The 576,716-nt window shown below is 38.6% G+C and overlaps 10 protein-coding genes, 1 long non-coding RNA gene and 1 pseudogene across 16 annotated transcripts; 5 read left to right on the top strand and 7 right to left on the bottom strand.

Annotated features, from left to right (window-relative positions):
- Positions 1-6,172: 6,172 nt before the first annotated feature.
- Positions 6,173-105,567, bottom strand: LOC127441417 (capping protein, Arp2/3 and myosin-I linker protein 3-like). 3 transcript variants are annotated; one of them, XM_051698815.1, is made up of 40 exons: positions 105,416-105,567; positions 102,472-102,566; positions 79,460-79,510; positions 79,311-79,370; positions 79,081-79,202; positions 75,125-75,219; positions 69,722-69,792; positions 69,496-69,569; positions 67,329-67,404; positions 66,476-66,564; positions 66,205-66,299; positions 59,241-59,327; positions 56,926-57,035; positions 56,128-56,205; positions 55,808-55,884; positions 47,064-47,168; positions 41,075-41,144; positions 36,356-36,437; positions 36,120-36,216; positions 31,479-31,533; positions 29,951-30,123; positions 28,391-28,459; positions 27,701-27,794; positions 25,857-25,955; positions 23,641-23,760; positions 21,728-21,841; positions 21,455-21,630; positions 20,033-20,120; positions 19,825-19,935; positions 19,600-19,666; positions 18,399-18,586; positions 16,489-16,568; positions 16,194-16,358; positions 14,775-14,973; positions 14,055-14,334; positions 12,578-12,699; positions 12,062-12,203; positions 11,510-11,584; positions 11,204-11,336; positions 6,173-7,488 (listed from the first exon to the last, which is right to left on the bottom strand). In XM_051698815.1, the coding sequence occupies exons 1-39, from the start codon at positions 105,471-105,473 to the stop codon at positions 11,218-11,220; spliced, it is 4,128 nt and encodes a 1,375-aa protein (XP_051554775.1). In that variant the 5' UTR covers positions 105,474-105,567; the 3' UTR covers positions 6,173-7,488; positions 11,204-11,217. The 3 variants fall into 3 exon arrangements, with proteins under 3 accessions (XP_051554775.1, XP_051554773.1, XP_051554776.1); XM_051698813.1 differs by having other exon boundaries at positions 6,176-7,488; positions 11,229-11,336; XM_051698816.1 differs by lacking the exons at positions 69,496-69,569; positions 79,311-79,370; positions 79,460-79,510; positions 102,472-102,566; positions 105,416-105,567 and having other exon boundaries at positions 6,179-7,488; positions 11,229-11,336; positions 79,081-79,200.
- A 2,784-nt stretch (positions 105,568-108,351) lies between these two features.
- Positions 108,352-116,333, bottom strand: LOC127441584 (tripartite motif-containing protein 16). Of its 2 annotated transcripts, XM_051699165.1 has the most exons (7): positions 116,170-116,333; positions 112,505-112,663; positions 111,722-111,817; positions 111,356-111,598; positions 110,720-110,879; positions 109,580-109,639; positions 108,352-109,396 (listed from the first exon to the last, which is right to left on the bottom strand). In XM_051699165.1, the coding sequence occupies exons 1-7, from the start codon at positions 116,242-116,244 to the stop codon at positions 108,804-108,806; spliced, it is 1,386 nt and encodes a 461-aa protein (XP_051555125.1). In that variant the 5' UTR covers positions 116,245-116,333; the 3' UTR covers positions 108,352-108,803. The 2 variants fall into 2 exon arrangements, with proteins under 2 accessions (XP_051555125.1, XP_051555124.1); XM_051699164.1 differs by lacking the exon at positions 116,170-116,333 and having other exon boundaries at positions 112,505-112,905.
- Positions 116,334-127,556: 11,223 nt separating this feature from the next.
- Positions 127,557-130,599, bottom strand: LOC127441008 (uncharacterized). Its single transcript, XR_007897262.1, has 3 exons — positions 130,402-130,599; positions 128,060-129,471; positions 127,557-127,885 (listed from the first exon to the last, which is right to left on the bottom strand). It is a non-coding gene; the product is annotated as an uncharacterized LOC127441008 (long non-coding RNA).
- Positions 130,600-167,438: 36,839 nt separating this feature from the next.
- Positions 167,439-416,047, bottom strand: LOC127440626 (uncharacterized). Its single transcript, XM_051697339.1, has 14 exons — positions 415,937-416,047; positions 304,160-305,917; positions 249,589-249,883; positions 246,396-246,515; positions 240,542-240,709; positions 212,907-213,088; positions 187,679-187,935; positions 186,689-186,825; positions 185,293-185,414; positions 180,327-180,444; positions 178,296-178,604; positions 176,663-176,867; positions 174,739-175,177; positions 167,439-172,071 (listed from the first exon to the last, which is right to left on the bottom strand). Exons 2-14 carry the CDS (start codon positions 305,660-305,662, stop codon positions 171,109-171,111), a joined length of 4,818 nt encoding a protein of 1,605 aa, XP_051553299.1. The 5' UTR covers positions 305,663-305,917; positions 415,937-416,047; the 3' UTR covers positions 167,439-171,108.
- A 34,584-nt stretch (positions 416,048-450,631) lies between these two features.
- Positions 450,632-471,025, bottom strand: LOC127440651 (proteasome subunit beta type-5-like). The gene is made up of 3 exons (XM_051697377.1): positions 470,766-471,025; positions 468,872-469,178; positions 450,632-451,410 (listed from the first exon to the last, which is right to left on the bottom strand). Exons 1-3 carry the CDS (start codon positions 470,979-470,981, stop codon positions 451,124-451,126), a joined length of 810 nt encoding a protein of 269 aa, XP_051553337.1. The 5' UTR covers positions 470,982-471,025; the 3' UTR covers positions 450,632-451,123.
- A 2,150-nt stretch (positions 471,026-473,175) lies between these two features.
- LOC127441204 (proteasome subunit beta type-11-like) lies at positions 473,176-474,325 on the bottom strand (annotated as a pseudogene).
- A 2,894-nt stretch (positions 474,326-477,219) lies between these two features.
- Positions 477,220-506,383, top strand: LOC127440632 (protein arginine N-methyltransferase 5-like). Its single transcript, XM_051697352.1, has 16 exons — positions 477,220-477,381; positions 479,305-479,423; positions 480,026-480,111; positions 484,657-484,791; positions 487,156-487,268; positions 487,493-487,542; positions 495,819-495,982; positions 496,066-496,227; positions 496,357-496,434; positions 500,782-500,840; positions 500,952-501,074; positions 501,176-501,351; positions 501,453-501,656; positions 504,981-505,091; positions 505,183-505,247; positions 505,721-506,383. The coding sequence occupies exons 1-16, from the start codon at positions 477,284-477,286 to the stop codon at positions 505,871-505,873; spliced, it is 1,896 nt and encodes a 631-aa protein (XP_051553312.1). The 5' UTR covers positions 477,220-477,283; the 3' UTR covers positions 505,874-506,383.
- Positions 506,384-518,626: 12,243 nt separating this feature from the next.
- Positions 518,627-545,638, top strand: LOC127440635 (large neutral amino acids transporter small subunit 2-like). 3 transcript variants are annotated; one of them, XM_051697356.1, is made up of 11 exons: positions 518,627-518,780; positions 528,016-528,220; positions 528,720-528,871; positions 530,254-530,379; positions 534,477-534,630; positions 539,582-539,705; positions 539,927-540,030; positions 541,975-542,071; positions 543,162-543,311; positions 543,466-543,643; positions 543,883-545,638. In XM_051697356.1, the coding sequence occupies exons 1-11, from the start codon at positions 518,660-518,662 to the stop codon at positions 544,050-544,052; spliced, it is 1,581 nt and encodes a 526-aa protein (XP_051553316.1). In that variant the 5' UTR covers positions 518,627-518,659; the 3' UTR covers positions 544,053-545,638. The 3 variants fall into 3 exon arrangements, with proteins under 3 accessions (XP_051553316.1, XP_051553317.1, XP_051553318.1); XM_051697357.1 differs by lacking the exons at positions 518,627-518,780; positions 528,016-528,220 and adding an exon at positions 528,275-528,549; XM_051697358.1 differs by lacking the exons at positions 518,627-518,780; positions 528,016-528,220; positions 528,720-528,871 and adding an exon at positions 529,175-529,192.
- Positions 545,639-549,778: 4,140 nt separating this feature from the next.
- On the top strand, positions 549,779-565,362 carry LOC127440628 (AP-1 complex subunit gamma-1-like). The gene is made up of 22 exons (XM_051697342.1): positions 549,779-550,050; positions 551,939-552,147; positions 552,348-552,472; positions 552,597-552,738; positions 552,875-552,971; positions 553,070-553,146; positions 554,686-554,781; positions 555,004-555,084; positions 555,214-555,312; positions 555,467-555,522; positions 558,559-558,672; positions 558,763-558,903; positions 559,533-559,587; positions 559,757-559,879; positions 560,058-560,147; positions 561,895-562,022; positions 562,225-562,329; positions 562,698-562,839; positions 562,925-563,060; positions 563,264-563,421; positions 564,424-564,522; positions 564,933-565,362. Exons 1-22 carry the CDS (start codon positions 549,861-549,863, stop codon positions 565,056-565,058), a joined length of 2,589 nt encoding a protein of 862 aa, XP_051553302.1. The 5' UTR covers positions 549,779-549,860; the 3' UTR covers positions 565,059-565,362.
- A 1,007-nt stretch (positions 565,363-566,369) lies between these two features.
- Positions 566,370-568,412, bottom strand: LOC127440662 (NEDD8-like). The gene is made up of 4 exons (XM_051697387.1): positions 568,257-568,412; positions 567,244-567,291; positions 567,081-567,163; positions 566,370-566,968 (listed from the first exon to the last, which is right to left on the bottom strand). The coding sequence occupies exons 1-4, from the start codon at positions 568,272-568,274 to the stop codon at positions 566,845-566,847; spliced, it is 273 nt and encodes a 90-aa protein (XP_051553347.1). The 5' UTR covers positions 568,275-568,412; the 3' UTR covers positions 566,370-566,844.
- Positions 568,413-568,585: 173 nt separating this feature from the next.
- Positions 568,586-572,488, top strand: zp3f.2 (zona pellucida glycoprotein 3f, tandem duplicate 2). Its single transcript, XM_051697368.1, has 10 exons — positions 568,586-568,804; positions 568,956-569,140; positions 569,227-569,330; positions 569,424-569,515; positions 569,601-569,781; positions 569,873-569,978; positions 570,057-570,145; positions 570,266-570,357; positions 570,455-570,557; positions 572,344-572,488. Exons 1-9 carry the CDS (start codon positions 568,738-568,740, stop codon positions 570,511-570,513), a joined length of 975 nt encoding a protein of 324 aa, XP_051553328.1. The 5' UTR covers positions 568,586-568,737; the 3' UTR covers positions 570,514-570,557; positions 572,344-572,488.
- Positions 572,489-572,823: 335 nt separating this feature from the next.
- On the top strand, positions 572,824-574,874 carry LOC127441203 (zona pellucida sperm-binding protein 3-like). Its single transcript, XM_051698385.1, has 5 exons — positions 572,824-572,839; positions 574,037-574,211; positions 574,327-574,432; positions 574,518-574,606; positions 574,673-574,874. The coding sequence occupies exons 1-5, from the start codon at positions 572,824-572,826 to the stop codon at positions 574,872-574,874; spliced, it is 588 nt and encodes a 195-aa protein (XP_051554345.1).
- Positions 574,875-576,716: the final 1,842 nt, after the last annotated feature.

The following is a 576,716-nucleotide window of genomic DNA, read 5'->3' as shown; positions in this document are numbered from 1 at the left end:
ACGGCTCCACCTTGGTCCTCAGTCCCACCGGCTCCACCTCAGTCTTCCGATCCCTCAGCTCCGCCTTGCTCCTCTGAGCTTCCAGCACCGCCTTGGTCCTCCCTGCCATCGGCTCCACACTGGCCCTTCGAGTCTTTGGCTACTCTCCGGGCACCACGTTCCATGGCTCCGCCCCTCAAGCCTCTCACGGCTCCACCTTCCATGGCTCTGCCCCTCGAGCCTCTCATGGCTTCACCCCCCACGGACTTTGCCCTGGTCCCATGCCCCTCGCCCTTTCTCGCCATGCCATGCCCCACGCCTCAAGACACCCCCCCCCCCCCCCACTTTGAATTTATGTCATGTTTTACGTGTTTTGTTTATGTGGTGGGGCGTCGGGAGCCGCCCCATAGTGGGGGGAATATGTCATGTGTATTCTGTTGATTCATGTCTTTTTTTGAAATTCTAGTTCCTGTTTCATGTCATGTGATTTCTGTTTTCCCTCCATGTTCATGTGTCATGTTTTCATTGGTTTATTGTTTAATTAGCTTGTTATGAGTTCTGTTTGTTCATTGGTTTATGTTCCCCCATGTCCATGTATTTAAGCCTCATGTTTTCCATTGTGTAGTTGTCTAGTATTGAATGTGATTGTATGTGTTTGTCAAGCCATAGTCAAGTCTAGTCAGGTTATAGTCAAGTTCATGTTTATGATTTATGTTTCACGTTTCTAGTTAGGGTTTTTTGGTTCACGTTTATAAATAAACTTCACTTGGGTTCTTCATCTTCACGTCATCGTCATCTTCGTCTTTGTCATCATTGTCAGCAGCCAGCATATGTTACACGTTTTTATCCAAAGCGACTTACAAAATGAGGAAGGATACATCATAAGTGATTCATCTTAAAGAGACAGTAACAAGTAAAGCGATGCATTACAAAGTTTCTATATATGATATATACTGTATATACAATATAACTGTGGTACATGTCCAAAAAACATTGAAGGTTCATTGTGCCATGTAAAAAAAAACAAAAAAAACAATGGAATTACCATAGTACATGTTTGGGGATCATGGTGCCATGTCAAAAAATACGGTATTGGCATGGCATATGTCTAAACAACAAGGTAGAATTTTTGTGCCATATCAAAACATATGGTATTACCATGGTAAATGTCCAAAGGACATTGTAGAACCATGATGCCTTGTCAAAAAATATGGTATTACCATAGTGCATGTCCAAAAACATGGTAGGATCATGGTGTCATCATATCATAAAATATGGTATTATATATGGTATCTGTTCCAAAAACATAGTAGGATCATTGTGAAATATAAAAAAAATATGACATTACCACGATACATGTCCAGATCATAGTCATTTGATCCTTCCAGAAAAAAATCAACAGCACCACAGACACTTACAGCTTGTTTAGAACATTCAACACACTTCTCTGCCCTCCCCCTCCACCACCTGACACATCACTGACAGCAGATGTCTTCGCCACATTTTTTACTAATAAGGTTACAACCATCAGCAATACATTCTCAGCACCTCATCCTAAATTTCACAGACCACATCTCAAAGACCGCAAGATCATGTAGATTTACACTGTACAATATTAGGAAGATAAGACCCTTCCTCTCTGAACATGCCACACAACTTCTTGTTCAGTCACTTGTCATAACTAGACTGGACTACTGTAACGCTCTCATTGCAGGTCTCCCTGCATGTGCAATTAGACCCCTGCAAATTATCCAGAATGCAGTAGCACGTCTGATCTTTAATCAACCAAAGAGAGCGCATGTTACACCAATCCTTGTCTCTCTCCACTGGCTACCGGTTGATGCACATATCAAGTTCAAGGCTCTGATGCTGGCATACAGAACAGTCACTGGGTCTGCTCCAGCATACCTAAAATCATTTCTGCAGAGCTACGCGCCCACTAGAAGCCTGCGGTTGGCTAAGGAACGTCGCCTTGTTGTACCAACACAAAGAGGCACCAAAACACTTTCCCGAACTTTCAGCTTCATCATACCATGTTGGTGGAATGACCTTCCCAACTCCATCCGTGAAGCTGACTCACTTTCTGTCTTCAAAAAAACAGATAAAAACACATCTTTTCCATGAGCACTTAACCAGTCACAAAAAAACAAAAAAAAAATCTTGTTGCATTTTAATTTGTTTTGAATGCTATTCTGATGCTAGTGAAACTTTGTAATGTGGCACTTTTCGTACCACTGTCTCCTTAAGATGATTCGCTTATGTTTTCCTCTTTTGTAAGTTGCTTTGGATAAAAGCATCTGCCAAATGAATAAATGTAAATGTAAATGTAGTTTGTAAAAAAATATATACAGTATATATTTATAGTGTTAAAAAAGGACAGTTCACCCCAAAATTAAAATTCTCTCATGATTTACTCACCCTCATGCCATCCCAGATGTGTATGACTTTCTTTCTTCAGCAGAACACATATGAAGATATTTAGAAGAATATCTCAGCTCTGTAGGTCCATACAATGCAAGTGAATGGGTGCCAATATTTTGAAGCTCCAAAATCCACATAAAGGGAGCATAAAAGTAATCAATACGACTCCAGTGGTTAAATCCATGTATTCAAACATGACATGATAGGTGTGGATGAGAAACAGGTCAATATTTAAGTAATTTTTTTCTCATAAATTCTCCTACCTGCCCAGTAGGGGGCGATATGCATGAAGAATGTGAATCCCTAAAAACAGAAAAGAAAAATGTGAAAGTAAAAGTGGAAGTTGACTGAGGAGGGAGGACAATTTATAGTAAAAAGGACTTAAATATTGATCTATTTCTCACCCACACATATCATATTGCATCTGACGATATGGATTTAACCACCAGAGTCATCTGGAGTTCTTTTTATGTTGGCCATATGTGGATTTTGGAGCTTCAAAATTTTGCCACCCATTCACTCGCATTATTATATGGACCTCCAGAGCTGTGAAATTCTTCTAAAAATCTATGTTTGTGTTCGACTGAAGAAAGAAAGTCATACACATTTGGGATGGCATGAGGGTGAGTAAATGATGAGAAAATGTTCATGTTTGTGTGGGGGGAACATGTGTTGTTGTGTCGTGTAATCCTTGTTTAATGAATGTGATTATATGTAAACTACAGGTTATAAATGTGAATACTGGTCCAGTCACAGTCCTTTGTTCCCCAAGTGAGACTCATTACCTATTCAGCTGCCTTTAACATCATGCCACTTCATTTACAGCCTCCCCCACCACTGGTGTGAGTGTGTGGGGATGTAGGTGTGCGTGTGTGTTAGAGAGAGCATTAATTAAATTATTAATGTCTGTTCATACCATCTCCTGAGATCCCCTATGACATTGTGGTGTTTGTGTTAATGCACATTAGACATATTAATGTAATGACATATATATATATGAATGTGGCTTTCACATTTTAAACACAGCAAATTGCTCTTTTGATCTGCGATAACATTTTCCCATAGCAATCAGGACAAGTGTGAACACAGATGTTGTATGTCTTATTTTGCTGTAAATGTACTTTTGGGAGTTGCTTCTGACAAAACGGTTCTGCGTATTGTGTAGTATATTGCCATTTTCATGCAGTGCACAGGTAATAGAGCAACAATTTACATGTTTTGCAGTGTAGCGGATCTATTGCCTAAACTATCCATTATAGCAGATCGACATTATAAGACAATCTGTGTCAAGTTCAGGTATACTTAGAACAAAAAAAGTTTTTTAAAATCTGATGGCTTGTCATTAGAAAGAAAATCACAAATGAAATCTCTTTAATATCTCATTTATTTCTCCTAGACAGCAGTAAGACTTTTGCTAATGCTTCTCAGATTTTTCTCCTGAAATGACTCTTCTGTGCATCTCCTCTGGATTTTTCCTCAAAAGAAATCTGAAGATTTTGAGATCAAACATTCCTCATCAAATTCTTTCAAGACCAAATTATTTTGGCTATGCTATCTACATTTATTTTATTGCTCTATAATCTTACTGTGTGTCAGCAATAGTTTCAATTGTTTCTCTTTTTACTTATAACCTTAATAATTTTAGGAATAACATCTGAGATAAAGTTGACATTTGAATGAAGAAACAAAACAAAACAAAATAAAAAACAAAATTTAAGAAATGGACAGATTTTAATACAAGTTAAACTCAACTGACGGAATATTTAACCCAAAAAGGAAAATTCTCTCATCATTTACTCACGTTTATTCCATCCCAGATGTGTGTGACTTTCTCTCTTCAGCAGAACACGAATGAAGATTTTTAGAAGAATATCTCAGCTCTTTTGGTCCATGCAATGCAAGTGAATGGGTGGCAAAATTTTAACGCTCCAAAAATCACATTAATCAGCATAAAAGTAATCCATAAGACTCCAGTGGTTAATTATTTATCTTCAGAAGCAATGTGATAGGTGTGGGTGAGAAACAGATCACTTTTACATTCTTCTTTTTGTGTTTTTGGTGATTCACATTCTTCAAGCATATCGCCCTCTACTGGGCAGGGAGAAGAATTTCTAGCAAAAAAAAGACTTAAAAATGTATCTGTTTCTCACCCACACCTATCATATCACTTCTAAAGATATGGATTAAAGCACTACAGTCTGGATTACTTTTTTGATACCTTTATGTGGTTTTTGGAGCGTAAAAATTTTGGCACCCATTCAAAATCATAATTTCTGTTCTGCAGAAGAAAAAAAGTCGTACACATCTGGGATGGCATGAGGGCGAGTAAGATGATGAGAGAATTTTCATTTTTGGGTGAACTATCCCTTTAACATGTTGATGAATAAAAAAAAACAATTTTTAAAAAAAAACACACACACACACACACACACACACACACACAGTTACAGTAAGACACTGACAATGGAAGTGAAAGGGGCCAGTCCACAAATGTTAAAATACACACAGTTTTTAAAAAGTACAGCCATGAGATGTAAACATTATATGTGTTAACATGATTTTAGTGTGATTAAATCACTACTATCCTTATATGTATAATGCTATATCCAACATTACAACTTTGTTGCCATGACCATGCAACCCTAAGCCCTGTGATCCCAGTATGTGATTTTTTTCACAATATTTTCACAAAATAATCATTAAATTATGTTTTAAAATGAAATTTTATTACACTAAACTCATGTTAAAACATATAATATTAAAATCTTTTGGCAAGACATTTGAAACTTTGACTTTACACACTGACTTCTGTGTGTATTTTAACATTTAAGGACAGGCCCCATCCACTTCCAATCCATCTAATTTCTTTTCTGTCTATTCTGACAAGTCAAAATTATTTAGTGGTAAAAACATTATGCCAGAAATGCTGTCGATTTAATTAAAATTGTACTGAACCTGGAACATCCCAGAAAGTCTCCTGAGCTATGAAAGTGCAACCTCTCTGAGCAATACAAATTTTCTCTGGTAGACTGAGAGTTTTACCATATTCCTAATGTCATTATTCTGTGTCATTTTCTTTTGGATCGATCAAATGAATCTTAATGAAAATATTCATACCTTTTCATAATTCGCAGTGATTGCAATCAGTGATTTCTAACTTTAAATGTACCTTCTTTTTCTATTCAAAGAGGTAATTTAGTGGAATAAATAGCCTCACAAAGTAATACAATGGAATGAAAAGACAGTTCTCTTTAGAGACTGTTTTCTCAACGCCAGTCACACACAATAAATTCCTTAATCTCTGTTAGAAAATTGCTCTTCAATAGCAAGATGTTTGCTTGGCTTTAGGACTCTACTGCCCTCCTGTGCCACTAAAAAGCAATTAACGAAGTGGCATCTGACACTCAGTTCTGCACCTTTACTTGTCTGAAAAATTATCATAGCATAAAGTTAATGAGTTCATGAGTAATTAATTTCCCTTTGTAACACATTAACACAGCCTTCACATGCAAGGCAATTTAAATATGTCTTTAATAATGTTTTCAGTCAAATTCCCCAGTTGTTTCTCCACTAAAAGCAGTACCAGAAAGTATCATGGTATTACCATGCTGTTTTGTATATGTACAATGGTATTCTTTTAGATCTTTAAGTACAATGTAAATACCATGGTACATGAATATGAAAACCATTCATCACCCTGGTATATACATATCAAAGTAGCCTACCATGGTATTACATGGTAATACTTTTTTGAAAAGGTACTGACCCTAAGACCTCATATTTCAGAGACCTGTCAATAAAATGCACCACATATGGTAAAAAGGAACAAAAGCACGTGTAATATTAATTTTTTTATTCATTCAATCACATTGCGTAGAAAATAAAGCTTATTTAGGGTCGGCAAACTCTTAAAACATTTATCCAGTTGCATAAACAATGCTCGATCATGACAACAGTAATACTGCTAATGATATTGGTCATGTAGACAAAAACAGTAAGAATAAGTCAGTCGTACATTACAAAACTTCACACGGTAATGTTGGACAGGGGTGAGATACCTTCACTGAATGGAACAAGAATTCAAGCGATGATTAGTGCAAATATTTGTTCTGTTTCTATATTATGCTTTACAAAATATCATTCTATCATTTTAAAGATAAATAGCAAAATTCTGTTATGTCAAAGATTGTCAGCAGACTCGGAGGGAGAGAGGGAGAGAGACAGAAATAAAGAAATGATAGTTAAAGGGGCAGTTTATCCACAAATCAAAGTTCTGTCATCATTTACTCACCTACGTGTCTTTCGAAACCCGTATGGCTTTCCCTCCTCCATGGAAAATAAAAGTTGTTTTTATAGTAGAATGTCCAAGCTGCTCTTTTCCATTCAATGAAGGCGAAAAGTGACCATGGCTTAAATTTCAGTCTGCTCCTTACACAAATCTATTAAATGGCTTCAGAAGATTTGTAATACAGTGCGTTAGTCATATGGACTACTTTATGATGCTTTTATGTTTTTTTGTTTTTTGTTTGTTTGTTTGGAGCTTGACAGCCCAAGTCCTCATCTGCTTTCATTATATGGAAAAAAGAAGCATGAACATTCTTCAAAAACTCTCCTTTTGCATTCCACAGCAGAAAGAAAGTCATACTGGTTTGGAATGACAGGAGGGTGAGACATCACTTTTTAAATATGACATAATTTTCATTTTTAAGTGAGTGAACTATCCCTATATGTGGAGAAGGTTAGGAAAGATGGTTAAGTAAAAATTGATTAAGTAGTGCAGGATCTTGAGGGAAAGCAAAACAACTCACTTGAGTAAGCAAGAATATGTGTGTATGTGTGTGTGGGTCGGTTAGAGTGATAAAATGACAATATGACACTGACTGAGAGCTGAAAGCAAGCGTCTTTATGAATTTTTTCCTCTCTTTATGAATTTTCATCAAGATGCAAATTCATCTATTGATCGTGTCTTTCTCTCTTCCTCTCCCTCTGTATCCTTTCAGCATCACAATGACCCGCTGCTTTCACAGAGCTTTGGCTCAAATGGTTGTCAGGATACTTCAGCGTTGCTTGGCTCCGAACTCTGATGACCTGCAGAGATTCAGAGAGGGAGAGAGAGAGGAAAAGAGAGAGAGAGAGAAGAGAATGACGGTCTACTTACGTTACCTGTTTACTAATCTGGCTTAGTTAAAGGTCAATCTTCATTCACTTTCATTATATGAAAAAGATTGGCCAGGATTTTCTTTTTAAAAAATCACCTTTTGTGTTCCACAGAAGAAAGAAAGTCATATGGGTTTGGAACGACAATGGTGAGAAAATAATGTCAGAATTGTTTTTTTTTTTTTGGGTGAACTATACTTTAAATTGTTTACTCAGAGGGGACCGTTAGCTGGTCCCCACAATGAAGACAAAACCTGACCCACACACACAAACACAGACAGGTGTATGCTTACACACTCCGTGAGATATGTAATGATGGCACCGCGGATGGCTGCCTCGGTGTGGAGCTCCTCAGTTCTTTTGTTGTTTTTGTTTGTTTGTCCTGTGTTTAGTAATCTTTTTCCAGTCAGTTTTAACAGAGACGAACTGCTGAACATTCGACAGCATATACCAGACAATCTTTTCCCGGTTTTCAAATATTCAGATGTTTTGCTAGACATTTTAGTTGGAGGTGCAGCTCTGCTGTTCAAGAGACGCAGGCGAGGGAGACGAGCCAGTGCGCTGGTCAAACTCCATCGGCACGGATTTCGAACAACGCTGCCGAGTATTCACTTAGCGAATCTCCGCTCTCTTCCTAACAAAACGGACGAACTACATCTCCTCACCCGCACAAACAAGGACTTTTCAACCTCTGCTGCCTTGTGCTTCACAGAAACCTGGCTGAGTGAAGCCATTCCGGACAGCGTGTTACATCTGCCGGGCTTCCAATTGTTCCGTGCGGATCGCATCACGGAATTAACGAGGAAAACGAGAGGCGGTGGAACATGCTTTTATATCAATGAAAGTTGGTGTACAGATGTAACAACGTTAAAGAGGATGTGCTGTCCTAATTTGGAAGTGCTCTTTATTAATTGTAAGCCTTTCTACTCTCCGCGGGAGTTTTCCTCGTTTATTCTGGTGAGTGTGTATATCGCACCAGACTCGTGTTTGAACACAGCGCTGCAACAGCAGACTGATCAAATCACAGACATGGAACAACAATACCCGGACTCAGTTATTATTATTCTTGGGGATTTTAACAAAGCAAATCTCACACGTGAACTGCCCAAATACAAACAGCACATCACATGCCCCACCAGAAACAGGAACATACTGGATCATAAAGGATGCATATCGCTCTGTCCCTAGAGCAGCTCTGATCACTGTCTGGTTCATCTTCTTCCAACCTACAGGCAGAAATTAAAATCAACCAAGCCAGTAGTAAGGACTGTAAAGAGATGGACCAATGAAGCAGAGCGGGAACTACAAGCCTGCTTCGATTGCACAGATTGGAGTGTTTTTGTGGCTGCAGCCACAGACCTGGATGAGCTCACAGATACTGTTACATCATATATCAGTTTCTGTGAGGTTATGTGCATTCCTACTAGGACATATTTAAAGTTCAACAATGACAAACCGTGGTTTACAGCAGAGCTCAGGCAGCTTCGTCAGGCCAAATAGGACGCTTACAGGGGTGGGGATAAAGTCTTGTACAATCAGGCCAGGAACACACTGAACAGGGGAAATCAGAGTGGCTAAAAGAAGATACTCTGAGAAGCCGAAAAACAAGTTTTCAGCTAACGACCCTGCATCAGTGTGGAGTGGCATGAAACAACTCACAAATTACAGGACTCCTACCCCCAACCCTGTAGGGAACCAACAACTGGATAACGGCCTGATTGTGTTCTACTGCAGATTTGAAAGGCCCAATCTCACACCCCACACCCACTCTGACCTTCACTTCACACAAACACCAACACCTCCTGCAACCCCCCTCCTGCTACTCAACCTGCACTTAAGATCTGTGAAGATGATGTGAGCCGCGTCTTTTGGAAACAAAAGACGAGGAAGGCTTCAGGCCCAGATGGCGTCTTAGCAGCGTGTCTTCGATCCTGTGCTAACCACCTGGCCCCCATCTTCACACAGATCTTCAAAAGATCACTGGAGCAGTGTGAAGTCCCATGCTGCTTCAAACGCTCAATAATTATTCCTGTCCCAAAGAAACCAAAAATCACAGGACTTAATAACTACAGATCTGTCGCCCTGACGTCTGTGGTCATGAAATAATTTGAGAGACTGGTGTTGGCCCACCTGAAGAACATCACGGGACCCTTTCTAGATCCCCTTCAATTTGCTTATCTAGCATACAGGTCTGTGGATGATGCAGTCAACAAAGGATTGCATCATATTCTGCAATATCTGGACAGACCAGGGACATATGCAAGGATCTTTTGTGGACTTCAGTTCGGCTTTCAACACCATCATCCCAGCTATTCTCCGGAATAAATTACACCAACTCTCTGTTCCCATGTCTATCTGTTAGTGGATTGCCAGCTTTCTGATGGACAGGCAGCAGCTTGTGAAACAGGGGAAACTCACTTCAAGCACCTGTACAATCAGCACTGGTTCCCCCCAGGGATGTGTGCTCTCCCCACTACTCTTCTCTCTCTACGCCAATGACTGCATCGCCAAGGACCCCTCTGTCAAGCTCCTGAAGTTTGCAGACGACACCACTGTCATCGGCCTCATCCGAGATGACGATGAGTCTGCATACAGAAGGGAGGTTGAACAGCTGGGTGTCTGGTGCAATCAAAACATCCTTGAGCTGAACATGCTCAAAATGGTGGAGATCATTGTGGACTATAGGAGAAACACCCCAACACTGACCCCCCTCACCATTCTAAACAGCACTGTGGCAGCAGTGGAGTCATTCAGGTTCCTGGGCACTACCATCTCACAGGACCTGAAGTGGGAGACACACATTGACTCCATTGTGAAAAAGGCCCAGCAGAGGTTGTACTTCCTTCGCCAGCTGAGGAAATTCAACCAGTATACAGTTTTACTCAGCAGTCATTGAGTCGGTCCTCTGCACATCAATAACTGTCTGGTTTGGTTCAGCTACAAAATCATTTATTAGAAGACTACAAAGGATAGTTCAGACTGCTGAGAGGATTATTGGTTGCCCCCTGCCATCCCTTCAAGAACTATACACTTCCAGAGTGAGGAAAAAGGCTGGAAAAGTCACTCTGGACCCCACTCACCCTGCCCACTACCTTTTTGAACTGTTGCCTTCTGGCCGACGCTTCAGAGCTCTGAGCACCAGAACCGTCAGGCACAGGAACAGTTTTTTCCCTCAGGCTATCCATCTCATGAACAGTTAAATTGCCCTATTAAGCAATAACTATGTGCAATACACAGTTTAGTCTTTCTTATATTTATAAAAAAAAAAACAACATTTGCACTGTACATAACAGATTTGTATTTGCACTGTACATAACAGATTGTGTTAGATTTGCACTACCCATGTGTATGTGTGTATGTATGTATGTGTGTGTCTGTACGTATGTGTATAATACATTTTTATTTTTTATTATTATCTATGTCTTGCTGCTGTTTTTGTATTGTTGTACACTGGAAGCTCCTGTCACCAAGACAAATTCCTTGTATGTGTAAGCATACTTGGCAATAAAGCTGATTCTGATAAAACATTCACATGTAACACAGTAAAAGATTTTTTAATTACTGAACAGCTGTTCAGACTATCCAATAAAACTACCAAAATCTTTGAAGGAGAATTCAAAGGGGATGTTTGCAGATGCACACGTACACACACATATACATTTACACAGTACCGGGGAAATCCAAAGATTTATTTCGCTTTGGAGGGAGTCTAGGTTTTTTCACAGGGGGTTTGCGATCTGCGGATCTTTCCAGATCACAGCGGGTGTCTTGTTCCATACCTACAGGAAAATACAGGGGCACAAACAGAGGGAGGTGGAGGACCTATATGAGGATCACACTGTAAAGTTATGAGTATTGGAGGATTATAGATGAATGCGTGCTACAGCATTAGATGATGAATTCACACAGACTCTCATCACATGCTCGGAAGACTCCCTTTGAAAGTGTGTACCTGTGTCACATGAGTTTGACTTCCTGTTTCTGTGTGGATTCATGGGACCTCCAGGGCTGCTCTTGATCTCTTCACCTGACCACCACCATACAATCATCATCATCATCATCATCATCATTGCAACAAACCTATTTTCAACCTCATTTATTATACTTGATCTCGGGTGTCGATTAGATAGCATGTGATCTAAAATGTAATATTATCTTAAATCTTTATAAAAAAAATACATCAATTTGTTAAAAAAATATATAAATGACATACAATATTCTTATAACAATATACAAATATTCTTATGACAATATAAAATATTGTTTTCAGTTATTATTGTTATTATTGTCTAAAATTGTTCTTTTTGTTTTTTCATTGTTTAAATGCATGTCTTTTTGTTGGCTTTACTGTATATGCATTTAATATATATAAATGCAAACATTTAAACAAAAAAAGTCTGTGATTTCTCTGTGTATTGCACACCAATGAGTTGTATATGTGCACCCTTGACTACCAGTACTACATAAATACAATAATTTTTCTCATACGTTGTCCCTGGATTACCTTGAAGTACAGCAGAATCAACTGAAGCAGAATGAAACACAGGCTTAGCAGAGGTGGGTGGAGCAGGTGGTGGCTGATTCTCATTGGCCACGTCATGTGGTGGGGGGCCAATGGGAGACATGTGAGGTGAATAATAACATGGCTGGAAGTAATGACATAATCAAAATCTGTTTTAATGATACATCTTTGCTATGAGTACAAGGACACACTCCCACTCAATAATCATCAACATTCTGAGCTCACACACATGCTCTGTTCCAAAACCTAATGAGTAAGGTACCTCATTTTGGCCAGCATCATATGTATTCTTTATGGTGAAGGCAACCCCAGACTGAATTGTAGAGCATTCCTAATCAGTCACTTACAAGGTTCCATTTCAATGAGGATTCTCAGAATTGAGAGACAGCTGCCTATGTAGGCTGAAGGTAACAATGCAGCTCACTAGGTTTTAGAACGTCACGCTCTCGTTTAGTCACGCTCTCATTTACAATTAAAGGCATGCTACAAAGCACACACCTTTTCAGGGATAGGTGGATTCTGTCCTTCTGGTTTTAGGTCTTTCTGCTCTTGTCCACCTCTCCTCTCTTCTTGTTCCTCATCCCTTTCTCTCTGTTCTCCACAATCTTCAGTAGATTTATCTATGGACAGAGAATTGTGTCACAGAGAGATTTCTCCCCAGTAATGTAAAAATTGTTTCAAACCCATACCACTTTCTTCTGAAGAACACAAAAAGAGAAGTTAGGCAGAATGTTAGCCTTAGTCACCATTCACTTTCACTACATACAGTATATGTTCCATACAATGAAGGTATCAGTCCCTAACTTACTGCCTAACATCTGTATGTTTTCCACATACAGTAACATAGAATATCTTACAGGTTTGGAACAACATGAGGGTGATTTTCATTTTTGGACGAACTATCCCTTTAAAATCACTTTGGTGAAAAAACAAAACAAAAAAAAACAGGAAAAAAGATTTGGTCACATGCCATAACAAACTCTATTGTCTACAGTCCCTTTGAACTGGTTCATTTTAATGATTCGGTTGAACCAAAATCAAAATCGTTTGTGAAGCTCTCAAATTCAAGCAAAAACTCAATGATAAACAACTGAAAAATGTAAGAAAAGTTTCACTACAAAAAGAAGATGCAGAAAAAAACAAAATAAAATAAATGCAGGGCAGGATGGGAACACTTTTAAGTTATGACTAAATGATCCTCATTTAAAGGAATCGTTCCCCCCAAAATTAAAATTCTCTAATTTACTCATCCTCATGCCATCCCAGATGTGTATGACATTCTTCTTTCTTTTATCTCACCTATGTAGGTCCATACAGAGCAAGTGAATTGTGACCAAGACTTTAAAGCTTCAAAAAGCACATTAAGGCAGCACAAAAGTAATTCATATGACTCCAGTGGTTTAATCAATGTCTTCTAAAGTGATCCAATCAGTTTTGGGGTAGAACAGACCAAAATGTAACTCCTTTTTCACTGTACATCTCGCAATTGCAGTCTCTGGGCACGATCATGATTTCAAGCTTGATTACACTTCCTAGCGCCAACTAGCTCTCTGCGTACATGTCGAGCGCTAGTAAGTGTAATCAAGCTTGAAATCATGATCGTGCCCAGAACCTGCAATGGCAAGATGTACAGTGGAAAAATTAAAAAGTTAAAAAAGAGCCATGGATTAAACCACTGGAGTCTTATGAATTACTTTTATGCTGCCTTTATGTTCTTTTTGGAGATTCAAAGTCTTGGTCACCATTCATTTGCATTGTATGGACCTACAGAGCTGAGATATTATAAATGAGTAAATGATGAAAGAATTTCAAATTTTGGGTGAATTATTCCTTTAAATAAATCATCCTAAGGAACTATATGGCTGAGTTTGGAATTGCATACTACCATACTATTACTATTTCTGCCAAAGTATGAAGTATGCCATTCTTAACATTCTTTGCCTACTAACTAAAGCGATGAGAATAGATGAAGTACCAGAGCTCTCCTCCAGATGGAGTTGTCGTATCTTCGCCAGGCTTGGTTTGGTGTTCTGGGGAGGTGGTTCAAGTATTTTTCTAGTTTCCAGCTGCTGAAAGTCAGTTACACTCTCTGTCTTTCTGTGGCTGTCTGACTGCGACTCTTGTCTCCCTGATTCTGTCTGTCTGTCTGTACATGATGTGTGCGCTTTAGCCACAATATCAGAGTGTCGGTCCATCTCATGTTCAGTATATCCAATCTCCTCAGAAGAGCCGAACACCTCGCTGTAATCAGGAGACTGTAGGGAACAGAGAAAGAGAATGTGGTCAGATTTTTATTATGTTCATGAAACCCATATTTACTGTAGTTTTCCTAATAGCTCAAAAACAAGCGATGCTAACAATAAAGATCGGCATTACATTACTACTAATCAAAATACTAATTTCCTTCTGTCCTAAACACTTCCCGATCCATAAAATATATTTTGTGCAAAAAAGGAATAATAATATAAGAACTACATTTTCACATTTTAGGAAGAAAATGTGGCATTCCAGGCCATTCCTACATGGTTGCTATGGTGTTCTGGGTACTTGCTTACTAGCCAAATTCAAAAAAGCCCAACCCCAAGGTTTGTTTAAATCCTTAATCCTAATTTGACACGATAGTATCAGTGATACTAGTGCTCTTAGGTTGTACTAATTATGTGAATGAAGGATGATGTAATGTGGCAGAGTTTACCTGTCTCTGTGTGAAACATGAAGGACTTATCCCCATCTTGCCAGGAAGGGGTATACCCTGAATGGGCCGTCCTGATAGCTGAGGGGTCCTCTGCACACCCTGCCCCACCAGCCTCCCATTAGTGCCCTCAGTGCCTGGGTCTAATCTTCCACGATCCTTTGGGTGCTGAGTCAAGGAGTACACATTCTCAGTGGCAATACTGAGAGAGCAAAAGAGAAACAGAGAGAGATAAAAGACTTTGACTTATAATGGCCATGTTTACATCTGGTATTAAAGGGATAGTTCACCCAAAAAAGAAAATTCTCTCATCATTTACTCACCCTCATTCCATCCTAGATTTTTATGTATGACTTTCTTTCTTCTGCAGAACACAAATGAAGATTTTTGAAGAATATCTCAGCTCTGTAGGTCCGTACAATGCAAGTGAATGGGTGCCCTTTAAATCTCAAAAAAAAAAAAAAAAAAAAAAAAGGCAACATAAAACTAATCCATAAGACTCCAGTAGTTTAAGCCATATCTTCTGAAGTGATATGATAGGTGTGGGTGAGAAACAAATTCATTTTAAGTCCTTTTTTTTACTATAAATCTCCACTTTCACTTACACATTCTTCTTTTGTTTTTTGACGATTCACATTCTTCATGCATATTGCCACCTACAGGTCGTATCTGATCAAAGGTGGAAATTTTAAGTAACAAAAGGACATAAATATTGATCTGTTTCTCACCCACACCTATCATACTGCTTCTAAAGATTTGGATTTAACAACTGGAGTGTTATGGATTACTTTTATACTTCAAAGTTCAGGTAACCCTTCACTTGCATTGTGAGGACCAACAGAGCTGAGATATTCTTCAAAAAATAATTATTTGTGTTCTACAGAAGAAATAAAGTCAAAGACATCTGGGATGACATACAGAAAGGTCGAGTAAATGATAAGACAATTTTCATTTTTGGGTGAACTTTCCCTTTAATACCCATTTTGTGTAATTCGATAACAAGTTGTCAGGTGAGAAAGACCTCCAATTACATTGGGTTGTAACATGCATCTCAAATGTGTCTCTTGTGAATATATATGAGATTCTCCTAATTTTTCAATCGGACATTCAGACAGTTAGTTTCTTTTATAGGCTCATATATCCAGCAAGTTTAAAATGTTTGTTTTAGCATAAAGGATTATTTACAGGTAAGTAGGCTTTTGATGTTGTCTGGGACGTACAAGTGATTACACTACATGTGTATACTTCAAACATTATAGGACATTTGTACAGAGCACAAAATGTAAACGCAAACAACCATATAAAATTTATGACTGGCAAACAAACAACGGAAAAAAAAAAAAAAAAAAAAAAATTATTCAGTAAAGGTAAAAGCATTTTTACACAGCGCTAAGAAAAAGAAATCACATATGAATGATTTACTTAGTGCGACATTCGTCCCCACAGGCCCCGCCCCTTCCTGTAGGATCTGGCTCCTGATAAGGTATGGTAGAGTTTCTGTTCTTTCTGAACCCAGAAAAGATTGACAGCACACTGCGTCTCTTCTTTCTCCTCAGAGCCTGAGCGTGATGGTGGGAGGACAGCTGACTGCAGGACAGAAAGTCAGGGTGTCAGAGATAAGATAACGTCCAAATATGCCAACATCCTTTCAAACTTTTAAAAGGGAAACTTTGTGACATTAACATAGATTTCATTATTATACAAAAGTATTCCACACCTGTCTGGTAAAACTCTCTTTGTGTAGAAGTCAGGCAGTCCATCATCCAGTAGAGATACTCCACCATTTTCAGAGCAGTGCTGTAGGATGACAGGAGAGAAATATGATGACGTTGATGGTTTCTTTAATTTTGAGGTCTAGGGCTTTGCAGAACACAATTGTTTTACATTTGTGTTACACCATTGTGTTAAATCTCTTCCACTAAATCATATTTCCATTCTGAAGCCCCACCCCATCTTATTATAAAAGAATATTCTGGGTTCAATACAAGTTATGCTTAATCAACAGCATTTCTGGCATAATATTGATTACCACAAAAAATGTATTTTGACTTGCCTCTCCTTTTCTTTAAAAAAAGCAAATATTTGGGTTCCAGTGAGGCACTTACAATGGAAGTGAATGGGGGACAATTTTTGAACGTTAAAATACTTTTTCTAAAGGATAGCCATATTACGTAAACAATATGTGTGTAAACATGATTTTACTGTGATAAAATCAATTACTAACATTTTAGTTTTAGCCAATTTTATAACTTCATTGCCATGTGTCGCCTAGTGCAGTATTTTCACTTTCAGTGCGGACAGACAAATTACTTGGCACTGAAAACTTAAACCTGGTTAAAACACTGTGTTACTGGATGATGCTTTCATGGTACTATATCACGTCATCTGGGTTTTGCATATCTATTGTATCTCAGTCCATTAATTTGATTAAAAAAAAACTCAACAGAGAAAACAAAGAAATGGCTTGAACACATAATTTTGACTGATCAGATGTGTTTTAAAATGAGAGAGCCTTTGATGTTTCATGTTTGCTATTTCTAGAGTCCCTGCAGAAAACATCTGGCACTGTGTTCAGACAAAATTCTGAACATTTGGTGCGGGAAAAAGTAACCAATTTGACAGGAAAAATTATTAAAATCATTCCCCCTCCTCCTCTTGTTAGCTGCTTGAATGGCTGTCAAGATATTACATTTGTATTTCATAGCTTGTGTATTTTTTGAAAAATAACATGAGGTGTTTTTCCACAATTGGGGCGAACGATTCTTGTTGCAAAACAGTACTGTTCCATACCGATCGGAGCTCATTGGAACGGTTATAGTTTCTTTTTCCATTGTGGTGCTGTGAAATCAGTATTAGAATGGACTGACTAAGCAAATGACCAATGATGAGTCATCACATCACTAAAGCCATTCCACCAACACGGTTCTCTGTCCCGAGAACCAGTTGACTGACCGTGCTGAGAATTCTGGGACACTAAAAATTTGTAATCGTACCACACCGGACCATGCTCAAGTGGAACTGGAACCGTTACTGTGTTCAGAACTGTTCGGGCTGATGGTTGAAAAGCACTTATAGTGGTCAGGTCATAGTATGAGGTCAAAAGAAGGGGTACCATCACGTGTCAAAGTAATGTCCACATTGCAATGTTTTTGCACTTTAAATAATGCAAACATCCATTGAATAACAGAAGCTACAAAAAGGCTTCAGTGGATACAAGCAATTCAGTGATCAACATGATAAGGGACGCCTCTACGGTAGAATTTCAAGCATCAACACTTCTGCATCTGTGGCAGATTTGATTTGATTACAGGTAAATTACATAAGCAAATTCAGTTTGATGGGATTGAGTTCCCACATAATAAACTAGTACTTGAGTTGTTGTCAAGTTTATCTATTAAACTGAATCACAGAAAATATCGATCATCATAAATTACATGAATAATATAACACTAGAGGGCAAGAACACAATATCAGGCAAAAAAAGTGTTCTGCTGCATTTCAGTGGGAAAAAAAGTCCTTCTTGCACATTTATTTTACATTATTATTTACTTATTTATTTTAATGGCACGTAGCTGCCACTTACACATTCTCACCAATAACATAATCAAAAGATCAAAATCTGCTCACTGTCTCAAAGGGAGCATGTGCAGCCCTGTGCCTTCGTGGTGGACGGGGTCTGATGTGAGTCACATGACGCAGAGGTGAACCCTGGGTAGGAAGGGTGGACAGACCTTCCCATGATGCCGAGCGTGAAAGGGGAGCAGACGTCTGAGGAGTGGAGACTAAAGGTGAAGAGTTAGGGTCGTCACCTAGACCTGGAGGAGAGTGGTAAAGAGTTGATAATATTAGTGCCAAGATACGGTTGGGAGACCTTTTTATGCAGTTGCTAGGTTGATTGCTACAGGGCTGCCACTAGAATTCACAGGGCCTGGGACAAAAATGTTATGTGTGCGCCGCCTGTTCCATAGGCCCAACAAATAGCCTTTACCACAGAAAACCATTGAGGGACCCCCTCCTCAAAGGTCCCGGGACAACATTCCCAGATGTCACTCCTTGACGACAACCCTGAGTTGGTAGGTGAATGCTAAGAAGTTAGTGGTTTATAGGGCATTGCTAGGAGGTTTCTACAGTGTGCTAAATGGTCACCAGTGTGTTGGTAGGGGTTGCTAGGATAATCTGTGTGGTTGCTATGGCATTAATAGGCTGTTGCTAAAGCACTACTAAGTGGTTTCTAAGTGGCCCAATTTAAAAGAGACAACCTCTAAATTTTTCATCTGCTAGGCAAAAATTGTGAGTCAGATCCAAGGGCGTAGCCAGGAAATTACTTTTGGGTGGGCCTCAATAAAAAATGGATGGGCCAAGTTTTCTCCCAAATGTTTTTTAAACAAATTTTCCTTAACAACAGAGAAGCGGCACATTCAAACAGTTCAAAGTGTCAAAGAATAATCTCAAATATTCTAGGTGTGTAAGTTGCCCACCCTAGGCTACACCACTGGTCAGATCACATTGAAAGGTCATTGCGCACTTCTCTTCGGCAGGCTGTTTATTTGAGATTCAACATACAATGTTTTGTCTGGAAGAAAAATGAATATGATAGAAATTGCCTTAGCAAGCATCTCTAATGAAATAAATGTAATTATTTAAATACAGCTTCAAATATGATATAAAGAATGGGTTTAAGTTGTACATGAGTATTGGAAAACATGAAGCCATATATGAAGTACACATGACTTAAAAACTGAATGAGCATCCAGGAAAAAATGAATTCTTATCCTGATTTCATCCCACAGAACATGTGTATGTGTGTGTGTGTGTGTGTGTGACTCACTGAGTCTGTTGGACACGGGACGGATGCGTCTGGTCCTCGAGCTGCGTTTCTTAATAGCGATTGTGTCCTGTGCGCAGGCGGAGAGAACAAAAGTGAGAACATCGCAAACCGAGCAGATGACGAAGTCACCGAGTTACATGATATTAACAGATACTGTAAATATCAGCAAACACAGCGATGAGTCTGTTGTGACTCGATCTTTGTGACTCCATCTAACACACTCACTATGCTGATGCCAAAGTCATCCTCCACCACGTCCAGTATGTCGGTGTGTCTGTGCGTGCGTCTGGCCGTTCCCCCGTCTTCCAGCCGTCTCATCTGCGAAACTTGCCGGAGCTGTGATGACAAACAGATGCACAGGAAACAGCAATGTACAGTATGTGCATGCGCTCAGGATGAAAAGACAAGAGAGAGAGAGATTGGTTTGCAGTACCAGGGTTTTGTGTGTAGCATAGAGCTCCTGCAGGATCTGGTCCACAATTGAGTTGGTGAGATAGGAGACCACAGACAGTTTCACCTCCCTAAGTGGAAAAAATTTTGAGAAATGAAGGACCATGTTAGAGAACATGATATCATCAGTCTTTTTAGACCATATTTCAGAATGAGAAAGACTATCAATTTTAAATGCACAAAGCTGTTACTGTTAGTTTTAAGGAATAGTTCACCCAAACATGAAAATTATCTCATTATATACTCACCCTCATGACATCCCAGATATGTGTGTCTTTCTTTATTCTGCAGAACACAAATGAAGTTTTTTAGAAAAATATCTCAGCTCTGTTGGTCCTTACTATGCAAGTGAATGGTGATAAGACCTTAGGGTAGCTCCAAAAATCACATAAAGGAAACAGAAGCAATCCATATGACTATAGTGGTTAAATCTATATCTTCAGAAACAATATAATAGGTGTAGGTGAGGAACAGAACAATATTTAAGTCCTTTTTTACTCTAAAATAGATGTGAAGTGAAACTAAACAGGCACCACATGACTTTTCAGATGTAAAAGTTAAAGTGGAGACTGTTTCTCATCCACACCTATTATATTGTTTCTGAAGATATAGATTTAAACACTGGAGTCATATGGATTACTTTTATGTTTCCTTTATGTGATTGTTGGATTGTTATGTGATGTGTACAAAGGTCTGATCACCATTCACTTGCATTGTATGGACCTACAGAGCTGAGCTATTCTTCTAAAAACCTTTGTTTGTGTTCAGCAGAAGAAAGAAAATCATACACATCTTAGATGGCATGAAGTTGAGTAAATGATGGGAGAATTTTCATTTTTTGGTGAACTATCCCTATAATCAACTTTTAACACTAGCAAGTATATGGCTTTAAAGCTAATAGACATGGGCTAAAGCCACAAAACTCTAATTTTGAATGATGGGATCTTAACAGGAACCAATTGCCTTATTGACAAAGACATTACCTAGTCTTTACGACAGTCCTTCCTGAAAAGCATGCATGCAATGCATGTTAGCTGGACCAACCTCAGTAAATCCACAAACACAGTTTTTTAGAGCGATTTGAGCTAAAGTAGCAAAGTTTATGTAAATTTTTTATTGGTGCTTGCAAAACAGTGTTGGGTATTTCTGTCTTTTCCCATTGAAGTAGATAGTTTTTCTCTCTACTTGATAGCTGACTGGAAAATGCTGCCCGGAGGCATTAAAAGATGGCTGCCGTGTGAACTGACTTGATAAAAATGACTTTGGTATCAGTTTTTGTTCTGTAATTCTCATCCATTGCAACATAGCTAAAGGTTCAATGGTGCGATTCACCCTCCTAATGACAAATTGTTGATTTCAGAGCCATTAACCCATATGATTCCTGCTCCATGCCCTATTGTCTTACTCCAGAGCTCTGTTGATATCCTGAGCTGCTCTCTCCATGAGCGCCGTGCGGATTGATGAACGAGGGATGGACACACGCTCAGAGATGGAGGAGAGAGGAGGAGAAAGACACTCCGCAGCGGCACATGAAAGTGGACACAGTTCCCGGCACAGAGACACCATAGAGTCCACGATTACCTGCATAAATCCAATCAATCCTTTCATAAATCAAGAGTCAATTATGAAAAGAAACCAGATAAAAATTAGCCTGCAGCATGAGGGAGAGAAATATCACCTGCAATTCTTTATCAGCAGCCTTGGCCAGTTCTCCAGCCAACGAGTCCAGCCTCTGTCTCACGGGCCCATCCACTGACAACACATGGGCTAGCTCACACAGAGATGGATACAGCTAGAGGACAGTAAAGACACCTGTCAAATTCTCCCGCTCTCATTCTCCAATGCACCCAGAGGTCTACACTACCAGTCAAAAGTCTGGACACACCTGATTGAGTTTATATTTCTCATTTTCTTAAAAACCTTGTGATCTGAAGGCTTATCCTTAAATGCTTGAAATTTGTTTTGTAGACAAGTAAAAATTGTCAAGTCATTTTTATTTGACCAATTCAAGGACTGTTAAGGAAGTGACATCATTGTCCCTTGAATATTTAGGACTAGTTGTCAAACTCATTCAAAACAACAGCGGGAGGTGCTTCATTTATAGTGACTTTAACATGATTAACTTTATTAACGTTGATACGATTGTAATAGAATGTCATTATTACAATTTGGATCATGTTGTTAGGTGGCTGGATGCTCCCTGGTTGCCTGGAACTAACAGAAATTAAAGTGTTTGGATTACCAAAAGAACAACCACAAATGGACGCATGAACAGCTGCAATGAAGTGAGACGGCTGGATACGTGCAGTTATAACAACTTGGATATGTAGCAGCACACATCTCTGGTAGGTGAACAAACTAATGCCAACTAATAGTAAGTTTGATAGGCAGAGTTTAGTATGTAATATAATGAATGAAGCTGCAAGTCATTTACATTTACATTTAGTCATTTAGCAGATGCTTTTACACAAAGCAACTTACAAATGAGAAACATAACAAGCAATTTGTCACACAAAAGTCAACAATATCTGCAGTATAGCACTGCCAAGATCTTAGTATAAAAACTAGTGCAGAAGAAAGAAACAGTAATAAAAAAATAAAAACCTTATGTTGTCTGCATGTCACGTGATTTCAGCGTTAACAGTGTCATTGATTATAATAGGAGAGATCCAATACTCCCAACTTTGCCGCTGAGAATTTAAAATGAGCATCTAAACTATGACAGATTTTCATCTCCTCTCTCGAGCAGACGATCAGCATCAACAAGATATTGGTACACTCAGAGTCTTATTTAAAGGATCCAGTAATGACACCTCATTGTTTATTTTCAGTTTTTCACATATCTTACTTGCTCTGTTTTAGCTAGACTCTAAAAGTACATGCTAGTCATTTTATATTGACAGATTTGCATTATGAAAATGCTGCTACCAGAAATGCTTCAATGATCATGGCGTTGCTAGCACCAAGCTATCACAGTTGAGCCACAGGAACCCATTTTTTATTACCTTTAACCAACTTGTGGTGAGGTGATTTGTAGTGGATGTATGAGGTCAGTTTTTTTTTTTTTCACACAGGTGTAGTGCATATCTATGGACATGTTCCACACATTTTGACAGCCAGAAAGAGTCCAAAAACCTTTGGTCTTAATTTTGAACAATATATAGTTATAGAATTTGAAACCTAAAAGATTTGCTGTTGTGAAATGTGTGGCTTGAAATGTGTGTTTGTGCTATCTTTCCATTACATGAATGCCACTGATTTGATATTTTGTTGAATAATACAAAGACATTCATACATTTGTAAGTGTAACTTAAGTGTCTAAATACTGTTTGGGACCACTGAGAATTGTTTAAAAGCACACCCGGTGGCACCTCATGAAGCTGTTTGGGAGAATGCTCAGGGCGTGTAGATCTGTTTCCTAGGCAAAGACTTGGACTAAGCTAAAATAAAAGATAGCTTTGATTTAACATTTTTGCTCACTACATGATTTCTATACTTACATTTGTGTTATTTCATTGTTTTTCATTTCTTTCTTTTTAATTTGGCAAAATAATAATAATAAAAAGTGAGTTGGTACATAAACACACTCACAGCTCGAGAATTCCTGGCCTCCTTGAGGACCTGTCTGGCAGCCTGTAGCTCCTCCTCTTCACCTGTTCCTCTCAAAACACACACCTGCTGCTGCACGCGCACACACAGACGCTCCATCACCTAGGAAAACAGGAGCAGAGAGAGACTGAGATGAGAGTTCTCAGAAAGAGGTCGATCTCAAATACAAAGATCAGCTCGAGTGAGATTTTTTCTTTTAATTTTAAAGCTTTGAATTTTTTTAAATACTTTGTCCTATCCCAGTTTAATGAGCAGAAACAACTATTAGTAACCCATTCATAGCTTGACTTCCCAAAGAGGGAAATACTGTGGCTCTGTGGCACTCAAAGCATTGCTTTGGGGTATGTTTCCCAAAAGCATCGTTAGCCAACTATGCTTGCAAGTTCCATCATTACCGACATAGTTCAACGATTTGGTGTTACCCGAAACCATAGTTCCAACAAACATTCGGAAACAGCATTTCAAAGTACAGTGGTTGGAACTACAGCTCTTTACCTGTGGTTAGAATCATAGTTCCTTGTTAGTTTGCTGTATGGACATGATCTGACTTCGCTGAGGCTTCTATATCTTTCATTCCATATAAATGTCAAGACTTTGACCACATTTACATGCATTTAAGAAAACTATTTATTCCGGGGTTTTGCAGAAAGCAATGTTCTGAAACATTACGTAAACACAATTATCGATTTGTTTCTTACACCAACCTATCGATTTGCTTCAGAAGACATTAACTGATCGACTGGAGTCATGTGGATTACTTTAATGCTGCCTAAATATGCCTTTTGGACCGTCAAATAGCCAGCAACCTGATGGCACCTGTTTACCTACATTATAAGGACCTACAGAGCTTCAAAATTTTTCTAAAAATCTTAAAGGAAAAGTTCACCCAAAAATGAAAATTTGCTGATAATTTACTCACCCTCAGGCCATTCAAGATGTATCTGAGTTTCTTTCTTCATCAAAACAGAATTTAAGACTTTTAGGATTTTATTTCAGGCCTCTTCCTCTAAACAATGTAAGTGAATGTCCTCCATTTTTTGATGGTCCAAAATGCATATATAGGGTGCATCAAAATAATCCACACGACTCCAGTCGACAAATAAAGTTTTTCTGAACGCAAACAATTGATTATTTTTAGAAACAAAACAATACTTATATACTTTTTAACTACAAATGTTCGCTTCTGTACATCTCTGTGACGCGCACTCGTAAGAGGGATGACGTAAGCTCGTTGGTAATGTCACGCGTCAAGTGGAGGAGGAGGCAGGAAGCGCGTCATTGTTTACAAGAGAAACTTGCACAGAGCACAGACCAAGCGCTGTTCACAAACCAAAACAGTCCAAAACAATTTCAAAACAATATAAAATAAAAATAATTTCCAAATAATAATAATAAAAAAAAAACTATGTAAACAATGACGCGCTTCCTGACTCCTCGTCCACGTGACGCGTGAAGAACTTTATTTGTCGACTGGAGTCGTGCTGATTATTTTGATGCACCCTAAATATGCATTTTGGACCATCAAATAATGGAGGACATTCACTTGCATTGTTTAGAGGAGGAGGCCTGAAATGAAATCCTAAAAATCTTAAATTCTGTTTTGACGAAGAAAGAAACTCAGATACATCTTGGATGGCCTGAGGGTGAGTAAATTATCAGCAAATTTTCATTTTTGGGTGAACTATTCCTTTAATTTGTGTTCTGCTGAAGAAAGACAGTCATACACATCTGGGATGGCATCAGGGTAAGTGAATAATGAGAGAATTTTCATTTTTGGGTAAACTATTCCTTTAAAGTGCAGGTGTATCTAAATGAGAATTTAAATTACATCATACTACTCTCAAAAAACAAAAAAAAACAAAAAACAGACTTGCCATTTGACACTGAAATATGCCTTTGACATGTCAGGGATTTTGTTAAGTCTGTTTCAATTCAGATATTTCTGAAAATGCAAAGCAATGGAAATTACAAATTAATTCTCAATGAAACTAAAAAAATCTGAGCTGTCAGAACTGAAATTAACCCAAGCTCTGAACCAGCTTCAAATAACCAGAGACCCACATTAGTATCATCATTTACAAGACCATATTCTTATAGTGTTAGACAGTATGATGCTGAGCTGCAGTGCTGGAGATTAAGACTGGCCAGGATAGGTAGGCAGAGAGACAGAATGAATGGGAGAGATGCTAAAGAAGTACCTGTTCTGCGGTACTGGTAACCAGGCCCTGATGCAATCGGAGAGCCTGTTTCTGAGAGAAACGCTGTGTCTGGTTATTCCTCAACAGAGCCCGTTGGATCTGAGAGAACCAGAACGACAGAGAGAAACAGAGAGAGAGAGAGAGAAATAGATAGATAGGGAATACTCAATAATAATAAAGAAAAATGATGATCAGATAACTCATGCAGTCATGTGGAAATTATTCTATTTATGGTGCTGATTAACAATAGATAAACGAATTCTCTGCTGTGTCTCTGTCTCAACAGTGACCTTGTAAAATGATAACTTCTCTCAGGCTCATTAAGCGTGTGCACAAGCATTTCACCTCTGCGGGACTGTTAACTGCAAAACAGCAGGAAATGCAGCATTATAGAGATCTAAAAGAGTCATATTAAACTGATGTTCTGTATTCTTTTTAAATATATTGTATGTACAATGTAATTATACTCAAACTTTCAGTCAACCCAAACTATTTATGAAAGATTTATTCAGAAACCTTCATTAAGATATGACCACCTACATTTACACATCAACGCCTATTCAGTAAGTTGGCCTAGTTTCATTGATCAATAAGAAGGAAGTAGGATAGATACTACTATTCCCAATGACCAAAAGAAGAAAATACTATAATGACTGTTGGTAACAGTAAAGACCCCATTTCCACCTGGTATTAAGATGCATTTTTGGTGATCCAATCACATGTGGTCAGCGCTAAATACAGGCGGAAACAGGGTCCAAAATGTTTTGTGATCGGATCACAAAACCACAATTGGAGGAAGTTAAAAAACTATGTGACCACATAGCATTTGAGATGTGAAAGGCAATCCATCCTGAATGTGTCCAGGACAGCGGCAAAGCACCACCCCTCATCTGTCAATGAACCAATCTAAAACAAGTGCTTTAAACTTTACTTGTTACGTGCGGCTTTAAAAGCAAATAACCATCTGATCTGAACATTTGAAAAAGAGAATACATATACCATGCACTAGAACTTCACTGATTTTCTTCAGTGTGTCCATGTCATCAATGTGATTGATATCAATGTGAAGTGACACAGATAAGAAGCACACACATCTGAAGCTCAGGTTAATTCAGGTACTCCACTAAAATAACAGAGAATTCTGCTAGAAATGTTGCTTTTGGGCTTAGATAGAATTTCAGTTACATCTGGGAGAAACAGTGCGTCATTTTTTGCCTTTTTTCCAGTTTATTATCATTCAGTAACACACCGACATAATGATTTGATGTATGTCATGATGAAATAAGAGACCCTCCCCTCGAAATATGAACACAAGTGGTCACAGGAGACGCATTTGACATGCATGGTAATACCAGGTGGAAACAGCAATGTCTCGGCTGACCACTTGTGATCAGATAACAGAAAACGCATCTTAATTCCATGTGTATCAGGGCCAAAGTGATAGCTCACCCAAGAATGAAAATTCTGTCATCATTTACTCACCCTTATATTGTCCAAAACCAGTGTGGCTTTCTTTCCTCTGTGGAACACAAAAGAAGATGTTATCCTCAGTCACCATTCACTTTCATTGCATCTTTTTTTATTTTTTTCACAAACAATGAAAGCAAATGGTGACTGTGGCAAAATTCTGCCTAACGTCTCCTTTTGTGTTCCATGGAAGAAAGAAAGTCATACTGATTTGGAACAACATGGGGTTGAGTGAATGTTGACAGAATTTAAATTTTTGGGTGAATTATCCCTTTAACCCTAGGGGTCAGAAAGAGGGTGGAAAATAAATGACTGTTTTTGGTGCCTGACAAAAGTGTAGGATTTGGCCCACATAAAATTAAAATCTGCATTCTCACCTTGGTTAATGCCTGTTCTGTCTTGTCAGGGGCGTTGCGGTATGCCTGTGTGACATCACTGAGTGGGATAGGCATGTACTGCAAAGTAAAGTTACTGAGGAGAGAGGAGGGGACAGTGAAGGAGAAACTCAAAGAAGGATTAAAGCTTTCTCAAAACACCAGAACACTACTGAAGAAAAAGCGAACTAAAAAGTTACATGTAACTGTCGATTTGTGTCTCCAAAACAAGTTGGTTTAAAGCCTGTTATTTCTTGTTCGTTCTTTCTTATTTTCTAGAAACAGAGTCCTGTGTTCCTTTCAAGTGTTTTTAAAGAATTTTGTACTGAGAACAACTTTCCCATGATGATTACAGTCCTCTGCAAGGGGCCCCAAAGTTCAGGTTTGTTAAAAAAATTCTACATTAAATACTAGTGGTGCAGATCTCCAAGGAAGAGAGGTGTTCCCAGAACAATTGTCTAATTGTGCATCACAGGCAGGTCAGAGATGTGATGAAAGACTATGCAATCACACACTCACAGCTTTATACAGACATGGGCTAAAACGTTTTTATTTTTTTTCACAGTGAAAGCATGCTGTAAAAAAGTTTCTAAAAGGTATAAGTGAGATAGTGCTTCTCACATGGGTGAGTATGCACTCAGGAGCGTGCATGACATGAATGTGAAAGTGTGTATAAGTTTGTGTGTGTCATACTGTTCAAGGGCTCGAGCCACATCTTGGAAACCTGTGGCAGATGTGTTATTTCGATCCCATGTCACACTTCTAAAAGAAGAAAACAAAACACAACATCAACACGCAATATTAATAATGAGCATCATTACAATTGTTTTATCATATTCTAAATAGAAATATTATTTCATGCATTATTATAGTGTTATGACTATGTAACAAGTAGGTCCACACAGAATCTTTGTACTTTTTAAAAAGTATGCCATCTAAGATATGTATAACATTCTTAAGCAGAACACAAAAAAAGATTTTAAGAAAAATATTTCAGCTCTGTAAGTCCATACAATGCAAGCGTGTGGTGATCAGACATTTGTAGCTCCAAAAATCACATAAAGGAACTATAATAGTAATCCATTAGACTCCAGTGGTTAAATACATATCTTCAGAAGCAATATTATAAGTGTGGGTGAGAAACAGAATAATATTTAAATCCTTTTGTTCTCTAAATCTCCACTTTAACTTTAACTTTCAGATGTGAAATTAAATCTAAACAGGCACCACATGTGACTTTCAGATGTAAAAGTGAAAGTGAAGATTTAGGGTAAAAAAAGGACTTAAATTTGTATCTGTTCTCACCCACACCTATTATATAGCTTCTGAAGATATGGATTTAACCACTGGAGTCTTATGGATTACTTCTATGTTTCCTTAATGTGATTTTTGGAACTACAAAGGTCTGATCCCCATTCATTTGCATTGTACCTACAGAGCTGAGATATTTTTCTAAAAATCTTTGTTTGTGTTCAGCAGAAGAAAGAAAGTCATACACATCAGGGGTGACATTAGGGTGAGTATATGATGAGAGAATTTTCATTTTGGGGTGAACTATCCCTTTTAATATGGTAGAATGTGTCAAACAAAGCTGTTACTGACAGTGTAGGTCCATCAGTGTAGGAAAGGGAGGCTCAGCCTCCTCAAAAATTGTTTCAAAATAAACATAACAACTAAAGCAATTAACTGTTGCTTTAATCTCTTACAGTACAAATGTGCATAATTAATATACATATAATGTATAAAGATTTATTTTATTTGAAGCCTAGTCACTAGTCAGGTTTGAATCACTACACGAATTCAAGAGGAATTCCCCATATGTATAAACTGACCAATTACAATGGATATGCAAATAATGCAATGTCATTTTTCCCCTTTAAATATGCATCTGGAAAAAAAGGGGAAAAAATAAATTTGTCTCCTTCCATATCGTTACAACATTGGAGAGCATGCTTTATCAACATTAATTTACAAATTAGCATCCAAGACTAACACCCCTAAGGACCACGGCTGCTTATTGGTAGCTGAAAGCTTTATTAAAGTAGTCCAGATCTTAATAAACAAACATGCAAAGGGCTGGGGATGTGTAAGACTTTGTAAATGACTAGCGTTATAATTCCACAGAAATCTGTGGAGCTTGCAAGCTTAGCAATAATTATTCCCCCTTCATTGTGGTGAAATTCCACAGTACATTTCAGAATATTTATTTGCCCATCTGCGAGTAAACACACTCTTAGAACCAAAGTTCTGTACCTGAGTGTGGTGTTGATCTGCAGGGCTTTACTGAGCATCCTTGCTCCTGTGTCCTCCAGTCCGTTCCCACTCAAATCCACCTTCTTCAGACAGGCATTGCTGCCGAGAGCGTTCACAAGCACCGTGCCCCTCGAACGCAGCCTGGAGTCAGCCAGAGACAGACTCTGCAGGGCCTGTCAAGATATAAGAGCAACGAAAGAGTGTGCTTATGTGCATCCCCCTGTGTGTGTATGCAATGTCTGTGATCTTTGAAAACATGGCTTAATAATTCATCAAGCACTCTGTGATATCTGCATTGAGAGAGCTTTGAGCCCTAAAGGATAGAGAGAGATCAAAAAGAAAGAGGAAGAGAGAGACAGAAAGGATGGATGGATAGATAAATCACTAGGCCTTTAGAGTGCTTTTGGATTTTCGTGGGTGAAGGAAGGACTAAACATTCCAAAACCTAGTAAGCTGCATCACTGCATACGGCCTACAGGCAGCACCCTTCTGAGGCAGCGTTCTAAATGAAACGGAACAGCATAAGTTACTGATATGGAATGTTCTACATAAGCAGCAACACAAATAGTGTAGGAGATTCCACTTACAATTGATTTCAATGGGGTTTGACATTGGCATGTAGCTAAGGTAAAGGCACGCTACTCTAATAAGCATATAAACACATAGCACACATAAACATTGGGTAAAAAAGTCATTTTTTATTTGGTTAAAACTATTTGGTATTTTGCATCAGTCTTTTTCAGTATTGAATGAATTATATTTGAATCGACACTAGAGGTGCTACAACAATGACTTTTATTCCCTTTCACACAAATTACAATAAGTACAATGTACTTGGTACAATAGGAAGATTATCTGTTTATAAACACTTACTTTTTGCCCTTTCTCTTAAACAATCTTATGACATAAAAAAACTTATAGTAAATGACTTATAAGGTGATGTATGTTAACATCTGCATTACATAACCGACTACATTTACAAATTTGGCTGCGATTAAATTGCATGGTAGCTCAACTGAAAGAGCATTGTACTTGCCATGCGAAAGAACGGAGTATGAGTTCTCAAGAGCATGCGAGTCAACATTAAGTCGAAAGTGTCACAGAAGCACCACAAACTAGCCTGGCTTCTTCCGCAATTTCGTATTTTGATGTCACTCTTTGCTCTTTATGATGCTATCGATTAGGGTTAGGTTTCAGCTTTAGTGGGAGGTAGGGAGGTAGGTTTGTTGTTTTAAAACACGATAGATCATTAACCTTAAAAACTGTTTGGGAGAATCTTTTATTTGCTTTTAGTGCCACACTGTGGACATTTTACCTCGGAGCTGCCGCAATACATGTAAAGAACCACGTAATATCATTTTGCAAAAACGTCACCAAAGTCACGTAATTGAGATCAGGCTGTTTTTAGAACAGAGCATTTGCATATGTGTTTGATCCAAGAAGGAAGCTTCAATGTGGGTACAGGAAAGAAAGAGTCATGTGCATGACTGCATATGTGTAAATTTGAGTGTGTTTGTGAAACACTCACACACTCCTCCTCCTGCACTAGCTGCACTAGTTTCTGCAGGACCTCATCCAGAACCCTGCAAACACATAGAAACAACAAGGATCACACACACACCTACAAACCCCATCAACTCCAAGATTAATGACACTTCACCCAGCTGCCCACGGACTCTTCCTCTGGTTCATGCTTTTGAGAGCCTCCTACTATGTGTTCACAATGGGTTTGTGATTGCACACTATTTCACATACTTTTCTAGCCTGCTTACCTCATGTGTCTGTATTAGTGTGGATATCTGTTGTACTTTTAATCTGTGCTCTCTTAAGCAGCCTCTGTGCCTGCTCCAAATTTAGTGTATAACTTTTATCAAGAATAAAAACCATATATGCCAGCTCTGGCCCACCTCAGCCCCTAGTAACAGAACCAGACATATATTTTGTAATTTCATTATATATAATATAATTTTGTATTTATATTTTTATATTTTATATTTTTATAAACAGCTAATCATGTAGCAGCAGTGCAATGCATTAAATCAGGCAGATATGGGTCAGGAGCTTCAGCTAATGTTCACATCAACCATCAGAATGGGGAAAAAATTAATCTGTGATTTCGACCGTGGCATGATTGTTGGTGCCAGACGGGCTGGTTTGAGTATTTCTGTAACTGTTGATCTCCTGGGATTTGCACAACGGTCTCTAGAGTCCACTCAGAATGGTGCCAAAAAAAAAAAAAAACCTTCCAGTGAGCGGCAGTTCTGTGGATGGAAACACCTTGTTGGTGAGAGAGGTCAATAGAGAATTGCGAGACTGGTTCGAGCTGACAGAAAGGCTACGGTAACTCAGATAACTCCTCTGTACAATTGTAGTGAGCGGAATAGCATCTCAGAATGCACAACATGTTGAATTTTTGAGTCGAATGGGCTACAACAGTACAAGATCACGACGGGTTCTACTTCTGTCAGCCAGTGATTGAACGCTGAGGCTGCAGTGGGCACAGGCTCACCAAAACTGGACAGTTAAAGACTGGAAAAACAGCCTGGTTAGATGAATCTCGATTTCTGCTGTGGTACACAGATGGTAGGGTCAGAATTTGGCAGAAACAGCATGAATCCATGGAGCCAACCTACCTTGTGTCAACAGTCCAGGTTAGTGGCGGTGGTGTAATGGTGTGGGGAATGTTTCTTGGCACATTTTGGGCCCGTTAATACAAATCAACCATCGCTTGAATGCCACAGCCTATTTGAGTATTGTTGCTGACCATGTGCATCCTTTCATGGCTACAATTTACCCATCTTCTAATGGCTACTTCCAGTATGATAATGTACTATGTCACAAAGCAAAAGTTGTCTCAAACTGGTTTCATGAACATGACAATGAGTTCACTGTTTTTCAGTGGCCTTCCCAGTCACTGGATCTGAATCCAATTGAACACCTTTGGGATGTGGTAGAATGGGAGATTCGCAGTATGAATGTGCAGCTGACAAATCTGCAAAAATTGCGTGAAGCAATTATGTCAACATGGATCAGAATCTCAGAGGAATGTTTCCAACATCTTGTGGAATCCATGCCATGAAGAATTCAGCTTTGAGAGCAAAGGGAGGCCCTATCCAGTATTAGTATAGTGTTCCTAATAAAGTGCTCAGTGAGTGTATATACATATATACACATATACAGTGCATTCAGAAAGTATTCAGACCCCTTCATTTTTTCACATTTTGCTATGTTGCAGCCTTAAGCTAAAATGCTTTAAAAACAATTCTCACATCAATCTACACTCCATACCCCATAATGACAAAGCAAAAAAACAAACTGATTTTAATACATTTGCAAATTTAAAAAAAAAAAATAAAAAAACTGAAATATCACATTGACATAAGTATTCAGACCCTTAACTCAGTACTCAGTTGAAGCACCTTTGGCAGCGATTACAGACTCAAGTCTTTTGGGGTATAATGTGACAAGCTTTGCACACCTGGATTTGGGGATTTTCTGCCATTCTTCTCTGCAGATCCTCTCAAGCTCTATCAGGTTGGATGGGGACCATTGGTGGACAGCCATTTTCAGGTCTCTCAAGAGATGTTCGATTGGGTTCAAATTTGGGCTCTGGCTGGGCCACTCAAGGACATTTACAGAATTGTCCCTAAGCCACACTTGTGTTGTCTTGGCTGTATGCTTAGGGTCCTTGTCCTGTTGGAAGGTGAACCTTACGGCCCAGTCTGAGGTCCTGAGTGCTCTGGACCAGGTTTTCATTAAGGATATCTCTGTATCTTGTTGCATTCAGCTTTCCTTCAACCCTGACCAGTCCCCCAGTCCCTCCTGCTGAAAAATACCCCCAAAACATGATGTTAACACCACCATGCTTCACCGTTGTGATGGTATTGCGCAGGTGAGGAGTGGTGCCTGGTTTCCTCCAGACATGATGCTTGTAATTGAGGCCAAACAGTTCAATCTTCATTTCATCAGACCAGAGAATCTTGTTTCTCACAGTCTGTGGTCCTTTAGGTGCATTTTTTGCAAATTCCAAGCAGGCTTTCATATGTCTTGCACTGAGGAGAGGCTTCCGTCTGGCCACTCTGCCATAAATCCCAGATCAGTGGAGTGTTGTAGTGATGGTTGTCCTTCTGCAAGTTTCTCCCATTTCCACACATGATCCCTGGAGCTCAACCAGAGTGACCATCGGGTTCTTGGTCACCTCTCGTACCAAGGCCCTTCTCCCCCGATTGCTCAGTTTGGCCAGGCAGCCATAGGAAGAGTCCTGGTTGTTCCAAACTTCTTCCATTTAAGAATTATGCTCTTGGGAACCTTCAATGTAGCCAAAATATGTTGTAGCCTTCCCCAGATCTGTGCCTCGACACAATCCTGTTTCTGAGCTCTGCTGGCAGTTCCTTTGACCTCATGGCTTGGTTTTTGCTCTGATATGCATTTTATAGCATTTTAGCATAAGGTTGCAACATAACAAAATGTGAAAAAAAAAATGAAGGGGTCTGAATACTTTCTGAATGCACTGTATATATATATATATATATATATATATATATATATATATATATATATATATATATATATACAGTATTCACATTGAAAGGTTGTAGGTTATAAGTTGAGTGATTTATGAGCCATTATACCATTATTGTGCCCTTAAAGGGATAGTTCACACAAAAATGTAATCATTGACTCACCATCATGATGTTCAAAACCTGCATGACATTTTGTCTTTTGTGGAACACAGAAGGAAATGTTAGGCACAATATTAGCCTCAGTCACCATTCACTTCAACTGCATCTTTTTTCTACACTTTGAAAGTGAATGAAGACTGAGACTGAACATTCTGCCTAACATCTCCTTTTGTGTAATTGTCCATAAAACACTGTTTACAAGCTGCAAACTCTACCCACAGGAATTGTGTCAGTAATACAACCAGAAGTACATCCACAAAGCAAAGTATTCCCACTTCAAAAGGACAATATAGACTATACAGCTACAGTTCAAATAACTAATTTTTTAGTGAATAATTCATGTTCAGGTGTCAAGAATTCATGTCAAGGGCTTTAACAGAAATACGAGCTTCACTTTTCTGCTTTTAAACATCTCTAGCTTGTGTGCCACCTAGGCTTCCATTGAAAGTCAATTACTTTAAATGTGTTTGTTGTTCATTTTTACAAACCGAGGGCAGAGTCAAAATGCTTTTCTTTGGTAACTGAAAGCTTGCTACAGGTGCTGTAAGTGCTGTTTTTTTCATGGAAAGGCACACAAAAATTATCTCAATTGCCTGACAGATTTCACTGAATTATGTCAGGGCTTCAGACTGCGACTTAAAGGTTGCATTTTGCGATTAAACTGTGCGATTAAACTAACAGTGCGAAAGAGGTCTGGCACTGGTGCGACTACAAAGTTGGCCGACTCTCTGATTGTGCGCTGTTGTTTTTTGTTGCGCATGAGAAATATCAAACAGCAGACGATCCAAAAATGAAAAGAAACAGCTCTACCCAGATCAGTCAACGTGCCTCAATGGACAGATCAGCGCAGAGATGTGCATTTACACGTGGACCATTCTCTTTAAATAGCATACAAAAAAGTGACAGTGGGCCACAGTCAGATTCTTTATTTAGCCAATCAGAAGACACTGAGGCACATGTCTGCCTGTCAAACATTCTGCTGTTTCAAAAGACAGCCCAAATATGGAAGAAGGAAGCTGAGAGTGTGGTAGTTGAAGTGGCTCATGAAAGTCTCAAACAAAATATTTAGCTTCATATGCAGTAATATTTTATAAAAGTTTGTTGTGCGAGAACGATATTTGGCTACTGTTCCTTTTTACAACTTTGACAACACTGAGATGACGCACTGCGGCTCTCCTGCTCAACCTCCAATTACAACTGTCTCGGTGGTACAATGATCTCCTCGGTGGGTGGGGTTTTGGAAAGATGGGGCGTGCCTAATTCAGAGGCGGAAAGTTCCAGAATGGCTAATATCACTTACTGCACCTATAAGTTTGAGTATTCTTTTTTTGCTTTAACTTGGAATATTCCTTTAATCAGACTGCTTCAGTGGGACTATCCATGTAGCAAAAATGTTCATTTTTAAGTCACTATGTATAAATGCATCTGCCAAGTTAATAGATGTATATGTAGTCTCTCTGCCTCTCTCTGGGTCAGCGATCAAGTACCTGCCCTTGATGTTGCAGTTCTTGCCCAGCAGCAGGTGTTTGAGGGATGGGTGTCTGGAGAAGGTAGGAATGACAGAGAGCAGATCAGCATCTAGCCCTGTAATGAACAGAGAGATGCACAAGCACAGTCAACTACGACTGAAGAAAATGCAGGAGAAAGAAAGAGATGGGATGAAGGTCAGTGAGAGAAGAGTCAGACAAAAGCTTTCTTTGATTTATGCTGTTGGGTGTCTCACCGTTGTCTGAGATGTCCAGTGTGCTGATGCAGGAGACTCGGGGGAACAGGTCCTGTATTATACCTGCTCCAGCAGACCTGAGCTGAGAGACAGACAGACAGAATAAGAAAGAGATAGAGAAAGATAGGGCACATGGGGGCAGAGAAACAGAGATAACTCAAAGGCTCTACCATGCATAATTTATTAAAGCAAACACTCAATTTTTCCTGTAGCTCGACTAGTAGACCTATATTATCTCATGACTATTTGCGTGAGTTTTTTATTTTACCTTTATTTAACCATGCAAATCATTATAGAACAAAACTCTTATTACAATAACAGCCTGGCAGGAGGACAACAATCTCCTAAACACCAAAAACATTCATAAAATACATGAAAACATACTAACGAATGTGAGTGAGACACCAAAATCGTTATCGTTTGGCTCGTACAAAAGAGGTAACATTTTTCTTTCCATAGAGATCAACCAAGTAAACAGGATTTCAAATTAATGCAATACAGGCATAACATTTTGCCAGTCTCCTATCCAAAATGTCATTTAAGAAAGGGTGTAAAAATCAAGGGTTTTTGTTTGAGCCAACTCGTATGATTTCTTATAGTCAAAGGTTCAATTCCCAGGGACCATGCATTCTAATACACTGTATAACTTGATTGCACTGTAAGTTGTTTTGAAAAGAAGCATCTTAGAAGCATATTATGGAGTGTATTGTAGAAGCATATTATTGTATTTTTATATTTGAAAGTACTGCAAATTAGTATTAGTTTAGATATAGTATAAAGATATAAACATTAATTTGGTAACACTTTACAATAAGGTTCCTTTTGTTAGCATTAGTTATCTACATTAGTTACTACATGAACTAAAAATGAACAAAACTTTCTCAGCATTTATTAATTTTGGTTGATGTTGTTTTAAAAAAATAATATTGCTCATTGCTGGGCATCTTCTGCCATCTGACTGTCTTAATCCACCACTCTTTTTTCTTCTTCTGGAAAATCATTAAAATGTAATAATGGACTTTTTATTTTGCTCTTGGAACAAATGGGTAAGTGAAAATAATATTTGCTGTGGTCTCCCATTCACTCCCATTCACCACTGTTGAAGTTTACCCTGCAATCATTTACTTCCGCATACAGGCTGCATTTGACTGTATGCAGACGCTTAGCATTCGCATCGAAATCGAAGTATACTTTGGTCTTAAGGACAAAAATGTTTTAGCATAAGTTCAAATTAACATTAACCAAGATAAATAAGTGCTGTAAAAGTATTGTTCATTGTTAGTTAATGTTAAATAATGTACAGTAGGTAACTAATGTTAACAAAACCAAACTTATTTGAAAGTTTTACCAATATTTTTATAAATATTAGGGCTGCCCCCGACCAAAGATTTTCCTAGTCAACTAGTAGGAGTTAATTTAAGCCATTAGTCGACTAATTGCACGTTTATGATATGAATTTTATTACTTAAATATATATATATTTTGGGGGGCATCAGAAAATGGTTTGAGTTCCAGGGCTGAGAAAGAATGTTATAAGTAACATTGCTAACACTGTTCTACATTACAGAGAAATATTAAACCGTAATAATGAGCCTTTAAAATATACATTTTACAAGTGCACGAAGCGAGCCGCAGTGACACCGGTAAAAGCAGTAATGATCCTGAATGTGTCGGAAAAACCAGCAATGAGACTGTCTGAACATTTTGTTAATTTATAGAGAGAATTAGGGTTGTGCCGACAGACGATGATCTCGGGGATCGACGATGGTCAGAGTGATCGCCAATAGCTGATGCCTTTGACGATGTCAAGACGATATTTGGCTCGTTTTCCCATTAATGTATTAAATTATTATTATTATTATTATTAGGCTATTATTATCAAATTAATATTACAAATAATTTGCCCATAGAGACACAGACACGCGCTTGAAGAAACACACTTTATTATATTTTGAAGAACAGATGACAGAAAGCATGTATGACACGCTGTTTGTACGGAGGCATGCAGTCTCGTTGAACACACATCTAAAAGGTTCTCACTCTTTGTTTCTGTCTTCCGATTCTCTTTTTTTTTTTTTTTTTTTTTGCAAGAACAGTATCATCTATGAGTGCTGCAAATGACCTCAGACATCTCAGCTCAGGAGGTGCTTTGAGTTCTGTTCACTTTATTTCCACAGAGCAGTTCATTGTGAACACAACTCTGCAGCCTATACATCTGTGATTAAAACATAAAATAATACAAAAACACACGTTCACCTCAAACCATGATTTATATTTCAGTGATTATTATCATCATTATAATTATTATTTTTACATTTATAATTGTTTTTATGTCTTATTTGTGTAAGTAATTTTCCGCCATGATGTAAAGACGGATTCTTGCCTGACGATAAATGGAAAGGTGTGTGTGTGTATATATATATATATATATATATATATATATATATATATATATATATATATAAAATTCTTTTATCACTTCATTATTTTAATTGCTTTTTCGTTTCGTTTGGAGTGCAATATTTATAGTTTGGAGTATTTGGTTTAAGTTTTTCATTTTTTAAATAAATTAATTTAATTTTCATACCCAAAATCACTAAAGCAAGAATATTCACCGATCCCTCAGACCAGGGGTTGATGATGTAATTTGATATTGCAATATATATATATATATATATATATATATACTATATATTGATATAGAATGCACAGATGAAGCAGGTTCTTTGCCAGAGAGATGTTGATAACTGTTGTAAAGCCTCACATTTTAATTGCACTTATTTTTTTTCCAGTTTCATTTGAATTTTTAGTTCAAATAAATAAAAAATTAAGTTCAAAGTTTGAAATCAAGGTGTCTTGCTTTTTTGTGTAGGGTGAACCCTAACCCTGCTTAACAAAAATTACCCCATAGTACCACCTAGCATCCAACCAGCGGTAATACTGGTGTTCGTCGTTTTTATGTGGAGTTTTTTCTGCGACCAACCGACCAATCAAAACTTGGTTGACAAAGACTCTTCTCATCGATTAACCTTTGGTCGACTATCAGGGTGCAATATATATTTATATATTTGAATAACTGACATGCTATACTTCATAGAAAACTATATCAAACAACATATGTAATTATTGTAGGCTACATGCAGATTTCATGACCTCATATTAATTAAAAAAAAGAGTATTTGTACTCTTAACAGTTTATTGGTTGCAACCTAGGACTTTTGAAGCAAAAAGGTGATTAAAATGGTGAAAAACTATTACTGATGACCAGTTATACCACCTAAAACATGTTATTTGTTCACTACTCATTTAGAGTTGTAATGAATTGTTAAATGTTTTTAAAAGCTCAGTAGAGGCATGGAAAAAAAGCTCTATAAGGGATAGTTCACCCAAAAAATTAAAATTCTCTCATCATTTACTCACCCTCATACCATCCCAGATGTGTATGACTTTCTTTCTTCTGCAGAACACAAATTAAGATTTTTAGAAGAATTTCTCAGCTCTGAAGGTCCACACAATGCAAGTGAATGGTGACCAGAACTCAAAAGGTCCAAAAATGACATAAAGGCAGAATAAAAGTGATCCATATGACTCCAGTGATTAAATCCATGTCTTCAGAAGCGATATAATAGGTGTGGGTGATACACAAATCAATCTTCACCTCTGACCAGGGGTGGACTGTGAAGAGAAATCGGGCTGGGATTATACATGGGGTGGGGGGTGGGGTATATCGCGGCGCCATTTTGTGCCCCGTTCTGCATAACGTGGCGGCTCATCTCAGCTTATCGTGGCCCATTTGGCCCGTTTCGCCGCCGGCCCGCCCGGTTCTCCCAATGGCCAATCCGCCCCTGATTGGCCCCAAAGTGCATCGACCCACCGGGAAAATGCCCGGTATGCCAGATTACAAACCAGCCCTGCCTTTGACCAGCCCCAACCAGTAGGTGGCTGAAAGTGAAAGTCACTTCCACACCAGAATGTGAAAGTGAAAGTGTAGATTTACAGTTAAAAGTACTTAAATATTTATATGTTTCTCACCCACCCAACATATCACTTTGGAAGTTTAATGTTGCCTTTATCTCCTTTTTGGACCTTCTGAGTTCTGGTCACCATTCACTTTCATTGTGAGGACCTACAGAGCTGAAATATTCTTTTAAAAATCTTCGCTTGTGTTTGCAGAAGAAAGAAATATCGTAAACATCTGGGATGGCATGAGGGTGAGTAAATGATGAGAGAATTTTTGTGTGAACTATCACTTTAAAATAGATGACCTTTAATTCCATGTATGAACATTTAAGTTAGAATTAATGAAATTATTAAGTAAGGTAAAAATAAAGCAATACAGGCCCCACATAGATAAATGTACAACAAACTCTCAAAAGAAATCTTGAAAGGTTTATAAACATTTTAATAAGAAGTACTAAGGGAAAATAGCTCTTAAATAGATTACTTTTTATTACATAAATGGACATATGAGTTAGAATTCAAAGAATAAATAAAATGACTTGGTGAGGTAAAACAATGAAGCAATGCAGGCCCCACACAGAAAAATGCAGAATGAGCCTTAAAAGAAATCTTGAAAGGCTTATAAACCTTTCAGTGTGACTAATTCTCTAGCAAAGACAGAAGGATTGACAGCTGTAACCACAGAAAGAAGGACAACCATTTATAGAATTAAAGACAGATTTGGGGCCATAAGGGAGGACAGAAGGGGCGGGGGTATACCTCACAGCCACTGATGTCCAGGTGCAGGTCAGTGATGTGGGGATTGGACGAAAGCCCAAGGAACAGAGTCCTGTGGAAGTGACAGTGTATTGACAAAAAACAACATCATTACTGAGACCATTACATGCCTCATTTAGAATACATTCTATTGTGTGCTTTCATGACTGATATCCATAATAAATCAAATTAGAAAAGGTATATATGGACAGTGTCAAAGCATTATGCGGGTTTTAAAGGATTAAGGGGAAAAGAGCTTAGAGATTAGTTCAACTCCTCCAATGTGGGCTGGTGGTGTTAACAGAAGGGAGCTAAATTCAGGTGTTTGGCTGGGTGTGACAGCCCGTCTTGCGCTTGGATTGTGTCCATGAGCTGGGAGGAGGTATGACCCTGTTTGAAATACTTCCTTCAAAACATTCTGAATTCCCAAAATAGAACCTACACTACTGTTCAAAAGTTTAGGGTCACTTACTCATTCTTTATTTTTTTTTTATTTATTTTTTTTTTCCACATTTTATAATAATCATAGTCATCACAACTATGGAATAATAGAAATGGAAATATGGGAATTATGTTGTGACTAAAAAAATCCAAATTAAATCACTTTGCCTAGATTTTGCAGAAATGTACTCTTGGCATTTTCTCAAACAACTTCTTGAGGTATCACCCTGGGATGCTTTTTAAACAGTATTGAAGGAGTTCCCATCTATATGCTGGGCACTTAGTGGCTGCTTTTCTTAATTATTAATTTTAATTTTAATTTTAATACTTAATTTTCCAAGTCATCCATTTCAAAAAAGTTTTTTTTTTTAATACAATTTTAGTTTTGTAATTAAATAAATGAATATGTTGGCACAATTATATTTTTGTCTAAAAAACTAATTTCAAACATTTAAGCATACACCTTCAGATCAAAAGGTTTTTAAGATCATGAGAAACATTTCAGGCAAGTGACCCCAAACGTTTGAACGGTAGTGTACATGAGCATTCTATCTTCATTCTGACATTAGTTAGGGTGTGCAGAGCTCTTAAAACTAGAAATTAATCTTTACTATTGGGGGAAAAAAAAACAACCTAGTCTCAACAGAATGAATGTTAATATAACTATATTTTTGCAAACTTAGTTTTAACTGCCGCGTTCTTCATTTTGTTGCAGTTTCCTGGTGAAATTAACAATAGAGGCGCTACAACAACTGTGTGTTTTATTCAATTTCATACAAATCTTGAGGACGCTAGCTGATTATGACTTTACAAACACGTATTTTTCACACTATTGCTTACACAGTGCTATGTTATGATATCCAAACACTTTTACCTGAACGCATCATTACAAAATCAATACATTTTACTTAGGGGTGTAAAGTAATTGAGTAAAAAACGTAAGTATAATACTTAAGTATTATTTTTTGGGATTTTACTTGTGCAGTTTAAACTGAATATTTGTACTTTTACTTAATTACATTTCCAAATACATTTTTTTACTTTTTACTCCTTACTATAAAGTACTCATTACATTTTTGCAGATAATATTTTTTTTTTTCCATTTTACTGGACTGAAGCCACCTTTTCACTGCATCCGACAAACAATAGATGACAGACCAGAGGTCAGTCATTTCAAATGGAGTGTCGCACGGCAGCTGTGTGGAGTTCTGACCATCTGCAGAGGTGAAATTTTCGGATCTGATTTGAGCTTCGGATTCACTGAAATATTTGTGCGACTAGACACGCATGTGACCGCCCGACTGAGTGTGATGTATTCATGCAAAACTATGAGCACGAAGTGAGAAACTCTAACAGTTTTTGTCCTAAACTTTATTCTAAACTCCTGCTACTTCTATAGATTGGACAGTTATCAAGAAAAAATATAATTCACATTGCAAATATATATATATTAAACAAAAGTCTTTTGTAATTCAACGTGTACATGTCATTTATTTCTAAACTTGCCTTCATATTTAAATCATATCTATGAATTTCTTCTCCCTATTTGCTGAATTATTGTTGTTGTTGTTGTTGTTAAGCAACTATTAATTATAAGAATAACTATAAACTAGTAAACAATTCACAAAACCAACAATATTACTAACTTTCTTCAAAGCTTATTTGGAATTTTTCTGATCTTTCTCTATGTCTCAAAGGGCTGGGGTGCTCTGACATCGCAATTCGTGAGTGCCTTTTCCCATGCAACGAACATTACCTGACTGTGGCACTGTTTTTGCAAAATAAAATTATGTGGTTCATTACGCGTCTCAGGGCAGTAAATGTCGAAGTAAAATGCCCACTGTATGGCGCCAAAAAAGAGTGAAATGTTTACCCGAACAGATGAGGTTTTTAAGGTTAATGTTCTCTCGAGATTCAACAAAGCCAACCTCCCTATCCTAAACCTTATGTCATACATGTTTGTCCCTTATGTCATAAGATAGCACTGTGTGAGGAACAGGGTGAAAACTGATAATCTGCCATTTTACTCGTGATTTGTGTGAAAGGAGATACAAGTAATTGTTGTTTTAGCTCCTCTGGTGTTCATTTAAACAGGAAATTGCCATGTTATATACAACAGGCCACATAAAAAAAAATTGTAACATAATTCTTTGACTAGGTTGCGAATGTCACTGGGGAGAAATATGACAGTCGTCAGAGACAGTAAAAAGGAGACTTAACAAACCAATCAAATTTAATAACATCCTCTCTCACACAAGCTCATCTCTTGATTTCATATAGCTAGGAAAAAAAGTTACTTTTTACTTTTTTAATACTTAAGTACAATTTAATGTGAATACTTTTTTTTTACTTTCACTCAAGTATGTTTTTGGCTAGATCCTTGGACTTTTAATTGAGTAAAATTTTCACTCAGTATCCATACTTTCATTTAAGTATAATTTCTGAGTACTTTTTACATCCCTTTAGGTCACCTAATAGAGTTTTGGCTTTAGACTTTGGAAGTCTGCGGTTCAAGACCAGCCAAACACGCAAAGAAAATGTGCTTTTCATTTAGCATTTTTTTAAGGACATTTTCAGTTTGGTTTGGCCGTTGGTTAAGGGTAAAGATGACTGTTTTGTGTCTACTTCTCATTTGATTTTAGATCACTATTGGTTAGGTTTAAGTTGAAGTTTTAGGTTAGGCAGGTATGTTTAACTCATTAAAACCTTCAGCTAATATTAACCTTAAAAGCCTCATCTTATTACATTCATTGCATTCGCTTTTGGTGCCCCCAACTGGAGATTTCACTGGGAAAATGCAGCAAAACGTGTAATAAGGTACGTAATATCATTTTGCAAAAATGTTGCCACAGTCACGTAATGTTCATGGGATGAGACTGAAAAAAAAAAAAGAAGACTTTTTGACACTTTTGTATCCTCTTAAAGCCAGGGTTAATGTGATTATGGTTGTTTTGTGCCAGCGTCAGCACTTTACCAGGGCTCGTGACGGAATACGACAAAAAAAGTTGTAAAATATATATAAAATATTGGGGCAAAAAATAGCCCTGAAGCGAATGCATATTGAATCTTTGTTGTTTTTCAGTATATTCCATTCTAGGCCTATCTATTTTATTATGGGTTTGAAGTATTTACATAAATGGATGGCGTGCTGTTTTTATATGACTCAGAAATAAGTTTGACATTTTAAACGTTTTTTCTCAGATGCTGAAAGTAAACACAGCATGTGAAAGATTATGTGATTGTACAAAGTGCATACATTTTTAATGAGGCAATCATTGTTTAGTTTATGTTGGTTGTCTATTGCTAAACAACTCATCGATATAATCTGGCAACACACTGTTTCACACAATATACCTTTGCATCTGCAATTCTGGATGCACACCTATATGTGCCACAATTCTGCGTGCGCAAAATTATATTTTGAGCACGCAACATTTTATGTTGAGCACACAAAAATGTTCTACGCGCAAGATGATATTTTGAGTGCATTAAAAGGTATTTTGTAAAGCAATGTATCTTCTTGCAAAGATGAATTCATTTTGAGCAAACAAAAATCAATTTTGCACTTGAATAAAATTTCTTTGAATGTGAATTTGCACAGATTTCTGAAATGTATGTAACACCACTGTTTTTTGTGTGTGCAAGATCTCACTCGCTCTCTCCTACTACCCACTCTGTATGCGCTCATAGCTTTGACCGCTTGCTTGCTCAACAATTTTACAGCATTATAATGTGCCAGAATTTCAGCCAATCAGAGATGAGGTGGTACATTTTGATTGGCTGGCTAGATCATAGATCAAACTGCTAAACAAAACAGGAGGAAGAGAAGAAGGGGATAGTTTGTTTTAAAGAAAGGAAATGTGTAACACACTATAACCACTTGAAAGCAGTTCTTTTGTTGACTTAAGTGTTTTTATTTAAACTTAATAAAATATATTTTTAGTCTGTACACTGCCAATAGGCTTACTAGATAGATAACTATCTGTCTAGCTCTCTTAGTTTGGTCTATATTAATATTTGGTTATCTAGGTTACCAAGTTAAATTTACGTAGCAACTAGCTTGGCCATGTTAGCTAACACTTTTATCTGAGATTATATTAATATAATCCCTCCCATGTGTAAAACTACATTTTTAAAAATATGTAATAGTGTAGTTTTGGAGGAACTTAATTTGACTTTTATCTATCCCAAAGGATATTCTGAGAGATCAGTTTATTAAACATAAATGTGACCAGATTACAGTCTACCATGGATCTGCAACAACTGAATCTTCTTCTTTTTGTTATTATTAAATGAAATATGATTTTCTTTATTAAACATGTTATTTTGTCCACCTTCTTTAGTGTGTCCTCTCCCATTTTTTCATCAGCTTTGTGTATTATAAATAATATGAATATTATAAATATTTCCTAAATTAACATATTATATTCTTGATAATAAATTAGAAAAGCTGTTTATGTTTGCATTTCAAAGCTGTGGGGTATCTTGAAATATTCAGTATGCTGTTTTTATGAAGTTTATGCATTCTACCACAACCCTTATGGCAAAAATTATTAATGAGAAGAAACGTTAGAAAAGGAAAAGAGGCTAATTATGTCTCCTGTCATAGTTTGAGGTAAATTAATTGTACAGTATATTGAACATCAATTGTTTGAGACTGCAGAAAGTAAAAAACTCTTTAGCATTGCATGATCCCATATATTTTGAAAAACTTACATTGCAGTAAGTTAAGCCTTACAGTATTCCTGGTATGTCTATAATCCACGGGGTAAATATATTTTGTAATGGTAACTGCATACAGTATATAAAGTGTGTACTGAACTAGGAGCATTGTGCCTGTTGGCTCTTCTGCTACATTTACACTGAGATGTTCATGGTTGCTGTAGCTACCTCAACTGTCCAATCACAGAGTGCTTGTAAGCAGCTCCTAATAGCCAATCCTGATGTAGGAGGCGGGACTAGTCGAAATACGGGTGTAAAAGCCAGTGAGCAGTCTGAAGTTCCGAGCGCACGCAGAGTGCATACAAGGAGAGAGAGCAAGTGAGATCTTGCACACACAAAAAATGTATTCATCTTTGCAAGAAGATACATTGCTTTACAAAACTGAGTTCAAGCACGTGTAAAATCATCTTGCGCACACAGAATTTTTTGTGCACTCACAATGTCAACTTGCGTGTACAAAATAATTTTTTGGCACTCAAAATATCAACTTGCGTGCTCAAAATATCATCTTGCATGCATAGAAAATTTTTTTGCGCTCAAAATATAATTTTGCACACTCAAAATACAATTTTGCTCACACAGAATTTTGGCACATATCTAACTCCATACACACCCTGCCCTAAACAGTGTCGCTAATAAAATTACAAGAAAGAAATATCGCAAACACCAAGGTTAAAAGTGGCCTTAGTGTTCAGGACACCAGTTTGAAAACAGTCACTACTCTTGCAATTCTGTTTGATGACGCAAGAGACAAAGAAATGACACACTTCACCTTACAGCATAGTGTAAAAAGCCTGAGAATTTGAACCAAAATGGTGACCAGTCTCACCTCAACACATCGGGAGGCATCTTCATAGAAGCCAGACTGATGTGGGTGAGGCTGAATGCTGAACTGAAGAACTGACGAAAGGAAGGAAGTGTCTCTCTCACTTTCCTATAAGTGCGACAGAAATAAAGGGGAAACTTTATTCATAATACATTAATACACACTTCACTAAGCCCTGAGCAATACACCAGAACAGGCTCAAAAGAATACCCTCTGGCTTGTTAGAACCGAGTCATTTGTATTCCTCTATTATGTGTTAAGCATTTGAACAACATTCAACATTCAACAAGCTGTCTTGGGTTTATGGCATAAAACCCTGGCCCAAACAAATAATTCATTCGGGTGGGATGGAACAAGACAGGGAGAGTGAGAAAGAGAGAGAGAATGACAGTCAGAGGGATGTCTGGAAAGGGTGGGATGGGGAGAAAACATGACAGTTTGTGATAACATTTCTGTGTTTCTCAGTATGTCCCACACAATGACATTATCATTAGTAAGTGAGTGAGAGAGAGAGAGAGAGAGAGAGAGAGAGAGAGCGAGCGAGAGAGAGAGACTGTGTGGTGAACATGTTAACATGAGCACAGAGTGTTACGGGAACATTCCCGTAATAATAACAATATTCGTGAGGTCTGTGTCTTATCAGCTCAAACAGATTTACATTACTACCTGAACATGGCACTGGCATAACCAGATTTACTAACATACTCAAACACACATACCAACACCCTAACTCGCTGTTAAGAGGTACCCATAACCACGCATATTCGAGCATGTGGGGATGAATCTTATGACACCTGTCAAGAACATGTCCTGGTCATATTTCACTTCAAAATCAAATTAAAGAAAAAAAAATATATATATTTTGCCTAATCAAAATTAAGCTTCTATTTAAGACCATTAAGATTTAACAGAACAGTTAGCTCCGGTCCTCGAATCTGATTGGACAAGAGACGTTCCATGAGTACTAATGTCTCAGCACATCATATGACATAAATTTTAATTTTTTAATTTTTAAGATTTAGCCAGCAGGTGGTGACAAAAAACATTTTTGTGTGTAATTTGAGCCAGTTGAGGTGAGGTGTGAGTCAGCGTCAGTCAGTGTTTTCATTCATCTGCACTCCGTGATTGCTGGGATTACTACTACAATACTAAAGCTGGGAAATAGCTTTAAACGGCTTTAAATTAACAACTTCAGTATGTAGCGATTCAGCGCTTACCTCTTACCTCATTTCCACATTGGAGAGGACATACTGTTCAAAATGGCGGAGGAGATTGCGGTTTCAATAGTCAATGACTCTTGTGCACTAGCTCCACAAAATAGGGAGGAATGCCCCCTCTCGGATGGATATTTTTCCACAGAGAAAATAGGATGCATTTGACCAAAATTACATTATCTATAGAAAGCTGACTAGCACACTGCAGCATCTCAGCTTTAGAGTCGTGGCTAACTCATGTAATCGCACACGCTCCATCTCTCTCTCTCTGAGTGCATGCCGGGAGCGAGTGGGCGGAGTGTTGTGAGTGTGAGCGTGAGTTGAAACTCTGTGAGTGATTATTTTTCTCTGTTTCTCTTTCTGTGCTTATAGTCATATAGTTAATTTCTTGGTTTGTAATTTTGGTTTGGGCCGTGTGCTACCTGTTTTATTTGGGGTAGCATAACGGCCCCAGGTGTGCGGTGTTTCAGTAGTCTCACGCAGCGCCATGGAGTGAAGGTGGCGTCTGCGGTGAGTGTGGAGGAGTGTTGCCTGGCTGCAGGCGAGGTTATGGGGCATGAATGTATCATGTCTGCCTCCAGAATGAATAATGTTGCTGTCATCTTTCTCAACACTGTTGAAAAAGCAAATGAGTTGGTTGAGCATGGAATAGCCTTTGACAATCTCTTTACTCCTGTTCTTCCAATTTCCATGCCATCAAAGAAAGTCACCTTATATAATGTCCCACCGTTCATAAGCGATGAAACACTAGTGAAAACTCTTTCTCGCTATGGCAAACTGGTCTCACCCATCAAAAAGATTGGCAGTGAATCCCCACTGCTAAAACTGTTGTTGTTTCTTTTAGATGATTCGTATATATTATTATTAAAGATGATGATGAATTAGATCTGGCTTTGCATTTTCGCGTTGATGAGTTTATGTCATTTTTGTAACAACCGACAAAATGAAGTGTTTTGGTTGTGGGAAAGCAGGTCATTTAGTCCACACTTGTCCTGGTAAAAGAAAGAAAACCAAAACAACTCATCGGTTGATAGTGATGAAGTTGATGACGAAAGTCATACAAATGTAAATACAGCCGAGTCATCTGAAGCTGGACCTTCAAAGAAAGTTGCCTTATTTAATGTCCCGCCGTTCATAAGCAATGAAACACTAGTGAAAACTCTTTCTCGCTATGGTAAACTGGTCTCACCCATCAAAAAGATACCGATTGGCAGCGAATCCCCACTGCTAAAACATGTTGTTTATTTTAGGTGATTCATTTACACGATCACAAAAGATGATGATGAATAAGATCTGGCTTTGCATTTTTGCATTGATGAGTTTGATTATGTCATTATTGTAACAACTGACAAAATGATGTGTTTTGGTTGAGGGAAAGCATTGTTTTGTTACAAGAGACACACAGTGACTTAAGGAATGCTATTAATTGGGCAAGGGAAATGGATGGCATTTCTGTTTTAAGTCACAACTTCACTTAGTGGGGAGTTGCCATTCTGTTTGCTAAAAGTTTTAGCCCATGTTCTTACCAGGTTGAAGAAGTCATAAAAAGCAGATTTCTGAAATTTTGTTTTTGTTCATATCTGTGTGTATATTCCAACATCAGCAGTTGAAAGAATGCTGTTTTTAGATACACTCAGAATACTTATTTTTTGGTGGTGATTTTAATTGCACAGAATCGAGTTTGGATAGGAATCACATTGAACTTCATTTGTCTTCTCACAAACATCTTGCCCAGCTCATTAAGACACATGAGCTAAGTGATGTCTGGAGGCAATTCAAAGGGAGACAAAGCAATATATTTGGGTTCATGTTCATGATAGTGTGATTTCTCTAGCAGGACTAGATAGGTTTTATGTTTTTAAACACCATTGTAGTATTATAAGAAGATGTTTTATTACCCCATCGAGCCTTTAAGATCATAGCATAGTGCAGTGTTCTGTCCTTTTAAGTTCCATTAAGCCGAAGAGTGCTTATTGGCATTTTAATTTAGAACCATAAAGACATCTTTTAAATCACTACAACAGTGTTGGGATTTTAGAAAGGCTCAAATAAAGTAATTTTGTCAACAATATACTCCAAACGCTACTAAAGAGTTTACCTGGTCTATGAACGCCTTGGAGACTGATATTATAAAATTGCAGAAGTTGGCTACGTCTACTGGAGATCACGGTTACATGGAGTTCTTTCTAAATAAAAAGACTCAGTTGGCTGACCTATTGGGGTTTAAAACATAGGGGGCTCTGGTCTGGTCACGGTTTCATTACATGGATCAGATGGATGCACCGTACAGATTTTTCTTTAATCTGGAGAAGAAGAAAAAAATGGACAGAATAGGGTCATCCATGCTTTGCACTCTGAGTCTGGAGTGCAACTAGTAGATCCAACAGACATTTGTAGGAGAGCAGTTTGTTTTTACGAGAATTTATACAAAAGTGAACTTGGATCAGAGTACAGGGTTGAAAGTGACTTCTTTGACAAATTACACCAGGTGTCGGAGGAAGCCAATGTGAAAATCTCAGGTGTTTTGAGTATAGGAGAATTGTAAAAGGCCCTCCAAGGCATGGATTCTAGAAAGGCACCGGGGATCGATGGCCTTCCAGTTGACCTTTACAAGTCTTTCTGGTTCAGAGGTAGGAGAGGATTTGCTGCAGGAACTGAATGGCAGCTTGGCTGGAGGGCGGCTGCCACTGAGTTGCCATAGAACAGTTCTTACTCTCTTGCCTAAAAACGTTTACCTTACAGACATTAAGACTTGGTGCCCTGTTTCACTCCTCTGCAGTGACTACAAACTGCTCTCAGCAAATAGGCTGGCTGGAGTGCTGGACCACGTCATCCATCCTGACCAGACCCTATGTCTGCCTGACAGGTACATTTTTGATATTTCCCTGTTTTGGGAGGTTTTAGATGACTCCAAGCTGTTAAATTTAGATTCTGGTTTAATTTCGTTATATCAAGAAAAAGCTTTCGACCGTGTTGAGCATCCATACTTATGGAGAGTTTTAGTGGCTTAGTGTAGATCAGGTAAGGGTCCTCTATAAAGAGGTGTTAAGCAGGAGTGTTATTTGTCTAGAAATATGTATATATATATATATGTATATATATATATATATATATATATATTTAGAATAATTGTATAGTCATCAAAACTATGGAATAACATAAATGGAACTATGGGAATTATGTTGTGACTAAACAAAATCCAAAATAAATCAAAACTGTGTTATATTTAAGCATCTTCAAAGTAGTCACCCTTTGCTTAGAATTTGCAGACATGTACTCTTGACATTTTCTCAACCAACTTCTTGAGGTATCACCCTGGGATGCTTTTTAAACACTATTGAAGGAGTTCCCATCTATGGTGGGCACTTTTTGGCTGCTTTTCTTTATTATTTATAATTTTTATTTGTTTTACAAAATTTTAGTTTTATACTGAAATATAATAATAAGGTGGCACAATTATATTTTTGTCTACAAAACTAATTTCAAACATTTTACGCCTTCAGATCAAAAGATTTTTAAGATCATGAGAAAAATTTCAGTCAAGTGTTTCAAAAGTTTTGACCGGTAGTGTAGTAGTTTTGCAAAGTAAGCAAAGTGATGTACAGACTTCATTAGAATTACTTGAAGTTTTCAAGGTTTTATCTTCTGCAAAGGTAAATTAGAATAAAAGTCAAACACTGCTGCTAGGAAAGTGGACAGATGGGAAACCAAAACTTGCTGATGGTTTATTTTGGGAAAAGTAGGTTTTAAATATTTAGGAGTGTTTTTGGGTGAAGAGATGACTGCACGGAGAAATTGGAAAGGAGCTGTTGAAAAAGTCAAAGGTCGCCTGGAAAAATGGAAGTGGTTAATTCCAAAAATGTCATATAGAGGGCGCACACTAATTGTAAATAATTTAGTTGCATCTTCTCTATGGCACAGGCTTGCCTGTGTAGACCCTCTACCACACCTGCTGGCAAAAATTCAGGCTGGACTTTTTCTGGGATAAATTACACTGTGTCCCACAGAGTGTTCTGTATCTGCCTAAAGAAGAGGGCGGCCATGGACTGATACATCTGCAGAGCAGAATGGCAGCTTTTAATTGGCAGTTTGTGCAAAGACATCTGGATGGATAATCCGATCTTAATTGGTTGCGTTGCATGTGTCATATTACGCAGCCTTGGGGGACTGGGATTAGACGAATCACTATCAATATAAATTGAATCAATACGAATCAATATAAAATTTGCTTAGTTACTCAGTAGCTAGTGAAATGGCAGTCTGCTCTTAAAACAAGAGAGATAACACTGTTGGTGGAGTACTGTGCTGGAGCATATACCACAGATCCTGAGGATCCTTTTACTTGTTTGTTCCTTTCACTGAACTTAGAAGGGAATACAGGGATATTTTTAGAAGCTGTGAAATCTTTATGTTTAGATTTCTTCTCAGTTACAGGCAAATCTTTGTATAGGCTTTGTGTTATGGTTTTTAACAAAAAGGTGTTAAACAAAAAAGTTGATAAACCATGGCGTGTTGTTTTTAATCTGAATAACAACGTGAAACCTGAGTGGATGGCTCTATATAAACCACTGTTGACCAAGAGAGCAGGTGATTTGCAGTGGATAATTCTTCATGGTGCTGTCGCTGTTAATGCCTTTATTTCTGTTTTAAATCCTGAGGTTGGTCCTGAATGTCCATTTTGTTTTAAAAGAGAAACTGTTTTTCATACATTTATGCATTGTATTAGATTGGAAGTTTTATGTTTGGTTTTAAGAAGTCATTTTAAGAGTTTTATTGAAACCTTTTCTTTGGAGACTTTTATCTTGGGTTTTAAATATGTGCAGAAAAAATGATTTGTATGTCAGTTGTTGAACTTTGTTTTGGGTCAGGCAAAAATGGCCATTTATAAAAATAAATATAGAAAAATAAAGTTGAACAAAAGTCAGGCTAGAATGTCACCATGTTATTTTCAAATCTGGTGCAGTCAAGAGTGATGATCGATTTTTATGTAATGTGACTGCTATTGTTACTGTTTTTTTATTTTTTGTGATGTACTAAAAGTTTGTTTAAAATTCTCTCTCTCTCTCTCTCTCTCTCTCTCTCTCTCTCTCTCTTGGAGTAGGGAATGGTGAAGGTAGTGGTGGGGGAAGAAAGTCTCTACTGTTTGTTTGTTTTCTACTTAATTCTCCTTTTTTTCAAACTCTGCTTTTCACATTTTTCAAAACTGTATTATTGTGGAAATTTGTGTATTGTGGATTTTATTCTCAAGAGATTAGTGTTTAGTCTCATTTGGTGGGTGTGAGAATGGCATCACTCCTCGGTGAGCGTGTGCCACTTGCAATCCACTATGGAGTTAGGTACGTGCCAGAGCAAGGCGTCACAGTGGAAGATGTGTTGTTAGCTGTTGGAGAACAAATTGGCTGTGAAGATATAAAATCTGCATCAAGAATGAACAAAGCCATTGTTGTGAAGAATCCTTTGTTAATCGACTGATTGAGAGTGGAGTGACGATCAAAGGAACACATTACCAAATTCAACCGCTCGCTACTCTTACTACTAAAGTAACCATTTCAAACGTACCGCCTTTCATTCCTAACGAGGACATCGAATGCAAACTTTCTCCAATAATTTGTTAAAAACAGCCCAAGCCATGATACATGATACTTGGTCACATCATTTGGTTTGAACTAGCAACAGCAGATTCTGATCTGTCGCATAAGAAAGTAGTTCCATGCACAAATGCGTTTTTTGTGACTTTCCTAATTTTTTATTTTATTTTATTTGGTCATTGAACTGTTGTAATATAAGCAATATCGCAAGCGTGCTATATGGCCCAACATCAGCACTGCTGTGATTATCTACAGCACGTGGCCGCCGAATCACAGCAGTGCTGATGTTGGGCCATATCACACTCTTGCTCGTAAAAAGTAAAAAGGTAAAAAGTATTTTCTCAGTTGTTTAAAAGCATTTACTGAAGCATTATTGTTAGATACGATGCATTACTACAGATTTTATGCAGTTGGGTTTTGACTGAGAAGCAGATCTGTAATTAAAATTTTACACAAATGCACAAAGAAGTCCTAAAAATGAGATTCAATTTCTTTTCAATCATAATTTCCCATTTTTTTCTTTTGATTTTGGGGTGTAATGTGGCCAGTATATGTTATCGTAAGATTCCCTCGTACAGTGTCTCTGTGTTTGGATGTGTTCTGTTTGTTAGCTTCTAAACGAGTGTGGGAGTCTGGGTGGGTGTTCATAAGAGGATGAAATTAGCACTGGGAGAGAGAGAGTGTGTGAGTGTTTAAAAGAAGAAACTGAGAAGAGTTCAATATAGAGTCACCTAATCATTTTCAAAAACTCATCCCTTTGCAAATTCAAACCCAATTAAAAACAAACGAATTTGCAGAAGGAGCAAAACATGCAGCAACTTCAGAACTTGAACAATAAGACCTGCTAAAATTAGCCTCATTTTTCAGAGAGTTTCTCATAATGCTGTTAACATGCTGAAAGGGGAGATGGAATTGTAGTGCGGTTCCAGAGGGATTCAAGCAGGAAGATGGATCATTGTGTGTCCATATCTCCTCAGCCTACAGCAAACACACACACACATGCACACACACAAACATCTGATTTCATCAAACGTTGCTAGCTGAACTACCATCTGTGAAACATACTGGCCTGTTCACTCATGTCCCATTTTAACTCATAACCGCAGACTTGGAATGTATCCATACAAGCACTTTTCCTTGCAGGGAAATCCACCTACAACCAGCTTACGATGGTAGCTTATTTAAGATGGACATTTATGTTGTCTAGCAGGTCCACGCTGGTCTAAATTAGTGGTTCTCAGCTGGTGGGTTGTGACACAAAAATGGGTTGCAGGTCTGTTCTGATGAAGGTAAAAAACAGCCAGGAAAAACAATACTGAATGCAACTAATACAATGCAAATAACTATAGAATCCATTGTGTATATTTAGGATAGGAAAGTAAATATCAACTTATCAACTTATAAAATGGAGGAGAAAGCACTTTTCATATCCTTTGGTGTTGATGTCAAAGGCTGTGTGTATAAACAAACTTGAAAGTCACTTGGTAATATGGTTAATTCTTATACAATATGGATATAATATATGGATAATACTATAATCAAACTTCTGTTAAATAGTGTTAATAATTGTGTATATTTTTGGGCCTGTGCAGTTCAAAATGAATACATTTCAAAATTTTGACAATGTTGCTGGGTTGCCACTTGATGTCCAGTGAAACATCTGGGTCATGAAACAAAACCAGTTAAAAAAACTACTAGTTAAAACCAGCTGACCTGTTAGACCAGCATGTTTAAGCTGGTTAGAGCTGGTAGACCAACTTGGACAAAGTTACCATGTTCTAAAAACCATCTTGAGCTGGTATGACCTGGTATTTCCAGCAGGATTTCACAGTACATTCTACTGTCAAACTCGTAGGTTGAGCAGAAGGTTTTACCCACCTGTGAGACTGGCTCAAATGTGACAGAATATCATGTGCTTGTGCCAGTGGGAGGCAGTTAAACTCACCTATGAGAGAAAGAGTTTTTGGAGAGGTTCAAGTAGGAGAGATCGGCACAGCAGCCCCGCAGCAGAGCTCCAAATAACTGAGAGGAAATGTAATGGGAGGCAAAAGTTGGAGAGAGACAGCGAGGGAGAGTGGCAGCAAAAGAGTGGTGAACATTAGTATAATTCTGCAATTCATGACCTTTAAATGTGAGAGAAAAATCAATGAGAAATCAGAGATCAATTGTTGTTTCGCATTGCGGGTACAGTGACACAAATCAAAGTGAGTAAAAAGGAGTTTGGCAATAACAAATTCAAAAGCATAAGACGTACTGTCAACTCACCGAGTCTACGGCACAATCAGTGCCTGACAGGTCCAAATGCACTAGGCAGTTCGGCTGTGCCAAGAAGAGGTACAGATTCTAAAAAGGGGGAAGAGAATTGAGGCTCTTAATAGGATTGTGTATGTGTGTGTTAGTGTTCCTGACTCTGTAGGTGTGAGTGTGAGTTATTTTGAGCATCTGTGTGTTTGTGCAGGTGTGTGAGGGCAGGTTTTTTGAGTGTATGCACCAAAGATGTCACTAAAATGATAGCAAAAACCAGAAAAAAATAACTGGACATTGTGAAGACCTACCTTATAGTCCCAAAGACTAATGGCTTCATGAAGGAACTAAATACTGTCTTATTTTGCATGTAAAAATGCCTAAAATGTAGGTGGGTGGATGGATGGATGGATGGATGGATGGATGGTATATAGTCTGTCCCTATATTTGTCTAAGGTGCCTCTGTCAGTATACTGTAAGACCATGAGATTTTTTGCCTATTTTACATTACAGCAATTTCATGACCCTGCTCACTGCAAAGCCACAGTATACAGTTGTCTTTTAATTATAATAAATTGCAGAAATACTACTGTAAAATATACTATGAAAGTCATGCAACTAGTAGCCAGGAATTTACTGTAAACTCACACAAATTTTTTTACAGTGTACAAAAGCTTAACATGTCTGAAGCATATCGACTAGCCTCTATACAATGACTCCAAATACTGTGCAGTAATCATAACTTGCTTATTTTTAGAACAAAAGAAGTCAAAAGAGATTTAAAAACAAGCACGTGTGCATGTGTGCTGTGGCTCTAACCGTTGCGTCCTCTCCAGACAGAATCCCTGGGTTCTTACTCAGGTTCAGATGCAGAAGTGAGTTGGAGTAGTCGTCACTGGAACACAGAGCCTGAGACAGAGATGTGACACCTGGGAAGAAAGACAGGGAGAGGATGAATGATACAGCTAAACAGAGTACCAGCAAACCATAACAACACACACAACACTCGATAATAAGCTCCCTAAGCAGAGTGGATTCTCATCCTGTTACTAAATACAAGAAGAAAATGCAAGTGATTGCCTTTTATACATTGAGACAAAAAGACAGCTCTGCTAACTCTGTTTGGTGGCAGCTTGCCAGTGAAATCAGCCAGTACATTTCCTCACCAGGGAATAAAAAAAACACACTGTTCTGCTCTCTCTAAAAGGAAAATTTTTCTCATTAAAATGTTAACCACTGCAACCTTTCATGATCCAGTAGGTCTTGGTTCTTCCTTTAATGATTGCACTATTTCAGATTTAAATTAGCAAATTCTGTTTTTTTAGGCTGATCTGATTTCTTTTCAGTGTTCACAATAAGCACGGTACCCACAAGAGTTTACGCTGTATCAGAGAATGCTGCGAATCCATTGATTTGAGGGATGATGTCACAAGAATGTAGAGGAAAAACGCAAAAGTAACGCTCCATCACTGCGACAAACAGATGCGGAAATTTTCACTTTGCTGCAACACACTCTGATGTAGGCATCCATTGACCAATGAGAAAGTTATACTTTTCAATAAGGCTCTATATGCTAATAATAGTTATAAAGCATTAAGTATCATTAATTAACAATGAACAATATTTCTTTTACAACAGTTAATCGTTATTATCCTGGTTATGTTAATTTACAAATACACTATTGTTCATAGTTAGTTCATGTTAGTTCATAATGCGTTAACTAATGTTTGCAACTTTTAATGTTAAAAATGTATTAATTTATGCAGATCCTGAAATGAAACATTTCAATGTGAAATTAAACATTTTGTAGGTGTGTTTCTCTGATGGCACAAGTTCCTGTAACTTCTATATTCAATGTCAAAACTTTTACAATAAGGTTGTCAAAATTAGATTACAAATAAGGATTAATGAGGGTGATGCACTGAGTGACGGTTGATTCATTGCGTATGTTGGAAGGCTATTCATCTTTCCAATGGGTTAAAACGGTATATTGATTGAAAGAGAAAACCAGAGAGTTCGCAGACCCTGGAAGCAGCCAAGATTGAAGGTAATTGAGTCTGGGCTTTCAAAGAGGAGACAGACTTTGGTCTTCACTCAGGTCTGCAATCAGGTGTAACTAATCCATTGGAAATCTTAGTCATTTAAAGGAGAAAAAGTAGCAGATTCTATATCAGTGGAATGGAAAACGTTATTTTATGGCCTGAAAAGTTACAGAGAGATTTTGTAAGAGGTTGAGCTATGTCTGCAGTGACTTGAGTGTGGTAGAAGTCTGCTATCTGCTATCTATAAACATTGGATTTCCAGCTGTGTTTAAGTGAGCTTATCGTGCATAACTTGGGTTTGAGTGCGTGATGAAAAAAAGAGAAAAAAGATTATTATCAATATTTTATGTTTTACTTTTAACATGCCCATATGAGCACATATGCTCCATCTTTGAATCAAAACTATGAGAATCTTTGCATCTGGGCCTGCTCACTCAGTGGGGGAATTTGATATGATATGAATGATTTCTGGTTTTGGTTTGAGTGGGTTCAGTCTTCAAATTTGACAATGCCAGTCAAGTTGGCACACACGGGTCAACTAGTCGTGGATCGCATGCAGGGCCGTAGCTAGTGGTGTGAAAGGTGGTAATGATTCTAGGGGCCCAAAGGTCCAGGGGGCCCCACGACAAGTTCAAAACTGTATTATTTTAATAGGTAAGGGGCCCAGAGCAATATATAGTCAGGGGGCACAGAATTACTTGCTACGGCCCTAAACGCATACACTTCAATTGAGCTTGATCTACACAGTTGTACTTGTTCTACACATTGCTTGTTTATGACAATGCAAGCAGCATATATCTAGGAAAAGAGATCATCATCTCTGCATGGACATTCTCTCCACATATGCATCCTCTGACAATGCAGCGTCGGACTTGCTAGAAACAGCAAAGCCCAAAGTTGCAGCACAGCGTATGTTAAGTCATTTTAATAAACACTGACCCGCCAACTAATATACAACATTTCTGGACAAAGAGTCATTTAATAAAAATTAGTAGTCATGCAAGTCCTGGTCTATGGAGATTGTGGGGGCTGTTATGGTCTTAACCAGCAGAGGGCGCTATATTCTTGAGGACAGATTGATCCTGCACACACCCTTTGAAGAAAGCGATGTCTTGGAGAGGTTCAACAGACGCAAACCTTTACTAAGCCGACACACCTGCTGGATGAGGTTAGACACTCCTGTAGGCAAACACATACACATTGGATCAGTCACGGCTCAATTTACACTTAGCATAAAGACATGCATCCCAAGGCAAACACTGGCATCGCTGCTGTTCAGAATCATGCACACACAAATGCATACACACTTATGTGAAGAGATACGAAATGACATGTGTCAGACATAATGACACACTGAAAATCTGACCCTGACACATATAGAGGACATAAAGACAAAATTTCTAACAAATCCACACACACACACACACACACACACACACACACACACTCAAGCAAAAAGACAGTCCACACTGCACACATACAAATAGATCTTATTTGAAAGTCAGCGACAGATACAAAGCAAAGCACCAGCAGCAAATCACAGACAGGTAAAAAAAAAAAAAACACCCACACAGAGACAGAAATAGCAGTGGCACAAGCTGATAAAAAAAGTGTGATATAGACAAAGACAGGTAAAAACACTATGGGTGTGTGGGGGGGATTCACTAAGAATGAATTGCGTTTAAAGATAACATGGTTCATTTGCGTTCACTTTCTGAGTTGTTTTAACACCCAATACATGACAAACAGTTATGGTCGCAAATGCTAACAATTTTAGTGGACCAATTCCTCATCTTGCAGGCCGGTTCTGAGTGCTAGGTTGTGGAAGATGTAGCAGACTATTGGGATCTGGCAAACTTAACTGGGACTGTACAGCATCACTCCACAACTGCGATCCAGACACCTGAATCTTCTCTTTAAAATGCCAAAAATGCACTCGACTACACAAAGTGTCTGAACATATTCCTGGTAATCATTTGATGAATTACTGCAATAATGATAGGTAGTAAATTTACACAAATATAGTATCTATTTTTAATAAAATTCTGCTTACTGCCTTCTTTCGTGGGCAAAAGCACAATGTTAATTAAGTCAGGCAAACTGCGCTGAGTTTTGTAAATAAAGTGATAAAATAAGCATAATTTACATAGAATAGAGGTGAGTGTCACAGATCCACTGGGCTCTCTCTCTCCCTCTCCCTCACTCCTGGCACTGTGCTCACTCTCCCGAGTTTTAATTACCCGCACTGGCATGTCATCAGAACGCCAATCATGGACTGCATATAAACCCCGCTCACACCCTCATTCATTGTCTGTTCTCGTCAATGTTCTCACAAAGACTACGGACTCCCTAGCCCTTCTATACTTACCTGTTAAAATACTTACCTTGTTGTTTGTTTCCCATACTTGAGATTTCATCCTCTGTGTATTCCTCTAGCGGCGTGTCTGTTCCTCATATTGCAACATTTCCTACAAAGACCAAAAGACTGTTGTGAGTGTTCCGATCATCTGTTCATTGTCACATTACCCTGTTTGAAGTTTACTCACCTGCTATTCGTGCCATACCAGTGTTTGGATTACCTCACCTGTTTGTTTCACCGCTCACCTATTCCCTTTATCAATAAAACCCGTGAATGAGTCCATCCCTCTGCCTCTGAGATTTCTCTCCATGACAGAAGAACAGACCACCAATATGGACTCAGTGGGTGCTTCCCACCGATCACCACCACCAACGAGCATCATCTTAGAGGAGCTGATCAATGTGCTTCGTCGAGTCATCACACCACCTGGAGCCTCGAACGGCAGTTCCTCTTCTCCTTCCATATCCGCACATCCATCACCAGTTTCTCACCAGGTCAGTGCCATGGTTAACCCATCTCCTTATTCAGGTGCGGCGGAGGATTGCAGCAGATTCCTCTTGCAGTGTTTGCGGATGCTCGAGATGCAGTCTCAAAGGTTTGCGATGGATAGAGCCAAGATCGCTTACGTCATCTCTCTACTTTCCGGATATGCGCTGCAGTGGGCAAACACCTTGTGGCATCAGGATGGTCCAGTCACTCAGTCATTGGATGCCTTCTTCAAGCACTTCAAGGAAGTTTTTGGATTACCCACGGGTGATTCATCAGTGAGTGAACAACTGCATTGCTTTAAACAAGGAAAGAGATCAATAACTGATTATGCCCTGCAGTTCCGTACACTAGCGGCCGCGAGTGGCTGGAACAAACCGGCCCTTCTGACAACCTACAGACAGGGACTGGAACCATCCTTGCGGCTGCAGCTTGCAGCACATGATGATTCCATCGGCCTCGAAAGCTTTATCCAACTCTCCATATGAGTCTCCCAGCCGATGAAGACCTACATCAGTGAACAGACTGCCCTGCGATCCCCGCCTGCACACTGTTACCCACACCCTCCAGAATCATTTGAAGAACCTATGCAACTCGATTCCTTCAGACTGTCCCCACTCGAGCGTCAACGAAGATTACGTGAGCGGCTGTGTTTGTATTGTGAAGCCGGCGGCCATGTGATCGCTGAATGTCCTGTTCGCCCCCTACGACTTACAGTGAGTCAGACTATTACCAAGCCTATGATACATGCTCCATTGTCTACTATGGTCTCAGTGATTTGTCCACATGTCTCTCTCTCAGTCAAGGCCCTCATTGACTCTGGGGCGGCAGGCAGCTTAATCTCTGAACAACTCCGCCACCGGCTCCAACTCCCGACAATCAAATGCTCCTCCCCGATCCTTGTCCATTCAATAATCGGAAAACCTCAGGGAAAGGGAATCATCACTCATCGAACCCTGCCTGTGATGCTTCGAGTGGGTTGTACACACATCTCCTTTCTGATTCTGGAGGGCTCCACTGCCGATATCATCCTGGGGCATCCATGGTTACAACAACACTCACTGCAGCTCTCTTGGACTACCTGAGAGGTTTTTGCATGGGGTGAAGTGTGTTTTCATGGATGTTTATGACTTCACCGTCCTACTTGTCCCCACACATCCGTACCTGTGTGCCACCTCTATAGAGAGTCCTGCGAGTGAGCATCAGATAGACGTGCCCCAGGAATATCGTGCATACCATGATGTCTTCAGTCCACAACGAGCAGTCACCTTACCACTTCATTGACCATGGGACTGTGCCATTGACCTGATGCCAGGAGCACCATTGCCCAGGGGACGGATTTATCCACTCTCACTTCCAAAACAAAAGACCATGGTGGATTACATTGATGAGGTGCTTAAACAAGGTTACATCAACCCTTCCACTTCCCCTGCCGCTTGGAGCTTCTTCTTTGTGGCCAAAAAGGACAGAGGCTTATGGCCATGCATCGACTACCGTGCTCTCAATGCAGTCACCGTCAAATTCCGGTATCCCCTTACCCTGGTCCCGGCAGTGCTAGAACTCCTGAGAGGAGCCACCGTGTTCTCTAAGCTTGAGCTACGTAGTGCCTACAACCTTGTTCGTATCTGGAGGGGGAACGAGTGGAAGACGGACTTCGTGACCCCCAACTGGCCACTATGAATATCGGGTCATGCCATATGCCCTGGCCAACACCCCCTCGATATTCCAGAGTTTTATGAACAAGGTGTTCCGGGAGTATCTCCACTGATTCATCATTATCTACATCGACAACATCCTCATCTACTCCCGGAATGAGACCGACCATTGTCAACATGTAGTGTCCGTACTGGAAAAGCTTAGACAACACCAACTGTATCTGAAATTGGAAAAGTGCGAATTTCATTGACCATCAATTCAGTTCCTTGGATACATCATCAGTCCCAGAGGAGTGGAAATGGACCAGGGGAAGGTTAGTGCAGTTCACTCCTGGCCCAAACCCACCACAATAAAGGAGCTTCAGAGATTCCTAGGTTTTGAAAACTTTTACCAACGCATCATACGTAATTACAGTTTCATGTCTGCACCCTTAACATCTCTTCTCAAATCTAAGCCCAAGTCCCTGTCCTGGAACCAACCCGCCTTGGAGACTTTTCAACACCTGAAGGAAGCATTCATGACAGCTCCCATCTTAGTTCATCCTGACCCGGAGAGACCATTCATCATGGAAGTAGACACCTCCACCTCAGGTGTAGGAGCTGTACTATCCCAGTGACAGGGGGATCCTCCCAAGCTTCACCCATGTGCCTTCTTCTCACGAAAGCTAACCCCGGCGGAGCTGGCACTGGAGGAGTGGCACCACTGGCTGGAGGGATCACATCATCCGTTTCTGGTCATCACGGATCATTGCAACCTCGAGAACCTGAGAGAAGCAAAACGATTGAACCCCCGCCAGGCCCGGTGGGCCCTGTTCTTTACACGGTTTAACTTCTCTGTCTCTTATCATCCAGGGTCCAAAAACACAAAGGCGGATGCTTTATCCTGACTACACACAGTGGAACCTTCCAAGGGAACACAGGAGTCCATTCTACCTCCCGGATTAATCATCAGTCCTATCCAGTGGGCCCTGGACGGCCAAATAGAAGAGGCCACCCGAGAAGAACCAGCTCCACCGGCATGCCCTCAGGGATGCAAATACATCCCCTCATGCCTTTGGACCTCCCTTGTCACTTCCATCCACTCTTGGGCTCTGGTCATCCTGGCTACCATCAAACCCTCTCGCTTCTCCAAAATTGATACTGGTGGCCCCGTATGTCCCAAGAAGTACAGCGATACATCCAAGGCTGCCCAGAATGTGCCATCTCGAAATCTCCATGCCATCTTCCATCCGTAAGCTCCTTCCTCTGCATGTTCCTCAGTGCCCCTGGTCACACCTGGGGGTGGATTTTATAACTGACTTACCAGCATCAGATTCTTTTACCTGTGTCCTAGTCGCTGTTGACAGATTCTCCAAGGCATATCGTCTAGTTCCCACAAAGGGCCTCCCCACAGCACTGGAAACTGTGGAAGCTTTATTCCATCATGTCTTCAGGAACTACGGCATCCCAGAAGACATAGTGTCTGACCACGGTCCCCAATTCATCTCACGGCTCCTTCTTCTCCCTCCTGGGTGTGTCAGTAAGTTTAACCTCTGGATATCATCTGCAGTCTAATGGGCAGATGGAGTGGAAGATCCAAGAGACTGGCTACTTCCTGCGGACCTACTGCCATAACCACCAGGACAGCTGGAACCGTTTCCTACCCTGGGCCGAGTACGCCCAGAACTCCCTTCGTCAACCAGCCACCAGACTCACCTCGTTCCAGTGCGTACTTGGTTTCTAACCTCCCCTGTTTCCATGGTCAGGAGACCCTTCAGACGTTCCAGCTGTGAGCCACTGGTTCAAGGAGAGCGAGATAGTCTGGGACTCAGCTCATGTTCATCTCCAACGGGCAGTCCGGTGCCAGAAGAGCCAGGCCGATGCTAGGAGATCTGAGACGCCAACCTACCATCCTGGGCAGAAGGTCTGGCTCTCCACCTGGGACATCAGGCTCCGGCTGCCCTGTCAAAAGCTAAGTCCCAGAAACAATGGTCCCTTCACTATACTCCACCAAGTAAATGCAGTCACATACCGATTACAACTGCCCCCTCACTACAGAATTAACCCCACCTTCCAAGTCTCCCTCCTCAAACCTCATTATCCTTCTCTGTCTCCTTCCCCAGAGCCCGGTGCGACTGAGGAACCCCCTCAGTCTTTACTCCTAGAGTATGGTTTGGTTTATGAGGTTCGAGGCATCCAAGACTCCCGACATCGGAGAGGACATCTCGAGTACCTAGTGGACTGGAAAGGGTATGGTCCTGAGGAAAGGTCCTGTGTTACCCCAGATGACATCCTGGATCCGACCTTACTTACCACCTTTCACACGGAAAATCCCACTCGCCCAGCTCCGCGTGGATGAGGTCAGCCACGACGTCGGAGGCTCCGGCCCTCAGGAGCGGTCCCTGATGGGGGGGTACTGTCATGGATCCACCGGGCTCTCTCTCTCTCCCTCTCCCTCACTCGTTAATGTTCTCACAAAGACTACGGAACTGCACTCACTCTCCCCTGACTTTTAATTACCTGCACCGGCATGTCATCAGAACGCCAATCATGGACTGCATATAAACCCCGCTCACACTCTCATTCACTGTCTGTTCTCATCAATGTTCTCACAAAGACTACGGACTCCCTAGCCCTTCTATACTTGCCTGTTAAAATACTTACCTTGTTGTTTGTTTTCCATGCCTGAGAGTACTGCTTGTGTATTCCTCCAGCAAAGTGTCTGTACCTCTGTTTGCAACGTTTCCTACAAAGACCAAAAGACTGTTGTGAGTGTTCCGATCATCTGTTCATTGTCACATTACCCTGTTTGAAGTTTACTCACCTGCCGTTCGTGCCATACCAGTGTTTGGATTACCTCACCTGTTTGTTTCACCTCTCATCCATTCCCTTTATCAATAAAACCTGTGAATGAGTCCATCCCTCTGCCTCTGAGATTTCTCTCCATGACAGTGAGTTTGTTTTGAAAAGGGTGACAATGACTTAATTTAAAGGTGTACACCATAATTTTTGTGGTTATGTTACGTTCACACATAGAAGCGTAGATTCTGCATCACCTAAGACTAAAAGTTCTTAGTTACCAGTGCCATTGTAGAAATGCACTATTGGCTGTCAGAAATTATGATTTTTCTTTTTTCACGTTAAAACATTATATCTCTGGGAATTTTCAAGATAAAGTGAGGAATACTGTATTTGGCTGGTCATACTGTTTGATCAACACCATATGTAGAGTAAAACAGCTTTTTTGTCCAAAACTGATATGAGTTATATCATCTCACGTGAGTGTACATAATTTTAAATATTTTTTAAATACATATTTTTTTATTTTTAAGTTTAGCAATTAGCAAATAAATAAATGAATAAAAATCACTAAATGCTCACAGTGCAGCACTATTTTACATTGTGCATATAGCACCTGGTTAAACTGGATTGCAAGTGGTTGTGAATAAGGTATTTACATCAAAATACAGTTTGCAAAAGTGCCACCTTTTTTTAGTGAATCCACCTCAGAGAAAAAGGAGAGAGGAGGGAAGCAATAGGTTTTATCATAGAAAACCAGAGACTTTGATGCATGTACCTTGGTTGTCCAGTGTATTGTGGGCCAGGTTAATAGAGTGTATGACTGATGCTGGGTTTTCTGACAGGGCAGTGGCCATTTTCTGTGGGAAATCTCTAAATGACGGAAAGACAGTGAATAGGAAATTAACTACAATAAGAAGCACTGCACTCTGGGGCAGGAATCAGAAGAGAACATGAAACAGACTTTTAGATGAAAAGAAAGAGAGTAAAGTGGTCAGAGTGATGTACTGCATAACAGAAAGAGAACAACAGAGAGATTTATAACTTACGCTTTAAGGCCTGCGTTTTCCAATGTGAGCTCCTCCAAACTGCTGGATTTACTGACAGTGTGCAAAATCTGCTCCACGACCTCTGAACTCTGTGCAGAGAGACAGTGAAAGAGTGTGTGAGAGACAGAAAAAAGAAAAGCACTGGAATTGAAATCTGAAGTAAGACGCACTGTCATGACTTTAATCTCATGCACATAGACAATCTAACACCAGATATCACACAGACAACAGATCTAAGAGACATGTGGCGATATAGCCCTTACAAAACAGTAATGTGGTGGTACTATGGTTCAGTGGTACTCTGAAATATACCACGGCACAGCATGGTTACCATATTCATATAGAGTTGGGTTCAAATGTGCACATGGAAATTTTGGGATGTATTCAAAATGTAGTTTAAACTAAGAAATAGACAAAAAGAATTGGAGATTTTTTAAAATTTATAATAAATATTATTATGATGTAAAATGAATAAGACATTTAAGATAATAAAAGACTAGTCACAAGTCAAATATGAGCAAATTTGTGACATTTGTTATATAGGTCGGATTGCCTTGCTTCAATAGCACACAAGATAATCTGTGAAACATCCTCAAATCATGCTATGCTGATAATAAAAAGGTTGGTTTTTTAACTTATGATATACTAAGTCACCATGTCCAAAAAAAGCATGGTATTGCCATTGTACAATATATATATATATATATATATATATATATAAACATGGTAATACTATGTGCTGTTTTGTAAGTGAGAAAGACATCATCAAGAGTGAACCAACAGAAAAAATATACATTTCAGCAAACAGTACTAGGACACAACAAAGATGAAGTAGGGTATAAAAAATATTTACAATGCGCAAGTCTTTGCAATGAAGTTTGGTGAACCATGAGTTATAAGCCATGGCAGCCACAATCACTGCAAGGTCCCTGTAACAAAAAGAGACACAGAAGAGACTGTATCACAGAGGTACTGCAACAACCAGCGGTGTTCTCACATTTCTCATGCAATTCCTCATAAGATTGCATGATCTCCTAAGACTAAAATAGAGATGTCATTATTCAAGAAAAATGACAGATTCAGCAGTAAATGCTCCCTGAGAGGGATGCCAAGAGAGGAAGAGAAGAGGACAGTGTGGATCAATGAGAAAACTGATGCCAGGTCAGTGGATTACTCAGTGCAATGTGTCTATGAGACAGCTTTTAATCTTGGCCCTCAGCCTAAAATCTTTTTACCCAGTATACAGAACAGGCCTTACTGCACTCATTGGTGATGAGGAGAATGAAAGAAAGAAAGAAAGAAAAAAAAAGAAGACAGACAGAGGCTTTCTCCATTAGAGTATGGCTGATGGCTGTGTTCTCATTTGCGGCTTCATTATTCCTCTTTTTGGACCGTGTAGTTAGGCTAAAGGCAATTTGTACTCAGCTGCTCTCTCCTAAATGAGAGTCTCTCTACCTCTTCAGTACCTCTCAAGATGTTCTAATGGAACAAACCCTTAGAAATCAATGACATAACCTCCTCAAGACAGACGCAGGATCTGTAGACAGTAAGTGCCCATCTGTGAAATACTATGAAACAACAGCAAGATAAAGGCTTATATGTTGATGTTAATATTTTTGATCCTTGAACCACTGTGCCACCAACTACCAGCAGTATAGATGCTAAAATATTCTTCTTTTACAAATGCTTTCTGATGTTCATCTCACAAGGCAATATGAATAGAGTATGATTTAGAGTGAAATTCCTCAGATTATCTGACAAGCACAGAAGGAGATCCAGAACTCAAAGCTCTGTAACTGAAATAACAAAGCACATTTTCTTGCAAGTTCAAATTCAAAAATTTAAAGTTCAAATTTAAAATGACAAATTCCAAGTTCAAAATGCAAATTCGAATTCAAATGTGCTTTCTGTCACTCATCTGGTAGAGCAATGCAAAAGTCATGGTTTCACATACATACTGATAAAATATGTTCTCTGAATGCTCTGTAAATTACTTCGGATTAAAGAGTCTACTAAAACGCATAAATGTAAAAATGTACACAAGATCTACATGCAGCCATACACCTATAAGAGTTTCATCAAGTGAGACTGCTGAAAAAATATATATATATATTTTTTTGCAGATAAGTGAAATTGCCCTTGAGCAAAGTGCTCAACGAACCATATCATTCCTCAGAGTCAGAGTATAAATATTAAGTGTATTTCCTTTTTTATGAGTTAAAAGGCAGCTAGTTGAGAGTTGTGTGGCTAAAACATGCAGAGCTGATATAGATTTCCACAGGTCATGTATATGTACCAGCTTATCAGTAATCCTGTTTCAACAGGAAGAGAGTCGTGAACTAAACATCAAACTCAAACATCAGCAGAAAATGCACAATCAGATCTGGGATCAGTGAGAGCAAGGGACAACTTGACACCGATTGGCCGGATGTAAAAGGACGTGAGTGTGAGACCCATCAGGCAGGAAGTCAGTAGGTATGCAACAGGAAGGAGCCGAAATGTATCATTACCGTGCCAATTCAGCACATGTTGAAAGCACACATCAGACTGCCTGTCAATTATTCAAATCCCTGTCAATATGAAGCTATTAACGAAGCATAGAGGCTTGACTAGATTAATCCTTTATAAATGAAGAAGCCATTAAACTACTGATCTGTGTGATGTAGAGATGTCAATGAGAGTGAAGGATAATTAGAGGTACTCCCTCTTTGCAGAAAAAGAACAAGAACATTAAGATGACCCTGCTAAAAAGACCACCATAGCTGGTTACCAACATGTTTCTTTGGATGTTGTTCTCTCAAGTATGGGATGGTGGTGTACTGGTGACCCCACCGAGATATTTTACTAGGCTAACCAGAAAAACTTCCATGGTCAACCAGCTTCATCACCTGAGTATTGCTGGTGAAGAACATGGCTATGCAGGTCCACCAGTAAGACCAGAACCAAACCAACATAAACAAAATAAATGCTGGTCTAAGCTGGATTTTTTTCAGAAGGGGAGAGGTGTGTGTTCTGGCTACCCGCTTTCCAGGTGACTGAAGTCCAGGAGGTTAAACTCTCTATTGTCCTGTGAATGATAGATTGTGTCCACATCCTGAGAGAAAGAGTGAAATAGATAGAGAAAGAAAGAGAGATGCAGAAAGGGGAAGACAATATATTTAGAGTGCAGTAATGGTAGACACATCAAGAAGAAACACGCTCTTCGAGGCGTTAAAGTTATTTATGTGGTCAATAGGAAGTTCATACCCACTGCACTTCCTCTTTACAAGTGATGCCATTGTAGTCACACAGAGCTGCATAGGTCTCAGAAAAACCCCCTGAAAGAGAATGAGAGCTTCTCTCATTTTCATACAAGTACAGAAAAATCAGGCAACTTCTTCATCAAAATGAAACAGATCTACCCAACATTTGACAATATGCCTAATAATAATTTTTTTAAAAATGGCCCAACCTACACTTAAAATGAAGGTTCTTCAATCTCTTCGTTGTAAAGGGTTTCTGAGCTAAAGGAATATTCCAGGGTCAATACAAGTTAAGCTCAATCGACATTTGTGGCATAATGTTGATCACCACGAAAATTAATTTAGACTCGTCCTTCCTTTCTTTAAGAAAATCAGAAATCAATGTTACAGTGAGGCACTTACAATGGAAGTGAGTATGGCTGCTGCGTTGCGAGCTCCGACACAACATAGTAATATTTTGTTTGTTTTGTTCACAATTCTTATGTTTTTTGTCTCGGATGTTGTCTGCCTTATTGTCTACGACAGACAAACACTTTTGGACATTGGTTCAGCAATCTCACACCATAAACCGGACATCACATTCCTCAATGCCGACCCGCTGTTTACAAACACGCAAGCGGAGCCCTTTGTCTGGGCAGCACGGCCGCGGAAACGCAGGAGGAAAAGGGGAAACAGAGCCGGCGTTCTCATCAGAGTAAGACGCCGCGCAAATCGACCCCCCGCTACCCACTATTCTACTGGCAAATGTTCAGTCTCTGGATAACAAGCTCTGCGAGCTGAAAGCGCGGATCTCTTTCCAACGAGATACAAGGGACTGCTGCATTATCTGCCTAACAGAAACTTGGATGTCTGTGGAGATTCCAGACTCAGCCATTGAACCCGCGGGGTTCTCCGTGCACCGAGCGGACAGAGCGAAAGACCTCTCAGGTAAAAGCAGGGGAGGTGGTGTATGTTTTATGATCAACAAATCCTGGTGTGATCAGAGGAACATACATTCTATCAAGTCTTTCTGCTCTCCTGATCTGGAATTTCTTATGCTTCTGTGTCGACCATTCTGGCTACCGAGGGAATTCACAGCGGTCATTATCACTGCTGTGTACATCCCCCACAAGCCGACACAGACCGGGCACTCAAGGAACTGTATGGGATTATAAGTGAGCAGGAAACCGCGCACCCTGAGGCTGTATTCATTGTGACCAGTGACTTTAATAAAGCCAGTTTAAAATCAGTCGCACCAAAATATCACCAGCACATTAGTTTCAACACACGAGGGGACCAGGTTTTGGACCATTGCTACTCTCCGTTCCGGGATGGCTACAAATCCCTCCCCCGCCCACCATTTGGCAAATTGGACCACTCTTCCGTTCTCCTTCTGCCAGCTTACAGGCAGAAATTGAAACAGGAAGCACCCACCCTCAGAACGATCCAGTGCTGGTCGGACCAATCAGATTCTACGCTACAAGATTGTTTTGATCACACGGACTGGGAGATGTTCCGGTCCGCCTCTGATGACGACATCAAGCTTTACGCTGATAGCGTAATGTGTTTCATCAGAACGTGCGTAGAGGATGTCGTTCCGACCAGAACTGTACGACTCTATCTGAATCAGAAACCTCGGATCAATAGCGATGTTCGCAAGGCACTTAATGTGCGGACCTCCGCTTTTAATTCCGGGAACGTGGAGGAGCATAAACAAGCCAGTTATGCCCTCCGAAAAACTATCAGAACCGCAAAACGCCAGTACAGGAGTAAGACTGAAGGACAGTTTAACACCACCAACTCTAGAAGCATGTGGCAGGGAATTAACATCATCACAGACTTTAAAGGGAATAAAAACTCCGCCATGAACACTGCTGCCTCTCTACCGGATGAGCTAAATACTTTTTATGCTCGTTTCGAGGGAAATAACACCGCCCTCGCGGAGAGAGCTCTCGCGGCTGAAGCTACAGAGGTTAGTTCACTCTCCGTCTCTGTAGCGGATGTAACCCGATCCTTCTGACGGGTGAATATCCGTAAAGCCGCTGGCCAAGACGGCATTCCGGGCCGCGTCATCAGAGCGTGCGCGAACCAGCTGGCTGGTGTTTTTACGGACATTTTCAACCTTTCCCTCTCTTTGTCTGTAGTGCCCACATGCTTTAAAACATCCACCATTGTGCCTGTTCCAAAACAATCAAAAATAACTTGTTTAATGACTGGCGTCCTGTTGCTCTGACCCCCATCAACAGCAAATGTTTTGAGAGACTAATCAGAGATTACATCTGCTCTGTATTGCCACTCTCTCTTGACCCGCTGCAGTTTGCTTACCGCAACAACCGCTCCACTGATGATGCCATTGCATCTACACTACACACTGCTCTCTCCCACCTGGAAAAAAGGAACACTTATGTGAGAATGCTGTTTGTAGACTACAGCTCAGCATTCAACACCATAGTGCCCTCCAAGCTAGATGAGAAACTCCGGGCTCTGGGCTTAAACAGCTCGCTGTGCAGCTGGATCCTGGACTTCCTGTTAAGCAGACGCCAGGTGGTTAGAATAGGCAGCAACATCTCCTCATCACTGACCCTCAACACTGGAGCCCCACAGGGCTGTGTTCTCAGCCCACTACTGTATTCCTTGTACACACATGACTGTGTGACAACACATAGCTCCAATGCCATCATTAAGTTTGCTGATGACACTACGGTGGTAGGTCTGATCACTGACAATGATGAAACAGCCTACAGAGAGGAGGTACACACTCTGACACACTGGTGTCAGGAGCACAACCTCTCCCTCAACGTCAGTAAGACAAAGGAGCTTGTGGTGGACTTCAGAAGAAAAGACAGAGAACACAGTCCCATCACCATCAATGGAGCACCAGTGGAGAGAGTCAGCAGCTTCAAGTTCCTGGGTGTCCACATCACTGAGGAACTCACTTGGTCCATCCACACTGAAGTCGTTGTGAAGAAGGCTCATCAGCGCCTCTTCTTCCTGAGACGGCTGAGGAAGTTTGGAATGAACCACCACATCCTCACACGGTTCTACACCTGCACTGTGGAGAGCATCCTGACTGGCTGTATCTCCGCCTGGTACGGCAATAGCACAGCCCACAACCGCAAAGCACTGCAAAGGGTGGTGCGAACTGTCAGACACATCATCGGAGGTGAGCTTCCCTCCCTCCAGGAAATATATACAAGGCGGTGTGTGAAAAAAGCTCGGAGGATCATCAGAGACTCCAACCACCCGAGCCATGGGCTGTTCTCACTGCTACCATCAGGTAGGCGGTATCGCAGCATCAGGACCCGCACCAGCCGACTCCATGATAGCTTCTTCCCCCAAGCAATCAGACTTTTGAACTCTTGATCTCCCACGATCAAAATACATCAGCACTGCACTTTATTACCCTTACTCTTATATCTCACACAGCCTGAATGTCAATACAGTACAACACTGTACATTCTATATATATATATATATATATATATATATACTTTTTTATATATTTTTATTTTTTATTTTTATTGAATAATGTGTATCTATATAGTGCGTATTGTATACTGTACAGTGTATGTTATTATTTGTATACTGTTGAGTGTAATTATGTGTATAACAGATGTTTAAATTGTGTTGTGTTAATTTGATGTTATTGTAAATTGGTATATGTCTCATCACTGTCACGACTGCTATGTTGATCGGAACTGCACCCAAGAATTTCACACACCATTGCACTTGTGTATATGGCTGTGTGACAATAAAGTGGTTTGATTTGATTTGATTTGATTTTGATTTGAATGTGGCCAATTTTTGGAGGGTTTAAACAGAAATGTGAAGCTTATATTTTTATAAAAGCACTTACATAAATTTTTCTGATAAAACTCATGCATTCTTTAAGCAGTAAAGTTGTTTAAATTGTTATTTTTACAGTCATTTAAGGGTTTTAGGATTTGTTGACATTACATCATCAAGGCAACGAAGATGTAAAATTGGCTATACCTTTAAACAGAAAAGGTTAGTAAGTGATTTCTATCACACTATATTCATATTATCACACATAATGTTTATGTCTTGTGGCTATACTTTTGAAACTGTGAGTATTTTACATTCAAAAATTGGCCTCCATTCACTTTTATTGTAAGTGCCTCACTGTAACCCAGATATTTGTGTTTTTTAAAGAAAAGGAGGGGCGAGTCAAATACATTTTTTGTGTTAATCAATCTTATGCCACAAATGCTATCGATTGAGCTTAAATTGTGTTGAACCCGGAATATTCCTTTAACTATAAGATTCTTTGGAGATTACAAAAATTCTTGTTCTTACATTTTAGGTTTTTTAGATCAGCATGTTGGCTTTTGGCAAGGATCTACCCAAATATTCATGTTTGGGGTGACCAAATGTAAAATTTTAAGACTTGGTCACTGAATAACCCATTGTGATAAACCACTAATCTGAATTACAGCGTCTATGGTGGCTTTGGTCTCTGGGTTATTTGAAGCACTACTAGGTAAATGCTTTTCTAAAGAACTAGAGAATAAAAAGCTGTTTGTGGTACTGCTGCTACTGATAAGGGGAATCTTTTGCAAGAAAAAGAAATCAGCAGCATTAAAGGGTTAGTTCATCCAAAAATATAAATTACGTGGTTGCTTACGCTCATGTTCTTCTAAACCAGATAACTCTTCTTTCTTCTGTGGAAAACTTAAGGGGATAACAAGCAGAATGTCAGACTCAGTCACCATTCACTTTCATTGCATCTTTTTTCCATACAATGAAAGTGAATGGTTACTAAGGCTACATTTTGCTTAACATCTTCTTCTGTGTTCCACAGAAGAAAGAAAGTAATGCAAGCTTGGAACAACATGAGGGTGAATAAATTATGACTAATATTCTTTTTGGGTGAACTATCCCTTTAACAAGTACACAGATGATTTTCTAAAGTAGTAGAGAATACACTTCTTTGTGGAACTTAAGAAGATTCTACTATGGCGCTAGGCTGTAAACCCATGGTTTAATTGGAATATTTATTTTTTAGAAGTCAAGGCCTGCTTTGTGCTAGTAGCACACTGTATCTATCCTCGTCATTTTATTTTTACTTTTATTATTATTTTTATTTTATCCTTTTTTTTGCTATTATTTTTTTTTTATGTTTTCTTAATTTATGTATTTAGCACAGGTCTTTATATAGCACTGTTATTCACTGTCTACAGCTGCAGCTATTGTGGCACAATGAATTCAATATTATTTGTCATGCCAACACGGCACACTAAAACTGAGTAGATGGCATAAATTAACGATGAGTATTTAAAATATTTTATATGAAGACAGCAATAGGGCAAAAGGAGGAAAAATAAACATCTCGAGAGTTCAATATCTGGTGCATTATAAAAAAAAGTGTTATAGAATATACACGAGAATAGTTATATCCCTCTCTTACCACATGCCCTTTGGGTTTCCAACGAACTCTCAGAGCTTGGAGAGAATTTACGACTTCCATCAGTAACTTCTCCATCTGTATGAAAGATAGTGGGACTGAGAAAGAGGAAGGAGGGAGAGAATGGGAGAGAGATTTGGAATACATCAATATCTCAGATATTCTGACCCAGCATGTGAACACCTGGCCAAAGAGCTGAAACAGGAAGGAGAGCGAGAGAGAGAGAGAGAGAGAGAGAGAGAGAGAGAGAGAGAGAGAGAGAGAGAGAGAGTGAAAAGTGCACTATTATACATTGCACTGATCTCCAACTCGTCTGAATATGAGAAAATCTCTCAATTAAATGCACAGCAGTGTCTCACACCCCTGCTGCTCTAGCAGATACAGGTTCCTATAGACAGCATTATAAATTCCACAGAAAAACTACTTCAGCACTAAAAGATACAGGGCAAAGACGACAGTATTCTGATTCTACCTCTGTTAAGATGAGCTGCGCTGCACCACACTGCTGTAAAAAGGCTAAACGCAGTAACCGTGCCAACACTAAAACTTCGAAAAATTACTTCTAAAAATGACTACGTTATTTTGTTTTAGTATGGAGTTTGTAGTTACTGCAAACAGAACAACAATACCCGGACTCAGTTATTATTATTCTTGGGGATTTTAACAAAGCAAACCTCACATGTGTACTGCCCAAATACAAACAGCACATTACATGCCCAACCAGAGTCAGAAATATACTGGATCACTGCTACACAACAATAAAGGATGCATATCGCTCTGTCCCTAGAGCAGCTTTGGGACTATCTGATCACTGTCTGGTTCATCTTCTTCCAACCTACAGACAGAAACTAAAATCTGCTAAGCCTGTAGTAAAGACTGTAAAGCTATGGACCAGTGAAGCAGAGCTGGAACTACTAGCCTGCTTTGATTGCACTGATTGGAGTGTTTTAGAGGCTGCAGATACCAATCTGGACGAGCTCACAGATACTGTTACATCATATATCAGTTTCTGTGAGGACATGTGCATTCCTACTAGGACTTACTTAACGTTCAACAATGACAAACCACGGTTTACAGCAGAACTCAGGCAGCTTTGTCAGGCCAAAGAGGATGCTTACAGAGGTAGGGATAAAGTCTTGTAAAATCAGGCCAGGAACACACTGATTAAGGAAATCAGAGTGGCTAAAAGAAGAAACTCCGAGAAGCTGAAAAATAAGTTTTTAGCTGACAACCCTACATCAGTGTGGAGTGGCCTAAAACAACTTATTAATTACAGGACTCCTACCCCCAACACTGTAGGGGACCAACAACTGGCTGATGACTTGAATGTGTTCTACTGTAGATTTGAAAGGCCCAATCTCACACCCCACACCCACTCTGAGTTTCACATCACACAAACACCAACACCTCCTGCAACTCCCCTCCTCCCCCTCCTGCTACTCAACCTGCACTTAAGATCTGTGAATAAGAGGTGTGCCTTGTCTTCCGTATAAAAAAGACAAGGAAAGCGCAGGGCCCAGCTGGCGTTTCACCAATGTGTCTTAGATCCTGTGCTAACCAGCTGGCCCCCATCTTCACACAGATCTTCAATAGATCACTGGAGCAGTGCGAAGTCCCATGCTGCTTCAAATGCTCAGTCATCATTCCTGTCCCAAAGAAACCAAAAATCACAGGACTTAATGATTACAGACCCATCGCCCTGACGTCTGTGGTCATGAAATCATTTGAGAGACTGGTGTTGGCCCACCTGAAGGACATCACTGGACCCTTTCTAGATCCCCTTCAATTTGTTTATCGAGCAAACAGTTCTGTGGAGGATGCAGTCAACATGGGATTGCATCATATCCTGCAACATCTAGACAGACCAGGGACATATACAAGGATCCTTTTTGTGGACTTCAGTTCAGCTTTCAACACCATCATCCCAGCTATTCTCCAGACTAAACTACACCAACTCTCTGTTCCCACATTTATCTGTCAGTGGATTACCAGCTTTCTGATGGACAGGCAGCAGCTTGTGAGACAGGGGAAATTCACTTCCAGCACCTGTACAATCAGCACTGGTGCCCCCCAGCGATGTGTGCTCTCCCCACTGCTCTTATCGCTGTATACAAATGACTTCATCGCCAAGGACCCCTCTGTCAAGCTCCTGAAGTTTGCAGACGACACCGCTGTCATTGGCCTCATCCAAGATGACGATGAGTCTGCATATAGAAGGGAGATTGAACAGCTGGCTGTCTGGTGCATTCAAAACAACTTGGAGCTGAACATGCTCAAAATGGTGGAGATGATTGTGGACTTTAGGAGGAACATCCAAACACTGACCCCCCTCACCATTCTAAACAGCACCTTGGCATAAGTGTCAATCAAGTTCCTGGGCATTGCCATCTCACAGGACCTGAAGTGGGAGACCCACATTGGCTCCATTGTGAAAAAGGCCCAGCAGAGGCTGTACTTCCTTCGCTGGTTAAGGAAGTTCAACCTGCCACAGGCGCTGCTGCTGCAGTTCTACTCAGCAGTCATTGAGTCTGTCCTCTGCACATCAATAACTGTCTGGTTTGGTTCAGCTACAAAATCAGATATTAGAAGACTACAAAGGAGAGTTCAGACTGCTGAGAGGATTATTGGTTGCCCCCTGCCATCCCTTCAAGAACTGTACACTTCCAGAGTGAGGAAACAGGCTGGAAAAATCATTCTGGACCCCACTCACCCTGCCCACTACCTTTTTGAATTGTTGCCTTCTGGCCAACGCTTCAGAGCTCTGAGCACCAGAACTGTCAGGCACAGGAACAGTTTTTTCCCTCAGGCTATCCATCTCATGAACAGTTAAAACTGCCTCATTGAGCAATAATTATGTGCAATTCATAGTTTAGTATTTTTATATTTATCCAACACATCCTACCTCTTCTGCCATTACATTCCCTTGCACTGTATATAACAGATTTGTATTTAAATTTGCACTACGTATGTGTATGTGTGTATGTATGTATGTGTGTGTATGTGTGTATATGTGTATGTATATATATATATATATATATATATGTATATACACACACACTGTCTTATTGTGTATTCTATATATATTTTATTTTCTATTCAATTTTTATTTAATATCTCTGTCTTCTTGCTGTATTGTATTGTTGTGCACTAGAAGCTCTGTCACCAAGACAAATTCCTTGTATGTGTAAGCATACTTGGCAATAAAGCTGATTCTGATTCTGATTCTTCACACCCCATTTTCTCAGATTTTGAGCATAGTTACAGTATCTATCAGTCACAGGACAGATCATAGATTTCGGTCATCACTCAGTTTTGGCATAATATGTATAGTTACAGTTTTCTGCAGCAGGCCAGCTTCAAAAAGTTTAATTCAAGAAGTAAAATACAATAAAAATCTAGTTAAATAAAAAAGGAATGTTTTCCACAACTTTTTCACTAAATATACCCAAGGAATAATGATATTGAATCATGTTCGTTTTTTTATTCTCAATATAAAAATACACAGTAAAAACCTTTTTTTTACTTATACATATAGACTTTAGTGAACATTTTTGAGTGATGAAGCAAACAAATCATTAAATCAGATTTATGAAACGATTGAAATGGACGGTGTGAAATGATTCACGAAAATGAATTGAACTTTCCAACTCTAACGTTAAACCTATCTCTAACCCTCTTCCTGTAGAGCATCTTCTAAAGGTTGTTTAAACAAAGTTTAATTCTCCTTGGACATTGGAAACAGGAGTTCTCCCCAAATTTGAGGATTAGATAGATCTAATCTTTAGTTTCTATCCTCTTAACATTACTCTAACCCTTAACACTCTCAAACTGGTGTATGAGTCACAAAACCACAAAAATGTTTTTACTTATTGGCCAAATAAAAAGTGCTTTAAAATCATTTTGGTTCATGATGTTGCTCAATTTTATATCATTACGAATATATTGTGATATATACTTACGTGTAGATGGAGTTGTTGAAGATCCGAGAGAGTGCAAAGTTGATGTGGCTAATCAGCTGATCCAGGTGGTCATTAGACTGCAGCCTCAGGGAATATGTGGACTTGTCTGTTTCTATGACAATCTGTGAAGGAAAGAACACTTTACAGAAGCAAAATGATGGAGAGCCAGCAAAAACCGAGTGAAAAAATTTGGCTAAAACACCGGAGCCCTGAAAAAGCTGTTCTCGTACTTGATAATCTGGGTGGGTGTTCATTGCCCGAATCTCCAGGAAGTTGAATGTTTGTTCCACCTAAGGAGAAAATGAGAAGTCATGCAAAATCAGATTACTGCAGTGGTTTGAGACAGAGCAGACAGGTGGTGTGTAATTGCCTACCGTACCTTTGTTGGTATCTTGGGGAACATGAGGTACAGCCTCCATGTTGCCAGAACCTGAGAGACAAAACAAAGGTTGATATCACAGTAAATAAAGTGCAAGATTAAGGCCACATCCCCACTAATACATTTTTGTTTAAAAAGCATTGATTTTGCTACATTTATGCCTCACATCCACAGGAGAATGGCGTTTTCCTCCAGTGGAACATAAAAGGAGATTCAGTCACCATTTATGTTCATTGCATTTTTTTCCATAAAATGAAAGTAAAGGCGGTCGCACACCGGAGGAGAAGCGCCATGCCACGTTGCAGCTAGGACATGGCACAGGTATCAAACACAGGGCATGTCGATGCGGTTCAGGTGGCAGACAGTACACACAAAGAATGAACAACACTATATTAAACAATCTATGTCCTTTGATAATGATTTTGGTTGAATTTAATGAAAAATATGCGAGTTGCGCTCCTTGGCACGGCAGAAGTTTGAGCAGCCTCCGGAGTCGTAGCTGGGCACCGCAGACAGACGCCGAGCGGCAACGCCGGTGTGCGTACCTTCACTGAAAACAGTTGTTTCAAATTTTAGGATGCACCATGTCATCCGCCAAATGCATCTGTTGTGTGACCCCCTTAAGGCTGTCATTCTGCCAATCTATTTTTGTGTTCTACAGAAGCCACTGAAGTCATGTGGGCTTAAAAATAAGAGAATAACAAAAAGGGATAGCAGAGTTTATGTAATTTTAAATTGAAGTGTAGTGTGACTGGATTTCTTCTGACCCATCTGCAAATCTAAGCTCTTTAATTACAAAGATAACTCTATAGAAGGATCAGCTTCTTGTTTGTTCTTGTTGACTTGTGCATTATGCAGGAAATACATTTTTAAGAGCATTCAGAAAAGAGCGTTTTAAAAAGAACTTTAATAGTGATTCAATGTTTTAACAAAATTCTGGAACAGTTTACTCAGTGCTTCTGGGGTGCTGCTGTTTTTGGATATTTTACACAGATATGTGCTGAAGTGACAGAAGGAGAGAGGAGAACTGCATAACAGACAGATGAGAAGGTGCATAGAGGACGGAATATGGATTTGTGTGATGTCAGGGGATTAAACATGAAAGATTGTACTAAATTTTGAGGAAGGAAGGAGAAAAGTAGAGGGGTGTATGAAATAACACGATTAGATCTGGAGAGCCTCTTAATCTCATTCATAATTTATATTCCTTATTAGAGTAGCCTACTTCATTTAGACCTCAGCTGTTGTCACCCCCCACAACTCTTCTACACTCTTTCTTCTTTAGTACAAAGCTTTTAGCACCTCCTCCTTGATCTGAAGTGTTGCTGCAATTTACAGTGAAGTTTTTGGAGTTACTCAGAGGACAGGATATATGTTTAAGTCTTTTGAACTAATAATGCTTAATGTGACACCGTCAGATACAAATAAAAAATATCTGTCGTCTTTTGCCCTTGCTACAGTATACAGATCACCCAGGCAGTATTCTGATTTCCTTGGTGAATTTGCAAATGTTCAATTTCAGATCAGATCTAGTAGTTACTGTGGATAGAGCTTTAATTGTTGGTGACTTCAACATTCACATAGATAATGAAATGACACATTGGGATTAGCATTTATCGATATTCTCAACTCTCTTGGAGTCAGACAAAATATGACAGGACCAACTCATCACCATAATATGCTAGATTTAATTCTGTCATAAGGAGTTGTCTTATGTTTTTTGTCTTGGATGTTGTCTGCCTTATTGTATATGATAGACAAACACTTTTGGACATTGGTTCTGGAATTGCACACTGGAAACCGGACTCCAAATTCCTCAATGCCAACCCGCTGTTTACAAACACGCCAGCGGAGCCCTTGTCTGGGCTGCCCGGCCGCAGAAACACAGAAGGAAAAGGGGAAACAGAGCCGGCGTTCTCATCAGAGTAAGACGTCACACAAATCGACCCCCGCTCTACTGGCAAATGTTCAATCTCTGGACAACAAGCTCTGTGAGCTGAGAGCGCGGATCTCTTTCCAACGAGAGACAAGGGACTGCTGCATTATCTGCCTAACAGAAACTTGGATGTCTGCGGAGATTCCAGACTCAGCCATTGAACCCGCGGGGTTCTCCGTGCACTGAGCAGACAGAGCGAAAGGCCTCTCAGGTAAAAGCAGAGGTGGTGGTGTATGTTTTATGATCAACAAATCCTGGTGTGATCAGAGGAATGTACATTCTATCAAGTCTTTCTGCTCTCCTGATCTGAAATTTCTCAAGCTTCTGTGTAGATCATTCTGGCTACCGAGGGAATTCAGCAGTCATTATCACTGCTGTGTACATCCCCCCACAAGCCGACACAGACCGGGCACTCAAGGAACTATATGGGAGTATAAGTGAGCAGGAAACCACGCACCCTGAGGCTGTGTTCATTGTTACCAGGGACTTTAACAAAGCCAATTTCAAATCAATCGCACCAAAATACCACCAACAAATCAGTTACAACACACGAGGAGACCGGATTTTGGACCACTGCTACTCTCCCTTCCGGGATGGCTACAAATACCTCTCCCACCCACCATTTGGCAAATCAGACCACTCTTCCGTTCTCCTTCTTCCCGCTTACAGGCAGAAACTGAAACAGGAAGCACCCACCCTCAGAATGATCCAGTGCTGGTCGGACCAATCTGATTCTATGTTACAAGACTGTTTTGATCATGTGGACTGGGAGATGTTCCGGTCTGCCTCTGATGACGACATCGAGGTTTACGCTGATAGCGTAACGTGTTTCATCAGAAAGTGCGTAGACGACATTGTTCCGACCAAAACAATACGGATCTACCCCAACCAGAAACCATGGGTTAATAGCGATTTTCGCACAGCACTTAATGCGCGGACCTCCACTTTTAATTCCAGGAATGCGGAGGAGCATAAACAAGCCAGTTATGCCCTCCGCAAAACTATCAGAGCAGCCAAACGTCAGTACAGGGACAAGATTGAAGGACAGTTCAACACCACTGACTCTAGAAGCATGTGGCAGGGAATTAATATCATCATGGACTACAAAGGGAATAAAAATTCTGCCATGAACACTGCTGCCTCTCTCCCAGATGAGCTAAATAATTTTTATGCTTGTTTCGAGGGAAATAACACCGCCCTTGTGGAGAGAGCTCTCGTGGCCGAAGCTACAGAGGTTAGTTCACTCTCCGTCTCTGCAGCAGATGTAACCCGATCCTTCTGATGGGTGAATATCTGTAAATCCGCGGGTCCAGACAGCATTCCAGGCCATGTCATCAGAGCGTGCGCGAACCAACTGGCTGGTGTTTTTACAGACATTTTCAACCTTTCCCTCTCCTTGTCTGTAGTCCCCACATGCTTCAAAACGTCCACCATTGTGCCTGTACCAAAGCAATCCAAAATCACTTGCTTAAATGACTGCTGTCCTGCTGCTCTGACCCCCATCATCAGCAAATGCTTTGAGAGGCTAATCAGAGGTTACATCTGCTCTGTGCTGCCTGCCTCACTGGACCCATTGCAGTTTGCTTACCGCAACAACCGCTCCACTGATGATGCCATTGCATCTACACTACACACTGATCTCTCCCACCTGGAAAAAAGGAACACTTTGTAGACTACAGCTCAGCATTCAACACCATAGTGCCCTCCAAGCTTGATGTGAAACTCCAGGCTCTGGGCTTAAACAGCTCGCTGTGCAGCTGGATTCTGGACTTCCTGTCAAGCAGATGCCAGGTGGTTAGAATGGGCAGCACCATCTCCTCATCACTGACCCTCAACACTGGAGCCCCACAGGGCTGTGTTCTCAGCCCACTCTTGTATTCCTTGTACACACATGACTGTGTGGCAACACACAGCTCCAATACCATCATTAAGTTTGCTGATGATACAACGGTGGTAGGTTTGATCACTGACAATGATGAAACAGCCTACAGAGAGGAGGTGCACACTCTGACATGCTGGTGTCAGGAGCACAAACTCTCCCTCAACGTCAGCAAGACCAAGGAGCTTGTGGTGGACTTCAGGAGAAAAAACAGAGAACACAGCCCCATCACCATCAATGGAGCACTGGTGGAGAGAGTCAGCAGCTTCAAGTTCCTTGGCCTCCACATCACAGAGGAACTCACATGGTCCATCCACACTGAGGCCGTTGTGAAGGAGGCTCATCAGCGCCTCTTCTTCCCGAGACGTCTGAGGAAGTTTGGAATGAACCACCACATCCTCACATGGTTCTACACCAGCACTGTAGAGAGAATCCTGACTGGCTGCATCACTGCCTGGTACAGCAATAGCACAGCCCTCAACCGCAAAGCCCTGCAAAGGGTGGTGCGAACTGCCAGACACATCATCGGAGGTGAGCTTCCCTCCCTCCAGGATATATATATATCAGGCAGTGTGTGAAGAAAGCTTGGTGGCTCATCAGAGACTCCAGCCACCCGAGCCATGGGCTGCTCTCACTGCTACCATCAGGCAGGAGGTATTGCAGCATCAGCACCAGCCGACTCCATGACAGCTTCTTCCCCCAAGCAATCAGACTTTTGAACTCTTGATCTCTCACGATCAATATACATCAGCACTGCACTTTATTAATCTTATTATCTCACACTGGACTGTCATAAATTATATTCTCTCTTAACAACACACTGGCAACTGACTATCAACCAACAGCCTGAATGTCAATACAGTACAATACAACCTACTGTATATTTTATATATACTTTATATACTATTTTTATTGTATGTGTATTCTATATTTTGTGTATGTGTATTCTATATTATGTGTATTGTATACTGTACATTGTATATTATTATTGTGTTGTGTAATAATGTGTATATTAGTTTTGTAAATTGTGTTGTGTAATCTGATGTTTATTGTAAATTGGTATATGTCTCATCTCTGTCATGACTGCAATGTTGCTCGAACTGCACCCTAGACTTTCACCCACTATTGCACTTGTGCATATGGTTGCGTGACAATAAAAGTGATTTGATTTGAGGCATTTACGCAAGTTAAAGCCGCACTTTGTGGGGGGCCACTTTTACATTCACCCGATTTCTCTCTCCCTTTTGTGTTACAGACGGACACTTCAGACAGAGGGCTGGGGGCAGTATTCTCACAGATGGTGGAGATGGAGGAGCGCCCGGTGCTGTACATTAGTCGCAAGCTCTCACTGAGGGAGACTAAGTACAGCACCGTTGAAAAGGAGTGTCTTGCCATCAAGTGGGCGGTCCTCACTCTCCGTTACTACCTGTTGGGGTGGGACTTCATTCTCTCTTCAGCCGTTGAAGTTCAAGGTGGTCCACAGACCGGGAGCGCAGATGGCTGTCGCCGACTTCCTTTCTAGAAATGGGGTGGGGGGGGGTGGTGGTAGGCAGGCCGTATGTCTCCCGGCCTGAGTTGGGCGGTGGGGATAAGTGGCAGCGGGGGCGTGGTCGAGCATTTGTCCAGAGAGAGAGAAAGCGGTAAGGGTGCATACACCTGAGCCAGACAATGACTAACACCTGTTTCCATTTGCAGTAAGCTTGGGGAGAGCAATATAAAAGGGACCATGCCAGCGGCAAGAGAGAGAAAGCTACTGGTCTGAAAGAGACTGTGCTGGTTCAACGCTAAAGAGTATTTAGTAAATATTTTTTTTATAAAGAAAATGTGATAATGTTTAATGATGTTAATGGCCAGACTGGTCCAGCAGAAAGAATTATTATTGTTGAGCCCTGCATGCTTCCTCATTATATAAACATTCTCCAATCTCTCTCTTCATCTCACTGCTGCCTTTTCTCCCACATTCTTCTACTGTTCTACTCTTTTTGAATGATCTGGTATGTATCCACTCCAATTCTCTCTTCCTTTATCTTATCTCAAACTTTCTTACTGCCTTCATCTGCGACCTCCTTGCTTAACACAACCCCCCCATCCACCCACCTAAACCCCCTGCTATCTTATTCTCCCTCACTTTTCTATTCTTTTTCTGTTCTGTCGCTTTCATTTCTTCAAGGTCTCCCACCAATGTATTACTAATGGCACCCCACCAAGAACAGAGGGATGGAGATCCCAGATTTCTCCTTAATAAAGATTTCGTATAGGCAGGGTCGGGAGGGTTACTTTTGAAATGTATTCCACTACAGATTACAGAATACATGCTGTAAAATATAATTTGTAATGTATTTCATTACTCAAGGTCAGTAACGTATTCTAAATACTTTGGATTACTTCTTCAGCACTGGTAGATTTTTTCACTTGTTTTGACTATAAAAACTCTGCCAGTACAGTAAGACTCTCTGAAAAACCTAAATATCTTATGCAGTGTTGTAAAGACAAATCTAATTTATATTTTTACAGGAAAACAATATAATTATTTGCCCTAATATCAAAGATCTTACTAGAAAAAAAAGAAATTATGATCCAACGTGAATTTTCTTGATATAAAAATATGATCGTTCCTGGTAACATGTGCATGTAAAATGGCTAGAAATAGCATTTTAGCTTAGCGTAAAGCTGACAATTTACACAAGGTTTATTTCTATTTCTTCTGCTCCAAACTTACTTTAAACTTACTTCTCTGTCTGCTGGTATGAATGTAACACATCATAAGAAATTGTTTCACTGCTGTTCAAATGCACTTTGGATCGCATCATTTATATGTATAAATGTTTTCCATTTGAAAGGACTAAATATTAAATGAAACAAATGACAATAAAATGCAAAGTAATCTCTTCAGTAATCAAAATACTTTTTGAATGTAACTGTATTCTAAATACCAATGATTTAAATTGTAACTCTAGTGGAATACAGTTACTTATATTTTGTATTATAAACACGTATTCACGTAACATGTATCCCGTTACTCACCAACCCTGCGTATAGGCCTCTCTTGTCTATTCTTGAGGTTTGAAGCATAGAAGTTAAGGCATTTTTAAGGAATGGAATTTCTTGGTGCTTTGTGAGAGTCAAGAGACATCACACAACCGTTGAGTTGTGTGGGGGCCTATTTCAGAGAATGTTACCCACTTCAAATAGCCTTAACATGTTAGGAAAACTTATATAATATTTAAATATAAGTAATATAAATACTAGTTTCAGCCTCAGCCGTGACTGTCTGAAACATATTGCACACAAAAATGGTAAGAGCTGGCTGAAATTGCCAGTTCAAATCTGATTGGTTGGCTTATGTCAACTTCCGGGAGTAAGGGCACACAGGTTGTTTTATCGGTCTTAAAATTTAGTTAGCATGGTACCAGGTTGATACAATTGCCACTTTTATGGAAGAACTAATCACTGGATTTTCCAAAGTTTTCCTGCTTAGTGGTATCAAATCTTTGAAAGAGTTTTGTTTGAGGCAATTAATAGCAAGCTAACTAGATATCCATGAGCATCCATAACAATAGGTGCGTTTACATGGACCCTAGTAATCCGTTTGTGATCGGCCTTGTAGCACAGTCCAAATAAAAAAGTCTCAGGTAACCACGGAATAAATTGGCCAAATTCAATGTAAACTTAATTCGGATTGTAAGGGCTGGTTTTAACTTTTCATTATCCATTTGAGAAGAAAATATTTGCCATGTAAATGCTTGATCGGATTGCTTTCTGAAACTGGGACGTTGTGCCCATGTCCATAACTGACACAGTAATGGTGTCATGACGACGAGGGAATGGTGAACTCTGAGAAGATGTGTGACCAACAGAAGATCGAAACGTCACACACTACTGACCTCTAATATTTCAAAGCTAGATGTTTTTTATTGTTGCTGAATAGTAAGTAGACGGTATATTTAAACATTTTGAATTATTTTTTTTTATTTGTGATGTATTGCTTACTAAAACCAGAAGCCCTTGTGCGACATATCCACCTTCGTTGTGTTGTCCAAAATAATATCACACGCACAAAGTCTAGTGTGACCACCCTTTCAGCTCTCTGAAGATGAACCACGTCTCAAGAGCTCTGATGTGTGCCCAGTCTACAGAGACTCCATGGTCATTGGTCATTCATGCATTGTTAAATGGCACCCCTTCAAACGGCAAGAGAATGCTGTATAATCGTGCAGTGCAAGCATGTCACAAGATCAATTGAGATTAGATGCTTTTGACATATACTGTAAATGCGCACATCAACCTGATCACTTTATTTAGCGTTCATGTAAACACTAGTTCGGAATCATCGATTGGATTGATTGATGTAAACGCAGCTCTTGACCAACTTAATATTTTCAAATTATAAATACTTTGCAACTGTACAGATAGAAGAACAAAAAACACAACTTTTACAAATACAAATCTAAAAATCAAATCTAAATACAAAAACAAAACAAACTGTTTTTGGTCACTTAACATGTTGATCAGACGGTCCCTTGCTGTCTAACTGGGCTATTCTTGGCCACAATAAGTTGCAATGAGGACCAGACTTTATGTTGCAAGTCAAAAGTCTGGCTATGTGAGACTATATAAACACTCTTTAAGCAAGAGACAGACAGATAAAAGAAGCAAAAGTCAGTTTTGGCTACAGCAAGTATTATCTATTCATCAAAGGCTTTACTAAAGGAAGCAGACACAAAAGATCAGCATGTAAACAGCCACATTAATTATTGAAGCCTGCTGGTGTGTTTGGACTTGACCAAGTTGTGGATGGATGGATGGATGGAAGAGGGGTACCCCCCAATTAGGAGAATTTGGAATACATCAAAGACTACCTAACACATTGCATGGGTGGGGACTGCAGCTGACTGCATGGTAATGAATGCAGCAGTTAAGCTCTGAAACACATTATTCACCCCGCAGACAGAATACGGCAACAAGCATATAATGATATCGACATTAGTATTCATTATCGGATACAAGCCTTGTTGAACAAGCATTTCAGGAGGAAAACTGACTGAGCCAAGCGTGGCTGGGTTTGTCTATGACAACTTTTTCAATGTAAGGGGTCACAGGTCACCCAATCTCAGTGAGATTGCCACCCACCACATTCACTCGTTAAAGAGCAATATAAAGACTTTTATACAGTGATCATAGACTCAGAGCTAAACAATAAGGATTGCCTGATACCCTCAGGGCAAATCTGAGAGTGTTTCAGGCAAGTGCTGCATTGTCTTATGTTTGTTGTTCTTACAGTACATGTGTTTTTATGCCTGTGATGTACCGAACATTGTTGCAAATTCTGCTGATGTGAATGTCACCAAGGTAAAGTTGTCTAGCTGTGTATGTATGATGCGCATGTAAACTATAGGCTAGAAATTGCACTGTAATTAATAAATATTTTATTAATAATTTAGTTCAATCTTTTTATATGTCATGGTTTATATTATCATTTATCATATTATATCATATAATGTCAAATGTTTCTGGCAAATCAATTCTCATGAAAACTGGCTGGATAAGATTTCACACTGTTGCAGACCACATCTGTCAATTCACTTTAATGTGAACTGACAGATGTCAGTCTTGACCTTTCTAATATTGTTTCACAGTCCATAGGAACAGCTACTAATGAGGGATCTACCAGTGGCGGCTGGTGCTTTTTAAAAGAGGTGAAGCACAGATGTCGGTCTTTTTCATTTTTAGTATTATTATTATTATTTATTTCATTATTCTCTGTTTTCTCTGTAGGTTTTTAGGTTTTTTACAGACCCTAGTATTTACAATTTTATTTACAACATATACATATGGCAATGGCAAAAGTGAAGATTTATAATCACTAAATGAATTGTGTTAATTAAAACCGCAACCAAATTCTTCTGCGCCGCCGATCACTCTGCACCTACTAAATGACAGCAATTGTGTTTTAATTCCAAATGCTGTCACTCATGTACATCAGCGTTTCAATGATTGGCTGTTTGTTACGTGGTTCATCCTGTTTGAGAGCTCAATCAATCATCATATAGAGAAGCTGGCTTCTAGGCGGGATAAAAAATACATTGATTGAAAGCCCACTGTCCAATCAATTTCCAGTCAGATAATTTCCCTCATGCAAATATCGCTCATGAAGCTCATGAAGCTCATCAGAGACACAAGATGTCAGGGCAGGACCAAAAAAGACATTTATAGCCTCTTGTCCATTATTAAAAAAGGCTCAAGGAATGAAAACCGAAAACAAAATAATTTTTGCAGAACATAACCGAGAACAGGAATGAAATCCCTTTTAATTGTTCCGGAGTGAAAACCAGTTAATAACAGTTCATAAGCATGCAAACCGGAAGTTTAAAATGTTAAAAAATGTATATCGTTCGGCCCATAAAAGGTGACGTTTAGTCCGAACACACCAACACAGTGTGTGCGTGCATGCAGGAGAGAGAGATTTAGGTTACTGACTGATTTAAGGTGGCCAAATGAATATTTTAAATATTAAAAAAAAAATTAGGGGATATATTTAATATTAAGAATACATTTACTGAAAAAACATTACTTTGTTTTAGCTACTGTATACTATGCTTGTTATTTTGGTTGAGGCAAGTGCCTCATTTTGAGCTTGTTTTTCCAAAACAGGTGCTTGTTTCTCTTGTGAGATCTGTAAACACTGCAACTGGTATATCACCCACCCTTAAAACAAAGTACTGTCAATTTAAGTAGAATGCTATTAACCATTATTTTATTTAATTCTAACTGGTTACCATTTGGAAAGGAGGATGCGGAAGGAGGAAGGTTCTGCTCAGAACAAACTGAAATGATAAACATTTCGTTTTTAGTCCCTGCAATGAACATCGATCATTTGCTCCACTGAACTCAATGGGACACGTATCTGCCTTAGACTCCCACTGAAGCACAGCTCATAACTCAGACGGACATAATCATGCAGATAACATAAATGGAACGAACATTGCGAAAGTGTTCTATGCTATTGCACACTTTTGTTACATAAAGTATTGAACTGGGACAATAATTATCTGAATTATTTATTTGCAATTTCATAAACATGTCATTGCACAATTTTAATGAAATTTTAATCTAATTCCCATCTAGTCTTTAAGCAATCGACACTGGCATCTACGTATGTATATCTATGGACACCAACACAGATAAACAGAGTGATATAAACAGTGAAGTGTCCAATTGCTGTTATACTAAACATCAGCACTCCTGGAATGCTGCTCGTCCAATCAGATTAGAGTCCTGCAGACAGCCAATCATGGAATGGAGAGAGAGAGAGAGAGAGAGAGAGAGAGAGAGAGAGAGAGAGAGAGAGAGAGAGAGAGATGGGGCAACTTAGTCTGTTGCTGTCATAGTCCATTCAAGCCCAGGATGATTAGACTGGTTGAGGAGACCATGAACACTTGCCCTAATAACCACTACCTCTCACTGCCAACTTCAAAGAACAAGAGAGATGAGGATGCGTGTATCAGAATAAGAGAAGGAGGGGTGGTTTTTGTGTGCACAGAAGGGAGAGAGAGTTTATATTAATCATAAGATGTCAGGATCTGGCTTGACACTTTAATTCAAAGGGTGTTGGGGACACGTCAGCATCACGCCCAGGAGACTCAGAAAGAGCGACAGATTGCTCCAAACATGCCTCTCCCTCATCTTAGACAGATCTGCCTGATCTGACTGCATGCACGAAGGTATTATTGTCTAAGATTGGCTTATTTTGGCTGTCAGCCTCTGCAAGTGAAAGAACGAGTGTGGATACACTCCCGCAGCAGGTCCATGTCTTAACTGCACTGAACTTAAGAGGGAAGGAGAGGAATAAAGAGTGAAAATAAGGGAGGATAGAATGAAGGACAGATCACAGCTGAATTGATGTACACTCCAGATTCACTGGTGATTAAAAGTCTCAGAATCAAAGCAGCTCTGTAGCTAAAGAGAGTGCAGGATATGAAATGAAAGAAAGAGAAAGACAGAGGCGGGGCTGAGAGTGCAAGACTGCTGGAGTAAGTATGTTAGTTCTTTTACATCATTTTTTAAAAGTGACTAACTGTATGCTCATTAAAGGGTCATGCACACTGAAGGAAGTAAACTGGGGGTTGGTTTGAAGTCTTGCATAACAATAGAATAAGCAATAGTATGGCAATCAGTATAAATGGGTGGGAAAATGGCAGTTGGTGGGGCTTAGTTGCAAAAAGATTTTCTTTAATTAGTCAAGTATGACATATTTATATTTTGGAGTCACCAAACTTTTTCACACCAAGGACCCTTCAGTGTATAGAAAGATGGCAGCCTGATCTCATGACAATTATGTTGCCATGGCCAAATTTTTGCAAACCAAAATTGTGTGCTGTATTACACGTTTGGCTGCAGTTTCCCAGTGAAATGTCCAGTGGGGGGCGCCAAAGGTAAGTGAAATGATGTTGTAATCAGACAAGGTTTTAAAAGTGAATATTAGATGGAGGTTTTAATGAGTAAGACGTACTTCCCTTACCTAAAACTTCAGCCTAAACCAATAACCAAACACAATGGTGTTCTAAAAGCACATGAGAGGTTAACAAAACAGACATCCTTACCCTTAACCAATGCCTAAACCTACCCGATAGAGTTTTAAAAGCATATGCGACATGAAAAGCACATTTTCTGAAGCAACCACGTCATTTCGTGTCGCTTCTGACACTTTCATCTCACATGTCAGCTTGCGTGCTTAACTGGGCTCCAGGTCTTCCGAGTCCAAAGTCCAGCACTCTATCAGGTGGGTTACCGCGGATGCTAACCACATGGAAATAAGTGTGTAAATGTTGGTGGGTCTGTTATACAAGCATTAAAATATCTAGTTTTTCAAATGATGCGTTATAGTAAAAGTGTTTTGATACCATAACAGCAGTGTGTGAGAGAAAGAGTGAAAAATAACTGTTAATAAAGTCATACTGTACATAAAATTGAGTGTTGCAAGTTAAAGAAATACTTCAAATTCAATACAAGTTCAGCTCAATCGACAGCATTTTTGGCATAATATTGATTACCAAAAAAAATAATTTCGACTTGCCCCTCCTTTTCTTTAAAATAATGCAAAAATCTTGGTTACAGTGAGGCACTTACAACGGAAGTGATTGGGCCAATCTGTAAACATTAAAATATTCACTGTTTCAAAAGTATACCACAAGACGTAGGCAATGTCTGTTAACATGATTTTAGTGTGGTGAAATCACTTAACCTTTTCTGTGTAAAGTTACATCCAATGTTACAACTTTGTTGCCATAAAGATGTAACGTAAACCACAGAACTTTAAAACTACAGAACAAACAACAATTTAAACAACTTAAAAGCTCACATAATATACAAGTTTTAACAGAATAATTAATGTAAATGCTTATATGAAATGATAAACATCACATGTCTTCCTTTAAACCATCAAATAATTAGCCCCATTCACTTCCATTGTGAGTGCCTCACTGCAACCTTGATTTTTGCTTTTTTAAGGAAAAAAGGGGGACAAGTCAAAATAATTTGTTGGGGTATAATCAACATTATGCCAGAAATGCTGTTCAGGCATGAAACTCTGAATAGTGTAAGCTGATAGGTTCTTGAACTTGTTATCTGTTAGTCACTTGCATACTCTCTCTTTGCCAAACATTTGAATTTGCTCAGTTTGGAAGTTAAGCCAGTTTCACTTCAGCGCGCTGCGAGAGTTTTCTCTGAAACCCTTCACCTCCCAAGCTCCACTTGTCTAGATTTTCTACATGGAGGATTGTATTTATGTCTAATTGTGCAGCAGCATGTCAAACATGCTTGATGCAGCATATCTTGTGTATGTTGTGTATGTTCTAGCGGTAGCAAGTCTCTGTACTTGCTCTGCAGCAGCAGCAGCACAGCAGATCTAGTCTGCCAAGATCAATATCCTATCAATTTGTCATACCCACATTAACATGCTAAACCTTTCAGAGAGTTGTCATGACTGAAGTTTATTGAACCTGGAATATTCCTTTAAGCTATTTCATTAATAACATGTGTATAATACCACATTCATGTATTTCCATACTTTGCTATGATCACTGTTGGTGAAAAGAATCATATACTTGAACATTACATTTTAATTTGACTAATTTTAATTATACATTTTAATGTGGAAAGGACAGTGAAACTGTAAATTGAGCTTTACCTCAATAACTTTATCCTTAGTTGAAGTTAACCTAATATTTTTTTTATTATTATTATTACTTTTTTGTTCAGAAAAAATAAGTTTAAGGTCAAAGAATAATTGGTGAACCCCCTTGGGATCAAAGACGGATCTAATGACCAATTTTAGCTCTTGCGTTTTGCACAATTGAAAATGCACAATGCAGAGTCGCAGATTTCAATTGGTATGTCAGGTACCTATCTTTGGAATTATTCGATTTAAACAATGACACTTTTTATTATAAAAATGTCTGCATTAATGTAAAGCAAAACATGTCCTGAGATTTGAAAGCAGTTCAATAGGGGATTTGGCTTTTCTCAGCTGCCAAACACTCCCTGGAGGACCACATTGTGTTCCATAGATAAACGTTATTACCTAGCACTTGCTGGGCAATGATGTCTTACTCAAGGGTGCAAGGAGATCACAAATGTAAGGTTTAAACCAGTCAAGATCTTTAACCACTAGGCAGCAACACCCTTCAGTGAAAGGTCTTACTCCACAGATAAACACAGACTTAAAGGGACATTTATAACACCATATCTACTGTCGTAACCTTTATGTCATAACTTTCTTTCTCTCTTTCCCTCACCCTTTAGATGTGGATCCGTCTTCACTGTTGCATCATATACACCCACAGACTGCAGTGAATCCCCCCCCCCCCACAAATCTTTGTATGTTATCCTGGCACCACTGACTTCCCCTTAAGCACCTCGTCTCACATTTCCCACTTTATCCTTCCTATACTATCATAATGCTGCAGTTGTGCAACTCTAAGATTCTTTCAGAGCTCATTTCCCTGTGTGATACATCCATAATCCATAAATATTTTTTGAGCTTACTTCCCCAAGCCATACACCCATAATCCTTGTCAGTTTTTATATTTAAGGATCTGGTGCAAAATGATCAGCATATTAATAAAGATTATGCTGTATGTTCGATGGCAATACAGAATCTTTTACAAAATATCAAAATCAAATCACTGTAACTGAACTTAAAGGAACAGATCTTTTATTTTTATTTTAATATAATCAGTTGAAGTATTTAATTTGATAGTACTGAGTGTTTTGATAGAGAAAAATATTTATTTTATTTTATTTTATTTATTTTCTTGTGCTTTAAAGAGATCTCTATGATAAAAGGTTCTAAAGAAAAAACTGAAAAATGTTGAAACTTAACTGTTTTCATAGAGAAGCGTTTATTTAATTGTATGGGTTTTACATTATTTTTTTGCAGCTCGTTCATAATCAGTGTAAAGGGCCACTTCATGAATAAAATAATAGAAATAAAGCCAGTGTTTATAATTTTTTCATGATGACAGTACTGCCATACAAAGGTTGTAACTACAGTTACTTGATTTTAGTGTGGATTTTGTTGTTACTGCAGTTTCTCAAACAGCACAAACCCAAGCAAGCCCACGCAGTAATGTTGGCAATGTTTTGCCAGGAAAACAAAAAAGTCAGAGTGTCTGAAGTGTGTCATGGCTGGGTAAAAAAGAGAATTTGTGAACTGCTTATTCCTCAAAGCAAATTTGATGTAATGTTAATAGATCATATGTGAAGGGAACGCTAATTAACAAGATATTTATGTCGCGTATCATATACCTAGACAATCTAGCATCGACATTTTTTTCCCTTTCTCTGTCACGCATCGTTAATTTCTGTACTCTTCTTGGTTCTTCATTAGACGGCCATCGTAAGAGCAGTCAAACTGCAGAATTGGGACCCAAAATTTCAGACTCTATCAGAACATCATGAGAGGCTAAAGGTTCAGATACACTCACAGCAAACTTCTTCTTCATTCTTCGCTCAGAGCTAGAAAGTAGTTTGAAACAGCTTTTTAAGAATATTCAGACACCCTCCATGCCGCTGGGGCCGGCATTTAGAGGAGTATGTGGATATGAGATGCACGCTGTCCTGTCAACAGATTACATGTAAAACATTAACTAGTATTACATTCTATAAATAGAATACACATGAGATTAACAAAAGAAGCTGTTTTAACCACTCTGTGACGATTGTACTCTGCATCCACCATGACACTTATACTAAATCTAACACGCTATATGTGGCCATAATATGCACCATTGCCATCTGTTATTGTATTTTATTGACTTTTGTAGACTTAATCTAAAACACAAATCACATGACATGGTCTTGGAAAATGTCAATCAAAAGAAATCCACTGGAAAAAGATGTTGGCGTCAAAGTCGGTGGAGCAACACTCACTGATTATGTGGACCAATGGCAGTAAAAAGGTGTTTAACAGCCACTACGTTTTCCTAAAAGTTTGCACGGGCAGGTGTTTTGAACCACCACAACAAACTCTTTTTGTCCAGATTTTGAGAATTGACGTCATACCTGTTCTTTTTTCGATTTCTTTAGAAGTCTATTGCCGCTTTAAGATTCATGGCAAATTCAATTCATCAGCTTACTATGAAATTAATTTCCTAAATTTGTTGCAGACATCAAAATCAGAGCTAAAAACGAACAGTTATTATAGTTTGGGGGTTTTAATTTAGTTTTGATTTTAATTTTATTTTCAATTTCAAATTATTTAGTTTAGTTTCAGTTTTTATTTTAGTCTATCAATATATTTTAGTTTTTATTTCTATTTCAGTAAACACAGATAAGTAAATGACTTGGCAGGGGACAACTTTGTGTAATGTTCTTTAAATTAAACTACTCCCTATACAGTCCAGATTCCACATAGTTCTACATACTGTATAGCTAGGCTGACATACAACATGGTAAAAACAACCAAGAAGGACTTACAAATGTGGAAATATGTATCCCTTTATTTTTTTTTAACAGCAATGGATGATGTGATTAAACAAACTAATCCATTTATCTTTAAACATTGAGCACATAACTGAATGTGGGCACACGCACATGAAACTCATGGCCAGTAGATGTTTGCGATGCAACAGATGGAGATGTTAATAGAAAAAGAAAAATATTTGGTGACATGCACAAGTCAAAATATTAAAAACGAAAACGGAAAATATTTTATGATAATTTCGTTTTAGTTAGTTTTGAAGCAATGAATGATAGTTTCAGTTTGGTTTTAGTTTTATGGAAAATGTTTGTTTTTATTTAGATTTTCGAAATTATTTTTTGGAATTCTGTTTCGGTTTTAGTTTCAGTTTCAGTTAACTATAATAACTTTGGTGTGCACTAGGCTTAAGGTCACTTCTACATTCTGATGGGCTAAGTAGACGGTGTAAGCTCGCTCAGCGTGGTGGTGCGAACTGCCTCGGTCTCATAAAGTCCTCACGTCAGTCACTGTGGTGTTCACGGCCTGTAATTGGCCTATTATTCCACTGGAGAGGGAAAACTGATGCGACAGACCGAGGTAAATAACTGAAGGGGAAGAAAAGGCGACATTTGGGGCTTCAAAACAACCGACTTCTGCTCCCCTCACCACCATCTCTCTCTCAGTGCCCCCTCCTGTGAGCCTCTCCCTGGTGTGTTCTTGTACACCAAGCCCAGCTTTTATCCTCTCCCCTCTTCCAGCATCACACCATCACTCTCTGCTGTGGGGGCAGTGATGTGGATGAAATGTGTGTGTGTACACAAGGCTGTGTGATCTCTAAGTGAATGTGTACGAGAGAAAGTGTGTTCTGAGCGATATTTTTTAGCATGCCTTGGGACATTGTGCTGATGTCTTGCTGAGCATCTATACATCTGTACGGAGCCAGTGATGTTTGAGAGTGTATGTGTTTGTTTGATGGATGAGCAGATGAGGGTTTGTTACTAGGCTGGTACAGTTGGCATACCAGCACACACCTACCCTTGGGGGTAACAAAACATAGATTGGCAGATCTCGAGTGAAGATCTCTACAAAAACAAAATTCATTGAAAATCTATGTATATTTGTTTGTATCCAAAGTGTGTTTGTTTCTGCAAGCTCTCATTATTGTGCAGGACCAACTGTACTTTAAACATGGCAAGCAATGTCTGTGTATGTGTCTGTCAGAGTTACTATCATTAGCGAAAACTAAAGCCGCGGTCACACTACTGTAGGCTTTGAGCATGCCAAATTATTTCAGACAGGATATAATGTCACGCTCAAGGACTTCTGTTTTTAATAAATAATAAATCACAAATACAAATAATATTATACTCAAAATGTTAAAATATACCATCTACCCACTTTCTTGCCACATTAAAAACACACAGCTTTGAATCTGTATTCTTTGTATTAAGCCAAGAGATCAGTGTGTGACATTGCAATCTTCTATTTGATCACACGTCTTCTCATCATCCAAATTCACAAGTCACAGTTCACCAAACTTGAACTTCCGTCCGCAGCCCAATTTCTTTACATGAGCTTGTGTTTCCAGTCTCCTGCGTTCAATTGCATTTTAAAGAAAATGAATGGAGTGTGAAGTGTAGTGTGACCGTGGCTTAAAACAAAAACTAAATGAAAACTTTTTTGTTTACTGAATTAAAAATCTAAATAAATAATTGGAAAAACTGCACTAAAATACATTTCCATGACTCCAAAACTAACTAACTAAAATAAAATTGAAATGACGAAAATGAATTATAATTTTTTGATACACAGCATATTATAAAATTTGTAACCTGCCTTCAGCCCACCTTCTTAAGCATGAAAATGCTTCCAGACACAGTAGTGATAGCACTAGACAGACATTAGAAATTTAACATTGTTAAAGATATTTAAAAGATAGTATCAGTTAATGCATTAACTTGACCCCCCGAGACATTAAAACTAAAATAAAAAACGATATATACTGAAAGACTAAAACTAAACTGAAGCTAGAAAACACTGAAAAAAACTAAAACTAATAGATTGAAAACTAACAAGACTACATTTAATTTTAAGAACAATTTCAAAAAAATACAGAAATAAAAAACTATTATAAAAAAACAAAACTACTGTATAATAACCCTGTCTGTTTGGATGGATGTGCCGGGAGTGTTAGTAGGCTGGTACAGCAGAAATACTAGCACACACACATGCACACACATAAAGACGCTTGGGGTAAAGAAGAAAAGAGTGACAGACAACAAGTGATCCCTACAGAGACAGAAAGCATTGAGGTGTGGCGTATGTTGGTATAAGTGTGTTTTTGCATGCCCGCAAGCTCTCATTATTGTGTTGAATCTACATTTAAATGTGTTTAGGTCTTAGCAAACCATGTCTAAACATCCACAATCATAAGCACATTAAACTACTGAAAATACACTCTTGACATCAATCTGACAGAACAAAAATGCAGGACTGTTCAAAGCGTGAAATATAAAAAATAAATAAAAAAAGAACAATGATGGAGAAAAATGAGAGAGAGAGAGAGAATTGTCTAAAAGAGAGACAAGAGAGAGAGTGGAGAGGGGGAGGGGTGAAGAAGACACTAATATAAATGGACAGAGTCAGAAAGAGGAAGAGAGACACAAAGGTGGGAGGGGGCTAGTGAGACAGACAGAAAGAGAGGGCAGAGGGGTGAGAATAAAGGAACAGTTCACTCAAAAATGAAAAAGTTGTCATAATTTGCTCACTCTCATGTTATTCAAAACCCTTAGGACTTTCTTCTGTGCGACACAAAAAGTGATATTTTGAAGACTGTACTGGTCACTCTTGTCCTTATAATGAAAAGGAATGAGGACTGGGGCTGTTAAGCTTTAAATGACAAAAAAGTACCATAAAAGTATCATAAAAGTGATCCATACTATTAGTGCTATATTTCAAGTCTTATGAAGACCTACGATAGCTTTATATGCTGAACAGACCGAAATGTGATAATCTTCCCCTTCAGTGGGCTGTTGACCACTGTGACCAGATCACTGAGTCAATGAGTTGAACTTGAGAACTAGAACAGTCCAATTTGTGAACAAATCATTCAGACTGGTTTTGTGAACTGGATCTAACTGAACCGATTCATTGAAAAGATCCAACACAAATTCATTCACGAATCAGATATTGCTACTTCTCTCATTAACTTTCATGAACTCGCCCAGAGCAGCTTTGGCGGATGTCAAGATTTTCGGTAAATAATTACTTCAACTTCAATCTGTTCCTCACAATTTTGTTATTATGCTGCTTTAGAAGACTTGGAATATAACACACAAGTCATATGGACCACTTTTATGATACTTTAAAGGTGCGCTCAGTAACTTTTTGCTTGTGTAATCTTGGACTTACAGTGACACCTATTGGCGTGGATGCATCATCATTCAAAATCAATAATTTTCAGTTACAGATGCCATTGTAGAAATTCACTGTTCACAATCAGCCATGATTAATTTAATCCAAGAGTGGAAGTGTCCAATAACAAGATGGTTACTGAGATTAAGCGAGTAGTATTCAGCTGGTCATGTGATTCTAAAATGGCAGCCCCCGTGAGGGTGCCCCTGCCCCATGCAGAATAAAACAGCTTTTATAAGGTTACTGATATGACTCATCAGTTAGAGTCCTCATCTCATGTGAGTGGTCATGATTTTATGCATATGTTTCAAAATTACAATTCATTTCAGAAGACAGTCATATAGGTCATATGTGTGTGAGTAAATGATGACAGATTTTAAATATTTTGGTGAACTATCCCTTTAAATAGAAGGGAACCATCTTAGGGGCCATTTACTGACAACATTTTCAACTAAAAATGGAAAACTTTTTATGCGTTTTGGCTGTTCGTTTACACGACAACGGAGTTTTGGGGCCTGAATACGGCAACTTTTGAAAACAGGTTTCAAAGTGCAAGTTTTTGAAAACGATGCCGTTATCATCTCCGTGTAAACATACAAAAATGAGAATTTGTGAAAACGATGACGTCATGCGCACGCGTATTATGTGTTATATAAAGAAAGATGGATTAATAGGCATCAATTTGAGATGTATAATTATCAATATGAATACTGGTGTCTGTGCAAATAACAATAATCAACAATTTATTCATTTGGAGTGTATTGTATGGAGTGTGAACATTGTACAGTAGGCAGAACCTGCAATCTGAAAATCTTGAAATTAATGTATGGATTCAGATGGGAAAAATGTATTTGTATTTTAAATGTTATTTATTTATTTACTTAATTTTATTTGATGTACCTTTACCTTGCAATTCATTCACCCACCGCTTATGTATATAGCCTATAGATACAGATGTGATGCAATATACAGTATACAATGATATGCTTAGAATATGAAAACATGAGGCAGTGAAAATGCATGTTAGATCCAGTGTACACAAGACCTCACTCTCCGTCAGAAGATATCCATATATCAGAGTTCTGTCTGATATCCAAAACCAGTCAACATCAACAGCTTGTTATGTTAACTTACTCTCCTACCAGCCCAAGAGTCAGCAGGGGGAATACAGAAGAAGGCAGGAGACGAAGTGATGGTAAAAATGAGCAGAGTTTATTGAATAATCTTGAGAGTTCAGTCTGTAGGCATGCGTGCGAGTACTTCAAAACAATGCGCGAGACATTCAAAACTACAATGCCGAACTACAGGACTGTGTTTGAGCTGCTCAAGATTTTGAGTTTATTGACGCTTCTCCAGCAAAGTAATTGTAGTAATAAAGCAACCTCATCATCCGTCCAGACAAAATTGCTCGATGCTTTCGCCATCTTCATTGTTTGTATTCACCGCTCTGTGGAAGAATGCTTATGTGTGCAGGCGCGTAGTGTTTCTTTACCAAGTGACATCGCTAACTACTGGCCTGGCCTGCATAATACAGCGTTTTTAGTCCTTTTCGCGGATCCGTGTGAACGGGGATCGTTTTGACAATGTTGTCGTCTTTACGCGAAACTTTTCAAAAACGCAAAGGAAAAACGTTTCAGTTTTAGTACATCGCTGTCGTGTAAACGTACCATTAATTTGGATTTGTATTCCTCTGTGTCAGTATTAATCCATTGCCACTCAGCAGGAAATGAGTCTGATACCTCACCTCTGTCACAACCCTCACTCTCTGTTACTGGTGTGTGTATGTATGTGAATGTGTATGTGTGAAACAGATCTGGATGATTAATTGAGCTTTTGTGGCTCTAGAGTCTAGACCCTGTCATTTCAAGTCTCCAGTTGCTTTCAATGGCCAAAGAGTGACTCACACTCACACACCAGCATTCGTATGCCACCTTTGCTCCAACCGTCCTCCATCTCGCACATCTCACACGGTCAGCCCCACCGACACTGAGACTCAATGGCCACAGTAATACTCACAGCTCAGCAGGGGACTGGTCTCCAACGATTTCTGTTTGTGTGTGGGTGCGTGTGCGTGTGTGCGTGTGTGTGTGTGTGTGTATGCGCACCGTCACACTTACACTGCTTTTATCATTGATTCTATTGCCCATTCTCCAAATGGTATTGGCAAAAAAAACTAGACCAGCAGGCAGTAAACAACGAGCAAACCATTTAAGAGGAGGAAAGGTTAAAGTTTTAGGCTCTTTGTTTTGTTATTGCTGCATAATAGAGACACAAAATAAAGGCGTTTTTTTAAGGCAATAGTTCACAAAAAAAGTGAAAATGGTCAATTGTAATTTACTCACCATCATTTTATTCCAAACCTGTATGGTTTTCTTTCTTGTGTGTGGAAGACAAAAGGAGATATTTATCAGATTGTCCAAGCTGCTCTTTTCCAAATAATGAAAGTGAATGGGGACCAGGGGCTGTAAAGCTCCAAAAAGGACAAGCAAGCACCATAAATGTAGTCCATATGACTCATGAACTATGTTCTAAGTTTTCAGAAGCCATATGAAAGCTTTGAGTGAGGAACAAACAAAATTTAAGTTGTTATTCACTGAAAATCTTGCTTCACAACTATGGTCACCATTTACTTTCATTGTATGGAAAAGAGCAGCTTGAAAATTCTGCTAGATAACTCCTTTTCTGTTCCACATAAGAAAGAAAGTCACTGGGATTTGGAATGATATGAGGGTGAGTAAATTATGACAGTACTTCCATTTTTGGGTGAACTCTCCCTTTAAGGACATACTGTACATGAGGTAGTGAAGTTCAACACAACGCCTTACCAGAATCCGATCTTCTGATTTGCCACTCTTGCTCTCTACTTTGATAGCTCTCACAAGCTTTATTGATGTTTTGTCGATAATACGCCTGATGCTCTCTGCAAAACAGAAAGACAATGCATTAACGGCCAGAGAAGCACTCTCACAGACACATAAGAATATTTTCAAAGCACACAGGATTAAAAAATGACTGCATTACACCCATATGTTTTATTTTTACACCTTGTTCACTTGTGTAGGAGGTCTGTGTGTGTACAGTATTTCCAAAGAGCAAAGCTGCACAGAAATAAAAAGCAACTCAAGATGTCCTTCAAAGCAAATGAAGAAACTAAAACAGAAGCATAATACTTTTTGTGTGGCTCCACACTTTTATGACACCTCTGATCTAATTCCTGGAATATGCACTTTACACTTTTACCAAGAAAGTACCAGAGAAGGAAAAGACAGACAGAGGGAGAAGAGAGAGAGAGAGACAGAGAGAGAGGATCAGAGTGGGCAACAGTTAATGCAGTTGCAATCAAGTTTAAGCTGTGTAAGACCCAATCCTGGAATCCAGGGCTTTCCGACTGACACTAAAAACAGCAAAGGGCCAAACTAGAGCACATGTTTCCATTACAGCAAGTCACAGAGGGATAAATAAATGGGTAAATGGGGTAGGGATATGTAAATATGGGAAAAGAACAAGAAAGAAAAGGGAGGAGAGAAGTGGAGCAGGAGTGAGATGGAGATCAGATGAAAGAAGTGCTGACAGAGAGAGATGGGGTGGGGGGGGAGAGAGAGAGTGAGAGAGAGAGAGAGACCTAGCACACATTTGAGACGTTGCCAAACAATGAAAAATGTCCCATCTTATTAGGGTAATGCCAAGACTGCTGTGTTCTAGCTGCACAGAATGTCTCCACCCACCACAATTTGAAGGGAAAAGAGTGATCTGGCTTGCCCCTGTGCTCCCATCATTAAACTTTTGTTCAATACTATTACTGGCACATCTAGTCTTGTTTTGTGGTCTTCATAATTTATTAAATTTTGTTGCATTTGCTGGTTGCTTATTTCTAGTTTTACTTAGCACTGTTGTTTTATTCTACAGTATGTCTTATTTTATTTCACACTATTGTTTTGTTTAATTGGTTAATATTACTTGTTTATTCCATCTGCAATGTTATTTTAGTTTTTCTATTCTTTTTTTAGTTAGGATAAAATGTATATAGGGTGAATTCAGATAGATTGCACCACTTTTTGACATTGCATTGATATGATTTATCTGAATTCACCCTATATGCTGTATGTGAAAAGGAAAGTGTATATTTTATGTGCTGTGTGGTCAACGTTACCTTTAAAGGAACAATTCACCCAAAAATGAAAATTCTGTCATAATTTACTCACCCTTATGTCGTTCTAAACTATGACTTTCTATGTTAAGCGGAACACAAAATAAATAATTTTCATTAATATATCGGTCTGTTTTTTCAGTATAATGGCTGTTGATAATGACTCACTGTAAAGCTTAAAAAGGACCCAAAAGTATCATAAAAGTAGTCCATGGGACTCGCCATATTCCAAGTCTTCTGAAGAGATACGATAGGTCAACCAGAAATGTAAAATTTAAGTCGTGAAAATCTTAACATCCGTTGCACATCTGACTTACATTTTGGGTTGTTTCTCACCAAAACCTTTTGCATATGACGCACAAATCACATGGCCTACTTTTATGATACTTTAGTTTCCTTTTATTAAGATTTAAAGTGAGTCTCTATGAACTGCCATTATATTGAAAAGACAGACCAGGACATATATTTAAAATGATCCTTTTGTGTTCCACATAAAGTCAAATAGTCCTACTGTGTGATAAAGAATTTTTTAAAGCACACATTTTCTATGTTGTATTTCAATTAATATCAGGTCATAAAAAACTGCATGTATGACAATTAAGCAAGAATTATGAAAATGTTTAAAATGGTTTTAAATTAAGTACAGCATGCACACTGCAGGACACTGTAGTCAGGGTGACTTGTCATGTCAACGTCCATGTACAGTCATTGTCATGCCACTAAATTGAAATTGATAGAGGGAGAAACAGAAAAAGATCCACATAGAGATCAGGGGAAGAGAGAGAGATTGAGTGGAGAGACATGATGCAGGACAGTTAATACTGGGTAAGTAATAGGGATTAATTACAAAAGGAAGATAATAATGTGTGAGGGTAATTAACAGTGAGTGCTCTCCAAATGTCAAACTGCTACTGTGTGCTCAATGTTCCATGGTATGTGTCAGTAAGTGTGAGGATGCATCACCGTGCAAAGATGATGGCCTCTATGATGAGTGTGTGTAGTGTGTGTGAATGTTGATCTGTGCTCAATAAGCCCTGAAAAGAGACATCAAGTATATCAGCCACTGCGAACTTGCGTCAGCAGCAGCGATACACAAATGTGCAAAGAACTGAAAGTAGCTCATAACTGAAGAAACATCAAAGGGAAGACACTCTCTCTCTCTCTCTCTCTCTCTCTCACACACACACACACACACACCTACATACACAACTACCTACTACAGCACACACACTCGCGCAAACACTGCAGAAAAACGCAAACTCATACATACACGCACACAGGAAATTAACGGATTGATTTGCACATATTTGGTCCTTTGAAGATGCACACGAAATGTCGGTTATCGGGATTGACATGGCTATAAGCAAACATGCAATGAATGATTCTACCATTAGGCTAATCCCATTCATTGTGCATGATATATCATTAGCTACTTCTTCACAAATTTGCCACCTTTCAAACATTCAACCCTTGTGTTCATTTCAAACCACTAAACATAAAGCAGCGGGCGCGAGAGCCCATAACAAATCCCCAGCGCGCGTGTCGAATGGCTGATACGAATGGAAAACACACACACACACACACACCACACACACACACACAAGATATTGGGTTTTAATCACCTGTCATTTCCCGGCTCACGGGGAGAAAACCAGTCGCGACGGTGTCTTTCGATGCCATGACGTCCAGCGCCCCTCTCTCTCCTCTTCTTTCCTTATCAAGAAGGAACAGCTATAGTGCACTCTCTCTTTCTCTGTTCCTCAACCAATGCCTATAAACATTTCATACCGAAAAGAGCCAACGAGGGGAGGAGGAGGAGGGAATGCGAGAGGAGTTCACACATAAGTGTGCACATATCTATGTAAAGCAATTAAATAATAATGAAAAGGCAAGGCAAAGGCAATTGCTATAACATCAGTCAAGTCTTTTGATCTTAATGAATAACACATAAATAATATAAAGAAATTCATGTAATAGATAGATAGATAGATAGATAGACAGACGGACGGACGGACGGACGGAACCATGTAGGTGAATACAGGTAAAGGACAACCGATAAAGTAGGACAGTCATCAATAATTATGGTTATACTCTTCCTTCCTTACAAAAATTCACTTTTACATTTTTAGAAGAATATTTCAGCACTGTAGGTCCTCACAATACAAGTAAATGGTGGTCAGAACTTTGAAGGTCCAAAAAGTCATCATTTACTTTCATTGCATGAAAAAAAAAAAAAAAGAAAAAAGAAGCGTTCACATTCTTCAATTTTTTTCCTGGAGGAAGAAAATCATATGGGTTTACAACAACATGAGGCTGAGTAAATGATGACGAATTTCCATTTTTGGGTGAACTATTCCTTTAAATTCATCCTAAACTAGAATCACACTGATGTAGCTGATTTTAAAAACAACACTAATGACAAATTTATCATAAAGTGTTCCACTTTATCTAAATTCTCCCTAAATATTATGGTACATTATTATGTTAATCATTCAGTATCCTACTATGGTACCAAAACAGTTTTTGTAAGCACTAACAAGAATTAAAAGAGGTCAGTGTCAATGATGATTGAATTAGCTTGGTTCAGTTATGGCTTTGGGTTAATTTTTGACTTATTAAGCAATTACACTAACAGGTTCAAAAAAGTCAAGCACCTTGTTAGCAGTAAGAATGATAGACCTCAGCGTCTGCCTTCAGGAAAATTGCTGAGGTGTTGGTAGATTGTGACTGCACCGTTTTTAGTTTATATGGTGACTCAGTGTTTGAAACTGGTATTTCTAGAGACTTGTCTCAGTGTCCTTGATGGCGAGTGAAAACGTTCATTATAGGGTATTTTAAAATCCCCGTCACTCATAAAATGATGATACAGGAAGCAAATGATGTCTGTGATTGGACAGAACTGTAAATGGGTTCCCAGAGGACAGAGGCAAGTGGTACAACTCACTCTGCCTGATATTCTCTGTTAGTGCCTATCCTTCTCTCTGCACACACATTTGCCATGTTTCTCTCTTGCTCTACCCTACACTTACCCGTAGGCTGCCTCTGTTTGTAGAAGGATGGCAGGGGGAAGGGCAGGAGACGAATGGCTTTGGTGTCGTTCTCTCTACTGGCCCTCAGGGGCCCAAACATCTTCACAATGAAAGTGTGTGTGTGTGTCTGTATGTGTGTGTGTGTGTGTGTGTGTGTGTGTGGGTGTGGGTGTGTGTGTGTGTGTGTCTGAGTATCTGCATTAATGTGTTTTAAGAGAGTGAAAGAGACAGTGTAGGTCTAATTGTTGGGACCTTTTTTGCTTGTGTTGCTCAAACATGTCATTCCGATGAAAGAGATGCACCCTGAAGGCACCATGACAGGAAGGAAGGAGTTAAGCATAAAGAAAGAGCACAATATAGACTGACAGCGGGTAACAGGAATAGGATAGAGGAAGTATGCAATATTGTTGAAGGATTAGACAAGGTGAGAGTACTGAAATTATTTTAGAAACATTTTAGAAATCAGCTAAAGCTTAAAACAGAGATTCTGTCTTTACTTAAAGGAATAGTTCACCCTAAAATGAACATTCTCTCATCATTTACTCACCCTCATGCCATCCCAGATGTGTATGACATTCTTCTGCAGAACAAAAATTAAGATATTTAGAAGAATATTTCAGCTCTGTAGATCCTCATAATGCATGAAATAATGAAGTGAATGGGTGCCAAAATCCATATAAAAGGAGCATAAAAGTAATCCACATGACTCCAGTGGTTACATCCATGTATTCAGACATAACATGATAGGTGTGGATAAGAAACAGATCAATATTTAAGTAATTTTTTGTCATAAATTCTCCTCCTTGCCCATTAGGGAACAATATTCAAGAAGGATGTGAATCACCAAGAACAGAAGGAGAATGAGAAAGTAAAAGTAAGTGGAAATTGACTGAGCAGGGAGGAGAATTTATAGTAAAAAAAATATTGATATGTTTTCACCCACACCTATCAAATCGCTTCAGAATATATGGAATTAACCACCAGAGTCTTCTGGAGTACTTTTATTTTGGCCTTGTGTGGATTTTGGAGCTTCAAAATTTTGGCACCCATTCACTTGCATTGTATGGGCCTAAAGAGCTGAGAAATACTTCTAAAAATCTTCGATTGTGTTCAACAGAAAAAAGAAAGTCATTCACATCTGGGATGGCATGAGGGTGAGTAAATGATGAGATAATTTTCATTTTTGGGTGAACGAACCCTTTAAGAACTAATGTTAAATGCAGGTTCCAACAGTTTATAAAATCAGAGATAATTATTCACTAATCATAAAATAATTCACAGTATATTGAAAAAAAAAGAAAAAAAAAGAAAAAGAAAAAAACGTAATAAAATGTAAATGGTTGATTGACATGAAATTCCTTTAGGAAGTTGACTTTTCCTGCAGTGTGACATGTTATACTCCATCTAGAACTATTTTCAACATAATTTTTCTAATTCTTTATTATGCATGCAGCTTTTATGCTGCTCATATTAATTGAGACTACATGGAATATTTGTCCTTTTAAAAACCAATTAGTCACCACAGGGCCATTTAAAATAATCTACTGAAATCAAACATTTTATTGAAATGGTAAACTGAAAAGAATGGTAAACAGACACAGCAGCTAAAATATACAGTACTCTGTCCCTTAAACATTCATAATTATTTTTTATCTAAAATCTAAAAAAATGAAAAAATAAATCCAACTAACCAAATGTATAATATATGTGCCTCCTATTTTCTTTTTACTCAGAACAGATATAGAGCTTGACATGTATCAAATTGTCCTTAACTACAGACACATAAAAGAATTGCATTTAAAACTTATCTAGTGCTGCCACCAAGTGTGCCCATGTGAAAACGGCATTCTTTCTCTGTCACAAGTCTTAAAAAATATAAATGGTATTGATTTGAAATCACAATAAATTTATCAGAGATGGATTTTTCTTCTCAATATTCTTCCAAATATGTCATGACATAATCATGTGCAAACTTTACATCTTACGAAGAACTGTCAGAACTGTCAAAGTTAAATGCAGGAGAAGATGTATCAGACACTTTTTCTGCTTGATTACAAAGTCTCACATAGGAACCACTCCCTGCCAGACCAAACCCAGGATAAACTGGCTCAGTGAACAGCATTTGGGTCTTATAAATAAGACTCATGTCCGAAGCATTGTAAAATGCCAGAATTCCAGCACTGTGGTCCAAATACACTCCTATCGTGGAGCAATGAGTCTGATACTTAACTTCTGTCTGCTTGTTGTTATGCCAGAACTCAAATGAGGCCCATTTACAGCGTAGTCCCCATGAGTATGGGTTCCTCCCAAAGAGAGGACCCCGCTTTCCTTTCCTACAGATTCGTTGGTAGGACACAGCAATGCAGACCCAGCACCCACCGCCAAACTCCACCTCCCAATACTGAGGGGACCCTCTGAGTGCCTCATTGCACAGAATCTGTGCCCTGCAGTCAAACCTCTTAGAGTGATCAGGATAGTCCTGAAGCAGGTGTGTGGCAGTCACCTGACTGTCCCCTTTTGACAAGCAGAGGCTTTCATGTGCTGTGTTGGTATTAAAAGTGAGCTTAGATGCATCTGTATTGAATAGATGGACAGATACAGGGGTTCAACATTAGTACAAACAATGTTTGGGGGTCAGGGTGTCTTGTTTCTTGTGATTCTTTTAACTTTTTCACTGGCAGGCATATACAATAAGGACAACTGGAAAACAAGAACGTTTTTATACGAGCTCAGCTCATTATTATTAAGAAAACTTACACTGTAAAAACTCCTCTCGTGTCTGTGGTGGTGGTGATGTCACAATTCCAGTGTTTTTCACTGTGAAGATAAATAGATGAGGTGAGCCAGATTTGTTAACATGCACTAATATAACCATGATACACTGTGGGGTCCAAAAGTCTGAGACCACTTGGAAAATCTGGGAATTAAAAACTAATTTAAACTTGGAAATAATTAGAAAGTTATACATACTTTTAGAAATAAATTTCAACAAAGTTACAATTTTTTTTAATTATTATTATTTAAACCAAATAAATGTTATGACATAAAATAAATAAGAAATATTTAAGATTCTGCACTATTTCTAGGCCACTAATAATAAAAAATAAATGTTTGACCTTGTTAACTCTTTTGTACAAAAGTCAGAGTTTGTTGCTTTCACTGAAGCACACAAGATGCTCTTCGGAACATTATCAAATCATGCTGGGTAATAACGTGGATCATCAGGCTTTGCACAAACTTAAAAGAATAATCCGGGTTCAATACAAGTTAAGCTCAGTCAGCAGTATTTGTGGCATAATATTGATTACCACAAAAATTAATTTCGACTCGTCCTTCCTTTTCTTTAAAAAAAAAAAAAGAAGAAGAAGAAGCAAAAACCGAGTTTACCATGAGACACTTACAATGGAAGTGAATGGGGCCAATTTTTGGAGGGTTTAAAGGCAGAAATATGAAGCTTATAATTGTATAAAAGGACTTACACTAATTCTTCTGTTAAAACGAATCTATAATTTGAGCTGTAAAGTTATTTAAATTATTATTACAGTGATTTTAGGGTGACTTTTGAAGTAGTGAGTATTTTAACGTTCAAAACTTGGCCCCCCATATGCTTTTCTTTTTTTTTTCTTTTTTTTCTTTTTTTTTTTAAGGAAAGGAGGAGCAAATTAGAATTAAGATATTATGCAACAAATACTCTCAACTGAGCTTAAGCTGTATTGAACCTGGAATATTCCTTTAAGTGCATGTAGTCACTGAAGCAAAACAGGGACTTACTGCACTAAGAAATTAATGTTGATCAATAAATTCAAATGCAGATAATATGATAATTTAGGCAAAATAGAAATAGAAAGCATAAGCAGTAGTAATGCAGAAGCATTTTCACAAGTAACTTCTACTCACCTCTTCCAGAGATTGTTAATAAACTCCACTGGCTGATTATGTTTAGCTTTTTTTTTAGTTCAGAGACTGCCTCAGTTGCATGCTCGAATGAACAATATGGATGCACAAGGAGGACGAAAGGTTTCTTGTACTCATTCAGAGAGGGCATAGGCATAGCGCTCTGTAGAGAATACAATACACTTTAATTGCAGTTTGAATTGTTAATGTAAGAGCCACTGACAACACCGGAGACAAGACAATCACAAGTCTGCAGACTTTTTCCACATTTTCTTTGCTGATTTTGGGAAGAAAATCTAAATTCTGCAGAATGGATACAAACAGAAGCAGCAACTTGTCTATATATGTGTAGATTTGAGAATATTTTGCCAAAAACAGCGCCGATCACGGCAATCTCCCATTCATTCCTGTGGGAAGTTCTGCAAAGCTTTTTAGGGCTAGCAACAGTAGCCAAGGGGGGCTGAGCTTAGCAAAAGGTCAATTCTGTGAAGGGTTAATCCGTAGAGTTCTGTGGCCATACATTCTAACTGGGCCTGGGCATGGTGTCACTTTTACCTGAAAATGTTATAAGTGAAACCAACCATCTTATTGTTTCTGAGATGGGCACACAAATCTCTTTCACTGTTCTAATCACTATACCTCAAGAAATTGGACATCATTGTTTGTATGAGAGAGCAGCTCCAGGTTTTGTAGTTTTGCATTGATGTTCCTCAGATTATTGATTCCCTGATTTAGTGTCTCTATGAATCCATCCGCTTGCCTCACTGCAGCTTCTGCCTGACCTTGAATCAGCTCTGTCACTTTGCTTTGATTGTCCTTTATAGACTGGATCAGCTCAGTGAAGTTCCTTTCATTGTTCTCCAGTGCCTTTTGCGCTGAAGTCTAATAAATTGCGAAAAGAAGAAAGAGCAGAATGGATGTCCTAAAATGAACTACATAATCAATATGGTATCGTAAAAAATTAAGATAGTTACTGGTTCAAAGCAAAGCCAGAAGTACTCTGACCTTAAAAGCCTCAACAGCTTGTCTAATCTCTTGCATGTCTTTCTCCTTTGCTTCAATTATGTCAGTGGTCCTCCTCTGCATCTCGCCCAACTGAATCTTAAAAAGAACGAGGATTTAAAGGTGAAGCACAAAAAATGGAATTGCACAAAAACCACTTGCTGAGTTCAGGATGGCATACTACCCATAATATTCTTACTACTACTGCCCTATCTGTCTATGGCAGAAATAGTAAAATTAATATAGTAGAATGCCACCGCTCAGAACTCGGCCACCGCTTTCAAACAACTTTCCTGAACACTCCCCCCATTTGCCATTAGTCGACCAAATAGATGGCCACACCCTAAACTCTCAGCATAGTCAAAGGTGCCATGTCAGGCTAGTCTGAATGCTCAAACAAATACAGCATTGTTTTAAAAGCTCTATAAAGCCACATTGTTACTTTTCAGGAGAATCGACCTACGAACGGCTTACTTATATTTGACCTGCATATTAAAGTGGGATAGGAGAAAGTACATTGAAAACATCAAAAAATTGCACACTTCACCTATAAAAGAATTAAATTCAGTACAATTTCTAATGGTTTTAGACTTTCTACCACTTAAATTGTCAGTAATAGTATAGAGAAGACAAGAAAGCATGGGAGGGATATGAGCAGGACTCAAGCTTTTACTGCCCACATAGGAAGTATTTTGGAGCGTGTGCGCTAACCGACTAAGGCACAACTCTGACATATTTAGTGTCATTTTTCCATCTAATGTCTACATTTTAAATCACATTTCTGACCTGTTTATCAGTCACTTCCTTCTCCATTTTGATGACATCATGACCGCTGTGCTTATCGGTAATGCACAGGTAACAGATGCACTGCTGGTCTGTACGGCAGTAGACCTCCAACAGCTTGTCGTGATCAGGGCAGATTTTCTCCTGCAACTTTTCATTTGCCTCAACCAGTCTGTGCCTCTTTCCAACATGCAGAGTGTTATGCAAGTCCAGATGAATATCGCAGTATGAAGCCATACATTCCAAACAGGCCTGTTCAGCTTTGCGTTTCCTTCCGATGCACACAACACACTCCACATCTGAGGATCCACTTGAGTGAAGAGCTGGAGCTGTTTCCTCCATGATTGTGCTTGTGGTGTGACTGGCAGTATCCGACTCTGTGAGTTTTGTTTCTATGAAAGTGTGATTGTGGCAATAAGGGTGTGGTTTTAGACAGGGAGACAGAGGCAAACAAATGACTCAGAGGACTGCTACTGACAGAGACTAAGCCACCACATCTTTCTTGACCTATTTTATATTTCCTATCCTACCATGTGTGATAATATGAAAGGTGACATTAAAAATGTTGAAGTGGGATGAAACAAGTTTATGTAGGCCTTGCTTGCCATGCTCAGATCATGATGGCAACTAGCCAGAAATAATATTGAGTTTTCAGTGTTGTTTTAAGAATGTGTATTGAAGGGGGGGCCTGGGTAGCTCAGTGGCAAAAAGATGCTGGCTACCACCCTGGAGTTCGCTAGATCGCTAGCTTGAATCCCAGGGCGTGCTGAGTGACTCCAGCCAGTCTCCTATGCAACCAAACTGGCCCGGTCGCTAGGGAGGGTAGAGTCACATGGAGTAACCTCCTCGTGGTCACTATAATGTGGTTAATTCTCGGTGGGGCACGTGGTGAGTTGAGCGTGGATGCTGCGGTGGATGGCATGAAGCCTCCACACGTGCTATGTCTCCATGGCAACGCACTCAACAAGCCACGAGATAAGATGCGCAGGTTGACGGTCTCAGACGCAGAGGCAACTGGGATTCGTCCTCTGCTACCCAGATTGAGGCGAAACACTACGTGACTACAAGGACTTAAAAGCACATTGGGAATTGGGCATTCCAAATTGGGAGAAAAAGGGGAAAAATTCTGCAAAAAAAAAAAAAAAAAAAAGAAAAAAAGAATGTGTAATGTATTTGTTTATCAGTTAATTTAGTTAGGTGCTTGCTGTATTAGTTAATTTAGTTTGTTTACTTTCACATACCCCACCCCCAAAGAAAAATAATCATGTTGGGACTTAGCAGGATGATTTAAAATGTAGTGGACCAAACTCACATTTGTAACTGTTCTATGTTTTAGTCACCTCAGCTAACTCTTTCATATTGTCATTCTTACAATAGCAAAACTAAAATAATAAAATAGCAAATAAATAAATGGCTGACCATTTATTTTCAAGCTATGGAGAAAGTTTCAAGCAGGTCAGTAGACAAGTAAGGTCTTCTTTTGAAACAAAATTATTTTATAGTGTGTACACATTGCATATCTACATAACTGTTTTTCATCTAAAGGCTATGCATCATACTCCGATGAGGGAAAAAAACAATCCCATCAGACTGAATTGACTTAGTAATAATACAGTACTTTAATTGTACTTGTACTGATATCTACAAAATAAAGTGTGCTGCAGGTTCGCTGTACATGTTTAGATGTGTGATTCCACAGGTGTCTCTAATCAATTTGTCACTTAGGGGCCCTTTATACGACAACGTTTTCAACTAGAAACGGAAAACTTTTTATGCGTTTTGGCTGTTCGTTTACACGACAATGGAGTTTTGGGGCCTGAGAACACAAACTTTTGAAAACGGGTTTCAAAGTGCAAGTTTTTGAAAACGATGCCGTTATCGTCTCCATGTAAACATACAAAAATGAGAATTTGTGAAAACGATGACGTCATGCACACGCGTATTACGTGTTTATATAAAGAATGATGGATTGATAGGCATCAATTTGAGATGTATAATTATCAATATGAATACTGGTGTCTGTGCAAATAACAATAATCAACAATTTATTAATCTGAAGTGTTTTGTATGGAGTGTGAACATTGTTTAGTGGGCAAAACCTGCAATTTGAAAATCTTGAAATTAATGTTTGGATTCAGATGGGAAAAATATATTTGTATTTTAAATGTTATTTATTTATTTACTTAATTTTATTTGATGTACCTTTACCCTACAATTCATTCACCCACCGCTTATGTATATAGCCTATAGATACAGATGTGATGCAATGTACAGTATACAATGATATGCTTAGAATATGAAAACATGAGGCAGTGAAAATGCATGTTAGATCCAGTGTACACAAGACCTCACTCTCCGTCAGAAGATATCCATATATCAGAGTTCTGTCTGATATCCAAAACCAGTCAACATCAACAGCTTGTTATGTTAACTTACTCTCCTATCAGCCCAAGTGTCAGCAGAGGGAATACAGAAGGCAGGAGAGGAAGTGATGGTAAAAATGAGCAGAGTTTATTGAATAATCTTGAGAGTTCAGTCTATAGGCATGCGCGCCAGTACTTGAAAACTACAACGGGGCACTACAGGACTGTGTTTGTGCTGCTCAAGATTTTGAGTTTATTAACGTTTCACCAGCAAAGTAATTGTAGTAATTATGCAAACTCATCGTCCGTCCAGACAAAACTGCTCGATGCTTTCGCCATCTTCATTGTTTGTATTCACCGCTCTGTGGAAGAATGCTTATGTGTGCAGGCGCGTAGTGTTTCTTTACAAAGTGACATCGCCAACTACTGGCCTGGCATGCATAATACAGCGTTTTTAGTCCTTTTCGCGGATCCGTGTGAACGGGGATCATTTTGACAACGTTGTCGTCTGTACGCGAAACTTTTCAAAAAAGCAAAGGAAAAACGTTTCAGTTTTTAGTACATCGTTGTCATATAAACATTGCTTGTACATTGAATCCACTGCAGTTACACGACAACGATGTACTAAAAATGGAAAAGTTTTTCCTTTGCATTTTTGAAAAATTTCACGTTCAGACGACAACGTTGTCAAAACGATCCCCCCCAGAAACATACATTTCGCCCCTTAATCACACATACGCTCAATGTCAGCAGCGGTTCTCAGTATGTCAGACACCTCCGAAAGAGGCGAATCTCAGTTCAGTGTACAGTGTTACAAGCAACTCATTGTACTATTGACTCAAGTACTATTGCAAGCAACTCATTATACTCTTGACTCGAGAACTGTTGTGACCTGAGCGTTCAGTCCGATTTGTGAACTAGTTGGAGCGGTTCATTCCAAAGAAGAGTTGGCAAAAGCAGATATCATCATCAGTTCTAGGATCCCATTACTCCCGTTTATCGGCTCATTTCGATTCGGAGTGTCAGGCACATCCGAAAGACAGGTTAAGATAGAGTAACTTGTGGATCAGTGTTGACTCGAGATGCGAACTGTTTCAAAAAATTCAGTCCGATTTGGCGAACTACTTCAACTCATTCACTAAAAAGAACCGGTTCAAAAGAACGATTCGTTCACGAACTGGATATCACTAGTCTCAGAAGAAGGAGCGGGTGGAGTCTCAGAAGAATTATTACATGACCTCTGTGTGGTCTGTACAGCAGTAGACCTCAAGCAGCTTGTCATGATCAGGGCAACTTTTCATTCACTTCAACCAGTCTGTGCCTCTTTCCGACATGCAGAGTGTTATGCAAGTCCAGATGAATATCGCAGTATGAAGCCATACATTCCAAACAGGCCTGTTCAGCTTTGCGTTTCCTTCCGATGCACACAACACACTCCACATCTGAGGATCCACTTGAGTGAAGCGCTGGAGCTGTTTCCTGCATGAATGTGCTTGTGGTGTGATTGGCAGTATCCTACTTTTTGAGTTTCGTTTCTAAGAAAGTGTGAGTGTGGCAATGCAGAATTGAAATATTATGGGTAAGGGTTTGGTTTAAGACAGGAAGCCAGGGGCAAACAAATGACTCAGAGGACTGCTATTGACAGAGACTAAGCCACCACATCCTTCTTGACCTATTTTATATTTCGCATCCTACCCTGTGTGAAAATATAAAATGTTACATAAAGAAATGTAGAAGTGGGATGAAACAATGATGTAACACTCGTGAAATATTAGTAATATAAAGAGTTCCTCATTTAGAGGCCATTTGGTGCCTAAACATTCTTGGGAAGGTAAGCTCTTGAAGACTTAAAACATTATCCATATTTAACATTTTTTTTAATTTTTTTTTTTATATGATAATTAATCTAAATTGTTGATACTAAGTTTCCTTTTTCAGAATTTTAAGACTGCAATTTGCATATTGTTTTCAAAAAAATAAATAAATAATATCGGTAACTAATTATCAAATATTTTGAAACCTCTAAAATTGCTTTGATTACTGTGAATACAGTGGAAGACAATAGTTATTCCACTGGACTTCAGAAATATTCTGGATGGAAAACATACATCATGTTCCATGGCACTACAATGGCAAATGCACATAGGATCAAACACAATGGATTTATACCATTTACTGATCCAAGGCGAATTAGGGTTCTAAACATCACTGAAAATTGTAGAAACTGGTAGAACCTTTGCTAGGTATATTTGGCACCGTTAAAAGTGGACAAATTACTTAATTGTTGACAATTTCCAAAACAAAGAAAAAAAGAAACATTGTAAATATGTTGCACCACTAATGCTTGCCAAATGATTTATATGAAAAAAATAAAAAATAATAAATAAATAAAAAAAAAAAATTAGTTAAACGAATGAATTAATGAATTAATTAATGAAAAAAAAAAAAACAATTATAGAAATGGATGATTATTATTTTATTTATTTATTTTTGGTTTGTTTGTTTTATTAATCTTGGATATTTAAAAATTTTCACAATGTGGGTCTTCTTTTTTTCTTTTCGTTTACGAACATTTTCTGATCCACCACTTGTCCTGTTCTGTCATTAACACAAAATCACAGCCACTCCATGCAAATATAAAAGAATCATTATTGTTTTATTTCTGTATTATCTTAGTAAGCAATGTGTCATAACACATTGTGTAATAGGAGTTTAACAATAAATTTAACTTTTCTTAAAAAAAAATTTTTTTTATTTTTTATTTTTCTATCTTGAGTTCTGAGTTTCAAACTTATCTTTGCTGTACTAGCCAATATGCACATTAAAAACATGCTAGCATTTCAGCTTAGTTCCATATATATTTAGATTAAAACATTTTCTCAGTTTGATTTTATGCATTTCTCCAAGCTAAGATCAATGCACTCACTCTGCGGTGCATACAGATTCTGTGTGGGGCTGCTCATGGCACATTATCAAATGCCATCATGTATCTACTGGATTGATACCAGAGATGCTCATGAGTCTTTCAACTGAAGTCCGAGACAAGTCTGGAGTCTTTAAGTCAAAGTCAAAAGTCAAAGATTTTTTTATTGTCATGTATACAGAGTACCAAGTACAATGAAATTCTTACTTGTGTGCTTCTCGCAAACCTGAGACAACATGTTTGTGCAAAGAAACCAAGTCAAACAAGGAGTGACAGACAGCAAATTTACATAAGCTTACACAATAAAGCAATGTGCATAGAGAATGTGTAGTACACATGTGTATAGAGTAGGGCTAGCCAACCCCACCCCTGGAGAATATGTAGTGTAATGAATATGTAAAATGAGTATGCATATATGCACTCATATATTAATGTGTAATGTAAATATGTATATATGTATATAAGTGTGTAATAAATATCTATAAATAGCAGCAGTATGTTGGAGGCAGTAGCAATGTTATATATATATATATATATATATATATATATATATATATATATATATATATATATATATATATATATATATATATATAAAAACACCAGTTCTCACCACCAGGGAGCACTATGAATACTTGGTCAACACCAGTTGCAGGCTGAACAGAAATAATAGTGCACAAAGATGATGGTAAGTGTTCTTAAATGAGTGCTAAATTATATTAAGTGTGTATGTGAAGGGGTCTATAAAGTTATGTATTAGATGTAACAGTATGATTGAACAGTCTTATGCAGAGGTGGGTAGAGTAGCCAAAAACTTTATTCAAGTAAAAGTAGTTACTTTAAAAAAATTATTACTCAAGTAGAAGCAAAAGTAATAATGTTAAAAATTAACATTGCGTTTACCCACTGTCCATCCCTGAGACCGAGGCCATGGAAGAATACATTGAAGAGGCTCTATTGTATGGATTTATTAGACCATCCACTTCCCCAGCAGCCTCCAGGTTCTTCTTCATTGACAAGAAAGATGATGGCTTAAGACCTTGTATTGACTATCGAGCACTCAACACAATTACAATTAAGAACTGTCATCCTCTGCCTCTTATCCCTTCTTCACTGGAACAATTACGAGAGGCCTGATATTTCACTAAATTTGACCTCAGATCTGCTTACAATCTCATCAGAATACGTGAGGGTGATGAATGGAAGACAGTTTTCTCACCACCAGGGAGCACTATACAGTTCAACACCAGTTGCAGGCTGAACAGAAATAATAGTGCACAAAGGTTGATGGTAAGTGTTCTGAAATGAGTGCTAAATTATATTAAGTGTGTATGTGAAAGGGGTCTATAAAGTTATGTATTAGATGTAACAGTATTATTGAACAGTCTTATGCAGAGGTTGGTAGAGTAGCCAAAAAATTTATTCAGGTAAAAGTACAGTTACTTTAAAAAAATGTATTACTCAAGTAGAGGCAAAAGTAATAATGTTAAAAATTACTCGAGTAAGAGTAAGAAAGTATCCAATAAAAAGAATACTCAAGTAGTGAGTAACTAGTTACTTTCACATATAATGTAATGGATGCTTACTCTTGTAACGTTTGAGCAGTCTTCCATCTGCCAGAGGGAGCCCTCACCTAAATTTTGAACTCTGTCACTTCATGTTCCTGCCACATCAGTTCCTGTATTGTCATTTCCTGTTCACCATGTATATAAGCCATGTGTTCACATTAACACATTGCGAAGTATTGCCAGTTAATCTGACTTACCAAGCGGTTTTTCCATGCCATTTTTTAGACTGATTGTTATGACTACTGCTTACGTTTGCTGGATTCACATCTTTGGATTACCGTTTTGGATTTGTTTACCTGTGGACCGATTTGTCTGCATTTCGACCAAAGCTTGTGACCCAACTATGATTGATGACTACTGTTTGGAATATTTGTTCAGATCCTTTAATAAAGATCCGCAAATGGAATCCTCTCAGCCTACCTCATTATTAGAGAATACTTCGCTTGGCACGGATTCAGCAGATGTCTCTCAACTTCTTTTTTCCATCAGGTATCAAAATGAGATGCTCAAGGGTTTTCAACACCAGTTATTGACTCTGATAAGTTTGATGGCTCTCCTGATAACTGTACTGGGTTCCTATGGCAATATTCTATCAATTTCTCAAATCAACCTTAAGTTTTTAACCAAGACAATAAGTGTTCCTTTTCATGGCTTTGCTTACCGGGAAGGCATTAGAATGGGCTACAGCTGTTTGGGATCACGATGCAAGTATTCAACAGTCGTACACTTATTTCACAAACCTGATGCGTGATGTTTTTCAATATCCTGCTGGGGGTATGGACCCAGCGTCTCAACTAACTCAGCTTCGCCAAGGCAACAGACCTGCTTCAGATCATGACATTCAGTTTAGAACGCTTGCAGCATAGAGTGGGTTTAATGACATCGCTTTGAAGCACATTTTTCATTCCAGTTTGTCTGCTAAACCACAAACTGAATTATTATGCAAAGATGACTCCCTCGACTTCTCTCAGTTTGTTACCCTCGCTATCAAAATAGACAATCTTTTACGATCACAACCATGTTCTAATACCTCCCTAGCTTTTCTTATGCCTACAACCACTGTTCAAGTACCATGTCAGCCTAACCCTACTGAAGCCATGCAGATAGGATGAAAACATGTATCACCGGATGAACGGAAAAGATGATTACTCAATAAGCTCTGCTTCTACTGTGGTGAACCAGGTCATCGCTGCTCCAACTGCCCCGTTAAACCTAATGCCACTGCTTCACAAAGTTATCAAGTGAGTCACATCTTTAACACTCTATCATTCAGTCAATGCTTATCTCTCCCCCTCATGTTGTCAGTTGCTAACCAAGAACATCACTTCTCAATGTTAACAGATTCAGGAGCTGCTGCGAATGTGATCCACCAAGATTTAGTAAAACAATTAAACATTCCCACGACCAAATGTGAACCACCTATCGCTGTTACTGCTGTGGATGATGGTCCCATTGGTAGAGGTCACCTCATTGTCACGTTCACTGTCTGGAACTGCCCACCAAGCTTATAGTCTGCTCAAACTATTTCACAAAGAACCTCACTCCATTACCAGATAATGTTCCCAATGAGTATGCTGAGTTAGCGGAGGTGTTTAGTAAAGAACATCCACCAAGTTACTTCCTCATCACTCTTGGGACTGTGCCATTGACTTTCTAACACTTCTCCACCTAAAAGCCGTGTTTACCCACTGTCCATCCCTGAGACAGAGGCCATGGAAGAATACATTGAAGAGGCTCTATCGTATGGATTTATTAGACCATCCACTTCCCCAGAAGCCTCTGGGTTCTTCTTCATTGACAAGAAAGATGATAGCTTAAGACCTTGTATTGACTATCAAGCACTCAACACAATTACAATTAAGAACTGTCATCCTCTGCCTCTTATCCCTTCTTCACTGGAACAATTACAAGAGGCCTGATATTTCACTAAATTTGACCTCAGATCTGCTTACAATCTCATCAGAATACGTGAGGGTGATGAATGGAAGACAGTTTTCTCACCACCAGGGAGCACTATGAATACTTGGTCATGCCCTACGGGCTCGCCAACTCACCTTCAGTATTCCAGTCTTTCGTTAATGAAATCTTCAAGGATCTCCTGAATCAGTATGTGATAGTCTACATAGACAACATCTTGATCTATTCCCGGTTCATTGAAGAACATGTCAACCATGTAAGAATTGTCTTGCCACGCCTGCTACAGAATAATCTCTTCGTCAAAGCTGAAAAATGTGAGTTTCATGTCCTGTCTACCACGTTCTTGGGTTATAATATTAGCCACTCAGGAGTTAAGATGGATCTCGCCAAGGTAAAAGCCATCATTGACTTGCCCATACCTACCACTGTCAAGGAGTTACAATGATTTCTAGGCTTCGCTAATTTCTACTGCAGATTCATCCGTAAATACAGTACCATAGCTGCACCTATCAGCTCCCTTCTTAAAGGAAAACCAAAGAAGTTGGCTTGGACGGAGGCAGAAACAAAAACCCTCAAGAAACTCAAGTCCAGTTTCACCAAGCATCCAGACCCTCAAATTCCCTTCATAGTAGAGGTTGACGCCTCTGATTGTGGAATTGGTGCAGTTCTCTCTCAACGTCACGGAAACCCTGGCAAGTTACACCCCTGTGCGTTCTTCTCCCAAAAGTTAACCCCAGAAGAGATTATAATTATGACATTGGTAACAAGGAATCACTGTCTATCAAGGCCGCTCTAGAAGAATGGCGACACTGGCTAGAAGGTGCACTGCATCCATTCCAAGTCATCACAGATCACAAGAATCTGGAATACATCAAGTCAGGCCAGATGGGCACTCTCTTTCACTCGTTTCAATTTCACAGTCACATACCATCCAGGAAGCAAAAATAGTAAGGCCGATGCATTGTCACATATCTATGTCTCTGTTGATGCACCTATCAGATCAGAAAATTTCTTACCCTCCTCAATCATCATTGCACCCATCAGGTGGGATATCATGGAGGAGATTCAGCATGTCCAACAAGAGGAGCCTTCCCCTCCAGAGTGTCCCGCTGGCAAATCTATGTTCCATTCAGTCTTTGCAACAGAATCATTCAATGGGTTCATACATCACTCACCTCTGGACATCCTGGAATTAATCGTACCAGTGCTCTAGTCAAAAATGAATTCTGTTGGCCCACGATATCTGCTAATGTCAATAATTATGTACAGGCCCGTCGGACCTGCGCCCAATCACGGACACCTCGCCAACTTCCTGCAGGACTCCTAGAACCACTACCTATTCCTCAACGACACTGGTCCCACTTATCTATTGATTTTGTCATTGACCTGGCTAATTCTCAAGGATTCACCACCATCATGGTCACCATTGATCGCTTCTCAAAATCTTGTCGTCTTATGCCATTGAAAGGTCTACCCACTGCCATGGAAATCACTCAAGTTCTGTTCAATCAAGTATTTAGAATTTATGGATTACCCAATGACATTCACTTTACGGGTATGGAGAGCCTTTTGCCAACTATTAAACATCAATGTCAGACTCACCTCCGGATATCATCCACAGACTAATGGACAAGTGGAGCGTCTCAATCAGGAGATTGGTAGATACTTAAGAACATACTTGTAGCAAGGAACAGGATAAGTGGAGCTTCTTCCTCCCATGGGCAGAATATGCCCAAAACTCCCTCACACACTCTTCTACAGGTCTGACCCCCTTCCAATGTGTCCTGATACATATTTAACATGCATTACAGAATGATTAATAATAATAATAATAATGCTATAAATATTATTGTGAATAATGAAACTGTCATCATTCACCACAATGTTGTTCCAAACCCATATGACTTCTTTCTTCCATGCATCAAATTAAAGGGATGTTTCACAAAAAAATTAAAATGCTCTCATTTTCTCACCCTCATGCCATCCCAGATGTGTATGACTTTCTTTCTTCTGTAGAACACAAATTAAGATTTTTAGAAGAATATATCAACTCTGTTGGTCAATACAATGCAAGTGAATGGTGACCAGAACTTTGAAGCTCCAAAAAACACATAGAGGCAGCATAAAAGTAATTCATACGACTCCAGTGATTTTCAGAAGCAATAAGATAGGCGTGGGTGAGAAACAGATAAATATCTACAACTTTACAATATATAAAGTCCTATTTTTACTATTAATTCTCCTCCCTGCCCAGTAGGTGGCAATATGCACAAAGAATTGAATCAACAAAAACACAAGAAGAAGCATGTGAAAGTGGAGATTTATTAGTAAAAAAGGATTTAAATATTGATCTGTTTCTCACCCACACTTATCATATGCCTTCTGAAGACAGATTGAACCAGTGTCATTTGAATTCCTTTAATACTACCTTTATGTGCTTTCTGAGCTTCAAAGTTTTGGTACGCATTCACTTGCATTCTAGTATAAACTAACAGAGCTGAGATATTCTTCAAAAAATCTTTGTGTTCAGCAGAAGAAGGAAAAAATACACACATCTTGGATGGCATTTGGGTGAGTAAATTATGCGAGAATTTAAAATTTTGGAAAAATGATACCTATAAGGAGATGTGACAGAATGCTAACCTTAATTATCATTTAATTTCACTGCATGTTTTATTCCCCCTCCATATTTTGAAAGGGAATGGTGACTGAGACTGTCAGTCCCTAACATTCTGTCTCACATCTTTTGGGTTCCACAGAATACAGAAAGTTTCACTGGGTTGGAAGAACATGAGGGCAGGGAAATTATGATATAATATTAATTAAAGTCTGAACTGTCACTTTCAGGATACTTCTCAGATTTGGAAGAATCTGTCAATTAGAAGAGAAGTTTGGAAACCTTTTTCTAGTAATTATTACGGTGAAAAACGTGAACAATGTCACACAGTCCCAAGTTATGTATAATGTTTAATTATACACTGAAGCAAAATCATGCTTTGTTCATGCCTTCTGTCATTATTTCACAGCTTTTTACGTCCTGAGTGAATTTAGTTCAATTTAGCCGCCCGCATCTGTCAAACGCTGTGCCAACCTTGCACATGCAGGAATGCTCACAATCACGATAGGCAGGGCAACACATTTGTACTTCACGTGTATGTTTACAAGGATTTATACAGTAGGCACTGATATGTTGCAGCACTGATATAACAATGCAAACTTAGTAACTGAGGTCCATAAGAGCCCATAGTTTCAGATTCACACTGAAAATGAATGAGTATCACCATGACACAGACAAGCCCACATTGTCACAATCTCTAAAACTTACCTCACCGTGTTTTCTTATGTTGGAGCTGCGATTTTAATCTTGAAATATGTCCTTGGCTTGGTGTAAAATTAAGGTATTGTGTAGAATGACAGGAACACTACCAATTGTAACAAAGTAAAAGTACATTTTTTTCATCAGAAATTTACTTGAATAAGAGTGAAAAGTACCCACCATAAAACATACTCATAAAAGTAAAATGTACATGTAAATGTAGCACGTTACTACCCACCTCTGGTCTTATGGCAGTGGGGTAGAAGCTGTCCCTGTATCTTGATGTGCATGTGCTGATGCACCTGATCCACTCCCCAGAGGGGAGAAAGAAGAAAAATGGTCATGCAGTGTGACTAGATTCCTTCATAATGCTTTCAGCTTTCCTGAGACAGCGTTTAGAGTGGATTTCCTGGATTGCGGAGAGACGTGTGCCTATTATTCTTTGAGCTGTTTTCACCACCCTTTGCGGAGCAATCTTGTCCTGCAGTACCATGTAATGCCTCCGGTGAGAATGGATTCAACAGCGCACCTGTAGAAACTGGTCATGACTGCTGTGGTCATCCGAGTTTTCCTCAGATGTCTGAGAAAGTGAAGACGTTGGTGAGCTTTTTTGATGCTCAGTCCACTTGAGGATAGAAGTGAGCGTGACTTTTTTGCGTGTTCAAAGCAGCCATATAAGCTGTTCAGCTCATCCGTGAGTGATGCGCTAGCAGTTGTTAAAGTGGGTTTGTAGTCTGTGAAAGTTTTTATTCCCTGCCACAACCGCATCATGCGTGTTATTAAACTGCAACTCAAGTTTCCGTCCATAGTCACGTTTTGCATTCTTAATGGCTTTCCGGAGATCGTACTTGCACATTTTGTAAGCCTGCATGTCTCCGGACCGGAACACGATGGTGTGATTTTTTTTAATGTTTTTGCAGATCTCCGGTGTGGTCCATGGTATGTTGTTGGGATATGTGCGTATCATTTTTGTGGGTACTCAGTCATTAACACAGTTTCTAATGAAGAATGTGACAGCAGTTGCACCGTTCGCGTCACTGGCTTCTCCAGTTTCAGTTTGCTTGTAAACAGGGAGTAAGTGCACCGAGGCATGATCCGATTGTCCAAGATGCAGTTGTGTAAGGGAGCGATATCTTTGTGTGTGTTGTAGCAATGATCCAATATGTTAGAGCCCCTAGTGAGGCAGGAAACATGCTGATGGTATTTGGGGTATACACTCCTGAAGTTGGCCATATTAAAGTCACCTGAGATAATAAACAGACCATCGGGGTATGCTTTTTCATGTCTGGTTATGATGCTGTACAGTTCGCTCAGAGCGTTGTGTGTGTTCTCCTGCGGTGGTATGTAAACAACAGCAATGAGAACAGCAGAGAACTTCTTGGAAGGTAAAATGGTCTGCATTTGACCTGTAAATATTCCATGTTATGTGTGCAGTTCTGTGACATGACTTCTGCATCTGTACACCATGAATTGTTAATGAGGAGGCAAACTCCCTCTCCAAGCTTTTTGCCGGATTTTTCAGTTTGATCAGAACGATATAATATGTAGCCCTCCAGTTGTACTTTGTGGTCCGGGATGCTGGTGGTCAGCCACATCTCCATGAAGCTTAAAACACAACAGTTCCTTAATTCCCGGTGAAACTTAATTCTGCACCTGAGATCATCTTGTTTGTTGTCAAGAGATTGCACGTTAGCCAGAAAAATGCTAGGCATTGGGGGCTGAAGTCCGCGGCGTTTCGTCCTCACCTAGACTCCTGCCCTGCAGCCCTGTTTGCGCTCAGGTGGGTCATGTCGGCCTCTTTGTTTGCAGGTAGGCCTTAGTAAGTGTAGCAGATCCATGTCCAAAGTGTTTATAAATGCGCCTTGTTTAATTGCTCCACCGATATTGAGAAGCATCTGTCGATCATGCGTTATAAGTGAAAAAACGGACAGGTAAAATAACGATATATACAACAAAAATAAACAAAACACAAGTTTGCGAGGAGTAACACCCAACAGATTGCCACACATCGGCGGCATTTTTTTTTTTACACTGGAGTCAGAGTCAAGTCTCGTGTCTTTCGTCACGAGTCTGTGTCGAGTCTCAAGTCACCAAAGGTTACATCTTTTGTGTGTTTGTGTGTGTGTGTGTGTGTGTGTGTGTGTGTGTGTGTGTATTTAATACTCAAAAATTATAAATGTTTGATCTTTGATAAATCTGGGATACTAATTGGATTCTACCTGAAGATTTTATTTTTATTTTATTTCATTTTATTTTATGCTTTCACAGACTTAATTAACTTACCCTGTACGTTTTTGTGTGTGTGTGTGTGTGTGTGTGTGTGTGAGACAAAGGTGCTGCAGTTTGTCACACAAGCAATGCAATATGACATATGCAAAGTAATATGATATCATTAGGTAAGGCTGTGCGATATGGGCAAAAAAAAAAAATTAACAATATTTTTTCATATCGTTCGATATTGATATTTATCACGATATATACTGTACATTTCATATCATTAATGGAGGCAGAACTGCATTCCACATGTTTGTTAGACCTCAAGAATGAATTAAACATAACTTGTTTGTTTACAGTAAACTCTAGCGTTGGGTCCGAGTCCACCTTTGTCGAGTTCGAGTCAAGACCAAGTCCCTAACCAATCAAGTACGAGTCTGAGTCCGAGTCCAAAAGAGGCCGAGTTGGACTTAAGTCCGAGTTCTTAAAGGCCGAGTCCGAGTCAAGTCTGCCCGAGTCCAGAAAGTAATTAAATTGAAAAAAAGATTTGAAATTGCTATTGTAAATTTTAACCTTCCATTAATATTTTAACCTTTCAACCCATTAAACCAATGGCAATATAAATATGTAACATAAAATACCACTATTACATCTTGCCATTGCCATTTCATATTTGTATTTTATGTCAACAGAACCTCAACTAGTTTCCTATCAAAAAATGGTTTCAAAGAAAAGGGATATAGAGGTATATGCAGAACTTTTATTATATTACAAGTGTATGAAAATACAAATTAACCTGATTTGTTATTGTATCACACTAAATTGTGTCCTCCAGTTCCAGCTGACATTTAAATTATTTAATGCCTCTCCCCCACATTTATATTGGATGAGAGAGTACTCGGAGTAGAATTGAATGCAATGCATCCTTAGCTGAGTGGCTCAGGTGCTTGTGGGCTCAATAGTGAGCTAGAAGTCGTGGGCATTTGCCAAGAGGAGAATCTGTGGTTGCATCAGCATCACTGTTAACTTCAGAATGCAGCACGTCTCCATCTGCTGTGGCCTCAACCTCTGCAGCCAAAGTATCTGAAAAATATGAAACATGCACAAATAACACATTAAAATGCATTATTTGGATTTAGGGACATATTTTTATGCTCTGCAATATACAGCATATGTGGTGGACAAATAAGAAAATTGCTTCAGAATAAAATGCAAACAAATAATTTTTAAGTTATTAAAGCAAATAAAATGCATTACCCATAAGTGATCTTTTCAGATCCTCTCTGAATTTCTTCACCGAATCTGGATTCTCACTGTTGGCTACATCTAGATCAACCCAGTTAAGGCCAAACTGAGTATCAAGCATTGTAGCCAAGAAATAGACAAGAAATAGACATTATGGTTGAACTGGTCCTCTTTCCCATTTTGCTCAACCATTTTGGTTCTCGCAAAGATCCCAGAGAATCTCTTTAAAAGTGATTGCTGAAGGGCTGTGGCTAATGGCCAGCAATGACTTCTTGACTCTGATATTTGGAGCAGATGAGTGTTTAAGTCCAGTACAGTGGGGACCACCATACTAATAGTGATCATTTTCTCACCCTCTGTAAGGTCTGTTGCTTCCGCAAAAGGAAAGAGAACAGAACCTAAATCCTTCAGTTGATTCCATTCACAAACTGAAAAAAGAACATGTTGCAAGTCTGATTTGTGTGAGAGCCCTATGGTCAAATGCTGTAAGGGCCTGTATCTGGTTGAATGTACTGTTTCAGCGTGTGGATGTAGCTGCAGGAATTGATCTATCTGTCCCAAATGCAGCCTCAAATCGCTCTTTAAACTGAGTACTAGTGTGAAGTAATGAGGTGAATTTTGACATTTTGGCAAGTGCTGAAGAAAAGGCCTTGGCTTCTTTCATTCCATCATGCACAACTAATTGCAGAGAATGTGCAAAACATGACAACCTTTGTCTTGTTCTCACCAGGATAGTCTCGTCTTCCCAGGTCACATCCTGCCAAAGACTCTCATCATCTAAATTTCCATCTTCTGCATCTCTGCCATCACTGTGCTGCTCTTCTTGTGGTAGCTTGACTTTGAATGCACACTTCATATTGGCTGCATTATCAGTAATAATGTACCTGACTTTACTTGCTATGTTATATTCATCAATGATCTCGTCAAATGCCATGGCTATGTTGTCTCCATTGTGTCTGCCACAAAACCTCCTAGTGTGTAAAAGAAAGGACTCCAGCTGATTTTCCTTTTGGTTTAATCCATGGGCTGTAACACCGAAGAAGGACCACATGGTTCGATCAGACTCTATGTCAGCTGTTATGGACACAGATGATTGGGTCTGGAGCTTTCTTTTAATTGAATCCTTAACCTGATAAGCCAACAAAGGAATGTGTTTTTCAGTGATTGTTTTCCTTGCAATGGGAGTGTATTTGTTGTCCATTACTTTCAAGAAATGCCTGAAATGCTGATTTTCAACAATTGACAGAGGTAAAGTGCAGCCAATGAGCAGATCCTTAATGATGGCATTATGAATTTCTTATTGTCTTGGAGAATTTGCATCATAAGGTTGCACTGCTTGTTTTGCCAATTCTGGTCTTGCAAATCCTGCTATGCTGGGCTGTGCAGCATCTGCTGGTTGCTGCTCTCTTTGGTACTCTCTTATTCTGGGACAAAAAAATGAAAATTTTATTAATTCTTACTAATTCAAAAACAGAAGGTAAATGTAAAACAAATCTAATGTGCCTAAAATTTCCAAAGTTTTGTATAAGCTACTTAACTAGTTATTGCAATTCAGAGCACATTACGTAAAAATAAAAAAGGACATTTAAAGTCACTGCATTTCTGTGGTGATATGTTAATTTCCTTACTAAAAAAAAATAAATAAATAAATAAATAAATAAAAAATCCCAATCAACAGGATTTATGATATTTACCACATTAAGAATTACATTTAACATTTTAAGAAAAATTCAAGACTGGAATCACCAAATGCTAATGTTTAGGGGTGGGTGATAAGAAAATCTTATTTCACCATAACGATACGTTTTCTCAAGTAGGACTATTAGTAGTATTCAAGTAAGAAGAAATACTACAGAAATTGAATAAAGAAATTAAATGTAAAAAAACAGACTTCACTGTATGACATATACAGTTATTCTTATTACATTTACTAAAGTTAATCAGTAGAGTGAGTGAGTGGTTTTCTCTTTGTCTTTTGTTGTTTGATTAACATTACGGCAGCAGGTTTATTGGACTGCTGTCACTTTAAGACCTAATGCACAGGTGCAATATACTTTATTGAGGATTTTTCCCAACTATTTAAATTTACATTCACTTAAGACATAACCGACTGTGTTTACATGAATACTCGGCCAGACTTGCATTTTGACATGATGTGTGTGGATTTATTTGACCATCCAAGCATAAGCCATTAGATAATTAGTTACTGATGATGCACGATGAGGCGGCCTCATTTCTGTCCGTGCGCTTTAAGTGTGTGCACACTGAAAGCCGATATATATCGTCATATCGCCCAGCCCTAACAATGTTATTTGGATTTAAGTTGGTATTAAAGTTTATAATAAGCAACTTACCTTTGTTTTCTTTGAACATGTCAATAGAAATCTGAAGTCGTGCCAGACGCTTCAGTAAGAGATGATTTGCAAAATGTGCAATCCGCAGAGTGCTTCTTTTTACCAGATGTCTTGCAAATAAATTCTTTGATTTTAATAAGCAAAACAAATTATTGCTGACTTTGAAGGCATCGTCCTAGCCACGCAGTGTGATGTGTGTGTTTTGTTTGCAAGCATAAGAAGACACTACTGCTGCCTGCCGGTGTGGTGCCGAAAAATGACATATATGTCCTTTCATTTCTTATCTTAATTTTTTGCTGTTTTTCGTCTTTATTTTCATGTTCCACATGACGCGGACTCGACTGTACTCTGAATATTTTCCGAGTCCAAAATGTCTAAGTCCATGTCAAGTTCGAGTACAAATTCACCCGAGTGCGTGACAAGTCCGAGTTCGTTCAAAATTGGACTAGAGTCCGAATTAGAGTACCCCAACTCTGGTAAACTCCATAGGTTAAGCTATCTTTAAAATACACTCAGTTTAGGATTTAATTCTACATAAGGTGTGTGACCTCTTTTTGGTGAAATTTAGCCAATTTCATTATGTTTAACTCCACTGAAAGACTTTCTTGTGATGTTTCACGTCTAGCTCAGTAGGTGGCGGTAATGCACAATAAACTGGATTGCCAACCGGCAATAAACATCACCAGAAGAAAATTTTCTTGCCTATGACAGCGCTACGGATCATGACAATCGTTTAACTAAATAGTACATAAATAAACAGCAATGGTGTTGATGTCGGAGTTGTTGTTGTGTTCAGTCGACAGCTGTTGTACTGCATTGTCAGTGCTGTCTTGCTCGGTACACATCTATATTAAATTAGCCGGATAGCTAGCTAATGGCTAGCGGCTACAAAGCCTGATTTGTTTCCATGACAGCAGGGCTGCCTGCTAATACTTCCTAACAGGCTGATTTCATGTCTGTGATTCAGTATGCTAGTTGTGTGTTACTTTCCAAACTGCTTGTGTTTTTAGTGACACGTACATGTTTAGATCCGCTACTCTAAATGTAGAATGTTTGCCTAATATATAAAATTAATAATTTTTTTCTATAAATATTGATATCATTTTATCGCCCAGCCCTATCATTAAGTATAATTTTGACAAAAACTTGCCATCTGTTTTAAGTCCACAAAAAAACTGTACATGTGCTGATTGCAAGATTTTAAAATATGGGAGAAATTTCTCTCTCTCTCTCTCTCTCTCTCTCTCTCTCTCTCTCTCTCTCTCGCACGCACGCACGCACGCAGAGGGAGAGAGGCAGCATATACAGTATACTACGAAAACATTGATAAAAGCGCTAGGTTTAAATTGACACAACCTCTGGTCAGCGTCGGTGATCCTAATGAGCTATGTAGCTACACTACCCAATGTTTACGACAGTACAATATTAGCTAGCTTTGTGTGTTCTAACCTTTGAGAACGTGTTCTTGAAGTTTCTGCTTCTGAGGGCACAACCAAATGTGAGACAAATGGCATGGCGTGTGCCGTCATGTTTAATGGGACTCATCACTTTTCGAGGTTTAAGTGGAAATACATAATTGAATTCTATGATAAGGCTCCGATCGATCATAACACACAGGGAAATGTGAAGCAGATGTAATAAAACCATACAAATAAAACACAAATTCTTCCTTTAAGATATTAATACTTAAGGTTTAAAGACTTGAGTGATTTTTTAAATATTCGCAAGTCTTTTGTGTCGAGTCAAGTCAAGTCTAAAGTCATTTTAGGTTGAGTCTGGAGTCGAGTCTGAAGTCTATTAAAATGCGACTATAGTGCGACTCGAGTCCGAGTCTCTAACTTGAGTCTCCATCTCTGGTTGATACACACAGCATAAGCACAGCTATCATGAGCTTTCAGAACAAACATACAACAGAGGACCCCAGAGGAGGAGAAAGAGGAGAAATAGTTAGGATAACAAACCCCCTAAGATAAAGTAACTCTTCCCCAAGTAATGGAAGAGGCCTGCAGAGATATTGAGCCACATGCGTAGCATAGATTCACACGGTTCTTAAGATACAAAGCTTGAGAAAATACATTGTGCAATGTAAATAAAATTATCCTTGACCTTAGATTAGAGAAATGAGTAAAACATTTAAGAAAAAAACGCTGACAATAATGCACATGTAAAGTTGATTTTTACTGTAAAAAGACTAGAAATTGTGCCCCAAGGTTATGCGTCAAGCCTGTTACCATCATAACTATCCCCTATTAAAATATACTATTGTAGTACAACATAAATCGAATAATTCTGTCTAAATGACATCATCCTCCTTTAAGAAAATGAGTCCAAATATGCTGAACATCTGCATGAGTCAGTATATTTAAAAACTGCTTGCGTTATTACAGCATTGAGCATTAACATCATACCATGTTAAGGCACATACCATCCATTCTTGTTGAGATAACATTCTAAACTGGAACTTTCCAACCAACCTGTTTTTCCCCCATTTTAGGCTCCACCCAACTTGCAAAACAAAAAAGTGAAACCTTAGAAGAGTTCATTACTTTTCCAGTGTAGATGTCATTTGCAATTCTACATTTTTTTAATAATCAAGGAAAATCTAGAAAAGCATGTTTATATTTTTTGTGGTCACATTTTATGGTCACAAAAATGCTGAAAAGCTTTTATACTTCTCTCAAGCTGTTATTTTCATGAAACAATTACTATATCACAGAATGTTCATGTGAAAAATGCTTCACATGCTTCTAAATGTCACATGCTACCCAGCAAAACTATCCTTCTTTCGGGTGAAATCTGTACTTTTTTTTTATAATGCTCACTTAGTTGTCATCCCTTTCTGTGTAGCACACATTATATTTTCACTCTCATATTTTGGTGTGAAAGTGACTTTCACTTCAGTAAAAAAGTACTTTAATATTGATCTGTTTCTCACCCACACCTATCATATTGTTTCAGAAAATATGGATTTAACCACTGTATGCATTACTTTTATGCTGCCTTTATGTCCTTACTTCTGAGTTCTGGTCACCATTCACTTGCATTGTGAGGACCTACAGAGAAATATTCTTCTAAAAATCTTCATTTGTGTTCTGCAAAAGGAAGTCATACATACAGTATCTGGCATGGCATGAGGTTGAGTAAATGAAAGAATTTTCATTTTTAGGTGAACTATTCCTTTAAATTTGCTGCCTATCACTCCATTAGCTAAATCTATGCATCTATCCTATTTCTTCTCTGTGCACATTTATTTATTCCACATAACACTGAAAAATTAGTACTTTCCCCACTACTGGGGAAATTACCTTTACTGACAACCTTTTACAACTCAGTATTAGCTTCACAGCTCTTCATTTAGGTTTTTAGTTAAGCTTATCTGATTCATGAACTTTAAAATCCCTGCAATTTACAACAAAGGCAAACCATTAAATGATCAAATGGGGAAGAAGAGAGTAAATTACACTTCTTTATTACGTTACAAAAGTAAATCAAACATTTTTTTTAAATGCTTCAGTTGAAATTTTCATGATTTTTAAAAGATTTTATACATTTCCATGACTTTTCCAGGCTTGCAAATCTCAGTTTTTAAATTCCTCCATATTTCCTGGTTTACAGGAACCCTGAATGCCTTTCTAGTGATACACCTGGGGAAGAATCTGTTGGCATGTGTGATCCACCCTTGTCAAGATTGTTTACTGTAAATGTATCATTTACATGTGAATGTCATGGAAATGTATACAATCTTTTAAAAATCATGAAAATAACCAAATGTGGAAAAAGTGAAGCGCTGTGAATACTTTCCAGATGCACTGCATTACAAAGATGGTCACTTTTGAATAGATAACAGTAACAAAAGCAAAACTGCTGGATGGGTCTTCAGCTGTTTTGGGAATTATTGAAACAATAAAGCACGTCACTCCCTGCTTCAGATTAATATTTATATGGCTTGAACATGTTTTTAAAACAGTATGTAAAGGAGGGCTGAATATCCAATTAAGGTTTTTACTAATGATTGAGTTTGAATGAGAAAAATGTCATGAGATTTGAAGGATGTGACCATTGAATGCACTTTGAATGCATCAAATCAATGAAAAATGATCCACAGTTAAGTCTAGACTGTTGTGCTGACTGTCTAAGGGATACTGAAAACTGAATGGATAAGTTGGTGAAAACATTGCTTAGCAGGAAATATTCAAATAAGGACCCACATCAAGCTATTTGCTATTTTTGAACAGCTTTTCAGTAAGAACTCTTCCTAAAATAGTTGGGCAATTACAGTGACACCACCCATCTCAAAAGGTGAAAGTGAAAATATGAACATGCATATTAAAGAAATCATGTATTGGGGGGCCTGGGTAGCTTAGCGAGCAAAGACGCTGACTACCACCCCTGGAGTCGCGAGTTCGAATCCAGGGCGTGTTGGGTGACTCCAGCCAGGTCTCCTAAGCAACTAAATTGGCCCAGTTGCAAGAGAGGGTAGAGTCACATGGGGTAAGCCCCTCGTGGTTGCTATAATGTGGATCACTCTTGGTGGGGTACGTGGCGAGTTGTGCTTGGATGCCGCGGAGAATAGAGTGAAGCCTCCACAAGTGCTATGTCTCCATGGTAACACGCTCAACAAGCCACGTGATAAGATGCGCAGATTGACAGTCTCAGACGTGGAGGCAACTGGGATTCGTCCTCCGCCACCCAGATTGAGGCAATTCACTACGCCACCACGAGGACTTAGAGCGCATTGGGAATTGGGCGTTCCAAATTGGGGAGAAAAGGGGAGAAAATAAGAAGAAAAAAAAGAAAAAGAAAGAAATAATTTATTTATGGCTCATTTGGTGTCTGTCTAATGAATGTAAGTTTGATGCAGAATTATTATTATTTTTCAAAACAGAAAAATTCTTACTTTAGACTTTACATATAGTGTAAGCAGTGAGACAGATATGATCAAAAAAGATTTCAGAATAAAATACTTTGAATTTTAGTTTATGGGAAGGTTGCTCAACAAGAAATTAATTACTACAAAACTGCAGTATTTTAAATTCTGTAGCATAATCTTTAAATTCATAAGCAATGCAAGGCAAGGCTGAGCACACAGGTGCAGTGATTCTTTTGACAATCATATTGATCCACTGACAAACCTTTAAATCGTTTCAGACAGAACAGGGAGTCTCCTTCTGGAAATATCAAGCTCCTTGTCTTGCTCTGAGTTTTTCTGAACTAGTGTGCGTAGGGTATGCTCTGGGTTTAACTACATTCGCAGACTATTAAAACTATGGTTCATATGTATCATGGTACAACAATGGAAGCAGCTCTTAATATCAAGCGTTATGGTTTCATCCACTCTTCAGATGGAATGCTTGGTCCTGGAATATATGTAAGCAAGAGTTTTGAGAAAGCCAGACGTTACCCTATCCGATCAAGTCCAGGTGATCGTCTTGCTGTACTTAAACTGACTGTAAATGTAGTAAGGGTAAAGAAAATGGACTACCAAGGACACCCTTTACAGAAGACATGGTACCAGCATGGATATGACACAGCATGGGTTCCTAATTGTGGGATGGTGGCAAGTGGAGTGGAGGAGGACTGCATCTGGGATCCTGACAGAATCAAAATACTACAAATATTGGAAAATATTTAAAATGTGTAGAGTTAAAAATGTTCACTTGGCTTTGATTCCCAAAGTTTTCCCAATGATTTATGCAAGCTGAATTTCTATTTACAGAATTAGAAAAAGTGGAATGCCATTTTACCTTTATTGCTATCTTTTCAATAAAAATAAAATAGGTATCCACTTTGCAGCGTTTTACTTCATTGTTATCCCAGTATTATATCATACCCTTACTTCAATGTAAATTTGATTTGCTGTGTAGTCCTCCACACAGATACTTACAGAAAAGCATGTCTGCTAATACATCTTGTTACATTAACACATTTAGTAGTAAGCCTACACCTTATGAAAGAGACGCTTAAATACTGAACATTTCTTGAGTCAAATTACTTGATGTGTTATATTCAGAAATGTTTAGCCAACATAGAAAGGATGATCTTAAATAGGCAGGTTACACTAATAAATATTGATTGCCATGTGAAAATAGACATGTGTGGCAGAAAAAGTAAAAAATTCAGAGCTGCCAAAATACTCACTTATTCATATACTCATTGTTAACTCAGTTGTCACATTCATAACTCATATTATGGCCATATACAGAAAGCAATTTATTGCTTTGTCATGTTTTATGACATTAAACACTTTTTCTTATAACAAACCAAAACCATTACCTAAGAACACATCACCACCTTTCTTACAACATTTCCCACGGTACCACATTAAAGAATGCTAATAAATAAAACTATTCTACAATTGCCAAATTGCTTTTTGGCCCAAAAAAGTATTTGGACACTAAAGTCACACTTAAATGTCTGAATTTCATTGCATTAGATAACAAAATATAAAACCAAGTGGCATTTATTTGAAAGAAAGTTAGCACAAGCATACATTTCAAGTATAACATTTGGCAAAAAGAAGTTTGTTTGGTTTTAAATTATATGAATGCAAAGAAATTCAGATGTTTTAAGTGTGACATATATGTCCAAATACTGTGACTTCTGTAAATGTGAGTAAACCTCTATAAAGAATCGCAGCTTCCCTTTAAATATAAGTTCAGTGTTACTAATTAATATTTCATATTTTTACTTGACAAAAATGTAATTATGGTGGATTTACAGCAATGCTGGTTTCACATAATGTATATTTACTGTAAGCCTGAGGTATTTCCTCATGTTTCTTAGCTGAACTGATATGAAAAGCCTTTGAGGGAAGCCTGTCTCATAAAATGGTCAAAATAATATTAAAAGGAATTAAATGGATCAATAAGCAAGTCGGATAATACAAATATTTTGTATTTATGTTCTTGTTTACTGCCTCTGATTTTTGTACCTTTTTCCTGAACATCTCAGTTTATAGCTCTGGTCCTCCCCTGCATGACGCTGTGAAATAAAAATGAAACTATTTTTAAAATGTACTGCTAAACCACTAAATCCCTGTGCTTAATTTTTGCTTCACTGCCGTGGAGGTAGGTTGGTTGTCTTGTTATGCTTAAATCGGCATTGTTATTGTCTAAATGTTATAACTGTTTAATTATATGGTATTAAAAGGAGAATTTCTTTTAGGAAGACTTTAGGTGGAAAAATAAAAGGTTTCTTTTAGTTTCACTTCAGAGATGTTGCCTTTATAAACTGTCTTAAATGTTATTTTTACTTCTCCGGGATTATATATTGAAAGGGTTAATTACAAATACACAGATATGTGTAATCAAAGATATATTATATGCTAATTGTTATTCATGGGAAGACAAACAGATCAATGCGTTTAAGGTAGGGTACAACAGGGCTAAAGGCACACTTTAAGCAAAATTAGCTATTTTTTCTGGTTACAAGATTCAAGAAATATGTTTTTATTTTTAAAAAAAACATTTTTTATTGAATATTGATGGAGCAACAATTTGTGAAAAGAAATAACAGAAGGTTGTTTTGAATAAAATTCTTTACAAAAAAAAAAAAGAAAAAAGCTGACACACCTGGGTAAAAGGCTCCCTCACCTGGGGTAAAAGGCACCCAGGAGGTTAAACTGATTTAGTGTAGATACTGAGGAAATCGTTAAAGGGCACTATTTGTCAACTTATGCAAATACTTTTGAGACAGCAAGATGCTTTTTTGAGCAACAAATTAAGATGATGCTTATTCAAAATAACTACTTCAGAACAGGGTGCACCATTTCTTGTTTATTTCAAACACACTGGGCATTTCATAACATCAAGTATTTTATGGAAAAAAAAAAAAGAAAAACACTCCACTGTGATTGGATCAGTCAATGAGAGTCCACTTTGAACACTCTTCATAATAAATCTATTCTTCCCACTTAAAAAATAAAAAATAAAATAAAATAAAAGTGTAATAGGGACCTTTAGCCAAATACTATCATTTCACTTATTGGACAGTTATTTTTTATTTTTTTAAAGTCACCTTGAACAAAATTTAAATTGACAAATAAGTCTTTGTCTCAAAATAAATGTAATTATTTCCTAGATATTCATTAGCTACATACATTTGCAACATTATAAAATGATTAAATATGAGACAAAATGACCTCAAAATCAACCTATAGACATTACACGCAATGACCTCATGGAACAGGAAATTTTGCAGTGTATAGTGACAAACAGGTGTTTAGGAAAGTGCTGTGGAAGTTTTTGATGCTATTTAGTGTTTTGGGAGAAAATAAAATCAAAAGGAGCCTTTTACCCCATGGAGCCTTTAGCCCTGTTGTACCCTGTGCATTCTGCAAAGTTTAAGCAGTTCACAAACTTATACTTGACTAATATATTCCAACATTTATCTAAAGGTCTACCCAACATTAGTCCCACTGTCAGTAAAGCAGGATGTTCCCGGCACCTATGTTTCAGACCCAAAATTGTCCTTGTTGTATATGGCCTGTATGTTACTATGCTGGCATTCAACCAGTGTGGCATAAAGGCAGAAAATCCTACATTATGTATCATGGAACTACAATGGCAAATGCAATGAGAATCATGACTGAGGGCTTCACCCCTTCTTCCGGTGGAATGCTGGGACCTGGAGTTTATGTCACTAGAAGCTTTCAAAAAGCCAGCAGTTACCCCAAGCATTCAAATGGCCAGATGCTCGCTGTTCTCAAACTTCGCGTAAGAGTGGGTCGGGTGAAGAGGATTGATTATCAGGGTCATCCTTTACAGAAGACCTGGTCTCAACATGGATATGACACAGCATGGGTTCCTCCTAACTGCGGAATGGTACCTAGTGGCCTAGAGGAGGATTGCATTTATGATCCAAGGAGAATCAGAGTGCTGGAACTGATTCCAAACACCAGATTCTGGTAGAACCTTGATCTAAAATCTGGTACCCTCTAGAGCATCACCTTTACTTGTTAGGGTAAACAATAACAATTAAATAAGATTGGGAAAAGCCATAATGAACCATTCAGAAGTACTTCATGACTGGTAATAAGTATGCTCACCATACTGTAACAGATACAGACAGAAAGCCTACATTTTTTAATCTGATTTAGAATTTAATTTATGAAATATTGGGTGGGACACTTTCCGAAGAGGACGAGTGAGCATCAGGATTTATTGTGTTAAACTTTGTTTACCAGAACATTTCATGTTACCTAGTAAACATTGATATTGAATCTTATATTGAAAATATTAAACTGTACTTCTTCAGTCATTTTGCATGATTATGGTTTTTCAAAATGTCAAAACATTAAACTAATGAAATGCAACACTCTTTACATTGCTCCATAGGATTCACTTTTTTTTTTAAAAATGGCCTGTATCCAAGCTTAACTGGAAACAAAATGGAGTCCTCCCATTTACTCAAATGCACTTGAAAACAGTGGTAAATGAGCAGAAGCATATTTTCATCACACATATTTTCTTTGCATGGGAGACTGACTGTCCAGACCATGTCAGAATACATTTTTTGCTATTATCTCTTGAAGGTGTAAGGCTGGATTAACCTCAGAAATTTTGGTCAGAGAGATGAACAATACACATACAGTAAATTAAGATACAGACATCTGTCTCCTCACCACAGTGTATAAGTGGAACGTTCCTTTCTCATCTGTTCTCTCTCAACATTTGTATCTTCTCCCCCACTCCCTTCTTCTCCACTCCATTTTCTTAGACTCAAATCACTCAGAATGACTGTATGAAAATATAAAGTCCTTTGTGAATGCAAGGGATTATAACATTCATGTTTGGTATCATTTAAATGGTTTCAGTGCAATTGGTAAAATTGTTTAATTTTCACAGCAGAAGACTTAGCTATAACAAACGCTTTAGAATTTAAAGAAATTATGTCTCTGATGTTGGGGTGTGTCTTATCACCAGTACTCAGGAAGGTGTGACCTCCTAAGTCACTGGATTCCATTCAATTGCAATTTTTAATTGAATAGTTTGTTTCCAGTTGATGCAAGTATCATTCTGGTCTGGTCATTTTAAGGGGAACTGGCAAAAGGCTTGGAGAATTCTGCAACCAGAGTACATTTGTTTAAAATCACTGTGTAATGCACACACATAATGACTGTGCTAACAGATGTTGTCAGTTGGAACAGTACTGATTGTATCTTTTTGCATAATGTGTTAGACATTTGCTTAAAACATGTTATTAATTAAATGTGACAACATTTAAATGCTAAATAAGACTATATAATGCAAGCAATACAACACCTATTTTAGTCTGACACATTAGATACTTTAAAAGGGATAGGTCACACAAAAATGAAAATTCTCTCATTTACTCACCCTCATGACATCCCAGGTGTGTATGACTATATTTCCTCACCAGGACACATTTGAAGAAAAAAATTAGAAAAATATCTTAGCTCAGTAGTTCCTTAAAAAGCGAGTGGGTGGTGATCTGAAAAAAGAACAGATGGTCAGTATAAACATCATCCCTATGACTCCAGCTGTTAAATTAATGTCTTCTAAAGCTACATGATTGCTTTTGGTGAGAAAAGATCAATATTTAAGTACTTATTTGGATTAGAGAATTTTCATTTTTGGGTAAACTACCCCTTTAATACTTGCCAAGGACAGCACAGCTGTTAATGACTATTAAAAATTGCACAGAAATAATGATTTTGTGGAGAAATCACCATGTTATTGGTATTCAAATGCACTTTGATACAAAGACATACAGTGCACTGTAAGTTACAACATTCATGTTATTAATATTTGGTGGGGAAAACACTTAAGATTTGTAAGTTGTTTATTAAAAAAGGTGATAAAGTAAAATATGCTGCATAAAATGTTATATTAGTTATATAGCTGAACTCATGTAAGATTAAATGTAAAGGCAAAAAATGCAGCAATAATCCACGTAAGATCAGAGTTTTTTTTAAGGAGATGCAAGGCAGTGATGCAGCAATATCATTTCTCTCAGAAAGACTCATGTCAGTAAGAACTGATCACTAAGTGGTGATCAAACAATTTCCATTGGCGCAAGCCCCGTCCCAGGGTTCAGTGCTCAAATTTATCACTCGAACTGTCAGATCCTGCCGGAAAGCAAAGATGGCAGGGGAGAGGAGCTTACCCCCAGGCAGGACGGGACCCGAACTGGTGGTGATGGGGTGGAGGGGGGTGAAAACAAACAGCGACATAACGAGAGGTGAATAACAGCTGGAGCTTATGAAGTAGAGGCTGGATTATGATTGGATGAGATACCTGAATTGATTGAAAGCATGGAGCTACTAGGAGTTTCCCTACGAGAACTACCGCTAATGCTTCCATTTATATGTTGAGAGAACCCATATGAGATTTTTTTTCTTTCTTTTTTTTACATTTTTATTTCATTTGATGCAAATGACATACACATCCTCACTGCAGGATCAGGATTTATTCCTTGCTTTCCTTCAGCATTTAATGTCAATGGTCAAGAAAGCTTTCTGTGCTTTAGTGCCACTTGTTGCACTAGTGTAGGTAACTGCAGCGGTTCCTGACACATGATAAAAGCTCTTATTTTATTTTTATTGGGCAGGGAATTTCATCTCCCGTCGAAGAAAAAACAATGAAACACTCACCATAACCGTACGTTTCCACTGGCATGGAAGAAAATCTGCTCACCCCCACTCAACATGCTAGACAGCAACTGCTTTTGGACGTGTTTGTAATATGCAAAGCCAGTGCGTATTGTCTATCATTGTTTTCAGATGATTAATAATATCATCTTATATATGAGCGATTGCAGTTGGAAAGATGCCAGCTTAGTTTTTGAATGCCCACAATGCAAAAAGTGATTTATTATGCATTTGCTTACCCAGCCACAGTATTGCCACAATGAATGTGTGCAATCATCATTTGAAGTCTGTTTGAAATCAGAAATATACATGATGATGTGATTAAAGCACTGAATCCACTAGAAACTCCAGCATTAAAGGCACATTTTTAGCATTTATGACAGACGTCACTGCTTTCAGCTCAGAGTGATTGGCTAGCACCCGGCGTTCTTTGTTTCTAACTTGAATAAAGCCGAGGAATTTAAACTTTTTTAATGCCCTCAACCGCCATCAACACTTTCTCTGCACCGCCACCGTGAGGGATAGACTTACAGTCTCTTCAGTGGACTGTACTGCAGTTTAAAGTGTTTTGGATCATTACACAGACAAAACATAGATAAAATATCTGTCCAAGAACATTCAGTATACTCCAGATAACATGAGTTGTAGAAAATCAGATGTGATCTAGGAACTTTATACAGCTTTATACCATTCATGCCATTGAAGAGATGGTAAGCCTATCTCTCACAGCCTCGTTGTCATTCCCATTAAAAATCAAAATGGCGCTAGCCTGAATAAGGTCTATAGCACTGAAAACGTGCCAGTGGAAAGGTAGGGTAAGAAAAAAGGCTGTGCTTTGTCGGCACGCGATTCAGCACGAATGTTCGCTCAGAGAATGGCTCATTAGAAGTCCATTGTTTTGATTCAAAATGTTAATCGTGGCGAGAAATTGCAACAAAGATTGCTGGAAGGTGTGCAAAGGCCTTTAATGTTGGTCGACCCATCTAAATGAGTGTTTAATTCTTATAACCTCTTATTACTGTTAATATTATTCCAGTTAAGGTTATGTAGTAAACTATAGACAGGGTTGAAAGGGTAATTTGTAACGAATTCTGTTAGACTACTCTTTGTCAGTAACATAATCTAAATACTTTGGATTACTTCTTCAGCACTGGTAGATTTTTCACTCGTTTTAGACTTTAAAGATGTGAATGACATAGTGATTTTATAATGTTCATTTTTATAATGTATAATTTTAATAATGTAGGGATTTTTTGTTTTAACACCATGGCTGTTAAACGGATAGTTCATCCAAAAAAATTTTAAAATTTAAAAAATTTAAAAAATGCTCTTATCATTTACTCACCCTCATGATATCCTGGGTGTGTAGCCTATGACTTAATTTCTTCAGCGGAACAAACTTGAAGAAAAAAAGAAAAATATCTTAGCTCAGTAGGTCCTTAAATATGGGGGTCCATATGTGACACGTAATAATCAATTGATAAATATATAAATCAACTGATAAATTGATAAATCAATCGAACAATCAATTATAAACATAATCTGATTAATCAGCAAATCAGCATAACAACAGAGAAATCAATAAATAAATTGATCAGTCAATTATATACATGTGGATAAATAGATCAACAGTTTTATAATAAAAAAATAACCAATTAATAAAAACAAAGCAAATAAACAAATTAAAAATGCAATATTCATATCAATATAGTACACTGTAAAAAGTGATTCATGTGTCAAGTAAATCTGATTTAAAAAATTAACATGAAATTTATAAATATTACGGATATTTTATATTTGAAATTATGACTTTGCATTGTATAAAAAATATTGGCTACAGTTAACTACTACATTTAAGAGAGAAGACAACTACTTCATTTTAGGGAAATCTTTTCAATTTTGTGGTTTAATTTATAGACACCAATTCTTTTGAAAGTGAACAACTGATCTGACGACATTTTGACAGACTGGTCGACATGTGTACACGCTAAAAGGTAAGCCTTAATAATTTGTAATTTCCTATTATTTCTTAATTGTCTTGTTAAATGTTGACCAGGTGTGTTCGGTCCAGTTCTTGAGCACCACTGACATCGCATTATTTTATATAACAAGTTTATGTCGAAGCCTGTCCTGATGAGCTAGTTGAATCAGGTGTGTAAAATAAGAGAGACATCTAAATGTGCGGTGTTCTGTGGAGAAAATGTGGACGATGATCGTTTATAATGGAGTTACAGAACTTTATTTGCTGTGCTTTTTTTATCATGAGCAACTTGCAACAAATAATGAGAGAAACATTAATTCCTGCAGTCTCATAATCAGTGCTGCTGTCTGTCAGTCCAGTATTTTTCCCAAACTTTTTATGGGCCATGCGTTCCCGCGCAGATAAAGATTTGGCTACAGTCTTATTTTCTATAATATGCCCTGAGGGAAAAAACAGGTAAAGGTAGTCTGTAAACCTTAAACCAGTATTTTTCAAACATGTTCTTGGGGACACACAACTCTGCACATTTTTACCCCTTATTTAACATCTGATTGAAATCATCAGCTCGTTAGTAAAGGCTCCATGACCTGATCTGGGTGTGTCAGATAAGGGGGACTTACAAAATATGCAGAGCTGTGGGTCTCCAGGAGCAGGATTGAAATCCCCTGGTCTAAAGTGGTTGTTTAAGATTATAAAATGAAAAGGCTGTTGATTAAGCTTTATGGAAGAGAAAAACCGCCTAAATTAAAAATCAATAAATTAATAAATGTAAAAAATGTGTACATATAAATAAATGTATTTTCTGGACAGAAGCATTGACCAGACCAGACAGGTTATAATCTGTTGCTTGGTAAATTACTTTGGAGAGGAGGAGAATGATCTCTTCCAAAAGTATGATGTAAGTACCTGAAACTATTATGAAATTTTATGTTTTCCACACACAAACACACACAAAATGCATCAGTACTTTTGTCTATTTAAAAAAAAAAAAAAAAAAAAATACTCAGCCTCATGTCTTTCTAAACCAGGATGAGTTTCTCTCTGTGAAACACAAAAGGATGTGATAGGTACAATACACTAGTAATAATTTTGACTAGTGTTCATTGTTACAGCCTGGTAACTTTTAACAAAACTTTATCTGATGAATTTTATGCACCCCCTCATAATAGTTGCATTGCAGACAGCAAGTCAGAATGGATTTTATGAATGTAGTCGAAGAGTCACAATGTTTACACTTTTCAGAGAAATCAGATAACATATGGTTTACTAATAGTTGTCTCAGAATATTAAAATGAGAAAAAAAATACATGCAACACTTTTTAAAATGCTGACATGCTAGAAATACTTGCAACGTGAGAAGTATCAAATGCTTGTGTGTTTGTGTTCTATAGTGCTCTAATACAGATGTTCAGCAAGATCTCATGCAGCACTTAATGAAAATTACTGTCAGCACAAGGGGTGAGCAGGAGGACTTCAGCATCATTTTGGAGGGGGTCCAAGTCATGACTGGGTTGGAAAATATGGCTAAAGCCTGTGTGATTTACATGTGCCCTAAACCTCAGCTATCCCAAACAACTGAGGTATACATTTGAGGCCTTTCAGAAGATTTTATTAGAACTGGATGTATGCAAGTTATCCACCAAAATGCAAGCACTTAAAAACAAACTTATTTTATAGAGTTTTGCAAGCAAAGCCTTTTCTTTGTTTTTATGGACCAGGTTTTGGTCCAGAATGCACTGAATAGAGGGATTTGTTCTTAAAGTTCAACATTAATACAAGCTTACAGCAAGCATAACTGTCATTGGTTTTGCAAGACAATTTGTTTACCAAGTTTTATTTCAGAATAGTTTTTTTTTCCCCACAAAAACAACTCTGTTTAGAGACATGTTCTTGGAGAATGTTATTTTAACAGCAAGCGTGGGTATAGTCCAGTCCAGTTAGCCAAGTGTCACTTATGGCATTTTCAACACACTCTCACGGCGAAATTGTCAGGATTCATAGAACTTTTCTAAATTTGGCTAATTCGTATGATATCGTGCGACTGCACTCATTTGAATTCCTATGGCTTTCACTACAGCCAATGACGTCGCTGGACATCATTTCCATCTAATACGCGACACTTGCTTCTGTCACACAACAGCTTCCTATCATGTTTACACTCTCTACTGATTGGTTAAGTTTAGATAAGGGGTTTGTGTAAGGGCATAATATTAATAAGTATGTCCTTAACGCCTCGTGTGAGGAACTCGCGCTTACTTCCGCATTAGACATCCGGGAATTTGCACGTGATGAAGTCATACGAGTTTATGCAAACAACATCGTTCGAGACCATAGGAAATAGCCAATTCGTAAATTATGTAAGACTTTTCATAAGATCGGGTTGTTTTTGGAAAACATTTAAAGCTTTGAGATTTTACCTTGTCTTTAATGTCTAGCAGCTTTATATCATGGATGTATTCTTTTTGAAAAGTTCTTTTAGGATATGTTTTATAGCCTAAAGGAATAGTTCCCCCAAAAATGAAAATTCTCTCATAATTTACTCACACGTGTGCCTTCCCAGATGTGTATGACTTTCTTTCTTCTGCAGAACACATACAAATCACAGATCTCACCTCTGTAGGTTCATACAATGCAAGTAAATCATGCAAGGCTCAAAGCACAAAAACATCATAAAGGTAATCCATAAGACTCTGGTGGTTTAATCCATTAAAACATTTGAAAATTACACTCTTGTACTTTAATACCTTTTAAATATGATAAATTCATTAAAAAATACTTCTGAAGCTATCTAATCGGTTTTGGGTAAGGACAGACTAAAATAAAACTCCTTGCTCATGATCGCCAAGGAGACAAAGATGTCATAATTCATATAAAAAGGAGTTATATTTTGGTATTTTCTCACCCCAGACTCATTGGATTACTTAAGACATGAATTAAACTACTAGAGTTATATGGATTCATTTTAGGCTGTCTTTGTGCTTTTAAAATCCTCAACGTTTTGGGCACCTATCACTTGCATTGTAAGGACCTACAGAACTAAGATTTTCTTAAAATCTTTTTTGTATTCTGCAGAAGAAAGTCAGTCATACACATCGGATTTCATGAAGGTCAGTGGTGAGAGATTTTTCATTTTTGGCCAAATTATTCCTTTTAGAGGAGGCTTGTCATAATAAAACTTTGACTATGGCACAAATTTGACAGTAAGTTGATCTTTGTAAACTTTACCTTTTTTTTTTTTTTTTTATGAAATGGTGCATTTATTTGTGTATTTTAATTAAACTATGTATTTCTTTTCCTTTTTTTTTTTTTTTTTTTTTTTTTTATCAAACAGTTTTAGTGTAATGTACACTGCATACTGTTTGATAGAATCAATTCAGCACTTAACCGTAAGTTTGTGTGTGTGTGTGTTTGGGTTTTATATCTTGTTGGGTGTTTGTACAAGTTATTGATCTGTATATATTTACATCAATGTTTAAGCCGTCTAAGATGTCTGACTTGTCTTGGTTTCTAAGAGAAGTAGCCGACCAACTGGAGAGTCAGGATTCTAGACCCTCCATCTCTGGCAGATATGTACTGACTGAACACGCAGCATGAAATCCTGTATCAGCGGACACCAATTAGCGGACCACGGCCTGGGTCCGAACCCCAGATTGGTTCCATCCAGACCATGAGATCATGACAATGGTTGTCCCCATCTCACTGTTTCTACTCTTTAGGCAGTGTGAAAAACAACGGAGCTGCCTGCACCGCAAACGCTCCGGCACGTGGATAGCACTTAGCACCGAACATGCTTCATTTATGCCCTTTCATGCTCTGCACTCGTTGCATGTGTCCCCCAGCCTGCGACATGAGTCGCCGCATAGTGGAGCTGCAGACACTCTGCTTCTCTTAGAAGTTGAGACAAGCCAGATATCTTCGATGGCTTAAACGTTAATGTGAAAACGACGTGAAACAGTGCAATCGACGAGCATTGATCAATGACAGATTCTGTAACAAATGGGCAATGAGTGATTTCAGCAGGGTAGGCACTGCCCTCCCTCGTCTCAGAGGGAAATCGATAAAAGGGCAATAGATAATAGTTAAAAGCAATAGGCAAATTAGAAATTTAATTATCAATCACTCCATAATCAGATATTAATAATACAAAATCTAGTTCATCATAAATTCTGTTATAAATTGTTATATTGAATATTGCAAATTGCATTTTGCATTTGTTTTTATTAATTGGTTATTTTTTGATTATCAAATTGTTTATTCTTTTTTTCTATTTTTCAATCACATGTATAGAATTGATTGCTCATTTGATTTATTGATTTCTCAATTGATATATTTATTTATCAAATGATGTTTATAATTGATTGCTCAATTGATTTATCGATTTATCAATTGATTTATATATTTATCAGTTGATTACTGCATGTCACATATGGGCCCCAATACTTAACATGCAAGTGGATGGTGATTCGACTTTTGAAGCTCCAAAAATCACAGACAGTCAGCATAAACATCATCCATACGACTCAAGCAGTTAAATTAATGTCTTTTAAAGTGAATAATATATATTAACAATTGTATTACAGACATACCTACAGTTTCACACTTATTCCTATGTGATTTGCTTCTGTAGCTCATCTCATAGAGTGTTGGACTTTGAACTCTGAAGTCTGTGGCTCGAGCCCAGCCAAAGTGCAAGCTGACACACATGAGATGAAAGTATCCTAGAAGCAACACTAAATGACGTGGTTGCTTCAGAAAATGTGCTTTTCCTTTCACATTTTGTATTTGGATACTATCGGTTAGGTTTAGGTATTGGTTTAGGGTATGGATGTCTGTTTTGCTTACCTCTCATTTGCTTTTATAACAATATTAGTTTGGTTTAGGTTAAAGTTTTAGGTTAGAGAGGTACGTTTTACTCATTAAACTCTCCATAATATTGACCCTTAAAAACCTCTTCTGATTGCGACACCATTTAATTAGCTTTTGGTGCCCCTCGCTGAACATTTCACTGGGAAACTGCAGTGGTATGTCTTGTAAAAATCTTGCCACAGTCACGTAATGTTCATGTGATCTCATGAACATTACGTGACTGTGGCAAGATTTTTACTGTCCAAAACAGAAGAAAAAAAAGTTTGTGAAATGATGCTGTGTACACAGTTGACGTGTAGATTCAAGTAACAGGAATCTGAATGAACAAGTGCAAATAAAAGTATAGAATTAACTAGAATAATCAAGTATCCAAATTGAGATAAAATCTCAAAGAATGACCAATATTAATTGTAATCTTATGCTAAATTCAAGGACTTTTTTCAATTGGAGTCAGATTAAATGTATAATGGAGTCAGATTCAGTCTAAATTAAAGCAAACTGTTTAAGACGCCAAAACCATATGCGCCAATAAAGACGAAAGAGCAGATGCCTTTACCACTCTACTGGATACCGCCATTGGACCAGCAGAGTGGCCCTTACAAAGTATCTGTTAGGTGGGTTTTCACTACTGTGGTTCAGTTGTAGGAATGCTGAAAAGACTGGAGAAATGTTAACAGCATGATGGCATAAAACTGTGCATTTCTTTTCTATTACCACCTTCTGCTACTTATACCAACAACAGAAATAGCACAGTTAGAATAGCTATGTGAGTGAGCATATTTAAGGACCTTATTATGACCTCATTCTAATTCAATATGTTACACTTAAATGTTTAATCTTAATTTATACCATTGGGCTGTTGAATGCTTGATTCTGACTGGTTGACAGATGTTCAGAGGTGTGCAATTATTTTCCAGTAAACGCACAGCTATGAAGTAGTTCCACTTCACCAAATGATTTCAGTTATTTCAAAGCAAAATAACCAAATAAAAAACAAAGACACAGGTTAAGTACATCGCATAAGAATGACAAAAAATATAATATCCTAAATTTATTTCAATTTCGGTTGAAAAGCGCCTCCAGGTGCGAATATAGTCTCAGAGCTGGGATTAAACATCACATCACAAAACAAAAACATCAAGTCATGCAGTGCCATCTTTAAATCAACTGCGAAGCACTACAGGAAACATGGAAAAGACAACTGTGTACATCAGCCTCGTATTACTCACACAAAGCGCTTGTAAGGAAAGTATGGTTTGACAATCAGCTTTTTTTTCCACGGAGGGGGAGAGAAGGTAACCGTGACCAATCTAATGCGTCTTTTGCTGTCCGTCAAGACAAAGACAATTTATATTGTAATATGATGAAACTTCATCTAACATAGCTTCATTGTCTGCTCAATGTTTCTATAACTACTATAGGGCACCCTGTGATCACACATCTCTTACTGAAGCTCTGAAGAAAGTTTTATAACACAGCATTTTGATGTATTGAAATTGAACAAGGCCACATTGCGATTTCATTCTTAATTCAATCAATTGTGCAGCCTTAATGGATAGCAAAAGGAGGTCTCAGAGGTCAAAGTGTACAGGTTTTGAGCTTTTTGGATGGTTGTCTCCTCATCTTGTACAGTAAGTGCTACTGTTGTCACGATGCTGGTTTTTCCTCAATAATGTGAAAATGACAAAGAATAGGCATCAAATATTACATGTTCTGAGGAGTGCCATCCCTTCTAAATTATGTGGTTATTATTATTTCTGGATTAAGTATTTAAATTCACAGTTTTTAAAGAGTGTTTAGTCTCCAAAAAACTGTGATATTATTGCATTACTTTATCTCTGTGTCTGATTTAGAATGGGCAGAATTCCAGATCTAACAACCCGTAGATAAAGCTAACCATCATTGTTAATCTTCCAGTATAAATTTGCACTCTAAAAATCAATGACAGTTGTAACTAATCAATGCTGTCAAGTGACCATGGTTAAACAATTTGAATGCACTTCTGGAGGCAAGGTTTGATGCACACCTAGCTTTGAATTATCCCTTATTTGGCAATTTGAAGTGATTGTTATTGCTAATGAGAGCCACTTCAAACACAGGTAATTCCACCCGCAATCTCTCTCAGTTCCTCTCTTTCTCTCTCTCTCTCTCTCACACACACACACACACACACACACACACACACACACACACATATATACATACATACATACAAATGCACACATGCACTACCTTGTTACTCCAGTAAGTGCTCCAGTATATCAGCGCATCATCCGTTGCTAGTTCTGAAGTAATGTTTTCAAACTAGCAACGAAGTCTCGGGCTGTATCAAACAACACAGAATCCGTGGCAGAAGAAAGTAGTTCCACTCACAAGAGCGTTTTAGGGACGAAAACCAGAAAATGTCTTGAGATACAACCCTGAACAATGTCTTAAGGTGTGGTAACCATGGTATAAAAAAATAAAATAATAATAATAATAATAATAATAATTAGTTATTATTTAATTTATATAGCACTTTTTCCGAGCTCAAAGCGCTTTACATGCAACAACAAACGTAAATACATAAATACAATGTCCACACAAACACTATAACAATACAGTCCACAAAAGCACAACACAACAATTCAGGCGTAAAATGTATAGTCCAAAGTGAAAATGTGGATGTGCACAAGACCGATCCAACAGTTCAAAAGAAATAAGCAGAGGGGGAACAAAATGGCACGACTCTGGTGGAGTGGATGGCACCAAGCAACCCACGCCGATCTGCATCTCCAACGCCTCATAGCCAAGACGAGTACAAACTACAGGACACCAAATGGCGAACAGGAACACAAGATGATGACAGGCACCACTCCGTAATATTCTTCTGTCACAAAGCACAGCTGCACCGTCCTCAGCAACCACTCTGCAAATGCCACAGAGGTAGCCAGGTAGGCAGGCCAGTGGAATCAGGTAGGCCGGGTAAGACACCGTTCCAGGCCGGTGAAACCACCCCCACACACCAGCAGGAACCACGGAAACTGGCAAAAATCTGCTGAAATTAAATCAATTTTATGAATGTGTGAAACGAAAGGGAAAAATGTACATTTAGGCTAATACAACGAGATGGAACAAAACTAAAGACAAACAAACAGCTCCGCAGTGAAGCGGCAGCCAATACGCACACAGCATACTCACACCGGAAACAGATTTATGTATAAGCAAAATAGTGCATTGTGGCCGCATTACCACCTTGGGTATTCATTATCTTTCAATAATTCAACGGTCTGTCATCATTCGTCCCTTACATAGTAAACACAGTGAAATTAAACTACACATGGACTAAAGAGAAAATGTTTAATAACAGTTAATGTCCTTAAAGGTTACATCAGATGGTTACAATTCAGATGATTTTTTTTTTGTTTTTTTAAATTGTATATATGAAATATGTAGATGAAACAAGTATGCATACTACCTGAGTGGAAGAGAATGAAAAATAGAGGGTAGAGAAAGATACCAATTGAGAGCTGAGAGATTGGCGTGATGGCCTGTAAGCCAGTTTCCCAAGTGCAGAGCCCAGAGAAAGACACCAGAGCACAAGTTACAATCCTGTTTTATCTTTTCCTTGACCATGTGACCAAACTGACCAATCAGCAGACCACCTTTAACCCCCACTGTACTCAGGTTGTGGCCATTTGCAGGTGAATACAAAAACACTTCATATAGCGATAGATCACTTTTAGCAAGCTCTGGAATGCAAGAGATCTGTTTTCATAAGGAAATGGGGGTTGCAACATATGAATTTCATTGTTAATTTTCAACCCTACAAAGGCATAACACTGGCATTATGTACTTTCTAAGTCACTTTGGTATGAACATGTTTGCAAAGCAAATACACTTAAATATAACATAGATGTAAATATACATTAAATATGCAGTTGAACTGAGCATGCAATGAAACCACCTCACACACTGTGTCACATGATAAATAAACTGAGCTGGGTTTACCTTCAGTTTAGAGGTGTCAAGAAGACTGTTGTTTGCTTGAGGAATCCATGATCATGAACTAGATCATATGTGCTCAAATTTAAAAAAAAATAAATAAAAATTAAGTTAGACTAATATGTAAACAACAGCAAAAAAAAAAAAAAAAAAAAAAAAACTTTTGAAGTTACACATAAAGATAGATGGATAACCAGTAAGACACTTCTACAAATGACCATAAATGGACAGTATGAACAGTGCGGTCTGTACTAAGATGTCATTGTGCAATGACTCATAAGATAAACAGCAAATAATGGCCATAATTAAGTGTGCAAATGGAAACAAAAGGGTACAGAAAACAAGAATACTCTGTGTGTGAAAAATACACATATAAATATTCTAATCAAATTAAAGTAAAAAATTTTAAAAAGTTCATTAAAACAGTAATCTCATAGCATGGGGGAAAATAGGTTTTCTGGTCAGTTTGTGGTTATTACCACATTGCCCAATACAGTTCTAGTTAAATTTTTAAATAAGTGTATGGCGGAGGTGGGGGTCTTGTCAGACGAAAAAAAAAATGATTAAAACATTTGTTTTTTAATGCAGGCTTGTCCTTGTTTAAATGCAACATTTCAAATGTATATTGATAAACCCATATTAATTATAATAACTGAGACATTTCCCTTAAAAACTGTCAAAAGCTTCCTTTTTGTCCTTCAGTGTCTCTTCATCCACTTTTGAGAATTAAGCAAGCAAATTTGACATCAAGTCCCCTAGTGAGTCATTTTGTGGAACATTGCAAATCTCCAGTCTGTGTAAAAAAAGTTAATATTAGACTGATATGGTGTCATTTCTCCTACAAAATAAGACCATAAATGTGCACAAAACACCTTAATCACTTGGTGATTAAGACAGAATCTCAAAGAATGGCCAATATTAACTGTAATCTCATCCTAAATTCTAGGTCTTTTACAATTGTAGTTAGATTAAATGAATAATGGAGTAAGATTCGGTCTAAACTAGCTAAACAGTTTACAACGGCAAAATCACATGCGCCAGAAAAGATGAACGAGCAGATACCGTCACCACTCTGCTGGACACCGCCATTGGACCAGTGAGGTATTGGGTTAACTGGTGTTGGGGTGGTTGGTACCTTTTGCCTTAACTACCTGGCACAATTTATATTCTGAGAGCACTCTTAAGGCTATTGTCACTAAGGGTTTTCTGAACTTAAGGGGTTCTTGCAACCGGCCGCTGGTCCTTAAAGGGATAGTTCACCTAAAAATGAAAATGTCATGATATCCCAGATGTGTATGACTTTCTTTCCTCACCAGAACACATTTGAAGAAAATTAGTAAAATATCAGCATAAACGTCATCAATATGACTCCAGCATTAATGTCTTCTAAAGCGATATGATCGCTTGTGGTGCAAAAAAAAAAAAGATCAATATTTAAGTACTTTTGATCTCTAAAGCATTGCTACCAGTAAGCTTCACAAGAGATCACGCAGTCTCTCATGTGACGAATTACCGTTGCCATGATACGGACATAATCTCACGTTCTCCTCTTGGTTGAGACATCCAGGATAATCACACAAATGCACCATTGTGAGTAAAGAAACAGATAAAAACAGATCTAAACTGTAACCAACCAAGCTACTGTACAGCATTCCTCCTTCTCACTTGTAAACAGTGCTGCTCTTCCGGCTGTGACTCACGTTCATCAGTTCTCACGTGTTTCAAATTCCAATGAGATTACGTCACAGGCGCATACCGCTTCTGACCGGAAGCATGATATAGAGTAAAAAAAAGTCATTAAATATTTATCCTTTTCGTACCAAAAGCAACCGTGTCTCTTTATAAGACATTCATTTAACAGCTGGAGGCATATGAATGACATTTATATTGACTGTCTGTGATTTTTGAAGCTTCAAAAATCAGATCACCATTAACTTGCATTTTAAGGAACTACTGAGCTAAGATATTTTTCAAATTTTCTTCAAATGTGTTCTGGTGAAGAAAGAAAGTTATACACACCTGGGATATCATCGGGGTGAGTAAATAATGAGAGATTTTTCATTTTTGGGTGAACTATCTCTTTAAGAAAGGAAAAAAAGGGTCAATTTTGATATCATGTTGTTGACTTTAAATATACAGTGGAGATTTTCAGAAAAGGGGAGTCAGTCCTGCTAATCTTCTTACATTCATTCAGTCTGAGCAAATACACTTCTATAAACTTCAAAAACACTGAAGTTGCATGAGTCCACGGCTTCCTCTTTATAACCACTTAAAAAAAAAAAAAAAAAAAAAAAAAAAAACTTTGTGACTTATTTTGAGAGCTGGAAGTGGTCAAGGGATGCATTTAAAACTGTAGATCACCATATATACGAACAGTTAAGATAAACAAATCTCTGTGTAAAAAGGAATGGAGTCCTGTCAGAACACATATCAAACTTTACATCATACTAGAGCAGGAAACAAACCTGGACATCAACAAGGTAAACACTCAAACAAAACAGATTATAGAAAACACATTAAAAATAATTTGATAGTTCTAAATGCAAGCTAAATTTAATTATAGGTGTCCTCAAATTGTTAAGTAATTTTCTTGGCTCATGTGACATGTTATCTAGATGTGCTTATGTGCAGAGGACCCGAGTTGGATTACAGTTTGGGTCATTTCCCGATTCAATTTCACCTCTATTCTCCTTATCTTTTCCCAGGCTTCCTGTTCCAGTCTTGTATAATAATAATAATAATAATAATAATAATAATAACAACTGTACAAAGCTGGCTAAATCAAAGGAAGAATCTGAGATAAACTGCTGTAACTCATAGTGTGTGCAATATTGAGATCTGAGACAATGAAATGTAAGCTGTGAAAACTGAACACTTCTACATTTTGGCATGTGTCCTGTATTTACTTTCAGGATGTCTTTGCTGTAATAAGAGGCCATGGTTCAAAGGAATCAGTTCATTGTGTCTGGGATTACTGTGTATTCTCCTGCTGGCTACCACAGTCACACAGCATTTCATGTTTTTATCAAGCAAAGAACAGCTAAAAGGCATTAAAAATATCCTCTCTCAAGTGGGTAAGTGAATCTTTGAAATAAAATAATTCCAAAGAACAAAAGTTCAAAGTGGTCTCATATAAGCAACAGGGATATTCTAAATCTTTCGAATTCACTTATGCTAAAACTAGATGGACCGTGATGAATCTCATCAGATACAGTGTCCCCAAATACAATTTGGATACTTCACCCACATTTAAATATAAATATGTATGAATGTCTTTGCATAATATAACAAAATATTAAACCATGTGGCATGTATTTTAAAGAAATATACAGTACTGTAGCACAAGCACACTTTCCAAGCAAAACACTTCTCTTTAAGAAGTTTATATGGTTTCAAATTATAAAATCATACTATATAGTGTTCAAATGAAGGGAAAAAGTACATTATTTGGACACTATAATTGTCAAACTTTTTGAAACAAGCCCATAGCTAAAGTGATTAACTGGTTACTCTGCTAGTACTCCTGTGTGAACATAAAGGGGAACTGACTTCATGCATCCATTAAAAATCACCAGTTAGTTAAAAGTGACTGAGAAAAAATGTTCTGAGAAATATGTTTACAGACGTCACTTGCTTTGATATTTTGTTATCTATTCCAGTGACATTGAGGCATCAAGTGTTTAAATAGCTTGGCTACTTTGTGCGGGGCCACTAGCTTAGTGCCCAAATTTAACAATCCTAAAACATGAACAAGAAGACACAAGATATTTACACTAAATAGTATAGTTAAGGAGCAAATTACATGAATATCAAATAAGAATCACCTCTTAAATAATTAAGAAACTGTTTGTTTGTTTGTTTGTTGGTGTGTAAAGATATAGCAGAGATGCTATAATAATTTTTTGCTACACAGATGAAAGAATACAAAATAGATGGTGGTATTATAACTTAAGTGTTTACTACATATCCAAACCTGGAGAGAGGATGGACTGGACTGAGAGCAAACAGTACTGCAGGATGTGGAAAGCAGATCTGGTGATCATAACCAGCTTTGAGGAACAGGTGAGTAAAGTATAATTCCCTATATGAAAATATGTTTTAAGTATTTTGAATTAATTTGAAATCAAACTGATAACATGAGTGGTTTGCCCTCACAACAGAGGTTTATTGAAAATCTAAGTGATATCTATAAAATGGACGTGTGGATCGGTTTGACGGACAGAGATAATAAGGGAGAGTGGAAGTGGGTGGATGGTACTCGACAGACCACTTGGTAAAATATTTTTTCATGAGCAATTACTTACAGCTTTCAGTGCACTTCTCTTTATGAAAAGAAATGCAATACTTGCTTTTATTTGATGTTATTATCAGGTTCTGGAGTCAATACCAACCCCGAAATCAGGGAAATCAAGACTGTGTTCAAAGCAAAGCAGAAATGTCTGCACAATATTTATTTGCAGGAAAACGATGGCACACCGAAAGTTGCTACTGCAAAACCAATTTCATTTGTGAGAAGAAAATGTTCTTCTGATTATTAGTAACAGATTCTGTTTTGTTTTAACTGTGCAATGCCAGCTTCACTGTTTTCTGGTATACTTTGCTGTGTAGTCCAGAGTAAGTGTGTTAGTTCTTTTAATAACTGCCATTTAAGAAGTATAAGGCCACATCCACACCAATATGTTTTGCTTTGAAAACACAGCACATGTAGCTACACTTTGCAGATCACTTCTATAAACATTCTTAAATCCCAATCATTCTCTGTTGACTTATATATGTAATGAACTATTATTTAGCTGTTCTGCTTTTCAAGTGATGACATGCACTTTCATTCAAAATCTTTGTGAAATCTTCACTCTACAAATGCATGTACTGAAGTGTCCTAAGTTACAGCTGTACCATATTTAGTCATCACATCAACAGGGTCTTAAATGTGTGTTTGGTGTTCTTCAACATTACATCAATGTTCATTATGATGTTCCAACTGGAAAAACTTTAAACGTATGCAATGTTTGTCACAAACTAAAGGCTGAATTAGGCTGAATGTAAGAGTAGAAAGATAAGTTGAAAGTTTACAGTCTTGGGTGGGGTTCAAATAATGTGTTTAACTGATGTCAGAGCGCAAAATATATGCATGAGGTACAAAAACAGAAGAATCCAACTCCCTTTTCCAACTCACTCACCAACTTTTCTGCATGCGCCACCACATCAATTCTAACCAGTGACATTAAATACATTTCATAACTTGAATGAGTGTACCTCAAAGGTCAGGGATGGTGTGCTGCATACAGTAGTTACTGAGATCCTGCTGGTACCTCCATAATGGCCACAAGATGGCGGCACCATCTTTGGTTGAGTCCAATAGAAGGTAGAGTCATGAAGCCATTTTCTTTTCTTTTGTTTTCTTTCTTTTGAAATACCAAAATCTGAATCTGCACAGACCTCTCCAAGGGACAGAAATGAAATCAATATGTTTTGTAATGAAATTAATTTTCAATTTTCATGGTGAATGCTGACTTACATTGTTCTGCCCACTGTGATTGTACTTCCTTTTTGCCCAAGCGAGGTCTCTTGGATGTATCAGTCTTTGTCCTTTTTACTAAGAACCATGAAACAGATTGTTTAAACAACTATTCTGCACTGCAATGGCTAAATGCATGTGAATACTGAGTATTATAACAGAATGTTTTATAATCAACATTTGACTGGACAATCAGATCAATATTGAATGTTCTTAGTTTTAGAATTGGTGTAATTACAGTGTTTTGGCTTTGTACTCTTATCTACTCTCTAAGAATTTGAAGTTTTCAATTTGTTTAAAAAAATGTTTTGTCACTTTTTCATTAACTTTTGAACTGTATATAAACTGTACAATTAAAGCATTTTTTCTGTTAAATGTAAACTACACTGTAAAAAATTTCTGTAATTTTAACGAGGAAAGACTGTAAAAATGCTACAGTAAAACAAACAAAAAAAAAAAACCTTAATTGCTAAACGGGTAGTTACATTTATGCATTTGGCAGACACTTTTATCCAAAGTGACTTACAGTGCACTTATTACAGGGACAATTCCCCTGGAGCAACCTGGAGTTAAGTGCCTTGCACTTGCTCAAGGACACAATGGTGGTGGTTGTGGGGATTGAACCAACAACTGTTTGCTTTCCAGTTCAGTGCTTTAGTCCACTACCCCACCACCCCTCTAGTTACCTTAAAATATATGTGGTAAAAAACTGTAATATATTTCAAAAGACAATACATGTAGTTGTACGGTGAAATTATGTAAACACTTCAAAAATACATTTTACATGGAAAAAGTATGATTTTCCCATAAATGTATATTATGTTTAACAAGAGAGTAAATGTACTTTTAACAGTAAATTATTGTTAATATTACGGTAAAAAACAATAATCAGGCATTCCCAGAATTCCCTGCATTTCAATTTAATAAAAAATCCATCAAATTGAATTGAGTAATCTTTAATAAAATAAAATAAAATAAAATAAACCTTAATATTTGAGGTTTTATTATTTTTATTTTGTTATACATTACACGAATTTTGGTATCTTTTGAGTGAAAAAATAAAAAAGAAAAAAAGAAATGATATTCCAGTGAAGTTTCTCCCCCCAAAATCCACAGTTTTCTGTCAACCTACCTCAAATCATCAGTGCAAAGTATATTTTTTATATATACAGTATGTATAACCAAGGGCACATGTTATCTATAATGTTTTCAACCTCAGAGAAATGCACAGTAAAAGCCATTGCCATCTTCATAATCTGCCATAGACTGTTTTTAATAATCTTTCCCAGGTTGTATCACTTCAATTACTTTTCATCATCATACATCACATTGGACGTTTGTTACTGGATTCACCATGCTGGTAGAGCAGTGAGTCATTACCTTTATATGTGTGTGTTTGTGTTGGGGAAGTGGTGATGAGACAACAAATTCCATTCGATGTGGATGCAGTTGAGTAATTTACAAAGAAAGAAAAACAGATGGCAGAGGCCCCAGGACATTTTCTACTGAGTGGCTGGAGCTTTAATGCTTCAATGAAAACTAGATGCCACGGTGTGCTGCTTAGTTACTAAGCTTCATTTGAGCAGGATTACTGGCCAATTCACTTATTTAACCTTAAATGAAGAAATTTTTCTAGTGAATAGATGAATAACAGTAATTATTTATATTCTTATACATGATAGCATCTTCTTTGCCATTACTGCTGTGCTGCGCTGGTGTTGAAATAAAAACTTTTCTAATTACAAAATAACTAATACTACTTTCTGGTATAAAGTCCTTTAGTCATCCCCCTACATACCTCCCTCCTTTCCTTTCTACTTCTATATGGATTTTCTGTCAATTTACTCTCGGGAGATCGAAGACTAATAAAGATTGGTAATTAAGATTTAATTGTCCACTTTTCAAACTTGAACACATAGCAGTCTATGTGAAGGAGGAGCAAAAGGTGGGCACAATCTGAGGGGAGAAATGAGAAGGTGGGCAGGGAATTATTGCATACAGGGTCACAGCAGTTCATTGTTTTAGTGGAACTGTTTCATAGCACCTGATTCACAGGTACTCTGTTTTCACTCTGCCAGTCCCCCTACAACAGACTAACAAATACACTCACAGAATGAAGGGCCAGGGAACTTTGTGTACCATGGAGAAGGTCAAAGAGAATTAGTAATCATTGCTTTGGATAGTTGCTACCTGCTGCAAACACACACACACACACACACACACACACACACACACACACATTTGTTTTTATATCAATGTGCGGATTCTCCATAGACTTCCATGCATTTGATGGATTTTATACAGATCTAACAATAATTTCTATCCCCTAACTCTAACCCTACCCCTAAACCTAACCCTCACAGAAACCTTTTTGCATTTTTACATTTTCAAAAAAACATAATTTAGTATGTTTAATAAGCCATTTCCCTCGTGGGGACCGCTATCTGGGCCCCACAAGGTAGGTGATCTCAGATTTTACTATCCTTGTGGGGACATTTGGTCCCCACAATGTAGTATAAGCATGTACACACACACGCACACAACACACATCATGACCAAAAGGCTTTTTACTGGAATGTAAGTGTGAAGTATGATGTGCATGTATATATCACCAACAGCCTTGCTAGGACCGTCAGGAAAGTGCAGAATTGCTGCTCTTGGGTTGGTTATTCAGTGGGTTAGTTATCATGGAACACAGTCATTTTCACCTTGCTGTCTTCAAGGATGCAGAAAAAAATGCAAAACTGAGAAACATTTATGCAGTGTAGGGAGTAATCTAAGTACAAAATAATTAATTAATGTAATCTATTTGCTTTTTAGTACAAAAAAGTATTACAATTACTGACTTTAATTACTTTTAATTACTTTACTTGGGTTACACATATTTCTAAAAATAATATTATATATGTACATTCCATTTAAAACATTACGCACTGAACATGCACAGCCCGATTTTCTAACCGTTTTCTAATTCTTTGAATGCACATGCGCCTGGAATTATTTGCACTAATTTGTGGGTCCACAAGGTGGCAACACTCCATTTGAGCTATTGCTGTCATGGAGAAATGCTAGAAGAAGATGTAATCATCGCTAAACATCAGGAGATGAAGGTAAAAACAACAAAAGTGGATGTGCAAGTCAAGAGCGTGTGTGTGAAGAGTTCAGAAGATACCTGCATTTTAATACCTAGAGTCTGAAGGAATATAAAAACAATTCTGCACGTGCAAAATTATATTTTGAGCCTGCAAGATTTTATTTTGAGCACACAAAAATGTTCTGCGAGCGCAAGATGATATTTTGAGTGCATTAAAAGGTATTTTGTATGTGCGTGAACTCAGTTTTGTAAAGCAATGTATATTCTTGCAAAGATTAATTTTGCACTTGAATAAAGTTTCTTTGAATGTGAATTTGCACAGATTTCTGAAATGTATGTAACACCACTGTTTTTGCGTAAGATCTCACTCGCTCTCTCCTACCACCCACTCTGTGTGCGCTCAAAGCTTTGACTGCTTGCTTGCTCAACAAGTTTACAGCATTATAATATGCCAGAATTTCAGCCAATCAGAAATGAGGTGGAACATTTTGATTGGCTGGCTAGATCACAGATCAAATCAAAAAAGGAGGAAGAGAAGAAGGGGATAGTTTGTTTTCAAGAAAGGAAATGTGTAACACTATGACCACTTGAAAGCAGTTCTTTTGTTGACTTAACTGTTTCTATTTAACCTTCATCAAATATATTTTTAATCTGTACACTGCCAATAGGCTTATTAGCTAGATAACTATCTGTCTAGCTCTCTTAGTTTGGTCTATATTAATATTTGGTTATCTAGGTTACCAAGATACACTTACGTAGCTATTAGCTTGGCCATGTTAGCTAACACTTTTATCTCAAATTATATTAATATAATCCCTCCCATGTGTAAAACTACATTGTAAAACGTAATAGTGTAGTTTTGGGGGAACTTAATTTGACTTTTATCTATCCCAAAGGATATTCTGAGAGATCAGTTTATTCAAATAAATGTGACCAGATTACAGTCTACCATGGATCTGCAACAACTGAAACTTCTTCTTTTTGTTATTATTAAATGAAATATTATTTTCTTTATTAAACATGTTATTTTGTCCACCTTCTTTAGTGTGTCCTCTCCCATTTTTCATCAGCCTTGTGTATTATAAATATTATGAATATTATAAATAGTGCCTAAATTAACATATTATATTCTTGATAATAAATTAGAAAAGCTGTTTATGTTTGCATTTCAAAGCTATGGGGTATCTTGAAATATTCAGTATGCTGTTTTTATGAAGTTTATGCATTCTACCACAACCCTTATGGCAAAAATGATTAATGAGAAGAAACGTAAGAAAAGGAAAAGAGGCTAATTATGTCTCCTGTCATAGTTTGGGGTAAATTAAATGTACAGTATATTGAACATCAATTGTTTGAGACTGCAGAAAGTAAAAAAATAGAAAGAACTCTTTTGCATTGCATGATCCCAGGCTACTATATTTTGAAAAACTTATATTGCAGTAAGTTAAGCCTTTCCATATTCTTGGTATGTCTATAATCCACGGGGTAAATATATTTTGTAATGGTAACTGCATACAGTACATAAAGTGTGTACTGAACTAGGAGCATTGTGCCTGTTGGCTCTTCTGCTACATTTACACTGAGATGTTCATGGTTGCTGTAGCTACCTCAACTGTCCAATCACAGAGCGTTTGTAAGCAGCTTCTAATAGCCAATCCTGATGTAGGAGGCAAGACTTATTGGAATACGGGTGTAAAAGCAAGCAAGCAGTCTAAAGTTCTGAGCACACGCAGAGTGCATACGAGGAGAGAGAGAGCAAGTGAGATCTTGCACATGCAAAAAAAAATTATTCATCTTTGCAAGAAGATACATTTCTTTACAAAACTGAGTTAAAGTGTGTGCAAAATAACTTTTTGTGCACACAAAATATAATTTTGCATGCTCAAAATACAATTTTGCATGCGCAGAATTGTGGCACATATTTAACTTCATATACAAAGACATCTTTATAGGTCTAAACTCCTGAAGAGAAATTGTCCAGTATCACATAGCAGTCGTAGCGTGCATGCGCCAACCACCTGTGTATGCGCACACAGTGATGCCGGTGTTCAGACAATCAATGCTACCTGCTCAGGATGTGCTACCAGCAGTAAAAACAGTCATATGTAAAGTTAAAACATTGGTAGCACATGTCGGGTGGCACGGGAGAACCTGTTGGTATGTACTACAACAGCATGAAATGTGTTAAAAACCTAGGTAGCACATCTTGTCAGGCAGATAATACCTATCAGGATGTGCTACCAGCATAACTATAAGATAGTGTGATATGGTGTGAGGCTGTACTAAGCCCTAACCCTACCCCTACCCCAAACCCTAACCCCAACCCTACAACTATGTGAATATGGCATTTGTAGCACATCCTGATAGGTAGTATATATTTTCAGGACACCAGCTCAGCCAAAGGGCATGCTGAGGGTGCAAAGGGAGTGCTTGCAAGCACCCCGTGGACTTCTCAGGGATGCGCAAATGAAGGCCACGAGACCACAAGTTCATATCAAGTGTGTCATTTGGGACAGGGCCTTATATGGAGTATACTTTGACAGGCTCGCGGTTGACTGTATGCAGACGCTGAGAGTTCATGTTAAAATGAAAGTATACCAAGGGCTTTAGAAAGCAATTTCATGACACTAAAATTATGTTAACATGTATAATGTTTACGTCTTGTGGTTTTACTTTTAAAACAGTGTGTATTTTAACCTGTATGGACTGGCCGCATTCACTTTTATTTCCTTACAGTAGCTACGATTGCTTTTTCTTCTTTTTTTTTTCTTTCTTTTTTTTTTTTTTTTTTTTTTATAAATGAGGGACAAATCTAAATATGTTTTGTGGTAATTAACAAATACCACAAAGTGCTGTCGATTGAGCTTAACTATTAAATCCGGAACTTTCCTTTAAAAGGTGAGTTCTGAATGGTCGTTCATTTTGAGCCTTACATCTTTCAGCCCTGCAAAGCTATCATAGTGGAAGGTAAAGTCTTCAAAGAGAATAGGGCATAGGGATGAGCAATTCTGAATGGAACATACCTGAAATTACTGGCAAGTATGTAAGAGCAGGATTGGAACAACAACATCTGCGGGATAGTGGCCCTCCAGGAGCGAATTTGAATAGCCTTGCTAAAAGAGGTCTTGCGGATGAGCTGCATGGTAATGATCTATAACTTCATTCTCGGTTCTGCAGGATTTCAGGGCAGTTCACTAATTTAATCTTTAGTGAAGACATTTTGCAGTGAATGAATGTATTAATAGGAAATCACTTCTTTCTTATACATGATAGCATACGTCTGTGCACCACATGTTCTGATCTAAATGTTTTCCTGTTTACGAAATACAAAAAATATGTTGTTTCCAGACTACTTTTAGATATAATCCATTTGTGGCATAATTTCCTTGTCTGCTTCCTTCAACATGCCCATAAGTCATCCTATTTGTTTGCAAAACGGAATGGAGAAAATTATTTCTAGTCTTAGTTTATAACTCTTGATACTTTTGCTGATGATTGGGGCCCCTTACCACATCCTCCACAGTTTTAGCAATAAATGTGTTGAATTATTAATAATAAAAATTGTACATCCTTTCTTATATGCTAAAATTAGAACTTTCCTGACCCATAAATACATCTTATATATATATATATATATATATATATATATATATATATATATATATATATATATAAAAAAATGTACTTTTATTTTTTTTATTATTTATATTCTTTATGTATACAGTACATTTTGGTTGGTTTATAAGTATTTTTTATCATTTTTATTTTATTTATTTTTTCCTTCACCTGTTCTTTTTGTCTTTATGACTCAGTCTGTGTAATTTTGTACATCTTATTGAACATTTATATAGAACAAAAATCCACAGTTTTTTCAGACGGCCCTTTATCACACCCTCCACAGTATTAGCACGTTTTAGCACAATGTGTGGACTTTTCAGACAGTCCCTTACCCACCATAGGCAAAATTTCCAACTTATATCAATGTTAAATTAGCGATCTGGAACAATTTTATTGTAACGGCATCTGACCAGCTTAAATACGGGACAAATCGCATCCCATATTGATTCGATATGGGATGCATCATCTTTAAAAACGGGACAGTCCTGTATTTTACAGGACGAATGGCAACTCTAACTGTATGCGTGAAAAGTTCTCACACACGGGCTGGGTAAATCTACAGCACATTCAACCCAGTCTCATGAAAATTCGTGCATATTTTACGAGTTGGCTATTTCGTATGATTTCATACGAGTTCGTTTGTATAAATTTGTATGATTACATCACGTGCAAATGCCTGAATGTCTAATGTGGAAGTAAGCATGAGTTTCGCGCATGAGTCATTAAGGACATGCTTATTAATATTATGCCTTACCCAAACCCCTTATCTAAACCTAACCGATCAGTAGAATGCGTAATCATGATAGAAAGCTGTGTGTGACAGAAGCAAGTAATTGTTGCGTATTAGATGGAAACGATGTCCAGTGATATCACTGGCTGTTCAGTTCATACGAGTGCAGTCGTACGATATCATATGAATTAGGCAAATTTCGAAAAGTCATATGTATCCTTACGATTTCGGCATGAGAGTTTGTAGGCGCATTGCGTAATAACTTTAACATCAATTCATTATGTAACTCAAGGAGAGAGTGCACATTCATAATCTCACTCTCCCCAAATCATTTTAAATCCCTCTCCTGCACTAACTTAATTTGAATCAATCACTCTCTCTCTCTCTGTCTCTCTCACTATTGCCTCCCAATTTCATGAGTCAAGCTTTGTGAACATAATTAAGCCAAGCTTCATCTAACAAGATATTTGTCGAAGCTCATGAATGGTTAATCAGCCTCAAATCGAAAAGGTGGATGTGGCTTGTTTATTTGCAATTACTTATGGGTATGCACCATTTCAAACACAATCACACACACTTTGCAGGATTGAGGCGAAAGCAGAGTTAGCTCAGAGGTGCACTGGTTTGAAACAACCTTATTTTCTCCACTTTTATTGGATCAGTAAAGGCATGTCAGGCCGGCTAATAAATCCAGCACATTTTGTGTAATCCAGACTTCACATAGCCTGATTTTCAGGGTGAACTTTTGTCTTACTCAAAGGGCTACCTCTCTCCATTTCATTATTGACCAAGAGTTTTGTGTCTGTCACATAACTGGACACTATGTTCGCTCCTTGCAAACTCTTTCCCAGTTTTGAGTGGCTCCATGGTCACAGCCAACACTTTTATTCAGCCTACTCAAGAACAGCAAACAGAAACAAATCTAACACTAACTTTTGTCTTTCATACCCCCACAGTCACATCAGTAAAGCTCAAGCAACCTTTCATGTATACCAAGCTAGAAATGTGTTTTTACATATTACATAATACAATGAATTATCATTTAGAATTACCATTATTTATTTTTTTATTACTCTCTCTCTCTCTATATATATATAATTATTTTTTACAGTTATTATAAACACTTAACTCAAGTACTTTACTGTGATATTGGTGTCTGCTTGACTGAGACATTTGATGGGAGGAAAATAGAACAGAGATTTGTATTGTAGAGTGAGATGAGTAAAGAACTGTTGCAACAATCTACCTCTGTGTATTGTGTCTTACTATACAGTAAGCCTATATTATGAACAGGTATAGCTACAAGTGTCTTCAGCACATACTGACAAAACTTACATATTTAATTTTCCTTGAACTGATTGAAAATGAACTGAAAGATATTTTACAAAAAATAAAAAAAGATTAATTATTATTTTGGATAAAATGATCATTTACAGCAAATCTACTGACAGGACCCCCCCCCAACAAAAAAAAAAAAAAAATTATAATAAAAAAAAATAATTAAATCCCAGTTTCTGTTTTGTAGCTTAATCACAATTATTCCAGGTACCCCTTGTGGCACAGTAAGTGTATGCTTGGTTGGGAATCACTGTATTACAACACATGTGACTCACACATACACATATTGTACTTGTGTCAAAGGTCAAATTAGTCTGCAGTTTCTTTAAAAAAAGAGCATTCACATCATGTCGCACACACACCACCTCAAAACATACTGTCTTTATTCAAATTTACAAAAAATAAAAGGAAAAATATAACATAATAAATACATTTTATTTAGTACACGCCATTGTGAGATCTCAGTACCAACAGGGCCCACTTAGGGCTGGAACAAATACAGTCCGAAAAGAAGGCAGAAACCAGGATGAATATAGTAACTCCAAACCCAGTTAAATTTTTACCTATTGTACCAAAAAAAAGAAAAAGAAAAAAAAATTATGAAAATGTATGAAAATGGGACAGAGTACATTTTCTTTTTATCGTCCCACAAAAATCTGTTGAAAAAAAAATCCTCAACAGGGATGCAAGTTGTAATTCTGTAATTTGTCACACTTCTTCCCATACAATAAAACTGACATAACATTTCATTTAATCATTTAAGGGCATGCCTTTGATCGAGCATGACATTTGTTGGTTTGATCGGCAGGTATAGGTTTGGATCTTGTGAAGCCCCCTGGTATTGTTTCTCTCTCAACCCGTGCACATAATTGTGAAGTGATAAAGTGGTTCTGGTTTAGTCCAGTCACAGTGACTCAGAGTTCACATGGCCACAAACAGTGTGATTAATCGGGACATCAAGGCAGAGTGTGTGCTCCACCCAGAATGAGGATTAGAAAAAGGATGTTTTACAGTTTTTCACATAGTTTCCACATAGACTTTGCATTCAATTCAATTAAAAAATGGCCAGTTTGGGAAGAGCAACACGTCTATATCATGTATATAAATCCCACATATTGTAAATGGCAGGGTTTAATCTGGTGTCTGTCCAGTCTAGTCCATTGTCTTCCAGTTATATCCAGTTCCATCCAGTCCTGTATTTTAATGTGGCATTGTATACTGGTAATCTTTTCCATCTTTTAATTTTTTTAAAAAATGTTTTTAATTTTTTTTGTTAAAGACCACAGTACTGTTGTCACTTTTCACAATGGCATTCAGTGATATTTACATTTAAACATATAACATCTGTTTTTCTCAAAAAAACAAAAACAAAAAAAAAACAACAACAACATTTGTAATCTATTTTTGAACATCATATATAAAAGTGCACTGTAGCTGAAGCAGGCCGGTCAGCTTTTATAGATCGTCTTGAACTTGAACATTTATTTGTGGGATTTCACCTTATTCAAGGGCTTTTCGACAGGTAATGGTAGTTTACTACTATATCTGTTAGTTTGTGGCTTGTCAGATCTCTCCTCGTATACAGTATGTGTTGCACATTTTTAGCATTTTTATTTTGTGATTTGTGTTTTCTTGAGCAACTTCATATACAATCTGTTCTTGGCAAAATGTGTGAATCTTGAACCCTGACAACGAGACATCCGCATTGAAGAGGCAGAATTTTCAAGCAGGGTATGAAATACAGGGTTTGATGTGTGTTTTCGTCCGTGAAAATGTTTGTATATGTGTAAATGCCAAGAATATTTGTGCGGACAATTATTCAGGACTCGACTGTAATATTCAGTGCTTTCTTTTGGAATGAAATGGACTGAATAATTCAGCGCTCTTGTGAATGTATAAACAATTTCTGTAACAATTTTAATTTCCTACCCCCCTCGCATATTCCTTAACATCTCATCTGTGTTATTCCGCCCTTGTGTCTTACTCCCATGGGGTGGCATTGTCTTGCACACTGCCACAGAATAATAAGTTCAAATCTCTCTCTGTTTTTCTCTCTCTCTTTATTAAATGTGATCTAGAACAGAGATTTTCAAACTTTTGCCAAGGACCCCCACATATGATGACCTCCTTCCTAAATTGGCAACTGTATTTTTTCATTTAAAAAGAAGACTCATTTCACTGTAAAACTAAAAAAACTAAAACAAACACACACACACACACACACACACACACACACACACACACACACACAAAAATGTGGAACTGAGCAAAGCTAAAAAAATCAAGGTAAAATGATGCAGGATGATACTGAGTTCTCAACAACTGTCTTAATAACTGTCCTCAGTAACATTGTTTGTTTAGTCAATTGGAATTTTTTTGTTTACTAAATGCAAAAATTAATGTTGAGAGAACTACTAATTTCTTGTTCAGCCAACTATCAATTCGCAATAGAGAACTTTAATTTTGTCACCATTTTAACCTTCTATATGTTATAAATTACTTTTATATGAAGTTAACTGCAATTTTTTGTCTCTGAAGAAAGGTATACAAATAATATGTACAGCTGTATGTCATAGACACACAATAGACCTCAATCCTTAACACACAAACCTCAATAACGGTGACAATCAACAAACCTCATTAAGTTAGAAGATGAATGCTTAACATCACCACATAACAACTAACTAACAGTGGCAACAAAAAACAAAAATAGCAGCATAAATAAAGTCAGCAAACAGTGAAATATAAGCGTATAACATTTACCGCATAATTTATTCATGTTGCGATGCATGCTGGGAACTCGCAAATCAGAAATTGAAATAGTTCAATATGAATGAGATTGTCCATTCAGACAACTTTGTTATGCAAGTTGGGACAAAATTTGGGGGAATGCTGTTGGTCTAATGTTTTTTTATGTAAATGCAATATAATTCACATTTTGTAGAATCTGTGAATCAAAATAACCTATAAGCTGGATAAAATGAAATTAAATTTTTACTGTATGATAAGTATAATATTACATAAACAATGTTGTTTCTAAAACAAAATAATGTTTTTTTTTTTTTTTTTTTCTTTTTCTTTTTTTGTATCATTGTACTAAAACCAAATCAAATGATTAAAATGTTATCTGAAAATATTAATTTTTTATTAAATGAACAGGGTAACTTTTTCCTACCCAACATTATAACTAGAAGCATATTTAATTTAGTATTTGTAAAATCGCAACATCTTTTCTGAAACAAATGCATGTTACATTGGACAGATAACATTTTTTATTAAAAAATTTTTTTTAACAAAACTATATGCACAATTGGTGTTTGTGTCTAAAGGCCCAGGTATACTTCGTTTTTGCGTGTTCCAGATCGGCTCACGCCTGGTCGACCACGTTGCATTTGTGAGTATACTCTTCTGACCGGGAGCAAATTCGAATGCGTTTGACACATGCCCACTACTTCTTTGTGATAATCTTTTAGTAGAGTCAAAAGCTGGGGCATGCGCCAATGATGCGCACAGATGGAGGCCGCACAGACTGGATTATGCCAAAATTTACGTCATGCATACTGTGCGCAGAGCAATCCACAACGTGGATGTGCGAAGTATACTTTGGCCTTTACATTTTATTTTTTTCTTTCAAACTTTCTGCAGACCTTTAAAACAGTCCTGTGGCTTTAGTTTGAAAACCCCTGATCTAGAAGAGTGAACTTGCACTCGCTTCCCAACACACTTGAGGAACGTTAAATGCTGGCTAAAGAAGCACAGCTCTAAGTGTCTCTGTGCTCACACATCAGCGCTTATTGCTTCAAATTGCATCAATCACTCTCTCCATTGCCTTCCCTCTCTCTCCATGTCCTGTCTTCCCTTATTACCTTTCCACTTCATCTCTCCCTCCTTACCGTTCACTTTCCATTATCCTAACTCCTGTTGCCTTTTAATCATTGTCCCACCCCTCCCTTTCACTCTCGCTTTCTCAGACATTCGCATGCTCCTCGTCTCCAGACTGGTCCTCCTTCTCCCCCCATTCTCTATCCTTGTGCTTTAGGCTTGTCTCCCCATCTCCTTTCTTCTCTCCACCCTCCTTCTCCCTCTCTCTAAAAAGCTGGGCTAATTTCTGGAACTGTGGGCCCCAATCTTCCAGCCCTGCTCCCCACACCTCCTTCTCGGAATCCTTCCCTCCCTCGCTGTCCAGGGAGCTAAGGGACCCAGCACGTGACCCAGTGCCCTCAAGCCCGTACACCTGCACTGAATCGTAAGGAGGCTGCGAGGGGTCAAACGTCACCTGTGCCAGGCGCAGACGCAGGAACTCACCAACCCTCAGGGCCAGGGAGTGTGCCCCTCCTACGGGGCCCCCCCTTCCTGATGTGTCAGGCACTGAGGGCCAGGCTCCGCCATAACCCAGGATGCCCCTAAAAGCCCCCCGGCCCTGCCCGGGGTATGGAAGCAGCTGGGGAGTCATATCTCTCCTGCCTAGTGGGTACCCTGTTAAACCCACCCGTTCAAGCCAGTCTCCCATGAACCCTCCACTCTCTGGATATCCCATCCCAGCACAGGTACTCCCACTCAACGGAATGCTCCCCTCTCTCTCGGGCCTCCCCACCACAAAACCACTCCCCATCTCCAACCCTCCCCGACCCAGAGTCCCTGGGTAGTCTCTCTGCGGCTCCCCCTGCAGGATAGTGGCATAATTGCCGCTGACAGATTGCATCTGGACCTCCGCACTGCCGTTAACATTATTCACCACCCCGGCGTGGTTGGACTCTGCAGGGCCAGTACTGCTTCGGTTCAGGGAAAGACTGTCCCGAGAAGAGTGCCGCCCTGCTCTGGGAAGTGTGGCGGTGTCACACACCCACCCACCAGTGGGACCCGACCCAGCAACCGAGCCGGAACGGGTCAACACCAACTCTCGTTCACGTGGGGCCGTTTCCGACTGGACCTGTAGGCAACGGGGAGGAGCAGGAGGGTTAGAGCGGGAGGTAAGGATGAGTTTATTCTTCTGTTATTCAAAAGAGGGACGTGAGAGAGGATTAAGAAAGGGGAGGTATTTGAAGGAGAAAAAGCAAAGAGATAATTCAGACACAATGAACAGGTGAAAAAACAGTAAAAGTGATAAAGATGAAGGAAGTAGTGTAGAGGAAGTTATAAAATCAGGTATAAAAACAGAAGAGACAGAAAAAGAGACAGAGCTGATGAGATGAAACAGGTTAACTGAGCTCTAAAAAGAGCTAACACTGCACTGTAAGATGAGGATGAGAAGGGAGAGACAGCGAGAGACAAAACATGAAAACACACCTTCATCAGCAACCTGTTCAGCATCTCTATAAGTGTTCCAAATAATAATAAAAAAAAAAAACAGAGATGGACTGGGACTGGGATAGCCCAATGCCAGCCCCTCACAACCCATATGTAGGGTACAACAGAGCTAAAGCCACCCCGTAACCTTGTGCAACCCCATGTACACATGCGCGGACATTGTATTTTGGCTTCGCTATTCACAACGCATAATTTAAATTTATTTAACCGACTGATCTCAGTTCAGAAGATTCTGTGCAATCAGTAAAGGGTTAAACTTTCGAAAGACGTAGTGGTGCAGAACACAGCGGAGTTTGTCATTGGGGAAAACGCCAACAAAACTACGTCTGGTAAGAAACCTAATTAAGTTTTTACATTGAAACCTGTTTGAGTCAAAAGACTAGAGTCTTAAGTTTCATCCGATATGCCATTTTTAAAATTTGAGCAATTTATCGCGAAATGCCACGCTTCTTAACACAGTGTACACTAATGTGTACTTTGGCACATTTTTTCATTAGAAAACCTATATTTACTGTGCATTATCACAATGAGAATCAATGGGTTCATCCAAAAGCTGAAAAAGGTTGCTTTCATAGGCTTTGTATGGAGTTAGGGTGAAAATAAGGTGCATTTCAAACTGTTCTGAGACCAGTGCAGAAGGACAGCACACTGGAAATTAAGTCATTCACTAAACAACAAGGGGACATCATATAGCTTTCTATGCAGCTAAATGCATTCATTCCTAAAATCTGACCAAAAGTTCAGTTTCAGGCTGCAGATGATGTTTGCACCACTCAACTTGTTTGGCAGATGGGACAATTGTAATCAGTACATTTTAGAATGTATAATTGTATTTTAAGATGGTTGGCAGTGATTGGATAATGCGGGTCATTAATTTTAATCAGAATTATTTATGCTTATTTCTGATGTAATGTCTGTAATGTCCCAAAACATGAATAACCAACACTTCTGGAAACAAAATAAACAATTTGATAAAAGAAATCTGACTTTCTATAGCTTGGTATTATTTAACATTTTGTGACTTAGTCCTGCTGTCTACATATGTGGATATCAAGTTTTAGGAAAACTATTTGCTCTAGCTTTTTTTTAATTTATTTTGCATTTTATTTTTATGTTTATTAGGTGCTACTAGTTACAATCAAAAAAGAAAATGGAAAATGGACAGCAGTTACGCTCGGGTCTCAGGAGGTTAAAAAAACAAACTTCTGGTCGCAAGTTTCAATTTCTTTTCATTTAACTGATGGAGGAACATAATTTGTGTGAAAAGAAATAATAATGGGAGGATGTTTTTAGCCCTCACTTGGTTAAAAAGTTATACGGATATACTGTAGTGTAGATAAAGCAAGATGTTTTTTTGAGTAAGAAATTAAGACAATGTTTATTCAAAATAACCACTTCAGAAAAGGATGCACCAATCCTTGTTAATTGCAGTCACATTTGGCATTTCATAACTTCTCCAGTATTTTATAATCTCCATTGTGGTTGGATCAGTTTTAAAATTCTTCAAAAATCTATTCCCCCACTTACGAAAAGCAATGTGTTTTATCTTTTCACTTGTTGGACAGTTATTGAAAAACTTTGATTGAATCATCTTGAACAGAACTGAAGTATTGTTTCTAGAAATAAATGTGACAATTTCACGGAATCTCACTGGCTACATACATTTTAAAAGTTATTAAATATTACATCAAATTACTCCAAAATCAACCGTTAGACATTGCACATGATAACCTCATGGATCAGGAATATTTAGCAGGGCATATTGACAAACTTGTGTTTGGGGAACTGCTGTTTTTATATATATATTTCTTTATTTATTTTTTGCTATTTAGTGTTTTGGGAGAAACTAAAATCAAAAGTACCTTTTACTCCGGGGGGCCTTTAACCTTGTTGTACCATATAACATATGCATACCAATTGCCTTATATCTATTTAATGTACTGTCTTGAATAGCTGTTTTTATGTTGAAAATATATAAATACACAATATGTAGTTGTAATGGCTGCTCTACAAAACTTTGCCTTTGTACTGCATGCTAAATCGCCTGTGAATTCTAGGAACTTCACTTTCCTCCCTGTATATCTATGAATTTATATTTTTTATAAACTTGGTCCACAAGTCAACCAGCCCACTGGAAAAACTCTCAGTGCTCCCTACGGCCAATCCATCCCTGCCTGCCACTGAAAAAGATATACACAATACTCTAACTCTCTAATTAACAAACACTTTACTACAATAACAACAAAAAGAGATCTTGAACAGCAAGAAAGAGCAAAGCATGTTGTTTTACCCAGTCCAGATCCTGGCTGTGATTCTGACTCTGCTGAGCATCATTTCTTGAATCCTCCTTTGAGTCATTTTTGCTTGGTGTTCCTCCGTCTGATGTGGTTGCTCTGTCTTGAGATATTGTCCCTTCTTTAGAGCTGTGACCGGCCTCTGCTGGCCCCACATATTTGGCCCCGGGCTCCAGAGGCCCCACCATGGCTGCCTTGTTCTGAATGACAAGTGAGTGATCCGGTTGACTCCCAGGAAAGCGGTAAGCTAGCTCGGATAAGCCAGGCTCGTAAGGCCCCTGTGAGCGACGTAGCACTGGGAGGGTGTTGCTGCTGTAGCATAGCCTCCCATAAAGAGGGTCCCCTTGACTTGTGTTCTGCCCGGGGTCCAGCACTCCAGCCTGAGCCCAGCTGTTATATGTACGAGCCTTGTCCTGATTGTGTTGCGAATAACGTCTGGGGGAACCGAGAACATAACATGAACTGAAGCCCTATGCATCCTGCCATTAGTTTACAAACGTTAAAGGAATAATTAATAAACTTATTTACTCACTCTAATGCCATTCAAAACCTGCTATTTATAAGAATGTCCAGGCTGCTCTTTTCCATAAAACAAAAGTAAATAGGAACTGGGGTTGTAAAGCTCCAAAAGAGATAAGAAAGCAAAAGAAAAGTAGTTGATATGACTTGTGTGCTATATTCCAAGTCTTCTGAAGACATACAAAAGCTTTGTGTGAGAAAAAGACTGAAGGTATTATTTGCTAATAATATTCCCTCCGCAATAGAGTTTGATTGCTTGCCCTAGTTACCATTAACTTTCATTGTATGTATTCTGTTAAACACATCTTTTTGTGCTCCATGAAAAGATAGGAATACATATGGGTTTGGGATGACATGAGCACAAGCAAATGATGACAGAATTGTAATTTTTTGGGTTAACTGATCCTTTAAGTGTATATAAAAAGCACTGCAAAAAAGGTTCTTAATTTCCTACAAATTTTTTTTTTTTTTATTGTGTAAAAAAAACAGATAAAGAATAGATATAAGAATAGTGAGATAAAGAATAGCAAAGACAATTATTTTTGCACTGTATTAATGTGCCTTTGTAGAGTAAGATTGAAGATACAGTAAATAGCAAATATAGTCTACCCTCACTGAGCACTTTATTAGGTACACTTGTACATCTACTTATTCATGCAATTATCTAATCAGCCAATCATGTGGCAGCAGTGCAAAGCATAAAATCATGCAGATACGGTTCAGAAGCTTCAGTTAATGTTCACATCAACCATCAGAATCGGGGGAAAAAATATGATCTCAGCGATTTCGACCGTGGCATGATTGTTGGTGCCAGATAGGCTGGTTTGAGTACTTCTGTAAGTGCTGGTCTCCTGGGATTTTCACACACAGCAGTCTCTAGAGTTTACTCAGAATGGTGCCAAAAAAGAAAAAGAAAAAAAAAAACATCCAGTGAGCGGCAGGAAACGCCTTGTTGGTGAGAGAGGTCAACAGAGAATGGACAGACTGGTTCGAGCTGACAGAAAAGCTACGGTAACTCAGATAACCCCTATGTACAATTGTAGTGAGCAGAACAGCATCTCAGAATGTACAACATGTCGAACCTTGAGGCAGATGGGCTAAAACAACAGAAGACCACTGTTGTTGTATTTTACAGTACTGTTCTACATTTACCTACTAAATAATTACAACAACTACAGTAATAAGTAGGTACTAACCCTAAACCTAACACCAACCCTAACCTTAACCCATACTAAGTACATGTAGTTACCTAATATTACTCAGTACTTTCGTGGGTAAGTACACTGTAAGTATACTGAAAGTACACATACTGTAAAATAAAGTGCAACCGTGCTCCTAATAAAGTGCTCAGTGAGTGTACTGTACTTCCCCACAATGAGTGTGCAAATGAGCCATACTCACATGTTCCTGCTGTCCAGTGTGCGGTACCCCCTGCGTGTATTGTGAGGAGCACTCTGCAGTGCTGTGATGTCAAACGCGGCCGTGTCGGCCTCGCCCCCTCCTTCATCATCATATGTGATGATGTTTTCTCTTACATCATCATCCTCTAATGGAGAGAGAGAGTCCCTTTTCTGCCTGCGCAGGGAGAGTGACAAAGCACTGACAGCTAGAGAGAGAAGGAGAGAGTGAGAGATAAATTTGTATTATTATTTCAATGATAATAACCACCACCACCACCACAACAACAACAGTTATAATTAATACAATTATTTATTTATTTGTTTATTTGTGGAGACCTGAAATCACCAACATTGTGGGGGCCAGTTTAAAAAACATACTAAATAATGTCGCAATAAAAATATGAAAATGCAAAATGGCTTTTGAGATGGTTAAGTTTAGGGTAGGAGTAAGGTTAGGGTATAGAAAATATCATTAGCTAAGTATAAAAACAATAGACGTCAATGGACAATTGGACTATGGAAAATCATGAGAAGAAAAAGGAAGTGCGGGGGAAAAGAAAACACAGAGGGGAATGGAGAGACAAAGAGTGAGTGTTCTGTGTTGCCATTTATAAATAAGGGAGGACTTGTGTGCTTTTGCTGGATGACAAATTTGTGCAATAAATTGCAGGGTGCTACAGAAAGACAGATACTCAATAGACACATTTGAAAAGCTGGCAATCTAACACTTACACAGATTTATGGCTAGCGTCACAAATTAACTTATTTATTTTTTTATTAAGGGACAGTATTGTCACCTGGAATAGATTTTCAGGAGCTTTATAACCCTTATGTTTTTCTCAAAGCAAATCACACCATGTCCTTCATTTATCTTAAACAGTTGTGAGATACTCTTAAATAAAATTGATTTATTGAATTGAAATAAATTCTCAATTCAAACTAATTTGGCTGTTACCTTTAACTTTAAATCAAATACAGTGGGTGTAAATAAAGCACAATATATCACAACACAATAAACTCTTTGCTACAGTTAAAATAATTAGTTGGATTGCATGTTAGATTATAAATCTCTTATCTGCCTGTCATGTCTGTTGCAGATTTTGATTTAGATTTATATTAGCTACATTTCCAACAACACTCAACAATGGTCTGAGATAGTGAAAACATGTAACTGACAGCTACACTACAGTGAAAAGGCAAAATATACAGTAGTAATTACACATTTTGTTCAAACTGAGTTATGACCAAAAGCTAGTCTCTTTAGACTATGATCTGCCCTGCAACAAACAGGTTTGCATTAACTATTGCGCTTCAGATTCATGTAATGTACATATCTAATCAGTGCGTTACCATTTGATTATATATGTAAGCCATTTTTGTTTTATTTAATATTTTGCAATAGTTACTACATTTTGCCTTTGCAGGGCAATACATGTCATTGTCTGCAGAGGCACTAAACCCATAACTACATGGGACTAGAATGGAATATCATAAAATATATCAAATGGGAGGAATTCAGAACATTTTATGTATAGGAAGCATTTTTACCAATTCCGGTTGCATTTTTGCACCAAAGCCTCACATAAGGGTCACATAATCACAGATATGCCATTAGGAAGCCAAATGGATCTTACCCAACAGAGTGGCCACACAGGCTAAAATAGCCAGCAGGGCGGCAGTGCTGAGTCCAGGTGAGGGCAGAGAAGAGTGCTGGGGCAAACAGACCGTCTCTCTGTCCCACTCTGCCTCACTTTGTTTCTCTTTCTCTCCAGCCCGGGCTCCCCCTTTCAGACAGGGACACACAGATACAGTGACCGTTCCTGTGCTGGTCAAACCTGAGGTCCCGTCCCTCAGGACCAGAGGGACGTAAAGAGTGAGGGAGGATGAAGCAGAACGAGACAGGGTCTGCAGAGGTGATGCCAGCACCAAACTAGCAGTGGGGCCTAGAAAGAGAGACAGACCATTAAGCAATATCACACGAGTGCTGTTAAACTAAATTCAATATCAGCATGCCTGTGATTAAGCTGTTGTTTATAAACAGGATGTTGAGCAACTTACATTTTCAATACAAGATGACCAGTTATTTAGTCTATTTTTTCAACAACAAAAAAAAAAAAAACCTTGTGCGGCCTCGTGCCTAAGGCCGATATTACTCTATATTAAACAAGAAGTTAATATCGAGTAACTAATATTTTAGATTCAATTTGGTAATTTATTTTGTCTATTTTTGCTCTGCTAACAAAATTAGTTCCAAAGGCTACATCCACACCAGGGTCAGATTGGCCCATCGGGAAAGTCAGACTTTACCTGTTGGGTCTGTGGGCAAGAGGGTTGCTACAAGGCCGATGCACATTATGATATAAAAATTAATAAATTAATAAAAATTAAAATAGCTAATTAAACTAATGAATCCCCTTGACAATATATTAATTTTGGGGGAAAAAAAATTGTTCCCATAATGTCTCACGTGACAAGCTGTGTCATCATTTAAAGATGTTAGATTGAAGAAAAAGCAAGGGGTGTTCACACCAAACACGTTGGCCTACCTGCACTAAAAAAAAGCTAGATGCACTGCCACGAACAGAGCAGAAGCAGGTGTGTCGAGACACCTTTTTAAAAGTTTTTTTTTTACTTTTAACAGCTTTTTTAACAGTTGAAGTTCTTTTCAACTTGACACACTGCCTAAAAATCACAGTGCTCCTGCACAAGACAGAAAAACAGTGAAATGTGGAACAATGGTCAAGGACGTCCATCTAGAGAATATTCACAGAGGAAAACAATTGGAAAACAGCATGGACGGATGCAAACATGCAACAGCCCCGAAATGTGGCGCGGAAAAAAAAATGTCTCAAGGAATTAAAATTGGCAGCTAGATATGGCAAAATGTACAATGTCATTGGGCTTGCCTACAAGTTCCTAACTCAGCCAGTTAACTTAGTGGCATGTGAGAGGAGTTTTTGGACTCTTCAGTTCTTAAAAACAGACTTGATCAACCGGCTCACAAAGAGTAATCTCCTACGACGACTATCGACAACTTAAAGGTAAGACAGATTTTTCAAGTTCAAGCCTCGCATCAAAAGTGGAATGGTGTTTTCCTCCACCAAAAACTGTGACTTTTGAAAACACTCTCTAGTACTGTTGATATTGACTCTCTACAGTACTATAAATTGATTTTATTAGGACGTGACCTAAGTCAATGCAGGATCCCAATGTTATACAAAAAATCAGCACTCTTCGAACGTTCCTTGTCCGATCATATTAGAGACCCAAAACTTACTGTTGTAAGAATAATAGCAGGGAAATGGAGAGAAAGAGTCAGAAAAAGAGGGCTTTTAGATCAAATTGAGCTCGATGGAACTTTAATTTAACTGAACTCAATCGAGTGCAGTTTAATTCCATTGCTCCTGGTATAATGTTTGTACAGCCCAGTGAGCCCGAATGCACAGGAATGCCAGAGCACATTTTGTCTCTATGCTCCAGGAGAAGAAAGATGTGCCAGAGAAGCAAAAGCAAACAATGAGGGAAACAAAGAAGCAGGGCACAAAGCAGCAACACAATACAGTCCCAGACACAGACTAACGGATCAAGACAGGGGCTGATGCACAGGGGTGGATGGGAGAAACAAATTGAGGCAGAGAAAAAGAGTGAACGAGGAGACTGCATACCTCCACTCTCCCTGACGCTAAAGTTGAGGGCAGCGACGGAGTCCGGAGGGATGTTAAAATGGACGGCGCTGTCATTTCCGCCCTCATCTCTATCAATCGCCCGCAACACCTGCACCACCTGAGAAAATGAGATAGGAGGAAGATGGAGAGAGAGAGAAGAAAATAAGGGTCATGGCCAAAAGGGAGGGAGGTGAGAAAGAAGAAGAGAATAATGGACAGAGAGGGGAGAAAGAGAGGAAGAATTTGTTTTATAAACCTGATCCACATTTTAATCTCAGATATCAAAATTAACCTCAGCAGCACCTTTGGTAAAGAGGTGATGGGAGACTGATTAGCACACACTGTGCAGTCAAACAATAATTAAATTTGACTCGAGCAGCGAACCTTGTGGAACACCTAAACATAGACACAGCTTAAGCATGTGCTCTACAAATGAGGCACTGACTCCAGAGATCCACTTAAACTAGAAATAATCACTCAACGGTCCTCTTTCTGCTACGCTGCCCCCTCTCTCAGGGAGAAACTTAAAACAAAAGTGAGCTGTGAGATGGAGATCAGATGTGTGGGTTAGGAATTGTGCTGAGGCACAAAAAAGGCTTTTTTCTGTGATTTCAGTGCTGCACGGAGATTAAGAATGTCAAGTCACATTAGTAGTTCGCTAAATTTGAAGGTCGCCAAACTTTTCTGCCCATTAAGAAAAACTTGCAGTAGGAAGTTATGCAAGCTTCCAGTAAAACAAGTAATAATAAGTAGCCACTTAGTAGTCGTGACTTACAGTACACTTACTATAGTAGGGTGACCATACGTCCTCTTTTTCCCGGACATGTCCTCTTTTTCTGACCTTAAAAAGGCGTCCGGCCGGGATTTCTAAATTTGCAAAAATGTCCGGGATTTGGCTTTAGCTGCATTATGATGTGCATCTGGTCTAATACTTCATTGTGTGTGCGTGCATATTTGCATTGCTTTAACCCCTCTTTGTAAGTCCCACCTTCTCGCACACCAATTGGTCGATTATAAGAGGCCTGCAGCAACTATTGGCTAAATTCCTGCCTGTCAATCTCTCCGTGAACACGCAAAGCGCTGTTGTGTTCAGCATCAAACAGTTGCTTGACAGTATCAGCAAATGATAGCTGAGTGGAAACAATGCCAAAACGAAAGTGCACATTTTCAGAAGATTTGCACCAAAAAATTCCCATGTTTTCATCCAGGTCGAGATCTGTGGGAAGCAGAATGTATGACATGTAAAGCTGGCACTTATGTGTCAGTTGCTAGTGAAGGTGCAAGTGATTTAGAAGCACACATTAGCTCTGCGAAGCATAAAGGGTCAGCAAAAGGTGAAAGTTCATCAGGTAAATTAACAGACTACTTTTTGCGACCAGGTAAAATTGTTATCACATTGCTTCATTTTCCATGGCCATTCAAAATAATAGTAATAGTAAATGAAGGTACACTCATGGCATCAAATATTTTATTTTAGTACATGGACATTCAAAAGAATGTTGGAAATGTGTCCTCTTTTTGGAAAACCAGAATATGGTCACCCTAACTATAGGGACAATCCCCCTGGAACAACCTGTGGTTGTCCCTGGATCTTTTGTTGGTCCTGGAACAACATTCCAGCCAAACAAACATAGTCCTTGCCTTAATCTTGCCTATTAACTTCCTACTAAAATCAGAGGGAAACGATAGGTTGATAAGAACTTGGTTTAGGCTCCAACCTGCCGATTTTTCTTTAGCTTAAATCGGTACACGTTGACAGAATTTTAAAACACTGCCTCCAGAGGCTAAAGCGGTAAGTGTTTCAGAGCATATAAACATCAGTTTATATCCAGGAGAGGTCACCAGAAGCCAGTTGTAAACAGAATTTTTTCAGCTGAACAGGGTGTAAAACAGTGAAGAGAAATACATATTTTATTTAATCTACACCCCCAACCAAAACCCAAATCTAACCTTAACCATTAGTAGAGACAAAATGCAATGTTAGGGATAAAAATGCAACCTCCTTATCACGCTTGTGAATGTTTATACAAACGTGATTACTTCCTCTTTTGAATGTGGATTGAACTGTGGTCTCCAATGCAACTGAAGCAACGCTCTACCAGTTGTGCCACAAGGAAAAGTCATTGTTGTTGAGCCATTCCAGATATGCACATGGGAGATAGGGCATGTCAGTGTGTCGGCATACTGTTGCCGATCCTAGGGTACGGGAACTTTCGGAAACAACATGCCGACTTCCCATGTGATCATGTTGCAAGGATTGGAATTATTATATTAAGGAATAAGAATTAGAATTATTATAATTATAAGAATATTATTATTACATTTTATTTAGCTTTAAATATTATTTTTTATTATTTTTATATTATGTAATTATTACCTTTTGATATTAATTAATAATTAATCCTTTGATCAGCTCATCTTCAAGACTTAAAATACTGAAATGTCAACAATTTCACATTTACATTAAGATAAATAAAGGTCAAGATATTGAAAATAAAATGTATACAATCATTTAAACAATTTAAATTGTTACTGTCACACCGATGAAGTTTTCCTACATTAATTTTAGTTCTCTGCTGAATACTCTGGGATTTTTGTGACGTTTATTTTTTTCTCAGTTCTTGAGCACAAATGAGCATGTCTTACTTTCTTAGTGGAATTCATTCTTAAACCTGCCAGAATACACTAACTCTAATGTAAAGATTGCTTTGGTGTGTTTGATGCATTGATATTTATCAAAACATGTTTTCTGATATCCACAACTACTTAACACTCTCAATAATCTTCTCTGGATAAGTGTGTTCTGACTATTCACTCACTGCCATAAGCTTATAAAGGAATATTTTGGGTTCAACTCAAGTTAAGCTCAATCGACAGCATTTGTGGAATAATGTTGATTACCACAAAAATTTATTTAGACTCATCCCTCCTAAAAATCTGGGTTACAATGAGGCAATTACAATGGAAGTGAAGGGGGCCAATTAAAATACTCACTTTTTCAAAAGTATAGGCACAAGACATAAACAGTGTGTGTGTTAACATGATTTTAGTGTGATAAAATCACATACTAACCTTTTCCGTGTAAAGTTATTGTCAATTTTACAATGTTGTTGCCATGATGATGTAATACAGTAAAACCTTGAACCCTAAAACGAACATAAAAACTATGATATGAACAACTTCAAAGCTCAAATAATAAACACGTTTTACAAGGAGAAAATCAAGTGATTTTATAAAATTATAAGCTTCACATTTCTGCCTTTAAATCCTCCAAAAATTTGCCCCCTGCACTTCCATTGTAAGTGCATCAATGTACCCATAATCTTTGCTTTTTTTAAAGAAAAGTAGGGACGGGTCTAAATAAATTTTTGAATTTCAACATTATGCCACAAATGCTGTCGATTGATCTTAATTTGTATTGAACCCAGAATATTCCTTTAATGCCAGCCAGCAGAGGTGAATATTGGATAAAAGTGCCTGACAAATTAATAAATGTAATTGTAAATATTTTCATATTCTGGTGCCCCTAAACCCTTAACCTAACACTAAAATCTGATTAGATGATAAAAATGTAGATCTAACAAATATGCTGATCCAGGAACATGTCCTATTTGGTGAAAGCACAGTAATCTTCCAAACTAGGCTGAGCCACAAATACAGTAGAATTATGAAGACAAGGAAAAGGATACATGCTAAGACAACTGTACAGATGCACACTATCCAATTAAGAATGAAAGGGAAAACATGAGCCAGGCAAAAATCCACAGAAACATGAAAAAGACAATCGCTTGAAATTAATGAAAGAACTGGAATGAGCTGGCAAAATGGATGTACGTCAACAGACCAGAAGATGAGCAGATTATAATGTATATGTAAAGGAGATGAAAAATCATGTGGCATCCTCAAAATGGGAACAGCAGTGATTCAGCTGCAGGGCAACAATAGAACAAATCAATCAGTGTGCAGGCTGTATAATGGACACATTCATAAAGGTGTACGAAAACAAGTTAATGCACCACAAAATCCATATGAACACAAAGAGCACAAGTCAGTGAGTCTAAAGGATTGAAGTCTTGAGAAAAGGTAATTAACCATTCATAATTCATCTGTGACAATTATTTCATTGTATCACAACAATAGGACTCTCATTAGAGAACTTCCTGTACCTATTTTAGTAAGGTTTTATAAACTGTGCAGTCAATGAAGACAGGTACGGACTTACAGTAATGGTCTTCGAGGGGTCATATCATGAGGAATCAATTTTTCCTTATTTTGAGATAAAGGTTCATTGTACTATGAAAAACAATATTAATTTTATTGAAATTAAGCTGCAAAAATGTCTTGTTCTGTCACAACCCTGTTAAAAATACAGCATTGCTGGTCACCAGCTTAAGTTGTGTTTTGTGTTCTGGTCCCCCAGCATGGCATTTTGGTGTGCTGGTGACCCTACCAGGCTTTTTAATTAGTTAAAACAGGTCAACCAACTTCACCAGCTTGGTTTTGCTGGTGAAAAGCATGGCTATGCTGGTCCACCAGCTAGACCAGCACCAAACCAGCACTAACCAGCATTAACCAGCTTAGACCAGCATGGGAATTGTATTCTGGGTAAGCTGGATTTTTTTAGCAGGGAAGTCAATGCAGACTTTTCAAAGAACTGTTATTAAAGAATGGAGCAAACTTGCAGCCCATGAGTAAAATTGTATCTCGATTCACAGTAGGTGTTTACATAAAGTCTTAAAAGGCACAGAAGCAAAAACTGGCTGCTTATTACTAAAAGAAAAATAGTAAAAAAAAAATATATAAAAAAAAAAAGAAAAAAAAAAAGGTTATGATTGTATTTACACTATATACACTATAAATGGACCTCAGGGGAGAAAAATCAATATAAACATTTATGATATGAAGAATTTTAAAATCTCAAATTCACACTCTACTTCTGTACATAATGCATGGCTTGTTCTTTCACCTGTCCAGTGGAGGCGGAGTCACACATGGCCGTATTGTACTGCCTGTCCAGCTCTGGGGCATTGTCATTTAAATCCAGCGTTTCTATGGCAACCACAACCCTGGACACCTGGCTAGGGTTATCTGAGGTAAGACACACACACACACACACACACACACACACACACACACACAAGTAAAGTTTATTACACATTTACATATGCACATGCATGTTCATACTGCAAAAAACATTTTCATACTAATTTATTCTAGTAAAAATATCTAAATATCCAAATAATCTTTTATGCCAGTTATCCAAAAAAAAAAAAAAAAAAAAAGTAAAATGGCACAAGATATTAGGACTTGTTTTTAGAGAATAAATTTTGAATTAAATACATTTTATGTTTAGTACCCCACTGATTAATGGTTTTAACCATGGCATTTGTTTTAAGCATAAATCTAACAACATTTATGAATAAATGTTTTAGCATAAAACATGAAATCTAATTATGTAATTCAAGTTTCTCTAAAAAGAAGTCATATTATCTTACTCAGTTTTGCTTTTTACATAATTTCATCTTTTTTTTTTTTAAGTATGTTTAGATATTTTTACAGGAAGACAAGACAAAAATAATGACAAAGAAAATCATTTTTGAAGTGCACTTATACAATCAAACAAACACTTTCTTGTGAATTCATACACACACACACACACACACACTCAGAGCCTCAGTCACTCTTCATATTCTAGACTAATGGCTTGTCATGACAAATAAATAGCTCTCACTGTAGTATTTTGGTACAGTATACTGTAGGTCTCACCGGAAAACAAACCTAATGGATTGGTGTGAGCCTGAAAAGAAATAGATGCATTCTCTCTCCCTCTCTCGTTATAATTCAGTCCCACACACTTGCCTGTGGTTTAGACTGATTTCACTCAAATGTCTTGGACTACATCCACACAAACACACACTCACGCACTCAGAGCTGTAACATGATGTTGTGGATAAGTGCCCACTGCTTCACATTGCTGGGAAGAAGCTTTGCCTACAATAGCCATCAGGCCTCCCTGAAGCTGCTCAGACCTACTTTTCATACTGCAACAAAGAAACATAGATCCTCTGCTAACATGCCATCTTGAGCAGGGATAATACAATGTATGTTTAAACCATGTTTAATCCATGCATGAATGCAGATAAATAAGTAAAGAAATCATGAAACCACACATCTGGTGTTTCAGTTAACATCATGACTGACAGAACAGTATAGAGAGGATAGGAAATGATAGGAAAGACCCTGAAAATATTGCTTCTTTTTGACAGGCATTATAACACCAAGCATCCTTTTGGCCTAATGAACAGCACTGTATTCTGACCAATATCAATGAGATGTGTGTGTGTATGTGTGTGTGTGTGTACCTCTCTGTGTGGCAATGATGGTGACATTATGCCACTGCTCGTGCTCACGGTCCAGCTCAGCCACAGTAGTGATGAGCCCAGAGTCTGGAGTGATGCGAAACAGAGCCTCTGGGTCCGTCTGAGGATCGATGGAGAACCTGAGGGAGACAGAGTGGGTATGCCATAGACTGAAGATGAGCAGATGCCTGATGCCTTGGCTCATCACAAAATCTGTCATACAGAAGTTTCTTTAAGCCCAGTGGATATAAAGAAGAGCTGCAATTGACAAAGTAAGGATTCTGTAGTCTAACCCTAATTAGGCACTATTGAAGTAACTGTGGAACACTTGAATAAAACTTGACCTATATCATTGGGCTTTTCCATATGAAAATTAGCAGGTAGGCTTTGTAACATGATTACCTTCATTTTTGTGATACGTTTTTGAAGTGTTTGAAACACAGAATATAGGACCATACAGCCTTAGTTAATTAGTCACATAATGGCTCTGTTCCAAATTCAAAATGAGCTTCCTATATAGAGAGCGTTTTTATCCATTAAAACAAAGGCTGTTCTAAAATTATTCTGCCTTATAAGATAAATCATTTTGGTTAAATTCTAAGGCAGTGCTACATGTATCTTTTGCAGATATTGCCATCCAGGAATGCATCGACACAAACTTGGTCAACAAAGTCGAGGGAAATGTTGTAAATTTATTTTTTTCAGTACTGAATCAATAATATCTAAAGAAATGTCAATCTACAGTGATTAAAAATATTACCCTACATTTATGAGTGTTGCAGACTTTACTGCTTCATGTGAGGAGCATGTTACCTTTAAAAAGTATCTGCCTATGTAAAGTGTTTCAAGGTTCAGTTTCAGTTGGGATCCTGCCATAGAAGGTAGTTACATATGTAGGCAGTAAACAGCAAGGTAGCACTTATGTTTGGAACAGGGCCTTTGTATTCTTAGGTGCCCACAACGCATTCAGAGCAGCACAAGACTGCAGTTTACCTGATGTTGTTTGTGAGCCCCGTATCTGGGTCCACGGCACTGACCCGTCCCACTGTGCAAGCCGGCGGGCAGTTTTCTGACACATCCATTCGGTACCGTGCTCGTGAAAAGCGAGGGGGCTCATCTGCATCCAACACAACCACTCTGATTGAGGCACGGTCTTTAAAGGGCCCATGGCGCAGGAAGCGAGGGTCCACAGTGGGATTCAGAACCTCCACTGAGAAAGAGTAAGAGCTCCGGCTCTCATAGTCCACCGCCTGCAGGCCAAACACAGAGCTGTTGTTTTACACACAACTACATAACAATTTCACAGCATTGATAAATCAAACATATTTACTGCGTCTGAATATCCATACTTCCCTACAATATAGTATGTCAAAAACAGTGTGTCAGTGAAGTAGTATGTCAAAATATTCAGTATTCGTAAAACAGTAAGCGAGAAATACCAGATAACCTATTATTTCCAGCAAGATTCTGAAGTGCAGATCGACTGAACGCATTAAGATCCCACTTTACGATCCTGTCACGTCACGATTTTACAAAGTTGTCTTCATCAAATACAGTATATACACTGACAGTATGTGATTTCAGATGCAGGGATTGACATACTTTTAAGATATAAATACCATTGGTGGCTCGAGCTTTTGAAAAGTGGGGAAGCACAGACTCTTGCTTTTATGAACAAAAATAATGAAGCAAGCTAAAAAAAAAAAAAACATTTCCCCCCCAACAAAACAGGCAAAATATCCCATTATGAAAGCTGAAATAAAGCGTAGAGTCATTTCAGGCGGGTCACGTTAGCTCAGCTGATCTACACGTCTACCAATACAATTCAGACACCTATCAGAGCGGTTCTATTTAAGTCTTCCATAGCTGACTTTCCATTGCATGGATGCAAGCTGCACTTAACACCCTCCTCCATCACCAGCTACCTCTTGTACGGCAGCTTTGCCTTTTAGTTTGTTTACATCTGTCTTGTTTTTCTGTGCTAAGACTAAAATTGATTGCCAGCTTGGAATTCCTATCTTCAATACAGTATATAATTGGGCCTTGTTCTTGATTCATCAACTTGATATACAGTATTTGAGGTTCTATTAAGTGTCCATTTAATCAGTTATTGCATGCACAGTGGTGCGTGCGCAGTGCACCTGTTAGTATATGTCACGGTATATGTACTATATATGAAGATAGTACGTGTTGGTGCACCGGTATATGTCACGGGCGATCTCCAGACGTCACTGCACTATCGGGGGTGTTGATTTATCTCTCTTGCACCCCAACCCAGTAGCCCCTGAAAGATATCCCCATTTTCCCCCCTGTGGATGGGTGCAGATTTTGCCCAAAACAGAACCATAGCGCCAACACCAACAGATTGCTTTAATTGTGTATAAGAGAATAAAAGTGTTCATTCAAGTATTCAAGTCAAGTATTCATTTGACGGAAGTGGTCCTGACTGAAATAAATGTGTTACATGACGCGGCATTGTAAATAAATGTGCTTGTATCGCCAAGCGGCCGAACACTTTGATGTCGACAGTGATGTTTTTACATATAATACACTGTCTGTAACATATATCACCATCTCAATAACTGGCTGTGTGCTGCAAAGTCACGCCTATTTGCGAGGTCAGCCAATCATCACATAGAGAAGCCCAATGTCCAAGCCCAATGTCCAACAGGCAATCAGATGCAGTTCCAATGCAAATAGCCCTCACAAAGCTCCCACAGAAGTACTGGGTCTAGGCAGGACCCAAAATGATGTGTTTAGAGCCTCTTGTCCAATAAACATCGATCTTTTGCGGCATTCATTTGAATGGTACAGGTATCTGCTATACTGAATGGGGCTCTATTGTCCGTGCGTCCACTGACTTCTATAGACATATTGATGTAGAAAACCCACTTATTGCATAACTAGAACAGTGCGATAGTGATGTTATATTTTGCACTTTTATTCACAAAAATATTGAAATGCACAAAAATGTATATTTATATAGATTATTTGTACATTAAACTTATCATTGCCATATGTCTTATAGAATTTTAGAGCAAGCCATGCTTCCCATGTAGTCTTAAAGCAATTGCTTCTGAGAAGTACATCCTCCCAACAATAGATTATAGTTTTTACAATGCAAAAAGTAGATAACAGACTACAAATACGCTGAGTTTTACATTTACAATTATTCAATTAGCTAACACTTTTATCTAGTGCGACTTGCAAAATGAGGAATACAACACAAGTAATATATCCTACAGAGGCAATAACATAAAAAGTGCAGCAATGCAAAGTTGCTCACAGAAGTACAAGGTAGAGCAGAGATGAAATTGAGACAGATAAGCATTTTTTTTTTTTTTTAATTGTTTTTTTTAGAAAGAGCATTAACAAAACGGTCAGAGTCAAGTGCTCAAAGAAAAGATGTGTCTTTAGACATTTCTTGGCATTAGCAAAGGACTCGCTGATCGGGTAGAGCTCAGAAGATCATTTGACCAATGAGGAAAAGTGAAAGTTCTGGAAAGTGATTTTGTTTTAGTCTCTTTGTGTTGCTAGAGTATGCAATGATTGTGGTTTAGTTGGTGAGAAATATGTCCTGTAGGTCAACAATAAATTACACTAACAATAATTTTTGTTTTTGGCCTTTTGGCCACTTTAATTTAGAGATTAAAGAGAAGACATAAAACAATGAGGAGACAGAGTGGAACAGGACTGGGGGAATGTTGCAAGCCAGATACAAACTGGCATTGTCTATATGAGCACCAAAGCTCAGCATATTGCTTTACATGCTTAACGCTAGGGAATTTCGTGACAGTAACATATTTTTGAACTATAGGCCACTCTTTGGTATGCATCTAGCATCATTTGTCAGACTTTAATAGTTAAGATTTTTGATTATCACAGTCTCTTGATATGCAATCAAGCTCGTTGGCCATGATTATAGCAGGAGCAGGGCCCAACATTTATTGTATTGTGAGGAGACATGGGATTTGGATCTGGCATTGGGAAATGGTTGTCTGGGACACTGGAGCAGCAGGAGTGGGTAATGGGTTAGTGTTGGCAAATGAAGCCCAACTGGGGCAGTGAATGAGGCTCATTACGAGATCTCCACCATGTGGATAAGAGTCAATTCTATCATCAGCTCCGTATATCTGCTCATTGCTATAATACAAACACACAGATGCTCACATACACACTCTTACACACACACATTCTCACACTCTCCTCAATGCAAGACCAAGATTATGTTGGATGGAGTCAGTGGTGCACACACTGTGATTTGGCCCCTGTTTCCTTTAACAGACTGAAGGACAGACTGAAATGAGCTGAATTAAACTGAATGGATTGGAGGACATCAGGTCACTATACTCTTCAACTTCCTATCTCATACTGACCTGCCACTGCCAAGATGTCCACACACCAGAGTTGGTGTTTTGACTTTGTGGTCTTGGTTAGACAGAATAAAATGAGCTGAAATTAACTGAGCTGATTGGAGTGCATCAGGTCACTACATATCTCTCCAAATTCCTGTCTCATTTTGACCTGCCACTACCAAGATGCCCGCAAACCAGAGTTACTGTCTTGATCTTGTGATATTGGTCTTGAGACCGCTGAAGACCACATAAATGTGGCCTTGGTCTGGGTCTGAGTCATTACTCATGACTTTCTTTCTTCTGCTGAACACAAATGAAGATTTTTAGAAGAATATCTCAGCTCTGTAGATCCTCACAATGCAAGTGAATTGTGGCCAGAACTCTGAAGGTCCACATATCACATAAAGGCGTCGTAAAAGTAATCCATACGACTCCAGTGGTTTAATGTCTTCTGAAGCGATCCACTCGGTTTTTGGGTGAAAACAGACCAAAATGTCACTCTTTTTTCATTGCACATCTTGCCACTGCAGCCTCTAAGCATGATTTCAAATATGATTTCAAGCCTGATTTCACTTCCTAGTGCTTGACGCATGTGCAGAGCACTAGATGGTGCAACAGTTAATAATTGAGCTTGATATCGTGATCGCAAAGGAGACTGCTGTTAAGATTTACAGTTTTCATTTTTGGGTGAACTATCCCTTTAAGGGATTTGGTATTGGTCTGGAATGAGTCTTAGGGCATTTGGTATTAGTCTGGTATGGGTCTTAAAGGGTCTGTACTGGTCTGGGATGGGTCTTGGGGGGCCTAGTATTGGCCTGGGATGGGTTTTAAGGGGACTGGTATTGGTCTTGGATGGGTCTTAGAAGGTCTGATATTGGCCTGGGTCTTATAAGGTCTGGTATTGGTCTGGGATGGGTCTTGGTGGGTCTGGTATTGGCCTAGGATGGGTCTTAAGGTGACTGGTATTGGTCTAGGTCTTAGAGGGTCTGATTATTGTCTGGCATGGGTCTTAGGGGTACTGATATTGGTCTGGGATGGGTCTTATGGGGTCTGATATGGGTCTGGGTCTTAAGGGTATCTGGTATTGGTTTGGGTCTAAGGGAGACTGGTATTGGTTTGGATATTAGGGGGTCTAGTATTGGACTCACATAAGCTGGGGGGGGGGGGAGGGTAAATGGAGAGAAAATGTTCTTAACAGGATCCCATTAGAGGCAGAGAGAGAGACAATCTGTCTGAGGAGGAGAGATGTCACTTACACTGTGAGCACACACTCATCACCCTATCCCTTCTTCTCTCATGTACTCAATCACTCACACTCTCTCTCTCTCTCTCTCTCTCTCTCTCTCTCTCTCTCTCTCTCTCTCTCTCTCTCTCTCTCTCTCTCTCTCTCTCTCTCTCTCTCTCTCTCTCTCCATCACACACTCTACACCCTCCTAGAAAGCAGAGGTCTGATGGTTGATGGCTTCACAAAATGGAAAATGGCTATAGGAAAATAGCTAAAGCATTGAAAATACCCATTTCCACCATCAAGTCAATAAAGTTCCAATCAACTGGAGATGTTAAGAATCAACCTGGAAGGGCACACGTGCCAGTATTGTCTCCAAGCATGGTAAGGAGGATGGTTCAAGTGGCCAAAAATTCTCCAGGGATCACAGCTGGAGAATTGCAAAAATTAGTTGGGTCTTGGGGGTCAGAAAGTTTCCAAAACTACAATCAGACATCACCTACATCACAAGAAGTTGTTTGGGAGGGTTTCAAGAAAAAAGCCTCTGCTCTCATCCAACAATAATTTCAAGTATCTTCAGTTTGCCAGACACTACTGGAACTTCAAATGGGACCGGGTTCTGTGGTCAGATAAAACAAAACAAGAGATGGGTTTGGCGCACACAGAGAGGAAGCCATATGGAAAAGTACCTCATGGCCACGGTTAAATATGTTGGTGGATCTTTAACGTTGTGGGGCTGTTTTTGTGCCAAAGGTCCTGGACATCTTGTTTGGATACATGGCATCATGGACTCTATCAAATACCAACAGATAAAATAAAAAAAATAAAAACCTGACTGCATCAGCCAGAAAGCTTAAAATGGGCCCTGGTTGGATCTTCCAGCAAGACAATGATCCAAAACACACATCAAAATCAACATAAAAACGGTTCACTGACCACAAAATCAAGGTTCTGCCATGGCCATCCCAGTCTCCTAACCTGAACCCCATAGAAAACCTGTGGGGTGAAATGAAGAGGAGAGTCCGCCATGTGGACCTCAGAATTTGAAGGATCTGGAGAGATTCTTTATGGAGGAATGGTGTCAGATCCCTTGCCATATGTTCTCCATTATGCATTATAGGAGAAGACTCAGAGCTGTTATCTTGGCAAAGGGAGGCTGAACAAAGTACTGAATAAAAGGATGCCAATAATTGTGCCACACATATATTTGACAAATTATTAGTTTGACAAAACTTGTATTGTGTTTGTAAATATTTGATAACCATTAAAGGATATATTTTTGTGAATATTTTGAATAAAAGTTCAAAAGGATAAAACAATAAAGACATATTTTTCACAGTCTTCTTTGCTCATATTTACCAAGGGTGCCAATATGTTTGGCCACCACGGTATGTGTGTGTGTGTGGGTGGGTTTGGGTGGTTGTAGCGCGGAGGAGGGTGGGGCACGCCCAGACCTCATCACGCTAATTGGGGTCCGGGCGTGCATCATTCCCTCCCGGCCCGGCCCTGCCCTCCTGGTATACGAGGACGTTTTTTAGGTTACAAACTGGTAATTACAAGGGTATTATGCTATAAATGTGGTTTGTGAGGACATTTCTAGTGTCCACATAATTCAAATTGCTTAAAAAAAAAAAAACATACTAAATGTTTTTTTGAAAATATAAAAATGCAGAAAGTTTTTTGTGAGGGTTAGTTTTAGGGGTAGGGTTAGGTTTAGTGGATAGAATCTATAGTTCATACAGTAAAATCATTATGTCTATGGAGAGTCCTCATAAGGATAGCTGCACTAACGTGTGTGTGTGTGTGTGTGTGTGTGTTTGTATGTGCGTGCCTCAGAGTGTTTGGATCTATTTTCTTTGTGAATTTGTATTTTCCCCCTGTTTGCCTTTCTGTGCATAAATACGTTTGGCTTTGAGCTTGAAAAAAAGTGTCTATTTTTTGTATGCATCCGTTTGTGTGTTAACATGCTTGTATTAAAAGGTGACAGGTTGTCATGAATCAGGTTGTCTTCTGACACCTGATTCACAGTCTCTCTCTCTCTCTCTCTCTCTCTCCCCCTTGTGTTTTAATACAACTCTGGGACGTTAAGCCCAGAATATCCTCTGAAGCACTTCACACACTACATTCTAACAAAGTACAGCTTCCCTTGCTCCCTCCTCAGTCTCTCCTTCATATCTCGCTTTCTTAAACCTTACAAGCCCACATCTTTGAGTCCAAAAACAGGATTTTGTTTAAAATATGACCCTGCCGACAATCTAGGTTCAAAATTCCATCATTCTAATACTCTTCTTTTTCACTTTAATTCCTTCTCCTTTTCACATAGTCCTTTTCTCTCTCTTCATCTCTCCTTCCATATCTCTCTCTCTCTCTCTCTCTCTCTCTAACAGAAGATTAACACATCTCTCCTCTCAGAGAGAAAGCAAACATAGATAATCCGAACAGCTCTGTAGGTTGATGACCGTGGATTAGCTACACGTTAAAAGAAAGAACATATGAAAATAAATGGGAGAAAGCAGCTTTACGGCTTCTCCAGGTGTAGCCATAAGCCTAAAACCAGCAGATTTACAGTATTTGCACATGCTATCTTCCATTCAGCTGAACAACCTTACAGCCATTCCACAATTTTTGACCAATGAATTTCAATACATTTCCTATGACCTTTCCAGCCATTTGTGATTCCTGGATAATAATGTTTAAAAAACATTTTGATTCAGACCTATTCGCTAATTAATCATTCAGACTGATTTGTAATGTTTTTTGACTGATTCATCGAAAAGAACTGACAAATTGCTCACAGACTGAACATCACTGAACATAGACTGTTTCAATCTACAAAAGAGCAATATACAGCCAATTAAATATTTTAGAGCAGAACATAACTTGAAAGAAATGTGTTAATATATCAGAATATACTGTATATGAATAATATAATTAATACAAATATATAAAATTAATATAATTACATTTTCTAGATTTTATTACACACACACACATACACACACACACACACACACACACACGCGTGTATATACGCTGATCAGCCACAACATTAAAACCACCTGCCTAATGTTGTGTAGGTCCCCCTCGTGCCGCCAAAACAGCACCAACCCGCATCTCAGAATAGCACTTTGAGATGCTATTCTTCTCACCACAGTTGTACAGAGTGGTGAGTTACCATAGACTTTGTCAGTTTTTTTTGGCACCATTCTGTGTAAATTCTAGAGACTGCTGTGTGTGAAAATCCCATGAGATCAGCAGCTACAGAAATACTCAAACCAGTCCGTCTGGCACTAACAATCATGCCATGGTCCAAATCACTGAGATCAAATTTTTTCCGCATTCTGATTGTTTATGTGAACATTAACTGAAGCTCCTGACCCATATCTACATGATTTTACGCACTGCACTAGTGCCAAATGTTTGGCTGATTAGATAATCGCATGGATGATTGTTGGTGCCAGACGGGCTGGTTTGAGTATTTCTGTAACTGCTGATCTCCTGGGAGTTTCACACACAACAGTCTCTAGAACTTACTGGTGCCATGGTGCCAAAAAAAAAAAAAAAAAAAATCCAGTGAGCGGTAGTTCTGTGGACGGAAACACCTTGTTGATGAGAGAGGTCAACAGAGAATGGCCAGACTGGTTCAAAATGACAAAGTCTACGGTAACTCAGATAACCGTTCTGTACAATTGTGGTGAGAAGAATAGCATCTCACAATGCTATTCTGAGGCTGTTTTGGTGGCACGAGGGGGACCTACACAATATTAGGCAGGTGGTTTTAATGTTGTGACTGATCTTTGTATATATACATATATATATATATATATATATATATATACACACAGTTGAAGTCAGAGGTTTACATACACCTTAGCCAAATACATTTAAACTCAGTTTTTCACAAATCCTGACATTTAATCATAGAAAACATTCCCTGCCTTAGGTCAGTTAGGACCACTACTTTATTTTAAGAATGTGAAATGTCAGAATAATAGTAGAGAGAATTATTTATTTCAGCTTTTATTTCTTTCATCACATACTCAGTGGGTCAGAAGTTTACATACACTTTGTTAGTATTTGGTAGCATTGACTTTAAATTGTTTAACTTTGGTCAAACGTTTTGGGTAGCCTTCCACAAGCTTTTCACAATAAGTTGCAGGTTTGTAGGCCTCCTTCCTCGCACATTTCTCGCTTTGCTGTCATGTGTATTTTGTTGATTCATGTTTTTCATGTCTTTTATTTTGAAAAGTTTATTTCCTGTTTCATGTCATGTGTTCCCTAGTCATGTGATGTCCTGTTTTCCCTCCATGTTCATGTGTCTTTTTTTCATTGGTTCATTGTTTGATTATCTTGTTTAGAGTTCTGTTTGTTCATTGGTTTATGTTCTCCCATGTACAAGTATTTAAGCCCTCATGTTTTCCATCGTTGTTTGTCAGGTATTGTGTGTTTGGTAACGTGTCATGCTAAGTCCAAGTCAAGTCAAGTCAAGTCAAGTCAAGTTTATGTTCATGTTCATGTTAGTTGTTCATGTTTATAGTTAGGGTTAATTGGTTCTTACTTTATGTAAATAAATTGCACTTGGGTTCTTCATTTCATCGTCATCATCATTTCCAGTGCCAGCAACATTGTTACAGTCATTACATTTGCGATGGCCACTCCAATACTTTGATTTTGTTGTTTTTGTGCCACAACTTTGGAGGTATGCTTGGGGTCATTGTCCATTAGGAAGACCCATTTGCAATCGAGCTTTAACTTCCTGACTGATGGCTTGAGACGTTGCTTCAATATATCCACAAAATTTTCCTTCGTCATAATGCCATCTATTTTGTGAAGTGCACCAGTCCCTCCTTCAGCAAAGCACCCCCACAACATGATGCTGCCACCCCCATGCTTCACAGTTGGGATGGTGTTCTTCGGCTTGCAAGACTCGCCCTTTTTCCTCCAAATAAACGATGGTCATTATGACCAAACAGTTACATTTTCATTTCATCAGACCAGAGGACATTTCTCCAAAAAGTAAGATCTTTGTACCCATGTGCACTTGCACATGGGTACAAGTTGTAGTCTGGCTTTTTTATGGTGGTTTTGGAGCAGTGAATTCTTCCTTGCCGAGCAGCCTTTCAGGTTATGTCGAGTTTTACTGGGAATATAGATACTTGTCTACCTGTTTCCTCCAGCATCTTCACAAGGTCCTTTGCTGTTGTTCTGGCATTGATATTCACTTTTTTTTTACCAAACTACATTCATCTCTAGGAGTCAGAATGTGTCTCCTTCCTGAGTGGTATGATGGCTGCGTGGTCCCATGGTATTTATACTTGTGTACTGTTGTTTGAACAGATGAATGTGGTACCTTCAGGCATTTGGAAATTGCTCCCAAGGATGAACCAGACTTGTGGAGGTCCACAATTTTTTTCTGAGGTCTTGGCTGATTTCTTTTGATTTTCCCATGATGTCAAGCAAAGAGGCACTGAGTTTGAAGGTAGGCCTTAAAATACATCCACAGGTACACCTCCAATTGACACCAATTAGCCTATCAGAAGCTAATTGGCTAATTGCCTTAAGGCTTGACATCCTTTTCTGGAATTTTCCAAGCTGCATAAAGGCACAGTTAATTTAGTGTATGTAAACTTCTGACCCAATTGAATTGTGATATAGTCAATTAAAAGTGAAACAATCTGTCTGTAAACAATTGTTGGAAAAATTACTTGCGTCATGCACAAAGTAGATGTCCTAAACGATTTGCCAAAACTATGAATATATCCCTTAATCTTCCAGGCCGGGACAACACCAGGTTTAAATATTTCTAGGTTGTCTATGAGCATGAGAACCCTGTTTAGAGCAAACTAATTTCCTCACATGGTCATGGACCAGAGTTTTAATTCAAAGCCAAACACTGCATTTGTGAATATCACAGCATCTAATTCATTCAAAATTTAAGCATGAAAACGTCAGTCACTCAGCTCAAAGCATTATGTTGCAGATGCGCCACTAGGTGGTACTGTTGTAAAGCTGTGCAACATTGTAGCAACTAGCACTTTCAAAAAGGTGTTTTAATCGCTACTTTAGCACCAATCACTTAAAGGACAGTTGGTTGTACAACACTGTCACAAGAGATTACAGATGTAGATCAATTGCCGGGACATAAAATATTTAAATGCGCACAGACCTCCTCCATCATAGTACTGCAGATCACAGCTCTCTCTCTCTCATACACACACACGCACACAAACACTCAAACACATAAACACAGACTTTCAGCAATCTGCATACGCTTAATCAGAGCAGCACGCCACCCACCAACCCACACAAACACACACGCGCCATTCTGTCTGGATAATTATGCATCTGAAAATTCACTTTGTGTTGATTAGTCAAAGAACAGTGAAAGATGCTGTGTAATGCCAGCGTGAGGACACAATTTTAAATATAAGCAAAATTCAGACACAGACACATGTAGAGTGGACCCACACATAGTCCCCATATAATTTAAATCTGCAGTTTTATACTTTGTTCCATTTCTTAAAACCTCAGCTCAAGGCTCTCCTCAGATGGACACAATGTTTTTGGGCTGGTTCTGAATCAACCCCTAAGACCATGTAAATGTGGCCTTGATCTTGGTCTCATATTTTGGACTCTCTAAGTCTTTCCAACATGTGAAATGTAATAATTATCTCAACCAACCACAAATCTGTCCAGTATCCTCACTATTAAAGGTATAGTTCAACCAAAAATGTCAATTCTCTCATCATTTACTCACCCCCATGCTATCCCAGATGTGTATGACTTACTTTCACACAAATTAAAATTATTTGAAGAGATTATATCTCAGCTCTGTAGGTCCATACAATGCAAGTGAATGGTGGCTAGACCTCTGAAGCTCCAAAAATCACAAAGTTAGCTCAAAAGCAATCCATAAGACTCCAAAGACTTCATAAATCCATATCTTTTGAAGCGTTATGTGTGGGTGAAAATAAGAGTAAAATTTGAAGTCCTTCTTTAGTATTAATCTCCACCAGCCCCGACCAGTAGGTGATATGCACAAAGAATATGAATTGCCAAAAAAAAGAGATTTATAGTGAAAAATGACATATATATTAATCAGTTTTTCACCCACACCTATCATTTTACTTCAGAAGATATGGATTTAACAACTGGAACTTATGGATTACTTTTATGCTGACTTTGTGCTTTTTGGAGATTCAAAGTTCTGGCCACCAATCACTAGCATTGTGAGGACCTACAGAGCTGAGATATTCTTCAAATAAATCTTAATTTGTCTTCAGCAGAAGAAAGTCATACACATCTGGGATGGCATGAAGGTGAGTAAATGATGAGAGGATTTTCATTTTTGGGTGAACTATCCCTTAAAGGCCAAACACATGTATAGTTGTTCCACTCACTGACCTAATGGACTATATGTAATCTGGATTACATAAAGAGATTACACAAATCAAGTAATTGCAATTAGATTACATTACATTTTAAAATTTAAATCAGACTGCCAGGACTAATGGACTGACAAATCGCAAACTGTTGTTTGATTTAGATATTCTGCAATATCTTTGTCCTCCATGGAAGAAAGTAATACAGATTTGAAACAACATAAGTGTGAGTAAATGATGACATAATTTTCATTTTGGATGTACTGTTCCTTTAAGTAGCCTGTTAGGGTCTAAGGCTGTCAAATTAAATTCATGATTTGAATATTTGTTGAATTAAAAGGTAAAAAACACATTCGAATGCATTCCAATTATTTATGTGTCCCAAGCACTGACAATAACTTCAGTCAGATTGCATTCTTGTACTAAAAGACTTGATACAGTTCAACAAATACAGAGCGCAGGTGTCTCAAGAAGCGTTTTTTAAAGGTTAAAGTTTTTTTTTACTTGACACTGCATCTAAAAAAAAAAAACAGCACTCTAAATACAGTATAATCTATAAAATAGCAAACTGTTGTTTGATTTAATGTTTACTATTGTTAAATATAAACTGCTACTTGTCACAGTCTGTCTCCCTCATGTCATCCTAGGACTCTTATTTTGAAGTTTTCCCCCAGACTACATCTCCCATAGTTCACTGCCCTCATCACTCCATCTGCTCCTCATCATCCTCACCTGTATTCCATTCCCTCATTTAGTTCCTTGTGTATAAATACCCTCTAGTTTTGTTCATTTGATTTTCAGTCCTTGAAGTATTATGTTGTGTTATGATGTTTAGCTTTATAGTTTGTTCCACTCCAGCATCTATTATTAAAAGATTGAAAGTATCAACTCCTGCACCTCCTCTCCAAGAACCCAACGTTACACTACTTAATACACTTAAAATAAGATCTTCATCAAAACATGCTATAACTAATCAAAAAGTAATCAGTTCTATTACCTAAAGCGTGTCATTTAAAATATTCCGTTACTGATTACAGTTTTTGTTGTGTAATTTGTAATCAGTACCAGACTGCATTTCAGAAGTAATCTAACACTGCCTGCAGTTTTACACTTTTTCTTCCTTAAAGGTGCACTTGCTGCACAATATGGCAGTCATCTTGGACTTCTAGCGGCGTGGATGCCGCATCACAAACCACTCAATGTAAAATAAAACAGCTTTATTTAGGCTACTTATATGACTGGAGTTGTCATCCTATACATGACTGTTTTTCACAAAGTACTTTTCAAAATTACAGAGTGCACCTTTTAAAAACTCAAGGTGTTCCTCTGAAGGACACAGAGATTTGGGCTGGTACAGAATCAATGATTTTCTAAAGCGGAGCTCCACCCTGGGTCTTTGAAGCTTAGAAATGAATGCAGCACACAACTAACATCCCTCAGGGGAGAGAGAAATAGGGAGACTGCAGAGAGAAACCCAGCACCGCATACGCGCCACAGAAAATAAAATGAGTGAGGGAAGGAGAGATAGAGAGGTTGCGGTGTAGCTTTACATAGAAACTGTTTCTCCTCAGACAGTGGCAGGCATGACCTAGCTTACCAAAAAAGGTCCTGACTTACCCATTCACTCAAACACTCACACACAAACCTTAAATATTTCAGCCCAAGGCTTTCTCTTTGACCTCTTCGTCTGTGTATCAAAGGTCCCTTCTCTTGTCTGCAAGAAGCTTCCTTCTTTAGTAAGTTTCATTGTTATACTGTGCTCCACTTTTGTCATCACATAGTTTGTAATTCAGAGCAATATTAACAGAGAGCAGATAGGTATGTGTAAATGAGGGTGATCTGTATGTGTGAAAGAAAGGGAGTTTGTATCTGTCCCTGCTGAAAGCACCAGCTTGGACCATAATTAATTTCCATGCTAGTTTAAGCTGGTCTATATAGTGGAGCAGCACAGTTTTTCTTGTGAAAGCTGGTTGACCAAGGTGGTTTTACTGAATAAGCTATTTAAAAGGAACAGATAACCAAATGTAAAAATTCTGTCATCATGTACTCACTCTCATGTCATTCCGTCACACCGTCTTTTTCCAGAGCAGCCTGTATTTCTCCTGAGGTTACCTGTGGGGGTATTTTTGTATCCCAAACAATTTTTCTGGCAGTTGTGGCTGAAATCTTTCTTGGTCTACCTGACCTTGGCTTGGTATCAAGAGATCCCCAAATTTTCAACTACTTAATAAGTGACTGAACAGCACTGACTGGCATTTTCAAGGCTTTGGATATCATTTTATATCCTTTTCCATCTTTATAAAGTTCCATTACGTTGTTATGCAGGTCTTTTGACAGTTCTTTTCTGCTCCCCATGGCTCAGTATCTAGTCTGCTCAGGGCATCCACGTGAGAGCTAACAAACTCATTGACTATTTATACACAGACACTAATTGCAATTTAAAAAGCCACAGGTGTGGGAAATTAACCTTTAATTGCCATTTAAACCTGTGTGTGTCACCTTGTGTGTCTGTAACAAGGCCAAACATTCAAGGGTATGTAAACTTTTGATCAGGGCCATTTGGGTGATTTCTGTTATCATTATGATTTAAAAAGGAGCCAAACAACTATGTGATAATAAATGGCTTCATATGATCACTATCCTTAAATAAAAGACAGTTTTTTTGCATGATCAGTCATATTTTCAAAATCAATGCCAAAATTTCACAATTACTGCCAGGATATGCAAACTTTTCAGCACAACTGTATGTAGGTCCTAAGTTATTGAGCGATTTATGAACGAGTAATAGTACTTTAAAATCAATTCTAAATGTAACTGGAAGCCAGTGTAAAGACCTGAGGACTGGAGTAATATGCTCAGATTTTTTGGTTCGAGTGAGATTCCTGGCAGCGGCATTCTGAATGAGCTGCAGGTGTCTTATGGTCTTTTTGGGAAGGCCGGTTAGGAGTCCATTGCAGTAGTCTACCCTTCTGGTGATGAATGCATGAACAAGGTTGACTGGATACAAAACATCTAATTCTGGCAAATTTTTTTAGATGATTGTAGGCTGAATTAGTTGCTTTGATGTGACTACTGAAACTAAGGTCTGACACCAAAATGACACCAAGATTTCTTACTTGATTTTTGTCTTTAGGCCCTTGGAGTCAAGGTATGTATTTGTAACGGGAGCCAGCTGGTAGACAGCTGTGCAGTGTGTAAACCTCACTCTCCTGACCTCAAGAGGTGCACTAGTGACTGATGTTAAGGGCTGTAGCCTTTAGCCTCCTTGTTAGCGCACCTGCCTCCCATGCCGGAGACACCAGTTCAAGTCCCATATGGAGAGGGTAGAACAGGAGCGTCACATATTCATCTTTGGAATTTCGCCTTTGTTGCCAAATACAAGGACCACTGTTTTGTCATTGTTTAACTGAAGGAAGTTTTGGTACATCCAACTGTTAATTTCATCAGTGCACTGGTACAGAGAGTCTATGGGGCTGTAGTCATTTAGCATTAGGGCTAGATAGATCTGGGTATTGTCTGCATAGCTATGGTATGCAATTTGGTTCTTTTTCATAATTTGGCCTAGTGGGAGCATATACAGGTTGAACAGGAGCGGTGCAAGAATTGAGCCTTGTGGGACTCCACACATCATGGATGTCCACTCAGATTCATAGTTGCCTATGTTCACATAGTAACTCCTACCTTCTAGATATGATCTGAACCAGCTGAGGACCCTCCCATAGAGCCCTACCCAGTTTTCCAATCTGTCTGGAGAATGTTGTGGTCAACAGTGTCAAAAGCAGCACTGAGATCTAATAATATCAGCACTGACATTTTGCCTGAATTAGTATTTAGCCGAATATCATTATGATGTGGTCGGAATCCAGACTGTAAATTGTCCAAGTAGCCATTTGAGATTAAGAATTTGTTCAGCTGATTTAAAATAAACTTTTCAATGATTTTGCCTATGAAAGGAATTTTTGAAATTGGTCTGTTTTTGTTCAATATTGAGTTATCTAGATTGCTCTTTTTAAGAAGGGGCTTGACAACTGCAGTTTTCAGGGTCTTCGGAAATGTGTCTGAAAGGAGTGATGCATTTACTATTTCTAACAGTTCTTTTTCCAGACAGTTAAACAAATTTTTGAAAAAGGAGTGTGGAGTGTGTCAAGACAGCAGGTTGAAGTTTTAAGATGCTATATCTAGCGCATATTTACATAGAAAACTATTGGAAAACTGTGTGGATGGTTGCAATACTGTAATGAATGTTAAACACAGTGGTAACACCTTTATTATGAAACTTGAGCCAGGGGTAGCACCAGTGCAGCATCATGTTAAAACAGAACTGTCTACTGAAGCTTTTTTCTTCCCTCATTTTACTTTTACTTGACATTTGAGAATACCAGGGCACCAGCATTTAAAACAATATTTGCTGGTGTTTTCAACAGGGTTGTTTGTATGTTTGTTTGTATGTGTGTGTTTTATATATATATATATGTGCGTCTCATACAAGTAAAAGCAACAGTGCTCTATGCTCCGTGGGCTCCTAAGAGGTCATGGCGGGCATTGTGATGACAGAAATTGCTCCTATTGGAAACACTTTTCTCACTGGGGCGAGCTCTTCCAATCTCTCTGCCTCTTTTCTTTTCGCTATCTCTCACTCTCCCTCTCTGTCTTAGCCTGCTCAAAGAAATCTCCAACTTCAGCCTTTCTGACATGCAATGAAGTAAACAAGAGGCAGGCAAGACGTTTAGCTGTTCTCAACGAGATAGGCAGGTGGCCAGACAAGAGTGGGGTCCTGTAAACACAAACACAAACACTACAAATAATGTTCAGTTCAGTTTTTTCTTTTTCTTTAATGAGCCGGAAACCAAAGGGGAGCTTAGTGCTAATTTTACGCTTTGTTTATTTTAATTCTATTAGAGTGGTATCTTTCATGTTTTCTATTAGTTGCGCGTGGGTTCCCTGAAAAGGCTAAATCCCTTTTAACCTCTTCAATCTTCGTCGTCAGATACTCCCATCTGTCTCTCCTCACTCATTGTTCTCTTTTTCTCTTTCTTCATTTCCATCATTGTCTAACAGCTCAGTCAAGAGTCTTGGCCAGAATTCCGAATCCAGTAAAAGGACGGACAATGGAATAGTCTCTGTGTTTTGACAGGAATATTAGAGAGAACTGTAACACTGAAGCAATTTTAGAGATATAATTGGGCAAATAAAGCATCAGTGCAATGGAGGATGAAGTATAAATTTAAGGAGAGACACGGGAGGAGTTCATTTGTTTACCCATAATACCCTCCTTTCATTTCCTCCCTCACTAAGCATTAGACTGATCTCTCTCTCCGGTTTTCTTTAACATTCCTCTTTTTCTTTTTCTCATACTCTCTTACTCTCATTCCCAGAAGAAAAGTTTATTGTTCAGAGGTTGCTCTTTCATTGCTCAGGAGACTTATTTGAGTTCTGTTCTACTGTATTTCATTTAAAGGGATCGTTCACCCCAAAATGAAAAATCTATAATAATTTCCTCACTCTAATTTCATTCAAAATCCAGATCACTTTCTTACATGGAACACTAAAGGAGACATAAGGCATATTGACAGCCTTAGTCACCATTAACTTTTATTGCATCTTTTTCCTATCCAGTGAAAGTTAGTGGTGGCTGAGGGTGTTATTCGGTCCAATTACTCTTTACAGGTTTGGAACAAATGAGGGTGAGTTAATGAAAAATGAATTGTCATTTATGGGTGAACTGTCTCTTTAAGTATCAACTTTACTTGTATGTTTCATCAAAAATTATTTTGGATAAATAAAAATAGATACAAACGAGACAATTAATGACATGTGGTAAGATTAATAAGAGTTACAAAATGAATGTGGATTGCACAGCTCAGATAATTATGTCTTGGAAGAATTTGATGAGATATTTTTGACTTCTTTTTGCAGACTGTGGTACTGTATCTTGGCAAGTCTGAGAACAGTTTGAAGACTTGGGAGCTGAAACTCGGTTATGGTAATGGGAGATACATTTCCGACACACGCTCTACGTGGTTGTCCAATCACAGCAGACTGGGCTTTCCGGAAAGGGGGGCTATAAAGAGACAGGAGCTAAATCAGAGTGTTTCAGCCAGAGTATGAAGAAAGGGGAGCAGCAATGTACAGTATGAGAAAAATTATGTGTTGTTTGAACATTAAGCATGTAAAACTATACTAGTAGACCCCCAAAATAAAATTATGAACCTGTAAATTAGCATAATATGGGCTCATTAAGTAAAAGGCTCCATTTGCTCTCCATTCCATCTCATTGCTGTTTAGGAGAAACAACTGAGGTAAAGTTTTGCATGGCTTCAGAAGGTTTAGAACATAGTTCACAAGTTGTATAGTCTACCGTTATAATGTTTTTTAAAGTGTTTTTTTGTCCTTTTTGGAGCTTAACAGCCCCTGGTACCCATCAGCTTTTACTGTATGGAAGAGAGCAGCTTGGACATTCTGCTAAATATCTCCTTTTGTGTTCTGCAGAGGAATAAAAGTCATACATGTGAGTAAATAAGGCTATAATTTTCATTTTTGGGTGAACTATCAGTCACTTTAAAGAGATCTCATTTGTGATTTTTCTTTACTACAGGTTCTGTCTTTCTACAACTTCACCAGCTGTCATTGCCTCGAGCTTTCCCCCTAACTGAAAGTTTGTAATCTGTAATACTGTCTTCCCTAGTGTATCTCTCATGATATATCTCTATATACTCTCTATTCTCTCTGGCCACTCGTTTAATCTCTCTGCTCCTTTCTGTCTGTTCCCTCGATTTCCCTTATCACAGCAACACATCCCTGGCCTAAAATCCCTACCTGGCTCACCTGCAGCCAAAGCTTTTTTAAACACTGACTTCCCCACACCAGCCAGGCCTATCACAGTGACAAACCCCCTCACTTCATTCACACAAACTTGCATGAGCACGGGGGCACAGTACAGTCGCTCTGACATGCATAGTAACGAGTCCAGGAAGCTGGATTGGCATCAATAGAACTGAGTCGGCTTTTTCCAGTGTCTGATCACAGATCCAGATCGGCACACAACATAAACAAGCCATCAGTTGGCTTCCCTTCAGCTCAGAGGCAAGGCTTAAGCTTTCAAAACGTAAAAGGCAACATGCAGTTCAAAACGTACCTCATAATTTAATGGCGCGTCACTGCAAAACCTAATTAGTTGAGATTATTCAAATTAAAACTGATCCTGTTGATTCATTTGTATTGCCTTCATTTAATAATGCATCTTGTGTTGCTTATCTTGTCAGTAAGACAGAAATATTGCAAAAAGCTAAAAGGTGTCACAGCAATCAAATTGAGTAATCTCCCTGACTAAAAAAGACTTCGCTACAGTGTTTGAAGTGTCTGTACAGACTGTTGTAAACAGTGACTAATGGGTCGGGGGGCGGGGGTTCCAATTACTCTTTTTTTGTGTTCCACTAAAGACAGAAAGGCATACAGGTTTGGAACAAATGAGGGTGAGTTAATGAAAACAGAATTGTCATTTGTGGGTGAACTGTTTCTTTAAGTATCAACTTTACTTGTATGTTTCATCTCAAATTATTTTGGATAAATAAAAATAGACACAAACAATACAATTAATGACATGCGGTAAGATTAATAAGAGACACATCTCAACTCTTTTTAAGAACAAATCTAGATCAATCCAAAAAAATACAAATCATGATCATAAAACTATTAATAACTGTTATTAATTAACAGAGTCACCTTTGGCTTGCTTACTTGGGGCCTAAAGACAATCATTTTTAAGGCATGCTTTTTTCAATCTGGTTATTCATTTGAACCGCACAATAAGAAATGTATTGTCAATTTAAGACATCACAGCATCATTTTTATATATATACACAACTGGTCAAAAGTTTGGAAAAACCTGCCTGAAATGTTTCTCATGATCTTAAAAACCTTTTGATCTGAAGGTGTATGCTTAAATGTTTGAAATTAGTTTTGTAGACAAAAATATAATTGTGCCACCATATTAATTTATTTCATTGCAAAACTCTAATGTAATTTAAAAAACATTTTTTTTTTTAAATTGATGACTTGGACCAAATAATAAAGAAAAGCAGCCAGTAAGTGCCCAAAATAGATGGGAACTCCTTCAATACTGTTTCATTGAATTCTACCCGCTCAACACCAGTTTCATGTACAACACTGCAAAGAAAAAACCACTTTTGAAATGTTAGAGTGGGCAAAGAAACAGACATTGGACAACAGATAATTGAAAAAGAGTGTTATGGATCTTAACCCCATTGAGCTTTTTTGGAATCAGCTAGACTGTAAGGTGCGTGAGAAGTGCCCGACAAGACAACATCTCTGGCAAGTGCTACAGGAAGCGTGGGGTGAAATGTCACCTGAGTATCTGGACAAACTGACAGCTAGAATGCCAAGGATCTGCAAAGCTGTCATTGCTGCACATGGAGGATTTTTTGATGAGAACACTTTGAAGAAGTTTAAGAAGTTCTGAACATTTTTGTCAAATTGTAATAGTAATTTTTCACGTTATTAATGACTATATATTGTGATCAGTTGAATACAGTTTGGTGAATACCAAGTACTTTTCCATAAGTATCTTTCCATAAGAGCAAAATCTGTACATTATTCCAAATTTTGGCCGCCAGTGTGTGTGTGTGTTTGTGTGTATATATATATATATATATATATATATATATATATATATATATATATATATATATATACACACTATATTGCCAAAAGCATTCGCTCACCCATCCAAATTATTTAATTCAGGTGTTCCAATCACTTCCATGGCCACAGGTGTATAAAATGAAGCACCTAGGCATGCAGACTGCTTCTACAAACATTTGTGAAAGAATGGGCCACTCTCAGGAGCTCAGTGAATTCCAGCGTGGTACTGTGATAGGATGCCACCTGTGCAACAAGTCCAGTCATGAAATTTCCTCACTACTAAATATTCCACAGTCAACTGTCAGTGGTATTATAACAAAGTGGAAGCGATTGGGAATGACAGCAACTCAGCCACGAAGTGGTAGGCCACGTAAAATGACAGAGCGGGGTCAGCGGATGCTGAGGCGCATAGTGCGCAGAGGTCGCCAACTTTCTGCAGAGTCAATCGCTACAGACCTCCAAAGTTCATGTGGCCTTCAGATTAGCTCAAGAACAGTGCGTAGAGAGCTTCATGGAATGGGTTTCCATGGCCGAGCAGCTGCATCCAAGCCATACATCACCAAGTGCAATGCAAAGCGTCGGATGCAGTGGTGTAAAGCACGCCGCCACTGGACTCTAGAGCAGTGGAGACGCGTTCCCTGGAGTGACGAATCACGCTTTTCCATCTGGCAATCTGATGGACGAGTCTGGGTTTGGCGGTTGCCAGGAGAACGGTACTTGTCTGACTGCATTGTGCCAACTGTGAAGTTTGGTGGAGGAGGGATTATGGTGTGGGGTTGTTATTCAGGAGCTGGGCTTGGCCCCTTAGTTCCAGTGAAAGGAACTCTGAATGCTTCAGCATACCAAGAGATTTTGGACAATTCCATGCTCCCAACTTTGTGGGAACAGTTTGGGGATGGCTCCTTCCTGTTCCAACATGACTGCGCACCAGTGCACAAAGCAAGGTCCATAAAGACATGGATGAGCGAGTTTGGTATGGAAGAACTTGACTGGCCTGCACAGAGTCCTGACCTCACGATAGAGCACCTTTGGGATGAATTAGAGCGAAGACTGCGAGCCAGGCCTTCTCGTCCAACATCAGTGTCTGACCTCACAAATGTGCTTCTGGAAGAATGGTCAAAAATTCCCATAAACACACTCCTAAACCTTGTGGAAAGCCTTCCCAGAAGAGTTGAAGCTGTTATAGCTGCAAAGGGTGGGCCGACGTCATATTAAACCCTATGGATTAAGAATGGGATGTCACTTAAGTTCATATGCGTCTAAAGGCAGATGAGCGAATACTTTTGGCAATATAGTGTATATATATATATATAAATACAGTTGTGCTCAAAAGTTTGCATACCCTGGCAGAAATTGTGAAATTTTGGCATTGATTTAAAATATGACTGATCATGCTCCTTGAAACAACCACATCATCTTTTTCCAGAGCAGCCTGTTTTTCTCCTGAGGTTACCTGTGCGTTTTTCTTTGTATCCCAAACAATTCTTCTGGCAGTTGTGGCTGAAATCTTTCTTGGTCTACCTGACCTTGGCTTGGTATCAAGAGATCCCCAAATTTTCCACTTCTTAATAAGTGATTGAACAGTACTGACTGGCATTTTCAAGGCTTTGGATATCTTTTTATATCCTTTTCCATCTTTATAAAGTTCCATTATCTTGTTACGCAGGTCTTTTGACAGTTCTTTTCTGCTCCCCATGGCTCAGTATCTAGCCTGCTCAGTGCATCCATGTGAGAGCTAATAAACTCATTGACTATTTATACACAGGCTCTAATTGCAAATTAAATAGCCACAGGTGTGGGAAATTAACCTTCAATTGCCATTTAAACCTGTGTGTGTCACCTTGTGTGTCTGTAACAAGGCCAAACATTCAAGGGTATGTAAACTTTTGATCAGGGCCTTTTGGGTGATTTCTGTTACCATTATGATTTAAAAAGGAGCCAAACAACTATGTGATAATAAATGGCTTCATATGATCACTATCCTTAAATAAAAGACAGTTTTTTTGCATGATCAGTCCTCTTTTCAAAATCAATGCCAAAATTTCACAATTTCTGCCAGGGTATGCAATCTTTTGAGTACACACAGTATATAGACTATAGGCTTTAGTTTCATTACAGCGTGCACCATGATTTGCTACTTGTTGTTTTGTTGCAAAGAGGAGGGACATTCATTCTAGAGAACATGTGTTTGGACAAAGAAAAGTAGTGCAAATTGAGCCATCAGTATTTTTGGTCTGTTTTCCTAAAGGAGAAAGATTGTCCTTTTTAAATGTGTTTCTGCATTTTGTAGTACATTTTGTCAATGTTTAGGAGTACTCTAGCATAAAGATGACCTTAAAGCTAACACATGTGGTCTAAAAGCCACAAAGCTTTAATTTTGATTTCATGAGGTCTTTAACTTGCCAAAGAATTGCACCTCAACGTTGTTGTTGAAAACTGAAATCCATCTAGGATAATTTGGGAATTGGATCATGACTCACAAGTTGCCTAAAGATTAACACCACTAGTCAGCTTGAATGTTCATCAGTGATGAAAGGAGCTCTCAAAGACGAGTACAGTCTCATGGGGCTCATACGTGTGACAAGCACTGCATGGGTGTGCCAGTGTAAATCACACTGCATTCTCTTGCAGCCTGTCTGATCGGTGTCTCACACGCATACTCGGCCGCTCTCAGTGCGTGAGGCTGCACAGACTGTGATGGAGCTGATTCAACACTGACTCTACAGCACTGACTCTCTCGCTTTGCCATTTTGTGGAGTGTTATTTTCTCCACTGGAACAGATTTCCACACGACACCTGGCAGAGTGAGTAACCTGCCCCTCCAACACCAGAACATCATCTCTATGAGATGTCTTCTGATCTCTGCCCACCTTCCATAAATGCCCACACACACTTTTCCCTGCTGAAAAGACCAGCATGTGGACACCTGAACACCACCCACTTACTTGCAATATAAAACAGCTGTTGGCTCGTGGAAACTCATGTATACAGAAGCCAAAACAAATTTGGTAACATGTCAATAACATCAAACCTCATTGGTTCTTCTGCATCTTTAAATGTCATGAGATCATGATGACCAATGAGGTTTGATGTTGTGGTGTCACCATATTTGACTTGGCTTCTGTACACATGAGTAGCTTAATTATTTGAACTTAATTAAATGATTTGATTTGAGAGAGAATAAGGACTTAAATTACAGTTAGTTTGTCATACAAATTCCTAGTATGGCTTCAGAAGACTTGAAATATAAAGCACAAGTCGCACTGACTACTTTTATGACACTGTTGGGTGCTTTTTGAAGCTTTAAAATAAGTCACTATTAACTGCTTACGTTTGGAAATCGCAACATTCTATAAAATATCTTCTTTTGTGTTCCTCAGAAGAAAGAAAGTCATATGGGTGTGGAATGACATGAGGGTGAGTAAATAATGAAAAAAAAATCTCATATTTGGCTGAATTATTATTTCTTTAAAGGGATATTTCACCCAAAAATGAAAATTCTCTCATTATTTACTTACCCTCATGGTATCCCAGGTGTGTATCTTTCTTTACCAGAACACATTTGAAGAAAACTAGAAAAATATCTCAGATCAATAGATACTTAAAAAGCAAGTGGATGGTGAACAGTCAGCATAAACATCATCCATAAGACACCAGCTGTTAAATGAATGTCTTCTAAAGCGACACGATCGCTTTTGGTGCGAAAAAGATAAATATTTAAGTACTTTTTAACTATAATCCAATGCTTCCGAGAGGGTGGAGTTCAAGCGGTCTCTCGTGTGACGTATTCGTGTTACCATGATACAGAGGCAATCTCACATTTTCCACTCGGTTGAGACATCCAGGATAAACTCACAAACACACCATTGTGAGTAAAGAAACAGATAAATACAGATCTAAACCAAAACCAACCAAGCTACTGAACAGCATTCCTCCTTCTCACTTGTAAACAGCGCTGCTCTTCCGGCTCCTCCTTCTTGCGTGTTTCAAATGCCAATGCAATTACGTCACACACGCATACCGCTGCCGACCGAAAGCATGATTTAGAGTTAAAAAAGTACTTAAATATTGATATTTTTTCACACCAAAAGCCATCGTATTGCTTTAGAAGACATTCATTTAACCACTGGAGTCATTTGAATGACGTTTATGCTGACTATGATTTTTGGAGCTTAAAAAATCACCATCCACTTGCATCTTAAGGGCCTGCTGAGCTAAGATATTTTTCTAATTTTCTTCAAATGTGTTCTGGTGAAGAAAGAGAGCCATACACACCTGGGATATCATGAGGGTGAGTAAATAATGAGAGAATTAAAATTTTTGTGTGAACTATCCCTTTAATACCAATGAGCATAGGTCTTTTCAGCAGGGAACACAATAACAGACAGCATGGAAAAAAGCTCAATCATAAATGATTAGACAGCAATGTCAGTCCATGTCCAGATGTACAGAAAACATCGGGAAAAAAACTAGCTAGACCAGCACGAACCAGCATAAACTAGCCTGATACAGCATAAAAGTTAATGTTGGCCCAAGCTGATCTTTTCAGCAGGGTTCTCTCCCACCTCTCCCAAACATCCTTTGGACCTTCCTCCCACCTTGTTGAGAATGATCACAGCCTCTTGGTTCGCTACAGTAATGTTGAAGGTGTCCCCTGACTCTCCATCCAGGATGGTATATTCCAGCTTGGCATTGTCACCCAAGTCAGCATCTGTTGCTGAGATCCGGCCCACCTCCGCCCCTGTCACGGCCAACTCCGATATAGAGAACAGCCAGGAACCTGAGATAGCGAAAGGATTTGGACAAAGGATTTGGAAGAGAAGAAAGACATGGAGAGAATCAATTAGTTCATGCACCCATTCCTTATTTGAAGTTGACTTTGATGGTCACATCAAAGTTTTGAACTGGAAAAAAATAATGAGCAGAAGCAATCTCGGTTTACCTCTATCTTGTATTCCTTTTGTCATTAAGAAGTTTCATTTTTGACTGGCATATTTCAGCTTCAGCCATTCCTCGGTAGAATTGTAACCTGGTGACCTCACATTAAATCAAAGAATTACTGCTACTCATCTACAGTATGCAGCAATCTCATTAGATTCAGTAGGTGTGGAACCATTTAATTTGAGTTCTAAGTGGTTTGCGCTGTTCACATTCTCTCATTGTGTTTGATCCCAGCTGAAAAGACCAGCAGGTAACACACATCCAGTACATTGTGTTTTTGATGCTGGTTCCCTGCATAGGGGTTGGTTGGCATGCTGGTGTTCCCAAGCGGATTCTCAATGGGGCAGTGGTGGCTCAGCGGTCAAGGCTCTGGGTTACTGATCAGAAGGTTGGGGGTTCAAGCCCCAGCAATGCCAAGATGCCACTGTTGGGTCCTTGAGCAAGGCCCTTGACCCTGTCCAGGGGTGCTGTATTATGGCTGACCCTGCACTCTGACCCCAGCTTAGCTGGGATATGTGAAAAAAAAGAATTTCACTGTATATGTGCAAATGTATAACATGTGATAAATAAATATAATTATAACTAGTTTAACTAGCAGGCTTCATCAAAAAAAACATGGTAGTTGACTAACTTCACCATAGGGTTCCCACACATTTTCACTAATGAATTTCCATGTCTTTTCCATGACATTTCAATGGCTTTTACAGTTGTTCCTGGTTATAATAATTTTTACTAAATAATTTCATAGAGATTGCACTCACAAAGAGCAACTTCTAGCAGATTAAATGTTTTAGTGCTGAACATTATGAGAACAATGTTTAGTAAATATACAGTAGATATTCCCATGCCTTTTTCCTCTTTTTTTATGACTTTTCTAAGTCGGTCTTTTCAATGTGGTTTACATTTCACTCTAGTAGCAAAGTCTCACCCAATCACTCCAACTTCCAAAAAAAGAAGCTGAGAGAGCACATATAAAAAAAAACTGAGTAAAAGAGAAAGACTTTGAGTATTATATATTGAAAAATACAAGGCGGAAGAAAAATGCAGGAGTATGATTGCTCAAAAATCAAATAATAGTCACAAAATCATCTCATCAGAGTGTTCATAGTGAGCATTTGTTCCAAACATCACAACTTGGTACATTATACAGTATATCTCCATTAGACACCTTTTATGTGTGACAGAACAAAACAACAGACTGAGATGAAAGTCAAAGCTAATCTCTATCCCAATATGTCAACAAACCACACCATAACGTAAAGGAATATATTATACCTATACTTTCAGATCCGTTTTGCATCTGAAAGGCTTTGAATTGTACAGACTGGCATGCAGTCGACGGCCTGCTGCTCTTTGATGAGAGAGAGGTGGCTGATGGGAAAGAGTCGCCAACACTACAAGTGTCTGAGGAGACATCCAGTGAGTGGCCACCACGTCATTGCTGGGACATTAAAACACTCTGTCACTCCTGTCAAGCAAATGGATGCGCTTCCTCTTAAGATGTCGGCCTGCCATACAGCGCACGAAAAATCGAGGTGAGCTGTTTGCCTTGGGATTTAAGGATTTGAAACAACAGGAACTCAAACACAGACACACACAATGTTGCAAGCTCAAGGTTGTTCACTTGACAAGACAAGACGTCCACTAAACAAAAAGACACTGAAAACACACACAGTCACAATGTATGCCCTTGAAAAAACCCTCTTGATTGGCTGAGATTGACTGACTGCTTTTTATGTTTGGGGTCCCATAGACCCCAATGATGAATGCATAAAAATATAAAATCAGAACCTCATAAATGTGGCTCTTATAATTTCAAAAAGAAGTGCTCTTATGACAAAGTGAGTGCATATATTTCTCAGATATTTCCTTGTCATTCCGGAAAACTATTATTGTCAAAAAAGCAAAAAATGTGTCCTTTGATCCTTTTTTTGCAAACTATGAAATATGGTTGGTAAAAAATGTTTTAGAAACACCTCGTGTGAGATGGATAAACTATTTCCTTAAAAATCCACTATAGCACTATAATACAGTAAAATATAGACCTAACAGATCAGTTTTAAAAAAGGGGTTATGTACCTTTGCATAAAAAGGTCATGAAATGGAAAAAAAAAAAAACATTTTCCTTGATATTTTCACATATAAGAGGTAACTGTACTATAAAAAAATACTGTACATTTCAGAACTCAAAACTTCCTTCACAGTCAAAAAAAGAGCATTTATAGTTCCCAGCTTGCTGAAACGTCTCATTTTGAAAACTGTGTGGTCGTGTCGTCACGAGACATTGCTCAGTTGTATTTACACGCCCCACAACATTGACCCTGCCCACATGGACTCAGTTCTTATCGTTAACAGAGGGAGAGCGACAGGCCTAGTGTGACCAACTATTCCTTAACAACAAAGGGGACCCATCTGGACTATTTTGAAGTTTTTTGTGCATATAACATGCATTACTCAGACGTCTTTGACCGTTGTCATGTTTATCACACTGCTTTTAAAAGACGCAGTGTCAAGTTCCAAATCAGAAAAGGAGACTCCGTTCAGACTTATTCAGCTGCTCTGTGTCTTGCTGTTCTTGCACCCATCTGCACTATTTTTAATTGTTGGTGTATGTAAACAAGCACTTGGACGTCTTTGACTGTTTGGATGCATTTCTGGCGATCTGCGCCTCAGTGCACCTATGTGTGTGTGTCATGTTTTACCGTGCCATGGACAGTATACATGTGGCAAATATCAGTGTGGACTGCTTGTGAACCAGTCATAATACAATTCAAGCTTTACAAAGGAACTGTTATTGAAGAATGGGGCAGTTAAAAACACTTACTGACATTATCAGTGGACCTCAGGGAAGACAATAAAATTATATAAAAAAATTGCATTTCATGACCCCTTTAAAACTTTTTTTTCTATGGTACTATATGGTTGACATTTTCGTGGAATTGCCTGAAAGTAATTTCAAAATTAGCCTCTTATTTTCCCTTCAAATTCTTACCTAGTCTAACTCATTTAGCAGATGTTATGGCAGCTTTATCCATCTGTTTCACCACTTTTCAGAAACGGATCCATTCTAGTAACACTGTTTCTGTTTGTTACTGTTCAGCAAAAACACATTGCATAAAAATACAATAAAATAACTAAAAATTGACAACTGGTGTATCCCTACAATGTTTAACCCTGTCAGAGAACCTTATCATGTGAAAATTAATTGTCATGTTTTATACCTGGGATCTCTGATACCCCCAACAAAAGTAATGTAACTAACATTTTTCATTGAGGACAGCTGAAGCATGTTATAAAGGTAAAATGTTGTCTCACTTTTTCACTAGTTCTTATAATCCTTGAGCATGATAAAGGTAAAAGGATTTAGCGTGCTGTCCAAAAAGGATGGGACTCAACTTGAGCAAAATAAATGGATAGAGAATAAGTAGCAATACATGATAGAGCTGTTTTAAAAAAAATAAAGGTCGAGTTGGGGAAGTGAATGGATGCCACATTTTCCCCAGAGTAAGGCAAGCAGCTGCTTATATATCCTTGAGATATGATTAACAGGATTAGATGAACAAACACATCCCAAACTTGTTAAAGGGATAGTTCACCCAAAAATGAAAATTCTCTTATCACTCTCATCATATGACTTTCTTTCTGCTGCACAAACAAAGATTTTTAAAAGAATATCTCAGCTCTGATGGTCCATTCAGTGCAAGTAAATGGTGGCCAGAACTCTGAAAGTCCAAAAAGCAACACAGAGGCAGCATAAAAGTAATCCATACATCTCCATTGTTTAAATCCATGTCTTCAGAAGTGATATGATAGGTGTCAGAGAAACAGATCAATACTTAAGTCCTTTTTTACTATAAATCTCCACCTTTTTCTAGCCCTAACCAGTAGGTTGAAATATGCATGAAGAATGTGAACTGCCAAAAATCAAAAGAGGAAGAATGTGTACGTGAAAGTCAAAGTGGAGATTTACAGTAAAAAGGACTTAAATTGTGATCTGTTTTTCACCCACACCTATCATATCACTTCTGAAGACATGGATTTAACAACTGGAATTGTATGTATTACTTTTATGCTGCCTTTATGTGCTTTATGGACCTTCAGAGTTCTGGCCAGCATTCACTTGCATTGTGAGGACCTACAGAGCTGAGATATTCTTCTAAAAATATTCTTCTTTGTTTGTGTTAAGCAGAAGAAAGAAAGTCAAACACATCTGTGATGGCATGAGGGTAAATGAAATGAGAGTAAATGATGAGAGGATTTTCATTTTTGGGTGAACTATCCCTTTAAGAACTTTATTTATAATCAGTTCAAAAAAGGCATTAAGTATCAATTTAATTATTCAATATTAAGTTGATTTATTAAGCTATTAAAATGGCCTTCAGGTCTCTCAGACCCCAAACAGAACATGAGAGTTAAGCTTCTCAAACTGTTTCCCAGGCACTCACAAAATTATTTGTCATATTCTATGGCTTAAGACTGATCAAACTCCTCCACTTCACTCACACAAACACAATGACAGCTACCAGTCACCTCATAAATCACAAATCAGGACAGAAGACGGGCAGAACAGGAAAACCGCAGTGAACGGATGATCAATTTTTCCAAGGCAGCTTTAGCCAGCCAATCAAACAGCATGAAGAGACGGGATCAATGTTCTGTGACTTAGAGATATAGCACTCCCCACTGGGCCACTGTAATTGTGTTCAGAAGGGACAATCGAGGTTTCTCTAACTCACTTCACAGAACCACCTTTACTCTTTGGCTTCACTTCTGTTATAAGAGAACCTGCTTATTTTATTCTTTTAATTTATTAAGAAGTACTCTAATTGGGCTTGGCTGTCCAGGGAGGAAGCTGGGATTGGCCGGTATGAGTCAGCGCCCAATAGGAGATCAAGAGGAGAGTATTTTGTGCTTTTAAAGGATAGGCAGATGGAGTTAATTAGTGGGTCTGTGGATGAATACAGGTTCAGCTCAGTAAATAACACAGAGCACAATTACCTCAGGTCCACAGAGCAAGATGACTGAGAGCGAGAGAACATGAGAGAGAGGAAAGTGGAAAGACTGCATGTGGGCAAGCAAGAGATGAATTTAGAAAAGGAACACACTAACATGTAAATAGCACAACACATCTAGATGGATGAATGGATAGAGAGGACTGTATTGTTTGTAAATGAGGGGAAAACGGCTTGATTCAAGATTAAGCAATTACAAACAGAGCTGCATAGAAATTCAAAAATAGGCAATGGAAATAGACAAGGCTAAAAGAGAGACCATGCAGTCGGGAGGCAAACAGAGAGAGAGAATGAAAGAAAGAAAGAGAAAATAGGAGGTTAGAGTAAGAAAGCAAGAGAGAATAAGGGGTCCTGGCAGTTGCAGACCTTATCTATGGATGAGGCTTTATGTTGCAGTAGAAATGAGAGTTAGGAGAGTCATTAAAAAAGTGTCTAGCTAGCTAAAGCTCAAGCACTAGTTGAAAATAGCTTGAATAAAATCTGCATCCTTTTAGGGCATCCATCACCGCGGCACTTATGGAGGTAGTATGTAAAATGAGGGATGTGGAGAGAGAGAACGAGATAAAAAGAGAAAAGCAGAGATAAACATTAGCAAAATAAGAGCTGCTACACTACATGCTAGGGATGGGCATTTTGCTCATTTTGTCTGGTCAAGTACTCAACAGATGAATCAGGCGAGTACTCAAGTACTCTGGGGAACACATATTTGCGCTAATTCTTTCTTATGTACATTAGGGTTTACACTGACTATTTGTGTCTGTGTTGACTTGTTGCGGACCACATAACTTCAGTTGTGCTTTTTCTGTGTATGGTTAAAAGACCGCTGATGCTGCACAGCATATTTTGAGTCTTTTAGATAAGGTCAACACTAATCTGGCAACAAGTCAAATATTTTTATGGACATCAGTCGACTAGTGAAAATGAGAAGTCGTGCAAACCGTACCCATCAAATCAAACTTATCTGCCATAGCATCCTGTCTTTGCTGTCTCATGTCACAAGTGTCACGTAAAATGGCATGTCAAGTTAAAAATAGTTCAACGAGTTCATTTCTATTCCATTGGTCTGCATCTCTGTATTTCTGAATGCAAAAATGCATTTTATGTGAGCATCCCTTATCCTTTCCAAATGAGCACTCTTGCTGCCCTGGATTGAAATTCACTGTGAATGATACTGATGCAAATACATTTCTGATGGTTCAGAATGCAAAGAACTGATGAAAACGATGCCATAACAGGACAAAGAAGCTTTTTTCAAACTTTATTTATAACTAAATTAGAGCTGTCAGTAGATAATTTTTTTTAATTGCGATTAATCTCACGATTTTTCATAGTTTATCGCGATTAATCTTAGATTTAAAAAGTGCTGAAATTTGACTCTATATATATTTATTACCTGTCAAAATGCATTTATTTCCTTCTTTGGAAAGAACAACACAATATAACAAAACAATATGCAACAATAATGCTTTATTAACATTTTCCAAACTCCACAGTACAAAGACAGAAATTCACTGAAATAGCACCAATTATAGTAACATTAAACATTTACCAAAGTCTAAGTGGGATGTTGACTGATTGATAGAACTACTATTCATTGCAATGTGCATTAAATCTCTTAAATCCTCATCCTCCACAATATTTATCATCATCAGGCTGTCTTTTCACTTTGAATATGGAATGCACATGATTTGTTTCAGGGCAGCAAGAATCTTGTTGTGCTTTTAGCGCTGGCACTGCCGATGGAAATAGAATTCATCCGAAATGTCTGGTAATTATTAGCAGTGGGTACAAAGTTGAAATGATAAAATATTTGAGCGGAGTGTCAACAGACCCTCCATGTGGTAAAATGCTGACTTACAAAAGACACGAAGAACTTAACTTTTGTCACAAGTTCCATCAGCGTTTGTTTTAAAAGAGTTCCTTTCTCCAGCACGGACTTACTGCTGTGTGTTTGTTTGTAGTGTGTATACAAGGGTAATGTCCCCAATAGTCACATTGCAAGGGTTTCACCCTCTAACGAGTGTTCAGAACTCACACAGAGCTGAATAACACGTCAAAATATAATGTCAAATCGGTACATGCCTTAATTGGGATTAAGGAAAAATGAACACATTATACATTTTTTATTATTCGTAGACAGCACTAAAATAAATTTATTAATCACGATTAATTTTGTGATTCCCGAAGTTTTAAAACTGCATGTGCTACAATAAAAATTGAGTTATTTATTAGAAATATGATGTCAGTTTATATGTTGTGCATCTTTTAAACTAGATTATAAGCTTATTTTAAATAATTTTAAATCATCTTGAGGACCCCTTGGAAGTCTTCAGTGGCACACTAATGGGCCCCAGGCCCGTGGTTGGGAACCACTGGCATAACCTACTTGCTTATACCATTCAAAGGTAAACTACAGTAACAAGACATTTTGTCAAGATTGAGTTATGACTGAAATCAGGTCCCTAAGACTAAGATCTGTCTTGTGACAGATGGGATTGGTTAAGTTATGCTTAGGTTTTAGGAAAACAATATGTGAATTAGAGGTTGACCGATGGGTTTTACCGATATATCGGCACTGATAGTTGCTATTTGAAACTACTGTTTACTGGAAAAAATCATCGCCTATAGTTGGCGATAGTTTTTATTATTATTATTCAAATGTTTCCGCATCTGGAGGGTTCAACAGTATAACAGTGGCCTCTAGAGGTGAAATAAAAACAATCACTGACTCCATGTGGAGTTTGTTGAGGCACCTGACTGCTATTGATGAGTGATGATCTATTGTTGATGAATTATTGATCATACAGTACTTATTAACTTATTACAATGTTTCCTTTATAGTGCTTATATTGTAATAGATTGTAGATTATTGCAAGAGTGCATGTTTTGTTGCACAGGGAGCACAGACATTTCAAAATAAGAGTCCCAGGTGTATTGCTGGCTTTTTTTTTTTTATATAGCTAAAGGTTCTCTGTGCACTAAATCTTTTTTCTTTTTCTTTTCTTTTCTTTTTTTGTTGTTATTGGGTATTTGTTTGCACATTAAACTACATCTGGGATTTTAGTAATTTTGGACTCTTGTTGCCTCTATGTCTGTGCCTGTCACAGTAAGGAAATAAATGTTTTAATATTCAATAAATCAATTTTTAAAATAGATCCGCAAATTAATCGGTTATCTGCCTTTTCCACCAGCTTAGTTATCGGTTTCTGCAAAATCCACTATTGATCGACCTCTAGTATAAACATTGCAGTAAATTCAAAATCCTTACTTTTTTCATTGTTTCAGCATTCAGCGTTATAGGGCAGTGTAGTTTTTACTGGACTTTAATCTGTGTAAAATATTTTGGAACTGATAAAAAAAGATAAAGTTGCACAATCACTTTCTTTTCATGATCGATCATTGCTGTCACTTCCAAGTACTCGAGTGTTTCCTTCTACATGCCCATGAAGAAAGGATAAGACCCACTGAAAAAGAGGCATATAAGGCCCTCTTCACCCAAAGAGCAAAGACATCAATAAAGACCCACTGAGTTGATATGATTATAGTTGTTTTAACAGGATATTTGCATACAGCTCCTGCTGCGAGGTTAAATGCGTGATAGTAGTGGTGCACTGGTGGAGCCAGAGATCACATCCTGAGCTCACATCCAGTGAATGGGTGAATCATGGGATTGAGAGAGGGTTACAACTGCTCACTCGTGCCAACCGGAAAGCTTCAACACAGCACGGGGGGAATTTGGTAACTGTATATGAATTCATCAGAAGACTAACTGAAGACACACAGAAAGCAAAAGAGAAGGAGAAATTATGAAAAGAAGGCAGTGAGTGGAGTACTCAAAGCGAGAGATGCGTGGGAGATGGGCAGTTATACAGTTCCATCGAATAAAAAGACTGAAAAATGCAGGGGTCCAAAAGCTAAAGGGAGGGAAAGAGAAGTCAGACGAGGTGAAATAAAGAAATAAAAAAGGTGGAGAAGGAAAGGAGAGATATAATGGGGAAAGGCAGAGCATTTGTGTGTCCATTTCCATGAGTATGTGCTGTCATGTGTGATATGGAGGGATGGAGAAAGTTGAGGCTAGGAGGAGGGGGGAAGTGTCTGTGAGCAACGATTATGCCGTCTATTGAAGCAGAAAGCAGTGATCTTTAGAGGAAATATTAATAAACAGAGCAAAACTAAGAGGCCATAAAAAATAAAAGGTATTAAAAGAAGGCTAATATTAACAAATATTTTCATTATTGCTCTTCTAAGATGTGGAGCTTAAAGGGATAGTTCACCTAAAAATGTAAAATTCTCTCATCATTTACTCATCCTCATGCCATTCCTGATGTGTATGATTTTCTGTCTTCTGCTGAACTCAAATGAAGATTTTTAGAAGAATATTTCAGCTCTGTTGGTCCATACAATGCAAATGAATAGGTGCCAAAATTGTGATGCTCCAGAAAGCACATAAAGGCATCATATAAGTAACTCCAGTGTTTTAGTCCATATTTTCATAAGTGACATGATAGGTGTGGGTAAGAAACAGATCAACAGAAATTCTTCTCCCTGCCCAATAGGGTGCAGTATGCACGAATAACGTGAATCACCAAAAACACAAGAATAAGAATATGAAAGTGAAAGTTAAAGTGGAGATTTACTGAGCAGGGAGGAGAATTTATAGTAAAAAAGGACTTAAATATTTATCTGTTTCTCACACACACCTATCATATCACTTCTGAAGACATTGATTTAACCACTGGAGTCTTGTGGTTTACTTTTTTGTTGATTTATGTGATTTTTGGAGCTTCAAAATTTTGGCACCCATTCACTTGCATTGTATGGACCTACAGAGCTGAAAAATTCATCTAAAAATCTTCATTTGAGTTCAGTAGATGAAAGAGATTCATACACATCTGGGATGACATGAGGGTGAGTAAATGATGAGAGAATTTTCATTTTTGTGTGAACTATTCCATTAATTAGAGAAGAAAATTATTTAAATTATTTTTATTATCACACTGTTCTGCTATTATTTGCATCGCCATCATTTCTACCATTCCGACAGGACATTTAATCGGCACTATATTAGGATGACTTAGCTTGAAACCTCCATTCACCCAGCGTGCACTAGACTGGACCAGACTTGTATAGATCAGCCTTAATTAACACTGGATTGCTCTACAGCCACAGGGTATGCTTATAAACTAAACTTTGCTTTTTATAACCCTGGAACCCATTAGTTTTTCATTGGGTAATCTATGGCCACGTATATACTGCAGCTAAATATGGTTGTCAGAGAGTGCACGCTGCTTAAAGCAGCATTTTAATTTAAACACGGCGCACCTTTGTTGAATTATATCAAATCAATTAATTTAATCAAATTCTTAATCTGAATAATTATGACTGTTAACTTTAAAATCAAATACTAAGTGGCTGTAAATAATGTATCATGACATAATTAATGCTCTGCTAATATACATTCATATTAAAGAAAGGCCATAGATTGAAAGGCCTAGAATTGAATATTATGAAATATATAAAAGGTCTGATAATTCTGCAGAAAAAAAAAAAAAAAAAAAAAAACAGCTGGTTTAATCTGGTCTAGCTGGCCTCCCAGCTTCAGCAGACAAGTGCTCAAAACCCCTCCAAAACCAGCAAGCCAGATCAGTTTAATCAGCCTATGCTAAAAACAACAAACCTTCTTCGGCTGGTTTACAATTAATTTTTTCAGCAGGCAAATAACAGATGAGCGGACAACATGGGACATGACAATTAAAATCAGTGTGATCTCATGAAATTTAAGTAACTATGGCAACATTTTTACAAACCAATGTAAAATGCTGTATTAAACATTTGGCTGCAGTTTCCCAGTGAAATGTCTAGCGGGGGTGCCAAAAGTGAGTGAAATGATGTTGTAATCAGACAAGGTTTGAGGTTTTAATATTAAAACACACTTCCCTGATCTAAAATTTAAGCCTAAACCTAACCAATAGTGTCCTAAAAGATAAATGGGAGACGAATGAAACAGACCTCCTAACCCTAAACCAACACCTAAACCTAATTAATAGTGTTCTTGTCGCAAATGTGACATAAAAGGCACATTTCTTTAAGCAACCATGTTGTTTCTATAACGCTTTTGACTCACATGTCAGCTTCCATGCTTGGCTGGATTGTTATAGTGCCTTTGGTATTGATTTCATCAGGAAGCTGCTGTGAAATGTAGAACGCTACACGTAAAACTCAGTTTGCAAAAATGTAGCTATATTAACGTTCATTCTATGAGACAAGGTTGTTTAAAATAAGGGCCTTTTTCTCACTTTTGCTGGCATTTTGTTCCTGAGCCTTGGTTATTACTACAGTTGAAATCAGAAGTTTACATACACCTTAGCCAAATACATTTAAACTCAGTTTTTCACAATTCCTGACATTTAATCGTAGAAAACATTCCCTGTCTTAGGTCAGTTAGGATCACTACTTTATTTTAAGAATGTGAAATGTCAGAATAATAGTAGAGAGAATTATTTATTTCAGCTTTTATTTCTTTCATCCCCAGTGGGTCAGAAGTTTATATACACTTTGTTAGTATTTGGTAGCATTGCCTTTAAATTGTTTAACTTGGGTCAAACATTTTGCGTAGCCTTCCACAAGCTACTCACAAAAATGTGCTGGAATTTTGGCCCATTCCTCCAGACAGAACTGGTTTAACTGAGTCAGTTTTGCAGGCCTCCTTGCTCGCACACGCTTCTTCAGTTCTGCCCAAAAATTTTCTATCGGATTTAGGTTAGGGCTTTGTGATGGCCACTCCAATACCTTGATTTTATTGTCCTTAAGCCATTTTTCCACAACTTTGGAGGTATGCTTGGGGTCATTGTCCATTTGGAAGACCCATTTGCGACCGAGTTTTAACTTCCTGGCTGATGTCTTGAGATGTTGCTTCAATACATCCACATCATTGTCCTTCCTCATGATGCCATCTATTTTGTGAAGTGCACCAGTCTCTCCTGCAGCAAAGCACCCCCACAACATGAGTCTGCCACCCCCATGCTTCACGGTTGGGATGGTGTTCTTCAGCTTGCAAGCCTCACCCTTTCTCCTCCAAACATAACGATGGTCATTATGACCAAACAGTTACATCTTTGTTTCATTAGATCAGAGGACATTTCTCCAAAAAGTAAGATTTTTGTCCCCATATACATTTGCAGCCATTGTAGTCTGGCTTTTTTTATGGCAGTTTTGGAGCTATGGCTTCTTCCTTGAAGAGCAGCCTTTCAGGTTGTGTCGATATAGGACTCGTTTTACTGTGGATATGATAATTGTCTACTTGTTTACTCCAGCATCTTCACAAGGTCCTTTGCTGTTGTTCTGGGATTGATTTGCACTTTTTGCACCAAACTACATTCATCTCTTGGAGACAGAATGTGTCCCCTTTCTGAGCGGTATGATGGCTGCGTGGTCCCATGGTGTTAATACTTGCATACAATTGATTGTACAGATGAACGTGGTACCTTCAGGCATTTAGAAATCGCTCCCAAGGATGAACCAGACTTTTGGAGGTCCACAAGGCCTTGGCTGATTTCTTTTGATTTTCCCATGATGTCAAGCAAAGAGGCACGGAGTTTGAAGGTAGGCCTTAAAATACATCCACAGGTACACCTTCAACTGTATACAGTATGTCAACCATTTAAGTTTGAGTGTGACTCAAATCAGTCATTGAATAACCCATATTAAATGACCACCAATCTGAGTATGGGGGTCTCTGGTCTATGTCTATGATGGTTACATTCTTGCAAACACAGAACAACAATAAAGGGGATTCACCTCTGAATTTAAATGCAGTTTTCAATGCCAAACCTTTGCAGTATGTATAAGTGGCCTATGAGTTTCCCAGAAGAAGAGGAAGAGAGACTAAAGCACAAAAATAGATAGGGAATGGTGACAGATATTGCTTGAGAAAGAAAATAGAGAAAAGGTGGACAGAAAATGAGAAGGAAAGGGCCAGAGATTGTTTATGTCAGGATTGCAATGTTTCTTAGACGTGATACAGGTGGTGGAATCAGTGTTGTGTGGTTCCTTCAGGGTGTTAATACCTCCTGAGATCTCTCAGTCTATTTCTCTCACAAAGACCACTGGGGATGTGGGGTAATCAAAACACATCCGCACCTTCAGCTCAAAATGAGTTTAATATAAAACCCTTCCCTCTCTGTAATTCAACTTTAATAACAGAGACAGGATTGTGTCCTGGCCTCCTGGTGTTTATTGTCAGGCTGTTGCTGGCTTTCTCAGGACACCTCAGGTCAGCTGATGTGGTCACAGCAGCATTTGAAGTCAACGTGAAATGTTATTCTTCCTTAATGTATTTACGAGTGAAACACTATTAAATTAAAAAGATGTGGGGGCAGGACTTATTTGAACTTATTATTGATCGGATCGTGAAAAGTGGCCATTACATAGCAGAGTGGAGCCAGACCTGAATGCGAGTTTGCTAAAGCAATGCCTAAAAATCTATTGGTTAACATTATCTTCAGAGGAAGAGTGAGGACATTTTTTTTTCTTTGAAATAACATGCACCAATAAATTGCTCACATTAAACCCTGGAATGTGCATTAAGAAAATGAATATGGTCAATTTGATTTCATGTTGATTTTAAATGTTCAGGTTAGACTGACAATTTCTAACAATGTTACTGTACTAACCACTGGAATCAGAATATTGTATGTTGACCTCCATCAATTCCCTCAAACATTCACTGTTAGCAATTTCTGTAAATCGGGCAGTATTTTACAGCATTTTTTATTGACTGTAAATCCAAATACAGTAAAATTGAGCGTCATTGAGTAAAAAATCTCCTGTCATTGGTCAGTTTTTTTCACGCTCAATTTTACTGTATTTGGATTTACAGTAAATCAAAAATGCTGTATTTTAATACCACTCAGAGTATATTTACCTATAATGCAACTGTGAAATACAGTAGCATATTGTGTAATCACTCCTCAATAATAAGGCAGAGAGAGAAAAAGAAAAAAACAAGAACGTAATGGGAGTTTGCTGATATATTTCTGATATTTAATTGTCTTATATATTTTTCTCACCTTTATTTATAATAATAAGGTGAGATATTTTCGATTAATCAATTATTTAATGTTTAAGGAGTTCTCAGTGCGTTAGGCTTCCCATTTGCCTCAGGCTTCACTGTGTGGCCACCAGAGAGCTGATCATTCGATGTAAACTTCATCTCTCTAAACTTCAACATTCGGAAATTGAAAATTTTTGTCAACCGGTATTTGTGTGAAATTAACACCAAGGACTCCATGCTGGTTCTTGTGAAACACTTTCGGAACGGCTCAAAAAATTGAGTGTTGTTGAGGCAATATCCACCTATTTTTTATTTTTAACGGGTTTGTAGTTCTACATGCTTTTCCATAAGATTAGTTACTAGATAGTTAACTAGCGGAGATTTGATTTTGAATCACCATGTAATTGCAATATTTGATAGCATGTATTTTGTGTTTGCTGGGCTTAACGCTCACAAAATGATTCAAAATGCACATCTGCGAGCAATGTTGTCTCTTTCTGGAGACCATATATGCTTTTAATAGGTTTGCAAAGGGGCACAACTTGGCAAACTTCAGGTTTTCGTGTATTAGGCTATGTCTGAGTCCCCGTGTACATTCACAATGGCTGCGTCAAAAAAAATCTAAAAATGCTGGCCTCTGATGCTATATGCGGAGGTAGGATGAAAATAAGGCACTTTTCAAACTGTTCTGAGACCATTTTCCTTGAGAGTCCCCTTCATTTAAAACACACTGTCGGTTAAGCCATTAACTGATTATGCAGCGAGTCAGCTGCCCAAAACTTTTGAATGCAGCCACTATTGTTTTTCCAAAGTATGCGGTAATGGAAATCGTTTTCAAAATGCAAATGTATTATTGTGGACGTGGTCTAATTTTACAGGCTTTCTGTGTTTCGTTACATATGTGACATAATTAATATCTGAATGTGCATTCAGACAATACACAAAAACCTGAAGTTTGCATCCTATTAATATCATATATGCTCTGCAGAGAGAGAGAGAGAGAGAGAGAGAGAGAGAGAGAGAGAGAGAGAGCAACACTGCTTGCAGATGGTGTCTGAAGAACATGAATTTGAATGTCTAAATAGTAACTGTAAAAATAATGATTTTTGATTGAGGTCATCCCTTTCATCACAGAAGAAATCATAAATGTTCTACTAGAAATCTATCTGTGCAGAGGCCTGAGCTTTTCACTGTTTTTCCAGATACCGTTTGATGACTTGCTTGAAAGAAAAGAATGATTCACTGTTCCTTTTCACAGATGTAAGTACTTTTCATTTAAAAAAAAGTGACATAATCCATTATATAATTTACAGTTGCTATAACAGTTAAATAATCTGTCTACTATCTGTTCTTCCTTGGTCTGATTTTTTCACTAAAAATAACAAATTTGTGATCATATGGATTCAGAACACTTGCAATCTATAGTGTTTAAGTCATTTAGACTAATTTAACAGCGCTTTTTGTTTTGTCCTTTCCTGAACTTCACCGATCCTGCTCACTATGCGTGCACTGTATGGAAAAGAGAGAAAGGGGTTGGCAATGGTGACGGAATGATGTTTGGTAAGTAAATGATTTGCAGAATTTTCATTTTTGGGTGAACTAACCATTATCAGAAAAACTCCCACATTTACACATAACTAAGGACAACACTTTTGAATGTTTTAGCAAGATTAAAACCTTATTTTTTTCTTTTTCAGGGGATTAAATTCTGCCCAGAAAATAAATTAATGCTGGCAATTGAAAGCAAAGTTAAAGATAAGCACATCTTGTGATATGTCATAATATTTTATTCTGTTAAAAAGCTTTTTATGGGGCCTGGGTAGCTCAGTGGTAAAATACGCTGGCTACCACCCCTGGAGTTCGCTAGTTCGCTAGTTCGAATCCCAGGGCGTGCTGAGTGACTCCAGCCAGGTCTCCTAAGCAACCAAATTGGCCTGGTTGCTAGGGAGGGTAGAGTCACATGGGGTAACCTCCTCGTGGTTGCTATAATGTGGTTTGTTCTCGGTGGGGCGCATGGTGAATTGAGCATGGTTGCCGCGGTGGATGGTGTGAAGCCTCCACACGTGCTATGTCTCCGTGGCAACGCGCTCAACAAGCCATGTTATATGATAAGATGCACGGGTTGACTGTCTTGGATGCGGAGGCAACTGGGATTCGTCCTCTCCCACCCGGACTGAGGCGAATCACTACACCACCATGAGGACTTAGAGCACATTGGGAATTGGGCATTCCAAATTGGGAGAAAAAGGGGAAAAATCCCCCCCCCCAAAAAAGCTTTTTTATATTGGTAGAGGTGATATACAAACTCTGTCATAATTTACTCGTCCTTATGTAGTTCAAACCCCATATGAATTACTTATGCTGAAATCTTAAAGGATTATTTCACCCAAAAATGAAAATTCTCTCATCATTTACTCACCCTCATGCCATAACAGACATGTATGACTGTCTTTCTTCAGAAGAACTCAAATGAAGATTTTTGAAAGAATATTTCAGCTCTGTAGGTTCATAAAATGCAAGTAAATGGGGGCCAAATCTTTGCAGTCCCAAAAAGCACATATAGCCATCTTTAAAGTAACCCATACGACTCCAGTGGATTAATTAATGTCTTCTGAAGTGAAATGCTAGGTCTGCGTAAGAAATAGATCAATATCTAAAACCTTTTTTACTAAAAAAAATCGGCCAGGTTGTTGATGAGGGTGTACTTCAAACAGCCTTCCGCGTGACGTATAGCACATAAGCCTAAGCGCGGAAGCGCAGTGTTGTTTACAACACAGGAGCATAGATAATCATACATACAGTGGTTGCCTCATTTGGCTGGTTTGAATTCGTCAACTGTGGCGTCATCTTGGAATGGTCAACAAGGAGAAATGTTTTAATTGGTTTGAATGCAAGTGAATGGAGGAGATGCCTCAGACCGAGCTCCTTGCTCAGACCGTTGCATAAACTACTTTTGTGTGGAAACAGTATTGCGGTCCATAGGAACAGCTGATAATAAGGGAACTATGAATTAATATCTATGCAGAGGAGGCTTTCAAGCTTAAGTCATGCAAGAGGCAGTTTGAACTCCACCCTCATCAACGAGTAAACCACAGCTGGCTGGAAGCGAACATTTTTATCAAAAAACGTTTTAAGTATTGATCTAACACTTTAGCTTCAGAAGACATTAATTAAACCACCGGAGTCATATGGATTACTTGTATGATGGTTATTTGTGCTTTTAGGAGCATAAAATATTTGGCACCAATTCCCTTGCATTTTATGGACCTACAGAAATAAGATAATCTTCAAAAAATCTTCGTTTGTGTTCCGTTGAAGAAAGACAGTCATACACGTCTGGAATGGCTCGAGGGTGAGGAATTGATGAGATAATTTTCATTTTTGGGTGAACTAACCATTATGAGAAAAGCTCCCACATTTACACATAACTAAGGACAACACTTTTGAATGCTTTAGCAAGATTAAAACTATTTATTTATTTATTTATTTAGCAGGGGATTCAGTTCTGCCCAGTAAATATTTGGATGCTGTCTATTGAAAGCAAAGTCAAAGGTAAGCACATCTTGTAATATGCCATAATATTTAAATCTGTTAAAAAGCTTTTTATATTAGTAGAGGTGATATACAAATTCTGTCATAATTAACTCCTTAACTACGTCCTTATGTCGTTCAAAACCCATATGAATGTCTTATGCTGAAGACAAAAGGAGATATCTTAATAAATATCTCTAGCCGTCTTATCAATACAATGGCAGTGGACAGTGCCTTCATGCAGCTTGTGCGTCATATTCTAGGTCTGAAATGATATGGTCACTTTGTGTGATTAGCAGAATAAAATAATATAAATATATATTCGTTTATTAGTTTGGAGCAACATTAGGGAGAAATATTGAAAAGCAAATGGTCATGTATCATAGAATATTTATTCTATGTTCATTGTTCATTGTGAGGATCAGTCCAGACTCCATGTGCTCCAGAGGTGGCAAGAAGTTGCAAACGATGAAACTCTAGCCTGAATCCTAATGTAACTCTGTAACAGTATATTGCTGTAACTACAATTTACGGTAAGATGGATGGTACTCTTAATGCTTTTCCAGTAAAATTACTGTAATCCAATTACAGTAATCCAGGCACACAGTACCGTATAACTAAATAATTCCTCTGACTCAGCACCTGTAATCTAAAATATACCTTGCCCAGAGCACTGTTTCTTCAAATACTTTATTCTCCAATTATTCACCATCATGCAGATATGGCATGTTAAATATTAAATGACGTCACTGCAAATACCAGTGTCTAGTAGACTGGTTCCAAAATGAACACTCGCCAAGTTCTAAATGTGAGATAAAATTGGCTTTGACGAGTAAATAAAACTAAGCAGCAGTTGGACAATGGACGATACATAAGTGGAATATTCCATGCATTAAGCCATTATGAGGAACAAAATCATAATGTGTCTTCTGTGACAGGTGCCATTTCACAATTAGACAGAGAATAGCTCATATATGATGCTACAAGTGACACAATGACCTGCACTGTTTGTCACAAATATATATGGAAAAACAGTGAAATGGCCCATGAAATAAAATTTACAGTTGTGGCTTTTAGACCATGTGAGTTTGCTTTAAGGTAATTTATATGCTAGTACACTCCTAAATGCTGACAAAATTCACATTTTACAGCCCTTCTCTACTGGGAAAACAGACCAAATGCATAGATGACTCATGCTGCACTACACAGATTTTTGCCCAATCAAATACTTTTTGAATAGGAAATATGTCAACAAAAGGCAGAAAACTGCACTCCTCAATTGATTTCATGGGTTTCAATGGATTTCAGTTGATCATGTTAAATAGTTTCATTGCCTGTAAGAAATTTTTTTGGGAAGAATATTTTCTTAATTCACCATTGGCAGGTAAAAATAAATAAATAAATAAACTGGTGCAAAAAAAATAAAATAAAATGCTGATGTTAGTTTTGGCCCTGCCAGTACAGAATCACTACGTGTTAGTTGCACCAATAGCAGCATGAGACCCAGAACTTCAGAGGAATTCACTACACATTCACTAGTTTATGCTGGCAGACTTCAGAGTCCAGTCTTTATTGTAGTTCTACAGTATATGAGAGCTCACTTTACTTTCTTTTCTGCGAGAGGAAGTGGCGGGTTCGTGGTTTGGTGTGAGACCCCCATTGCGCTGGCAGTCCGACAGCTGCATCCATCATAGAGACATAGAGCACAGACAGAAAGCCCTGCCAGTAACATTCCCATTAGCATGGAAATCACTTCCCTCTTACCTACCCCCCACCCCTCCCCATCTCTCTCGTTCTCTGCCTCCATACAAAAATAATGGCTCTAACTCCTATTATTCTGCGTAAAGGCACACTGCCAAGGTAGATGACAAGAAAAGCAAAATCGTTGACCATTTTTCCCTCACTCCACTCTCGCTGATAGAACAAGAGCCAACTTCCTGATTGATTCCATTGCTGACGTACGGCTCTGGGTTATTCCTCAAAACTCAGACAAAGGACCTGCACTCGCTTAACAAAGTTTCCCCTATAGCTCACATCAGAATTTTGTCACCCTTGGTTTCCTGTGTTAGATTCAAGACATTTATCTGTTGCTGGTCTTAACTAACCATTTGTTACGAACCAAATATGGGACCAACATAAGAAGTGGTCAAAAGGACAGTAGAAAACAAAAGCCACTGATCTACAATACTTAGCCTCACACAGAAACACATATAGGTTATTTTGCAGATAATTTGGCCTCTTGGAAAAAAAAATGTTTTTGGCAAGTCATTTTGATCAGTAGTATTGCTGATGATTACTGATGTAAATCTCAAACGAGGCTTTGCAATTTTTCTCATTGTTTTCTCTCATTAATGACATTAAACTCAGTGCAAAATCACTTCCAAGAAGCCTTTGATGTTTCACCCTTCATACCCTCCAGTGTCTTCCATTCCCCACTCTGATTTGTTGGATCTGCACATGCAGAGTTAGCGGACTGCCCCGCCTGGCCACAAAGACACAGTCGTCACCACAAATGACCACTGAACCCCATGTACCAGTGCCTCATGTTGAACTAAGGGCCATCCATTTCCAGCTCTAATTAGCCGTTGTGATATGATGTAGTGATTTCAGGAATGTTTTCATGCCCCACTGCTATCTATAGCCCCCCAAGGAGAGCCCATGGGCAGCCGGGGAGTCAGAAACGCTTTGCCTTCTTGCCTTATTCATATCAAACCCAATCAGGCAAATCAGTCAACAAATTATCCGATCTGAGCACATGACTGAGCACCTCTCCAGCGAACTGACTTAGGAAATGGACAAAGACCAGGCCATGCATCACAGATAAGAAGCAGACAGCATGGCTTCTTTGACATTAAAAAAAGCACATCTTCTACACAGTGTTCCTGAGCGCAGCATGAGATGAAACAACTCACACTTGTGTGAATACAGCAGACTGTATGGCCAAGATGAGGTTGTTAGCACTCCTCACATATCTCCTCTGCACCCCCTCCATATCCTTTCCTTCCTTCATCCCTCCTTCACGCTCGGAGAACTCGCCCTCGGAATGTGTTTGTATGGCTTCAGACATGCATTTCATGTCTTTATCGTGTCATTCGTGGTGAAAACATAGCAATATAACCTTATGGGATTGAACCAGCCCATCAACTACAAATAGCTGGAGAGACTCTCAACCAGTGGGAGGGCCTACTGAAGAGAATGAATTATGTGAAGGTACTTCCATTTTAATTGAGTCCTCAAGATCCAAAGGTAAAAAAAAACCCATATGTGGCTATTATAAAAAAAAAAAAAAAAAAGCTTAAAGCACTTGACATGAATTTTTTTTAGAAAAGTCATGAGACAGAGGGTTTGCACTGATTAAAACCTCTTTGCTCTCTCCACAGACAACATCAAACAAATTTGTGAGATGCCAGGCAACTAATTATTTACATTTTATGCTTGCCTTACTTTAAAATGGGTTCCAGCAGAGGCTGAGATGAGCTTACAGTGTGGAATGTAGTTACATTCGAACTGTAACGTTTTATTGCCATTATACTTTTCAAGTGCACATATGCATCAGTCCTAATTGCTTGTTGAACTTGACACTGCATGATTCCATAATGCATAGCTAGAACACTAAATTAGCTTTACGATTACGTAAGAGTGTTACTGCTACTGTTAATAAATGGGCTTTATGGTCTGCTGAGAGCGCACAGTCACTGTTTTGATGATAGCGAAGAAGAGTATTACATGGATACATGTATTTTATTGTCTGTGTGTGTGAATGTCCACTGCATTGCCTTTAAAAGTAATGTCAGCTGAGGACATGGGGGTGAGGAGTAGTCTTAGCCTCATACGGCATGCCTACAGACGGCCAGCTGTCTGTTTGCTGACTGCCAGATGCATATTACTCTCAAAACTGGAAAGCACATTTTCAATCTGGCAAATTCTAATCTTATTGGCTGGTTTTATGCAACATCCCAGAGTAAGAGCACATGCGTTTTTTATTAGTCCGCCTGGAAATCGTGTTGACAAAGTACCGGGTTATTACAACGAGCACTTTTGAGGCATGATCATACGGGAAATCAACATGTTGTTTCCGAAAGTTCATGTACCCTGAAATCAACAAGTGTGAACACATTTTCCTCTAGTACAACTGATGGTGTGTTGCGCAAGCAACCTCAAAGACACAGATTCTGGTCACCTGGGAGCCAGGAAGTAATTGCGTTCACATAAACAATGATGAACGTGATTCAGAGGTTGCATTTTTGCTCTCAAATTGCCTGTTTACTCCACTGAGGGTTAGGTTTAGGGTTGGGGTTTGGGGGTGAAGTTAATAGAATATGCATTCCTGTTGACTGTATTCAACAGGGGGCAGTGGTGGCTCAGCGGTTAAGGCTCTGGGTTACTGATCAGAAGGTCGGGGGTTCAAGCCCCAGCACCGCCAAGATGCCACTGTTGGGCCCTTGAGCAAGGCCCTTGACCCTATCTGCTCCAGGGGCGCCGTATCATGGCTGACCCTGCACTCTGACCCCAGCCTAGCTGGGATATGTGAAAAAGAAGAATTTCACTGTATATGTGCAAATGTATAATGTGTGATAAATAAAGAAAATTATAATTATAAATTACATCATTTACAACTAAAAATACTACTTGCTTTTGGCACCACTCTGTGGACATTTCACCTGTAAACTCACATGTTCACACATGCCCAGAGGGTCAACAAAACTTCCAGCTTTGGCCAATGGGGGGCAGTGATTCGAATTTGCAAAAACTTTCGACTTGTTTCGATTACTGTTGTCGAATTCATAGTGTGATCAATCTCTTTGGGGATGTAATATTCACTGGATTTTCCAAAGTTTGAAAGGTTTAGTGTCATCAAATATTTGAAAGATATTCAGTTTGTCTGAGACACTTAGTAGCAAGTTAACTAGATATCCACAAGCAGAACTGTATATTCTATTTCATTTTCTGAGTAATGTCTGTGAATTTGCATGTAGACTAGTTATTACTTTTAGATCAGCAGAAATTCTGATCACACATTGGAGTCTATACACATTTTCTGCTATTTTCCTGGTGTTTTCTGTTTAACTGTTTGTAGACACTGCTGAACCATTATTTCAATACATTTTTTCATGTCACTATTGTGCTATAATCTATTTCAGATAGTCCAGCCCTAAACAGCGCATGAAAACACAACTAACTGTGGTTGGTTGATTTACATACAGGTCAGGCAGTTTCTTCCTGTTTAAATGGGCAGTTCTTGGCCAGAATATGCTGCAATGTGGACCAGACCCCGTGTCGTTTCATCAAAGATCTGGCTGTGCAAGACTAAGTTAAGAGAGGATAGAAATAGGCAATGCATATTTCAAGGAGACATGCAGAAAGCCAAAAAGAGAGAGTGAGAGATTGAGAATGAAAATTAGCCCTCAAGGTTGATGACAAACCCTGTCACCTCTGAGTTTCTCCATCTCCAGCCTTCCTCTCCTCCCTCGGCCTGATGAACTGCCAAACATGTGAATGTGACATGAATGCACAGTGTGTGTGCGAGACAGAAGCTGGGCGCGAGCGTGCACGTGTGTCCCTCTTATGAGCCCGTCTGTGAGTGCATAAATTGCATGTGCGTGACATAGATAGCGACAGAGCCTCACACAGTGATCACAGAAAAGGCAGACACAAGAAAACATGGCTTCCAAAAGAAGACAGAATATGTGGTCACTGTGACACTGGTGAGACATGAGAGAGAAATATCTTGACTCTCAAACCTCATTCGACATTTTTTTCCAGTTTACCAAAAAAAATATCAAATGCAAATATTGTTGGAGGACAGTTACACTCCTTTTTGAGCTGCACACTCCTCAGAAAATCACCATATTCAAGAATTGTCTGTACAACAGAATAATACTACTAATACTAATAATACTATAGTGTTCTTAATGCTTATTAATGTCTTACCAAATGTTCAATTCTATTCTAATCTATTCTTAAGAATAGGCAATGTAACCCTTATGAATAATACTGCGCATGGTATGATTTGAAATTGGATGGCCGTGGTCTCGACTCCGTTTGCGGTCTCTGTTTATTGTGCACACCTGGAGCTTTTCGGGAGTAACATTAACTAAGATACTACATTATATACATTTCCACTTCTTAAAATGTCTATGTTACTGTATCACACGATTTACACGTTGTGATTCCCATTTATTCATTTATAAACCAACCTGAGCACAATTTTAAATTCCTGACCTGAAGTGACGATTTCACAGCAGAGCTTGTCTATCCATCTCTTTAAGTTTACCAGATTTATATTCACATCAGCGATTAAGTTAATGATCTGGTTAAGACTTTATTCCAAAAAAAACTTTAAATTGTCAATAAAGTTTGAAATTCTCCATAGTGTACAGTACATCTATTCAGAGTATTCCTGCTCATGTGATACGAAGAAACTGAAACATTCTTGTTCTTTTTTTTATTTTTTATTTTATATTTTCTATTCATCATTTAAACTGTACTAAATTTGAGAATGTTAAATGTCCTTGAGCTCTGGAAAGGCGCTATCTAATTTAAATCAAATTAAATTAAATTAAAGAATTATTATTATTATTATTATTATTATTATTATTATTCTTTTCCCGCTATTCTCTTCTGGAAACCAAGAAAGGCTCGCTCTTGCCATTTATTCTACTGCATTTAGCTGATTTTGCACATGTAATTTAACTAAATTATTATGTCCTCCACATTAAAATTAAAATATGTGCGCACAAATCAGCCTTGAGTGTATCGAAATTCCTGATAGACTTACAGACTTCCACTTATTTGTACGCAATACTGATTTATTATAATTTATTTTAATGTTTATCTTTAATATTCACTGCAAAATGTGTGCTTGACATTTCACAATTGCTTGACACCTTGTGCCTCCAGAATAACGTTGCTATTCATGCACAGACATAATCGAAAATTCTGTTTCAGCAAATATTTATGACAGAAATACCAGGAGAAACCTGGTATAATTTTCTTAAATAAAATAATAATTTAATAAAATAATAATATCATAATAATAATAATAATAATTATTATTATTATTATTAGGCTATTATTATGAATAGGCTTATACAAGGCTTTTTATTATAGAAACTACAAATGTAATAGAGTAACATTTAAAAATGGCCGTTTTATTTAGCTTTGACGCACTTCCAGTTTAAGCCCTGCCCACATTCAGTTCTATCCGAATACAGATACAGATACAGATAATTTTGTAATAGGAACAAATACAGATAATGGCTTCGCTGCACAGCCCTATTACACGCATTTTAAAATGTATTGTAATCAAATTACATGTATTAGTACTAGATGTAATCCAGATTTAATGTAATCTTTTACTATACCCATCCCTGTTCTTTTGCTACTGTATGTTCTCATTTTATTTAATGGTTTTGTTTTGTCCAATATGTTATACTGTGTATTGTCATATGTCTTCTAGTTGTTCTTGACTTACAGTATGTACAATCTGGTGCAAAATAAATTTCTAAGAAATCAGACAATAAAGTATAATTACTGTCATCTTTTTTCTGCCAATGCTCTTTTGTGTGCATGTATTGATGCTTTGGCAATTTTGCAGGTAAAACAATCATGGCAATAAAATACTTTCAAATTAAAATAGATTTTAGAGAGAAATAAAAACAGACAGATGGAGTGTGTGCTTGTGTAAAAGATGATTCAAAGTGTGATTGTGTGTACAGACTCACACACACACACACAGACGCACACACACACACCCATAAATAAAATTGATTCCAGAGCAGAGTTAAGCTGTCCCTTTCCTTCTATGTCGCCGTCACCTCTATTCTCCTTCCTGTCTCTGTCTCCCTGTCAAACTTTTTTCACCCTTTCTCATTCCATCTGAGAACAAATTACGGTGATTAGTTTCCCTATTCTTACACTCCCTCCCTTTATTAGCTATCTTTGCTTTTTGTCTCCCGTCAATCCTCTTGTTTCCAGACTCCAAAAATACTTTTCTAAGTCAGTATTTTTGTCTTGTTTCCAGTAAAAACATCTAACAAAATAAATTTTATTTTATGCTTTCAAAAAATATTTGCCAATAGAAAAGACAAAATAACCTTAATTATAAGGTAAAACAAGTTTATTTTTCTTACACCATTGGCAAATCGTACAGTTATTTTCTTGTTATTAAGCCAAAGTGTGCAGTTTCTGCGCCACTTACATCACCAAATGGAATTGCAAAGTAATCACTGTTTTCAAACAGATTCCAGAAAACTCCACCCTGCCCTTCATTAGTTGTACAAACAGATATTCCTGCCCCAAACTCACACCATTGCTTGTGCCAATGTTGCTGAGTCGGGCTGGATAGATCTCTGAAACAAATAGAGGAATGATTTGATAGAGCAACAGAGCCACATGTTGCACTTTTAGGTGAAATCAACCCACAAATGGCTTACAGTATTCATGGCATTTTATGCTAGAAAACAAGGCATCGATAAAATAACACATCAACTTTAAGCATAAACCTCACTTAATTTAGTTAGAATTTATATCTAATTTTAGTTTGCTTTTCAAGTAAATGTCTTTTGTTTTAAGGATATTTACCTGGAAAACAAGACAAAAATTCTGTGAAAGAGAATTTTTCGCAGTGCACTCATCCCCTTTCCCTTGCTTTTGTCCGCTCTCTCTCTCTCTCTTTCAGTAACCGCCGGAGACTCAGGGGAAATAAATTAGTAATATTTATGATGAAACCTTCTCTGTATCGTTGCTTCTTATCTCATCGTCGCATAAAAAAAAGACACTGATCTTAAGAGGCGTACCTATGTAGTCATCCATCAAACAATCTACCCACCCATCCATCAAGCTGGCACAGTGAGCTCTTTTGCTCCTCTCTGCTGCCCAACATGCCAGCCGAGACTGTTAAAACTACATGAACTAGCTCGGCGCTCCTTGCAACATTCTTCAAACGTAATTGCAATGGTCAAAACAGCTCCCAAACCACCTGTAATTTGTTTGCTTTTATCTGAGGTGAATTCCTGGAGAGATTTCTAAATCGGCTTCCAGATATGAGGAGATTTAGCCAACCTTGCCCAGTGAACCCGAAAGCCTACCTGGGTGAGGCTTTGATATATTTTCCCCACATGGCCTTTCTTTGGTCTTCAGATAACTTCACCTCGGCTCACCCCAAAGCAACGTGAGAGAGAGAGAAGGGCAGAGCTGACACTGAGAGAGAAAAGGATGCTGTTTTGTCCATACTAAGAAAGGCCTGGTATGTAATTGAGCAGAACTGGAGGGAGGCTACATTTCATTGTGTTATAACCCTCATGCAAGCACAGTTAAACAGCTGGAGGTGTAACGGTTGGTGTACTTTGTGGAATAAAACTCATTTTTAAGACATATAACCTACCTAACTTTAGCTCCTTGTCACAATGCGCAAAACATAAACTCATAAATACAGATGGATGAGAGGTGTAAACGAAGCATAATCAATGCGTTTTCAACCAAAAATGTATCAGTGTGGGCTTGCCCTTAGTATAACTAAACTGGGGCTCTTCAATGTTTGTCGCACCATGTTTGCAGCGTTCCAGACAGGCCGTTAGTATGCTTATTGTTCTGTACTGCATTAACCAATCAGCATCCAGGACTGAAACTATCAATAGTGCAACAGCTTTAAAGCTACAACATGCATATGTTGATGTGTCATATGGAAGCTACTCACTTTGTGTGAAGTGTGGAGGGTTATCATTGACGTCTGTCAATCGTACAGTAACTGTTGTTGTTCCTGACAGACCGCCCAGATGGCCGCCCATGTCTTTAGCTTGTAGGACCACCAGATATTGATTCTGTGCTTCTCTATCCAGATCAGGAACTGCGGTACGTAGGATACCTGAGAAAGAAGAGGAAAGAGGGACAAAGAAAGAAACAAATTCAATCATCTCCTTAAATCCATTAATTTCCATGTGTTCTCTGATCATAAACTTCCATATAAGGGCACTGACAGCAAAGGTAACCAGTGCGACACATCAACAGACAACAGTTTACGTGGAGCTTTTCAAAAATTTTAATGTGGTAGTTTAGCTGTGGATACATACTGTACAGTAGATAGGCAGAGATCTTTCAGAATGCTAAGGCTCAGAATGCTAATTCCTGCTAATGAGCAAAATAGATTGCCATGCAGTGCATACAGTACAGAATTAGGTTAATATCCTTGATTAGCATTCAAAAACCTCGAGGAGAAAAAGCCCTCTCATTCATATCAGCATGGGGTCCACAAATGTCAACAAAACTCATTAGGTTTCATTAGACGACCAAATGGAAGCAACACACAAGGAAGTCCATTATCCACATAGACAGAGGCACAATACACTAACTGCTACACAAACATCCACACAGTAGGTCCGTGCAAGCGGACTCTCTCATAAAATTCATCTTTCATTCTTTGTCGCTCCTTTTCTCTGCCTCATTCTTTCCAACCTGTCATACACACAAATACCCATCATACTTTTCTCAACCCCTAGCACACACACATACACATATAGACTGGCAAAATATGTGTGTGCCCACACAGTGCCCACTGCGTCTAGAATCGCCCATGCTCAGTTCACTTCTGCCAATTCCACTTTACAGCACAAAGAAGCAAGAGTGATTTTTCAAATGGCTGCAGCACCCCTGTAACCCTGAATAAAATGACTCTCGCATGTCCCGACAGCTACTGAGGCTGTGCTTCCATATAATAGTTCACAAACCTGCAGTGGTGTCTACAGGAAGCACTTATTTTTGTTTTTCATACCCTTAGAACTGTTATTTTAGTTTGTGTTTGTTAGAAGTGCAGTGTCCACATTTACATTTAGATTTAGTCATTTAGCAGACACTTTTATCAAAAGTGACTTACAAATTAGGCATAATAAGCAGTTTGTCATACAAAATGTGTCCAAAATGTGTCCAAATGTAAAAACTATCCATAAAATTTGTTAGTACACAATGAAGTCTGTCACATCTTGCATACTTCTGCAATATTTTGTAGTACAAGTAGTGCGAGTAGTGTATTCACACCGGAAAATGCGACGAGACTTAGATTGCAGCTTTCCCTATGTAGAGGATGGGGCAGGGTTATCAGGTCACGATGCTGGCCTGAAAAAAATGGCAGATGGCAGACAAGCCGATTACCGAAACCTCTGTGGAAAAGACAACGCCTTACAAATGTGAGTTGAATGCTTTACCATATCCCCACATTGTGTGATTCCTTGAAATATGAATGTGCCATGAGATAATATCTTAAAAGATTAACAACGATTCCATTACCTTTTTAAAGAAATGTGGCCCTTTATTAGTGAATTTTAAAGATGCTCCGATGTACCGGCCAAACATCTGTATCGGCCGATAAAAGTAATTATCGATTGCAATCGATAGCCGATTATCAGGGCTGATTTTTTCCTGTCAAAAGGGGGTGGAAAATGCATTGGACAATTAGCCTTCAACTCATGCTGTGTGTGAAATAAAATGTCTCTTGTGTGGATTGACTTTAAATTGGGTGACAATGACAGCAGAGTTGCAATTTGTAAGCTTTGCACTGCAAAAATTTCATGAGGTTGAACTACTGTTAAACTTTTAACACAACTAATTTGATTAATCATATTAAAGCTTGACACAAGAAGGAACATGATGAACATATAAAAGCTAAAGTGGATGCTGTTTCAGCTAAAAGCAAACATTTCAGAATTCAGTGTGTTCTGAATTCTGAATGCATTCTAAAATTCTGAAAAACAACAAAAAGAAGAACCAGCAAACAATCGATATTGGCAGTTTTTATTCTAAATAATCGGATATCAGTATCTGCTCACAGATTTTGTATCAGTGCCTCCCAAGTAAATTTGACAATGAATTTTATTTGATGGATCATAACTATCTAAAAATATACCTCAATGACTTTTTGAAATTGTATTTGATCTAATGTGGCTACCTTTTTCATTTTTTAAAATGCTTAATATGTGTAATAATCTGAATAATATTGCCATAAGTCATAAGCACAAAGTCATTGGGCATGGCCATGAAGTTTTGGTATTTTCGTGCAAGCATGCGCTAAGTCTAGGCGCAAGTGGGTTTTGCAAATCGCTCGCGCAACGCCCAAATGGGCTGGATAAATTGCAATTTAATTCTGAGGTTCTTCTCCGGTTATTCCACCATCTGCGTCCTTTTATATAGTCCATTCCCTGAAGCACCATCGATATAAAATAAAGAAAGCACATTCATAAGAAGTTGTGTAAATGGGCTGTATGCAATGATTTAGAAGAATTGAAAATTAAGTTCTTTTGTGCATTAATTGCGTCCTTGATGATTGTCGGCCATATTTCTATGACAGTGACACGCTCCTTTCATACGCATGGAAAATTTGATTTCTCTACAGAATTTGCATGTATTACAGAGAATGTAAGTATTATGAATCATTTTCATCTACTGACACACAAATCATGGCTAGTATTAACAGTGATTGTATCGGCACGCACTTCAATTCTACCGGTCAATTTTGATTTTTAAAAATGTAATTAATGTATTGAAACATGAAACAGTTAAACCAAACATATGACTAAGTTAAAATTACATTTCAAACAAACGAAATTAAAATCAAAATATGAAGTGATCAAAAAAAATACCAATTCAAAAACATTTTACTCTCTCCAGCTTCTGCCACCGGCCCGTTTTGCAGTGACTTAAAAATCACTCTACGACAACAGGTGAAAAAATACCATTGCAAATTAGATCATAAATACAATCATAAATTTAAACATAATAATAATATTTGAAAAATAAACCATGACCTATAGATAGTTTAACACAAATCTCATACATTTTTGTTTCATACAAGATGGCTACAACTCATTACTGGACATACTGTAATTTGATGTTCCACTATATTTTCAGAGTTTGGAAATGAACTGTATTACCACCTGCTAGTGAAATCTCCAAACTGCAAATGCAGGAACTGAGTTTCAACTTTGCGCTGAGTTAAGATGTGGTTTTCAAACATCTTAGTGCAATGACCTATTTCTCAGGAAAATTGTGCTTTGTGCCACTTCATTAACATACAATACACCCACAGTTTGCGTGCATACACCCACAATAGCGCAAACAGTCACACCCATGCCCACTTGTGCTTTGCGCTGGCACGAAAAAATTATTTGAATTAGCGTTCTCGAGAAACTTGGACAAGACGTTGTGCACAGTCATTGTGCGTAGTGCTGCGCTTTACACACTCACAGAAATGTATGTTTTTGTTTGTTTTTCTTTATTTTAGATTTTGTGTATTGACAAACCCTTGTTCTGCCTTGTTTAAAAACAGGTCTGAATTTTATTCTCGTATGTGTACCTGTGAATTTGTGAAATAATATGTGGGGTTTTTAACTTGCATAAAATAATAATGTAAATTACCTCATTCCTTATTATTAATTTTATTATACAAACATCTACATAATTGGGATTAATTTCACACTGGGGTTTTGCCTAATGAAGACCTAATTGTTGAAACATTGCAGTTGTTCAATCCAATTTGGCATTAATTTCAGTGTGCTGATATTTACTTTTTTATCTTTCTTTCTTTGTTTTTTTTTCTGCAGGTGCATAGCCGCATTCCCTGCACCTGTATCCAACTTGTTTTGAATGTGTACACTTTTTCTATAATTTATATGGTTTCCTCTATTATCATATAAACCAAATCAAATATACACAACAACAACAACAGCAAAAAGTGCAGGAGCTTGCGCATGTGAATACATTTCTGCCAAGTCAGTCTGGGTTAACGAGCAGTGAAGAGAGGGAGGCGAGAAACAGGAACATAAGAAAAGAGCAATGAGGAAAGAAGCAGAAAGATGAATGGAGGACAGAGTGAGGGGAACTCAGGGATATGATCAGGCCTTTGAAGGAGGAGCAGTGTGGCTTTAATGTGTCATCAGGGACTGAGGCTGGCCTTAAGACACTATAACATGAAACTGAAGTCTCTCTATTCTGGAAAACCATTTAAATATATTTTTCACTGAAGCTGAGTGACCTCTTCTTGGCCCTTACAGTTAAGGGGCACAGATAATCTGAGAAAGGACTGGTTTCTCCATGGACATCAATGATTAACTGTTAGCAAAAACACTGTTTCAAGCTGTTTTCCTCATAAATATTATAACTGTCAATATAAATAACTGTCATCATGTTAGTAGTGTAAAAAAGCTTTGGTTTTATGGACTATATAGTCTTAATAAGAGACCTTCATTTTGATGTTGTTACTTTTATTGACAGTAGATAGAGGGGGACAGGAAATGTTGAGTAGAGGATGGGCAAATGGGATCAGAAAATGTCACAATTAAACTCAAACTGGCCACATGAGCACCAAGCTGTGATGGAAAATCTACACTACCTTTCTGGAAAGATAAGCTTAGATCAGCATGAAGGTTGATTTTGCTGGTTAGTGCTGGTTTAGCTGGTGGACTAGCATAGCCATACTGGTCACTAAGAAACACAAAGTTGTTTGAACCTGTTCGACCAGCATGGTGGGTTTGGTGAAGCTGGTTGACCAAGGAAGTCTTGTTGGTTAAGCTAGTTAAAGCTGAAGTGTGCAATTCCTGCACCTTTAGCATCACTAAATGGAATAGCAAAAATAACTACATCTAAAGAAAATGTGAGTGCTGCTTGCCATGGCAAAACTCGCTGCCAAAATGTTCCACCAAGGGTCACAGTGCACCACCCTGAATCAAAAGAGGTCACCCCCAAATATTTACTATGTTCTGGTGCAGAGATATGCTTTTCTAGGTAATTGCTAGGGCATTGCTAGGTGGCTGCTAGGGTGTTGTGTGTGGGTTGCTAGGTGTCACTAAACCTTTCTTACTATTTTCTTTCTTACTATTTTCTGTTCTGGAGATATGAGCTCTTCACTCCCTTCTTAATGTTAAGTCCATGATCTTTTTCGCCCATTTTTGTTCAGCTGCCGGGCAAACATTGCATGACTGACTACTTATAAAGGTCAAAGCACATCTCTTCTCATTAAGCCGGTCAATTTGACACCTCATTTAACTGTTTAAGACAAACAGTGTGTGACGAGTTACACACCAAAATTTGGGTGGAAGAAGAAAAACTGGTTTAGGGATTTTTGGAAAATCCCTAAACAAAGGTCAGAGTAATAGTAATAGTGGTGCCTTGCTAAAGCAAACATCACTAATGATTGTTTTCAAACAGATTTTCTGAATACTCCCCCTATCTACCATTGGTTGGACAAACAGACAGACCCTGCTCCAAACTCATGCTATTAGTTGAACCAGTGTTGCTGTGCAGGGCTGGTCGGGATGAAGAAACAGAGCAATATTTAAATAGCACCCAGTGACGCAGTGTTGACACTTTTCACAATGGCTTAATTACAGCTGACTCTGCATTTTAAATTTGGATAGAAGAAAGTATTATAACATCCATGTTAAAACACTTCAGCTTTAAGAAGCCTGCATGGGACACATACTAGCATCCCAAACCCAACATATGCTGGTGATGAACAATTCTGTTCTTGTCAATAACTGCTAGGCCTAAATTAATCCAACACATACCTGTCTGAGGGTCCACAGAGAAGTGCGGCTGTCCCTGAACCAGCGTGTACACTAGTCGAGCGCTGTTCCCATAGGTTGGATCATCAGCATCTGAAGCTGTCACCTGGATGATAGAGGTCCCTGAGGCAGAGTACACAAGAGAGTAAAAGTGAGAGGACAAGGAAGAAAATATGAGATGATCGATACAGCACATATGAACATGAGAATACCAGGTCACCACAGGACAAGCACATTAAATGGAGAAAGCTTTATAAAGACTGACAGATTGTCCTCTTTTCTCTCTCCCCCCTGCTGCAGTGTGACAAATACTGTATTAACTCTCTCCTCTCTCCAGCTGCACACCTTCTTTCTTTCTCGCCTCTGTCTGTCTCACTTCATTTCTCTTCATCTCCTTCTTCAATTTCCTTTTGCTCCCTCTCTCAATCTCTCTGCCTTGCTACGGCCACACTCCCCCGTTCCCATAACTCCCTGATGTCCTGAATTGCTCCCCCATTTCAGCCTTTTATACAACCAAATAAATCAAAGACAGTCAGCTTCATGTGAAAGACTGAAATTGTTTGAAAAAACATATATATGTAAAATGAAAAGGGAACTGCGTTTCCAATGGGGCAACGGCTGACAAGCTCAGAGGGAAGGGGGGTTGGTGGGAGCATCTGTTGCTGTTTTCTGACATCAAAGGCCTGACAGTGTCAGCAAGAGAGCGTGTGGGTTGAGGGGAGGGTGTAGTCTGATTACACATCTTCCACAGGTGGTTAAGAAGCAGGAGAAGGCAAATGGAAGATGGTAGGAGAATGAAAGTGAGAGAGAAAGAGATTGCCACAGTAAACGAATGGTCTGATAGGCAGATCAAAAAGAGTTGTGACTGTCGGGTTGATGCAACATGCACCGGCTCAGAGAAATCTATTCAAATTCAATCTTAGAGCAACTGCAAAACATGCCACAATTTAGACCGATAACACATTCACATTGGTTGATTATTAGATTTGAATGGAGCTCAGTTCAGTTTACCCCAACAAGGGTTCAAGCATTCAAATTCAGAGCATCAGACTCTAAACACAGAATATTCCCATTCTGATCTTGTTTGCTTTTGGAATCCTTTGAAATTAATTAAACTTGGTTCAGAAAAACAAAATAGGGGTAATATTTGAACTGCCGCACACAGACTTGAAATCGATAAACGTGAGAGGTTATTTGTGGAATGAGCATTATTAACATTTAAACACTGCAAATCATAGAGAGCATTTCATTGGCTTTTCAAATGAGAGTATGTATGATGGGTTTTGGGAATAAACGAGCTTGAATCAGCTGCCTTCTAAGGCCATGTCCACAAAAATCAGTTTTTGTTTGAAAACTGTCATTTTCAGTGTCTTACTATTATATTTTTACAAAGTATGCAATACTAGAGAGCGCTTTCGAAATTTGGTTTTCAGGGGAGGAAAACGGTTTTCCAATGTTGATGAGAGGTATAATGCAGAATAATTTCTAAAGAAAACAGATTATTGTGTACGTGGCCCAAGGCAGCATCTTATCTGAAATGCAACCTCATAAGCAAATATTTGAAACGCTCTACATAGGCAGAACCTCACAATTTATTCTAATATGCTTTGTCCCAAATGACACACTATACACTTTGCACTTAGATTATGCAGTGGACCATTTAGTGTTTGAATTTTTAAAATATACTATTGTCTGAAATGGATACTTTTTTAAAAACAGGATACTTTTTTCTGTAAGAAAAAAACTACACGGAGTGACAAGCGCTTGCGATGTTTTACCATTAGCTTTAGCAAATTAGCCAACCTTAGTCCAACATTTACAGTATATCTCAAATAATGTTAAAGCATTCAACTTACATTTGGCAGCCACACTTTAAAAATGTTTTGTTGATTCAACTAATTATATTTATTGCCTTTTTTGCATGGGCTTTTTTGAGTATACCTGACTTAACAGGACAAATTAAAAAGTAATCTGAACTGATGTAGTTGTGAAAACTTCAGTTTATTTAGTTGAACTTCAGATAGCTGAACTTAACTGGATGTTATAACAACACATTTACTGAATTAAAGGTCTGCCGCTGTAAAGTTAGTTTTCAGTGAACCTAAATTTAATTGTCAAGTAAACCAGCCTGCAAGTTTTGGAATGCAGGGTGGTCTCTTCTTGAGAGACACAGGCTACACACTTGATAGTGTGATTAGAAGGCACATGATGTCAAGACTTGACAAACAAAGCTCATTAGTAGTTATAATCAACAAAGATCATTAAGTAAATGATGAGCTCTTAAAATCACCACAAATATTAATCAACAGTAATGACAAAAACAACAACAGCAGCAGAAATAAAGTCTGAAAATAGCTAAATAAATAAATAAAAATAAGCCTGCAACACTTACCTCATTATTTATTCATGCTGCAATACATGCTAGAAGCTGGCAAGTCTGTGTTTGTTCAGACAAACTTTGTTGAGAGGACAAATACACTTGTTCGTTCAAATTAAGTACAAGTTCATAGAATCACAACTTAATATGTTAAGTTAACAAGACAATTTAGTTGCGTCAACTCAAAAAAGCACCTTGATACCACTAGATGTAAAAAAAAAAAATAAAAATAAAAAATACAGTGCAGGTAACCCCACCCCTTCCACTACGTAGGACAAGTGCATGAAGTGTCCAACATTCCAGACTCTTCTTTTATTGCATTTTCAATGTGAACACCCTACTTTCCCTACTTACATGACAAAATGACGCAGAAAAGTTCAGAAGTATGCAATTTGGGATGCAGCCATTTTGGGAGTTGCTAAGCTAAAACCACAATAATATAATAAGCCTGATAACACATAGTACACACAAACATTGGGTAAAATACGATATTTTTAATTAGATTAGATTAGATGTAATTTATACTATATTAAGTAAATTAAACCTATTTTTAACTATACTTTTCGGTATTGAGTGAATTAGAAATATATTTTAGAGACTCAACATTTTTCGTCTGCCATCTTGGATTACTGCTTTAGAATTTGGCCAAAAGAAAGCATCTTAGAAGGTAGCTTTGGAACAGCCTTTATGTCAGAAGTTCACCAACAATATGATGCCTCACTAGGCTTTAGAACTTTATGAAGCAATGCATTATGAATATAGTATTGACATTCAGTAGGGACATGCTAGCAGGCATTTGCGTATGTTGTCTTCCAGTACCTATGTTTGCCATCTCAGGTACTGTGGCACTGTAGGGCCCTTCCTCAAACACAGGTGGGTTGTCGTTGATATCTTGCACTCTAATGATGAACTGGGAGGAAGGCTCCAGGGCACGCTCTGTCTGACTATCTGTTGCAGTGGCAATCAGCCGATATTCGTCCTTCTCCTCCCTGTCCAAGGGCTTGGTAACATGGATGTTGCCTGTCTTCTCATCAATCACAAAAACTGACCCCGCCCCCTCACCTCGCAGCACGTACTTAGTGCGTCCATCACCTCTGTCCATGTCAGTGTGAAGCTGAGAGAAAGAGAAAAAAAAAAGAGAGGATGAGACAGAGACAGAAGGATTAAAAGAGATTGACATTAAAAGAGAAAGAGCTAAGGGCTGAGAAGCAAAAATATTGAAGATTATATACTACACAAAGGTCAAAGGAGGTGAAATCGCTACTATGAAAGGCTAATCCAACCATCAGCTCACAAAGCAGAGTTTATCAAATGGCCATTTGAATTAATCAGTGCACAAACAAGGACAGTCAAAAGATTAGTCCGGAAATATAGACTCCAGGTAATGGGAGGTAATGATTACACAGCCTTGCATTAGGCATTCATACACAGAGCATTGATTGTGGGTGGAATCCGCTTATTGGATCAGTGGTAGTCTACAGCTAAGGAGATGCGGCGTGCAGTAATAGCGCAAAGGCTGGGCTGCAAAGGGAGTTTGTGACGCTCGGAGGGAAGAGCACAGCTGACACATCGGCATTCATCCTCATTACCACTTCTGCGTGGCCAGAACATGGCTGCTTAAAAAGACCCCTTAACAGCACAACTTCTACAAAAGTGCCACACTGCAAGTTTGGAAGACAAATGGGAGTGTGTCCTATGTTTGCAGGCATTCAAGTGTGCAAATAGCTAAGAACGTTTCCTCAATGGATATTTTTGAATTAGAATATTCATTGTCTTTTCCAGTTGAATTCTGAGGCAAAACATGAGGTTATGTAGATGTGCATCTCAAAAAGAATGGCTAACATGCTGGTGCAATGATTAGAAAAACTATATGGAAGCACATTGTGCTCATTGATACACATATTGTTGTATAAGACAGTACTGTAGTTCATCTTGCACTCTCTCCTAACCAGGTGCAATGAAGTAACGCAACAGGCAAGAGCTGGAGGTCACCAAGTTGCTGTACTTTTGGTTGCTAGTAGGTGTTCCTGTATCATATAAGCTTCACTGTCTGTACTCTTATTGCTAATCGCAGTTTTGTGTTACAGTGCATTTGTATAATGTTGAAATCTGCTCTATAACTCAATAATGCATCACCAGCTAAATAAATCAAATCAAATCACTTTTATTGTACACAAGTGCAATAGTGGGTGAAATTCTTGGGTGCAGTTCCGAGCAACATAGTAGTCCTGTCAGTGACGAGACATATACCAATTTACAATAAACATCAGATTTACACAACACAATTTAAAATCTAATATACATATAATTACAACACAATATACAAATACTAACATACAATGTACAGTATACAATACACACAATATAGAATACACATTATACAATAAAACATTTGTTTTATATATAGTATATATAAAATATACAGTAGGTTGTATTGTACTGTATTGACATTCAGGCTGTCGGTTGATAGTAAGTTGTCAGTGTGTTATTAAGAGAGAATATAATTTATGACAGTCCGGTGTGAGATAATAAGATTAATAAAGTGCAGTGCTGATGTATTTTGATAGTGAGAGATCAAGAGTTCAAAAGTCTGATTGCTTGGGGGAAGAAGCTGTCATGTAGTCGGCTGGTGCGGGTCCTGATGCTGCGATACCACCTGCCTGATGGTAGCAAAGAGAACAGCCCATGGCTCGGGTGGCTGGAGACTCTGATGATCCTCCAAGCTTTTTTCACACACCGCCTGGTATATATGTCCTGGAGGGAGGGAAGCTCACCTCCAATGATGTGTCTGGCAGTTCGCACCACCCTTTGCAGGGCTTTGCGGTTGTGGGCGGTGCTATTGCCATACCAGGTGGAGATGCAGCCAGTCAGGATGCTCTCTACAGTGCTGGTGTAGAACCGTGTGAAGATGTGGCAGTTCATTCCAAACTTCCTCAGCCGTCTCAGGAAGAAGAGGCACTGATGAGCCTTCTTCACAACAGCCTCAGTGTGGACCGACCATGTGAGTTCCTCAGTGATGTGGACACCCAGGAACCTGAAGCTGCTGACTCTCTCCTCTGGTGCTCCATTGATGGTGATGGGGCTGTGTTCTCTTTCTCTTCTCCTGAAGTCCACCACAAGCTCCTTTGTCTTACTGACATTGAGGGAGAGGTTGTGCTCCTGACACCAGTGTGTCAGAGTGTGCACCTCCTCTCTGTAGGCTGATCATTGTAAGTGATCAGACCTACCAACGTCGTATCATCAGCAAACTTAATGATGGCATTGGAGCTGTGTGTTGCCACACAGTCATGTGTGTACAGAGAATACAGGAGTAGGCTGAGCACACAGCCCTGTGGGGCTCCAGTGTTGAGGGTCAGTGATGAGGAGATGTTGCTGCCCATTCTAACCATCTGGCGTCTGCTTGACAGGAAGTCCAGGATCCAGCTGCACAGCGAGCTGTTTAAGCCCAGAGCCCGGAGTTTCACATAAAGCTTGAAGGGCACTATGGTGTTGAATGCTGAGCTGTAGCCTACAAACAGCATTCTCACATAAGTGTTTTTTTTTCCAGGTGGGAGAGAGCAGTGTGTATTGTAGATGCAATGGCATCATCAGTGGAGCGGTTGTTGCAGTAAGCAAACTGCAATGGGTCCAGTGATGGAGGCAGCACAGAACACATGTAATCTCTGATTAGTCTCTCAAAGATTTTGCTGATGATGGGGGTCAGCAACAGGATGCCAGTCATTTAAGCAAGTGATTTTGGATTGCTTTGGTACTGGCACAATAGTGGACATTTTAAAGCATGTGGGGACTACAGACAAAGAGAGGGAAAGGTTGAAAATGTCCGTAAAAACACCAGCCAGTTGTTTCGCACATGCTCTGATGTAGCGGCCCGGAATGCCGTGTGGACCCGTGGCTTTACAGATATTCACCCGTCGGAAGGAGTTTTTTTTCCCTTTAAAGTCCGTGATGATGTTAATTCCCTGCCACATGCTTCTAGAGTTGGTGGTGTTGAACTGTCCTTCAATCTTGTTCCTGTACTGGCGTTTTGCTGTTTTGATAGTTTTTTGGAGGGCACAACTGGCTTGTTTATGTTCCTCCGCATTCCTGGAGTTAAAAGCGGAGTTCAGCACATCAAGTGCCATGCGAACATCGCTATTAATCCAAGTTTCTGGTTCGGGTAGATCCGTATTGTTTTGGTCGGAACAACGTCCTCTATGCACTTTCTGATGAAACACGTTACGCCATCAGCGTAAAGCTCGATGTCGTCATCAGAGACGGACCGGAACATCTCCCAGTCCGTGTAATCTCAAAATAGGACTACAACTGTCAGGCATGTACACTCACATGCTTGCAGTAGTTGTACTCTGTATTTTGCAACGTCATAGCAACATGCAATTTTAATTTTTTTTTAAATACAGGGGCTTGAAAATATATGTGTAGAATCTGACTCTGTGTAATTTATGTTGAACAAAATGCTTTATTTTACTCATCAATCCAAAACAGGCATTTCAAACTCCTTTGGAAATTCTGGAAGGAACGTGTGGCTTGAAAATGCTAATTGTCTTCCGGGGTTTAGCCTCGCCCAGTGAAATCTCATTGGCTAAAATCCCACTCCACATAATTGTAATGTGCAGCAATCTGGTTCATTCCATTCATTTTTTCCATAAGGGAATTGATTATTACCGATAGGTTATTAACTGAAGATATGTATGCTTCTGTTGAAGCCATCAGTCCACGTTATTTCAAGTCCATTTTTTAAAAACCATGTTTACTGGCTGAATTCTTGCAAAATATCTAAACTATCCATCACCCAGAGAACGAAAATCCACCAATCGTGGCAAACAAACCACAGCAAAAGTGCCCAGCAGTGACCTCACACTTCTATGACACAGTGCGAATGACGCAATCGACTCACTATACTCTAAAACTACTAATATATTTGTGTCACGGTTCCGACTTATCTGCTGGTTCCTTTTGTGTGTCTGTGTGTTTTCGTTTGCCTCGTGTGTTTTCCTCTGCCTCAGGAGCGGAGCAATCAGCGTTTCCTTGGAGACGTTCATTTGCTCCACTCACTAGGTAATCACCTTCAACTGTGTGTCATTACTGCTGTGTGTTTATTGAGGAGAAGACAAGACGGATAGCCGACCTTATGTCCAGGATTTAACAACTTCATCTCTCCCTCAATGTCGGTGCCTCCACCGAAGCCACACCTCCACCCACAGCGGTCTCAACTACATCAAGATCCTCTGAGCCCCAGTTAAATCCTCCAGCACCATACTCCAGTGAGCCTAAGATCTGTTGATCTTTTCTGTCCCAGTGTTCTCTGATATTTGCATTACAACCATCATCATTTCCCTCTGAACAAGCCAAGGTTGCCTACGTCATCACCTAGTTGACCGGTAGAGCTTGTGAGTGGGGAACCGCTGTGTGGGAGAATGAACATCCTTGCTGCTCTTCCTTACGCATTTTTTCTGATGAACTTCGCAAGGTCTTCAACCGATCTATGTCTGGGAAGGAGGCAGCGAGGGAACTCTTGGACCTTTGGCAAGGAGATCGTTCAGTTTCCGACTTCTCCATTGAGTTTCGTACCCTCGCTGCATCATGCGGTTGGAATGAGCAGGTATTGTGGGACCGGTTTCTATATGGGCTATCCGACCACATTAAGGATGAGATTTATGTGTTAACCTACCAACCCGCTTTGACGATCTGGTAGACCTAGCGATTAGGGCCGACAACAGGCTGGCCCTAAGACATCGTCACCATAGACTTCCTCCATCCGGTGCTTCTGTGTCTGCTGCTATTTGACCTCCTACGTCTGGTGAATGCTTCGCATCCAGTGTCAAGGATGAGCCCATGCAGATTGGGAGAGCTTGGCTATCTGCCACAGAATGACACCAACGCCTCATCAATGGCCTCTGTCTGTACTGCAGATGACCGGGATACACTGCAGCCTCCTGTCCGGTAAAAGATGCAGCTCACCACTAGGCAATGGGTTACTGGTGAGCGTTACCCCTTTGGATAAATCCCCTGGCAATAGAACCCTCCTACCAGTCTGGTTGCAGAGCAACAACATCTATCAAACCTTCTTGGTTCTGTTGGACTGTGGAGCAGAGGGTAACTTCATAGACGGCAATCTAGTGGCTAAATGGTCTCTTCTCAAGACTCTTCTGGATGAACCCATCACCGCCAATACTCTCTGTGATACTCCCCTCACTACGGTTACCCACATCATGGCACATCTCCAGCTCACCATCTCTGGGAACCATGTCGAGGAGATTCGATTTTACATCATCCACTCCCCCTCTGCTCCAATGGTTTTGGGACATCCGTGGCTGGTAACCCATAATCCACACTTGAATTGAGCTGAGAGTTCTGTGTTGTCCTGGAGTTCTTTCTGTCTGTCTCATTGTCTTGTTTGTGCTCTGAATGACATCATGGTAAATAATCGTTATACTTTGCTATTGATGTCTTCGGCATTTGAATTCTTGCAGGGAGCTTCTGTCTACACGGAGTTGGACCTTCGCAATGCTTACCACCTTGTTCGGATCAGGGAAGGGGATGAATGGAAGACAGCTTTTAACATGCCTACGGGCATTTTGAATTCTTGGTCATGCCTTTTGGCCTTTTCAATGCCCCATCAATGGTGTGCTGCATGACATGGTCAATCGATTTGTTTTTGTATATCTTGATGATATCCTCATATTTTCTAGTAACTTACAAGACCATGTCCAGCACGTCAGGAGAGTTTTACATTTACATTTATGCATTTGGCAGACGCTTTTATCCAAAGCGACTTACAGTGCCCTTATTACAGGGACAATCCCCCTGGAGCAACTTGGAGTTAAGTGCCTTGCTCAAGGACACAATGGTGGTGGTTGTGGGGATTGAACCAACAACCTTTTGCTTACCAGTTCAGTGCTTTAGTCCACTACGCCACCACCACTCTTTTCTGGAGAATCGTTTGTTCGTCAAGGTGGAGAAGTGTGAGTTTCATGCACGGTCGGTTCCATTTCTGGGGTTCGTCCTCTCGACCGACGGTATCCAATTTTACCCCGGTATGTTAGGTGGCTCAATGCACCTTTGAGCTGGTCTGCCCCTTCACCCATCATGATTAGAAGAAGAACCACTTGACAAGTTAGCAAAACAATCAAGACAAGCAAACGAGTTTGAGTTCTGTAGCGAGCACATTGAAAAAAGAAAACAGATTTCTCAGTGATGAAGAGTTTGTTATTGATTTGCTCAATGAGAAAGAAAACATTCGAGACACTTTCACAAACTATTTCAGTTACCAGCTGGACAAGTTGACTGGCAGGTATCATGTATACACAGTCTGAGGGGTGATTAGAAAGAATCGAATGTAAAAAAATAATATAAATTGGTAAAACTGTGTAATGCACACTCATAATTACTGTTAAAACAAATGTTGTCAATAATGTTGGAACAATACTGATTTTATCTTATTTCATTGTAAATTTACTTGTGTTACACATTTGCTCAAAAACCTATATGTTAGTAATTCAATGTGGTGACACTTAAACACTCTAAGAGTCTATATAATGCACACAATAAAACAAATTTCAACCAACAAAACCCAGCTTCAGTCTGACCCATTATTCTTTAAAATGTAACTGCTGTTAATGAAATGATAGCACAGTAAAAATGATTACATAATTTTGTGGAGACATCACTATGTTTTTGGCATACAAAGACATATAGCCTATACAAAATGCACTGCAAGTCACAGCAATAGTATTGATATTCATTTGGCAAAGAAAAACACTTTAGATCTGTAAAGTTGTTCATTAAAAAAAGGTGATACAAAGGCAAAGATGCTGCAATATATATCATATTAGAGATATAAGGGAACTCACATAAGATTAAATTCAAAGGCAAAAAAAGCAGCAATATGAAATACATAATGAAGACATCCACGTAAAATCAGAGAGCTTTTTTAAAAGGGATGCAAAGCAGTGATGCAGCATTATCATTAACATGTTAAGAGAACCCTTTTGATAATTTGATAATATATATATACATTAGATGCCAATGAAATACACATCCTCACTGCTGGATCAGGATTTCTTCCTCGAGTTCCTTCAGCATTTAATGTCGGTGGTCAAAACAGCTTTCTGTGTTTCAGCGTCACATGTTGCGCTTGTTTTAAGTGCAGCAGCTCCTAACTTGTGATCCAAAGCTCTTATTTTATTGGTCAGGGCATTTCATCGGCAGGCGAAGAAATAAATGGATGAACTCACATTAAAAAAAACTTCGCTTTGTCGGCTAGCGATTCGGCGCGAATGTTCGCTCCAGGTGAGAATGGCTCATTAGGAATCTATTGTTTTGATTCAAAATGTTAAAGGATTAGTTCACCCAAAAATGAAAATTCTCTCATCATTCACTTACCCCGATGCCATCCCAGACAGATATGACTGTCTTTCTTCAGCAGAACACAAATGAAGATTTTTAGAAGAAGACAGAGCTCTGTCAGGTCCTTATAATGCAAGTAAATGGGTGCCAGCACTTTGACAGTCCAAAAGTCACATTTAGGTAGCATAAAAGTAATCCATGTGACTCCAGTTGATCTATGAATGTCTTCTGACTCAAATCGATACATTTGTGTAAAAAATAAATTGATAATTAAAATGTTATTAACTTTTAAAAAGTGCTTCCTGCCAGCAGTTGATGCATCACTTAGCTGTCGCGTGACGTAAGCTCTTCGGTGAGTTCACACGAGAATTCAGAAGTGCCTCTTATTTACAACAGAAGAACGAATGTCACGTGAGAGTTTGGCCATTTCAAACTGCATCAGAGTACTGGACTCTGTTAAAAGCATTAAAAACATTTTAATTATTAATTTGTTTCTTACATAAACCTATTGATTAGCTTCAGAAGACATTCATTGATCGACTGGAGTCATGTGGATTACTTTTATGCTGCCTAAATGTGACTTTTGGACTGTCCAAATGCTGGCACCAGTTTACTTGCATTATAAGGACCTGACAGAGCTCTATCTTCTTCTAAAAATCTTTATTTGTGTTCTGCTGTAGAAAGACAGTCATACACATTTGGAATGGCATCAGGGTAAGTGAATAATGAGAGAATTTTCATTTTTGGGTGAATTATTCCTTTATTGTTAATAGTGTGAAAAGGACTTTACAGGTTCCAAATGGTTAGGATTAGGGTGGAGGCGGGGTTAGGACATCTGCTGCCTGGCAGGAACAAACAGAGGCACTTTTGTACAATGGGCGAACCAAGATAACTGAAAAGTGGGTTGGTACTGTTGCGCTATATTATACAAAATATATTCTGATTGGCTGTGATTTTGTACAGCATTTTTGCTTTCAGTGCGGACAGGAAAATTACTTAGGACACAGCATTAGAGAGCTGGTGTCAAACTGTCTTTGATTGACGACATGTTTGGAAAATAATTCTCCGCTAGGAAAAAAGGACTAAATTTAAGGGCTGCAAGCACAGGTGTTGGGTACTGTTGCTAGAGAGGCGGGCACATATGAAGTCGTTGCTGTGTTGGGGATTTGGAATTTCTGATTCCATCTATTACATGTGCCCAGAGCTCTCAGTCGGTCAAGCCTGCCAGCAGTTTGCCGTTCCAAGCCCAGGTTTATTAACGAAGGGCCTTAATGACCTGCCTTAATGACAGGCCTTAACGACATGACTTAACGAGGCTCTTAATGAAGCTGTCGCTATCGTTAAGGCTGGTGATGCCGGCATGATGAAAGAGAAGGAGTATCCTCTCGGCGGAGCAACAGAGAAGAAGAGGAGCATGTCCTTATGTCCCTAGCTTTGACCTGACAAACATGATCCCCACCAACACGCCATCTGATTTACACATCCAATAACACCAACGTAGTGACACTACTCAAAACAAACACACACAGAGAGAGACTCAAGGACAGACACACAGCATGGTGCACAGCCGCACGTACTTTATTCTGTCTCAAACACACTGCCAAGCAGATGCCTGACCACATTGGTGGGGTGGAAACAGCCATGAATTTAAAGAGTCACACCATTATTGGTCCTATTGAGATTACAATATTGGTTCTAAATGAGGTATAATATCTACACAGCTGAACTGAGCTGACACCATAATAAAGGTTTTATCTGAGGGGCCATTGTATCGAAAACAAGTAAGACATTTAAATAGCAACTGAATTATACATGAAACTAAAGCGGCATCAAAAAACGTCTTATTTATGCAGTGACACCCAGCTGACCACAATAAGCATTTAAATTAGCCATGTAAATTCCAGCCAGACATCCTGTGTTTAAAGGACAGATTTTCCTTTGTATACACGGGCATTATCCTCAGGCCCCTAAATCAACTAAATCACTTATATTATAAAGTAATGTTCTTACACTCATATACTGGATTTCATATTTTTGCAATAACCATAAATCATGAACTGTGTGAAAAAATATTCTGTGTCAACATCTAAATCACTTAAATAACTTATTCGGGTATACTCAATTTCATATTTCTGTGGCACAATAAATCATAAAACATTGGGAGTGAAAAAAAAAAAAGCATTTTGCATCTGTGCATTAACCTAATGAATGTGTTTTCCTGGGCAGATTTATTTAGCAGCCCCTCGAACTGAGAGAAACAGTGTTTGAGAAAATGGCACTTCAGCCATCATGTGGAATGGGTTTTGACTGCTCTAAACAGCAATGCGGTGGCCTGGATGCTGAGGCCATATACACACATAACCGTTACAGAAACACACACCCCAATACACACAGATCCCAGCGTCTTATGAGTTTCAATCCCCTCTGTGCCACCATGGAATCTTATCAAAGGCTTTAAAGCTGATGGGAGAGAATCCTCGGCTCCTTCACGTCTGGGTGAGAAGGAGACTCGCACACTTGTTCTTCAGACCACATCAGTTTCACATGACTCACTAGTAGTGTTGGTGAATGTTCCTTCTAAAACTAACCTGTTACATTACTGTTTACATTATTACTCCAATAAAAGAAACTAATGTAACTAATTAAAATGTGGTAACCTGCAATTGTTTCTACTTGATCTAACCCATAAAATTACTTTCATTGGTGTAGCCTAATTTTTCTGGTTGATTTAGACAGATTAAACAGCATAGCAATTAATCGAAAGTGAGATTTTAAGTGTTTTCTTTTTTTTTTTTGGTTTTGGTTTTTTTTTTTATTTAAAACGTTTTACTTCTAAAGAAATGAATTGCCATTTTGAAACGTTTGTATAAATTCATGACCACTCATGTGAAATGAAGAGTTCAGTTATATCAGTAACATTATAAAAGCTATTTTATTCTACATGGAGCAGGGGCACCTCATAGGGGCAGCCATGTTAGCATCACATGGCCAGTTGAATAATACTCACTTAATCTCAGTAACTGCCCTGTTATTGGACACTTTCATTCATGGATTAAATTAATCCTAGTTTACTGTGCATAGAGAATTTCTACAATGGAATTGCTAACTGAAAACTACTGTGTTTGAATGATGCAGTATCCAGGCCACTAGCTGTCAGTGTAAGCCACACTTCAACATACTTAAAAAAAAATTACTGAGGGCACCTTTAAGTGTTTGTTAGCCTCCGATATCGTTAGCATGCAAGGACCATATCCCAGTATAAACATACAGATAGATTACACCATAAAAATATGTAACCAGCAATTGTTACCTTAAAGAGCTATTTCTACCTGATCTAACCCTGAAAACCTTTTTTGATAGTGTAACCTAATGTATCCCGGTTGATTCAGTGATGTTAAATAATATTTTTGACTTGAATAAAAGCAGTTAGTTTAGATGTTCCCACATGAAACAATTTTTTAGGTTAACATTTCTTTCAGTGTACACTGTAGAAGTGTTTACATGCTGTTGTTACCTTAAGGTGCTATTTCTACTTGATCTAACTCATAAAAAAGACAATTTGTTCGAAGAACCTAATGTATTCAGGTTGATTTTGTCATATTAAATAATCTTCTTTTAAATGAATAAAACCAGTACATTTAGATATTACTACTTTTTTTTTTTTTTAGGTTATTTGACCAAACTTTTTTGTAGAAGCAGTGTAGTTTTTTTTTTTTTCAGTGTAGTCTTTTTTGTTTTTTGGCAGTCAAAATATCACGCGCATTACGTAGGTATCATGTGTAAGCTTAAGTTCGTTATAGGGGAAGAGAAAGGCTTTCAAATGTATATCTCAGTAAATAAACAACATACTAAATATTGAAAAATCATATGAGTTTACCTATTTGAAAAATGTAACTTGGGTATTCTAGTGTACATTAAAACATTAATGCACATCTTACTCATTGCTTCCAAAAAATGAAGTTCTAAACTTAAGTTCGAGAGGAACTTATTTATCTAGACCTGCCAATCATATCCCAAGGATATATAAGCAGCTGCTTCCCGTTAAAATGACGATTCTTCCGGCATCCCTCCACCTCACCATCTTCACCTTTATATTTCATAAACACCTATACCAGTTATTTCAAATTGCCTTTCTATTTCCTGCTTTAGTCCGACAGTCAGGGGGAGGGGATCTCAGAGCTCAAACCCAGTGGTCAGCACGCCAAATATGTTTACCTTAATACACTCCAGGACTATATATACAAGTGAAGTCATGAAGTATGATTACGTAACTCACGTCACTTGTAATGCGTTACCCCCGCTTCCCCACGTCACTTTTAATGTATGTACACCAGACACTCAGACCACTAGAAAAACTTTTTGGGCAACTTGTTTTACAGTAGCTTTATCACACTGCAATAAACATGAAATATCCACTACTTAACCATTTTAGGGTATATCTTGCTAAATAAGTCCAATGACGAAAACATTACAGGATGCCAATCATCAATCTATTATGCAGTTGTTACACAACACCTCAAAGCAGTGTCTGTGGCATTTCTGTTCTGGCACCGTGACAGGTGTCTCTTACAGATGCAGTGTGGGAGAATTACAAATCGAGGTGACCTTGCTTGGCTAACTATCCAGACTTGGCCCTGCTGCATGACTAAGAGCAGGCATGTCTGTGTCTCCTCACCCAGACTGACCCTGCATCTGTCTGGCCCCCAGCTAGAAGCAACCTCACATCCCTCACTGGATCTCTTCTGCCAGGCAGCTCTGCACCTGCAGCCCTAGGGCCCAGCTGAGAGTCGGCGGCTATGGGGCCAACACAGAGCTTTAGTGGTGCCCTTATCTATCCTCTGACACATAATTAACCTAGCCCTGCCAGCCCGGTCTCCCATGCACTAGTCACGTTATTAAAACTGTTCCCAAGCTTAGGTTGAAACGTAACACCAAAGCACCAGACTCCTCTGAAGTGCAGCCTCTGCTGTAGAACTGAGGACCAGAGGTTGCGTTAACTAAAATTTTTCCATCTTTTACTGACTCTTAAATATATTGATGGAAAATTAATTCACAGGGCCGCATAAAGGTGCTCCGGGGAATGTTATCACTCGATGACCATACGCTACACGGACGGGTTTAGCATTGCTCACTCTCTCTGTGTATTCATCAACGTCTCCCGCTGAACGCGTTTACATACACGCCCTCCCGAGAACATCGATGGGAGTTTGGGGCCCCCCTGCAGCCACGGGCCCCGGAGCTTAAGCCCCGGTAAGCCCGTGTGTTAATGCGGCCCTGGTTGTTGATCAAATCGGGTTGACCAGATCGCAAGACTGCAATGACTATTGTATTTTTTACATTGTGAACTGATTTTTTTTTTTTTTTTTTTTTAAAGCACGCAACACTGCAGTTGGTAACTGTCATTGCAGTCTATGTTTTGTCAGGTCCAGGTTGTTACAGACAATACTCTATCATTTTCGGGAAAATTAAAATGATGGAACACAAATGGAAATTTTACCACCAAGCCCATCAAAGTGTTGAAAAATTTGTAGCATTAAAAACAGGAACTCTCTCTTTAAACGCTCCTCTCTGTGGCTTGGCTCAAGTCTGTGGAAGAAGAAATGGGATTCAAAACTGTCCCATAAACATTGCAAGAGACTGTAAGGTGAGAATGGTGTCCCGCAGTGGCTTTCACATGTTGAGACGTGGTTACAGGTCTTAGTTAGACTGTGGCCTGATTTCACCCACACTTTCATCCTCATACTCCTAGCAAGCAGCAGGGATGCTACAGTATGCAGTTGTTGAGGAGTAACTTACTAAAAGTAGTGACACTTCTAATTTATATTATATTCTAACTAATATTGTGGGTTCAATACAAGTTAAGTTTAATCAACAACATTTGTGGCATGATGTTGATTACCACAAAAAATTAATTTCGACACACCCCTCCTTTTCTTTAAAAAAAGCAAAATTCTGGGTCACGGTGAGACACTTACAATGGAAATGAATGGGGGCTAATTTTTGAACGTTAAAATACTCACTTTTTCAAAAGTATAGTCACAAGACGTAAACAATATGCGTGTTAACATGATTTTAGTGTTATAAAATCACTTACTAACCTTTTCTCTGCAAAGTTATATCCAGTTTTACAACTTTGTTGCTATGATGATGTAATGCTGTAAACCCTAAAATGACTGAAAAGTTCATATAAGTGTGATGAACAGAAATAATTAATATAAGTGCTTTCATAAAGTTATAAGCTTCACATTTCTGCCTTTAAACCCTCCAAAAATTGGCCCCGTTCACTTTCATTGTGCCTCTCTAACTTCAATTTTTGCTTTTTTTTTTTTTTTTTAAAGAAAAAGGATGGATGAGTTGGAATTTATTTTTGTGGTAATCAACATTATGCCACAAATGCTATCGATTAAGCTTAACTTGTGTTGAACCCGGAATATTCCTTTAACTACTATACATTTTTCAAGCTAAGCTGATTTCAAAATAGTTTAGCCTTCGTAACAAGCTACTTTATCCAGCAAGTAATGTTGTAGCATGATAAAAACAACGAAACCAGGTAATAATCAAAAGCTCTCCCAAAAAAAATTATTTTCTCTCATTTGTAGGGTTAGACGGTCCATTTCGAGTTAGTGAATTGGTTCATTCGGACAGTTCATGTAAATGATTGGGGTCAAAAAGAATGATTCAATGATTTTTGTCTCTGCGGAGTCCCTGGATGGCATTTTTATAGCAAAATATTCAGATAAACACTCATAGACTTGTTCGACTATGGTCTCCTATGCAACCAAATTGGCCCGGTTGCTAGGGAGGGTAGAGTCACATGGGGTAACATCCTCGTGGTCGTGATTAGAGGTTGTCACTCTCAATGGGGCGCGTGGTAAGTTGTGCATGGATCGCGGAGGGTAGCATGAGCTTATACATGCTGTGAGTCTCCGTGGTGTCATGCACAGCGAGCCATGTGATAAGATGCACAGATTGACTGTCTCAGAAGTGGAGGCAACTGAGACTTGTCCTCTGCCACCCAGATTGAGGTGAGCCACTACAAGGACCTACTAAGGCATTCCAAATTGGGAGAAAGGGGGACAAAAAAAATAAAAAATAAAATAAAGTATATTTTATCCCCATCATTATTGAATCCTCGTTTTATGTTTTTAGTTTACAGTGTTATTACAGTTTCACTTGCTTTATCAACTGAGGCTGTACCACTGTTAATTGTTCCAGAGTTTTTCGTTTTAGTTATAGTTTGTCTTTTGACAAAAATGTCCTTTAAAAATAGCTCAGATTTCGACATGTCATATTCATTCATTTCAGTCAGTTTTACTCTGAAAGAAATTACATAATTTTAGTCAACGAAAATAATATCTTTTACCTGATGATGTGCAAAATGGACAAAAAACTAAAAATGTCAAACTGTAACCGACCAAATTTCACAAAATCACATTTTCAAACATTTAGAAAACATTTTCTAATGTAAACATGTATCAAACATTTAAAATGTATATCCTGTCCTTGTTGTGAAAAAAATTTAACTCCTGAAATAATAACATATACACTATATTGCCAAAAGTATTTGCTCACCCATCCAAATAATTGAATTCAGGTGTTCCACTCACTTCCATGGCCACAGGTGTATAAAATGAAGCACCTAGGCATGCAGACTGCTTCTACAAACATTTGTGAAAGAATGGGCCGCTCTCAGGAGCTCAGTGAATTCCAGCGTGGTACTGTGATAGGATGCCACCTGTGCAACAAGTCCAGTCGTGAAATTTCCTCGCTACTAAATATTCCACAGTCAACTGTCAGTGGTAATATAACAAAGTGGAAGCGATTGGGAATGACAACAACTCAGCTACAAAGTGGTAGGCCACGTAAAATTACAGAGCGGGGTCAGTGGATGCTGAGGCACATAGTGCGCAGAGGTCGCCAACTTTCTGCAGTCAATCGCTACAGACCCCCAAAGTTCATGTGGCCTTCAGATTAGCTCAAGAACAGTGCGTAGAGAGCTTCATGGAATGGGTTTCCATGGCCGAGCAGCTGCATCCAAGCCATACATTACCAAGTGCAATGCAAAGCGTCAGATGCAGTGGTGTAAAGCACGCCGCCACTGGACTCTAGAGCAGTGGAGACGCGTTCTCTGGAGTGACGAGTCACGCTTCTCCATCTGGCAATCTGATGGACGAGTCTGGGTTTGGCGGTTGCCAGGAGAACAGTACTTGTCTGACTGCATTGTGCCAACTGTGAAGTTTGGTGGAGGGGGGATTATGGTGTGGGGTTGTTTTTCAGGAGCTGGGCTTGGCTCCTTAGTTCCAGTGAAAGGAACTCTGAATACTTCAGCATACCAAGAGATTTTGGACAATTCCATGCTCCCAACTTTGTGGGAACAGTTTGGGGATGGCCCCTTCCTGTTCCAACATGACTGCGCACCAGTGCACAAAGCAAGGTCCATAAAGACATGGATGAGCGAGTTTGGTGTGGAAGAACTTGACTGGCCTGCACAGAGTCCTGACCTCAACCTGATAGGGCACCTTTGGGATGAATTAGAGCGAAGACTGCGAGCCAGGCCTTCTCGTCCAATATCAATGTCTGACCTCACAAATGCGCTTCTGGAAGAATGGTCAAAAATTCCCATAAACACACTCCTAAACCTTGTGGAAAGCCTTCCCAGAAGAGTTGCAGCTGTTATAGCTGCAAAGGGTGGGCCGATGTCATATTAAACCCTATGGATTAAGAATGGGATGTCACTTAAGTTCATATGTGTCTAAAGGCAGATGAGCGAATACTTTTGGCAATATAGTGTAGATGGAAGTATTAGCTACTTTTTAAAAGTTAGTCTGTATTCTGAATTATTCATGCTTTAGAGACTTATTCATTTTCCATGAAAGGATACATTGCGTGTATCGTGTTTCTTATGGAAACCGCGTATTCGCAACGCATATTCTGACGTGCGCGTCGCTTCACTGTGTAGATGTAAGTTGTTCCACAAATGTTGTAGATATATCGATGAATCTCATGTATGATTAGGATGCATCTGAATGAGGTATTTACCCCATTTGAAAGCGGTTCATTTTGCCAGTGTTCAACTCACGCAGCTCAAGCGGAGAAATCCCTTACATAGCCTACTGGATTCATGGATTAGATTAATCCATATCTAATAACTTCTTCTAGCCTCTATACAGATTCTCAAGAAGTTTCTTCTTCTGTTTATATCTTGCACTGTTAATATCTTGCAGTATCATTTTTATTGTCATATTTTCATCAACAGTATACTTTAATAAAAGCATTTAATAATCTTCATGATGTGCCTTTTTCATCTCGTCTTTGTTATCGTTAACGAAATCAAAAACCCCTTTGTCAACGAAAGTTTTTGTCAGTGATTTCATGGGAAGAGAAATCGGCCCTGGAGTTTACATAGATACTGGTGGGTGGGGGTTTGGGTGTTGCTGGCCCAAAAGTTGTTGAGCCCAAAAGCTTGCGGGCCCCTTCGGCATATCGCGGTGTCGTTTTAACTTATTGCTGCCCGTTCGGCCCCATTTTGCGGCCAGCCCACTGGGAAAAGTCCAGGTTCTACCTATGGCCAGTCCGCCTCTGGACGAGATTAACACTGGGCTGTACATAATGTAAAAATAATTAAGTCTTCCACTGAACTGGTGGTGATTTGTTATCAGTGTAAAGGCGCTATGAGTGTACTGCCAGAAAAGCACTATACATGTCAAATTCATTCATTCAATATATGTAAATGACAGTGTTATTTATCTTCACCAAAGCAAGTAATATTTCAGTTTTAAATGTTTAATCGTTTAACATAATAATAGCAACATGAAAATAGCAAGTCATGACTCCGGCTCTGAATATCTTCCGGTCAGGATCACACACAGGCAATAATGCTACGTTCCATTCTATGATGAAAAGTCGGATTTTCCAACTTCCAACTGGGAAAAGTGTAATGGAATGCCACTTGAAGTCGGGCGGAAATTTTAAACTTTGATTTTGCCGAGATGCAGGTGCGTGACGTCACACAATCATGTCGGAACCCAGGAAGATATACAAAATAAGTGATAAACAGTCACTTGTATTAAATAATATCGATAAATTAGTCAAATTTCCTACATTACATGATATGTAATGAAAGCGTGTTTATCAAATGTTAGCAGAGTAGCAGGTGTTCAAAACATGGTAAATTATACTCTCGTTTGATAATCGTACACCTGTAGCACAAATGCTAGTATTGTAGATTGTTTCTGAATTGGGTTGCTAGGAGACATCTCTAGTGACAGTCAAACACCTGCTAAGCTAACGGGAGCGTTGCAGTTTTTCTTCCTCAAACGTCATCATCGTAGCATCTGGCAATGGAATGCATTTATGGTTGGAGATCGGAGATATCAAGTAGGAATATCACATATCCGATTTGAATGGAATGCAGCATAAGCTCAAATCGTGCGATTCATCCGCCAGAAGAGCAGTGCCGAAATACGATTCACGTAAAGTGTTCTTTCACAAATTGCTTGCAGTTTTAAATTTCAACCACAGATGTCCCTAGAGAGCACAAAGTTACATAGTGCAGCTTTAAAGCTGAAGTGTGCAATTTCTGTGCCACTAGCACTACCTAAAGGAACTGCAAAAATAAACATGGTTTTCAAACTGCTTTCACAAATACAGGGAGTCTGCTGTATTTTGAACAAACAGATTGAACAAACAGATTTTTCCGCCCCAAACTCAAACTGTAGGTTGAGTTAGTGTTTCCATGTTGGGCAGTAAGGATGCTCAAACGAACAGTGCAATATTTTAAGAGCGTAACAGAGACTCTGTGTTTACAGGTTTGAGGCAATCAACCTACGAGTTAGCTTACTTATAGTAGCTTACTTATAGTTGTCTCTGCATGCTAAGCTGGACTAGGAGAAAGTATTTTAACATCAAAAAGTTGCACGCTTCAGCTTTAATATTCAATACAGTTAGCATTAATTCAATTAGCAAGCTAGTTTTTAGTAGCTACAGTATTATAGTGTAGCTAGCAAATTTTTCAAAGGGTAATTCAATTAATTACTTTAAATCATGTGTAGCTTGTGGCTTGGCAATTTACAGCTTTGAAGTAGCTTCCCCAATGGGTAGTGCTATGTAAGTTGCTGGTGCCAAGTCTGAGAATTGGGATGTTGTTTTTGTACATGTTGTTTTTGTCAGGCTGAGCCCAAACTGATGTAATGCCATCTGACTCAGCTTCGCCCAAGACCCACATCCATCACCCGAGCATCACTTGTGTCCGTGTCTGCTTGTCACATGTGCAGTTAGTCTAAATAATCAGCAGGTATTTTTCCAATTTGCTGCTGTTATTCTCTGCCTCGTCATACATCATTTATGATAAAAAAAACCATCTTTATTTGGCCCAAGTTTATGCAAATACTGGTGGCTATTAACATAATCAGCTGAAATATGAAGAGAGAGTGTGTGATTGCTTTCATGACTTGTTTTATCTTTAATGGCTCTGCTTTGAGACCGATGATATACACTTTGGCTTTATAAACTTCAAGATTTTTAACAAGAGAACAAGCAGGCAGTAAAAAGGCAGCGTTTTGGAAGTAAATCTCTTCTGTGCATTTAAAGGGCAGCTTGCTTATTTCTGTGCCCCTGTATGGCACCGCCAAGATGAGAAATCCTGTGCCAAAAACTATACATCACCAAACCGCAAGAGACAGAATTTGATTTGTAATTATTCTGAGCATGACTTTGAGTAGCATGTATGAATAAAAGTACAAACAATAGTTACTTTGTACTTTTCCAAGACAATTTGCATATAAAGTACAGTGTAAAAATAGCCAGAGTCAGTCTCCCTAGAGAACTGTTAAGCGTAGTTAAGTGTGTAGTCTGTATGAAAGTGCTCACCTCTATGGTCTATTCCCAGTAAAGGACAATCTTTTGAAGCAGTTACTCTGAAGGGGCAAAGGGGATCACGTATCACAGTGATTTGGAATTTACCTCCAACATCTCTAGAGTTCAATGGAAGAAAGGAAGCAATGGGAAGCTATTTACGATGTTGATTTATCACCCTGAACATGAGCAAAAACCATGAATACATTATTAAAATATGTTTTATTTCTACATATTTTCTCTTAGTTTTATTGTCTAACTAGAAAAGAAAGATGGATGGACAGACGGATGGACAGATGGATGGACGGACAGATTGATGGACACTTAGGTCTTAATTAGAGATTAAAAAATAACCTAACCCCAGTTTGTATAATAACTGAAAGCCAACATAATTACATTATTTAAATCATAGAAACATTTTGCAGCTCTGCGTAGAGTGTTCAAAAACTTGTTTGGACTGTAGCCTTAATATTGATTATGTGCCTTTGCAGTATGCAGGCTGTTAGATTAGATACACAGCTCAAAAATGCACAGTCATTCTTCTAGTCTGCATCTTTGTATATTCATGTTTTAACAGTCCAAAAGGGCACAGGTCAGGCCCCTCCCCTTCAAACATTTCTCTAATTAGCCATCTCTCTCTCTCTCTCTCTCTCTCTCTCTCTCTCTCTCTCTCTCTCTCAATTCAATTTAATTCAATTAGATTCAGATTTGTTTTATACCAGTATTGCAAAAGCATTATGAAGTTGTTTCTATATAGATTTTAAATAAATAAAATGATGCAATAAAACAATAAGTAACAGTGAAATAAGAAGAGTGAAACATGTAAATACTAATAAATATTACATAGGATAACAATAAAAAGGATACAAAATGACTTAACTATTGTGAATGGCAGACACATACACCAATCAGCCACAACATTAAAACCACCTGCCTAATATTGTATAGGTCCCACTCAACAGAGAGGTTATCTGAGTTACCGTAGACTTTGTCAGTTCGAACCAGTCTGGCCATTCTCTGTTGACCTCTCTCATCAACAAGGCATTTCCGTCCACAGAACTGCCACTCACTGAATGTTTTTTGTTTCAGGCACCATTCTGAGTAAATTCTAGAGACAGTTGTGTATGAAAATCCCAGGAGATCAGCAGTTACAGAAATACTCAAACCAGCCCATCTGGCACCAACTATCATGCCACGGTACAAATCACTAAGATCAAATTTTTCCCCATTCTAATGGTTGATGTGAACATTAACTGAAGCTCCTGACCCGTATTTGAATGATTTTATGCACTCTATTGCTGCCACATGATTGGTTGATTAGATAATCGCATAGATGATTGTTGGTGCCAGACGGGGTCTCTCTCTAGATCATGGACACTTAGTCTATATTTAGACAGAGTCTTTCTTTCTTCAGATTGTTTATTTGATAAGTAATTTGCAAATTTGGTAGTTCTATTTAGAAATAGTGTCGAATAGCATTGAAGTTTTTTGTGGAGGTCAAATTAATTATTTAATGTTTCATCATGATAATGTGTTAGGTTTTTGTCAATTTCTTTAACATTCATTTTAGGTTTTAATTGGAGTTAATATCAAATTTGGTTTCATTAAGTTTCAGAGTGAGAATATTCAGAGGGTGTGTTACAGCAGGGGTTTCGTTGGTGAGGAGGGTTTTAAATTTGATAGATTTTGGATTGTTTGAGGTGATACCATAATTGTACAACTCTTTTCTGAATTTCAATGTTTAGGGGGTATAAACCTAAATAATATAAAACATAAACAAAAATATCTATAAAATAGTAGAAATGTACATATATATTTAGTTATTTTAAACATATTTGTACAAAAATATATACAATGTATTCGTAAACAGTTTACGTTTCTAAAGCTGTAAAAAGCTGGATAAAAAGTGGTGGGGACATGTTCTACCCAACCCACCCATAAATTATGCATAGCAAGGGAGTCAACCTACCAATGGCTTACTTATGCTGGGATAAAAGAAAGTATTTTAACATCGAAAAAATTATACACGACTCGAACTTAAAATATTTCTGCTTATTTGATTGTGCTTTGAGATATCAATAAAAGTACTGCAGACTTCCCCCAAAATCAGTGCAGAAATATTACATATTATTATTTGTCCAGTTATGAGGCTGTTTCTCTGTAACATGCGGAGGAATAAAAGTCAAAGTTATTCATGTGTCAGAAAATATCAGAATGCCATGTGATAACACTGCTTGTTTGAGCAATCAAAATAAGTTCACTTGTACATGTGATGAAAGGCATGGGTAAAGGAAGAAAAAAGCACAAACACAGCTCTGCACTGCTAGTATGTGTGGCATTATCTTGATTTGAAAGATACACAGGGAGAGGAAGGGAGCAGACAAAAGTGAGAGGGGAGAAGAGAATGGCTTCAACATGTTCTCTTTGAATTTCACTTATAATAGACTCTCCAAATCCTCCTCCTCCTCTACTTCTCCCTTTCAGCCCCCACTCTCAGAACAGAAACACGTATGAATTTCTTCTCCACAGGGGTTTATAATAAAATGGTATTTAACCACACTCTCTCTCTCTTGTTTGCTCTTGCTTAGCCCTCCCTCTCACTTGCTTCCTACTCTCTCCTTTTTCACTGTGCTTTCTCACTGCTCTAACTCTCTCTCTCTCTCTGTCCTCTGTTAATTATTTTTCATTCCCCTTTCTGTTTCTCTCTCAATTTCAATTTCAAAGTACTTTATTGGCATAATTGTTTTGCATACAATATTACCAAAGCGATGCAATGGCAGAAAAAAAGGAAATAAGGTACTAGTTAATAAGTTAATAAGACAATAAAATAAAATTGCTTGCCTTTCAGCAAGATATTAATAGACATTAAGGCTAATAAAATAAAATTACTCCTCTATTTATTATTTTCATTTCTCTCTCTGTTTCAGTTTCAAAGTACTTTACTGGCCACATTGCTTTGACTGAATGTTGCCAGTGCAATGCAGTGACAAAAAATATTTAAACTTTAGATTTAAGTCTAAATCTATCCTTTAAAATACAAATGTAAAAAAAGAAGAAGAAAAAAGAAATATAAGGTTCTAGTAATGTTAATAAAATAAAATTCTATAAAAAATTATTTAAAATAAAATACAATAAAATAACTTTGAGCAAGATATTAACAGACATTAAGATTATTGTCTATACAACTAATCTGTTGCATAGACAATAATTGAACTTTTGAATATAGAGATCAGAGCAGTGGTTGTTTTCTGAGGTTAGCATTTCAGTGGTTGCATTCTCACTCTCTCTCTCTCTCTCTCTCTCACTGTTAAGGAGGTAGACTTCGAGGTCAAGAGTTTGCTTGCATGTGAGTTCAGCGTTGACCCTCTTCCACTCTTGCATGCATTTTCCAGCTCATTTGCTGCACGGCATTAACCTTCCGACATTTTCTCATTCCTAACCCATCTCTCCATCCATCCTTCATTTCTGCTGCCCACCCTGCTGCTCAGCTCCAGTCTGTATCTCCGCAGCATTCCTGCCGCTTCCTTTATCATTCACCTGTACCCTTTCTTTCCTTCTCTCTCTCCTTGTCAGTCTCTTTTTCTCTCTAATTGCCAGTGTTGTAGTACTCGAGACCGGACACGGTACTCCATATTTTCATGGTCTTGGTCTTGTTATGGACTCGTGAGCAATTTGACTCGGTCTTGACTCGTACTCGAACAAGAGTTGACTCGGACTTAACCCCGAGTCCAATCGAGTCTCTTTTAAAAAAATATACAGTGAAAGCTTCGATTGATCTGAAATTTTTTTTGACTGATAATATCAGAGATCTTGACGTTTGTCCCGCATTTCAATCTGCTGCATAGAACCAGAACTAGTGATGCCCAATTCATGAATAAATAATTCTATTGAGTCAGTTCTTTTCAGTAAATTGGCCAAACAGGTTAGCAAAATGGTCTGAATCGACTGGCTATTCAGTCCAATTAGTTCTCACTCATTAAAACAGCATCAGGATATTTTAGAAAACAGAAAAAAATCTAATCATTAGATAAAGTGGATATTTACCTACAGTCAACAAAAGACTGCTTTTTTAAAGACTGAGTTAACTTTTAGAAACTTCCATTGTGTGTGCCTTGTGCTGTGTCTTGTTAATAAGGGGCTGTTCACACCAAATGCATTGTTGCATCCACCCATGCTGTTTTTCAGTTGTTTTTCTATGTAAACATGCTAAACGGATGTCTTTGACCACTGCATTATACATTGCTGTATTTTTGGCACCTCGTGCAGGAGTATCCCAATTTTAAAATTCTTTTGTCAAGTTAAAAAGAACATAAACTGTTAAAGACGTGTCTCGAGACACCTGTGTTATACTCTTTTCCCTGATAGCACACGTACAACACCCAGACGTCTATTTGATGTGTGTTTTTACATCTGGTAGACATCTATTTTACGTTGTTTGCTCTTCTGCAATACATCTATAAGACATTTGTCAATAAGTATGTCTCGGATGTCAATAAGACATTTTGCAAAAGTCTTTGAGACGTTGACGATTTATAATGATTGTAAATCTGATCTTTTGAAAAGATCTAAAAAAAAAAAAGACATATCAAATCAAAATCAAATCACTTTTATTGTCACACAACCATATACACAAGTGCAATAGTGTGTGAAATTCTTGGGAGACGTATATATTCATATCGGAGACGTACGTATGCTATCTGGGTTCGTTGCACTGCGTTGGTCTGAACGACCTCTAATCTTTTAGAAATACTTTAGCCATTAGTTACATGAATGCTACACATACTTAAGAAAATTAAAAAATACTACTCTCAATGTTATTAGAATTGAATGATTTCTGAAAAAAATATATATATATATAATAATAATGGTTTCTGTGCATACCCCGAGATGAAATCTTGCAGGCAAAAGTAAACAGAAATGCTTACTTGACTTACAATAAATGAAATATAGTAGTGCAATTGAGGAAATTGTTAACAAATTGAATGTAAATATTCACTTTCTGCATAAACAATCATATTTAATAAATTATTTGGGGGTTTTTTAGGCCCGTTTTATTTATAGTACAGTAATATTGTATTTTGTAAAGCAGAAATGTTTACTTGACTTGAATGGAATATAATAGTATACAGAAGCTGGTAGTTTGTATTGCCATGCTGAGCCACATAGGTACTTTGAACCTTTAATTTAAGCTTTTCACTGACATTTTGTTAACATTGACATGTCATAATTGTAATACCAATTTGTTCACTTAACCTAGGATGTGTCATTTATTTAATTTTTATTCTCAACAGGTAATATTGTTTAACCAACATAAGATTTAGAAAATAATAAATGAGGGTTATTTGATATATGCGCCTAGAGTCAATAGTTCTTTAAATTATACATTTAATACATTCATAAAAAACACTTGTCTTAGGCTCAGCCTTTACTGTTCTCGGTCTCGACTCGGACTTGGCCCTCTCAGGTCTTGGTCTTGAATCATACTCGACCTACAATGGTCTTGGACTGGACTTGGACTCGGATGAGCTTGTCTCAACTACAACACTGCTAATTGCTCTCTCTCTCCCGCTGAGCTCCAGCCCAGAGGCTAAATGATTTTCACTGCGACAGACAGAGTGAAAGAAAACACAAAGCCGTTGCGAAAAAGACATTCCACAATTATTACTGATGATCTCTCTCCCAGCATGTGTGTGCTGTAACTGTTGCCCCTGACATGCTATCTTTCTGTCTCTCGCCCAGTGTGTCTCTTTCACACTTTATTCTCATTCATATAAAAAAAAAAATAAAAAAATAGACCAGAGTTGCTGGTCACAAGCATACAGTTGTGGCTAAAAATATTGGCACCCTTGGTAAATATGAGAAAAGAAGTCTGTGAAAAATATATCCTTATTGTTTATCCTTTTGGTCTTTTATTCAAAATATTCACAAAAATCTATAATCAAATAGATGTCAAACAATTCTAAACACAACAAAAGTTTTAACAAAAAACGAATATATTTGTCAATTATATGTGTGACAAAATTACTGGCACCCTTGTATTCAATACTTTGTGCAACCTCCCTTTGCCCAGATAACAGCTCTGAGTCTTCTCCTATAATGCCTAATGAGGTTGGAGAACACATGGCAAGTGATCTGAGACCATTCCTCCTTACAGAATCTCTCCAGATCCTTCAAATTCTGAGGTCCATGTTGGTGGACTCTCCTCTTCAGTTCACCCCACAGGTTTTCTATGGGGTTCAGGTCAGGGGACTGGGATGGCCATGGCAGAACCTTGATATTGTGGTCATTTAACTATTTTTGTGTTGATTTTTATGTGTGTTTTGGATCATTGTCCTGCCAGAAGATCCAACCACAGCCCTCTGCTTTCTGGCAGAGGCAATCATGTTTTGAATTTTTTATCAGTTGGTATTTGATAGAGTCCATGATGCCATGTATGCGAACAAGATGTCCAGGACCTCTGGCATAAAAACAGCCCCACAACGTTAAAGATCCACCAACATATTTAACCGTGGGCATGAGGTACCTTTCCATACGGCTACCTCTCTGTGTGCGCCAAACTCATCTCTGGTGTTTCCTGCCAAAAAGCTCTATTTTTGTGTCGTCTACCATAGAACCTGGTCCCATTTCAAGTTCCAGTAGTGTCTGGCAAACTGAAGACGTTTGAGATTGTTGTTGGATGAGAGCAGAGGCTTTTTTCTTGAAACCCTCCCAAACAAACTTGTTGTGATGTAGGTGATGTCTGATTGTAGTTTTGGAGACCTTCTGACCCCAAGACCCAACTAATTCCTGCAATTCTCCAGCTGTGATCCTTGGGGAATTTTTGGCCACTTGAACCATCCTCCTCACCATGCATGGAGACAATACAGACACACATCCTCTTTCAGGCCGATTCTTAACATCTCCAGTTGATTGGCACTTCTTAATTATTGCCATGATGGTGGAAATGCATATTTTCAATACTTTCACTATTGTCTTTTAGCCACCTCCCATTTTGTGAAGCTCAACAACCTTTTGCTGCACATCATAACTTTATTCTTTGGTCTTACCCATTGTGATGGTTGACTAAGAGAATTTGGCTTGTGTGGTTCCTCATATTTATACCCATGTGAAACAGGAAGTCATGGCTGAACAATATCATGTTCCTTGTCACCCAGGTGTACTAAAAAATATAAAATATGATTGGGAATATACTTCGGATATAGTTTACTAATAACTGTGGCAAATGTGTTTTGGAGAAACCCCCCCACTCCACCCCCTTCAATTAGTTTACTTCAATTAAAAGTTAGATTTTTGTGAATATTTTGAATGAAAGATAAAAAAGGATAAACAATAAAGACTTTTTTCACAGCCTTCTTTGCTCATATTTACCAAGGGTGCCAATATGTTTGGCCACAACTGTATGTTTTAGATGCTGGTTCTCAGCACTGGATGCTGGTGTGCTGGTGTTCCCACCAGGCTTTTTAATTACATTAACCAGAAGATTTACTTGGTTATCCAGCTTCACCAGAAAGACCATGATGGATAACCAGCAGTGTTGGGTACTAGAGATTACTAATTATTTCTCTAAAAACTGCAATCAGATTACTGATTCCTTAATTAGGCTACTTTACTATTACGTTACTTTCTAAAACACCTTCTAATACATTTTATGATTTATTTTGTTAGTTTGTTTTTCTACTCAATTAATTCAATATAATGCACAGTATTTCCTCTTTGTCCATTGTCACCTGGACGGCATGCACTCAATACCCAGGGTTGAGAGGGTTACTTTCGAAATGTTTTCCACTACAGATTACAGAATACATGCCGTAAAATGTAATTTGTAACATATTCCGTTAGATTACTCAAGGTCAGTAACGTATTCTAAATACTTTGGATTACTTCTTCAGCACTGGTAGATTTTTTCACTTGTTTTGACTATAAAAACTCTGCCAGTACAGTAAGACAAAATACACATGTTAAAAATACATTCTCTGAAAAACCTAAATATCTTATGCAGTGTTGTAAAGATAAATGTAATTTATATTTTTACAGGAAAACAATATAATTATTTGCCCTAATATCAAAGATCTTACTAGAAAAAAAGAAATTATGATCCAACGTGAATTTTCTTGATAAAAAAATATGATCGTGCCTGGTAACGTGCATGTAAAATTACTAGAAATAGCATTTTAGCTTAGCGTGAAGCTGACAATTTACACAAGGTTTATTTCTATTTCTTCTGCTCCAAACTTACTTCAAACGTACTTCTCTGTCTGCTGGTATGAATGTAACACATCATAAGAAAGTGTTTCACTGCTGTTCAAATGCACTTTGGATCGCATCATTTATATGTATACATTTTTCCATCTGAAAGGACTAAATATTAAAGGAAACAAATGACAATAAAATGCAAAGTAATCTCTTCAGTAATCAAAATACATTTTGAATGTAACTGTATTCTAAATACCAATGATTTAAACTGTAACTGTAGTGGAATAGTTACTTGTATTTTGTATTTTAAATACGTATTCCTGTTACATGTTAATTGTGTGGTACTGTCACTCCCCAACCCTGTCAGTACCACACAATTCTCCCTTACAATCAGTACATTTACAAGAGCAGTTTTTTATATAGTGAGTTATAGTCGTGCTACAGTCTTTATCTGTCTGTCCAAGTAGAGATGACACAATGAGTAATCGAATATTTAAAGGAAGCACATCAAATACGGCAGGTTAAATACATGTCACGCATCTCCTCTATCTTTCAGAGCAAGCGCACAACACCAAGGCCAATTGTACTCTGATTAACGTGTATACATGCTGGATGAAGCTGAGATACAATCGCATTATTGTCTGTTAGTCCAACTTTGCAAAAAACTAACTGGTACGATTTCAGTCAGATTAAAGTGTTTACATGATATTTTAAGAAGTCTAATTATTTTAGTCCGACTGAAATCAAACTTGCAAAGTGCATGTAAAAGTACTGATTTACTTGTTAGGGGGCACACGCCCTTCTGCTGTCACAGAAATGCAAACATGCATATCTATGAACATATAAACAGCCTGGAAATTCATGCAGGTCTAAGCTAGTACTTTCTGCAGGGTTGGCAGTGCTATTTAATTCTGTTTGGATGTGTACTTATTTAAAAACAGTTGGTCTGGTTTCAGGAATAAGAGCAGACCGGCCGTGTGCATGTATGTAGCTATGTATGTGTGTGGCCACATCTTGCACACTATGCCATATTGGCCCCCCATGAGACACACCCCATTAAAATCTCAGTGACAGCCACCACCTACCCTTGCCAACACCTAAAATATTCAAAACCCTCCCCAAGTGCTCAAGAAATGAGAAATGTAATAACTCAGCATGTCAGTGCTGCAAACTCATTCACATGGTCCAATGTTCCTCAATTTCATCAGCTTGGAGCTCCATAGTAGCGTCCTAACCTCCTCTTTTTTTTCAGCAAAAATATGCTCTCTGTGCAACAAAGTGCTTCTTTTGAATTGAGTAACAGGCTTTATCAATACATTGTCTCAGATCTTCACACTCTATGGAGTGCTATGTGTAAAGCAGCACAGGTGGATTTTGTGAGCATCGGCGAGGATCCCTTGTGACAGCCAGGGGCCCTGGAGCTTGCAGAAGAGTGCAGGGGTTCAGGCAGCTGGTTGCGATTGCGGTGTGTTGTTCCTCTAAGGAACAGCTTGAAAGGAGGGCACATTACATTACAGGTTGCCTGTATTACCCGTCAGCAACTGAGCATAAGGCAGGAACACAAGGGCAACAGACTCATACCCTCTCTCTCTAACACACACAGGGACGGACTGAGAATAAAACAAACAGTATAGGGCCTTTGACGTCCCATCACATCCCATAACAGGGTTGTTTAGTACAAATGGTTGCCTGCTGTATTTTGTAGTTGATATGTATTGATTGTCACTGTATTTTCATTTGCCTGAAAGGCAGCACATATTTGTGCAAAGGCAGCATAATTAAGTTTTCAGAAAAAACAATAAGGGGTTTTGTGGTTCTTCACAAGAAGATTTTAGACAGAATGTTAGCCACAGCAATCATTCATTTTTATGGAATAGAAAAAAGATCCAATGAAAGTAAATGGTGACTGATTACATTTCAATAACATATTTTAAATTTAATCTTGGTTTAAACATATAATAATTTTAAATTAAAAGTTGTATATGTTAACATTATTTAATGCATTATGGAAACAAGGAAAATTAATATTTTGTTTGTTTGTGATACCAAATGCATTACATATAGTGTGTGTAATATATATATATATATATATATATATATACACACACATACACACAGTACTGTGCAAAAGTTCTAGGCACTTGTGAAAAATGTTGCATAGTGAGGATGTCTTCAAAAATAATGGCATAAACAGTTTCCATTGATCAATGAACATCATACAAAATTCAGTAAACATTAAAAAGCTAAATCAGTATTTGGTGTGACCACCTTTGCCTTCAAAACAGCACTAATTCTCCTAGGTACACCTGGACAAAGTTTTTCTTATTTGTTGGCAGATAGGATGTTCCAAGCTTCTTGAAGAATTCCTCACAGTTCTTCTATGAATTTAGGCTGTCTCAATTGCTTCTGTTTCTTCATGTAATCCCAGACTGACAGTGGGGGGCTCAGTAGGGGCCATGCCATCTGTTGCAGGGCTCCCTGTTATTCTATTCTATTTGCAAAAGAAATGTTAGGAAGACTCAGATTTATTTCCTATTGATACACTAAAGCTGAAGATATAAATAACCATTTTTAGACAAACGTTTTTGTAAAACATCATATGTAAACATATATGTATAAGACTTTTGCACAGTACTGTGTGTGTGTATATATATATATATATATATATATATATATATATATATATATATATATACATATACACACCGTATTTATTTGTATGTATACGGTGCACCAAATGCATAATGCATTTGGTGCACTGTATACATACAAATTAGCTTTGAGAACCCAGAGAGGCCACAAAGGTCGAACCAGCTATGCTCTGTTCCTGCGATTGGAAGGAGCGATTGTTGAGCCAACTGGCTCACAGAAGATACAGGAGGTAAGACCTGTAAAGTGAGCTGGTTGCGATGACTCCATCGTATTGCTGATATATATATATATATATATATATATATATATATATATATATATATATAGCATTCAGAAAGTATTCAGATCCCTTAATTTTTTCACATTTTGTTATGTTGCAGCCTTATGCTAAAATGCTTTAAATATTGTAATAACAAGAATTAAACAACTCAATTCTTCAGCTCTATTCTCCCCCAGTTCCAGGGGAGTTATGATACTAATTCATAAACCTGTTCCAATTGAAATAGTTAAAATAATACCAGATCCAGCTGGTAGATACTTAATAATTCAAGGATTATTGTTCAAGGAGAAAATATTATTGGTCAATTTATATGGGCCTAATAATGACTGTCTAAAAAATTTTGAAGAACTTTTTCTATTCCTGGCCTTGCTAAATGGTAAATTAATAATAGCAGGAGACTTTAAATGCACAATATCCCCTAACATTGACCGATCCTCAAGCTCGGTCTCCACACATGTACAAAGTAGGAAAAAACTGCAACATTTTATGAAATAACTAAATTTGTGCGACCCCTGGAGGAAGCTATACCCTAATAACAGAGAATATTCATGCTGTTCTACAGTGACAAAGGGCCATTTTCGTATAGATTATTTCTTGATCTCTATCTTTTTTCCAATGTGGTGGATTGTTTTTATGACTCTATTGTTATTTCTGATCAAGGTCCAGTTTCTCGTGTATAAAGTGTCAAATAAAACAAAAGGAAGTCGAAGGTGGAATCTACATCCAAAGTGGGTCACATGATCCTAAATTTGTAAATTATGTTGGAACTATAGATATTTATTTCAATTTAAACAAGGGGGAGACTTCTGCCTCCACAAGGTGGGAAGCATTTAAAGCTTACATTTGGGGATAGATAATTGGATATACTAGCTCACAGACCAACAAGATTAAGTTAGAATTGCAATCATTAGAGAGGAGAATCAAGGATGCAGAAACGGAGGTTTATTAGATACATCGAAGGTAACACACCAGGAACTTTTAACGCTCAGAGCTCAGTATAACGTACTTACTACTGCCAAGGCTGAAAATGGTTTAATAAGTCTGAAACAATCATTTTATGAACATGGTGAAAAAGCAGGGAAATTGTTAGCATGGCAAATAAAAAAAATAGATCTTGAAAGAGCTATTAACAATATTCAAACCGTAAACGGTGACATAGCTGCTGACCAAATAGAACTTAATAATACATTTGTATCAATTTTCACCACTTTGTACACATCTGAAGCATCTAAGTTCATTGATGACCAGGCCCGTTTTTTTAAGTGAGCTTCAGCTCCCCTCTTTATCAGAAGGCGACCAATCCCTGCTAGACAGTCCCCTTGAGGAGGATGAAATTCTGAGGGCAATAGTTAATATGAAAGGTGGCAAGGCAGCAGGTCCAGACGGGCTTCCGATTGATATCTATAAGTTATTTAAAGACAAATTGATAGGTCCCTTGAAAGACATGTATGAAGAATCTTTTCAAAAGTGTTGTTTACCACCTTCTCTAAGGTGCACATTAATCACATTGATTTTGAAACCTGACAAACCCCCCACTAAATGTGAGTCTTTAGACCAATCTATTTGTTGAACACGGACGCCAAGCTAATTGCTAAAATCCTCACATCAAGATTATAGGGCTGCCTTCCAACTCTGATATAGCCAGATCAAAATGGTTTTATTAAATATGGTCAAGCGTTTCACAACTTTAGACGCATACTAAATATAATACATGAAAAAAACCAAAATGTCCAAGACAATTGTATTTTGTCACTCGATGCTGAAAAATAATTTGACAGAGTGGAATGGTCTTATATGTTTGCAGTACTGTTGCGTATTAGCTTTGGTAATCATTTTCAAAGATGGGTCTTATTATTGTACCGGAATCCAATTGCAGAAGTTACAAAAAACAAAATAACATAATTTCGAAACCTTTCCAGTTACATCGGGGCACACGGCAGGGCTGCCCTCTGTCACCGATGTTATTATATTAGCATTAGAACCCTTGGCTGTTGTGACCAGATGTCACCCTCTTATTAAGGGAATCCAAACAAGAGACCTGGAACACCGCATAGCATTATATGCAGACAACACTCTTCTTTTTTTGTCTAACCTTAGTAGGACTATCCCAGCCCTATTAAAATTAATTGATAGATTTGGGAATTTTCAGGTTACAAAATAAACAAATCAAAATCATCTATTCTTTTCCTTAACACTCAAGAAAGGCTTTGTCCTATAATCCGACATCCATTTATTAATGCAATTAATGGATTCAAGTATCTAGGTATAGTCATCACTCCACTATTAAGTAGTCTAACCTCTGTAAATTATGACCCAGTCATAACTAAAGTAACTGAATCTCTGAATAGGTGGCTTTCTCTTCCAATTTCCCTGATAGGTAATATAAATATTATAAAGATGAATATTCTCCCAAAAGTTTTGTATTTGTTTCGGTCTATCCCATTTGATCTCCCTTCTGGCTTTTTTTTTCCAATATGGAGAAATAGGTGTCCATGGCTTCGGTTAATCCTGCTGTATCTCCCTTATGATGGAGGGTGCCTTTGTCTACCAAACTTGCTATGGTATTACTGGTCGGCCCAATTGGCCGCAGACTTCATCTGGCTCTGCACAGCTGCAATTACCCTGGGTTAGATTGGAGTCTGAAGCTGGAAAGGGGGTTAGTCTGGTTTCGTACATGTATTCTGATTCCTGCAGGAATTTGAGAAAGATCACGAGGAATCCTTTTGTAAAAATACTCTTTTAATATGGAACGAGGCGCAGCAGGCATTTGGAGGGTTTAAACAGTGGCTCCAAAAAGGCATTCACATGGTCGCAGATTTGTTTAAGGACTACACCATATCTTTTAGTGGCCTTCAAAGGAAATGTGGCATTCCTCAGTCTCATTTCTTTAAATATTTTCAAGTTCGTAGTTTCATTAGTGCTAAGTAGAATCGTTCACTAACTATTCCACCATTAACAAAACTAGAACTATGTCTCAGGAGATAGGAAATAAGAGCATGATATATGTGTTATGTAATAAATTCATATCATGCTCTAAAGATTCATCTGAATCAAAAATAGAAGCATGGAGTGTAGACCTGAAGCGTGAAATTTCAGATTTGGAATTGAATCAAATATGCGGTAGGGCCTAGAGTATATCAATCAACACTAGATTTAAGCTGATTCAATTCAGCTGGATAATGAGAACCTATATCACTCCTGCAAAGATAAATAAAGTCAATCCTAAAATTCCAGATGTATGTTACAAGTGTCAAAGTCATAAGGGAACCCTATTCCACTGTGTGTGGGAATGTGAAGAGATTAAAACATTCTGGAAGGAAGTAATAGGAGGTATTTCTGAAATTGTCTCTAAACCTATTCCACTTGCTCCTAAACTATGTGTGTTGGGCTTACTACCTGAATGCTTACCTTTGTCTAAGTGTGAAACCAAAACTACTGACAACTGCTTAGTTTATGCAAGACGTCTAATTGCACTTTACTGGAAGAATAGAACACGCCCTTCTAGTAGCCACTGGATGAAAGAATTGGCACACTGCCTTGCATTAGAAAAAATAACATATAGTATCAAGCATAAACTCAAAGAATTTTATAAAATCTGGGATCTCTTCCTAAGTTTTCTGGAAAATGTTACACAAATACAGGAGACGTGAGATTCCTCTCACAGCACTCATTAATTATTCTATGTAATAATTACATTTGAGGTATATAATGTCTATATATATTGACTTTGGAGTTGTCATTCACCTTTACATACCTTTCTATGAGTGAAGTATTTCTTTTATGTTTGTACTTGTGGATTGTTAATAAGATACTGAGGGAGGGGGAGGGATATATGTTTACATATGTTTATGTTAATGTTGACTGTATAGATGTTTTGTCTATAAAATCATAATAAAGACAGGTTTAAAAAAAAACTAACTGTTATAATTCTGTCATAAAACAACAAATTACTGTAAAAAAAAAAAAAAAAGACAATATTGTACTGTATTGCAGGATAATTGTTTCGTTTGAAGTCACCATTATGGTGCTTAGTGTTCCCTTTGAATGGGAACTGTAACTTATTTAAAGTTAATACATTTTCTTCTAGCTGATGCAATTGTGTTTTAAGAACAGTTTTCTTTGCACTGTACTGCAGGGAGAAAATAATTAAGATTTTAATTCAAACAATTTAATTCAGAGATTGACTAAGTCTGATCAAGATGTATAATGTGGTGCATTTGTAAGAAAAAACAGTTGTAATTAAACAATGAAATAGTTATTCTTGCAATGCCGTGCTGTGATACAATTGATCCGTTATGGCACATAAACGTTTAGTAGAGTTGGCAACCAGGTATGCACAGATGTCAACACTCAGCATACAAAACTCAACAGTGGTGACAATTAACAAACATTGCAGGTTAAAAAATATACATTTGATAATTGTGATTCTGTAGAGCACTGCTACATTACAGTAATTTCCTGGACCTGTTCAATGTGAGGTCACGGTATATAGTTGTCTACAGTCATGCAGCTAGTAGCCAGGAATTTACTCTAAACTTACACTAAAAGTTTTTACAGTGTATTTCAAAAATCTTAATCAGGGCAGAACCATATCAAAACAAAAAGCAAACTCCTGATTACCCCACCCCCGTACCTCTGTTAATGAACTCCATTTCAGTAGTTCGTATGCAGTGGTGGGCCGTGCATTAAAAGTCTAGGCATTCAGTGTGATTCATGCCTTTAAGAAATCACAGTTTCACAATGAATAAGACATAAATTATGTCGCAGCTAACTAATAATACCAATTGACATTTTAAAAACATGTCCACGCACGAAAGCCAGAACTTGCAACGACACTTAATGCTCAAGCAAGCCTAATTTTAACTGCAGCATGACTGTTTTGTGAAATGAACCTCTCCCGAACAGACATTCAAAAATCATAATTTTTCATATTAATCTATCAAGGAGGTCTATAACACCTGGGAAAATCTATCTAATAATATTTGCGATTTAAATCAATAAATTGCAATATATTTTGTTTCATCAGGGTACACGGTTATGCTGCGTTCCATTCAAGTTGGATGTGGTATATGCTTACTTGATATCTCCATAACTGCATTCCATTCTCCGATATTCGGAAGATGACGTTTAAGGAAACAAAACTGCAATGCTCCCGTTAGCTTAGCAGGAGTTTGACTCTCATTAGAGATGTCTCCTAGCAACCCAGCTGATAAACAATGCTGCAGCGCTAGCATTTGTGCTTCAGGTGTACAATTATCAAAAGAGATTATGTTTTATACACCTGTTTCTGCAGGCATTTGTTAAGCAAGCTTAATAAAGTGAATGTTTATCACTTACTTTGTATATATCTCCCTGAGTGTCGACATGTTTGTATGACATCATGCCCAAGCATCTTGGCGAAATCGGAGTTCAGAATTTCTGCACGAGCTTACAAGTTGTAATTCTGACTTAAAGATGCATTCCATTGCACTTTTCCTAGCAGGAAGTTGTAAAATCTAATTTTCCGAGTTGAATGGAACGCAGCACTACTTTTCAAAACTTGATCCGACACTGAATGCTCAAGCAGCCTAATTTACACTTAGAAAAATCCTGATGTTGCTATAACACTGCAAAAAGCACTTACCAATTTGCTTGAAGTGAAAATCAGCCCTCCTTTCCTGTTTAATAAATTAAGCAATCACACGGTCATGAAGAACATCTTGTGTTTTAAATTTTTAAATTTTAAATAGCAGCAATGACAGCAAGATCTCACGCTCTTCGCTTTCAAATTACGTCACTTAAAGCGTGATTGCGTCACTCAAGGCCAGCTCGAGGGCATCGACTGGGACAAATCCTAAAGATCACACCCACCAAGAACAAATAAATCACTCTGATTGGCTGATGAATCTGACAATCTGACTTTAGTTGCTCATTCAATAGATCATCTATTTGCTTATTGAGCAAACAGGTCTGTGGATGATGCAGTCAACATAGGATTGCATCATATCCTGTAACATCTGGACAGACCTGGGACATATGCAAGGATCCTTTTTGTGGACTTCAGTTCAGCTTTCAACACCATCATCCCAGCTATACTCCAGAATAAATTACACCAACTCTCTGTTCCCATGTCTATCTGTCAATGGATTACCAGCTATCTGACAGACAGGCAGCAGCTTGTGAGACAGGGGAAACTCACTTCTAGCACCTGTACAATCAGCACTGGTGCCCCCCAGGGATGTGTGCTCTCCCCACTACTCTTCTCCCTCTACACCAATGACTGCATCGCCAAGGACCCCTCTGTCAAGCTCCTGAAGTTTGCAGATGACACCACTGTCATCGGCCTCATCCGAGATGACAATGAGTCTGCATACAGAAGGGAGGTTGAACAGCTGGCTGTCTGGTGCAGTCAAAACAACCTTGAGCTGAACACGCTCAAAACGGTGGAGATCATTGTGGACTTTAGGAGGAACACCCCAACACTGACCCCCCTCACCATTCTTAACAGCACTGTGGCAGCAGTGGAGTCATTCAGGTTCCTGGGCACTACCATCTCACAGGACCTGAAGTGGGAGACCTACATTGACTCCATTGTGAAAAAGGCCCAGCAGACGTTGTATTTCCTTCGCTAGCTGAGGAAATTCAACCTGCCATAGGCGCTGCTGATATAGTTTTACTCAGTAGTCACTGAGTCTGTCCTCTGCACTTCAATAACTGTCTGGTTTGGTTCAGCTACGAAATCAGACATCAGAAGACTACAAAGGACAGTTCGGACAGCTAAGAGGATTATTGGTAGCCCCCTGCACCCCCTTCAAGTACTTTACACTTCCAGAGTGAGGAAAAAGGCTGGAGAAATCACTCTGGACCCCACTCACCCTGCCCACTACCTTTTTGAACTGTTGCCTTCTGGCCGAGGCTTCAGACCTCTGAGCACCAGAACTGTTAGGCACAGGAACCGTTTTTTCCCTCATCTCATGAACAGTTAAATTGCCTCATTGAGCAATAACTATGTGCAATACACAGTTTATTCTTTCTTATATTTATCCAACACATAAAACCTCTTCTGCCATTTCATTCCTCTGAGAAAAAAAAACAAAAAGCATTTGCACTGTACATAAAAGATTTGTATTTGCACTGTACATAACAGATTGTATTAGATTTGCACTACCCATGTGTATGTATGTATGTGTGTGTCTGTACGGATGTGTATAATATAATTTTTTTATTATTATTTATGTATTGCTGCTGTTTTTGTATTGTTGTACACTGGAAGCTCCTGTCACCAAGACAAATTCCTTGTATGTGTAAGCATACTTGGCAATAAAGCTGATTCTGATTCTGATTCATTTGCACTGTTGAGGGATTCTGTGGAAATTCTGAAGGCCTGATGGGGTGGAGCTCAAACTCATGCACTGCTTTGGGCATGTGATTTGTGAAACAGTTGTCACACTTTGCTTGTAAGCATCAAGGAATAAATTCTGTCTGGATAAAGTTTTCATTTTTCTCTATTTGTTTGTAGATTAATTAAGAGTGGAAAGCGATTAAAAATACATAGGAAAAAAGGTGATTGAGAATGAAAGGATGAAAAATATTTATTAATTTGGCATGTTAGGCCAGCAGAGAAGGCTTTGCTGGCCCTGATAATTCTCCACTGTTCGTATGTTAATGTAATCTTGTATAGAAGAGGTAAACTTGTTTGGCTTGCTGTCCGAATACTGGAGGGCTCGGAGCTCGAGACTCGACTCAAGTCCTGATTATCCCCAAAAAAGTCATTAAGGTAGAAAATCGGTACCATGACAATGGCAGGAAATATACAGGACAGCAAGCTGGCAACAATTCTATATGGTAAATTGGCTTAGCGGATACTACTGAAAATGTGTTCTTCCCCGCCAATAAGCTATATAGAGGGAGCACTTTATGCATAGGGTGTGTTCTTGTACGATGGCTGGTCGAGAGGGGCTACACTGCGATTCATACCGGAGACCATCACTCGTCATAGAAGTGGATGGGCTCACGGCACTCGAACGGGGAAGGTGAAAACATCCTAGTTACTTGCATAACCTCCGTTTCCTGATGGAGGGAACGAGACATTGTATCAATGTAGTGACACTAGGGGACACTAGGGGTCACTCTTGGGAGCCCGAGACACCTCTGATCTTTGATAAAAGGCCAATGAAAATTGGCGAGTGGTATTTGCATGCCACTCCCCCGGATATTTAAGTGGAAAATACATCACATGGTCTTGCCGACCATGTGGAGAAGTCTCATGGTTGATCCTACCCAACGGGGGAGGAGTTACTACAAACATGGAGACTGTGGCAGAGGGGGCTCTGCCCAAGGAAGATGCAGTTTGCCAACAGGGAAACGAATTAGCGAAAGATATACATTGCATGGGGTTACCTTACAGGGAACCGCCACATGCGGACCACCTACCCAAGAACAGGGCTCTTAGTTAGCATGTGTACTGGGCCGGCAGTGAGTCTCTCCGAAAACTCGACTGCCACAGGGCTCGAAGGAAGTCAACCAGGGAACATAGTTTGTGAACACTACTGGGAATTAATGGCGCACGTCTTCAACTCAGAGGAGGTGAAAGGCATTATGTGCAAGCGATACACCTGGCTGGCTATCCCGGGCTTATCCGCTTGTATTGCGTGCCACTACCTGGGACGAAACCGGTTCCACCCGGAGGTTGTAGAACCATGCAAAGATGCTGGGTGTTGCCCAGCCCACTGCTCTGAAAATGTCTGTTAGAGAGGCACCCCTGGCCAGGGCCCAGGAGGCCGCTACACCCCTGGTAGAATGGGCTCATAGCCCTACTGGGGGCGGCACGTCCTGGACATGATATGCCATAGCTATGGCATCAATGAGCCAGTGGGCGATCCTCTGCTTGGAGACAGCGCTTCCTTTCCGCTGTGCACCAAAGCAGACAAAGAGCTGCTCAGAGATCCTAAAGCTCTGTATGTGATCCAAATAGATGTGTAAAGCGCGCACCGGACACAGCAATGACAGGGCTGGGTCTGCCTCCTCCTGGGGCAGTGCTCGCAGGTTCACCACCTGATCCCAAAAGGGGTCGTGGGAACCTTGGGCACATAGCCTGGTCGGGGTCTCAAGATCACGTAAGAGTAGCCCAGTCCGAAATCCAGGCACGTTTTGCTGACAGAGAACGCTTGCAGGTCTCCTACCCTCTTGATGGAAGTGAGCGCAGTTAGGAGGGCAGTCTTCAAGAAGAGTCTTCAAGAACCGCTGTTTTCTGTTTGAACGCCTTCAAACAGGTCAGCACGACTGTGCGTGCTCGTTCATGAGGCCAACTCCAAACCGAGAAAAGAGATGCTCTGAACCACGAGGAGCTTGCTCTTTTCCCAGTTGACCTGAAGCCCTAATCGGCTGAGGTGCGAGAGCACCAAGTCCCTGTGTGCACACAACATGTCCCGAGAATGAGCTAGGATTAGCCAATCGTCGAGTTAGTTGAGAATGTGAATGCCCACTTCCCTTAACGGGGAAGAGCTGCCTCTGCGACCTTCGTGAAGATGCGAGGGGACAAGGACAAGGCCGAAAGGGAGGACTTTGTACTGATACGCATGACCCTCAAATGCAAACCGCAGGAAGGGTCTGTGTCGAGGTAGAATCAAGACGTGAAAGTACGCGTCCTTCAGGTCTCCCACTGCGAACCAATCTTGATGCCGGACGCTCGCCAGAATGCATTTTTGAGTCAGCATCTTGAACGGGAGTCTGTGTAAAGCCCGGTTCAGTACTCGCAGGTCCAAGATTGGCGGCAACCCACCGCCTTTTTTCGGTACGATGAAGTAGGCCGGAGGAACAGGTTCTATCGCACCCTTCCGTAGGAGGGCGGCGATCTCTCTGCGCAAGGTAGCAGCATTTTCGTCCTTCACCAAGGTGAAGTGGATATCGCTGAACCTGGGTGGATGCCTGGCGGAATGAATCATGTAGCGTCGGACGGTCCGGACCAGCCATCGCAACGGATTGGAAAGCGCAAGCCACGCATCCAAGTTCCGCACGAGGGGGACCAAAGGGACAACGTCATCGGACATACCGGCAGGTGGGGCCTCACGGCGGAGCTCGAGGTGCCACACCCTGTCGTGGCCTTGCTGAGTCTAGGGACATCGAAGCACTTACCTGGCTCCTTGTGACCACCCCCCGGAACAGCCTGGGACGGGGGAGGAAGAGGCCTGTCCTCGCAACCCGTGGAGACATCGGGGACGATGTGAACCTACAGGGCTTGGATGGGAGCTTTTGGCGTCTGCGCCAGGTGGTGGCGCTCTGCGGGTATAGGTGCACCGCGAGCGCTTTATCCACTGGGGGAATCGTCGTATAGCCCCTGGCCGCCCCGCCATCGAGGGTAGTGTGGGCGGGGGAACTGTGAAATCGGGACCGGGCAGTAAAATGTGCCTCCCATTTGTCAGCTCCTCGTGCACTTCTGGGAAGAAAGGCACAGGAGCGGGGCGCGGCTGCTTTGAGCAGCACTGCGAGCCCAGGAACCACTCATCGAGCCGCAAGGGTTCAGGGGAGAGTGGAGGGTTCCACTCTAGCCCGACGCTCGCGGCCACCTGGGAAAGCATGTCCGTCCTCTATAATCAGCCTGTGACTGGGCAATCGTCCCCAAAGGGGGGAGCCCAGCTGAGGCTTCTGCATCTGACTGGACAAGCCCGCTCTCCGACGCTGCGCTCGAGAGCTCATCAGCTTCACGGGCTCTGAACAAGAGGTCGAACTCGCCATGAGACGAGCCGGTGGACTCATCCGGAAGTCTGATCGGGGCAGATGAGCATGCTAGGGAATGGGAGGTCCGCGGGGGATACCCAGTGGAGGCGGTCCCATTGGGGTCCCCAAATCGCCCCCAGTGCTAGCCGCGCTGGCCTCAAACCCGTAGGTAGAAGGACAGAGGCGGGGAGCCGCTGGGGTGGCTTGCTTTCTCATGAAAGCAAGCCGCAACCGCAACGTTGCCATGGTCATGTTCTCGCAGTGAGAACATGAACCATCCACGAACGCTGCCTCCGTGTGGGTCGCGCCCAGACACAAAAGACAGTGATCGTGACCGTCTGAAGTTGAGAGGTAATGACTGCAACCAGGAATAACACACAATCGGAAAGACATCTTTAAAAAGACGCGTCTTTATAAAGACGTTCCGTGTGTGCCGCTCTTTTAGAGAAATATACTCTTTCAGGAAAATATACTCTCTTTTTTCTGCCGAAGCGCCCAGGGGCATTCTCTGCAGTGCACCAGTGCAGAGGAGGGAGAAGCCGCTGAAATGCGCCGTCAGATCCAGCAGAGGTGAATGAACAGTCATGAGAATTCAGCTCAGTGAGCATGACCATTCGGCTCCGAAAAGAATATCTGAATGAGTGGTTGCATACCAGCTCCTTTTATATCCGTATGTCGGGGAAGTGGCATGGAAATACCACTCGCCAATTTTCATTGGCCTTTTATCAAAGACCAGAGGTGTCTCGGGCTTCCAAGAGTGACCCCTAGTGTCACTACATTGACACAACGTCGAGTGAGTGACAGATAGGGAATGAGAGTTGGCTCGCGCTGCGTTCGAAAGGGCTTACACTGCGATTCGAATGGAAGACTGCTCTAAAGAGAGAGAGGTTTAGCTCATGGCATTCGAACGGGTAAACCCAGCATGTATTCGAACGGGGAAGGTGAGAACGAGAGTTGGCTCATGCTGCATTCAAAAGGGAGGGCTCACACTACAATTTGAACGGGAGACTGCTCTAAAGAGAGAGAGGTTTAGCTCACGGCATTCGAATGGGTAAGCCCAGCAAGCATTCGAACGGAGGAGGTGAAAACGAGTATTGGCTTGTGCTGCGTTCAAAAGGGAGGTATCACACAGCAATTCGAACAGGAGACTGCTCTAAAGAGAGAGTAATTTAGCTCATAGCATTCGAATGGGTAAGCCCAGCATGCATCCGAATGCGGGTCCACTCTGCATCTGAACGGAAAAGCCCACTCAACGCTTCGAAAGGGGGAGCCCGCTAAATGTGTGAATTTGGGTGGGCTCAATGCCGCATTCAAATGGGAGAACCCTGGTTTATATATATGTATGTGCACGCACACATACATGCATACACATAAACGCACATGCACACACATGCACACACATATCTGCATGTAGGGATGTAGCAAAATGGTGGCAGGTGGTGACATGAGTGATAGAGGCAGGTGGTACTGATAAGGGGATTAGCTGATTAGTGATTGATGAGCTTTTCTGATGTGGAAAAGATTAGATCTGATGTAGCTGTGATATGCGTCTGAGGACCAACGACCGAGAGATTGAATTTGTTGTTCTGATAAACCTTTTTGAGCAGCTGTGGTTGCTGCACCAATACAGAAAGAATGACTGGAATAAAATTTGGCCGGGATGCCAGATTGGAGGTGGACTGATTTAAGGTGCTTTTGGAACCAGAATCTTGAAGCTGCGTGGTTATCATCGGTGAATAGTGGATCAAGAGGGGACTTAATGTGGGAATATCTGTAAGTGAGAAATGATGTGAGAGATTGGTAAATTTGGATGGGGGTGGGCTTGTTGAAAATGTAAATCGAATGCCCCTTTTTAACTTGATCTGTTTTGCTTTGTTTAATGAAGATTCTGATTGTTTCGTTGTCTATGATTTGCAGGTCTGAGAAGGTGGGATGGATGTTGGGATTGAATTGTGTATTGACAGTGATTTCTGAGCAACACAGAAAGATGAAAAAGGCTAGGATAAACACAGTGTCAAGTGTGTGGGCTGCGTTTATAGAATGGTAACCAAGGCGGAGGGTGGTGGTTAAGCATTTTGTTAAGATATCGATGGTTAGAGGCATTCTGGTGTCTGGGCGCACAGGTTGGGATTTTTTTTTTTTCTTTGATGATCAGAGCAATTTGGGGGTTATTGATTGCTGTGGCGGACTTTTATTAATTTATGGAAAAATATCTGACGCCGCTCAGATAGCTTTTAATGGTACCTGGATGAATGCTTTTGAATTGGTTTAGGAATTAAATAAATTATGAAATGCATATTAGAGAGAAATTTAGGAACTGCAAATTATAGGTTTGGTGGAATTATTTGAAGCATTTCCAGGCTGTCCACTAGGTTTGGAGAGTTCTCGGTGAAGTGATGCAGTGAGAAATTGTTTGAGGGGATGGTCTATAGGAATTTCATCCCCAAACAGGGATGTAACGGGATCGGAGTCGAGTCCGCCTCTGGAGCTAATGCTCTGAATTTCTGAAAGGAAAAGTGAGAAAGTGAGTCAGTGATTTGGCTCTTTGATTCCGGTATGTGTCTAGCAGAAATGATGAACTGGTTACAGGCTGAAATCCAAATTAGACGTCTTAGAAACTGCATGATGTTGAGACGTGGGAACGGCCCTTGTTGATGCAATGGACTATAGATTTATTATCGCAATGGACTACGATGCTTTTTGAGCTTTTTGAGCTTTTTGTTTCCCCACAGAAAGGCTGCGACCACAGGTATAATTCGTAAAGGGCTGAGGAAGCTGCTGATGAAGGGAGGCTGGTGAGCTCTGGGGGCCAGATGGAAGCGAAACAGCGATCTTGATAGAATCCCCCGAAGCCGAAAGATGGAGCGGAGTCAGTGAAAAGTTGGATGTCTTCAGGGAATGAGAGGCAGTCCTCATAAAAAAGGTAAGCCTGTTCCATTGTTTTAGGAATGTTAACCAGAGATGGAGGTCGGCACGGCAGTATGGGTTTAGGGTTATTGTGTCTTTTAGTGCAACGACGGATGAAGTGAGGAAGAGGAGGTGCGAGATAAAGGGGTGGCCTTGTGGAATGATGCGCATGGTGAAATTGAGATGCCCAAGGAGGAAGAGGAGCTTGCGTTTAGAGCACTTTTGTTAGATGGTTGGGCATAATCATGATTATCCTGTAGATTTTCTCTTTTGGCAGGGATGTTTGGAAGACATCTTTATCGAGAATGATACCTAGGAACTTGATAGATGAGGAGGGGCCAGCTGTTTTCTCCTGGGAAATTGGAATCAGCTAAAAGTTTCTGACACAGTACGGAGGTGAGCAGCGGGGGGAGCATCGGGGGGTGAGATGAAGAGGAAATCATCCAGTAGATGAATGAGGTGGGGAACAGAGTGGTTATTTGACAAGATCCAGCAGATGGCTTCAGACAGTAAGTAAAATATCTTAGGGCTGCTTTTGCAGCCGAAGTTAGGCGGACGGCAAAATAATATTTCACGCGCCAGCGAACTCCGAAGAGATGCCAGAAATAAGGGTGGATAGGCATTATTTTAAACACTGATATGATATCGACATTGGCTAGCCAGTCTCCATTGCTGACATTTTTTTATCATTTGGATAGTTTGGTTGATGCTGTGGTAGTGGAGAGAGAATTCTTCGAGAGGAATCAGGCTGTTAATACTTGGGTATTGGGATTCATGCAGGGCCGAAAGATCGATGATGATGTGTATTTTGCCTGAGAATTTTCTAGTTGTTATCTCAATAGGGCTGATGCGGAAGGTTTTGAAACGGGGGCTTCGAAGGGGACGATCATGAAACCTGACTTTAGCTCTTTATTGATTAGATCGTCTACCACTCGGGTTCAGCCAGCGCAGATTGCAAATTATTGCAAATAACGCTAGTAGAGGGTAAGCTTTCTAGCCTGGGGTTGAAGCCACATTTTAGGCCATTTAGGAGGTAATTTGTAAATTGAGTGTCGGGATAATTCGCCAGTTCCTTGACAGGAGTACTGAGATATTTTCTAAGATTTGTATTTTTGAAAGGTTTCAAAACAGGGCAGGTAGGGCGGGCAAGCGCTCTGTCGCAATAAGCACAGATGTGTAAGAAACAACTGCGTTGCCTAGGGCAACCAAACCTGTTTAAGTTATTGCAACTTGTCTGCCGGGTGAAATTCTGACTACGCTTCCCCTGGAATCGATATCTGATTGATCGAGAGGGGTATCATTGGAGGGGCATGGGATGTAGCTGGTAGAGTTATCAGGTTTTTGGACTGACTGGGTTGGAAAGTTGGAATTTATGAGAGGACATAATTTGGTTTGGTGATCTGATGATCTAAGCATTCTCACACCTGGGGCAGCTCTGAAAGCAGGATAAGTGAGGGGGTACGGGCTGTAAAAGGTAAACATTGGGCTGGAGCTAATGTCATTAGCGGAGGCGGCCTCACGCTCGATTCGACTTCAGAAGCCCAGGGGTAAGACAGAGGGAAAGAGCTGGGGAAGGCTGGTTGAGGAGAGGGATTTGGGGCCTCTGAGGTCGGGGATATGCCGAGCGGTGGCAGTGGAAAGGCTCCTGCGTCGGGTGCCCAGTGGTTGGGTGCACAGTAAGTGGGTGCTGGAATGAGAGACAAAGGAGAGATGGTGGCTTGCTAGGCTTTTGGCCAAGCGCGGACACCTCACTGGCTGAAGGCCTTTTACAGGATGGCAGTTTGGTGAGGGAGATGTGGCCTGTTCCTGGAAGACCAGAGGGTTGGGAGCGGTTGGGGTGTTTGTGAACTGAAGTAGTGGGTTTAGAGGAACGGGTAGAAGGTATAGCTTGGTCTTTAGTGATTCCAGGGGTTTTTCATGTCATGTTGGGAAGAGTAATACAAGTCATGGAGTTGGATTTTCCTTAGCCTGTGTGAAAAGTGGATTTTGGAAGCGGCTAAAGCGTGACGAAGTCCGTTCATGTTCCATTTTGAAATGTCCAGCATAGTTAGGCGGGCAGCAGGAGGTGAAGATCTGGATGATCTGGATGGCAGAGGAGAGGGTTGATTCCTGCATCTTAGTGTATGATTTGCTGAGCGAGAAGCTCTGCGTCCTCGGCTTGGAGCATCTGGATCGGTGACAGCATTGGACAGAGGAGTGTCTTTGCTGGGATCAGATGGCTGTGATGGAGTATGGAAGAGGGAGTTGAAGAATTCCTCGTCAGAATGAAAGAGCTCCAGTTCGGACATCTTGGTGACTTGAGGGTGGGGCCAAATGTCAGGAGAATTGTCACAGGAAGCAGTTAAGCAGCGGCTTATATACTCCTACTCGCGGGCCGTGATTTGTCAGATTAAAATTAACATGCTCCACCCGAACCTCTGTTAATTAACTCCATTTTGGAGAATCTTCTCAACTGTTAGTTTTGGTCTAAAAGGAGATTTCGGTGGTACTATGAGAGATCAAAAACATAATTTGTTAGTAAGCAAATGATTATTTAGGACTAATTGCTGTCTCTTATTTGTATCTCCCTGTCTGGGTCTCATTAGTTGATACAGCTGAGGAAATACATTTCAACATGAAATCAAATCAAATCAAATCAAATCAAAACAAATCACTTTATTGTCACACAGCCATATACACAAGTGCAGTGGTGTGTGAAATTCTTGGGTGCAGTTCCGATCAACATAGCAGTCGTGACAGTGATGAGACATATACCAATTTACAATAACATCAGATTAACACAACACAATTTAAACATCTGTTATACACATAATTACACTCAACAGTATACAAATAACAACATACACTGTACAGTATACAATACGCACTATATAGATACACATTATTCAATAAAAAAAATATATATATATATATATAAAAAAGTATATATATATAGAATGTACAGTATTGTACTGTATTGACATTCAGGCTGTTGGTTGATAGTCAGTTGTTAAGAGAGAACATAATATAATAATAATAATATAATTTATGACAGTCCGGTGTGAGATATAAGAGTAAGGGTAATAAAGTGCAGTGCTGATGTATTTTGATCGTGGGAGATCAAGAGTTCAAAAGTCTGATTGATTGGGGGAAGAAGCTATCATGGAGTCGGCTGGTGCGGGTCCTGATGCTGCGGTACCGCCTACCTAATGGTAGCAGTGAGAACAGCCCATGGCTCGGGTGGCTGGAGTCTCTGATGATCCTCCGAGCTTTTTTCACACACCGCCTTGTATATATTTCCTGGAGGGAGGGAAGCTCACCTCCGATGATGTGTCTGGCAGTTCGCACCACCCTTTGCAGTGCTTTGCGGTTGTGGGCGGTGCTATTGCCGTACCAGGCGGAGATACAGCCAGTCAGGATGCTCTCCACAGTGCAGGTGTAGAACCGTGTGAGGATGTGGTGGTTCATTCCAAACTTCCTCAGCCGTCTCAGGAAGAAGAGGCGCTGATGAGCCTTCTTCACAACGACTTCAGTGTGGATGGACCATGTGAGTTCCTTAGTGATGTGGACACCCAGGAACTTGAAGCTGCTGACTCTCTCCACTGGTGCTCCATTGATGGTGATGGGACTGTGTTCTAAAGCAAATGATTATTTAGGACTAATTGCTGTCTCTTATTTGTATCTCCCTGTCTGGGTCTCATTAGTTGATACAGCTGAGGAAATACATTTCAACATGACAACTGCTCGTGAAGTTATACTAGCTCTATGTAGACTTACACTTACTGTTAATATCAATATTCCCAATCTCATGCCATATAAAATAGAGAAATGCATGTCCCTGCAAAACAAGTCTGTGGAATTGCAAATGGGATTTGAAAACAAACATCAAACCCAATCAATCAAAACTAAGGGAAAGGGTTAAAACATTTAAATAGATAATCAGAGACTTAAACCTCAAAACAGCTTCACCACAAACAGAAAACACAGTGGAATTATGGTGTTTGCAAGCACTTAAATTATTGTTTCAAATTATACTCAAGAGAACCAAAACACAATCACGAAACTTTGGGGTTTGTGAATCCACATGATGTCTGTTAGAAACCGTTTTATAAGACCACCATACCGCTGTGATGAGTTTGTACATACAGTACAGTGAAAATCTTTTTTCCCAGTGGTCAAACCCTTGCATTGCTTTCAAATGCAAAAGATTTGCTCATTTTTGCTCCTACATTTAGATGGAAATATGGAATTTATGACGAGACCAGTATCATAAATATCATAGATATCATAAACTCCCTGCATATGCTCACTCTAGTTGGAAATTAGTCCTTTGATAAAAATGTAATGCAGAACATGTGGATGCTTGTAATGCCAACCCTCCAATTTGATTATGATCTAACGTAATGATAATTACATAGGCCTATAATTGATGCTACCTACCATAAAACACACTAAAATCCTGGATATTGGGACATCAGCCAGTGTAGTATTTATAGACCCTATTATGAGCATGTACCAGCTCAGAAATCCAAATGCAGAGTCTGTGATTAGCTTCATGCTCTAGATTGAATATACTGTGGTGTTTGGCAAGTTTGCTGCTAGGCTATAAAGTTCACTTCAGCCCTTTATTAAATCATAATCATCTCAGTTATAAGGCACAGAAAACACGTCCCTATTGATCTTCAGGCAGCCACGCAGCAAGCTCGGCACAGGGTCGAAGCAGCTATTTAAACATCCATAAAAGCATTAGGATGTATAAGAGCATTAGGTGTGTACATACACACATGCATAACACACGCTCAGACTCTGAACCGGGTCAGTCTCAGTAGAAATACCATGAAGAATGCTCGGGGACGATTCACTAAACTGTAGCGGCACTTTCGTGCACAGTATTTTGGCCGCAATTCATTCCTATTCTTAATTCATTCCCCCACAGTGTTCAGCCACCTGTTAAACACACCATATTGCATCTAATGGCATACGGGACTGTCCATCTGTAGCAATGGACAACAGCACCTAAGGCATCCTTATCTTCATGAATACCAGTCCTTCTCTCGCCCGCGTTCTCTCTCTCTTGTTTGTTTTTTTGTTTTTTGCTGTCCACATGCTCCTAATGAAGATCAGTGCTTGTCTTCTTAGCCACTCTAAACAGCCATCTCATTTGAAACGTAGTGATCAAATGTGTCTAAAGCTATTGAGTGGATGAGTCTGGCTATGGAGCTGGGTATTAACAGCACAGGGGTTTCATTAAATGCTGGAGGAGCAAACTCGCAGACAGGAAGACAGTCCCTGAAGAGTACGCAAGAGGGATTTTTTTTCTTCTCTATCCCACAGTGCTGTCTGACTGCCTTGGGCAAACACAAAGTATCATCATCATTCATTTACTCAATGTATTAACTCACTGCTTTCCCCAGCCACTCAACTGCAGCTCAGAGAAAAGAAAGAGAGAGATTGAGAAGACTATAAAACAACTATTGATCTGCAATACCAGTCAAAAGTTTGGACACACCTAACTGAATGTTTGTTTCTCATGATCTTACAGACCTTAGAAGTAGTCTTTAAAGACCTTAAAGAAATTAGTTTGTAGAATAAAAGATAAACGTTGTGCCTATGCATTAATTTTATTTAATAAAAATAATTAATCTTTAAAGGTAAGTTCAACCAAAAATGAAAATTCTCTCATCATTTTCTCAAACTCATGCCATCCCAGATGTGTTTTACTTTCTGTCTTCTGCAGAACACAAATAAAGATTTATAGAAGAATATCTCAGCTCTGTTGGTCGTCACAATGCAAGTGAATGGTGACCAGAACTCCAAAAGGTCCAAGGACATAAAGGCAGCATAAAAGTACAACTCCAGTGGTTATATCCATATCATCTGAAGTGATATAATAGCTGTGGGTGAGAAACAGATCAATATTTAAGTCCTTTTTTACTATCGATCTCCACCTTTGACCAGCCCCAACCAGTAGGTGGCTGGATATAAAAGTGAAAGTCACTTCCACACCAGAATGTGGAAGTGAAAGTGTAGATTTTCAGTAAAAATTGACTTAAATATTTATCTGTTTCTCAGCCACACCTATCATATCTCTTCAGAAGACATTGATATAACCATTGGAGTCTTATGGATTACTTATATGCTGCCTTTGTGTTTCTTTTGGACCTTCAAAGTTCTGGTCACCATTCATTTGCATTGTAAGGACCAACAGAAATGAAATATTCTTTTAAAAATATCTGTTTGTGTTTTGCAGAAGAAATAAAGTCATACACTTCTGGGATGGCATGAGGCTGAGTAAACAATTAGAGAATTTCCATTTTTGGGTGAACTTTCCCTTTAATACCTTGGCCAGGTCTGAGGGGGGTGGGGGGGTCTAGGGGGGCACTACCCACCCATGGGATGCCCATAGGACCAATGCTGAAACATGATCAAAGGTAACCAACCCAAGCAAAATGATCAAGGATGAGCACCTCCTGTCCAACAAAGCGATAAACAGTTGCCCACCCTAAAGACCTAAATGACTTCCAAAGATCACATCCTAGTACAGCCTCTGTTCGATACCATTTAAGAAGTACAGTATTCAAGGTGGCACCTGTAATGTCCGTTATGTTAATAACTGCTGTTATTAACTGCTGTCTGCTGTTTATTGAGACTTTGGTGTGTGTACAGACTCAGTGCATCCCTTTCTACATTCTAGTCGACTGTCTGACTAACTTGAGTTGTAATCTAAGCAAAGGTGGCTACTTTGAAGAAGTTAAAATATAAGATACAGTGGCCCCAAAAAGTATTTGGACACTTAAGCCACACTTAAATATCTTTCATTGTATTTGATAAAATATTAAACCAAGAGGCATTTGCAAACAAATGACTGCTAAACCTATTCTCAAAACTAACTTCACTTTCCTGAGCCATTTTTTTCACCTTGACACCAGATTTTTACAGTAGTGGATGTTAAGTCAGTCCAAACACTTTTGATTTAGAGCAGTTTATTTATTCTTTTATTATTTAAACTACCAAACATCTTTTTGTTAAAGGTTTAGCTTGAAAAGTGTGCTTGAGCTTTCTTACTTTAAAATAAATGCCACTTGATTTGATATTTTGCTATCTATTGCAATGACATTTGTACAATTTTAAGTGTGATTTAAGTCACTGTAATTTTTATTTGTTGGTCACTACATGATTCCCATACTTGCGTTTGTGTTTTTTCTAGGGTTGGGAACAGAGAACCTGTTCTTATTCAGAACCAGTTCCATTTTATAAAAACTACTGGAATCAAATGAGTTTCATGACTTTTGGTTCACTTAACGGTCCTAGAACGTGCATTCTTCCACCGATGCGGACAGAACAACATAATAAAATACTCTGACAGTGGTTCCTGCTGCACTGGTCAGCAGCACTGCAACACCGCTACTCAAGTAGCAATGTGAAACATACAGCGTGACTAGTGTAGTCTGATTCACAAATGAATGACTCTTATGATGAGCCATTCTTTTGAATCTACAGCAAATCTACAGTGCTCCCAGTGTAGTTTGATATCCAAACAACTTACTCTTATAAGCCATTCTTTTTAATCTACAGCACAGAACATACAGCGTGTCCAGTGTAGTCCAGTTCCTAAACTATTGACTCTTATTAGCTGGTTCTTTAGAATCTACAGTGCAAAATATATAGCGCTACCTACTGAACAAATGACTCTTAAGAGCTGGTTCTTTTTAGTAAATGGAAAACTTACTGAACCGCAAGTCATTCATTTTGTCTAACTCTACATTAACGAAGAACAGTTACTGTGTTATATGTGTAAAACTTGTGGGAGTTAAATCAGAGTAATTACTGGATGGATGTTGTTATGATATTGTGTAATTAAAGACAAAGCCTCCATTATAAGTTTTTCTGTAATTAGTGGTATTTTATAAAAATTCTCAAATGAATTAATAAAATATTTTAAATAAAAAAAGTCTGTGTAAACACACATTTTTCATTATTTTGGTATAGACAGTATATATAAATATATATATATATATGTGTGTGTGTGTGTGTGTGTGTGTGTGTGTGTGTGTGTGTGTGTGTGTGTAAGGAATATTTGATGACGGACCATAGAATTGTTTAAAAAATAATGCACACCCAAGGTGTAATGGTAGCGCATTACCACCTTGGGTGTGCATTATTTTTAAACAATTCAACGGTCCATCGTCAATTATTACGCTTATACCATGGTTACTACACCTTAAGACATTGTTCAGGGTTTTATTTCAAGATATTTTCTGGTTTTCGTCCCTAAAACACTCTTATGAGTGGAACTACTTATCTTTCACCACAGATTCAGCGTCTTCCTTTAATACAGTCCGAGCCTTCGTTGCTAATTCGAAAACGTCACATTAGAACTAGCAACGGAGGATTGCGCTGCTTTACTGGAGCACTTACTGGAGTAACAAGGTAGTGCGTTTGTGCGTGTGTGAGTTAGTGTGTGAGTTTTTATTTGAGGGATCGAAAGATGGGATTACCTTTTTTGTTGCAGCTCTCGTCAGAAGTAACATCACTTCAAAATCACCAAGATGATAAACCTTTTAACTTTTTTTCATCCCCACTGAGATGCAGAAGTGCGCTGACATGACGACTGTTTTTCTCTCACGAGTATGTTCGGGCCTTAAGTGTGTGCGTAACGTCTGTGTGTCCACAAGTGTGGGAGTGTGTGTGTGAGAGGGGTTTCCCACAGATATTTCAGATAATATTGAAACTGTTGTATTGATCAAGTGTATCTAGCTTTGATACAGCTCAAGCCTTTATTGCTAATTCGAAAATGTCACTTAAGAACTAGCAACGGAGGATGCACTGCTTTTTGGCACTAGATTAAAAAGGTTGTGTGTGTGTGTGTGTGCAAGTGCGAGCATTTGTGTGTGTGTGTGTGTGTGTGAGTGTGAGTGTGAGTGTGTGTGCGCAAGCATGCATATGTGTGTGTGTGTGCGCGAGCGTGTGTAAGTGCGGGGGAGACAAGGGAGCGCGAGGGCTCTTTTTAACCGAAATTTAAATAAATGTAGGATATTTTAGAAATTCTTTTGACGTTCTTAACCAATTTACTTTAACCAATGTCTTTTTTTTAATTTGTTATTTTGCTGTGGTAGCCTGTAGGGCTCTTTGAAATAACTGAAATAATTGGCGAAGTGATATGGAACCGTTATGCGGTCAAGACCTGGAACTACTTCATAGCCGTGCATTTCCTTGAAAAATAATTGCACACCTTAGAACGTCCATGAACCAATCAGAATCAAGCATTCAACAGACCCGTGGTATAAATATATATAATTTATTTTTTTTATATTTCTTCCTCAAACAACTAAAAGAATCGTTACTGTAAGCATTAAGAGGAATCAGAATCTGAACCGGAATCGTTAAATTCCTTATGATTCCTTTTCATAGTGTTGATGACAAGTTAAAAATTAGTTAAGAATAAGAAGGTATGTTTTATTTAAACATTTGACTGGTACTGTAAGTGATGGGGAGTTCAGCACAGTGACCCTCCAGACAGGGACAATCACTGCATATGACTCATAGAAGCAAGGGCAGGTAACTACAGTTCATCGTTTCCATGCCCCACTACTAGGCTCTTGAGTTTCTGATGAGAAGACCAATTGTTCATCACGACACATACTGTAGCTTTAACAGAGTGGAATCAGTGGCTGATTAAGAGACTGATTGAAACATTATTCTGTGACCTGCTGAGCTCGGCTTCCCCAGGAATCAAATTGGCAAAGACAATAAGAAAAAAGAGACTGTGATAATGTTACTAATGCCATTAAGATCAGTGGTGTGATAAACATTCAGGCACAGTGCTCCATTGGAGATTTGTTTTGGTCACACTGTGGGCTAGGAAGTGTGCTTTTTTTTTCAATTTGCATATTGGTTTTTCAATTTGTCATATTGGTTGGTGATCTCTGATGTTACCGTGCCAAATTGATTCATTGCAGCTCATTATTTGGTTAGGAAAGCTAGTAATTTAGATATATAGGAAATCAATGTCTATTAAAAGTTGATGGCAACCAATAGAAATGCACTTTTGTGAAAGAAACTGGGAGAAAAGACAACCCAGTGTAACAGTCTGGTTCCGGAAGTAAAAATCTCATTGTTTTTTCAAAGGGGAATTGATTTTTAAAGAATACTAATAAACCTTTAAAGACAGATCTAGCTCCGAGGATGTTAATCAATGGTATCAATCGTATATGCTTCTGTTGATGCCATCAGTCCACATTATTTGAACTTCACTTTTAAAAAATCCTGTTTTATAGCAGAATTCCTTGTAAAGTACTACACTATCCATGATCCTGAAGAGAAAGACCCACCAATCACAGAATCCCAGCAAACAATGACGTAATCAAGTGGGTCTCACTCAGGCTACTGATATACAATATATGTACAGTATATCTCTGAATGTTTTGCAATAAACTGTTGCGCTCTATTGAGTTATGTATTAAGGGAAACAGACTTTGTTCTTACCCTTCCAATTAGCACTGGTTCTGGCCCAGCGTATTCCTCAATGACAAAGAACTGGTTCCAGATCCAGCTTCGTCTTCTTCTAGATCGAGAGATTTCCCCTTTCTGTTGGCTCTGCTCCTCATCTTCATCCTCATCCATTTCCTGAAACACAAGACCCTGCCCATCTCTTCCAGGATGGGAGTCCACAGTCATCTCTTCACTGCCCTCTGCTTCCTTTCCTCTCCATTCTGGATTTGGGGGAAGTTTTAGGATATGACTGCTGTTCATGGGTTCTGAAATTTTCATCAATGGATTCTGAGTGATACCGAAATCCAGTCCTGGCATGTGAATGTTCTGATCTGATTTCCCTTTAACATCAAGAGTTCTTTCAGTCACTGAGCTGAAAGTGACATCAGATCTATGTCCCAAGTCCATTTGAGAAGGTGGGTGTGATATGCCCATATGCAACGATGTAGGGGTGTCACTCTGACCAGTGAAGGGATTCGTCCCTGTGCTGGGCATGACCTCACTTTGGGGAGTTGATGCTATGTGAGTCGTGAAGTGTTTGTACTTCCATGAAGCAGTGCCTGGTGCCCGGTCCATTTTTCTGTCCCCCTCGACAACATCCACATTGAATCCACTAAATGGTTTCCAAAGTGTGCGAACAGTCTGATCTGGATTTAGACTGTCATTTGTAAAAGAGCTTGAATATAGCTCTGCAGTCTGGTTATCAGAGTTGTAAAGTTCAAGAGTACCTGGCCTGTCTTGTTTTTTCATTTTGAGTGCCTCCATCTGGCTGTGATCCATGTTGATCAAATCCCTTTTCCTGCTGTGACTTTTCCTTTTCCTGCCTGGAATATTGAGACCTGGCACACTCTGAAGCTGGGAATTCACAATCCGCACAAGGTTGTCTTTGGATATCAGTTTTAAAACTCCATAGCTTCCAGTCAGGTTTAATTTCAAAGGCAAATTCGCAGTGACTACCTTAGTACCCACTGTAGTGTGAATGGCAGAATTTGAAATCACTTTGGATCTCGAGGGGATTCTGAATCTGGTTCTGTTGAATCGCATGACAGATGTCGTCTTGTGATGAACTGGGATCCATTTGTCATTTCTGCCATTTTTAGAGAAAACATCACTTTTCTTGGTGTTGTTTCGGTTCCCTCTAAACTCTAACAGGTCTCTGGCATCGTCAGCTGCTATTTGTACCTCAGAGTCTTCATTTATTTGAGGTGGTTTGGCATTAAACCCAGCAAAGTTTTCTTTGTTGAATACAGGAGAAGCTCCATGGCTCTGGTGAGCCATAATTTGCTCTTCAACTTCCTCAGGACCAATCAGTTCTTTGAGTCTTGTAACTATATTTCCCTTCCTTTCCAAACTTGCGTCCCATTGGTCAGTTGCTCCATTCCCTCCATGCAACTGGGCATGATTAGAGCCATCTCCCCACCTTCGAACAATCTTAGTGACACACCCACCACCTACAAGACAGAGGGACACCAGTAGGAGCAGCCTCCTGTCAATCATGTTGCCCAATTTTGATGTATTAATTGAAATGACAATTGATGAAAAGAAGTATTCGCTTTGCAGTTGTCTTCATTCTTTTTTTCTCTTCTTACTCTGGTTTCCCCTCACTTATTTCTCCATTACACCAGTCACCCAACACTGGAGAGTATGCGTCTCTCTTTTTTCACTTTATGAATCTCTCTCTATCTTGCAGAGCTTCAGTGTTTTTGTTCTGGCAAAACGTTTTACTCAGTTTCCCACAGAGAGTTGGATGCCCTAAGAGAAATGATAAAGATAATTAAGTTAAAACTTTAATTATTGCAGTATGTTAATTAAAAGTGGAATGACACGGCAAGGTAGCAGAACACACAGAGTAATCACAAACAGAAACATAATTTGGACTTCTGAGCCATAGTGACTGATGCTTGTTTTTCAAACTCTCAGATGACACAAACATCGTCAGAAAGATAGTGGGAAAAATTGTTTCATTGTGTAATCCCCTCTTCCCCCTATTGTTACCTGTCCTATAAAGGCTATTTCTGTTGCTCATCAATAGGTACAAACACCGTTTCTTTAGCTAAACTGGTAGATTACGATGCTAACAATGGCGAGGTGCAAGATGTGTTCAAAACTGATCAAATGTATACCTTGAATGTCGCTTTGGATAAAAGTGTCTGCAAAAATGTTAATGCAAAAAAACTCATGAATACATCATTTGTGGTCTTATTGGGTTTTACATTTTTATTCCCTTTTACATCAGTGCTGTGTTGATAGAGTGGCCCCAAAAAAGGATTTGCACACTTAAGCCACAATAAAAATGCACGAATGTTATTGCATTAGATAACAAAATATAAAACCAAGTGGCATTTATTTGAAAGAAAGATAGCACAAGAACATTTTCTAAGCAAAAGATCTGACAAACAGAAGCTTGTTTGGCTGCTGTTCACAATTAGTACAAAGGACACTATGTCCATAGTTAATGTGATGAACTACATATGTGGTTACTCTGCTAGGTAACTGATTTCATCCATTCACCCAAAAGTGACCAATTGGTTAAAAGTAAAAATTGCTCAGAAAGTTCATTCTGAGAAAATGTCTTGCATCATTTGTTTGCATATGCTGCTTGGTTTGATATGTTGTTATCTAATACAAAGATATTCATACAGTTTTGTGTAGTTTAAGATTCCAAATCTTTCCACTGTACCAAGATTCCACTGTTTTTTAGCCCATGTTCTAAGCTAATCGTTGTTTTCTAAAATTGTGATTTAATTCATTCTAATCAGCACAAATTCTACAATTTATATCCATCTGTGTGGTGACCTATAAAGCTGTGTTTTTATTGTAGTCAACTGCCCTGATTTTTAAAGTGAAGAACCTTAAATTGAGCCTTCCCTTGTGTAAACACTTTAAGACCTTCTAGTTTAAGTGTTTGGTATTTTTGTCAAACAAGCCAAATACCTGATAAAATTGTTTTTGGTGAAAAGGTATTCAAGCATATCCTTACTGTGGTTGTCAATTCAATTCATTGAATCCATCTCATTGAATGCAACTTTAAAAACCACTTCACTCTAGTTTGTTTTGTTTTTTGTTTGTTTTTGTTTTTTGCTGGAATGAATGACAGGATTCTCAGGCAGTCAAGCATTCCATCTTCTCCTCTAACAGAAAAGCTTCTTCCAAGTTGGTGATGCATCATTTCACGGGCTGATTTTGCAATTACCAGGAAATGAAGCTGTTTTCACCACAATACATTATGAACTGTGCAATCTTAAAGTTTAATGTGTGATGTTGTATCAAAGCAGTCTGATTTGAAATGAACAATGTGCAAGAGCAGTGTATGTTGTGTTTATGAAGAGTAATGAACCGAACGTTGAATAATGGTAAGTATAAATGCAGAACAATGCATGATGGGTTTTGCATCTTATCGCCCTGAGATGTTTAACTGCAAAACAATACATTATTGACTGTATTATGACAAAATGTATTTTTATAATATATTACGTGTTGGATACACACAATTCTCAGATGTCATTGTATGCCACAGCATTTAATATTCACCAAGTTCACCCAAAAATGAAGATTCTGACATAATTTACACATTGTACAAACCATTATGACTTTCTTTCTGCAATGGAACACAACAGGACTTGTTAGCAGAATGTTTGTTTCAGACATCATTTATTTTTTCTTACAATGAAAGTGAATGGTGACTGAGGCTGTCATTCTGGCTAATATCTGCTTTTGTGTTCCATAAAGAAAGTCATATTGGTTTGGATAAACAAAAGGGTAAGTAAATTATATTTAAAATATTTGGGTGAACTAACCCTTTAAGACTTCATTGGAATTACTGGAATAGCCAAACTCAGTGACATTCTCATTAACCTTTTTGCCTATGTATTTCCAGTCGCTTTCCACTCCTAATTCATCTACAAACGAATGGCAAAAAACAAAAAGTTTATCCAATCAGAATTTATTCCTCGATGCTTACAAAAAAAGTGCGACAACTGTTTCACAAATCGCATGCCGAAGCCATATTCCTTAGCCGAAGCAGCGTGTGAGTCTGAGCTCCACCCCATCAGGCCTTCAGAATTTCCACAAAATCCCTCAACAGTGCAGTGAATAAGCATCTAAAGTCAGATTGTCAGATTCATCAGCCAATCAAATTTATTTATTTGTTCTTGTGGGTTGTGGTCTTTAGGATATGTCCAAGTCCAGGCCTTCTAACTGACCTTGAGTGACGCAATCACGCTTTAAGTGATGTACGTAATTTGAAAGCGAAGAGTGCGAGATCTTGCCGACGAGACAACTGTCATCACTTCTTCATCACCATTGAGAAAGATATCCTTATGGATTTAAATACCTGCATGATTGTGCGATTGATTAATTAAACAGGAAATGAGGGCTGATTTTCATTTCAAGCAAATTGGTAAGTGCTTTTTGCATTGTTATAGCAACATCAGGAGTTTTCTAAGTGTAAATTAGGCTGCTTGAGCATTCAGTGTCGGATAAAGTTTTGAAAAGTAACCGTGTACACCCTGACGAAACAAACTGTATTGCAAAATTTAAATCACAAATATTATTAGAGAGATTTTCTTGGTATTAGACCTCCTTGGTTCTGGCTTTCATGCGTGGACGTGTTTCTAAAATGTCAATTGGTATTATTAGTTGACTGCCACATAAAGTATGATGTGTCTTTTTCATTGTGAAACTGTGTTTTCTTAATGGCATGAATCACACTGAAGGCCTTGACTTAAAATGCATGGGCTGCCACTAGCCAAACTTGTTAAATAGAAAAGGGTGTCCACATACTTTTGATTTTGTAGTGTATTTTTGGATTGTGTAACTAAGAGTGGCAGTGTAGTTGTGCAATTCAAAAATAATCCATTAAGGGCAATTTAAACTGCAAGGGAAGATTCTGTTGATAATTGCTGAGTAATGCATTGAGTACCTGTGTTGCTGACTAGTCTAGCTCAGTGTTATGCGCTCTGTTAATGCAGTGTGAAACATGAATACAGTGGTGTTGTCAACATGGCCACTAAAGCATGGCAGATGTCTCCATATCCCCAGAGGACCCTAAACTGCTTATTCACACAATTCTCTTATTCCTTAAAACAAATATTCCTCTTGTCTCCAAAAAGCTTTTCTGTACATTTTATATTTTCTTGTTCGTCACCTCCTCCTACTCAACACCTGTCTCTCTGCCTCTCTCTCTCCATTTCACAATATTGTTTTAATATGCGATCGTCTGCCTCTCTCCTTTTCTTCAGCAATCTCCACGTCAATCATGATTGTGCTTTAACCTCTCTCACCTTCTGCGCTCCGACTCGCTTCGATCAATCAGCCATTCTCCTGGTGACATTGGGACTGATGGCTGTCTGGCACCTGTACTGATGCCTAAACTAAATGAATGTTAAGCTGACATTCTTATCTGTGCTTAATATAGATTATACAAATGAAGACACGTTAACATATTACACTGAGATCCAAGTCCAGTAGAGGATTTCTTCAATAAACAAATTAAACAGCTGCTTGCTGGTCCATAGCAGTTAAAGACCTTTGAAAGTATAGTTTTGTGGCTTTTAGTCCATATCTTTTAGCTTTAAGGCCATCATTATACTAGTGTACTCCTAACTGTCAACAAAAGTCACTTTTAGGAGATACAGTATACCAGGGGTACTCAAAGTTTCAAGAAGTCCAGTCTGTACATTTTCTTCCCAGCAGCGGTCCGGATAGTAGTACGTAGCTTACGCTGCGTCATATGGCTATGAAATTATATAATATATATTTTTGAATAGTTTTTATAACTGTAAAGAAATTGAAAAAATACATTCTAAACAGTCAAAATAGTCTCTTGAAAACTGGGCAGGGATGAGGACATTGGGGGCCCAGAGACAGCCAAAGTAGTGGGGTCTGATGGATCTTCTACCAAAAGATTAAAATATTTCATCAGTCGAGGGCACTTGGATATGAATATTAAAAGATAAGATCAACTGTTCATTTTGAAGTTGAATGACAGCAGTCCAGTTTTTTGTTTTTAAATATTTTAACATTCATAATAAATATGTATGGGACATAGGAGGACTTTTGAAGGATTAAAATACTATATGGGGGTTCAGGGGTGTCCTCTGAGAGAAAATGTACAAAAATGTAAAAGTCTGAATGGACCAATTTTATTTTAATTTTTTTCCTTAAAGTGAGAATCTACTAACAAGCAATTTACATAACAACAGTAAAGCATTAAAATACGGTTTGCTTGCTTTAAGTATAAATAGGCTTTCCTTTCCACCCATGCCATGATAAATTTTTTCTCTGATTAATTTTCACAAAATTACAAGAAAATTCTGTTTGTTTATTATGAAAGGCTCTGAACATGTTAATTAATGAAGCTAAATTTAGGCGGAAAAAAATGTATTGTCTAAAGGCGCCACATTAACTTGCCCTGACACAATCCTTGCTGAGCTAAACTATCTGAATCACACATCAGACAAATGAAGATAGTTTCACTTTGCCTCATTTTTGTTTTCTGCATTGTGTTTTAGTGAAAGATGCCAGTATTTTTAGCAGTGTTTCCACTACTGTTGTTAAAATAACCATGCCTGCAACTATGTACAGTGAATTAGGCTTTATGTGGCGACTCTATAACGTGGAGAGAGGCAACGTGCACGGGACGGGAACTAAGCACGATCAACGCTAGGGAATAAGCACGTAGCACTGGACACACTTTATTCCCGCTCTGCTCACATATACAAGTATACTTACACAACCACTTATCCAGGCTGTTTGGTTGAAATGATGGTTCCTCTGACTAAAAAAAATATGTAACTTTTATGCCATTTCAGGGCAAATACATCATTATCTTGATATCAAATACTGAGATTTAAAAAAATAATAATTTTAGAGTAGGTTTAAAAGTGGGTACTTTTTACTCTCACTCAAGTAAATTTCTAATTACATTTTTTTTTTTACTTTTACTTCTTTACTATGGGTGGCGTTCCTGTCGTTACATTACTGGGTTTAATTTTAATTCATGTGTAATTTATTGAGAGATTATTGAATGGGACTTTTACGAGAGCGGACGTTCACAGCTGCGCGCGCTGAGCCACTGTCACAGACCGTCACTCAATCACTGCTGCAGTATCAAACTCTTCAAAGTGAAACACTTTCTTCGCTCTGCACAGTGAAAAAAAGAATAGTTTCGTCATGCAATGCCTTCATTTAACACCAAGACAAGCTGATATTTCAAGATTAAAATCACAGCTCCAACTTAAGACAGCACGCTGAGGTAAGTGTTGGCTCTAATGCTAACGCGGGCTTTTCTGTGTAATGTGATGGTCATTTTCAGGGTGTTAATGTAAGTGGGCTCTTATGACATCAGTTTTTAAGTGTACATTTTTAAATCAGTGCGCTTTGTCCCGCGTCCCGCATGTCATGAGCAGTATTTATGCATTTACCCCGTGCCCTTGCGGGGGTACTGGAAACTATCGCAGCTACTTAAGGCGGATTAATTGTATAAATCCATGTAAACATCCAAGTTAAGTGTCTGCCATTCGTGTAATCAACAACTGGAGCATGAAGAGACAGCATTTCTGCGCGTGCACAGCGAGGTGTGCAGGGCGCGCGCGTGTGATACGTGCGGGCGCGAGGCGATCATATGGCGAAGAGAGTGGCTGTGTCCGAAATCGTTCACTCCTTCACTATTTCCTATATAGTGAATGGCAGTTAGTGCACTATATCTCAGCAGTAAGTGAACGAAATGAGTGAGTGAATTTGGACGCTGACATATACACAGAGTGTCGGAGCACTGGGACTGTCGCAGAAACATCACATATGAAATTTTAAAATACTTGGGCCTTACTTGTTATTCTTATTAAATAATATATTAATAAAATTTATCTTCATTCTGTTTGTCATTTTTAATATATACTGTGTGTTAATATAAAAAGTAAACACATTTGATCAAATAAAGAGTACATTTTAAAATCTGTATATTTTGCCTCTCTATATGTTATGTTATTTTAATCAAGTAATGATTTGTCAAAAAGTAATTTAATACATTCAGCATGAAATAAAACATTGCAGGAGTGAAGGAAGCAGTAAACTCCCGGCTTGTACGTCTTCCCCGTGGTGGATTGTGGGCAATAAACCATCGTCATCGAGTGTACATCAAATGTACATTCAAAATTAGTGTGCATTGTGGGTAATAATGAGTGAACAAAAGTAGGGAACGAGTGGCTCACTCAGAATTCAGACACTCCTACAAAATGGCAGACACCCGAAATAGTGCAATATATAGTCAATAGGGGCGGTTTCAGACACAGCGAGTGTTCCACGACCGGGGTGGGTGCCCTACCCAGGCTGCGTACTCTGCGTTTAGAGAGCAGCGTTACTACTGTACAGAACTAATGATCTATATACTTACGACACTGAAAACTGTAACTACACTGAAATAAGAATTCACACAGGACTTTAAAAGCAATGAAATAGCTAAAGTAGGCATTAATAAAACATGATCTTGCTTTGGTTTATATTTCAGCATTATATATAATGTCCTTGTGGGACATTTTCACGTTTTCACTGTAATAATTACTAGAAATGTTTCCAAACCTCTCTTAGTGACAAATTCATCCAGATCTGACAAGAGCCCTTAAAGGGATAGTTCACCCAAAAATTACAATTCTCATTATTTACTCACCCTCATGCCACACCAGATGTAAATGACTTAATTTGAGTTCAGCAGATGAAATAAAGATTTTTAGAAGAATTTCTCTGCTCTGTAGGTCCATACAATGCAAGTGAATGGGTGGCAACATTTTAAGGCTAAACAAAATCACATAAGTCAGCATAAAAGTAATCCATAAAACTCTAGTGGTTAAATCAGTATCTTCAGAAGCGATGTGATAGGTGTGGATGAGAAACAGAGAAACAGAACTGATGTCACTTTGCTTAAATTAGTTCACATTTACTATATTGTCTAGTCAAAAAAGAGTTAATAATGTTGACAAATTATTAAGATGTATAAATTGTCAACATTATGAACAATTTTGAATAGCACACTATATAGTAAATGTGAACTCATTTAAGCAAAGTAAATGGTGACCAAGGCTAACATTCTGTCTAATATCTCCTTATTGTGTTGCATGGAAGAAAGAAAGTCATACAGGTTTGGAACAACATGATGGCGATGATGAATTTCCATTATTAATAATAATAATAATAATAATAATAATAATAAATATGTAATACATGTTAAATGTGTATTATGTAATGGAATATAGGGGAGTAAACATCTATTATGTCATTTGTGAAAGTAACGAGTTACTCACTACTTGAGTACTCTTTTAATTGGATACTTTCTTACTCAAGTAATTATTTATGTTAGTACTTTTACTTCTACTTGAGTAATTATTTTTTTCAAGTAATTGTACTTTTACTTGAGTACAGTTTTTGGCTACTCTACCCACCTCTGTTCATACCTCCCAGTCCTCACTGTGGCATAACTAAAGCCTATTAACTAAAAAAAGGGACAAGCCCTTCGATATGCTAGATAGTATTAATAGGAAATATGTCAACACATTTTTCAAGCATCGTCATGGGGAATTTAAGGTCTGTGCAAAAAGTATATTTGTTTGTGCTTAAAAGCTGAATATGCATCAAACTTACAACTCATTCATGCAGGCAGGGTTGATTGGAAACTGCTGATAGATTGTTTTACAATAAATTTAACAGGCTTGACTGCAGAGGCAGTGAAATCTTCTTGCTGGCAGAGACAGTTTCTTAAGATAAGATTCATTAGATTGGAACTGGTCCATTGGGTTTTGCACAATGGCGTATTATTGACACCTAGGCGGTCATAATCTAAAGTAGCCTTACAGATCATACAAATGACCTACTGTAATGCAATAATAGCTGAGGAAGTGGCTGCAGCCTACAGTTACAAAGATCGTGGCTGCCAACACAAAGGTTGCTGGTCTATTTCCAGGAAGGAGTGTCCCACTGGAGATGTTCTGTGACACCACTCTTGCTCTAAAACAGTTGTGCTCCACAGTGAGACATTAACCTCACTATGACCCTGAGAAAGGCTCTTAACACCAGGCTGTTTAAATACCTCTGTTCCAGGATGACTTCCCCTCCAATTATATTAGTGTTACTTTGTATAAAGAGTGTTTGCTAAATAACAAGTAACTATATTGGATACATTTAAAAGCTGAGCTGTAAGTGGCACACATTTTCTTAGCTTATTTCGTTCAAACTCAAATTTGCTCATCCATCTATATGAATATATATATTGGTATTCTGAAAGTTCCCATTTGTGATTTAAATTTTGCCTTGAATTCATTTTTGAGAGTTCTCTAATAAGTAACACACTTATTGCAGACAAAAGGTTATGAGTTACAAATGTTGAAAAGACCAGCATTGCTGGTCACCAGTTGTGTTTTCGATGCTGACACCTGGCATGAGATGCTGGTGTGCTGGTTTCCCCAACAGGCTTCTTAACTATCTTAACCAGCAAGACTTGCTTGGTCAACCAGAATTACCATGAAAATTAAGTGACTGTGATATTTTTATTTCTATTTATTTTTTTATTTTTTTAGCAAAATGAAATTGTAGTTAATCAGACATCTTGTACCAAAAGCAAGTTACATTTTCTTCCCAAACAGATGAGGTTTTGTAGGTTAGTGCTCTGTCAAGATGGAAATCCCTACCCTAAACCTTAAACCTAAAACTTACAGATAGTGTCAGAAAAGCAAATGTGAAATGAAAAATACAATTGCTAAAGCAACCGCATAATTCTGTGGTGCTTCTGTGACACTTTTGTCTCACATGCTCTTCAGGACTCATACCCAGGTCCTTTGCATCGCAAGTCCTTTGCATCGCTATCAGTTGAGCTACTGCGCAATTATGTAATGCAAACATTTAAAGGTGCACTTAGTAATTTTTTTTCTCATTTAAAAAGTTTTACTTCTAAAGAAATAAATAGTAATTTTGAAACGTGTATAAAATCATGTCCACTCAAGTGAGATGAAGAGTTCAGTCATATCAGTAACCTTATAAAAGCTATTTTATTCTACATGGAGCAGGGGCGGCTCATGGGGGCAATTAGCATCACTTGACCATCTGAATACTACTTGCTTTATTTCAGTAACTGTCCTGTTATTGGACACTTTCATTCATGGATTAAATTAATCCTGATTTACTGTGCATTGTGAATTTCTACAATGGCATTGGTACTGAAAACTACTGTATTTGAATGATGCAGCATCCAGGCCACTAGGTGTCAGTGTAAGCCATACTTCAAGAAATTACTGAGTGCACATTTAAATGTATCGCCTTACAAGTCATGCACTATAATAAAAGTGTTAAGATGTCATAAAACACGATTGTGTGAAAAGTGCTCATGACCTGTTAATCTGCATTTTTACTTGTGATTTGTGTGAAAGTGTATAAAAGTCACTGTTGTTGTAGCACCTCTAGTGTTTATTGCACCAGGGAACTGCCGCGATACGTATAATGAGCCATGTAAAAATCATTTTTGAAAAATGTATTTATAATACTGTGATTCTACAAGACCAGGTTGTATTTTTTGCTGGTGAACCGTATGGCTATGCTGATCAACCAGCTACACCAGCATTAAACCAGCACTGACCAGCAGAAACCAGACTGGAATACCAACAAAAAGTTTAAATTTTCTGCAGTGAAGTGATAGAGCTGAGTAATAGAAAAGAGGAATTTCCTAAGGCTACAAAAAGAAGAGCCCTTTCTAGAGGAGAAATCGATACAGCTGTTGCTAATTTGAAGAATAAAGAAGAATTAAGCATTGAAGTAAGCAAACTCAGCAAACGAATAGCTCTACTAAATGCTACTCACACTTATGCCAATCCAATAATGGCTCATGCCCATATGATGGGCGTATGATGTAGATGGAAGGATTACTCTGTTGTCATGGGCACCAGGGCAACAGGCTGAGAGCATAGAGTAAACCAGCGTATCGACACTGTCACATCTGAGGTGGGAGTGCACCCCAGCTTAACATGAGGAGTGAATGTGTGAGAGACACACTGACCATAATGCCCCTGTCACTATGTGGTCTCTTTGAGGCTGTTAAGAGCAATCAGTGCAGGAGAAAAGTGTCTGGCTGGCAGTGGACTGAAAGTGCAGAGAGCAGGTGGTACTTAAAGAGAGCCGTATGACTTACTTTCTTCTGTGGAACACAAATGTGATAAAATGTTAGGGACTGACAGCCTCAGTCACCATTCAGTTTCATTGCATCTTTTTTCCAAACAATAAAAGTGCATGGTGACTGAATATGTTGTGAGTACTTCTGTGTACTGTGTAAGAAAGAAAGGAACCAAATGTGGTTAAGTAAATGATGACAGAATTTTCATTTTTTGGTGAACTATGCCTTTAAGCTGAAGTGCGTGTGTGTGTGTGTGTGTGTGTGTGCATGCATGCGTATGTGCTGTGCCAAACAGCAGGATGTGACAGCATCCGATCATATTCAGAGCTTCCTTTCGCTTCATGCAACATGCATCCATACCCCCCCACCCCCCAGACAATCATAGTATCTCAGTGAACTGATTAATTGGGGCCATAAATATTTTTAATTAATTCTGCTCTTCCCCAGGCACTGGGATCTCTTGGTTCGTTAGTATTGGAGGCAGATTCTTTTCATCGATCGCCGAGAGCCACGGTACGGTGAAGGCCGTCACCAACTTAACGAGACTGAAAATTTTAATTACGATTTTCCACCGTACTCTAAATCGCCATTTATTTCTCTCTCACACACATAACACCTACCTACAAAAAACTATTCTCACTCAGAAAGCCAAAACACTTTCATAAACATAGTTCACCCAAAAATGTTAATTCTCTCATCATTTACTTACACTCATGCCATCCCAGATGAGTATGACTTTCTTTCTTCTGCAGAACACAAATTAAGATTTTTAGAAGAATATCTCAGCTCTGTAGGTCCATATAACGCAAGTGAATGGTGATCAGAACTCAGAAGTTCCAAAAATGATATAAAGGAGGCATACAAGTAATCTTCTGAAGCAATATGATACAGTAAGTGTGGGTGAGAAACACATCAATATTTACGTCCTTTTTTACTACCAGTCTCCACCTTTGAACAGCCCCGACCAGTAGGTGGCTGAATGTGAAAGTGAAAGTAATTTCCACACCAGAATGTGGAAGTGAAAGTGTAGATTTACAGTTAAAAAGGACTTAAATATTGATCTGTTTCTCACCCACACCAATAATATCACTTCAGAAGATATGGATTTAATCAGTGTATTCTTATGGACTACTTTTAAACTGCCTTTTGGGCCATCAAAGATCTGGTCACCATTCACTTGCATTGTAAGGACCAACAGAGATGAATTATTCTTTTAAAAATCTTTATTTGTGTTCTGCTGAAAAAAGAAGATCAAGCACATCTGGGATGGAATAAGGGTGAGTAAATGATTAGAGAATTGTCATTTTTGGATGCACTATCCCTAAGTCGAATTGTAAGAATGAGACTCTTACCTTAGAATGTCAAATGAATGTCAAAAAAGTAAATTTGAATATTCCTTGCATTAAGCCACCAAACCAAAAATATGAGTACAAAGTCTCAATGTAAATGAAAAATTTTTGCGACAAGTTTTACCGAAAGATGGAGACTGGCTCATCTTGTATTAACGATGCTACGAGTGTGCTGTTTGTCACAAATATGCAAGGGATAAAAAGCTAAATAATCCAATTATCATAGAGACAAGAAAATATTCTTTAAAGTTGAAAAGTAACTTTTTGTTTTTGTTGCGCTGGCCGATATGGCATCGACTTGGACTCTGACACTTATTGGCATGGATGCAGCATCAGGCAAAACAACAGTTTTTTTTAGTTAAGAATGCCATTAAAGAAATGTGCTATTCAGATATATATGGCTGGTAAACTTGCACAGTTTACTCGCCATTGGCAAACTACTTCATAGTTTACCTTGAAAACATTTACTCTTGAAAATACGCTTTGTGCACTAGATTTCAGATCAGAAATATACACACAGTGGCACATATTCTCACTCTAGGAAACATTATTCCACATACAGCAGAGGAAATAAATAAAGCTAGCTTTGTTGTTTCTTTCCCCCACCTCTCCTGCTGTAGTGCTCCAGGGAAGAGCTTTTTGGACCAAACAGGAAAGAGGAGAAGAAAGCCAGCCTTTTCCTCTATATTACCCCCTTTAGTAAAAAAAGCAGTTCCTTCTACAAATATAGGCAAACTAATGCTGTGCAGAGGGTATGGTGACTGTAGGTGCTCCCTGCTGTGAGACCTTCAGCAGCACAGAAGTACAAAAATTACTTTGAGTCAGTCAGCCTCTCCTCCCTCACAAAAACTTGAGTGTGAAACAAAAGATCTGAGAGCCACAGCACCGGGGGAAATCTGCCAAGACACAGAGGGATAATGCACGAGGCATTTTGTTAGCAAAAGGAGGACGTATATTTATCTAAACGGATATAATTTATCTTCCTACACTCTCATTTTACCTGAGGTGAAATTGCTAAACTGCTGATCAGTATGCCATGACTATGCCCAGCATAGGGTGTCTGTGGGGGGTCTGTGTTTTTCAAAACATCGGTTCTCTCGGGACACCAGAGAAACAAGCTTGAAGAGGCGAAAACAACATGATCGCTAAGAGAAAGGAAAAGAGATAGAAAATAGTGATGGGCATGAGTAACCAAATACTCTGAAGCAATCATCAATCATGAAAACACAACAATAACAATTGCGTGACTTAATTCTTTTTCAACTTCAAAACACCAATCGAAATTTGGCAATAACTTCACAAACATGTCAAAGGGCCTCATTTTTTTTTTAATTCTGTCATTGGTTAAGCACAAATTTTTGGTGGTACCTTCCCTTACAAAACATGTAATGTTCTGACAAACTTGCCACAAATTTCCCACTCATTATTTTCACAATGCAAATGAGCGTGCGATTCGCCGCAAATGTTTGCCAGAAGTCTGCATCTCTTCACTTCTGGTAGTGAACCTGCAGCAAACCTTTGGCGACAATGCAGAGTTTGCCGCAAAGCTAATTTGCATGTGAAATGAGTGGCGAATTTACTGCAAATTTGCGGCAAGTTTGCCAGAACTCACGGAGGCCACAGCCACACTAATACATTTTTCTTTGAAAGTGCATTCATTTTGCTATGTTTACACCACACATTATCACTAGAACAGCTTTTACTTGGCCAAAAATTTAGCATTTCGAAAATGCTCTTCATTACCGCATATTTTGGAAAACGATGATGTTAGGAAATTGATAATGGATTAGCATGGATGTGGCCAGAGATGGGGCAGCACAAATGAATGCACACAGAATGCCCAAAATGCCCATTCCTAAAAGACAGGGACAGAAAGAGAAAGAACATAATATAGATCATTTTCATGTTCAAATAAGTGCCAAGGATAAGTCCTCTCAGGGCGGCTCCCGTCTGGAGGATTAAAATAAAAAGATCATTTTAACGCAAAGACAAAAAAGGGCTTAAAACTGCATCGGGTCTTGGCATTGCAAGAGCACTGTGATCGGGACGAGCAGAGGAGGGGAAATGAAAACTACTCAGTGATCGGCAGATGAAACAGGACAAGAGTGAGAGAGATAAACAATCTCTGATGCTGGGTGAGAACAGAGCCCTCTTTTACAAAACAGCCTATAAGAGACAATCATTCTGCCTCCCGGTGTTAGGAAACAGAACAATAGATAAGATAAGAAACATTTAGGTATTTCAGGGGTATTTTAGGTATTTCAGGGGTTTTCAACATCCAAAATTAACTTTTTGCCACACCTGCTAATGGTAAGTCAGTTGGGAAAATGTATCAGTCAATATTTCTGAATAACACATTTCTATAATGGCATTAGTAACCGAAAAGTAAACTCTTGCTTTTCCTGATGCTGCATCCATGCAACTAGGTGATCGTTTATAGAATATGTTTTTGTTCCTATGACAAAGGGACAAATTTTAGATATTTTTTCCAGCATATTTGTGACAAAGAGCACAGGTCTTTCTTTAACTCACAGTATATATAATATTATACAAGAAGTCTTTCTATAAAACTGTGCCTGTCAAAAAAACTTTTTTTTTTTTTTTTTCGGGCTTAATGTGAAGAATATTCCACATACATGTGTCACCACATGGAGTTCTGGAGAGAAAAAAAAACTACAACTTCAGGCATCCTAGAGAAACTTTGGATAGTAAATCTTCCACTGAGGTACAGTAAAATTTGGAAATGAGTAAGTTGCAACAGACCACAATAAAGTTACAGGCCAACTAGCAGTCAATTTTAACTTGCATTTGTCACTGGGGGAGATTAATTTTGGACCCTCTGTGTTTGTTTTATAATCTGATGATTGTAATAGACATTTCTGATAAACATTGAGGAGGGTTAGAATTTTTATGCTGTCCTTTACTCTGGAAAAAGGGACTTTCAAACTGTCTAGTTACCTCTTATAATGATAGCTTCTGCTCAATCATCAGTGTTAGTGACTAAGATGTATGCCAGTGCTTCACAGACAGCGAGTTGCAAGAGAAGACTTGGTAGGGAGTCAGAAAGTGCGGAAACATTTGCTGAAATTACACCTGATGCCCATCAAGAGAGTATTTCTTCTTCTTCTGCCTCAGTAGCTCTTGACATCAAAAAGCTATCTGATTCCTTCAGTGCTTGACATTTAACTGAATGCCCCTGAAATCTTTGTCTCTTTCTTCAGCACAAGTTCTATATGTGTGTGTGTGTGTGTGTGTGTGTGTGTGTGTGTGTGTGTGTGTTTGGGTGGTTTACGAGGAAATTTATTTAGGTTACAAACTGGTAATTACAAGGGTATTTATGCTATAAATGTGGTTTATGAGGACATAATTCATAATTCAAATCGCTTAAAAAAAAAAACATACTATACGATGTTTTTTTGTTTTGTTTTTGAAAATGTAAAAATGCAGAAAGCTTTTTGTGAGGGTTAGGTTTAGGGGTAGGGTGTGTGTGTATGGTCGGTTGGAGGGGGGTCGTAATGTTTCATTACAACACATTACACAATGCATAATAACAGTTCAAATGAATGCACAGATAAATAAAAAAAAAAGTATATTCAATGTAGGGATGCCACGGTGAGAGTTTTTGACAGTTAGATTACTGTCTGAGGAAAAAAATTGTGTTTAACTGGTTTTACAATTATATGCACATTTTCTTATTATGCAACAGCACTGATGCAAAAATGCATATCATATAACAATTGTCTAAATGTCTAAGTGGACGTATTTCTGGGGGATATGTGGACGCTAAGGGAAGCCCTATAATAAGAAAACTGATAAATACACACACACACACACACACACACACACACGTTGGTGCGGCTATCCTTATGAGGACTCTCCATAGACATAATGATTTTTATACTGTACAAACTATAGATTCTATCCCCCAACCCTAACCCTACCCCTAAACCTAACCCTCACAAAAAACTTTCTGCATTTTTACATTTTCAATAAAACATTGTTTAGTATGTTTTTTAAGCGATTTAAATTATGGGGACACTAGAAATGTCCTCCTAAACCACATTTATAGCATAATACCCTTGTAATTACCAGTTTGTAACCTAAAAAAATTTCCTCGTAAACCACCCAAACCCACCTACACACACACACACACACAAAGGAGGTAATAAGAGACTATCCAATCTAGGGCACAACACCGCTTATGCGCATCCCGAGCTCAGTGATGTGCTTAAGTGTAAACAGAGCGCTTCAAAAGTGCGTAAATGTAAGATTACTGTGGGTGCGCAACATGTAGTTCACAGCATTAAACAGTTTTTTTCTCCTGTATCAGTTTATTAAAGCAATCTGTTGTTCTGTCAGACACCCCAACATAAAGAATCGGCAACAGACTCTAAATCCTGTCCACACAACTAACAAAATCAACCTTTGGACTATGCATAATAATGGGAACATTGCTCACAGCAGGCTATTTAAAGTCCGATCATGACTAAAATTGACATTTATTGTTGAATGCAGTGAATTTGTACAGAAGCAATGCTTTAAATAATGAGGACGATTTAAGACGCAACTTTTCTAAATTTACCCGCTGATAGTAACTACACACAAATGCACGCTAAAACATAAATAAAAGTGCCATCTTTAATTCAACACTTTAAAATCACCACAGCTAAACATATTAAACTTACTAGTTTGTTGTTGGACAACTAGTGGAGCATCCTGTCTCATTTATAGAATGTGTCTTTCTATGACTTCTGTCTGCTTGTTTTACATCCGTCGCCTTCAGTCAGTTATTTAAATGCTGCCAAACAGCCAATTTTAGTCGCTTTTTTGATGGATATGAATCTGGTAGATCGAATTCCTATGTTATATTTTGGAATTCGTGTGTTTAAGCTTCAGTTTCACGTGAATTGAAAGTTCACGTTCAGTTCACGACACCTGGCCATTAAAGCACCACGCCGCCACCGTCTGTAACCATAGCAGAGTTTTCCCATTTAGGCTTACAAAATCTTACGTAAAACTCTTTTATATTATATACTTATACATTATATTCTAAATTCTAAATTATTTTGGTTAAATTAACCGTGATATTTTAACCATGGTTAATAGTAAAACTGTATAATCCTGTCATCCCTAATTCATTGCATACTCTTAAAAATGTATACACTGTATCATATCAAACATTCAGAAAAAGCATTAGGGTTCATTAAAATTTACCCTTTCAGAAAATTACAATTCTTACCTGCTCATCTGAAATGCCTGTCTGCTTTCCTCATCAAGAAAAACAACTGAAAATTTCTATGGATACCTTTAACATCTCCACTGACTCCACATATGACTCGTAATATATTTCATGTTTTCTAAATTCATATGAAAGTTTTGTGTGTAACAGACCTACAGACCGAAATTGCACATTGTCAGCCATTGACTGTCTTGTGATTTTTATTCCTGCAGGGGGCGCTTGACCCTTCAAAACCAAATCCTCCATTCATCCACATTTAAATCTAAGAACGCTTTATATCCATTTGGAGACATTTTACACTGGATAGACATTTTTAATAAAAACTGATAATTGCAAGGATTTATATCTGTGAATGAAAGTCCGCATTATCTATAAAAGCATTTTTAAAAATCCTAACCAGTAATAATAAATGACTGAGTTCATGCATCCTGGCCAGCGCTGAGAAAAGCTCCTGTCACCAAGACAAATTCATACTTGGCAATAAAGCTCATTCTGATTCTGATTCTGATCAACGGAGGGGGGACTTAAGTTTTTTGTCTCAATATGACAGACTCACAGCTACGCAATTGCACGGTATCTCGTATGAAATTATTTTCAGCGTTAATAAAACTATATATACAAGGACGGATGCATGATTGGGGTGGGGTGGGGTGGTGTGGGGTGGGGGGCGGGAAATCACCCCCTTCACATCATTGAGGGGGGGATGTGTGCCCCCCTGTCTTTCCCAATTCTACGCCAGTGTATGTTGTAAAAGAATATAGATATAGGTGCTGCTCTTTTCAGATTAAATGCAATTTTAAATGCTATTTATTACAGGGACATTCCACCTGTGGTAACTTGAGGTAAATTGTCTAGCTCAAGAGCAATGAAGCTGGTCCATTTATCACCCCTTATGTGGTTTGAATCTACAATCTTTTGATTACCACCCTAGATCTTTAACTTCAAGGCTACATCACCCTTTTAAAATCATTCAAGTAAGTTCATAGCTTCATCAGACTCTTTTAGTGTTGCCTATAGTTACAATCTTGCCTCTGAACTGTCAGTGCAAAAAGCAAAAATGAAGTATAACCCCACAGGGCACATCCTTTCACTGTTTGATGACAAAGTGAACTTCTGGAAAAAAAAAAAAAGAGATCGATTGGCTTTGTAGAAGCCATTTGTTGGTCAGCCTTTTGTTGGATTGCCACGCGATCAACGCTCAGAACAAACGGCCATCTTACGTGAACTCGAATTCACGTCACACACTCTCTTCTTCATATCAAATCTTACTTACTTTGGGGTTCTAAAGCCTTGAGCAGTTTTTCCAATGCCTTTAGTGCAAACTTTGGTGAGTTTGGTAGCTTTAGGGATCTGCAATGGCTGGAGGTGCTGATCAAGCTAACAAGCTCAGGGTAGTGCTTCGGCTGAATGCTGTGGTGTGCTAAAAGACTAGATTTAAAGTTTGTTTTGGATTTTGTGAGGCACCCAAGGGCCCTTCTGTGACTGTGCTGCTAAACTCACCCTTGCCCCACAAACTTCTGGCTCACACCACAAACCCTGACAAGTTCAATAACCTCAGAGAATTGGAGTAAATTCATTGGATCAAAGCAATTAAAGGGATAATTAACCTAAATTCTAAATTCTGTAATCATTTACTCACCCTCATGTCTTACCAAACCTGTATGATTTTATTTCTTTCATAGAACACCAAAACTTCTATGAAGTGACCTAAAACAAAATTATTAGCTATTACAACAAAACACTAAAAAGAGCTAATTGCACTATTGATTCTAAATGACAACGTCCCTTTGTCAGGTGAGAATGGGCTCTCAACTCTGAGACCCCGTTTACACCTGGTATTAAGATGCATTTTGGGTGATCCGATCACATGTGGTCAGCACTAAATACATGTTTAAATGGGGTCTAAAACGTTTTGTGATCGACTCACAAAAAACACATCGCATTTGAGGTGTAAACACTAAACCGTCCTGTATGTGTCCTGGACTGCAGTGAAGCGCCACCCCTCACCTATCAATCAACCACTGCACTAAAACAAGAGTTTAAAATTTGCCGGTTTTGAGCAACTTTAAAAGGAAATAACCATCCAATCAGAAAAATTAAAAATGCAGATACAAACACAAGCACGAGAACGTCACGGATCTTCTTCGGTATGTCTGATATCAATATGAAGAGACACAGATGGGAAGCATGAACACCTGAAAATCCTTTAATACAGGTGACCCACTAATATGACAGCTAATTCTGATTGAAATGTTGCGTTTCTGCTTAGATTAAATTTCAGATGCATCTTGGAGAACCAGTGCACCATTTTTCCACGCTTTCTTTGTCTTTTTTGACTTTGTTGTGCTTTGATGTCATGCAGTAACACACCAACATAGAGATTGATTTACAGTATGTCATCTTGAAATCAGAGACCCTCCCCTCAAAATCCAAATACAAGTGGTCACATGAGATGCATTTAAGGGACCCGATGAAAACAGATGTAAAAGTCCTCTTTTAAAAGTGAGTTTATTTAACTCACAAACAAATAGGTATTTTTGTATTTTCAAACCACATAGTATAGACTACTTGTCTTCAATAAGTATAGAAAACTAATTATATATATATACACAAATAAGTACCAAGTACCGTGAGAGAAGCCACATATAAGGTTAATATAGATAAAATGAATTTTATTCTAGATATAAATGGTTGCCACTTGTCATTTTCTTTTGATTTTGTATGACATTTTTTAAAAGAACAACAAACAGTTCCATGAAGCCTGGGAAAAAATTGTGAGACTGTGTGAATGGGACTGCACAAACTCTGCAGGAAAAGATGGGGGGGGGGGGGGGGGGGGTAATCATTATAAGTCAGGAGTGGGTGAATGCCAAGTAAAGTTCAGTAGGAACAGACGGGTGCTGTATGAATCTTGCAGGAGTGGTATGAAAAAAATACGTCTCACGTAGACCTTTGGGATAGTGCTAACACTCACTGATATAGAATGTTAGCATACCGGTACTTGCGTATTGAAAATCCTGCAGTGTCAGCTACAGCTGAGTGCTCGCTATATCTGCAATGCTGTCTTATGTTGAATGTAAGAGCAGTCGGAGCTAACACGCCTCTTTGGTTCTCTAAAAAGCACCCATTCAACAGTTACTTCATGTGAGTTGCGGAATTTCAGTATAATATGCTCAATATCCAACACAATTAATAATAATAATAATCTTTATTTTATGTAGCACCTTTAAAAGTAGCTTCTCAAGGAGCTTTACACAGTAAAAACAAACATAAAAGAATACAAAACAAAAGACGAAACACAATAAAACATGCATATAAGAATACAAAACATAAAAATATAAAAATGAAAGTTAATGAAATGTATATATATATATATATGCATATCAAAAATACAACTAATAATAAATCAGAAAACAAAACTAAAATAATCAAGTAAAAGCTAACCTGAAGAAGTATGTTTTTAGAAAAGATTTAAAAATGCCTAAAGTCTGTGCTTCTCGAATATCAACTGGAAGTGAATTCCACAATTTAGAAGCATAAGATGAAAAAGCCCAGTCACCCATGGAACATAAGTGTGTTTGAGGGACAGCCAAAAGACCAGATTGGGAGGAGCACAGATTACGCTTCAGGGTGTATATTGTAAAACAAATCAGACAAATACTGAGACAGACCGACCATGCAGTGCTTTATATGTAAACATAAGTATATTAAAATCAACACGAAACATTACAGGGAGCCAGTGCAAGGATTCCAAAATAGGAGTAATGTGGTCACTTGTTCTGGTCCTAGTCAGGATCCTAGCTGCTGAATTTTGTACATATTGCAATTTGTTAAGTGTGGATTTAGAGACTTCAACAAGAAGTGCATTACAATAGTCAATGTGGGAAAATACTAAGGTGTTGATCAGCTTTTCAGCCAGAGAAAAAGATAGCATAGGGCGTAATCTTGTGAAATTTCTGAGATCGAAAAAGGAAGTCTTAACAGTATTCTGCACATGGGGATCAAATGTCAAACTAGCATCAAAAATCACAGATTTTTAGAGCTATAGATAGAGTTACAGAGAGTTACAGAACCAGCTTTGCGAAGCTGGTGAGGAGAGCCAAGAAACAAAACTTCAATCTTATTACTGTTTAGACAGATAAAATTGTTAGTCATCCATATTTTTACCTCAGAAATAGAATTTGAAAGAAAAGAAACAGCTACATTTTTACCATGTTTAGAGTGGATATAGCTCTGAGTATCATCAGCATAAAAGTGATAGTTAAGACCGAGCGATCTTACGAGCTGACCAAGAGGAAAAAAATAAATACTAAAAAGTAAGGGGCCTAAAATTGAACCGTGGGGGACACCAGTATGAACTAAACCAATCTCAGACCTGTAACCACCCATAGAAACAAACTGGCTACGATCGGAGAGATAGGATCTAAACCAGTTTAAAACAGTCTCAGAAACACCAAAATCAGTTTCAAGACTGGTGAGTAAAAGATTGTGATCGACAGTATCGAAAGCGGCACTGAGATCAAGAAGGATAAGGATGGAAAGTGAGCCAGAATCAGATACTAATAATAAATCATTGGTGACCTTGACCAAGGCCATTTCTGTGGTATGAAATTTTCGAAAACCAGACTGAAGGGGCTCAAAGAGATTAATAACAGTAAGGTGATTATGCAGTTGAGAGGCAACAACACGTTCTATGATTTCTGCCAAAAAAGGAAGATTAGAAATAGGATGGAAGTTGTTTAAATTGTCCAAATGCATGTTTTGCTTTTTTGGAACTGGAGTTACAGCAGCAATTTTTAATGCTGCTGGCACAACACCAGTGCACAGGGAGTCATTTATTATGCTGAGAACAGCCGGACATGAGTCAAAACAAGATTTTAAAAATCTTGTAGGAAGAGGATCAAGTAATGCAAGTGGTGGCTTTCATACATGATACCCCTTTAAAAAGCGAATCAGGGTCAAGTTCAAAGAAATTAGAAAAAGGGGGACCAGAAAAACTGGACAAACAGAGTGGTTGTAACGTTAGGTTCTTGGAGTAGAAGAGGAGACACAAGAGTAGATACTTTAAGTCTTTTAATATTAATCATTGGCGTAGAACAAACGCTGGAGTGGTACAAACAAAAAGCTCAACAGTAGCAATCGCTAGAGTAGAACAAATTATAAATCTAAACATCAAAACTTAACACAACGTAACACTTCAAGGACTGACAAAGGAATGGGCAAAACTAGAGGATATTTATACAAAAGGAACTAATGAGGGAATGGAATACAGGTGAGGATAATAAGAAACAGATGGAAGTGATGAGGGCAGTGAAACATGGGAGATGTAGTCTGGAGGAAAACTTCAAAATAAAGAGTCCTTGAAGAACGTGATGGAGACATATTGTAACAGTGGTGAGGCAGAAGAGACAGATGGAGTAAGAATAATTTTATGGGAATTGTCGATTTTAACACTAAAAAAATAAAGAAAATTGTTACATAACTGATGTGAGACAAGCAAGGTTGTGCCACTGTTAACTTTGAATAGTCATTTTAAAGTGTGAAAGAGGTGTCTGGAATTGCTTTGATTATTTTCAATAATCTGAGCAAAATAAGAAGATCTAGCAGATTCGTTTGCTGCTCTATAATCACCTAAGTGGTCTTTCCAAGTTGGTAATAAATGTTTAAGCAAGAAATATGCTACATATGCTCCATTTTACGACAATCTGCCTTCTTTAAGTGCAGGTTGCCATTATACCAGGAAGCAGAACGGGCATAGAAAATATTACGTGACTTTAAAAGAGCAAAGGAATCCAAGTTAGAGGAAAGAACATTATTTAACTGTGAATCTTTGTCCTCAAGGGGAGCAGAAAATAAATCACTTAGAGAGGAAACAACAGAGTTGGCAAAAGTCTGACCAATTGATTTCCACTTTCGGAAATTAACAGTGCGAGAAGAGGACATGCTTGAATGAGGCGATTCCACATTAAAAAGATAGCTAAGTGGTCAGAGAGAACAATATCAACAAGAGAAATGAGACACAAATGAATCATTTGCAATCACCTAAAGTGTGACCTTTGTTATGAGTAAAGCCATTAACAAACTGAGTAAAATTGAAACATTACAGTAAAGATAGTAAGACCTTGGCCATCACAGAGTTATTATGGTCAATGTGTATGTTAAATCTCCCCAAATAGACTGTAGCGATGATGGTTGCTTGCGGGGCAGAGATACTCAAAACGAGGCATTCAAATGACATAAACTGTGGTACAGACACAGAGCTTATGTTATATTACAGATTATATAACACAATGATACCCTTGCCTCTGCCAGAGTGTCAGGGAAAATCAAACAGCCCATAACCTGTAGGAGTAATCTGGTTAAAAAGAAGTCCATCATTTTGTTTGTGCCATGTTTCTGTTAAAATCAATAAATCCAGTTTTTGGTATGTGATGATGTCCGATAAAAGCAGAGCCTTGTTATTCATCGAACGTGCATTAAATAACACAACATTAACCAGGCTCTGAGGCATAGAAGGAAAGGATCTAAGCTCCGAGCAGGAAAGCGATGATAAATTATTGAGGTCAGCACCAGTATAAAACAGTCTTTTGGTCTTTCGCCGAGACATAGGTACAGAGATGGTAGAGGATGATGAAAGGACGTAACTGCATCCTGAGCTCCTATGAATAGAGAAGACTCAGGGTTGCAGGTTTTATGGGAAGTATTGCAAAGAAAAAGCCACTTTTGAAACAGAAAAACCAAAAGCAAAGGTTAGAGTGGGCAAAGAAACACAGACATTGGACAATAGATAATTGGAAAAGAGTGTTATGGATCTTAACCCCATTGAGCTTTTGTGGAATCAGCTAGACTGTAAGGTGCGTGAGAAGTGCCCGACAAGACAGCCACATCTATGGCAAGTGCTACAGGAAGCGTGGGGTGAAATGTCACCTGAGTTTCTGGACAAACTGACAGCTAGAATGCCAAGGATCTGCAAAGCTGTCATTGCTGCATGTGGAGGATTTTTTGATGAGAACTCTTTGAAGTAGTTTAAGAAGTTCTGAATTTTTTTTTTCAAATTGTAATAGTAATTTTTCACGTTATTAATGTCCTGACTATACATTGTGATCAGCTGAATGCAACTTTGGTGAATAAAAGTACCAATTTCTTTCCATAAGAGCAAAATCTGTACATTATTCCAAACTTTTGGCTGCCAGTATATGTATTAAGGCCTTTGTACCAGTATAAAAGCTTGCACAAGCTATATGACAAGCAATTGCCTCTGTCAGAATTATATTATACATACATACAGTGTATGCAGAAATTGCTATGCTGCTGCTCTCTTTACTCTACAAAACACTAGGTACACATGAGTGCAGCAGAGAAGTACAGCAGTATGCAGGACTGTAAAACTCATCTGCTTTCGTTTTTTAATCCCCCTGGTTGGAGTCACAGCATGCCCTGCCTCATTAGCATATCTCACTGTATGGGTGACTTTCATTTTTTCTGAGTCCTCTTGCATTTTAGCAAGATGTTGACAGTTATTTTTGTAATTCTAATGACTTTGTCCCAATCTCAAATGTATTTCCAGTTTTTGTATTTCTCTGTATGTGGGTCATTTTTGGGGGGGGAACATTCTTCCCCTGTATCGTAGAAAACCAGAATGTCAGCTTTTATGAACTAGGTTTAAAGGTTAAGTAAAAATAAAAATGTTGTTTTCATTTACTCACCCTCATGTCTAACTTTCTGTCATACATGAGTGGGTGCATGTTGACAAAATATTCATTTTTGGGTGAATTATCCCTTTTAATAAATTGAGCATAATTTTTTCCCCCAAAAGGAGAAAAAGATCATAGAAAGTCATAGAAAAGCAAAAAGCGAGAAAGAGAAAAAGTAGAAGAATAAAAAAAACATGTTGATTAAAAACACACCATGTAAAATCAATAATCTAGTATTAAAGTAAAAGCTCTTTTGGAAGTAAAAGCTCCTTTTGATTTGTTTGGGTAGATGTAGGTTGGCTGTATGATCTGGCTAGCTCCTTGTCGTTACATTTTGATGTATTCATTTATTGTGTATTGAGCCCTAGGGCAGGTTTGGGCAGGCTGCTTTTCTGTTGTACTTAGCTCGAAACTGTGTTATGAGTCATTCTAATAGCCTGCTGGTTTTATTTGGATGCTTTTACATCTTTGGTAGTTTTATTCGGGGGACATTGTGTAGGGCTTGGCTTGTTCTTTGTAACGCCGAGCTGATGTTGCATTGCACAAGCTAAGCGTACAACTCAATAAAGTGCCGTTCCATGCCTTTGGTTAGCGTCGTGTTTTATTGAGTTATTTTGATAGAGATTTAAAGGGCTGTAAGCGAGTCGAGTAGGGCCTCGTGTAGGTTTTGTGGAGGATAGATTCAGTTTTATGCTGAACTCTGCTCTGCAGGTTATGCTGATATGCTTTCCCACAAGCATCTGCAACAGTAATTTAGCACTCGGTTTTAGTGTGACCTCTCCGACCTTAGTAAGCGCTGTTTTTTGTGTTTGAAGGGAGATTAATTAGTTTAGTTTTTTGAGAGGATGTATTTCAGGGTCATGTTGTCAGGCTTTGCATTAGTTGGGGAGGGGTTGGCGTGGCTCAAGCGAGAGGTAGTAACACTGCCGAAGATGTCTGAGTGGGCAGACGGTACCCTCCCCCTCCTCATCCTACACTCACTATCTCCCGCCCCTTGACCGCCTATCTGTTGCCATGGAGCACTCAAGGTCACCCCAATATAACAGTACTTGCCCAGAAGGACAGGTTATAAGAGGGCAGACGGTACCCTCCCCCTCCTCATCCTACACTCATTATCTCCCGCCCCTTGACCGCCTATCTGTTGCCATGGAGCACTCAAGGTCACCCCAATATAACAGTACTTGCCCAGAAGGACAGGTTATAAGAGGCTTTTACATGATTTGCATCGGGGTGTCAATGCACAGCTCAACTTCAGCATCAAGCGTCACTTTGACCTCCAAAAGGAAAGCATTGCAGATAGTGTCCCAGAGGGGCGATTTTACGAGTTTGCCAGGCAAGAAAGTGGGAGGTGTGCACACTATACACTGAAAACATGCATTTGGACTTAGAAGAGAAAAAGTCCTGGCAGTTCCTTTTATACATTTATTGCAGAAAGTCGTAAGAGGAATTGTTTATGTTATGTATGTTCTTAGGATGTCCTTGGTAAATTTAAATTGGTCCAAGAAATGAGGTCTCTGGCTGCTCAGAAACAATAAGGTAAATATTTGTGAATAAAAAAATATGAGACATTCAAAATCTCTTCATAAAGTTTGACAGTTTTTAAATATTTCTTGTTGCTTTTGTACTCTAAAATCATTAGTGCGGCAAAAACGTGGGTGAAAATCACTATGCAGTAAAGATGGATCTGTCAAAGTCTGACTTTGTGTATATGCAAATAACTCTGTAATCACTGGCTGATCCTCAAAAGGTCAGCAGAAAAGAAGTCAAAATTCAAATTGTTTCAACTTAAGAGTTGAGTTACAATGCTTGAGGGAAAAGCAGGTGGTAACGCTGACTTCAATGTATTTGGCAACGCTAATGCGAGTCACATGGATGTCTGTTTATTTGCTAACCACCCTGTAAACCAGTATAACCTGAAATAAAATGTGCTAAAATAGCACTGTCATGAATAGGGATGGGACGATATATCTCATTTTTATACATCGCGAACCAAAAAAATGATGAATCATATTGAGGCAAAAGTCGTTTTTTCTAAATTTGCAACATTGTTTTCTGTCCATGTCATCATTAATGAAATGACCCATCAAACATCATAATCTCTCTATAGCTTGATTTTACTCCTACTGAGCTTTTTTTCTCAACTTTTTACAGGGTTCGCATAAGGTCTTTGAAATTATTAAAGCGCTTGAATTTAGCTTTTAGAAGTTTAGTACTGGAATACCTTGAAAATTGCCTTGTTTCGTTGAAATGTGCTTGAAATTAAAATGGACCATTTCTTCAGTGTAATGTGTGTCCATTCAATGAGATCCACTTTCACTGAATAATATGTATTTTAACATCCTTTCTGTTCTTTACAGTCAGATAAAAAAGTAAAAAGAAACATTAATTTTAATCACACATAGCAGGGATGTGCTAAAGAAACTAAAAACTTCTCTCTCGTTAATAAACTGGAACACTGTGCAAGTCTGTGAGATGGTCAATGAACTCTTAAAGTGACAGTACCATTTAAGCACTTGTTATACAAATAAATGTAAATTCAGTATTGTTATTTGTAAATTGTACGTATTATTTTAAACATTGACAGCTCATGTCATTATTACATATACAATTTTATGATATTTTTAAAGTTAAAATGTGATTATATTAATGATGACAAACAAATTATTAAAAAATAAAATACACACTTTTACATACTTTTTCAGAACAGGTTCTGTTCAGTTCTATTGCTTGTCATGCACCTGATCAGCCTGAATATAGCTAACTGTTTCTTAAGGTTTATTTGTTTGTGATCTTTTCTTATAGAGAAATGTTTATGAGAAACTCTTATTATTTAAACTTTGAGCATTTATATTGTGCATTAAATAATTTTATTTTGATGAGAAATTATAATGTGTATTTGGCTCAAACATTTTTCAAAAAATAAACCATTTTCTGTCATACTTTGTCATTCAAGTGTTATTATATAGAATTGGGATTATATCGAATTGTGAACCTCATATCGTATATCGAACCGATTCCTAGATAACCATATCCTCCAATCCCTAGTCATTAGAGTTTCAATCAAGACACTGTTATTCTTTTCAGTGCAATTAGGCTTATTAGGTATTGGACCTGATTCACGCGCAATTAACGTTGCGCTATTACCGCTGCTGGAAAGTAGGCAGAGAATGGAGATTTATCAAAAGAGTTGTGGATTTTTATCAAACATTTTCTGTTGATCATGGCAACGTAATTCATCAAAAAATTATCAAATGATGGAGAAGCGTACTATAACTGGGTATATATCAAAATATGCAGTGCAGTCAACACACTTTCAGAATTTTAACAAGCCAATTCAGGTGTCTGGATCACAGTAGTGGAGCAATGCTGTAAAAAATAAAATCCGCAATTTTAACGGAAAAACACTGTAAAAATGCTACAGTAAAAAAACTTAAATTGGTTAACGAGTAGTTACCGTAAAATAAGCATTTATATATATATATATATATATATATATATATATATATATATATATATATATATATATATATACTATACAGGTGCATCTCAATAAATTAGAATGTCGTGGAAAAGTTCATTTATTTCAGTAATTCAACTCAAATTGTGAAACTCGTGTATTAAATAAATTCAATGCACACAGACTGAAGTAGTTTAAGTCTTTGGTTCTTTTAATTGTGATGATTTTGGCTCACATTTAACAAAAACCCACCAATTCACTATCTCAGAAAATGACAGCTAGAATGCCTATTTTATCTATTTTATCACTATTCACTATTTTAGTGAATTGTTGGCCTTCTGGAAAGTATGTTCATTTACTGTATATGTACTCAATACTTGGTAGGGGCTCCTTTTGCTTTAATTACTGCCTCAATTTGGCGTGGCATGGAGGTGATCAGTTTGTGGCACTGCTGAAGTGGTATGGAAGCCCAGGTTTCTTTGACAGTGGCCTTCAGCTCATCTGCATTTTTTGGTCTCTTGTTTCTCATTTTCCTCTTGACAATACCCCATAGATTCTCTATGGGATTCAGGTCTGGTGAGTTTGCTGGCCAGTCAAGCACACCAACACCATGGTCATTTAACCAACTTTTGGTGCTTTTGGCAGTGTGGGCAGGTGCCAAATCCTGCTGGAAAATGAAATCAGCATCTTTAAAAAGCTGGTCAGCAGAAGGAAGCATGAAGTGCTCCAAAATTCCTTGGTAAACAGGTGCAGTGACTTTGGTTTTCAAAAAACACAATGGACCAACACCAGCAGATGACATTGCACCCCAAATCATCACAGACTGTGGAAACTTAACACTGGACTTCAAGCAACTTGGGCTATGAGCTTCTCCACCCTTCCTCCAGACTCTAGGACCTTGGTTTCCAAATGAAATACAAAACTTGCTCTCATCTGAAAAGAGGACTTTGGACCACTGGGCAACAGTCCAGTTCTTCTTCTCCTTAGCCCAGGTAAGACGCCTCTGACGTTGTCTGTGGTTCAGGAGTGGCTTAACAAGAGGAATACGACAACTGTAGCCAAATTCCTTGACATGTCTGTGTCTTGATGCCTTGACCCCAGCCTCAGTCCATTCCTTGTGAAGTTCACCCAAATTCTTGAATCGATTTTGCTTGACAATCATAAGGCTGCCGTTCTCTCGGTTGGTTGTGCATCTTTTCTTCCACACTTTTTCTTCCACTCAACTTTCTGTTAACATGCTTGGATACAGCACTCTGTGAACAGCCAGCTTCTTTGGCAATGAATGTTTGTGGCTTACCCTCCTTGTGAAGGGTGTCAATGATTGTCTTCTGGACAACTGTCAGATCAGCAGTCTTCCCCATGATTGTGTAGCCTAGTGAACCAAACTGAGAGACCATTTTGAAGGCTCAGGAAACCTTTGCAGGTGTTTTGAGTTGATTAGCTGATTGGCATGTCACCATATTCTAATTTTTTGAGATAGTGAATTGGTGGGTTTTTGTTAAATGTGAGCCAAAATCATCACAATTAAAAGAACCAAAGACTTAAACTACTTCAGTCTGTGTGCACTGAATTTATTTAATACACGAGTTTCACAATTTGAGTTGAATTACTGAAATAAATTAACTTTTCCACGACATTCTAATTTATTGAGATGCACCTGTGTATATATGTATATATATATATATATATATATATATATATATATATATATATATATATTTTTTTTTTTTTTTTTTTAAAGACAAAAATAAAATGCTGTAAAATTATGGTAAAAAACAGTAATCGGGTGTTCCCAGAATTCCCTGCGTGGCCCATTTTATTATATTTCATGGGAGTAGTTATGTTTCTTCTTATTTTTAATATCAGTTATATACTTTGGGGTGTTCTGTGTTATATTTGATGTAGTTTAGTTAATGTTTACTGCATTATTTAAATTTCACATGTGTTACCCTGATGGTGTTTAGTGTTTGTGTGAGTGACACTGAGCACTGTTTCTATATGTTTATTGGTCATTGCTCATGGGAGGGCCACTATTGATGAACTTCATGTCATCATGTGCCCTTCTGTAATTATTACAGTGATTAACAATGCATTATAAAGTGAAAAGTAGATTTTTACAGTTTCAAAAGGTTAATATATTAAGTTTGTCACTGAATCATTTAAACGACGGTACTGCACCGTAAAATATACCGTAAAAACAACAGTTTTAAACTGTAAAATGTACAGGTTGTCCTGTAAAGTTGTTTACATTTTTAATGTATTTTTTTACATAATTAATCTGGCAACCACAGCAGCCAGTTTTTTTTTGGGGGGGGGGGTGGGGTTTAACAACAGAATTGTTTTTACAGTGTACAGTCCCAGTAACGTCTGCCAGATTGGGCTATGCTAGATCTTCCACAACCTAAGACTTAGAACTGGCCTGCAGGATCAGGATCTGTGCCCTTTAAATTGCATTCAGCAAAAATTTTTGCATAATTCCTGTGGTGAATCGGGTGCTAAAACAATGTAGAGAGCGCATTCATTCTTAGGTGAATTCTCCCCAGAGACTGGTTGGTATTAGAAGTAATCATGTGGCGGTGAGCATGGGATGGTCCAGGTAAAGAAAATGTAAGCGTTCTGTCTGATGAGGAGATTCCCTACCTTGGGAGCACAGAGATCATGTCCTATCTTTTCTGAAATCCCTGTGCTTTGTTTAGCCTTCCTTTCATTTTTCTTGTTTATAAAGCTACCTCCAATACTGTGGAGAAGATTAACCAATAATCCTGCATAACGGATTGACTCTGTCGTTCCTTTTGATGGGTCCCCCTTTAATTTTTATGCGTGTCCTGCTCCCACAGTCACACTCCTGCCGAATGGGACAAGCATTCACAGGTATATTCTTTGTGCAGCGTTGGTACTAGCTTTGAAATGGAAAACTTGCTTACTGCTTACTGGATACCACACAGTATATCTATTACATACTGCATACTTCATTTTTTTTTTAACATTATGCAAAACAAAGCATATTATGCAGCAGTATTTTACTTCAGCGTTTGCTCTGTTGTACACTGCACATTTTGGCAATGTAGTATGTAGTATATGGCAGCAAGAGTATTTCAAACAAATCCAATGAGACATACAGAGGAATAGCAAAAGGCAGCTTTATAGAAGGGCATCATAAGAGCTTTGTTTAGGCCCCTCTCTCTCCATGTGCATATAAATAAGGGCATTACAGTTAGCAGTGTATTGCTTTTTTTTGTAGACCACTGCCATTAAGAGTCTTTGGAGTCAGCTTTTCTCTATTTTTCTATATCTATTCCTCCATCCCTTTATCATCCATATATTCTATCTATCCCTCTCTCAAGGTATTAGCCATTCAAAGATCTCTCTATGGCATGCAGTAAAAGTTATCACTCCATTTCTCTCGCCCTCGCTCTATCTCTCTAATCTTCCTTAATCTTCGAGCCGAGAGTGAAGTGAGAATTAGTTTCTCACTCTCTCTCATCAATCTCTCACACCCTAGCCTTCCATCCAGCTCTTTCTCTCACCATCTACCTTTCATTTGTCATTTTTTCTACCATTTTCCTTTGGTCCCTGTTCTTTCTCCACCTATTTATGTTCTCGCTCAGATCTGATATCCTTCTCTACCTGAAACATGAAGATAGATTATTTTTCTCTACAGGTTCCCACACCTTTTGACCGCTTAATTTCCATTATTTTTTTCATTATTTTTTTCAGACATTTGTGATTACTGGGTGAGGATTTTTTAAAATAATTATTTTAGAGATTGCACTGATTTAGAATGATGTATATTTTTTACTTTAGAAATTTGCATGACTTTTCCGGACATTATTTATATTTCCATGACCGTTGGAACCCTGTCTCTAGCCCCCTTTCCACGGACAGGGTGCCAGTGCCCAATCTGGAATGTGCTGCACATTTCCCCCACAAAAAAAAAAAAAATGTTGGGTTGCAAAAAAAGCTGTTCTCAAACCAGGAACTGCTTACGTCAGAGGCTGAGGGAGTGGGATAATGTCTGCACCATGTAAATGAATTAAAACTTATTCTGGCAAAACTGAAAAAAAAAAGAAAAAAAAAAGAAAAAATGTATATATATATATATATATATATATATATATATATATATATATATATATATATATATATATATATATATACACACACACACACACACACACACACACACAGTATATGCACAAAACTAGATTGCTCCCATTATAATCAACAAAGCTCTCTACACTGGAACCATCTGACGTGGCAGTGCGACGCACATTCAGTTGACATTTTCTATGTATGTCATGTTACAAACTGATTCCAGCCACTTTATTTTCCCTGTTCGTCCAAAATAAAATGATTTTGAAATACAATGTATGAATTGATTTCTGTAATGTTATTCATCATAACTGTTGACAAAGAACCAGCACCATTTCGGTTTGAATAGTTTTTTTTTTTTTTTCTAACTTTTTCTGTCTAAATTCTAAGCCTACATCTAAATCCTGTTCTTTCTTCCTGTCCTTCCAAAGCTCACAAATCTCTCTTTCTCTCTATTTAGTTTCCTTGTCATCTATTCATCTGCAAGTATTAACTGTACCTTTTTTGCTGCTCAGTATCTTTGTTGCATCCAAAGTGCAACTTTGTCCTCTCTCAACCCTGCTGGAAAAAAAAAAAAGGTGGTTAGCTGGTCTCCCAGCGTGGCCAAGCTGGTGAGGCTGGTCTGCTTTGCTAGTTTTAGATAGGTTTTGGGCACTTGTAAGCTGGTTAAACTGGAAGACCAGCAGGCCAGTCACTTAAATCAGCTAAGCACCTGCTTGGCCAGGCTGGGAGACCAGCTTTAGACCACTTTGGCCAGACTGGGATATAAATTAAACCAGCTTAAACCATCTAAGACCAGCCAACCACCTTAGACTGGTTTAGGCAGTTTAGTCCCTTGGAGACACTTTTACTTTTGAAACTCTACAAATTACACCTGAATTACAAATAACATTGTGCTGCAAAAAAACAAAACAAAAAACAGCTGATGTCTTTTTAATTAGATATATAAAGGATGTCAATGTATCTGCTAAGGAATGATAAACCAATGTTGACAAAAACACACGGTAATGAGAACTCAAAAGCTGTATGTCCTATTTTAGAGCATCCAATCTGCACAATCCCAATGAAAGGACTTCAAAAATAATACACCTGGCTTAAATCCTGAGAAAGCTATTATATCTCTGTACTTTTTCCTGTTACGGCCCTGGGTGTTAGTGCTGTTTTGTCCACCAGATAGCATTGTCTCTCTCTCTCTGTTGATAGGGTGGATTCACAGAACAGGTGTGACAGGTTACCTGTGATTGTGTTTGGGACTGAACAGCTCATAAAATGGCTCTTCTCCCCAGTGTGTGGGCCTCTCCTCTCACCAGCAACTGGATCTGTTTGTTTGTTTGTTTGTTTGTTTGTTTGTTTGTTTTTTTGGAGGGGGTTGTTCTTGTTGGATGTATTATGTTATCCACATGTGGCCTCCCCTTCATGTTACTCTACCTTGAGCTGGGTGGTTTGTAACATATGGGGGCTCGTAGTCTGAGAATGTAGCTGGGATCAGGTCAGTAATGCTCTTGGGAATATTTGTTTTTTCACAACACATGTGAGAGGTATTGTGTTAGTGTTGGTTTGAAATATTTGGGTGGGCCTGTTTATTAATTGGCAAGTCAATCATTTAATGGTATTTGATTGTAAATTGGGCCTATTTGGGTTTGGGGAGTGCTGTGTGGATTTATTGATTGGGGAAAAAATTCATTTTGTTCATTGGAAAAATATTTTAATTTTGTTGGATTTTTTTTTTCCCCTGGGGCTGGAGACGAGAACACCAAGATTGTCCTGCGGTCAAAGTTCTGGTACTTTGACGGGGTTAAGCTTTTGATGCATATGATCAATTAAGGTGAGTGTGAGATTCTGTTACGTGTACTGGAGAAAAGGTTAAGCGTGGTTTAGACCACCAGAGCTACATAAAACCCTGTGCAAGGCAGTAGAGCAATTAATGCTTTTATTTTAGTTTGTTGTTTTTGGTGCATCGGACATGGGTAGACTGATTAGCAGTTGAGCTACATATGGGCGTACCATAGACTAGGGTTGAGATTTAGTTAATTGGCCTATTAGTTTAGATACAGGGCAGCTCCTAAACTTATGTTTTCTTCCAGCATCGTAGCGCTGTCTTCACTGCTCCGTTGGTCGTGCGCAGTCAAGGGAATTTGAAAGTGGAGATCAATAATTTGTTTGATTGGGCTCTTTTTCAATTGATTCCAATTGGTAGGAAATTTGGTTGGCTCAGTAGAAATTTGGAGTTGTGGTTTTTTTATTATTTATTTTTTTATGAAACTACAAAAATAGATGGGTTGGAGTTTTTTGTTGCACCTACGGAGGAAAGACTTGATTGTCTTACAAAGGATCAGCTGTGGAGTGTTATTGAACATTAAAATTTTTAGGCATCTTTAAAAGTACTAAATTAAAACAAATTAGGAAAGTGGATAAAGAAAAGCTTGTTGAAAGGTTAATATTTACTTTAGATACGCAGTCTGATGAGGAAGTGCTGTCGCCAAATGCCACCTAAACTCTGCATACAGTTACGGGCATTGAAACTGGTGGGTTAACATGAGCAGCAAAAGGAACTCCTAAAAATTCGAAATCAGGAACGTGAATTAGATTGGCAATTGGTATTAGAAAAGGTAAGTATTTGAAAATGAGAAATTTGAGAATGAGATCATGAGCTAGAGTTTGAAAAGTTTAAATCTCAGCATAAAATGTAAAACTAAATTGGTACAAGAAGCAAAACGTTTGAGATTGATTGCTAAGGGAAAAATGCCGATTATTGAATAACACGAGTATGATTAAATTGTTGCCCAAATTTTACAAATTGCCACATATGTTAATGCAAGGCAGCCAAAGCCGCAGTTCTCTCGGATGAGTTCGTGTTGACTCACAGAGGTAATGGTGACCATAATCACAGTGAATATCACAAATATGAGGGCAGGGATAGGTCAGCTTCACCAAAATTAGATCAGAGTCAAAAAATATATGCAAACTCTACTTGTAACTACTGTCTGGAAAAGGGGCATTGGAAGAAAGAATGTTCAGTTCTTAAAGGTAAGTGCAAGTCTGCTACCGCAAGACCAGTAGTTCTTGTTTCCCGGCCTGTGTGCAGTCATAAGTGCATCTGTAGGCATTTCTGATGAAAAATCGTCAGCTGTTGTGATGGCTGAGGTCGCTGACGGTCAGTGTAGTGCTGACCAATCAGTATCAGATCGAGACTAAGGTCCTTTCATCACTACTGGGTTTGTTTCCATGGTGAATTGTTCTAACAAAACACTTAGACACTTAGTTAGAATATTGCCTCAAATCCTTTATATTGGAGTCACAATTACCTTTCTCCAAGTATGGAGTTAAGTATGGAGTGCCACAGGGATCAGTTTTAGGGCCTCTATTTTCTCCTTATAAACTCAGCAAAAAAAGAAACATCCTCTCACTTTCAACTGCTTTTATTTTCAGCAAACTTAACATGTGTAAATATTTGTATGAACATAAAAAGATTCAACTAAGACATAAACTGAACAAGTTTAACAGACATGTGACTAACAGAAATGGAATAATGTGTCCCTGAACAAAGGGGGGTCAAAAGTAACAGTCAGTACCTGGTGTGACCACCAGCTGCATTAAGTACTTCAGTGCATCTCCTCCTCATGGACTGCACCAGATTTGCCAGTTCTTGCTGTGAGATGTTACACCACTCTTCCACCAAGGCACTTGCAAGTTCCTGGACATTTCTAGGGGGAAATGGCCCTAGCCCTCACCCTCCGATCCAACAGGTCCCAGACGTGCTCAATGGGATTGAGATCCGGGCTCTTCGCTGGCCATGGCAAAACACTAACATTCCTGTCTTGCAGGAAATCACGCACAGAACGAGCAGTATGGCTGGTGGCATTGTCATGCTGGAGGGTCATGTCAGGATGAGCATGCAGGAAGGATACCACATGAGGGGGAAGGCTGTCTTCCTTGTAACGCACAGCGTTGAGTTTGCCTGCAATGACAACAAGCTCAGTTCAATGATGCTGTGACACACCACCCCAGACTAAGACGGACCCTCCACCTCCAAATCGGTCCCGCTCCAGAGTACAGGCCTCGGTGTAACGCTCATTTCTTCGATAAATGCGAGTCCAACTATCAACCCTGGTGAGACAAAACCGTGACTCGTCAGTGAAGAGCATTTTTTGCCAGTCCTGTCTGGTCCAGCGAAGGTGGGGTTTGTGCACATAAGCGACGTTGTTGCCGGTGATGTCTGGTAAGGACATGCCTTACAACAGGCCTACAAGCCCTCAGTCCAGCCTCTCTCAGCCGATTGCGGACAGTCTGAGCACTAATTGAGGGATTGTGCATTCCTGGTGTAACTCGGGCAGTTGTTGTTGCCATCTTGTACCTGTCCCGCAGGTGTGATATTCGGATGTACCGATCCTGTGCAGGTGTTGTTACACGTGGTCTGCCACTGCGAGGACGATCAGCTGTCCTTCCTGTCTCCCTGTAGCACTGTCTTAGGCGTCTCACAGTAAGGACATTGCAATTTATTGCCCTGGCCACATCTGCAGTCCTCATGCCTCCATGCAGCATGCCTAAGGCACGTTCACGCAGATGAGCAGGGCATCTTTCTTTTGGTGTTTTTCAGTGTCAGTAGAAAGGTCTCTTTAGTGTCCTAAGTTTTTATAACCATGACCTTACTTGCCTACCGTCTGTAAGCTGTTAGTGTCTTAACGACCGTTCCACAGGTACATGTTCATTAATTGTTTATGGTTCATTGAACGAGCATGGGAAACATTGTTTAAACCCTTTACAATAAAGATCTGTTCATAGCTGAATACGTTTCCACTGTTATGCCGACGACACCCAACTTTATATTTCTTCGAAACCCGACAAAATTTCGGGTGAATCAATGAAATCAAAGATTGGATGGCCAGAAATTTCCTTCTACTAAATTCCGACAAAACAGATGTACTAATTATTGGACCAAAAATCTAAAAACTATAAGCTGCCAAAATATAATTTGACTCTCGAAGGATGTACTGTTACATCGTCTTCTACAGCGAAGAACTTGGGTGCTATATTTGATACCAATCTGTCCTTTGAAAATCAAATTTCCAATGTTTGTAGAACAGCATTCTTCCACCTCAGAAATATTGTTAAGTTACTACACAAGCTCTCTGTTGCTGATGCTGAAAAAATAATTAATGCTTTCATGACCTCAACACTACATTATTGTAATGCATTACTGGGAAGATGTCCTGCAAGTTCAATAAATAAACTTCAATTGGTTCAAAATGCAGCATCCTGAGTGCTGACTAGAACCAAGAAATATGATCATATTAGCTCCATTTTATCATCGTTACATTTGCTACCTGTTAATTTTAAAATGAATACAAAATTTGTTAACTATGTACAAAACTTTGAATGGTCTAGCTCTGCAGTACTTAAGTGACCTTCTACCACGCTATATTCCATCACGTTCATTAAGATCACAAAATTCTGGCCTGTTAATAGTTCATAGAATATCAAAATCCACAAAAGGAGGTAGATCCTTTTTCTATCTGGCTCCTAAACTATGGAACAGTCTCCCTAACACTGTTTGGGATGCAGACACACTCACTAAGTTTAAGTCTAGACTAAAGACTTATCTTTTAAACCAGGCATACACCTAATTTATCCATCAACTTGCAATTAGGCTGCTTTAGTTAGGTCTGCCGGAACCAGAAACATTTCTCAGAAACATTTCTCATAATCTATAACTCTGCAATAAATTGAATGGCACCTATTCTAATATTATTCTATTTGTTTGACTGTCTCAACCTCTGGATTCATATCTAGGTTCATTCCTGCTTGGTGTTGGACTCCACTGTTACATGTTGCTGAGTGATGACAACAAACTACAGCTGACATTGGATACTTCATATGCCACTGCCTGAACCCTGGACTTAGGATAGACCTCAACGAAATGACCTGCTGGTTGAACAGCAGTGCACCTCATTGATCTCTGCCTGCATCACCTTTGTCTATTGATGGACTATACTCTTGAAATGGAACACATAGACTATCAATTAATTGCCAACAAAAGCCTTCATCAGCCAACTAACAAAGGACAATGCATCTATGTGAACTTCTGCAGTTAATCCAGGATGGACTTCAAAGACATTAGTCATTAATCTTACAGTTCATACAAAATCTTTGTTTAAACACTGGCCCTTCACCCTTACTTGCACTGCACATAAATAACTAATATTGGCATTATATTCATGCTGTTTAGCAAGAGGGGAACTGGCCCCCACAGAGAGCCTGGTTTCTCCCAATGTTATTTTTCTCCATTAACCAACATTTTATGGAGTTTTGTGTTCCTTGCCACAGTTGCCTTTGGCTTGCTCACTGGGGTTCTAAATACAATTATTTATTTTTATACACAATTTACAAATCATATTTATTCAAGCTACACAATAATGACTTTAAGACTTTATAGATATTAGAGTTTCATTTTCTGTTAATGCATGATTTTATCTAAAGCTGCTTTGAAACTATGCATGTTGTGAAAAGCGCTATACAAATAGTCGAGTGCAGGGAGTAGTGTATTGATCCAAGGGGGTTACAAATATTTTCTGCACCCATTAATACAATTCAATTAGAATCAGATATTGTGCAGGGAGAAGTTGAGATTGCTCTGTCATTCTTTACCTTTAGAAGGTGTAGACCTTATTTTGGGAAATGATTTGGCCGGTGTACCACCGCCTCCTGTTGTCTAAACAACCCCATTTCTCTCAACTGAGTCTGATAAGAGTATGCAAGGCTTTCCAGATGTGTTTGTATATTGTGCTGTAAAACGTGCCATGAACCGTGCATCGGGATACACAAATTTAAATGAGCAAGAAAAATCTCTTGTTAAACCAGTGAGTATGCCCACTCTTCCTCTGATCTCCCGTAGTGAGCTCATTTTAGGTCAGGAACACGATGCCTGTTTGGCAAAGTTGTTTGCTGAAATTAGGCCCAACAAAGATCTAGATAGTGTTGCTAGTGGCTATTTAATGGAAGTTGGAGTGTTGTTTCGTTAATGGTCGCAATGTAATGACAGCGCTGTGGGCGAACCCGTGTTTCAGATAGTCATACCAGCTGACTTGCATGACTTGGTATTACAAACCGCTCATGATGATGTAGCTGGACATTTAGGGGTTAAGAAAACCTATGATAGAGTGATGCGCTATTTCTTTTGGCCTCGCTTGAAGAGAGATGTGGCTAGTTTTCTTAAAACGTGTCATACCTCTCAACTAACTGGTAAACCTAATCAGGTCATAGTGCCTGCACCATTATATCCCGCTCCCACCTTGAGCAATCCTTTTGAACATTTGACTGATTGCGTTGGTCCACTGAGTCCATCTAAGTCAGGTTCCATGTACCTTTTGACTGTCATGTGTCAGGCGGCATGTTATCCAGCTGCGTATCCGTTACGATCCATCAACACCAAGTCAGTTGTGAAAGCGTTAACCCAATTCATTTCAATCTTTGGTATTCCAAAAGCTTTCCACTATAAACTATTATTGATAGGGGGTCTAATTTCATGGGTAAATCTTGCAGTAGTTGCGAGTTAATCATCAGAAGAGTATCACGTATCATCTACAAAGTCAAGGAGTCCTCAAGCGTTTTCACCAAAACCCTGAAGCGGTTACTGCGGGCATATTGCACTGAGCTTAACAAAGACTGGGAAGAGGGAAAATTCCGTGGTTAATGTTAGCCACGCAAGAAGTTACCCAGGAGAGCACAGGCTTTAGACCCAATGACTTGGTGTTTGGGCATAAGGTGAGGGGTCCGTTGGCTGCTCTGACAGATGAATTGGTAAAACCCAAATCACCTGTGAACCTGTTGGAATATGTTACTGGGTGTTGACACAAGTTACTTTTAGCAGGTAGGATGGCAAGTAAAAATTTGAGCAAGGCCCAATCAAAAATTAAAGTCTGGATTGATTGTAGGGCTGAGTGCAGGGAATTTAGTCCTAGTGATCAAGTGCTTGCGTTGCTCCCTGTTACAGGTTCACTCTTTATAGCAAAGTTTGCAGGTCCGTATAACATTGTTCGGCAGATCTCGGAACAAGATTATGTAGTTTCGATCCCTGACCGTAAAAAGTCTACACAACTCTATCATGTAAATCTGTTGAAACCTTATGTGCTATGTGTCCAGGTCAGATGCAGTTGTCCATAGTGCTGAAGTGAAGTCTGTTGCGTTGGTCACAGGAACTGAGTCCATTTCTTTCTCACCTATGGTGGCAGCTTGTGTTGAGGAGGAGAGTGTTCCTGATAAGTGTGTTCAACCTCGGCTTCGTAATTCAGAGAAAATGGCAGAGTTGGAAACTATTTTTGGGCATTTTCTGGAGGAAAATCTCATTCAATTAAAGTATCTTATGTATGAGTTTCCATCACTCTTTTCAGATATGCCCTTGCATACTGCTTTAATAGAGCATGATATAGATGTGGGAGATTCTCAGCCTATCCAGCAGAGATTTTATCGCATATCGCCGGAAAAACAAAAAATCCTGGAGGCTGAAGTCAAATATTTTTTTGGATAATGGCTTGGCGAAACCTTCCCATTCGAGCTGGGCATCACCTTGTCTGTTAGTCATTAAATCGGATAATACCTTTAGATTTTGTACAGACTACAGAAAGGTAAATAATGTTACAAAGCCTGATTCTTTTCCACTTCCACGCATGGAAGATTGTGTGGATTGCGTAGGTTCATCTAGGTTTGTAAAAAAGATTGAGCTCCTCGAAGGATATTATCAGGTTCCCTTAACCTCGCGTGCTCAGGAAATTTACGCCTTTATAACAGCGTTAGGATTATATTCCTATACCGTGATGAGTTTTGGTCTTCGGAACGCACCTGCAACAGATGAACAGGGTAGTCTCAGGGCTGAAAGGTAGTGTCCAGTCAAACGTGGGAGGAACATCTTTGCCATTTACGTGCACTATATGTGAGTCTTGCAGAAGCGAACCTAACGGTTAATCTGGCGAAGTGCAAGTTTGCAAGTGCCATAGTAACCTATTTGGGGAAGGTAGTAGGACAAGGGGAAGTGCATCCTGTGCAGATTGACAGATTTCCTCCTCCTACTACTAAAAAAGAACTAATGCGTTTTTTAGGAATGGTAGGTTGCTATCGCAATTTTTGTGCTAACTTTTCAACAGTGGTAGCTCCGTTAACTGATCTTCTGAAAGCCAAAAACAAATCTGAGTGGTATCAAAATTGCCAGCACATGTATGAAAATACGTAACTTCTGTTAAGCACTGCACCTGTTCTGGTGGTGCCTTGGTGGGATTGGCCCTTTCAGATTCAAGTAGATGTCAGCCAGGTGGGTGCAGGTGCAGTGTTACTACAGAAAGAGGACAATGGGATTGAGAAACCAGTAAGTCTCTTTTCAAAGAAATTTAATTCATACAGTTGAATTACTCAATGATCGAAAAAGAAGCGTTGGCATTGATTTGGGCACTTTAGCATTTTGACGTGTATGAAGGTGTAGGTTCTGTGCCTGTGGTGGTGTTTTCTAACCATAATCCACTCACATTGATGATGATTTTTGCACAGTTATTTCTGCTGGTGCTGATCGGCAGAGAGATTTTTGCCCTGGATCGTGTGATTTTAGCATATGTGAGCGGTGTGTTACCCCTTTCGTACAGCAGAGAAGAGCTACTATTGTTGAAATCCGCAGATGCTATGCTACCATGGACGTATTTCAGGACCTTCCTGAGGCTGTGAGGAAGCAGCGAGCTCAGGGGAAGCGGCCTCGACGGAGAGGAAAGAGAGGAGGTATTCGTCAACGGCTCCGGAAAAGGGGCAATAAACCACTGCTCCCGTCCATGATCCTGAGTAATGTTCGATCCCTTAGGAATAAGGGATCGAACATATACTCTAAAACCTGTTAGGAATATCGGGACGCTTGTCTGATGGCGTTCACAGAGACATGGTTACACCGAGGTATTCCCAGCTCACTGCTTGAACTGGACGGAGTTTCCCTGGTTCGAGGAGACAGGGAAGAGTCTTCTGGGAAGTCAAGAGGTGGCGGAGTTTGTGTGTACATCAGGGACGATTGGTGCAGTCAGGTTACGGTGAGAGAGTTCTTATGCAATCAGGATGTGGAACTGTTATATTTATCACTGACTGGCCATTTTATCTTCCTCGGGAATTTGGAAAGATTGTTATCTGTGTTACTTATGTTCCACCTAGTGGGAATGCGGAAAGAGCTGCAAGCACTGTAACAGACTGTGTGAATAAGCACTTGAAGCAAACTCCGGGTGTACCGATCTTTATTCTGGGGGATTTTAATCATTGCAGACTCTAATCTTATCTCCCGGGGAATGAAAAGTATATTAAATGTGATACAAGAGGTACGAAGATCTTAGACAAGTGTTACGGAAACATGAAGAACGTGTATGCTGCAAGATCGAAACCTCCTTTGGTGAACTGTGATCACAATGTGATTCCTTTAATCCCTGCCTATAGAACTCTGTTAAAGAGCAGGAAACCTTTGATGAAGACTGTATCTGTTTGGTCGACTGATAACACTGAAGCACTCAAAAGTTGTTTTGATTGCACAGATTGGCAAATGTTTCATGATATGGATATAGAAGATGCCACTGACACTATAACTGATTATATTAATTTCTGTGTAGATACTGTTGTTGACAAGAAAACTGTAACTATATTTCCAAATAACAAAAATGATATTACAAAGGAAGTAAAGGACTGTATTAATAGGAAGAAACTTGCTTTCATTAACCGAGATCAAAGAGAATTAAGATCGGTTCAAAAGGAACTGAATGTTTTGCTGAAAGGGGCAAGGAAAAAACACAGGGAGATTATAGAACAAAGTTTTAACTCAGGGGATTCTAGGAAGTTATGGAATGTAATGAAGCAAGTAACTAATATGGAACCGCAAAAAAAGAAGATCATAAGTCATGATTTACAAAGAGCGAATGATTTAAATGACTTTTATCTGAGGTTTGAATCCTCATGGGATGAAGATGTTGAGGGGGTCGATTTGGATGAGATTGTGTGTAACTCTGATCAGAGACTGGTGGTAACTCCTGGTCTGGTCACATCGTGATTCAAAGGTGTACAAACTAAAAAATCTACAGGCCCCGACGGCATCTCAGCTTTCCTGTTAAAAAATTTTGTGTATGAACTCTCCAAAGCTTTCTGCCCGATTTTTCAATAGTCTCTTGATTCACATATGATTCCGTCATTATGGAAGAAAACTATAATTTCCCCACTGCCTAAGGCGGCGTGTCCTGTAGAGAACAGTGATTTTAGACCAGCAGCCCTTACATCTCATGTTATGAAATTTTTTGAGAGAATGGTGGTGTCTGCAGTCATGGAAGAGGTTAAACAACTACTTGACCTGCTCCAATTTGCTTATAAACCAGGACATAGTACTGAAGATGCCATTAACACAATTTCTCATCTGGTCAATAGGCACTTAGAGGATAAGGATGCATATGCAAGGCTTCTCTTTGTAGATTTTAGTTCAGCTTTTAATACTGTGCAGCCTCGAATACTGTTCAGTAAATTGTCAGAATTAAAGGTAAATCCTTTTTGCATAAAGTGGTTTTACTCTTTTTTTAACTAATCTGACTCAATCAGTGAGTTAACAACTCGTATTCTGAGGTGAAAGTAGGTAACATGGGCGCACCGCAAGGTTGCGTCAGTTCTCCGTTTCTATTTACATTATATACTAATGATTGTGCAAGTAGTCAGGACACTACCTTTTTTATTCAATTTTCAGACGACACAGCAGTTTTGAGCTTATTAAATAGGCACGCAATACCCTCAATGCATTTCTCTGAAGTTACAAAGTTTGTTCAGTGGTGTGATGATAATTTATTGGTCTTAAACGGAAAGAAGACTGACGAATATAAAATTGCCAGACTAATCCATGTAGCTTTAACAATTATTGGGGGGAAGGAGATTCGATCTATACTAGAACTGTACGATTCATCCATACTAAGGCATGCCAAGAAAATTGTGGCTGATGATACTCATACTTTACACAATGAATTTAAAACTTTACCTTCGGGGAGACAATTTAAAATTCCATTATGTAAATCTAATAGGTACAAGAACTCATTTATCCCGAGTTCTATAACATTATTAAACAAGGTTGCATATACTGAAGGCTAGTGGAGGTGTGGTAACCATGGTGTATATTTTAGGTATTTATTTATTGAGGAGTGGTAACCTGGTGTATATTTTAGGTATTATTTATTGTTTTATTGTGTTTTACGAGTGTTGTAGTGTACTGTAGTGACTGTCCAATGTTGAGGCTGCTTGTGTCACTTGAGTCCAAGGCAAATTTCCCAGAACGGGACAATAAAACATATTCTATTCTATTCTATTCTACATTCTTACATTATTTGCAAAGCCCAAATCAACGCTTTATTCGTTGGGCTTTGTTCTTACAGCCATATAATTTAGAGATCTGTCATATTCGGGGACTGGACAATGTTATGGCAGATGCGTTGTCCCGTTCCCCGAGTGAGGGATGTGGCTGGCTTGTTCATTTTTTCTCTCTCTCCTCTTGCACTCCTATGTCCTCTTCATTCAGTATTTTTCTAGGCCAGAAATTGATGTAGGATGCGGTCTATGGATTTGCGAGCTGTTAGAGCGGGTGATGTTGACAGCAGCTGTTTAAAATAACGTTCCACTCACTGTTTAGAACTCCTCACTGTTTAGAAGTCCTCCATTTGAATTGATAAGTAGCCTTTTTGGACAAATTAAATGAATTCTTTTTTTTTTCTTTTTTTTCTTTAAATTAAATATGGCTGTTTTTGTATATGTCCTGTGTTTACAGAGTCCTCTTTGAGGGGCCTCTGTTTTAAAGGGAGAGGTGTTACGGCCCTGGGTGTTAGTGCTATTTTGTCCACCAGATGGCATTGTCTGTCTCTCTCTCTCTCTCTCTCTCTCTCTCTCTCTCTCTCTCTTCTCTCTCTCTCTCTCTCTAATTATAGGGTGGAGTCACAGAACAGGTGTGACAGGTCACCTGTGATTTTGGGACTGAACAGCTCATAAATGGCTTGTTGGATTTATGATGTTATTTTTTGGTATGATTAATAAACATTTATATTTTTGTTAAAGAGCAACTATTATAGTTTTTCAATTATTACCTTTCATGTAGTGTTTTATATAGCTGTTTCTGAATGTAAAATAAGTCTGCAAAGTTTCGAAATCAAAGTTCACGACAAATGGAGTTATTGACTCTCAAAAGAATGAACCGACTCTGAACACCTGAAACGAGTCGTTAGTAATTCCAGACTTACTTCCTGTACTAACCTATGTAATTTGGTAACAAACAACCCACCTCTGGTTTTCAATGGCTGCTCGTGAACAGCTTTGACCCGCCCTCAAACACTACACTAAGCGGTAGATCAATCACAACAGACTGGGACATCTGACCAATCAGAGCAGAGAAGGCTCTCTGAAAGGAGGAGTTTAGAATGAATCCTTTAGAATGGATCATTGAACGAGTCATTTTGACACTGAGAAAAAAAGGTAATGCTGCAATTTAAATTGAGCAAATTAAAGTGTTTTTTGACCTTGGATGCATGTAAATCTATTGGATGAGACCTTTAGAACAAAATTAGGCATGTTTAAAAACCATAATTGGGGCTCTTTAAAATCTTATCCACGTGTGGCCTCCCCTTCATGTTACTCTACCTTGAGCCAGGTGATTTGTAACATTCCTCTCTATACCTTGTTGTTGGGTTTACCATTGTGGACTGGATGGAAGGCACAGAGGCAACAGACAGTGACTTTGATGTGTGCAGACATTTCTTTTACAATTGCCTATAAAGAATGAATGCACAACGCACTCGGCAGCAGGTACACAGAGAAATAGATGGAGAGAGAGAGATATGAGAGCCAAGCGAAGTGTAAGAGAGTGAACAAACTAAAAAGAAATCTAAATTGGAGCAAGAAAAGACATTAATGTGGTGAGCAGGAGAGAGAAAAAGATGAAGATTAGAGGTTTAGGGATAAACAGATAAGGAAAGAAAGCACGTGGCAGGCGATGGAGCGAGTTACAAAAAAAAAAAAAAAGATGAGAGACTGGCAGCTGATAAGATGTAATCCCCCCTTTCCCTGTCATTCCAAAGAAAATGGAGAGAGCGCAGAAGAAAAAGAGAGAGAGAAAAAAATCACGAGAGTGAAGTTTGACCTGCTTAAGCAGTTAACTCATTTACCTTGGCGCTCACGCATTCATTCCATTCTCAGCGGTCTGGTGATTAAACCTAACTCACTTTCTGTCTCGAAGAAATCAAACAAAAAAACAGCCACTACCGATGACAGTTCAGAGACATTTTACTCCACAAGCTCCCCTTTGCGGCATGTACAGACAGAGCCATCTGTTCTCGCAGTAAAATAAAGATATGGCGAGAATAAGAGAACATAATAGGGATTTTGCATTGTGTTGCATTGGGAGTCATGTGAGTCAAGAGTCTGTTCCCCAAATACTTGTCAGAGCAAAGCTGTGAGGAAGTTTTCTGGATGAAGAAGCCAAACTGGCACTTTTAATGCTATAACTGGTCACTGAGATTGTAACTAAGTCTGTGAGCCCTATCGCCTATGCAGCTTTCTTAGTCACGTGAGTATTCTAATCAAAAGTAGCAAAGGATACGGCTTGTAAAACCAATAAAATCACACCGTGTTATTTGAAGTACATGATTGAATTAAACTATCCAATCACAATCCCCTATCAATAGATGTCCTGTTAGTGAACTGACTGAAAAGTCAGTTTGAAAGGGCACACAGATGAAATTGCAGCTGGAAAAATGTAAAGGAAGTGTGCATGTACATTTAATGAGGATCTTCAAAAAGGGTTTGCATTTCTAAAAAAGGAGTCACAGACAGAGCACAGTAAAGTGAGGTGTGAGATTTGTGGAGCTCGCTTTTCCATCACCCATGGAGGCCGCACCGACATTACGCAACAAAAAAGCATGTGGATGTTATAAAAGTAAGTGTGCCACACCAAGTCCGAATCTGACAAGGTGCACGCAAGTGAAGGACTTTTTGCTTATTCTGTTGTGCACGGCTATAGTTTTCGGGTCAGCTGACTGCACTGCAAAATTGATCAAGAAAGTTATGATCCGAAATTTTCTTCTGCCCGCACCAAATCTGAAGCTGTCATATGCAATGTACTCACTTTTGTGCAGCTGGACTATCAGAAATTACTGCAGCATGGCAAAACACGTTGCCTCTCTCTTGGTCCAGCTCTTGAAAGAATACTACACATTTTCAATGGTCTGCATGCATACTTTCTTTCTCAAGAAAAATGGCCAAATTTCTAAGAGATATTTTTAGCGACCCTTTCACTAAACTTTGGATTGGCTTCGCACTCAAGCCATTTTTAACCGTGCACTGAAGATAGTAGAGCAAGACCAAATATCAGCCACAGAAGTGACTTTGCACATTCATGACCTGAGAAAAGTCTTTCAGGCCAGGCTAGAGGAATCATTCATACCCTCTGACATTAAAAAGCAGTTCCCTATCTGTCACTCACTCGACGTTGTGTCGATGTAGTGACACTAGGGGTCACCCTTGAGAGCCCCAAACACCCCTGATCTTATTTTAAAAGGCCAATGAGAATTGGCGAGTGGAATTTGCATGCCATTCCCCAGACATACGGGTATAAAAGGAGCTGGTATGCAACCACTCATTCAGATTTTCTCTTCGGAGCCAAGCGGTTCTATTAATTGAGCTGAATTTATCCACCGAGTTCATTCACCTCTGCTGGATCTCACGACAGCCCCCCCAGCGAATTCCCCTGAGGAAGGACCTTCTTTCTCAGGGACAGGGCACCATCTGGCACCCACGACCAGACCTCTGGAATCTCCACGTCTGGCCCCTGGACGGGACATGGAGGACTTAAGTGGCCTACTGCCTGTGGTTGTAGACATGATCACTCAGGCTAGGGCTCCCTCTATGAGGCGCCTGTATGCCTTGAAGTGGCATCTGTTCGCTAAGTGGTGTTCTTCCCGACGTGAAGACCCCTAGAGATGCGGATTCGGATCTGTGATTTCCTTCCTGCAGGAGAGGTTGGAGGGGCGGCTGTCCCCTTCTACGCGGTAGATGGTAAGTAATTGGGGAAGCACGACTTGATCATCAGGTTCCTGAGAGGCGCTAGGAGGTTGTACCCCTCTAGACTGCACCTCGTCCCCCCGTGGGACCCCTCTGTAGTCTTTCAGGGTCTACAGGGAGCTCCCTTTGAGCCCCTGGAGTCAGCTGAGCTTAAGGCACTCTCTTTGAAGACTGCCCTCCTGACTGCGCTCACTTCCATCAAGAGGGTAGGGGACCTGCAGGCGTTCTCTGTCAGTGAATCCTGCCTGGAGTTCAGTCTGGGTTACTCTCACATGATCCTGAGACCCCGACCGGGCTATGTGCCCAAGGTTCCCACGACCCCTTTTAGGGATCAGGTGGTGAACCTGCAAGTGCTGCCCCAGGAGGAGGCAGACCCAGCCTTGGCATTGCTGTGTCCGGTGCGAGCTTTATGCATCTATTTGGATCGCACGCAGAGCTTTAGAAGCTCCGAGCAGCTTTGTCTGCTTTGGTGGGCAGCGGAAAGGAAGCGCTGTCTCCAAATAGAGGATCGCCCACTGGGTCATTGACGCCATCATGATGGCATGTCAGGTGCAGCCCTATCAAAATACCCCCCCCCCCCCTTTTGGGCAGGGTGTGGTCTCCACGGTGTCTTCCCCTTGGGAGTGACACCCCCCCCCCCCCGACCTAGACACTTAGGGCTCCCAGTCGGTTAACAAATTCCACTCTTTTTGGGGAGAAAAGAGAAGGAAAAGAAGCCTCGGCTGGGCTAGCCTGTCCACCTATTCGTTGGGCAGTCGACTTGTTCCTGAAGGACTGTTCGACGCTCAAAGAACGTCGGGGGAGGTTACGTGACGGCCTGGTGCACTGGCTACGAGCCACACAGCAGTCTGCCCGTCACACACCGCCACTTCACGTAACACAGTTCAGTTAGTTGTGGCGTTTTGTATAGGGACCCCAAGTGTCACTACATCGAAACAACATCGAGTGAGTGACAGATAGGGAATGTCATGGTTACTTGCGTAACCTTCACTCCGTTTGTGTCCCTCTTGCCACAATGCTGAACTACCTGCCGAAATGGCCGGGACCTTATCTCGGCTCCTCAGCACAAAACCTGAATGAGTGGTTGCATACCAGCTCCTTTTATACCAGTATGTCCGGGGGAGTGGCATGCAAATTCCACTCGCCAATTCTCATTGGCCTTTTAAAAAAAAAAAAGATCAGAGGTGTTTGGGGCTCCCAAGAGTGACCCCTAGTGTCACTACATCGACACAACGTCTCGTTCCCTCCATCAGGGAACAGAGGTTATGAAAGTAACCATGACGTTGGATGCCCTGGTTGAAGCTGGTGACATGCAAGCAGATGATTTCTTTTGTGCAATGAGAAACTTGAAGTGGGCCCTACTGAGAGACATCCCAGAGTGGAAAGACTTTTTTTTGCTTTTTTTCTCTTGCACTTTAAGTTATTTTAATCTTTCTTCTCACCATGGTTACTATCAATTACGACAGACATACAGACAGACATATATATATATATATATATATACACACACACACACACACACTACCGGTCAAAAGTTTTGAAACACTTACTCATTCTTTATTATAATTTTTTTTTTTTTTCACATTTTAGAATAATAGTAAAGTCATTAAAACTATGGAATAACATAAATGGAACTATGGGTATTATGTTGTGACTAAACAAAATCCAAAATAAATCAGAACTGTGTTATATTTTAGCATCTTCAAAGTAGTCACCCTTTGCCTAGAATTTGCAGACATGTACTCTTGACATTTTCTCAACCAACTTCTTGATGTATCACCCTGGGATGTTTTTTAAACAGTATTGAAGGAGTTCCCATCTATGTTGGGCACTTATTGGCTGCTTTTCTTTATTATTTGGTCCAAGTCATCAATTTCATAAACTTTTTTTTTTAAATTACATTTTAGTTTTATAATGAAATAAATTAATATTGTGGCACAATTATATTTTTGTCTACAAAACTAATTTCAAACATTTAAGCATACGCCTTCAGATCAAAAGATTTTTAAGATCATGAGAAATATTTCAGTCAAGTGTTTCAAAACTTTTGACCTGTAGTGTGTATGTGTGTGTGTGTATATATATATATATATATATATATATATATATATATATATATGTATATTATTTTTATTTATTTTTTTTCATAAACTGTGTGGAGAAAGGTCGTACCAAGAATTTCACTACATGTCGTACTGTGTATGGTTATGTATGTGACCAATAATACTTGAAACAGTCATGAAGGCAATGATTTTTGTACATCTTAATTTTGGACTGGACTGGACTGCATTTTACAATAAACTCTTGAAAGACAAGCGCACACTGAGAAAAATTGCTGCCAGCGAAAAGTACAAGGTGACAACAGTTACAGACACGGATGTACCCTCTACTTCGCATTGATCTGCACCTAGGTAAGGATACGTCAGTTTCATTTTTGCTGGGAGAGGGCTGTCCCGTTTTCCACAATCAGGAATCTGGTCACCCTATATATGCAAAGTAAACAGCACACACCAATATTGGGTAAAATAATTTGTTTTTATTTACCAGTGCATTGAACTACTTTTCAATTTTAAAGCTGCCAGATGTATAAAAAAAACTGGTTAAAAATGAACCAATTGCCATTATTGATTAAGTACATAAACAATCAGTGTTCAAAACAATGTCCTTAACTTCAGTAAGCCTATAAAAATCATTTGTATTTTGAGCTGTTGGGTCGGATTTGGCACGAAAACGCTGGCTTATGTCGTTCCTCTTTGCATCATGACGTCATGTCCACAAACACTGGAAAGAAGTGCTGGTTGTCACGTGTTCCGGCTGAGGACGCTGTTCAGTTCAGTCAGTCACAATCACTCAGTTCAGGATGGCATCACTGCAGTCTAGATTGATGTTTATCTGTTATCCGTTTGGCGAAGTTGTTTACCTGCTATAATGCTTGGAATTGAATACAGTATGGTGTCTGGTAGGGTTGCCATGATTTTATGAAACGAACATTACCCGTGAGTTTACCGATCGCGATCTGCTGTCAGGGGAATTTACTGTGCATGTTTACTAATACGTACAACTTCTTGTACATATTATTTTCATGTTTAATAAAGTGTATTTTGTCCTCATTATTGCTCGTTTTATGTTTTTAGTTTACAGTGTTATTAGGCCTACAGTTTCACTTTATCAACTGCCATGTTAATCTTTTTCAGTTTTTTTGTTTTAGTCACAGTTTTAGTCTTTTGACAAAAATGTCCTTTAAAAATAGTCAATATTTCATCATGTTATATTCATTAATTTAAGTCAGTTTTACAAAAATGGCATAACATTTTAGTCAACGAAAATAATATCTTTTACTTGATGATGACGTGCAAAAGGGACACAAAAGTGTCAAACTGTAACAGACCAAACTTTACATTTTTTTCTAAATATTTTAATATTTGATTATAAACATTTTCTAATGTAAACATCAAACATACAGTATAAATGTAGGCCTACTGCCCTTGTTGTGAAAAACCTGAGCTCCTGAAATAATAATGAATAGACTGAAGTATTTCAGTCGGCTAACTTCTTAGAAGTTATATTGGTGAATTTAGAAGGATATATTGATGAATCTCATGTATAAATAGGATAAGTTTGAATGTATATATATATATTGTATATACCCCATTTTAAAGCGGTTCATTTTGCCGGTGTTAGCGTGTTCAACTCACACAGCTCAAGCAAGAAATGCCCAACACACTGGATTAATGGATTAAATGAATCCATATCTAATATCTTCTTCTATTTACAGATTATCAAGATGTTTATTCTTCTGTTTATATATTGCACTGTTAAAATCTTGCAGTATAATTTTTATCGTCATATTTTGGCAAACAGTATGCTTTAATAAAATAATTTAATAGTCTTCATGATGCGCCTTTTTCATCTCGTCTTTGTTATCATTGAAGAAATCAAAAAACCTTTCGTCAACAAAGTTTTCATCATTGATTTCGTTGACAAGATTAATAATGTAAAAATAATGAAGTCTTACATTGAACTCGAATCAGCTGTATCACGAGTTTCACCTCTTAAATTGATAATGCAATACAATACAAACATTAATAGTCGATAAAACACTTAAATAATCATATTAAGAAATATACTGGTAACTGGTGGTGATTCAGGAGAGTCCCCTGTTCTCTATGTAAAAGTGCTTTGAGTGTAGTGTCAGAAAAGTGTACAATTCATTCATTCAAAATATGTAAATAAGAGTGTTGTTTATCTTCATCAAAGCAAGTAATATTTCATTTTTAAATGTTTACTTGTATAACATAATTATATGAACATGAAAATAGCACGTTATTACTCCAGCTCTGAATACCTTCCAGTCATGATCACACAGGCGATGTCCAGGTTCATTTGTACACTGAGCTTGTCACAATGCACTCTAGGATTGCCTTTTCCGTAAACTGTATGGGGTTTCAGGGGTGTCCCCTGAGAGAAACATTTTTACAATTTAAGGGTATGTTTACACAACAACGATGTACTAAAAACTGAATAGTTTTCCCTTTGCTTTTTTTAAAAGTTTCGCGTACAGATGACAACGTTGTCAAAACGATCCCCGTTCACACAGATCCGCGGAAAGGACTAAAAACGCTGTATTATGCATGCCAGGCCAGTAGTTGGCGATGTCACTTTGTAAAGAAACACTACGCGCCTGCGCACATAAGCATTTTTCCACAGAGCGGTGAATACAAACAATGAAGATGGCGAAAGCATCGAGCAATTTTGTCTGGACGGACGATGAGGTTGCTTTATTACTACAATTACTTTGCTGGAGAAACATCAATAAACTCTAAATATTGAGCAGCACAAACACAGTCCTGTAGTGCCCCATTGTAGTTTTCAAGTACTCGCATGCATGCCTATAGACTGAACTCTCAAGATTATTCAATAAACTCTGCTCATTTTTAACATCACTTCGTCTCCTGCCTTCTTCTGTATTCCCCCTGCTGACTGGGCTGGTAGGCGAGTAAGTTAACATAAGCTGTTGATGTTGACTGGTTTTGGATATCAGACAGAACTCTGATATATGGATATCTTCTGACAGAGAGTGAGGTCTTGTGTACACTGGATCTAACATGCATTTTCACTGCCTCATGTTTTCATATTCTAAGCATATCATTGTATACTGTACATTGCATCACATCTGTATCTATAGGCTATATACATAAGCGGTGGGTGAATGAATTGCAGGGTAAAGGTACATCAAATAAAATTAAGTAAATAACATTTAAAATACAAATACATTTTTCCCATCTGAATCCATACATTAATTTCAAGATTTTCAAATTGCAGGTTTTGCCCACTATACAATGTTCACACTCCATACAAAACACTCCAAATCAATAAATTGTTGATTATTGTTATTTGCACAGACACCAGTATTCATATTGATAATTATACATCTCAAATTGATGCCTATCAATCCATCATTCTTTATATAACACGTAATACGCATGCGCATGACGTCATCGTTTTCGTATGTTTACACAAGACGATAACGGCATCGTTTTCAAAAACTTGCACTTTGAAACCCATTTTCAAAAGTTTGCATTTTCAGGCCCCAAAACTCCGTTGTCGTGTAAACGAACAGCCAAAACGCATAAAAAGTTTTCAGTTTTTAGTTGAAAATGTTGTCGTGTAAATGGCCCCTAAAAGTCTGAATGGACCATTTTTATATTTTTCTTAAAGTGAGAATCTACTAACTTACATAACAGTGAAGCATTAAAATACTGTTTGCTTAATTTAAGTCTAAATATGCTTTCCTTGCCACCCATGCCATGATGACATCTCTGATTAATTTTCACAAAATTAGAACAAAAATCTGTTTGTTTATTATAAAAGGCTCCTAACATGCTGATTAATGAAGCTAAATATAGACAGAAAAAAAACGTTATAGTATAAAAACGTGTATACGCTTACACAAATCACTTAGACAGGTGTCAGATAACTAGCACAAAGATTTAGATCTCCGTCTGGACTGAAATGTCTTTTGGTCCGGACCGGAGACCGCCTATTGAATACCCCTGCCCTAAATGATGCCTTCTTAGGCTGCTAACTATAGGTTTTGAAGAGCCTGATCTCATGAAAAAAAAAAGTGACTGTGGCAACGTTTTAGCAAAATTAAATTACATCGCTCCTTACATGTATTGCGGCAGTTCCGAGGTGAAATGTCCATTGTGTGGCTCTAAAAGTGAGTTAAATATTCTCCCAAACAGATTAGGTTTTTAAGATTAATGTTCTATCGAGTTTTAAATCAACAAAACCGACCTAACTACCTTAAATCTAAACCAGATAGCGTCAGAAAAGCAAATGTGAGATGAAAAAGCAATTGCTGAAGTAAGCATGTCCTTTTTTTTATGCTTCTACGACACTTTTGGCTCATGTGTCAACTCAGTTGGATACTTGTATTTATCTTGATGCGGGCCTCTTTCCCTGGTCCTTTTCATTGCAAGTGCTGTGCTCTATCAGTTGTGTTACTGCACAATTTGATAATGCAAACACTAAAATGTTTTGCTTTACAAGCCATGCACTATAGTGAAAGTGTCTAGATGTCATAAAAACAACACGTTGACTAAAGTGCTTTACACAAGATAAATACAAGTAAAACTACATACAGACACATGCACAATAAAACAAGAATTAAATATAATTACAGTATATCTATGTACACTCATAGGCAATTGAGAAAAAAATGTGCTTTCAATTGAGATTTAAAAGACTCAATAGTAAAACAGGATCTAATGTGGAGAGGCAAACTATTCCAAAGACGAGGAGTGGCAACAAAGAAAACACGTTCCCCTTTCGATTTCAAACGAGATTTGGGGACACTCAACAGCAGGCCCTGTAACGACCTTAAAGGCCTAGATGTCTGATAATGAATAAGAAGATCAGAAATATAATGAGGTGCCACAAGTCATTATACAAGTCATTGTTGTTTTAGCACCTCTAGTGTTCATTTCACCAGGAAAATGCTGCAATACGTACAACGAGGCATGTAAAAATAATTTTGTAAAAATGTAGGTATAGTTACTTTGTTCTACGAAACCAGGTTGGTTTTGGAACAGAGCTATGTCTGGCTTTCTTTTTTGTTGTATCTACTGAGTATATAATCATGCATAGACATTATAAATGGCCCCTATTAGCATTAGGAATGGAACTAAGAGACCCAATTAATCACTGAGAAGTTTAAAAAACAGTTCTAGACTCATTATGTTTGCAACAAGGTTTGAAATACATATAATTAAGCCAATACATAAGAAAAAAAACGTTCCAGCTATTGTAAGCAGAGGAGCTGGTATTAAGCTGATGTTGGGGATGTTGTGCTATATCCATGATCTGAGCAATTAACCTGAAATTCTCTGGCAAAATCCCCAGCTGTGCAAGCAGGGCGCGTGTAATGCCGTAACCTACAAAACGTCTCCGTGGCTAAGGGCATCTGCCAATCAAATAAGCAAAGCAGTGTAATCAAAACGAGCTAGTCACTTCAGCCTAAATTACCACAGCTACAAAAAGCTACTCCGGAAGAAAACGAGAGGATAAAAAGAGACTGAGGCGGTGTGGCAGAACCAGGCTGCGTCAAATATATCACAGACACTGTGAGAGAGAGAGACAGACAGCGGCAAGCGGGGGGTCGGGAGAATTAACGGGAGAGTTAAGAAGTTAGCGAAAAGAAAGGAGAAGAGAGATATGCGTGGAAAATGACAGGGGGGAACTGCAGGAGGTACAGGCAGAGAGAGAGAGAGAGAGAGCAGAAAGCTGGAGGCAGAAAGGAGAATGCCGTGAAACATCGCTAGATATCTCGGAAAACTCTGCTGCTTCTAAGCTCACTAATTCAATCTCGGCAATCCAGTTGAGTGACTGAACCCTCCACCCTTCCTGTACCTCAGCCGAGCTCTTTCAGCTCAGCTCCTGCGTGCTAATCTGCTGCCTATATCCACTACAGTCAGAGCCACCCTACATTACATGACAGAGACAGCAGTGAGGAGAGGGGCTGATGGAGGCAGAAAGATGAAGAGAGGTAAGAGGAAGTGAGCGGAGTAAAGGAAGGAGAAAGTCACTTTTGAACAAACTATTAAACTATGCCTTAATAAATACGTCTTTAATTAAAACTCTAAATCCCTCGCGTTTTAAAGCCATTTTTATAATTAACACTCTGATCTTCCCCTCCATAATATAAAACAAAAAACAATTAAAACTTTTGTGATTTTTTTCTTAAAAACCCTTTAATTAAAAAATGCAAACGAACAATGGCGAGATATTGAGTCGGTCCTCTCTTTGTTCATTAGCTTGTGGTTAATTGATCCAAACTGGAATGTTTACCACAGGGAAGGCATTATGCACTTATTTTATGCACTTAATTGTATCCTTTGTATTTCCCTTTCTGTTTCATTTTACTGAAGATTGGGTGAAATCACATGAAAAGATTTTCTTCTAATACCCCCTTCTCTGTCTTCAAGGAATAGTTAAGCCAAAAATGACAATTCTGTTGATTTTTTTTTAGCTTACTCTAAAAAATATGACAATGCAAGAAAACCTTGTTTACACAAGACTTTAAATCATCTGATTATTCTTTGCTTTTGACATCAAAGTGTAAACTGGCATGCGCAAAACACTTGTGCACATTAGATAAGCCATTAAGATTGCTGGTAAAGGAGTTTACAGGCAATGTGAAATCAGGATATGGGAAAACTCTATGTGTGCCAATTGTTATTTGTTATGACAATCATTATGACCTTATACAGGAAAACCATTTAAGGTGTTTCCTCGTTTTTTTTTCAGTCAACATGAACACACTCTGGGAAGCAGAGTTGCCACCCTTTTATACACCCATTTTTGTAGTAGTATCGATGTTGTTTTTTAAGTAACAAGAATAACCACTCTTTTTCATGATCTTACGTCGTTTCTTTTCACAAAATAACATATTTAATAACAATAACAGAGGGTAACCGTCGCATATTATGACCATGTACAGGGTGTAAGCGTTAGCATTAGTGTCATGAATGCAGAATGTAAACATGACAAATTACACAGTCTACGGCATTTGTATTTCTTTATATCATCAACGAGTGGTTAAAACAGCATCTTTTACTGATCTCATGTGGATTCCATTCATAGAATAAGACTTACAAGAAATCTAGAGTTCTGATAAACTTGTCGCAAACTTGCCGCAAATTTCCCACTCATGTTCATATGCAAATGAGGTTGCATTTTGCCGCAAATGTTTGTCAGAAGTTTGCAGCTCTTCACCGGTACTGATGAACCTACAGCAAACCTTTGGCGACAATGAGGAGTTTGCCGCAAAGCTCATTTGCATGTGAAAATAATGAGTGGCAAAGTTGTGGCAAATTTGTGGCAAGTTTGTGACAAGTTTTCAGCAAGTTTCCCAGAACTCTCGATTTTTGTAAGGGTCATTGATGACACATTTTAATGTCACATTAGTTTTACATTTAGTCTGTCAGGACAGTGTGCGTCTCATATTTAAATGCTCATCAAACGCCAGGCCACGCAGCGTGGGCAGGGTCCGAATGTTCAAAAACAGTATACAGTTGCAACGCTGTTTCAACCTTCTTTCTAGTACTGAGCGAAAAAACAAGAACAACTTTACTGTGAGTGTATCGGAGCTTTAACATTCTGCCTCATGTCTCCTTTTGTGTTCCACGGACAAAAGTATATATGACCAAAATGATGGTGAGTAAATAATGACAGAATTTTCCTTTTTGAGTGAACTATCCCTTTAACCAGGCTGTGTAAAAGCACATTTCCGTGGTACATACCATTTCAGAATGCGAACTTCTGTGCCGCATTTGCAGTGTAAAAGATGGCAATAGATGCTCTATATTTTGCCATGATTTCTATAATACACCCTCCAAGTCTGAAGTGGCCCAATGAATAGCTGAAAGATAAAGTTTGTGTTTTTCTTGAAAAAGCAGATTCTTCAGTGCTCAGCATATGAACTAATGGTCATGCCCTTCACCGTGACCCTGATAAAGGAATGATGTGAGCTCATCCATCAACACTACAATACCCTAGATCCATCACTGAAAGATCGGATGGCAAACAGACAGCGCCTGAAGACACACACGCCATCGAGATGGCAAAAAAGCCATAAACTCACTCATCCTTTCTTCTAACACTCCTCCTTTGCATTCACTTCATTTCTTCTTCTCTCACCTCCAGACAAGAGGAACTTTTAATAAAAAAATACAAAAATTTTTTTTGTAAGTATACTGAAAGTACACATACTGTAAAATAAAGTGCAATCAATAAACTTTTGTTGCAACTGGACTAGACCTAGATGAAATGCTGTAATTGATTAGTTAATTGTGGCAGCTATAATTGTAATCTTAATTATTTATTTTATTAATTGTGCAGCCATATTCTGGATCACATTTTTCTTGCATACACATTCATCTGCCTCTCCAGTTTTGTCCTTTACACTCAGATACACTAATTCAATTGTTTCAATTTGTTTACCATCCAGACTAACTATAAACGTCCTATTTTTCACAGCCCGTCCTCCATCACCCCAAAAGGTCAGATCCTGTCCCCTCACACCCGTGTTCGGCCCCGCACACGTCTGATCTCTCAGCCCCTGTCATCAGGTTGCGCCGCCACGGGCACATCTCATTCAATTACGGCTTCCAGTGTTGCGGTTACTGTCCTCACTAATAATAGAGCATTCATCCTTTCTTCCAACACTCCTTTGAATTCACTTCGTTTCTTCTTCTCTCACCTTCAGACAAGAGGAACTTTTATAAAAAATAAAAAAAGCATTTTAGCAGGGAACATGGGTGTTATAAAATGAGTGCGAGAAGCCCATCTCACTGTAACACGGTTGTGAATAATTTAACGGCAGAGATGCTACGTGCCAACCTGCCAAAAGGCCCAGGCAGGTTTTTTTTTTGGTTTTTTTTTTGACATCATTTAAATAATTCTTTTATCTATCAGTATCTGGTTCAAAATAATGGCTTGGCAAAGGCATGTACCTTTTTACTTTGCTTTTTTTTTCCCAACAGCACTTAAACACACATTATCGCATTCTCATCAATATTCATCTATGTCCCTCCTATTTCGTCTGACGACTTCTGCTAACTCTGTTAACATCTCCATCTTTCTCATAATAGTTCTGCTCTTCCTGAAAGCTTTTACTTTCCAACTGCCCCTACCATTTTGCCATCTCTCCAACACCTTGGTTCTTAACACCCTCAGTTTCTGTCATATATATAATATTTTTTTTTTTTTTTGCCAAAATGATGCAGGGTTTATGTCAATAGATATCCCCAGATCAAATATGTTTTATATTTCCCATATTTTCCTTTATTTAAAAAGAGTTAAATAAACCAGTTAAATAGTTTCCCCAATGCTTTATTTATACTGTTAACATTTGTAAGTGGATTTCAAGAGTTTTGTTTAAAATGGTTAGAAAAAAGTCATAATGAAAACAGTTCACTGCCCTAATACCTAGTGGGGTTTTTAGAAGCTCCTTGGACATAAATCTAGAAAGAAAAAAATGAAACCAAACTAAATCTGAAGGTGCTCTTTGCAACCTCTTTGTGGAACATTTAGTTTTAGTGGACATAAAACTGGCCCAAATCAACATCATAAAACTCAATTGATTTTGATTCAGGATCCAGATTTTACATTGGACATCATGTGGTGACTCGGCACAGTACCAAAGCTTTTTAGACAAAAAAAAAAAAAAAAAAAAAAGCTGAAACGCTGCATTTAAAAATAAAAAAATATATAAATAATAAAAATAAATGGTAGCACTTTATTTTACAGTACTGTTCTACATTTGAGTAAAATATTATTACAACAACTACAGTAATTACTAGGTACTAACCCTAAACCTAACCCCAACCCTAACCTTAACCCATATTAAGTAAATGTAGTTACCTATTATTATTCAGTACTTTCTTGGTTAAGTACACTGTAAGTATACTGAAAGTATATGTACTGTAAAATAAAGTGCAACCAATAGACTTTTGTTGCAACTGGACTAGACCTAGATAAAATGCTGTAATTGACACTTTTCAGGATTAGTTAACTGTGGCAGCTATAATTGTAATCTTGATTATTTATTTTATTAATTGTGCAGCCATATTCTGGATCACAATTTCCTTGCTTAGTAACCTGCCCTTGTTGGCATCTTGGCAAACTTCTTCCTATTGACAACAACAAAAGTTAATGGAAGTGTTTCCTCATTCCTTTTAAAAGTTGAACACACAATTTATTTTGCTATCCTAACTATACACATTTATACCATTATTTATACCTTACTATTAGCATTCAGCATATTCATATTCAGTCTGCACATTTTCCGTGCTGTTCACCATCCTATCAGAACAGACCTGAGTCCCGTCAATTCATAACCCCTGCCACAAAAGATCCATTCCACCTCCCATTTTTCTTTTGATTGAACATTTTCCACTGTTTACCTGCCCCCAACAGTGTCTAATTTTCCTCACAAAATCTTACTCACAACACAGACCAATTCAAACAATTTCATCTGCCTCTCCAGATTTGTCCATTACACTCAGACACACTAATACAATTGTTTAAATTTGTTTACGATCCAGACTAACTAAAAACATCCTATTTTTCACAGCCCATCCACCATCGCCCCAAAAGGTCAGATCCTGTCCCCTCACACCCGCGTTCGGTCTCGCACGCATCTGATCTCTCAGCCCCTGTCATCAGGTTGCACCGCCGCAGGCGCATCTCATTCAGTTACGGCTTCCAGTGTTGCTGTTATTGTCCTCACTAATAATAGAGCACCTCTGTCTTCGCTGTCACGCGAGGAGTCATCAATAGTGCCAGCCCTTATCTCCATCTTAGCAATCAGCCATAACAGTGCCATCCTCATCTTGACGAAAGACGGGGGGTGGGGAGGGCACACAAACAGCGAAACAGTCATAAATGAGAGAAGGAAGAGATGAATGGAGGCCCTGGAGTGCTAGAGAGAGAGGCAAGGATGAAGTAGTGGCTAGTGAGTTTTTTTGTGCATTATAGGGCTATGTGTGTGAGTGTGTGCTTACAAGACAATAACAAGAAGTGGAGAAAATGGAGGAGAGATGGAAGAAGCAGTGTAGGCACACAGAGAGATTCTGAGATGAATAAGGGGGTGACAGACAGAAGTGCCCCGAAGGCTCTGGTTACATTTGGAATCGAGGACGCAATGTGACATGGATGTAATTGGTGGAAACTAGCTTAAGAGGGGGGGAAATGGCCAGTTGTGAAGTAAGGCCAAAGAGTCCTCTATTGCATCATTGCTAATCCCAACTCTTTCTCCGCTCGCTAACTTTTTAATCTCACAGGTTCACTTTGTATTTTCACCCCATTATTGTACAGCAAAAGCCTATTTTTATTGCTCATTTGATCTCCATGTTCAGTGGTTTAGTCCCTTCCTAAACCAAACCCATCTCTGCATTGCCCAACCTTCAGTGAGCCCCCCTATAATGACGAGAACACCACATTTACTTTGTAACGAAAAGGCAATCTGACAATTTTACTGCAATTTAATGGGTTTCATGTGTGAAAGTGAAAAACTAAATCTAAACAAATTAGAAAACATAGAAAAAACTTAAACTAAACTAAAACAAACAGTAATAAGAGTGAAAACTAATGAAAGTGAAACTAAATTAAGGACAAATTGAAACTAAAATAGAAATAAAAACTAAATTGAATAAATCTAATCAATAAAACCTCTGATTTTCACGTCATCACAATTTCCCTGCTTATTTGCTCTCCATGTTCAGTGCTGCCCAAACAGGTGGATATCCCAAAGGGCCTGGTATGACACTCTCAGACATCTCTGATCATGGTGAGCTCTATAATTGTGGTGAAACCTTTATAATGTCTGATAGACAGATGGCCAGCAGGGCGGCTGAGATTAATCTGTACCATACCAAAAGCTTTCACACCATGTGGTCACAGCAAGAAACTTGATTTCACTGACACCCAGTAATAACATTTCTATATCTCTCAGAGTTAACAAAGAAGTGCAGTGCCAAAGTCCGAAGCCAGCATGAGTGTGAACCTTAGACCTCACGCTGATAGCGCTTGGCTCGGAAAAGGTGTTCCTCTTTGAATAGGGAAAATCGGAACTCAGACTCAGAAAAGATGGCGTTAATACCTGAAGTTAACAACAATTTATGAATTTCACGTTCAATTACCTTTGTTTAACACGTTCCCTCTGCCCTGCAACTGCCTTGCGGCCAGTGGCATCCGTAGTGCAAGTCTAGCATACCAAGGAGTGTCTGTGAGTTTTAAGACCCCGTAAAATGGCTTGATGGACAAGGCTTTCTTTCCTGTGTTTTTGTATTTTCATACTGAAACATGATATCGAAGTGTTCGTCCCTTTTTTAAATAACTAATAGGCTTGACTGAACATGGTAATGATAAAATGAGAACTAAAAAATGATATGCTTTCTATGTCTCTATACCACATATGACATTTACAATTTCAGCTTAAATCATTTAGATTTTAGCCTTCTGACATAAGATTTCATTGCATCTGTTGGAAAAAATAAGTGAATTTTAATGTCAACGCAAACAATAACACTATAGAACTGTAACTGTACATAAATACTTCAAGCCAGTGAAAATATGAGCAACAGTGAAATGCTTAAGAAACTTACTGAAGGTTGAGTCTTTGCATTTTTACATGCCATTCAAAAAACGTATTCAGGGGACGTTTTCGGAAAGCTGTTTTGAAACTATGTTTATTTTTGCAATTCCGTTCAGTGGTGCAAAAATTACACACTTCAGCTTTAAATTATTCAATAAAAACAATAATACTTTAAATCTACTTGTAGCTAGTTAACTGTACTTAAATAATAAAGTTCACTGTACTTGAGCCAATTAAGTACGTTTACTTAAAAAAAAAAAAAAAAAAAAAAAAAACACGCACTGCCTTAAATTTCAGTAAGTTCAACTAATTCGATTTTACAGTGGGGGGTACACTAGTAGGCAATATAGATGGTTTCCTAAGCTAATGGGCATGAACTAAAAAACACAAAACTCCCATTTTGATTTCACAGGGTCTTTAAATGTGTGTCCATATTTCTGGAAGCATTTCATAAAGTAGCTGTCATTCTTTTCAGCACAGCCTTTGGGAATAAACAGAGGTTAATTCACTCAATTCACTGACTGTGGTCAAGTAGACTGAGTGTGAATTTTAATTCATGAAATAGCAAGAACTGTCAAATTATACAGGGGAGAAGGGGAAAATGTGTAATTTGAGAGCAGAGCTCTTGATCAGTCCAAGGTCATGAGCAAAAATTATAAGGTTTGTGTGTGAGCACAGGTTATTTTATTACTTAATAGTAGACTGCTAAATTCGATGTTCACAGACAGGAAAAGAAAGGCAGAGAAAGGAATTAAGTAGGGTGAAAATCACTGGTGGAAAAAGAAAGACAACTGCAATGGTCTTTAATACTACCACTGCAGCATGCTAGTAGAAGCGGATGTCCCATAAACAATAAAAGTGATTCTGCGTTTCTCATCTACACCTACACATACTGTACCTTTTCCTTGGTGCCAAAGGGAGAGAACCAATCACATGATACTACCAAGCACATCCTGCAAACAGGAAACACCATTTCTCAGCCCCACACACACACACACCTACTCAACTCTTCACTACTCTGTGCACATATAATATAAAGCCCTAAACCTCTGCAGTAATGGAGTAGATTTCTTCATGAGAGAGCATGCACTGTCTGCATTGGAATGAAACCAGCGATAAAAATACACACAAGCACTTGGGTTCTCAAAGTGGAAAGAGAAGAAAAAAATGGAATTTTTTTAAATTTAACTTTTCCCCTTTCCTCCATTCGTCCTGAGAGACCTTGTGAATTAAACCTTTTTGTAAGTCAAGAAAGTTGGTGCTGACAAGATTTCTAAATGAAGGGGGTGTCTTAATTGGAAAAGGCTTTAGATATTCCTGAGTCTGATTAAACAGCTCTTCACAATAGAGAGTGAGGAAGGGATGGAGGAAAGGATGAGAAGAGAGGGGGAAGAGAGAGACAAAGTAAAGGAAGAGATGCAGTTGTAAGAGTGGAAGCAAACTAGGATGAAGAGTGACGCATGTTCACTGAAGTAGGGGAAGTAGATGTGAGCAGAGGCTGATGAGTTGCCATTAAGGCTTCAAGTGGCCAGAGTAGGACTAAACTCTACACAACACTTTTAAAAATAAAGGTTCCAGTTCGAACCAAAAATGGTTTTACAGCCTGATGTCATGGGAGAAACTTTTTAAGCTCCTTCAAGAATGTAATATTCTCTAGTTCCTTTGAAAACCATCTATTTACAGGTGCTTTAAAAATTGTAGACAGCAGGGAAAAGACATTACTAAATGCAAATAATAAAATGCAACTAATCATTCAGGTACAATTGTGCAGCATTAGGATGACAAAAAAATAGGCTTATTACACGGCTCTCTGGAATACTCGATTCTGATTGTGCAATGGCGCCATCTAGTGGTCTCATATTGCTCAGTAACAACTGTACATCCAAGTATCAGAACGCTCATCTGGGTATTGCGAGACATTATTCTCAGATCCCTGCGCAATCTCTACATGTAAGCTAATAAAATAATTTAAACTCAAATCAATGTTTCATGTGCATTTATTTTTTATTTATACAGTATATATAAGTATTCTTCAAATAAGATGCATAATGAGCATTCAGACAGTAATTAATTACAAAATAAACACCAAAAGAACTCAAACCGGAGATGGATTTCAGCTGTTCAGCGATTTGTTTATTCTCACTTATTTACATAATTTCAATGCAAATCAATGTTTCATGTCCATGCATTTATTTATTTGGTTAGTTGCCATGTAATATGCAGGATAATGTACAGTCAGCCAGTTGTTATCGCACTTCAGCTTTGTGTCGGTGTCCTGATCACCCTGTCGGGTTTATTTTGTGATGACATCTAGCATGTTCATTGTCCCTTGCTTATCAACTTCTAAAAGGGAGAAGAAAATGCCTCCCATACTGTATATTTTTTAGCACCTTGAAAGTAATGGGCATAGAGCAGGTGTCACTTGGTATCAAGGGTGGAGATGGAATGAAATGGCTGAAGCAACATGAGACTTTTTGGAAACACACATTAAAGGTCCTTTGGTATCCTGGACTTAATAAGGACACTGATTTTTCTCCATTTTTATAAGCATGGATAGGGCTGGGCAATTAATCAAATTTTATTTTCAATTAAGATTTTGGCTTCCAACGATTATGAAAAGAAAGATAATCGAGATAAAACGATTATTGTGTTGCATTCCGTTTCGCAATGAAACACCCCGGCATTATATCTTTAAAGCATCCTTTATTAAAGTTCAAATAATAATGAAGTGGCTTATGAAAATAAACTCTGAAACTGGCATTTCTCTGTGCAGTCAGCTTTGCATTTATGAGTTGCGTGAAGTGACCGGGGAAAATATTGAATCTTCTCCCAGCTGATGCACACTCTGGCGCAGGGACACCCGTCACTCGCTTGCTGAAGCTAGATTATAACGTGATGGCTCGCGACGTAGTGAATCATAATACAGAATATGTGTCATGTTCACTGTGGATCTTATCATGAAGAAAATCAGCGATAAGCAGCTCTATTAAGAAGAGAAAGTTTGTTTTTTTGTGAGTTAAAGATGGATCGAAGAGAACAAAGGTGAGAGAGTGTTGTCTTAACCCATTATACACTGGAACAAAATACGTTTTTGATTAGTCTTTTTTGGCTTGTTTTCCAAAATAATATCTAAAACTCCTTTAAAACAACGTACATTTAATTTAGGAGCTATACTGCAGCAGAAAATGTTTTTATCTGAGAATGTTGAATACAATATTTAATCAGAGCTCAACATTAACGCTTGTTTGCTTGTCTGGGACAAGTGGATTTTTGAAGGGGCAAGTGAAAGTGAATTTTACTTGCCCAACCGGACAAGCAGACTGATTAAAAAGTCAATAACTAAAAATTAACCAGCAATATTTGTGATAGCCTAGGCCTGTGTCACTTATTAGAAAGTTCATATTCTTATTCTGCTGTTGAAAGTAATCCAGAGCATGTCATTTTATAATTCACTAGCGATCTACTAACAGCTGCGCCCTGTTTGATTGACAGGCGGAGTATGTGTGCGTGCTGAACATGCGCGTTCCGAAAATGCTCGCACTAATGTGCGCCAAAATGCCCGTCTTGGTGAAGTATTCATGTAAACACAGTGAGTGATGTCTAAAGTGAACGTAAACAGTGGAGAAAAAAACGGATTTGTATTAAAATGTCAGACTTGTAAGTATAAATGTAAGCTAGTAGATCCGCTGCCGTCTATTGTAGTGTGTCATTATAATAATCAAACAACCAAAACAAGAATGAGAAAACACTAACTGCTCTTGACTGGGTAACTTCAGTAGCTTTAAAAAATATTATTGTATTATAATCATACAGTGAATACCAGTAGTTTTATGTTTCATTTCATTATGAATGTTTACTTGAATACTTGATAGCCTACTGCTGATAAAAACTTTTAAAGCTGTTAAAAAAAAGGCACAGAATTTTCTTAATTTGTATTTTTTGTTCTATTATATTTAATCTATTTCTATTCATTGCTGTTGTTTATTGTTATTTTATTACTGACTGTTTACTAGTCTTGAATAATTACTTAAGATCTTGAAACCACTGTTCCATAATTAACATATTAGTGTTATTTTTTGTTGTGGTTTTGAAGCTGGTATTGAGAATTGTCAAATTGTCAAAAAGACAACGGTGTGGTGGTGGATTGTGTCTGATGAGTGTTGATGTCATGCTATGTTGTTACCTAGTTGGTGAGACACAATGCTGGAAAGTAAAATAAACAACGTCCGTCTTTTACTCTCCGTGACAACGAGCTTATAGCTAACTAGCTAATCACGTAGCTACTTTCATTGTTGTCAGCTGAGTGGAAGCTAATGAGTAAACATGTATTCACCAAACTGTTTTGTTTAGGATTCACAGTTTGGTACCCCCTTCAACCGAACAATTCCAGTCGTTGCATTTATACAATGTAATATTTAGAAGTCTGGTTTTCCCACTGTTGAAAGTTTCCCCTGAACTTGTATAGCAGAATACGGTGCAACACTGCTGCTTATCTGTTTATCTTGACTTGGCAGTATTAATATAGTCAGCATTTGACTGATACTAAACAGTAATACTGATGTTTATTTAGCTATTTATTTTATTTTTATTTATTCTTTATTTTAATGGTCAGCATTTGATTGATACTAAACATACAGTACTGATTTTTATTTAGCTGTTTATTTTATTTTTATTTATTCTTTATTTAAATGGTCAGCATTTGACATACTAAACAGTACTGATGTTTATTTAGCTATTTATTTTATTTTTATTTATTCTTTATTTTAATGGTCAGCATTTCACTGATACTAAACATACAGTACTGATTTTTATTTAGCTGTTTATTTTATTTTTATTTATTCTTTATTTAAATGGTCAGCATTTCACTGATACTAAACAGTACTGATGTTTATTTAAATATGTTTTATTTTTATTTATTCTTTATTTTAATGGTCAGCATTTCACTGATACTAAACAGTACTGATGTTTATTTAGCTATTTATTTTATTTTTATTTATTTTTTATTTAAATGGTCAGCAATTGACTTATACTAAACATACAGTACTGATGTTTATTAAGCTATTAATTGTATTTTTATTTATTCTTTATTTTCTCAGTGTTCATTTCTAGAATTTGTTGACAATATATAATAATAATGTCAAATATTCTTTGATAAAATAATATTACCTAAATAATAAAATAATAAGAGTACCTTTGCATAGTCATATCAGTGCAAAATCGGTTTTCATTCCAGCTCAAAAATTAAATATATCGGCCACCATATCGGTAATGAATTTTGTGAATTTTCCCTCTCTAAAATCGGTATCGGTCTCAAAAATCCCATATCGGTCGGGCTCTAATTTTTACAAATATTGTTCACTTTATATTGTAATGTTAGTATGCTTACATGTTTGATTTTTTTTATTATTATTATTATTGGTGTTATAACTTAAGGCTTCTAGTGGCCAGCACCTACAGCATAGCATCTATACACACAGGTGAGGCTATTAAGCCATTTCCTGTTTTTCACTGTTTGACACCCTGATGAAGGCCTGTTTGGGCCAATACGTGTTGGTGCTTTTCTATGATTTAGCCTCTCTAATAAAAGCTTTTTAATATTGAAATTCCACATGAGTGCCTGGATGTGGATTCATGTTTTAATTTTTGGGAAACATCCACCACTATTTTTCACTGTATATCTTTTGATGATATCAAAGGCTGTACATCCAATGAAACTCTACAACCTGGTCTCATAACATCACATTTCTATAGCTCAATTTTTCATTGTATGAATCGTGGAAGCTTCCTGGTGAAATAACCACTAGATACGCTACAACAATACGTTTTATTCACGTTTACATAAATCACGAGTAAAACGGCAGATCATTAGTTCATAAACACTTTTCGCCCTGTTTTTCACACAATGCTATCATATGACATCAAAACACTTTTACTATAGTGCATGACTTGTAAGGCAATACACCCTAACCTTTGCATTATATAACCAACTACAAAGATAAGCATGTTTGAGTGTGATTAAACTGCGCTGTAGCTCAACTGATAGAGCGTTACACTTGCAACGCAAAAGACCGTGGTACACATCCAAACTTTCTCTGATACTTTAAAGGATCATTTCACTAACCAAAGGACTATTTCACCATTTCATAAATCATACAGAACATATAATTATAATATAATCCTTGAGTGAGAGAGGAAGGTAGACTGATTTGGATTGTTGTTGTGATGGAGTGCTTGAGTACGCGACTCAACTCAAGGTTTAAATTCCACCCTGGACTTGAAAAAGTACTGAATATTGAATAGAAATGAACAGAAATAGAGGTGGAGTTGGTATCCTGGAAGGTCACCAGGAGAATTGTCACAGGAGTGAGGTAAACAGCTGTTTATATACACTTACGATGTGATTGACAGGATTAGATGAACATGTTCCTCCCAAACTTTCTTGTAGAACTTAATTTAAGACCCTTTATATGAAAAGCAAACTTCATGATGCTTTGGTGGCAATCTGCTTCCCTTTGGGGGCCCTTGTCCCCTGGAAAAATAAGCTCTCTCTCTATCACTGCATCGGCCCCTGAGGACCCCTTCACATTTCCTAAACTGTCTCCAAGAGGCTAAGATTAAACGCAGACCAAACTGAGGATCACTTACAGTCTCTCAGCGCAAGTCTGTGACTCAAAATATTAATCATACCTTTCCGCAACACTCATATTTCTCACACTTCTCGTGAGGCTGAAATATTCATGATTTTGTCAGGAACATGGTGAGATATTGACAGACTGTGTGCGTGTGAGCGCATATTTGAGTACCACTATGCATTTTTGCTAGTGTGTTTATGCAGTATTTACTACTTCATACCAATTTTGATTTCACCAAAGCTTGCGTACACATGTCTTATTAGCAAATAGTTAGTGGTTATAATTGAGAGAGTGAGTGTGTTGACACGATACATGTGTGGCTAATCGGTGAAGGAGTTTAGGACATGCTCCTACACACCTCGGGGCCTGATTATGCTCCCCTCTCCTTCCTTTCCAAAGAGCCCTTGGGTGGGCTTTAGTACAGCAGATTATTCACCCTTCCTTAGCTCACCCTTGGATCAGTTGGCTGGATGGCTGGTTGGCTGGCTGAGTATGGGGCCCAGGCCATAGTGGCTGGAGGGTGTGGGGGCTGCTCTGTCCTGTGGAGGTTCTGCTGGAGACCACCCAGCTGGTGTGCATAGATCACTGAGCACCTCAGGAAAAGGGTTTGGCACAAAACTAACATGTGAGACCAACTAGAACTGTGTCTGGCTACATCATTGTGGCATTGTGCCCATGTCATCTGAATACTGCAGTTAAAAGGCTTGGACTGTTGTTCAGAGGGACAGAAAGTGGATCCAAAATCAATCCAAAATGCCAAGATCAAAAATCGAATACTCCCCGTTTCCCTTATAAACATGGAATTAACTCGAAATGAACACATATATCAGTGATAGTCTGTTGGATGTGATGTGCTTGGATGCAGAGCACTCCTATTCAGCCCAGAAAAGGTTTTTCAGGTGGTTTTAGCATGTTGTGTACTCATGGCAGGACAGCTAACTCACTGAGATCCATTGAAAGTCAGCCCTCTATCCCATCCTGGATGATGTGAATGATGTTTTCCTAACTTGGGTACGCACCCTCGAACAGCACCCAAGTCCGCTTGAAAAGGTGGTCTGGGTTACGGTTCATGTGAACTCCAGTACGGTTTTCTGCTGATATAAATACAATCATACCAAATCGCAGAAGTGAACCACCTTTATTATATATAATTCATGATTGCAATTATAATTGTATAATGCATTTCTCATAGCTGCTTGTCACCTTCAGAGAGCAGCTCACATTTTTCACCGCAGGCTCACGGCATCACATCTTTGCACATCGAATGCATCCTTGGCAGACAAAAACAAGTGTTGTTCTGTGCATGTAAAGTTTTGGTGGTAAATCCAAAGAAATTTATATTTTATTAACACAGCCAAGCTGATGTCTTCTTGAGTTGTTACCTAGTTAAAGTGGTAAACAGCTGCCACTTGAACTCACATTGATGACAAAATCGGACCGCAGTTCGGACCCAAATAATAAGATGTGAACAATGACCAGTGGGGCCAGGGATAGGGGGGAGGAAATTAACTCAGGTTCGGTCCAAGCAAGCCTTAGTCCTGTGATGGGTGATGGGTGCATTTATTAGACTCAAAACCCATCCAGATGTGGCCTTCATGGCTCGCCTGCAGAAGCTTTGGTGACTCTAGATAACCTCGGGCAGATTGTGCGCCCTTTCTGGTGGTGACGACTCATTGGAATATCTGCCCTATCAACTTTCAGAGGTACTTTAGGCACTTACCATGGTCACCATGGGCAATGGAGTTCAGGGATCAATTCCAGAGAGGGAGTCTGATAAACAGCTACCACATCCAAGGAAGGAAGCATTTGCAACTGTACAGGTGTGGTGGTCCTGAAAGCCCTCATATGAAGATGGTTTGGGCGTTTTTTTTTTTTTCCCCCTCATTCAGAATTCAGATTCATTAACATTAGAACGAGGTTAAGAACAAATTCATGCACACCTGTTGTGAATCTGGTGCAAAAAATTTGTGAGAAGATGTTCTGTGTGTATAAGTATGCAAAATACACATAATTATTAGTGAATGAGACCCAAAGTTCTGATTCCTGCTTCCTATTGATTGTTCTCATACTGATATCAGGTTAAAAGTTTCAGTACATACTAACAGGGCAGGTGTCAGGTTTTGGTTCTACTCTGTGTCTTTTTGTTTGTATGTGTTCACTACTATTATGTGTGCACTTTAGTTTTGATGGCATTTCAATCACACATGAATCAAGCACCTTTCCATCACAGTTTCATGCCAGTCAAGAAAGAACCGAGGAAAAATAACATTTCAAAGAAGCGAGTTCGTGTGCCATGGTCGGCAACTACCACAACTGACACAGCCACTATTAAAAGGGCTGTCATGGCAAGCCCTCAGTGTTCAGAACTTTTTCACAGTGCGTTAATGGAAAGTCATTCCATTCTTGTACAGAGAAAACCACGGCGCATCAGTGTGAACGGAACCAGTTGGGCGTTGAAACACATATACACACACACACAGAGCTGGAGAGATTATGAGAGAAACAGATAAAGGGAATCTTAGACTGAGAGAGGAAGAGGTGGAGGAGGTGGAAATAAATAGTAGAAGCGAAAGAGAGTGAGGGAGAAGCATACGAACAAAGAGAATAAGAAAGAGTAGGAAGGAAATGGGAGAAAAGTACCACAGATCAACAAATGAGAAAAGAACATACAGGGAGATTGATTTGTGAATGGTTTTGGTTTGATTTCAGACACAGTCAGTGGCAGAATTATAACTTCAGCAGAACGGAGAGGATTGACGGGGCGAGACAGAAAATCAAAGGAAATTATAAATTATAAAGTGTCATGAAAGTTAAACTATAAAAGTAACTTAAATGCCAATTTAACCAGAAAAAGAACATTGTTTTCATCATTTACTCACTCTCATGTCATTCCAAGCTAGTTTAGGAGAATGTCCGAGTTGCTCTCTTACATACAATGAAATTGGATGGGGACCAAGCTCCAAAAAGGACAAAAAACCATCATAAAAGTAGTCCATGTTACTTGTGTGCTATATTTTAAGTCATATGATAATTTTGTTTTAGGAACAGAGTGAAATATAAGTAAATATTCACTGAAAACCTTGCTTGATGCCATGGTCACCATTTACATTCATTGTATGAAAAAGAGCAGCTTGGACATTCTGCTAAATATCTCTTTTTATGTTCCAAGGAAGATAGAAAGTCATACAAGTTTGAAACTACGTCAAGGTGAGTAAATAATGACAGAATATTTGGATGTACTATTCCTTAAATTTAACCGAATGGATTGTGGGAGAGAAAATCGAAGAAAAATATAAATTATCAAGAGTTGTAAAAGTTAAACTATGAAAGTAACTTAAAGGAGTAGTTCACCCAAAAATGAAAGTTTTTTTTCATTATTTACTCACTCTCATGTTGTTTCAAAACAGTTTTGAAGAATGTCCGAGCTGCTCTCTTACAATGAAAGTGGATGGGGATCAAGCTCCAAAAGGGACAAAAAAAGCATTAAAAAAAAGTGGTCCACATTAATTGTGTGCTATATTTTAAGTCATACAGTATGATAACCTTGTATGAGGAACAGAGTCAAATATAAGTAATTATTTACTGAAAATCTTGCATGACCTCATGGTCACCATTCAATTCCATTGTACGAAAAAAGAAGCAGCTTGGACTTTCTGTTTTGGAACAACATACTGTAAAGTTGAGTAAATGGTGACAGAATTTTTTGTGTACCATTACTTTAATTGGAACTGAGAGGATTGATGGGGCAAGAGAGAAAATCATAAACTTTAAAGAGTCATGAAAGTTAAACTATAAAAGCAACTTAAAGAACCAGGGAGAGTAGAGAAGGATTAGAGAGAGGAACAAATTAAGGCCAGGGTAACTTAAAGAGAGAGCGCAAGAAAGAGAGAGAGAGAAAGAGACGATGACGTTTGATTCGATGTTATCTCAGTGCACAGAGATGTGTGTGACACAATCTCAAATTGGAAATCGCTGTTTCAATCTCGCCTTACTCTTTGCTCGCCTGCTTCACTGATAACGAGACGAGCTTAATTCTATTAAAAATACCCACGTACGTGTGGCAGGAACAGCACTGGCCCAGGCTGCTAAAAGATGCAGGTCCCTTTCACTGACAGCCAAAATGATAGCACACTTTAACAAACCCCCCACAAGATCCCCCGCTGGACTAACTTTCATCTTGATCTCAGCATCACCACCTCTCAGCATTCATCTATCTATCTAATTATCCATCTGTCCCTCAATCACTCTCACCCATCTGCTCAGCTATATCTCTCTCTTGCAGTCAGAGATCTCCAAGACCAGCTTTAGGGATTCTTTCATTTTTCTCTTGTGCTCATTTTCAAGTCTTTGCTTTGCTGAGCCTTGTGTTTTTCTTTAAACCTTTCTTCCTTGGTCTCGCCTTCTTGCCATCCTAATCTTTGTTTGCGTCAGCTGCTCTTTTCTGTTTTAGCTTCAACTTTTCTTTCTTTTCCCCTTTTACTTGCTTCTTCACTCATTCTTGTTTCCAGACAGTAAGGTTGTGTCATATTCTGAACACAGAGAGGTAAATTTGCTAAACAGTTGTGCTTCTTTTGTGCACACTATTTCAGTGCAAAAACCTCTTATTCACTAAAAATCCAGTAAAATATCTGAGAAATTCAGAGAAACAAAATGTAGTTTTTAAAAATTAAATAAATAGTAAAAAGACCAAAATTGTGGTGACTGTATAGCATTTATAATGGAAGTGAATTCCTTTAAACTCAACTGTTGTCCTTTGCGACAGTCAAATGGTCCTTTTATGCTGATCAATGGCCATGGTGTGTTTCTACTTTGGTTTTAGTTGTTTTAATGTTCTTATTAAAAAAAAAAAAAAAAAAGAAAAGTGCTTAAAGTTTGTCTCTGTTCTTAAGTTGTTGGATTTTTTTTCCCTAGTTTGTCTTGTTTAATCTTATCTAAATGTAAAGTGTTTTACAACCAAATTTGACTTGGACTTTTTCACAAAACTCAGCCCCATTTGCCTGGAACAATTAACGTCACGCTATTGCCACTTGTGGAAAAGGTGGTAAATGGAATTTTATTTAAAAGGGGCATTTGTGTGCATTTTTTAGCGATGCTGTTAGCAGTTATTCATCAAATGATGGCAAAGAATGTTATATCTGGGCATGTATCGAGTCATACTCTGCAGTTGAGTCCTCAATTTTAAACAGATGACTCAAATTCATGAATTACAATGGTGAAGCAATAATGTAAAGTAAAACAACTAATTCTTAGTGAAGTCCCCTCTCTGTGTCTTCCAAGCTGTCCTAACCTTTGCATGCTTCAGCTACTCTTTTTCTGTTTCCTTTTCTTCTTTTCTCTTTCTTTAGGGCAAACAGTGAGATTCCATCACAGAGCTAAGAGATGTCCCTCTGCTCTGACGTTTGAGTGACAGTCCATACTCCCTCACCTTTCAACTGCTGACCCAGGCTACACAACAAAGACTCTCGTGCATGCTATTGCCACCACCAATCACTTGTCAGCGGGTAGCCAAATGGCCAATCAGATCACGGTGCTCCATCTCACAGTGGGAAGGTAAAATGAGGCTCATTAAATTAGCGAGGGATGTTTCTCAGAATGATGAGAGACCAGCTCTCTTCAGCAAACTCTCCCTGCTGGAAAATAAATAACACATGAAATCATAATGAGCCTTGATATTAGATTCTTACAGAGATTCATAACTTGTCAGAGAAGAGATGAAAAAGAAAGAAAAAAGGCCAGGCGTGCAGAGAGTGAACTTTATAGATAAAAGGTTGGAAGAACAATCAAGAATAGCTCTGTTTGAATAGCTTCAAAAACTCATGAAATCATAATTAGAGTCCAATGTGTGTTAGCTTTGAGGCCATCTGTATGCTAGCATACTAGTAAACACTGATAATTCACTTTTAGCAGATATAGGTAATTTTTAGTATTTCTTCAGCTTCAGGAATTTTAGCACTGTGAACTTAAAGTCTTGGTAAAAACAAAATTCACACTTTCACTTAGGGCTGAGCGATAAAACAATCTCTATGTTTATCACGATAAAACAATCCACGATATTGATGATAAGCTTTTGAGGAATTTTCTATATTTAGTGCATGTCGCTAAAAACGCAAGCAGTACAGCTTTCTCAGGCTGCGTTTCCACTGGCGCAGAAGAAATCCACTCAAAGACGCTCACAACGCTAGGAAAGAGCTTGCTCCGCACCGCTGTCAATCCTACAATCCATCTTACGAGCGTGGCGTTTGGCTTCCGTAGGAATGAATTGAAAACGCTCTCTCAGCTTCGCTCACAACACACCAGTGGAAACGTAGGGTCAGACTGGATGAACTTGCTAATGTTAGCTGCCTTAGTAACAATTAGGCTACGTCGGACACCGGATTGATTCCATCCGCACTGCAAGAATTCATGACAACTGTTGCGCACTCTTAACGTCTCTAGTGAACAGTGCAACAAAACAACAGTGCTGTGTGCACCAGCTCTGATCTTTCTATGCTGTAGTCTTGAACATTTTTCTCAAGCACCAAACACGCATCATTTATGCCCTGTCCCGCTCCGCACACGTTGCCTCTTTTCCCTGTGTGTGTAGACATGAGGCGCCGCAAAAGTTAACGTGGTTCCAAAGTGCCTTTTAGACCATAACTTTTTCCCTTCAAAATTTTGCTTTATTAATCAACATGTTACGAGCCTTTAATAATGAACAAATCGATTTCTGTTCCAAATTTGTGAAAATAAATCTGATGTCATCATCTCCGGAATGGATGACAGGGAAAGACAATAAAATTACTAGTTGGTAGCCTAGTCTTTCTCACTTTAATGAAAATATAAAAATGTTCTATTCAGACTTTTACGTTTTCTAAATGTCCTCTCAGGGGATACCCCTGAACCCCCATACAGTATAATTCCACAGTCACAAGGGCTTCTATGCCCCCATACTTGGGTATCTGAATCTAAAGAAATATAAAAATATTCAAACAAATACTGGACTGCTGTCATTATGCTTCAAAACGAACAGATGATCTTTTAACATTCATTTTCAAATGCACTCAGTTGATAAACTATCAAATATTTTAATATTTTGGTAAAAGAACCCTTTTGACTGTTTGGAATTTATTTTTTCTTCTTTTCTTACGCAAACTTTGAAATAAAAAAATAAAAAAGTGCAATGCGTAAATGTGAATTATATCGTGATAAATATGGATATTGAACAATATGAAAATGAATATCGTGATAACAATTTTGGCCATATCGCCCAGCCCTACTTTCACTATTATTATTATTATTACTATTGTATACAATGTCCAACAGTGTATGTACATGAATCACAGGATATTCATATTATTTGTGTATTTTTTTTTTCTTTTCTGAAAGTCATGAAAATTCCAACTAGTGCTGTCACAATTACTCGATTAAAAAAAATCCTTGATTATGGTGCAAAGGGGGCTAAATGCACCCCTTAAGGAAATTTAGCTTTTTTCTGGTCACAGAATGTATCAAAAATGTATTTATTGTTATTGAAAATTGATGGAGCAACATAATATGTGTGAAAAGTAATAACAACAGAATGTTGTTTCGATTAAAATTTAGTTTCAAAAAGGAGGTGCTCACTTGAGGTAAAAAGCCCCTAGGGGGCTTAAAGTGATATCGTGTAAATACCAGGGCAATAGTTATAGGGCACAATTTGTCAACTAATGCAAATAATTTTGAGACACCAAGATGCTTTTTTGAGTAACAAATTAAGATGATGCTTACTCAAAATAACTACTTCAGAAAAAGTCAACCATTTCCTGTTAATTTCAAACACATTTGGCATTTTATTACATCTCAAGTATTCTATAAACAAACTAATCTCTATTATGATTGGATGAGTCAATGTGAGCCCACTTTAAATGTTTTTCATAACAAATCTATTCGCCCCACTTTAAAAAAAATTATGTGTTTAATTGGGGCTTTTAGCTCCTGCAACAGGGGGGCTTTTAACCACAAATGCTATCCTTTCACCTACTGGACAGTTATTGACATTTTCTTTATTTAATTACCATAAACAAAACTGAAAATGATAAATAAGTATTCTGTCTCAAAAGAAATATGTTTATTTCAGGGATTTTCATTAGCTACATAAATTTGCAACATTTAAAAAAAATAATAAAAATTAGATCAAATTGCCTCAAAATCAACCTTTAAATTAAAATGCAAAGATCTCATGGAACAGGAAAATTTCCAGTGTATAGTGACAAACAGGTGTTTAGGAAAGTGCTGTGGTAGTTTTTGTTGCTATTTAGTGTTTTGGGAGAAAAGAAAATCAATAGAGCCTTTTACCCCGCAGAGCCTTTAGCCTCGTTGTACGCTACAAAATTGCAGAATCGAAAAATCGAAAATAAGGCGGAATTGACTCTCCACGGATGAGCATGTGACAACAAGAGGTGTCAGGCATGTAAGATCACTTCACTTTAGATTTGAAAAACAATGCAGGTGTTGCACGTCCAGATCCGGGAGAGAACACTCTGAACTAAAAAAAACAAAAAAAACACATTGGAATGCACTCTAAACCTATTCATCTTCACAATCTTTGCATTACAGGCTTTTATGAAGCAACAAAAAATATTGTCAAAAAAAGACATCCATCACACTTGATTAAAGTAATAAACCTAATGACGGATGTGCAAAAACATTCTGTTCAATAAATCTGACCGAATCCAGATGATCTAAGAAGGTTATTTTCAGCACACTGAAATGTAAATTATATTCTGTGTAAATTGGTTACCATTTGAATGTAAATGAAATTTTCCTCCTAATGTTAATTAGATTTCTTGATGATTTAGTTTGTAATAGATCGCAATGCCCCACTTCCTAAAATATTTGATAGTTTAGGGCCATTATCACAGGTAAAACTCAATATGGTAATACAGAGAACTTTATTTACTGAACAGAGCCCCAGGTATCAGTCAAAGTTCAACATGAGTTTGTTGTTAAAGCCACACAAATGTGTGTCTCGCACCTCGCAGATGAACTGAGGGAGTAACGGCTAGTCTTCGCAGGTTAAATTATTAAAAGAGTGTTTACTGAAGAAGGAGCTGAATGTCCAGATGCTTAAGGGCATTTTACACGATGCGTGGCAAGCGACAAGTTTGTGATCTGGGCAGTACGTAGCACAAGCGCAACAATGCCCGCAACTTTAACACAGCTTTAACGCAATAGAATACAAATATTTATCTCTCAATGATGCAATTAATGTAAATAGCCTTTTGTATTCCGTGTTGCATGTAAGTGATTTGAATTATATAAATTTTCTAGATAAGCTTTGGGTTTCTGTTGGCTTTAGATATTGTTTTTTCAATCGTTTGTTGTTGTTATTCAATGGTAGAGTACATCAAAACTTAGGCTTTAGGCTTATTAGGTAATTTTTCAGATTAAACGATTAAATGCCAGAATAATCATTAGATTACTCGATTACCAAAATAATCGAAGTAACAGCCTTAATTCCAACCACAGTGTAATTTCCACCACATCTCAAATTATGTATTGTGTTTAAGAGAATTCCTTGGTGGAAATTATGGTGGAAATCTTAAAAAAAAAAAAATAATAAAAAAAAAAAAAAAAGCTGACGCTGACTACCACACCTGTAGTCGCACGTTCGAATCCAGGGTGTGCTGACTCCAGTCAAGCTTCCTAAGCAACCAGTTGGCCCAGCTGCTAGGGTGGGTAGAGTCACGTTGGATTAACCTCCTGGTGGTCACTATAATGTGCTTCTCGCTCTCGGTGGGGCGCATGGTGAGTTGTGCGTGGATGCTGCGGAGAATAGTGTGAGCCTCCAAATGCACTAGGTCTCCGCGGTAACGCGCCCAACAAGCCACATGATAAAATGCGCAGATTGACGGTCTCAGATGTGGAGGCAACTGAGATTCGTCCTCCGCCACCCAGATTGAGGCAAGTCACTACGCCACCACGAGGACTTAGAGTGCACTAGGAATTGGGCATGCCAAATTTGGGAGAAAAGGGGAGAAAATAATAAAAAAACATTAACTTTAAACTTTAAAAGAGAAGGCTGTTTTTTTCCCAGAATGCCCTCTCTTTCGGACTGAGGTAGTAATGAGTAAGTGGGTTTGCCCACATGAAAAAGTAAGGAGTGTCAGGCTGATGAATTAATCAGGCAGTCATTAGTTTATATCTGCTGCAGCCAAGGCCAACCCTTTTTTCCCTGTGCAGAAGGAACAGCAAAGAGAACGAAGAAGGCAAATCATTCAGGCATGAGAGTGAGGTTTTGTGTGTGTGTGGAAGGGACAGAGAGAGACAAATAAGAAAAAGACAGAGATGGAGAAAATGAAAGAGTTATGAGTGTGTGTAAAAGGGTGTGCGTGCATGCTAATTCGTTCCCCTTAGCAAACTGTTCATTTCCCATCATGCCAATAAAGCCAAACCTGATTTGAAATTAAATCGGGTGAAGTATGACTTTAGCAAGGGCAGACAGATAAAGAGTTCAAGGAGAATGTTGTTTGAATGTAGGAGAGAAGCTTGGACAAATGTAGTGCGGTTACGCAATCTTAAATTAAATCCTTTGCTTTGCATGGCTCTTTAAATTGGACACTTGAACCAATGCTACAGATGGTAAAATAAATGTTTCAGGTTCAAGACAAGTTAAGTTCTATCAACATTTGAGGCATAACCAGAGAAAAATTTTCAGCAATTCCATCAGTATTTTTGATAAAAAGCAAAATTGTGGTTACACTTGCTGAAACACACACACACACACACACACACTGCACAGCTGGTCACCAGCATATGTTGTGTTTTGGTTGCTGGTCCTTAGCTGGGATGCTGCTGATGTTCCAAGAAGGCTTCTAAACTAGCCTAATCAGCAAGACTTCCTGTATTTTAGTCCAGATTTGCAGTCTGGCTGAGTCAGTGCTCGTCTGTGGTAGTCGGCTCCATTGCAGATTTTGGGCGATTCAGATTTCACAAAATTCACACAGTATGATGTACAGACAAATCAAATGGTAACTGGCTACTAACTACACTAAGGCTGGATTGTGCTACACGACTTTTAAAATATGAACAGATTCTACAAATACTATGAATTGTACACTTGCACTTGTACTTGTATCTGTAAATGGCTACAAAAACTGAGCATCAAGAAAAAAGTATTTGCCAATGGCATAAGAAAAATAAACTGTTTTCCCTTTGATACATCATGATGGTGCCACGGATGGCCACCTCGGTGTGGAACGCTCCCTATTCTTTTGTTTTTTTTGTTTGTTTGTCCTGTGTTTAGTAATCTTTTTCCAGTCAGTTTCACCAGGGACGAACTGCTGAACATTCCGCAGCATATATCAGACAATCTTATCCCAGTTTTTGAATATTCGGACGTTTTGCTGGACATTTTAGTCGGAGGTGCAGCTTTGCTGGTCAGGCTCCGTCGGCGCGGCTTTCGAACAGCACTGCCGAGCATTCATCTAGCGAATCTCTGCCCTCTTCATAACAAAACGGACGAACGACATCTCCTCACCAGTACAAACAAGGACTTTTCAAACTCTGCTGCCTTGTGCTTCACAGAAACCTGGCTGAGTGTAGCCATTCCGGATGGCGCATTACATCTGCCGGGCTTTCAGCTGTTCAGAGCGGATCACATCGCGGATTTAACGGGGAAAACGAGAGGCGGTGGAACATGCTTTTACATCAGTGAAAGTTGGTGTACAGATGTAACAACGTTAAAGATGATGTGCTGTCCTAATTTGGAAGCGCTCTTTATTAATTGTAAGCCGTTCTACACGCCGCGGGAGTTTTCCTCGTTTATTCTGGTGAGTGTGTATATCACGCCAAACGCGTGCGTGAGTGCTGCGCTGCAACAGCTGGCTGATCAGATCACAGACACGGAACAACAATATCCGGACTCAGTTATTATTATTCTTGGGGATTTTAAAGCAAATCTCACATGTGAACTGCCTAAATACAAACAGTACATTACATGCCCAACCAGAGACAGGAACATACTGGATCACTGTTACACTGTTAAAGGATGCATATCGCTCTGTCCCTAGAGGAGCTTTGGGACTCTCTGATCACTGACTGGTTTATCTTCTTCCAACCTAAAGACAGAAATTAAAATCAGCCAAGCCTGTAGGTAAGGACTGTAAAGAGATGGACCAATGAAGCAGAGCTGGAACCACAAGCCTGCTTTGACTGCACTGATTGGAGTGTTTTTGAGGCTGCAGCCACCGATCTGGATGAGCTCACAGATACTGTTACATCATATATCAGTTTCTGTGAGGATATATGCATTCCTACTAGGACTTATTTAATGTTCAACGACAACAAACCATGGTTTACAGCAGAGCTCAGGCAGCTTCGTCAGGCCAAAGAGGATGCTTACAGGGGTGGGGATAAAGTCTTATACAATCAGGCCAGTAACACACTGAATAAGGAAATCAGAGTGACTAAAGGAAGATACTCTGAGAAGCTAAAAAACAAGTTTTCAGCTAATGACCCTGTATCAGTGTGGAATGGCATGAAACAACTTACGAATTACAGGACTCCCAACCCTGTGGTGGACCAACAACTGGCTGACGACCTGAATGTGTTCTACTGTAGATTTGAAAGGCCCAATCTCACACCCCACACCCGCTCTGACCTTCACTTCACACAAACACCAACACCTCCTGAAACCCCCCTCCTCCCCCTCCTGATACTCAACCTGCACTTAAGATCTGTGAAGAAGAGGTGTGCCATGTCTTTCGGAAACAAAAGTCTATGAAAGCTTCGGGCCCAGATATCATTTCACCCGCGTGTCTTAGATCCTGTGCTAACCAGCTGGCCCCCATCTTCACACAGATCTTCAATAGATCACTGCAGCAGTGTGAAGTCCCAAGCTGCTTCAAACACTCAAATCATCATTCTTGTCCCAAAGAAATCAAAAATCACAGGACTTAATGACTTCAGACCTGTAGCCCTGACGTCTGTGGTCATGAAATCATTTGAGAGGCTGGTATTGGCCCACCTGAAGGACATCACTGGGCCCTTTCTAGATCCCCTTCAATTTGCTTATCGAGCAAACAGGTCTGTGGAGGATGCAGTCAATATGGGATTGCATCATATCCTGCAACATCTGGACAGACCAGGGACATATGCAAGGATCCTTTTTGTGGACTTCAGTTTGGCTTTCAACACCATCATCCCAGCTATACTCCAGACTAAACTACACAAGCTCACTGTTCCCACGTCTATCTGTCAGTGGATTACCAGCTTTCTGACGGACAGGCAGCAGCTTGTGAGGCAGGGGAAATTCACTTCCAGCACCTGTACAATCCGCACTTGTGCCCCCCAGGGATGTGTGCTCTCCCCACTACTCTTCTCCCTCTACACCAATGACTGCATCGCCAAGGACCCCTCTGTCAAGCTCCTGAAGTTTGCAGATGACACCACTGTCATCAGCCTCATCCAAGATGACAATGAGTCTGCATACAGAAGGGAGGTTAAACAGCTGGCTGTCATGCTGAACATGCTCAAAACGGTGGAGATGATTGTGGACTTTAGGAGGAACACCCCAACACTGACCCCCCCTCACCATTCTAAACAGCACTCTGGCAGCAGTGGAGTCATTCAGGTTCCTGGGCACTACCATCTCACAGGACCTGAAGTGGGGGACCCACATTGACTCCACTGTGAAAAAGGCCCAGCAGAGGTTGTACTTCCTTCGCCAGTTGAGGAAGTTCAAACTGCCATAGGCGCTGCTGATACAGTTCTACTCAGCAGTCATTGAGTCTGTCCTCTGCACTTCAATAACTGTCTGGTTTGGTTCAGCTATGAAATCAGATATCAGAAGACTACAAAGGACAGTTCAGACTGCTGAGAGGATTATTGGTTGCCCCTTGCCCTCCCTTCAAGAACTATACACTTCCAGAGTGAGGAGAAAGGCTGGAAAAATCACTCTGGACCCCACTCACCCAGCCCACTACATTCTTGAACTGTTGCCTTCTGGCCGACGCTTCAGAGCTCTGAGCACCAGAACCATCAGGCACAGGAACAGTTTTTTCCCCTCAGGCTATCCATTTCATGACCAGTTAAAATTGCCCCATTGAGCAATAATTATGTGCAATACACAGTTTAGTCTTTTTATATTTATCCAACACATCCAACCTCTTCTGCCATACATTCCCTTGCATCTGTATATAACAGATTTGTATTAGATTTGCACTATGTATGTGTATGTGTGTATGTATGTATGTATGTGTGTGTATGTATGTGTGTATGTATGTGTGTACGTATGTCTGTTTGTATATATATGTATGTATGTGTATATATGTATGTGTATGTGTGTATATATGTATACATATGTGTATGTATATGTGTATGTGTGTGTATGATATATATACTTTATTTTCTATTCAATTTTTATTTATTTATTATTATTATTATTATTTTTATTTAAAACATTTTTTTATTATTATTATTATCTTGTTGCTGTTTTTGTACTGTTGTGCTTTGGAAGCTTCTGTCACCAAGACAAATTCCTTGTATGTGTAAGCATACTTATAAAGCTGATTCTGACTCGAATAAAGTTTATTTTTCTTATCCCATTGGCAAAGTTTTTTTCTTGATGCTCAGTTTTTGTAGCCATTTACTGATTAAAGTACACATACAAGTGCAAGTGTACAATTCATATTATTTGTAGAATCTGTTCAGATTTTAAAAGTTGCGTAGCGTAATCCAGCCTTAAATCAACCAGCACCACCAGAAAAACCATGCATGTTTGCTGAGCATGGGAATCCATGCTGGTCTAAGCTGGTCTTTTCAGCAAGTATGGTAAATTTTACTTGTATAGAACTCAGAACGTTCCTTTAACATACTGGAATGGAACGTTTGAGAAAGAGGTAGCAATAAAAATGCAGATTTACAACTGGCCCTGGTGCCTTAACATGGGAAACAAGCATGTTTCTCTCTCTCTCTCTCTCTTTCGCTTTATCTTGAGTCAGAAATGCCAGAGGTGACAGCTGAACTGTGAATATCTCCACTGACTCTGAGATCCCTCCAAGTGCACATCCTCAGGTCCCGGAAAGTTAACTGATTGGTACTTTAAGATTTCTCACGAATGCATGAATACCCTTTATCTTAGGGGAGATGCTACTGAAAATCAGGCTGAGATCAGCATGTTCAAGCCAAGAGCTAAACTGTATCAACCCAGAACTGCAGTCAAGGATGTGCTCCAAATAGAAAGCACCCTAAACCCCCACAATTTGCCACAAATTGTGACCTAAACACTCCAGAAATAGTGTTCCATTCTTTTTGGACAGACAGCTTCCCTGTATCTCTGTGTAAGGGAAAGTGGCTAGATGCCCAGTGAATGAGTTGGCCGCTGCATTAAAATGCTCACTCTGAGAAAAGATAAGGCTGCTATTCTCTGTTTTAGGCAAAGTGTTACATAAAAGATGATTGGAGAAGCACTTGCATGCACTACGTGTCAGGTTCTGTCACCAAATCTTTTTGTGGTACCATGGCCACAGAGAGCAAGTGCTATTTTGCTAATCACCTCAAGCTAAGAGCTGTTCTACACTCTTCTTCAGAGTAAGGGGTTGGGGACTGTTCAGACTGTTTAATAACCTAAATTTCTATCTTTTCCTCACACAAACCTATCCTATGTCTTCCAAAGAGTGGAAATACAACCAACTAGTAAGGACTACTTGTATCCTTGTAGTCACCAAAGCTGCACAGAATTCTTCAGATTCCCCATTTACGATGTAATGGTGAGTAAATGATGAAAATTCTTTCATTTTTAAGTGAACTATTCCTTCAATACTTACAAAATTGGGTTTGATTCTTACTTAGGGCAAAAACATTTAATGTTCTGTCAGTAGCAGCACTGAGTGCAGGTCTGAAAATTATATCATTTGACAAATTGTCACTGATTAACTGTCACACTCCAAAGAGATAGTTCACCTAATATGTAAAATTCTCTCATCATTTACTCATCCTCATGCTCATTTTCTTCTGCTGAACATAAATAAAGAATTTTAGAAGAATATTTCAGGACTGTAGGTCCTCACAATGCAAGTGACCACAATTTTGGGTACCAAAATGTTTAAGCTCCAAAAGCACAAAAATGCAGCATAAAAGTAATCCATACGACTCCAGGGTTTAAATCCGTATCTTCAGAAGCAACATTATAAGTGTTGGTGAGAAACAGACTGTGCTGGGTAGATTACTTCAGAATTGTAAACAAGTACTGATTACAAATTACAGTACATGGCTAAAATTGAAGACCTAATTAGTAACAATCTCTTGGATTACTGTTTTTTGGTAATCTAATTTGATTTATTTTGGATTACCTTTGGATTAATGTCTGACCTTTGTTAATTTGATGTCACATACATTTGAGTAGGTTAACCTTGTACCATTTTCACAAAATGTTGCTTAAATGCACTTAAGAAAGCTTACTTTATGTATCAAATTATGAGAATTAATATGATTTTTTGTTTTTCAGTCACTATTTGTCTGTTAATGAGTGAAATGAAAAGGTACTTAAAGGGTCATGAAAAACAAAAACAAATTTTAACTGATAAGAATAATTCATCAGCATATATACAGTACAGACACACAGGATAATTCAAAGAACATTCAAATGTGTTCATCAGGAGTTGGTTAAATATGCTATGTAAAGTTCAGAAAACATGCAAGCACACCTTCAAATGTGTCATTAGATCTGACATAGAAGTGGACAGGATATGAACTTTTGGAAGGCAGAGTTTACATTGCACAGTAGTGTTTTGCCCTGTGTCTCCTTAAAAGTAAAATGATTTTTGTAAACCCCGTGGTCTAATGCTGAGTGAGACACTCCATCTTCTCCACCACCTTCCCCCTCTTCAGAAAACACTCAAAGACTTACCGAATATATGTATATCAGCAGTAGGCTGATTTAGAATGAAAAAAATTAAAAAGAAGAATTAGGGGAATCAATTAATTATGAACTATTTACTGCCATTTTCTGATTAACATATAAATCACGTAATCCATACAAAGGTAACTGTAATCTGATTACAAGTATTTTAAAATGTAATTAATTACAAGTAATTGTTTTTATTATTAGTATTTGATTACATGTAATCAGTTACTACCCAGCACTGGAAACTGATCAATATTTAAGTACTTTTTTATTATCAATCTCCACTTTCACATTCTTCTTTTTTTGTTTTTGGCAATTCATATTCTTCATGCATATCGCCATATACTGGGCAGGGAGGAGAATTTATAGTAAAATGACTTAAATATTGATCTATTTCTCACCCACACCTATCATATCACTTCTAAAGATATAGATTTAACCACTGGATTCTTATGGATAACTTTTAGGCTACCTTTATGTGCTTTTTGGGGCTTCAAAGTTCTTGCCACCATTCATTTTAATTGTATGGAACTGCAGAGCTGAGACGTTCTTCTAAAAATCTTCATTTATGTTCAGCAGAAGCAAGAAAGTCAAACACATCTGGGATAGCATGAGGGTGATTAAATGAGAGAATTTTCATTTTTGGGTGAATTATCCCTTTAACTCAACCCTTGCCTTTTAGAACAACAGACATCTCTAGAGTTATACCGCTGTCTATAACAAATCACTCAGGTAGCAGAGTATTGAACCTGTGAAGAGGCAGTCCGATACAAGCTGAACAGCCTTGCTGAAATGAGAGCTATAAAGTCCTGAGCTTTGATCAATGGGTTAACTAAAAAACTATGACTGATCGACATTTGCCAAGTGTCTGATTTATCAGGTTAACCTGTGCGTCTGTGTTCACTTTGTGCTGAAAAGAAAACCGGATCAATGAGCTGATCGATCGCCCAAGGCCCCTTTCACTCTCTGCTGAGTGACATTCACAACCGATCAAGTGCGCACAACTCCACGCAGATGGAAGACATGAACTTTAAACTACTCACAACAGAGACTCCATTCGCTGTATTGCCAAAAAGCATTGATATGTGTGCTTGTGTTTGCGCGTCTGTGCATGTTTGTTGAAGGTTAGAGACAAGGGCAGGAAAACATCCCACTGTGAGGAAGAAGGAAGCTTGGAGCTGAAGTATGGCAAAGCAGCAGTATGTTAAGGAGGAAGATAAGCAGAGATGCCATCAGCAGGAAGCTGTGACAGAGCACCGATGGTTAAAAGTCAATGGGCATAAAGCTGAGAGGGCAAAGTTGAAGCGACATCAAACCACACGGCTGAATGCAGCTTTTGGCACGGGTTACAGATAGTCCTATTTTTCACCACACATGTCGGCTTTATTCTGTTGACAGGGAAACTAATAGATGTGTGTAAAGAGCCGAGAGATTTGCCAGTGGATTAATCCTTTCATTAAGGAAAGCGAGAAGTTAATTGCAGCGACAGCTGCTTTTCTCCAAGTTTACACGATTGACGTTTTAACGCTGTCCCTTTAAACGGAAAAAAGCAATTATCAATAAATGTAGGGCAATCTTCATATGATGAATCGCAGCAAAATTAGCTTTTATTTCTCTTTTCTTTGGCCGTGAGGCATGTTGGCAGCAGAGGCCTGGAGTGAGTTTTCGTGTGAAAGTCACACAAACGAAAATAAACCACTCGATAATGCTTTGATGAAATGACAGACACAGTGTAAGCAGTAGATCAAAGGTTAGATAGAGCAGCGAACTGAAGCTTGATGTAAAAGAGTGAAAGAGAGAGAGAGATGGTCCTGTGTAATTACTTTGAGTAGTACCATAGAAAGGAATATTATGAAGAAAGACGAAAGTTAGGCTTGTAACTATTCAACACCATGCAGATAGTCAGTAAGGGATAAAGTACAGTCGGTCAGTCATTACTGCAAAATAAACACAGATAGGGTGATCAGGACTTGAAGTGGTTTATTTTGCGATAATGACCAGTGGCTGACTGTATATTATCCCACTTACTACATGGCTGCTTGCCAACTAATTAAATAAATGGACATGAAATACTGATTTTAGTTTAAGTCGTTTTATTATGAGAGAAGAAAGAGATTGTGGAGTGTACGAGAGATATGAAAGAAGTACAGTGTAGGAAATCGGCGGTCATTATTCAAAAATATTTCACAGCAGAATTATTACAGAATAGCATTACAGAGATCTGTGTGATCAGATGAATTTAACGCTGTGTGTTCACATTGTGTCAAAATTACTGTAATGACGAGATGGCAACTCTGAGATTCTACTCGGAGCAGTTAACGTGCTGGGACCTCAGAAGTGATTTATTTGATTTATAAGTGATTCATAACAGCAAAACAGCTTTGTTGTTGATAACAGCAAAATATTTACCGCTATATTCATTCATCTCTATAAGTTGTTGCAAACTGTTAAAGAACATAGAAAGCACGCCAGGTAACAATGGCATAATAAAATGGCATATAAAACAGAAATATGTGTTCACTACCTGTTGAGGCTGCTGCCATTTTGGTTCTTTTTACATAAGTCCACCACTGTCAAGTCAGAGCTTTCATAGTATTCAGAGATTATAACTTCCTCGTGAATTCACGTCGTGAATGCTTTTTACAAGTCGCTAATTATCGCTTATAAATCACGATAATTTCTACATGACGTGAACGCACCATAAATATGCGTCCAGTGAGCAGTTATGAAAGAAGACGCAGAGTTGGTGGCAATCCAGGAAGGAGACAACAAAAAAGGAAACGGGAAAGAAATTAAACAAATGGGAGCTTGAGGCGCTGTTATTGTTGATCAATGTCCCATTGCTCAATAACCGCTATAAATGGGCTTGTGGGCAGATATCAGACATGCCTGTCTGACTTAAATACAATCGGTCACACTAGGTTTTTCTTTTAAAAAATATTAAATTATTAGTAAAAAATAATATATTAAAAATGTTAATATATCAGCTACTTCCCTTTGTGGTAACATTGCAAACAGTGCAGCTTTGAAGTTTGCATTCTTCCTCCTGCTGAAAAAAAAAACAGTGTAGACCAGCCTCAGGTGGTCTTAGCTGGTTTAGCTGGTCTCCCAGCCTGGCCAAGCTGATGTTAACTGGTTGCCCTGTTGGTCGCTGAGCCTGATCGGCTGACAAATGGTCAAAATGCTAAAACCATCCAAACAGATGAGCCTAACCAACTTGGCCTGGCTGAGAGAGAAGCTAACAATCTTAGGCTGGTCTAAGCATCTTTTCTCTTCTCTCCTGTGTTCACATGCATATGAATGAAAGCGAATTGGAGCTTAAAGTCTAGTATGACCACAGTCTTATATACTGTATGTACCATCAAACCATGAACATGAAAAGCACACCACAGTCTTCAAAGTGGCATATTTATACACATACTGTAAGAACAGACATAGACACAACACACATTCGATCAGGTAGTCTTGTTGTAAACAGCTGCCTCACATGCATTGAGTTTTGGTTACGTCTGGCTCTTAACCAAAACGTACCCAACAATGGGTCATGAAATCTCACCTGCTTGCCCTCGATCTCCCTCTCACATTTCCATTTCTGTTAATTCCTCTCTTTCCCATGCTCTGATTCATGTTATTTCTCTAGCGATGACATCCATCGCCTGGTGTCACTCATGTTTTTAACTGTACAGCTGTGGACGTGGCAGCCAGCATGCAGCAAAGCGGCAGTTGACAGAACACGACAGGAACACGCTACTCTTTACCCAGATCTGCAAAAACCACACACCTACCAATCCACATCTGTCACACCATGTCTTTCCCACATGCAGAGATGTGCATTTACATGTAAGTGCACTGTAAAATTTGTTGCCATGTGTGGAGGTGTTATGCATAAAACTTTGTCATGTGAAGGGAACCAGTTTTCGCTCTCAGCTCTGACTAGGACATTGGTTATTGGCGGGGAGAGGTTAGAGAGAGGAGTCTAGTGATTTCACGTCTGACTGGACAGGAGGAAAGGTCTGTTTCTCTATTTCAGGACAAATAGCTCAGAGTGCTAAGTAAACTAACAACCAAATCAGGTTAAAGCTAATTTTAAAATCAAAGTTTCAATTACACTGCTTTTTTTTTTTCCTCGATATAATTACAAAATAATAAATGTTTCCAATTGGGAACAAAGTACCAAATGAGCAGGGTTTGGAATACTCAATTGTGACTGATCAATCATGTCATCCCAGTCAATTATTTTTGTATAACAAAGGCAACCAGTTTCCTATTCTTTGCTAGTTCCATGTCTCTCTTAGCACTCGGCAGTCTCTTTCTTCACACATAATCAGATAATTTAAACTCAAATCAATATTTCATGTCCATTTATTTGGTAAGTATCCATGTTATAAGCTGGATAATGTACAGTCTGTTAAGACTTTATCGCAAAATAATGCCGAACAAGGTGATCAGCACCCTGATACGAAGCATCATTGTAATAAGGATGGGCGATTTAGTTCGGCTGACTGTACATTATCCATTATCCTTACATTTATAGTTTTTAATTTATACATTTTCTAAGCAAAATGTATAATTTCACACTTCCCTGGTACTCTCTCCTTAGGATGAATCACTGTTGTTGTACTCATTTGTAAGTGGCTTTGTAAAAAAAGAATTAGCTATATGACTTGAAGTTCAGTCATGAAAGCTGATAGGTCCTTTGACATGTAATCAGTAAGCCAATCAACTTGTGTACTCTCTCTTTGTCTAACATTTAAAATGCTCAGTTTTGCAGATAAGCCGATTTCACTGTCACGTCATTTTTCCATCAACGAAGTACGGCCATGGACCACCACCCACAGAATCGAGAAAGAGCAATCAATCTGTTAATCCTTTCCATGTACAGGCCGGGTGATGTTTCCCGTGTTGAGTCAAATTAAGCCCCAGGCCCCACTCCTGGTGCACTGCAAGGTTTTCTCTGAAACCCTCCACCTCCACTTGTCTAGATCTGCTACATGTTGATTGAATGTATGTTTAATTGTGCAGCATCACTGCTCGATGCGACATGTCTTGTGTTTGTTTAAAGTGGAGCAGCAGTATGTCCACATGCTAACACAGTATGTCTGTGTATGCTCTGGCAGTAGCAAGTCTTTGTACTTGCTCTGCAGCAGCAGCAGCGTTAGCAGATCTAGTCCACCGAGACCAAATCCTATCAATATGTCAAACCCACATTAACATGCTAAATCATTCAGAGAGTTGACATGACTAAAATGAATACATGTTAAATGCAAATCTCAGATTATTCAGAAAACAACAAATTTCTTTAGTATGAGTCAATATCAGAATAGCATCCCATACAAAGCCTGTTTATTCAACTGCAGGCCGCAAAATTGTGGCATGGTCTCTAGAGAGATGTTTAAATGGTTCTTTTGACATGTGGCTCGTGGCAGTATATGTGTATCACATTGCATTTAGCAGTGTTAATTGCACTGATGAGATCAATCCAAGTCAAATGGGAAAAGAATTCCAATGAGCCTGCACTGTGTGGCTTTAGAGTTGATGGAAATTATATAGAAACTCTCAGTGATGTATTACTTCTGAGCAAATTTCACCCTCGAGTGATATGGACAAAGCCTTCTATGCAGTTGTGTTCATAACCACTGCCGTTGTCTGATTCTGATGTTATGTTATTGTTGCATATAAATAGAGCAGAAAAAGAAGGCTATTTACTTAAGGAAGAATTGCTTGATCTTTGAGTCTACAAGCATTGGGTTTTCTCTCTACATAAAAAGCCATTCACATTCTACTTCATGGAAATTGACTGTGAAGACAATGAAGCACTCAAAATTCAAGACCTCTCGAGATTAAGGTTACAGTAGAGCTCAGCGCTATGACCCATCATAAAAATGTGATCCAGTGGCAAGAAAATATGTCACGCCAAACTAACAGGTAAGATGGATCAATCAGGTAAAGCACCCTTGCAAACAAATTAAAATTGTTAATTATGTGCAGGCCAGTCTCATGGGGGAAATGTCACTGCAGCAACTTTTATCCATGTACTAGTGGTTGAATGATGTTTTTTCAAAGGTCTATGCCAATGCCAATACCAATATGTAGAGACTGGGGGTGGCCGGTGTCCGATGGCTGATATAATGCTGATAAATATGTGATATAGTAGAGCTGTGCCGATACAATCATATATCGATATATTGCGTATTTTTGCTTGGTTGCAGATACCCAGCCCTATGATATAGACTAATACAATACAATTATAGCTGTTAAGGCACATCCTGTATACTGTACACTGAAGTTAAACAAAAAATCTTTACGCAGTTTACTTGAAATTCACAAAAAATTATTTAAAGACAAACTGTGCATTATGCATTGACAACTTTCAGTATTTTTAAAATGAGACAGGGTTTGGAACAGACGCTTATGTTTATCGGCCAAGTGGACAAAGTTATCAGCCAATTTACTGTTCTTTCACTACAGTGCACCATCAGACGTCATCAGTTTAAAGAATTCTACCAAAAACTCAGCAATCTGTGGATATTATCGTGTTTGAATGATGCAAAACACTGAAGTGGATCCAACTGCAATATATATATATATATATATATATACATATATTGCACATCCTCCCTGCACAACAGATACATTGTTGTAGCCTGCCAGTTAAATTCAGTGTCCACTTTTGGAAAAGAGCAGCTTGGACATTGTGAAAAAAAACTCATCTTGTGTCACAGAGGACCGAAAACCATACAATTGTCAAACGAAAGCAAATTAACAACATGGGTGAGTAAATGATAAAAGCATTTTCATTTTAACTCTAAAAGTTTAGCCTTGGGTAAAGTAATGGAGTCCTCTGAAACGAGTTGAATACAACACAAGAGTGACATTGTGATGGTGCAGGATAAAAGTCACTAGAGTGATGTTTCTTCATGAGCTTGTATTGTTTTGTGAGCATGAGATTGTGCATCTATGGTCGATGCAAAATGGCCAAACACGCAACAAAATAATACTGCTACACCACTACCTTTACGACAATAAAACAGTTGTAATTAGGCAAGCACTGCCAGCACCTATTATAGCCCCTATCTCCACAACAGCAGCAGCACAGCAAAGCCTGATGGGACTGTCCCCGGAGCTTCATTCTGGCATCTCCATCATTCTATCAGCCTCATGGTCTGTGTAAACTGAAATGACATTACAAAGTGAATTACAGAGCATGACAGATAGAGAAATGCTGTGAACCTTGTGTGTCAGCACGTGTGGTCTATCTGTGAGTGTGGCGGCATTTGCCATTAGACCGACTGGCTCGAACGTTGCGATTCCTTTTCGTTCCACCATGCAAGTTCAAACAACACCTTCATTTCATCCTTCGCTCAATTTGAATCAGCCCCTGTCTCAGTTGCTTCATGTGGAACACACAATATGGAGGAACGCAAACAGATTTATCCTTCTTTGAACATCGGGGGGGGGGGGGCTGTTTATTACCTTCCTCTTTTCCAAGCAGCATCATCAATTATGTATCATCCAAGACATTTTATGATTAAGGCCTCAAAAAAAGAAGTGTGATACACTATTTAAGCTCTGCCATTTGAAAAACAAAATCACCCACCTCTCTCTAATTGAAGTGAGTGATGAGCCTTTTTAATAAGAATTAATCTGAGAAAGAGGAAAATGCAAGATTGCAAGCCAGGATTAAAGCATCAGAAAGGATTAAAAAAAAAAAATCAGTTAAGACCCTGCCAAACGTTGGCAAGCAATAACACAGCAACCTATAGAGATACCAACACCGAATCAGAACAAAGACCTATTTAGGTTATAGGAATGTCAAAAGTACCGGTACCTCGGTACCAAGTCGATACTAAAATAAAAATAATCTGACAATACCTGACAGTCTTTCTACAGTTTTTGTAGTATTAAAGAAATATTCCGGGTTCAATACAAGTTAAGCTCAATCAGCAGCATTTGTGGCATAATGTTGATTACCACAAAAATGAATTTTGATTTGCCCCTCATATTCTTAAAAAAAAAAAAAAAGTCAGAGCCATAGCCTAGCAGGCTGCGCTCATGACATGTGGTGCTGATACATCGCATGTGACCCGAGTTCGAGTCCTAACTCGTGAGGTCCTTTCCTGATCCCATTTCCTGTCACCTCTACTTTCCCTATCCCCATAAAAAAAAAAATAATAATAATCTGGTTTGACGCAATTACAATGGAAGTGAATGGGGGCCAAATTTTGACTGTTAAAATACTCACTTTTTCAAAAGCATAGCCACAAGACAAACAATATGCGTGTTAACATGATTTTAGTGTGATAAAATCATTTACTAACCTTTTCGGTGTAAAGTTATTGCCAATTTTATAACTTCGTTGCCATGACGATATAATGTCAACAAACCCTAAAATCCAAAAATGACTGTAAAAACTAAAATTTAAACAACTTTACAGCTCAAATAATAGCCTACATTCTGCCTTTAAACTCTCCAAAAATTGGCCACATTCACTTACATTGTAAGTGCCTCACTGTAACCTTGATTTTTGCTTTTTTTTTTTTTTTAAAGGGAAAGGACGGACGGACGGACAAGTCAAAATTCATTTTTGTTGCAATCAACATTATGCCACAAATGCTGTAGACTGAGCTTAACTTGTATTGAACCCGGAATATTCCTTTAAGAATAACAACTCAATTTGGTCCACGCACTGCTAACAAACACCCACATGCATATTAGCATGCATGCATTGTAAAGTAGCGTGCATGTTAGCATTCAAATGCCCAAAGGTTTAAATGCGAAAAAGTTACAAAAAAGCCACACACAAAAAAAAAAAAAAAAAAAAAAAAGAAATCTTATTTGTGTCAAAATATGTAAGTGCAGCCTAATGCCATGGTCACATGCAAGGTGTAGTATGACCGCTGATTAATAGACTTGCCGCTGTATATTATGTTGTAAATCTTAATATAAACAACTATATTCACAAGAAAAGAGATATACACTTACTGCTTTTAATTTATTTATTTGTTTCTGACTGTTTACTTGAATAATTACCTAAAAAACTTGAGACAGCGTTTACTTCACTGAGAAATACCTGAAGGCTATATGCCATTGTTTAAATGTAGTTGGCCCGAAAAAGACACAATCACTCATACACACACATCTCCAGAACATCTCTATATCCAGCAGTTTGTGACACCCTATTACAATTAAAATCACAAGCTCAGTGTTCCCTGGACCTAGGTATTGATGATTCATTTTGTATTTTATCAGAGAAACAGGAGTGCTGTTAAAAAGAGATCAGTCAGGCAGGAAGCATAAGGGGGCTCTCTCTAATTGCCCATTCATCAAAAGACTTCGTCAAGTAGATCCAGTGCTGAACTATCACGCATGACAACTGAACTGCACTCCATTAATTATGCTCCCAATGAACCAGGTTCACAACACTCCTCTTCTGGTTATTACAGCCTCTCTCTCTCTCTCTTCACTGGAGTCACATAATCAGAGTCATATTTTAACAAACGAGGATAATCATTCACACTGGTAAACAGAACTGCAGGAATAAATCCTCACTCACACACACTCACACTAAACAATCATGCACACGACATTCATGAAACGGGTTCAGGATGGGCAAGGCGGAGGCGGGAACCGGCAGAACAGTCAGCATAACTTTAATGACATAAAAGAACTGAAACAACATAAAACACATAGTCGCACGTGCACGCACAGCGGCCGCGTGTCTCTCTCTCTCTCTCTCTCTCTCTAACTGGCGCCCCCGGCTCTCTTTATCCCCCACCCTGCTGATTAGGTGACTCAGCACTGGCCATGCACCCTTACTGCCTGGCCACGCCCTCCTCCTCGTTGCAATTCAATGCACATTTTCTAAATCAAACTGAAAACTGGTTGATGTGAAGGGGGTTGTTGATACTTCAACACACTGTTAAACAATACCGTGGGTGTGAACACATTGACAAACAAAAGACCATATAAAAGAACAAGCATGTGGGAGCAAGTCCTTTAAAGTAATGCCCTCCGTACTAGTGTAGAAAAACAAATGAGCAAACCCTGACTTGGATCTTTTATCTTCTAAATGATCTTTTTAAACTTCTTACATGAATGTATGAATTCTGCTTGAATAAAATATTAAATAAAAATGGACTCTATTTACTTTCTCAATGTTCGCATGTGTTATTGTGAACAATTCATGCCCCCCCCTTTCAAAAATGTAATAACTTGCTCCACCTCTGAAACTAATTTCCTTTTTGGATGATGTCACCAAGCCCTCTTATTTTTTAGCCCCTCCCCTCCAAACACCTGTTGTATTTACTTTACGTGCCACAGAAACTAGAGTGCAGCCATCTTTAAATTTTGTCTTGACAATTCCGGTTTAGCGCTTTCTATATATATATATATATACACACACACACACACACACACACACACACATACACACACACTGAACAAAAATATAAATGTAACATGTAAAGTGTTGGTCCCATGTTTCATGAGCTTAAAATAAAAGGTCCCAGAACTTTTCCATACGCAATGATTAGATTAGGGCCTAATGAATTTATTTCAATTGACTGATTTCCTTAAATGAAATGTAACTCAGTAAAATCTTTGAAATTGTTGCATGTTGCGTTTATATTTTTGTTCAGTATATATATATATATATATATGTGTGTGTGTGTGTGTGTGTGTGTGTGTGTGTGTTTTTAGCTAGCGAAGTGGATTTATAGGTTGTACAGTTGCCAACAGTTATCATGAGTATTTTAAAGTGTTTAGGGGATGTCATAAAAACTGGAAGTAGAGAAAACAGATTTTAAAACAAGAGTAGCCTACTTCATTCATAAATCACCCTGTAGACATACTGATATGTTTCTATGCTCATGAAACTCCAAGAGACAACACAAAGTCATTAAACAGATCTCTTCACCTCTAGCCATTAAACACCTCTGGCCATCTTCTAATGTCACTCACACATCATGTTATAGTTAAGCAAATATTTTGAGTGTTAACCCGGTATGGGGGAAGGGGTGCCACTATATTTATACACATACTACACACAAACACATATACATGTGAAAGTGTAGAAAAGAGTGGTCTCACACCATCACCACTTGGTGAATTTTTTTGTTTTGTTTTTTTTTTGTTGTGATCTTACACCTATTCCATTTTGATTAACTCTTTTCAGTAGCTTCAATGCAAACAGGAAGTTATTTGACAAAATCCGGAAGAGTGGAGTGCTGAAAAGGGGTGGGGCTAAATAAGGTGAATAAAGACTCTCGCATTTAAAACCATTCAAAATGTATAAACTCTTGATTAGTGTACAATGCCACTAAATACCCCCCTAAATGAAAATCTCTTTTACTGTGGTCCCAAAGAATATAATAATGGGGGTAAAATCATACACTGATCAGCCACAAAACATTACTGTAAAACCACTGACAGGTGAATACATTGGTGAAACATTGATTATATCATTCCAATGGCACCTGTCAAGGGGTGGGATATATTAGGCAGCGAGTGAACAGTCAGTTCTTGAACTTCATGTGTTGGGCAAGCGTTAGGATCTGAGCGACTTTGACAAGGGCCAAATTGTGATGGCTAGATGACTGGGTCAGAGCATCTCCAAAATGGTAGGTCTAGTACCTACCAAAAGTGGTCCAAGGAAGGACAACTGGTGAACTGGTTGAAGACCTACCTGAGAGATAGGAGTTAAACCAGCCAAGGCTCATTGATGCGCGTGGGGAGCGAAGGCTAGCCCATCTGGTCTGATCCCACAGAAGAGCTACTGTAGCACAAATTGCTGCCTCACTGCAAAAATTGTTCAGGAATGGTTTGAGGAACATGACAAAGAGTTAAAGGTGTTGACTTGGCCTCAAAATTCCCCAGATCTCAATCCAATTAAGCATCTATGGCAGGGGTCGGCAACCTATGGCACGCGTGCCAGCATTGGCATGCGGAGGGGTAATCACTGGCACGCCAGCAATGACGAGAGAGGAATAGACTATTTTATTTATATAAATTCTGCACCTGCATTCCAATCTACATCTTGATGTAATCCCTCCTCATGATCACGCAGCGTGTTTTCATGAGCTGATTGGGAGTCTAAACAAAAAGTTAAAATGTGACGAGACTGCAGTATACCCAACAGACTCGTGCAGCGCGTGCAAGCCATTTGCACATCACGAGCAGGTAGCGCTTCACTTTCTGTTAATTGCTTCGGTCGGACCATAAACCCACATGGTGGGGTTCAAAAATCTGAGTCTATTCAAAATATAAATTAAACCTGGAAGTACAGTTTTAGGATTATGCAGCTGCGATTAACTGCAAAGGGCTAAATAGTTGATCAGCTTGTGATGCGCAAATGGCTTGCACATGCAGCGCGAGCCTCGTCACACTTTAATAGTGTTTAGCCTCCCATTCATCTGATGAAAACACGCCGCGTGATCATTAGGAAGGATTACATCAAGATGTAGATTGGAATGCAGGTGCGAAAAACGTTATATAAATAAAATAGCCTGCTTCTCTCTCATTGTTGCTTGTGTGCTAGTGATTAAATGATTACAGTGATATAAGAAATATTTAAGATTCCACACAATTTCGTGATCAGTCATCAAATAAGCAAATTTGTGACATTAACTTTGTTAACTCATAACACAAAAGGACAGGTTTTCTTTCATTAAAGCATTTTCACATGCAGGATCAGGCTTATATCATAATCATCGGGTTTTTCACTCAAACTGTTTAATATAATTTGTAATGAAAAATAAACGATAAAATTAGAAAAATGAAAAATAGAAACATTTTCACAAGGCGAAATCACATACACGGCACAGCCATTGACCAGGAAAATAAAAAATGATACTCCATGTCAAAACTGTTGCCGACTCCTGATCTATGGGATGTGCTGGACCAACAAGTCCGATCTATGAAGGCCCCACCTCACAACTTACAGGACTTAAAGGATCTTCTTCTAACGTCTTAGTGCCAGATATCACAGGACACCTTCAGAGGTCTTGTGGAGTCCATGCCTCGACAGGGCAGAGCTGTTTTGGCAGCACGAGGGGGACATACACGACATTAGGCAGGTGGTTTAATGTTGTGGCTGATCGTGTATATACTGAATATTAACTGAGTAACATAATTTTGAAATAATAATTTTTTTTAATTAACCGGAACAGGGGAAGGAGTGCCACTATATTCATACACGCGCATTAACACATACACATGTGAAAATGTACGTTTTATTTTATATTCCGTTTACAACAGTTTTAATCACATTTAAACCTTTTAAAAATGTGGGGTGACAAATAGTTTTAAAAAATCGTTTAAAACTTTGGCAAACTTTGTACAAGGATGTCTCAACTTGCATTTATTTCAATCACTTTTGGCATATGTAAACAATTTAGACTTGCCACAAGTCCCCAGAAACTTCTGAGGACCCCGCCCTGACTGACAGCAAAACGATCAAGGGGCACTCCGCCGACCGGGCTGACGGCAAAACAATCAACGTTACACCGAGATATTCAACGAGTATAATATCACTCCTCTGTGTGCTAAATATTTTACAGCTGTCCTACTTGTCTTGCACTTGTCTCTGAAAATCAGGGATGACTTAAAAAGCAAACATCTCAGACTTCCTTTCATTGTAAAAATACATTTTGCATTGAGAATTTTTATGTGAATCCTTCGCTTCTTTGTTATTGTTTACGGAATACTTGCTTTCATTAATTTCTCGATGCACTCTAGTTCTACATCACTCAATTATACTTGCTGCTGTCTAATTCCATTCCTGCAAGCAGTTGCGAATGCTGACAAACTCATCTGTCTTCACAGCATTTTCCAGTCTAAGTGTGTACATGGGATACACTGTGCCTCAGGACTCTTCATGTTAACGATTTAAGGCCCCAAAACCTGCAAACCAATGCATTTTTTTTTCAGTTGGGTTTCAACTGCAGCTAAAGGGTTAAAGTGTGCTCAAACACACACACTCATCTAGTGTCTCCTTGAGGCACAAGACTGATGAGAAAAAAATCTTCAAAGCCATGAACTGAAGCCTGCTCTGTTCGTTTGATGTGGAGATCGTGATTAAGGTACACAGCAAGACAACATTTCCATTCCACTGCAAATAGGAAAGAGTTAGAGATTAGAGATTTACAGCTCTACACAATGTGAGGAATGATCATTGTCAGGGTCAATCGAAGTTTGGTTCGTAGAGTCAAATGTGACATATTTGAGGCTGTGGGCATTGTGGAAAAGTGATCATTTGATGATGGATTTGTTAGAATGATTCAAACAGCTTTCATTTGTTCATTCAAACCAATTCATTTAAAGAACCAGTTCATAAGAGTCATGTGTTCATAAACTGGACTACACTGGACACACTACATATTTTATTTTCCTGATTCCTGGCCCTTTTAACTCATGACATTCTATTCAGACTGCAAGCCTAAAAATTGGGTTAAATATTTATATATTTTATTTTTTTTTGCTACCATTTCCAGCTCACCCAGTGAACAGCGGTACTCGAAACACTGCTGTCTCTTCCTAATAAGACCAGGGAAATTGGACGTAACTTGGACATGTTCATGACTGACATCAGTTTTCTGTAGAAGGACAGCGAGTTGCTGACAGCAAGTAAACAGGATGAAGTTCAACCATCCTTTGATATGAGCCAACATGGCAACCGCGAATGACATTTCACATTTAAAATTCGGCATAGACGGCCAGGCAGCCATTTCACAATGATTTGTGCTGTTCCAGGAAGGCAGTGCGTGACTGAGTGAGGGGGAATACATCCGTCTGTCTGTCTGTCTGATAAAGCGTATGTCAGTCCATGCGGCATTGCACGTTCTTCCTCTGCTTGAGGCCCTCCACAGCTATCAGTCCATCATTGTCATACAATAATTCTGCGTGTAATACCCGTCTGAGTCCCAAAGAAGCATAGAAACTGACACACTGTGTCTGCAGCAAGAGTGTGTTAAACCCACTCAACAACCTGTAGAACAGGCCAATTTAACACAGGAATAAGCCAATTATCTTCATAGAGTAGACAAATTTACAATAGGATTTTCATATTTCCTGTCAGATGCCCGTGTCAGGGGTTGAGCTCAGATACATTAGTGTCTCTCATGACCACACACATATTCCCAGACAAAAATCTTAACCTAATGCAAGCAGTCCTATCATCACACAGATGTTTATTTCAACGTTTACTATCTAAGACCAGAATTAAAAACAGAGAAGGTCTTCAAGTATCAGACAAAAAGACATTATCGAAAAGCTTATTTCTTACTGGTCAGTGAGGTTTTAATTTTTTTCACCGAACGTGGAGAAAAAGAATACTAAGAAGGTCTATAAGAATAAATAGTTTCAATTGAAATTTGTTAACGGATATTTGCACTTTGTGTGAATAAACCTTAGAGATCCTTTACTTTGTTCTTTAACAGCGTTACTTACTGCATATCAGTAGAGACCACTTACTGCCTTTGGCATGAAAAATCCAACTGCCTCCCACAATATATTCAGAAAAAAATAAATAAATAACCAAACTGTTTGATGTGCCACATAATACAGAGCAGATTCTTCCAGCACGTAGGCTTTTCACCCATCATCTCAGCAAACTCTCTAAATACACAAAGTTCGAAGGTATGGCTGCATTTGCTCACTTCGCTTCATTCTTTCACATGGAGAGCCAAGGAAGGTCTTTCTCTGACTCATGTTAATACATTGCAGAGGCACACTGTATCCCTTCAAATATATTTAAAATTATGCCTAAAAGAAGCTTGATATAGTCAGCTAACGTATAGACACAAAAACAAGCTCTTGATGCTAAATGTCAAGTCAGAAAGATGAGCAATCTGTTTCTATATAAAGTGACACATTTTACAACGTTAATTTGATTCATGTTGGCCCCACGTTAGCTTTAATACACAATTCAACTTGGTCTCTGAGGGCCTCACATCTGATAAAGCTTGTCGACTTCATTTTACACAACAGCCTGTTGGAGAGGGCAGCTCTTTTGAACAACTCCCTCATTTCTGATACCGAAACACTTGATCTCCAATTTGCTCAAGTTGTAATGTTGTTGCCTTCTTTCAAATTAAAGCAACATATAGCCATATTTCTGTTCTGGACCTACATACCAGGCTAACATTTTAACTGTCCCTATCACAATATATATATATATATATATATATATATATATATATATATATATATATATATATATATATATATATATTTATTTATTTATTTATTTATTTATTTTTATTTTTTGCAATATATAGTATATGCGTCTGAAAAATATATTTATATTTTTCATTTAATATTAAACTTTCTTTTAAAGTAACTACAAATAATATATAAGGTGCTTATACATTCACAAAACCCCTGACTTTTCTTGCTAAATCAAACAATCGCCTCAAAACCATTTCATCTGTGCTCAAAATCAAACAATGCTTTCAGATCATGCACACATCGAGTCAATATATAAACACTACAGAGCATTAGACACTACATCAGAAAAAAAATTCAAAATTTATTAGACATTGCATCAGAAAAAATGATTATTGTATATAGTAAGCGCATTTTGCAATTACTGTCAAAAAAAAATATAGTAATCACAACTTACAATGAGTGAATATACTGTATACTGTAAGTACTGCAAGTAATACAGTATTGAATGTCTGTGTGCAAAAGGCGATAGAGAGAGTGTCAGAGCGCTGTCGTGCTAGCCAGCATGGGGACTTTTATCATGAAAATGCGCTTATCGCGGATAGCCGGAAAAAACGCTGTTCATTACTCGAAGATCGGCAGACTGCCTCTGCCACTGCTCGCGATCGGGTTTTCTGCTTAAACTAGTGTTGAAGACATGCATCGTCATTAATATCAGCCACAGTTTGGATGTAATTTGTGTTGTGTGCGTCCTATAAGAGTGAGTACATATAAACCTGCAATGTTAACTGATTGATGCTCGGCTTTAACAGTGATGACGCAGTTATTAGCAGTTCAATGTTGCGTGATAATTCTATTATCTACATGCTATTCTTGTAACACACCTGTTGATTTACAATGTTCTGAGTTATAATGTTTATAATGCTATAAGTCGTTTGGATAATTAATAATAGTGGATGCACTGGTATACTAAGTGTTTACACATCATTATCTTAATGTAAGAGGGGAGCAGCCTATAGTTGTGTATGCATAATAATACTTGTAATGGTGGTTTTATTAGAATATTGCTCTTTGTCTCTGGCAGGAGAAACCACACCGTCCACCACAATCATACATCTCATGCTTCTACTGATATGTACCCAGCCATCTCAAGAAGACAAGATCTGTGAAAGACAGTACTTAAGTTCTCCCTCTAACTGGCTCAGGCCTCCCATCATTCTCAGCAACCCGTGTATGTTCATTAGCAGTGGTCCCAGAGCCTATACTGAGCAGAGAGTATTCATTCCTCTGGATGTTTCCAAGGAGGCCTCCTTGTCTCTATCACATACCCCACGTTGGGCCCACTGCAGTCCTCAAGTCTATCTGTCCACATCCTGTTAGTAGGAACTGACTGATGTGCATGTAAAGGCTGACTCCCCTCTCTGATTTGGTTATACCGCATCTGTGAAAATAAACCTGTTCAAACTGCTACTTCCCTCTGTGGTGTTCTGACCGACACACCTGGTTCACTGCGATTCAAGCTAGCCCTAACAGTATAAGGTAGCCCTTCGCTACAGTCTGTATATTCAACACTTGCATACAGTAGTCCAACTGCAACACCTCAAAGAACAAAGAACACTCTAAATGAAAAACACATTACAGTACTCAAAACTCAAAAATGTTGTGCAACTGCAAAATCAAAGGCAATGAGAGATTAATTCTGCCACAGCATCACGTTTTCACATCATTAGAAACAAGTGTGAACAATTTTGAGTCGTTGTGTGTAAACGATGACAAATGTGTTGTAGTTGTGTTTAACTTTTGATGCCTGTGTTTACCGTTTTGCAACACAAGTGCATCACAGTGCGAAATGTGATTTAGTGAGTGAGAAAGTGTTTAGAGTTTTGCAAAAAGAATGACTGATCAGTGGTAAAGACGCTGGCTACCACCCCTGGAGTTCGCTAGTATCGAATCCCAGGGCGTGCTGAGTGACTCCAGCCAGGTCCCCTAAGCAACCAAATTGGTGCAGTTGCTAGGGAGGGTAGAGTCACATGGGGTAACTTCCTTGTGATCGCTATAATGTGGTTCGCTCTCAGTGGGGCACGTGGCGAGTTGTGCATGGATGCCGCGGTGGATGGCATGAAGCCTCCACACGCGCTATATCTTCGCGGAGGCAGCTGAGATTCGTCCTCCGCCACCCGGATTGAGGCGAGTCACTACACCACCACGAGGATTTAGAGCACATTGGGAATTGGGAATTCCAAATTGGGAGAAAAAAAAAAAGAAGAAGAATGATTGATTCGACAAATGGGTTTAGGCCACTGAGTATTTGGTTCAGAGAATGGGGTTAAGTATTTTAGCAATTCAGAAAAGCTGTCATTTGTAAACAAATATTAATGAAAATAAATAATAATAATAATAATTATTATTATTATTATTATTATTATTTAATTTTAGAATTTTAAATACAACAGTATTTCAGTTGTGCACCTTTAATTTTAAAAACCTCACGCTTTTATTTTGACTATTCTAACACTCCAGGAAGTTCTGTAAGTGTCTGTTTGTGGGTTAATTCACAGTAGTTTAATTCGCTTCTTATTCAAATTCTGGTAAAATGCTCCTCCAGTGCTGTTCTAAATGCATGTTATAAGTGAATCTAACTATTGAGCATCTACATCTGTGATGTTGTTCGTGAGTAGCGCTCACATATGAAAATAGCCGCAAGCTCTGAAGGCTGAAAATAGCTGTGACCGCCTCACGAGTGTTGTTTTGTGTCAACAGTGCAGCACCATTCACTAACGCCCATTCACTGCATAATACTGGTGTATATTTACTTATTAAACACAGCCTTTTGAGATTCATAAAGCTATTGCATGTCTTCAAGTGGCTTTGAATAAAATGCACGGGTCATATGGACTACTTTAATGGTGCTTTTATGGTTCTTTTATGCCAGTTTTGGAGTTTGACAGTAACGAACATGAGTAACACACAGTATCAGATTTGGATCGGGCTCTTTGGACCGATACATGATCCATCTAAAAATGACAGTATCGAAGCCGATACCAATCCAGGTATTGGATCGGTGCATCCCTATTTCCAATTAAAAATACAATTGACTTCTGTCACTACTCTGTGGACATTTCACCCAGAAACTGGAGCTCGTGCATGCCCATACGTTCCAAAACACTTCCAGTATTGGACACTGGGAGCAGTGCTTGGAATTTCAGTAAGGACAGACCGATTCCAGTAGCAGAACTTTCGACCTATTGTCGCCGAATTCACACTGTGATCAGTCTGGATAGGGTGGAGTGACAGTTCCATGTACAGGCCATCCTTATTGTTGAGCCTTGAACACAAACACATTTAGACCATCTTCATCATCCCTCAATTCCTCCCTTACAAAAATCGAGAGTTCATCAATCACAAGCTCATTTGCATGTGAAAATAACGAGTGGCAAATTTGCGGCAAGTTTGCGGCTAGTTTAGATTTTTTGTAAGGACTCTCCTCCTTTCTCTTTAACTGCTAGCTTGTCCTTACTCTTGCCTATTGTAAATTAAAGCAATGCCCAATATCGGGAATCAGACAGTCTTGCCAGTGACAATACCAGTGTATCTCTATTGCCGTTTTCTTTCAAAGAAAGCCTTTGTCACACACATAAGTCACTGAGCCAATATCTTGGGTTTATTTCAACATGGTTCCCTCCTCCTCTCTCATTTTCTCTCACGCTCTCTCTCCTTCTCCATTTCTCTCTTGGTAAATGCAAGAGCTCCTTGGGTGTAAACAATTACAAACTTATTGCTGACACAGATTGCTCTAGTCGTGTTAAATAAAATCAGAGGAGTGTTCACCTGAACTGCGAGCTGCTTCCTGCCTGGCCCATTTTGTAACAGTGAACCTCCCCTTACTGAAGCTTAGCCAAGCTGAAAGGGATTTTGTGCATAACACCAACTACATATGCTCAAGCTAAAAACAAAGAATAATAAAAAAATAAAAAAGTTCATCAAGGAGCAAAATGCTTTTCATTTGGAAACAAAGTCACACACAGATAATTAAAAAAAAAAAGATAAAATAAAAAATTAAGAAAGTCATGCATATTATTGACATCATAATCCCAAACAAAATACTTGTTGAAATAGCTGTTGAAGTAGCTGTAGTGCAAGGTGTTTGATGATGTCATAAAACACTGCATTCTTTCTGGGCCCAACCATTGCGGTAGACACATCAGTGAGTTTTAAATTGGGCTCCATGCAGATAAGATATAACAGAAAAGTCTGTCATCAATCTGATCCATCTGGGACTTTCCTTTCTTTATCTTTAGGACTGCACCATTCTCACTTTTATTTGGGACTGATATAATACCTGAACTAATTAAAAATCTAATCTCGTGCACTTTCAAATTTAAAAAAAAAGAATGGACAGTGACATCTGAGAGCTGCCTAACAAGTAAAGATTTTCCATAAGGTAAATGATTGAGTGCATCCCTATTTACCTAGCCACTCTTCTTATTTCTCTTCTCTTCCTCTTTGTCTTATTTATGTCTGACCCATCTTTGGACTTATTTTCTGCTCCTTCTCAAGTGCTTTTCTTAAACTCTTTCTGTAATAGTTTCTCTTTTTCCATCATCTGCTTATTATTTTCATTGGCTCAGCCCATGGCAAGGGGCACAGGCCTGTAACAGTTAACCTCTTGTGTTCCAAGTAATGTGAAGAGGCCTGGAAGTTGATTTTAGTGGAGGCCTGGAGGTGTTGCAACTCATTTGTTCCATTTAAACACCCCAACCCTGTGTGTCGCAACTATATCCAACACTACAAACCATTAAGCAGCTAGCAGGCTACACTAGCAAAAACCAACCACACACTTTCAACTTCGGGAATCTGCTGATTTTCCTAATACAAGCTTGATCATTTCGACATATTTAAAACAGTAGGATACAACGGGGCTAAAGGCACCCCTTAAGGACATTTTGCTTTTTTCTGGTCACAAAATGTATGAAGGTCAAAAAATTGATGAAGCAACATAATTTGTGTGAAAAGAAATAATAACGGAAGGTTGTTTCGATTAAAATTCAATTTTTTTTAAAAAAAAAGGAGGTGAGGGAGACTTTTACCCCACTTGGGGTAAAAGACTCCCTCACTTGGGGTAAAAGGCCATTGGGGCGTTTAAAGTGATATTGTGTAAATACCGGGGAAATAGTCATAGGGCACAATTTGTCAATTAATACAAATAATTTTGAGACAGCAAAATGCTTTTTGAGTAACAAATTAAGATGATACTTACTCAGAATAACTACTTCAGAAAAAGTCAACCATTTCCTGTTAATTTCAAACACATTTGGCATTTTCTTACATCTCAAGTATTCTATAAACAAACTAATCTCTCTTATGATTGGATGTAAGCCCACTTCGAACATTTTTCATAACAAATTTATTCCCCCGACTTTTAATGTGTTTAATAGGGGCCATTAGCCCCTGCAACAGGGGGGCTTTTTACCCCAAATACTATCCTTTCACTTATTGGACAGTTATTGAAAAATGTTTGATTTAATGACCATAAACAAAACTGAAAATGATAAATTAGTATTTTGTCTCAAAAGAAATGTGTTAATTTCAGGGATTTTCATTAGCTACCCAGTGGCGGAGCTAGGCGGTGGCCAGGGGTGGCCGTGGCCACCATGGACCGAAGCCTAGCCACCCCAATGCCACCCCGCTCGCAACTGCCGCTTTGGTCATTTTTTGTCTTGGGCACAATTTAGTTTTCAAAGGTGGAACTGTTTCTGTACAACCGCAACACACAGGAGTCTTAACATGTGTGCACACCAAGGTCGCCGCACCTCTCTGTCCCAGGTGTCACTATATTCCACCCCCCGACGATACAGAAATGCTGCCTGAAAATTTCTGTGCCACTACAGACTGATCGCTGGCCCCTGCCAGGCCACCCCTGTGAAAACCTCCTGGCTCTGCCCCTGTAGCTACATACATTTGCAACATAAAAAAAAAATTATAATAATAGAAATTACATCAAACTGCCTCAAAATCAACCTTTAAACATAACATGCAATGATCTCATGGAACAGGAACATTTCCCAGTGTATAGTGACAAACAGGTGTTTAGGTAAGTGCTGTGGAAGTTTTTGATGCTATTTAGTCTTTTGGGAGAATATAAAATCAATGGAGCCTTTAGCCCATTTGTACCCTATATACTGTACAATTATGTTGTAGCCTATTCATTAACATTATTCACCACAGTATGTATCATGAACTTACAGTGAGCAATTATTTTACAGCATTTATTAATTTGGTTAATGTTAATTTCACTAATAAGTATAGATGCAAAACGCATTTACACATTTAAAGACACACACACACACAGTTAACATGCCCAGACACCCACAAACACTGGTGACACGATCACAACACAGCGCACAATCAAATTCATACACGAATCAGATACTTCACTCAAAATCCACGAATGATCAGCACAGCGAGCAAATCTACCCACTACCAACGAGCTAGAATCAGCATTAGAAATAATGTTTTGCTATTAGGCAATTAACATATTTGGGGAAACACATGGCACGAGCAGCAGCGACCCATACCCGCTCGCTCGCTCTCTCGGCTCACTTTGCGCCTAAAATCATTGGCGATTCAAATGAGTGTCGTCAATGAAGCGACACATTCCAGATCGCCGTCGTTAGAGACGCAATGACCCACTAAAGACATCGGTAAAATATATGCCTCGAGCACACCGGGATTTACTTGTCTGTTGCTGCCCCGCGCGGATCCCTGAACGGCGACAGACAGACAGAATCGCGCGCGCCATCTGCTCCAACTCCGTGCGCGCTCAGTCATGTGTAAAGTCCGCATCAATCAAGAGTGTGTCCCAAATTAAATAAATCATATACTCATCTATATCACAACACCACCGCTGCTCACTTATTTTGCATGGACAGCATGCATACGAACATTTTCCAATTAGTGCACATTGGAGTTTTTCGCCATTGCATTCAATGAAGACGTCCTGGGTACATTCACCTCACTATGCTGGATGATCTTTGAACAAAATCAAACAGCGAACTTTAGGTAGACACGAATGATTGAATTAATGCATACAGGCGTATGCAAACTGAAGAAGACAATTGTGTTTCTCTGTTAGTGGTACGTATTTACAACCAAAAATAATAAACTAAGAAAAAAGCTTTACTATCATGTTACTTAATTTAGAATGAATGCATTGCAAATAATCCTTTAAACGATGCGCATGCCTGCTTTTTTTAATTTTTATTTTTATAGGACAGTCAAAAAGAGATACATCTAAGAAGATAGAGGCTTTGCTTTGATACCTCACTGTTAGTTCAGCTCGTTTCTCAACCCGCAGGCACCCGTCTGTGTGTGATCATGAAAAAAGGAAATTACTTTTTACCTTTTAATGTCGATCTTAATGTGTGGACTTTCTTTCCCGCGCTGAGTGAGTCTGTCGGTGTTCAACGACAAGCTCTGAGTCAAATATGAACAGGGCAAACGCTGTTATCACGTCTCTCTCTCTCTCTCTCTCTCTCTCTCTCTCTCTCTCTCTCTCTCTCTCTCTCTCTCTCTCTCTCTCTCTCTCTCACACACACACACACACACACACACATCTCATAATAAAACGACTGTTTTAAAATCCCTCATCACGTACTCACTCTCTCAAGCTCGTGCTCAGCCGTCCTCACATCTGCAACAACAGTCATGATAACTAGCTATCTTTTACATAAATATAATTTATAATAACATCAATTCCTATAATTTTGTAATCATTACAGTTTATACCACCATTTCTCCCTTATTAAGGTAATAAATGTCAGAACAGCTTTTTGCATTTTCCCCACACATTTAAATATTTTCTGTTACACCTTGTCTTAACCTGATGCGACGCCATAAGATTCCAGCGACATGCAGTTGGTCTGTCCACACAAGGCGCGACGCGACGATATTAATACGCTAAAATGAGGATAATTGACAAGAAACTGTAGAAGACAGAGCAATTAAAGACGAAACATTCTGTTTATTGAATGCAACTCATTTCTCACTGAAGCTCCATATGAGCATTCTCTTTCTACCGCAAACCCTGAGGGGATAAATAAACAATCACACACATACACAGGGCAAAGATACTTTTTAAATCGCTGTTACGATTGTTTATGTTAACGCGGTACTCCTATTGTTATTTTGCCGATCTCCACGTGACATGGAAGCGGAGAGAAAGTCAGAATGATCCGGTATGTCTGCCCTCTGCCATTCTGAACCGGTGTGTATATGTGTGACAGAGCTCCGGCTGAAGAGAGCGAGACCTCAAGCACAACATTCGGTAGGTGTGTGACACTCCCGGCCAAAATCAAGTGAACACTCAAGTGCACACTACAAGACTGAAGGTTGTCACCCTTCGATGATTTAAGTCTGCGACAGAAAGCCCCAGATCATAGCCAACTCACAGTGTGTGCCTGTCGCCAATGCTCTTCTAGTGTGCACACTGTAAGAAACGTTGCGACTAGCCACAGCCTCACCCTTATAAAAATCATGAGTTCTGGCAAATTTGCTACAAACTTGCCACAAATTCGCCACTCATGATTTCCACATGCAAATGAGCTTTGCGGCAAACTCTTCGTTGTTGCCAAAGGTTTCCTGCATGTTCACCAGTACCGGTGAAGAGCTGCAAACTTCTGGCAAACATTTACGGTGAATTGCAAGCTCATTTGCATGTGAAAATAGTGAGTGGGAGTTTTTTTGAACTTTCGATTTTTTGTAAGGGCTACAATAAATTTCAAACTTCTTTAAAATTTGGCCGACTAGTAATTAGGTGTGCGTGTAGTGGGAGCCAGCTGGTACATGATAGCTGTGCAGCATGTTTAAACCTCTCTCCCCTGGCCTCAAAAGGCGCACTAGCGAATGACGTCAGAGGCTGAAGTCTTTAGCCTCCTCGTTAGCGCGCCCGCCTCCCATGCTGGCTGATGCCGGTTCGAATCTCGCTCAGAGCAGGTCCGGTTATATGTGCAGCATCATTTCTTACCACTTTGGTGTCCTAGGTGAGATCGCTGTTGTTGGGGGGCAACTTGGATTTGACGACTTGCGCGATGCTCTGGAACTTGGTCTCTGATGCCTTTTTCCATGTTATTTGTTGACGTCATCAAGAATTTACTCTCATGAGACTATGTGCTTGAGTTTGTGTGATAACAAATTTGGCAATTGGTGCATTCAAGGTACATATTTGATCAGTTTGTATGTTCCTTGGGAACCAAACCCATGACTTTGGCATTGCTAGCGCCATGATCTACTAGTTGAGCTACAGGAAATGTGCGCAGTGCGACAAACTTCAGTCTTGTAGTGTGTGCTTAACTTTACTGCAGAAAAATACAAGAGATGAAACTGCTGATGTCCCTCTTTCTGTTTACAACAAGCAGGTTGCCTCTCTCCACCTGTCTACCTGTAGCCTTTAATGCCAATACTGACGCTTCCCCCATAAGGCCCCCTTGCCTTCATCTCCTGCTGACATTTACCATTTGAAGTTCTGTCCTAAGCAGCGTCTACACTGTGCCAGACAATAACACAAACATGCTGACTCTCTCTACCTTTGTGCAAGCGTGTGGGTGTGTGGACATGTTTGATCAACGGACGGTTTGTTGTTGAGAGGGTGACACTTTCAAAAAGTTTTGTGTGTGTTTGTGCAAGTGAGGGGTGAGAAGGATTATTTGAGTTCGCGCAGTAGGTTGTAAATAATAAATGCACTGGTGTGGACCTCTGAGAATATTTTTTTCTCCTGTTTTTCCTCCTTTCCGACAGCTTTCGTTGCAACTATGGTTATGTTACTCAACTGACTGCTCTTCTGATATTGACCAGTCAGAGAGGAACAGAGAAACACACGTACTCACCCTCCTCATAGCTTAGATGAGATCTCATTGCCTCCATCCCACTTAAACACACTGACTTGTCTCTTTACCCTTCTCATCTCTCAAACAGAGTCAGGGCACACCAGTGGCAGCAGAACTGAAGGTCATTTGGTCAAGTCCCCTCAGTACAACTATTCTGCCGTTGTAGTTCCTAGAAAGTCATTTCACGCTTTCATGTTGAAGAGATAGTTCAAACAAAAATGAAAGTTCTGTCATTATTTACTCACCCTCAAGTCATTCCAAACTAACATGATTTTCTATCTTCTGTGAAATCTTGATAGACTTGTAATATAGCGCACAAGCCTTATGGACCAATTTTATAAAACTTTTATGGTGCTTTTTTATCATTTGGTAACTTGACGTCCGCACTTTCATTACTTGAAAAAGAACAGCCAGGATATTCTTCAAAAATTCAACTTTTGTGTCTCACACATGAAAGAAAGTCATACGGGTTTAGAACAACATGAGAGTGAATTAATGAGGACAGAACTGACTGAATGAAGTCGTTACTGGGTGAATGATTCCTTTACAATCAAGTCATTTATTTTTTATTTCATGTTCTTTTAGGGAGGGGATGAAAGCTTTTGCATGCTTAAAAGTAATAAAGGCCATTTTCCATAGCTATCAAATTTCTTCATACTATCTGCTACACAATCAGTTCATTTTAATGATAAAAAGGTCATTAACTGAGCCAAGAGAACAATCTCGAGATATGAGAAAGTATTGTAAAGTTGTTTAGCTAAATATTTAGACACAGAGACAGATGGAAAATGCTTTTAGAAAACAGTAAAACATTAAAGTGCTGATAAATGTTATATACTCTCGAAATCACGTCTTTGTACTAAGACAGACTTGATCTCTTTTTTCTTGCCATGTGAGAAAATTTTCGACAGGTTAGCTGCTGTTGATATTGTGTATGTAGTCATCCTCAAAAGAAGCCTATTTAGGGTTTACAGGCTGCCTATCTCGCACGGCTAGCAGGCAAAGAGGGGTGCAATTTAAGGTGTGTTCAAGACTTTGGCTGCTTAGAATAAATTGGTATCCATTTTCCTGATATCTGGTCTTTCAGAAAGATCATTACTTTGACCTTTTTAAAGTTTACCACAAGTGGAGTTCTGAGACATGTTACTTCACACCCTCACCTGTCTTTCCCTCTAGCATAATATATTTTCAGACTTCAGATTTTTACATCTGTCCCTTTCTGCTTCTTCATTTTTTAGCCTTTCAACAAATACATATTTTCAAATCTTTTCTGTAAAACTCTCTGTTTTTTCACCTTTTTGACTGTTGTTTTGACATCTAAGTGAATTAACTTTAGAGGAATAGTTCAACCAATAATGAAAATTATCTAATCATTTACTCACGCTCATGCCATCCCAGATGTATATGACGTTCTTTCTTCTGCAGAACACAAATGAAGATTTTTAGAAGAATATCTCAGCTCTGTAGGTCCATACAAAGCCAGAACTTAGAAGCTTAGAATTTACACACTGGCGGCCAAAAGTTTGGAATAATGTACAGATTTTGCTGTTTCGGTAGGAAATTGGTACTTTAATTCACCAAAGTGGCATTCAACTGATCACAATGTATAGTCAGGTCATAACTGATGTAAAAAACAGCGCCATCATTATTTGAAAAAAGTCATTTTTTATCAAACCTAGACAGGCCCCTTTTCCAGCAGCCATTATTACAACACCTTATCCTTGAGTAATCATGCTAAATTGCTAATTTGGTACTAGAAAATCACTTCATTATATCAAACACAGTTTAAAGATATTTGGTTCGTTAAATGAAGCTTAACATTGTCTTTGTCTTTGTTTTTGAGTTGCCACAGTATGCAATAGACTGGCATGTCTTAAGGTTAATATTAGGTCAACAATGGCAAAAAAGAAACAGCTTTCTCTAGATATTTGTCAGTCAATCATTGTTTTGAGGAATGAAGGCTATAAAATGCTTGAAATTGCCAAAAAACTGAAGATTTCATACAAAGGTGTACACTACAGTCTTCAAAGACAAAGGACAACCGGCTCTAACAAGGACAGAAGGCCAGATGTACAACTAAACAAGAGGATAAGTACATCAGTCTCTAGTTTGAGAAATAGACACCTCAAATGTCCTCAGCTGACAGCTTCATTGAATTCTACCTGCTCAACACCAGTTTCATGTACAACAGTAAAGAGAAGACTCAGAGGTGCAGGCCATATGGGAAGAATTGCAAAGAAAAAGCCACTTTTCATAACAAAAACAAAAAGAAAAGTTTAGAGTGGGTAAAGAAACAGACATTGGACAACAGATAATTTGTGTTATGGATCTTAACCCCATTGAGATTTTGTGGGATCAGCTAGACTGTAAGGTGCGTGAAAAGTGCACGAAAAGACAGCCGCATCTATGGCAAGTTCTACAGGAAGCATGGGGTGAAATGTCACCTGAGTATCTGGACAAACTGACAGCTAGAATGTCAAGGATCTGCAAAGCTGTCATTGCTGCACATGGAGGATTTTTTGATGAGAACTCTTTGAAGAAGTTTAAGAAGTTCTGAACATTTTTTTCAAATTGTAATAGTAATTTTTCACGTTATTAATGTCCTGACTATACATTGTGATCAGTTGAATGCCACTTTGGTCAATAAAAGTACCAATTTCCTTCCATAAGAGCTAAATCTGTACATTATTACAAACTTTTGGCTGCCAGTGTGTATATATATATATATATATATATATATATATATATATATATATATATATATATATATATATATATATATATATACAAATAAATATAAGAGATAAAATATCTTTTTATTTTATTTAGTACTGCCCTTCAGAATCTACATAAAAGATATTTAAAAAAGTATAGTATGCATATAGTAGTGTCTTGTTAACATTAGTTAACAACATTAGTTAGCATGTTCTACCAATGAACTATAGTTTTACAGCATTTATTAATCCTATTTAATGTTAATTTCAACATATACTAATACATTTTTTAAATCAAAAGTTGTATTTGTTAACATTAATGCACTATGAACTAACATTATCTAACAATGAACAATTGTGTTTTTATTAACTAACATTAAAACAGATTAATAAATGCTAAAAAAACATATTTTTCATTGTTTGTTTATGATACCTAATGCATTATCTAATGTTAACAAATGGAACCCTTTTGTAAAGTGTTACCAAATATTCTTAGTCTTTCTTACTGTGACCGGATAGCCCAGACACTGAGACTAAGAGTTCAAATTGAATGAAATCCCAGATGCAGTTTATTGCGATACTCAGGGCCGTATTAACGCATGGGCTTACCAGGGCTTAAGCCCCGGGGCCCGCGGCAACGGGGGGGCCCGACCTCCCACCGTATTCTCCCCGTCAACGTTCTCGGGATGACGCGCATGAAAACACGTTCAGCGTGAGACACTGATGTAAACACAGAGAAGGTGCGCAACAGTTAAATCCATCCGTGTAGCACATGATTGAGTGCGAAGTACCCCCCATCTCAACAGAAAGTGTAAAAAGTGGCGCGCTCTGGTGCGCACTCTAAAGATGTATTCATTATCTCACCAAATCTGACGAAGCCGCATATAATCCGACTGTCGCAATTGCCGTCTATAGTTTAAATTATTGTCGCAATCATTTATTTTTTAGTCGCAGTCTGGAGCCCTGTCCTTACGACTCCAGTGGTTAAATCCATGTCTTTAGGAGCAATGTGATAGGTGAGGGTGAGAAACAGATCAATATCTGAGTTATTTTTTACTATAAATCTACTTGACCAGTAGGTGGTGGAGGAAGAATGCAAATCACCAAAAAAATCAAAAGAAAAAGAATGTGAAAGTGAAAGTGCAGATTCATAGTAAAAAAGGACTTAAATATTGATCTGTTTCTCATCCACACCTATCATATCACTTCTGAAGACATAGATTTAACCACTGGAGTTGGACTACTTTTATGCTGCCTTTATATGCTTTTTGAACTTCAAAGTTCTGGTCACTGTTCACTTGCAAAAATGAAAATTCTGTCATTACTTACCCTAATGTCACTCCAAACCTGCATGACTTTTTTCATATGTAGTCTGTCTTTTCAATACAATAGCAGTGGATGGTCCCTTACTTTAAAGATTAAAGAACCCAAAAGTGTCATTAAAGTAGTTCATGTGATTTAAGGGTCATATTCAAAGTCTTCTGAAGGCATACAATAGGGTTTCTTGAGAAACAAAATTTATCATTTTTCAATGAAAATCTTGATGCCAATACAAATTCATGAGCGCTAGTAGAGAAGTGCATTCACAGTGGCTTTCTGTTCATGCGAGAATTTGCATTAAGTGCTAAAAATCGAAAAATATTAATTGAAGCAACTCCTATTGTGTTCCGCATAAGAAAGAATGTTATTGGAATGACATGAGGGTGAGTAATTTAAGACAGAATTGTTATTTTGGGTGAACTATCCATTTACATTTTTGTGATTTTTAAGGACAAAACAGGTCATTATAGTCATTTAGCATACTGTATATAAAGGCCATCATAATTAACAATAAATAGCAATCTATGACACCTAAATGTCAACAAAAACCTATTAAAATAAATGTCAAATTTAGCTTCATCATTTAGTGGAGTGAAAACTCCCTATGATGATGTCAAGAAGAGCAGAGGGCAAAGTGGTTACAGTTAACATATTTCTTTCTCTTTTTTACCACTTCAAAACTTAAGTTACATGTTCACACTAAATAAATAATAAAATCACTAGGTAAAAAAAAAAAAAAACTTAGAATGGGGGGCCTGGGTAGCTCAGCGAGTATTGACGCTGACTACCACCCCTGGAGTCGCGAGTTCAAATCCAGGGTGTGCTGAGTGACTCCAGCCAGGTCTCCCAAGCAACCAAATTGGCACATGGGGTAACCTTCTTGTGGTCACGATTAGTGGTTCTCACTCTCAATGGGGCACATGGTAAGTTATGCATGGATCACAGAGAGTAGCATGAGCCTCCACATGCAGAGTCTCCGCGGTGTCATGCACAATGAGTCACATGATAAGATGTGTGGATTGACGGTCTCAGAAGCGGAGGCAACTGAGACTTGTCCTCTGCCACCCATATTGAGGTGAGTAACCGCACCACCACAAGGACCTACTAAGTAGTGGGAATTGGTCATTACAAATTGGGAGAAAAAGGGGGGGAAAACCCTTAGTATAATTTTTTTTATGGACAATAGCTCCCTGCAATAAAACATTAATTTCAGAAGTGTGAATAATTCAAGATGGATCCCCCATACCTAATATTCATTCCTATAAATACAGGTTGCGCGATCATGCATTTGGGCTTTCATCTGTTTGTAAATGGAGCAGACTGGCTGGCAGATTGAATGTAAAGAGAAGTCAGTTAACTTTTTTTTATTGTACATGCAGAACAAACTCATCCCTCAACTTCTTCACATACTCACTCCTGAGTCTCTGGGACTCCTTTGAACATCTCAAATATCTGACACACACTTTAACACCCACATCCACAGGCCAGTCTGATGTTTTTATTCCTACTCATATATATTTTACCCATGCATATCTCTCTCTCTCTCTCTCTCTCTCTCTCTCTCTCTCTCTCTCTCCAGCACTCCTCTTCTCATCTCCCTTCCTTTTCTCCTTCTACCAGATGGCTGACCCATCTGCTCTCTCTCTCTCTCACCATCCCTGCCTTTTCCTCCATCTCCATCTCTCCTGATACCCCTTGGCTTTTGGAGTTTAGGTCCAAACCACATAGTTCATACATTTCATAAATGTCAAAGTCACACCAAATTAACCCCAGGGTTATACATAGACACCACGGCCTCAAGTAGGGGAGAACGAGAAAGAAAGTGAAAATAATCTATGTTTTCAATCTCATAGCTTTATCTCCAGCTCCCCTTGTGCTGGGTTGTGATGCATATTTCAAGCGGTGTGTTTGTTATATGCTGATTTGATCGCTTTCAGGTTTTTCCATCTCGGCAAAAATGTCTCTTTTTCCCCACCATATGCGACTTTAGCCCTAATAATTTGTCTGTGCAAGTCATGGTTTCAGGCTATGTTTAAAGGTTTTTTCAGGCTTAAAAGTCAGCACAGTGACAACATAAATATTAGACTATACATTTCCATTTGGAAGGTATTGTGAACAATGCTAATAATGGAATGTGTGAATTTGTGAAGCTAATGTGTGTGGAAAATAAGATATGAAATCTAATTTTTGGTGTTGGGTGTAATTATCTGGAATGGTGTCATACAGAAACATCATGCACAGTCCAACTGAACGTCCCCCCTCAGATTTTTTTAAGTTGAATTGTCTAACTTTTTCATCCCATCTTAATAGAGACAACTATATGTAAACATTCATAGGTTGATTTTCTCCAACTGTAAACACTGTCTTGATGGTGCTATAAATATTCCTCTGTTTAGAGTGGCCCATCCAGCCTGACACAACAACATTTAATTTACAGCATTCGGAAGGCTATTTGAGAACAATTCTGTTCAATTGTATTTTTGCAAATCCAATCTGTGGTGCTAGTGCCACAGAAATTACACACTTCAGCTCTAAACCAAGTGGAAGTGGGTGTTACCAGTCCTTTTAAAAATGTTTGTAAAGGATCTTTGTTCATGGGCAATGGAGTTGTCAGGAGACAACGAAGCAGGTTCAAGGTCAGTTCTTTTATTCATAAACACACAGTTGATGGTAACCATCGATAATAAAGAAAAAACTTTTAAATAAATGAAAGCACTCCAAGTTATAAACACTCTCTCCCCTCTCTGATACTCTGGCGATCCTTTTCAGGTCTCCCTCCACCATTACTATAATTACGACCCAGGTGATAAGCCTTACCGCTCTCCTTCTGCCGCAGACTGACACATGACCACGCCCCCCATGCCACAATTTTATTTAAAAATATATATTTTTACCAGTCATTTTAAAAAACAGCAATGTTTTTTTACATAAAAGGGATAGTGCACCCAAAAATGAAAATTCTAATCATTTACTCACCCTCATGCCATCCCAGTGTATTACTTTCTTTCTTCTGCAGAACACAAATGAAGATTTTTAGAAGAATATCTGAGCTCTGTAGGTCCATTCAATGCAAGTGAAATGTGTCCAGAACTTTGTAGCTCCAGAAAGTCATAAAGGCAGCATAAAAGTAATCCATACCACTCCAGTGGTTTAATACATGTCTTCTGAAGCGATTTGATAGGCGTGGGTGAGAAACAGATCAATATGCAAGTCCTTTTTTACCAAAAATTCTCTTCCCTACCCAGTAGGTGGCAATATCCACAAAGAATGCGAATCACCAAAAACAAAAGAAGAATGTAAAAGTGAAAGTAAAAGTGGAGATTTATAGTAAAAAGGGGATATTAAAATTGGTCTGTTTCACACCCACACTTATCACATCGCTTCTGAAGACATGGATTTAACCACTGGAGTCTTATGAATTATTTTTATGCTGCATTTATGTGCTTTTTGGACCTTCAAAAGATCTAGCCACAATTCACTTGTTTTGTGAGGACCTACAGAGCTGAAATATTCTTCTAAAAATCTTTATTTGTGTTCTGCAGAAGAAAAAAAGTCACACATTTGGGAGAGCATGAGGGTGATTAAATAATGAGAGAATTTTCATTTTTGGGTGAACCATCACTTTAAGTAACAAAGGCATTAGACACATACTCCAGTTCTCCATGGCTAAACCATGACTCGCTGTCTGTTCCAGCGATATCACAAAATAAAATGCACATGTTACTGATACACATTTACTGGCAAACAGCTGCAATTGTAATTCATAATCATAATAAAAAAGGTCCCTAACTGAAATACTAGAACTGACTTTTGAGTGTTGAAAGTTCAAAACCTGGACTGGAGCATACACACAAAATAGAATGAATTGAGAAACGAACTGCCAATCAGTTTATTACTAAGCGAACGTTGTGAAACTGTTCCAGCCAAATTTAACCATGGTTATAAGTCATATGCCAGAACAATTACTCACTTATGACTTCAAGAGAGGTAGACTTCAACCCTTTACACTTGACAAAATAATGAAACTAGATGGACAGAAGCATGTCTATACCCCAGAGGCACAGTTTCATTAGTGTTCGGCAGTGCTTTCAAACAGTCCCTAATGTGGAGTCAGAGACACCTGCGCACCTCCTTGCCATTGTCTTCTGTATCTGCCTTTGCTGCAATGAGCACCACTCCAGCTGTGTCAAGCATATTGGGGGAGGAGGATGATGAGGAGCATGATGAAGCCAGAGACGTCTGTCCCTTCATCTCTTTTCCCACGCTGACGCATCAGTTAGTCATCCAAAGGCATTCAAGCTTGTGGCTTGATACCAATCCCAGGCCTTATGGTGTTCCCGTGAGCTCCCAGATTTGCCAATTAGTAGATGAAAGCCAAGTCTACATGGGCATGATCACAGTGAAAAATGACCAGAGTCAGGTGATGCAAACAAACAAATGATTGCATTAATTTAGCAATGAAGCAGATATCGGGCACAGACATACTGTAAGCGGATGTAGGTATGCATGGTGGGAGAAACATATATATTTCAAAGTATTGAAAAAGCTGGGGGCCTGGGTAGGTCAGCAAGTAAAAGCAACCAAATTGGCCCGGTTGCTAGGGAGCGTGGAGTCACATGGGGTAACCTCCTCGTGGACACCATAATGTGGTTCGCTCTCGATGGGGTGCGTGGTGAGTTGTGCATGGATGCCACGGGAATAGCATGAAGCCTCCACACCCGCTATGTCTCTGCAGTAACGTGCTCAACAAGCCACGTGATAAAATGCGCAGATTGACGGTCTCAGATGCGGAGGCAACTGAGATTTGTCCTCTGCCACCTGGATTGAGGCGAGTCACTACGCCACCACAAGGACTTTGAGCACATTGAGAATTGGGCATTCCAAATTGGGGAGAAAAAAAAAAGTATTGAAAAAGCTTACCTTTCAATTCTGCATCAATATCCTAACACAAAGAATCACTATTTTTAGTTGCATTTTTCACTTACTATCATTTGGTCTACACCTATGTCAGAAATTATTTAAGAGACAATATTTGCCTGCACAGTGTAGTCCATCTCTATTAAAGGGTCTGACGTGACGTAAATTGTTTTGTTTTTTTGGTCCAGATTTTTTAAATGATTCAAAAACACATAAAAAAATAATGCAATTCTCACAAACAATTACTTGAAATACAACTCCACAATGATGGACATGTTTTCAATTAGACCCATAATACTGAGTATGAAATGTCAAATATATATACAGGTGCATCTCAATAAATTAGAATGTCGTGGAAAAGTTCATTTATTTCAGTAATTCAACTCAAATTGTGAAACTCGTGTATTAAATAAATTCAATGCACACAGACTGAAGTAGTTTAAGTCTTTGGTTCTTTTAATTGTGATGATTTTGGCTCACATTTAACAAAAACCCACCAATTCACTATCTCAAAAAATTAGAATACATCATAAGACCAACAAAAAAACCATTTTTAGTGAATTGTTGGCCTTCTGGAAGGTATGTTCATTTACTGTATATGTACTCAATACTTGGTAGGGGCTCCTTTTGCTTTAATTACTGCCTCAATTCGGCATGGCATGGAGGTGATCAGTTTGTGGCACTGCTGAGGTGGTATGGAAGCCCAGGTTTCTTTGACAGTGGCCTTTAGCTCATCTGCATTTTTTGGTCTCTTGTTGCTCATTTTCCTCTTGACAATATCCCATAGATTCTCTATGGGGTTCAGGTCTGGTGAGTTTACTGGCCAGTCAAGCACACCAACACCATGGTCATTTAACCAACTTTTGGTGCTTTTGGCAGCGTGGGCAGGTGCCAAATCCTACTGGAAAATGAAATCAGCATCTTTAAAAAGCTAGTCAGCAGAAGGAAGCATGAAGTGCTCCAAAATATCTTGGTAAACGGGTGCAGTGACTTTGGTTTTCAAAAAACACAATGGACCAACACCAGCAGATGACATTGCACCCCAAATCATCACAGACTGTGGAAACTTAACACTGGACTTCAAGCAACTTGGGCTATGAGCTTCTCCACCCTTCCTCCAGACTCTAGGACCTTGGTTTCCAAATGAAATACAAAACTTGCTCTCATCTGAAAAGAGGACTTTGGACCACTGGGCAACAGTCCAGTTCTTCTTCTCCTTAGCCCAGGTAAGATGCCTCTGACGTTGTCTGTGGTTCAGGAGTGGCTTAACAAGAGGAATACGACAACTGTAGCCAAATTCCTTGACACGTCTATGTGTGGTGGCTCTTGATGCCTTGACCCCAGCCTCAGTCCATTTCTTGTGAAGTTCACCCAAATTCTTGAATCGATTTTGCTTGACAATCATAAGGCTGCGGTTCTCTCGGTTGGTTGTGCATCTTTTTCTTCCACACTTTTTCCTTCCACTCAACTTTCTGTTAACATGCTTGGATACAGCACTCTGTGAACAGCCAGCTTCTTTGGCAATGAATGTTTGTGGCTTACCCTCCTTGTGAAGGGTGTCAATTATTGATCTGTCAGATCAGCAGTCTTCCCCATGATTGTGTAGCCTATTTTGAAGGCTCAGGAAACCTTTGCAGATGTTTTGAGTTGATTAGCTGATTGGCATGTTACCATATTCTAATTTATTGAGATAGTGAATTGGTGGGTTTTTGTTAAATGTGAGCCAAAATCATCACAATTAAAAGAACCAAAGACTTAAACTACTTCAGTCTGTGTGCACTGAAATTATTTAATACACAAGTTTCTCAATTTGAGTTGAATTACTGAAATAAATGAACTTTTCTACGACATTCTAATTTATTGAGATGCACCTGTATATATATATATTATTTTTTTTATATTTTGTTTTTTTTAAAAGGCTTATTTTGTTCATGTGGTGTAACCCTGAGAAAACTTCATATTCTTGACTCGAGAATTCATGATATTTGTAATATATATATTGCCTTGAAAAACATGTTTGACAACTTTTTTTGAAACCACTAAGTTATGCACACTCATGTATTCAAGGTGCAAGGAAAGTAGCCTACTTTATACCTTTATTTGATGATTACACCTCATGACATTTAAAAAGTCATTAAACCCATTTTGTTGAACAAAATGCTATGTTTTTTTAAAAACTTTCTGAAACGAAATTGGATCCCTAAGATGGCCTTATTTGTCAGTGACCCAATTAAATGAAATACTCCAATTAAAATCAATTAACTAAAATGGCCATTTCACTGTCTAAATTCATGACTAAATAGGCCTAGAAATAAAATTACAAAAAAAAAAAAAAAGGAAAGAAACAGATGAACTCAGTTGTCACGGATTTGGGGAGAGGTAAGGACCCAAACACAGAGTTAAAAATCAAAAACACTTTTATTAATAAAAATAAACAAAATCCCACGAGGTGAGAAACACAAACTACCCAGAAGGAGACAAAAGCAATCCAAGGAATCGGGCAGCGGGAAACCAGACCAACCGGACCACACTGGAACAGGAAGGTGGCGGGATGACTGAAACGCAGAGGAACAATAAACAGGTCTGAACAGAAAACACAATAAGACGAACTGGCACTAGACAGCAAACACAAGGGGACTAAAATAGGGAGAGAAATCAAGAGGGTTAATCCAGGGCAGGTGTAAACAATGAAACAATAACGAGCAAAAAGGTGGCGGAGTGTGACGTCAGACCGAGAAGCATGCAGCACTTCAGAAACGATAACAAATCCGCGTGCTCTCACAAGCAGGCAAAACAACCGATTGGCATCGCAGAGACAATAAGGCGATATACACTCATGCCAATCGACAAACAAGTCGAGAGAATGCGTCACACAAAACAAAACCTGAGCGTACATATACGCAACAGGCGACAGAACGAGACAGGACACCTGTGTGAGAGGTCGCGACCCAGTCCATGAGAGACAGTCACAAAGACAGACATAGGTGGATAATGCCATGGTCCCATAAGACCAAAACCCAGACAAAGTGATGGAACGTGACATTCAGTATGATATCTGGGGCATTTTTAGCACTTTCAGTAAATTTTTGCCCCAAGCCTTGGTTAATTTCTGACCCTCGTTCACACCTTAAAGACTTTCTTTCTTCCATGAAAAACAAAAGATTTTAGGCAGAATGACAACTTCAGTCAACATTGTATGGAAAAAAAGATGCACTGAAAGTGAATGGTGACTGAGTTTATGATCACTCAATTATTTAAATTTAACTAAAATTCAAACTTGAACGAGCAAAGAACAATTCTTTATTATTAGACTGCAAGGGTTTCGAATTGCAATACACGAAACAAAGAATCGCAATATTGTATCGCGACCCAGATAGCAATATAATGTTGTATTGCCAGGTCCCTGTTGACTCCCACCCCATCACTGTATAGTGATTGGATGCATTTTAGATACCAGGACTTTTAGCTTAACAAATTAAAGAAGTAAATGGGAATGGTGACAGAAGCAGCTACGGTGAGAAGTGCAAACAGCAGATTAGAAGTCATTTTGTCTTTATTAAATGTTGTCGCTCAGAAAGGGACACTCCAGTTATCCCATACACACACTGCTAAGTACTACACACTCTAGTCTGAAATGAAGTGTTGTTTTATAATTAATTACAACACTGATGCACTACCAGACACTTGATACGTACTAATAAGGTAAATAAATCTGAGGGACGAGGTAAGACAGCACCACCTATGACTTAACTCGAATACCCACAGGGTGCAGCAGTCCAGAATCTTCTCCTAAGCCATATAGACATCACACTCAGGGCGATACAAGTAATAACCCTCTCCTTGATTTACTGGATCAGATGATCCAGTGCTTGGCTAAAATAAATCCTCTCAAGGTACGGCTGGCTCAGATGCTTGATTGGGGGATTCTGCCTTAAGTAGTTTCATGGGGCAAAACAAAGACATTTTCTTTAATAAAAAAAAGAACTTTTTGTAGTTGTAAAAAAACACCTAAAATTTTGTCCACTTAAAAATAGCTTTATCTCATTTAGTGAATTTTATGTTGTTTCATATATCACAATCAAAATCTACATGTTCTTTCCATTTTAAATGAAACTTGGCACATTTTTACCCTCTACATGCCTTACAGATTTACAATGGTTCCAAAAAGTATTTGGAACCTTAAGCCACACTTAAAAATATATGAATGTCACTGCTTATGTATCAAATCAAGTGGCATTTATTTTTAAAGCTAGCACAAGCACTTTTCAAGCAAAACATTTTTTAAAACCAAAAAGAGGTTTATTAGGTTTTAAAATTTAAAATAATAGATGTATTGTTCAAAATTAAAAAAATTTCTGGATGTTAAACATAGTGGAACGTAGTTAATGTAGGCGGCGCTAGGGATGGGCTGCCGGGGCTTAAGCTTCTAATGTTTTCAGTAAAACCCTGAATGTTTTTAACATCTTGCAATGATGTCAAAAGTATCACTGCTTCAGTACTAAGTTGATAAATATATATATATATATTTTTGTATTTTAAGTAATGTATCTATATAAATAAATGAGACTAATCTTTCAACACAGCATCAAATCCATAATACTAAATACAGACTCAATTCAGTACCCTCACGCTGTCTTGTTGAGCAGCTGCATTCCTGCACTCATGCGGATGTGCTCGCTTGCAAGAGCATTTGCGATTGTGTCAATAGTGTTGAGAGTTGGTCCATCCAGATGCAAAATATACAGTATAACACTGAAAACAATGAGCAATGTGTACAAATCTGCTCAAGGAATTTGTCCACTTTAAATCATGAGACAGGACATTTGCGTTTTTTAGAAACTATTTTAAGACAGTGCCATGAACCTCGCAAACTTTGGCAAATCTAGCATTTTTTTTCTCATAAGCACCTATTTTAGCCTATTTACAGACTACTATCTTCTAAACTAACTTAAAACACCTGACGAAAACCCTCACAGTGTGCATCGAACTAGTATGCCGAAAGGGACAAAAATAGTGCCTTTTTTAAATCACGTTTTAAAATAAATAGTGTTTAAAGCACGCAACATTTGATCTTTGAGTGTTGACAAAAGTTAGTGGGATCTTTTAGTTTTAGTTTCTGTCATATTTAAAGACTTACTTTATAAATGAAAATTTTAACATTTAAACTTTTTTGATAAATTGTATTATATTTTGATATTTTATCAAAGGATGGCCCAATACATTGCAACAGAGGTAATATCCAGTGACCCTAGAACCACCCATGGTAGTTAATGTGTTAACTGCATAATATATACTGTAGTTAACTGGTTACTCTACCAGGGGACCTGAGTGAACTTGAGGGGGACTGACTTCATACATCCACTAAAATAAATTTGGAACCAGCTGGTTTCAAGTAAGTGCAAAAATAACAAAGAAAAGTGAGATTAGTTCTGAGAAAAGGTCACTCTGTTGCCACTTGGTTTGATATTTTGATATCTAATGCTATGACATTTATACATTTTAAGCGCAGCTAAAAGGTGCACTCTGTGACTTTTTCCTCTTTTAAAAAAGTTGTACTCCTTGAGAAACAAATTGTAATTTATAAATATATATAAAATCATGAAGACTTGCATGATATGAAGACAATTGTCATACCAGTAACCTAAAACAAGCGGTTTTATTTTACATGAAGAGGGTCCCCTCATGGGGGCTGCCATGTTGCAATCACAGACCAGTTAAATACTTCTTGTTTAATCTCAATATCTGCTCTGTTTTTGGACACTTTCACTCATGGATTGAAGTAATCATGGCTGACTGTGAATAGTGTAGGTTCTACAGTGTTATTGGTAACTGACAATTATTATGCTGCATCCACGCCCCTAGGTGTCAGTGTAAGTCCAAGATGGCATGTATAAAAAATTACAAGGGTGCACCTTTAAGTGTCCAAATACTTTTTAGGGCCACTCTATAATATTCTTTGATACCTGAATAGACATATTCACATAAGAAATAGCCATATGATTATAAGAGGTACATTAGCTGACAAAGAAACTGTTTAATGGTTTGTCTAATACACAATATGAAGTATGTACTGTATGCCTCTGACATGGGTAAAAATCTATACTACTCTTCATACTTACATCAGAGCTAGTTTAAAAGTAGAATCAATAAGGCAGAGAGCATGAAAAACCAAGAGCACTTCTGAAATGAATAAATGACACTATACTTAAAACATATACACAGTGACAAATAGCAGGGCTAAATTACATAAATGTGAGTCAAGCTTCAAATCCTTTAAGAGGCTCCATTAATAATTTGAATCACTCTCAATGAAACTGAAATGTGAAGATTTGGTCCTAAAAGTATATTGCCATGGCAACTATACTCCTACAAAGAAATGCATCATTTTGTACCAAGGGGGAAGTAAAGGCCAGGGTTCATTCATAAGAGTGAAGTGCATGATCAAAGAGCTGACAACACGGTCAAATGTCAATGATTTGTAGAGCACTACAGAGGTCATGGGCAAAGATGCCCATATAATCAAAGTATGTCTACAGCAAAGCTGTGTGTAGGTGTGTGTGTGTACTTGTGTGCAGGCGGCAAATTTGTGGACCAGACGTCACACAGCCAATGTGCCCTTGAACAGAAAACAGTTCATGAGCAGACTGTTGAAAAAGGCCTTGGAAAAGCACTGGGGATAGAGCACCAATGAACTGAATCATCACCATCACCGTAATGAGAGGAGATCTGTTCTCTCTGAGAGAGAGAAAGAGCGGGCAGGAGAGAGAAGAAAGAGAAATCATAAAGAGAGAGAGGTGAGCAAGGGTGGACCATGTGAGCATGCACCCCGTGTGTGGAGAGGGTATAATACTAGAGATTATGGCTTATACGGGCTGAGCCCAGGGGCCTACAAATCCCATGGGGCCCAGCAGGAGGAGTACGTTTAAATGCTTTCAGCAGGAGATGCAGTTATTGACATGGTGAAAGTGTGCAACCGTTAAAGGAGTCCGTGTAGTGCTTGTTCAATGCACAGCAGTTCCCCACAACCCCACTCAACAACTTGAAGTGGGCCTGCGGACCAGTGAGTGCATAGCATTTACCTATTTAAGCTAAAGAAATGTCAACCTACTATTTTTGATTTCACTGTAAGATCAGTCTGGGTTTTTTCCCCAATGGTAGGTACAGTAGTATAGGTGTATAATCTTGCTTCTGGGTTACTATAACCCAGCGACCTCACTGAAAACTGCCCATGTGCAAACAGGGCATTTATTACAAAATTATGAAGCGGGAAATGTTTTAATACTTTTAAAGTTGAAACATTTAAACTCTTAAGTGATATTTTATAGGGCTGAAACGATAGATGTAGCCGCGCCAAACCGAAAGGATACAGGACCTTCGGTACGGTACACACAGTCACACGAATGATTACATATCTTAGCATGCATGAAACCAATATTAAAACAACATATAACGAACAACACAAACCGCATAGCACTAAAATAAAAAAGATTGCGGAGCAACACGGGACTGCACGGAACCAAAATGTAACAGAACAGAGCGCCACACGGGACACTAGAATCTGAGGATCAGATAAATGCATGTGAATTATAAATGCTTTAAAATGCAGTACAGCCCATTGATGAGACTGTAAGTCTATCCCACACAGCCTCGTTGTCATTCCCATCAAAAGAGCTGCTGTGAATAAAGCCTATTGCACTCAGAACTGATACTTGCTAGCCAGCCAGGTGAAGATGGAGCGGTCTACCTTAACCACTGGATCTACAGAGATAATTTCATTTTCAAGGAGACACTTGGCAAAAGCATCTCTGTGCAATGTAAACTCTGCCTTCCAAAAGTTAATATCCAGCTAACGAAGGATTCTACGTCAAATCTAAAGAAGCATTTGAAGGTATGTTTGCAAGTTTACATTGCAAATCTAACCAACTCAGACACATTTTTGTTTAATTATTTGAATTATCACTCTCTGTGTTATATAACCATAAGTCCCAATGTCTTTTGAAGGGTTTTGTCCATCAAAAGCATCAAAATTCATAAATACACATAATTTCATATTCAGTTGGATTAGCACCGTAAAGTTACTTTTAGTTTCGTAAACTGTTTTTGTAGTCGGCTTAAAAAATTTATATGAATGCACTTTTGGTGTAGTGATAACTTTGAGATATTTTTGTGATTCACAAATATAACTGGTTTGATCTCTAACCACACGTGGATGGCGTTTGTAAAATGGTGAAATTGCATGACCACATTTGTGTTAACGTGCCCCGGGAACCTGTCCATACTTGTAGAAACTCCAATAAGAAATGCCTGTTAAACTCAAACAAATTTGTTTCTGTCATTGATGGAGCACCTTGACCTCTAGCAGCATCACAGGGGAAAATATGAAAACGTCCTTCATATTTTTAAATTTTTCTGAAATTGTGGACATAAGCACCACTCAAATGATTAAACGATGCAGAATTCAGTTGAAAGTAATCTAAAAGTAATCCAACAGTAATCGGATTAGATTATCCCAAAAATGTAATCTTTGAAATTACATTACTGATTGCATTTTTTGTCATGTAATTTGTAATCAGAACCTGATTACAAATCATAAGTAATCTGCCCAGAACTGGATAGAATAGGCTACATGGAATTTGTACACTAAAAAAAGCTTAAATGTGGTTAAATCATGAAAAACTAATATAAAATAAAAATATACATTTTCACAAACTACAGGTGTATTTCAATAAATTAGAATGTCATGGAAAAGTTCATTTATTTCAGTAATTCAACTCAAATTGTGAAACTCGTGTATTAAATAAATTCAATGCACACAGACTGAAGTAGTTTAAGTCTTTGGTTCTTTTAATTGTGATGATTTTGGCTCACATTTAACAAAAACCCACCAATTCACTATCTCAAAAAATTAGAATATGGTGACATGCCAATCAGCTAATCAACTCAAAACACCTGCAAAGGTTTCCTGAGCCTTCAAAATGGTCTCTCAGTTTGGTTCACTAGGCTACACAATCATGGGGAAGACTGCTGATCTGACAGTTGTCCAGAAGACAATCATTGACACCCTTCACAAGGAGGGTAAGCCACAAACATTCATTGCCAAAGAAGCTGGCTGTTCACAGAGTGCTGTATCCAAGCATGTTAACAGAAAGTTGAGTGGAAGGAAAAAGTGTGGAAGAAAAAGTTGCACAACCAACCAAGAGAACCGCAGCCTTATGAGGATTCTCAAGCAAAATCAATTCAAGAATTTGGGTGAACTTCACAAGGAATGGACTGAGGCTGGGGTCAAGGCATCAAGAGCCACCACACACAGACATGTCAAGGAATTTGGCTACAGTTGTCGTATTCCTCTTGTTAAGCCACTCCTGAACCACAGACAACGTCAGAGGCGTCTTACCTGGGCTAAGGAGAAGAACTGGACTGTTGCCCAGTGTTCCAAAGTCCTCTTTTCAGATGAGAGCAAGTTTTGTATTTCATTTGGAAACCAAGGTCCTAGAGTCTGGAGGAAGGGTGGAGAAGCTCATAGCCCAAGTTGCTTGAAGTCCAGTGTTAAGTTTCCATAGTCTGTGATGATTTGGGGTGCAATGTCATCTGCTGGTGTTGGTCCATTGTGTTTTTTGAAAACCAAAGTCACTGCACCCGTTTACCAAGAAATTTTGGAGCACTTCATGCTTCCTTCTGCTGACCAGCTTTTTAAAGATGCTGATTTCATTTTCCAGCAGGATTTGGCACCTGCCCACACTGCCAAAAGCACCAAAAGTTGGTTAAATGACCATGGTGTTGGTGTGCTTGACTGGCCAGCAAACTCACCAGACCTGAACCCCATAGAGAATCTATGGGGTATTGTCAAGAGGAAAATGAGAAACAAGAGACCAAAAAATGCAGATGAGCTGAAGGCCACTGTCAAAGAAACCTGGGCTTCCATATCACCTCAGCAGTGCCACAAACTGATCACCTCCATGCCACGCCGAATTGAGGCAGTAATTAAAGCAAAAGGAGCCCCTATCAAGAATTGAGTACATATACAGTAATTGAACATATTTTCCAGAAGGCCAACAATTCACTAAAAATGTTTTTTTTATTGGTCTTATGATGTATTCTAATTTTTTGAGATAGTGAATTGGTGGGTTTTTGTTAAATGTGAGCCAAAATCATCACAATTAAAAGAACCAAAGACTGAAACTACTTCAGTCTGTGTGCACTGAATTTATTTAATACCCGAGTTTCACAATTTGAGTTGAATTACTGAAATAAATGAACTTTTCCACGACATTCTAATTTATTGAGATGCACCTGTATATATACGGTTAAGTGCAGAATTTGGATACTGCTTTTGTTTGATATGTTTTTACACCCCTTTCAGCATGTCTAAAAATATAAGATATAAAAGATCATATTTTTTATGTAGTACTGCCCTACACTGATACTGATACAATGCACAAAATTAACTCTAATATACAAAAATAATCCTGTTCAAAAGTTTGTATCCCCTTGGTTCTTCTTGTGCTGCCTTCTTGAGCATCAATGAATGTTTGCACCTTGTGTAATAGTTGTGTATGAGTCCATCAATTGTCCTAAGTGTCAAAAGCTGTCAATATCATATAGCCACGTTTGGGAAGAACTCAAGTGTGCAGAAGATGCTGGGAAACCAAAGAATGTATGGTAGTTGGGGGATTTTTCTTAAGAAAATTGGGCAGCTTCAGGGACACAAACAGTCATTGATCTTCGAGAAAGCAACACACCATAAGACCAATGGAATGTAAACTTTTGAACAGGATAATCTGTGTGTATTCAGTTACTATTTTGTCTTGTGAAATATACAGTATACAGACTGTTATGTCAAATAGCTTCTTCAGGGCAGAACTTTTTTCGGAAAATTTAATTGTCCTATCCTCTGATAATGTGGATATTCTGATTTTCCTGAAACTTTTTTTTTTTGGAAAATTGAGTGATACTGTAAGTACAAGTGGTGATCTGAAAGGCATAAGACATAGAAATCTGCACTGCTAATGTCTTAATTTTGTTACAATTATTATAACTGCACTTTTTTTTTTTAACTTTTATTATTATGTTTTTATACAATGTGCATATAAGGGACATATAAGTTTTGTATTGTAATTTTGTTAAAGAAATATGCATATTGCAGACATGTATAAATGAGCCTTAACAATTAGTGCCCTTCAGCCACTGTTTTCAAAATAAATAATTTTCATTTTCTATTAGCTTTCCCTGCTGTACCGAACTGACCCCAAAACCGAGGTACGTACTGAACCGTGAATTTTGTGCACCGGTGCAGCTCTAATATTTATTGATAGTTGGGCAAACCACTGTGTAAAAACTTAGAATAAAAATACATTTCTATTTGCATTTCTTTTGAGGGTTCTACAGTTGGATGCTACAGATCTAAATAATGTCCATTCACAGATCTCTAATTTATCTAACCAAGTTTCAACATTAAACAAACCAAAATAGGCTAATCAGGCTAATTTGACCAAAATAGACACTTATCACATGGATGTTTAAGAGATGTTTTATTTTCGACCGAATAGTGTACTGATGTACTGACCAGGAATGTTGATTCAACATTGAAAATGTATTGATGACTGATACCGACCTTTACAACTAAAAATTGAATTGAGTAAAGATCTCATAGCTATCTGGGTGGTTTATTAGCACCAAACTAGATAAAACTTTGATTGGTTTGCAGTGGTAATTTTGGCATCTGCCATGAGAAAAAGCATGCAGAGGGCAATATTTCTGAATTAAATTAAGTTTTCTGTATTCCTAACAATTGTGTCCCTAACAAGGCATCTTTGCAGAGACAAAAAGACTTCTGTAGTCTCACATTATAACAATATAACTCTGTAACATTAACATACTATCCAAACTAACTAAATAGTAAGGCAGCTAACTTACTGTATTTCATTGTTTTATTTACTTGTTCCACTGGTCACTTGTTGGTACAAATGCAGACATACAAAGTTTACATTCTGAAAGCAAGTAATGTGATGCCACCATACAGTATTTCATATAAAATTTTAAGTGTCATTTTGGGTAGGTTTAATTAGTTCAGAGTTAATCTATTTATGGTTGTGGAGGCGAGGGCATGGTCGAGTGTTCGTCTGGAAAGAGAGTAAGCGGTAAGGGTTCTCACCTCAGACGAATTGCTGGTAATTGCTTGTTTCTGTGTTCACAGTGAGAGACGGGGGAAATAAAAGGGCCTGTCCTCAGAGTGTGAGAGATGGAGAGCCTAGCTGAGAAGCTGTTTGTGTGTTGGCCGCTGCCTTTGAATTGAAGCTGCACCGTTACGCTTCAGCGAAGGTGTTTTATTTTGTGTATCAATAAAAGTGACATTCCTGAGTTGGAACCGCTGTCTCCCGCTTCCTCATTTCATTGAACCCATTACACTGGTGCCGAAACCCAGGACAAAGAGGAAGAAGGATACGCTGCCATGGAGTCATCGCCGCTGGAGGTAGTCTACAGGTCCCTTGCCAGCAACCTCCAGGCACAACACCAGGCCCTCGTGGACCTACGCATGGAGCAGCAGCATTGTTTTGAGGCGCTCCTTTGGGCCCAGGAGGATCACCGGCAGATGCTGCGGAGCTTAGTACCCCAGGAGGGGGTGGCCACCGCAACCTCGGCAGCAGCGAACCCTCACGTGTTGCTCACGAAAATGGGGTCCCAAGACGATGCGGAGGCCTACCTCGAGCTCTTTGAGCACATAGCCAAAGCCCTGAGATGGCCGCAGGAACAATGGGCGGTACATCTTCTGCCACTGCTGACCGGGGAAGCCCAGATTGTGACGTAACAACTTCCAGTCACCAACCTCCTGGACAAGATGTTGAAGAAGTCCATCCTGCAATGGGTCAGCCGCAGCCCAAAAGAACACCACCAGCACTTCCGCTCCTTGATGCTGAGCAAGCGCCCCCTTCTTCCACCCTATTTCATTCCCCCGAAACTGGCTTCACGGTCTTGGGGGTTTCCTTTGCTAAAAAACCCCATCTCTCCCCTCTCTTCATCCCAGGTGAGGGAACCCGCTGCCACAGGTGTGGGCGGGAAGCTTGGGCCGCTCTGTTGGAGTGGCAGGGAGCTGGGTCAGGTTCGAGATCAGTGCCCACTAATGGAAGTGGGGGCCTTGATCCTGGTCCCCGACACTCCACAGACCACCCCCGATCGAGCAGGTACGTACCAGATACCAAGGGAGTGTAAAGGGGGGTACATACCAAGCCTTGGTGGATTCAGGTTGTAATCAAACCTCCATTCATTAATGCTTGGTTCAAAGCTGGGCATTGGATACAAATAATCGGGTGAAGGTGATGTGTGTGCACAGGGACGTTCATGGTTATCCTGTAGTGACTGTCACGATAATGTTCTAGGGACAAAAGAATAATATTGAGGCGGTAGTTAGTCCTCGCCTCACCCATCCACTAATTTTGGGGACTAATTGGCTGGCTTTTTCAGTGTTGTTAAAGGGGTTGTGTGTGGAAGGGTCCTGTGAGAAAGTGAGTCGTGTGGGATGTGCGAAGTGCTAACTGGGGAGGCGTGGCCTGGGCCGTCTATGTCTGCTCCACGTCAGGCTGACATCAGGGAAGGGGAGGTGTTATCCTCTCCTGCCCTTAGGGAATTCCCGGTAGAAGATTTTCCTCTAGAGCAGTCATGAGACGAAACCCTGAAGCATGCGTTTGACCAAATGATAGTGATTGATGGTCAAAGTATTCAGCCGGGCATCGCACTCGCATATCCATATTTTTCTATTATAAATGATCGGTTGTATAGAGTGACACAGGACACTTGGACAAAGGAAAATACAACCCAGTTGTTGGTAACAAAGAGCCGTTGGGAAACGTTATTTCAGGTGGCTCATCATAATCCGATGGCAGGTCACTTGGGACAGGGGAAAACACTAAGCCATCTCATGGCCCATTTCTATTGGTCGGGCATTCACGGGGATGTCTGCCGGTGGTGTGCGGCATGCTGTGAATGTCATCTGATAAATCCGTCGGCCACTCCAAAAGCGCCATTGTGCCCCCTCCCATCGACTGAGGTCCCTTTCGAAAGAATTGGTATGGACCTCATCAGGCCATTAGAATGAACAGCATGCAGGCATCGCTTTTGCGCATCACTTCGTCAGTCCTGGTGGATTACGCAATGCAATATCCGGAAACAGTGCCTTTGCGCAACATCTCAGCACGTAGTGTTGCAGAGGCACTCTTCAGAATTATCTCCTGAGTGGGGATTCCGAAAGAAATACTCGCTGATCAGGGCACTGCTTTTATGTCACGTACACTACGCAAAATGTATGAATTCCTTGGGATTAAATCGATTTGGACAAGCGTGCACCTCCCACAAACAGACGACTTGGTCGAACGATTTAATCAGACCTTAAAAAATATGATTCATAAGTTTGCGCATGAAGATGCTCGGAATTGGGATAAGTGGCTCGAACCCCTGTTATTTGCAGTGCGAGAGGTCCCGCAAGCCTCCACAGGGTTTTCCCCGTTTCAATTGTTATATGGGCATAAGCCCTGTGATGTATTAGATGTCATGAAGGAAAATTGGGAGGAGGGACCTTCACAGAGCAAAAATGAAATTCAATACGTTCTTAACATGAGAACAAAACTCCACACACTGGGGCGACTATCACAGGAAAATTTGCTACAGGCACAAGAATGTCAGTCCCGGCTGTATAACAGGGGAGCTCGGCTACAGGAGTTTGCACAGGGAGATAAATTACTTGTATTGCTGCCCACATCAAGCTCGAAATGACTCGCAAAGTGGCAAGGGCCCTTTGAGGTCACATGGCAAGTTGGGGAAGTCGACTATGAATTAGTGCGTATGGACAGGGGTGGGGCATGTCAGATTTACCACCTCAACCTCCTAAAACCGTGGAGAGAGGCGGTCCTCGTATCCTTGGCGGCGGTAGTTCCTGAGAGGGAGGAGCTCGGACTGGAGGTGAATCTAAAAGCCAATCAGTTCACCCTGGTCCCTTGTGGAGACCATTTCTCACCGTCGCAATGTACAGAGGTTGCCAGGTTGCAAAAGGTTTTTTTCTGATGTGTTCTTGCCTCTCCCTGGCTGCACTAATCTCATAGAACACCACATCAAAACAAATCCCGGTGTAGTGGTACGTAGTCATCCCTACCACCTACCCGAACACAAGAAGCAAGTAGTATGGGAAGAATTAAAGGCCATGCTCGATATGGGGGTAATAGAGGAATTCCACAGTGATTGGGCCAGCCCGTTGGTTCTGGTACCTAAGAGCGATGGCTCGGTCCGGTTCTGTGTGGATTACAGAAAAGCCAACACTGTGTCGAAATTTGATACGTATCCAATGCCTCGTATTGATTAACTGCTCAATCGGTTGGGCTCGGCTCACTTTTATTCGACACTGGATTTAAAAAAGGGTTATTGGCAGATCCCCTTAATGCCGATGTCCTGTGAAAAAACAGCCTTCTCCACACCGTTTGGTTTACACCAATTTGTGACCCTTCCATTCAGTTTGTTGGGGCATCTGCTACATTTCAGCATCTTATGGACAGGGTCCTCAAACCGCACACTGCGTATGCTGCTGCCTATTTGAATGACATCATTATTTACAGTAATGATTGACAGCAGCACATGCAGCATCTGGGGGCTGTTCTGAGGTCACTGCGATGAGCGGAGCTCACAGCAAACCCGAAGAAGTGCGCAATTGGGTGGGTGGAGGTACGGTATCTGGGGTTCAACTTGGGTCTTCAGGCAGGTGCGGCCCCAAATTGATAAAACCGCTGCAATTGCAAACTTCTCAAGACCAAAAAGAAGGTAAGACAGTTCCTGGGGCTGGCTGGCTATTATCGAAGGTTGGACATCACCAGACGTCACCAGCTCGCTAACTGATCTCACTAGAAAGGGAGCTCCAGACCCAGTCCTGTGGATGGAGCTGTGCCAACAATCATTCACGCAGGTAAAAGCCGCACTTTGTGGTGGGCCGCTTCTGTATTCCCCTGACATCTCTCTCCCTTTTATTTTGCAGACGAACGCATTGACAGTGCTGTGCTGTACTGTCCCAGGTGGTGGAGGGGGAGGAGCGCCCAGTGCTGTACATTAGTCGGAAGCTCTCTATGAGAGAGCTTTAGTACAGCACCATGGAGAAGGAGTGCTTGGCCATCAAGTGGGTGGTCCTCACTCTCCGCTACTATTTGTTGGGACGAGCATTCACCATCTGTTCGGACCATGCCCCACTCCAGTGGCTCCACCGCATGAAGGATGCCAACATCCGGATCACCCGTTGGTATATGGCACTCCAATCATTTAAGTTCAAGGTGGTCCACAGGCCAGGGGTGAGTCGGCAGTCCGGATGGTTCCCCGGCCTGAGTCGGGCTGTGGAGGTATGGGGAGGCAAGGGCATGGTCGAACGTTCTTCTGGAAAGAGAGTAAGCGGTAAGGGTTCTCACCTGAGATGAATTGCTGGTAATTGCTTGTTTCTGTGTTCATAGTGAGAGATGGGGGAAATAAAAGGACCAGTCCTCAGAGTGTGAGAGAGGGAAAACCCAGCTGAGAAGCTGTTTGTGTGTTGGCCGCTGCCTTTGAATTGAAGCTGCACCGTTACGCTTAAGCAAACATGTTTTATTTTGTGTCTCAATAAAAGTGACATTCCTGAGTTGGAATCGCCATCTCCTGCTTCCTCGTTTCATTGAACCCATTACAGTGGTCACATTTTATAGATTTTGCTTTAAGAAAAATGAAAATTCACTAATATTCCTGTGAAGTCATTATTGTAGAGACATAACTATGTTTGTTTAACTTTACTGTTTGCTTTGTAAAATTATCTAGCTAAGCAGCCAACTTACATTATTTTCTTATTTCTGCTAGGGTCGCTTGTTTTCCACAAATGCAGATATGCAAAGTATCTACACTAAGAGCAAGCAATGTCACCATATTAGATTATTTAATACCAAAGTGTAATTTTTGATGATATAAATAGCCTATTTGCATTTACTGTAAAATTGACCCAACATTTTTACCAATAAAATGTACCATTTGGATTAGCCTGCTTTGATAATTGAGCAATCCAACTTGCTGGGTTAATTTAATACAGCAAGTGTTTTGTCCATTTGCTGAGCAGTGTATTTAAAAACTAACCAGATTGGGTTGTTTTTAAGACAGCATTTATTAGAGTGTGAAAGGAATGGACACCACAGCTAGGTAAACAGAGCCGGTTGAGCTCGAAAGCAAAGGACGGTGACATGAGCTCTCAAGGTAAAGGACGAGCCAAAAATACAACTGAAATTTGCATAACACATTCCTGTCATAACCGTACCCCAGCCCATTGTGTCCCATATAAAGTCAATTCATTTCCATAACATGATCTATTCATTTCCATGCAAGCCAACACAGAATAAGACTGATACGACACCTACTGCAATCTAATCTCACCTGTGATCCATTGACCTTTAACTTTACTCAAATCCTCCACCCATCCCATCACAGTTGTCCATTACAACCCTCACACAACCCGCTACTAGATCTGTCAGTTATGCCCAATCCTATCCAGTGGCTGTCAATCACTGCCCTGACATCCAGCTCACTGGATCATCCATCAGTAGTGGCAGGCCATACGCATCCCTTCTCATTACACTCATGTAGCCGCCCAAGAGAATTACAAGTGCTGTGCCAATGGAGTGGCCTGCAGCAGAAGGGAATGGCTTGAGTAACGGGCTGGAGGGCCTTAATTAAGGCTGGACCTCCACAGCGGTGAAGAGGCATTGATTAGCCTGAACAGGAGCAGAGGGGAGATGGGCGGTGATACAGGGCGCTCTGGGGGAGATTGAGTAGGCAACTACAGGAAAAGAGAGGACTTCACACCTCAGAGACTCTGGCCCTTGGTGAGCAGGAGGCTGGTTCTGAATATCTAAAATCCCTGTCACAGCACCCACCGAGATGAATGTCATGATGTCATTTACTCACACTCATGTTATTCCAAACTCGTATTAATTTCTTTCTTTCATGGAACACAAAAGGAGATGTTAGGCAGAGTGTTCAGTCAGCATTCATTTTCATTGTAGTAAAAAAAATAAACTGAATGCATTAACTAGAAAATATGTGACTTGCAACTTGCAATTAAAAGTTTTAAACAATAACATGCCTATATATGCAAGAAATCAAGTGCCCAAATGACAAATGTTGAGTTAGATTGATGTACAAATCACTTTAAATCTGACCTTGCTGTTCACACTGAAGGCACATTGGAAAATTGAACATGATCTGACTTATTTCCACATATGAAAGTGGCACAGATCAGATTTGAAAATGTCAGATTCAACTAGCAGATCTGTGTCACGTGTGTGAAAAAAAATCTGATTTGGGCCACATTCAGCTGCGGTGTTTAAGCGGTTAGATTGGATTTCATGTGCTTTTTTCATAATTTGTTGTGCACTACGAATTGTTATGTCAGGTTTTACAGAAAGTCAAATACTGTATTCCAAATGGCATAAATGATGTCTTTACAGGGCACTTTGAAGGGAAAACAATAATGATGGCCACGCTGTAGGAACGTAACAAACAGAATAAAAAAAAACTTAACATTTTATTACACCTTTCAGCCCTCCGAAACTCTCACAGTGGAAGGTAAAGTCTTTGAGTGGAATAGGGCATAGGGATGATCACTTCTGAATTAAACCCACACCGGTTGTGAGCCACCATGATGCAATAAGGTACTGAATATCTCGCACAAATAAGGGGACGCTTGAAAATTTTGAGCGCTTCAATTCAGGGCAGGGGTCCCATCCAAGCATTTTACCGTCCGACCCTTTGAGCATTTTTCTGCTTCAATATGGCACGTTTCACTGCCTGCTAAAATACAGGACAATAAGCATCCTGTACAGGACGTTGTAATTTTGTTCAAAATATGGGACGTCATGGCTCAAACGGGTCGGTTATCAACCCTATAGCAGCAACAAACATTGCATATGCCACCTTTCCCATTTTTTTATGACACTGTCTGTGATTAATGTGTTTATATTCGGATACTGCTCTTATGAAAAACACAATCAATGGCAAAACATCCTTTTCTAAACTCTCATGCATAGTGAACCTACACAAATTTGCACCATTACTATGACTACTGATGTGGACTTGCTAGCAAAGGCGACTAAAGTCTGAAAACATTCTGAACAAAAATGATTCCGATCTGGCCATATATAACTTGCAGTTTGAACAGTCAGTCTAAAAAAAAAAAAATAGGATTTGAGAAAAAAAAAAAGTATGGTTTTGACTGCAGTGTGAACAAAGCTTTTGATAGTCTGGTCCCTATGTGGGGCCCCTTTTCAATACAAATCCTTCTGGCACATTTTATCGTCTGCCAGGCAAAAAATTTAAGTTACTTCTCTCCCCAACAAGCTGAACGAATTTTCATTAATTCACTTTAGCAAGCTTTACTAATGAGAAATATTTTACATACAGTATCTTACACAAACCAAATCCCCAATTTTAAACTCTTCACATATGCTAAACATGTACAGATAAAATAGAGTGCATGTATTCTATCTAGACAGGTAGCACAGTGAGTATATGGTAAGAATGCTTTGCACGGTTCTGGCATAGTGGGCAACTTACTATGGCTGACAACAGCACACCAAACTATTCCTGTCCCACCAGCCAGCCCATGCTATTTAGCCTGATACACAGTGCCGCACTCTTCACAACCCACTGTGAAAAGCAATAAAGGGATTTTTCTCTGCCGGTGTCCATCGGGCATTCTCAAAAGGACACAGAGAGCAAAGAAACAAAAACACACAAAAGCAGAGTGACCACAGCCACAAACATCAGTCTTAAATGCTGCTCCTATGACAAGAGCTCTGCCTGGCTCTGTGTTTCCCTCCCAGGGTTCTGCACACTTGAAAGAGAGACACTGACAATAAAACTAAAAGACTTGCTACATTTATACAGTCATGTGTCATTGCCACAGGTAAATAGCTTGTGTCGCAGTAGCACCTCAGGGGACAGGTGATACTAATAATAGGTCTTTTACCACCATCATGATAATCAACATTTGATCATCTAACACAATTTCAAAGGCCCCGTTTACACCTGGTATGAACATGGGTGATCCGATCACAACATTTTGTGATATCAGATCACTCAGAGGTAGTCAGAAATCACTGTAGCATTGTAGTGTAATGCCAACGCCTGACAACAGCTAGAAGATAACAACTGACAAATTTCCTGAAGACTTTTTAGCACAAGGTCATCTGATCTTGTTATGTTTTAAAGATGCATTCTTTAAACACATGTTCAGTTAAATTAATGACCACAAAATAATTAAGGAAACATTATTATTAAGCAGAAGGAGAGAGCACAAGGAGGAGGGCGCATAGGACACGCGACAGAAATGAAAAGAGTGTGACGTCGCGGGCAGAAGGATGAAATACTATGAAGGTAAATCAATAGCAAAACTCGAGAGCTTGCATATTTGGATTTGAGAACTTGTACAATAAATATTTGTACTCATAAGTTGAAATGGGACATTTTTGTACGTGATAATGTCACGCCACAGCGCCATCCCACGCCTTTTTGTTAAGGGAAAGCAGAGCCGGTCATCGCGATGGAGGGATCTAACAATCAGAGGGTACTTTTTTAATAATTAATTAATTAATGACCAGCTGACTGTACATTTTCCTTAATTATTGATCATCATCAGCAAACTTGCTTCAGCTAAAAGAATAATGAATGTTGGTTATTTAGACATCACACTAATGGATAACTACCTGTACAATACTTGGATACCTGGTAAAACTTTACATTTTCGAGTGGAAATTAGTCTTCATCAATAATATACGTTAGTATGTCAGTGAAGGAAAATGTATTGTGTGGGAGTTTTACAAAACTTTTCTTAATACTATTTAATTAATTATTTTTTAAAAAACGTATCCTCGGATTGTTAAATCCCTCCATCGCGATGACCGGCTCTGCTTTGCCTTAACAAAATGTGTGGGATGGTGTTGTGGCGTGACGTCATCACGTACAAAAACGTGGCTAGGCATCGACTTCATTGCCCCCTCCCCCGCATCAGTATTTACAAGTGCACAAGTAAGTTTTGTTGCAGGTTTTTCGCAAAAGTAGTTGAAAAAGTCAAGGTTGTACTGCGAAAATGAATTAATGTCCAAAAGTTAATGTGTATTACAAGTTTGTGTCAGTAGTTGTATTTATGTGAATATCATTTTACACATTTGTGACCACTTGTCTGCAATTGTGAATTCAGAACACAAGCTTTGAATTGTTGTCTGTAAGTGCAAATTGCAACATTCAACTTCAAATTTTTATTTTACAAGTTTTCACAGTGCTGTGTGTAAATTTCAACTTTCGAGTACAAGTATTTATTGTACAAGTTCTCAAATCCAAAAGTGCAAGCTCTCGAGTTTTGCTACTGATTTACCTTCATAAAAAACAGCTCCTCTCAACACGAGGGGAGAGCTACAGCCTTTTCGCGCGTGCTGAGGAGAGAAGGATGCGCGAGGAAACACATGCAATTATACATGGCGCGAGCGGACGCGCACGTTCAAGGACTAAAGCACGCTAATTACACAACGCCTCGAGTCTTTAGGTGGACATGCAAGGCGCCGGAAGTGATTTCCAAACTGACTAATTTTTTTTCAACACAGGAACACCATCAACATTAGTGAAACGTTTTATTCTCCTATATTCAATCGCAACCACAGGCTTACACCACGAGCCTTTATTTTTCCTCTTTGATCTGGGTTTACATCTTTCATAAGTAATTACAGGCTTATTTTCCTCTCAGAGAAACACAAATTATTTGCAGTTGAGCCCAGCTATAGTGTGAAATTTAAACGATTTCAAATCACACTACTAAAGCAAACGATTTATCATATTTGCTATGGCCACCTGACAGATGGTGGCACGTGGGTGCATAAGGGTTATTTTTTGACACTGTGAAAAATCATCTCCTTGGCACCTAACAAACTAACCAGCTGGTCTCTCACACAATCATATTTGTTTGACTTTGGTTAAGCTACAGTTTCACTATCTAAATTACTACAGACTTACAAGGATTGTATTACACTGTGTGTTGAATCACAGGACAAATAGTGTGAGGATGATCCAGAAATATCGTGGGCAAGCATCCCCCATGTTTCAAAATTTCAAGTAGCTCTTCTTACATTTTTAGACCTTAAATTGTAGGTTTATACAAATTACTCACGAGAGAACAGTGACTGGGGTGTCAATGCTAACCAGTTAATCTTCCCCTGAAACACATAGGACAAATTTATTTTGCTGTGATATATGGCATAATGTCATGGATTGCATTCTCTAAAAGCTACCAATTTCAGATAATTAAGGTAAAGTTGAGTTTTCAAAGTGCTTTCAAGAATGACCTGACCAACATCTAATTTCACTACTCAAATCAAATATTTATTTGCTGCTACAGATGTTTTGAACCAAATTACCTCTGAAACTGATTAGCATATCTGATTTGTAGTCATGATGTTAGGACTTCTCATCTCTTTATTTTCTCCAAGCAAAGTAATGGTGAAGAACTCCTCATTTACATTTATTGAAATCCCATTAGCTTTCCATCTGCTAACTAGCCACCTGTGAAACTAGTTTTTAACAATCATTGGGGCTCAGGGCCACCACATCGTCCCATAGCCTTTATTAGTGTATATTCCCAGCTATAAAACTATTGAGGGGGCCAAAACAGATCCTTATATTGTAAAACAAAGAGATAGAACAGTGCATCACATTTGGTGTTGGGAAAATAGGCGTGCTAAAAAAGGAAATAAGAAATACATTTTCTCTCTAAGTCTGAGTCTATGTACGGAGGACGCCTGAGGAAAATTGCAAAACAACAAAATACTATTACAAGTATCCTTGTCAGCGTAAGGTGTTAGATATTGTTGTTCTGCTCGGTCCAGCAAGCACAAGCACTAATAACTCACAAGACTGGTGCAGACAAAGATACAATGCACTATTTGCATCTCTAAAACACTATTATGAAGCAGTAAGGGCAATAGGAGGGAGAAAAACAAAATGCTCAATTTGAGGCTTCAGGCATAACTGAAAAAGACAAAAATCAGAGTTCTTATCCTGAAGACGACAAATGGGCAAGATACCCAAGAAGAACCCATTAAGAATAGTAGTATTAAAAACATTTAACATCACATATTAAAAGGTTCACCTGGAAATACAAACAAAATCAATATACCCAGTACAAGTGTGAAAGCACTTCTCATCTGATAGATCAGGATCAAGAAACTAACAAATCACTCAGACAGCAAAAACAATCCAAGGTTTATTGAGAGTAGGTTTAGTAACTGTGGTAGTGCTAATCCATGAGAAGAACAACAGAAGCCCACTCCCACTCAGCAAGAGCAGGCCAACAGGAGGTTTGGCTTGTCACGTTGTCCACTGGGATAAAGCACCCCCTTATTTTTATAAGTAGAATTGCAGATCAATGGCTGGGATTGTAAAACTACTAAAACTGGCTGAAAATTCAACAAGTAACATGAGAAAAATAACAGAAAATGATCTAACTTCACCACTGAAAGAGAGAATGGAAAGAAAAAGAGTGAGAGGGAGGGAGACAGTTTTGCTCATGTTCTCATGTACAGACAAACCAGCTCTGACAAAAAGAGTTGGTATTAACTTAAACTGGAGCGAGTAATTCTGCTGTTTTGATTTCAGTTTGTTACCAGAAGTGTCTTTGATTCCTCTCTACTCTTTCCCCTATCCCATTCCCTCTTTATCTTTAACATCCCTCTATGCTTTCTCGCTCTGGTACTTCAGGTGTAGCTGAAGAACATCTTCCTGAGAGACCCTCTCCCAACCCTTGCTGTGGATGCGGTAGAGGTTGACTTGGCCTCCGCTGTAGGCATCACGGTAGGTGGCTTGGTAGATGGCACGGCGGCCAAGGTCACAGGCCTCCTCTATGGTCAGGTCATGGCGAAGGCCACTGTCAACAACACCGTAGGCGTACATTGAGCCAGAGCCCACTGCGAACAGGTCTCCACATACGCGGTTGCCCTCAGAGTCCACGTAGTACAGGCCTGTGATCAGAGGAAAGAGAGAAGGATAGAGTGAGAGTATCAGTAATGCCTGCTGTGATAAAAAGGATATTTCAATGTAATTTATGATATCAAAGTAATGTTATGAACACAAGGTTGTAAATAATGTTCTGAACAATGCAAGGTCAAATCCTTCTCTGCGGATACATGCGAGTAAAGAGAATGATGGGAAACAGTGTTTTTTTTTTTTTTTTGGTCAATCAAATGTTCGGCAGCCGAAGCTTGGTCTGGGGGCAACGGGGGGGTTCTGTGTGTAAGAGATTCGAGATGAAAAGGAATGGAGTAAAAAACTGAGAGGTGTTATATCTTGCCCATATTAAGGCAAGCTAAGTACAAGCTGCTGACCAGACATAGGCAAAAGCAGCATCCGCCCTGGCCTGGGGCGCCGCCAATCGTGCTATTGATCGCTCAAAAAACACCTAATGAATTATTGATCTATTCCTGAAGACATGACCTCTCACCCAAACTTGATGGACGATGTGGATCACACTCAGTGAACTGGTGGATCACTGTCTGGTCTGGAAGCGAATCACCTTTGCTGGCCAAGACAAGATCAACAGTGTGTTCAGGCTGTGGTATGATGAAACACACTCCTACCATGAGTAAAGCCCAATAATGGTGACTAGGACCCATCTGTGCTCCAGCAAAACCAAGCTACAGATGGAGAAGGTTGTCCAAAATCAACTCACGAGGAAAATCACTCGTAAAAAAAAAAAAAAAAAAAAAAAAAAAAAACATTTCGGATTAATGTGATCTTCATTTTAACGATCCCAAAAAAAAAATTTTTTTGTAATTAACATTTTTTATTAAATCATACGATAACAATGAAAATGTAAACATATACAGTGGTGTGAAAAAGTGTTTGCCCCCTTCCTGATTTCTTATTTTTTTTCATGTTTGTCACACTTAAATGTTTCAGATCATCAAACAAGTTTAAATATTAGTCAAAGATAACACAAGTAAACACAAAATGCAGTTTTTAAATGAAGGTTGTTATTATTAAGGGAAAACAAAATCCAAACCTACATGGCCCTGTGTGAAAAAGTGTTTGCCCCACCTGTTAAAACATAACTTAACTGTGGTTTATCACACCTGAGTTCAATTTCTCTAGCCACACCCAGGCCTGATTACTGCCACACCTGTTCTCAATCAAGAAATCACTTAAATAGGACCTGCCTGACAAAGTGAAGTAGACCAAAAGATCTTCAAAAGCTAGACATCATGCCGAGATCCAAAGAAATTCAGGAACAAATGAGAAAGAAAGTAATTGAGATCTATCAGTTTGGAAAAGGTTATAAAGCCATTTCTAAAGCTTTGGGACTCCAAAGAACCACATTATCCACAAATGGCGAAAACATGGAACAGTGGTGAACCTTCCCAGGAGTGGCCGGCCGACCAAAATTACCCCAAGAGCGCAGCGACGACTCATCCAAGAGGTCACAAAAGACCCCACAACAACATCCAAAGAACTGCAGGCCTCACTTGCCTCAGTTAAGGTCAGTGTTCATGACTCCACCATAAGAAAGAGACTGGGCAAAAATGGCCTGCATGGCAGAGTTCCAAGACGAAAACCACTGCTGAGCAAAAAGAACATTAAGGCTCGTCTCATTTTTGCCAGAAAACATCTTGATGATCCCCAAGACTTTTGGGAAAATACTCTGTGGACTGACGAGACAAAAGTTGAACTTTTTGGAAGGTGTGTGTCCCATTACATCTGGCGTAAAAGTAACACCGCATTTCAGAAAAAGAACATCATACCAACAGTAAAATATGGTGGTGGTAGTGTGATGGTCTGGGGCTGTTTTGCTGCTTCAGGACCTGGAAGACTTGCTGTGATAAATGGAACCATGAATTCTGCTGTCTACCAAAAAATCCTGAAGGAGAATGTCCGGCCATCTGTTCGTGACCTCAAGCTGAAGCGAACTTGGGTTCTGCAGCAGGACAATGATCCAAAACACACCAACAAGTCCACCTCTGAATGGCTGAAGAAAAACAAAAAGAAGACTTTGGCGTGGCCCAGTCAAAGTCTTGACCTGAATCCTATTGAGATGCTGTGGCATGACCTTAAAAAGGCAGTTCATGCTCGAAAACCCTCCAATGTGGCTGAATTACAACAATTCTGCAAAGATGAGTGGGCCAAAATTCCTCCACAGTGCTGTAAAAGACTCACTGCAAGTTAGATATCGCAAATGCTTGATTGCAGTTGTTGCTGCTAAGGGTGGCCCAACCAGTTATTAGGTTTAGGGGGCAGTCACTTTTTCACACAGGGCCATGTAGCTTTGGATTTTGTTTTCCCTTAATAATAACAACCTTCTTTTAAAAACTGCATTTTGTGTTTACTTGTGTTATCTCTGACTAATATTTAAACTTGTTTGATGATCTGAAACATTTAAGTGTGACAAACATGCAAAAAAATAAGAAATCAGGAAGGGGGCAAACACTTTTTCACACCACTGTGAACACGTGAACACACACACACACACACTTACATATATATATATATATATATACAGGTGCATCTCAATAAATTAGAATGTCGTGGAAAAGTTCATTTATTTCAGTAATTCAACTCAAATTGTGAAACTCGTGTATTAAATAAATTCAGTGCACACAGACTGAAGTAGTTTAAGTCTTTGGTTCTTTTAATTGTGATGATTTTGGCTCACATTTAACAAAAACCCACCAATTCACTATCTCAAAAAATTAGAATACATCATAAGACCAATAAAAAAAACATTTTTAGTGAATTGTTGGCCTTCTGGAAAGTATGTTCATTTACTGTATATGTACTCAATACTTGGTAGGGGCTCCTTTTGCTTTAATTACTGCCTCAATTCGGCGTGGCATGGAGGCGATCAGTTTGTGGCACTGCTGAGGTGGTATGGAAGCCCAAGTTTCTTTGACAGTGGCCTTCAGCTCATCTGCATTTTTTGGTCTCTTGTTTCTCATTTTCCTCTTGACAATACCCCATAGATTCTCTATGGGGTTCAGGTCTGGTGAGTTTGCTGGCCAGTCAAGCACACCAACACCATGGTCATTTAACCAACTTTTGGTGCTTTTGGCAGTGTGGGCAGGTGCCAAATCCTGCTGGAAAATGAAATCAGCATCTTTAAAAAGCTGGTCAGCAGAAGGAAGCATGAAGTGCTCCAAAATTTCTTGGTAAACGGGTGCAGTGACTTTGGTTTTCAAAAAACACAATGGACCAACACCAGCAGATGACATTGCACCCCAAATCATCACAGACTGTGGAAACTTAACACTGGACTTCAAGCAACTTGGGCTATGAGCTTCTCCACCCTTCCTCCAGACTCTAGGACCTTGGTTTCCAAATGAAATACAAAACTTGCTCTCATCTGAAAAGAGGACTTTGGACCACTGGGCAACAGTCCAGTTCTTCTTCTCCTTAGCCCAGGTAAGACGCCTCTGACGTTGTCTGTGGTTCAGGAGTGGCTTAACAAGAGGAATACGACAACTGTAGCCAAATTCCTTGACATGTCTGTGTGTGGTGGCTCTTGATGCCTTGACCCCAGCCTCAGTCCATTCCTTGTGAAGTTCACCCAAATACTTGAATCGATTTTGCTGGACAATCATAAGGCTGCAGTTCTCTCGGTTGGTTGTGCATCTTTTTCTTCCACACTTTTTCCTTCCACTCAACTTTCTGTTAACATGCTTGGATACAGCACTCTGTGAACAGCCAGCTTCTTTGGCAATGAATGTTTGTGGCTTACCATCCTTGTGAAGGGTGTCAATGATTGTCTTCTGGACAACTGTCAGATCAGCAGTCTTCCCCATGATTGTGTAGCCTAGTGAACCAAACTGAGAGACCATTTTGAAGGCTCAGGAAATCTTTGCAGGTGTTTTGAGTTGATTAGCTGATTGGCATGTCACCATATTCTAATTTTTTGAGATAGTGAATTGGTGGGTTTTTGTTAAATGTGAGCCAAAATCATCACAATTAAAAGAACCAAAGACTTAAACTACTTCAGTCTGTGAGCATTGAATTTATTTAATACAGGAGTTTCACAATTTGAGTTGAATTACTGAAATAAATGAACTTTTCCACGACATTCTAATTTATTGAGATGCACCTGTATATACATATACATATATACATACATATATATATACACATATACATATATATATATATATATATATATATAATGTGTGTGTGTATATATATGTATGTATATATATGTATATGTGTATATATATGTATATGTATATATATATATATATATACATACACACACATATATATATATATATATATATATATATATATATATATATATATATATATACACACACACACACACACACACACACACACACATATATATACATATATATATACACATATACATATATACATATATACACACACACACACACATATACATACACACACATATATATACACATATACATATATATATATACACACACACATATATATATATATATATATATATATATATATATATATATATATATATATATATATATATATATATATATATATACACATACATACATACATACATACATATATATATAACATTAACATTTAAACCCCACAACCCCCCCGATCCCCAAAAAACAACCCTGTGGTCAAACATAAGTAAATGTATAGAAATAAAAATCAAACAGACATACACATATATAAAAAAAATATATACATATACATATACATATATATATATATACACACACACACACACACACACACACACACAACATAAATACATATACAAATATACATACACATAATAATCATACTAACTATATTACACTACTCTCTCCACACCCCACCCGAGAGCCCTCCAAAAACTCCAAATACCTGCCCCATTTCCGTATAAACGTATCCAAGCCACTCCGTCTTCCCGATGACAACCCCTCATAAGCTGCCATCCTCCCCACCTCCGTGCCACACTCCAGACATGGGGGCGCACCAGCTGACCTCCAACCCCTCAAAATAACCTGCCTGGCAATCATCACACAGGTCATAACCCAGTTCTCTATATGGCCATCCCCCACATCGATGACTGCCCCATCGCCCAGAACACAAAGTCTGGGGCAAAACAAAACCCGAGTGCCCACCACGTCGCACATAAAATTCTGAACCTTCGACCAGAATTTCTGGATCTTGACACACCACCAAAAAATATGGGCCATGTCTCCATCCTCCGATTGGCATCTCCAGCAGGTGGGTGTGTCTTTAAGACCAAGCCTATACAGCCTAGAGGGGGACCAATAAAATCTATGCAAAATTCTGAATTGTATAAGATGCACCCTTGCATCTCTAGATGCAGACTTAACGTTTTTAAGAATCTTAGCCCACACTCCTTCCTACAATGCCAAGTTGAAATCGTTCTCCCATACTCTCTTGAAAGAAGTTAAGGCTCCATCCCCCATACTCTGAATTAACAGGGAGTAGTACACTGATGCCTCATGACCTTTTCCAAAAGCCGCAATCACCTCTCCCAAAGCATCTGCCTCCTTAGGGGGGCTGTGTGCTACTCCCAAAAATAGTACAAAGCAGGTGGTGCAGTTGTAAATACCTATAAAACTGAGGTCTGGGGATCCCAAAATGTTGGACTAAGTTTTCAAACGATCTCAACACTCCACTTTCATATAGGTCACCGAGTGTAGCAACCCCTCTCACAATCCACTCTGGCCAGCAGAAAGGGGACTTGCCAATACACAATCATGGGTTCTGCCATATGCTCGAGGCAACATTTAAATAAGTGTCCAATTTAAACAATCTGGACACTTTGGTCCATACCGAGTGTAAATGCGAAATAATGGGGTGTAACTTAACTTTTCCGATTAGTTTGCTAGAGATGCTTTGTAATGGCAAAATAGGGGCAAGAAATGCCTGTTCAATAACAAACCAGGGAGGGGCTCTCTCAGGTGGAAGTGACCAATGAGCCAAATGTCTGAGACTGAACGCATAGTAATAAAACAAAATCTTGGGTAGGCCTAGCCCACCTTTGTCTATCGGCCTATGTAACATATTAAAATGCAATCTGGGACGTTTACCATTCCGAATGAAGGACTTTGCTATGCTAACAAATTGCTTGAAATAAGAGAGGGGGACATCTACAGGGAGAGATTGTAGCAGGTAGTTAAATTCTGGAATACAATTCATTTTAATAACATTAACCTTCCCAATCATCAATAAATGTAATGAAGCCCACATGCCCACATCACTCGAAAACCTTTTTATTAAAGGGTCAAAATTAACAGTAACTAAATCAGACAAATTTGCTGGGAATAAAATCCCCAAATACTTAATGCCCTGTTTGGGCCACTGGAAGGAGCCCAGGTGGAAAGCAGTTACTGGACAGTACGCTGTCAGAGCCAAAGCTTCAGATTTAGACCAATAGACTTTGTATCCTCAGAACTTGGAAAAGCAATTAATAATTCTGTGGAGGCAAGGCATAGATCTAGTAGGTTCAGAGACAAATAATAAAATATCATTTGCGTAGAGCAGAAGTTTATGCGCCACACCTCCCGCAACCACCCCTGGAAAATCATTCTCCTTTCTTATCGCGGCTGCTAATGGTTCCAGGGCAAGACAGAACAATAATGGGGAAAGAGGGCAGCCCTGCCGAGTGCCCCTATTCAGAGTAAAATAATCTAAAATTAATCCATTTGTTTGTACCGCTGCTACAGGGTGTCTATAAAGTAACTTAATCCAATCAATAAATGTACTCCCGAACCCATACATTTCCAAAATCTTAAAAAGATAATCCCATTCTACCATATCAAACGCATTTTCGGCGTCAAGTGAGATGGCAGCAATCGGAGATTGATCATTCGCTACTGACCACATGATATTGATGAGATGCCTGATGTAATCAGAAGAGTTACGGCCCCGAATAAATTCCACCTGATCTATATGTATAAGAGGTGTCATAACCTTACTTAATCGGTTAGCCAAAATTTTTGACAATATTTTTACATGGACGGTAACTTTTACACTCGCTTGGATCTTTGTCCTTTTTAAGAATCAGACTGATCCAGGCTTGTGTCATGGTTGGAGGAAGCTTCCCATTCTTTAATGATTCTGTATAAACTTCTAACAAAGGTGGAGCCAGTTCTGTAGCATAAGATCTAAATAATTCTGCTGCAAAACCATCTGTCCCTGGAGCCTTGCCAGTAGGTAGGGAGTTAATTACCTCGTCAAGCTCCTCCAAGGTTATCTAAGAAACAAAAGAGTTTTTTTGCTCAATCGTCAGTTTAGGAAGATCTGACGGTTCCACAAAGTTTCTAATATCTTCATCAGTAGACGAAGACGTGGAACTATAAAGATCAATATAGAATTCTTTAAAAGGCAATATTAATATCAATGGCTGAGGTAAAAATTTCACCACCAGCAGATTTCACTGAGGGAATGATAGAAAGAGACTCTCTCTGCTTTATATATCTAGCCAAAAGCTTCCCTGCTTTGTCACCCAACTCAAAGTATGACTGTCTTGTCCTGAATAACCAAAACTCCACTTTCCGTGACAAAATAGTATTATATCTATATTTCAATCGGGTCAATTCTCTGAGGCCATCAGCTGACATACAGCGCTTCAGCTCTGCACTTTTAATATTTCCTTCCAAGTCCACGAGTTCTCGTGCTTTGGATTTTTTGATGAATAAGGCATACTGTTTGATCCGGCCCCTAAGAACCGCCTTAACTGCCTCCCAAGCCACGCCCACAGAGGATACTGAGGACCAGTTGGTCTCCATATAAACATTGACTTCAGTCTTTAACATTTGTTGGAAATCAGGATTTTGCAAAAGGGATACATTAAAGGTGCCAACTATATAATTTCTTTTTCTCTATATGTGGCATCACCTCTAAACTCACCAGGGTGTGATCTGAGACTAAAATGTTTCCAATTGAGCAATCCACAACAGATGAAATGAGGGATTTGGATATACAAAAAAAATCTATTCTAGAATAAATCTTATGGACTGATGAAAAAAAATGTATAGTCCCTACCAGATGGGTTCAAAAGTCTCCAAATATCTGTAAGACCAAGATTTTTACACATCCTTTGAAGCGTCAGTGTTGCTCTAGGGGGTTCACACACTTTTGCTTCACTGTGATCAAGGACTGAGTCCATCAAAAGATTAAAGTCACCTCCCAATATTATATCATGAGGGGTGCCAGCGGTTCGCAGCATCCCTTCAAGATCTATAAAAAAGCCCTGATCATCAGCGTTAGGTGCGTAAATATTAGCCAAAAATCAACCTTTGCCCTTGAATTTCAGCTAAAACAGTAATGACTCTCCCTAATTTATCTTTAGTCTGTTTGAGACATTTGAATTGTTGATGTTTATTAATCAATATAATGACTCCCTTGCTCTTACTTGAACCAGCACTAAAAAAAATATGTCCACCCCATATCTTCCCAAATTTTTCAGCTTCCAGCAGGGAGAGATGTTTTTCTTGAAGAAACACTATATCATATTTCTTACGTTTAAGAAAAGTAATAACCTACCTTCTTTTTATGGGGTGCCCCAACCCATTTACATTCCATGTGGAGAGAGATAGTATACTCATTAACATTTGACATTTTGATATAGTAGAAAAAATAAATTGTGTGTCAAAAACAAAATTATACAGACCACATTCCCCATTAGTGAAACAATCAAACCCCAAACTTCCCCCCGAGAAGAAATAAAAAGTGCGCATTAACCCCGCGCACGACAGCACCAACCGGCGACAATCCCTCTAACCTCAAAAGGTCTACGAATTCCCACGAGCCCCCACGAGAGCCTTGCCATCGGATTGCACAATTTTGCCTCACAAATTTAGATTTGTCTCAAAATATTGGACTTGAAGTGTAAATGCAGCCTAATAGACCTGCCACTGCCTAGTACCAGCAATTTAAGATATTTTGTTACATTTCATTACTTTTTTCAATTTCTGAATGTTTACTTGAATACTTGATACTGCTGTTAAAAACTGCTGTTAAAAACATAAAAGCACCATTTTCTTAATTGTTGTCTTTGTTCTATTGCTTGTAATTTATTACTTTGTTCTCATTTTATTACTGTATACTTGTCTTGATTTATGCCTTGAGAACATGAGAGAATGTTTCCTCAGATTAGTTAGTATTTTTGAGAATCATCAGATTGCTTTCATATGCAAGCAAAACAAACTTTATAACTGAAACATATCCAACTTAATTGGAATCTAATCCAATCAGAATTGAATCAGGAAATCTGTATCGATACCCAGCCCTAATTCCAGCAGCCTCTACTGAAAACCGACAACCTGAAACACTCCTTTAGTCAGACTGCTTTGGAATCTTTAAGATTAAGCACTCCACATTGGCTCAGAGACATTTAAAGGACAGTCTATTAGAGACAGTCTTAGAAGCTAGGCTCAGAACTCACAATCGCTTTCGGCAGGCTTACTGCACACTCTGAGCTCATCGTTAGCTCGACCTGATAATCGTTGAGGCTCCTTGAATATGTACGGTAATTTGCCATTTTGTAGAGCCAAGTGTGATGACTAAAAACAGGTTAAAAATGCAAAAGGACGTCTCTTTCACCCGCAAGGCACCGGTTCTCATTAGGAGCGGAGAGCGAGGGTACTTGAGCGCACTGAGAATTTTTACACACAACACCTGGGATCGTTTTTCGACGCAAGCTACCTGCATCCCAAGGAGAGGACATAATAGAAATGCACAGAAAAGGGTGGGGAAGTAAAGTGATGTGGAAAAGGAAACAAGAGGCAATTTGTGAGACCTCGTAAAGCAGAGGCAGAGGAGCGGGAACGATTTCGTAATGTTACAACAGCGCGGCTCTTTGCACTCCATCACAAAGGTGACAGCAGTGAGACATGGCAGGCTTAAAGTGTGACATGCATACTGTATATGAATGGCAACTACAGAACAGGGAAGAAAAAGGAAAGGTGATTGGCTGACTGCTCTGCTGATTGTCACACAGCTATGGTTAGTTAAGTGTGCCGATGACGAGCAGCTGCTTAGAAAGAACTCTGTGTACAGACTTTGTGTCTGAGTCTTCTATGCATGTTTGCACATTGCCAGTTCAAATCCACAGAATATAAGATGGCAGCTGAAAGATCCAGCATCATATGTCTTAAAATTGGTAGCCCAACTGTGCTGCTGACATTTGCAGGTCGTGGTAGCAGAAGTCTTCCACACGTTCACAGTCAGCATTGATTAAAACAGAACAGTTTGATACGCAATGAAAGCATAGCCTAGAGATAAAGAAGGAGGGCATATATCATAGGAAATTCATAGCCCTTTTGCACCCATTTGGTGCTACTGTTTGTGAGTCAGTGCTGTCAACGCTCTCTCAGCTAATGAGAGTTAAGTATGTTAATAATATGCCTTTTTGTTTCAGTGATTTGTTCCTCTGAAACATGGAAGACATGTTAAAACATACAGATTAAAGTTATTTAAATTTAAAATAAAGTTATTTAAAATATATATATACTTTTTTCTTTAAATTCTAAGTTGTGTAATTATCAGTGATCTGAAACAAGGTAGCATAAAAAGAGCAGAACTATCGATTTCAGCAGATTGAGTTGTAAATAATTGGATATTGGTACAAATTTTGTTTCGCTTGAACGGTTCACAGATTTGTTGACTATAATAGGGAACAATCTACCACCAAGTTTTGTTTTGAGTTTTAAAAATTACTTTTTTAAACATTGGCACAACATTGTCAGTGGAAAGCTGCATCAGAAACTGAGATCCACAACACTTCTTGAATTACTTGACTAACAGGACCCATAAACTCATTATCGAATCAGCTCAAAACCAGCGGTGACAAGAACACATTCATAGAACAGCACTAATTATACAAAGACTAAACTCTGGGGCTTCTACAGTCTCCTCAACATGACTGACACTGCATTAAATTTTATTTTCACCGTCTTTGTCAGAACCTTCTTATAGTTCTTTATCAAATTTATTCTTTAAGGCAAACAGACAATTAACACAGGAACAAGTGTGCCAGACATTGTAAAATCAGTAAATGTGATAGTTTAATCACGATTGATGTAATTTGCACAACTTTCTTTGTAAACCCAGTTTTATCGAGCTGACTGGATTTTGCATGCGACCCAACTGCAATGGCTGAGAGCAGCGTCCATCATAGTGTTGCTCCCTCCTGGTCCACAGTCATGGGGATATTGATTTCCCATTACTGTGTCACTGTGCAGGGCCTCTTTAAACACATCGGCCGTGATGTAGATAGAGCCAGTTACAGCACCTCAGTGTCTGAAATTGAGGGATGTAGCACTACCACAGAGAGTAAAAAGGTCGCCATCTGGTGGTAAGAGACAATATGACTCCCCATCTTTAAACACTTGCCTGTGGTTACAAACCAAATGAACAGCAGCAATTTATCTTTGTCTTTCTTGGTTTTCAGGTTTACACTCTTATGTTGGGAACATACAAAATGAACTGAAAATGGGCAGAGCTCATCATTAAAAGCATTAGATTAAAAGCCTCTTAGAGACCTGCACGCATTGTCTAATTAACAAAAATGGACAACAAACATGGTCTAGAAAAGCAAAGGTCTTGCAAGTCCATTAATGTGCAGTTTGTTATTCAACTCTAAAACAAAGCCATGGTGCTGCATATTAAAATGTTTTTCGACTAACGCTGGAGATTGGCAGGAAATTATGGTGATAGAGCTATTTTTACAAAGATATTTCAGCAGAAAGCCTGGGTCAAATCAGCAGAGAACAAAACTGCATAATTTGTCCCTATGCCAACTGCAGCAATCATTCAAAACAGGAATGGCATAATTCTGGACACCTCAAACAATCTTTCACATTGCAGCACTATTCCAGATACAAATAGATTACTTCCATGTTTATGCTTGACTCCTTTGATGGAAGCACAAAAGGAACTGACTGCTTGTCAGCAGCCATATCACCCTGCAGCTCTAGCCTGGTTGCCCACTATAGCTAAGAAGGGTTGAGCCTGGCCAGTACCTGAATGGGAGACCTGGGGAAAACGAAGTTTGCTGCTAGAAGAGATATCAGGGAGGCCAGCAGGGGGTGCTCACCCTGTAGTCTGTGTGGGTCCTAATGCCACAGTATAGTGGTGGGGACATTATACTCTAAAAAGGCACCATCTTTCGGATGAGACGTTAAACCGAGGTCCTGACTCTCTATGGTCATTAAAAATCCCAGGACACTTCTCGTAAAGAGTAGGGGTGTAACCCCAGTGTTCTGGCCAAATTCCCCCCATTGGCCCTTATCAATCATGGCCTCCTAATAGTCCCCATCCATTAATTGGCTCTATAACTCTACTCTCTCCTCTCCACCAATAGCTGGTGTGTGGTGAGCGTACTGGCGCACTATGGCTGCTGTCGCATCATCCAGGTGGATGCTGCACACTGGTGGTGGTTGAGGGGATTCCAATACTATGTAAGGAGCTTTGAGTGCCTAGAAAAGCGCTATATAAATATAAGGAATTATTATTATTTAATTAAAACATACATTACTGTAAACAGCATTACGAAAAATGTGGTTTCATCAGTCCTCGCATTGCTCACAGGACAATTTTACATCGCTAAATACTAGTGGTCGACAATATGTTTTTTTTAAAGCTGAAGCCAATATGGCTGATTATATGATGCTAATATATATAAAATGTTATATATTATTTTGTGTTAATTAAGTGTTGATTTAATTTGAGCAACTTTCAGTTTACATATTTTTTGCTGTCAATATATTTCAGAATCAGAATGAGCTTTATTGCCAAGTATGCTTACACATACAAGGAATTTGTCTTGGTGACAGGAGATTCCAGTACACAACAATACAAAACAGCAACAAGACTTTTAAAAAAAAAATAATTAAAAATTGAATACATTTTTTTCAAAATAAATAAATATTGAAAAGAAAATAAAGTATTTATAGAAGAATACAAAATAGACAATATATATATATATATATATATATATATATACATACACACACACACACACACACACACACACACACTCACTACCGGTCAAAAGTTTTGAAACACTTGACCGAAATGTTTCCCATGATCTTAAAAATCTTTTGATCTGAAGGCATATGCTTAAATGTTTGAAATTAGTTTTGTTGACAAAAATATAATTGTGCCACCATATTAATTTATTTCATTATAAATCGAAAATTTAATTAAAAAAAAAAATAAAAAAAAGTTTTTGAAATTGATGACTTGGACCAAATAATAAAGAAAAGCAGCCAATAAGTGCCCAACATAGATCAACCTAGGGTGATACCTCAAGAAGTTGGTTGAGAAAATGTCAAGAGTACATGTCTGCAAATTCTAGGCAAAGGGTGACTACTTTGAAGATGCTAAAATATAACACAGTTTTGATTTATTTTGGATTTTGTTTAGTCACAACATAATTCCCATAGTTCCATTTATGTTATTCCATAGTTTTAATGACTTTACTATTATTCTAAAATGTGAAAAAAAATTATAATAAAGAATAAGTGTTTCAAAACTTTTGAGCGGTAGTGTATATACATAGACACACACACACACACACACACACACACACACACACACACACACACACACAGTGCAGATCTAAACACAAATCGGTTATATACAATGCAAGGGAATGTAATGGCAGAAGAGGTTGGATGTGCTGGATAATATAAAAAGACTAAGCTGTGTATTGCACATTAATTATTGCTCAATGGGGCAATTTAAATGTTCATGAGATGGACAGCCTGAGGGAAAAAACTGTTCCTGTGCCTGACGGTTCTGGTGCTCAGAGCTCTGAAGTGTCAGCCAGAAGGCAACAGTTCAAAAAGGTAGTGGGCAGAGTGAATGGGGTCCAGAGTGATTTTTCCAGCCTTTTTCCTCACTCTGGAAGTGTATAGTTCTTGAAGGGAGGGCAGGGGGCAACCAATAATCCTCTTAGCAGTCCGAACTGTCCTTTGTAGTCTTCCGATATCCAATTTCGTAGCTGAACCAAACCAGACAGATATTGAAGTGCAGAGGACAGACTCAATGAATGATGAGTAGAACTGTATCAGCAGCACCTGTGGCAGGTTGAACTTCCTCAACTGGCGAAGGAAGTACAACCTCTGCTGGACCTTTTTCACAATGGAGTCAATGTGGGTCTCCCACTTCAGGTCCTGTGAGATGGTAGTGCCCAGCAACCTGAATGACTCCACTGCTGCCACAGTGCTGTTTAGAATGGTGAGGGGGGTCAGTGTTGGGGTGTTCCTCCCAAAGTCCCCAATCATCTCCAACGTTTTGAGCATGTTCAGCTCAAGGTTGTTTTGACTGCACCAGACAGCCAGCTGTTCAACCTCCCTTCTGTATGCAGACTCATCGTCATCTTGGATGAGGCTGATGACAGTGGTGTCATCTGCAAACTTCAGGAGCTTGACAGAGGGGTCCTTGGCGATGCAGTCATTGGTGTAGAGGGAGAAGAGTAGTGGGGAGAGCACACATCCATTGGGGGCACCAGTGTTGATGGTACAGGTGCTGGAAGTGAAATTCTCCTGTCTCACAAGCTGCTGCCTGTCTGTCAGAAAGCTTGTAGTCCACTGACAGATAGATGTGGGAACAGAGAGCTGGTGTAGTTTAGTCTGGATTGATGGTGTTGAAAGCCGAACTGAAGTCCACAAAAAGGATCCTTGCATATGTCCCTGGTCTGTCCAGATGTTGCAGGATATGATGCAATCCCATGTTGACTGCATCATCCACAGACCTGTTTGCTCGATAAGCAAATTGAAAGGGATCTAGAAAGGGTCCAGTGATGTCCTTCAGGTGGGCCAACACCAGTCTATCAAATGACTTCATAACCACAGATGTCAGGGCGATAGGTCTGTAGTCATTAAGTCCTGTGATTTTTGGTTTCTTTGGGATGAGGATGATAGTGGAGCGTTTGAAGCAGCATGGGACTTCACACTGCTCCAGTGATCTATTGAAGATCTGTGTGATGATGGGGGCCAGCTGGTTAGCACAGGATGTAAGACATGAAGGTGAAATGCCATCTGGGCCCTGTGCTTTCCTTATCCTTTGTTTTCAAAAGCCACGGCACACATCATCTTCACAGATCTTAAGTGCAGGTTGAGTAGCAGGAGGGGGGAGGAGTGGGGTTGCAAGAGGGATTGGTTTTTGTGTGAAGTGAAGGTTTGAGCGGGTGTGGGGTGTGAGATTGGGCCTTTCAAGTCTACAGTAGAACACATTCAGGTCATCAGCCAGTTGCTGGTCCACCACAGGGTTGGGGGTAGGAGTCTTGTAATTCGTAAGTTGTTTCATGCCACTCCACACTGATGCAGGTTTGTTAGCTGAAAACTTGTTTTTCAGCTTCTCAGAATATGAGCCACTCTGATTTCCTTATTCAGTGTGTTCCTGGCCTGATTGTACAAGACTTTATCCCCACCCCTGCAAGCATCCTCTTTGGCCTGACGAAGCTGCCTGAGTTCTGCTGTAAAACATGGTTTGTCATTGTTAAATGTTAAATAAGTCCTAGTAGGGATGCACATATCCTCACAGAAACTGATATACTGTTACATCATATATGTGAGCTCATCCAGATTGGTGTCTGCAGCCTCAAAAACACTCCAATCAGTGCAGTCAAAGCAGGCTTGTAGTTCCAGCTCTGCTTCATTGGTCCATCACTTTACAGTCCTTATTACAGGCTTAGCAGATTTTAGTTTCTGTCTGTTGTTTGGAAGACGATGAACCAGACAGTGATCAGAGAGTCCCAAAGCTGCTCTAGGGACAGAGCGATATGCATCCTTTAATGTAGTGTAGCAGTGATATTTCTGTCTCTGGTTGGGCATGTAATGTGCTGTTTGTATTTGGGCAGTTCACGTGTGAGGTTTGCTTTGTTAAAATCCCCAAGAATAATAATAATAACTGAGTCCGGGTATTGTTGTTCCGTGTCTATGATGTGATCAGCTAGCTGTTGCAGCATGGCATTCAAACACGCATTTAGCGCGATGTAAACACTCACCAGAATAAACGAGGAAAACTCCCGCGGCGAGTAGAAAGGCTTACAGTTAATAAAGAGCGCTTCCAACAGCACATCTTCTTTAATGTTGTTACATCTGTACACCAACTTTCACTAATGTAAAAGCATGTTCCACCGCCTCTTGTTTTCCCCGTTAACTCCGCGATGCGATCCGCTCTGAACAGCTTAAAGCCCGGCAGATGTAACGCACTGTCCGGAATGGCTTCACTCAGCCAGGTTTCTGTGAAGCACAAGGCAGCAGAGGTTGAAAAGTCCTTGTTTGTGTGTGGGTGAGGAGATGTAGTTCCTCCGTTTCGTTAGGAAGAGAATGGAGATTCGCTAGATGAATACTCAGCAGCGCTGTTTGAAAGCTGCGCTGACGGAGCTTGACCAGCGCGCCTGCTCGTCTCCCTCACCTGCGTCTCCCGAACAACACAGCCGCGCTTCCAACCAAAATGTCCAGCAAAACGTCTGAATATTCAAAAATCGGGAAAAGATTGACTGGTATATGCTGTCAAATGTTCAGCAGTTCGTCTCTGGTAAAACTGACTGGAAAAAGATTACTAAACACAGGACAAGCAAACAAAAAAAACAAAACAATAGGAGCGCTCCACACCGGTATAATATAATTTAATTATATACACACACACTCACGCACAGAATAAAAAATAAAAAATGCATAAATAAAAAAAATACAATAAAATGATAACAACGATGTACACTGAAAGTTGCTGAAATTATATCATCACTTATTTTACACAACATTCACTAAATAAGAAATTATCCACTGCCATTTTTGTTTGTAAATTTTGGAACTGAATCTAGATGGAATGACCACTTTTAACCAAGCCGGCATAGTTATATTGACCAATGCAGTAAATCTCAAATCAGCCAAATTTCTGCACATAATTGGCCTGGTGGAAGTATCAGTCCATAACTAAAACATTTGGATAGTACCTAAATGGTTGGATGTATGAATAGCTGCAGATCTGTTCAAGGTATATTTCACTCTAAAATGATATTCTGTCATCATTTACTCACCCTCATGAGTAATTGGCAAAATATTTATAATTGTTGGGTGAACTCACGCTTTAACATTTACGAGTTTAACTAGAGAATGTTTGCGGTCACTCGAAGCATTGCCGTGTCCTGACTGTTTCGTAAAAAAGATACATATTAAGGACATGTTCTTTTGTATTAGGTTATTTGTGTAATTACACGGTAACATGAAATCTAATGTAACATGCTATTGAATACAACAATTAGTATAAATCTTGCCTAAAAATCCTCAGAATATATAATTTCTGTATAGTTATAATGTACATAATTATAGAATAATAATTATACACAACCATAAAAAAAAAAAATGTAATGGACTGTACATGCTTTTAATGTATACAAATAACCAAAGGATTGTGTGATCAAGTTGTAATCAACAAGACATTACAATTCAATCTGCATGTGATATTTACCTGGTCCTCTCTTGTCCCAGCCACAGACCATTGTCCCCATACTGAGGCCCATGCCTTTGTACTGATACACCATGTTAGCCAGGAGCTTGGAGGCAGCCGCTACAGAAATGCGCTCTTTGTTGCGCAGCTCATAGATGCGGCACTGCCTGGCCAGCAGGCGCTCCCAGAAGCTGCAGTCTGCAGCACCTCCTGCCATGGTGCCTAGCAAGTAAGGGTTGATCTCAATCACCTTCTTCACTGTCTGGGAAGCGATGTAGGAGCCCGCTGTAGCTCTGGAATCCACAGCCACAATGACGCCATGCTGAAACTGAGAGATGAGAAGAATGAAAACTTGTGCTGCGTGTGAATTACGTGTGAAAATTTGCATATTTGATACAAATGTCATCGTGGTCAGACGCTACAAAATAAAATAGCAAAATGTTGATTTATGTTAACTTATGAAAATCATTATGCCTTTAACATATTTGTTAAAAGTATCTGCCAAAAACAACAACATAAATGTAATTCAGCATTTGTTGCATCACATCTTGCTGAGAAACAAGTGACTGAAGAGGAGGACCATAATTAGACTATATACTTTAAAAAATAATGATATCTGAATAAAACTAGAGGTAAAAATTGAGAAAGTAGCCCCCTGTGAAACTGTTATAAATTTTCAGATGTTTTAATACATTTTATTTTCTCCCCCCAGTAAATAAACACACACATGACAAGGAGAACATGAGTAACCCATCTATAATTAATCTAAAGATACCCGGAAATTTTATGCTATTACTCCACCGATGCACATAAATATGGGTCTGGCATTACGGACTCATTACGGACAGCACCTCTGCTGAAAAAAATCCTAGGGGAAACACTGAAGTTATTATTTTACAATTTATTATTTAATAATTTATAGTCAAATTATTTAGTCCTCTTCTCTCCTACAAGTTCTTCTGCTGTTTTTGGTGATTCGCATTCTTCGTGCATATCCCCACCTACTGGGCAAAAATATTGATCTGTTTTTCACCCACACCTATAACATTGTTTCTAAATATATGTATTTAACCACTGGAGTCATATGGATTACTTGTATGCTGCCTTTATGTGATTTTTGGAGCTTCAAAGTTCTGGCCACCTTTCAGTTGCATTGTGAGGACTAACAGAGCTGAGATATTCTTCTAAAAATCTTTGTGTTCAGCAGAAGAAAGTAAATCATACACATCTGGAATGGCATGAGGGTGAGTAAATGATGATAGAATTTTCATTTTGGGGTGAACTATTCCTTTAAGCTATAGTGAACCTACATTAAATGTTACTTTTTTTGTCTGCAAAAATCATAACAACAACTAGTAATTACAAAATGTACTTTTGAACCACCATAACTTTACCAATGGAAGGCCAATGTAGGCCACGGAGAAAAAGCAAATTAGGTGCTGTGTCATTATGACTGTGCTTAAACTTACTGGAGAAAAGCAGGAGTCAGTCTGTATGCCTTTATACTATAATCAGCCCCAACTTTAATCTGGACTTCGCAGTACTATAATAAAGTTTAAAGGCTGTTTTTGTGACACATGCGATTGCTGTTATTGTGACTGAAACGAACTGCAGGAGTTTAAAAGTGCCATTCCATCTATCTGTATGTGACACTTTTCATGCTATAAAAAACTCTTAAGTACTAAACAAGTCAAATAAACCAGTTAAAAGAGCAAACACTGAAATACATGGCAACAGTGAATATCTAATAGGCTTATGCTCTAGTCATTGTCACATGCAGCCTCTATTCTATTTATTAAACACATTGTTTAATCATCAGGTGCATAAAAAAATAAACTCGTTATGAATGTTAAACGATGAATAGATCGGTTTCAAACTGGCCTGATGCTAATAGCTGCTGGCTAAATGAACTCACTTTGAATGCCAGGGTGGTCGTGCCGTGAAGAAACTCGATTTTTCTCTCCGGTTCACCCCCTTCAACCAGCGGTGTCACGGCGAAGCTCGGACTGTCTCCCAGTGCGGCTCCGAAGCCCAGATCCGTTTGATCAAGACCGCAGTCGGGCGCGAAAGGCCGGTTAAAGCGATCACAGAAATCCGCAGACTCACTCCTCAACACACTAGACAGCGCCATGTTTCCGATTATTCACCAGCGGCAGCATTCTCCTGCTTCTTGCACATAATGGTGGAGAATGTGAAGATTATGCAGCAACAGCGCCATCGAAAGGCCTGGATGACGCGTGCCGAACTTAGTCCAAGCAAAGGAGTTATAGTATAAGGGCTGTTCACACAAATCACACCGAATACATTTTTGTGTCCGTCTGCACTGTATTTCAGCTGTTGTTGTTTTTTTCCCCGTCTTTTATGTATACGTGGACTAGAATTTGACCGTTGTGCCGCGTCTCGATTTGTTTTTATTTTACTTCTTGCACAGGAACTGAGCTTTTTTTAGACACCATGCCAAGATCTTCAACCTTTAAATGTGCACTCAGTAATTTTTTTATTCATTGAAAAAGATTTTCTCCTCAAGAAATTCATTGCAATTTTGAAACATGTATAAAATCATGAGCACTCAATGAGATGAGGACTTCAGTCATATTAGTAACCTTATAAATTTGTTTTATTCTACATGTAAAGGGTCCCCTCACAGAGGCTGCCATGACACAGCCAGTCAAATCTACTCACTTAAAATAATAGTTCACCAAAAAATGAAAATTCTCTCACAATTTAGACATACTCAAATTGTATTCATTTGGGTAAAACAAAAACAGCCAATAGAGTATCTTATCATATTATTGTTTTTACCAATTTAATTTAGCTCTTTAAATTAGTCCCGGCTCAACTGGGCCTTTTTGTGTGGAGTTTGCATGTTCTCCCCGTGCTCACGTGTATCTGCAGCAGCTATCATGCCACCCTGAAATGTGAAACCAAGAGTGGTGGTACCATGTGCTAGCTGAAAGGGTTTTGGATGTGGTGACATGCAGGAAAAGGTTGTTGGAGCTCTGTTTTTCCTCCGGGTGCTCCGGTTTCCCCCACAAGTCCAAAAAAGCTGGTAGAGCCTCATTTCACGGGTGAGTATCCGTTCCCACAGCATTCAGTCTGCACCACTGCCTGAGGTGGTGACCACCAGGTGTGAGTGGATGGGCAAAATCTTTCTGACTATTTGGGCAGCAGATTAGACCTTTGCAGCTGCTGCGTGTGTCTGCAGCAGCTATCACGCCACCCTGAAATGTGAAACCAAGAGTGGTGGTACCATGTGCTAGCTGAAAGGGTTGCGGATGGGGTGACATGCAGGAAAAGGTTGTTGGAGCTCTGTTTTTCCTCCGGGTGCTCCGGTTTCCCCCACAAGTCCAAAAAAGCATGCAGGTTAAGTGAATTGGAGACTCTAAATTGTCCCATAGGTGTGAGTGAGAGTACCCCAGCCACTGGGGGCTGTGTCAGGAAGGGCATCCGGCGTAAAACCTGTGCCAAGTCAAATATGCGGATCAAGGATGTTCTGCTGTGGCGACCCCTAACGGGAGCAGCCGAAAGAAGAAGAATTTAGCTCTTTAAATTAAATTAAATGAAAGGTGCTATATGTAAGATTGACAACAAGCGTTTGAAATGGGTACTGCAGTCCAAATTCAAAATACTGGAGAGTTGTCTGCCCCACCCCAGACTCGAAGCTCATGTGTGTTGCCAGAATGACGCTCAATGCTTACCTGTTAAGGAGAAAAGTAGCCAACTTAGCATCCGTTTTAAAGGATTTCTGGACTTTAAGCTGTCTCCATCTTCCAAAGGCATCTCCAATATTTATCCTTGTTTTACTACACCTCTGGTCATGGTGGGTTTTGATGGATGGCAAGGCTTTTTAGATCGGGTGGAATCTGTTATCTCTGATCCAGTTCGTTTGCTGGCTTCCATAGCTGCAGCATGCAATGTTTTTTGCCTGCAAAGTTGTTCAAATCTGGCAACCCGGCGGTGTCAAAATACTATTGGTGAGTGGGCAGTGGGCGGGATCACACAGGCCAAAACATAAACAGAAATTCCGGCCTGGAATGGAAACTTTAAAGTAGAATATACTGGCTGTAGCATTGTTATCGGAGAAGCCAGTATTTCAACTTAGCATGTTTCCTAATTCTCAAAATGACCATAATATGTCATTAATGATTTAGTACAGTAAAAATATTACATATAGCACCTTTAAATTTAGATCTATCCTGTGCAGTATGTCACCTTACATTTTCCCTCACTAACAAATGCTATATGTCCCCTTCACTCACATTCAATGCATGCAGTCTTTTTGTTTTTCCGCCTCTTGTCTCTGTATCCTCAGAGTAGGCTACTGATTATCTATCAACCTCTTTCTTCAGCTTATCCACCTCTCTTTTCTGTCTCTCTTTCTCCCTCTCTTTAATTTTCTCCTTCTCTCTTTCCCTCTCTCTGTAGTACTCCTCCTTAAGATCCTCTCTGGCTCTGCGTCTGCAGCCATGGGCAGTGATGTGGAAAAGGTCGACATTATTCCCAGAATAGGCATCCCTGTGAGTGGCTCTAAAAACGGCCTCTCGGGCCAGTGCGACAGCCTCATCCACGGTCATTTCCAATCTCCAGCCATCATCAACCACAGCGTATGCATAGGGCGACCCTGAGCCCACTGAGATTATCTCTCCTTTCAGTTGCAGGCCATCACTGCACACATAGCACACCCTGAGTCCAGACTGTCCTCCAATTGTAGACAGAGTACTTTTTGTTTGACATGGTGCATTGGGATCCTTCAAGATCTCCTTCTGAGCTTTTATTGAGGCCATTTTCTCACTGTCTAGATCTGATTGTGCACCATTATTTGCAGATAAAGGAGTATCCTGTTCCATTGCTTTCATAACTTCTCTCATTTTCACACTGGTCTGTTGGGTTGCCCTTGTTATCCGAGTTTCTTCTCCATTCCATTCACACAGAGTAGCTGCCACACACACTTCAGTGCCTTTGAATGGATGAAACATCATGGAGAGCAGATTTGCAGCTTTGCAGCTTTGCAGCTCCACTGATAGTAAGTCTCTTGTGGTGCCGAAGCTGGTAGAGCCTCATTTCACGGGTGAGTATCCATTCCCACAGCATGCAGTCTGCACCACTGCCTGAGGTGGTGACCACCAGGTGTGAGTGGATGGGCAAAATCTTCTAACTATTTGGGCAGCAGATTAGACCTTTGCAGCTCGCGCGTGTGTCTGCAGCGGCTATCATGCCACACTGAAATGTAAAATCAAGAGTGGTGGTACCATGTGCTAGCTGAAAGAGTTGTGGATGGGGTGACATGCAGGAAAAGGTTGTTGGAGCTCTGTTTTTTCTGCTGCTCTGTTGAGGGGGGAAAAGAAAATGAAGAGAACTGTATCTGACAAACTCAAACGGTGTCCTCCAAATAGATGCCATCTCATTTGGTAGGCAAGCACACATGCTGATGTCCTCAAAGATCTCCAGGAAACCACAGACATCCTGCAGAGCCATTTTGCTTTTAGTGAGATAGATGAAACAATAACTGTACGCTGGTGCAACGCTGAGTCTGAGAAGTCGTTCTAAAAGAAAGGTCCCCTCTGAAAGCGGCGATTTATATAGGAGGTGGTGGACACAAAAATTCACACCCATACAGTATGCAAATCCCCATGTATGCAGGTACATAGTTACAGACATACACTGAGAATATGTTGTTTCAGCAAGAATATTAAATATTTTTAATATCTGATACTATGCTTGTGTTCTCGCCACTGAGGCACAACAATGAAGCAACTCTTCAAACATAACTCATGAAAGTGCTGAGAGTGTATCTCATATGAGCTAAGACTCACACACTCACACATACAAAGAGATTCACTTTGATATGCACTCTACTTTCTGTTAGACTGCAATTAAATCTTTATCATAATGTATTTATGAGCAAATGAACCATGCTGTGGATTACTTAGCTTCAAGAAATATCCCAGTTTCATCAAGTTAAACTCAATTGACAGCGCTAATCGGCACTTACAATGGAAGTGAATGGGGTCAATCCGTAAACGTTAAAAAACTCAAAAGCATAGCCACAAAACGTAAACTATTTGTGTGTAAACTTGATTTTAGTGTGGTAATATCGCTTACTAACCTTTTCTGTTTAAAGTTATATCAAATTTTACTTTGTTGCCATGACAACATAATGCCATAAACTCTGTAATCGCGCAAAAACTTTAAACTTTAATTATAATTAATTTTATTTATTTATCACACATTATACATTTGCACATATACAGTGAAATTCTTTTTTTTCACTTATCCCAGCTAGGCTGGGGTCAGAGTGCAGGGTCAGCCATGATACAGTGCCCCTGGAGCAGATAGGGTCAAGGGCCTTGCTCAAGGGCCCAACAGTGGCATCTTGGCAGTGCTGGGGCTTGAACCCCCAACCTTTGATCAGTAACCCAGAGCCTTAACCGCTGAGCTACCACATTAAAAAAATATAAACAACTTTACAGCTTAAATACACAATTGTTAACAGAAGAAGATCTTTAATAAACTATAAGCTTCACATTTCTGCCTTTAAATCCTTCAAAGATTGTCCCCATTCACTTTCGTTGCAATAGCCTCAAAATAACCTCGATTTTTGTTTTTAAAAGAAAGGCAGAGATGATTGGGAATTAATTTTTGTGGTAATCAACATTATGCCACAAAATGCTGTCGATTGAGCTTAACTTGTATTAAATTCAGAATATTCCTTTAACCTGTATAGTCAAATATGAATGCATGTCGAACGTATTGTGGCAATTAACTATTTAAAGTAGCTGGATAGTTTTTGACTACTATTTAATAATCAAAAAAGTATTTACTAGTTATCATTTACAAATAGTGTCAGATTATAATATGTTTTAATGTTTCAGATTGTAATAAGTTTAAGTTTCAAGTTTATTGTCATTTTAGCCATACACTGGTAAACAGTGGAGCAAAATGTTGTTTCACCAGGTCTGCAGTGCAAAATTACACAAAGGACAAGGTCCTTAATTTACTTTATGTACCTTGAAAAATACTATGGTACTGAATGATTACCATGTTCCCCATGTTCAATGTTCAACCATGGATCATCAGCTTTCTGACAGACAGGCAGCAGCTAGTGAGACTGGGGAAACTCACATCAGGGACCCTCACTATTAGCACTGGTGCTCCTCAGGGATGCATTCTCTCTCCACTGCTCTTCTTTCTGAACATGAATGACTGCACTGCAAAGGACGCCTCTGTCAAGCTCCTGAAGTTTGCAGACGACACCACAGTCATTGGCCTCATCCGTGACGTTGACGAGTCTGCATACAGATGGGAGGTTAAACAGCTGGCTGTCTGGTGCGGTCACAACAACCTAGAACTGAACATGCTCAAAACGGTGGAGATGATAGTGGACTTCAGAAGAATCACTCTGGACTCCATACACCCTGCCCACTCCCTCTTTGAACTGTTGCCCTCTGGCTGGCGCTACAGAGCACTGAGTGCCATGACATCCAAGCACAAGAACAGTTTTTACCCTCAGGCCATTTTCCACATGAACAATTAAACTGCATTCAGGACTCCCCCATAGTGCAATAATGTAAATAAATATCTCATGTACATATGTAAATTCACTAATATTTAATTCAATAACTGTACATACCCCTACCTTGCACATATATTACCACTTGCACATGTACATACGCCATTCTATTTTATATGTTCTATTATTTGTATGTCTATTTATACTCGTACCTTGTTTTATATTCTTTGTCTCACTGTAATGTTCTGTGTGCACTTGTTTCTCCTATCACCAAAAAAAAAAAAAAAAAAATGTCCTTGTATATGTAAGAACACATGCACCATGACATTTACATTCCAAGCATTCCAAGATACTTAAAGAATACTAGTAAATGTTCTTAAAACCCTGGTAATATTATGGTAAGCCTAGATTTTAATCAGTAAAGCCCTCGAATATTCTTTCATTTGTCAGTTTCCAGGGTATAATCCGTTTGGCAAACAAATTTAATCTTGATATGCAGAAATCTCTTCACACTCAGTTTAATTTAAGTAGCTGTTTATTACAGTTATCCCCACACAGCTTCTAATAAATGGTCTTATTGTATTAAAAACAACCTGATTATTACATATACAATCTCTCAAATATTTAATTAGTTTGAGAGAACTAATTAAATGTTCTCTCAAAATGACTGGAGTAAATTCAACCTAATTGAAGAGTATTATCTCTTGTTCGCATCTACATCTTGTCTGGTCCACAGTATGATCTCGCTTTGAAGTCTCGCAAGATTCTTACGAGAAAGAGAAACTGCAATTCGAGCTACCGCCACTTTGGATCTATCACATCTGCTACTGACGTGCGGGCACACTTGTTTTGAGCCAACATGGCTTCAGTTTCTCCATAGCTCTGAATCGGTTTCATTTTCCCTCCCATCCCGTCTCCTCACGATGGCGTCCGGCGGTGCAGGTAGCAGGGTCTCCTGCGGGAGAGATTTAAGTTGTGTTCCCGAAGTGGCTGATACCCTCTCCGCGGTAGCCAAATTAGGGTGAGCAAGCGGAGCTATTTGCGCAGTAAACAAGTCAACGAATTTCAGCATTGTGGCTAACTGAAGTAAAATGAATTCAGTTTAAAGTTGACTCAGCCAGGTCGCTGCACGTGATGCACATGAGTGTTTGCTAGCTAGCTGTTAGCGGCTTCTTCTGATCTGCTGCTAATTCATACATGCATCTCCAGCGATTTTATACCACAGCGTTTGACTCTCTTTTGAAGTCTGCGTAAAATTTATTTGCAGGTTCGCTTATAGCTTTCATGCTTATAAGATGCTTGTTTTGAATGGATTCATTAAGTCTTGTTGATGCAATCTGTTCTTTTTCTAACCCAGAACTTCTCAGTGAATGCTAAATGTACATGTTGTGTTTAGAATGGCGTAATGTATCGATTAATCCATGGGGCCATGATATCTAAAGATCATAATATTTAAAGATCTGACCTCATTCATTGACTTATTGTAATTAAGGGCAGCATTATGGTGAGGAGTTGTAATGCATGATGAATACATATAGCCTATGCAATTATTATCATGAATGCAAAAATGCAGCATACATAATACAATTATATTAGTAATGATAAAATAAAATTACTGCATTTCTAAAGATGAATAGACTCTTAAAAACTATATAGTTAATATGGCTAAATGCACTTTATTGTTCTTTAAGAAGATTTTTTTTTTTAGTGTTTTACATTTAGATGTCTGTTATTTCACAATCATTTCCATTTTGTTTTATTAAAATATATAGGTTTTAGTTATCTATTTATGCATTTCTCTTTAGTGATGCAATTAAACTTTACACATGAAATACATTTTCTGGGTTCAATAGAAGTTAAGCTCAATCGTCAGCATTATGTGACTGTTGATTACCACAAAAAATTATTTAGACTTGCCCCTCCTTTTTTCGTCTTTTTTTAAAAGAAAGAGCAAAAATCGGGGGCCCTGGGTAGCTCAGCGAGTATTGACGCTGACTACCACCCCTGGAGTTGCGAGTTCGAATCCAGGTGTCCTAAGCAATCAAATTGGCCCGGTTGCTAGGGAGGGTAGTCACATGGGGTAACCTCCTCGTGGTTGCTATAATGTGTGGTTCTCGTTCTCGGTGGGGTGCGTGGTGAGTTGTGCATGGATGCCGCAGAGAACAGCGTGGGCCTCCACTTCTGCGGTAATGTGCTCAACAAGCCACGTGATAAGATGCACGGATTGACGGTCTCAGACGCGGAGGCAATTGAGATTCGTCCTCTGCCACCCGGATTGAGGCGAGTCACTACGCCACTACGAGGATTTAGAGCACATTGGGAATTGGGCATTCCAAATTGAGGAGAAAGGGGGAGGGGGAAAAAAAGAGCAAAAATCTGGGTTACAGTGAAACACTTACAATGGAAGTGAATGGGGCATTAAATGTAAACATTAAAATGCTCACTGATTTAAATGTATAGCCACAAGACATAAACAATGTGCGTGTTAACATGATTTGTAGTGTGATTGTGTGATTTTACAATTGCATTGTCATAATGATGTAAAGCTGTAAGTAAACCCTTAAATGACCGTAAAAATGACAATTAAAACAACTTTACAGCTCAAATAATACACAAGTTCGAATGGAAGAATTAAAGTGCTTTTTTTTTTTTTTTTTAATTATTGTTATAAGTGTCACATTTCTGCTTTTTAAACCCTCCAAAATTAGCCACAATCAATTCCATTGTAAGTGCCTCTCTTTAACCTTGATTTTTTAAAACAAAGGAGGGATTAGTCAATTATTTTTAGTGGTAATCAACATTATGCCACAAATGCTGTCAGTTGATTTTAACTTGTGTTGAACCTGGAATAATCCTTTGGGTTGCATGCTGAGAAGGTCTGAAGTGTTGAAAGGTATCAGTTTGTGTTCTGTGTGTCTAAAATATATGTCAATCTGCTTCATAGCTTCGATTTCCTGTGCATGCCATTGTTCCATCCACGGTTTCGAAGGGAGCATGAACTGGACCCTGCTAAGTCGCGACCTGGAGCCCTAACCCGCTCTGACCTGCTATTATGTGGCAGAGGTGAGTTAAAGTAATCTGTATGTCTTTTCCAAAAATGATTCACTGAAATAATGCTTTAAGATTATGGAAAACTCCAGTGTGTTATCCATTGTAACAAAAGGTCATATCATGAGAAATCATATTTTCTTTGATCTTTTGAAATAAGAATGATATGTTCTAGGAAAGCGTACGGAAATTGTCAGATCTTACATTTTCCTCCCTTTTTTTCCAAAAAAAAAGTTTACTGTGAAACGGCTCGTTGTGAACTTTCACAATTTCAGGTGACTTTCCACATTTACATGACGAAGTGAGGTAATACGGAGGAAGTAGGATCAATAGTTCCGTTTATTTCTAAGGGTCTGAAGAGAGCTTGGAAAATTATGGAAAACAAAATTATGACTATTATTTACACCAAAATCTAAATTATGACCATTTTACCCCAAAACTTTGCATGAAATAAAAGTGGACCAGAGTGTCAAAATAAGAAATGGTGAAAAATTCTAACTAACTTGTTCTGCATTGCTAGTTACAGCTATGGAGTTTTACATATATTATCTTAGTATATAACTTATGTTATATTTTATCATTGTAATAAAATTCTTCATTCCTTCATTCTTCACTAGACTGGAACACTCTTATCGTAGGAAAGCTGTCACCCTGGATTGAGACTGACTCAGAGTTGACAACAGAACGCAGGAATTCAGAGGCAGTACGTTCATACTCCTCCATATATGTTTGTTATTTAACCCTTATGTTGTGTTGAGATTGACTTGATGTTTGGGGTTCCAGAGACCCCAAAGCCATTTAAGTTTTATGCATTTGGCAGAAGCTTTTATCCAAAGCAACTTAAGCCGGCACCGCACTAGCTTATTTTTCCAGTGATTTTCAGACGTGAGCTTCATTAACATATTCGCCGGCCACGAGGAGGGAGATGAAGTGTGCATTAGTGTCTGCCAGCGTGAGGTCGTTAATCACTTGACCGTCGGGGCTCCCTGCTGAATCAATGGCTTCAAAAACAGAAAAAGCGCATCCGGCATGCTTTAAAAAATCATTCTGTTGGCAAGGCGGGGTCTTGTGTTCTCTTAGAGACCAACGAGCCTCACCTTTTCTGAAGAACTGATGTCAAGCTGATCTGAACATTTTCATTGCACTCAGCTACTTATCATGACAATCTCTGATTGTAATTCTTAGTGATTCTGTCACTAAGCATTTTTCCTGCCTTTTTTTCCTACACTAAAATGACAATAGAAGGCACAACAGTCTGTTTTTATTGAATGCAATTTCTTTGCTCACCGAAAGCTGCATATGGACATATGTGTTCTACGATGTGATAAACACAATCACGCACATTCACAAGGTAAAGTTATTCCATGCATTGCTTTCTGAGGGCATTTCACACCTGGCTTGTTTGCAGCATTTATTTTGGAACTTGGGGCACTTTCACAGCAATCGCACTTGGATCCACACCCAAACAATCGGTTTGAGACCACCTGGATGGAGAAGAATTCTGTAGGTCAGCTCGTCACTGTATATTAGATATATTAGGCGCTATATTAGATATAGTTTGATCTTCACACCATGCACCATTTTGGTCTTTTTAAAAAATAATATATATAACCTTGTGTAAGTGAACTGAAACAGGAAGAAAATGCAATGTTCAAACTATTTTAGCCCCTATTTCTGAACAAATCCAGCAAGCTACAGTGCATACCGTGCAAGGTATACATGTATCAGTTTGTGTTCCCTGGGATTCAAACCCATGATTTTGGCGTTGCTAGTGCCATGCTCTACCAGTTGTGCTACAGGAACCCCATTTGTGTAGAAATAATAATGGTAATTAAAAAATTTACCAAATAATAGTCTCCTTCAAATTATTTTTATATGTCCCTCTGATATAATCACAACTCTGTAGATTTTATTGATGCTTTAAGTCATGAATATTAGTAAACATGTTACAGTAACTTCTAGGGCTTTGTGATATTTCTTAAAAAATTATATCTCAATATTGTTCAGCCTATTGACGATATTCGCTATATATCTCGATAATTATGTATTTACTCTGAAATGGCTTAAGTGTTTTGTATTTTTTCCCCCGGAGGAACCATCATTTCATCCAAAGAGCCATTGTAGCCAAGTAGATTCAATATTTAAAGACATTAAATTCAAATCTATTTAAGCATAATTCGTTTTTCATTAAATAAACACAAGGGAGAATGAAATCCAATCATTTTCAGTGATATGCACTTATTATTTCATATACAGTGATATATAGTAGCTTAATAAAAAGCAGTATTTACCCTCAAATGTTTTTACTAATACATTTTTGTTTATGAACAAGGTGTGCAAAGCTACTTCACTGACTAATTTTTGAAACCCCAGTTGAGCATTGCATAATACTAAATTATTACTGGGACACGTCATGTTTATAATTAATGCTGAATTATCATTATTCTGATTATTTGATTTGCGTTGTGCCACATTTGTAGAATTGTATAGTAACTTGTAGCGGTTACTGATGTTTGGAATTGCGCGAATGCTTGGACCTGCATTACTTTGATTTCACAATGCACATGAACTGATCAGAGAGCACAGATCAGCGCGTCACTGGTTTGTTCTGAATCACAAACAGACCTTGTTTATTTGTCTTTAAATCACAGCCTTTTGTGGATTAATAATCATATATGACCAGCTCGCCGTTTTGATGTTATTTTGATGAATTGTGCAGCCCTGAAAGATCGTGAAATAAGTTTACTGATGCATTCTATGTGAAACTTAATGACCAAATGAAAGCACATTAAAATCATCATGATATTCACGATATTGGTCAATTTTACATCATCAGCAAAATGATCTCCATTATATTGTTGTAAAGATTCTAACAGGAAGGAAGTGGGTTGGCAGTCCAGGTAAATCAGCTTTTATTCAAGCATTCAGCTTCACAAAATATAGGCTTTTCAGCTTCATAAACAAAGAGCAGGCAACACTAAACAGGCTTTCAGATACAGACATGGCTTTTCAGCTTCACGCAACTCTCTCTGCCTCACTCGCGTTCTCGGTGGCCTCTTCAAGCCCATCTCCGTCGTCACTGTAACGAGAAACAGGTGTTACGCATCATTAATCACCAGATGATGGTCCTTACCGCTTTCTCTCTCCCCAGTGACAGACACACGACCACGTCCCGCTCCACAATCGTTAATATTTGATTTATCATCGAGCTCTAGTAACTTCACAGGACAATGTAGACACATCGCAATCGGTTAACACACGAGTATTGTTCAATTCATATGAGCATGACAAGCAATATAAGCTTCAATAACCCTACCAGACAACATATCCAAGCATTATAGCAAGTAAAGAAATTTGCCAAACAGTTCACAGATACAGAGTGCTGTGGAAAATATTTGCCCCATCCTGATTTCTTCTGTTTTTGTGTATTTTTCAGATCTTCAAACATGATATAAAACAAAGGCAACCTGAGTAAACACAAAATACAGTTTTCAAATATATATTTTTTTATTGGAGCAAAAAAGTTATCCAACACCTATATCACCCATGTGAAAAACTAACTGCCCCCTTAAACTGAATAGCTGGTTGTGCCACCTTTAGCAGCAACAACTGCAACCAAACGCTTCCGATAACTGGAGATCAGTCTTTCACAATGCTGTGATGGAATTTTGGCCCACTCTTTTTTGCAGAACTGCTTTAGTTCAGCCACATTGGAGGGTTTTCGAGCATGAACTGCCAGTTTAAGGTCCTGCCACAGCATCTCAATCAGGTTCAAGTCTGGACTTTGACTAGGCCACTCCAGAACTTTAATTTTGCTTCTTTTGAGCCATCCAGAGGTGGACTTACACCTAGGCTTTGGAACATTGTCTTGCTTCATAATCCAGTTGCGCTTGAGCTTCAACTCATAGGCTGATGACTGGAGGTTCTCCTTTAGGATTTTCTGGTAGAGAGCAGAATTCATGTTTCTCTCAATTATTGCAAGTCACCCTGGCCCTGAAGCAGCAAAGCATCCCCACACCATCACACTACCACCACCATGCTTGACTGTAGGTATGATGTTCTTTTTGTGGAATTCTGTGTGTGATTTATGCCAGATGTAACGGAACCCCTGTCTTCTTAACAGTTCAACTTTTGACTCATCAGTCCTGTTTCTGATAGTGGAGTCATGATCACATTGATGTGATAGAGGCCTGCAGTTTCTTGGATGTTGTCTTTGGCTTTTTTGTGACTTCCTGGATGAGTTGTCATTGTGCTCTTGGAGGAATTTTGGAATATCGGCCACTTCTGGGAAGGTTCACTACTGTGCCAAGTTTTCTCCATTTGGAGATAATGTCTCTCACTGTGGTTCTTTGGAGTCCCAGAGCCTTTGAAATAGCTTTGTAACCCTTCCCAAACTGATGTATTTCAGTCACCTTTTTCCTCATCATTTCTGGAATTTCAAATGACCTTGGCATAGTGTGCTACTGGGTGAGACCTTTTAGCCAACTTCATGCTGCAAGAAGTTGTTATATTTAGATGTCGATTTGATTGAACAGGGCTGGCAGTAATCAGGCCTGGGTGTGTCTAGTCCAGCTGAACCCCATTATGTATGCAGTTTCATAGATTTAGTAACTAAGGGCAATTACTTTTTCACACAGGCCCAGTTGGTATTGGATAACATTTTTGCTTCAATAAATGACATTATCATTTTAAAACTGTATTTTGTGTTTACTCTGTTTTTTGCCTATGTTTTATGTTAGATTTTGTTTTAATTTTTGAAACAATTTAGTAAGAGATTTACACAAAAACAGAAGAAATCAGGATGGGGGCAAATACTTTTCCATTGCACTGTAAACATTGAACCAGAATGCAGCAATGCTGTCCTGAACTGTGTGATTGACTGACTGAACTGAAAAGTGTAGTTTCCCCAGTCGTAACACGTGACAGCCGGTACTACTACTCTGTGTTTACAGACATGATGGCACCGTTTTTTTTTTTTTTTTTATGTACTGAATCAATACTGGATTTTGAAAGTCTTCCTTAGTCAGCTTTAAGAAAGGTTGTTGTTATGCAGTACAGAGCTGAAGTCTTCATGTGGACAATTTGTAGACCTGGAATAATTTTGGATGAGATCCATTCAAACTGCAGTATTATCGTATCTTTAATTAAGAGTCATGTTTGGAGCTCTGCCCAACAAAGAAGAAGCAGAGCAGGTTTGTTATTTATTTTGATGTGATCACTCCTAATGTCTTTTGTGCCCTTGCTGCAGGCGCTGGTACAGGAGCTGAATTTCTGTGCTTATCTGGGGCTGCCAGCTTTCATGATTCCCCTCAGGGGTCCGCACTGTGCCAACCTGGCTCGAATCCTGCTCAACCACATCCACACAGGACACCACTCTTGCATGGTAATGGCAATCTGTAGCATAGAATGAAAACAAATATGCTCAGAAGAACACGCCATTATTCATTTTTGTGTACACCCTGGGCCTATCATTTACACATAATCTTCATTCCGGCTGCTTCCCTCTGTTCAACGATGTAAATTTAATTAGTTGGTGTGAATAGACTGTTTATCATTTGTACCTTCTATCCATATGCAATTCAAAATAAGACTGCTGTATGAATTATCCATAAAGAAAAATCAAATGATCATACGCCTTTGCCATATGATGTTATTTTATTATTCGTATTAATGGTCTAATTAGCCTTAATGAAATCACCTTATTAGCCTTAATGAAATCACCTTATTAGCCTTAATGAAAATTAGCCCCATTAAATTGCTTTAAGAGTAATGTCACAGACTCACATAGCCCTTTTCCACTGACATGGTTCGGGTGCGGGTTCTTGGGCTGGTGCGAATTCTCGATTCCATCGGTTCCGCACATTTCCACCACAGAAAAATCCGTTCTGGGCCCAAAAACCTGGTTCTGCACCGGCCCCAAAAGCTTGCTGGTCTCTGCGCAGGAGCCGATTACGTCAGGGGATGGAGGGCGGGGTAATGTTTCGTCACCATGGTAAAGTTTTCCCAAACAAAAACAGTAGCTACCGTCTGCAGCAAGGATTACTTCTTCACTCTATAACAACAATAAAAACCCCACAAAATTATCAGACATCAAAAGCGTTCAGGTAACACAACGAAACGAGTGCTCTACTTGCGATATGGTATTTACGAAGATCCGAGATAAACTAGAGAGATCACAAAGGAAAAAAATACTCTACAAGAATGAAGATGCAACACGAAATGATGCATGCCAGCTTCAATCGGACAAATAACCAAATCATAAACAAATTGAAAAACACTTCAGGGAGTACAGGGATCATAAGAAGGACATAAGCAAAAGCGACAGTGGACGGAGCAATGATGTTTTGGACTTGGACACCGACCAGCCGGCATTGAATTCAGCCAGTAACGCTCGTGATAAACAGTGAATTGCCTGTGTCAAATGCAGCTGATCTCAGTAAATTGTTGTATTTGCAATTCTGTATATTCAATTCTGCATCACGTACATAATTCCTGTATTTACCTACCAGATTGCTCACTAGAATGTGCATATGTTGAAATGATGAGTGCAAAGGTAAAACCTTACAATGCTAGTAAGAACACAGCACCAACTCAATTATACTGGTAAGCCACATAATGCATTAATCAGTGTTGAAGGAAAAAAATCATGTGGTGTTCGCAGTTGGTTGCTCCTTTATTGGTTGTAATACTTCAGTTGGTTAGGAATTAATTAGTTCCAAGGTTTTCAAACTGGGAGGCTCGCCTCCCCAGGGGGGTGCCAGGGCTTGTCAGGGGAGGCGCGGAGATTGATGATAAATATACACAGGAAAATCAAAAGATACAAAAAAACAATAAAATATATTGTCAAGATAAATGAAAATTAATAGCTTAATGGACCGTAGTCCATCTTAATAGACTGTAGCTTTATGGCATTATAATATGATTCAATTTGTGAACGAATGCATTTCATGCAAGAGCGCATCCATGTACCGGTTGCGCGAGCACGAATCTCTCCGCTCGCACGCGCATTTCCTTCGTTCTCGCACAAAACTGAATGTGCGCTCTCAAATATATGCTGCTCTATGAAATATCCCTGCTCTTGCTCATAGAGTGCATGTGCATGCTCAAAAAGTGTCCTGTGCACTTGCGAATCTATTATAAATCCATTTAGTTCTGTCTCTGTTCATCCGTAAAGACGTGTCCATTGTTACGAGTTCAACATGATATCAGGTCGATGTGCCTTCATGTGTTTGACAAGTGCAGTTTAACATAGAGACACTGGCTCATGTGATTCGAGTTTATCACAAATATAGGCAAAAAAATAGTTAAGTAATTCCATTGTCATAAGGGAAAACATGAATTTTAATAAAAATTATGCAGAATAAGGTTACATGTTATTAATAGATATATTTATAGCCGTTACTACAGTGTATGACGTATTGCCAATTGAGTCTTGTAAGACTGAATTTACGGTTGATTCCATTGGTGAATTGCTCCAACACCTGAAATATGATGCATTTTGATAATAATAACACTAGAGGATAATACCTGATAAAAAGTCCAGAATGAACTGCATTTATTATTTACATGGCTATTGTATAGGCCTATATACAAATTTATTGTAAATCTGCAAAAAAAAAAAGAAAAGGGGGGGGGGGGGGTGTAAAGATGGTGCGGTCTTGTACATTATGTCAGAGGGAGGGGGCTCACTGTTTAAGACTTTGAAAACCTGAATTAGTTCAATGTTAATTTGTTTTCATTGACGTAGTTTTGGATACGAGTTCCGCTGCTGGCTCCAGAGGACATGCGTGAGGATCTCATCGAGAACGATCCCTCTAAACAAATGGATGACAGCAGCACTGATGAGAAGACCTGGGCATGGTGAGAGATCTGGAACAAAGCCATTTGTTTAATTAAATATAGATATCAAATAAGTGATCTAATTAAAAGCATCTCATCAATTGATGGTAAACGTGAACATTTTTGTTCAGGAGCTGTGCTCACCCATATTTGTGGCTGCGTGTATTATAAAATATTCTGCTGCATTATGAACTGCATTGTGATTTGATGGTCATTGTTCATTTAATTTCCTTTTTCCTTTACAGGTGGCACTCATTTAGAACACTTTGTGACTATAACAAGAGGATTTGCCTCGGTAAGACTGAAAAACTCAAATGTCCAGTGAGTGTATAGATAATTGCATTTGAAGGAAAAGTTCACCCAAAATTACAAAACTCTGTCATCATTTACTCAACCTTATGTTGTTCCAAGCCTATAACGTTTTTTCTTCCATGGAATACAAAAGGAAGTGTTTGAAGAATGTTCATGCTGCTCTTTTTCATGCAGTGAAAGTAGTCAGTGACCAGTGACACACTAAACAGCTCTATTAACTGATAAGCTTCCCCTTTACCATAGCTCTCAAATCTGCCACATTTTTAGTTATATTTTTTTGTGTATATGATTTTTTTTAATGGTTTTTTTTATAGTATTTATTGTGGCTGCATGTATTTATTGTGGCTCCACTAGGGATGGGCATTTTTGAGTAATTTTGTAGTTGAGTACTCTAACCCACAAAAAACTAGTATGACACTTGTCATTTGTCAAGTCATTTTTATTTGTATAGCGCTTTTCACAAAACACAATTTCAAAGCAGCTTTACAGAAAATCATGCATTAGCAAAAAATTAAACTGTAATATCTGTAAAGTCTTAGAGTGATCATTGTGTAGTTTGATTAAATATGATTGTACATTTGGTATAAAAGTAAATAAATAATTGTATTTAGAACCCCAGTGAGCAAGCCAAAGGCAACTGTGGCAAGGAACACAAACTCCATAAGATGTTGGTTAATGGAGAAAAATAACCTTGGGAGAAACCAGGCTCACTGTGGGGGCCAGTTCCCCTCTGGGTAACCAGCATGAATATAATGCCAATATTAGTTATTTATGTGCAGTGAAGGTCATGGTTTAAGATTAGTAAACTAAGTAAGGGTTAAGGTCCAGTGTTTAAAAAAAAAAAAAAAAAAAAACTTTATAAATAGGGCTGAAAGGATAAGTCGACGTTATTGACAAAGTCGACAAAAAAAAAAATTGTTGACAAAAATTTTCATTGTTGAATAATCATTTAACATAACATGAGATCATATGAAACTCTTAATGATGACGCGCGAGAGGAGCACTGCAGCTCGCGCCTGACTGAGGAGAGGAAGAATTAAACAGCTCACAGTCCAGACGCACTCCAAACTTTCCAAACAGCTTCAGGTGATGTACATCACAAAGTATGAGGGAATAATACATTGAAACTGCAAACTGCACCCGGCTGTGGGGGCCTGGGTAGCTCAGCAAGTATTGATGCTGACTACCACCCCTGGAGTCACGAGTTTGAATCCAGGGTGTGCTGAGTGACTCCAGCCATGTCTCTTAAGCAACCAAATTGGCCCGGATGCTAGGGAGGCTAGAGTCATATGGGCTAACCTCCTTTTGGTCGCGATTAGTGGTTCTCGCTCTCAATGGGGCGCGTGGTTAGTTGTGCGTGGATCGCGGAGAATAGCATGAGCCTCCACATGCTGTGAGTCTGTGCGGTGTCATGCACAGTGAGCCACGTGATAAGATGCACGGATTGACTGTCTCAGAAGTGGAGGCAACTGAGACTTGTCCTTCGCCACCCGGACTGAGGTGAGTAACTGCGCCACCATGAGAACCTAGTAAGTAGTGGATTTGGGCATACCAAAATTGTGGAGAAAAGGGGATGTTTAAAAAAAAAAAGAAACTGCACCCGGCTGAGGCACGCACTGTCGCGGGGACGCTCATCCCTCGACCGCGCACGCTTGCTGCAGCTACATTATAACATGATGGCTCGTGACTTCTTGAATCATAATACAGTATATATGTCACTGTGTATTTCTTATTGTGAAGAAAATTGGCAATACGCAGCTTTATTAATAAGAGAGTGGGGTTTTTTTGTGAGTTAAAGTGAACAAAAAGGTGAGAGAAAGTAGTCTTCACCCCATTATACACTGCAACAAAATGTGTTTTTGATTTGTTTTTGTTTTGGCTTGTTTTCCAAAAAATTATATTTAAAACTCATTTAAAACAACGTACATTTACTTTAGCAGCTATAATGCAGAACAAAAAATGTTTTATCTGAGAATGTTGAATATAATATAATATAATATATTAAAAATAAATATTTTAAAATATCTAAAAATACTTTAGTACTAAAAATACTATATATAAAAAAAAAAGATGCATTCACCTGAGCAGCAGCGTATAAGATATTTAGACTTGCTTTTAGAGAATAGATCTTAAGTTTATTTTGTCTTTACTGCACTTGCAGAAGTATAACAAAGTGAAAAATACACTTATATACAAAATACACTTATTTAAGATACATTCTCTTAAAGCAAGTCTAAGGGTGCTTTCACACTGGCAGTTTAGTTCGAAACAGAGCACAGTTCACATGGAAAATTGGTAATGTGAAAGCTGTCATGCGGACCGGGCAGCGGTGGTACCGAACCCGAGACTACCTGTAGGAGGCAGTTTGAGTTCGGTTGCAGTGGAACTGTAGCGCGATTTGCATGAATGTGAAAGCAACTCTGACTTGGGTGCGCACCCGTTCAGGAAGTAAAGTAACCTGCGCTTGCGTTTTTCATTCCTGAAAGTCCCAAAAAAGTAATGACACCACAATGACACAAGTACAATCAACTCTATAAATTATGTCTGTCTGTCTGTCTATCTATCTATCTATCTTATACTATTATTGGTTATAAATATAGGGTATATGACAGTGGCGATAACTTCACCTTGGACACGAGCGTAAGCGTGCAGTGTAAACAAAGATGCAAATTAATTCCTTGCAATCAGCTGTCTCCTCAAAAAAACGCAGTTTGCGAGCAGCAGCAAGCCGTCTTTTCCCGGACATCTGATGAGTTACGCCATGAAGCACACATGTACGCAGTTGTCGTTCACTCTGCTGTGCATAATGGAATCAAAAAAACAAAAAGTATGATGATTCGCATTGTGTTCTCCATGCGTGTTTGTGATGACGTAAGATGAATGCAAATGGACCGGGGTTCGATAGAATGAAGTGAGTGTGAAACCAGACGAACGCTGTGGGGGGCACCGGGAACAGTCGTACTCGGAATCGGACCGCAGCAAACGTGCCCAGTGTGAAAGCACCCTAAATATCTTATATGTTGCTTCTCAAGTAAACGTATCTTGTTTTAAGAATTTTTAGACAATTTTAAAATGGAAAACAAGACATGAACACTTGATAACAATAGGATTTTTTTGCAGTGAATTTCTTTACTGAATTAAACTTAATAAAAAGTATTTTTTTCCCTTTAATTCAGTGAATGTCATTTAGAGGTATTTTTAAAGTTGGTTTTGTCCTCTGTATTGTTAGCAAGCACGTTTAGTACAACCTTTAAAGTCGGGGCACAAGCTGAATAGTCGGTTAAGAGCTAATGATTAATCATTGCAGTAATTGCCGAATAGTTGAATATATGTTCTAATAATCGTTAGATTAATCGAATATCAAAATCATTAGTTGCAGCCCTGTTTATGAACTGTAAGATTAATGAATAATGTCTTTGAAGTCCATCCTGGTTTAACTGCAGAAGTTCACAGAGATGCATTGTCCTTTGTGATGTCTGGCTAGCACCGGCTGCATTTAGTCATTATCACTCAGAGACACATAGCAGTGGAGTCCGACACCAAGCAGGAACGGAGCTGGAGCTGGATCTATTAACATCTATTTCTTTTTTTTAATTCATATCCCGAGGTTGAGACATGGAAACAAATAGAATAAAATTAGCATAGATGTCATTCAGTTTTATGAAGATTTATAGATCATGATAGATGTTTCTGGTTCCGGCAGACCTAAGCAGCCTAATTGTGAGTTGATGGATAAATTAGGTGTATGTCTGGCTAAAAAGATTAGTCTTTAGTCTAGACTTAAACTGAGTTAGTGTGTCTGCATCCCGAACAGTGTTAGGGAAACTATTCAATAGTTTAGGAGCCAAATGGAAAAGGATCTACCTCCTTTTGTGGATTTTGATATTTTAGGAACTATTAACATGCCAGAATTTTGTGATCGTAATGAACGTGATGGAATATAGTGTGTCAGAAGGTCACTTAAGTACTGTGGAGCTAGACCGTTCAAAGCTTTGTATGTAGTTAAAATGAACTACGATAAAATGGGGCTAATATGATCATATTTCTTGGTTCTTGTCAGCACTCTTGCAGCTGCATTTTGAACCAATTGAAGTTTATTTATTGAACTTGCTGGATATCCTCCCAGCAATGCATTACAATAATCTAGTCTTAAGGTCATGAACGCATTAATTAGTTTTTCGGCATTAGAAACAGAGCATGTAACTTAGCAATATTTCTGAGGTGGAAAAATGCTGTTCTACAAACATTGGAAATTTGATTTTCAAAGGACAGATTGGTATCAAATATAACACTTAAGTTCTTCGCTGTAGAAGACAGTACATCCATCGAGAGTCAAATTATATTTTAGCGGCTTATTTTTAGAGGTTTTTGGTTCAATAATTAGTACCTCTGTTTCGTCGGAATTGACTAGAAGGAAATTTCTGGCCATCCAGTCTTTGATTTCATTGAAACATTCTGCTAATTTGGAGAATTGTGAATTTTCATTGGGTTTAGAAGAAATATAAAGTTGGGTATCATCGGCATAACAGTGGAAACTTATTCCATGATTCCTGATAATATCTTCCAGGGGAAGCATATATAAGGAGAAAAGCAGAGGCCCTAAAACTGATCCCTGTGGCACTCCATACTTTTTTTTTTTTTTATTTGACAATTCCTCGTTTACACATACAAAGTGGTAGCATTCTGATAAATAGCATCTAAACCATGCTAATGCAAGTCCACTAATGCCAACATAAATCTCCAGCCTATTCAAGAGAATGTCTTGATCTGTCGTGTCGAATTCAGCACTAAGATCTAAAAGCACTAGAAGCAATTAGATGATAAGAGCAAATACAGCTGCAATTAGATGATAAGAGCATGTCATTTGTAACTCTGATAAGTGTAGTCTCTGTACTGTGATGGGGCCTAAATCCTGACTGAAATTGTTCATATACCATACCATTTCTCTGTAGAAATGAACATAGTTGGGAGGACACTACCTTTTCTGGTATTTTCGACATAAATGGTAGATTTGAAATCGGTCTGTAATTAGCCAATTCTCCAGGATCAAGCTGAAGCTTCTTAATAAGCGGTTTGATAACTGCCATTTTAAAATTTCTTGGGACATGTCCTAAGGATAGCGAGGAGTTAATAATATTAACAAGACGTTCTGAGATTACAGGGAATACCTCTTTTAAGAGTTTTTTTGGTATTGGATCTAACATACATGTTTTGATTTTATGATAAGTTTTGTTAGCTCTTCATGACCTATGATAGTGAAGGATTGAAGTTGCTCGTGAGGAAAATTATGAGACACTGTTTTCTGAGGTGCTGTGATAGTTGATTGCGTAGTTCCAATTTTATTTCTGATGATTTCTCTTTTATCAGTAAAGAAATTAATGAAGTCATTACTATTGTGCTGCGACGGAATATCTGGTTCAGTCGATGCTTTATTCCTAACCAATTTAGCCACAGTACTGAATAAACACCAAGGACTGTTGTGGTTATTTTCTATGAGTTTGCTCAAATATGCTAACCTGGCAGCTTTTAGTTCTTGTCTGTAACTACAGACACTATCCTTCCATGCACTGCGAAATACCTATAATTTTGTATTCTTCCACTTGCTCTTCATTTTCCGAGCTTCTCTCTTGAGAGCATGAGTGTGATCATTGTACCATGGTGCGGGGATTTTTTCTTGAATTTTCTTTAATCGAAGGAAGGTGACGCTATCAAGTGTGCTAGAGAAGACCGTATTTATATTTTCTTTTATTACATGAAGTTCTTCTAGACTTTTTGGATAACTGAATATGTGAGACAATTCTGGAAGATTATTAGTGAAGCTATCTCTAGTGGTGGAAATAATAGTTCTACCTGAACAATAGCGTGGTGTAGATTGAGTGACAGTAGCTGATCGCAGCAAACTAGAGTTGAGGTAATGATCTGATGTCATCGCTCTGCGGCAGAATTTCTATAGTATCAACATCAACTCCATATGACAGAATTAAATCTAGCGTATGATTATGGCGATGAGTTGGTCCTGTCACATTTTGTCTGACTCCAAGAGAGTTGAGAATATCAATAAATGCTAATCCCAATGCGTCATTTTCATTATCTATGTGAATGTTGAAGTCACCAACAATTAAAGCTCTATCTACATTAACTACTTGATCTGATAGAAAATTTGCAAATTCACCAAGGAATTCTGAGTACGGCCCAGATTATCTATATACCGTAGCAAGGGCAAAAGACACTAGAGATTTTTTGTTTATATCTGATGGTGTCACATTAAGCATTATTCGATCAAAAGACTTAAACATATATCCTGTCCTCTGAATAACACCAAAAACTTCACTGTAAATTGTAGTAACACGTCCTCGACTCTTCAGACGAGGCTAATGTTTATAATAATAACCTGAGGGAGTAGGTTCATTTAAACTAATATATTCATCTGGTTTAAGCCAGGTTTCAGTCAAACAGAGTGCATCCAAACTATGATCTGTAATAATTTAATTTACAATTAGTGTTCTGGTAGAAAGAGATCTAATGTTTAGTACCCCTACCTTTATATGATCTTCAATTTTTTTTTTTTTTTTCAAGTTTGACCATAATCAAATTTTTTCTAAATGATTTAGCGAGGGGTTTGTGTTTGGTAGTTAGGGGAACAGACACAGTCTCTGTGATATCTAGGTGATTCAGTCTATATGTGTTGTAGTTTATGTGCCCTGTGTGACGTCTCAAGGCAGCTAGCAGATATTCGGATTAACCAGTTTGTTTGCTTCCTGACCTGGGCCCCAATTAGTCAAATACTATCACATTTAAGACTATGAGCCAAATTACTAGAGAGAAGAGCAGCACCTTCCCTTGAGGGATGGAGTCAGTCTCCCTTTAGCAGGTCAGGTCTACCCCAAAAACTTCCAGTTGTCTATAAATCACAAATTGCATGAATTAATAAAAAAAATAAAAAAACTTTTGTGCTCAACCGGAGCTTACATAGAAACCAATACTGATGGCATTAGGGTATGCACATACTGTATGTAAACTTTGAGTCTACTGTTTATATGCTGTCATATTTTTATAATTTCACATGTTGTTATTCACAAAAACAAGTAGTGAAAGTTTTTGTAAAATATTATGTCTGTTTTAACAGATTTAACAAACATACAAATACAAGTCTAATAAGCTTCTGTGTTTCACGTTGCACTTTGCATTTTTATTCCACCATAAAAGCAGATTATTGTCCGTTGGTTTGCATGACTCCAACAAGAATTGAATACCAATAGAGTAGAATTCAATAAGAATCAAAGGGCCCTATTTTAAGAGTGTTAGAGCCAAGCGCAGCGCTGTGCTTCAAGTCATAGGCGCAAAGTAAATGAGTGTGGCCATGACGTTTTTGTATTTTCGTGCAAGTGGGTTTGGCTAAATTTACGAGCAAAGTGCTAATGGGCTGGATCAAGTGCAGTCTAATTCTGAGGTTCTTCTCTGGTTATTCCACAGTCTGCGTCCTATTATATAGTCCATTCCCTGACAAACACCAGGGATATAAACAAAGACAGCACATTCATTAGAAGTTAGAAGTGTAAATAGGCTTAATTAATTAGAATATAAATATTTCTATGATAGTGACACACTCCTTTTATAAGCATAGAAAATGTGATTTTCTTCAGATTTTGAATGTACTTTCCATTAAATTATAGAAATGTAAGTATTATTAATAATTTTAATCGACTACTGACACACATTTCATGGCTATTATTAACATTTTATCGGCATGCACTTATATCTTCTCTCATCCAACAACTCAATGACACACATCCACAGCACCCAGTAGACTCAGTATTAACTTCAAGATGCGGTAAGGGATTCAGAGGGAAGGTAAAGTGTAATTCAGCATTGCACACTGCAGGCAAATGTGAAAGGACAATTAATTTATGATATTCAAGTAGCGTTTTTAATATTCAACTCGCTTGTGCAGAACGAGTACTTGATTAGTCGATTACTCGTTTCATCCCTAGCAGCACGATTGAGATTTGAGAGCTACATGAGGGTGAGCAAATAATGACAGAATTTTCATCTTTAGGTGAACTATTCTTTAACCCTTTCATACGTACCATCACAAATAAACTGCCCCCCCAGAGGGGCATCACACATTTGTGTTTCTACATTAGCAAGTGATGTCTCAAGCTGCCAGATTCAAATAGGCTTTTGCACCGCCATAGAGATATGCTGGTCAAGCACAATCATTTTTGCACAAATAGTTACTCGCATTCTTTCTGTGTGAAGCTGTTGAGGTCGGAGCAGACCTGCCATCTGATGCTGTGATTGACAAGTGGCTTGGGGAGCCAATCAAAGCAGCCGTTCTCCCCACCAACATATTTCTAACCAATAAAAAAGGATTTCCTGTTCTGTCAAAAGCCCACCAGCGAGTCATCTTCCGACTCTTCAAGGTAAATGTTCCCGATGAGTTAACGATTTTATCTCATGTTCATTCTAATCAATGCGGTTGTCTGACAGGCTGTGGTCTCCCTAGCTGGAGGCTCAGTTTATTTTCACAGGGGCAAACCGCCACAGTGAGAAAGATTTGCGCTCATACCTGCAGTATCTAGAGTACCTCAACCAGAACTGTCCGGCACCCAATGCCTACGAACTCTTCGCCAAAGGCTATGAAGATTACCTTCAGTCACCACTACAGGTGTGTTGAGGGCATATATGTGTGTGAACTATCACTTTAATTCTTGTGAATTTAACACTTTAATTTTTATCAAGCTGATGTGACACCTCGGTTTAAAAATAAAATATATATATATTTTTTTTATATCAGCCTTTGATGGACAACTTGGAATCACAGACGTATGAAGTTTTTGAAAAAGACCCCATCAAATACTCTCAGTACCAGCAGGTGAGTTGAAATAACTAGCTAATGGAATGTAGAATGTATTAGTTGGTAAGTAGAACCCAGTTAGTTATTCTTATAAAGGGATGGTTCACCCAGAAATGAAAATTATCTCATTATTTACTCCCTCATGATACCCCAGGTGTGTATGACTTTTTCTTCACCAGATCATACAACTCCAGCGGTTAAATTAATGTCTTCTAAAGCGAAAAAAGATATAGTATTTAAGTACTTTGTAACTCTAAATCATTGCTTCTAGTAAGCTTCACGAGAGGGTGGAGTTCAAGCGGTCTCTGTGATGTATTCCGTTGCCACGATACAGAGGTAATTAGGGCTGTCACAATTACTCGATTAGAAAAATTCCTCTATTACAAAATTGCCGAATCGACAAATCAAAAATAAGGCGAAAGTGACGCCTTGGACTAGGGTGCGAATACAACAAGAGGTGTCAGCTGTGTGACAGTGCTTCACTTTAGATTTGAAAAACAATGCAGGACCTTAAAAACATAACTTCAGCAATGCAACAGCACATGAAAAGATGACATCCAGTTTTCAAAAACCTGCCGGACACACACACACGCGGTAAGCTCATCTGCATGCGATTGTAGTGCTATGTGTCTAGATGCGCGAGAGAAGTTGAGCCCTTCATCTCCGCGCGGGACACACTGAAAACTGAAATGCACTCTAAACGTATTTATCTACACTGTTGTTTTGCAATATAGGCTTTTATGAAGCAACAAAATAATGTCATGAAAAAGATGTCCATCAGACTTGATTAAAGTTACACATGCAGTTATGATGCACAAACACATTCTGTTCAATAAATCTGACTGAATCCAGACGATTTAAGAAGGCTGTTTTCAGCAAATTAAAATTTGAGTTCTGTTCTGTGTAAATCAATTACCGTTTGAATGAAATGTGATCTTTCTCCTCATGTAAATTAGATTTCGTGATGATTGTTTAAAAAATATGTCACTATTACATTATTACAGGTAAAACTCAATGTGGGAATCCAGAGAACTTTATTTACTGAATAAAACGGCAGGTCTGTCTGTATGCTGTCAGTCAAAGCTCAAAGTGAGTCTGCTGTTAAAGCCACATCTGCGCATCTTGTACCCCACAGATGCAATATAAAACTTTGGCATTTATATCACACAAATATTAACACAAATATTACTGACCATAAACAATAACACGACCGCTAGCTGTTAGCTACTAGCTCATTGTGCTGCAGTTGTTGCATGGTGATTTTACACAAGTGTAACAGTTAAATTGGCCTGCTTGTTTTAGAAGCAAGCTTTCCAGTAGCTGGTCAACTAAATAAAGTGAAGCATTCAAGCAGAATATAGTGTTAATTTAACAATACGTACCATCCTCCATCGTGGACTCCAACAACGCCGGGTCCAGGGCACTCTCCCTCCCATTGCTCGCCGGTCTATTCCCATAGATTGCATCCATTTGGTCGAACCACTTTCTTCTATTTGAACCACTCCGGCTGTTGTGGTCCTTGATGTTTCTGTAGTCACTTAAGTTTTTTTTACTTTTCCCTACACTGTTGGTAGGTCCAGTGCGGCCAACAGCTGAGACACTTCCTGAAAGACTTTATCGTTTTGCGTCGTTTCGTTCGTCGCCAACAAGAGGAACGTCTGCACCTCGTTTATTGACCATGGCGTGGTTTTGTGCACAGCCATTTCTTTTTACAATTTGAAAGTCATGTGAACAAATTATATTGCTGTCGCTGTTGCTAACTTTAAAACTAGCGGGTTGATGTCCCATGTCGCAAATCCAGTGATTCTGGTAGTGACGATTCTCTCTGACCAATCATTGATCTGCAGGGTTTTGACGTCACATTTAGTATCGGCTCGGCTCGCTTGGAACCTTGACCGAGGTGGTACTAAAAAAAGTATCAGGTATCAGGTACTATCCACAGTGGAAAATCTCCAAAAAGCGTGCAGAGTCGAGTTGAGCTGTACCGTGCAGTGGAAAAGCCCCATTTGTCAGTTCGAACCAGTCTGGCCATTCTCTGTTGACCTCTCACATCAACAAGGTATTTCCATCCACAGAACTGCTGCTCTCTGGATGTTTTTTTTGTTTTTGGCACCATTCGGATTAAATTCTAGAGACTGTTGTGCGTGAAAATCCCAGGAGATCAGCAGTTACAGAAATATTCTAACCAGCCCATTTGGCACCAACAATCATGCCACGGTCCAAATCACTGAGATCACATTTTTTCCCCATTCTGATGGTTGATGTGAACATTAACGGAAGCTCCTGACCCATGTCTGCGTGATTTTATGCACTGCACTGGTGCCACAAGATTGGCTGATTAGATAATTGCATGGATGTTTGTTGGTGCCAGACGGGCTGGTTTGAGTATTTCTGTAACTGCTGATCTCCTGGGAATTTACTCTGAATGGTGCCAAAAACAAAAAACATCCAGTGAGCGGCAGTTCTGCGGATGGAAATGCCTTGTTGATGAGAGAGGTCAGCAGAGAATGGCCAGACTGATTCAAACTGACAAAGTCTACGGTAACTCTGATAACCACTCTGTACAACTGTGGTGAGAATAATAGCATCTCAGAATGCTATTCTGAGAGGTGGGTTGGTGCTGTTTTGGTGGGATGAGGGGGACCTACACAATATTAGGCAGGTGGTTTTAATGTTGTGGCTGATCGGTGTATAACTTATCCTCAATAAACAATATTGGTGAGCCAGACATTGTTTCTGAAAAGTTACAATATTTTATTTCCATGGCCTGTTTTCCCATATTTGAATGGGTAGATCATGTTGAACTAGTTAAAGAAAAAAGTAGGTCTTGCATTTAAAAAGTTGGGCACACCTGGAGAAGCCAATCTCTGTCACCTTGAATATACATATTTTTATATTATAGATCTGCTTTGGGTGTCTGTTGGCTTTAGATATTGTTTGCACAATTGTTGTTATTCAATTGTAAAACACATCAAAACTTAGGCTAATTAATGCATTTTAGTCAAATGTGACTATACCTTGACAATTTTATGCAATGTGAGTTGAATAATTTTTCAGATTACTGGATTAATTGTCAGAACAATTGTTAGATTACTCGTTTACCAAAATAATCGATAGTGACAGCCCTAGAGGTAATCTCATATTCTCCACTCAGTTGAAACATCCAGGATAAGCTCACAAATATAGCTTTGTGAGAAAAGAAACTGATAAATACAGATCTAATCTAAAACCAACCAAACTACTGTACAGAACATGAGAAAATGTCAGTATGTATGGAAGGTGCACAAAATTGTTGTCACTAAACAACATGCTGTCTTCATTAAATATAAAAGATTTTAGACTGTATAGCAATTCTGCATGCTCAATTATTACAGAAATATATTGGTCTTATATATCACTGTAGGTTATGGGAATATAATAATGTAAATAATTAATATTAATAATTTAAAGAATGGATCTTAAAAGAGGATGCAAGTGGAAACACCCTACAGAGTTACTGTTTCTATTAGCAATAAAGAATGGGCAAAATGACTTAACTTTGGTCAAAAGGAATCATTTACTAGTTTGTAGTTCTAATAACTTTTTTGTTTTGTTCAAATTGTGCAGCCCTGTAATGACAAAAAAAAGTTTTCAAATGACAGAATAATTGTCATTTAAAATTGAGCAAAATAATCGTGATTATCATTGTCACCATTATCGTGCAGCCCTAATGATACCTCATATCTTGTGCCGTGGTGAGGAGAGGTGTGCTATTACTTTACTAAACAATTGGACTTGATGATTTCCACCTCTATATTAGTAAATCAGAGGTTTGTTTTTCTTAAAACTGATGTGTGTAATTTCTTCCATGTTAAAATACTTTCCCCTATCTCATCTTAATATGTAGAGAGACTGTACCTATAACTGAGACAGTAGTAGGTTGATTTCCCTAAAAAGTGTAAACACTGTGGCTCTGTAGTGCTTTCCAAAATTGTTCTGTTTGTTTCAGCATCATGGCCAGCTTGAAACAGCAACATTGGCTCAACCAGTGGCATAAGTTTGTGATGAGACTGTTTTTTGTTTTTGTTTCACCAACCAATGGCAGATGAAGGGTGTTCAGAAATCTGTTTGAAAACTTGTATTTTTGCGATTCTGTTTGGTGATGCTAGTGTTGAAGAAATCACCCACCTCAGCTTTAATTTAAGGGTTTTATTGCAGCTGGGCACAGAATATCATAGAGAATTTGGGTGGGTCCTTTTGACTTGGGCCAGTAAGCAAACAACCTAGCAACTGCATAGCAATGCACTAAAATCCAGTTTAAACTGTTGTTATTACCACCACTGTTTTATCTATTAAATGCAGTTAATATTTTTTTATTTCTAACAGGCTGTTTATAGATGTCTTTTAGACCGAGTTCCTGAAGAGCAGATGGAAACCAATGTACAGTATGTTACTTCTCACATATCCATGTGTCCTGTTGTCTGTTCTTAATCATCTATGCAGAGTTATCTTTTGTTTGCTTGTCGGACTTCATTAATACTGACTTTTCTTTTCAGGGTATTGATGGTACTAGGTGCAGGTCGTGGTCCACTGGTAAATGCCTCACTTCGTGCGGCAAAACAGGCTAAGAGGAAGTTGCGCGTATATGCCGTTGAGAAGAACCCCAATGCTGTAGTCACGTAAGTAACTCAAGAATGCGGTGTAAAGTCAAAAACATGATTTAAGGTTTGAGGACATCTGTGGAAATCATCTGGTTTGGTATTCCCCTTTTCTTCCACAGTCTAGAGAACTGGAAGTTTGAGGAGTGGGGCGATCAGGTGACTGTTGTGTCATGTGACATGAGGGAATGGGCTGCCCCAGAGAAGGCTGACATCATTGTTAGTGAGCTTTTAGGCTCATTTGGGGACAATGAGCTTTCCCCGGAGTGCCTTGATGGAGCACAACACTTCCTCAAAGGTTTGAGATCAGCTTCATCTCTTCTTTTGCAATTCCATTATGTTGAATGTTCTCCTGTTTGACAGTTAATTCAACTCGTATGCCTTCCTTTTTACTGTTAGATGACGGAGTGAGTATTCCCTGCTCCTACACATCTTTCCTGGCTCCGCTGTCCTCATCTAAATTATATAATGAAGTCAGAGGCTGTCGGGAGCGAGACAAAGATCCCGAGTGCCATTTTGAGACACCATACGTTGTTAGACTACACAACTTCCACCAACTTGCAGATCCCAAGCCCTGCTTCACCTTCATACACCCCACATCAGGTAAAAGATCATTAAACGGAATTGCAAAAATAATGATCAAACAGGTTTTCTGATCACTCCTCGAGTGAAATTAGTCAGCTAAACATATATTCCTGCCCTAAACTCACATTGTTTGTTGAGCTGATGTTGCTGTGTTGGGATGGTAAGGATGCTCAAATAAACATCATTGATTGCACCATTTTTGGGGAAATCAACCTGTAAATAGTTTACTTACAGTTGCCTCTGCATAGTAAAGAATAGTTCACCCAAAAATTTAAAATTCTCTCATCATTGACTCACCTATGCCATCCCAGATGTGTATGTAGGCCTGTCGCAATTATTAAATAACCATTTGATCGCGGTTATTTGATCTAACTGCGGTTATTTGAGATAACTGCGATTATTGGGTATTCAAATTCCAATCACATTTGAATGCCCAAATAAGGGAATTTTTAAGCGAAGATACCGTATAAATGCCATGAATGGTGCGTTTGTGTGTCTTTTAGTTGAGTCTGTGCATCACTGATTTGCACCGTGGAGGTCGACCAGCTTCTGTCCTGAAGAGCGCAAGAAGCGCTCTGATGCGTGTCCTGTCAGCAGAGGCTTGCACCAAACTCCCACAGAAATATAAATGAACAAGTATAAACTTTGATAGCGAACGCAAAGCGCTCTGATTTAGCTTTAAACGATCTTGAAATGGCAAATGTTCCTGGTTCATACACGCTGTGTTTGACACGCAGTGTCAAAGAGGAGGAGACACGCTTACTGTATTATTGTGGAGTGATGAAATTATAAAACTAAAACTCAAAGGTTTTGCTTCATGACAAATAAGGGCTCGTGGGTTTAATCAGAGTATTAAAATAATGTGTGAAAGTGAAGAAATTAGGAAATAAATATTTTACTATTGCATAATATCATAAAATAGATAAATGTATTTTTTTTATTTAAAAAAATTATAAAATATATGAGTTCAAAAAACATGTGTAAATGTAAATTGACCGAAACTAAAGATATTTGTATTTAGAAATATTTTGATATTTAAAACATTATTTTTCATATACTTCATAAGCCTTAAGAGGAAATTTACATTTATTTATATGTTTGAAGTTAAATATGTAAAAATTACTTCTTAAGGTGTATGAAGCACACATTCAGAAAATAAGTACACCTTAGAAAATATGACAATTTATGACAATTAATCGTGAAAGCCCTTAACGAGACAATTAATCGTCACAGCCCTAAAACAGACAATCGTCATAATCGCAATTATTTGTTTGACAATTAATCGTCAGCCAAATGTCATAATCGTGACAGCCCTATGTGTATGACTTTCTTCTGCTGAAGACAAGCAAAGATTTTTAGGACAATATTTCAGCTCTGTAGGTCCTCAATGCAACTGAATGGGTACCAAAATTTTGAAGCTCCAAAAGCACTTGAAGGCAGCATAAACGTAATCCATGAGACTCCATGAGACTCCAGTGGTTAAAACCATATCTGAAGCGATACAATAAGTGTGGGTGAGAAACAGATCAATATTTAAGTCCTATTTTACAATCAATCTCCACTGTCACATTCTTCTTCTTTTGTTTTTTGGGCTCACCCTGGGCTCCAACATACCCGCACGGACCTCATAACAAGCAAAAATTTGATAAACTCTGCAAGACAAGCCAATACAATGGATTTTATTTTGAACTAGTTGTAATGGCTTTTATTTTGAAATTACTTACACATCGGAGCACATATCCGTATGAGCGCATTAACTCTGTACCTCGTGTGGACCTCATTATTTAACATACAAATCACAATAATGGTCACAACCAAAAACAACATAAATATAATATGAGCTCTGAAAAATGCTCACGCCTGATAAATTGCAGAAAATAAGTCATGAAAAATATTACTTTTTAGCTATTTGAGTCTTTGAGGCTTACTTTGTTTAATGGATAGCAGAAACTGCACTTGTCAAAGCATTGGTCTTTTCACTTTTTCTCAAGAATAATCTGGGGAAGGAATTAAAACACTGCAGATACAGTATAAAGACACAACAAACTCACTTAGAGTGAAAAATCTGCTAAATTAAGTGCTCATATAAAACTAGCAGTCAATAGAAATGTTTTATTTATTTCAACACAAAAATTTTAAATTGAGCCGGAAAATTAAATCAATTGTGTTATGGTGTGGTGTGTTGCGGGCCGGGTTTGGTGGGCCACTCTGGGCCAGAAAGTCCAGGGCCACTTCAAAGTCTCAGTCCGCCCCTGCCCACACCTATAACATTGCTTCTGGAGATAAAAGTTTAACCACTGGACTCTTATGGATTACTTTATGTGCATTTTGGAGTTTCAAGATTTTGGTCACCATTCACTTGCATTGTATGAACCTACAGAGCTGAGATATTCTTCTAAAAATCTTCATTTGAATTCAGCAGAAGAAAGGAAGTCACATCTGGTATGGCATGAGGGTGAGTAAATGATGAGAGTGTTCATTTTTTGGTGAACTATTCCTTTAAGCTAGAATAGGATATTTAACTAGAGCTGTCTATTTAACACGTTCATTTAGTGCGATAAACTATATGAAAAATAACACATTAAAAGATTTACAAAACACAATTTATTACGCCCCTGACGTAAATTCCATAATAAAGAATGTTCCTAACATCGGAGCAGTTCAAACTTCATTTACCACCTTGATGCAGTAAGGGGCAGTCAGTGCTCCAGCTTAGCAGGCAACACGCCTTGTCAAACCAATGAGCCTTCTACAGATTCACTTTTGCGCTCAATGACAGCTCGACCGAGCACAATAGAATGCATGGATCTCAAGATGGGTTTTTAACGTTTTAAACTACGTTTAAAAAAAACAGCCCTTAAGACTAGAGACGCAGAAAATAAGTGAGACACGATGCAACCAAAGTGAGGCGCTACAAAGGCATCCGTCTGAAGCATGTGTACATACCAACAATTAAAATAGAGCAGAGGGAAGTAGGTCAATAATATGGTTATGTTTAATGATGTGGAAATAAAACAAAAAATATTTTCCATTTTAAAGACACTTTTTAGTATTGTCTAAATGCTTCACTTATCTGTTGCCACAGTATTATGTAATGTGGCATATATATATATATAATATTTATAATTTAATTATGATAAATTATCTTTATTTGGGGGCCTTTCTCTATAAATATTGGAATGTGATTAATTGTGATTAAGTAATCGGCACATCATATAATTAAATAGAAGTTTTAATCGATTGAAAGTCCTAATTTAAACATTGAGAAGTACTTTGTTCCACTTGCTTATTATGTACCTTTTCCTCTGACGCCATCAACTCTTTGGTCTTTTCCCTGCACAGATATGAATAACAACCGGTATCAATGTCTACGCTTCTCTATGTGCTGTAATTCAGTGCTTCACGGTTTTGCCGGATACTTTGAGGCCACACTCTACAAAGACGTCACACTCAGTAAGTTTTATGGAGTAGAAGTTCTTTGTGGTGGAGACTATGGCTGTTAAATAGTGCATTCTGATCACTGAAGATCTTTTGGTATTTGCAGGTATAAAACCTGAAACACACTCACCTGGAATGTTCTCCTGGTTCCCCATCCTATTCCCTTTGAAAGTAAGTTTGTCAAGCAATGCAGTACTACATGCATACTACAAAACTTTAGCTTATTATTTCGTAGATGATCTTAAAAGGTGGCATAATGTTGCTACCTAACTCTTTGAACAGACTTCGATGAAAGAGCGCTAATGCTGTTTCATTTTAGTGGTCAGCTTATCTTGATTAACTTCTATTGAACACTTCAAGTTGCACTGGCAGTGTATTCTCATTGACACTTTGTTTCCTCTTGGTACTTCATTTGTATACTTGGCTGACTCCTCGAATAATCACACAATACAAGCACTTTCTTGTGCGTCCTTTCGGTTAATGAGTCTGACAAGAACATAAATGCAGTCAGCACTTTTAGAACGAAAAAAACGAGCTAAGCAGTGTCAAAGCATGTTGGGATTATCGACTTCACAGATTATGCAGTGAAGCATATAGTTATATCAGGAGTTAACACCCTTTGCTTTCCCTCTCTCCCTGCGCAGCAGCCGATCCCACTGTCCTGTGGCGATAACGTGAGTGTGAGATTCTGGAGGTGTAACAATGGGAAGAAGGTCTGGTATGAATGGGCTGTGACTGAGCCTATATGCTCCGCTATTCACAACCCAGCCGGGCGCTCTTACACCATCGGCCTGTAGGAAGACACGCACATTCGCTGACTCACATCTACTTGCATACATGGGGTTACACTGACATTTTTTTATAACAATTTGATTTCCGGTCAAGTGGCAGGTTTGAGTATCTTGTTTACAGGGCCCATTTTTAATTACAGAACTACACTCATCGAAGTACATCAAACTTCCTTGCAGACATTACAAGTAACTTTGATCACTCTGCAACACATGTACTGTCTGGGATTTTTGGTTCATATTAGTAACATAAGAGCTGTCAGTTTTTGGAGACTTTATTGTATAGAACTGATGATGTGAGTCAGGTAGTCTCTTTTGATACTGTACAATAACATCAACCCTATAGCCCACCAGAGCCTTGAAATGCCACACGGTTAGATCATTCATACATAGTATTACTTTCCCAGTCAGGCCAGGTTAGGAAACATATTCCATACTTTTATAAGTTGTTGTTTTTTTTTCCTGATGAAACTGTATTGTCACAAAACATGAATAATAAAAAAAAGGATACAAAGTTTATGTGATGATCCTTTTTTGAGTTTCCATTAGTAAATATGATCATACTGTGATCAAATCAACAGGTGCTCCTTTATGAGGTTTAAACTTGATTTAAGACTTCTCAATGTCATAAAAGTGTAAAATGTATGGTGGTAACTGAAAATAAAGAGCTGAAAGAGGCAGAATCAGTTAAAATAATGGCATGAAATTACAATTGCAAACCGGAGAGAGGCCGCATTTGTTATACAATCATTTGAAAACTTCTAATAGAACTTTTTTATATTTTTCAATGCAGCTTGTTTGATGGAAGGCCATTAGTTTGTTTTGAAATCAGATATATTGTATGCATTAAAGGGGTCATGACATGAGAAATCAAATTGGTCTTGATCTTTTAACAGAAGAGGTCCCTGTACTATAAAATATACTGCAAGTTTCAGGACTCAAAATTTTTCATTGTAAAAAGAGCATTTGTTGAAACCAAGCTGCCAGAACGACTTGTTCTCTAATTCCTTATTTTATATTACTTTCAAATATAAATTGTTGAAAGGAAATATTGGTGGTGCGCTGCTTTTAGAAGACTTATTTCACAGTTCCTTCTCGTCTCGGTAGAAGTTGTGGACCGTAATTACATGCACAGTTAGTGACTTTAAAGGGCAATGAAATTATACAAATGTTAACCTTATAAGTGAAGAGAATTATTCCAAGATGAATGGCTCAGTGCTTGGAATGTTATGAAAAGTGTGTGAAATGGGTATAAACGGGGAAAATAAAAATGAGTGCAAGCCTTCGTAGAGTTATTCAAACTTATTTTTAATAACCGCAAGGACTTCTTGGCTCTGGATATTTTCAGTTCCCAAAGGTTGTGTGCTTTAAATTGTTATAAAATACAGAAATCACGTTCTGAGGACAGCATTCGAATAAAGATAAATACACTCACCGATCACTTTATTAGGAACACTATAGCCCTAATAAAGTGTCTGACGTGGTCTTCTACTTTTGTAGCCCATCCGCCTCATGATGCTATTCTGCACACTACAGTTGTATAGAGTGGTTATCTGAGTTACCGTAGCCTTTCTGTCAGCTCGAACTAGTCTGGCCATTCTCCGTTGACCTCTCTCATCAACAAAGCGTATTCTTCCACAGAAATGCCGCTCACTGGATGTTTTTTGTTTTTGGCACCATTCTGATGATTGATGTGAATATTAACTGAAGCGCCTGACCTGTATCTGCATAATTTTATGCATTGCACTGCCACACGATTGAAATGACCTGATAATCAAAATTGCCACAGGTTTGATTTATGCTTACAAAAATCAAAAACAATTTGCCAATGTGAGAATAATACCTATAGCTTATTAAAGATGTATTCTCCGAAATCTTTCTTGGGTGAATTGATCTTGTTTATAGGATTTTTAGGTATTTGTTTACCATTAAACAAGACAAAGATTAAGAAATTATCTTCAAAAGCAGTCTGTCTTCATGGCACATGTGACATTTACAGACTGTATTATTGTCTATTCTCTTAAGCCATATTTACACTGCAAAGGTGGCACAGAATCTGCATCTAAAGTGGCATTTAGGTGCATTAACATAGAGAGTTTAATGCTGCTCAGAGCAGGCATTAGAGCATTTATACAGCAATAATGATTGCATGAGAAATATGAAATGAATGAAAATATGAAGTTATACTTTTAAAAATTAAACTAAATTATAAAATATATGCTCTGTCGTAACAAAAAAGTTTAAGGCTGCTCTGATGCTGCATTTCATTTACACATAACCAAAGCAGCATCAGATCTGCCTTTGATACTAGTGGCTGTGGTGGGTCAGAACAGGCTTAATTTAGTCTGGCTTTTGCATCTTTTCACAGAACTTTGAGGAGGCTCAGAGCAGACTTAACTTTGCTGTGAAAAGATACCTCTAGTTTCTCGTACCGTTAAACGTGGTAGTATCGTGTGTGGATAGCAACATGCATATCTAAATTACATGCAGATTAGGTAATGCATAGTAAAAACAGGTGTTGTAAGCTCCATATTTGGTTATTTTGGGGAGGAGATGGAGTGGGTTATAAATCACGTGCACGTACCTTAGCCTAACTGGGATTTATGAAGTGAACTTTGCACTGGTTCTGTTTTGAAAATTTGAAGCTCCAAAAACCACATTAATGGAGCATAAGTTAAATCCATGTGTTCAGACATGATATGATAGGTGTGGGTGAGAAACAGATCAATATTTAAGTCATTTTTTATCATAAATTCTCTTCCCTGCCCAGTTGGGGGCAATATGCATGAAGAATGTGAATCACCAAAAACAGGAGAAAGTGAAGGAAAAAGGGCTTAAATATTGATCTGTTTCTCACCCACACCTATCATATCACTTCAGAAGATGTGGATTTAAAGACCAGAGTCGTGGAGGGAGTGTGGGCTAGGATTCTTAAAAACGTCAAGTCTGCATCTAGAGATGTAAGGGTGCGCCTTATGCAATTTAAGATTTTACATAGATTTTATTGGACCCCTTCTAAATTGTATAGGCTTGGTCTTAAGGACACATCCACCTGCTGGCGATGCCATTTAGAAGATGGAGACACCACCCATGTTTTTTGAGGGGTGTCGTAAGATACAGGAGTTCTGGTTGAGGGTCCAGAATTTTATGGCCGACGTATTGGGTAATCGGATCTCCTTTTGCTCCAGGCTCTGTATTTTGGGTGACAGGGCAGTCATTGATGTAGGGTATAAGTACATGAAGAATTGGATCCTGGCCGGTGTTATGGTGGGCAGACAGGTTATCCTTAGAGGATGGAAGTCAGCTGGATCCCCCTCGTTTCGTGAGTGGTGCGAGGAGATGGGCAGGGTGGCAGCTTTCGAGGAGGTGTCGTGTAGAAGGCTGGGGATCTGGGAGTTAAATGTTGATTCATTGTATATATGTTTTGTTTTTCTTTGTCATTTCTATGACTCAAATAAAAATGTTAATCTTAAAAGACCAGAGTCGTGTGGAGTACTTTTACATTGCCCTTATGTGGATTTTGGAGCTTCAAAATTTTGGCAGCCATTCAATTGCATTATATGGACCAACTGAGCTGAAATATTCTTCTAAAAATCTTCGTTTGTGTTCAGCAGATGAAAGTCGTACACATCTGGGATGGCATGAGGGTGAGTAAATGATGAGAGAATTTTCATTTTTGGGTGAACTAACACTTTAAGAAAAATATTTTTGTCCCGTAGGTGGTGCTACTAAAAAAAGACTTAAAGGGTTACAACTTGATTTAAGCAAACATGAAATTTGCTGTTTGACTACTTTTTTGGTTCAGTGTATTTAAGAGACAGGTATTTTGAAGGTAAACTATTACAGGCAGGGAAAAACCATCAGCAATTTTTGTTTGTTTGTTTGTTTGTTTTTTTTCTGTTTATTCATGAACACACTTATTAGGAGAGCACAGCCTGTAAACAATGGAGGTTTCTCCAAGTGTGTTTGCCAAGACATCTTAAACCTATTTGTTAGAATCATGCTGGGAATATTCACAAATAGCCTCACACAAGCACAGTTAATTGTGTAGCTCCATTTCTTGCCTGTGTGAGAATCACTAGCTTTAGACAGCTGTATTTTATTATGAATGCATTTTGGTAAAGACTTCTACAGGAGCAGTCATTTCTTTGGAATAAAACACTTATAATTTCACATTTCCAAAAGTAGAAATATTCTGAAGCTTTACAGAGCATTTAATTTTCCAAGCCATTGCATCATTGGTTTTGCTATGTGATTTAGTCATTAACCTGCTGGAAAATGATTCTTTGTCCCAAACATTGTTTCCTGGCTGACTGAAAAGCCTTGCTCTGTGGCAAAAGAGCCCATTTTCAAACATACAGTAATTCTGGTCTTTTTTCTTTTTTTTTAGAGACCATTTTCAATTAAAATTTTGTTTTTCTAGATATTTTCTTCCATTTGAATCAAAGAACTGAAATTCTGTCATTAGCTAAGATGGTTTGTGAAAGCCAGAGCCAGAAATACAGTAATTAATAATAAAGAATTGCACATATGTCAATGCACTCTTTGCACATGCTGGATGAATTGTATACTCTTATGACTTTCTGTAACACTCCTTGTCACATCGAGTATGGATCAGCCTACTGCTGAATGTGTTCCTCATTCCCACATGCATTGCATCTAGGGTGTGGGAGATGTCTGGTCTAGGTCACAAAATCTATCAAGGTAAAAAAAAAAAAAAAATTTTTTTTGATTTATTTTTATTGAATATTGAACATAATGGAGCCTTTAGCCCCATTGTACCCTACTGCTGATTTTCAATTCAGCTCTGAAGCTTCTCTTGAGTGTAGGGTGTCACTATCTCTCTCTCTCTCTCTCTCTTACACACACACACACACACACACAAAAGCCTGTTGTACCATATTTGACATTCATTTCAACAAGATTTTTCTATAAAATTATTTGAGTTTTTAACCAAGCTCATGCTGCTTCAGTTCAGCAAATACTCATTTTGAAATATTAGTAAATATATAAACGTTATTGTAATTTTTTATCAAAATCAGCAAAGATTTCAAAGCTAAAAGATATGTGCATCACAATATGATGGTGGCTATTATAGAAAATATAATACAAGCTCTTCTACTTCAAGAAGAGCACATACACTTTCACCAGGAGGCAGTAGACATGTAATACATTGCATACAACTTGCAGTGTTCATCCTGTTGATGATGTAATGGCTTTGGTAAATCATATATCAAATATGATACACAGCTTTATAGGGTTAACATTTTCAGATATTACACACACACCTACACATACTGCCAAAACTGTTTAGTGCACACATGACACACACACACTCACAAACACAGAGTCAGTCATTTCTAGTTCTGAGCAATGTTGATTTGACCATGCCGACAATGTATTTGTTGTACAATAATAAATGCTCTTTTTTGCAATATCCCTATGGTTATAATTTTGCTAAATATAAACTATGATTCTGTTTGTCTTTAAAAACAGATCAAATTTGTAAGTAATCTAAGTATCAGCTTATTAAGTACTGTAAATCCTTACAGTAAATCTAAGGATTTCTTTGTATCTTCTGTACACGTATAGTACCACAACTGACATATAGGTGGCACTCTTTCCTGTTAAAATGCTACTATGTAAACCTGCGTTCAATGTGAAAACATGTAGGTAATCCTATGCCAGTTTTCATGTTCATAGATGAGTGTGCTGTAAATCTACAAATCTATTGAACTCTATACGGGTTATTTTTGACCGAATATCACAGTTGTTATTATTTTTTAAACAGAAGGTTTCATTAAAATTTGAATCGATAATAAATTACTTTATGTACTTTAGCGCACAGCAAAATGAGAATAATCATGAATGATTGCTTACCAATATTTCTGAACAAAATACAACCAGAAAATGATTGTATAAATTCATATCTTTCGTAAACTTGTTTCTATGAACAACATTCTGTCATCATTTACTCACCCTCATGATGTTCCAAACCCAAAAGACAGCCTCAGTCACCAATCATTTTAATTGTTGGAAAAACATTCAACATTTACTTTAATTGATGGAAAAAAAGATGCAATAAAGTGAATGGTGACTGAGACAAACATACTACCTGACATCTTTTGTGTCCCACAGAAGAAAGAAAGTCATAAGGGTTTTGAGCAACATGAGGATGACAGAATTTTTATAGGTGAACTAATTCTTTAAACTGAGGCAAATGCATAGAGGGGTGCTAAAGCTCCTTCAAAGCATTGTTTCTTTGTGACTCACTATAATGAACTCAGACAATTAACCCTGAGAAAATAAACTTGCCTCTTGTGGTATTTGGAGTTGAACTACACATAGTGGCTTGTGTTTTTCTTACAGTATGTGACTAAAATTGCAAGAGGGAAGGCTGTTGATGTGTGGTGTATATGTTATGTGAAGCCTTAAGCACCTGCACATGCGTTTTGAGAAATTCTTTGACTTTTATCTGCTTTTGACTTTTTAAGTATTTGGAATGCACATCAGAATCAGAATCAGAATCAGCTTTATTGCCAGATATGCTTACACATACAAGGAATTTGTCTTGGTGACGCAGGAGCTTCCAGTGCACAACAATACAATACAGCAACAAGACAGAGATAATAAAATGGTAGAGGAACATAGTGGTGGCGCCAAGGGGATAATATTGCACCTGTACATGGGCTCTGCTATTTTACAACTTTCAAGTGAAGATTAAGACAGATAGAGTAGGCTATATATCATATTTTGTTTTTTCGGTCTGCTTTTAGGCTATTTCTCAACCATTTTTGAAATCTTTTGGTATTTTCATAACAAAATAATAGGCTTTATATCCCTTACAAGTTATCCATAAATATTTTCAGCCAAAATGCCATACTTCAGTTATTGGCACACTGTAAACCCTAAAGTTGTCATTACTGTAAAAATCAAGTTGTCTTAAGTATTACTTGAAATGTCAGGTTTTGGACTCATAACTCATATATTTAAGTTCATTGAACTTATTTTTCTTACCAATCCATAGACTTAAGATTTGAAGTGTTAATAACTCAAACTACTGAGTACAGAATTGAGGATACAGGGAATACATACAATCCCTTGCTTGAATTATGTTTCCTTGGTCAGAGGGAACAGATTGGGGAATTTAAATAATTGTTATTAAGAATTCATAGATGTTTTAGCTCTTTTGTTGTATTATTTATGCTTTGTTGCAAACAGTTGTTTGGTGTGATGTCACCATTAGGGTGATCTGTGTCTCTTTGGTCAAGTTGGACCCTGGTCACACTATCTCAGTTCTCTTTGTGTATGTGCAGCTGAAGTGCATTTATTTAATAACTGACCTAGAATCAGTTATCATCTTTATTTGAGCTGTGCTGTTGTTTGATCTAAAATTGAATCAATTCAATTAAAATGTACAACAGTAGAAACAACAATATTTAAATTCAAATCTGAGTTAAGTCTACTTGTATGTAGTTAACTCAACTTAAATAGTTAAGTTCACTCTACTTGAAAACCTACTTGAAGTTAATTGAACTTAATTACTCAAGTTTTGGGAGACCCCATTACTCAATGGAATTGAGGGAATGAGTTTACTCAATTAAATGAGTGCAATTAACTTATTAGGGTCTTCAGTGTAACTGAAAAATCCTAATACATTATGCCGGTTTCTCACTCAGGGGTGCCGCGTTTTTTTAGACGCGCTGTGAAGTTCAAAATAACTTTGAAGAAAAATTCCTGGTTCAATACAAGTTACACTGTAAAAAAATATTTTGCCTTTTAGTTATCAAAACTTAAAATGTAGAGTCAGAATAACTGCTCTGGACTGCTCTTGTTGAGATAACTCAGTTATCTAAGTTTTTGTTGGCTGAACTTGTTCTGGACTGCTTTTGTTGAAGTTATTGAACTTAGAAAAACTATTTTGAAAAACTAAATATAAGCTTACTTAAAAAGACGTTAAGCGGGGGTCACATGACGCCATGCAAGAAGCAGACGTGTGAGCGACGAGCTCTGTGCACTTTGCTAAATTTCTGATTATTTTCATGTTATAATTTGGTGAAATTTGATACACCCAGTTACACATTTGCTCTTTGAGGCAAAACATGGCAAAGAAGTCAAAATCCTCGGGCTCTGGAGACATTAAAAGACACTTATGTGTTCAGGATGAAAGCCCCAACAAGGGACTCGATTTGGATGGCGCAGCGGGAGAGGAGATCCAGCGTCAGTTGTCCAACATGTTGGTGATGTTGACGAAGGTTCTTGCTGACTTAGAGGATCTCGTTGTAATACGTTGATCGATTATGGCGATGGAAATGAAATTCTCTGTGTTAGTTACAAGAGTGTCGGATGCTGAGAAACGAATCGATTTTCTGGAATCTTCGGAGAGGGAATTAACCGCTAATCCGCCCGTGACCAAAGTTGATCTGGAACATATTTTTGAAAAGCTTGAAGATCTTGAGAATAGAAGCCGCAGGAAAATTTTTGAATTGTTGGAATTCCTAGACAAGCTTTTCCCGAGTCTGCTCGACATAACAGGCCACAAGTTGGAAATCGAGCGAGCTCACAGAGTCCCTGCTCACAGATCTGCTGAGGGAGACAGGCCCCGATTGATTCTGGCCAGATTTCTGTGATCATCCGATAAAGATCTGGTGTTGCGCCAGGTGAGGAGCAAAGGGAAGCTTTCTTGGAAGAACCATAATATTTTCTTGTTCCCGGACTTTGCGAACTAGACGAGAGAAACGCGATCGGTTCAAGGAATGTAAGAAACTCTAACATCAGAAAAATATCTCGTTTGCTCTGATGTTCCCGGCCAAATTGAGGCCAAGGTCGGTCGCAAAGTATTTACATGTCCAAATCAGGCAATGTCTTTTATTGAATCATTGGCTGAGTAAACTGCGTTGGCTCCGCCGAGTGACTGGAGCTTGTTTTGTGAGTAATACTTTTCCTTGAAGAGACTTTTACATTGACGAAAGATTACATTTGCATTGAAGTTCCAGGCTGGTATGGGGGTGTACACTGCGAATGACCGCAAAATATCTACATGCTCACACAAAGGGTGTCTTTTATAAAGTTGACGGATTGTGTAAGTCATGGTATATACTTTTATGCGGTCTCCGAGTGAATTGACTCGACCATCCGGGGAACCGGGATGCCGATTTTGTTTCTTTTTGTGTTGGTTCCACCTAGCGGCTGGAGCTCGTCTTATTGTATAACACTCATTTAGAACAGCTGTGGATTAATCTGTTCATTCTTTGTGCTTATTCCTTCTGCTGGCTGTGATTTGTTTTGTTGAGTATTTTTACGGGACACTGGAATAATTACTTCATCCGTTGAACTCATAACAGCTGGCTCACTGAACATTTGTTTGTCTGACCGAGGAATCTGAACGGTTTTATATCAGCTGAAATTTGTTTTGTGGAAGATCACACCTTTGAGACAGTTCTGTGAATTAATCTACATATCCTTTGTGTTCATTCTTCCTACTGACTGGGCTTATTTTACAAAGTATTTTCTGTTATGTAATTTTGCCTCACAATTTTTTGAGGCAAAATTGAGTAATCCGATGGCAAAGTTGTCGTGGGGACTCTCGTGGGCGTTCATGGACCTTTTGAGTTTAGAGGGATTGTCGCCGGTTGGCGCTGTCGTGCGTGGGGTTGAAGCGCATGTTTTTCTTTTTTCTATTTGTTTTGTTCCGGGGGAAGTTCGGGGGTTGATTGTTTCTCTAATGGGGAATGTGGTCTGTATAATTTTGTTTTTGTCACACAGTTTATTTTTTCTACTATATCAAAATGTCAAATGTTAATATGAGTGTACTATCTCTCTCCACATGGAATGTAAATGGGTTGGGGCACCCCATAAAAAGAAGGAAGGTTATTACTTTTCTCAAACGTAAGAAATATGATATAGTGTTTCTTCAAGAAACACATCTCTCCCCGCAGGAAGCTGAAAAGTTTGGGAAGATTTGGGGTGGACATGTTTTTTCTAGTGCTGGCTCAAGTAAGAGCAAGGGAGTCATTATATTGATTAATAAACATCAACAATTCAAATGTCTCAAACAGACTAAAGATAAATTAGGGAGAGTCATTATTGTTTTAGCTGAAATTCAAGGGCAAAAGTTGATTTTGGCTAATATTTACGCACCTAACGCTGATGATCAGGGCTTTTTTAAAGATCTTGAAGGGATGCTGCAAACCGCTGGCACCCCTCATGATATAATATTGGGAGGTGACTTTAATCTTTTGATGGACTCAGTCCTTGATCACAGTGAAGCAAAAGTGTGTAAGTCCCCTAGAGCAACATTGACGCTTCACAGGATGTGTAAAAATCTTGGTCTTACAGATATTTGGAGACTTTTGAACCCATCTGGTAGGGACTATACATTTTTTTCATCAGTCCATAAGATTTATTCTAGAATAGATTTTTTTTATATATATCCAAATCCTTCATTTCATCTGTTGTTGATTGCTCAATTGGAAATATCTTTGTCTCAGATCATGCTCTGGTGAGTTTAGAGGTGTTGCCATATACAGAGAAAAAGAAATCATATAGTTGGTGCCTTAATGTGTCCCTTTTGCAAAATCCTGATTTCCAACAAATGTTAAAGACTGAAATCAGTGTTTATATGGAGACCAACTGGTCCTCAGTATCCTCTGTGGGCGTGGCTTGGGAGGCACTTAAGGCGGTTCTTAGGGGTCGGATCATACAGTATGCCTCATTCATTAAAAAATCCAAAGCACCAGAACTTGTGGAGTTGGAAGGAAATATTAAAAGTGCTGAGGCAGAGCTGAAGCTCCGAATATCGTCTGATGGCCTCAGAGAATTGACCCGATTGAAATATAGATATAATACTATTTTGTCACGGAAAGTGGAGTTTTGGTTATTCAGGGCAAGACAGTCATACTTTGAGTGGGGTGACAAAGCAGCAAAACTTTTGGCTTGATATATAAAGCAGAGAGAGTCTTTTTCTAACATTCCCTCAGTGAAATCTGCTTGTGGTGAAATATTTACCTCGGCTATTGATATTAATAATACCTTTTAAAGAATTCTATCTAAATCCGAAGCTTTGGCTTTGACAGCGTACTGTCCAGTAACGGCCTTCCTGCCGGGTGCCTTCCAGTGGCACAAACAGGGAATTAAGTATTTGGGAATTTTATTCCCAGCAAATTTGTCTGATTTAGTCAGAGTTAATTTGATCCCTTAAGGTTTTCGAATGATGTGGACAGATGGGCTTCATTACACTTATCGATGAATGGGAAGGTTAATGTTATTAAAATGAATTGTATTCCAAAATTTAACTACCTGCTACAGTCTCTCCCTGTAGATGTCCCCCTCTCTTATTCAGAATGTTTTTTTATTATTATTATTATTATTATACTTGATTATTGTATGTTATTTTATGTTGTTGTTTCAGTTTTTCTGTGTGTGTGTGTGTGTGTGTGTGTGTGTGTGTGTATTCTATTGACCACAGGGGTGTTCGTGGGGGAGAGTTTGGAAGGGGGAGGGGATATAGTGGGGTTTAATGTTTAAAGTGTTTGATTCATTATATATATGTTGTTGTATTTTTTGTGTTAATTTATGAATCAATAAAAATGTTAATAACAAAAACAAAAAAAGACGTTAAGCTCATTTAACAAGTCTATTTATACAACTTTCCCTCTTAAGTTGATGCAGCTTTAAATTTTAAGGCAGCACCAACACATAGGCAACCTTTTTAAGTTGAAACAAGATTTTTTTTACAGTTTTTCAATTGACAGCATTTGTGGCATAATGCTGATTACCACAAAAATTAATTTCGAATTATCCCCCCTTTTCTTAACAAAAAAAAAAAAAAGCACAAATATGTTACAGTGAGGCACTTACAATGGAAGTGAATGGGGCTAATTTTTGGAGGGTTTAAAGGCGGAACTGTGAAGCTTATTATTTTATAAAAGCACTTAAGTTAATTCTTCTGTTAAAACTTGCGTATTACTTGAGCTGTAAAATTATAATTTTTACAGTCATTTTAAGGTTTAGGATTTGTTGACATTAAATCGTCATTGCAACAAAGTTGTAAAATTGGCTATAACTTTACACAAAAGGTTAGTACGCAATTGTATCACACTAAAATCATGTTTACATGCATTGTTTATGTCTTGTGGTTATACTTTTGAAAAAGTGAGTAGGCTATTTTAGCGTTCAAAAATTGGCCCCCATTCACTTCCATTGCAAGAGCCTCACTGAAAACTAGATTTCTGCTCTTTTCTTTTTTTTTTTTTTTTTTTTTTTTTGTAAAGAAAAGGAGGGACAATTCGAAATAATTTTTTGTGGTGATCAATATTATGCCACAAATGCTGTCGATTGAGCGTATCTTGAATTGAACCAGAGACTTTGATTGAACCGGAATATTCCTTTAACTGTTAAAAACGCGCCTCGAGACAACTTAGCGCACGAACACGTTATTTTTATATAGTTTTATTTTGGCAGAAATAATGGTATCAATGTTACTTTTTAAAAGGGTAAAAATAACATGAATTTATTATTTTTTTATTATATATATATATATATAAAATTTCATTATACATTTTTGGCTATTTAAAATATTAAATGAAAAACGAATAATGCCATAGCCTTTCAATTAAACAAACGGATAACAAGTTATGTCTGTATTTATTGGCACGATACAGTAACTATTCCCTTCGGCTCTGTTTCGGGACCATGGGCGTGTTTACCAGCTTACACCATGTAGTAGTTGGAGCGGGAGCATAAAGTGACTGAGGCTCTTAACATCAACAGTTGTTCAGCGGGTTCTCAGTGAAAATGAGCAACGATGGTCCAAGGCGCAGGGCTGCATCAGTACCTGACTCAGATACAGGCAAAGAAACAGCAGTGGCCTTGAAGAAAGAGATCGGACTAGTCAGCGCGTGTGGCATTATTGTGGGTAAGTTAGTTTATGCACCATAAAAAAATCCTCCTTTACTTTTCATGCACCTTATATTGTCCATGCAACTATAAAGAATTGGCGAGGACAGTCGAGGCACGTTTTGAGATGTACAGTAAAAGAATACATGCAGAAGACCATTTTTGTGTCTTCTGAATGCATATCAAGTGCCAGTTGCTGAGATTTGCAGATGATGACTGGTCACGGTGTCTGTATCTACAGTACAAATCAATCTACCTGATACTTTGTAATCTACACTAACAATTGTTCTATAGATCCATCATTTTCTTTCTATGTAATGTACATGAAGAATATTGTACAGTATTTGAACATACATGACTCCGCATTAGATGAGTAAAAGTAGTAGGGTTCCACCAAACAGGTGCTCAGTGTGGGAGGCAGAGGGGATTTGTCAGTGAAATAGAGAGAGAGAGAGTATGGTAATGCAGGGCTCGACAATAAGCACTGCCCGATGGCCCGGGGCCAGTGTAAGAGAGGTTCGGGCCAGTTGCAAGAACTGTCACTTACCCGATCGGGCAAGTGCTGCATTTATAACGTTAGTGTTAGCAGACAACGAGCGAGAGAGCACCAAAAAATACACGGAGCGAACAAAGTCTACTAACCGAGCACTCAGAGACGCGCGAGCGCATAATATACTAGACGCGACGAGGCGCGCTCTCCTAGAACGGTTCGCACTCTTTTCCAAGGGTCTTAGCAGCAGCAATTACCAATGTGTACATAATATATGAAAATAGCATGGAAAACCTCACTTCAGGAATGTCGCAGCCTTTTTTGGATCCGGCAATACACAACAATTAGAGACCAATCTCCAAACTGCCTTTAATTTCCAAGATTTTGGAGAGAGTTGTTTATTCGCAGCTCTACTGCTATCTAAATCTATTTAACATTTTAGATACATTTCAGTCTGGTTTCAGACCCTTGCACAGCACTGAATCTGCATGGTTGAAGATCACTAATGGTATTTAACTCTCCATGGATTCAGGTTCACCTGTCGTCTCAGTTCCGCGTTCGACACTATTGACCATAATATTCTTCTCAATCGTCTAGAATGTATGGTTGGCATCCAGGTTATGGCCCTCCAGTGGTTTTCCTCCTGTCTAAAAGAAATCAAGTTGTTTCTTTAAGTTGTTGCAGGAATAACATAAAGGTTTAAAAAGTTAATTTTTTTTGGTGCTCAGTAGTCTAACACCGCACGTCAGTGTCATTTGAAATAGCCAATCAAATCGATGAACGCGGGAGTCGTGGGACTCAAGTTTCAGAAGCTGAGCAGAAACCTCATGGATTATTCCAGCGCCGGGCATCAGCCTGCAGTTCAGTTTAAGAGTGTTAATGTCATGTAATATGAAAGTATCTAACTAAAAATGCAATATTTGACCTTTGTTTTATGATTAAAATGTAGTACCAACCGAAAGTAATTTCCAAGGATGTAAACTATTCACCATTTGGCGAAATTTGCCATTTTGAATTGAAAACATGTCATGTACAGTACGTGATTCAGATGCCATTTCACATTCATAACTGTGAATGTGAAAACATTATTGCAGTAGTTTTCAGCATGTCAGTCTTAAGATAAAGTGTGAATGTGCGTATATTGTAAAGGAATTTAATGAATGTGGTAATCTGGCAGGTTTTTGAGGAGCTTTTTAGAAAATTCACTTGACATTGTCTAAGAAAATGATCAATAAAACAAAGTAGAGCATTATCACATTCAGATTAGAACTAGAACATGTTAAGACCTGACTTGAGGCTTCCATTGAGTTTTTAGGTTGTGACAAGGACAGACTAGTGTCACATATTTTAGAGCAAATATTATTAACAATCAATTTAAGATTTTCTTAATAATTTCTTTGTGTCTTTAATTAATTCTGAATTTTGTACAGCATCTCCTAAGAGTCTTCTTTTAAAAGAGACTGCTTTATTTTGAGTCTGTCCTTGTCTGTGCTAAAAAAAATAAAAATAAGCCACCAGTTAAAGTAGTTCACCTAATAAAGGAAAATGTACTTTTACTCACTCATTTACTACTCTTATGTTGTTCAAAACCCATATGCTGTTTATTTTTCTTTGAACATAAAAGTAGATATTTTAAGCAGCTCTATTACATAGAATAACAGTTTATAGTGAGTTTACAGTTTATCCTTCATATAGGACAAATAAAGCGTAATTAAAGGTTCAGTATAAAGACATCATAACAGTAGTCCAAATGACTTGTGCACTATGTTCCAAGCTTTCTGGGGCTATGGAAAAGCTTAGTGTTGTATGGACTACTTTTATTGTATTTTAATGATTTATTTATTTATTTATTTATTTCATCTTTGGACCTTGACAGCAGTGGTCAGTATGAAATCAACAGTTTATTTCTGTTGGACTGTCAATCTCTCTCCGTGCAACATAGACACTGTTTAACATGCAAGCACATTCGCAAAGGGACAGAAGTGCAAGTATTGTTCCTACAGTAAAAAAACTAATTTTCTTTCCTTATTTCGCCTTTAGAGATGAAGCGCTGAATAAAACCTAATAAACATTGTTAAACACTGGTTATATACATGGTTATATACATGGCTCTGCTCAGTATCCAAATTGCAAGAATACATTTAATTAACCCTTATGCACTGTTCATCATTAAATCACGTTCCAGTTGTTCCCAGTCAAAATTGACCGAATATAATAAATGTGTCTTTTTTTAAATAGTTATGAAATAAATGTAACAACTCTAAATTAAATCATGTAAAAGCTCTAATGTTGTGTATTTTGGGTGGGTTTGTGGGTATTTAGACCTTTTTATTTTTTATTTACTAATTTATTTACCTGTATGACCTTGAATATAGGAATATACTTTTTTGAAAAATATTTATGTATATTTTCTCAAATACTGAACCAATCCTCAAAAATTATTTACCCCTTGAAAGCTTAAAGTCTCAAGAATTCATAATTAAAATCACTTAAAAATCATACTAAACAATGTTTCATTGAAAATGTAAAAATGCAGATTTTTGTGAGGCTAACCCTTAGGGTTTAGGCTAGGGTTAGGATTAGGGGATAGAATCTATAGTTCGTACAGTATAAAAATCATTATGTCTATGGAGAGTCGCACCAGCGTGTGTGTGTGTGTGTGTTTGTGTGTGTGCTTTCAGCATTGTAGAAGTGTTATGGTCTCACCAATTCATTTTGGGGTGTGTGTGTGTGTGTGTTCTGCATTGTGCCTGATTTATTTATTTAAATTTGCTTTTAATTAAAGCAAAATGTTCTGTTTTACAGTCTGACCAGTTCAGTTTTTTTCTTCTATCACTTAGACTGATCAAATCAACTACAATTTCTTTGTGTGTGTTCAGATATCAAATGGACGAAAAGTCACCAAGTCTTGTACCCATCAGATAAAGGAAACCAGTTTTATTGAAGAAACAAAATTGATTTCGGTCAAAAATGACCAAATGGGGCATGAAGGTTAAGTCATGTATCAAAGCGTAATCATTAATTCGGCATGATAATGGCATTTGATTTGAAAAGAAGCAAGATCACTATGGCTATTGTTATTTTCAGAGCTGTTCAGCTGCAGGCTGAAGATGGCTATTTAAAACAGTCGTCCTCATTACACACCTGTTAAATTTCTAACTTCTGTAGCCTACATGTACTTTCTTTCTGTGCTCAGAGTATCAGTCAGTTTTGGTCTTGTTTAGGTTGTCTAATTTTATGTTCATATCCATACTCTAAATCCATAGATTAAGCCTAATATCAGGGGTGTAGTAGTGTCTTTAAAGGTGGGCATACTGTGAATTTATGGAAGCCGCATGCACCTGTTCTTTAACATTCATTTACATTTATATACAGTTCATATGTAAAATGTGTAAGAAATTTATTTTTTTCCATTAAAAAAAACATGGCTGTTGTAAGTACAGTCCCACATAAACTTACAAAATATATATCAGGGTAAGTTTCTTGCTGGCATGGTATACAGTACACTACTAAGAACCATGGTATGAAAACTTGATGTTAAATATGTATTGAAATTAATAGGTGTCATTAATGTTCCTTTCATTAGGCCACTATGAAAATTGTTAATACTTTATTATTACTCTAACTAATAAACATATTCATAATACACAATAAACTGTGAAGCATTGTAGCTAATATGAGTGTAGTAATGTTCATGTTAACACGTTGTCTTGTATTACCATTTATAGCCTACATAAAAATGAATGGTTATTTGTTTTACATGTGTACTATAATGTGCTTTTCTCTCTATAGTGAAATTGTTTTCCTACTTAGAAATATTAATTGAAACGATTTGGTATCATGAGAAAAAGGCACCAGTAAAAGGCAAAAAAAAAAAAGAAAAAAAAAAGAAGAAAAACTAGCAAGGTGCAATAACATACAGTGTTTTCACAATTTAATTGCTTAAGATATATTTAAATGTATATACATATATTTACGTTTAGCTGGTAAATAAATTTACAGCGCAAATTATGGTTACTCCTGGGATGCTTGTGCATCAGCATTAGATGCTGGAAATACCCCGCCCCTTAATTAAATGGAAAATACTATTGGTCAGCAAATATCCAATCACGTCTCAAATGAACGTTCTGATTGGTGGATCAGCTTAGTCGGACTTTCTGTCTTGCCTGTGCCATCAGTTGCGCTCCAGCAGCTCTATGCACTTTTAGAGAGAATCTCTGTACACTTGGGTAGCTCTGCAAGTAAAGACACTGACTACTACACCTGGAGTCACAAGTTCGAATCCAGTGACTCCAGTCAGGCTTCCTAAGTAACCAATTGGCCCAGTTGCTAGGGTGGGTAGAGTCACGTTGAGTTAACCTCCTCGTGGGTGCTATAATGTGGTTCTCGCTCTCGGTGGGGCACGTGGTGAGTTGTGCATGGATGCCGCGTAGAATAGCATGAAGCCTCCACACGCACTACGTCTCCGCAGTAACGCGCTCAACAAGCCACGTGATTAGATGTGCGGGTTAACGGTCTCAGACGCGGAGGCAACTGAGAATCATCCTCCGCCACCCGGATTGAGTCACTACGCCACCATGTGGACTTAGAGCACATTGGGAATTGGGCATTCCAAATTCGGGAGGAAAAAATAAATAAATAAATAAATAAATATATATATATATATATATATATATATATATATATATATATATATATATATATATATACATATATATATACCGCCTGGGTATATGCAAAATCCTAATAAAGATAGGTGGGCATACGGCGTATGTCCTAGACTACACTACTACCTAATATCCACCTACTGTATATTACACATCATAACCGATTCAGTAGCAAGGTCTCCTCTCTAAGGAATTCAAACAGTGCCTGGCCAAAAAAAAAGTCACATACTCTAATTTAGGGATGTCAAACATACGGCCCACGGGCAGGATCCGGCCCGCCAAGAAGTCATGTCCGGCCCGTGGGATGATTTGAAGAAAAAATAAATAAGTAATGTTTGAAAACATTCACGTTGATTTAGACTGTAACTTGGGTAAGATGTATTCATACTATTATTTTATAAGTAACAGCAGAACAGATAAACATTTAAATTTGTCGTGTTGCATGTAGATATGTTATAGCTTGCATCATCAGTGGAATTGCTGTTTCAGTTATCTGAAAATACAGTAGTTTGCAACTGCAAGAACAGTATTGTCCATGAGAATGCTGCAAATGATTTCAGACCATCTTAGGTGCTCTAAGTTTAGTTTGCTTGATTTCCACAGAGCAGTTCGCGTTTACACGCATTGTGAATACAACATTGCTTAATTCCAAATATTTGTGGCTGAATGCATTACCTTACAAAGCAAATGACATGCAGTGACATTAATGAATTGTCATGTGTGTCATCATAATTCATTACAGCTTCAGAAGTGGTGTTTTATATACCTTTATGAATAACCAAAGGAGCTGGTAAAAAAAAATTGGTGAATTTGGGCATTCACACCCACTGTGGCTGGTTGTGGCAATGTTGTATCTTTTTACCCCAGTGTTAGCTATAAAACAGTATCTTTCTATTTTCCTGCTCCAATTTTCCTTCGCTCCACTGCTGAACTACCAGCGTCACTAAAGAAATTATATTTTACCCAAGTTATGAGATTGCAGTCTGAACTGAATGTGGTGACATAAAAAAGCGTGCACCGTGAAATAACACGGTGCCATTCTATTGCATTGTGTTCGCTGGCTGTACTCAACAACAAACACGGTGACTGGTTTAGTCCGATTCATGACTAAATTAATCTTATGAGCCGATACTCTTAAAACACTGATTCTCCAGCTCACGAGTTCTCGTTTTGAATCAGTTTGATGAATCCTTCAGTGAATGAATTTACCGAATTGCTCTGAGGGGCTGAATGAATATGTGATTTTCTGCAAGTTGCTCTCAGTCATGTAGAAATGTTTTATGTACAAAGTTGATCAAATATGATAATATCTGATACAATTTTGTTAAAGATAATTAACAATTTTTATACATAATTTTAAAAGTTATTTAAACAAAGTTAAAACTTTGGACTTTGGACTTTGGAGGGGAGCGTGAGCGTGAGCGGCTGACTGACCCAGCCTGTATCTGGGCTTTTCCTATGAACACTACCCCGCCCCTTTCACGGAGCCCCATTCACCGCGAGGATGCCAGATTCCCCCTTTTATTATGAATACTATTTCCCCTTGGACACTTTATTACCCCTTTTGGACATTTTACGTTTATTACTGTTTCCAATAAATGCCTCTCCGAGGCTTGACGCCACACCCACTGTCTGTCTCTTGCTCACCCTGCCACAATATATATATATACAGACACAGTGTACTGTATATAATTAATACATATAAACTTCGGCCCCCAAGCAATGTCGCTTGGTCCAATCAGGCCCGCAACCCAAAATGAGTTTGACACCCCTGGTCTAATATTTCATTGGACCGCCTTTAGCTTTGATTACGGCAGGCATTCACTGTGGCATTGTTTCGACAACATCATGCAACTTCACAACATTTATTTCCATCCAGAGTTGCATTAATTTTTGGCCGAGACCTTGTATTGATGACGAGAGAGTCGAACCACTCTGTAAAGTCTTCTCCAGCACATCCCAAAGACTTTCAATGGGTTAAGGTCAGGACTCTGTGGTGGCCAATTCATGTGTAAAAATGATTCCTCATGCTCCCTGAATCACTCTCACAATTTGAGCCCGATGAATTTTGGCATTGTCATCCTGGAATATGCCTGTGCCGTTAGGGAAGAAAACTGATATCTGACAGTTCACCACTATCCTTACAGGTTTTAATAATGCGTTGGACAGTTCTTAACCCAATTCCAGTGATTTAATCATGCTAACATTGCAGGGCTCAATGCTAAATATTGTTTCTACTGGCCCAGTCGGGCCACTGCTTCAGATTTTTACTTGCCCTGCCAAAATTTTCACTGGACCCAGCACAAAAATGAAAAATAGCTGTTTTACCATCATGGCTTTAATATAATGTGTCCGAAGCTAAATATTTTTTAGACTGTATATATTACGTTTTTAAGACAATTTCCACCAAAATTGTATCACATTTATAATTTGCAAGGTATGATTTGTGCCTTATGTAATCCCAAATAAGAGCTTTACAGATATAAATTCATAAATACATCATTTTAACCTAAGCCATCCTGCCATTTACACATGTGTTTTTAAGTGAAGAGTTCTGTGAAGCAAAGGATGGGTTTTCGGACACCTGTTTAGTCATGCTGTCAACTGTTGGGCCATGAGTAGTGTTTTCACAAGCAGGATCAAAGATTTAGTCACTGAGTTAAAGATTTGATTATTGGCTGAATATAATAAAACATACATTGCCTGGCTAAAAAAAAAAAAAAGAAAGTCGCAATTTGGATTTAAATAAGCAGATTCTTAAGAGCTCATGATTGGATCATTATTGCAGTGATTAATATGTTTCAGTTGGCAACAATTCTTTTAACCCTAACTGATGCAATGTGTAGCTTCTCATTTCTTAAACAACCATGTCGGAAAACATATCCCGTGGTTGTGGAAAAGATGTTACTGTGTTTCAGAAGGGGCAAATTATTGGCCTGGATCAAGCAAAGAAAACAACTAAGGAGATTGCTTAACTTTACTAGGTCACTATACAGGATGTAATTTAGATTTAAATGTGAGAAACACGCCTGTCTCACCAACAGGTATCTGCCTGTTACCTCAGGGCTGGGTTAATGCATGTTATTTTCTGGCCCTTTACAGGTACTTTGCCTGTACGGTAACTGACTCTGAAGGTTACAAAGCAAAAAACATATCTTGTACAGGAGAAGAACACACACAAACACAGAAATGCACAAAGAAGAGCGTCACAGATACAGTATATATAGTATATAAAAACAGTATATATATATATTTATATATATATATATATATATATATATATATATATATATATATATATATATACAAAGAAGAGCAGATCACAGAGATTTATCTATCTATCTACCTATCTGGGTGGGTGGATGGATGGATGGATGGATGACACCAATCAGTTGGCTGTTTATGGTTTCCACGTTGAGCATTAAAGGAATAGTTCAATGAAAAATTAAAATTCTCTCATCACACACCCTTAAGCCATCCCAGATGTGTGTGACTTTCTTTCTTCATCAGAACACAAATGAAGATTTTTTTTAGAAGAATTTCTCAGCTCTTTTGATCCATATAATGCAAGTGAATGGGTGCCAAAAATCTTAAGTTCCAAAAATCAGCATAAAAGTAATCCATATGACTCCAGAAGTGAATTTATAGGTGTGGGTGAGAAACAAATATAAATATTTAAGTCCATTTTTATTTAAATTCTCCTCCTTGCTCAGTCAGGCTGCACTTTAACTTTTACATTCTTCTTCTTGTGTTTTTGGTGATTCACATTCTTCATGCATATCGCCCCCTACTGGGCAGAGGGAAGAATTTAAGTAAACATTTATGTAAATATTGATCTGTTTCTCACCCACAGCTATAATATCACTTCAGAAGACATGGATTTAACTACTGGAGTCGTATAGATTACTTTTATGTCGACTTTATGTGATTTCTGGAGTGTCAAAATTTTGGCACCATTCACTTGTATTGTATGGACCTACAGAGCTGAAACATTCATCAAAACATCTTAATTTGTGTGCTGCAGAAGAACTTTTGACAACACTATAGTTATGTCTTTCTATTAAATGCACTTGTCCTGTCTGTCCTTATTTTCCAAGGTAACATCATTGGGTCTGGTATCTTTGTAAGTCCAAAGGGTGTTTTGGAAAATGCCAGTTCAGTGGGTCTGGCTCTCATAGTGTGGATTCTTACTGGAGTCATCACTGCCATTAGTGCTCTGTGCTATGCAGAATTGGGAGTTACAATCCCTAAGTCAGGGGGAGACTATTCCTATGTTAAGGACATCTTTGGAGGCCTAGCTGGGTAAGACTGATGTGTTGTTGTTGTTGTTTTGTGCCCTTTATAATTTTTGTGCGTGTCTGTGTTTTGAATGTAATGCAAGGCAGTGGTTCTCAACAGGCTTTGCTTCAGGACCCAGATTTGACATGGAGAGGTGACCCAACATACTGTAGAACCAAAATTGCTTATTGCATTAAAGTAAACAAAAATGTCCTTTTTAAATGTATTAATATTACTGGTTTAGAGGATGAGGACATGCCATGTAACCTGTCCATTTTGGCCAGGTGAATTTGTGCCTTTCACACCACCAACAAAGGATATGGGAAGTGTATTCTCCTCCATTTTAAAATTTGGTAAGCCAATTTATTATTATATCCTAACTGTGAGTGATTTTATAGTTAGTTGTATTTTATAATTTGCATTTAGCATGATTTTTTCCATGCTGTCCACAATAGTATCACCAGTTGAGAACCACTAATGTAAGGTATATTCCTCAGTCTCACAGTGCTTGTCTTTTGAATAGGTTTCTGAGGCTATGGATTGCAGTTTTGGTGATCTATCCAACCAACCAGGCTGTGATTGCCCTCACTTTCGCCAACTATGCTTTACAACCTATCTTTCCTACCTGTTTCCCTCCAGAGAGAGCCCTTGGTCTGCTTGCCGCAGTCTGCCTATGTGAGTAACTGCTCTTCCATCCATGAGGAGGTTAAGTGGACTGGACAGAGTTAGAACATGCTCTGATGCTAAAGTACAGTGTGGTAGCACCTGTATGTTGACAAGCCTGTTTAGCCAAGATTAGAGATGTTCAGTCCAACACCTGGAAAGCCAAACCTGCTCCGACCTTCCTGTATGTGATTGTCAAGTGCATCCAGAGATGCTGGTGTGTGTTCAAATGTGTTTGATTAGACTTTGAAGATGGAACCAAACTCTTATGGAAGGACTAAGCTTTAGAACCCCTGGTCTAGAGCTATGATTTTTGATCCACTGGAGCTAGAGGTAAACAGACTAAAAGATGTTTTTTGTGCCATGTGAAAATCCTCTATAACATCATATCAGAGAACCACATGAGATATGCATTGCATTGGGAAATTTGTAATTAAAATTGTGAAAATAATGTATTTGACCAGGAAAATATTTACAGGTTTGTAACATTTTCAGCTCTTTTCAGAGTTTACTATTTTTAAGGAATTCATTATGCTATTCTAAACCCATTTGCCTTTTTTCTTCTGTGGAACACAAGAGGAGAATTTTAAAGAGTGTTGATGCTTTATTCTCCATTCAGTAAAAGTGTATTGGGAGGCTGTCAGTCTAACATTCTGCCTATATCCTTTTGTGTTTCATGGAAATAATAAAGGTTTGGAACAGCACAAGGGTTATTAATAAAAAAAAAAAAAAATTGGGGGTGAACTATCCCTTTGATATACTGACTTGGCAAAGTGAGCTTTTGCTTGACCTGAGGTGACATGTTGAGTCAGAAAAGTGGATTTTAAAACCTTTCTTGTGAAGGAACACGTTAGCCTAGAGATTAATACGTAATTACAGATGATGAACTAAAACATGACGCCATTGTCACTCAAATCATGGGAGGGTTTCTAAAGAGCTTGTTCACACCGGTCTGGAGCTTGCAGGGTGTTTTTCTCCTGCAAGAACTGAAATTGCACCTATTGTGAAAATCAGGGGTGGTGTTCACGTGTCCTTGGCAGTTTCCACAGGCCTGGAACAATTTTGTCTGGCAACTTTAACCATTCTTGAAGTTAAACCTCTTTTTGTTTTTGTCATTAATCTGAAACAGCTGTTTCATCTTTGTGAAAGTGGCAGCAACATATATAATTAATTATACTGTAATTATTACTGTGAAATATTCATATACAATTTTCAAGCAGTTTTTTCCCCTCTCCAAGCTTGTTTTAAGCTGTATTAATTTTAAATTGGGAAATGATGTTTTACTAACATTACTGTTCTGCCTGTCTAAAAAAGAGAGTTCCATTATGTTCAATACGGGCATATGCTTGATTGTTATAACAATTACTGATACGCACTTGTTCTTTGCCTCATAGTGCTGTTAACTTGGATTAACTGCTTCAGTGTTCGCTGGGCAACTCGTGTCCAGGATGTGTTCACCGCAGGCAAGCTACTGGCCCTCGGCCTCATCATTATCATGGGCATTGTGCAGATCTTCAAGGGTAAAGCTTGCTTTTTCTCCCTCTTACTATCTGCAAATACATAAATCTTGTAGTGGAGACCGGGGAAGTTAGGGCTATTTCTGTAACTAGGTTTTGAGTCAAAAGTTTTGCAGTTTTGAATGTTAGTTTTAAATAATTATTTCAAAACACTGGTTAAAATTATTACATTTTTGTGAATCTATCAGCCAAACTACATTTACAGTGTCATAATTTTGCTATAGCTGTTGGACCAATGCTGTTGGATAAACAAATGAACACAATAAAAACCACACTGGGATACACTCAGACATAGGTCAAACATACAGTGAAGGAACATTTATGCAAAAGGTGAACTTTGTTCTCAGGACAAGGGTATTTTTCAGAAATATCAAAAGGTCAAGTCAAGCTGTCACATTTTTATCAGGGCAAGTTGTCACGTGGTTTAAATCTGATAAATCTGTACTATTTATTAATTTCAATATTGTTGGCCAAAACAATGGTTTGATCATTTTTTGTGTTTACGTGTGTGCTACATTTTTGCTGTTTTATAAATTATGTATTTTAGATTTTTTTGGAAACACTTTACAATAAGGTTCCATATGAAACTTCCATTTATTAACATTAGTTATACCACGGGTCTGTTGAATGCTTGATTCTGATTGACTGACAGATGTTTCCAGTAAACACACAGCTATGAAGTAGTTCCAGGTCTTGACCGTATAATGGTTCCATATCACTTCGCCAAATTATTTCAGTTATTTCATAGAGCTGTACAGGCTACCACAGCAAAATAACCAATTAAGACAAAGACAATGGTTATGTAAATTGCGCTCCCTCTCTCTCTCTCTCTCTCTCTTTCGCTCTAGTCTCACCCAAACCAACATTCACACACAGTGACACACATACATATGCACACACACGCATGTATACACACACACACACACACATACATAAAGACTCGTGTCACGACCAACAAATAGAGCCTTAATGTAAACGCACCCCCACGACTTGATCAATACAACAGTTACTATATTATTTGAAATAACTTTTAATATTTGTGGAAAGCACCCCTACGCTCCACCTCCCCCTCCCCTTCTTTCTCTCTCTCGCACATGGACACACACACACACATATGCACACACACATACTCGGGAGCAACAAACAGAGCTTTCATGACAGCGGACCCCTGCGACTCAGTGGAGTTATATATACAGTAGTTGTTTAGCAATGGAAAAGCTATATACAAGAACTGCGACACGACCACACTGCTACTGAGAAGTACACTTAAACTAACATCTTGGCAATTTGAAGCGATGTAACTGCTGCCGAGAGCCGCAGCAAACACTGGTAATTCCACACGCGATCTCTCTCAGTTTCTCTCTCTTTCTCTCTCTCTCACTTGCTCATACACACACACACACACACACACACAGTATGGTGTAAGTACCTTGTTACTCCAGTAAGACATTTCGACATTTTCGAACTAGCAACAAAGGGTTGTACATGGGCTATACCAAAACAAGGTGCTGAATCTGAGGCAGAAGTAAGTAATTCCACTCACAAAAAATTTTTTGGGAGATAAAACCCTGAATGGAGTCTTAAAGGGATAGTTCACCCAAAAATGAAAATTCTCTTATTATTTACTCACCCTCATGATATCCCAGGTGTGTATGACTTTCTTTCTTCACCAGAATACATTTGAATAAAAAATATAAAAATTTCTTAGCTCAGTAGGTCCTTAAAATGCAAGTGAATGGAGATTTCTCTTTTGAAGCTCCAAAAATCAAAGACAGTCAGCATATACCTCCATACCACAACAGCTGTTAAATTAATGTCTTCTAAAGCGACACGATGGCTTTTGGTGCGAAAAAGATAACTATTTAAGTGAAAATCTAATAAACTGAAAATCATGCTTAAGGTCAGGAGCTGTACGCGCATCGCATTGGCATTTGAAACACGCTAGAACTGACGAATGTGCGTCATAGCCAGAAGAGCAGCGCAGTTTACAAGTGAGAAGGAGGAACGCTGTACAGTAGCTTGGTTGGTTTTGGTTTAGATCTGTTATTATCTGTTTCTTTACTCACAATGTTGCATTTGTGTGCTTATCCTGGATGTCTCAACCGAGAGGAGAATATAAGATTTCGTCGGTATCATGGCAATGCGAATACGTCACACGAGAGATCGCTTGGACTCCACCCTCTTGTGAAGTTTACCCTCACATTGGATTATAATTAAAAAGTACTTAAATATTGATCTTTTTTTAGAAGATAACCGCTGGAGTCTTATCGATGACGTTTATGCTGACTGTCTGTGAATTTTGGAGCTTCAAAAGAGAAATCTCCATTCACTTGCATTTTAAGGACCTAAGATATTTTTAGATTTTTCTTCAAATGTGTTCTGGTGAAGAAAGAAAGTCGTACACACCTGGGATATCATGAGGGTGAGTAAATAATAAGAGAATTTTCATTTTTGGGTGAATGTGACAAGGAGGAGGGACTGGCTGGTGCTGAATTATCCTAATCAGCCGGGAGGGGGATAAAAATGAGCCGGAGGCGCCAGATTGAGAGAGAGAGACACACATGCGGCCGCTGTGTGTGTGTCTGTGTTTATGTTTGTTTAAGTTGACTTATGTCATTAAAGTTATGTTGACTGTTCTGCCAGTTCCCGCCTCCTCCTTGCCCATCCTTGAACCCCATTACAGTGGACTATCCCTTTAAGGTGTGGTAATCATGGCATAAGTGGGATAATTGACTCCAGCCCATTGAATTATTGAAAAATAGTGCACACCTGAGGTGTAACCGCATTACCACCTCAGGTATGCAGCATTTTTCAATATTTCAATGGTCTGCCGTCTGTTATTCCTTACTTAACAACATTAGTTAACACAAACTATTAGTTCATTAGTTAATATGAACAATACTTTTACAATTTTTATTAAACTTGGTTAATTTTAATTTCAACATACTGTATACTAATACATTTTTAAAACCAAATGTTGTATTTGTTAACATGAGTTAATACACTATGAACTAACATGAATTAACAATAAACAATTGTATTTTTATTAACTAGCATAAACCAAGATTAATAAATGCTGTAAAATATATATTGTTCATTGTTTGTTCATGATACCCAATGCATTAACTAATGTTAACTAATGGAACCTTCATGTTGTGTTACCATTTTCTATTTTGATTAAAAGACTAATAGTCTGTTTAATGGCAGGTTCCATTGTGACAACTTACCCCAAATAGTGTGATAACATGTCCCAACAGGTCAACTTGTGTTCAGTGAACAGTGTCTTTTTTCCTCTGCAATAATAGTGGAAACTGTCAATAGCATTTTTTGTAGCCAAGACTGTGCCATACAGAAATGTACTTGAAAATGACCCCCTGACCTGAGAAATATTCCCTGGAGTAAAAAGTTCGACAACAAGCCCTGGTTTCCACTATTTCGTTGAGTTTGTCGATTGGTGCTTCAATGTTTGTAATAATTTTTTTTTTAATGTTTCTCCACTGCCACAAACATTTTACAAAAAGTATTTACAAAATTATAATCCATTTACAAAAGTATAATCCATTGTGAATCATGTATAAAGCCAAGGTAACAATGGAATCTGTGTTTGGCTTGGTTAACTCACTCATGTGTGAAGTATTAGGTGTAAACATAAAGGGCTTGGATACAAGAGGCCAGGCATTCAGCTAAGAGTATTACATAGGCATTCTTTTCATATTTGACCTATTTTAGCACTATAAACATGAGAGCACAAATCCATTAAGCATGCCATGTTTAGCGGTCTGTAGTCTATCAGCCGTGTTTTATGTGTTTGATATTCCAAGAACAAAAAAAGGAGCATGGAATGTCTTTACAAATGCTTAAATGCATCAAAGCGAATTCAGATGGTTTGGTTGGACAGTGAACTTGAAAAAGACTATTTGACAATACATTACATGCTTTGCTGCAAGACAAAATAAATTAATGGAACAGAGTATGCATAGCAGCATCACTAGCATCTTTTATGTTTTACATTAATTTCTCCAGTCATTTGGATGCTCTTACTCACTCTATATATTCATTCATACTCTACAAACAAAATGTTCCTCTGTTTGTGTTTCCAGGTCATTTTTATTGGCTGGAGCCAGCACATGCATTTCACCCATTTCAGCCATATGATATGGGGCGCATCGCACTCGCTTTCCTCCAGGGTTCCTTTGCTTATGGAGGCTGGAACTTTCTTAACTATGTAACAGAAGAGCTCATTGACCCCTATAGGTACACTGTCATTTATAACATGCACGTTTCATTTTGTGTCTCGATGCCATTAAATCTGTATGTATCTAATCAGTGTGAGGAGACAGACTGATCTCACAGTAAAATCTGAAACAGTAGATGAAAACAGCTGAAATCGATCTGTGCTTACCGAAATGTGAAACACTGCCCCCAGTGGCCAATGCGATAACTGTTGTTGGGTGTATGGGCACGTGTGAGCTCCAAACCTAAACCTAGCTATCAGTGGAGTAAAATGTAATGTCAACGGGAAAAATGCAACCTCCAAATTATGTTTGTCAGTGATTATGCAAACACAACTACTTCCTGGTTTCAACGCAGGATATGAACCCAGGTCTCCCATGCTGCTTATGCAACATGCTTCTGTTTGAGCCAAAGGGAAAGGTAAACACACTGGAGCCGATTTGACAGTACTGGAACTCTCAGTCGGAAACGACACGCCGACTTCCCTTGTGATCATGATGCAGGAGAACCCATAGGAAAGGAAAATCACAAATTAGATCTCTTTAATATCTTCTCAGATTGTTCTCCTGACAGAAAGATACTTGTAATCTCACTTTTGTCTTATCTAGAGTTTCAAAAGACATCCCAACCGTTTCACAAACTGTGTTCAGTTTGTCAAGATACCAAATTCTGCCATTAAAAGTCAGAATTCAAATATTTCTCATCAAATTCTTCTCAGACCAAGTTATCTGGACTATATTATCCACATTATTGTTGTTACTCTATACTCTTTTTGTACTGTATATCAACAGTTGTCTCATTTGTTTCTATTCACAATTCTCCCAAGGAATGTATAAGAGAACATCTGAGAAATAGCTACGGAATATTCCGGGTTCAGTACAAGTTAAGCTCAATCAACTGCATTTGTGGCATAGTGTTGATTATCACAAAAATTGACTTACCCCTACTTTAAAAATCAAAATCGATGTTACAGTGAGGCACTTACAATGGAAGTGAATGAGGCCATTTTTTGGAAGGTTTAAAGGCAGAAATGTGAAGCTTATAATTTTACAAAAACACTTTCAGTACATGAATTCTTCTGTTAAAACTCATGTTTTATTTGAGCTGTAAAATTGTTTAAATCTTAATTTTTACAGTCGTTTTGGGGATTTAGGGTTTGTTGACAACATCATCATGGCAACAAAGTTGTAAAATGGCCTATAACTATACACAGAAAAGGTTAGTAAGTGATTTTATTACACTAGAATCATGTTAACACACATATTGTTTATGTCCCATGGCTATACTTTTAAAATAGTGAGTAGATTAACGTTTACAGATTGGCCCCTGTGGAGATGGGGGCGTGTGGGTGTGGTGTGGCTCGTCAAGCTGGTTGGCATAATCTCTAACAGCTGTTTCTTGTTACAGTGATGGCGGAGAGAGTCCTTAAAAACAGCCAAACACACAGCGACTGCCGTGTCTTATAAAGTGTTTTATGTTTGAGTGTTAAGAAGATGAAGATTTCAAGAAGTTTATGTTGACTGAGAGTTTTGTAACACTGAACTGACTGAACTAAGAAAAGTACTGAGAAGAGTGCACATAAGAGTGTTGAAGGCAGAAAATAAAAGCCTACCTGAAGTAGTCGCTGTTCCCCATCTCCTCCTTTCCATACCCGAACCTAAACGTTGTGTCACACTGGTGCCGAAACCTGGGAACCGATCAAGGAGATATGTCATCATGGAATCCTCACCACTGGGCGAAGTGATCAAGACCCTTGCCGGCATCCAGCAAAACCAGCATCACCGGCCACCCCAAAAGCACCATTGCGCCCTCTACCGTTAATCGAGGTCCCCTTCAAAAGAATTGGTATGGACTTCGTCGGGCCATTAGAATGGTCGGCACGCGGATATTGCTTTGTATTAGTCCTGGTGGATTATGCAACATGATGTCCGGAAGCAGTGCCCTTGCGCTCTGAAAGAAATCCTCACCGATCAAGGCACTACCTTTATGTCACATACATTACGCGAGCTGTACAAATTATTGGGCATTAAATCAATTCAGACAAGAGTGTATCACCTGCAAATGGACGGCTTGGTCAAACGGTTTAATAAAACCCTAAAAAACATGATTTGTACGTTCGTTCACGATGGGGTGAGTGATTGGGATAAGATTATGAGATCTTGATTATGAGGTTAAGCGAACGGATAGAGGCGGGGCTTGTCAAATTGACCATATCAACCACCTAAATTCTTGGAGGGAGGCGGTCCCTGTGCCCTTGCTGACGGTAGTTCCAGAGAGGGCTCTTGCTGGAGGTGACTCTCAAACCTAATCCATTCACCCCGGTCCAGTGTGGAGAAAACATCTCACCATCATAGCTCACAGACGTGGCCAAGTTGCAAGCAGAATTCGCAGACGTGTTCTCGCCTCTCCCCATTCGTACGAACCTCATAGAGCACCATATCGAGACGACCCCAGGGGTGGTGATTCATAGCTGCCTCTATCGCCTTCCTGAGCACAAAAAAAAGGTTGTTCAGGTAGAATTAGAGGCGATGCTCGAGATGGGTGTAATAGAAGAGTTGCATGGTGATTGGGCCAGCCCGGTGGTTTTGGTACCTAAGAGCAACGGGACAGTCCAATTCTGTGTGCACTATCGAAAAGTGAACGTGGTGTCCAAATTTGATGCGTACCCAATGCCCCGGATTGACAAATTACTCGATTGGTTGGGCACGGCTCAATTTTATTCGACACTGGATTTAACAAAGGGTTATTGGCAGATCCCCTTAACTCCAATCTACAGAGAAAAAAACGTTGTTTTCCACACCTTTCGGCTTACACCAATTTGTGACTCTTCCGTTTGGTTTGTTCGGGGTTCCCGCCATGTCCCAGCGTCTCATTGATAAAGTTCTCAGACCACATGCAACATCTGAGAGCTGTCCTGAGGTCGCTGCGACCAGCGGGGCTCACGGCCAACCCAAAGAAGTGCGCAATTGGGCGGGTGGAAGTACGTTATCTGGGGTTTCACTTGGGTCATGGGCAGGTCCAACCCCAAGTCAACAAAACTGCAGCGATTGCAGCCTGCCCAAGGCCAAAGACCAAAAAGGAGGTTCTCTACTACCGAAGGTTTGTGCCTAGTTAATCTGACATCACCAGCCCGCTGTCTGATCTCACTAGAAATGGGTTTCCCGATCCAGTTCAGTGGACGGAGCCGTGCCAACAGGCTTTTCTAAAAATAAAATCCACACTTTGTGGGGGACCACTCTTACATGCTCCGAACTTCTCTCTCCCCTTTAATTTGCAGATGGATGCATCTGACAGAGAGCTGGGGGCAGTGCTCCAACAGGAGGTGGAGGGGAGGAGCGGCCGGTGCTGTAAATTATCCGTAAACTCTTTCTGAGGGAAACTAAGTACAGCAACATTGAGAAGGAGTGTCTGCCGATTAAGTGGGCCATCCTCACTCTCCGCTACTACCTGCTGGGGTGGGCCTTCAACCTCTGTTCAGATCATGCCCCACTCCAGTGGCTCCACCACATGAAGGATACCAATGCGCAGATCACCCGTTGGTACCTGGCACTTTAGCCATTCAAATTTGAGGTGATTCACAGACCGGGGACCCAACTTGAGTTGGGCGGTGGGGGTATGTGGGGATGGGGGCGTGGTCGTGTGTCTGTGTGTGTAAGAGAGGGAGTGGTGTGGCTCGTCAAGCTGGTTGGCATCATTTCTAACAGCTGTTTCTTGTTACAGTGACAGAGTCCTTAAATGCAGCCAAACATGCCAGAGAAGGCAGAGAGAGAATGACACGAGAGTGCAGCAACTGGCGTGTCTTATTGAGTGTTTTATGTTTGAAGAAGTTGAAGATTTCAAGAAGTTTATGTTGACAGAGTTTTGTTACACTGAACTTACTGAACTAAGAAAAGCACTGAGAAGAGTGCACATAAGAGTGTTGAATGTAGAAAATAAAAGCCTACCTGAAGCATGTCACCTCTCCCTGTCTCCTCCTTTCCATACCTGAACCTGAATGTTGTGTCACAGCCCATTCACTTCCTTTGTAAGTGCCTCACTGTAACCCAAATTTTTGCATTTTTAACGCTTGTGTACTGTTCATTACAGGTGCATTCTCGTGGTCTTTTTTTTTTTTTAATGAAAATGACCTGAAATTACAACTATAGCCAGTCTCTGTAGTGGATGTGTTATGGTCTCACCCCTTCATTTCTGTGTGTGTGTGTTTTGCATTGTGGCTGATTTTATTTGACAAATTCTATAAAAAAATAAAAAAAAATGCTCTCTGTTATAGTTTCACCTATGCATTCCTGTGTGTGTGTGTGTGCGTGTGTGTGTGTGCGTGTGCGTTATACATTGTGGATGTGTTATAGTATCACCCCTTCATTTCTGTGTGTGTGTGTTCTGCATTGTGGCTGGTTTATTGATTTTATTTGACAAATAAAAATAAGAAAATGCATAGATTTCCCATGTGGGGTCAAATTTTACCCCGAACACAACAAGTGTGATTTTTTTTGTCAAACCACCAGAATCCAGCACAATTTTTTGTGTGTGTATAGATAGCAAATGTAGGAAAAATCACCAAACCTCATGCCACTGAGATGAAGGAAACCATGTTTTTAAAGAAGCAAAATTCAAAATGAGTAATTTTTTACCCCAAAGCTAAATACAGGTTAAAGAAGAAGAGGGACAAGTCGAAATACATTTTTGTGGTAATAAATATTGTCACAAATGCTGTTGATTTAGCTTAACTTGTTTTAAACTCAGAATATTCCTTTAATACTTAACTGAGAATGCAATTACTACTCAGGGCTGCGTTTTCCAAAAGCACTGTAAGCCTAAGTAGATTGTAGAAACCATTGGTTCCAATGGTCTCTATGATCAAGTTAAGTCATAGAGATCAAGTGCTTTTGGGAAACGCAGCCCAGATCAGTACAAGATCGCCCAGGAGTTACAATAAAGATTCAAATAATGTTTTAAACTCTATTTTTAACAGGAACCTGCCTCGGGCTATCTTCATCTCAATCCCTCTGGTCACTTTCGTCTATGTGTTTGCGAATATTGCTTATGTTACAGCTATGAGCCCTCAGGAGCTGTTGGCCTCTAATGCTGTTGCTGTGGTGAGTTGTCCCACACTAATCAGCTTATTGAGACTCCATTCAACAGGAAATTAAATGGCCTATTCATTAGTAGATTATTCATCACAGACTGACCCATCTGCTATTATTGCTAAATCTCTACTCACCTGTACAAACTTGACCGGTTCTCTGCCCGCTTCCCAGCTTGTGCGTGCCAATGTACAGCAACATTCTCTTTGATCTCTCTGCCTTCTCTTCCTCAGACATTTGGTGAAAAGCTGCTTGGGGTAATGTCATGGATCATGCCCATCTCTGTGGCACTATCCACCTTCGGGGGGGTTAATGGTTCCCTTTTCACCTCGTCTAGGTCAGTCTTAATGATACTATGTTTTATGTGTTGTATTTTTTTCTCATTCACTCCTTTAGTATCCATTACATTTTGATACCATGGATATGTCTAAAAACTGGCCATACAGTGCATCCGGAAAGTATTCACAGCGCTTCACTTTTTCCACATTTTGTTATGTTACAGCCTTATTCCAAAATGGATTAAATTCATTATTTTCCTCAAAATTCTATAAACAATACCCCATAATGACAAAGTGAAAGAAGTTTGTTTGAAATCTTTGCAAATTTATTAAAAATAAAAAATGAAAGAAATCACATGTACATAAGTATTCACAGCCTTTGCCATGACACTCAAAATTGAGCTCAGGTGCATCCTGTTTCCACTAATCATCCTTGAGATGTTTCTACAACTTGATTGGAGTCCACCTGTGATAAATTCAGTTGATTGGACATGATTTGGAAAGGTACACACCTGTCTATATAAGGTCCCACAGTTAACAGTGCATGTCAGAGCACAAATCAAGCCATGAAGTCCAAGGAATTGTCTGTAGACCTCTGAGACAGGATTGTATCGAGGCACAGATCTGGGGAAGGGTACAGAAAAATTTCTGCAGCATTGAAGGTCCCAATGAGCACAGTGGCCTCCATCATCCGTAAATGGAAGAAGTTTGGAACCACCAGGACTCTTCCTAGAGCTGGCCGCCTGGCCAAACTGAGCGATCGGGGGAGAAGGGCCTTAGTCAGGGAGGTGACCAAGAACCCGATGGTCACTCTGACAGAGCTCCAGCGTTTCTCTGTGGAGAGAGGAGAACCTTCCAGAAGAACAACCATCTCTGCAGCACTCCACCAATCAGGCCTGTATGGCAGAGTGGCCAGACAGAAGCCACTCCTCAGTAAAAGGCACACGACAGCCCACCTGGAGGACTCTCAGACCATGAGAAACAAAATTCTCTGGTCTGATGAAACAAAGATTGAACTCTTTGGCCTGAATGGCAAGCGTCATGTCTGGAGAAAACCAGGCACCGCTCAACACCTGGCCAATATCATCCCTACGGTGAAGCATGGTGGTGGCAGCATTATGCTGTGGGATGTTTTTCAGCGGCAGGAACTGGGAGACTAGTCAGGATCGAGGGAAAGATGAATGCAGCAATGTACAGAGACATCCTTGATGAAAACCTGCTCCAGAGCGCTCTGGACCTCAGACTGGGGCGAAGGTTCATCTTCCAACAGGACAACGACCCTAAGCACACAGCCAAGATAACAAAGGAGTGGCCAAGGGACAACTCTGTGAATGTCCTTGAGTGGCCCAGCCAGAGCCCAGACTTGAACCCGATTGAACATCTCTGGAGAGATCTGAAAATGGCTGTACACTGACGCTCCCCATCCACCCTGATGGAGCTAGAGAGGTCCTGCAAAGAAGAATGAGAGAAACTGCCCAAAAATAGGTGTGCCAAGCTTGTAGCATCATACTCAAAAAGACTTGAGGCTGTAATTGGTGCCAAAGGTGCTTCAACAAAGTTTTGAGCAAAGGCTGTGAATACTTATGTACGTGTGGTTTTTTTTTTTTTTTTTTTTTTTATTTTTTTTTTATAAATTTTGCAAAGATTTCAAACAAACTTCTTTCACGTTGTTATTATGGGGTATTGTTTGTAGAATTTTGAGGAAAATAATGAATTTAATCCATTTTGGAATAAGGCTGTAGCATAACTAAATGTGGAAAAAGTGAAGCGCTGTGAATACTTTCCAGATGCACTGTATTGTGTCTAAAATTTGAGTTGCTCAAAAATAATCTCTTCTTTATAGAACTGTTGTACACGAGATGTCACACTTACAATCGTGCCTTTAGCCTTGTGTATACCACTGAATCAGCCATGCTAATATTTGGTACAACAGCATGTGATATTGCGCAATTAGGAATGCTATGTACTTTGAATCTGGTTGACTGTTGATTGGTCTCTTTCAGGTTGTTCTTTGCGGGTGCGAGAGAGGGCCATCTCCCCCGTCTATTTGCAATGATTCATGTGAATCGCTGCACACCAGTCCCAGCTTTGCTCTTCACTGTGAGCCCTTTATTATTTTTTTCAATTTACAGGAATATTCCGGGTTCAATACGATCTCAGTCGACAGGCATAATGTTGATTACCACAAAAATGAATTTTGACTCACCTCTCCTTTTCTTTAAAGGGGTCATGACATACTCTTTTTATAGTTTTATTATCTTCCCAGATGTCCACTTATAATGTCAGTAAAGTTTTTTTTTTTTTGCCTCAAAACAGTCATAATTTAATAATATATAATTTTCCACCCTGTCTTAGGCCCTCTATCTGAAACGCTTGGTTTTAAGCTATCTGGCCCATTAAGACTTCAAAGTAAATGCCCATTGTCATGATTGGTTAACATCATGCAGCCCCTCCAATTCAGCCAAGTTTGAAACTCAATCAGAAGAAAATGTACACGCTTTACATTATAATTTATAAAACTACATTTCAGGGTTAACACATAACGTACACAACACATTTCATCTGAATGTATCAAAATGTTCACTGAAGCACAGCAACTATCAAACAGTCAAACATTCATGAATGAAACTGTTTACTCACAGGTATGGTAGTGTTTATCAATCTCCACTTTCCCTTTAACGTTTTTTTTTTTTTTTTTTTTTTGCCGATTTGCATTTGTGCATATTGCCACCTACTGGGCAGGGAGGAGAATTGATAGAAAAAGGGCCTTAAATATTGATCTGTTTCTCACCCACACTTATCATATCTCTTCTGAAGACATTGGTTAAACCACTGGAGTCGTATGGATTACTTTTATGCAGACTTTATGTGCATTTTGGAGCTTCAAATTTCATTTGCAATGAATGGACCTACAAAGCTAAGTTATTCTTCTAAAAATCTTCATTTGTGTTCAGCAGGAGAAAGAATGTCATGCACATCTGGGATGGCATGAGGATGAGTAAATGATGAGAGAATTTTCATTTTTGGGTGAACTATCCCTTTAACTTGTATTAAACCCGGAATATTCCTTTAAGAATCTCCCCACTTGTTGCATACAAATTTTCTTCTACTCCTATATTTTTTCTTGTGTTTTGAAGTGCTGGCAGGGGTTTGTATTCTAATCAAAAGAGTATACTTGTCTATTTCCCAGTGTATATCAACTCTGCTGATGCTATGCACTAGTGACATATACACCCTTATCAACTATGTTGGCTTCATTAACTACCTGTTTTATGGGGTCACTGTTGCTGGGCAGATTGTGCTTCGCATTAAAGAGCCAGACATTTATCGTCCAATCAAGGTAAGACTGAAAGATGTTTTGACACAGTAGCCAAGAGCTTCAGTTGCTATGTCAGATCCTAGCATTTGCTGATAATAATGGTATATGATTACAGAGTTTTTTGGTAGTGTGTATTTGCATTCCTTTATTGAAATCAACAGGTTTAACTCCACAGGTGAGCTTGGCGTGGCCAGTCATTTTCCTGCTTTTCTGGGCATTCCTGCTGATCTTCTCGCTGTACTCTGAGCCTGTAGTGTGCGGTATTGGCCTGGCCATCATGTTGTCAGGTGTTCCTGTGTATTTTTTCGGCATCTATTGGGAAAACAAGCCCAAGTGCATCAATTATTTTATAGGTATGTTAATATCTTAAATCTGCCCTGAAAATAAACATTGGATGAAAATTAACCTGCTCAAAAAGACCCACAACCCAGCTTATGCTCATTCAAGCTGTTTTTTTCAGCAGGGTATTTAAAAATGTCAGTTATTATCATTTAAATTATGAAAGGAAGTCCAATTCTTAATAGACTTAACAGATTTCGAATGATGTTTACAAAGGGCTCTAAAGATCAGCTGCTAATGTCTTTCCATACAGCTCAAATGACATACTTGGGGCAGAAGTTGTGCATGGTGGTGTATCCAGCTGAGGATGAGGGCAGAGGAGATGGGAGTGAAGAAAAAGAGGAAGCTGGATCGAAGTACAGTGCTAGTAGTAAAAATCATTTTTCTACTGGCTCTTCAACAGCTATTGACCAATTTAAGTAATATGGGTTTGGTAGTGTTTGACAATGCGTACAGACACGCACACAGGGTGGGGATTAATTTAAAGGATTAGTTCACCCAAAAATAAACATTCTGTCATCATTTACTCACCTTCGTGCCGTTTCAAACCTGTATGACTTACTTCTGCAAAAAGCTTAATTTTTAAAGGGGTCATGACATGCCTTTTTATTATTTTAATATGTTCCTTGAGGTTCACTTAAAATATTAGTAATTTTTTTTGCAAATTTTTTGTCATATTTATAAAACATGTTCATTTTCACACTCCTTCTGATCCTCTGTCAGATACACTCGGTTTTGGTGCTGCTCCACCTTTAAGATCTGACAGTAAACGCCCTCTGTTATGATTGGCTCTCTGTTCTTGACTGACTTGTCATCTCACTGCTCACCACTACTGGGAGGGGCTAAGGAGGTGATAAAGTAAAGTAGGCATTGATATGTTGTTGTGGAGGCAGTCAGATGCAAATGTCTTCCACAGTGTGACATCACAATGTGGAGGAAGTAGTGAAATAGTCGTTTTGGCAGCTTAGTTTAAGCAAATGCTCTTTTTGCAGTGAGGAAGAGTTCTGAAACTTACAGTATGTTTTTATAGTACAATGAACTCTTACATGTCAAAAGATCAAGGAAAATTTAATTCCTCGTGTCATGACCCCTTTGAAGAATATTCCGGCCACCTTTTTTCAGCAAATGAAAGTGACTGAGGACTGGTGCTGTCAAGATTTAAAATTACAAAAAGGCATCACAAACATATCATAAAGTACCAACATGTAAGTAATTATTCACTGATATTCTTCCTTTCCATTGAGCTGTTAACCGCTGACAGTGGATCAGTCAGTGAGGTGAACTCTAGAACTGGATAAGTTGAGAATTAATCATTCAGATCAGTTTTGTGAACTGGATAAAACGATTCATTGAAAAGATCCTCAAAAGAAGGCTCAAAGAATGATTCTTTCATTAACTTAAAATCGCAACTTGTCTCATGCGCCAAAAAGAGCTAAAGTCGATGTGAAGATTTTCAGTGAATAACCACTGACATTTCAGCCTGTTCTTCACACAAAGCTGTCATATGGCTTTAGAAGACTTGGAATAGTGCATGAGTTGTATGGATCACCTATATGATACTTTAATTGTGCTTTTTAGGAGCTTGACAGCCCCAGACCTCATTAACTTTTATTGTGGAAAAAAACTGTCCAACATGTTTTTCAAATATTCACCTTTTGTGTTCCACAGAAGAAAGAAAACCAAGTTTGGAACGATATGAGGGTATGTTAATGATGATTTTGGGTGCACATTTACTCTAATACTACCCAGGGTCAAGTTTAAGTGTGGGTAACACTGTCTCCTTTATGCAATACTGCCATCCACTGACAAGATTTTTAAATGCAACATAGCTTAAATATTCTTACTGTCACAGAGAATTTTGTACTTTTATATGTATTATTTCATGTTCTATTGATTAGTTTCTGATATTTGTTTTACCTAAATGTACTATTTCAAATGTGTAATTCTCTGTTATAACTGTCCTTTGGTTGAATAATTGTGATGAAGATAAAAAAAAAATTTGTATTGTTTTTTTCTGTCTTTTTTATATATTTATTATTCATATTTAAGACTTCTTCTAAACACATTTTGACCCAAGACAACACACACAGAAAAAAATTGGGTATGAAACTTATACTGGCTTTCCAGAAAAGAGCCAAGTTTAGTAGAAAAAAAAAAAAATCACTGAATTCAGTCATGTGTCATTTACCAGCATGAACTGTGAAAATGTCTGCAATTTCAGCATGCAGGGAACAATAGCCTGCTGTTTTATACAACCTACACCCTGCATTCAGATGATGGACAATCAAAACAAAGCATGCCCAGAATTTGTTATACTGGTTAGCCTGCTTTTACATTTTTACAAGTTAAGTACTGTGGTGGTAGCTATGGTAATACCATGGTATTTTATAATCATGGTACTGAATATTGTATTCATGTACACTGTAAAAAAAAAAAAAAAATCCTATTGTTTTAAAAAAAAACATTGGCAGCTATGGTTGCCAGAATAATTATGTAAATAATACAGTAAAAATGTAAACAACTTTACAGAACAACCTGTAAATTGTACAGTTTAAAACTGTTGTAATTTACATCACCACACTGATATTAACCTTGATATTAACCTTCTGAAACTATAAGAATCTGCTTTTTACTTTATAAGGTATTGTTAATCACCGTCAAAATTACAGAAGAGCACATGATGACATGAAGTTCACCAATAGTGACTCTTCCAGAAGCAGTGACCAATAACATGTAGAGACAGTGCTCAGTGTCACTCACACAAACACTAAACACCATCAGGGTAACACATGTGAAATTTAAATAATGCAGTAAACATTAACTAAACTACATCAAATATAAAACAGAACACCACAATGTACATAACTTATATTAAAAATAAGAAACTATTCCCATAAAATATAATGAAATATTATGGGTCATGCAGGGAATTGTGGGAACACCCAATTATTGTTTTTTACTGTAATTTTTACAGCATTTTATTGTAAAAACTACTGTATTGTCTTTTAAAGTGTATATATATATATATATATATATATATATATATATATATATATATATATAAATGTACTGTATTTTTTACAGTTAATACTCGTGAATCAATTAACGTTTTTTTCTGTAGCATTTTTACAGTCTTTTACCGTTAAAATTACAGACATTTTTTACAGTGTACCGTGTCTACATGTTACTCCAAGCTCCAAAATTATGGCATTGCCATTGTCTAAAAAAGCCACAGTACATTTGATTTGGGTCCTTTTTGTTAGTGTGGGCAGAAAGTGTAGCCTATCCAAGTGCTGGTACAGTGTGTTCTATTATAAATTATTGAATGTGCCTCTCTTATACTCACACTGGGTCCACATTATTTCAAAACTGCATGACTTTGTTTGACAACAGTAATCTTTATCCTTTAGAGAACAAAACGAGGGCTGCCCTCACAATACAAGTGGCAATACTAAGTGTCTAAGGATTGAACTGGTAAAGAAAGCTCTTAAACAAAATATCCCTGTAAAAAAAATATCCAAAGCTGTTTCAAAAACAATTTCTCAAATAATAATAATAATAATAATAAAATAAAGAGTGCAAGGTCGTTTAAAGGGATAGTTCACCCAAAAAATTAAACTTCTGTTATCATTTACTCACACTCATGCCAGATGAGTGACTTTCACTTTTCTGCTGAACACAAATGAATATTTTTAGAAGAATATTTCACCTCTGTAGGTTCTCACAATGCAAGTGAATGGGTACCATTTCTTTTTTTTTAAAGCTCCAAAAGCACATAATGGCAGCATAAAAGTAATCCATACGACTCCAGTGGTTAAATCCATGTCTTCTGGAGCAATATGATAAGTGTGCATGAGAAACAGAACAATTTCATTTTACAAATACACTGCCACGGAATAATGTACAGATTTTGCTCTTATGGAAATTAATTGGTACTTTTATTCACCATAGAGGCATTAAACTGATCACAATGGATAGTCAGGACATTAATAACGTGAAAAATTACTATTACAGTTTGAACTAAAAAAAAAAAAAAAATTCAGAACTTAAACTACTTCAAAGAGTTCTCATCAAAAAATCCTCCACGTGCAGCAATGACAGCTTTGCAGATCCTTGGCATTCTAGCTGTCAGTTTTTCCAGATACTCAGGTGACATTTCACCCCACGCTTCCTGTAATCTTGTCGGAAACTTCTCACGCACCTTACAGTCTAGCTGATCCCATAAAAGCTCAATGGGGTTAAGATCCATAACACTCTTTTCCAATTATCTGTTGTCCAATGTCTGTGTTCCTCTGCCCACTTTAACCTTTTCTTTTTGTTTTTCTGTTTCAAAAGTAGCTTTTTCTTTGCAGTTCACAAAATGCCTGCATCCCTGAGTCTTTTCTTTACTGTTCGGAATCAAAATCAGAATCAGAATGAGCTTTATTGCCAAGTATGCTTACACATACAAGGAATTTGTCATGGTGACATGAGCTTCCAGTACACAACAATACAAAACAGCAACAAGTTGCCCGATTAATTCTAATTAATAATTATAAATGTAATACAAAATAAATAAATATTGAAAAGAAAATAATGTATATATAGAATACTTATATATATATATACACACACACACATACATACATACATACATACATACATACATACATATGCATACGTAGTGCAAATCTAAATACAAATCGGTTATATACAGTGCAAGGGAATGTATGGCAGAAGAGGTTGGATGTGTTGGATAAATATAAAAGACTAAGCTGTGTATTGCACATTAATTAATGCTCAATGGGGCAATTTAAACTGTTCATGAGATGGATAGCCTGAGGGAAAAAACTGTTCCTGTGCCTGACGGTTCTGGTGCTCAGAGCTCTGTAGCGTCGGCCAGAAGGCAACAGTTCAAAAAGGTAGTGGGCAGGGTGAGTGGGGTCCAGAGTGATTTGTCCAGCCTTTTTCCTCACTCTGGAAGTGTACAGTTCTTGAAGGGAGGGCAGGGGGCAACCAATAATCCTCTCAGCAGTCCAAACTGTCTTTTGTAGTCTTCTGATATCCGATTTCATAGCTGAACCAAATCGTAGCCGTTTTGAAGCATGTTGTACATGAAACTGGTGTTGAGCGGGTAGAATTCAATGAAGCTGTCAGCTGAGGACATGTGAGGGGTCTGTTTCTCAAACTAGAGACTCTGATGTACTTATCCTCTTGTTTAGTTGTACATCTGGACCTTCCACATCTCTTTCTGTCCTTGTTAAAGCCAGTTGTCCTTTGTCTTTGAAGACTGTAGTGTACACTTTTGTATGAAATCTTCAGTTTTTTGGCAATTACAAGCATTGTATAGCCTTCATTCCTCAAAACAATGATTGACTGACGAGTTTCTAGAGAAAGTTGTTTCTTTTTTGCCATTTTTGACCTAATATTGACCTTAAGACATGCCAGTCTATTGCATACTGTGGCAACTCAAAAACAAACACTAAGACAATGTTAAGCTTCATTTAACGAACCAAATAGCTTTCAACTGTGTTTGATATAATGGCAAGTGATTTTTTAGTATCAAATTATCAATTTAGCATGATTACTTAAGGATAAGGTGTTGGAGTGATGGCTGCTGGAAATGGGGCCTGTCTAGATTTGATCAGAAATTACTTTTTTTCAAATAACGATGGTGCTGTTTTTAACATCAGTAATGTCCTGCCTATACTTTGTGATCAGTTGAATGCCACTTTGGTGAATTAAAGTACCAATTTCCTACTGAAACAGCAAAATCTGTACATTATTCCAAACGTTTGGCCGCCAGTGTGCATCTTTCTTCTATTCCTCTGTCCTCATTTCCTTTCCTTCTATCCTTGTTTCCTAAATGGGTGGAGCAAGGAAACGAGGAAAGGAAGCAAGGAAAGGAAATGAGAAGCACCCATAGATTTAACCACTGGAGTCTTATGGATTACATTTATGCTGCCTTGATTTGCTTTTTTGGAGCTTCAAAATACCCATTCACTTACACTGTGAGAACCAACAGAGCTGAAATATTCACCTAAAGATCTTTGTTTGTGTTCAGCATTAAAGAAAGTCATACACATCTGGGATTGCATGAGGGTGAGTAAAGAATGAGAGAATTTTCATTTTTGGGTGAACTATCCCTTTAAATACACCGCACACACAAGTACATTTCCAGTTCCATAGCAGCTGAACGGAATGGATGGCGGAAGTTGCGCTGTACTATGAGCCTTATGTGCAAATTAATGAATGCTGCTGCAGCGTAAAGATATTCGTACAGTAAAACACCCTGTCTGGTTGCCTGCAGTTACGTCGGAAGTTTTAACAGTAGAGGAGCGGACGGGCATCGGTGAGTGGAATTACCGCGCTGCCGAAGGTAAGACGATGAGCCCGGAATCAGATGCTGCCTGGAAACGTCGGCGGAGCGAGAGAGGCACAGGTTGACAGCACGCTATGGGTGTAAAACTTGACTTTCGACAACGAAAAGTAACATAAGTGATTCTCAATTGAGTTAGCGACAGATGTGTAATAATGTATAATAAAGCAGGAAATGTTTACGTTCCTCAAAGGGGCCGTTCATACTGGACACGTTCTTGCGCAAAAAAAAAAAAAAAAAAAAAAAAAAAAAGGCTACTGTACACGCAGCGCGACGAATGGAAACAAATGGAGCTGTTTCGAGACGCGTTTTTAACGGTTGAAGTTCTTTTGAACTTGACATGGCGCGAGCCATGCACGAGACACTGAAAAACGCGATGCAGCGGTCAAAGGCGTCCGCCCAGCTCATGATTACAATTAATAAACAGCGCATGGACGTGTTCGGTGTGAACGGCCCCAAAGCCAAAGGCGCTTGCAGACGATGAGAGTGACAACTAATGCTGCGTTCCATTCAGCTCGGAAAGTAGGATGTTCCAAAATCCTACTGGGAACAGAGCAATGGAACGCCACTTGAAGTCGTAACTCCAACTTGGAAAGTCGTGCGGAAATTTAAAACCAAGATGCAGGTGCGTGACGTCACACAATCATGTCGGCACCCAGGAAGTTATACAAAATAAGTGATACACAGTCACTTGTGTTAAATAAAATCGATAAATGGTTCAAAGTTCCTACATTACATGATATTAAAGCGTGTTTAACAAACGTTAGCAGAGTAGCAGGTGTTCAAAACATGGTAAATTATACTCTCTTTTGATTATCGTGCACCTGTAGCACAAATGCCAGCGTTGCAGATTGTTTCTGAATTGGGTTGCTAGGAGACATCTCTGGTCACAGTCAAACACCTGCTAAGCTAACGGGAACGTTGCGGTTTTGTTTCCTAACACGTCATCTTCCAATGGAATGCATTTCTGGTTGGAGATCGGAGATATCAAGTAGGAAAGTCCCACAATTTATTTGAATGGAACGCAGCTAGTGCTAATAGATTGGTCGCAGCTGCCCCATCATTCTGCCTTTATCATCATCAATATCTCTTGTGTGTCGATATTAGTATTTTATTTAAGTTGTTTTGGACGTACAGTAGAGATGCTTAAAGCAACGTAAGTGAATGAGAACGGTTCTAGGAAAGTGACGGCGTATGAACAAATGGCCAACGCTGTAAATAATAAATGAAGATGGCCGTATTAGATGTTAAGACGACAATTTGATGTCAACAGCATGTGTTTAGATTAGAATTAATTGGGCAACGTCTGAGGGCCGCTTCGGGAAATGAATGCAGTAGGTATGGGAACTTCCAAAGTGAAAGCAGGTGTATCTTACGCCCAAGTGTAAACAAATTTGAAAGGCACCGATGCACATTGACTGTTTGGACTATAAAGGAGCAGTCCATTCAGAAATTCTGTTATTCACTCACCCTCATGCTTTAAAAACCTTCTGACTGCATTCTGTGGAATACAAAAGGAGACATTTTGCAGTATATCCACAATGCTCTTGTCTTTTCCATACAAAACATGTAGTGACCAATGGTTTTCAGGCTCCAAAAATGACTGAAAAGCATGCTAAAAGTAGTCCATACGACTTGTGTGCGTGTATTCCAAGTTGTCTGAAGCCATTGAACAGCATTGCGTGAGGAACAGACTGAAATTTAAGTTGTTATTTACCGCAGTAGCTTTCAAATCTCATTTGCACTTCTGCATATTCAGACTTGCCACATTGTGATCGTAACGTTACGTCACAGACCTCAAACCTGGTGTGACAATTATGAAGTCCATTCTAAAGTGTAGCTGATCCCTTTATGAAACATAAACAGGATTAGTTTTTAGACTTTATGTATAAACATAAACAAACTTCCAATGTAAATTAGTCTATGACCTGTGTCTCTCCATTTATTACAGATACAATCATGACTCCATCAGTGCGTTTGCAGGAAATGATCCGGGTGATCCGAAGTGCCCGGACCCAGTGTGAAGAGAGGGGCATCATCCAAAGAGAGTGTGCGGATATCCGGGCACAGTTTCGCCAGGGTGACAATGGAGAGCGTTCGCACAGCCTGGCCAAACTACTTTACGTGCACATGCTGGGCTACCCTGCACACTTCGGCCAGGTAACGGACTGATTGTTAATCATTTTTGCATATCTTTTTATGGAAACATCACATCCTGCTTCCTCATATATGTTTTGCCGAAGCAACTTTCTTGTACCTGAAATAGGCACTTTTCCTACTCTGTACCTTCTCATTCTTTCCGCTTATGTTTTATCTGTTATGTCTAAACATGCTATTGGCATTAATATTGGCTCTTACAGATGGAGTGTGTGCGCCTGATTGCCAGCACCAGGTACAGTGAGAAACGGATTGGTTACCTGGGAGCCATGATGCTACTGGATGAGAAGCAGGATGCTAGCTTACTGATTACCAATTCAATCAAGAAGTAAGTACTATGTCCTAAATGCTATCACACAAATGTTTTTTTAAATTTAATTTTAGGCAAAGATGTAAACCTCCTCCTGTAGTTTTGAATCATTAATCTGAATGGTCCTTTATCTCTGTTGTAGTGACCTTTCCCACAGCAGCCAGTTTGTCCAGTCTCTGGCTCTATGCACTCTGGCCTGTATGGGCTCAGCTGAGATGTGTCGAGATCTAGCACCAGAGATCGAACGGCTCCTCAGGGCATCTAACTCCTATATTAAGAAAAAGGTCAGTTCATGACATTGTGTTCTGATAAGCTGGTTTAAATGTTTTAAATCAAGTCGTATCTGCATCCAAACCTCAAATTTCACCTTTCTGCATGTTTCATCTACGTGCTAATAAACATTGTAAATTAATGCTTTAGGCCACCCTGTGTGCTGTCCACATAATAAGAAAAGTTCCAGAGCTCGGAGAGCTGTTCACTCCTTCAGCAAGGTCTCTACTCTGTGAGAAGAACCATGGTTAGCCACTTTTCTACTTTTTTTTTATAACTTTGTTTCACAACAAATATTATATAAGTCAAATGTAATTGATAATTGATGCTTTGCTCTGTCCACAGGGGTTTTGCATGGTGCTATAGTTCTAATTACTGAATTGTGTGAGCGGAATCCCGATACTCTTGGTCAGTTTCGGAAGGTAATTAAAAGTTAATTTGTACTAAAAACTGCTATTATTTATTAGGGCTGTCAATTTAATATGTTAGTTAAGTGCAATTAATTATATAAAAAATAAAATGTAAAAAAAAAACACATTTTATCAAGTCCAAGGACTGTAATAAGGAATGTTCCTACTATTGGAGCAATTCAAGCTTAAAGGGATAGTTCACCCAAAAATGAAAATTCTCTCATTATTTACTCACCCTCATGATATCTCAGGTGTGAATGACTTTCTTTCTTCACCAGAACACATTTGAAGAAAAATAGAAAAATATCTTGTCTCATTAGGTTCGTAAAATGCAAGTGAATGGTGATTTCTCTTATGAAGCTCCAAAAATCACAGACAGTCAGCATAAACGTCATCGATACGACTCATACGTTAAATTAATGTCTTCTAAAGCGACACGATCACTTTTGATGCAAAAAAGATAAATATTTCAGTATTTTTTATTTTTTATTTTTTTTTATTTTTTTGTTACTCTAAATCATGCTTCCGGTCAGGAGCGGTACGAGCGTGTGACGTAATCGCATTGGCATTTGAAACACGGGAGAACTGACGCATGTGCAACACATCCCGAAGGGCAGCGCTGTTTACAAGTGAGGAGGAGGAACGCTGTACAGTAGCTTGGTTGGTTTTGGTTTAGATCTGTATTTATCTGTTTCTTTACTCACAATGGTGTGTTTGTGTGTTTATCCTGGATGTCTCAACCGAGTGGAGAACGTGAGATCACATCGGTATCATGGCAACGTGAGTACGTCACACGAGAGACCGCTTGGATTCCACCCTCTCGTGAAGCTTACCCTCATTTTGGATTATAGTTAAAAAGTTCTTAAATATTTATCTTTTTTCGCACCAAAAGTGATCGTATCGCTTTAGAAGACATGAATTTAACCGCTGGAGTCGTATCGATGATGTTTATGCTGACTGTCTGTGATTTCTGGAGCTTCAAAAGGGAAATCTCCATTCACTTGCATTTTAAGGACCTACTGAGGTGAGATATTTTTAGATTTTTCTTCAAATGTGTTCTGGTGATGAAAGAAAGTCATTCACACCTGGGACATCATGAGGGTGAGTAAATAATGAGAGAATTTTCATTTTTGGGTGACTATCCCTTTAAAGAATCACCTGTAAGGGGGCCATTAAGCAAAACTCCAGCTTTATTGGCAATGCGCAGCTGTTCAGAGAACAAACCACACTCTTGCTTGACACTAGCGAGAGCACAAGATGAGAACTAGTTCTTGCATTCAAACACAGCTGGACAGAGCGCAATTCTGAATGCAGAGATCTCAAGACGTGTTTTTCAATCTACGTTTAACTTGGCACTATGCTTATGACGCAGTACAACCAAAGTGAGACGCTCCAAAAGTGTCCATATGGTGCAAATGTACTTAATGTAATTAATTGCGATTAATCTGCATATCATGTAATTAATTTGATTTAAAAAATTAATCAATCGACAGCCCTTCTATTTATAGAGGACACTTACCTTGTATGTTTGGGTTTTTCATCTTCCATTAGGCTGTTCCAGAACTGGTCCAGATTATGAAAGGTCTTGTAACATCCAGTTATTCTCCAGAGCACAATGTAGCTGGTATCAGTGACCCCTTTCTACAGGTCTGTTGGCAAATGTCCAGCTCGATATCACTCCTTGTTAGGCTGCAATATGCAAATAATTTGACTCAGTGCAACATATTTGTGTCCATACATTACGCTTAACTCTCACCCTCTCAAAATATGTAGTAGGTTCTGTAGATCCACACTTAAAAAGAATGGCAACATATGATCAAAATCAGGTCCCTGAAAATTTCGACTCATTACGCTCTTTCTGTCCCTTAGGTGCGCATTCTTAGGTTGTTAAGGATTCTGGGTCACAAAAATGACACCGCTAGTGATGCCATGAATGATTTGCTGGCACAGGTATAGTAGAACAAACACACTCCGTCTAATGCACAGTTATGCATATACTGTAGGTGATATATCCATAAGCAGTTAAGCATATAATGTGTTTGATGGATTCTGTTGTATTTCTGGGCTTTTGATGCACAGGTGGCCACAAATACAGACAGCAGTAAGACTGCAGGCAGTGCTGTGCTGTATGAAACAGTCCTGACTATCATGGACATAAACTCGGAGAGTGGGCTTAGGGTTAGTAACGCTTTCATACAGAATTTTCTATAAACCGGTTTGTCATGGTGACTGATTTAAGATATGAAAATATTGTTGCAGTGCTCTCGTATGTTCATTTTATGTCATTAAATGGTTCTGATAATTGTATATATTGTATTTATCTCTTTTTAAGGTGCTAGCTGTAAACATTCTGGGGAGGTTTCTTCTTAATAATGACAGGAATATTCGGTATGCTTCTACTTTTTGTTTAAATATTTAAAAGCGTTGGTCATTTATTAAATCTGAACTCAAATCAAAGCTAAAGTTTTTTTGTTTTTGTTTTTTGCCATCACAGACTTATATTGTCTCACTGTGGTGGTAACAGCAGCATAGACATGATTACAATCAGAATACCATGTGTAGAGACAGTCAGGGTTAGCCAGTTTTTCAGGTTGCAAAAGCTTAGCTTCAATTTCCGTCTGCAATACTAGGGGTTTGAACAATTTAAGAACCTTTTCTAATGAGCTATTCCTTTGGGTTTTGGTTAATGCATTTGATTTATTGATTTAGCGTCACTGAAATGATACACATATTTTGAAGAGTAATTACATTATGAGATCATGTTTGTCATATTGTATCTAAGTGCAGATCAATTTCATAATGTGTTTAAATGGTATTTGAGAGTTGTATAGATTTAAGGGACCACATAGATATGACTTGCATATGGACATAGATATACAGTATGTGAACCCCTGCACTAGATAATATATTGAGCAAGGGTTTTCAAACTTTTTGATTCCAAGGACCCCCAAATATGATGATCCCCTTCCTAAGATATAAAGGCAGCTATATATTTTCATGTATAAAAACTCATATATAAAAAACTAAAAAAATGTAACACACAATACATATATAATGTGTGTGTGTGTGTGTGTGTATATATATTAAACATACACACACATTTACAGCCAAAAGTTTGGAATAATGTACAGATTTTGCTCTTATAGAATGAAATTGGTACTTTTATTCACCAAAGTGGCATTCAACTGATCACAATTTATAATCAGGACATTAATAACGTGAAAAATTACTATTACAATTTGAAAAAAAAAATGTTCAGAACTTAACTACTTCATAGCGTTCTCATCAAAAAATTCTAGTGCAGCAATGACAGCTTTGCAGATACTCCGGTGACATTTCACCCCACGCTTCCTGTAGCACTTGCCATAAATGTGGCTGTCTTGTCGGGCATTTCTCACACACCTTACAGTCTAGCTGATCCCACAAAATCTTAATGGGGTTAAGATCCATAACACTCTTTTCCAATTATCTGTTGTCCAGTGCCTGTTTTTCTTTGCCCACTCTAACCTTAGGAATGTTTTTTACACCAGTAATGTCCTGACTATACCTTGTGATCAGTTGAATGCCACTTTGGTGAATTAAAAGTACCAATTTCCTTCTGAAACAGCAAAATCTGTACATTATTCCAAACGTTTGGCTGCCAGTGTGTGTGTGTGTGTATATATATATACAGGTGCATCTCAATAAATTAGAATGTCATGGAAAAGTTCATTTATTTCAGTAATTCAACTCAAATTGTGAAACTCGTGTATTAAATAAATTCAGTGCACACAGACTGAAGTAGTTTAAGTCTTTGGTTCTTTTAATTGTGATGATTTTGGCTCACATTTAACAAAAACCCACCAATTCACTATCTCAAAAAATTAGAATACATCATAAGACCAATAAAAAAAAAACATTTTTAGTGAATTGTTGGCCTTCTGGAAAGTATGTTCATTTACTGTATATGTACTCAATACTTGGTAGGGGCTCCTTTTGCTTTAATTACTGCCTCAATTCGGCGTGGCATGGAGGTGATCAGTTTGTGGCACTGCTGAGGTGGTATGGAAGCCCAGGTTTCTTTGACAGTGGCCTTCAGCTCATCTGCATTTTTTGGTCTCAAGTTTCTCATTTTCCTCTTGACAATACCCCATAGATTCTCTATGGGGTTCAGGTCTGGTGAGTTTGCTGGCTAGTCAAGCACACCAACACCATGGTCATTTAACCAACTTTTGGTGCTTTTGGCAGTGTGGGCAGGTGCCAAATCCTGCTGGAAAATGAAATCATCTTTAAAAAGCTGGTCAGCAGAAGGAAGCATGAAGTGCTCCAAAAGTTCTTGGTAAACGGGTGCAGTGACTTTGGTTTTCAAAAAACACAATGGACCAACACCAGCAGATGACATTGCACCCCAAATCATCACAGACTGTGGAAACTTAGCACTGGACTTCAAGCAACTTGGGCTATGAGCTTCTCCACCCTTCCTCCAGACTCTAGGACCTTGGTTTCCAAATGAAATACAAAACTTGCTCTCATCTGAAAAGAGGACTTTGGACCACTGGGCAACAGTCCAGTTCTTCTTCTCCTTAGCCCAGGTAAGATGCCTCTGACGTTGTCTGTGGTTCAGGAGTGGCTTAACAAGAGGAATACGACAACTGTAGCCAAATTCCTTGACATGTCTGTGTGTGGTGGCTCTTGATGCCTTGACCCCAGCCTCAGTCCATTCCTTGTGAAGTTCACCCAAATTCTTGAATCGATTTTGCTTGACAATCATAAGGCTGCGGTTCTCTCGGTTGGTTGTGCATCTTTTTCTTCCACACTTTTTCCTTCCACTCAACTTTCTGTTAACATGCTTGGATACAGCACTCTGTGAACAGCCAGCTTCTTTGGCAATGAATGTTTGTGGCTTACCCTCCTTGTGAAGGGTGTCAATGATTGTCTTCTGGACAACTGTCAGATCAGCAGTCTTCCCCATGATTGTGTAGCCTAGTGAACCAAACTGAGAGACCATTTTGAAGGCTCAGGAAACCTTTGCAGGTGTTTTGAGTTGATTAGCTGATTGGCATGTCACCATATTCTAATTTTTTGAGATATCATCACAATCATCACAATTAAAAGAACCAAAGACTTAAACTACTTCAGTCTGTGTGCATTGAATTTATTTAATACACAAGTTTCACAATTTGAGTTGAATTACTGAAATAAATGAACTTTTCCACGACATTCTAATTTATTGAGATGCACCTGTATGTGTATATATATATATATATATATATATATATATATAATATGTATATGTGTGTATATATATATGTACACACACAGCATATATGTACTCTAGTTTGAAAACCCCTGAGAGAATATTTTAGTTTATAGTTTTTCTTCTTTCTTTTAATTCAGTTGCTCACTCCTAGCAGCTCATTCAGTCTCCTGTCTTATCCATTACAGCTATATATCAATGACATCACTCCAGAAGATTGTGCAGACAGATCACAATGCAGTGCAGAGGCACAGAGGCACCATTGTGGACTGCCTGAAAGATCAAGATTCCTCAGTGAAACGGTATCCATAAGTTATAGAAAATGAGAAATTTGAGAAAAATGGCAAGATGCCATTATAGTTACTTACTGTACCCTTTTGTTTCCTCTGCAGTCGTGCTTTGGAACTCTCACTTGCCCTTGTTTCGGCTGTGAACATTCGTTCCATGATGAAGGAGCTTCTCATTTTTCTTTCAACCTGCCCCCCAGAGCTGCGATCTCACACCGCTTCTGGCATATTCAACGCTGCGGAAAGGTATCATCAGTCCTTTTGTACTTCAAGTAAACTTGTTAGTTTCATCCATTAAATGTTCCAGTCTATGTCTTTGCCTTGTACATTTGTCAGTGTATCTCCCTTTACTTAACAGCAACAACTAAGCACCTCACACATGCACGTGCACACACATACACACATCTATATGTACACAGTATATATAAAAAATTGAATAATGAAGTAACCCTACATTTAGTTTTATCACAAAATAACAAAAAATTATGTGCATTATAGCTTGTTCTAGGGCTGGTTCTGCATTCAATTGCAGACGATCACATGTAGTCAAATGGCTGTACAGGTGAGGTTGTGTGGAAAGCCCTGTGGAGATTTTTGGGCATGTATTATGTTAATTACTAACTGTGGGCACACACTCCTTCATTTAGAATATTCCAGGTTAACCTACATTACAACAATCTGGCAAGTTTTTTGTGAGCACCTTTTCTGCTCACATATGGACAGTTGCATGCAATTAGTGGATGAGAACCAGTGTCTTTAAGTTGGTATTTGTATTGCTGTGTCATTTTGAAGAAAACCCAGTTCTGTGTTAATACATGTCTAACTGTGTGTAAGTGGCAAGGCCATGGCGCTGAACAGCTCTGTGTCTCTGTCAGGTATTCGCCTTCTAAGCGCTGGCACATTGATACCATCCTGCATGTGCTCACCACGGTAAATGCCCACCGCTACACAACCAAACCAGTTGCATACGATACCTCCAAAACTATGACCATTTTGCCAGTTTATCATCACATTTGCAAATAAACAGTGGCATTCAATTAGAAAACATTTTGTTATGTTTATTTTGATACAGTTTTAAATGTAGTTCCCACTCTTTCAGGCAGGGGGCGATGTAAGAGATGAGACTGTGCCCAACCTAATACAGCTTATCACCACGGCATCTGAACTTCACTGTTACACTGTTCACAAGCTCTATAGAGCTCTGGTAAAAGATATTTCACAGGTAATGATCTGATTTGCATCTATTAGTCTGTAACTAAGTTTTTTTTGTTTTGTTTTGTTTTTTACACAGAAACGACTAAAATTATTGACCGAATTTGTTGTTTGTAGATGTTTTTGCTCATACGTGCTATTTCTTAGTGCGTGTTTTTGTAATAGACAGTCTGTCTGTATCTTTGTAGCAATCCTTGGTCCAGGTAGCATGCTGGTGCATAGGAGAGTATGGAGACATGCTGCTGAAGGGAGAGTGTGAGGAGATAACACCTGTACAGGTAAACAGACATGAAGCATGGTAACAGTATGAATATGAGGAAAAGATTTGTGGAACATTGATCCGCGTCAATACGTTATCAGTGAAAAATCAAGTTGTCTTAATTAAACATTACTTGAAATGTCAAGTTTTGGGCTCATAACTAAAATAAATAAGTTCCTTGAATTTATTTATCTTAAAAATCTGTAGACTTAAGATTTTAAGTGTTAAGAACTCAAACGATTAAGTACAAAATTGAGGCTATGGGGAATACTCAACCTCTTGTGCTTAAATTATTTAATTGTGTTCTCTTGGTCAAAGGGATCATATAGGGGCATTTAAATAGTATTAGTGAAATAGAATTCATGGAGGTTTTAACTCTTAAGTATTATTTCTGTTGTTTTCTTGCAAATAGTTGTTTCGTGTGATGACACCATTATAGGGTAATCTGTGTCACCTTTGGTCAAGTTGGACCCTCTCAACTTTATTTCAGTTCTCCGTGTGCATATAACTGAAGAACAGATATAAATGCATTTCTGTGGAGAATTAAGTTTATTTAATGATTGACCTAGAACCGGTTATAATATTAATTATTTCAGCTGCGTTATTGTATGATATAAATGTAGTCTATTTAACTAAAATTATTAAGATGACACAACAGTGTTCAAATCTGAGTTCAGTGTACTTGCAGTTACTTTAACTTAGATGGTTAAGTTAATTCTATATGAACACCAAGTTAAGTGAACTTGACACAAGTTTTGGAGACACCATTACTCAATTCAATTGAGGGAACTTCAATTTATAAGTCAATTTATTATGGTTTTCAGTGTAGCATGCTTGAAGGATAAATTGACACATGGTGTATTTTGTCTTGCAAGCTGCTAACAAAGACGTACTGTGTTTTTTTTTGGCATGTACACAAAGATGTTTTTTGACGTACCATGTACTATAAATACCATGGTACATGAATATGCTAATTATTAAGCCCCATGGTAGAGATGGGTTCATATATATATGTAGTTATTATTATTATTATTATTATTTTTTAGCTTTATATTTTAATTCTATTATTTACAAATAAAAATGTTTTTATAAATTACATATTTTTATTTATGTATTTACATCAGTATATTTTTAGATTTATATAAATATTAATTATATCTTTTTATATTTTATATATATATATATATATTAGCAGTGGTACTTTAAAGGGGATACATTTAGAGATTTAACTTCTCTAAAAGGGTTTTAGCATGCTGATAGCATGCCATGGTTTAGTGTGCTAACAGTTTAGTAACTGTCAGCATGGTAAAACTCAGCTGCTGCAGCCAACAAAGCACTGCTTCTGAAACAAATTAATTGCTTTCGATAAATTTAGATACTGTTACTGTATGACTTTAAATCGCCTGCTGTGTGCAATATTTTTGCACATTCTATAGGTTTCCGTTTTTTTTTTTTTTGTGAAGAATATGATTTTTGAGTTTTGCGCAATTAAAAGTTGATGTTATTTAGCACATTTATTTGTGTGGCAGTTATTCTACTGAAGAGCTATGCGTAGCATCCATATATCAACAAAAACCAGCTTAATTATTCACACTTTTTTAAAACAGACTCGTCAATTTTGAATCTGATCTCTTTCCTCTTTAGTATAAATCAAAGTACCATGGTATTTTTACTATCTGATGCCATCATAGTACCATGGTACCACCACAGTACTTTTTTGTAAGGGGAGAATATATTGAGCTTTCCTGAATCTTTTTTGTCTCTAGGTTACGGAGGATGACGTCCTGGATGCCTTAAAAACAGTTTTACAGTCTCACATGTCATCTCCAGCAACCAGAGGCTTCGCACTCACTGCTACCATGAAGCTGAGCACTCGCATCACAGAGAATGTCGAGTGAGAATGAACTCTTAAATATTTTGGCAAAAATACATTTTCATGCACTATAGCAACAATTGATAAGATATGAGAAGTGATGGCAATGAAAAGTTTTCAACACGGTTTTTCCATACTTTCTATAGATTATTTCAGTGTATTTGCTGTCTATTTTATCCATATTTTTAATTTCCCCTTTTTTTTTTTTTTTTTTTTTTATTAGCCGAATCCGAAGCATTGTCAGCATCTATGGCAGCTGCATTGACTTAGAACTTCAGCAGAGGGCAGTGGAGTATAATGCGCTATTCAAGAAATATGACCATATGAGGTAACACAGAGTTCTTTAGTACTCTATTTCAGAATAGTCATGGAAAACTTGTAAATATCTGGGAATATTTCAGGCCTGGAAAGGTCATGGAAACTATTAAAATCTTAAAAAGTAATGGAAAATTCTGTTGTGAAATAAATTGTTCTAGTTATGCTCAACTCTAAAATATTTCAGTGGCTAGAAATATCTCTCTGTGAGTGTTATCTCTATAAAATGATTTTTTAAAGTCATATTCCGGTCATCGTGTATGACTGGAAATGCCGAAAGGAATGGGAACCTTGAATTTGAAATGAAACCCTGAGATCATTCATTATTAGTACTCCTGTTAAGCATGAATGAAGTGATCAAGTTAACCATCATTCACTCAGAGCTGCAGTGTTGGAAAGAATGCCTGTGATGGATAAAAACTCACCTGGCCACACCAATGGAGACACATTTGCAGAGACTATTAAGGAGCCTGACCTACCCAAATCAGCAGAGGAAGGTTTTCCCTCAGAACCAGCAAGCCAGGTAATATAGGGAATTGGAAGTTGTTAATAAAAATGTACATCTATGTTGTAGATTGTTATTTCATTTAGCTGATACTCTGTTAAAGGTATATGACCTTCTGGGTCTTCTGGGTGCAACCGATACGCCTCTTCAGCCCAGCCCAGCCCCAATCTGCACTCCACCAACATCTACTTCTAGTGCTGATATTCTTGACCTGCTTGGAGAACTGGAGCTTACATCAGGCGAGAAAGCACAGAAACCTGGAGCACTGACCAATGCTTTGTTTTTCCAATCATGCTTCCCAGCTGCACAATGTTCTCCATTGTTGTGTTTTTTTTTTTTTTTTTTTTTTTTTTTCTAAAAGACATCTTTTTAAACCTTTTTGACAATAGATTTGGTGCCTCAATGCTGGTACAATATGTGTTTGTATGTGCATGTATTGTAGTTCCCAAATCCACTGTGACTGTATATGAGAAGAACGGAGTGAGTCTGAAACTACAATGTGACAAACAGACAGAAACGGATGTCACCGTCACCCTTATTGCCTCCAATTCCTCACAGAGTGACATCACCAACTTTACCCTCCAGGCAGCAGTACCTAAGGTGTGTACTACTCTTGCTTACATATAAACCATCTTTTTTTAATTTATATATTTCAACTTTTTTCTTTTTACATATTATGACCACATTAAAACTGACTTAGAAACTTTTTACCAGGCCTTAATTTATTTTTGGTACTTTTCAAATGCCTTTTATGTATAGATACTGTGTTAGCCTTGTCCCAGATCCTGACTTTAAGTACTGAACCATGAAAATTCATTATAAAGCTGCAAACGAATAAACATAAACCATTTAAGTATTTATTGTGTGAAAATGATTACTGTCCCACAGTTGTGGCCTCATTGTTACCACCACAAACGATTTTTAAAAGTTTTTTTTTTTAAATAAGCTAGTGTACTTGTTAAAGTCGACAGAAGTGTCAGAGAAAGCATACTTGATATGAAATATGAGATAGGTGAACAGAATAATTTAATTGGGCGTTATTTCTAATCAAGCTGTAATTTTGCCTAATTATGCAAAAAGTTTGATTTTATTTTTATTGTGTGCATTTAGGTAACATAAAAATGTTAGCTATGAAATTAGCCTTAGTAAGACAAGTGAGTTGGATATTTTATTTTAAAAATGTCACTTCCGTCACAGAATTCTATTAAACACAATACAGAATTTGAGATGTGGTGGAAATGACACTGTGGGTGGTATTTTCATAACTTAGAAAAAATGACAAAAATGACATAAATCTCCTGTGATGGCTGTACATACACTGTTGGACATTGTTAGTATACAGACAAAAAAAATAAAAGAAATTCAACTAAGACTTTACTTTCTAGAACTTTACAATGTAAAAAGTGTCTGAATTTGAAGAATAACCTATGACTCAGTGTTTTAGTTTTATTTCTCACAATTTTTGCAAAGTGAAACATGTTTGACACGACTACACGCTGAAACTTGAGAGGAAGAAACGACCAATTTTTCAGAAGCGGTAGTTGGAAGCTCTTATCACTCAGTCACATGTCAATAACATGTTTTCACATGTTTTCTCCTAAGAGTGTTCAGCTGCAAATGAAAGCTCCAAGTGGTAATGTGATTCCAGCTCAAGGACTGGGTGAAGTCACACAGACTGTTTTACTCAACAACCCTAACAAGGCAAGTCTTGACTCATCCCGCTTCGGGGTTTTTTTTTTTTTTTTTTTTACATCTTCATTGACTAATAATTATCAGCATTTATGTGTGCACATGCTTGATTCAGTGTTCCTATGGTCACAGAAAACCTGGAAATATCAAGGAATTTTAAAATTGTGACAATTTAAAGTGATAAAATATCAGACCTGGAAAAGTCAAGAAAATTAATAAAATCTTAGTCATGGAAAAGTTGTGGTGTAAATAAATTAAGGTGGATGTACATTCTTAGCAATACAATAACTGATTGGCTGGAAACTGATCTTTGAGTACAATGCCTGTAAAATAATTTTAAATCCTCCTTAGTCATGGAAATGTATTGGTCAATAGGTGTGAGAACCCTGTTGATTGCACTCTTTTTAATTCTACCCATACAGGTGAGCCTGAAGATGCGGGTTCGAATGTCTTACTCTAATCAGGGCACGATGTTTCAGGACACAGTACAGATCGACTCCTTTCCTAGCACTGCCTGGAATTGTCAGCCATCAATCAGTCCCTTGTGACAGACCTAAATGAGTCCAGTCTACCTTGGGGCAATCTCCTTGACAGTCTCTCCCATTAAGATGGAAATTTACAGTCTGGCAGCTGTCTATCAACCTGTTTATTATTACATCTTTTGGCAATTGTGACGTTGGTCATTTTTTAATTTGTCAAAAGATTATTTCCTTGTAGTTGATGGGAGATATATGAACTGCAGAATGTCCTAGTACAGATTTGTATTTAGTGTTATTATGTTTTGAATTGTGGAGAACAAAGTGTGCTTTCATGTGCTTTATCAATATTGCACAAGAGTAAACACTCAAACTGATGTACTCTATCTTTAGATAAGCTTCTTTATGCACCATGTCAAACACTAAATGGTAACTACACACAGACACTGTTGTTGGAACTCAAATTTCAGTGGAATAGGCCATCTTGCAATGGGTTAAATGATCAACTTAAATGGGATAGTTCAACCAAATATGTTGCAATCATGTATGATATGACCATTTGACTTTGTTCCATGGAACATACAAGGTGTGAGGCAGTATGTTAGTCTCAGTCGCCGTTCACTTTAGTTGCATCTTTTGTCAATTCCATTAAAGTGAATGCTGACTGAGGCTGTCTTTCTATCTAACATCTCCTGTCATGTTCCACAGAAGAAAGTCATTCAGGTTTGGAACAACATCAGGGTGAGTGACTGATGACAGAATTTAATTGTTGGGTGAATTTCACTTTAATGCCTGTGCAAGCAGATATGGCTTTGCCTGTAAACGATTAAGTGTTGTGAGGTCAGCTTGGCTACATATGCCTTACTGTTACAGTCATTCTTTCATCATTACTCAGCATTACTCTTGTGTTTTATCCAATTCCTCAAAATGTCTCATGATAATCCAGAAGCAATTAAATTTTTTATAATTTGACTGACATTAAATGTAGACTCACTATTTTTTTGCATTAAAGTACATAAAATGGTAATGTTTGAATCAAACCTCTTAAAGACACCATGAAATCAAAATTACTTCTTAATGAAGACAAAATTATCTTTTGCTTCTGGGAACACATACTGATGACACATCTCACACTAGATTTGCCTTCTAGGATGAGAATGTCGCTTCACCTAATACCACTTGCAACCAACTAACAAGTAGGATAATTGCTCTGATGTAACAAGTCTATTGGCTATTTTTTTTTTTAAAAGGGGATCTTTAATATGTCTAGCGCACAGAACAGAAAATTGTGCTCGTTAGGTATTTAAATGATTGTGCGTGAAAGCACAAACATCCATTATGTTGTTTCTTTCATTCAAACACAATACAATGAAACAGATAATATATGTCATATGATGTATTGCATTCAAGCCATGAAAAGAAGGATGACATTACATATCAACAGAGTCTCTAAGGAAATAACATGGCATGATGTATATTCAAGAAATAGATGAAGAGGACATTAGGTAGACTGACATTTTATCCCACTCCATTTTTTTAAAATAAACTTGAAACAAACACAAAGATTTTTTTATGTGCAGTTCAAGTGACGGGGACAGTATGTGTTTAAACGGAAGTAAAAAGTCCTTTCTTCCAGTGAACAAATGTATACTGTCGTATAAACGTTGTAAACAGTTTTCATATGTGCCTGCATGATTTTCACTCAAACAGGCATAACCAAGCAGCTATAATGGCAAATAATACAATTTAGACAGCGACTCCACTTGTGGCGTTTAGCACCAGAGCACTGTGGCAAGTGTGCTGCTTTTGTGATGGACATGAAAACAGAAATGTACTATTTACATGTCTAGCACAAAGATTAAAAGAAAGACATGAGACAATAGCTGGTATAGTACAGGACTTCCCCTCCTCGGAGAGCCAGAACTAAATGCAGTACAGATCCTCCCTGGATCTTGTAGTCGGCAGCTGTTTTTTCATCATTCCTGAAAAGCAGACAAATGCATACAGGAGGACAGGTAAGAACAGAATTATCCATATTATTATTATTATTTTATTCTTTGTATGAATATTAATGATACTACAGGAGAACTGTACATTTGTTTTCCACTATAAATGAGTCTTTGCTGTTGGGGTGGAATACCCTCTTTTTCTTCCACCCTCTCTTTGATTCTCTCCACCTTGATCGAAAAAGCAGAAAATAATGTCCAGTCCTCAAAGATACAAATATGTGAAATATTTTTAATTACAATTGTCATACCTTGTCAGTGGGCTCGATGTCAATTTCTATTTCTTTTCCTGTGAGTGTCTGGGGTGGGGGGGGTGAATAAACATTTGGGATTTCTCACACATCTATATTACTAAGCAACCAACACAAATGAGCTACATATATATATATATATATATCACACACACACACACACACACACAGTACTGTGCAAAAGTTTTAGGCACTTGTGAAAAAAGTGAGGATTTCTTAAAATTATGACCAATAGTTTTCATTAATCAATTAACGTCATACAAAGTCCAGTGAACAGAAAAGAGCTAAATCAATATTCGGTGTGACCACCTTTGCCTTCAAAACAGCACCAATTCTCCTACTTACACCTGGACACAGTTTTTCTTGGTTGTTGGCAAATAGGATATTCCAAGCTTCTTGGAGAATTCGCCACAGTTCTTTTATTTATTTAGGCTGTCTCAATTACTTCTGTCTCTTTGTGTAATCCTAGACTGACCCGATGTTCATTATGGGGTCTGTGGGGGCCATGAGATCTGTTGCAGGCCTCCGTGTTCTTCTATTCTAATCTTTTCTATTTGCAAAAGTAATGTTTGGGAGTATAAAATGTATATTTCCTATTGACACACTAAACATTAAGATAAATGTTTCTGTGAAACATTATGTAAGATTTTTGCACAGTACTGATATATATATATATATATATATATATATATATATATATACATATATATATATATATATATATATATATATATATACACACACAGATATATATATATGTGTATGTATGTATGTATTTATATATTCCTGGATATTCTGGACTTTTTGGCATTTTACCAGTTTGTGGCTGAGTATGGCACATAATTAGCCTTATAATTAATTCTTCAATAAATGTACATACATTTAAAAACAATAATATATATATATATATATATATATATATATATATATATATATATATATATATATATATATATATAAAAGTAAACCATATTTATACGACTGCTAGCTCAAAGCTGTATAAAATCACTTACCTTAACTTTAATCAACATACTGGGAGCTGTATTTCAACTCGTATAAATTAAACAAAATAAATAATTAGACAATATTTTAAACAATAGTGATTTGCGACTTCTGCTAGTTAACCGGCTAGCTTCTACAGAAAATATACGCCTCAACTTCCTGTGTATCCGAAAGAAATTCCGTGTGGTTTCGTTCTCGTCAACGATGGTTCTGCTTTTGGGTGTTTCGTGGAAACAAAATAAAATGGAAAAAAATACCAATAAAATTCTATCAAAACCACATACACACTTGCTTGCAGATCCGTGCAGAATTAATAAAGCAAATATAGATGACCATACATTCAAATGGAAAGAAATATTGCTTATTTTTCCCTTTTCTCCACTGCCAGGTGTTTCTTGTTGGATCACTGATTAGGGGACGTAACAAGACACAGCTTCATAGCAGAGCATTTGGTTTGCACCTTACGAGGTCTGCACTAGTAGTTAGCTGATCATGAATTTTCTGTGGCAATGTTGTTTTCTTTTTACATTTGCCAAAGCACTTGGGATCCCTGAAGATGGTAATGAGCTGTGTTTTTATTACTTAAACTTTAGAACAACAATTAGGTTAAAAATTCATTACTAGTTCTCTAATTAGGCCTATCTGGATTTTAAGATTCTTCAATTCTGAGCTACTAAACAAACAACCTTTTAACTCTTTTTCTTATATAGATATCAGTGTTGTGTGTAAGGAACATTCTGTTCAGGTTAAGTGGAAACTGAATAAATCCATGAGTGTGAACCCCACTCGGCTATTCCTAGGTAGCTGCTTTCCTTCACTGTTTTCAAATGTGACAGATGATGGAGCAGATGCAGAATTTTACTATCCAATTAGTGAGTGTGGGTTCAAACGAATGGTAAGTTTACTTCGTGATTGCAGTAATCACTGAATCTTGAATATGTGGAGATGAAAAGATATTTCTTTTTTCTCCCTCCCAATCAGGCAACATGGAAAAGCTTGATATACGAGAACAAGCTAACCTACAGGCCATTACCAAAGCCCTACCCTCCTTCTTTCACCTATCCATTTAGATGTGTGTATGACAGGTAACACACAGTCTTACAGGTCTTCTCCAGGACACTCCATTCCAAATCAGTCCCATTATCGTTCATGAAAAACAAACTCAATTCTGTCTTCAGGCCAAAGGGTTGGACCCCTTCCTTCCAGAGCCTTGCTTCTAATATTATACAAGGTCATGGTGAACTGGCCTTTCACATGGCAATTCTCAACCGTAAGTAGCCAACACATGAGTGGTTGAAATGTACCTATTGCTTCTCATTCTAACAATAACACAAGAATTTTCATAATTCTTCTAGATGATTTCAGTGGCCCTGCGCAGTCCAATGTCTTTCCTTTGGGTTCTTTTGTTCCTATTTGGGCCGGGGTGGACCAGCAAGCCCATCAGCCACTGGTCCTGCTTCTGGAAGAATGTGTAGCCTCCACGACATTGGAAATCTATCCAGACTCCCTTACATACCCGCTCATCACAAATAAAGGGTAAATTGTGATTGATCATTTTCATTGTCATCAAATGTTGAACCTTCATCTTCTTATAGGATTTAGTGGCCATTTTTTCCATCCATCATAGGTGTCTTATGGATGGTAAGAACAGTTTCTCCAGTTTTTTACCAAGGTACCAGTCCTCCTCAATCCTGCTTCACCTTCAAGCCTTCAGATTTGCTGTGGGACAAGAGGTGAGGGAATCACTCCATTTGTATATGGCCAATAATTATTGAATTTGAAGTGTTGATTCAACTATGCCATCTGTGCAGGTATACATCCATTGCAAATTAATTGTTTGGGACCCTGACAATCTTAATGAATTGAAGAAGGCCTGCAATTATAATAAAGCTACGGGAGAGTAAGTTTGTTCAATTTGATTAATCATTTGTACTACTTTTTAAATCACATTTTTATAGCACACTAATCTACCTTGACTTGTTTTATGGGGGAAAATCCTACAATGGTGCTTCATTACCAGGTGGGAGCTTTTAGATGACCCGTCGCAGAATGCGCTTTGTCAATGTTGTGATTCCACTTGTTCACGGCATTCAAAAAGGGGCACAGATTCCGGTAAATCAGGGCATATATTGTCCACCACACAAGTTTAATGTTAATCATTGCACATTTTCAACATGGGTTTAAATTCACATGCATTTCTGGACCACAGTACCTCAAGGGCTGGTTCTGAACTCCAGATTGGGACCTCTGATGATTACTGAAGATTGACCACGATGTTACCCCAACATGCCAGCCTTTAACTCTGAGCACAGGTTTGTAATCTTGTTCCCAAAATAATCCCATTATTATAATCCTATATTATTTTGAATATTTTGGGTTACATTTCAATGTATGTTGTAATGTTTTTGGGCTTTTACCTTGTTTGTAAACTGCAGAGTAGAGTGGGTTGTAGTGTGCTATATTTATTACGTTACATGTACTTGAGTAATTTTTGAAGGAAAATTTATTTTTAAGAGTAGGTTTAATAGTGGGTACTTTTTACTCTTACTCAAGTAAATGTCTAATGAAAAACTGTTACAATGGGTGACGTTCCTTTTGTTACATTACTGGTTTTAATTAAATAGGTTTTGATAAATGCATAATTTGAGAGATTTTTGAATGGGACTTTTACAAATGCAGAACTTTACAGCTGCGCTTTATCACTCGAGTCAAGTCCGCCACTGCAGCAGCAGCAAGCGCTCAAAACATACACTTTCTTTCGTCACACAATGCCTGTATTTTACACCAATACAAGCGGATATTTTAAGATTATAATTGCAGCTCCAACTCAAGAGAACTTGTTGCGGTTTTGCGATTGTGCTAACGTAAGCTTGTCTGTGTTGTGGTGATGGTCATTTTCAGGGTGATTCTGTAACTATGGGCTATTATGACCTCAGTTTCAAAGTGATATGAATATGTATAGTGCTGAAATATATCAGTGCCTACTGTATAAATACATGTAAACATCCACATTAAGTGTAATGCCTTTTTGCTCTGCCTATTGCGTGCATGTGTGATTTCTGCGCACTGCACTGCAACTTTGCATTTGACAGATGCGGCGCATTTTTCTCATGGACAACAGAGAACAAGCTCTGAACTTAAGCCTAACACGCGTCCAAATGCAGAGATAAGATGCATCTTAACCTTACTGTACTGAACTAATGATCTAAATTATTTCTACACTGAAAATACTGTAAGAATTCATGCAGGATTTGAAAAAGCTGTGAAATGGTGAAGGTAGCCATTAATAAAGCGTGATCTTGCTTGGTTTTATTCAGCATTATATATGATAGGGCCTGGGGAAAGTTGTTCACGTTTTTCACTGTAATAAATGATAGAAAATTTCCAAACTTCTCCTAATTGACAGATTTGTCCAAATCTGACAAGCGTCTTTAAAGTGATAGTTCAGCCAAGTATTAATGTTCTGCCATCATTTCCCCACCCTCATGTTGTTCCAAACCTGTGACTTTCTGTATTTTGTGGAACCCAAAAGATGTTGGACAATGTTAGTGACTGACAGTCTCAGTCACCATTCCCTTTTAAAATATGGAGGGAAAAAACATGCAGTGAATGTAAATGGTGACTGAGGATAACATTCTGTCTGACATCTCCTTAATTGTTGCATTGATGAAAGTCATACAGGTTTGGAACAACATGAGGGTGAATCATGAAATAATTTCCAATAATAGTTATTTGTATTAAATTAGTATTCTGTAATACATTAAATGTTATGGAATATTGGGGAGTAAACGTCCATTGTTACATATGACAGTAACTAGTTAATCGCTACTTGAGTGCTCTTTTAATTGGATACTTTTTTTACTCAATTATTAACACCATTACTTCTACTTGAGTAATTATTTTTTAATAAGTAATTGTACTTTTACTTGAGTACAGTTTTTGGCTACTCTACCCACCTCTGGTAAACTGAATGTTGGTTTGGTGATTAAGTTTATAATAGTTGACAGGTCTGTGGAAGTGGTGGTTACTGTACATTGTATTCTTTTGAGATGAATGGCCCGTGTGTACAGTGGAATAATATCTTTATTCTTATATCAGGTGCTGGATTCCTAATTGGAGGGAGTCATCAGGAGTCTGCTGCATCTTGTACACATCTTCATGTTTTTCATTAAAAGGCTGAAACATCTTTGAGTCTATTATTTGAAACTGTTCACTCCTGCACTGATCTTTTTGACCTTGAGTACCTTAGCACTGCACCCATTCTCCCTTATTTAACACACTTAGTTCAACTAGCTTCAGCTTCTTTGTAAGGCTCCAAGACCTCAACCGTGTGTCAGATAAGGGAGACAGCCAAAATGTGAGTGACTAGGATTGAGAACTGCCTTAAGGTGCAACAAATGTATTTATTTTTTTTACTAATTTTTTCAGTTGAAAATGATACGAATGACAATTTGAATAAAAAAAAATTTGATTACTTTTGGCTCCAGTAGGAGAGCAGGTTTATAACAAGCATTGAGAAGGGTTTTTGCTGTGAGTCATAGAATCCTACAGTTCTTTGAGGATTTTAGAAATCTGAAGATGGTTCTGTCCAAGTGTCAGATTTGTAAATGTGTGTATTCTTAGTTGTTAAATGGTGGGGGGTGGGGGGGATTTGCAATGTTTAAATGTATTGTTACTTTTACAATCTCCTGCAATGCTACCTGAGATTCCCACTTACTCTGTTCCATTTGTGTTCTTTAGAACACAAAAGGAGATGTTGAAAAGGCAGAACGTTAGCCCAGTCAGCATTTACTTTAATTGTTTGAAAAAAGGAAAAAACTATGAAAGTGAATGGTGACTGTGACTGACATTGTGGCTATCATCTGCTTTTGCATTCTATAAAAGAAAAAAAGTCAGCTTTGGAATGACTTGAGATGAGTAAATAAACTTTTCATTTTGGGGTGAACTTTCACCTTAGAGGAATATTCTGGGATACAAGTTAACCTCAATCGACAGCATTTGTGGCATAATATTAATTACCACAAAAATGTATTTTGATTTGTCCCTGCTTTTTTTTTTTTTTTTTTTTTTAAACAAAAAACAAAAATCTGAGTTACAGTAAGGCACTTAGACGAAGTTAATGTAGCCATTTTTGGAGGGTTTAAAGGCAGAATGTGAAGCTTATAATTTTATTACAAATATATATGTTAAAACTCGTATTATTTGAGTTGTAAAGTTGTTTACAGTCATTTTAGGGTTTGTTAACTTTACATTGTCATGGCAACAAAGTTGTAAAATTGGCTATAACTTTACACAGAAAAGGTTAGTAAGTGATTTGATCACACTAAAATCATGTTTACACGCATATTGTTTGTCTTGTGGCGATACTTTTGAAAAAGTGAGTATTTTAAAAAAATTGGCCCCATTCACTTCCATTGTAAGTGTCTCACTGTTATCCAAATTTTTGCTTTTTTAAAAGAAAAGGAGGAACAAGTCAAAATTCATTTTTGTGGTAATCAGTATTATGCCACAAATGCTTTCGATTTAGCTTAATTTGTATTGAACCTGGAATATTCCTTTTAAGTATGCGTGTGTTGGCTTTCATTTAGGTTGCAGAAACCCCTTCACTTGGTGTTCTATACTTCTTTGCATTTGGACAAATTCTTAGACAATTCAGATCAATGCAAACAGCATAACCCCACAAGGTTTCTTAGTCAAAACTCAGTGTTTTATTATTTACACTGTTTATAAGTTTTTCATTTGACTAAATTTGGAATCATTCCTTAATATGCAACTTTAATACAATGAGCAGTGAATGCCACACAAGATGTGATCAGAGCCTCACTGGGCTCAATGATCCCAATCGCTGCATCAGTTGACCAGCAGTTCCATCAGCCATTAGTGCTGCTGCTGGAAGAATGTGTGGCCTCCACAACACCAGAATTGGGTCCAGATTCTCGCGTTTACCCACTCCTCACCAATAAGGGGTATGTGTGGAGGCTAGGTGTGCTCTTTTTGGAATCTGATACATTAGCCCTCTCCCAGTCTTGCCTACATTTCTTCTGATTTATTATTATTATTTTATTTTTATTTTTTTTTAAGGTGTCTGGTAGATAGCAAAAAGACCAACTCGATGTTTCTGCCTAGAAGCCAATTGTCTGCGATCAGGCTATATCTTCAAGCCTTTAAGTTTGCCATTGGAGAGGATGTCGGTTCCCTTTTTTTTTTTTCTCCATGAATTTTTTTTTTACAAGAGAAACTGCCTTTTTTAAATGTTTTTGTTCCATCCTAAGGTCTACATTCACTGCAAAGTTGTGGCATGGGATCCAAGAGACCTGGATGGTGGCAAGAAAGCTTGTCAATATGACAAGGCCAACTCAAGGTATAATCACTGACATTTGTACATTTTCCTGCCCCTTGTAACCATTATTCCGGTTTCTTTTTGCAGATGGGTACTACTTGATGATCCTTCCCAGAGTTCTCTCTGCAGCTGCTGTGACACTAACTGTCAAGGAAGAAAGAAAAGAGGAATAACAGCTGGTGAGTTAAGTAGATGCTTCTCGTTTTGCTTGATGCGAAACATAGTTGATGGTAATGCTATCTTGGACAAAAGGAAGGCAAAATTAAAATCGTTTGCCGTTACATGGTAAACTCAGCAAAAAAAAAAAGAAACATCCTTTTTCAGGACATTGTATTTTTTAAAGATAATCTTGTCAAAATCCAAGTAACTTTACAGATCTTTATTGTAAAAGGTTTAAACAATGTTTTCCATGCTTGGTCAATGAACCATAAACAATTAATGAACATGCACCTGTGGAATGGTCGTTCAGACACTAACAGCTTACAGACGGTAGGCAATTAAGGTCACAGTTATAAAAACTTAGGACACTAAAGAGACCTTTCTACTGACTCTGTAAAACGCCAAAAGAAAGATCCCCTGCTCATCTGTGTGAACGTTCCTTAGGCATGCTGCATGGAGGCATGAGGACTGCAGATGTGGCCAGGGCAATAAATTGCAGTGTCCATACTGTGAGACGTCTAAGACAGTGCTACAGGGAGACAGGAAGTACAGCTGATCATCCTCACAGTGGCAGACCACGTGTAACAACACCTGCAGGACTGGTACATCTGAATATCACATGCGGGACAGGTACAGGATGGCAACAACAACTGCCCGAGTTGCACCAGGAATGCACAATCCCCAAGTGCTCAGACTGTCCGCAATAGGCTGAGAGAGGCTGGACTGAGGGCTTGTAGGCCTGTTGTAAGGCTGGTCCTTACCAGACATCACCAGCAACAATGTTGCCTATGGGCACAAACCCTCCATCGCTGGACCAGACAGGACTGGCAAAAAGTGCTCTTCACTGACTAGTCATGGTTTTGTCTCGCCAGGGGTTATGGTCGGACTCGCGTTTATTGTCGAAGGAATGAGCATTACACCGAGGCCTGTACTCTGGAGCGGGATCGATTTGGAGGTGGAGGGTCCGTCATAGTCTGGGCCGGTGCATCACAGCATCATCAGACTGAGCTTGTTGTTGTCATTGCAGGCAGTCTCAATGCTGCGTGTTACAGGGAAGACATCCTCCCTCATGTGGTACCCTTCCTGCAGGCTCATCCTGACCTGACCCTCCAGCATGACAATGCCACCAGCCATGGCCAGCGAAGATCCCAGATCTCAATCCCATTGAGCATGTCTGGGACCCGTTGGATTGGAGGGTGAGGGCTAGGGCCATTTCCCCCCAGAAATGACTGGAGACTTGCAAGTGCCTTGGTGGAAGAGTGGGGTAACATCTTACAGCAAGAACTGGCAAATATGGTGTAGTCCATGAGGAGATGCTCTGCAGTACTTAATGCAGCTGGTGGCCAAACCGGATACTGACGGTTACTTTTGATTTTGACCCCCCCGGGTCAGGGACACATTCCATTTCTGTTAGTCACATGTCTGTGAAACTTGTTCAGTTTATGTCTTTAGTTGTTGATTCTTTGTTCATACAAATATTTACACTTTTTATTTTTTTTTGCTGAGTTTATTTGGGTCCAGGTGAAGTTACGGTTTATTTTGTAAAATTCATTAATTATGCATTGACGTGTAAAATGACTCCTAATCTACAGATTCCTCAACGTTGACCTCTGTGCTTGGGCCACTGGTTATTATTGGACACTGAGGGCTGGATTATACCTTTTTATACAATGGATCAAGGTTTTATTTATTATTACTAAAACTTATTTTCCCCCTTCTGCAAGTAACTTCATGATTATGTCCAAAGATTGGTGCGTCCAAGACACCGAGTTGATTAGGTAGAACTCCACTGTAGGATCTCCAATGCCTGCTAAACAATTCTGTTTTATGGGATGAATAAACTATTATAAAGCGACTGTTGTTGTTTATTACATGCAGGGAATGTTGTGGTCACTTTAAGAAAAAATCTTCCACATTTTAATGTAAATTAATGCCTGATTGAGAACGTTATGACAACAGAAAATTGCTATTG

The sequence above is a fragment of the Myxocyprinus asiaticus genome, chromosome 5, assembly GCF_019703515.2.
Source record: "Myxocyprinus asiaticus isolate MX2 ecotype Aquarium Trade chromosome 5, UBuf_Myxa_2, whole genome shotgun sequence".
Classification (NCBI taxonomy): Eukaryota; Metazoa; Chordata; class Actinopteri; order Cypriniformes; family Catostomidae; genus Myxocyprinus; species Myxocyprinus asiaticus.
The sequence above is the reverse complement of the archived record's forward strand: the minus strand, read 5'-3'. Positions and strand labels throughout refer to the sequence as shown.

What these genes read in the sequence shown, in the direction of transcription:
- LOC127440626 (XM_051697339.1), bottom strand. Translation starts at nt 305,662, where the DNA reads ATGATTGACAGGAGGCTGCTCCTACTGGTGTCCCTCTGTCTTGTAGGT. An exon ending in GGGCTCACAAACAACATCAG is followed by an intron (nt 186,826 to 187,678) that starts GTAAACTGCAGT and finishes TGTCTCCCTCAG; the next exon opens with GTTCTCCATCGATCCTCAGA. An exon ending in ACTCCGCCTCCACTGGACAG is followed by an intron (nt 180,445 to 185,292) that starts GTGAAAGAACAA and finishes TCATTTTCTCAG; the next exon opens with GTGGTGCAGGTGTTGCGGGC.
- LOC127440628 (XM_051697342.1), top strand. Translation starts at nt 549,861, where the DNA reads ATGCTGCTGCAGCGTAAAGATATTCGTACAGTAAAACACCCTGTCTGG. An exon ending in CGCATCACAGAGAATGTCGA is followed by an intron (nt 562,023 to 562,224) that starts GTGAGAATGAAC and finishes TTTTTTTATTAG; the next exon opens with CCGAATCCGAAGCATTGTCA. An exon ending in AAGAAATATGACCATATGAG is followed by an intron (nt 562,330 to 562,697) that starts GTAACACAGAGT and finishes TCATTCACTCAG; the next exon opens with AGCTGCAGTGTTGGAAAGAA.
- LOC127440635 (XM_051697356.1), top strand. Translation starts at nt 518,660, where the DNA reads ATGAGCAACGATGGTCCAAGGCGCAGGGCTGCATCAGTACCTGACTCA. An exon ending in CCTCTAATGCTGTTGCTGTG is followed by an intron (nt 539,706 to 539,926) that starts GTGAGTTGTCCC and finishes TCTCTTCCTCAG; the next exon opens with ACATTTGGTGAAAAGCTGCT. An exon ending in GTGCATCAATTATTTTATAG is followed by an intron (nt 543,644 to 543,882) that starts GTATGTTAATAT and finishes CTTTCCATACAG; the next exon opens with CTCAAATGACATACTTGGGG.
- zp3f.2 (XM_051697368.1), top strand. Translation starts at nt 568,738, where the DNA reads ATGAATTTTCTGTGGCAATGTTGTTTTCTTTTTACATTTGCCAAAGCA. An exon ending in ACTTGGGATCCCTGAAGATG is followed by an intron (nt 568,805 to 568,955) that starts GTAATGAGCTGT and finishes TTTCTTATATAG; the next exon opens with ATATCAGTGTTGTGTGTAAG. An exon ending in GATTTGCTGTGGGACAAGAG is followed by an intron (nt 569,979 to 570,056) that starts GTGAGGGAATCA and finishes CCATCTGTGCAG; the next exon opens with GTATACATCCATTGCAAATT.
- LOC127440651 (XM_051697377.1), bottom strand. Translation starts at nt 470,981, where the DNA reads ATGGCGCTGTCTAGTGTGTTGAGGAGTGAGTCTGCGGATTTCTGTGAT. An exon ending in CGACCACCCTGGCATTCAAA is followed by an intron (nt 469,179 to 470,765) that starts GTGAGTTCATTT and finishes CTCATCTCTCAG; the next exon opens with TTTCAGCATGGCGTCATTGT. An exon ending in CTGGGACAAGAGAGGACCAG is followed by an intron (nt 451,411 to 468,871) that starts GTAAATATCACA and finishes CTCTGATCACAG; the next exon opens with GCCTGTACTACGTGGACTCT.
- LOC127441584 (XM_051699164.1), bottom strand. Translation starts at nt 112,843, where the DNA reads ATGGAGGAAACAGCTCCAGCTCTTCACTCAAGTGGATCCTCAGATGTG. An exon ending in AGGAAGTGACTGATAAACAG is followed by an intron (nt 111,818 to 112,504) that starts GTCAGAAATGTG and finishes GTTCTTTTTAAG; the next exon opens with ATTCAGTTGGGCGAGATGCA. An exon ending in ATTAACAATCTCTGGAAGAG is followed by an intron (nt 109,640 to 110,719) that starts GTGAGTAGAAGT and finishes TTATCTTCACAG; the next exon opens with TGAAAAACACTGGAATTGTG.
- LOC127440632 (XM_051697352.1), top strand. Translation starts at nt 477,284, where the DNA reads ATGGCGTCCGGCGGTGCAGGTAGCAGGGTCTCCTGCGGGAGAGATTTA. An exon ending in CAGGACACCACTCTTGCATG is followed by an intron (nt 484,792 to 487,155) that starts GTAATGGCAATC and finishes TCATTGACGTAG; the next exon opens with TTTTGGATACGAGTTCCGCT. An exon ending in AACCCCAATGCTGTAGTCAC is followed by an intron (nt 501,075 to 501,175) that starts GTAAGTAACTCA and finishes TTTCTTCCACAG; the next exon opens with TCTAGAGAACTGGAAGTTTG.
- LOC127441417 (XM_051698813.1), bottom strand. Translation starts at nt 105,473, where the DNA reads ATGGCATCGAAAGACACCGTCGCGACTGGTTTTCTCCCCGTGAGCCGG. An exon ending in TTCAACAACTCCATCTACAC is followed by an intron (nt 75,220 to 79,080) that starts GTAAGTATATAT and finishes CCTCTTTCTCAG; the next exon opens with TCCCACTATCTTTCATACAG. An exon ending in CCATCTGGAGGAGAGCTCTG is followed by an intron (nt 12,700 to 14,054) that starts GTACTTCATCTA and finishes CTCTGTCCATAG; the next exon opens with ATAAATCTACTGAAGATTGT.
- LOC127440662 (XM_051697387.1), bottom strand. An exon ending in ACATCGAGCCCACTGACAAG is followed by an intron (nt 567,164 to 567,243) that starts GTATGACAATTG and finishes TTTTCGATCAAG; the next exon opens with GTGGAGAGAATCAAAGAGAG. An exon ending in ATTTATAGTGGAAAACAAAT is followed by an intron (nt 566,969 to 567,080) that starts GTACAGTTCTCC and finishes TCTGCTTTTCAG; the next exon opens with GAATGATGAAAAAACAGCTG.
- LOC127441203 (XM_051698385.1), top strand. An exon ending in CCACTCCTCACCAATAAGGG is followed by an intron (nt 574,212 to 574,326) that starts GTATGTGTGGAG and finishes TTTTTTTTTAAG; the next exon opens with GTGTCTGGTAGATAGCAAAA. An exon ending in TATGACAAGGCCAACTCAAG is followed by an intron (nt 574,607 to 574,672) that starts GTATAATCACTG and finishes TTCTTTTTGCAG; the next exon opens with ATGGGTACTACTTGATGATC.